Source organism: Mustela lutreola, chromosome 18 (assembly GCF_030435805.1).
Source record: "Mustela lutreola isolate mMusLut2 chromosome 18, mMusLut2.pri, whole genome shotgun sequence".
Classification (NCBI taxonomy): Eukaryota; Metazoa; Chordata; class Mammalia; order Carnivora; family Mustelidae; genus Mustela; species Mustela lutreola.
The window spans coordinates 7,282,991-7,859,706 of NC_081307.1; the positions used below are offsets into that span (position 1 = coordinate 7,282,991).

General features: G+C 39.7%; 6 protein-coding genes and 1 long non-coding RNA gene across 23 annotated transcripts; 1 reads left to right on the forward strand and 6 right to left on the reverse strand.

Moving 5' to 3' along the window:
* Positions 1-363: 363 nt before the first annotated feature.
* ADAM32 (ADAM metallopeptidase domain 32) lies at positions 364-184,308 on the reverse strand. Of its 2 annotated transcripts, XM_059156118.1 has the most exons (25): positions 184,124-184,213; positions 183,652-183,826; positions 162,416-162,495; positions 152,686-152,747; positions 150,221-150,296; positions 143,958-144,034; positions 140,629-140,706; positions 139,604-139,781; positions 133,894-133,962; positions 130,098-130,169; positions 129,733-129,899; positions 113,564-113,645; positions 99,111-99,247; positions 79,661-79,838; positions 73,611-73,703; positions 72,016-72,211; positions 47,823-47,928; positions 46,546-46,729; positions 43,847-43,930; positions 21,542-21,644; positions 20,751-20,910; positions 11,938-11,970; positions 7,088-7,123; positions 3,611-3,643; positions 364-474 (listed from the first exon to the last, which is right to left on the reverse strand). In XM_059156118.1, the coding sequence occupies exons 2-25, from the start codon at positions 183,677-183,679 to the stop codon at positions 468-470; spliced, it is 2,319 nt and encodes a 772-aa protein (XP_059012101.1). In that variant the 5' UTR covers positions 183,680-183,826; positions 184,124-184,213; the 3' UTR covers positions 364-467. The 2 variants fall into 2 exon arrangements, with proteins under 2 accessions (XP_059012101.1, XP_059012102.1); XM_059156119.1 differs by lacking the exons at positions 140,629-140,706; positions 183,652-183,826 and having other exon boundaries at positions 184,124-184,308.
* A 2,558-nt stretch (positions 184,309-186,866) lies between these two features.
* ADAM9 (ADAM metallopeptidase domain 9) lies at positions 186,867-335,126 on the reverse strand. Its single transcript, XM_059155828.1, has 22 exons — positions 334,787-335,126; positions 324,957-325,054; positions 321,637-321,695; positions 310,029-310,107; positions 302,966-303,042; positions 301,756-301,951; positions 300,502-300,567; positions 298,554-298,625; positions 297,205-297,374; positions 292,119-292,200; positions 291,519-291,652; positions 264,167-264,338; positions 255,273-255,365; positions 244,332-244,527; positions 238,595-238,700; positions 234,224-234,407; positions 207,941-208,021; positions 207,570-207,675; positions 199,172-199,313; positions 197,626-197,713; positions 189,950-190,017; positions 186,867-188,330 (listed from the first exon to the last, which is right to left on the reverse strand). Exons 1-22 carry the CDS (start codon positions 334,881-334,883, stop codon positions 188,237-188,239), a joined length of 2,460 nt encoding a protein of 819 aa, XP_059011811.1. The 5' UTR covers positions 334,884-335,126; the 3' UTR covers positions 186,867-188,236.
* Positions 335,127-335,392: 266 nt separating this feature from the next.
* On the forward strand, positions 335,393-340,676 carry TM2D2 (TM2 domain containing 2). Its single transcript, XM_059156325.1, has 4 exons — positions 335,393-335,738; positions 336,532-336,619; positions 338,663-338,778; positions 339,955-340,676. The coding sequence occupies exons 1-4, from the start codon at positions 335,512-335,514 to the stop codon at positions 340,166-340,168; spliced, it is 645 nt and encodes a 214-aa protein (XP_059012308.1). The 5' UTR covers positions 335,393-335,511; the 3' UTR covers positions 340,169-340,676.
* A 1,800-nt stretch (positions 340,677-342,476) lies between these two features.
* On the reverse strand, positions 342,477-352,249 carry HTRA4 (HtrA serine peptidase 4). The gene is made up of 9 exons (XM_059156326.1): positions 351,535-352,249; positions 351,019-351,118; positions 350,054-350,258; positions 348,587-348,781; positions 348,126-348,158; positions 346,320-346,434; positions 345,853-345,910; positions 345,337-345,432; positions 342,477-342,878 (listed from the first exon to the last, which is right to left on the reverse strand). Exons 1-9 carry the CDS (start codon positions 352,013-352,015, stop codon positions 342,713-342,715), a joined length of 1,449 nt encoding a protein of 482 aa, XP_059012309.1. The 5' UTR covers positions 352,016-352,249; the 3' UTR covers positions 342,477-342,712.
* Positions 352,250-352,358: 109 nt separating this feature from the next.
* On the reverse strand, positions 352,359-412,295 carry PLEKHA2 (pleckstrin homology domain containing A2). Of its 2 annotated transcripts, XM_059156323.1 has the most exons (13): positions 412,043-412,294; positions 411,590-411,684; positions 400,220-400,383; positions 385,960-386,016; positions 380,406-380,454; positions 378,875-378,972; positions 371,546-371,686; positions 370,855-371,001; positions 370,445-370,513; positions 369,953-370,023; positions 365,909-365,972; positions 356,854-356,931; positions 352,359-356,440 (listed from the first exon to the last, which is right to left on the reverse strand). In XM_059156323.1, the coding sequence occupies exons 3-13, from the start codon at positions 400,358-400,360 to the stop codon at positions 356,078-356,080; spliced, it is 1,278 nt and encodes a 425-aa protein (XP_059012306.1). In that variant the 5' UTR covers positions 400,361-400,383; positions 411,590-411,684; positions 412,043-412,294; the 3' UTR covers positions 352,359-356,077. The 2 variants fall into 2 exon arrangements, with proteins under 2 accessions (XP_059012306.1, XP_059012307.1); XM_059156324.1 differs by lacking the exon at positions 411,590-411,684 and having other exon boundaries at positions 412,043-412,295.
* A 5,937-nt stretch (positions 412,296-418,232) lies between these two features.
* Positions 418,233-432,926, reverse strand: LOC131820636 (uncharacterized). 2 transcript variants are annotated; one of them, XR_009349730.1, is made up of 5 exons: positions 431,104-432,926; positions 426,533-426,698; positions 424,475-424,641; positions 423,152-423,313; positions 418,233-418,361 (listed from the first exon to the last, which is right to left on the reverse strand). It is a non-coding gene; the product is annotated as an uncharacterized LOC131820636 (long non-coding RNA). The 2 variants fall into 2 exon arrangements; XR_009349729.1 differs by lacking the exon at positions 431,104-432,926 and having other exon boundaries at positions 426,533-426,823.
* Positions 432,927-452,665: 19,739 nt separating this feature from the next.
* Positions 452,666-568,860, reverse strand: TACC1 (transforming acidic coiled-coil containing protein 1). 14 transcript variants are annotated; one of them, XM_059156123.1, is made up of 14 exons: positions 568,486-568,790; positions 512,861-513,047; positions 511,787-511,902; positions 485,284-486,385; positions 481,586-481,646; positions 478,206-478,413; positions 475,639-475,691; positions 467,403-467,528; positions 465,750-465,826; positions 464,323-464,366; positions 462,316-462,476; positions 461,195-461,301; positions 458,557-458,677; positions 452,666-457,475 (listed from the first exon to the last, which is right to left on the reverse strand). In XM_059156123.1, the coding sequence occupies exons 2-14, from the start codon at positions 513,019-513,021 to the stop codon at positions 457,407-457,409; spliced, it is 2,406 nt and encodes an 801-aa protein (XP_059012106.1). In that variant the 5' UTR covers positions 513,022-513,047; positions 568,486-568,790; the 3' UTR covers positions 452,666-457,406. The 14 variants fall into 14 exon arrangements, with proteins under 14 accessions (XP_059012106.1, XP_059012109.1, XP_059012110.1 ...); XM_059156126.1 differs by lacking the exon at positions 568,486-568,790 and adding an exon at positions 542,587-542,764; XM_059156127.1 differs by lacking the exon at positions 568,486-568,790 and adding an exon at positions 542,587-542,763 and having other exon boundaries at positions 478,293-478,413.
* Between the last annotated feature and the right edge of the window lie 7,856 nt (positions 568,861-576,716).

Consider the following 576,716-nt stretch of genomic DNA (forward strand, 5'->3'; position numbering starts at 1 on the left):
AACACAGCTTCCTTCAGAAGCCTAGACTGGGGTTGTTGGGTGAGTAAGGTGGGAATATATCGGATTAACTGAGATCTGTACGCCCCAGTCAAGTCTGGTAAGAAATACCAGGAGGAAGACCATGGACTACCTACCACGCATGAGCTCTTCCTGAGTAAAAGTTGATGCAGATTTCCAGCACCTGGGGCCCCAGGCAGGAAAGCAGCAGTGGGTGGTAGGAGAGCTGGGAAAAAAAGCTCAGTGAGTCTGGTTGGGATGGGGATGCTTGAGTTGATGTATCTTCAGTTAAGTAACCTGTTATGACAGAACTGAAGCCTCAGGGGTAGAGGAAGAAAGAAATACAGATGCACATGCAAATAGTTCCACATGCAGTTTATTGTTTCCTTTGACTGTGACCAAGGGAGGAAAGGTGGAATTTTCATTTCAGTGAGACACTCTGTAATATCCATTGTCCTCTGAAGGAATTATTAGTTACTATGGAAAAGAAAAGAGACACATTTTTAAGGTACTGACAGCAAATAAACTCCCCTCCACTGTAAAATATACAAACAACTGGGGGTACTGCCAAGCAAAAAAATTCAAATGTCAGAAAAAAGCATTCTAGAAAAACTTTATGCAATTTACTTGTGAAATTATTTGCCTGAGATTAATGTTTATACTACAATTTCCTGATTTCTGGAGAAGCATCATATTTAATCAGAAGTATTGCAAATGAAAAACTTACATTTTTCCACATACAGTGTTTATGAATGTAACAGTTAAGAGTTGGCATTTGTTTAGAAATTGAAATATATTATTAATTTTACTTTTTCATATATTGGAGCTAATCTATTTAGTTTTTCATGTGGTAAACAGTGTTTTGTTTTTGGCAGTTAGAAACTCATAGGCCTTAAATATTATGCCTATAATACCTAATGGATAAAGTGGCCTTAATTATGAATTTATTTTATAGACTAATTTACATATCTTATATATTATATCTTATTAGATATCTTATTGAATTCAAACTCGTTAATTCCATTCTGTCCACAAGAGCAAGTTCCCAACAGAACTTTACTAAACTGAAGAAAAAAGACTAAATGAATAAATACTCATTAATAGCAAGATTAGTAAAGATTAGTATGTTGTTTCTGATATAGTACTTAACTAATTCATCTACCTAATAAATACCTAGGATTTAATTATAGGTTATAAATTTTGTTTCAATTTTAGAGACAGCTCCTAATGTACTTACCTGCTGTTAGGTGTTTGGGGTGCTTTCCTGTGATTTGGATGTAAGTAAATAAGGAAATAATACTTTCATTTTGATAAAATGCAATCTGATAAAGTTATTTTTTTAATTTTTAATGGAAGTTTCTTCCTCTTTCCTTCAAAATAATAGTAAGAAAGAAATATCTACCAAACGTCTATGTTTATACTCTTTATTACCAAAGTCAAAATAAAATTATTGGGACCCTTTTCTAATTTTTATATCTATAGATTAACCTTTAATCCTCTAACCAAAAGAACTAGAGAAAAAAGAATAAATTAAAGAGAAATTTAGTGAGGTTTATTGACAGAGAAAATAATATAGATAGTAAGATTAGTGAGATAATTCTGTGATAAGGGATATAATTCTACTCTTCCCATCCTTTCCTTACCTCTGCTATCTTCAGAATGTAAAGTAGGTTCTTCCTACTACTCTGTGAAACACACTCCTTAAATATATGGTTGACCCCTGAACAACACAGAAGTTAAGGTTGCCAACCCCTACACAGTCAGAATCCACGTATAACACTTTGACTCTCACAAAATTTAATTACTTAATAGTATACTGTTAACTGGAAACCTTACTGATAATATAAACAGTCAATTAACACATACCTTATATTTTATATGTATTATATACTGTATTCTTATAATTAAGTAAGCTGGAGAAAAGAAAAATTATTAAGAAAGTAATAAGGAAAAGACATTTGTAGTATTGTACTATATTTATTTTAAAAATCCATTTTAAGTGGATCTGCTTAGTTCAAATCCATGTTGTTCAAAGGTTAACTATAGTTAGTTTTCCCCCAAGCCAATTTAAGAATCTAGACTTATGAGTCTACTGATATGCATGCACAACCCATTAGATATCCATCACTTAAAAAAATTCTTATTTTAGTAATGTTATAACACAAAGAGCTTGTTCTACCAATATCTCCCACCAGCTTTTCAACTGAAAAAAATATATATTTGAAATAGAAGTTTAAAAAGAAGAAAAGAAAAAATCTAATAGGCACTATAATAATAAAAGCAGAGCAACTATACCTAGCTTATTAAATTTAAATGAAAGAATAATTCAAGGATGTCTTTCTGGTATATGCTAAACACAAACTGGATGAATGGATTAATGTTCCAAATTATATTCTTCAAGTGCAATATATAATGTCTTATGAATGATGTCCTTGACTATCCCTCAATCCCGTTGAACACCATTTCTAGAAGAGGATGATTACGTGAACCTCATATTCTATGAGAGAAGGGACTCCAATTAGAGTAGTTATAATATTAATTATGTATGTGAAGTTCAAGAGAATCACTTATTCAATAAGTTAGTACTTTTACACATGTACTCTGCTAGGTGCTAACTCTAAATTGGTTAGCAAAAAGACACATGGCCATTACCTTCAAGTGGTATCAGAGTATAGAGGGAAAGTAATGCAAAGGGCTGGAAGAATTACAGTGTTTGAGCATTATATCACAAATCCCATGAAAGGGAATGAAGATAATAAAATCAGCTCTTTTTTCATAATTAGTTGAGAAAATGTAACTAACATCTCTAAGAGGTTATGATGTTAGAAGACATCTAAAAATAACAGAGAGAATCAAGGATGTAGAAATTCCATAGCTTCTCTAATGGAGGAAAGGACTTCATCAGAAAGGATAGAAACTATCAATGTTATGGTATAGCCTGAAAATTTAACCCATGGCTATAAAGGATATTCTGGAAAACTAGTGGACTGAAAGTAACTAAAAGAAGACACTTGGAAAAACATCAGACCTTAGGAGAAAACTAAACTCTCTAAGGAAGAAGGAAAGGTGAACAGACCAGTATTTGATACTTCAGAGGGATCACAAGGCCACAACTGTGGAGCATGGGAAACTGAAAACTTAAGAAAAATTCAGAGAACCTTTGTTAACACAACTTTGGGCTCTTGAGGGGCTATGAGAAGCAAAGAATTTTAGTGTGCTTATGACACCATCTCTTTGATAAACTCCTCCTAAATGGAGTTCACTCAGTTGTTTATATTGAGGTTAGAGAGGCAAATGTAATCTGAACCAAAAAAAATTTCCCTTTATGCATCTCAACATAAAGGATGTAAAAATCCTCTGCTTATGAGTTAGTTCTGCAAAATAGTTATAGATACCTTGTCTCATTAGATTTAACTAGTTTTTCCTATGTACCAATAAAGTAAGAAATCAATAAAAATTCAGTCAGCTGAAGAAAAAAGACTCATTCCTAGAATGGAATATATTAAAAAATTATTTTTAGGGCTTTATCAATTGTGGGGGCCCAATTATTTATTTGTTCATTCTTATTTTCAAGGTACACTTATTTACGAGAAACACTTCCTAAATTTCTTACCTGCTGGTATATGTTTGAGCACTACTTTCTGACCTGGATGTAAATAAAAACATAAGATAAAAATAATGTCTAACAGTTATATTAAGAAACTTGACTATAGTAAGAATGAAGATCAGGATGTTTTACATCAAAACTAACTTAACACCTGGGACATGCAAAAAAATATTCACCCAACATCAAGGGCAACATATAATATAAAACTTAAGTTCTCCAGTGGGGAAAAGTATCTACATAGCAGAGATGCATTTTTTTCTTAATCACCTCTAAGCACAATATGTAAGTTTGATGATGAATGCCTAAGTTTGGCTGTCAGGCTTCAAGTTAGCTTTTTAAATTCACTGATAATGTAAATTGCCACATTTATGCAAATTAAAACACAATTATTTACTTCTGGGCAATTTATCAGCAAGAAATGACAGGGAAAACTTCCACTTTCTATTCCGTAAATAAAGCTTTCCTTTTCCATTCCACAGAAAAGCTGAAGAAAATAGTATAAAAATCTAACACCCAATGGAGGTCGACAGCTAGAAAGGCTTTTCCTTCTGTTAGTAAAAAATGAAGAAACTAGAAGTTCAGAGGGAAAACAGGAGCAAAAGCTGAATGATTACAAGGGAATATGAATTACTCACACCCTAATAAACATGGTTTTACTAACCTTAGCTTGGAAGGAGTTGATGCAGGTATTTAGACATTAGAAAGCTAAAACAAACCCCAGGACCAGTAGTCCTAAGTGGGGATAAGAAAAGTTATGGCTACTGGGAATACAACAGGTAAGTTGTCTTGGCCACATGGATGGATAAAGATTACCTAGAGATGTAAAACCTCAGGTCTGCAATATGTAAAAAGCACAGGACCTCAATTCCTTAATTCTACTACCCACAAATTTGAACCAGTTAAGTATAGAAAATTCTGAAACATTCATGCTTCAAGACAGGCAAACCTAAAACATTCCCCTCTTCCTAATGTATGCCCACAACTCAGAGCATGCAGAATTCCCATGAGACCATCGTTCCTGAGGATGACACTGCTTACAAGTGTAAATTACAAACTACTGGGTAAAAAAGGAAATTGAAATCAAAACGAGAAAACAGGTTCAAGAATGAATAGTAAACAAACTAATGGATAAATATGTTGTTAAATCTTAGTAAGTATTCATTTAGTGCAATAACAATAACAATGACTAATGAAAAGGAAATCATGTAGGTAAAGAATCTAGAAGTTAAAAGCCAAATGACAATATGTGACAGATTAATAATTGAATTTCTCTATTAGATGACCTAAAATCCTTCTGTTTTTTAGGAAAAGACTGGAAATATTAATTGAATTGAAGTATTTAAAAATTAATTATGGGGCACCTGGGTGGCTCAGTGGGTTAAGCCTTTGCCTTCGGCCCAGGTCATGATCTCAGGGTCCTGGGATTGAGTCCCACATCTGGCTCTCTGCTCAGCGGGGAGTCTACCTCTCCCTCTCTCACTCCTGCCTCTCTGCCTACTTGTGATCTCTCTCTCTGTCAAATTAAAAAAATAATAATAATAAATTAATTTTAAAAATAAAAAAATAAAAATTATGTTTAAGTGACATTAATATAACCATTCTGGGATTCACCCCTTTCTGTATTCCTTGACTTCAACAGCCTTTCCCACTAAATTTCTACCAGATAAAGATCATTCCAAAAAAAAGAATTGACCTGAAAACTATAGTGTAGATGTTATATTAGTAAAGTGCAGCAACAGTATCAAGTGACATTATTAAAACTGAAGTGAAAACTTATCCAGAAATATTTCCCTAGTACACATCAAGCCAAAAGGCTAGACCAGTAGATTAACATCCCAAATTATACTACACCAAATGAAATGTACATTTTCCTGTAATTAATGGTATCATTCCTCACTCAGTGTAGGCAAATAATGATCCTAGAAGAGATGAATTATGTCAACAGGTTTTTAGGATAAGACATATGAAAGAAGAAATGAGAGCATTTTTTTAACTTATTTATTTATTTGACAGAGAGAGAGAGAGCAAGTAGTCAGCACAGGAGGTAGAGGGAGGGGGAGAAACAGGCTCTCCACTAAGCAGCAAGCCTGAGATGGGGCTAGATCTAGAGCTAGATCTGGGGCTCAATCGCAAGACCTTGGCCTCATGACCTGAGCCCAGTGCAGCTGCTTAACTGACTGAGCCATCCAGGTGCCTCGAAATGGTTATAAAATTAGTTATATGGATGTGTATGTGTGTGTATATGTCAATATATTTTATGTTTTTAAGTTTTTCTATTTGTCAGTGTGAGTGTGTGTGTGCACACAGCACGTGCACACACCCCTGGGCAAGGGAGAGGAGTGGCAATTAAAAATAATCATTCATTCATTCATTCAGCAAATATTTATTGAGCACTTACCATAAGCCAAGAACTCTACTACATTCTGGCTATACAGTGCTGAGCAAGATAATCATAGTTTTTATTTTCTAAGATAACACTATAAGACTTGTGTCCAAGATGAGGAAAAAGTAATTGAGACTTGCTGTATTTGAGTACCATATGATAACTCCCTGACATATAAAAGAGATGCTGTTGCTGTTGTTGTTGTTATTATTATTATTATTAAATGAAAAATCAATTTTTTAGTTTGGTGATAGTAACTCATGACTTCAAAGTGTCATGATAAAGAGAAGACCATAATAGTAAAAGAGAGATAAAGGATAAGAAAGAGAGGCATTCTCAATGAAGAAGAAGCCTTCTTCTAGAATAAGACAAATTATATCACCATCTTGTACAGCCTAGAAAATTTACTCTGTAGATTTGGAAGTGTTTTAGACTAGCAATGGACTTAGAAGAACATACAAGGAATAACACCAGCTCCCCATACGAATAAATAAAGCCTTAAGTCAGAGAGAGAGGAGTAAAAACTCCTAAACATTTCATATCTGCAGAAAGACCCCAAACCCAAAAATTTTAAGTGTGGGAAACTAAAGACTCACTGTTTTATTATATGGAAACATCCACCTTTCAGGACATGGACAGAAATCTAATTAAAACTACTTTGTGATCCTAAGAGGCTATGGAAGATGTAGAATTATTGTTTCTTTATGATGTTTCTCTTCAGCAAAATTTTCTTAAGTGACCAGGATAAGCATTCACTCAGTTGTTCATGAATTTTGTACAGAATTTCTAGTTGCAAAGTCTCCAAATACAGAAGTAAACTTCCCCAATTATGAGTTAGCTCTGTAACCATTTCACCAATCATTTATTCCTTTGTTTCCAAAAAATAAACTCCCAACATACATTAACAAACTGAAAGAAAGAAGACATTGATTTTTCTACACAAATAGTCATTAGTTACTAGATTGGCAAATACTAATGGGTTATTTTTGGTGTAGTACCTTACCAATTGTTACTGTTCAATTAATATCTAGCAATTTATTATTGATAGTTTGTTCATCTTATTTTAACATATTTTAAGAAATACATCCTCATTTACTTACCTGACTGTATCTGTTTGACTGCTTTCTGATCCAGATCTAAATGAGAATGAAAGTAATGCTTCCAGGTTAATACTAAAAAAAATTTGCCTCCATAGATAATAAATGAATGTTAGACTATTTTGTGACCTATGTTTACTCTTTTATACCTCTAATTACCTCTAATGAGTAATTTTAAAAGACTACTAAGTTAGGCTATGCAAAGAAATAATATCCTAATTTACACATGTACCAATCCATAAAGAATATAAATTTCAAACCTCCAATAGGGAAAAAAGCAAGAAAACAGCTTGGTTTTTCTCCTTACTTCTTCTCAGAATAAAATATATGCTTGACTTTGAATGCCTGATTCTGGCCTGCAGGTTCCAGTTAAATGCTTTAACAACAGATAAATTACATGTTATGATTTAAAACACTCACTGAGGGGCACCTGGGTGGCTCAATGGGTTAAGCCTCTGCCTTCGGCTCAGGTAATGATCCCGGGGTCCTGGGATCGAGTCCTGCATCGGGCTCTCTGCTCAGTGGGAAGCCCGCTTCCCCCTCTCTCTCGCTGCCTGCCTCTCTGCCTACTTGTGGTCTCTGTCTGTCAAATAAATAATTTTTTAAAAAGTCTTTAAAAAATAGATAAGTAAATAAAACGCTCACTGACTCCTGGACAATTAGGCAGACTGGGCTGACAGGGCAGTTTCCTCCTTCTATTCCACACAGAGAAATAGTGAAAAAAAAAAAAATAAAACCCACAAAATTACTAATCAAAATTTAAGAGAAGAAAATGAAATTTCTGATGATAGTTTTAAAAAGAGAGAAATTAGAAACATGAAATATAAATAGGACCTAAAGCTGAGTGACTCTGGAGAGTTATGTGAATTAGTCATCCACATTAGCCTATAAGGAGTTGAGATCTCCTGGAAAGCTGGAGTTGACTTCTTTCCCTAAAATTAGAAGCCATGAAAGGATAGTAAAAGCTATTACCATTAATCTTTGAGATGCAGCAGGGAAATTGCATCAGAAGAAGACATACAAATGGCTAACAAACACATGAAAAACTGTTCATCATCATTAGCCATCAGGGAGATTCAAATCAAAACCACACTGAGATACCACCTTACACCAGTGCGAATGGCCAAAGTTAACAAGACAAGAAACAATAAGTGTTGGAGAGGATGTGGAGAAAGGGGAACCCTTTTACACTGTTGGTGGGAATGTAAGTTGGTATAGCCACTTTAGAAAACAGTGTAGAGATTCCTTAAGAAATTAAATATAGAGCTACCCTATGACCCTGCAATTGCCCTACTGGATATTTACCCCAAAGATACAGATGCAGTGAAAAGAAGGGCCACCTGTACCCCAAAGTTCATAGCAGCAATGGCCACAATTGCCAAACTGTGGAAAAAGCTGAGATGTCCTTCAACAGACAAATGGTTAAAGAAAAATAGAGTCCATATATACGATGGAATATTATACCTCCATCAGAAAGGATGAATACCCAACTTTTGTATCAGCATGGATGGGACTGGAGGAGATTATGCTGAGTGAAATAAGCCAAGCAGAGAGAGTCAACTATCACATAGTTTCACTTACTTGTGGAGCATAAGGAATAATGGAGGACATTAGGAGAAGGAAAGGAGAAGTGAGTTGGGGGAAATCAGAGGAGGAGACAAACCATGAGAGACTATGGACTCTGAGAAACAAACTGAAAGTTTTGGAGGGGAGGGTGGGGGGGGGATGGGTGAGCCTGGTGGTGGGTATTAAGGAAGGCAGGTATTGCATGGAGCACTGGGTGTGGTGCATAAACAATGAATCTCAGAACACTGAAAAATTAAAATAAAATTAACTTTTAAAAAAAGAAGTGTAAAAAAAAAAAAAAAAGAAGTGTAGATAGAAAAGGATCATCTAGAGACATAGAAACTCTAAGTGCTTAAAATGGTTTAGGGATGTGGATATAAAAAATATCACATAGAAAAACAGGAACCTCAAGCCTTCCCAACTTTAGGTTAGGATACCAGTCCATGCTTCCTATGAATTCTAGACCTCCAGGTATAACAAGTGTCAAAATGTATGACTTAGGAGGGTAACATATGAAATAATCTCCACAAGGAATATTTTATAAAGCAGGACACACAGAAATCTCATGAGATAATCATTGTTGCTTAGGCAACCTTAAAATCAAAGAAGAAAGCCACTAAGAGTTAATGTCCACAGCTAGAGAAAAGTAAAGAATTCATATATGAAAAATTATAGGTAACAAACTTTAAAAAAAGAATGTTTAGGATTTCCATAGAGATCAATAAAGGAGCAGAATTCATTAAATAAGAAATTAAAGAACTGGAAAAAAAATTGCTGATTTTTAAACTGTTTAGGGAAATCACCCAGAACACTTGATAAACAGAAATGTAATAGAATATAAAAAGACAAGTTAAGAAACATGAAGCAATTCAGACACAGAGGATTTACTATGAAGGAGGTTCAATATTTGAAAAGAAAACATCTAGGACTTTTCTAAAATGAAGAAAGTTGTGAGTCTTCTCACTGAAAGAAAATACGGAGTCCAGTTTATAAGTTAAAAAGAAAAATCTCTACCAGAATATATTATAATGAAATAATAACTCTAGGGACAAGAAAAAAACATAGAAGCTTTGTTAGGCAGAATTCTAGAGATTGCTTCCTAAGATCTCCATTCTTTGGTTATCCAAACATTCTTCTGAGTACTTAAAAGATTTTGCAAGTGTAAGTATAGCTCCCAATCAATTGACTTTAAAATACAAAGATTATTTTTGTGGGTCTGACACAATCAGGTGAGCCTTCAAAAGTAGATTTAGTCTCCTGCTGGCAGAGAAGGAAAGAAGAGGAAGTCAAAGCCCAAGGAAGACCTGAATGCCCTATTTTCTTTGAAAATGAAGGGATAAACAATGCAGGCAGCCTCTGAGAGTAGAAAGGGGCCCCCAACAGACAACCAGTAAGGAAACAGATAGTTCAGACCCATAGTCTTAAGAAATTTGATTCTGTTTACAGAGCTAGGAACACAGCCTGGCCTTTAGGCCTTCTGGTCAGGCTTGTGACAACCCAGCCAAATCTGCCTGATTCCTTTTTTTTTTTTTCTTTTTTAAGATTTTATCTTTTTACTGAGAGAGAAAGGGAGAGCACCTGCATGCATGTACAAGTAGGGGGAAGACTAGAGGGAGAGAAAGAGACTCTCATGTAGACTCCCTGCTGAGTGCAAAGCCCAACCCAGGACTTGATCTCACAACCCTGAGATCATGACCTGAGCTGAAATCAAGAGTCCCATGCTTTATTGACTGAGTCACCCATGTACCCCATCCACCTGGATTTCTAACTTACACATCTTTGACAGAATAAGTGAATATTGTTTTATGTCACTAAGTGTGTGGTAATATTAACATATTACAGCGATAGAAATACAAAGCCTACTACAGATAAAACTCCTATTAACCACTAAGGAATAAATGAATAAACACACAGACAGATGTTTATCATCATCATCATTATCATCAGTAAGGCCAGACTACACTGACATACCTTCAAATAGCTGAGGCAAACTGATCTCAATTAGAAGTCCACACTACATAGACTCACATTCAAGAGTGAAAATAAAGACAATTTCAGGTGGATAAGAAAAACAGCTTAATACACAGAGACTCACTGATGGAAATTCTAAGAGTTGTACTTCCCCAAACAGGAGAGTGAACATAAAAAGATGGAGCAAAATTCAAAAGGGAATAGTGAACAAATAAAGTGGTAAATATGTAGTGAAATCCTGGTATGTTTTGACTAAATACAACAATGACAATGACAATGATAATGATGACTTGTTTGCAGCGGGTTAAAATTCAGGAGTAATTAAATACCAAATAATAATAATATGGACCAGTGGAGAAAAATGTATAGGGATAAATGGGCTAACATCAATATGTGGTTAGAAATTTTAAGTGTTCATTATATCTGAAATTGTAAAATTAACATTGAATTTTAATTAAAATAACAATAAAATAATTCAATCATTAAAGAATATCACTTAAAGACTATAACTAGAACACATAATGACCAAAATAATAGAAACAAAGAAAGAACAATGAAAGTACAATTGATGTAAAAGACTACAAGATAGTGGAAAAATAAAACATTGACCAAGTATGATAAATAGAACAAAAAATAAAGTGGTATATATATATATCAGCAAACATATAAGTATATAACCATATTAAATTCAACTTTTGAGAAACTCTGGAGATTATACATTTTTAAATCCCATTGGCAGGTTGTTTTTAAGAAACTAATTTAAATAAAAGGTTGAAAGTAAAAGAACTGAAAAGTTGCATTATGTCAATCTAACAAATAGAATGTTCATATAGTAATTATAAAACAGTAAGGACTGAATTCATGGCTAAGAAACAATAACAGGGACAAAATACTAACAGCACAGTTAGGTCAATATAATTAGTTCTTCCCAATCCGTAATTACTATAGATTTTACCTGAGCTTTGTCACATACAATCTGTGAAATGCCAGGTATTTGCTTATTTATTTACCCAAGCAATAAAGAATATAACCCAAGTTGGGCCATTTCTAGGCACTATATAGCCTTTTTCTTTACTAATTATATACATCCTATTTCTTAGTAGAGTTGGCTATTTTCATCCTTGTTTCCTGAGTAAACTTCGAATAAACATTAAGTGAATAAAAGACTACTAAAAATTAATTGCTATAAATTAGTAGTCTGCTTTTCAGTGCATTACTTTACCATTTGTATCTGTTCAATTGATACCTAAATTATGAATTATTAATTCACTCTTAATTTATAACATGTGTTTTAAGATACTTTCTAATTTACTTACCTGCTAGCAAATGTGTGAGAGCTGCCTTCTGAGCTGGATATTAAAAAAATGAAAAATAGTACCTTATGTTAGTCCTAAAAAACTCTTGTCAACTACATGAATAAAAAGGTCATTTTATAAGCAGTGTTACTACCTCTTTTACAAGACTAGTTACCAATAAAGAAAATAATGTTCAAGATCACTGAACAAAGGTAGAAATAATGTTCTTATTTCCCCATATACCTCATCCACAAAGAGTGTAAATTTCAAATCCCACAGCAAGGAGACTATCAAAAAGGCACAGATTTGCTTTTTCCTTATCTCTTCTGAACACAGAATACAGATTTGACTCGGAGTCCCTGATTCTGAACCACATGGCCCAACTTTTAACCTTTTTTTCATTGATCTTGGAAAAAAACGTTACATTTTATGAATTTAAAAAACCCATACTGGCTTCTAGACAATTGGTAGAGTGAGCGGACAGTGCAGTTTCCCCTCTTTACGTTCCTCATAACAGAGAGAAATGCTGAAACCCAGTAACACAGACACTGAATACAAAACTGGGGTTAACAATAGGACTTCTCCTGGTGCTAGTAAAAATGAAGAAACTGAGAGCTGAAATGGTAAACAGGAGCTAAAATTGAATAACTGACAGGGCACCTAAATCAGTAATAACACCTTTCAAGCTAGAGATTTAATAGCTCTTCCTCAGGAGTTGAGGTTCCAGGCCTTCGCATGTGGGGAAACTGAGTTCCTTAATTAAACCTGGGAGCCATGACGAGCCATATCACCCTTGAAACATGGATAATAAAAATTCTGACTTGTGGCCTTTGAAATGCAACAGGATAATGAGGATATGTAGATAGGGGAAAATGCATCACTGAGAGAAGTAGGAATCCCAAGCCTCTAAAAAGTGTAATTTTAGGATTCCAGTTCACACTCCTACAAATTCTTGAATTCCATGCATAGCAATTGTTTTTAATTATTTTTGATTGATTAAGGAAGCAAAAATGAACAATCTGTATGTATTTATATTCAACACAGAACATGCAGAATTCTCAAAGGAAAATCATACACACTGAAGATAAAAGGATCTATGATTACAAACCACTAGGAGTTAATGTCAACACCCACAGCAAAATAATGAATTCACACACCAAAAAAACAAAAATGATTAATAAAAATTTATATAAGAATATTTTAAATCTCCATTGAGTTCTTTGCAAGAACAGAATTCACAAATCTTAACAGAATAGTGATGGCAGAACTAGTGTAATGAAAGAAAAATCTAACACAATACAAGATTTAGGTAAACATGAATGTGGTTACAAACCATAAAAGCATACTTCCAATTCTGACCAAAATGGAGTAACAGACACAATTTACCCTCCTGCCTAACACAACTGAAAATGCAGACAAAATTGATGAAACATTGATTTTCAGACATTGAATAGCAGACAACATAGGATAGCGATTTCTATAAGAGGGGAATAAAAGAGCTGAGACACTTATGATTGACCCTTCTTATTGCCTGGTGAGAGCTTCCAGGCTATCACACAGCCAGGAGGACCCAGGAAAAACCCAGAAATCTCCCTAAGTTGAGATAATAGAACTGGGGTTCTAGGAAGGACAAGGCATTAGAATTCACAGAGAAAATACCAGGGAGGGAAAGAACTGCCTAGAGAGAGCTCCTGTGATACGTAGAGAGTCCTTCTTGAGTCTTCTGCAAAGTACTGATCACTGAATGCAAGTGAGGAAACTACTTAAGCCAGAGAAAAATTATTTGAAATTGAGCAATCTTTTGTGCTTACATGGGGACAAGAATAGCTTGTGTTCCCACCACCTGACTTTTAAAATACCATGTTTTGAAGAATTGGGTGGAGTTACTCAAAAGGGTATCATCTCAATAGTGGTGCCTATTGTGATCCCACTTAGCAAGGCATTAAAAACAATAGTGTTAGAACAATTGGATATTCTTATGCAGAAAACAACAACTCTATCCATACATTTTAACCTATACCAAACAATTCAAATTGGATATAGGTCTAAATGCAAAAACCTAAAACTGTAAAAACATTGAGAAGAAAGCATAGGAGAAAATTTGTATGAATTTTGGTTAGGCAAATATTTCCTAGATAAAAAACTAAAACCATGATCAATAAAAGAAGAAATTCGCACAATGGATTCCATAAAAATTTAAAATTTTTGCTCTTTTGAAAGAATAAAAAGAGAAGTCTATTCCTAGTGTAACTATTTGCAAATCATACGTAAGACTTATATCCAGAGTATGTAAAGAACACTCAGAATTCAATAATAACAACCCATTTTTAAAATAACCACAAGATCTGAACAACTCAGTAATAAAAAGACAAGTCAGTTAAAAAAATGAGACCTTTCAGCTGGAACTATCATCTTCCAGCAATTTGTCAAAAAGACCAATACAAAGGGAAAGAGGTATGGCACTAGCTATACATTCTTTAGGCCTTTTAGAAAACATGAAGTTGTTCCGTTAGCCACATAGATGTGAATCTACAATTAAGATATTATTAACATCAAGGAAATGGCCACTGTTCAAAAAGGAACGTCCCACAAATGTTACCATGGCAAAACTGAAAGTCTACGATGTTACGAATCCCACTCAAATTAAGGGCAAGATTCATGCCAAGAGAATTAATGTCCATAATGAGTGTATCAGGCACTCTAAAAACTGAGATCGTTTCCTAAAATGTGTGAAGGAAAATGATCAGGAAAAGAAGGACACCAAAAAGAATGGTACTTGGGTTCAGCTAGAGCACCAGTCTGTTCCACCTAGAGAATCACTTCGTGAGTTTCAAATTAAAACTGCTGGAACCCATTTCCTATGAAATCATGGCATAACAGGTACAAAAATAAATGAGTAAAAGACCTCTGAACTCTAAGTTAATTAATTACTTAATTTTAAAATGGGCAAAAAATGTGAACACATTTCTCCAAAGAAGAGGTACAGATGACAACCACATGAAACAAAGAAGTATCATCAGTCATTAGAGAAACGCAAATTAAAAACAATGAGATGCTACTACACACTATCGGAATTGCTAAAATTTTTAGAATAAACATATTACCATACCAAACATTGGTGAGAATGTGGACAAACTAGAATTCTCATGTATTAGTGGCTGAGATATAAGATGGTACAACTGTTTTGAGAAACAGTTCAGCTTTTTCTTTAGAAGTCAAATATACCTACCATATTATCTTACCATTCATTCTTAGGTATCACCCTAGGAAAAAGAAAGCACATATTCACAGAGACTTGCATATAAATGTTCATAGTGGCTTTATTTATAACAGCTAAAATATGGACACAACCAACACATCCATCAACAGATGAATAAATGAACAAATTATGCTGTATTTGTACAACTGAATACCTATCAGCAATAAAAAAGTAACTGATATACATAAGAGCATGGATGAATTGCAAAATAATTATGATGAGTGAAATAAACCAGACAAAAATAAAGAGCGCATATTGTATAACTCTATTTATATAGAATTCTAGAAAATGCAAAATGAGCTGTAGTGACAATGCAGATCAGCAGTACTGTGGGGATAAAGGAGATGCCAGAGAAAGGAGGGATTACCAAGGAACACAAGGAAGCTCTTGGGCATGATAGGTATCTTCATAATCTTGACTGTTATGATGGTTTCATGAGTTTCATGAGACTACTTTTCTAATTATCAAAACATACCAGATCATGTACTTAAAGAATATGCAATTTCCAGTATGTCAATTATACCTCAATAAAACTGTATGTTATTTTTTAAACAAGAACAAACTAACACATAACAACATGGATCAATCTCAAATGTGGGAAAGAAGGCAGACTCAAAAGAATACCCAACTTTTCTAGCAAAATGGACGAGACTGGAAGAGATTATCCTGAATAAAATAAGTCAAGCAGAGAGATTCAATTATCATATGGTTTCACTTATTTGTGGAGCATAACAAATAGCATGGAGGATATGGGGAGATAGAGAGGAAAAGGGAGTTGGGGGAAATTAGAAGGGGAGATGAACCATGAGAGACTATGGACTCTGAAAAACAATCTGAGGGCTTTGAAGGGGTAGGGGGTTGGGAGGTCGGGGTACCAGGTGGTGGGTATTAGAGAGGGCACAGATTGCATGGAGCACTGGGTGTGGTGCAAAAATAATGAATACTGTTATGCTGAAAATTAATTAATTAATTAATTTTTAATGAATGAATTAATTTTTAATAAAGACTACACATTCCATTATACAAAATTCTGCAATAGACAGAACTACAGCAAAGAAGACAGATCTGTCAGCACCAGGAGCTGGAGGTGGGGTTAGAGGGAATCTGGGGAGCAATGGGATTGTTCTTTATTTTATGATAGTCATGGTATATGTATATATTTGTTAAACTCATAGAATTACACACACTAAAAATATTTTACTGTATGTAAATTATAGCTCAGTTTTTAAAAGCCTAATTTGATGAGCACTATTTTATGCAACTAATGAATCATTGAAAACTGTATCAAAAACTAATGATGTACTATATGTTGGCTAATTGAATTTAAATTTAAGAAAAAATTCTCACTGTAGTGTCAAAAGAAAGAAGAAAAAGAAGTAGCAAGAGGAAAAGGTCACTACCAACATGGAGACCAGAATTGAAAACCCTAAAATAAAGGAACTGCAGAAAGATAAAAGAGGTAGAATGGTAAGTGTAAATCATTGAATAGATAGACTTTTCTAGAACTAAAGAAAAACTTTTTAATTAAAGATTATGCTGAGTTCAGAGCCAGATAAATAAAAATGAACTCATCAGAACAGGTAATAATTTAGTAACAAAACTTTGGATAAAAGAATACTTGGAAAGCTAACTTAAAGAAGAAACATAGTTTAGCATAATTCATAAAAATGAATTAATTAAACTGGCAGCAGTCATCTCATCACCAGCAGTAAATGACAGAATTCAATGGCATATCACAAAAAGACTTAGAGACATAATTGTTCACATAAAATGCTATGCCCATATAGTGAGAATGAAATAAAGCCCTCCCCAGGCATATTAAGTCAAGCAGATTATTACACAGGGACTGTCACCGTAGTAACTACTAAGACAATGCTTCCTAAGAATAAAGTTGAATCCAGAATGAAAAAAGCAGGATTCTAAAAGAGTGGTGATAATCATGGTACCAAAAATCATGTTATTAAATTTCTTAATATTATATACACACATATACTCAAAATTGAGCACAAAAAAAGACTGCATGTAAATGATGGTGAATATGTATAAGGTCTGTAGTTTAATTATTAATATTGTACCAATACCAATTTCCTACCTGTGAAAATGTACTATTTTTTTAAAGGATTTTCTCTTTTTTTTTTTTTTTTAAGATTTTTATTTATTTATTTGACAGAGAGAGATCACAAGTAGGCAGAGAGGCAGGCTGAGAGGTGGGTGGGGAAGCAGGCTCTCTGCTGAGCAGAAAGCCTGCGGTGGGGCCTGATCCCAGGACCCTGGGATCATGACCTGGGCCGAAGGCAAAGGCTTAACCCACTGAGCCACCCAGGCACCCCAATGCACTTATGTTAATGTGAAATGTTATCATTGGCAAAACCCAAATGAAAGGGATAAGGAAAATCTGTGTTATTTTTGCAATTTTTTATATTTCTGAAACTATTTCAAAACAAAAGTTTAAAACAAAGGAATAGTAAGCAAAGACCTAGGAAATATAATAAGTAATCCTAGAAAGTACTGACTAAATATAACAATAGCAAAAGAACACTAACTTATTTGGGGCCAAGTGAAAAGCCAAATTACAAACAAATACCTGAAGAGAGGCTAGTATTGTAAGATCCCTGGTATAATTCAGATGACCATATAAAATGATTAAATTTAGACACTGTATAACATTAACTATAAACACTAAAATTTAAAGAAAATCATTTGAAAATAAAAACAACATAAAAATGTGCAAAGTAACAGAAGAAAAAGAAAAGAAAAAAACACAATTAAAAAATGGATTTAGGGTTCCTGGGTGGCTTAGTCGTCAGCTCAGGTCATGATCCCAGGAACCTGGGATCAAGCCCCACATCAGGCTCCCTGCTCTGTGGGAGGCCTGCTTCTCCCTCTCCCACTCCCACTCCCTCTCCTACTTCCTCTGCTTGTATTCCTTCTCTCACTGTCTGTCAAATAAATAATCTTTAAAAAAAGAAAGAAAGAAAATGGATTTGAGGAAAAGGGGAAAAAAACATGTTAAAAAAAAAAAGATGGCAAATAAGAAAAAATAAAATGACAATTTTCAGTCTAAATATATGCCATTATATACTAAGCATATATGCATAACAAACTCCACTATTGTATTCCATATAAGGCTATTTATATGAAAATAACTAAAAACAAAGAAAGATTGAGAATAAAGGATGAAAAAAGATATACTAGGTAAGTCTAAATTTCAAAGAGCAAGTTGATATAGGAATTTAAAACAGTGTGAATAGAATTTAAGATAAAATTAATGACAAAAAGATAACATGTCAAGAAAGCGTAACTAAATTGAGCATTAATGAATTGTCATTGCCTCAGAATAATAAAGCTAAAGTTTCAAAAATCAAAGGGGAAAGCCATGAAATTGAAATACTGAAAAACTTTAGTTTGCTTCTCATAGAAAATAAATTAATGAGCAGATGGGGATGAAATCCCAATACATATAAAATTATTTGAAACAAAGTAATTAAAAAGTTTGTTTTGAAACATCTTAGAAAACTGAAACAAAAAAATAAACATGATGCAATAATTAAAGTATACCCACAAGAATACATTTTTACAAAAACTGACTTCCCTTCTGGTTCCAACATTTAAGAATAATTCATAGAAACAGGTCTCTCCCAATAAGGTGATAAAATTAGAAAATAATTTTTTCAGCAACAAAAATTGTTGGAAACTAAATTGGAAACTAAAGACTATAATTTACTCATAATTCAAATAAGAAATCATACTACAAGTTTCTAATTTTTTTAACTGTCAACTATATATTAAAAACTGAAGAGTATACATGAAATGATATATATATTTATATATATGATATATAAAAGGGAAAGTTTTAGCTTTAGTTTTTAGAAAGACTGAAAATTAATTTTAGAAAGAGCTTTAGACTCAAGAAAGCTAGAATTAAAACAGAGCAAAAGTAAAGAGAGCAGAAAGGAGGAAAAGAGCAAAATTTAACATTCTTAAATAAATAAACACTAAGGAAATATAAAGATATCAACAAACCCCAAAGTTATATTTTTCAGATTACCAATAAAACCTCTGAGAAGACTGCTTATGAAAAAGGGAAAAAAGAAAACACACAGGGGCGCCTGGGTGGCTCAGTGGGTTAAGCCGCTGCCTTCGGCTCAGGTCATGATCTCAGAGTCCTGGGATCGAGTCCCGCATTGGGCTCTCTGCTCGGCAGAGAGCCTGCTTCCCTCTCTCTCTCTCTGGCTGCCTCTCTGTCTACTTGTGATTTCTCTCTGTCAAATTAATAAATAAAATCTTTGGAAAAAAAAACACACACAAACAAAATTAGAAAGAGGAAATGTATCTATAAAGAATGTGTAAATATTTAAAATTATATACAATTCCAAAATAAAATAAATAAATAAACTTTAATTCCAAGATATGGCACTCTGATACAGCCATATGTGGCAAAAATATGTAATACATACTAACTTTCAGTGTAGAAGTTGTTCTCTACAGAGAGGGAGATAATAACAGAAAGATACTACACCTGTAAATGCAATGGTTTATTTCATAAAAGAAACAAGAAAAACATTAACATTTGTTTATTTCTACTGGTGGGCAAATGAATATTCATCACTTTGTCCTCTTTGTGTTTAAACTATTTTTTTTTTTAAATTAAAATATGCTCAGGATGCCTGGGCATCTCAGTCAATTAAGCATCTGACTCTCAATTTTGCTCAGGTTGTGACCTCAGGGTCATAACCTCAAGCCTCCATCAGGCTCCATGCTCAGTATAGAACCCACTTCACATTCTCTCCTGCTGCCCCTCACCGCTGCACACTCCTCTTTCTCAAAACAAATAAAACTTAAAAAAAAAAAATTCTCTCTCTCCCTCTCCCTCTGCCCCTTTCCCCTACTTGTGCACACTCTCTGAAAAAAACAAAAACATGTTAAATTCTACAGTATAAGTTTGCCTTCTGAACACTTTACCCAGAGAATACTCTTACAGTCATTTCTTACATAAGGCCACAAAGAAAACTGAAATATTTTCATCTGTGATAAGGTATAGAAATCTAGATTTTTTAAAGATTTTATTCATTTATTTGACACAGGGGAAGAGAGATCACAAGCAGGCAGAGAGGCAGGCAGAGAGAGAGGGGGAAGAAGGCTCTCTGCTGAGCAGAGATGTGAGGCTTAATACCAGGGCCCTGAGATCATGACCTGAGCTGAAGGCAGAGGCTTAACCCACTAAGAAGCCCAGGCACCCCAAAATCTGCATTTCTAATAAATATTTCTAGTGGTTCTCCTGCAAGTAACACATATCACAATTTGAGAACCACTAATGTATTAGAAAGCAATAGATAGGACACATTTAAATTCTTTTTCTCTCAATTTCTAAGTAACTTTAGCAAATTATTTAAATTATACTCCCAAATTTTGCATCTTTAAAATGGGGATATTCAAAACTACCTCACAAAATTAAATGAGATATTTATATAGTACTCAAAATCACTGTAAAATGTATGGCTGCTGTTCATGATACTGCCCTATGTATGACTAGAGTCAAACAGTACTAAAGTTTTGGAACACAAATTCAATTTACTCGCTACTTAGGGACTCCTCTTCTTTGGCAAACCATTTTTTTGAACTATTCCATGAAACAGCTATTATGGTTGCTATGATGATAACAGGTAAAGCAATGCAGAAACCTAGAAGCCACCGGTTCTTTTCAGCCTTTCTAAGAGCTCTTCCCATGGTTAAACCTAAAAATAGAAATATATTAAAAAATCAGAATAAAAAACTGAAGCCATAAAAAATAAAAAATTATATAAAGCAAAAAAAAAAAAACAAACTGAAGCCATCTACTTTACTTTCAAGTTGCAGCAAACCAATTACAATGTTCTTAATTTTTGTTGTTATTCAAAGAACATAGAAAAATAATAATAGAATCATAATACTTAAAACCATCTCTACAACCTCTCTCTCTAAAAGATTAGAAAAAAGTTCCAGAAAGTTCCAATATACTCTACATTATACTATAGCTATAGCAAAATCTCACTATAGCACCATTAAATTGGACCCTAAAACGTCAATAATATATAATGTGGAATCATGTAAACCAACAAATTTACAGGACAACCTAATGGAGAAAGTCAATGATATCAGTAAATAAAAATTTAAAAGATACTCTCAGTTTCAATAATGATATTGAGAGTTAATATTAGAAGAGTAAGATTAAGAAGACATACTTGGTTTTCATTTCTTGAAAAGAAGATGGTTTACCTTTTAATTGTAAATATTGCCTTCTAGGCACCAAAAATCTACCTTTGTTTTTATGAAAATAAACAATTTGAGAATTTATTAACTGAATATGTAAAGATATTAGATACTTGCCCTCCTGCTTCCCAGACAAACTAGAAACTTCTCTGCCACGCCTTTCACAAAATGGAGGCTGGTAGCCCTCAAAGCAATAGCACGTTTCATTGGAATTGCATACCTAGGATCATTTTTAAAAACTTAAATGATCATTTAAAACTATTTTCTCATAAAAAGTAAAATTACCAGATGGATCATAAAGCTCACTTTTGTATTTTCATTTAGTGTAATTTTATTTATTTATAGAGATAATCCTACAAATCAGATGTTTGGTTTCTAATGCACACACCAAAAACATACACACAGTTTTTTAAAAAGCTATAGAGGCTCATAGAATTTACATCAAGAAAATTTAACTTTCAAATATTCACCTGAAAACTTAATTTGCAATTTCAGAAACATATCCTTAAATTCTAATGAGAATGAGACCCATCCAGTGGTACCCTGGAGCCAGCTAGGACCACCACCTCCAGAACTGGTTGTGCACATCTCTTCCTATCTCCAAGTTCAGTGACATTATGTGCTAGCTTGAAGTATTTGTACCTACAATCCCACTGTCCTTCACCAGGATTGGGTTGTGGGTTTTTTATTTTGTTTTATTTTTTTAAAGATTTTATTTATTTGAGAGAGAGAAAAAGAGAGAAAGAGCAGGGGGAGGGGAATGGGGAGAAGGAAAAGCAGACTCCCTGCTGAGACCTGGGATCATGACATGAGCTGAAGTCAGATGCTTAAAAAACTGAGCCATCCAGGTGATCCTGTTTGCTCGTTTCTTAATCCAAGGGTTTTTGCATTCCAAGAGGCCATCAGATACTTAGATTAGGAACTGACGGTTTCTGTAATTAATATATAAATAAATGAAATAGTAATAGCAAACACCTTTATGGTACTTACTATGTGTTAGTCTCTATTCTGAATACTACTTAGATTTACTCGTTAAGTCCTCACAACAGCCCTGTGAGGTTTGAGACTAATACTATTCCCACTGTATAGAAGAAGAAACTGAGGCACAGATATTTAACTTGCCCGCCCTTGACCTCTTGCTATTCTTCCTCTCAAAATAATATAAAACATCTCTCAGTTTCTAAGATCTCTATTCAACAACTTGGATCTAATTCCAAGCCTTAAATGTACAGAGGGTAAAAAAGTGTTCTATTCAGGGTATCCATTGTCCCAGCTTTTGTCACACCACCTTTATGATGTGCTGTGTGTGTGTGTGTGCGCATGCACACGAAGTATTTTACTCTGAAATACTTCACAGAGGTGATGTTGTCCTTCTCAGGAGATACATGTTGTCAGTTTGTCCTAATATTCTATTGTTACTTTTGGATCACTTGATTAATTGCTGTCTTCCAGGTTTTTCCACTGTAAGTTTCTATGCTTCCATTTGCAATTAATAAGTCATCTATGAGGAAACAGTTGTGAGATTCTGTAAGCATCTGGATCCTCATAATAATTTCACTGATTAGTCTGAATATCCATTATAATTATTTAACTTCATTATTCCTTCTATATTGATAACACTATAAGGAAGAATTTTCCCTTCTATCTACTTATTCCATTTATTTATTGTTATTCAATTATTGTGATCAGTAATATATTAATTATATGGTCAGATGATCTATGACAAGGATGCCAAGCCCACTCAATGGGAAGTCTTACCTACGAATGAAAACTGGATATCCAATGCAAAAGAATGAAATTAGACCTTTATCTCACATCATGTACAAAAATAAACTCAAAATGGATTAAAGACCTAATGTAAGACCTCTAAGATTATAAACTCCTAGAAGAAAACATAGGGAAAAAGCTTTATGATATTGGATTTCACAATCATTTCTTGAACTAAAAGCACAAGCAACAATAGTAAGAATGGACAAATGGATCTACAACAAACTTAAAAACTTTTGTAAATCAAAGAATACAATCAAAAGAGTGACAATGTAATCTATAGAACAGGAGAAAAGACTTGCAAATCATATATATGACAAGAGAGTAATATCAAGAATATGCATAGAGTTCATACAATTCAACAATAATTTTTTTAAAAAAATCAGATAACCTACTTAAATGGGCAAAGTACTTGAATAGAAATTTCTCCAAAGATGATATACAAATGGCCAGTAAGAACGAATAGATGTCCAACATCAATAGTCATAAGAGAAATACAAATGAAAATTACAATATCATCTTATACCCACTAGGATGACTATTCTAATAAAGAACTGAAAGCAGAGTCCCAAAGTATAAATTTGCACACCTATGACCCCAGAAGTATTATTCACAAGAGCTAAGACGTGTTAACGACCCAAATGTCCACTAACAAATGACTGTATTAACCAAATATGGTACATACATACAAAGGAATATTATTCAACCTTAAAAAGGAAGGCAGTCCTGTCACATGCTAAAACATAGATGACTGAAATGAGTCATCAATAAAAGACAAATATAGTATTACTCCACTTATATGAGGTATCTAAACTAGTCAAAATCATCAGAACAAGTAGAATGGAGGTTTTCAGAGACTGTTGGAATAGAGGAAAGAAAAGTTACCATCTAATATTGCAATATTGTGATAAGAAATAAATATTTCATCATTCAGATGATTGATGTATTTTTCATATGTATTTGGTCTTTGTCCACAGTTTCTGGTTTACAGCTCCCAAAACCCTTATAATTTCCTGTGTTGAGAAAGATTAAAGTGTCTTTTGTTATGTAAATGAAGTTAAGTTTTGAAGGCATCTAAGGATGGGAGCTGGTTGCCAGTGGAATCCATGTGATTCCATGTGGCTCTATGATTAGATGGGTGGAAATTTCAGTCCTGCTCTACCCTTCCCCCAACCCTCAGGGAGGTTGAATCAATTGTCAATGGCCAATGACTCAATCAGTTGTACCTATGCAATGAGGCTTCCATAAAACACAAAAGGACAGGATTAGAGAGCTTCTGGGTTGGTGAACATGTAAAGATTTGAGGACAGTGTGCATATAGAGAGGGCATGAAAGTTTGGCACCCTTTCCCCATACATCTCTCTTCTACTTGGTGTACCTGAATTTTATCTTTTTATAATAAAAGAGCAATCTAGTAAGCAAAATGCTTCTCTAAGTACTGTGGGCCACTCTAGCAAATTAATTGAATCCAAGGAGGGAATCTTGGGAACCTCTGATTTATAGCCAGTTAGAAGTACAGGTAACAACCTGGGCTTGCAATTGATATTTGAACTGAGTTGCCAAGGAAGAAGTCATTGGAACTTCCAATCTATAGCCAATTGGTCTGAAGCACAGGTGATAGCCTAAGATATCACCGAGGATAGAAACTGGCATATATATGGGGAGGGGATTGTGCATGCAGTCTTGTAGGACAGGACCCTTAACCTATGGAACATGATGTCATCTTTGAGTAGATAGAATTGAATTGAATTCTGCTGGTGTCCAAGAACTGCTTTTTGGTATAGGAAGAATCCGATCACCCACACTGGAAGCTAGGTGCTCAGAATACCAAAAAGAATATTAGCATTTCATATTTCCAAGATAAAAAAGTTCTGGAGATCTGTTTCACAACAATGTAAATATATGTTAATACTACTGAACTGCACATTTAAAAATGTTAAGATGGCAAATTTTGTTTTTTACCACAGTAAAAATCATTCAAAACAGCTTTATTCAAAACAGCCAAAACTTGAAACTATCAAATTATCACCAACAGATAAATGAATAGTTTAATATCCATAAAATGAGATATTAAAAACAACAGAAACTATTTTGTCTAAGTATGTTACAAATGCCATGATACTTTATTATTGTGAACTTGAGATAGTCAATTATCTTTTAAAAAACATTTAAAAGGGGGCACCTGGGTGGCTCAGTGGGTGAGAGCTTTGCCTTCGGCTCAGGTCGTGATCCCGGGGTCCTGGGATCGAGCCCCACATGAGGCTCTCTGCTCGGCGGGGAGCCTGCTTCCCCCCCTCTCTCTATCTGTTGCTCTGCCTACTTGTTCTCTCTCTCTCTCTGCCAAATAAATAAATTAAATATTTTTTTTAAAACATTTAAATGAAATACAGTATTTTATCCACATATTTTTCATTCCATCACTCTTCAATGCTTTGTTTAGATCCACATTTCCATCTGACATTATTTTCCTTCTACCTATAGTTTAGTATTTCCTTCAGTGCATATTTTCTACTGGCAAATTCTCTCAGATGTTCATATCAAAAAGAGTCTTTTCTACCCTTAATTTTCAAAATATTTTCATTGGTTAATAGAATGCTTACTTTACAGCTTTTCCCTCACATGTAAATAATGTAATTTAATTGTCAGACTTACATATTTTCTGATAAAAAGTCTGAAGTTATTCTTGCCATTGCTCCTCTGGACCCAATGTGTCTTTCTTCTCTGGCCACATTTAAAATATTATCATTAATGCTGGTTTTCAGTAATTTGATTATAATGTGCCTTCCCAGGTGTATTTCTTTGAGTTTTTCTGTCTTAAGATTTATTGAATTTCTCTGAACTTTGAGTTTATGGCTTTCATCAAATTTTGAAAATTATAAAAAATTTTTCTAGCATCCTCTCCTCTTTTTCTAGAACTCCAATTACAGATATACCAAACCATTTGATATCATCCCAGGAATTACTGGTTCATGTTTTTTTTTTTTTTTTCAATCCTTTTAAATCCTTTTCCTTCAGTTTGAATAGTTTCTATTGGTTTATTTTTAAATTCACTGAAATGATCTTTCATGTCTATTGAGTTGTTAATCCCATCCATGGAATTTTTCATTTTAATTATATTATTTTCCCATTTCTAGAAATCCCATTTGTGTTTTATATTTCTACTTTCTCTTATTATTATGTTAATATTTCTTAAGTCCCTGAGAATAATAATCACTTTAAAAAGTCCCTATCAGTAAATTATATCATTTTAAACATTCTAGGGTCTATCTTTATTGGCTAATTTTTTTTCTGGTATGGGTCACATAATTCTCCCTCTTTGCAGATTTCCTTACTTAAAAAGTTTTACATTAGATATTGTGGATATTATACTGTAGAATGTATAGATTTTGTTGCTTTCCTTTAAAGATTGCTATACTTTGTGCTGGCAGGCAGCTAAGTTACTTGCAAAACAGATTGATCAAGCCTTTTAAACTTTGAAAGGGAAGATTTAGAATATCCTTTTCTCTAGGATGAATTTACTGTTCCTAGTCAAGTAATGACTTTTCTGGGGTTTCTAGTGATAAGTTTAGTAAGTTACATGAATAGAAATGAATATGCAAACATTATTAACTTTCCTACACTCTAAACGTAATGGGAAAAGATCCCTAAACACACTAAAAAGAAACTATGGAATATAGAGAAATAATTTTAAAAATAAATATTCAACATCAAATGAAAAAGACCACCAAACTTTCCTGAAAACTATATCAAAGATTTGAATAAATAATCCAAGAAAGATAATTATAAAACTTGACATATATAATATTAATATTTAATGGATTTTTACCAACTCCTAATAAAACAGTATTATAGTTAGTGAGAATAGTCAGGTCAATAAATAAAACAGCCATTATACATATCTGACAAATGATAATATACATAGCACCACATCTTAGACACCACATGGAAATTAGAAGCCCAGTGGCCAAAAGGCAGAAACAACTTTTCCATTAAAATATATCTATCAAGAAGAGGTTTTAGGGCACCTGAGTGGCTGTTGGTTAAGCGTCTGCCTTTGGTGCAAGGTCCTGGGATGGAGCACTGCATTGAACTCCCTGCTCAGCAAATAGTCTGCTTCTCCCTCTCCCAATGCCACTCCCCCTGTTTATTCCTTCTCTCTTTCTCCCTCTCTTCCTCTCTCAAAATGAATAAATAAAATATTTTTTAAAAATGAGGCCGTGAAGTGTGTAAACCTGGTGATTCACAGACCTGTACCCCTGGGGATAAAAATATATGTTTATAAAAAATAAAAAAAATAAAATAAAAAGTTATAGATGAAAAAAAAATGAATAGAAAAAAATGAGGCTTTAACTCTTTTAAATGATTATCATAACATCAAAACAAAATATTTCAACTATAAGAACACAATACACATACAACATATTTTAGGTTTACGCTCTTAAAGTATGATTTAAACTTTTTTAACATAAACTGAACTTAGCACTGGATGTATATATTAGATTTGTTAAGATTCATCAGTATGACACATAATGATTTGCTTTTAAGTTTTTATTTAAATTTCAGTTGATTAACATACAGGCTAATAATAATTTCAGATTAAAATATAGTGATTCAACATACAACACCTGCTGCTCATCACAATCAAAATGCACTCCTTAATTCTCAACACCAATTTAACCCAGCCTCCTGCCCACCTCCCCTCTAGTAACCATCAGTTTGTTCTCTAGAGTTGAGAGTCTGTTTTATGGTCTGCCTCTCCCTTTTTTCCACTTTGCTCATTTGTTACAATTCTTAAATTCCACATATTAGTGAAATCATAAGGTATTTGTCTTTCTCTGTCTTTCTTCACTTAGCATTAATACTCTCTAGCTCCATCCACATCATTGCAAATAGCAAGATTTTATTCTTTTTTTGGCTGAATAATATTCCAGTGTGTGTGTGAGAGAGAGAGATCTTCTTTATCCATTCAGCAGTCAGTGGATACTTTGGCAGTTTCCATAATTTGGTTATTATACATAATGCTGCTATAAACATTGGGATGCATGTATATTTTGAATTAATGTTCTTGTATTCGTTGGGTAAATACTTAGCATTCTAATTGCTGAATTCAGTAAAGTCACAGGGTACAAAATCAAAATAAAGAAATCTGTTACCTTTCTATATACTAATAATGTAGCAGCAGAAAGAGAAACCAAGGAACCATTTATAATTGCATCAAAACCAATAAAACACATAGGAATAAACCTAAACAAAGAGGTCTTTCAAGACCTGTACTCTGGAAACTATAAAACACTAATGAAAGAAATTGAAGAAGACACAAAGAAATGAAAAAAACAACACTCCATTTGGATCAGAAGAAAAAATATTGCTAAAATGTCTGTACTACCCAAAGCAATCTACACATTTAATGCATTCCCTATCAAAATGCCAACAGCATTCTGGGGTGCCTGGTTGTCAGTTAAATAGCCAACCCTTGATTTTGGCTCAGGTCATGATCTCAGGGTCGTGGGACTGAGCCCCACTTCCGCCTCCATGCTTAGCACAAAATCTTCTTGAGATTCTCTCTCCTCCTATTCTTCTGTCCCTCCCACATTCACATTCTCTTTCTCTCTCTCAAATAAATTAATAAATTAATTTAAAAAAAAAAACAACAACAGCATTTTTCACAGAACTAGAACAAATAATCCTAAACTTTGTATGGAAACACAGAAAACCTCAAATAGCCAAAGCAACCTTGAAAAAGAAAGGCAAAGCTGGTCGCATCACAATTCTAGACTTCAAGTTATATTAAAAAGCTGTAGTGATCAACACAGTATGGTTCTGGAAGGAAAACAGATGGTCTTAGTAAGAAAGAGAAAATCCTCAAAGCAGCCCGGGACAAGAAGTCTATAACATACAATGGTTAAAAATACTAGATTGGCAGCAGACTTATCCACAGAGACCTTGCAGGCCAGAAAGAACTAGCATGATATTTTCAGAGCACTAAACAAGAAAAACATACAGCCAAAAATACTCTATCCAGCTAGGGTATCATTGAAAACACAAGGAGAGATATAAAGCTTCCAGGACAAACAAACTCTAAAAGAATTTGTAAACTCCAAAGCAGCTCTACAGGAAATATTGAAAGAGGTCCTATAAGCAAAGAGAGAGCCTAAAAGTAGTAGACCAGAAAGGAACACAGAAAATATACAGTAACAGTCGCCTTACAGGCAATACAATGGCACTAAATTCAATTCTCTCAATAGTTACCCTGAATGTTAACGGGTTATATGCCCCAATCAAAAGACACAGGGAATCAGAATGAAGAAAAAAAAAATCAATATGATGTCTACAAGAAACTCATTTTAGACCCAAAGACACCTCCAGATTTAAAGTGAGGAGGTGGAAAACCATTTACCATGTTAATGGACATCAAAAGAAAGCTGGGGTGGCAATCCTTATATCAGATCAATTAAATTTTAAGCCAAAGACTATAATAAGAGATGAGAAAGGACACTATATCAAACTCAAAGGGTCTGTCCATCAAGAAGAGCTAACAATTTTAAATATCTATGCCCCCATCATGGGAGAAGCCAATTATATAAACCTATTAATAACAAAATCAAAGAAACACATCGACAATAATACAATAATAGTAGGGGACTTCAACACTCCCCCTCATTGAAATGGACAGATCATCCAAGCAAAAGATCAACAAGGAAATAAAGGCCTTAAATGACACACTGGACCAGATGGACATCACAGATATATTCAGAACATTCCATCCCAAAGCAACAGAATACACATTCTTTTCTAGTGCACATGGAACATTCTACAAAATAGATCACATCCTGGGTCCTAAATCAGGTCTCAACCAGTATCAAAAGAATGGGATCATTCCCTGCATATTTTCAGACCACAATGCTCTGAAGCTAGAATTCAATCACAAGAGGAAATTTGGAAAGAACCCAAATACATGGAGACTAAACAGCATCCTTCTAAATAATGAATGGGTCAATCAAGAAATTAAAGAGAATTTAAAAAATTCATGGAAACAAATGATAATGAAAACAAAACGGTTCAAAATCTGTGGACATAACAAAGGCAGTTCTGAGAGGAAAATATATAGTGATAACCAGCCTTTCTCAAGAAACAAGAAAGGTCTCAAATACACAACCTAACTCTACACTTAAAGGAGCTGGACAAAGAACAACAAAGAAAGCTTAAACCCAGAAGAAGAAGAGAAATAATAAAATCAGAGAAGAAATCAAAGAAATAGAAAACAAAAAAACAACAGAAAAAAATCAATGAAACTAGGAGCTGGTGCTTTGAAAGAATTAATAAGATTGATAAACCCCTGGCCAGACTTATCAAAAAGAAAAGAGAAACGACCCAAATAAATAAAATTCATGAATGAAAAAGGAGAGATCACAGCCAACACCAAAGAAACACAAACAATTATAAGAACATATAAGCAACAATATGCCAGCAAATTTGACAATCTGGAAGAAATGGATGCATACCCAAAGACATATAAACTACCAAAATTGAACCAGGAAGAAATAGAAAACATGAACAGACCCACAACCAGTAAGGAGATTGAAGCACTCATCAAAAATCTCCAAACAAAAAAGAGCCCAGGAACAGACAGCTTCCTAGGAGAATTCTACCAAACATTTAATGAAGAGTTAATTCCTATTCTCCTGAAACTGTTTCAAAAAATAGAAATGGAAGGAAAACTTGCAAACTCATTTTATGAGGCCAGCATTACCTAGATCCCAAAACCAGACAAAGGCCTCTTCAAAATGGAGAGAATTTCTGGCCAATATCCTTGATGAACACAGATGCAAAAATTATCAGCAAAATACTAGCCAATAAAATCTAGCAGTACATTAAAAGGATTATTCACCACAACCAAGTGGAAATTATTCCTGGGCTGCAAGGTTGGTTCAACAACTACAAATCAATCAATGTGATACAATACATTAATAAAAGAAAGAACAAGAACCATATGATACTCTCAACAGATGCTGAAAAAGCATTTGACAAAGTATAGCAACCTTTCCTGATCAAACTCTTCAAAGTGTAGGGGGATAGAGGGCACATATGTCAATATCATCAAAGCCATCTATGAAGAACCCACCACAAATATCATTCTCAATGGAGAAAAACTGAGAGCTTTTCCACTTAGGTCAGGAACACGGCAGGGATGACCATTATCAACACTGCTATTCAACACAGTACCAGAAGTCCTAGCCTCAGCAATCCGACAACAAAAAGAAATTAAAGGCATCCAAATCGGCAAACAAGAAGTCAAACTATCACTCTCTGCGATGATATGATACTTTATGTGGAAAACCCAAAAGACTCCACTCCATATCTGCTAGAACTTGTATAGGAATTCATTAAAGTGTCAGGATATAAAATCAATGCACAGAAACCAGTTGCATTTCTTTACACCAACAACAAGACAGAAGAAATAGAAATTAAGGAGTCAATCCCATTTGCAATTGCACCCAAAAACATAAGATACCAGGAATAAACCTAACCAAAGAGGCAAAGAATCTACACTCAGAAAACTATAAAGTACTCACGAAAGAAACTGAGGAAGACACAAAGAAATGGAAAAATGTTCCATGTTCCTGGATTGGAAGAATAAATACCTAAAGCAATCTGCACATTTAATGCAATCCCTATCAAAATCCCCTCCATCTTTTTCAAAGAAATGGAACAAATAATCCTAAGATTTATATGCAACCAGAAAAGACCTCGAATAGCCAGAGAAATATTGAAAAAGAAAGCCAAAGTTGGTGGCATCACAATTCCAGACTTCAAGCTCTATTACAAAGCTGTCATCATCAAGACAGTATGGTACTGGCACAAAAACAGACACATAGACCAATGGAACAGAATAGAGAGCAAGCCCAGAAACAGACCCTCAACTCTATGGTCAACCAATCTTCAACAAAGCAGGAAAGAATGTCCAATGGAAAAAAGACAGTCTCTTCAACAAATGGTGTTGGTAAAATTGTACAGCCACATGCAGAAAAATGAAACTGGACCATTTCCTTACATCACACACGAAAATAGACTCAAAATGGATGAAGGACCTCAATGTGAGAAAGGAATCCATCAAAATCCTTGAGGAGAACACAGGCAGCAACCTCTTTGACCTCAGCCGCAGTAACATCTTCCTAGGAACATCGCCAAAGGCAAGGGAAGCAAGGGCAAAAATGAACTATTGGGATTTCATCAAGATCAAAAGCTTTTGCACAGAAAAGGAAACAGTTAACAAAATCAAAAGACAACTGACAGAATGGGAGAAGATATTTGCAAACAACATATCAGATAAAGGACTAGTGTCCAGAATCTATAAAGAACTTATCAATCCCAACACCCAAAGAACAAATAATCCAATCAAGAAATGGGCAGAAGGCATGAACAAACATTTCTGCAAAGAAGACATCCAGATGGCCAACAGACACATGAAAAAGTGCTCCACATCACTTGGCATCAGGAAATCACAAATCAAAACCACAATGAAATACCACCTCACACCAGTCAGAATGGCTAAAATTAACAAGTCAAGAAATGACAGATGCTGGTGAGGATGCAGAGAAAGGGGAACCCTCCTACACTCTTGGTAGAAATGCAAGCTGGTACCACCACTCTGGAAAACAGCATGGAGGTTCTTCAAAATGTTGAAAATAGAGCTACCCCACAACCCAGCAATTGCACTACTGGGTATTTACCCTAAAGATACAAATGTGATCCGAAAGGGCACGTGCACCCAAATGTTTATGGCAGCAATGTCCATAATAGCCAAACTATGGAAAGAACCTAGATGTCCATCAACAGATGAATGGATAAAGAATATGTGGTGTACATATATATACAATGGAATACTATGCAGCCATCAAATGAAATGAAATCTTGTCATTTGTGACAACGTGGATGGAACTAGAGGGTATTATGCTTTGTGAAATAAGTCAATCAGAGAAAGACAATTATCCTAAGATCTCCCTGATATGAGGAAGTTGAGAGGCAATGTGGAGGTTTGGGGGGTAGGAAAAGAATAAATGAAACAAGATGGGATCGGGAGGGAGACAAACCATAAGAGACTCTTAATCTCACAAAACAAACTGAGGGTTGCCAGGGGCAAGGAGGTAGGCAGAGGGTGGTGGGGTTATGGACATTGGGAAGGCGTGTGCTATGAAGTTTATAAACCTGGTGATTCATAGACCTGTACCCCTGGGACTAATAATACAATATATGTTAATTTAAAAATTAAAAATGTAATAAATAATTAAATAAATAAATAAAATAGTACTTAGGCTTGAAAGGAAGAATTGGGAGAGACATGCTCATACACTTATTACCACAGGATAAATTTATAAAACTTTCTGGAAATCACTTAAAAATTTTAGGTGATCTTAAAGGGGATTAGTATCTTATACTCTATAATCCACTTCTGGAAACTTCTCCCACAGAAATAATATACAAGTTTCTGATAAAAGCAAATTTCAGTAAAAAAGAAGAATCAAATATCATATGATATTGAACATATGGGACTGGTGAAAAGAAATAAAGTTATATAATATTATTTTCTATAACAATTTTTAGGCAATGTTTAAAAGATGGAAAAATTCTTAGAAGTGAAATGCTTTGGATAGAGAAATCATCTGCTACCCCCTGTACATAGTACCATGTCTTCTTGGTTGAGTCAATGACTAAATGAATGAGGCTACACATGTATACATAAACATATTTAGTGAATGAATGAATAGATTTATACATACTTATACATATACATATATACACTTGTAGATGCATGGAACAAAGAAAGCTTTCGGGAGAACAGTTAAGTCTGCATTATAAAAAATATAGTTAATTTTTTACTTTCTACTTTAGATTTCTAAATCTCCAAAGTCTTTCATGATAAATAAGTAGTACTTTTATTATGAAGAAAGAAAATAAGTAGTATCTAGGAATTTGAAGGAATGAAAATTTGCATCGTTAACAAGTCAACAATTGACCTATCAGACAAATATAGCCTCCAAATAAATTTTCTTTGACATGCCCAGAGTGTCCAGAGGAATATTTATAACACTCATTGCTCAAGAGGATTGGGGATAAAGGAGGGAGATGGGGGGGGAAGAGGTAGTTTTTTTACATTGTAAGTAAAATTAAAAGTGTTTTGGCATTTATGAAAAATAATTTGGCTTTAAGAAATCATTAAAATTTTGAATATATAGATATAGATATAGATAGAGATATACACACACACTTTAACCAAGTAGTCATACTACTTGGTTGATCCTGGTTATCTTCCCACAGCAACATAGGTTCTAGCATTCAAGGACATACATATACAAGGATACTTATTAAATCTATATCTCCTCATTTGGAAGCATCTGAGTGAAGCATTGTTGAATGAAAAAGTAAGATATGGAAAAGTGTGGTATGCCTATATGTATCTATATTATCAATCGATAGATGATAAATAGATGATAGATAGATACATGATAGATATACATTCAGCAAATATTTGCATTCCTACATTGTGCCCAGCAGTTCTGGGCTCTTGGTAACTAACAACAAAGAATACATGTCTATATGAATATAGCTCTGTACCTGAATAAATGAGTCTAGAATAAACAAAAAAGTAATGATACATGGTAGACTGATAACAAGAGAACACCACAAAAATTAATGTCATAACACTGGTATAATTATGTAATCCTATCACCAAAAATACATGTATACGAACACACATGTGCATGCACAGAGATATTCAAAAGAATAATCTACAATAAAAAAACATAACTTAGTAAGTATGACAATAGCAATATAACTATTTAATGTCCATGGTTGTATACCAAATTTGCCTTACCTGTTTATTTACTCTTTTGGCATATTTAAATTTGTGAACCCTGAAACAAAATTTTCAACAGACAGTATTTTTTAATTTGGATAATGATTTACACTTGTATTAGAATGTGAGGGGTTTTTTAACTTCCTATACACTACAATCTTTTTTTTCCTTATTATTCTAATATTTGTTATTGTACCATTGCGTGATTTTGACTTTATGCTAATTTTCTAAACGGCAACCTACATAAAGGCAATTTGCCTAGGCAAATTCACTCAATGTCAGTTGCCTTAACAGTCAATTCATCAAATAGTTACTTAGTCCTTGTAATGCCAAAAATTTAATCTCAGTATTTATATAGAAATATGATTGGCTGAGGGCACTTGGGTGGCTCAGTGGGTTAAAACCTCTACCTTCAGCTCAGATCGTGATCCCAGCGTCCTGGGATGGAGCCCCACATCAGGCTCTCTGCTCAGCAGTGAGCCTGCTTCCTCCTCTCTCTCTCTGTCTGCCTCCCTGCCTACTTGTGATCTCTGTATGTCAAATAAATAAATAAATAAATAAATATTAAAAAAAAAAAAGAATTATGATTGGTTGGATTGGTTGTCACTGCACTGGAAGACTTCTGCGAAGTTTTAGTAGAGCGGTTTTCATTTTGTTTTCAGAAAAGCATTTTAATAAATTTTCCATTTATATATGCCCAATTATATCTCTCTAGCTATAGCAGCAGAGACCTACTATTCAAATTTTTGTGAGAACAAGCACAGAACACCTGTCCTTGTCTGGCATGTGAGGAGCTTGGGGGTCACCACTCTATCCTAATAAGTAAAAAGCTGAATAAGCTGAAAATTAACAATTCTTCTATATCCATCAGAAAGGTGAAATCACAAACAAACTCTCACCTCCAAAACTGGAGACACAGGCAAATACACAAAGTCAGAACTTAACAAAACAGAAGCCCACATGGGAATCAGTACCAGAGTAGAAAAAATGAAACTGTCATTGATGTACTACTTGGAGGCTCCATTAGAGTTAGAAACTTCAGTGTGCTGTGGGGGTGGGGGGTCTAGTTATTAGAGTGTCCCCATACTTTTCTGAGTTTTACATCCAGAAGCTCAACCAGATTCTCACAGAAAATATAAGAGAAAAACTCCCTGTACCCACAGCAGGGGGAAGAGAAAAGGACCAGTTTTGAAATATGCAGGAGTACTCTGTTCTTCTTAACAAGACCAAACTTAAAGAGAAACTATTTTACCAGAGCCTAAAATTATTGAGCTTTTTCAGAGCCTAACTGACATAATGGAAGGGAAATGCCCAATTCCAGTCTATTCTAGCCATACTGTCCCACGTAAAAGAAGAAAAAAACTTACAAGCACTTGTAAAATTCACAGACCAGAGGCATAAGCTCATTAAAAGAATGAGACTTAATTATGATTACAGAATTCTACCACCCCCCACCTTTCCAACACAATTTACCAATACATTATTATTAGTTCCTTTTACTCAGTACATCATGTACAGCTACCAAGAAAAAAATCACGAGGCATACAAAAAAGCAAAAACAAAACAAAACAAAAACCACAATGTGAACAGAGCAAACACCAGAACCAGACTCAGCTAAAGCAAGGATGTCAGAATTATCAGACCAGGAACGCTAAGGGCTCTAATGGATAAAACAGACAGCATGCAAGTATAGATTGGTAATAAAAGGTGGAAAATGAAACTATTAAGAAAGAATCTAAAGGGGCACCTAGGTAGTTCAGTTGATTAAGTGTCTGCCTTCAGCTCAGGTCATGATCCCAGGGTCTTGGGATGGAGTCCCACATTGAGCTCCCTGCTCAGCAGGGAGTCTGCTTCTCCCTCTCCTTTGTGTGCACTCTCCCTCTCCCTCTCCCTCTCTCTGGAGGAATCTAAAAAGAAATGCTGGAGATAAAATTGTGAAAGAAATAAACAATGACTTTGATGGAATCAGGAGTAGACCTATAAAGCTTGAGGAAAGAATCTCTGATTTTGAGGGTATCTCAACAGTAACTTCCAAAACTGAAAACTAATGAGAAATAAAGACTGAAAAAGAACCCCAGGAATCCCAAGGACTGTGGCACAACTATAAAAGGCACACCATACGTGTATTTGGAATACATTATGAAAATAAAGAAATAAGAGATATTTAAATGAATAATAACTGAACATTTTTAAGGTCAGACACCAAACCATAGATCCAAGAAGCTCAGAAAACAACAAGCAAAAATTTCCACCTAGCTGTATCATCTTCAAACTTTAGAAAATCAAAGATGAAGAAAAATCTTGAAAACAGCCAGAAACGGGGGGAAATCTAGAGAGGTGCAAGGATAAAAATTACATTAGACCATTATTCTGAATTGACGTAAGCAAGAAGAGCATGGAGTGAAATATTTAGTGTCTTAAGAAAATAATCACCAAGTTAGAATTTGGAATCCTGCAAAATACTCTTTAAAAGGAAAAAAGAGACTCTCTCAGACAAACAAAAATTGAGATATTTGTCAAGAGCAGGCCTACCTTGGAAGAAATGACAAAAGGAAGTTCATCAGAGAAAAGGAAAACTATATAAGGCAGAAAAATTGTATTTTACATATAGAGAAAAGGAGCATTAAGGATGGAGTAAATGAACATAAAATAAAAACTTTTATTGTTCTTAATTGATCTAATGGATACCAGATTATTCAAAGTAATGATAACAACAAGTATATATGCTTTTGTGTAAGTAAAATGAATCACAACATGATATGAAGATTGGGAAATAAGATATTGATAATTTACTTATTATAAGATTACTTACACTACTCGTAGGACAGTGTTATTTGAAACTGGACTTAGATTAGTTGTAAATGTATATTGCAAACAGTAGGGCAACTACTAAAAAAGTAAACATAGTATATAGTATATACTACATAGTAGATAGTATATACTACTAGTATATAGTAGAAGTATAACTGATATGTTAAGAAAGGAGAGAAAACAGCATCATATAAAAGGCTCAACTAGAACCACAAAGATAAGAAAACAGTGGAAGACATAAATAGGAATAAAGAACAATAACAATAAATGGAAAATACTAATAAACATAGTAGACATAGATTAATATCTATTCTCTTCAAATTATTCTAAAACTACATGAAGAAAGCCAGCTCCTAAATACATTCAATGAGGCCAGAATTGCTTTAATAGAGAGCAAAACCAGATGTAGACAACACAAGAAAAACAAACAAACAAAAGAACTATAGGCCAGTATCGCTCATGGACACAGATGTAAAAATTCTCAACAAAATATTAGCAAACAGCATTCAACAACACATTTAAAAATTTATTCAGGTTGGCCAAGTGGGATTTTATTCTGGTGATTCAAGGATGGTTCAATATTCCCAAATTAACCAATGTGATACTATACTAGCAAAATGAAGACAAAAATAACATGATCATCTCAATAAATGAAGAAAAAGCATTTAATATTCAATATCAGTTTATCATAAAAAATCTCACCCTATACTTAACATCATGCTCTATGTTGAAAAACCAAGAGCTTTTCCTCTAAGACTAAGAACAAGACAACGAGTTCTACTCTCACTACTTTTATTCAACATAGTACTGGCAATTTCAGTCACCCCAATCAGACAAGAAAAAATTAAAATAATGCATCCATATTGGTCACTATTTGCAGATAGTAAAATACGATACATACAAAACCCTGAAGACTCCATCAAAAAACTATTTGAAGGCATAAATGAATTCAGTAAACTTTTAAGATACAAAATTAATACACATAAATCAGTTGTATTTCTATATAATAACAAGGAGCAGAAAGAGCAATTTAAAAAAACAGTCCCAGACGCCTGGGTGGCTCAGTTGGTTAAGCAGCTGCCTTCGGCTCAGGTCATGATCCCAGCATCCTGGGATCGAGTCCCACATCGGGCTCCTTGCTCCGCAGGGAGCCTGCTTCTCCCTCTGACTCTGCCTTCCACTATGTCTGCCTGTGCTCGCTCTCGCTCTCTCTCTCTGACAAATAAATAAATAAAATCTTTAAAAAAAAAAAAAAAAAAAAAAAAAAAAATAAAAATAAAAATAAAAATAAAAAAACAGTCCCATAAGAATTACACCCCTCCCCCCAAAAAATCTAGGAATAACCTTAACCTAGTTGATGAGAAACCTATATTCTGTAAACTATAAATCTCACAAAACAAACTGAGGGTCGCTGGGGGGAGGGGGGTTGGGAGAAGGGGGGTGGGGTTATGGACATTGGGGAGGATATATGCTATGGTGAGTGCTGTGAAGTGTGTAAACCTGGTGATTCACAGACCTGTACCCCTAGGGATAAAAATATATGTTTATAAAAAATAAAAAATTAAAATGGGAAAAAAAAAAAAGAAATAACATCTGCAATTTAAAAAAAAAAAAAAAGAAAACACTGCTGAAAGAAATTGAAGACAACACAAGTAAATGAAAAGATATTCCATGGTTATGAATTAGAAGATTGAATATTGTTAAAGTGTCCATACTATCCAAAGCAATCTACAGAGTCAATGCAATTCTCAACACAATACAGATGGCATTTTTTACAGAACTAGAACAAATAATACTGAAATCATTAGTATGGAACACAAGAAACCCTAAACAGCCAATGAGAGGTTGAGAAAGAAGAACAAAGCTGGAGGTATTAGAACCCCAGACTTTAAGACATGTACTACAATGTTGTAGTAATCAAAACAGTACAGTACTGGCACAGAAACAGACATGTACATAAATAGAACAGCATAGAGGGACCAAAATAAACCCATCCTTAAATGGTCAATTAATCTATAATAGAAGAGGCAAGAATATACAGTGGGGGAAAGAGTTTCTTCAATAATTAGTGCTGGGAAAATCCATGTTGTATATAAATATATATATTTTTATATATATTAAATATATATATATTATTAAATATAAATATATATATTATTTATATATAAATATATTATTTATATTAGTGTATATATATTATATATAGTATATATACTTTATGTATAATAATATATACTTTATGTATATATACTATATATTATATATTATTATATTATATATATAAAATATAATTTTATATTTATATAAAATATATATTATATTATATATAATATAAATATAAATGTATATATATTTATATATAAATGTATTATATATAAATATATTATAATGTAATATAAATATATTATATATATACTTTATAGATAGTTTATATATAATATATATAATTTATACATATACTATATATACTACATAAATAAACTATATACATAAAGGAATCTTATATTATATACAATATATATTTATAATTTATATATACAAATTAATTATATATGAATATATTAATATGTATAATTAACCAATATTAATATATATAAATATATTTATATGAAGTGTATATAATATAAACTTAATAATATAATATATAATTAATATCAATATAGATTGATATAATTATATATAAATAGTAATTAAATTAAATAATATATTAATTAATTATATAAGTTAATAATTAATATGAATTAAGTTGATATGAATATTAGTATATTTATATATTATATAATATATAAATATATTATATATTTATATACTTTATATATAAATATTATATAAATATAAATATATACAATATTATATATTATATTTTATAATATATAATATTTTATATATATATATGAGGGTGCAAGAAATGTGGAGCAAATATATCCATACAAGGTTGTAAAAAGACCCAGATATAAGATATAAGATAATATTTGCTAGCAGCAAACTGCTGACGACAACTAGTAAAGATTTAAGAAGCTAACTACTTCAAATGTGAAAAGAGCAACACAAAACTTGAGGAACATGAAGAATCCTGGAAACATGTTATTACCAAAAGATAACCATAATACTCTAGTAACTGAACTCAAAGCACAGAATTTGGTAATTTAGCTGAAAAAGAATTCAACAAAGCTATTTTGAGGAATTTAGCGAAGAGAAATCATAAAAAATTCCAGAGATACAGAATGTAATAAATGACAAGAAAAATGCAATAGAAAGCACCTATAGCAGTATAAAACAAACAGAAGATAGAAATGTTGATCCAGATTATAGAAACTTTTAAATAATCCCATTATAGTAGAACAAAGAAAACAGAATGAAAAACAATGAAGAAAATAACACGTGATCTAATGGGAAACCATCAAACATATATATTAGAATAATTGGCGTTCCAGAAGAAAGTGAGGAAAACAGAACAGAAAGTCAATTTAAAGAAAAAATAGGAGAGTTTCAGGGAAGATGGTTGAGTAGGAGGAACCTGAGCTCACTTCATCCCACAGACACACTGAGATAATAGCTACATATATGCAACTAACTCTGAAAATGACCTGAAAACTGGTAGAACAGATGATCCACCATAGAGAGAAGACTACATTTAAAAAGGTAGGAGGAACTTTCTAAATCATCAGGGTTTAACTTGGGAGAGCTTGAGCATGATAGCAAACTGAGTTCTCACCCTTAAAGAGTCAGCATAATAAATAACTTGACCTAAAACGCAGCACAGAAGCAATAGTTTGAAAAGTGCCTAGGATATACATTTACTTTTCTCAAAATACATACAGTATCTTCAGTAGATACCTCCAGGAATAAAATTGCTGGTGGGCACAATTTCTCTCCCCCAGCTTAGACAGCTGACACTTGTGGGAGTGCTTTTTCCTTCTATCTAGCTAGCACTGCATGCCCTGTCTCCACATTCCCCATCTGACTTGCCCTATCCGACCTGCATGCTGTAGCAAGCATCTCTCCAAGGAAGCTTCTGCCCTGCCTCACATTGCAAGCAACCCCAGCAGGGAAGAGTGTCTCTCCAGAGTGACTTCTGCCCTGGGGAAAAGGGAGATAACCACACACACCAGTATATAGCTCCAGCCAGGACTCTTAGCTGGCTGCACACAGAGGAAGCTCTGCCATTTGGCATGCTTGCAACCGTGGCAAAGAAGCTAATTGAGGATGTCTAGTAGACCTACCAGCCCCACCCACTAACAAAAACGTCTCAGTTGGCCACATAAAGAGCAAGCCCCACCATTTGGTGCACCCATAGTTGTAGCACGGAGGCTGACTGCAGGCACCTAGTCTGATTGCCAATCCTTTCTACCAGAGAACCTGTGGTGACCTCAGACAGGTCTCTTAACAGCACAGGAACCAAACCCTGTTCAGTGAGCCGACAATAGGCAGAGGAGGTTATTGCAGTTTGCTGGGCTGAGGCAAATATGGCCCAGGCACCATAGCAGGGTACATGCAGTCCACACAGAAGACACACAGAGTGCTGCTTCTGGTGACCAGGGGGCATTGCACTGCAGCGCACCACAAAACCTCTTCTACACAAAGCTACTACTTTCAAGACCAGGAGATGTAGCTGACCACCCTACTACATAAAAACATAAAAACAAACACAGAGTGTTAGACAAAATGAATAGAAGAGGAATATATCCCAAATGAAAGGGTAAGAAAAAATCATACCAAAAGACCTAAATGAAGGTTTTTTGACCTTTTTTTTTTTTTTTTTTAAGATTTTATTTATTTATTTGAGAGAGAGAGAAAGAGAAAGAGCATGAGCATGGGTGGCAAAGGGAGAGGGAGAAAGAGACTCCCCTCTGAGCAGGGAGCCTGACGCAGGCCTCAGTCAGGACCCTGAGATCATGACCTGAGCTGAAGGCAGATGCTTAAATGACTGAGCCACCCAGGCATCCCCAGTTAATTAGTCTTTAGAATTTACCCAAATGAACTGAAAATTTATTCCCATATTAAAAACTGCACATGAATGTTTATAGCTGCTTTATTTATAACCAAAAATGTGAAACAACCAAGATACCTATCTTCAGTAGGTGAATGAATAAGTTATGCTAACATCCAAATAAGGGAATATTAACACTAAAAAGAAATGAGCTATCAAGCCAGGGAAGAACATGAAGGAATTTTAAATGCATATTATTAAGCTAAGGAATCAGTCTGAAGAGACTACACACTATAAGATTCCAACTGTATGGCATTCTGGAAAAAGCAAAACTATGGGAACACTTAAATGATTGATAGTTCTCAGGAATAGGAGGACTGGAGGGTTGAGTAGGCAGAGCATAGAAGATTTTTAGGGCTATGGAACCACTCTATATGATACCATTAATGATGGATACCAGCCATTATACATTTGTCTAAACACGTAGAACAAACAACACCAAGAGCACACCCTACGTAAACTAAGGACTTTGACTGATAATGGTGTTTTTGTAGGTTTATGATGATAACAAATGTACTCCACTCTGGTGGAGAACATTGATGGTGAGAGAAGCTGTGTATTGGGGTTAGGAGGTAAATAGGAAATCTGTGTACTTCTCAATTTTGCTATGAACTTAAAACTGCTAAAGAAACAGTGTATTTAAAAAGGAAGATAAAACCAATAGTTTTTCCTCACTGCACATATTCAGAGACACACAAATTATGGCATAATTATTTTCCCTTAATGAACAGGTGAATGTATTCATTGAACACCTCTGAAGAGTAGCCATCTATAAGAATATATCTGTTAAGGTCATTAACAATTTAATTCTATACAGTGTTCTCTAAAAGTACCTTTGGTTATAAATTTAGTGAGCCAATTTAACTCCACATAAGCGAGACACAACACAGACTCTCAAATAAAAGAAACACGATAAATGTTGAATAACTTAGTTAAATGATGCTGTAAAGTGTCCAAGACAGATGTGATTTGGGGAAACAAAAATTTTGTGCTTACTTACTCCATGTCCTCCGCACTTCTTTGAACAAAAGACTGCTGCATTTGCAACGTCAGTTGCATCTACACATTCATGATTTATACATATCTAAAAAAAGAAAAAATGCAAAAAACCTTTTTCCATGTTACAGGAATCCAACTGTCTTAACATTACAATCAGTAATTTTATACAGTAAGACCTACCATTCAATATAATACATTTCAATCTAAGTACTACTTTTACTGTAACCTGTAAATTTTTATATGTTGTTTTCATTTTCATTTAGTTCAAAATATTTTTCAATTTCTCTTAAAATGTCTCCTTTGGCACATGTGCTATTTAAAAATGTCTGTTTAATCTCAAAGTATTGAGGGGTTTTTCAGATAAGCCTAAGATAAAGTATGGACTAGGTGATAATAGTGTGTCAATGTAGGTTCATCAGTTGTAAAAACTACCCCACTCTGGTAGGGGATTGTTGATAATAAGGGAGACTATGCTTGTGTGGGAGCAAGGGAGTATATGGGAATTCTATACCTTCCTCTCTGTTTTGCTGTGAGTCTAAATCTTCTCTAAAAATTAGTCTTAAAAAAATAACTCAGTGTAGGGAAATAGAAGGTATAAATACAACAAGACCAACAAAAATTATAACCATATAACCACTTTTTATTATACTACCCTAAAATCTAACAAAACTATCCCTAAGAGCACAGTTTATATCTCTCAATTTTATTTTTTGTTCCATATATCAAAAGTTTATATTGAAAGAAAACCAATTCAACATAATCAAGACATTTATTAAGTTTTAATCAAATTTGAGCTATTATTAGAGTCCACTAATAAAAATAATAGAAATCTTTTTTTAAAGATTTTATTTATTTATTTGACAGACAGAGATCACAAGTAGGCAGAGAGGCAGGCAGAGAGAGAGGGGGGGAAGCAGGCTACCCGCTGAGCAGAGAGCCTGATGCGGATGTGGGGCTTGATCCCAGGACCCTGAGATCATGACCTGAGCCAAGGCAGAGGCTTAACCCACTGAGCCACCTAGGTGCCACAAAAGGAATCTTTTTAAAAATATGCTATACATATCTAATATTCTATTATGTAATGTATGAAACATCCAGATATAACCCCTTTGTGTTTAAAATGTAATAACCAGAGGATTAAACATATTCCCAACTCCAATATTTATAAGCAATATCAACTTCTATAGTTGCAGTTCTCTTATATGAGTACAATCATACTTTTTCTATGGAATTTGAGATTTGTTTTGAGATTAAAATGAAATATTTTATGTGAAAATGATTTCCTTTTAAACATTATAACACAGCACAACTCTCTTCAAAGAAATGGCCTCACAAAACCCTTTCTAAATCCAAACTACACCTTTTAATCCTTTACTGTGTGTGTAGTAGTTCTTGGCCATGGTGGTGTGTCTAACAACTCTCTTCCTAATGTGGTCTTTATTGTCTGCTTGCCTCACTTGAAACTGAGATGAAGAGTCCTGTTATATAAGGATGCTACTGACTAAAAGAAATTGCCAAGAATGTTTCATCACATGTGATTAAAAACTACTTCATATAATGTGTTCTCATGCATTATCACTGAGGATCGTCCATGTTATAAAAAGGATTCTATTCTTACTAAATCATCAACTGAATTGTATCAAATCATCTGATGACCAGGCTTCATTTTTTAGTTGTTTTGGCTCCATGGCCAAAATATATCTACTGAACTCCTTGGTATATACCTCCATTGAGGAGGCATTTATGACTCTGAGGCACGAAGAAGTCAATATTAAGAAGACTACATACTGTATTCACTTCGGCAGCACATATACTAAGAAGACGCTACCTACAGGAAACTTAATTTAAACTATAAAACCACCAGAAGAGGCTATTACCATTTACAATTTCACATATTAAATAATTTGTTCAAAATCATCTATTAAGTGGAAACATCAGAATATAGATGCACACCCATCTTAAGTCTTTAATGCCTAGAGCATATACTATACTACGTTCCTCATAAGCAAAGATTTGGTCAGGAATTAAATGATATTTTGAAGTGAATTTATGTTATGTCTATGTTTTCTCCAGATTTGGGTTAGCCTCAAAGATAATTAATTATAATAATCAATAATAATAGCCAGTCTATATTTAGCTCTCACCATCTCACCATGGTGCCAGGCATCACACTAAACACTTTACAGTTATTCCATTTTATCTTTGGGATAACCCCATTGAGTAAATGCTATTATTACCCTCACTTTACATACAGTTGTAGTACCTCAGACTTGTTATATAACTTGCAAAATGTCAAAAAAAAATAGTTTTGAAGATTTGATTCTAAGAAGCCTGACCTAATTATCTACTGGGCTACAAAGGGACATATATTACAAAGTGGGATTTCTTTTTTCTTCTCTAAGAAGAAAAATGAATTTCCATGCTATGGAATACTTAATATATTCCCAAGACCTCTCCCCTCCACACTCCATCCCAAAATACTTGGAGTATCATCCTTGGTCATAATACTGAAGTTCTGAAAAAGATCAAACATTCCCATTACCCTCTTAATATCTGGAGACAAAATGAAACAAAACTTCTTCTTATCTAAATACTTTAAGTTACATAGTACTAGAAATGAAGTTTGATACTTAAATGACAATATTTATTGAAGAAATGAACAAAACTAGAGTTTAAAAAAACAGCTTTTAAATAATTTACCCTTCCTATATCACAAAAAGAGCCGCTGAAGATTCTCATTGAATCTTGTTTTGATTGAGCTGACAGGTAGTCTAGGGTTACACATAACTTATTTTCAACAAAAGCATAAATCACAGCACCACTTTCTTTGAAAAAAGGAATTCGAGTAGGGTAAGTACAAACCAATCTTCCACATTGAAGATTCCTGTAAACATAATAAAATTATATGATTATTACACATTAGACATTTATTAAGAATGCTTCAGATTTGCTTCCTTTGACCAAAAAAAAGGACGATTCTCTATTTATATCAAATGTTACTAGAGAAAATGTAATATTTTAACACTGACATTTAAAGTAAATATTTTTATAAGTTTGTAAGCATATCTTTCAATGGCATTAGTGGTCTTTTATTCCCTATGCAGATGTATATACTTATTTTCAAATAATCAATTCACTCATACATCATATCCCTCTTTAGAGGGATTGAGAGATAAATAAGTTGTGACCCCTACCCTCAAGGACCTTAGAGTTTTGATACTAAATGTATTATAAATCCCATTAAAGGTGCTATGAATAAAATAAAATGAAATAATTCTTACCAAGATTTAAGATGAGGACATATTCTAACTTAGGAATTAGGGAAAACTTCATGGAAAAAATACCATCTGAGTCAAAGCTTAATAATTAGTAGAATTTCAATAGGCAGAGAATAAGGTATTACTAGACAAAGTAACAGCATAACAAACCAAGGAAACAACTACATGGCATGTCTACCAGTGTACAAATGCTGTAAGTACAAAGGCCATGTATGCTTTGCTAACAAATATCTAGTCCAGCGACTAGCATATAGATTTTTAATAAATGTTTGTTAAAATAAATTCATAACCAAAATATCAAAGAGCTTGGTCTTCAGATGTAGAAGAAATTTAATTTCATTTTATAGACACCAAGCAGTCTTCAGCTTGAGCATGCAATGAAGTGAACAGAGATAATATTTTTATTGGGAAAAATTAGAAGATTCAAATAGGAAGGTCATAATGGATATTATTATGTTCAATCTTGGATTGAATTTAGAAGCCTAATGATCACCCACATACAAATGTATAAAAATTAGACATAAATTTAAGCCTGTAGCATAAGAAAGATGTCAGGGGTACAGAATCTGATTTAAGATTCACTCCCATACTTATGTGTGATAATTGAAACCACTGGAATGAATGACATATATAGAAAAAACTGAAAATAGAATCTTATAGGAACATAAGAAAAGTATCTTTAGTATTTGCATTGCATACCTCAATTCACAGAATTTATATTCACCTCTTTTTCTACCACAGTTCCCAAACCTATCAGCTTGAGAGTGTATTTCTTCATAGCAGGCAAATGGTGCATTTTCTGAACCTGCCAACATTAGAAATATATTTGGGTTAAAACTCCCTTTTTTTTTTATCTTAGTCCATTCCCTCATATATTATATGTTTGCTTTGCCTTCTGTACCCAGAAACTTCTCAGAAGTTTTCCTAGTGAGATTATAAGGAAAGAGAATTAAAGTGATAAGGTTATAACTCCTTTTGTTTCATTTTCATTCATTTCCATCACAAAAGATATCATGAAGTGTAAGGACAATTATAGAAGCATAAGCCATGAGAGTGGTCTCTGAAGCAAGGCTATAGAGAGTTAATACAAGAAAACTATACTTGCTTTCCTATGCTATGAATAGGAGTTCATAAAAAGCCAGGTCTATAATAAATTCTCACTAAATAAACCTAACTGTATCTTCAGGAAGTCTAAAATGAAGGGAACAAAACTGCCAAACTATTAACAATTTTTTACTTCATTACTATATTTAGTTTTCATCACTGTGTAAAAACTTATCAAAATCTTGGGAACTTAAAACAATATCTATTTATAATATCACACAAGTGGGTTCTCTTTTTGCTCAAGAGCATCGTAAGGCTAAATAAAATTATTGACTGAGGCTGCAGTCTCATCAGAGGCTGAAGTCCTCTTCTGAGTTCATTGGTTGTTAGTATAATTCAAGTTTTTTAAATAACCTTACCTTCCTTTTCTTACTATCTGCCAGAGATTGCTCTTGGCTTCTAGGAACTCCCCTCACATCCTAATCACATTGCTCTCTCACACATGGCAGTTTATTTCTTCCAAGCCAGCGAAAGAATCTCTTTGACATCTCCCATCCTTTAAAGGGCTCACATGATTAGGTCATGCACACTCAGAATGATCTCCCTTTTGATTAACTCAAAGCTAGTTATGGGCCTTAATTTCATCTTGAAAATTCCTTTATCTTTACTATATACTATAATCACAGGAATGATATTCCATCACATATTCACTGGTTCTGCCCCAACTCAAAGGGAGGGGATTATCCAAGGCCTATACACTAGGAGAATCCCGAATTTGCATGGGACTACAAAAGACCTCAAATAGCCAAATCAGCCTTGAAAAAGAAAAGCAAAGCAGGAGACATCACAATTCTGGACTTCCAGTCATATTACAAAGTTGTAGTGATCAAAATAGTATGGTACTGGCAAAAAAGCAGATACATAGATCAATGGAACAGAATAGAACACCCAGAAATGAACCCCCATCTATATGGTCAATTAATTTTTGACAAACCAAGAAAGAATATCCATAGGAAAAAGACAGTCTCTTTAATAAATGATGCTAGAAAAACTGGATAGTAACATGGAAAGAATTAAACTAGACCACTTTCTTACACCCTACACAAAAATAAATTCAAAACAGATGAAAGATCTAAAGGTGAGACATGAACCATGAAAATTCTAGGGGGGATAATACAGTCAGTAACCTCTTTGACATCAACTGTAGCAATTTCATTCTAGATATAGCCCCTCAAGGAAGGAAACAAAGGCAAAAATAAACTATTGTGGCTGTATCAAAATAAAAAGCTTCTGTACAGTGAAGGAAATAATCAATAAAACTAAAAGGCAATCTATGGAATGGGAGAAGATATTTGCAAATGGCATATGTGATAAAAGGGTAGTATCCAAAACAGATAAAGAACTTAACACACTCAACACCCAAAATAATCCAATTAAAATGGGCAGAAGACACGAAGAGCCATTTTTCCAAAGACATACAGACGGTCAATGGACAAATGAAAAGATGCCCAATATCACTCATCATCAGCAAAATACAAATCAAAACTAAAATAGAGTATCACCTCTCACCTGTAAGAATAGCTACAATTAATAACACAGAAAATAACAAATGTTGACAAGAATGCAGAGAAAGGGGAACCCTCTTGCTCTTTTGGTGGTAATGTAAATTGGTACAGCCATTCTGGAAAACAGCATGGCGGTTCCTTAAAAGGTTAAAATAGAACAATTCTAAGATCCAGCAATTACACTACTAGGTATCTACCCAAAAGCTACAAAAATACTGATTCAAAGGGACACATGCACCCTGATGTTTATAATAGCTAAATTATGGAAAGAGCTCAAATGTCCACTGACTGATGAATGGATAAGGAAAATTAGGTATACATAAACAATGGAATATTTCTCAGCCACAAAAAAAGAATGAGATCTTGGGACACCTCTGTGGCTCAATAGTTCAGTATCTATCTTCAGCTCAAGTTCTGGGATTAAGCTCCATAACAGGCTCCCTACTCTGCAGGGAGCCTGCTTCTCCCTCCCCAACTCCCCCTGCTTGTGTTTCCTCTGTCTCTCTGTCAAATAAAATCTTAAAAAAAAAAAGGATTTGAGTTCTGAAGTACAGTTTCTACTAAATGAATAAATTGCTTTTGCACCATCATAAATCTGAAAAATTGTTAAGTTAAGCTGGGGACTGTCTGTAGTCTGTGATTAAATACAATTCTTATATCGTCTCTCCAAATGGTACTGAATTATCCAATTTCTGATTTTTCTTGAACAATATCTTGGTGTTTAACAAGTCCTGAATTGGAATTCCTAACCTGATATCTCTATTTACAAGTGAACTGATTAAACATTGTGAATACTTAGAAATAACATCACTTTTCCTAATGGTATCTACATAGTCAACTTTGAAGGACCAATGTTTTAAAATGGTGAAACGAGAATTAGGAAATGATAAAGAAAGAAAAAGAATGTGGTGGGGGGGGTGTAATTAATGAAAGCAGAAACAAGAGAAACCCAAACCCCTTGATCATAAAAGAAAACAGAGAAGGATTAGATGGGAATTCAGAGTGGCTAAATAAACATCATCTTAATTCTCCTAACAATCCATTGAAGTAGATATTGTTTATTTTTATAAATGAGGTAGCTGCGATTATTAGCAAGTTTAATTTTAGAGAAGGTAACTGTGCTAGGCAAAATTCTTTTTTAAAGTTTTTATTTAAATTTCATTTAGTTAACATAGAGTGTAATATTAGCTTCAGGTGTACAATATAGTGATTTAAAACTTCCTTACAACACCTAGTGCTCATCACAAGTGGACTCCTTAATTCCCAACACCTATTTAACTCATATTTCCACCCACCTCCCTTCTGGTAACCATCAGTTGGTCCTCTATAGGTAAGGATCCATTTTTTGGTTTGCTTCTTTCTCTTTTTCCCCCTTTGCTCATTAATCTTTTCCTGGGCTAAGTGGTAGGATACTCACTTGTGATGCTGGGCAGCAGCAGCAAGTCACAATTCCCAGTCACCCACACAACAGTAAGTGTAAACAACCAATACAATTATAACCTTTCTGTACACATATAAGAATTCTATTTTTATAGTATTCAAAAATTATATGAGATATTCAACACTTTATTACAAAATGGGCTTTGTGTTAGGTGACTTTTCCCTATTATAGGCTAATGAAATGTTCTTTCTGAGGACCTCCAAGAGAAGGCAGGCTAAACTATGATGTTGAGTAGGTTAAGTGTATTAAATCCTTGATTTATCAAGATATAACCCCATCATAATTTGAGAAAGATCTGTAGTCAGATGAATTCTGTTGAAAGTGGGTGTTCTTTGTCGAGCCTATTTTTTTATTAGTCCATCTATTGCATCTAAAGTTATCAATGAACTTTATTATTAATTTCTCTCTTAAATACCCTCTTTCATTAGTGTTAGGAATTTTCTCTAAGATCAGTGTGGTTTTCTAGGGTGAGATGGAAACACCAACAGGGCAACACTTTGCAAATGTGAAGTCGTATGTCAAAATGTTCCCTTGTATTCAGTATACTGACCAAATCTACTAAGAGAATCTGTCCTTCCATAGTCCAAATAGTGTATTTAGGTTCCCTGTATTCTAGTACCAAACGCCATGAAGTACAATTAGTGAATTCACTGGCATAGATACTTGTGCATGGCTGGTACTAGGGCAGTAAATGTGAATTTGGGATAATTATTGCAAATAATTTAGGCAATCCTCATAAATACCATTGGGCATTAGGAAGTTTGAGGTCATACTACTTGACAACTGTTAGAGACTACTAGCTTATGTTTCCAGTTGGATGGCTACCCATCTCAACTAGAATAAACAGAGCCACTGAAATGTTAGCTAAAATTTTAGCTTTCATAATCTGATATCTGACTCAACTTCATCTTGTGACTAACAGGCATCCACAGTTTAAATATCCTAAAACCAAACTCTGATTTACTCCTAGATTTCCTCACTTCAGTTTTTAGGACCATTAGTCAACCAGATGTTCAGGGCAAAGCAGAAATCATCCTTGATTTTCTTTCTTCTCCTCACTACCTGCTTCTACCACCAAATCTAAGTCTTAGTTGACACTATTTCCTAAATACACCAGAGTATGATCACGTCTCACCTACTCAATGGCCCCAAGTATAGCCTGAGTGATCATGATTTTCTCTTCTAATATTCTATAAAAGCCTCCTAACTGACTCACTACCTCCCTTCTCCACTGTAGTACATTCTGCATACCACAAATCAGAGTCATATTTTTAACAAATAAAAAATAAAAATCATGTATCGGTCTCTGATTTAAGTATCTCAAATGGCTTCCTATTCAAACCAAGGATAAAATCCAGTTTTCTTACATAATCTTTACTGAGCTTGGTTCATCACAGTTCAGCAACACTGTCCTCCTTTTTGTGTTTACTGCCTGAACCCTTCACTGGACTATAACTTCCATAACAATAGAAATCTTTTTTTTTTTTTTTTTGTCTTGTCCATCATTGGGTTTCTAATGCTAGAAGAGTAGTGCCATGCCCAATTAAGGTATTAGATAAATATTTATTGAGTGAATGAAAAAATCAACACCTTGGGTAACTATACCCCATAATCTTTCTTCCTTATGAGTTTGACATCCAAAACCAAGACCTCCAACATGAATTATACCTATCCTATTTGAGGCAAAAGAGATTTTTAGAGATTGGTATTTGAAACAAACTTCTTAGTGATATCTTCTAAATTATGTTTCCAATGTCAAACACACTAATTTCATTATATTTTGTTTTGTAGTCCCAAAAATATTTTTATTGAAAGAAGCAATATAAATCCTACATTTTTCAAAGAATTTGCAGATAGAACTAATTAAATTTTCCACAAATGGATGAGAGGGGAGAGTAGAAATCTTTTCCTCATGGCTTCCAAAACAGTCTTAAAAGGCATGTAAGATAAGTAAGCATAAACTTACTGAATCTGAAGCCCCTTGACCTATAATGTTTTTCTACCTCCAATAAACTATAGATCACTACTGTACACCAGCTGAAATGATGGAGAAATATCATTTCTAGTAAATACAAAAAATTCACTTAAAAAAATGAGACCAAGAACAGAAGAGTAATGAACATAACTTACTACACTATCACTGGAAGAAGAAATATAGGTAATTTATCTTTCTCCTGTTTTCATTTACATTTACCCTCCAGCTTCCTGCTATTCCATTAGGCCCATCTTTCTCCATATGCTCAGAAGCATAGCTCCCCAAAACTCTAGAGCTTTATATTTGATAGTCTGGTGTCCTTAGAGTGAACTTTCTCTTGGCTCAACTGTCTAGAAGTTCCAGAAAAGAGATTTAGAACTTCCTCAACTCCCTTAACATGAGTCAGATGCTCACCTTAACACGGACTGACTGTATCAAGATTGGAAAGTATTGCAATTGGGCCAGGCCTGATTAGGTACCCACTGTAGTATAATCAAATATGAATAAAGGTATTAATAAGACCATATTGTACTAATAGGATATTTCCCACAGTAACCATGTGGATATTGGATGGTTCCTGGAAAGTGGTACTAAGAAAATCCTAATGGAGATCTCTACAGAAAAAGATGATTCTAGAAGTTTACTGAGGAATCTTGCTTCTTATCATCAATAGAACAGTTCATGACATTTTGATCCATACTGATCTCTGTCTTCTCTATATAAACTTTGGCACTCCAGACAAACATCACTAATAGGAAGAGTATCCTGCTACCATAACTTCTAATGACTAATGCTGAGCTAAAGAGAAAGGAAACATAACACAGAAACTGGCAATTGCCCCCAATATCCACTCCTTTTTTTTTTTTTTTTTTTTGTTTAGTAATAGAAGTTTTTTATTATTAGCAGGGCAACAAACACCAAGCTAAAAAAAGGATTTCTCAGACTCTCTTGCAACCAGATGTGGTTATGTGATGAGGTTCTAGCCCTTGGAAAATCAGCAGACATTATATACCCAAAACATCAAGTTAATGGCAGTAAATAAAAGGTAGTTACAGTTTCATTTCCTCTTTTCTTGATTCCATAGGCTGGTATAAAGATTTTGTACAGGAAACTACTTTCTACCAGAGACACAAGGTATGGCTGAGCAAGAAGAAAGACGACAGATTCTTGGAAAATGCCATAGAGCCACGTTGTTGAGATGCCTTTAACAACATACCTACCTCTGGAATATTATATGAGAAAGAAAAAAAACTTTTGAACCACTGTACTTGTGTAATAACAAGTTATTCTTTAACCAATAAAGGGAATTGCCACTGTGGTAAACCAAAACACTTTAGGAATGAGCGTCCCATACAAAATACACTATACCAGACGCCACAGTTTTGTTTTGTTTAGGTTTTTATTTTTTCATTTATTTATTTTCAGCATAACAGTATCATTATTTTTTCACCACACCCAGTGCTCCATGAAATCCATGCCCTCTATAATACCCACCACCTGATACCCCAACCTCCCACGCCCCCGCCACTTCAAACCCCTCAGATTGTTTTTCAGAGTCCATAGTCTCTCATGATTCACCTCCCCTTCCAATTTACCCCAACTCCCTTCTAACTCCCCATGTCCTCCATGATATTTGTTATGCTCCACAAATAAGTGAAACCATATGATAATTGACTCTCTCTGCTTGACTTATTTCGCTCAGCATAATCCCTTCCAGTCCTGTTTATTAGTAACAGGAAGATCAGATTGATCCATAGACGGTTCCAAACTGAGCCAGTATTTGAGGACCAGTGGGAGCTCAGGTAGCCAGCTAAACCTATGTAAATATATTTAAGAAATTGGGGAGTTTGCAATACTGAGTTAAGTGAGCTCAGCTATTAACATGAGCAATCTTACAGATACTTTATAAGCTAATCTATTACATTCATGAGATCACACATACTCAGTTGAATGACCACTTTGAATACTTGTTTTCCATCATATAAGTCCTGACACTTCTTATTGATCTTATTCTCACCTTTATAAATTCTACCATAGCACCATTTCTGTTTCTAAGACAACTTCATTTTATCTAAGACAAATGCACAAGTACTATCACAAGTACTATCAGTAGCAGTCAATAGCACAAGTACTATCAAAACAGTCCCTGTCTTCCTTCTGTGAGTCATACCAACCAGTGTACCACTTACAAAGTTTTCCTGGGGCATCATCTGAACTCAAAATGTTTGACAGGTTTTGAGTCTAGGAGTTTGGGGTCAAACATTAGTTAAATGAATTAACTCCCTCTTAATACTAACATTTAGAAAGTAATTTATGATAAAGTATTTCTGAGGCCTTGATTTCTCTTATTAAGATTATCTTACACATTTTATCAAGAAATGAACTAAGGGGGCACTTGGTGGCTCAGTGTGTTAAAGCCTCTGCCTTCAGCTCAGGTCATGATCCCAAAGTCCTGAGATCGGGCCCCCGCATCGGGCTCTCTGCTCAGCAGGGGAGCCGGCTTCCTCCTCTCTCTCTGCCTGCTTCTCTGCCTACTTGTGATCTCTGTCTGTCAAATAAATAAATAAAAACTTAAAAAAAAAAAGAAAGAAAGAAAGAAATGAACTAAGAAGATTTAGTAAGCTAAGGACATATATTTACCTCTCTTCCATTTAAAAAAAATTCTACTGAGGAAGAATGAGGTCGGCCAGATGGCTGGCAAAGTAAGAATGCCAGCCTTCATCCCTTCACAAAAAAAAAAAAAAAAAAAAAGAATGGCTATCTACAAATGAAAATAGCCCTGGAAGAGCTCAAGAGTACCATTTAAGAACTTACAGCAATATGGGGAACAAAAAAATAAAAGGAGAATAACTGAACAGAAAGAATTATTGGGGAGATCAAATTAATGGAGACACCTGGAAACAACTAGAACAAAGATGCATGGGAGCTATCAGTAACATGTAACAGATGCCACTATAGTACCCAGTGGCCTGTGCTTCAGAAGACACTGGCAGATTTTACCACTGGGGACCTCAACAATCCCCATGACAGCCATAGACATCCCACACCTTTCACAGTAGAGAAGTCCAGTGTTTACCTGGAGCTCCAGAAAGACACTGGTAGTTTTTACCACTGAGGTAATCAACAGTCATCACCACTGCTGACCCTCCAGATAAGGAGACCTTGCTATGCCTCACTCAGAAAAAGCTAATGTTCTGCTGTCCCAGAATCAGGGCTGCCACACATCTTTCCAAACATTTGGAAATGTGTTTCCAGACCCCAGAACTATAGCTACTCCACATGCACCCACATTTTAGACACAAGAGCGACTGTCCCTGTGTGCTACTCAAATAGACCCTGGGTCCACTGTTGCTCAGTGAGCACATGCTTTCCAGTCTCTGCTACCATGAATCCTCCAAGAACACCTGTACCTGAAGCAACAGAGCCACTGACAGTCTGGCTAGCCAGGGGCCCAGACCTTGACATGCTTTCACTCTGTAAGGTGCTCAGCCCTATCACTATTACAGAGGCACTGTGCATCAGACACCATTGCCACTGCCACCATCACCACCACCATCACCTCACTGAAGAACCCAACAACCTTGCCACGGCTCTGGCCATCTAAGGACTCCTGCAATTTTTGCTGACACTGACCTCAGCTGAAGAAGTTGCATAGAGACTGTGCCACAGGGCCTGCCCTGGAGCTGTAATCTCTACCTTCCACTGAAGAATGCCCCACAACACACTCACCCACAAGTAAAGGTATTTCCCTATCAAAACTAGTCCATAAAGTCTGGAAGACAATACTACTCTATCAAATATGCAGAAAATGCAAAGACACAAGAAACCCAAAATATCCAGGAATTTGTTGACATTTGCACCATTAAAATATCCTATAGTTTTTCAACTGCTTTTTCTGCATCTAATGAGTCATATGATTTCTACCCATTGTTTCTTTAAATAACCTTTCTGTCTCCTCTTTTCCTTATGGCCCTTGTTGCTTTGGGTGGTATGCCATGGATCACACAGATTTTCTTTATTCTTTTTTACTTTTTTCTTTGTTTTTCTTTCATTGGATAATTTCAGATTATCCAATTATTCTACTCACATATTTTTTTTCTTCTGTTTGATCAGCTCTGCTGTTGATGCTATCCATTGTATTTCCCATTTCACTCACTGTATTCTCCAGCTCTGGAATTTCATTTGATTCCCTTCAATGATTTCTGTTAAACTTCTCATTTTGAGGGTGCCTGGGTGGCTCAGTTGGTTGAGCATCTGACTCTCAATTTCAGCTTGGGTCATAATCTCAGAGTCATAGGGTTGAGCCCTACATCAGGCTCTGTGCTCAGCAGGCACTCTGCATGAGACTCCCTCTCTATTCCCCTTGCCCCTCCCTCTGCTCGCACTCTCTCTCTCTCAAATAAATAAAATCTTCAAAATACTTCTCATTTTGTTCAGTGTTATTTCATTTGTCTTTCTGTGTTTTCTTGTAGCTCACTGAACTTCCTTAAAACAATTACTCTGAATTAAGTTCAATGAGCAAGATAAACTGTTTTTATGAAATACCTTCCATCAGCTCTCCTAGGGATTCTGAGGCTTTTTCAGACATGCTCCATCTTCTTGCTCCCTTTTGTAGCAGAATTATTAAGCACATAGGACTTCTCTCAATCCTGTAACACACCAGGCTGAGTGCTGACAGACTGCTTTTGCTTTTACATGTCTGGCACTAAAGCTCTCCAAATGCATCCAGTTTTTGTTGTTGTTGTTGTTGCTTTCCAGAGATGGGTTAGAACTTCTCTTCTGGAAAACTGGACTTCCACAAAGTCTCTCTCATCAGGGTGATTGTCTAAGATAGTATTTTCCAAACACTGCTAGACTGTGGCCCTGAGGCATCAAACAAGTTCACAAGCCACTGCAGGGTCCACGGCCACGTCCATAGCTGGTTCCTATATGCTTATTATCCAATGCACAGGTGGGGGAGGCTCCTTCCAAGTCTCTTAGCATATGGTGGTAGGTCCCATAGCTTCCACAAACGCTCTCCAACAAAGGTTCACAGATGAATGCCAATTGTTGTTAAGCGGGGAAACAGTGAAGGACATTTTATCAAATACTTAGTGAAAAAATAATGTTCTCAGAAAATAGAATGGAACGGGCCACCTTGGTGGCTCAATTGATTAAGTGTCGAACTGCTGATTTCAGCTCAGGTTGTGATCTCAGGGTCCTGCAGCGGAGCCCTGCATGGGCTCCATGCTCAGCGGAGAATCTACTTGTCCCTCTCCCTCCCACTTTGCAACTCCCCACTGCTTGTGCACTCTCTCCTTCTCTCAAATAAATAAGTAAATAAAATCTTTAAAAACAAAAAGCAAAAAAAGAAAATAGAAGGGAATTTTGTTACTCATTTTATGAGTCTAATAACATAATTCTCATACTGAAATCTGACAAAAACATCTACAAAAAAGATTATAATATACCTCATCAACACAGACAAAAATCCTCAGAAAAATATTAATAAATCAAATCCAAGAATATAAAAAACAATAATACCTAATAAATAATGGGTTTTATTCTAGAAATGCAGGGGTTTTCTTTATCCCCTGTAAAATCAATGAATATAATCTGCCATATTAACAGACTATTAGAAAAATATACTCATCTCAATAATTATGGGGGAAATGTTTGAAAATACTGAACACCCATTTATGGAAAATCTGAAAGAGAAGGGAATTACCTCAACCTTATCAAGCACATTCAGGAAAAACCTATGGCTAACATCATACAAAGTAACATTATACTTATTAACTAAGTATAATACTTAATGCTTTCCACCCAAAATCACTAAAACACATGGATGTTTTACTATTCTTTACCACTTTATTCAACATTAACCCTGTACAGTAGAATGAGGAAAGAAAAAGAAGTATATGGCATACAGGTTGAAAAATTAAAAATAAGACATTCTTTATTCTAAAGATATAAATGTGTGTGTGTGTGTGTGTGTGTGTGTGTGTGTGTGTGTGTGGTAAAATGCAAGGTCAACAAAAACCACTAGAAGAACTAGTAATCTAAGTACTGCAGACCGTTAACAAATTCCAATGATCTCTGTGAAAGGCAAATTTTTAGTTTAAAAAAAAGTAACAACCACTTTGCTTCTAGCAGTAAATTTCATATCACCATTGTTCATCTTTATCAGCATTTGTATAGGACAGAATAACTCTGAAATCCCTGAATACTTGCTTGTTTCAGGCACATATACACAATGTGTTGCAAAATTTGTTTTTACAATGATTCATTTTGAGCAAGTGCTCTGAATTCTTATTATATAATATTTTTGTCATTTAACAGTTCTGTACCTACAATTCTGTACAGTTCCATGTTCTCTGGTGACTAGTTGGAATAAGACTTCTCAATAACTATTCAGAGTCATTTTGTTTATTTCACTACATCAGATCACAGATAAAAGATTAAGATACAAAAATCAATTGTATTTCTACTTAGTAGCAACAAACAACTGGAAAACCAAGTTTCATGAAAGCAATACTATTTTACAACAGCACCAAAACCCAAAACATAGTTAGGAATAATATAAAGATTTTTTTAAAAAGTTCACTATAAACTAAAAAACATTTTTTAAGAACATATTCATGGTCTGCAAGACACTATATTGTTGTCAATAATCTAGAATTCATCTATAAATTCAATACAACCTTAATTAAAATCCTAAATGGCATTTCCTTTTTAGAAATTGGCAAGCCAATATTAAAGTTTAAATGAAGATGAAAAGGATTCAGAAAATCCAAAGCAATATTGAAAATAATAAACAAAGTTGAATTTACATTACCTGATTTTAAATCTTACCATAAGTTATGGTAATCAATAACATAAGGATAGATAGACCAATGAAGCAGAAGAAAATCCAGAAATGGAACTCTCCTACATTCTCAATTGATTTTTTTTTAACAAAGATTTCAAATCAAATGAATGAAAAAGTCTTTATTTAAAATGATGATAGAACAATTGCACATATTTTTTTAAATAACTATAAAAGAAAAATATTTCTTTTTTTAGGAAAGATGGTGGACGAGTAGGGGACCCCATTTCAACCAATTCCCTGAATTTAGTTGGATATCTACCAAACCATTCTGAACCACGAAATCAGTCTGGATCTAAGAATATATATCTGGATCTCTACAAGCAGATAAGCACTGCTTTTTGCAAGGATTGGAAGTGCACAGTCATGAATCTGCCAGGAGTTATCAGAAGATAAACACTGTGTGAGGATCCCAGGGTCCTGAGGTCAAGACCTGAGCTGAAATTAGATGCTTAACAGACTGAGTCATCCAGGTGCTTTATGTTGTTCTTTTTCTAGTTCTGATAAGTGTAAGATTAAATTGCTTGAGATTTTTCTTGCTTCTTCTCTTAGAACTGCTTTTGCTGGATCCCAAAGGTTTTGGACTGTTGTGTTTCATTTTCTTTTTTTTCCATGTATTTTTTTATTTTATTTTTTATTAAGTTTTTTTTTAAATTTTCATTCCAGCATAGTAAACTTAGTGTTATATTAGTTTCAGATGTACAATTTACTGATTCAACAATTCTACACATAATTACTCAGTGTTCATCATGATAAGTGTATTCTTAATCCCCTTCACCTATTTCACCCATCCGCCACCTATCTCCCCTCTGATATGCTTTATTTTAAATAAGAGCCCCAGGGAGGGAGACAAATCATAAGGGACTCTTAATCTCAGGAAACAAACTGAGGGTGGCTAGAGGGGGGTGGGAGGGATGGGGTGGCTGGGTAATGGGACTCTAAGGAGGGTATGTGCAATGGTGAGTGCTGTGAATGGTATAAGATTGATGAATCTCAGACCTGTACCCCTGAAAAAATAATATATTATATGTTAATTTTTAAAAAACCTTCAGTTATTTTTTTTCTACAAGAACATTTTTTGCTTGAAGCATACTTCAGAATACGTGAAGTATATATATATAAAGCATTCATCCAAAAAAAAAAAAAAAAACAGAATACAGATTTTCTTCAAGTACGTACAGAAGAATCCCCTGGTCATGTCATCATGTAAAAAGAGACATAACAATGGGCACCCAGATGGCTCAGTCAGTTAAGCCTCTGCCTTCGGCTCAGGTCATGATCCCAGAGTTCTGAGATCAAGTCCCACACCTGGCTCCCTGCTTTGCAGGAAGTTTGCTTCTCCCTCTCCCCTCACCCTGTTTGTGCTCTCTCTCATTTGTTCTCTCTCTCTCAAATGAATAAATTTTTTTTAAAAAAGAAACGATAAGTATTCTAAAATTAAGATGACTGAAATCATATTAAGTATATTTCCCAACCACAATAGTACAAAACTAAAAAAGCAAAACTAAAACACAGCCAAAAAATCTACAAAAAAAGCAAAACTAAAACACAGTCGAAAAATCTACAATGTAAATACTAAATATTGAATATATAAATATTAAACAACACACCGCTGCACAAGCAATAGGCCAAATAAGAAAACGGCAAATCAAAATAGTCTCAATACAAAAGAAAAAGAAAACACAATATTTTAAAACATATAGGATGGAGCAAAAGCAGATGTTAGAGCGAAATTTATGCTATAAAAATGCTTTTATTAAGAAAAAAATTTTAGAGGTGCCTTTTTTCTAGTTATGTCACCTAAGGTAAGAGAAATAAAAGGAAAAAAAACTATTGGGACTACATCAGAATAAAAATCTGTATAATGAAGTAAATAACCAACAAAACTAAAAAGCAACTGAATGAATGGGAGAAGATATTTACAAATGACTTGTCTGATAAAGGTTTAGTACCCAAAATATATAAAGAACTTATGCAACTCAACGCCCAAAAAACCAAATAATCCAATTTTTAAAATGGGCAGAAGACATAAACAGACATTTCTCCAAAAAAGACATGCAGATGGCAAACAAACACATGAAAAGATGCTCAACATCACTCATCACCAGGGAAATGCAAATCAAAACTACAATGAGATATCACCCTACACCTGCCAGAAAGACTAAAATCAACAACACAAGAATCAATGAGTATTGGTGAGGAGATAAAGGAACTCTCATGAATGGCTGGTGAGAGTGTAAGCTGGAGCAACCACTCTGGAAAACAGTATAGAGATTCCTGAATCTCTTAGATCCTTAGAATCCTACTGGGTATTTACCAAAGGATACAAAAACATTAATTCAAAAGGATACATGCACCCTTATGTTTATAGCAGCATTATTTACAATAGCCAAGATATGGAAGCAGCCTAAGGGTCCATAAATTAATGAATAGATAAAGAAGTAGTGGGGTGTGTGTGTGTGTGTGTGTGTGTAATGGAATATTATTCATCCTTAAAAAAAAAGAATGACTCTTGCCATTTGCCTAGCATGGATAGAGCAAGTTATTATAATGCTATATGTCAGTCAGAAAAAGACATATAATTTCACTCATATGTAGAATTTAAGAAACAAAACAATTGAGCAAAGGGAAACAGAGTACAGAGAGGCAAATCAAGAAACAGAGGACAAACTAGATGTTTACTAGAGGGGTGGTGAGTGGGGGAGTGAATGAAATAGGTGATAGGGATTAACTAGTGCATTTCTCATGGTAAACATTGGGTGATATATGGAATTGCTGAATCACTACATTGTACACCTGAAACTAACATAACACTGTATGTTAACTATAATGTAATTAAAATAAAAAATAAAAGACAAAAATGCAATAGAGAACTTCAACAGCAGAATCAAGCAAAGAAAAGAAACAATATGCAAATTGGAAGACATGTTCAGGCAAGGGGAAAAAAAAAAAGAATGAAGTCCTACAGGATTATGAGACACCAACATATGAATCAATAGGCAGTCACATTAAAAGAAAGAGAATGAGGCAAAAAGCTTATTTAAGAAAAAGGAGCTGAAAAATTCCCAAATCTTAGAAGACAAATGGATATCTAGGTTCACAAAAGTCAAAGGATCCAAAATAGGATCACCCAAGACAACACTAAACAGATTTACATTATAAACAAATTATCAAGGAAAAAGAATTTGAAAGAAGGCAGGGAAAAGTGGCTACTCATATACAATGGAAACCCCACAAAACCAGGAGTGGATTTTTTTTAGTGGAAACCTTGTAGGCTAGGATGGAGTGGATGATATAATTGAAGTTCAAAAAAATCTGCCAACCAAAAAGTACTGTGTTCAGAAAAACTGCTTTTTAAAAATAAAGAAGGATAGTCTTTCTCAGACAAACACAAAGTTAAGTTTATCACAACTAGATCTGCCTTCAAGAAATCCTAAAGGGAGTTCCTCAAATTAAAATGAAAACATACTACGCAGCAATGAAAAAGCATAAGAAAACGTAAAGCTCAATGGTCAAGGATATAAAGCTGTGATGATGATATATAAATCACTTTTAATCTAATATAACTGTTAAAATATAAAAATTTGTTTATATTTTGAATATACAATATAAACAGAAGCAATTCTGACTAAAATAGCACAAAGTACGTGAAGGGGAAGTAAAAGTATAGATTTTTAGGGAGCTTGGGTGGCTCAGTGGGTTAAGCCTCTGCTTTTGGCTCAGGTCATGATCTCAGGGTCCTGGGATCAAGTTCCGCATCGGGCTCTCTGCTCAGCGGGGGGCCTGCACCTCCCTCTCTCTCTGCCTGCCTTTTGGCCTACTTGTGATCTCTCTCTCTCTGTCAAATAAATAAATAAAATCTTTTTTAAAAAAGTATAAATTTTTATGTATACAATTGAAGTTAAGCTTATCAACTTAGAAGGCTACAACTACAAGTTACTTTATACAAGCCTCAAGCTGTATAAAGAAAAAAATCTATAATAGATTCACAAAAGGTAGAAAAGAATCAAAGTTACTACCAAAAAAATCATCAAATTGGAATCGACAACAATGACAGACAATAAAACTACAAAAGAGACAGAAAACATAAACAAATGACAATAGTTAATCTTCACCTACTAAAAATAAATTTAAAATTAAATGGATTAGGGGCACCTGGGTGGCTCAGTGGGTTAAAGCTTCTGCCTTCAGCTCAGGTCATGATCTTGGGATGCTGGGATCAAGCCCCGCATCAGGCTCCCTGCAGGGAGCCTGCTTCCTCCTCTCTCTCTCTCTGACTGCCTCTCTGTCTACTTGTGATCTCTATCAAGTAAATTTTTTAAATTTTTTTTAAAAAACTAAATAGATTAAATTCTCCAATCAAAGGGCATAGACTAGCTAAATGGATTAGCCTCAGGGCACACCTGGAGCTAGCCCCTCCACTCTGTATCCACAGACAAGTGGCCCAAATGCTATCATTAACACCTAATGCAGTGTGTATGCCTGGGCATGAAGGTGAAGCTATGGTAGTGTATGCCAATAACCAGTGACATGACAACTGCTAGTAAGCCCATAATTGGACTTGGCCTTTGCTGCTTGCTCTGGCCTCTATCACTGTAAGTGTGTATCCAACCAGCCCTTACCCCTACACAGGCACCTGGAATAGGCCTCTATAGCCAATTGTGTGCACTCAGTCACCTCCAGCCACTAACACTGTTTATCCCTAGTCTCTAGGCACTGAACCTGGAGATTTTTCTGAGGACTCTAATAGCCCCTGAAGCCACTGAGGACTGTCTGACCACACAACGTCCATGCCATGAACCCTAGTGGCCTAAGCCAAGGAGACATTACACCCCATGGACCAAGTGCCATCAACACATGCCCAAACAGGGTACACTGCACCACTAGACCCCAGATCACCACTTACTCCAGAATGCCCCCTCCCATAGATGAAAGTCTTCCCTTACCAAAGTCAATCCATAAAGTCTGGAAGAGGTGACTGCTTCTTCAAATAAGTAGATAACTACGCACAGCTACAGGGATCATGAAGAAGCATTAAAACATGATGCCACCAAAAGGATATAGTAAACCTCCAACAAATAGCTTCACACAAATGGAGATCCAGGAATTGACTGATAAATATTTCAAATTAATTGTTCTAAAAATGCTGAGAGAGCTACAAGATAGTGCAATACACATAAACAATGTAATAAAATAAAAAAACAATACAAGAACAAAATCAGAGGTTCGACAAATAGAAAATATAAAAAGAATCAAACAGAAATTGTGGAACTAAATAATCCAACAACTAAACTGAAGAATTCAGTAGAATAGTTCAACAGTATAACTGACCAAGCAAGCAGAATCAGTAAGCTAGAAGACAGATCAATTGAAATTATCCAATTAGATAAACTAATGGAAAAAGAATGCAAGGTTATAAAGAAAGCCTATGTGATGTATAGGACACTCTTGAGAGAAATAATGTATGCATCACTGGAGTCGCAGAAAGAAAAGAGAGGGAGAAAGGAGTAGAAGTCTTACTTATATAATGACTGAGAACATCTCAAACCTGGGGAGAGATTTGGACATATAAGTTTATGAAGTTAATAGATCACCTCAAAAATTCAATCCAAAATGGTCTTCTCCAAGACACATAATAATAATAAAGAGACATTGTAATAAAACTATCTAAAATCAACAATAAGGGAAAGTGGTAAAAAATATATATTGTCTCTCATAAAAGAGAATCCCTCCCACCCCAGAAAGCTGTCAGTAGATTTCTTAGCAGAGATCTTGCAAATCAGGAGACATAAGATGATATAATCAAAGTTCTGAAAGAAAGAAACTGGTAACCAAAAATACCTTACCCAGCAAAGTTGTCCTTCAGAAATTAAGGTGAGATAAAGACTTTTGCTAGTAAACAAAAGCTAAGGGAATGGATCAACACTAAATCTGCCTTAGAAAAAATGCCAAAAGGAGTTCATCACGCTGAAATGAGAAAAGCTAATCAGTAACATGAACACAAATTAAAGTATACAATACATCTGCAAAGACGAGGACATAGTAAAATTCATAATATTCAAACTGTAACATGGTTATGTGTTAACTCTAGTATAAAAGTTAAAGGAGAAAAGTATTGAAATAGCAATAGCTACAGTAATTTCTTAGTGGATACACACTACAAAAAGATGTTATTTTGACATCAAAAACATAACAGGAGGGGAGACTTGGGAAGGGTTTTGAAATTGATCAAACATTATTCTTTTGGCATAAAATAAGCTGCTATACATATATTTTATGTAAGTTTCACAGTAACCATAAACAAAAACCTGCAGTAGATTCACAAATAATAAAGAGAAGGGAATCAAAGCATACTACTATGAAAAATCACAAATTCACAAAGGGAAGCAGAAAGAGAAAAATGGGAAAATAACAATTAACAAGTTGGAATTAGTAGGTCCTTGCCTATCCATAATCACTCTAAATGCAAAGGAACTGAATTTCCTAATCAAAGGACAGAGTTGCTTCATGAATAGGTAGAAAAATAAGACCCAAGTATATGCTGCCCACAAGAGATTCACTTCAGCTCTAAGGACACACATAAGCAAATGTAAAGGAATGGAAAAAGATTTTCCATGCAAGTGGAAGCAGGGATAGCTATATATCAGACAAAATAGACTATAAGTCAAAATGCTAACAAGAGGAGTAAAAAAGATCATTATATAATAAGGCAGTCAATTCATCAAGAGGATATGACAATTATAAATATATATCCACTCTACATTGATGTACTTAAATATCGTAAGTGCTAATAAAACTGAAGGGAGAAATAGACAACAATACAATAATTCTAGGGGGCTTAAATATTCCACTTCCTACAAAGGATAGATATTCAGACAGAAAATCAACAAGGAAAAGCTGGACTAGGGCCAGACTTTGGACCAAATAGATATAACAGACACATACAGAATATTCCATTTAGCAGCAGCAGAACACACATTCTTCTCAAGTGTGCATGGAACACTTTCCAGGACAGATCATATGATAAGCCATAAAACAAGTCTTAGTAAACTTAAGACGGAAATCATACAAAGTAACGTTTACAACAACAACAAAATGGAACTGAAAATTAGTAATTGAAGGAAATCTGGAAAACTCACCAATATGTGGAAATTAGAGAACATGCTCTGAAACAACCAGTGGGTCAAAGAAGAAATCAAACATAAATCAAAAATTATACTGAAATAAATGAAAATGGAAGGACAATATATCAAAATCTATGGGATTCTGCAAAGCAGTTCTAAGAGGGAAGTTTATAGCAATAAACACCTCCATATAAGAAAAAAGGTGTAAAATAAACAACCCAACTCTATACCTCAAGGAAAAAGAAAAAAAGCCACCATATTAGCAGATGGAAAAAAATAACAAAGAGCAGACCAGAAATGAATTAAATAGGGATGAGAAAAACAATAAAAAGATTAACAAAATAAGAGCTGGTTTCTCGAAAAGACATACAAATTTGACAAACATCCAACTAGACTAAAAACGAAGATTCAAAAAAAAAAAGAAGAAAAGAAGATTCAAATAGGTAACCATAAATTAAGGAAGAGACATTATAACTGATAACATAAACATGCAAAGGGTCATAAGCAACTATTATGAACAATTATATGTTGACAAATTGGGAGAACCTAGAAAAAGTAGATAAATTCCTAGAAACATAACCAACTAATATTAAATCATGAAAAACTAGAAAATCAGAACAGACCAATTTTGAGTATGAGATAAAATCAGTAATCATAAATTTTCCAACACAGAAGAGGCCAAACCAGATAGTCTCCCTGGTGAATTATACCAAACACTTGTTAATGTTAATCATTCTCAAACTCCTCCAAAAAACTGAAGAGATCATTTCCAAATTCATCCTATAAGGCCAGCTTTATCTTGATACCAAAGTCAAATGAAAACACTATAAGAAGAGAAGACTATAGACCAACATCTCTAACGAATACAGATGTAAAAATTCTCAACAAAATATTGCTAAACTAAATTCAACCAAGCATTAAAAGAATAAAACGCCATTATCAAATGGTATTTATCTCTGGAATGCAAGGATAGTTCAATACATGCAAATCACTAACTGTGATATACCACATAAATAGAATGAAAGATAAAAGATCATAAGATTCTCTCAATAAAAACAGAAAAAGCATTTGACAAAATACAATATGCTTTCATGATAAAAATAATCAGCAAATTGAGTATAGAAGGAACACATCTTAACACAATAAAGTCCACATATAATAAACCCACAGCCAATATCAAACTTAGAAAGCTTTTCCTCTAAGATGACGAATAAGACTTTTGCTCATTCACACCACTCCTACTCAACATAGTACCAGAAATTGTAATGAGAGCTGTCAGGGTAAAAAATAATAAAAGGCATCCCAACTGGAAAGGAAGAAGTGAAATGGTCTTGTAGAAAATATAATCTCATATAGAGAAAGACCTAAAGACCCAACCAAAAAGGTGTGTTATAACTATTAAATTCAGTAACTCTGTAGGGTACAAAATCAACATACAGAAATCATTTGAATTTCTATACACTAACAACAAAGCAGCTGAAAAATAACAGTATCATTCTCACTAGCATCAGAATCAATAAAAATACTTCAGAATAAATTTAAATAAAGTGAGAAATCTGTACCCTAAAAATGACAAAACTTTCATGAAAAAAATTTAAGACACAAAAGAAAAGATATCTTGTGTTCTTGGATCAGAAGAATTAATAGGTTAAAATGTCAATACTACCAATACCATTTGTAGTTTCAAAGCAATTTATACCAAAATTGCTACTCCAAAACTGTAATAATTATAACAGTATGGTACTGTTTTAGAAGAGCAGACCAATGGAACAGAATGGAGAACCTAGACCAAATCCCAGGTATAAGCTCAAAAAATAGTTGATGAGGGAGCCAAAAATACTCAATGGGGAAAAAAGAACCTATTCTATAAATGACATTGGGAAAACAGGATATTCTCATGTAAAAGAATTAAAGTAAACCTCTAGTTTATACAATTCACAAAAATTAACTTGAAATAGATTAACAACTTAAATGTAAGAATGAACACCATAAAAATCCTAGAAGATGACATAGGGAAAAAGCATTGACACTGACACTGTTGTTGGCACTGACTTTTTAGATATGACACCAAAGCACATGCAGCAAAAGCAAGAAGTAATAATGGGACTTCATCAAACTCAAAGGCTCGTGCATAGCAAAAGAAATAAAACAATGAAGACAATCTATGGAATGGAAGTGAATATCTGCAAATCACGAATCTGGTAAATGTCCAAAATATACAAAGAACTCATAAAACTCAGTAACAAGGGCGCCTGAGTGGCTCAGTGGGTTAAAGCCTCTGCCTTCAGTTCAGGTCATGATCCCAGGATCCTGGGATCGAGTCCCACATCGGGCTCTCTTCTCAGCAGGGAGCCTGCTTCTCCGTCTCTCTCTGCCTGCCTCTCTGCCTACTTGTGATCTCCAGCTGTCAAACAAATAAATAAAATCCTAAAAACAAAACAAAACAAAAAAAACCCAGTAACAAAAATCCAAACAATCTGATTTAAGAATGAGCAAAGGAAGAAAATAGACTATTTTCAAAGACATAAATATAGACAAAGGTACATGAAAATATGTTTAATATATCATTAATACCAAAGAAATGCAAACCAAAACCACAATAATTCCTTACATCTATTAGAATGGCTTTCATCAAAAACTGAAAAAATAACAAATATTGGTGAAAATATGGGGAAAATGAAACACTTATGCACTGTTTGTGGAAATGTAAATTGGCACAGCCAATACCCATATGAAGAGCAGTATGAAGGTCCCTTTAAAAGTTAAAAGTAGAACTACTATATGATCCAGCAACCCCATTTCTAATCCACTTTGTATCTACAGGAAATGAATACAAGATCTTGAATAAAAATCTGCATCCTCATGTTTGTATCATTTTTCACAACAGGGAAGATACAGAAACAGTGTCTGTCAATGAAAGGCTTGGTAAAGAAAATATAGTATTTATATAAAGTAACATTTTATTCATTCATGAGGAAGAAGGAAATCATTTATTCCAACATGGATAAACTTGTGGGCATTGTGTTAAGTGAAATAAGTTAGACAAGGAAAGACAAACGTTCTATAGCATTGCTTATGTGTGAAATCACCAAAAACAGAACAAAACAAAACAAAAACTGAACTCAAGTAAACAAAGCATACATAGCCTGTGATTACCAAGGCTGGTAGGTGGGGGAAAGGGAGAGATGTTTGTCAAAGGGTACCAATTTCTAGTTACAAGATGATTTAAGTTCTGGGATTCTGAGGTACAACATGATGATTATACTTAATAATACTGTATTACATACTTGAAAATTACTAGGAGAAAAGATTTTAAATACTCTCACCACGAAAAGAAATGTTAATTACAGCACATGATGGAGGTGTTAGCTAACAATATGGTGGTAATCATTGTGCATTGTGCAATAAATAACCATACCAAATCATGTTATATACCTTAAAATGACACAATGTTATAGGTCAATTACATCTCAATAACGCTGCAGAAGGTGGTAAGGGTCAAGATAAACATAAACGTAAGACCCAAAACTGTTAAATTACAAGAAAATAGGGGGAAAGCTCTTGAATATTTGTCTGGGAAATAATATTTTAGATATGGCATGAGAGAACAGACAACAAAAACAAAAATAGACAAGTGGGACACATCAAACTTAAAGACTTCCTTTTAAAATATATATATACTTATTTATTTTTAGAGAGAAAGAGGGAGAGCAAGGGAAGAGGAGGGGCAGAAGGAGAGAATCTTTCAAGCCCACTCCCCATTGAGCAGGGAGTTGGACCAGAGACTCATGAGACCCTGACCTAAGCTAAACCAAGAGTCAGACACTCAGCCATCTGAGCCACCCAGGGGCCTCCAAACTAAAAAAAACTTAATAAAGGAAACAATCAACAGAGTGAAAATGAGACCTATCTGCTAACCACACATCTGATAAAGGGTTAATCTACAAAATATGTAATAACTCATACAACTCAAGAGCAAAAACAAATAATGAGATTTTAAAAAGCAAAAGACCTGAATAGACATTTCTCAAAAGAAGATATATAAATGACCATCAGATTAATGAAAAGGTGTTCAGCATCACTAATCATAAGAAAAATGTAAATCAAAACCACAACTTATACCTTTTAGGATAGCTATTATCAAATAGATAAAAAATAACAAGTGTTAGCAAGGATGTAGAGAAAGGGAAACTTTGTACACTGCTGTGGGGAATGAGGTTAGCACACTCATTATGGAAAACTGTATATAGACTCCTCAAAAATTAAAAATGAACGACATTATGATTAAGAAATTTCATTTCTTGGTATATATATGTAACTAATATGTTAACTACCATGATTGTGACAATTTTTTCACAAAATATCAAAACAATTCATTTATCTTAAATATATATTTTCTTTGTTAGTTATACCTTAATAAAGTTTGAAAAATAAAAACATAGATGTTAAATAGAATAAAGAATTTAAATATAAACATTGGGGTGCATATGGCCCTTCTTTTCATAACATCTGTATCTTTGGGGTAAATACCCAGTAGTGCTAGGTCATAGGGTAGCTCACATGAATCATGGAACACTATATCGAAACTAATGATTTACTGTATGGTGACTAACAGAACACAATAAAAAAATTTAAATATATATTTAAATACACAGATAGAATTCAACTTGCACATACATACATATGTATTAATTATATTTCATATATTATAATTATATATGTGTACATATGCATTGTTATATTTTTAATGTAATATGCACATTATATACAATTATATATTATATACATATATATACACAATTATATAATTATATATATAATTAACTGCCATTTGTCTTGGTAATGTTAATAAAAATACAAAGTACCAACTATGTAGATTTTACAGAACAATATTACCTTTTCCAAATGTGATCTCACAACGTGCATTTGTATCCTGGCAGCCTCCATCATAACACAGATATTTGTTTCTACATAGACGTCCATTCTTTATAGTTACATCATATGGACATTCTGGTGACCCTCCATCACAAAATTCAGCAATATCACATTCACGATGTCTTGCTTCCCTACATTGAACACCTCGTTTTTCAATCTAATAGGAATTAAAATATAAAAAATAAAGCATTACACTTAAGATTGTTGAATTTCTCAGTATTTATTTCAAAACTGTTCTATTTCAAAATTCATTCTATTTATAGTTTAATGACCTATTTATTCATTAATGTCTATTAGTACCTTCTTTGTATAAAGCATTATGCTTATCATATTGAAAAAACTGTATGTTATCAGCTATAACAGGAAATAAGCATATGCACATGCAAAAGTATAACATAAATATGATGCGATGATTGCCAAAGCTCTGTTTGCATTTCAGTGCAAGGGAGGAAAAATCACTTTTAGCTTGAGATAATTATTTCTTGGGTGAAAACAATGTAATTCAGATAATTTCTAAATAAAATATACTTATTCAAAGCATAGTTTGTAAGTATGGAACAGTAGTAATTCTATGACAAATGTAACACATAAATAACAGAATAAACAGAGGAAAACCAAAGGGTAAAGAGGCAGTTCTTAGAGAAGAAACTTAATTATAACTGTTCTCTTGAATTATCCTGTAGTTAATTAACACTTTCATATACAGAATCTGAAAATGTACATAAACCATCTTAAAGGGACATCTATCTCATACATCTTAATTGATGATTTCCAGGTGACAATAAAAAGATTACAGATGTAAGAATGTAACCACATGATAAGATTCTAGAAAAAAATAACAAAATTGCATTAGTCAAGGATAGTCAAGAACACAGAACCCATGGTAGGTAGTTCAATAGAGGGATCGTCATATGACAAATCTGTTACAAATATATTGCAGGAGCTGAAAAGGAAAACAGGAAAAGAGTCAACATCTTCAACATATAAACTGGTATGTGATCTTTCAATTAAATGATCTTTGAATAAATAAGAAGTTTGTAGTTTGAACTTTGTGCTAACATAGCATTTAGGAAGTGCTATTCTAGTAAGTTTCATTATTTATACATTAATGGGAGATTGTTGTGTCTTTCAATTACATATCTACCGGTAATTACCACAACCAGTAACAATATTTTTATTTCTAAAAATATAAATAATGGATAGGGTAAATAAAAAGCCCCTTTTAAGGGAGATCTTCTGTATTAAAAATAGTACAATAGCTCTCAACCAAGTCTTAAGAACAACAGCATAAAGTTAGGCAGAATAATCGCATAAGAAGAAAACCTGAACATCCAAGTAATCTTCACAAAATCAGAAATCTGATTGTGAATTTAGTATATTTTTCTTTATCTGAAAATTCACTTATTTTTTTGTTTTAACTTAAATTCCATCTTCTTAACATACAGTATAATATTAGTTTCAGAAAGTTCATTTATTTCTATTTCAGCTATAGGTCTAAGTGATTTAAAGTATTAAGACATGATTCATTACATACTTGGAAGATACTTAAATCTTACTTTACAGTTCCTGCAGCACAATCCTGCAGCACACTGTGATCCTGGTTTCAGCATACAAGTGTGAGGATTACAACAGCTAGCAGGTCCACATTGCTATGAATTAATGGAATGCACAAGTAAAAGTACATCATGATAATAATATAAACTTTGGCAAGAACTATATTTACTGGGCTTACTTTTTGAGTTTTAGGGAAATATATTAATGCTTTCAATATTTATGGTTCTGTATCTCTAAACAATTAGAATACTAAAGTAAGACTTTCACTTCAAATCAAAACAGAGTAACCAGTACCAAGAAACTCTTACCCAACTAGAAAACTAGGAAAAATATATGAAACAACCTTTTTTTTTTCCCCACAAATTAGAGAATAGTGAGAGAGAACAGAATGGTGGTTAATAGCATCTGGAGGGTGGGGAAAAAGGGGAGATACTGTTCAAAAGGTACAAATTTTCAGGGTGCCTGGGTGGCTCAGTGGGTTAAGGCCTTTGCCTTCGGCTCAGGTTGTGATCCCCAGGTCCTGGGATCAAGCCCTGCTTTGGGCTCTCTGCTCAGTGGGAAGCCTGCTTCCCCTTCTCTCTCTGTCTGCTTCTCTGCCTACTTGTGATTTCTGTCAAGTGAATAAATAAAATATTTTTTTTAAAAGGTACAAATTTTCATTTAAGAATGAATTAGTTTTCAGGATCCACTGTAAAACATGATGACTATAGTTAACAGTACTGTATCATGCACTTGAAATTTGCTAAGAGGATAGATAAAAGTGTCCTCACCACATACAAAAAAAAAAAAAAAAAAAAGGGGAACTTGTGAAGGATAGGTTAGTTTGATTGTAGTAATCATTTCAAAGGTTATACATATATCAAAATATTATGTTGAACACCTTAAAAATAAAATTTGTATTTTTCAGTCATACTTCAGTAATGCTGGAGGTGGGGAAAGGTATATAGAGCTTATGCCTACTGCAAAGTCAGAATGTCCCCAAAACTTCCCTCTCTACTTACACCAAACACAAGTTCAATGGATTTCCAAAACAACTCTAAGGTTTGGTAATCTACTAGAAGAACTCACAGAACTCACTGAAAGCTGTTATATTCACAGTTATGGTTTATTATATGGAAATGATGCAAATTAAAATTAGCCAAGAGAAAAAGCAACCCAGGAATAGCTCATACTGCCTTCACCCCAGGAATTACATACATAATACTCTCCCAAAACTGATGTATGAAATTCCTGACTTATGCTATGTGGCCAGTATTACTCTAATACCAAACCCAGAGACATTACAAAAAAAGAAAATTACAGACCAATATCTCTCATAATCATTCAAATACCAATTTATTCATTATATTGACAGGCTGGAGAAGAAAAACCAATGTAGAAAAAGAACTTGACAAAATCCAATATTCACTTAATGAATCATACAAAATATTAGCAAACTAGAAAAAACTTCCTAAATTTAATAGTGAACATACAGAAAAACCTACAGCTAATATCATGTATATGATATATATGCTATATCTCTTTCACAAAAAATAACTCAAAATGGATCATAAATTAAATGTAAAATGTAAGGCTATAAAACCTCTAGGAGGGTAGATTTAAGAATAGACCTTATGTGAAGTGCTCTTCCACAATAAATAAATAAATAGGAATAATAATATCTTAAATAAATTCTTTCAGAAAGTACTGAGCTCAGAATTGCCTTGATGCTTAAACCAGAAAATATTCCAAGACAAGAAAAAAATGCAGACCACAATTCCCTTGTGAAGATAAGTGCCATCAACCCAAACAAAATATAAGCAAATTAAATCTACCACTACATATATGTATATAGAACAATGTAAGTGAAGCTAATGTTAGAATGCACGGTTGGGTTAGCATTCAAAAACCAATCAATGAAATGCACTATATTAATTAATTAATTAATTTTTAAAAGGAGAAAACTCATTTGAATCAGCTCAATAGACACAAAAATAAGACATTGGACAAAATTCAACACTAATTCCTGATTTGAGAATCAGAAATAGAAAGGAACTTCCTCAACATGCTAATGGTATCTGTTTACCAAAAAAGTTTTATCTAACATCATATCTAATGGTGAAAGTCAGAAAGCTGCCTCCACCAATAAAAACAAAGCAAAGACCATTCTCAACATTTCTAATTGACACTAGATCCAAGGTGAATTCACAAAAGTCAATTGTATTTTCTATACTAGCAATGAATAATTCTTAAATAAAATTTTAAAACAATGCTATAGAAACAAACTATAGAAAAACTAAATGAATTAAAGAAGAGCTAAATAACTGGAGATACACACCATGTACATTGATTGGCAGACTCAATTTTAATTTAAAAAAAAAAAGTAATTCTCCCAAAATTGATGAATGAATACCACACAATTCCAATAAAGTCTCTATATTCACATGCTGATTCTCCAATTTATATGGAAATACAAAGGGCTCACAATAATAAAACTAACCTAGAAAAAAGGAACAAAGTTGGGTGATTTACATTACCTGTTTTCAAGATTTACTGTGAAAATACATGAATTAAAATAGCGTAGAACTGGCATAAAGTTTTGTTACATAAATAAACAGAAAAGAATCCAGGGATAGACACACATGTATAGTAATTTACTTTCATAAGAATGCTAAAGTAATACAATGGTTAAATATAGTCATCTTAACAAATAGGCTCAAATGGAGCCTAACGAACCTCAAAAACACTACCCAAACACAAAAATGCACCCAAAATGAATCAACGACCACTGTGAGTGATAATTGTAAAACTTCTCAAAGAAAACATAGGATAAAATATTCATGACCTTGAGTAGGCAAAGATTTCTTAGGACATAAAACATTATGATCATAGAAAAAAAAATGATAAATTGGTCTTCATAAAAAATAAAAAATGCCTGTTGTTCAAAGATGTTGTTAAACAACCAAGAAGGTAATACATAGATTGGAAATAAATATTTGTAATATACATGTCTGACAAAGAACTAGTATCCAGCCTATAGGAAAAAAACTCTTACAAATCAATAACAAAAAAACCAAAACTATTTAATGGTTATTTAAGGACATGAGAACATGTTCAACACCATTATACTCTAAGAAAACACAAACCAAAACCATTGTAATGGTTAAAATTTAAAGGGCTACAACATCACATTTTGGTGATGGTGTGGAGGAAATTAAGTTTCATATGTTGCTGATAAGATTGTGAAATAATATAACAATTTGGAAAATAGTTTGCCAGTTTCTCATGAACATATACTTATATGATCCAGCAATTCTACTTCTAAGAATTTGGAATAATGGCCCACTACTGTTAACAACTCAAATATCCATTAGCAGGTAAGTGAAAAAACAGATTGTGTTCATATTTAAACAACAAAGTATTACACAAAATAAAAAGGAAGAAACTATTGTGACATAAAGCGACGTTGAATGAATCTCAAAACACAGTACTGAAAGGAAGAAGCCAGGGCCATCTGGCTGGTTCAGTCAGAAGAGTATGGGACTCTTCATCTCAGGGTCATAAATTTGAGCCCCCCACTGGGTATAGAGATGACTAAAATAAACAAATAAATAAACTGAAAGAAGAAAGGATATGTGAGGCATCATTCTATTCACATGACTTTCTAGATCAGGCATACTGACAATCAGATGTTTCCTGAACAGGTATCACAATCTCAGATTTCAAGATATAGTACAAAGCTACAGTAATCTAGGCAGTAAGGTACTGACACAAAACCAGACACTCAAATCAATGAAACAGAATACAGAGTTCAGAACTAAAGTCACACTTATATGGGCCATTGATCTACAACAAAAGGGGCAAGAATATGCAATATGGAAAAGACTGTCTCTTCAACATATGATGTTAGGAAAATTGGAGAGCTACATGCAGAAGAATAAAATGAGAACTTTCTTACACCATACACAAAAATACACCATACACAAAAATAATCTTGAAGTAGACTAAGAAACATGTGAGACCAACCTGAAACTGTAAAACTACTAGAAGAAGATACGGCTGGTAATTTCTTTGACATAAGCATATAAACATTTTTCCAGATATGTCTCCTCTGACAAGGGAAACAAAAGCAAAATTAAACTACTGGGACTGCACAGAAATAAAAGGCTTCTGCTTAGCTAAGGAAACCATCAGTGAAACAACAGGGCAACCTGAATGGGATAAGATATTTGCAAAATTATATATCCAATAAGCAGTTAATATCCAAAATATATAAAGAATTGTTATAGCTCAACACCAAAAAAAAAAGAATTCAATTAAAAAATGGACAGAGGACCTAAATAGACACTTCTCCAAAAAAAACATACAGATGGCCAACAGACACATGAAAAAATACTGAACATCACTAATGATCAGGGAAATGCAAATCAAAACCATAATGAGATATCATGTTACACCTGTCAGATGGTTAAAATTAAAAACACAAGATAACGAGTTGGTGAAAATGTGGGGAAAAATAACAAGCATTGTTTGACAATGCAAATTGTTGAAGCCATTGTAGAAAACAGTACAGAGATTCCTCAAAAAATTAAAAATAGAAACATCAAACAAACCCTTAATTCTACTTCAGGTACTTACTAATTCAAAAAGATATGTACACCACTATGTTTATACTTGAATTGTTTATAATAGCCAAGATATGGAAGCAACTCAAGTGTCCTATGATTGAAGATGTGGGAGATACATCTGTATCTATATCTGTAAATATAATGGAAGATAGACAGATAGATACAATGACATATTACTCATCCATAAAGAAAAAAATAAAATACTGTCATTTGTGACAACATAGATGGATCTAGAGGATATAATGCTAAATGAAATAAGTCAGTCACAGAAAGATCAATACCATGATTTCACTCAAATGTGGAATTTAAGAAATCAACAACAATAAAAAGACCAAAAAATAGAGAAAAACGGTAGTTGCTAGAGGGGAATGGGCAGGGGAATAGTGAAAACAGATAAAGAGGATTAAGAGTACACTTATTATGAAGAGCACCAAGAAAAGCACAGAATTGTTGAATCATTATACTGTGCACCAGTTTCAGGTATACCGTAACACTGTCTGTTAATTATATTTTAAAAGAAATTAAGAGAAAAAGAAATTAAGAAAGAGAGAGAGAGAAAGAAAGAGGAAGGGAGGAAGGGAAACAGAATTAAGAGGGAGGACTTGATCTACCAAATGGCAAAACCTGGGTGGCTCAGGGGGTTAAAGCGTCTGCCTTCGGCTCAGGTCATGATCCCAGGGTCCTGGGATCAAGCACCGTATCAGGTTCTCTGGTCAGCAGGGAGCCTGCTTCCTCCTCTCTCTCTGCCTGCCTTTCTGCCTATTTATGATCTCTGTCAAATAAATAAATAAAATCTTTAAAAAAAAATAAAATAAAATAGAGTGGTATGGATACAAGCATATTCAGACTCACATATGTATCACACCCTAATATCACTTCCATCTGTCTTGTAATCATGGAAATGTATAATAGCTGCAGTATGGCTGCAAATACTGAAGTATCTTAAAGTACTACAACCTGGACCTTTTGCATCCACTATATTTTCATAGCTTCCTTACCAAGTGTATAATTAAAATCACCCTATGTTCAGACTGTAATATTAATAGCCTTACCTTACCATATTACTGATCCCATTGTGGAATAATACCTTAAAGGATACTTGGTAGATGGCTGACATGTTAATCTTCAATAAAACATTTATAACATATCCAGAGGTTAAGCACAGGTTTGGAAAGATCTTAGATATTTAGTTTAAAACACAAAAGTTCATTCTAGCTGCCTATTTTTCCCATCAGCAATAATTTTTAGGAGTACATTTTCTACTTGTTCAAAATCCTTCAACCTACGTTTATATAGTATATTCTGGATGTATTTCAAACTTAATTTCACTTACTGTCAATATTCTGCATAGTACTCAGTCATATTTGAGACACGTAACATTTATGACAAAGATATGAGCTTAAACAATTAATTTATTAATTAACTTTCCTATTTATCAGACTTACTTCCTCAGTACCACAGTCACACGCTTCACCTATCTCCACTCTGCCGTTGCCGCAGAGTGCTGCCACATTTTTTCGCATTCGTGGCTTGTTCTGAAGACATCTGGCACCCATATTTGAAATGAAATTTTCAAAGGCACTCAAACTGCAACTGCTAAACGTCTTCACACCACTTGATCTCCTAGAGGTGAATCCATATAAATGTCATTGGCAGTACATTTCCAAAAACACAACTCTATATAATATAAATTACTTTCAAAATGTTAAATTGAATAGGTAATGATAAATGTTTATAACAAGTGCTTAGAGGTGAAAATTATTCCTGGGTAGATCATGTGATTTTATTCATTGGGATACATATCCTTATTCAAATAAAATTAAGTACAATAGTAAAAAATAAACAAGCCAATTAGAAAATGGGCACAGACTTGAATAGATCATTATTCAAAAAATACATATAAATGTCCAAGAGGAAAATGAAAAGGTGCTCAATATCACTAGTCATCAGGGAATTTCAAATCAAAACCACAATAAGATATCACCACATACCTGTTAAGATGGCTATTATCATTTAAAAAGATCAGATTTGAAAAAAATAAAATTAAAAGATCAGATTTGGCAAGGATATGGAGAAATTGGAATCCTTGGTACACTGTTGGTGGGAATGTAAATTGGGGCAGTCATTGTGGAAAACAGTAGAGAAGTTCTTCACAACATTAAAATATGATCCCACAATCCCACTTCTGGGTATACATATAAACTAACTGAAACCAGGATCTCAGTGAGATATCTGCACTCCGATGTTCATTGCAGCATTATTCACAACAGCAAAGATAAGGAAGCAATCTAAATTTCCACTGACAAATCAATGGATTAAAAAAAAATGTATATACATCATATATACATATATAAACCCATATGCAAAAACATGGATGAACCATGAGGACATTATGCTAAGTGAAGTAAGCCAGTAACAGAAGAAAAACACTGTATGATATCACATATATATATTTCAAGTAGTTAAACTCATGGATGCAGAGTTTGTCCCATGTATAATGGTGGTTGTCAGGGGTTAAGAGGAGGTGGAAATGCGGAGTTATTCAATGGGTATAAAGTTTCAGTTATTTGATATGAGTACATTTTAGAAACCTGCTGTACAACAAGTACCTATAATTAACAATACTGTATTGCACATTTAAAATTTTAAGAGAATTCCTGTTAAGCATTCCTTCCGCAATAAAAAAATAAAAATAGATTATTTTATATACATTAGTATATTAATTTTGAGATTCTGGGCATGACTGTATATAAATTCTTGCATATAAAGAAAAATACTTATACATGAATATGATATCTCTTGCCTAGGAATGAAGAAAATCCTGTATCCATTTACGGCAATTCCTGGATATATATCAACAATTCTTGAAACTTCTCTTCTACTCCCTCAGTCCTTCCCCTGACTATTATAAAATTAAGAATCAAACTCGTTTAAAGTTTGAATCTTTTCTGTTTTAATGTTTTTTTTTTCATTTTATTCACAGGTTTGTAGTACATATATGATAGATGATTCATTAAATAGTAAGTTGTTTGAGGCAGGGAACTTTATCATCCTTATTATTGGTATTACTTATCACAAGTACAGTACTTAGCAAACACAGAATCAATTGTCTACTGATTTTTTTATAATAACAAAAATCTTCTATTAAATAGATTATACTGTGCTTGGTTCTAAGCTTTCTCACCGATCTTAGAGAAATTTTATATTAATCAAAATTTTATGTCATTATGTCCACATACCACTAATAAAGATAGCTTCAGAGAGCATTTCCATGAATCACTTTCAATATGTAGTAAAATTCTATCAGATAAGGAGAAAACTGAAATTTATTGAGCACCTATTATTAGCTAGATATTTTAAATACTTGAATATTTAATACACACTACATGTCAGGGAGACTGGTTTACATATCAGGGAGACTGGTTTTGTGACCAACATTCTATAGAAATTGAACTAAAGTTAGAAAAGCTAAAAACCTCACAAAACTCAGTTTGTAAATTAGCAAGATCAGCATTCACACACAGCTGTTTAAGATTTCAAATTCAGGGCGCCTGGGTGGCTCAGTGGGTTAAAGCCTCTGCCTTCGGCTCAGGTCATGATCCCAGGGTCCTGGGATCGAGTCCCACATCGGGCTCTCTGCTCGGCAGGGAGCCTGCTTCCCTCTCTCTCCCTCTGTCTGTCTCTCTGCCTACTTGCGATCTCTGTCTTTCAAATAAATAAATAAAATCTTAAAAAAAAAAAAAACATTTTTAAGATTTCAAATTCAGGGGGAGAGGAGTCAAGATGGCGGAGAAGTAGCAGGCTGAGACAACTTCACCTAGCAGGAGATCAGCTACATAGCTTATCTAAAGATTGCAAACACCTGCAAATCCATCGGCAGATCGAAGAGAAGAAGAACAGCAATTCTGGAAACAGAAAAACAACCACTTTCTGAAAGGTAGGACTGGCAGAGACGTGAATCCAAAGGGACGGGAAGATAGACCCCGGGGGGAGGGGCTGGCTCCCAGGAAGTGGCGGAGCAACGGAGCACAAAATCAGGACTTTTAAAAGTCTGTTCCACTGAGGGACATCGCTCCAGAAGCTAAACCGGGGCGAAGCCCACTCGAGGTCAGCGTGGCCTCAGGTCCCACAGGGTCACAGAAGGATAGGGGGTGTCTGAGTGTCGCAGAGCTTGCAGGTATTGGAACGGGAAAACCGGCTACAGAGGAAGAGCCAAAAATAAGATCACAGCTCGGGCTTAACTTGAACCCGTCGCAGCCTCGGTGAGCTCAGAGCACCGCCGAAGGTCAGGCAGATGGGAGTTACGGGGTGCTGTTCTCTGAGGGCGCACTGAGGAGTGGGGCACCAGGCTCTCGGCTCCTCCGGGCCGGAGACCAGGAGGCTGCCATTTGTATTCCTGTCCTCCAGAACTCTACGGAAAGCACTCAGGGAACAAAAGCTCCTGAAAGCAAACCTGAGCGGATTACTCAGCCCGGCTCCTGGTAAGGGTGATGCAATTCCGCCTGGGGCAGAGACAATTGAGAATCACTACACCAGGCCCCTCCCCGAGAAGATCAACAAGAAATCCAGCCAAGACCAAGTTCACCTACCAAGGAGTGCCGTTTCAATACCAAGGAGAGCAGCAGATTTCCAGAGGAGGAGAAAGCAAAGCACGGAACTCATGGCTTTCTCCCTGTGATTTTTTTTAGTCTTGCAGTTAATTTAATTTGTTTCTTTTTCATTTTCCTCTCTTCTTCTGCTAAAATTTTTTTTAACTTTTACCCTTTTTTACCTTTATTAACTAGTTTATCTAATATATATATTTTCTTTCTTATATTTTTCTTTATTCATTTTCTTTTTTTAATTCTTTTCTTTTCTTTTTTTTTTTCTTTTTTTTTTTTTCTATCTTTCTTTTTGAACCTCTTTTTATCCCCTTTCTCCCCACTCACGATTTGGGATCTCTTCTGATTTGGTTAAAGCATATTTTCCTGGGGTTGTTACCAACCTTTTAGTATTTTACTTGCTCCTTCATATACTCTTATCTGGACAAAATGACAAGGCGGAAAAATTCACCAAAAAAAAAAGAACAAGAGCAGTACTGAAGACTAGGGACCTAATCAATACAGACATTGGTAATATGTCAGATCTAGAATTCAGAATGACAATTCTCAAGGTTCTAGCCGGGCTCGAAAAAGGCATGGAAGATATTAGAGAAACCCTCTCGGGAGATATAAAAGCCCTTTCTGGAGAAATAAAAGAACTAAAATCTAACCAAGTTGAAATCAAAAAAGCTATTAATGAGGTGCAATCAAAAATGGAGGCTCTCTCTGCTAGGATAAATGAGGCAGAAGAAAGAATTACTGATATAGAAACCAAATGACAGAGAATAAAGAAGCTGAGCAAAAGAGGGACAAACAGCTCCTGGAGCACGAGGGGAGAATTCGAGAGATAAGTGACACCATAAGACGAAACAACATTAGAATAATTGGGATTCCAGAAGAAGAAGAGAGAGGGGAGCAGAACGTATACTGGAGAGAATTATTGGGGAGAATTTCCCCAATATGGCAAAGGGAAGCCATCAAAATTCAGGAGGTACAGAGAACGCCCCTCAAAATCAATAAGAATAGGCCCACACCCCGTCACCAAATAGTAAAATTTACAAGCCTCAGTGACAAAGAGAAAATCCTGAAAGCAGCCCGGGAAAAGAACTCTGTAACATACAATGGTAAAAATATTAGATTGGCAGCTGACTTATCCACAGGGACCTGGCAGGCCAGAAAGACCTGGCATGATATTTTCAGAGCACTAAATGAGAAAAACATGCAGCCAAAAATACTATATCCAGTTAGGCTATCATTGAAAATAGAAGGAGAGATTAAAAGCTTCCAGGACAAACAAAAACTGAAAGAATTTGCAAACACCAAACCAGCTCTGCAGGAAATATTGAAAGGGGTCCTCTAAGCAAAGAGAGAGCCTACAAGTGGTAGATCAGAAAGGAACAGAGACCATATACATTAAGTCACCTTACAGGCAATACAATGGCACTAAATTCATATCTCTCAATAGTTACCCTGAATGATAATGGGCTAAATGCCCCTGTCAAAAGACACAGGGTATCAGAATGGATAAAAAAACAAAACCCATCTATATGTTGCCTCCAAGAAACTCATTTTAAGCCCGAAGACACCTCCAGATTTAAAGTGAGGGGGTGGAAAACCATTTACCATGCTAATGGACAACAGAAGAAAGTAGGAGTGGCAATCCTTATATCAGATCAATTAGATTTTAAGCCAAAGACTATAATAAGAGATGAGGAAGGACACTATATCATACTCAAAGGGTCTGTCCAACAAGAAGATCTAACAATTTTAAATATCTATGCCCCCAACGTGGGAGCAGCCAACTATATAAACCAATTAATAACAAAATCAAAGAAACATATCAACAATAATACAATAATAGTAGGGGACTTTAACACTCCCCTCACTGAAATGGACAGATCCATCCAAGCAAAAGATCAGCAAGGATATAAAGGCCTTAAACGACACACTGGACCAGATGGACATCACAGATATATTCAGAATATTTCATCCCAAAGCAACAGAATACACATTCTTCTCTAGTGCACATGGAACATTCTCCAGAATAGATCACATCCTCGGTCCTAAATCAGGACTCAACTGGTATCAAAAGATTGGGATCATTCCCTGCATATTTTCAGACCACAATGTTCTGAAGCTAGAACTCAACCACAAGAGGAAGTTTGCAAAGAACCCAAATACACGGAGACTAAACAGCATCCTTCTAAAGAATGAATGGGTCAACCGGGAAATTAAAGAAGAATTGAAAAAAATCATGGAAACAAATGGTAATGAAAATAAAACGGTTCAAAATCTGTGGGACAAAACAAAGGCAGTCCTGAGAGGAAAATAAATAGCAGTACAATCCTTTCTCAAGAAACAAGAAAGGTCTCAGGTACACAACCTAACCCTACACCTAAAAGAGCTGGAGAAAGAACAAGAAAGAAACCCTAAGCCATGCAGGAGTAGAGAAATCATAAATCAGAGCAGAAATCAATGATAGAAACCAAAAAGACAATAGAGCAAATCAACGAAACTAGGAGCTCATTCTTTGAAAGAATTAATAAAATTGATAAACCCCTGGCCGGACATATCAAAAAGAAAAGAGAAAGGACCGAAATAAATAAAATCATGAATGAAAGAGGAGAGATCACAACTAACACCAAAGAAATACAAACTATTATAAGAACATACTATGAGCAACTCTACGCCAACAAATTTGACAATCTGGAAGAAATGGATGCATTCCTACAGACATATAAACTACCACAACTGAACCAGGAAGAAATAGAAAGCCTGAACAGACCCATAACCAGTAAGGAGATTGAAGCAGTCATTAAAAATCTCCAAACAAACAAAAGTCCAGGGCCAGACGGCTTCCCGGGAGAATTCTACCAAACATTTAAAGAAGAACTAATTCCTATTCTCCTGAAACTGTTCCAAAAAGTAGAAATGGAAGGAAAACTTCCAAACTCATTTTATGAGGCCAGCATCACCTTGATCCCCAAACCAGACAAGGATCCCATCAAAAAAGAGAGCTATAGACCAATATCCTCGATGAACACAGATGCGAAAATTCTCACCAAAATTCTAGCCAATAGGATTCAACAGTATATTAAAAGGATTATTCACCACGACCAAGTGGGATTTATTCCAGGGCTGCAAGGTTGGTTCAACATCTGCAAATCAGTCAATGTGATACAACCCATCAATAAAAGAAAGAACAAGAACCATATAATACTCTCAGTAGATGCTGAAAAAGCATTTGACAAAGTACAGCATCCCTTCCTGATCAAAACTCTTCAAAAGTAGGGATGGACGGCACATACCTCAAAATCATCAAAGCCATCTATGAAAAACCCACCGCAAATATCATTATCAATGGAGAAAAACTGAAAGCTTTTCCGCTAAGGTCAGGAACACGGCAGGGATGTCCATTACCACCACTGCTATTCAACATAGTACTAGAGGTCCTACCCTCAGCAATCTTATATAATATATAATATATAATCTTATGACAACAAAAGGAAATTAAAGGCATCCAAATCGGCAAAGAAGAAGTCAAATTATCACTCTTCGCACATGATATGATACTATATGTGGAAAACCCAAAAGACTCCACTCCAGAACTGCTAGAACTTGTACAGGAAATCAGTAAAGTGTCAGGATATAAAATCAATGCACAGAAATCAGTTGCATTTCTCTACACCAACAGCAAGACAGAAGAAAGAGAAATTAAGGAGTCAATCCCATTTACAATTGCACCCAAAACCATAAGATACCTAGGAATAAACCTAACCAAAGAGGCACAGAATCTATACTCAGAAAACTATAAAGTACTCATGAAAGAAATTGAGGAAGACACAAAGAAATGGAAAAATGTTCCATGCTCCTGGATTGGAAGAATAAATATTGTGAAAATGTCTATGCTACCTAAAGCAATCTACACATTTAATGCAATTCCTATCAAAGTACCATCCATCTTTTTCAAAGAAATGGAACAAATAATCCTAAAATTTATATGGAACCAGAAAAGACCTCGAATAGCCAAAGGGATATTGAAAAAGAAAGCCAAAGTTGGTGGCATCACAATTCCGGACTTCAAGCTCTATTACAAAGCTGTCATCATCAAGACAGCATGGTACTGGCACAAAAACAGACGCATAGATCAATGGAACAGAATAGAGAGCCCAGAAATAGACCCCCAACTCTATGGTCAACTAATCTTTGACAAAGCAGGAAAGAATGTCCAATGGAAAAAAGACAGCCTCTTCAATAAATGGTGCTGGGAAAATTGGACAGTCACATGCAGAAAAATGAAATTGGACCATTTCCTTACACCACACACGAAAATAGACTCAAAATGGATGAAGGACCTCAATGTGCGAAAGGAATCCATCAAAATCCTTGAGGAGAACACAGGCAGCAACCTCTTCGACCTCAGCCGCAGCTACATCTTCCTAGGAACATCGCCAAAGCAAGGGAAGCAAGGGCAAAAATGAACTATTGGGATTTCATCAAGATCAAAAGCTTTTGCACAGCAAAGGAAACAGTTAACAAAACCAAAAGACAACTGACAAAATGGGAGAAGATATTTGCAAACGACATACCAGATAAAGGACTAGTGTCCAAAATCTATAAAGAACTTAGCAAACTCAACACCCAAAGAACAAAAAATCCAATCAAGAAATGGGCAGAGGACATGAACAGACATTTCTGCAAAGAAGACATCCAGATGGCCAACAGACACATGAAAAAGTGCTCCATATCACTCGGCATCAGGGAAATACAAATCAAAACCACAATGAGATATCACCTCACACCAGTCAGAATGGCTAAAATCAACAAGTCAGGAAATGACAGATGCTGGCGAGGATGCGGAGAAAGGGGAACCCTCCTACACTGTCGGTGGGAATGCAAGCTGGTGCAACCACTCTGGAAAACAGCATGAAGGTTCCTCAAAATGTTGAAAATAGAACTGCCCTATGACCCAGCAATTGCACTACTGGGTATTTACCCTAAAGATACTAACGTAGTGATCCAAAGGGCTATGTTCATCCGAATGTTTATACCAGCAATGTCCACAAAAGCCAAACTATGGAAAGAACCTAGATGTCCATCAACAGATGAATGGATCAAGAAGATGTGGTATATATACACAATGGAATACTATGCAGCCATCAAAAGAAATGAAATCTTGCCATTTGCGACAACATGGATGGAACTAGAGCGTATTATGCTTAGCGAAGTAAGTCAAGCAGAGAAAGACAACTATCATATGATCTCCCTGATATGAGGAAGTAGTGATGCAACATGGGGGCTTAAGTGGGTAGGAGAAGAATCAATGAAACAAGATGGGATTGGGAGGGAGACAAACCATAAGTGACTCTTAATCTCACAAAACAAACTGAGGGTTGCTGGGGGGCGGGGTGGGAGAAGGGGGGTGGTTATGGACATTGGGGAGGGTATGTGCTTTGGTGAGTGCTGTGAAGTGTGTAAACCTGGTGATTCACAGACCTGTACCCCTGGGGATAAAAATATATGTTTATAAAAAATAAAAAATTTAAAAAAAAAAGATTTCAAATTTAGGTACTTTTTTACCCTCAAATTCATCTTTGAACATTACATAATAAAATATTTACTATTAAATATGAATGTTTTTACTATAAATCATAAATTTTGATAATAGTATCACTAAAATTGAAAAGTGAGGAAATTTTTAATTGAAAATTACATAAAATTTTGGCCCTGGAAACTACTTTAGGTCTACTATATATAATCTCTAGTTATTCACCTTTTTGCTCCCCAAAACAGCAGTTCTTAAGAATATGTGTTCCCAAAGATTACTTGTAATCAACTATGCAGGATTTTTTCTATTAGTTTTTTTGAGATTTTACATTTTGAATTCTAATACTATGTTAGTTTTGTTTCCAAATTATTTATAAAAGCTTATTGAAACTATGTATAACTAGCCTAAGTTCTAGGTTCAGAGACAAAGAAATTGAGTGGTAGAAAAAAGTAATGGTACTTTACCTTTGGAAATGGAAAATGCTCTCTACCATTTTTTTGACGTAAAGGCTAGCACTTGACAGCATTTTGAAAAAAGAAAAATTTATCTTCCCCACTACCCCATTTTCCTTTCAAGGCCTTTCTCTCTTCTACATTTTTTCCTCTAAATTCCTTTCTCATTGCTCATGTTTTCCCTACTCCTCAAATAAGAGGTAACAGGACAGCGATAAATAACTTAGATGTAACTTTATTACTTACATCCTCACAAGTAATGGATAAAATACAATGTAGCTATTATGATCTCATTTTTCAGATGAGGAAACTAAGAGAAAATATAACAAACAAGTGAAAAATTCTAAAGCCCATGTTCCCCTCAATGTATTCCATTCTGAAAAATGGTATCTCCTCTTCTTCAATCAACTTCCATATTTTAATGAAACTGATCTTAGCAAGGAATGAAAAGAAAGCAATATTCATAAAATAATTCAATCTCATTGAATAACTGATAACTCCTTGTTCCTTCTAAATATTTTTGCCTTGTAAAATGATGGAACCAGACAGGAGAGCAAACCTTGCCAGGAGTTTTCTCTAGGTTTCTAGATTCATAGCTCTTGCCATTTTCCATGCTCCTTTCTTCTTTTCAACTTTGAATTCATTTGTGTGTGCAGACTATCCTAAATGTGAGAGTTTAAGATACAAGCAACCCACATTTAAAAAGCAGATGTAAATTAAAGCATCTAAATAATATGCCAGTAGGATCACTGAATTATAAGAATTAAGTCTGTTCAAATGCATGCTAATGTTCTCTTGCTTTGTGATTCAACTTAATTCTAACATATTTACTGTCTTATACACGAAGTCATTGTGGAGTACAGAAAATAACAAAGCTTTGGGTTAGATAAACTTGTTAACTGGTATCAACACTGTGACTTAAGAGGTTTTAAGCAAAGTAATTTAACTAAGTCTCAGTTTTCTCTTCTACAAAACAGGGATAATAATACGCATCCACCTCCTAGGGTTGTTGTGAAGATTAAATACTATTAAACAAGTAAAGTGCCTAACTGAACTTTCTGACTTTTATTAAGTGCCCAATGAATCATTGGTGATATTATTGACATCAACTGAAGTCTGGCCGTTAATTAACTGTATATCCAATGTAAAGTCATTTAGGCTTACTACTAATACTAAGCAGGGGCTTTAAAAGACACATTAAATGGAAATAATACTTTCTTACTTGAAAATTACTTAAAATAATGTATGAGATGTATTGTGGAAATACAAAATTTTGTAAAAGTAAGGTAATACATATACACAAGAGTTTTTTAAGAAATTGAAGAACAGGCTGCTCCTGGGTGGCTCAGTAGGTTAAAGCCTCTGCCTTCAGCTCAGGTCATGATCCCAGGGTCCTGGGATCAAGCCCCACATCAGGATCTTTGCTCAGCAAGGAGCCTACTTCCCCTGCCCCTCTCTCTCTGCCTGCCTCTCTGCCTACTTGTGATCTCTGTCTGTCAAATAAATAAATAAAGTCTTTAAAAAATATATGTGTATACACATATATTATTTTTATATAAAGCTAATTTATATCTAATTTGTAGTATAATACATATGTGTATATAAACATGTATGTTAAAGTTGGAGCAGTTATGAAAGAGCATGTTTTCAAAAATTAATGCCTCACTTTCACTCTGACTTCTCATTGTTCTTCAGCTATGAATCGGTCATACTTAGCACAGTCCCTTTAATGTGGGAAACAAAGGCAAAGAACTGTAACTTAAAACTTCCTTACAGCTTGCAGCCCACTGATGAATACCTGAAATATGCAGAGCATGACCTTCCTCAAGGAGCTCATGGCAGCCTTAGTACCTTAATGTTTAAAAGTAACCTTATAGGGGCACCTGGGTGGCTCAGTGGGTTAAGCCGCTGCCTTCGGCTCAGGTCATGATCTCAGAGTCCTGGGATAGAGCCCCACATTGAGCCCCACATCAGGCTCTCTGCTCAGCAGGGAGCCAGCTTCCTGCTCTCTGTCTGCCTGTCTCTCTGCCTGCTTGTGATCTCTGTCTGTCAAATAAATAAATAAAATCTTTTAAAAAATAATAATAAATAAAAGTAACCATAAAGAGATACCTGGGCGGCTCAGTATGTTAAGCCACTGTCTTTGGCTCAGGTCACGATCCCAGGGTCCTGGGATCGAGTCCTGCATCGAGCTTGCTGCTCGGCAGGGAGCCTGCTTCTCTCTCCTACTCTGCCTGCTTGTGCCCTTGTTCTCCCTGTCTCACTAACAAATATCTTTAAAAAAAATAAAATTTTGGGGCGCCTGGGTGGCTCAGTTGGTTGAGCCGCTGCCTTCGGCTCAGGTCATGATCTCAGGGTCCTCAGATCGAGTCCCGCATCGGGCTCTCTGCTCGGCAGGGAGCCTGCTTCCTCCTCTCTCTCTGCCTGCCTCTCTGCCTACTTGTGATCTCTGTCAAATAAATAAATGAAATCTTTAAAAAAAATAAAATAAAATAATAAAATAAATTTTTTTTAAAAAAATTAACTTTATGTTCACATCAGCTGGCCCCTCAATGTCCTGAAAGCCTTGTTTCCAGATTCCTTGGAGATTTGTGCCATCGCTAGCCCCCACTATTTAAAAAGTACATAGTCAATCCTTACAATCCCAGTATAGCCCTTTCTGCCCACCAGTCCTGCCCCAGGAGTAAGGAAGGGGTGAAAGTCTAGGCAGGAGAGAGAGGAGGCCCCTGATTTCCCTGACTGGGCGCTGGAACTATTCCTGGCAGGTGCAGACAGACAGCTGAGAGAGCTGAGCAAAAGATAAGGGAACAAACCAAGAATCTCATGACCACAAGCTTCCCAGTCAGTTCTCAATAAAAGATTGTCCCTAAAAGCCCTCAGCAGCAACCCATTCGGGACTCTTCTCACCCTAGAGAGATTTTTCTTTCCTTTCTGCTCTCGCCTTCACTCAATAAACTTTCACTTCACTTCACCCTTTTGTGTCTGCAAGATTCATTCTTTGACTCTGTGAGACAAGAACTCTGCAATCCTGCAACACTTTCTCACAAATAAAAAATGTAGAACACTATATAAACCTGTGGCAGGAGTTAAGATGGCAGAAGAGTAGGGAGACCCTAAGCTTGCCTCATTCCTCAAACACAGCTGGATAATTATCAAATTCTGAACACCCAGAAATCAATCTGAAGTCTGAGAGAACAAAACTACAAGTCTACATATAGAAAAGCAAGCACCTTTGGAAGACAGGAGGTGCAGAGAGTTGATACGGGAGAGACATAACTTGGGTACTTCACAAGGGAGGTAGTCCTGCTTAGGGACACTACTGCAAAGCATTACAAGAAGCAGAGCACAAAATCTGAAATATTAGACATCCACCACTGCCAAGATTGTCCCCGGCTTAAAGGTGCTCAGGTGGCAAAGAGGGGCAGAAGCCCAGGAGTAGCCAAGGTGGTCTGAGGATTCCCTGGGTCGCAAGGAGAACAGGTGACACGTATGTGCGGCACTGTTTTCAGGCATGGGAATGGGGACTCCGGCTGAGGGCAGCTAGCCTAGGTGCTGGCTCTCTGCTCTGCGTTGCCATGAACTCTAAATTGCTGCACAGTTATGGGGCTGCTTTCTTGGCAGAGGCTGAAAAACAGAAAACATGAAATGAGACCTTCCCCCACAGAATCAGTGCAGGTCCACACCAGGGGAGTCCCTATAATTTGGAGTTTTGAAACCCAGTCACGCTCCAGAAATAAAACAGTTCAGACACAGGTAAGGTGAAGGCAGGGATCTGAAGGCAGCTGGGAACACGAATGATTATTCTTCTGGAGGGCTTCCTGGGGAGTTGGAGGCATAAACCCTCAGCACTAGTTCTAGAAGACGGGGTTTGAGGGGGTGAGGCTCTGCCATTTTCATCCTGCCCATCAACACTGAAAGACTTCTGGGAGCAAAACAGAGCCACCTAGTGGAGGCCAGAGCCCTGCACCACCACCCCCACCCCTAGCCCCCTAGAGACACATCTCCACTAGGGCAAGTCCACCTGAGAAACAGGGCAACAGGGTCCCTCCCCAGAAGACCAGCACAAACAAACATCTTGCACACACCAAGTTTACTGATCTTAGAGTGTTACAAAGCTTCAGCTCTAAGGGAAACAGGATCTAGCTTCCTTTTTACTTTTATTTTGTATTATTAGTTTTTCATTTTTCATTTTTAATTCCTTTTTAATTTTTATTTATATTTTATATTTTTTGTTTGTTTGCTTGTTTGTTTATTTATTTACTTTTAGATGGGACTTCTTTTAACAAGCAGACCAAGACACACCCAGGATCTACTTTTGTTGTCATTGTTGTTTTTCTACTTTTCTTTTCTGGACAAAATGAAAAGATGGAGAAATTCATCTCAAAAGAAACAACAGAAAGAAGCACGCATGGTCAGATATATGCATCCAGATATAATTAAGATGTTTGAACTAGAAACTGGCAAGATATACTCTGCGCTGAATGGGAAAAATATGCAACCAAGAATACTTTATCCAGCAAGGCTGTCATTCAAAATAGAAGGAGAGATAAAGAGTTTCTCAGAAAAACAAAAACTAAAGGAGTTCATGACCACTAAACCAGCCCTGCAAGCAATATTAAGGGGGACCTTGGAGTAGGGAAAAAAAGACCAAAGCAACAAAGACAAAAAAGGACCAGAGAACATCACCAGAAACATCAACTCTATAGGTAACACAATGGCACAAAATTCAAATCTTTCAGTAATCACTCTGAATGCAAATGGAATAAATGTTCCAGTCAAAAAACATAGGGTATCAGAATGTATTTAAAAAAAAAAAAAAAAAAAAAAAGCAAGATCCATCTATATGCTTGCTACCTGTAAGAGACACATTTTAGACACCAGCAGATTAAAAATGGGAGCTGGAGAATCATACATCATGCTAATGGACATCAAAAGAAAGCCAGGAAGAGGTTAATATTTAAGATGGTGGAGAAATAGGGGGACCCTGACTTTCCTTGTCCCTTGATTAGAGCTGTATTGATGTCAGATCACTTGGAACACCCAGGAAATCCATCGGAGGATTCGAAGAAGGATCTCAACAGCTGGAGGGAGATAGCATGGCAGCTGCAAGGTGTGTGGAAGTGAACTGTGGGAGAGAAAAAGTGCTCTGCTGAGGAGGGGAGGGAATTCTTTCCACAGGGAGAGAAAGGGAGAGAGTGCGGCCTTGGGTTCACACAAGAAGACTTCCAGGGACCAGAGGCCAAGGAGCCAGGGAACTAGTGTGGCAGGTTTTTCTGCAAGCAGTGTGGAGCGCAATCTCTCAGGTTTGGGAAATGCAACACTTTTGCCAGATTGAAACTGTGGCGTGTGCTTCTGGGGAGGAAGAGGACGGTGGCCAGAGAGCACACAACGCGGTGTCGGAATCTCCAAGATGCACTGAGACAGATTGTTTTCCTTCCTGGAATACGCTTGGTAAAGGGTATACTGCCACACTAGTGGCGATCCTTATATCAGACAAACTAGATTTTAAGCCAAATATTGTACTAAAGAGATGAAGAAGGACACTATATCATAATAAAAGGGTATATCCAACAAGAAAATCTAACAACTGTAAATATATATGCCCCCGGCACGGGAGCAGCCAGCTATATAAATCAATTAATAACAAATTTAAAGTCATTGATAATAATATGATATGACTGGGGGAATTTAACACCTCACTCACAGCAATGGACAGATCAGTAATTGGAAATAAGAGCTTTAAATGACTCACTGAACCAGATGGACTTAACATATATTCAGAGCATTTCATCCTAAAGCAGTAGAACACACATTCTTTTTGAGTGTACATGGAACATTCTCCAGAACAGATCACATACTGGGTCACAATTCAGCCCTCAACAAGTACAAAAAGACTGAGATCATACTATGCATATTTTCAGACCACAGTGCTATGAAACTCGAAGTCAACCACAAGAAAAAATGTAGAAGGACCACAAATACATGGAAGTTAAAGAACATCCAAAGAATGAATGGGTCAACCAGAAAATTAAAGAAGTACTTAACAAATACATGGAAGCAAATGAAAATTAAAACATGACAGTCTAAAACCTTTGGGATGCACCAAAGCTGGTCCAGAGGGAAGTATAGTAATACAGGCCTTTTTCAAGAAGCAAGAGAAGTCAAATACACAACGTAAATTACACCTACAAGAGCCAAAAAAGAAACGGAAAATAAAGCCTAAATCCAGGAGGAGAGGGAAAATAAAGATTAGAGCAGAAATCAATGATATAGAAAGCAGAAAAACAGTAGAATAGTAGATCAATGAAACCAAGAGCTGGTTCTTTGAAAGATTAGCAAGACTGCTAAACCCCTAGCCAGAATTATGAAGCAGAAAAGAGAAAGGACCCAAATTTTAAAAGTCATGAATGGAAGAGTAAATATCCCAGCCAACACTGCAGAAATAAAAATAATTATAAGAGAATACTTTAAAAAAAAATTACATACCAACAAACTGGGCAACCTGAGAGCAATGGACAAATTAATAGAAACTTACAAACTACCAAAACTGAACCAGGAAGAAATAAAAAATTTGAACAGATCCAAAACCAGCCAAGAAATTGAATCAGTAATCAAAAATCTACCAACAAACAAAGTCCTACCCAGATGGTTTCCCAGGAGAATTCTACTAGACATGTAAAGAGCTAATACCTACTCTTCTGAAACTGTTCCAAAAAACTGAAATGGAAGGAAATCTTCCAAACTCATTCTACAAAGCCTGCATTACCTTGATTCCAAAACTAGACAGAGGCCCACTAAAAATGAGAATTAATAATGTCCAATAACCCTGATGAATACAGAAGCATAGGTTCTCAATAAAATACTAACAAAGCAAATTCAACATTACATTAAAGGATTTTTCACCATAACCAAATGAGATTTTTTTTTCCCTTGGCTGCAGGGGTGGTTTAACACCCACAAATCAATCAGTGTGATACACTACATTAATAAGAGAAAGGTTAAGAACCATATGATGCTCTCAATAGATGCAAAAAGGGCATTTGAAAAAAATACAAAATCCTTTCATGATAAAAACCCTCAACAAAGCAGGGATAGATAGAACATATCTCAACATCATAAACACAATATAAGAAAAACCAACAGTTAATTTTTTCCTCAATAGAGAAAAACTGAGAGGCCAGGAACAAGACAAAGATGTTTACTCTCACCATTATTATTTAACATATACTGAAATTCTTAGCCTCAGCAATCATACAACAAAAAGAAAAAAAAGCCATCCAAATTGGCAAGGAAGAAGTCAAACTTTCACTCCTCACAGATGACATGGTGCTCTATGTAGAAAACACAAAGGATGCCATGAAAATATTACCAGAACCTATCCATGAATTCAGCAAAGTTGCAGGACATAAAATCAATGTGCAGAAATCTGTTGCATTTCTATACATCAATAATGAAGGAGCAGAAAGAGAAATCAAAGGATCAATCCTATTTGCTGTTACACTGAAAACAGTAAGACAACTAGGAATAAATCTAACTAAAGAAGGAAAAGATCTAGGGGTACCTGTGTGGCTCAGTTGGTTAAGCATCCACTTAGGGGTACCTAAGTGGCTCAGTTGGTTAAGTTAGTCAACTCTTGACTATAGATCAAGTCATGATCCTATAGGCTGTTAGACCCAGCCCTGTGTTGGGCTCTGTGCTTATGGGGTGGTGGTGGGGGGGAGGTGTGTGCTTGAAGATTCTCTCCCTCTACATCTCCCGCCACATGTGTGTTCTCTCCCTCTCTCTCTCAAATAAATAAATAAATAAATAACTCTTTTTTAAAAAAGAAGAAGCAAAAGATCCCTACTCTCAAAACTATAGAAACACTTCGAAAGAAATTGAGGAGGACACAAAGAAATGGAAAAACATTCAATGCTCTTGGATTAGAAGAATAAACACTGTTAAAATGTCTATACCACCCAAAGCAATATACACATTTAATGCAATCGCTATCAAAATACCACCAGCATTTTTCACAGAAATAGAACAAACAATCTTGAAATTTGTATGGAACTACAAAAGACCCCAAATAGCCAAAGCAGTTCTGAAAAAGAAAACAAAACTGGAGGCATCACGATTCCAGATTTCAAGCTATATTACAAAGCTATAGTCATCAGCACAGTATGGTACTGGCATAAAAATAGACATACAGATGAATGGAACACCATAGAGAACCCAGAAGTGGACCCAAAACTATATGGTCAACTAATCCTCAACAAAGCAAGAAAGAACATCCAATAGAAAAAAGACAGTCTCTTCAACAAATGACGTTGGGAAAACTGAACAACAACACGCAAAAGAATGAAACTGTACTACTTTCTTACACCATACCCAAAAATAAATTCAAAATGGGTTAAAGACCTTAACGTGAGAATGGAAACCATGAAAATCCTAGAGGAAGGCAGAAATGTCTTTGACTTGGGCCATAGCAACTTCTTAATAGACATTCACTACAGGCAAGGGAAACAAAACAAAAAATGAACTATCAGGACTTCAAGTAAAAAGCCTCTGCACAGCAAAGCAAGCAATCAACAAAACTAAAAGATAACATATGGAATGAGAGAAGATATTTGCAAATGACATATCTGATAAAGGGTTAGTATTCAAAATGTATAAAGACTTTACTTATCAAAGTCAATACCTAAAAAATAAATAACCCAGCTAAGAAATGGGCAGAAGACATGAACTGACACTGTTCCAAAAAAGACATCCATATGGCTAACAGACAGATGAAAAAATGCTCAACACCACTCATCATTATCAAAATAAAAATTAAAACCATTATGAGAGGGATGCCTGGGTGGCTCAGTTGGTTGGACGACTGCCTTCGGCTCAGGTCATGATCCTGGAGTCCCAGGATAGAGTCCCGCATCGGACTCCCAGCTCCATGGGGAGTCTGCTTCTCTCTCTGACCTTCTCCTCATTCATGCTCTCTCTCACTGTCTCTCTCAAGTAAATAAATAAAATCTTTAAAAAAAAAAAAACATTATGAGATACCATCTCAAACCTGTCAGAATGGCTAAAACCACAGGTGTTGGCCAGGATGCAGAGAAAGGGGAACCCTCTTACCCTTCTGGTGGGAATGCAAACTGGTACAGCCACTCTGGAGAACAGTATGGACCTTTGTCCAAATGTTAAAAATAGAGCTACTCTATGTCCCAGCAATTCCATTTCTAGGTATTTATCAAAAGGATACAAAAATAGTGATTCAAAAAGATACATGTACCTCGAAATTTATAGCAGCATTATCAACAATAGCCCAACTATGGAGAAAGCCCAAATGTCCATAAACTGTTGAATGGATAAAGGAAATGAATGTGTATATATACAATGAAATATTACTCATCCAACAAAAAGAATGTAATCTTGCCATTTGCAATCACTTGGATGTAGCTGGAGTGTATTATGCTAAGTAAAATAAGACAGTCAGAGAAAAGCAAATACCCTATGACCTCACATATATGTTGAATTTAACAAAGAAAACAGATGAACATATGGGAATAGGGAAAAGAAAAAAGAGAGAGAGGGAAACAAGCTGTAAGAGACTCTTAACAATAGAGAACAAACTGAGGGTTGATGGAGTGAGATGAGTGGAGGATGGGTTAAATGGGTGATTGGTATTAAGGAGAACAATTGTGAATGATGAGCACTGAGTGCTGCACCTAAGTGATGAATCACTCCAAAAACCAGTATGCAGTGTATGTTAACCACCTAAAAAAAAAATTTTAATGCAACAAAAACAAATCAAAATAAAAATAAAACTTAAAAAAATTATTTGTAATGAAGTTCAACAAAGTTCTGACATTTCCTGCAATAAATACTTTTGTTGTCTTAAAACAAAGTCTATTTTGTCTGATAGAGCTGTTGCTACTCCAGACTATTTTAGCTTCCATTTGCATATAATCTCTCTCTCCAAACCTTCACTTTCAGATTGTGTGTGTGTTTTTTCTGTTGTAGGCGGCATACGGATGGGTCATGTTTTTTTATCCATCCTGCCACTCTATTCTGATATGTTTTTAACAATCCTCACTATGAGATTTCACAAAATACAGTCTCATTCCCTTGCTAATGTATTTTTGCAATTAAGTTTGTTATCTTTGTTCTTAATGGTATATCTCTTTCCAACTCTCTTACACTTAAAATTTCAGATTTATATTTTGTAGTAGTTGGTCCATTTACAGCTAATTGGTGCTATAATTAAACACTAAATTTTTTGCTTCAAATATTTAAAACAAGATAAACATAACCAATAAATATTACTTTTAAATAAACTTACATAGCTTCTGGATTCATTATGCAAATTGCTCCTGAACAGTGACATTTCTTTGTGTCATCATATGACATTCCCAGACTTAGTCCGAGCATCTGCGCAACAATAATGGAAAATGCCTCCAAAGTTATCTCCTTGGGGTACTACATTAACAAAAACAAAATTTCAAATGAAAGACAAATCATTCAAAGGTGATAAAAAGTGATAATTTTCTAATTTTGAACTTATTTATTATTTTATCAAATACTTAAGGATAGAAAATACAGCTCTTTAAACAGGTGAAAAGCTAAGTTCTTCTTATGAAATTTTATTGAGAAATAAGCAAATTGAGTCTATGCCAAGATTGATCATGATTTAACAACAAAATACCTAATATAATTCCTAAGTACCTATCACAACAATATAAAAGAGCTGTTTTTCATTATATCTTTTGGCTACATGGACCATGATCTTCAATTTATCTAGTTTCTTAAAATAGCTCTTATATACATTTAGAATAGTCCACATGATATTCTGCTTCCCAGCACATGAAATGGCCACAAAACCAGATTACTCAGTTCAAGTGTGCTATCAGTTTCCTAATGGGATTCTCCATGACTCCATAACTCACATCAGGAGAAACAACAGAAAGACTCTCAAGGTAGCTTTCTTGTATAATAGCACTCACATATTTAACAAGTGCAGAGATAACTTCCATGCCAAGGAGAAATGTGATACTGGTAATTCATGATGAGCAATAACATCATGATTTCTCCAGTTATGACCAAATCTGGCATCGAATAAAGAACAGGTAAGGACAGGTTGTGAGGAAAATCAGGGCACTTCACTGCTCCGGTGACAAGCTCTAGTAAAAATTTACGGTTCAACTGGATTGTTAATAGTACTAGAGGTTACATATTATGAGAAATATAAAGGGAAAGCTGTGAACGAGCAACTGAACAGTAGATCTTCCTGATTCAGGTTATCAAAGAGCCTTGCCGTTGAAGCTGGGTCTGTCCCCCAACCCCACCCAGGTAGGGAGTTCAATCATAACCCTCCCAATGTTGAGTTCACCTTCTGGTGCCACCTGACCAGAAATCAGGTCATAATACCTAGAAGCTGCATAGCTCAGCAATATTCAAGTGGAGTGTACAGTAGGAATAGCTATTGTCCACAGAGCAAAACCAGTGGTAACTTTCAGCCAGGAACTTGGGGTACATGTCAGCCTAAGACCACAGATAGCCTTCCTGGGCTTAAAGTCAGTTCTTCCCAGACAGAGAAGATGATTCATACCCCTTCCATGGCTGCATGTAGCTCCTGGCCCTGCCCAACCATAAGCTTAACTGCAAATACCTAAGAGGCTGCTTAGAAAAGATTCTCCTGCTCTGTCCAAGAATGGGATTTAATTTTCAGTCTTATTGACTGCTGAATGTAGCTCTTGGCCCTAACTGAACAGAAAACCTAGCTGGTACCTCGGATAGCTGTGTAGCTCAGCATCTCTTGAACAGAGAGAATGACGGGCAGCAGTGAATAGCGACAAGGCAAAGCCAATGGCGCCATTTGACTGTGGAACTTAGGGTACAGGTCAGTTTGAGTCAAGACCAACAAGCCATCTAATTCTCATTCTCTACTTTTGCAGAGAAACTAATCTGCAGTCCTGCCTGTTGCTAAATACTGACTTCAGCCAGCCTAGACCAGAGAACCTAACCAGTGTACATGGGAAACTGCATAGCCCCATAGTGATACATGAATGAAGAGCACAGCCCATGGCTTTCCCCATCTTCAGAACAAAACCACTGTCCTATCTAGCCAAGAATTCAGTGTACGATATTGCCTATTTTGTGTCCCCAAACAATGGGCCATACAGGATTTGGGGTACATTCTGCTATCCTGCCATGTCAGGGAAGCTAAATCATAGTCCATCTCCTGCTGAGTAAGTACCTGTCCTACCCATCTAGGAAGCCTGATGAATGAACCCAGGCAAGTGCTGAGCATCTCCCACACCCTTACTTGGGAAGGGAACCAAGCCAGCCATCCTATCCAACAGTTACCAGCTAGCAGCAATTCCATCCCCAACCCCAGAGCTCAGGCAGTAAACTCACCCAAAAATAGACCCTGAGAGCATGCTTCACCTTCCCCAGGGCATTACCAGTGGTCATGTCTTGAAACCCAAACTGCGCTGACTGATAATGAACTATCTCTGCAAAAGCAAATCAGTAAAGTCTGGAAGAGGAGACCACTTACTCAAATGCAGATATACCAACGGAGGCTCCTAGATGGCAACCTAGGAAGACCCTGAACTCATCTTTTCCAAAACATACGCAATATATTCCTACCTATAGAGCAATTGCTCCTGAAAAAGAACTAAGGCACATTAAACAACTTCTGGACAACACAGGATAGAGGAAACACATAGAGAAATGAAGGAGATAAGGAGACACAAAAATGACGGGAACACCACCCCTGATTCTATAGGCTAGAGGCTATAGCACTGAGGGACTGTGAGCAGATCCGATTTTGAAAGCCAGAATTTAAGAGGAAAACAAGAATACAAAGGAACTGACCCTCCACCAAGTGATGAGGAATCAGAGAGGCTGACACAACTATTTACATTATCCTGTTGACTTGATAGCACAGATGGGAGCAAAATTCAGGCACTTTAGCCAGCCTACCCCCTTACCCAACTCAGGGCCCCTAGCCAACACCAGTCCTGGACACTCTGGGATACAGAGAGGACAAAAGTGCCACAGAGCCATTATAAAAACTAGAATATAGAGGAGGAGTCAAGATGGTGGAGAAGTAGCAGGCTGAGACTACTTCAGCTAGCCAGAGATCAGCTAGATAGCTTATCTAAAGATTGCAAACACCTGAAAATCAATCGGCAGATCGAAGAGAAGAAGAACAGCAATTCTGGAAACAGAAAAACAACCACTTTCTGAAAGGTAGGACCGGCGGAGAAGTGAATCCAAAGCGACGGGAAGATAGACCCCGGGGGGGAGGGGCCGGCTCCCGGCAAGCGGCGGAGCAACGGCGCACAAAATCAGGACTTTTAAAAGTCTGTTCCGCTGAGGGACATTGCTCCAGAGGCTAAACCGGGGGGAAGCCCATGCGGGGTCAGCGTGACCTCAGGTCCCGCAGGGTCACAGAAGGATCGGGGGTGTCTGAGTGTCGCAAGCTTGCGGGAATTGGAACGGGAAAGCCGGCTACAGAGACGGAGCCGACAAAAGATCACAGCTCGGTGTTACCTTGAACCGGTTGCAGGCTCAGTGAGCTTGGAGCGCGGCCGGAGGTCAGGCAGAAGGGAGTAACTGGGCGCTGTTCTCTGAGGGCGCACTGAGGAGTGGGGTCCTGGGCTCTTGGCTCCTCCGGGCCGGAGACCAGGAGGCCGCCATTTGTATTACCGTCCTCCGGAACTCTACGGAAAGCGCTCAGGGAACAAAAGCTCCTGAAAGCAAACCCGAGCGGATTACTCAGCCCGGCCCCTGTTAAGGGCGGCACAATTCCAGCTGGGGCAAAGACACTTGAAAATCACTACAACAGGCCCCTCCCCCAGAAGATCAACAAGAAATCCAGCCGAGACCAAGTTCACCTACCAAGGAGTGCGGTTTCAATACCAAGGAGAGCAGCAGATTTCCAGAGGAGGAGAAAGCAAAGCACGGAACTCATGGCTTTTTCCCTGTGATTTTTTTTAGTCTTGAAGTTAATTTAATTTTTTTCTTTTTCATTTTTTGATTTTTTTCTCGCCTTCTGGTAAAAATTTTTTTTAACGTTTACCTTTTTCTTTTTTAATGTTTTTTAACTAGTTTATCTAATATATATTTTTTTCTTTTTTATATTTTTCTTTATTTGTTTTCTTTTTTTTTAATTCTTTTCTTTTCTTTTTTCTTTTTTTTTCTTTCTTCCTTTTTGAACCTCTTTTTGTCCCCTTTCTCCCCTTTCTCCACCTCACGATTTGGGATCTCTTCTAATTTGGTTAAAGCATATTTTCCTGGGGTTGTTGCCACCCTTTTAGTATTTTACTTGCTCCTTCATATACTCTTATCTGGACAAAATGACAAGACGGAAAAATTCAAGACAAAAAAAAGAACAAGAGGCAGAACCGAAGGCTAGGGACCTAATCAATACAGACATTAGTAATATGTCAGATCTAGAGTTCAGAATGACAATTCTCAAGGTTCTAGCTGGGCTCGAAAAAGATATGGAAGATATTAGAGAAACCCTCTCGGGAGATATAAAAGCCCTTTCTGTAGAAATAAAAGAACTAAAATCTAACCAAGTTGAAATAAAAAAACTATTAATGAGGTGCAATAAAAAATGGAGGCTCTCTCGGCTAGGATAAATGAGGCAGAAGAAAGAATTAGTGATATAGAAGACCAAATGACAGAGAATAAAGAGGCTGAGCAAAAGAGGGACAAACAGCTCCTGGACCACGAGGGGAGAATTCGAGAGATAAGTGACACCATAAGACGAAACAACATTAGAATAATTGGGATTCCAGAAGAAGAAGAGAGAGGGGAGCAGAAGGTATACTGGAGAGAATTATTGGGGAGAATTTCCCCAATATGGCAAAGGGAACAAGCATCAAAATTCAGGAGGTTCAGAGAACGCCCCTCAAAATCAATAAGAATAGGCCCACACCCCGTCACCTAATAGTAAAATTTACAAGTCTCAGTGACAAAGAGAAAATCCTGAAAGCAGCCCGGGAAAAGAACTCTGTAACGTACAATGGTAAAAATATTAGATTGGCAGCTGACTTATCCACAGGGACCTGGCAGGCCAGAAAGACCTGGCATGATATTTTCAGAGCACTAAATGAGAAAAACATGCAGCCAAAAATACTATATCCAGCTAGGCTATCATTGAAAATAGAAGGAGAGATTAAAAGCTTCCAGGACAAACAAAAACTGAAAGAATTTGCAAACACCAAACCAGCTCTACAGGAAATATTGAAAGGGGTCCTCTAAGCAAAGAGAGAGCCTACAAGTGGTAGATCAGAAAGGAACAGAGACCATATACATTAAGTCACCTTACAGGCAATACAATGGCACTAAATTCATATCTCTCAATAGTTACCCTGAATGATAATGGGCTAAATGCCCCTGTCAAAAGACACAGGGTATCAGAATGGATAAAAAAACAAAACCCATCTATATGTTGCCTCCAAGAAACTCATTTTAAGCCCGAAGACACCTCCAGATTTAAAGTGAGGGGGTGGAAAACCATTTACCATGCTAATGGACATCAGAAGAAAGTAGGAGTGGCAATCCTTATATCAGATCAATTAGATTTTAAGCCAAAGACTATAATAAGAGATGAGGAAGGACACTATATCATACTCAAAGGGTCTGTCCAACAAGAAGATTTAACAATTTTAAATATCTATGCCCCCAACGTGGGAGCAGCCAACTATATAAACCAATTAATAACAAAATCAAAGAAACACATCAACAATAATACAATAATAGTAGGGGACTTTAACACTCCCCTCACTGAAATGGACAGATCCATCCAAGCAAAAGATCAGCAAGGATATAAAGGCCTTAAACGACACACTGGACCAGATGGACATCACAGATATATTCAGAACATATCATCCCAAAGCAACAGAATACACATTCTTCTCTAGTGCACATGGAACATTCTCCAGAATAGATCACATCCTCGGTCCTAAATCAGGACTCAATCAGTATCAAAAGATTGGGATCATTCCCTGCATATTTTCACACCACAATGCTCTGAAGCTAGAACTCAACCCTAAGAGGAAGTTTGCAAAGAACCCAAATACATGGAGACTAAACAGCATCCTTCTAAAGAATGAATGGGTCAACCGGGAAATTAAAGAAGAATTGAAAAAAATCATGGAAACAAATGATAATGAAAATACAATGGTTCAAAATCTGTGGGACACAACAAACGCAGTCCTGAGGGGAAAATATATAGCGGTACAATCCTTTCTCAAGAAACAAGAAAGGTCTCAGGTACACAACCTAACTCTACACCTAAAAGAGCTGGAGAAAGAACAAGAAAGAAACCCTAAGCCATGCAGGAGTAGAGAAATCATAAATCAGAGCAGAAATCAATGAAATAGAAACCAAAAAGACAATAGAGCAAATCAACGAAACTAGGAGCTCATTCTTTGAAAGAATTAATAAAATTGATAAACCCCTGGCCGGACATATCAAAAAGAAAAGAGAAAGGACCGAAATAAATAAAATCATGAATGAAAGAGGAGAGATCACAACTAACACCAAAGAAATACAAACTATTATAAGAACATACTATGAGCAACTCTACGCCAACAAATTTGACAATCTGGAAGATATGGATGCATTCCTACAGACATATAAACTACCACAACTGAACCAGGAAGAAATAGAAAGCCTGAACAGACCCATAACCAGTAAGGAGATTGAAACAGTCATTAAAAATCTCCAAACAAACAAAAGCCCAGGGCCAGACGGCTTCCCGGGGGAATTCTACCAAACATTTAAAGAAGAACTAATTCCTATTCTCCTGAAACTGTTGCAAAAAATAGAAATGGAAGGAAAACTTCCAAACTCATTTTATGAGGCCAGCATCACCTTGATCCCCAAACCAGACAAGGATCCCATCAAAAAAGAGAGCTATAGACCAATATCCTTGATGAACACAGATGCGAAAATACTCACCAAAATTCTAGCCAATAGGATTCAACAGTACATTAAAAGGATTATTCACCACGACCAAGTGGGATTTATTCCAGGGCTGCAAGGTTGGTTCAACATCTGCAAATCAGTCAATGTGATACAACACATCAATAAAAGAAAGAACAAGAACCATATGATACTCTCAGTAGATGCTGAAAAAGCATTTGACAAAGTACAGCATCCCTTCCTGATCAAAACTCTTCAAAGTGTAGGGATAGAGGGCACATACCTCAATATCATCAAAGCCATCTATGAAAAACTCACCGCAAATATCATTCTCAATGGAGAAAAACTGAAAGCTTTTCCACTAAGGTCAGGAACACGGCAGGGATGTCCATTATCACCACTGCTATTCAACATAGTACTAGAGGTCCTACCCTCAGCAATCAGACACAAAAGGAAATTAAAGGCATCCAAATCGGCAAAGAAGAAGTCAAATTATCACTCTTCGCACATGATATGATACTATATGTGGAAAACCCAAAAGACTCCACTCCAGAACTGCTAGAACTTGTACAGGAATTTAGTAAAGTGTCATGATATAAAATCAATGCACAGAAATCAGTTGCATTTCTCTACACCAACAGCAAGACAGAAGAAAGAGAAATTAAGGAGTCAATCCCATTTACAATTGCACCCAAAACCATAAGATACCTAGGAATAAACCTAACCAAAGAGGCACAGAATCTATACTCAGAAAACTATAAAGTACTCATGAAAGAAATTGAGGAAGACACAAAGAAATGGAAAAATGTTCCATGCTCCTGGATTGGAAGAATAAATATTGTGAAAATGTCTATGCTACCTAAAGCAATCTACACATTTAATGCAATTCCTATCAAAGTACCATCCATCTTTTTCAAAGAAATGGAACAAATAATCCTAAAATTTATATGGAACCAGAAAAGACCTCGAATAGCCAAAGGGATATTGAAAAAGAAAGCCAAAGTTGGTGGCATCACAATTCCGGACTTCAAGCTCTATTACAAAGCTGTCATCATCAAGACAGCATGGTACTGGCACAAAAACAGACACATAGATCAATGGAACAGAATAGAGAGCCCAGAAATAGACCCCCAACTCTATGGTCAACTAATCTTTGACAAAGCAGGAAAGAATGTCCAATGGAAAAAAGACAGCCTCTTCAATAAATGGTATTGGGAAAATTGGACTGCCACATGCAGAAAAATGAAATTGGACCATTTCCTTACACCACACACGAAAATAGACTCAAAATGGATGAAGGACCTCAATGTGCGAAAGGAATCCATCAAAATCCTTGAGGAGAACACAGGCAGCAACCTCTTCGACCTCAGCCGCAGCAACATCTTCCTAGGAACAACACCAAAGGCAAGGGAAGCAAGGGCAAAAATGAACTATTGGGATTTCATCAAGATCAAAAGCTTTTGCACAGCAAAGGAACAGTTAACAAAATCAAAAGACAACTGACAAAATGGGAGAAGATATTTGCAAACAACATATCAGATAAAGGACTAGTGTCCAGAATCTATAAAGAACTTAGCAAACTCAACACCCAAAGAACAAAAAATCCAATCAAGAAATGGGCAGAGGACATGAACAGACATTTCTGCAAAGAAGACATCCAGATGGCCAACAGACACATGAAAAAGTGCTCCATATCACTCGGCATCAGGGAAATACAAATCAAAACCACAATGAGATATCACTTCACACCAGTCAGAATGGCTAAAATCAACAAGTCAGGAAATGACAGATGCTGGCGAGGATGCGGAGAAAGGGGAACCCTCCTACACTGTTGGTGGGAATGCAAGCTGGTGCAGCCACTCTGGAAAACAGCATGAAGGTTCCTCAAAATGTTGAAAATAGAACTGCCCTATGACCCAGCAATTGCACTACTGGGTATTTACCCTATAGATACTAACGTAGTGATCCAAAGGGGCACATGCACCCGAATGTTTATAGCAGCAATGTCCACAATAGCCAAACTATGGAAAGAACCTAGATGTCCATCAACAGATGAATGGATCAAGAAGATGTGGTATATATACACAATGGAATACTATGCAGCCATCAAAAGAAATGAAATCTTGCCATTTGTGACAACATGGATGGAACTAGAGCGTATCATGCTTAGCGAAATAAGTCAAGCGGAGAAAGACAACTATCATATGATCTCCCTGATATGAGGACGTGGTGATGCAACATGGGGTTTTAAGTGGGTAGGAGAAGAATCAATGAAACAAGATTGGAATGGGAGGGAGACAAACCATAAGTGACTCTTAATCTCACAAAAGAAACTGAGCGTTGCTGGGGGGAGGGGGTTTGGGAGAAGGGGGTGGGATTATGGACATTGGGGAGGGTATGTGCTTTGGTGAGTGCTGTGAAGTGTGTAAACCTGGTGATTCACAGACCTGTACCCCTGGGGATAAAAATATATGTTTATAAAAAATAAAAAATTAAAAAAAAAAAACTAGAATATAAAGAAACCAGCCCTAGAACTCTATCAAATGTCCAGGGAGCCATGGAACACTCTCAAGGGCCAGAGGGCAGGTGAGTACCATTGCTTACATTCCCTCTCCACCTTGATAGCACAGACAAAAGCAGAGTCAGGGCACCCTAGCAAGCCCAATGCCTGGAATTCTGGCCCACACAAGACCCAGTGCTGCCCCCAGAAGAGCCTCACAGTGGGGCCCTAGTGTGGCATACATAGGGAAATCCTTGGACTGTGCTGGCAATAGTGCCAACAATCTCACCAAGATGACTTATGTACAAAGTATCCTGAGTTATTCCAGCCAACATCCACTCTACAGAGAGCCCCACAACCCACCAGCAAGTGCCTACTTCAGTTTCAGCCATCACACCAGTGCAGTCCCAGTATGAAGTGCCCCAGGACTTCCAGTCCACACCCATTACAGATACAGCAAGGCAACCAAAGCTATCAGGCACACACAGACCACATAAGGGGTGCTCCTATAAAATATCACATCTTCAAGTCTAAGAGAAGCAGCTGTTCTACTTAATTCATAGAAACAAACACAAAAAGACAAACAAAATGAGGCAGCAGAGGAATCTTTTCGAAACTAAAGAAGACAAAAGTCTGATAAAAAGAGCTAAACAAAACAGAAATAAGCAACCTACCTGATAAAGAGATAAAAGTAATGGTCAAAAACATCCTCACTGGAGGGATGCCTGGGTGGTTCAGTCAGTTAAGCATCTGTCTTCAGCTCACATCACCAACCCAGGGTCCTGGGATTGAGCCCCATTTTGGGCTCCCTGTTCATTGGGGAGCCTGCTTCTCCCTTTCCCTTTTCCCCCAGTTCCTACTCTCTCTCTCTCTATCTTAAATAAGTAAATAAATAAATAAATAAAAACATGCTCACTGGACTGGAAAGAAGAATGGATGAACTCATTGGAACTTCAACAAAGAGACAGAAAATAGTTTTTAAAAAATCACACTTGAAGAATAGAATAACTAAAATGAAAAATACACTAGAGAGGATAAAAAAAAAAGATTAGAGAAAGCAGAAGATGAATTAATGCTTGGGAAGACAGGGTAATAGAAAGTGCCCAAGTTGAACAGCAACAAAGTAAAAACAAATTTTTTAAATGAGGATATCTGTTCTTATCAGTTTAAATGAGGATATGCTAAGGGACCTCTGGTATAACATCAAGCATACTAATACTCTCATAATAGAGATCCCCAAAATAAAAGAGAGAGAAGAGAGCAGAAAACTTATTTGGAAAAATACTGGCTGCAAACTTCACTAACCTGGGGAAAGAAACAGACACCCAGGTCCAGGAAGCACAGACAGCCACAAAGAAAATAAACCACAGGAAGCACACACTACAATACATAATAATTAAAATGGCAAAGATTAAGATAAAGAGAGAATCTTAAAAGTACCAAGAGCAAAACAAATATTATGTACAAGGAAACCCCTTAATAATGCTATCAGCTGGTTTTTCAGCAGGAACCTTGCAGGCCAAAATGTAGTAGTGTAACATATTTAAAATGCTGAAAGAAGAAAACTACAAACAATAATACTCTCCCTGACAAGGCTATCATTCAGAATTCAAGGACACAAAGAGTTTCTCAGACAAACAAAAGTTAAAAGAATTTATCACCACTAAACTGACCTTTAAAAATATGTCAAAGGGACTTCAATGAAAAAGAAAAGACGGGACACCTAGGTAACTCAGTGGGTCGTGATCCTAGGGCTCTCTGCTCAGCGGGGAGCCTGCTTCCCTTCCTCTCTCTCTGCCTGCCTCTCTGCCTACTTGTGATCTCTGTCTGTCAAATAAATAAATAAAATCTTTAAAAAAAAAAAGAAAGAAAGAAAAAGACAAGACAATAATTAGAAGAAAATTATAAAAGAACAAAATTTCATGAGCAGAAGAAACAAAACAAATGAGCCTAGCAGTAAAAAAAGAGAGGGGGCAAACCAAGAAATAGTCCCTCAAATGCAGAGAACAAGCTGATGCTTACCAGAGGGGAGGTGGGTTTTGGGATGGATGAAATAGGTAATGGGATTAGGAAGTGTACTTGTGATAAGCACCAGGTTTTGTATGGAAGTATAAAATCACTAATTGTACACTGAAACTAATATTATACTGTATGTTAACTGGAATTTAAATAACAACTTAAAAAAAAGAATGAAGTCATGCCATTTGCAACAACAGGATGGATGGATCTAGAAGATATAATGCTGAGTGAAATAAGTCAGAGAGAAATACCATCTGATTTCACTCATACATGGAATTTAAGAAACAAAACAAATGAAAGGGAAGGAAAGACGCAAAACAAAAACTAGACTTCTAACTATGAAGAACTGATGGTTACCATAAGGAGGGGGGAGGGTACAGGTGAAACAGATGAAGGGGATTAAGAGTACACTTATTTGCTGAGCACTGAGTAATATACAGAATTATCCAATCATTATATTGTACCCCTGAAGTGAATACAACACTGTTAACTATACTGGAAATAAAATTTTTAAAAAGACCTATATCAAAAAATTAAAATATTTTAGATTCCTATATTCCTTCCTCAATCCTTTTGTTGAATGGTAAAGTAGTTCTAAAATATTCTTCCTAGGGTGCCTGGGTGGCTCAGTGGGTTAAAGCCTCTGCCTTCAGCTCAGGTCATAATCCCAGGGTCCTGGGATCAAGTCCCACAACGGGCTCTCTGCTCAGCGGGGAGCCTGCTTCCTCCTTTCTCTGCCTGCCTCTCTGCCTACTTGTGATCTCTGTCAAGTAAATAGATAAAATCTTTTAAAAAAATTTAAAAATAAAAATAAGTAAAATATTCTTCCTAGCTTTCCAGAAAAATAAAGGTAAATCTAGACCTGTGGCACTGGTAGACCTAGCCCATTTTGAATTGTACTCAAGTGTAATAAATGTTCCTCAGTCATATCTGGCCCACATCTATCTCATGTCTCCAATACCCCAAAAGCAAACCGAAAGGCTACAGGTGAGAGATGGGCAGTCATAGCTGGAAGTTCCCTCTTGTCTTCCTGCTAGGGTAGGAGCAGGCAATGAGTTTCCTGGAGGAAAGACCTCCTGCCTAAAAAGTCCTACACCCAGAACACTGGGCAAAGAATTGGGTCAAAAACAAAAGAAAATTATTTCTTGTAATTAAAGGAATGTAAAGAATAATTTTGAAAATAATTTAACACCTAGTACATTTAGGATATAACCCACAGGATGCCAGAAAAAATAGTTAACATTGAAAGAAAAGTCTGGTCTAGAAACTAATCCTGAACTGGCCCACATTCAGACCTATGAAGACATAAATTTTTCTTTATTTTGAATTCAATATACAATACCCAATTCAAATAGAAAAATAACAATATTTTAAACAATAAACTGGAAACCAAACAAACAAAAAACTCAAGAATTACTCCAAAAAATCAGGAAAGGATTCTAAGAAAAGGAAGATAATATTTAATTTTCTATGGCTGTTGGTTTCACTCATAGAAGATAAGGAAGTAAGGAGCTAATTAAGCATTTCCATTAGACCCTGATGCCTAAGAGGTCCTCCTCTGACCATCACAGCTTTACTAGCATAACAATATATTTCTTTACCCAAGAGTTAATATTACTTACATATGACAATATTATAAAATACTATTCATTAATTTAAAGTATAAAAGTTTTTATAGTATTTTTTACTAATCTTGACAATGGATATAAGAAGTGTTCAACTATTCTAATTTATTTTTCATACTAAGTAATTAATGGGCATTGCCTAAGGTAAGTCAATATAATACAAAAATATATGAATAAAATATAATTATTAAAATAAGATCATGTAATATTATATATTATGTATATATTATACATGTATAACTATAAATTACTTATGCAAATAATGTATAATGATATATAATTATCATATATTTCAATAGTATATATAGTATATTATTTGGTAACATATTTTAATAATATATAATATTATATACCATATATATGTATGCTATATATTACATACTAAATATAAATATATACTATATGTATTTTAAAAGTAGTATGTAATAATATATTTTAATAATAATGTGAATGTTGTTAAAATAATAAAAATATAAGAATATATACATGACAGAGTGTGGGCTAAATATGTTATAGATAATATGACCAACATTGCCTAAAGTTTATAAATCAAAATAGGGGGAAGAGAACATTTACTTTAAATAATAAATTTAGCTACAAGAAGAGTTTAAACAGAAATTATAAAGTCTTCAGTAGGACTCCCTGAAGAAGATAAGGAAGAATTACTATCGAATTTTGCTTTTTATACTTATAATTAAAATAACTTTGCCAGGTACATGCACAAATTTTGTAATAAAAATTATGAGTATCAGAAACAAAAATATGAGGGCGCCTGGGTGGCTCAGTGGGTTAAGCCTCTGCCTTCAGCTCAGGTCATGATCCCAGGGTCCTGGGATCAAGCCCCACATCGGGCTCTCTGCTCAGCGGCAAGTCGGCTTCCCTTCCTCTCTCTCTGCCTGCCTCTCTGCCTACTTGTGATCACTGTCTGTCAAATAAATAAATAAAAATCTTTAAAAATATATATATATGGACTGCAAAATCCCACTTTTGCAAAAACATATAGAGAGGGAGCCACAGTAACAGATAAAGACACAATGTAGAAGATACATATTAATCAAAATATTAATAGTGGTCATCACTTCCTGAGTAGAGAGATGCCATAAATTTACATAAATTTCCTTATATGTTTCTATTTAACTTTTAAATGGGGCAGAACATAAATTATTTTGTAATCAAAAAATTTTTTAGTACTTAAATTTGTTTTTTTAAAAAAAATGAACAGGATGGGAAAGTTCCTCAACCAATTACTTTACCTTTCAATGATGCATCTAATTATATCAATAATTTATTTCTAATACATATAAAATATTTACAAATATTATAAATTTTTTAAACAGACATAAAAAGTTTCTTTTAAATACTCATTAAATTTCTTTTAAATTCTCCAACTTTATGTTTACAAGCAAAAATCTGTTTGGGTTATAAAAATTTTTTACAGATAATTTTTCATGATGTACTATTGTCTATATTAAGGAATGCACATGTATTTGTGATATTTTTATTCTACTTCCTACTTCCAAAAGAATTGCAACAGATTTATTCTACAAAATATTCTTCCATCTACACATTTCAAATTTTTAACAAGTAGAAAGTGTAATCTCTAAATGCAAGTATAAATGTAAACTGTATAAAATTTTGTTATAATGTTGAATGATTTTTAAATGTATAAATTTTTTTAAATAGTAAGATTAAATAATTACATACCAAAGCAATTCCAGCCGAATAATGAGTAACACACATCTTTCCAGGAATTGTTGCTCCTACATAATCTGGATGATCTCTATAGCTAAATAAATAAGTATATATTTATAATTAATTTTGAAAAATATTTCAAAGATGAGAATTTCTGCTAATAATTTGTCTGGGGCCCATAAAGTCCTAGACTGAAGCAAACTGAGGAACAATCTTTCCATACTTACTATTTCAAATTAAGAAGACATTTTTAATTAAATGATATTAAGCATATTATATATACTTTTTAAGATTTTATTTATTTATTTTTCAGAGAGAGAAAGAGACAGAGCACCAGCAAGTGGAGCAGCAGGCAGAGAGAGAAGCAGACTCCTTGCTGAACAAGGGACTCAATCCCAGGACCCTGGAATCATTTTCTACTTCTGTATAAAACTATTATTATTATTATTACCAGTTTCTCATAAGAATGACTTCATTGCTCTATAACTTAACATTATTAATTCTTCTTTGAGTAAGGGCCCATATAAATTGTCATATAATAATGCACTATTCTCAGAGATTTTTCATAAAAATTATCCCATTTAATTCTCAATTTAAGCCAGTGAAATAGATATTATTATCTCCATTGAACAAATCATACATCAGATGAGAACTTAAAAGTAACTATCTCAAGGTAACACAATTAATAAGTGCTAGTGAAGGATATGAATTTAGGCAATCTGAACCCAGAGCCATACTTTCAACCACTAAGATACAGACACTCTAAACGTGTTCTGCCATCTTTAGAACCCCCATCAAAACAAACATCCCAAACTATATAAAGGAACTTGTTTCAGTTATCAATTGGAACATCCCCCAGTTTCAACTGTACTTCGCATCACATTGCACTGTCTTCCTAGTGCTCTCTTTATTCTGTCTCTCTGATATTTTTTATGCCTAACCCTTCCAGCACTTGTTTACAAGTATTCACTCTTACATGCAACTTTGGCTCCCCGTTCCCCCATGTTTTGAGTACTATTTACACTCATTCTTAATCCAAGAGAGTGCTACCAATAGATGTGAAAATGTAAGGACTGGTATTCAGCATCATACTAGAGGTTCTAGCCTGTTAAATAAGGCCAAAAATGTAAAATAAAAGGTATATGGATTGGAAAAGAAGGAATACAGTTTTCTCTGTTTATGGATGACGTGGTTGTCTATCTAGGAAATCCCACAGTATATAAAAAAGCTACTAGCACTGAGTGTGTTCAGCAGGTTTTCATGTCTCAAAGTCAATGTACAAAAGTCAATCTGATTTTCACATACTAGCAATAAAATATTTGAAACTGAAGTAAAATGAAACATTTACAATAGTGCTGATGTTATTTAAGGGTATGAACATGCAATGAGTAGTCAGTAAGACCTACAGATCCAATACAATAGAGGAGATAACAATGTTGTTTTATAATCTTGAAATCTGCTAAGAGCTTAGAAATTTATTATTTCAATCACACAAAAATGATAATTATATAACATGATAGATGTGCTTATTACCACTGCAACAGCAATCATATAATATATAAATGTATTTATTAACATGTTGCATACCTTAAATTTACAATGTTATGCAGAATTCAAATACATTTAAATAAAAAATTTAAAGATAAGTAAATTAATTTTTTCCATTCTGTGTTCAAAAAAGAAGAAAAAATAGCACTAAAAACATGATATACTAGGATATAAAGCTAACATAATGTGAGAAAAATATGTATCCTGATAGACACTGGTATATCTGTATACTGACAGAACTGTATACTACAGAACATTGATGAAAGAAATGTAAAAAGATCTAAGTAAATAGAAGAAAATACCAAGTGCATTGACTGGAAGAGTTAGTATTATTAAGCTGCCAGTTCTCTCCACACTACTGTATAGATTCTATGCAGTTCCAATCAACATTCTAGCAAGATATTTTAAAGCACTTCTGTAGAAAGACAAAAACTTAGAATAACCGAAACAATTTTCAAAAAGAATACATTTGGAGAATTTATACTACTTGATTTAAATGATTTTTATAAAGCTATAGTGATCAAGGCAGTGAGTTATTCACAAAAGAGGCCAAAAATAAACTCTTACATATAAAGTCAAATCACTGTTGCTACTGAGGAGGGAGCCCAAGCGCAAAAAGAGCCCAAAAATGCAAAAGCAATTAAATGGAGAAACTATAATTTTTTCAAGAATTAATGTTGAATAATTATTCATATGCAAAAATGTCCTCCTTCATATTTTTTGGTACTACATCAAAACATGATTTATCATCCAAAACATGATTCATAAAATAAAAAATTGATAGGATAATAATGAATTCATCAAAATCTGCTTTTTAAAATATACTATTAAGAAAATGAAAAGACTATCCACAGCCAGAAAATATTCTGAAATCATATATATTATATAGGACATGTACCTAAATGCTTAAAGAACACTTAATAGGAAGAGCTGGTCCAGGATGGCAACATAGGAAGATCCTGATCTTACCTCCTCCATAGACATACCAAATCTATACCTATTTGTAGAGACACTCCTCCTGAAAAAGGACTTACAGCTAACTGAACAGCTTCTATACAATGAAAGATAGAAAGACAAGAGGGACTGGCAAGACAGGAGACACAGTAATGAAGAGAAATCCCAAATCTAAAACTGCGAATGGCAGTGAGGAGTGATAGCACTGAAAGACCAGGAGCAGATTCATCTGCCCTGGGGCACAGAAAGAAAAGAAAAACAAAACAAAACAAAAAACAAACAATCAAAAAAACCCATGGTTAAAAGAGCAACTAGTACATAAAAGAACAAGCTCTAGAAATCCACTAAATGTCAGGGGAGGACATTGCTGGACTCTGTGGGTCAGAGACGCTAGCGAGTGCAATGGTTTACACTCAGCCTACAACTTGATCTTGTAGATGAGAGCAGGGTCTGGGAGCCATAACCAACCTGCAAGCACCTGGCCCCTAGCTCACACCACCCCTAGATGCCCTGAGACACAGAAAAAAAAGCCATGGTTTAAAAGACCAACTAGTGTATAAGAGATACAGCCCCAGAACTCAGCCAAACTATGGGGGTATGGGAGTAGTAGGGAGCTGCTAGATGCTAGAACTCTCTCCAGGTCAAGGGAGCTAGCAAGTACAACAGTTTCTTTTCCTCTTTCACCTTGATAATGTGAATGGGAGCAAGGTACAGATGCCCTGGCTCGTTTACCACCTCAGTGAGCCCTGTGCCCCTGATCCTACCAATCCCAGCTGTTCCACTGGAATGCCCCTGGTCACTGCTCACTGCAGCCCTAGCCATTATGCCAAGGTGACACATGTACAAAGCCACCTCAGAACACTCCAAGCCCACACCACTGCAGCTTCTACCAGCTTGATAAGGCACCCCCAGTGCAGAACACTCAGGACCTCCAACTGACACCTGCTACCATTCCAGTCACCCCCAACAGGGTGTGCCATGCCTATAGTGCCCCAGAAACCTGCAGCCAATGCTCACCTTGGTTCCAGCAGCACCACCCCACCCCAAGGGCACTTGCTCTGAGCACCTCAGGATACTTAACTTCAGCTATCCTGCCAGGGCACGGTTTGCACGGAGAGCCCAAGAACCACACCAACACTTTCCCACTTCAGCTTTACCTGTCCTGCAGGGTGCCTGCTGCCTCAAGAGCCCCAGGAAGACCAGCCTATGCCATTTCAGCTATAGCTCACCCACCAGGGTGCCCTTCGCACAGAATAGGACTCTCTGGTCTATACCCCATCTTGGTTCCAGCAGTCCAGCCTAGGCATCCTCTAAGCAGAAAGCTCCAGAATACCATGGCTTACATCCACTTCAGCTTCAAGTATCCTGTCAGGACATCCTTTGTGTAGAAAGCCCAGGGACCACCCTAGACTGTGCTCATATCAATTTGTAGCTGTCCTGCTAGGAGGCCCTCAGAATGTAGAGGCCCAGAATACCCTGGTCCGCACCTACTTCAACCTCAGCTGTCCTGCCAAAGTGCCCACGGCGCAAAGAGCCATAGAACCCATCAGACTGCAATCACTTCAGATTCACAATCATATCAGGATAGCCCCTGTGCATAGAGCCTCAGACCCGGCCCACACTCACTTCAGCCCTGGCCATCCCACCAAGCAGCCCTAGTACAGACTGCACCATGGCCCTCAGCCCACTTCATCTACAGCTCCAGTTAGCAAAAGTCAACAAGGGAAGTTGACACAAGGAATGAATATAAACAAGACCATTCCTTTAAGTTTAGGAAAGGTAGTTTTATATAAACAAACAGAAATTCAAGAAAAATGGGGATACAGGAAAATTGCTCCAAGAGAAAGAAAAAGACATCAGAAAAATAACTAATGAAAAAGAGATATGCAATATGCCTCAGAAAGAATTTATAGTGATAATCATAAAAGACGTTCACTGGGGTGGTCAGAAAAAGTGGAAAAACTCAGTGAGGCCTTCAGTAAAAAGAAAGTATTTTTTAAAAACCAATCTGACTTGAAGGATGCAGTAACTAAAAGAAAAATAATCTAGATAGAATCAATAGTAGATTAGTAGCTGCAGAAGAATGGATCAGCAATCTGGAAGACAAGGTCATGGCAAGCATCCAAGCTAAACAGTAAAAAGAAAAAGGCATTTTTAGAAAGTGAAAATAGGTTAAGTAACTCATTGAACAACATCAAACAAACAAATATTCCCTTCATCATTAGGGCCCAAGAAGAAAAGGAGAAAGGAGCAGAAAATGTATTTGAAATAATAAGTAGGGGCAGCTTGGTGGCTCAATTAAGGGTCTGCCTTTGGCTTAGGTCATGACCCCAAGGCTCTGGGATCAAGCCCTACATTGAGCTCTCCACTCAATGCGACATCTGCTTCTCCCTCCTAGGTCTCCCTTTCACTCTCTCTCTCAATAAAATAAATAAAATCTTTAAAAAAAATAATAGGTAAAAACTTCCCTAACTCCGAGAAGGCAATACACAGCCAGGTTCAGGAAGTGCAGAGAGTTGCAAACAAGATGAACCCAAGAAGGTCCACACCACAACACATTACAGTTAAAATGTCAGAAGTTAAAGACTGGGAATGTTAAAAGCAGTAAGAAAGAAACAACTACTTACATTCAAAGAAAACCCTACAAGACCATCAGTTGACTTTTCAGCAGAAACTGCAGATCAGAAGAGAGTGGCATGATATATTCAAAGTGCTGAAAAGAAAAAAAACCTGCAACCAAGAATACTCTACCTGGCAAGGTTATCATTTGGAATTGAAAGAGAGAGAAGGAGTTTATCATCAGAACAAAAGTAAAAGGATTTTACCACCACTAAGCCTCCTTATAATAAAAATGTTAAAAGGACTTTTTAAGTGGAAAAAAATCCATAATCAGAAGCAAATTATGAGTTAAAGGATATAAAGTATGACAACATATATATAAAATGTGAAGAAGGGAGTAAAAAAGACAAAAAGATCATAAACTTTAAATATAGACTGTTACACACATAGGATGCTATATGTGAACATCATAGTAACCACAGACCCAAAACCTATAATAAACATAAAATAAAGAAAGCCAAACATAACACTATATAAATTCATCAATCACAAGGAAAGAGATCAAGAGAAGAAGAAAACAACAGAGAACAAAAACAACCAGAAAACAATTAAAATTGCGAAGGACTATACCTATCAATAATTTCTTTAAATTTAAATGGTCCAAATGTTCCAGTCGAGACACAGGGTAGCAAAATAGGTAAAAAGAACCATCTTTTGCTGCCTATTAGACTCTTACTTTAGGCCTAATGATACATCCAGATTCAAAGTGAAGGGATGAAGAAAGATAAACCATGCAAATGAAAGTGGAGGAGAAAAAAGCCAGGGTAGCAATTCTTATGTTGAACAAAACAGACTTTAAAACAAAGACTGCAGGGGTGAATGGGTGGCTCAGTCATTAAGTGTCTGCCTTCGGATCAGGTCCTGATCCCAGGGTCCTGGGACCAAGGCCTGCACCTGTTCCCTGCTCGGTGGGAAGCCTCCTTCTCCCTCTCCCACTCCCGCAGTTTTTGTTCTCTCTCTCTCTCTCTGTGTCAAATAAATAAATAAATCTTTAAAAAAAAAAACTGTAAAGAGACAAAGAATAACAATAGCAATAACAATACTGTTAAAAGGAATCAGTCCAACAAGAGAATATTACAAATATCTATGCACCCAACATTAGAATATCTAAGTATATAAAGAAAAGATTAACCAATATAAAGGGAGAAATTGACAATAATGTAAAAACAGTAGTGGACTTTAAACTTCATTAACATCTATTAATAGGCCATCCACATATAAAACCAATTAAGGAAACAGTATCTTTGAACAATATTTTAAACCTGATGGATTTAACAGGTAAATACACAGTACATTTCATACAAAAACAGCAGAATATACATTCTTTCAAGTGCACATGGAACATGCTCCAGGAAAGGTCAAGGTAGGTCATAAAATAAAGTCTCAACAAATTTAAAAAGACTGAAATTGTATCTGTCATCTTTTCTGACCACAACAATATGAAACTAGAAATCAATTACAAGGAAGAAAAAAACTATAAAAACCAAACATGTGGAGATTAAATAACGTGCTACTAAACAACCAATAGGTCAACTAAGAAATCAAAGAGGAAATTTTAAAAAATGCATAGAGACAGATGAAAACGAAAACACAATGGCACTCAGAGAAAACAATTCTAAAAGGAAAATTGATGGCAATACAGTCCCACCTCAAAAAAACAAGAAAAATCTCAGTCTAACCTTATAAATAAAGGAACCAGAAAAAGAACAAGCCCAAAGTTAGTAGAATGAAGGAAATAATAAAGATCAGAGCAGAAGTAAATGAAATGAAGGCCCAAAAAAAAAAAAAAAAATCAGTGGAAAAGATCAAAGAAATGAAGAGCTAATTCTTTGTAAAGATACACAAGATTAATAAACTTTTCACCTATCTCAAGGTGCTTTTTGTTTCCTCTTTTGATTTTTTTGACCCATAATTCTTTCAGTAGCATGATATTTAAACTCTATATATTTGTGAATTTTCCAGTTTTCTTCTTGTATTGATTTCTAGTTTCCTAAAATTATCAGAAAAGATGTCAGATACGCTTTAGATCTTCTTGAATACATTAAGACTTATTTTGTAGGAGGTGTCCAAGATGGCAGAGGAAGAGGAGACCTTGGTTTTGTCTGGACCCAGGAATTCAGCTAGATAGCTATCAAACCATTCTGAACACCTGCAAACACAACCAGAGATCTAAGAAAAGAATAGCTGGGACTCTACAGATAAAAACGCGACCACTTTCTTCAATGGAGGAGGTGCGGAGAACTGAATAGGAGGTAGTATATGGGAAGATAAAACCACAGTGGGAGGGAGCCTCCATAAGCTGGCACCAGAAAGTGATATATCAGCAGAGCACAAAATCGTAACTTTTAGAAGTCTGCTCCAGTGAGGAATGCCCCCACAAAAGGCACTCGGGTGGCTAAGTAGGGGCAGAACCCTAGGCAGACCTGTGTGGCCTGAGGATCCACAGGGTCACAAGACGACTGAGGGTGCCTGAGTGTGGCAGAGTTGGTTTTTTTTTTTCTTTTCCAAAAGAAAAGAGAAAGGACCCAAATAAATAAAATCATGAATGAAAGTGAAGAGATCACAACCAACACCGAAGAAATACAATTATAAGAACACATTATAGCGTTATATATATAATATATGTTATATTGTATTATATTAAATTATATTAGAACATATTATAAGCAATTATATGCCAAAAAAATTAGCCAATTTGGAAGAAATGGATGCATTCCTAGAGATGTATAAACTACCAAAACTGAAACAGGAAGAAATAGGAAACATAAGCAGACCCATAACCAGCAAGGAAATTGAAGCAGTAATCAAAAATCTCCCAACAAACAAGAGCCCAGAGCCAGATGACTTCTGGGGGAATTCTACCAATCATTTAAAAAAAAGAATTAATGCCTACTCTTTTGAAGCTGTTTCAAAAAATAGAAATGAAAGAAAAATTTCCAAACTTTATGAGGCTAGCATTACCTTAATCCCCAAATCAGACGAAGACCACAAATATTATATGATTTCACTCATACGTAGATTTTAGAAACAAAACAAACAAGCAAAGAGAGGAGAGAAACTTAAACCAAGAAACAGACTCTTAACTATAAAGAACAAACTGATGGTTACAAGAGGGGAGGTGAGTGAGGGGAATGGGTGAAAACAGGTGATGGGGTTTAAGGAGAGCACTTGTGATGATGTATGAAGTGTTGAATCACGGTACACCTGAAACTAATATTACACTGCATGTTAACTAACCAGTTTAAATGAAAACTTAAAAAAATAAAAACAAAAAGGGCCTGTCTGAGCCAATATGAGCTTATAGTTGGATGGTATCAGCAATCAGACCACATACTTGCCCTCACCCCATTTCTGGAGAAGCAGTCATAGCAAACTGCAGGCACTCCCTTCGCATTATCTTGAGAGGCTTTCATTGGTAAGTAGGGCCTGCAGTCAAATCAGATGCCTGCCCTTTGTCTGTCTGTCTGTGGGGGTTCAGGGTGCTCTCCCTCCCTTGTCCCATGAGAAGCTTTTGCTGGTGGGCAGGGCCAGCAATCAGACCAGAGGCCTGCTCCCAGTCTGTCTGCCAGGGCTGCAGTGACCCTGAACAACAGGGCTCTCTCACTATACTCACCGCTGAGAGATTTTTTTTTTTGGTGGGTGGGGCCTGCAGTCAAATCAAATGTGTGCCTCCAGTCCATCTGCTGGAGCTGCAGTCAAATTACTAGTGTGTATGGCAATAGTCTCCTTCCCCAGGGGCAGGGGTCACTGGAGTGGTGCCGGTCCCTGCCATGGCTGCTTGCAGGATGTGATAAAGCAAGAGCCACTTTGGAGGGACTCTTGCAGAGTAGGAGGGTTAGAATGGGCAGATCTGCAGAATGCAGGAGCAGGGCACACAGTATTAGCAAGGTAGGTAGAGAGTGTTCATGCTGGTCCCCAGAGGTGTCAGGGTATCTAGGCTGAAGTGGGGAAAAGAAATGGCACCCACCAACTCTTTTGCTCTTTGAGAAGTCCCCTAAAGATCCCTGGCCCTCCAGTACACATTCTGAGGCTATTAAGTAAATCTCCTTCATGTGTATCTCTGGCACTTTTCGAACTGTGTCTTCTATGCTCTATTTCAGTAAGGTTGTTTGTTGTGCTGGCTCTTTAAGGGCAGGGACTCAATTTCCTATTGCCCCATTGTAAAACTCATGAAGTTAAGCTCCACTGGGTTTTAAAGCCAAAGGTTATGGAGATTCATCTTCCCATAAAGGTCCCCTACGCCTCTGGTGCCTAGTATGTGGTCCACTCCTCTTCCTTTTCCATGATTCTGATGTCCCTCCTGTTTGTGGTTGGTTTCACTGGGAATTTAGCTTGTGACTCTGTCTCTCCACCCCTACCCATTTGGATATGGCCTCCTCTCTATAAGTAACTGTGGAAAGTCTGTTTTGCCAGTCTTTGGGTCATTTTCTGTGTTAGCTGCACTGATGTGGTTTTTCTCTAGGTGTGCCTGTGGGACAAAGTAAGCTTAGATTCCTCCTATTCTGCCAACGTCCCTGAAGTCCCAACCAACAGCTAAGTTCTTACTGCCACTTTATTGTTTTCTGGCTGCTTTATAACTAACTGCCCTTACATTTCTCCTTATCTTGCTCTCTTCCTTTTTGATTTGATGATTTGCTATAATGTATGCACACATTTATTGCATGTTATCTTTTGTATTTATACTATAAGTTTTACCTTTGTGGTTACCATGAGGCTTTCATAAAACAAATTATAAGTCTACTTCAAGGTCTACTTCAAAGTGATAACAACCTAACTTTGAACACATTTTAATGGTCTACATTTTTACTTCCTCCACCCCGTTTTGTTATGATGTCATAACATACATCTTTTTGTGTATCCTCTAAAAAAACTATAGTTGTGTTTACTACTTTGTCTTTAAACCTTCTTACTAGCTTTATAAGTGATGAACGCACCCCCTTTACAACATTAGACTAATCTGGATTTTACTATTTATTTGTGAGTGAGATTTACACTTCCATATGTTTTCTTGTTACAATTGTGGTCCATCTCATTTAAGCTGAAACAATATTCCTTTAACATTTCCTGTAATATTGGTCTAGTTAGTGGTGATGATGCCCTTTAGCTTTTGCTTGTTGGAACACTGTTTATGTCTCCTTCAATTTTTCCAAGTACAGTATTCTTAATTAACATTTTTTTTCTGTCAGCACTTTAAATATATCATGTAACTTCTTCCTTGCATGGAAAGTTTCTGCTGAAAAATCTGCAAATAATGTTATGGAGTTGCCTTATATGTAACAATATGGGGGGGGGGGGTCCTTGCTACATTTAAAATTCCCTCCCCTTTAACTTTTGACAATTTCATATTAATGTGTCTTGGTGTGAGTCTCTTTGGCTTTGTCTTACTTGGCCTCTCTGGAATTCCTGGATCTGAATGTGTATTTCCTTCCCCAGGTTAGGGAAATTTTCAGCCATTATTTCTCCACCAAAGTTTTCTACTCCTTTCTGCTATCTCTTGCTGATATGGCTGTAATGTTAATATTGATCTGCTTGATGTTCTTCCACAAGTCCCTTATGCTATTTTTGCCTTTCCTCTCTTTTTCTATTTGCTGCTCTGATGGGGTGAGATTTGAGTTCACTGATCCTTTCTTCCACTTTATCTAGTATGCTGTTGAATTCTATGTATTTTTCCATTCGGTTATTATATCTTTAGCTCTGAAACTTCTGTTTTTTATTTCTTACATTTTCTCTTTTAATGAAATTCTCACCTTTTCCATACAATCCTGAGCTCAAAGAGCATCTTTAAGACCATTATTTTGAGCTCTTTATCAGGTAAATCACTTATATCTATTTCATTAAGATCTTTTTCTGAAGTTTTATCTTTCATTTGCAACATATTCCTGTTTTCCATTTTCCTTGACTTTGTGTTAGTTTCTATGCATTAAATAAATCAGTTATCTCTCAGTCTTAAAGGAGTGGCCTAGTAGTATAGAATATAAAGTTATCATTTAACCTTTTTCTTCTTCTGGTAATCTCTCAAACATCTTGATGTTCAAACAGGTTACTTTATTTTTAGAGGGTCCCACTACTTGATGGTGTCCCAAGACCAGTCACTGCCCCGAATGGGAGGATGTCAGTCAGCATCTAGATTCAGGCAGACTGGAAACCAGACACTAAGGCAAATATACCTCTTTTAGGGAAGCACAGAGAAACTGGCATTTGGTCTATTCCTTTGCTGAACCCTGTGGTGATAGCCAGTTAAGAACCATTTCTTTGTTTCCACCCCATCACCCTGTGAACACAAGTCCCTCTGACCATCAAAGTCGGGCTATTAAGGGATGTATACTCTGAGCAGCAGCCTCTTAAGTTTAGGGCACCAGACATGTGCACAAGCTCCTTTCTTAGAGACACCAAAGACTTCGGGATGGACAGACAAAGAGCATGAAGATGGCACCTGCTAGCCTCCCCAGCCTCTGAAGAGGATTATAATCAGACTCTAGATGTGTGTTCAATTCAATGTGTGCTTAACTATGGCCCTCAGGCCAGAGCTATGAAGATAACTAATAGGCCTCTTTCACAGAAAGATTGGGGATGCATTTCAGTTTCCTATCTTTACACTGTGCCCTGTGCGCTGTAGCCAGTCAAGAACTATTTCTCCATTAACTACAGTCCTATAGTACCCACAAAATTAAGCCCCACTGACCATCAGGTGATCCAACAGGTATCCCTTGGGCAGCAACCACAGAAACCATTGCACCAGATGAGTACGCAAGGTCTTTCTGGAAATTCCAGCAACCTACAGTAATGCAGAAGGAAAGCACAAATATGGCACCTAATGGTAATTCATTAGGCCCATAGATGTGTGTTAAATTTCTACTTTCAGAGGAAGACTGGGCATCTCTGTCCACTCCCTGTGTTCTAGGCCCTGTGGGATAGCCTCAGAGTCTGATGAGCCCTTAAAAAAAATTTCCCAATTCCCTATAGCCTGTGGATATTATGATGCAAGCCTTATCAGCTTTCAAATCTAGATGTCTTGTGGGCTTGCCTCTCAGGCACTATCTTAAAAGCTGGGTTGTTAGACGTAGGATTTAAGCTATTAGTTCCTCAGAGAGAATCTCAGAGTTACGAGTTCCCCCAAGTTCTGAGAGACCATTTATCGTGAGATTGTGTCTCAGTCTCTCCTACCTGTTTCAATATGGGTTTTTTTCTTGTTCATCTGATGTGTAGCAGTAGCGTAGTTTTTTTTTCTTTCTCAGAAAAAAACTTTTCTATATGTAGCTTAGTTTTTCTCAGAAAAAAAGTCTTTCCAGATTCAGTGTATCTATTTCTTGATTTGCATTCCTCTAATGATTAGTATTGACAAAGATTTCTTAATGTGCTTATTGGACACTTGTAGATCTTATCTGGAGAAATGTCTCTTTAAGTCCTTTGCCCATTTTTAATGAGACTGTCTTTTTGCTGTTAATATTTATTGTCCCTTATATATTCTGGATATTAAACACTTACTAGGCATGATTTGAAAATATCTTCTCCTATATGTTGCCTTTTCATTCTGTTCTTTTTTTATTCAAGCATAACCAATATATGGTCTTATATTAGTTTCAGGTGTACAGTATAATGACTCAACAATTCTATACATTTTTTGGTGCTCATCAAGATAACTGTACTCTTAAACCCTTTTATCTATTTCACCTAGCTACCCACCCACTTTCCTATGGCAGATACCAGTTTGTTCTCTGTGTTTAGAAGTCCATTTTTTCTCTTTGTTCATTTTTATTTTGTTTCTTAAATTCCACATATTTGTGAAATCATATGTAATTTAACCCTCTCTGACTTATTTAACTTAGCATTTTTCTCTCTAGGTTAATCCATGTTGTGGCAAATGGCAAGATTTCATTCTTTTTGATAGCTTAATAATATTCCATTGTGTATGTATACCACTTCCTCTTTACCCATTCATCTATCAATGGACAGTAGGGTTGCTTCCATATCTTGGCTATTGTAAATAAAGTTGCAATACACATAGGAGTGCATATATCTTTTTGAACTAGTGTTTTTGTTTTCTTTGGATATATCAAATTGTGAAATTACTAGATCAGATGGCAATTCTTTTTTTTTTTTTTTAAGAAAACTTCATACTGTTTTTCACAGCAGTTCCAATTGTGTTCCCACCAACATGGCATAAGGATTCCTTTTTCTCCACATTTTTGCCAACATTTATTGAGACAGAGAGTGGGTGAATGGGGTGGAGGGGCAGAAGGAGAGAATCTTAAGCTGGCTCCATGCCTAGTGCAGAACCCAATGTAGGACTCAATCTCACAACCCTGAGATCATGACCTAAGCCCAAATCATGAGTCAAGTGCTTAACTGACCAAGCCACCTAGGTGCCCTCGTCTTTTTTATTTTAGCCATTCTGAGAGGTATGGGGTGCTATCTAACGTGGTTTGGATTTACATTTCCCTGATGATTAGTAATGTTGAGTATCTTTTCATGTGTTAGCCCTCTGTACATCTTCCTTAGATAAATGTCTATTCAAGTCTACTGATCATTTTTAACCAGATTATTTGTTTTATTGCTGTTGAGTTATATAAGTTCATTATATATTTTGGATAGTAACCGTTTATCAGATATATCAGTTGCAAAAGCAAAGCCTTTTTGCTTTGCTGATGGTTTCCTTACTGGTGCAGAAGATTTTTATTTTTGTGTAGTCCTAATAGTTCAATTGTGTTTTTGTTTCCCATTCCAGAGGGCAGATCTAGAAAAATGTTTCTATGGCTGGTGTGAAAAAAAATTGCTGCCTATATTTTCTTCCAGGAATTTTATGGCTTCATGTCTGAAATTTAGGTCTTTGAGCCACCTTTAATTTATCTTTTTCGTATGGTATAAAAAAAAAATGAAAGACAATTATCATATGATCTCACAGATATGAGGAATTTAAGAAACAAGACAGAGGATCATAGGGGAAGGTAAGGAAAAAATGAAACAAGATGAAACCAAAGAGGAAGACAAACCATAAGAGACTCTTAATCTCAGGAAATGAACTGAGGGTTGCTGGAGGGGATGCAGGATGGAATGGATAAGTTGGCTGGATGATGGACACCGGGGAGGTTATGTGCTATCGTGAGTGCTGTGAATTGTGTAAGACTGATAAATCACAGACCTGTACCCCTGAAACAAGTAATACATTATATGTAAGTTTTTTTTAAAAAGATAGTCTCTTCAACAAATGGTATTGGAAAAACTAGAAAACAACACACAAAAGAATTAAACAGGACCACATTCTTACACCATACAAAAAAAAATTCAAAATGGATTCAAATGTAAAGGTGAAACATGGAACCATGAAAATCCTAGAGGATAACACAAGCAGTAACCCTCTCTGACACTGGCCCTTAACAACTTCTTCCTAGATATGTCTCCAGAGGCAAAGGAAACAAAAGCAAAAATAAACCATTGGTACTTCATCAAAAGTTTCTTCATAAAAAGTTTCTGCACAGTGAAGGAAGTATTCAACAAAACAAAATAAAATCTTTGGAATAGGTTGATATATTTTCAAATGACCTATGTGCAAAAGGGTAAGTATCCAAAATATATAAAGAACTTCTACAACTCAACACAAAAAAATGAATAATCCAATTAAAAATGAGAAGACATGAATAGCCTTTTTTCCAAACAAGACATACAGATGGCCAACAGACATATGAAAAGCTACTCAACATGACTCATCAGCAGGAGGTACAATCAAAACTTCAATAAGATAACTCCTCACACCTGTGAGAATGGCTAACACAAGAAACAACAGGTGTTGGCAAGAATGTAGAGAAGGGGGAACACTTTTGCACTGGTGGTAGGAATGCAAAGTGATGCAGCCACTCTCTAAAATAGTATGGAGGTTCCTCAAAAAAGGTAGAAATAGGACTACCCTAGGATCCAGCAAATATACTAGGTATTTACTCAAAGAATACAAAAATACTAATTCAAATGGATACATATCCCAATATTTATAGCAACATTATGTACAATAGCCGAATAATGGAAAAAGCCCAAGTGTCCATCAACTGATGAACAGATAAAGAGGAAGTGGTATATATATGTATATATATATATGTGTATATACATACTCAGCCATGAAAAAGAATGAAATCTTGCCATTTGCAATGACAAGGATGGAGCTCGAGAATATTATGCTAAGGGAAATAAATCAGGGAGAGAAAGACAAATACCATATGATTTCATTCATACACAGAATTTAGAAAACAAAACAAATGAGCATAGGGAAGAAAAGAGGGAGAGGCAAACTAAGAAACAGATTCTTAACTATAGAGAACAAACTGATGGTTATCAGAGGGGAGATGGGTAAGGGGGGTTAAATGGATGATGACAGTTGAGGAGTGCACTTATGATGAGCTAGCAGGGCTGAGGGAGGGATAGAGAATCTACTTTTAATAAATAATGAGCTAGAAAGACCAAAAAACAAGGATTTACTTCAAATAATTGAGTTTGAGGGGGTGAGAAAAAGAAAAATTTAGCCATTAGCTGATAATTGTTTTATGGATATGTAAGGTACATAAGGATTAATTATTTTACTTTCTCAACTGTTGTTATGCTTGAAATCTCCCCACAATAAAAACTAGAACAAAACAAAAAAGAAAATTAATATTTAAAATAATGCAGAAAATTCATTAGGGTAAACTGTTTCTAACCTACTTTCCCAAGCCTTTGATCCAACTTCATAACAAAATAAGAACTTTATAAGATAAATCCCATTATTTTAGGTAGTGGTTAAGATTATGGGCTCTGGGGTTCAAACCTGTGGGTTCAAACCAGAAGGACACCACTAGATAGAAGAATCCTGAAATCGTTTAACCTCTAGAAACCTCAATACCTTCATTAGTAAAGAGCTAATAAGCAAAGAAATAAATTTTAGCAAGCCTTTTTTTTAGTGACAAACAGAAAGAGAATATGAGGCCTGAATGAAGCACCTAATAATGTATTAATAGTCACCAAAAGAAGTTCCCTAAATAAGCTATATTATTATCACAGATCTCTGCTTTCTAAGAATAGTGAAACATTATTCTTACATGAATAAATATGCAATATCATGAGGCCTTAGAGTTAGATAGAACTTTTTCCATTTTAAAAAACTACGCAATACTTCATCTGCCCCACCAACTGTAGAAATCTTATTTTTATCTGACCACAACTCCAATGATGACAGCACAACAGTAACTTTAAACTGGGCAAACATCTAAAAACAAAAGAGATAAATACATGAAAAATTAATCGTTGTTATTTTATAATAACAAATAAATTAATGCTTGACAATTCCATACTCAGTTTGTATAGATGGCTTAATTATTCAGAAATGCCAAGTGAAGTTAATAGAAATTAGAATTTCAAAACTAGTATAAATTTTTCTAACAAGTATGAAAAGAAAAATACTTACCGAATTTACAAGGCCAATAATTTCAATGACTTTATTTGTTACTATCATGCTATCAGAGCCCAAGTAATCATACTGAAAAACAAAATTAATTTTAAATTTAAATATAATCTGTTATGTAATATGTTTGAAATATACTCTCCATTTACTCTCAGAACTTTGAGGCTCCTTTGGGGTTAGAATAGTTCAAACTAAGACAGTAACAAATTTTAAAAATGAATATAAACTTGGTCATTCATATATGCTGGTGGAAATGCAAAATCATACAGCCACTCTAAACTTCTAAAGAAGTTTAGCAGCTTCTTTCAAAACAAATAATATTTACCATATGACCCAGCAATTGCTCTCCTGGGCATTTATTTATATTTTTTAAGATTTATTCAAGAGTGAGAGAACAAGCACAAGTGAGGGGAGGGGCAGAGGAGGAGAATCTTCAACAAGGGGCTCAATCCCACAGCTGATGAGATCGTGACCTGAGCCAAAATCCCAAGTGGGATGCCAAACCAACTGAGCTACCCAGGCCTCCCACCCTCCTGGGCATTTAACCTAAAGAAATAAAAACTGATGCTCGAAAAAAAAAAAATTCATGAATGTTCATAACAATTTATTCCTATTAATCCAAAACTAGAAACAACTTCTATGTCCTTCAGTGGTTAACTGGTTAAACAAATTGCGGTACATTCTTACCATGGAATAATGATCATTAAAAGGAACTGACTAAACTGTTGATAAATGAAACAATTTGGATAAACCTTAAGAAAATTATGCTAAGTGTTAAAAAAAAAATTTCCGAAGGATATATACAAGATAACATTTATGCAATATTGCAATATTCCTAAACTCAAGGAATAGAGCACAGATTAGTTACTGCCAGAGGTTAAGTAGGGGAGTAGGGAGAAATGGATGTGACTATTAAGAAAAATGTAAGAGTCTTGTAGTGATGGTTTAGTGTCTTGATCGTGACAGTGATTACACAAGCCTACATATGTGACCCTAGTGCATAAAACCATACACACACACACACACAATTAGTGTATATACAACTGCTGAAATCTAAATAAGCTTTGTAGAATGTGCCAATGCCAAATTCCGTATCTATAAATCATCTCTCTGAGGTACAGCACTGCTTGCATGTACCAAAGGACCCTCAAATTAAATATATCTAAAATGAAGCTCATCATTCTTCCTCAAAAATTACCTTTCCAATACTTTAATCAATGGTATTATCATCTATGACCTCCCAAATTTATGATACTACATATCATAAGAGTTCCATAAGAGCAGAACTTTTTCTGTTGTGTTCACAGCTGTATCCTCAATAAGTAGAATGTAATTGGCATCTACACAATGCTCAATAAATTTAAGTGAATGATAAATTAAATCAATTTAAGTCCTTCTAATTCAACCTCAGCAGCAACTTTTAAAATTGCTTTTCTTTTTTCCTATTACTAATACTACTAACTAGTAAATGTTCAGCTTGATTACTGGAATGGTCTCTTAAATGTCTCCAACTATCCTATCAGCAATCCAGCCCCTACCCTATTACAAAAATGATGATTCTAAAATGAAAATATGAACCTGTCACTCCCCTGTTTAAAATCTTTTTAATGACTCTCCATTAACGTTAGAATAAAATCCAAATATCATATTCTTCAATTTGTCTCTTTCCATTTTTCTTCTTCAACTCTATGTATTAATCATACTAAACTTGCAGGTTGTTTGTTGTTATTGTTATTTTTAAAGAACCTTCTCTCTTATTTATGTGCCTTTGCAAGGAAAAGTTTTGCACCAAGTCTTCCCTGGCCCCACCCTCACTTCATTATCCAAACTAATCCACAAACCATCCCTTTTCAGGATCTCACACTCCAGGCCATTATTCCCCTGCCCTAATCACCCAAAGAGCCAACCAGAGACAACCCTTACATCCCAAAACCCACTGAAATCATTCAAGCTCGACAACCCTAAACCTGTTTACTTTGCCTCAAGGGTTCTTTCCCACAGAAGTTATAATCCAGTCTCCTGCCCATGTTCTCCACTGGCTCCCTCTGCTTCCTACCTATTTTGTTACTTCCCCATGTGGCTTCTGCAGGATGTGGCATACTATCTCCTTTTGGGAACTTTGAGTAACAAACAATCTCTCCAATAACAATTTTGTCTCCTGATCTGTTGGCCCAATCATACGTGAATAATAATAAAACACATTTTAAAACTCCTACTTGCATGCTTTTATACTACTCCAGGTTATAGGTATGTGTTTCCATGTCTTTCTCCATCATTGGACTGTGTTTTCATACTCCCATATGCTTCCTTCAAGCATAACATTGAATTCACTAGACTACAATGTGGATTTAAAATTTGGGAAGTCAGTGAAGACAGTATCACTACTGTTCTTTATATGCCCAACATCTTTAGTAACATAGATGTCACAGTAGGCTCAATGTTTGCTTTATTAAGAAGATGTAAATATGTATATAAACGTAGAAAATGGACGTTGATCAGCATCATACGGCTGGTTAAACCTGACAATTTGAACAAAAGCTTTTAAAACAACTCTTAAAGTTTGTAACATAATTCTAAAAAAACTATTTTTATAATCCAGAATATTCCCTGGAAATTTAGTGATCATTATTATAAATATCTTAATTTTTTCTTAAATGTTCCATTTGTCCCTTTCCCTATATTCTAATATATCAAATATTTTCATATTCTTCTCTAAATTCTGTCTCTGAATCTCAACTTTGGCTTCCTGACAAGCTCTACAATTCTACAAGTAGAACTGATAATGTGTTTGATTCATATTCTCTGTAGTACTCCAGAGGTGTAATGACCAAATGTTCATCATCAGAACATAACCTGGAGAGTACATTTTTCCCCATTTTCTGAAATCTCTGAAATATGGAGGACATAAAGCCATAAGAGGTCCTTAAATAGTTTTTGGGAATCAGGGATTTAGAAGTATGTTTGTACCAGGTAAACAATACACTGGACCAGGTGAACCTTAAAAACTGCTCCAAAAAAAAAAAAAAAAAAAAATCTCGATACATTAATGTAAGCAGTTCTCATAGGTATACTCTCATCACTTTTGGGTCAATAAAAACTTTATAGGATAAAACATTCCCTAGGCTACATACTGCTCTTCAAGTGCCCTAAAAACAAATACTAAAAGCTTAAAGATTTTCACTTAAAACAAATATCATCACTGAAAATATTGTAGATAGAGAGAGATATGAAAGATATGAAAAGATATGAAGATATAAAGATATGAAGCATCAGCCTAAAAATCATTTTGTTATTCAGGATTTTTATTTAGAGATTTCAAATAAACCATTTCTAATAGAAATATGTAATTTTGGGCGCCTGGGTGGCTCAGTGGGTTAAAGCCTCTGCCTTCGGCTCAAGTCATGATCTCAGGGTCCTGGGATGGAGTCCCGCATCAGGCTCTCTGCTCAGCAGGGTGCCTGCTTCCTCCTCTCTCTCTCTCTCTCTCTCTCTCTCTCTGCCTGCCTCTCTGCCTACTTGTGATCTCTCTCTGTCAAATAAATAAATAAAATCTTTAAAAAAAAAAAAAAAGAAACATGTAATTTTGAGTATTTCATTTTTCAGTTTACAAATTTTTCCACTGTTCTAAGACATGTAGTAAAAAGATTGTTGGGGGTTTTTTGTTTTGTTTTGTTTTGTTTTTACTTTTTTTTTTTTAATGTGTTATGTTAGTCACCATAAAATACAAGTTCCTTTCTAGTTGGGAAAATTAGACATTCACAACAAATATTTAAAAACAAAGAAAAAGAAAAATACATACCAAAGCTTTATCCACCACGATATGCATTTCCACATAAAGAGGAATTAAATCTGGAACAGCTGATTCCAACTAGAAAAAAGGAAAAAAGCACTTAAAAGCATATAAAACTTTCATAAATTGTTTACTCTGAACCTTTAAAGTCATTTTTCTACTTTATAGAGGTATAACTGACAAAAATTATATGTATTTAAAATATAAGACTAGTTTTGATATATATACATAGTAAAATAATTGTCATAATCAGGCTAATTAACATATCCACCTCACAGAGTGACCATTTTCGTTTTGTGTGCATGATAAGAATGCCCAAGATCAATACTCAGCAAATTTCAAGTTTACAATACACTATCATTAACTATAGTATACAATACACTATCATTAACTACAGTCATTATACTATATGTTTAATCCCCAAAAGTTACTTATCCTGCATAACTGAAACTTTGTACCATTTGACCAAAATTTCCCCATTTCTCTTTGTCCTCAGCTCCTGGCAACTATCATTTTACTCTTTGCTTCTAGGAGTTTTACTACTTTAAGATTCTACATCTAAGTGAAATCATGCTGTATTTGTCTTTCTGTGTATGGCTTATTTCACTTAGCATTACAGCCTCCAGGTTCATCCATGTTGTCAGAAATGGGAAGATTTCCTTCTTTTTGAAGGCTGAATATTCCACTGTATGTATGTATGTATGTATATATGTATGTATGTATGTATGTGTATACACATATGTGCATACATATATACATATATATAATAAATATATATATATTCCCAAGGTACACAAGTACAAGTATCTCTTCAAGATACTAATTTCATTTCCTATGGATATATATCCAGAAGTAAAATTTCTGGATGATAGGTAGTTCAATTTTTAACTTTTTGAGGAACCTCCATATGCTTTTCCACAGTGGCTATAACAATTTGCATTCCCACTAAGAGGGCACAAATGTTCCCTTTTCTCTACAGCCTCACCAATAATTGTTATATTTTGTCTTTTTGGTAAAGGCCATCCTAATAGGTGTGAGGTGATACTAAATTGTGGTTTTGATTTGCATTTCCTTGATGATTAGTGTTATTGAACACCTCTTCATACACCTGATGGCCATCTGTATGCCTTCTTTAGAAAAATGTCTATTCATGTCCTTTGCCATTTTTAAATCTCATTATTTATTTTTGTTATGGAATTTTGTGAGTTTCTTACATATATTACATATATTAACCTCTTACATATATTAACCTCTTATTGAGTATATGAGTGTATGATTTGCAAGAATTTTCTCTCATTCAATAGGTTGCCTTTCCATTTTGTTGAAGAACAAGGGGTTTTAGTTCCACATTAGGTATTCCTGCACTGGGGGCCTACAGTGGAAAGACAAACCCTCATAATATATGGCTTTAAAAATCAGCAGGGTTTAATTTGAGGAGTATTAGAGGGCTACAGTAAACTGAACTGTGCTTTTGAAGAGCCTATGCACATATTCACTCACTCAGAGGCTCAGCACAGAAGCAGCTGTTTGAAAAGTACCTAGAATATAGGTAAAGATTAGTAACTAATTTTAGGGCCAATGTCAGAAGTATAGAGATTTGTAAAAACTTTCTCTGAGAACAGAAAAGCTAGTATGAGCTATTTTTCTCACCCTCCTTCTGCCTAGCTGGCCCAGCGCTGGTGGGTACCAATTCTGACACTTTCCATCTACCTTATTAGCATTGCATACCCCATCCCAGGGTTCCCTTGAGGACTGGCTCTGTCTAACCACCCCTCACACTCTGGCAGGCACTCCTCCAAGGTGGTCCTGTCCTATCATACTCTGCAGGCATACCTGGCCAAAACCAACTGCTCCCAAAGTGGCTACCAACTAAACACACCCAGTAGATACCCTTGGCCAGGACAAGGCCTTCCGAAGCAGATCTTGTCTTATGGGGAGGCCAGGGGGCAGACCTGCCCACCAATGCAACAGCAAAAGTCGTGATTTGGCTTGAAACCAACCACAACAGGGGCTAGTCCTGCACATAAAACCACACACAGCGGTTGTGGCATAGTCACAATAGAAGGGCACACATATCTCAAATAGGGGACAACCCTGGAATGCCTCATTCTGGTGATGAGGGAAATAGTGCTCTGTGCCTCACAGAACACCCTCTATATAAGGCTATACCTTCAAAATAAGGAGCCATAGCTGATCTACCTAATACACAGACAGAAACAGGCAAAATGAGGAGACAGAAGAATATGTTTGAAATGAAAGAACAAGACAAATCTTGAGAAAGAACTAAACAAAATGGAGATAAGCAATCTCTCTGACAGAGTTCAAATTAATAGTCACAAATCTGATAACTAAACTTGGAGAAGACTGGATGAACACGAAGAACTTCAACAAAGAGATATAAAATTCTTAAAATCAACCAGAGGTGAAGAACACAATACCTGAATGAAAAATACATTTGAGAGAATCAACAGCAGAGTAGAGGATACAGAAGAATGGATCGGTGATCCAGAAGACAGGGTAACGGAAAGCACTCAAGCTGACCAGCAAAAAGAAAAAAAGAGTTTTAAGAAGGTGGATAATTTAAGGGACTTCTAGGACAACATAAATCATACTAACATTCTTATTATAGGTGTTCCACAAATGGGAGAGAAAAGAAATAAGCAGATACTTACCTGAATATGGAATAGCTGAAAACACCCCTTATCAGAAAAAGGAAATGACATCCAGGTTCTGGAAGGACAGAGAGGACCAAACAAGATGAAGCCAAGAAAATCTACAGCAAGATAATTACTAAAACATCAAAACATAAAGATAAAGAGAGAATCTTAAGAGTAGCAAGAGAAGAGTAACTAGTTACATACAAAGGAACACCCATAAACCCATCAGATGATTTTTCAACAGAAACTTTTCAGGCCAGAAGGGATTGTCATGATATACTCAAAGTGCTGAATGGAAAAAACCTAAAAACATGAATACTCTACCCAGCAGAGCTTTCATTAGAATTGAAGAAGAGTTAAACATTTTCCCAGACAAAGATTAAAGAGAGTCATTACACTAAACCAACCTTATAAGAAATGTCAAAGGGATTTATTTAAGTAGATAATAAAAAAGTCATATCTAGAAGTAAGAAAATTATGAAAGTGAATTCTCACTGGGAAAATAAACATAGAGTGAAGGTAGTGGACCATGCATTTATAAAGTTAGTATGAAGGTGAAAAGACAAAAGCAGTAAAATAAACTATATCTACAGTAATTAGTTAAGCAAAAATAAACTATGAAACTATGAAATCAAATACATAGAACATGGAGGGGGAATAAATACGTAGGTGCTTTTAGAATGTATTCAAAATAAAGAGATCATCAACGTTAAAAAGACGGTTAAAGAGGGGCGCCTGGATGGATCAGTGGGTTAAGCTGCTGCCTTCAGCTCAGGTCATGATCTCAGGGTCCTGGGATCGAGTCCCACATCGGGCTCTCTGCTCAGCAGAGAGCCTGCTTCCTCCTCTCTCTCTCTGCCTACTTGTAATCTCTCTCTGTCAAATAAATAAATAAATCTTAAAAAAAAAAAAAAAGACGGTTAAAGGGACACCTGGGGAGCTCAGCTGGTTAAGCAGCAGCCTTCAGCTCAGCCCATAATCCCAGGGTCATGGGATTAAGCCTTGCATCAGGCTCTCCACTCAGCAGGGCTTGTGCTTTCCCTCTCTTGCTCTCTCTCCCTCTCTGTCAAATAAATAAAATCTTTTAAAAAAATGAATAAAAAGTAAAAAGATGGCGCTATATATATAGGTTGTTGTATATGAACCTCATGGTAATCACAAACCAAAAACCTATAATAGATACTAAATAATATAAGGTTAAAAGAATCCATGCGTAACAGAAAAAAGTCATCAAATCACACAGGTAGGATAGTAGAAGGAACAAAGAAGAACCAAAAATCAACCAGAAAACAATTAATAAAATGTCAGTCAGTACACATCTACCAGTAATAACCTTAAATGTAAGGGAACTAAATGCTGCAATCAAAAGGTGTAGGATAAGATAGTGGATTTTAAAAAAACAAGACCCATATATGCTGCCCATAAAAGACTAATTTGAGGCCTAAAGATATATATAGACTGAAAGTGAATAGATAAAGATATTCCATGAAGTAGAAAAAAACTGCAACATTTTCTTATACCATACACAAAAGTAGACTCAAAATGGATGAAACACCTAAATGTGAGACAGGAATCCATTAAAATCCTAGAGTGGAACACAGGCTGCAACTTCTCAGACCTCAGCCACAGCAACTTCTCACCAAACACCTCTCCAAAGGCAAGAAAAATAAAAACAAAGACATACTATTGTGATTTCATCAAGATAAAAAGCTTCTGCACCCAAAGGAAATAGTCAACAAAGCTAAAATGCAGCCTACAGATAAGGAGAAGATATTTGCAAATGTCTTATCAGATAAAATCTATAAAGAACTTATCCAACTCAAAACCCAAAGAATAAAAATCCAGTGAAGAAATGGGCAGAAGACATGAACAAATACTTCTCCAAAGAAGACATACAAATGGCCAACGGACATATGAAACAATGTTCAACATCACTTGGCATCAGGGCAATACAAATCAAAACCACAATAAGATACCACTTCACTTATGGTTTGTCTCCCTCCCAATCCCATCTTGTTTCATTGATTCTTCTCCTACCCACTTAAGCCCCTATGTTGCATCACCACTTCCTCATATCAGGGAGATCATATGATAGTTGTCTTTCTCTGCTTGACTTATTTCGCTAAGCATGATACGCTCTAGTTCCATCCATGTTGTCGCAAATGGCAAGATTTAATTTCTTTTGATGGCTGCATAGTATTCCATTGTGTATATATACCACATCTTCTTGATACATTCATCTGTTGATGGACATCTAGGTTCTTTCCATAGTTTGGCTATTGTGGACATTGCTGCTATAAACATTCGGGTGCACGTGCCCCTTTGGATCACTACATTTGTATCTTTAGGGTAAATACCCAATAGTGCAATTGCTGGGTCATAGGGCAGTTCTATTTTCAACATTTTGAGGAATCTCCATGCTGTTTTCCAGAGTGGCTGCACCAGCTTGCATTCCCACCAACAGTGTAGGAGGGTTCCCCTTTCTCCACATCCTCGCCAGCATCTGTCATTTCCTGACTTGTTTATTTTAGAAATTCTGTGACTCTTAATCTCACAAAACAAACTGAGGGTTGCTGGGGGGAGGGGGTTTGGGAGAAGGGGGTGGGATTATGGACATTGGGGAGGGTATGTGCTTTGGTGAGTGCTGTAAAGTGTGTAAACCTGGTGATTCACAGACCTGTACCCCTGGGGATAAAAATATATGTTTATAAAAAAAAAAAAAGATTGGGGCGCCTGGGTGGCTCAGTGGGTTAAAGCCTCTGCCTTCGGCTCAGGTCATGATCTCGGGGTCCTGGGATCGAGCCCCGCATGGGGCTCTCTGCTCAGCAGGGAGCCTGCTTCCCCCTTCCCTCTCTCTGCCTGCCTCTCTGCCTACTTGTGATCTCTGTCTGTCAAATAAATAAATAAAATCTTTAAAAAAAAAAAAAAAAAAAGATAAGGATGTTCTGAAGGAAAGAATTATTTGTTACAGTTACATGTATGTTCATATAATTTTCTTATAAATAAATCAAGTAAGGACAATAATTGCCCCCAAAATAGTAATAAAACATACACAAACTCACCTTTTCACTTACAAAAATGTTATAGTCCCCTGGGTTTTGTTCTGTGCCTTGGTTATCTTCACTAAGATCTTCAAATTCACTATTTCCACTCTTTAATTTATAAAGAAGATGTTGAAATTCAACTGCAGATTCCAGAGGCTCGATTCCATAAGAAACATTTTCAAATTGCAGTATTCCTCTGTAAAATTAAGACTAAAATTGTAAGTGTTTTTAATCAAATCTCTATTATAAAACTGACAGAATCCAAAAGGAAGAGGAGGAAGTGGAGGATAAAGAACATTTTTGAGCTCTGCATTTTGACCCTAAGTCTTGACATTATGAAGATAATTCTGAAGAGACAAAAGATCTCCTGCAATCCACAAAATCAGTGGATTTTTTATTTTTTCCATTTTATTCTCTCTATAGATATAAAGGCAGCAGAAATTATATAATCAGTTGTGAGATGTATAAGTATATAGCATTACTGTGATTAAGGAATTTCTTCTTCTCCAAGTCAGTGAAATGAAAACAATAGTAAATAGAAATCTAAAATCAAAAGCTTCTGCACAGCAAAGGAAACAGTCAAGAAAACAAAGAGGCAACCCATGGAATGGGAGAAGATATTTGCAAATGACAGTACAGACAAAAGGTTGATATCCAGGATCTATAATGAACTCCTCAAACTCAACACACACAAAACAGACAGTCATATCAAAAAATGGGCAGAAGATACGGACAGACACTTCTCCAATAAATACATACAAATGGCTATCAGACACATGAAAAAATGTTCATCATCACTAGCCATCAGGGAGATTCAAATTAAAACTACATTGAGATATCACCTTACACCAGTTAGAATAGCCAAAATTAGCAAGACAGGAAACAACATGTGTTGGAGAGGATGTGGAGAAAGGGGAACCCTCTTACACAGTTGGTGGGAATGCAAGTTGGTGCAGCCTCTTTGGAGAACAGTGTGGAGATTCCTCAAGAAATTAAAAATAGAGCTTCCCTATGACCCTGCCATTGCACTCCTGGGTATTTACCCCAAAGATACAGATGTCGTGAAAAGAAGGGCCATCTGTACTCCAATGTTTATAGCGGCAATGGCCACGGTCGCCAAACTGTGGAAAGAACCAAGATGCCCTTCAACGGATGAATGGATAAGGAAGATGTGGTCTGTGTACACTATGGAGTATTATGCCTCCAACAGAAAGGACGAATACCCAACTTTTGTAGCAACATGGATGGGACTGGAAGAGATTATGCTGAGTGAAATAAGTGAAGCAGAGAGAGTCAATTATCATATGGTTTCACTTATTTGTGGAGCATAACAAAAAGCATGGAGGACATGGGGAGTTAGAGAGAAGAGGGTTGGGGTAAATTGGAAGGGGAGGTGAATCATGAGAGACTATGGACTCTGAAAAACAATCTGAGGGGTCTGAAGGGGCGGGGGGTGGGAGGTCGGGGTACCAAGTGGTGGGTATTATAGAGGGCACAGATTGCATGGAGTACTGGGTGTGGTGAAAAAATAATGATACTGTTATGTGGAAAATAAATAAATGAAAAAAATAAAATAAAAAAAAAGGAATCTTAATGAATTTCTCTCTGGCTGGCACTGCTTTTAAAAAATGATTAATGGGTAAGGAAGATGTGGTCCATATATACAATGGAATGAATAGATCCAGAATGGAATAGAATGAATAGAATTCAGAAAGGATGAATACCCAGGCTTCGCATCAACATGGATGGGACTGGGGAGATTATGCTAAGTAAAATAAGTCACGCAGAGAAAGTAAGTTACCATATGGTTTCCCTTATTTGTGGAACATAAGGAATAGCATGGAGGATATTAGGAAAAGGAAGGGAAAAATGAAGGGTGGGGATCTCGGAAGGGTAGATGAATCATAAAAGACTATGGACTCTAAGAAACAAAATAAGGGTTTTAGAGGGAAGGAGGTGTGGGGATACCTTAGCCCAGTGATGGGTATTAAGGAGGACACAGATTGCATGGAGCATGGGGTATTATACACAAACAATGAATCGTGGAACACTACATCAAAAACTAATGATTTTTTATCATTAGTGCCTGGGTGGCTCAGTGGGTTAAAGCCTCTGCCTTCGGCTCAGGTCATGATCCCAGTATCCTGGGATCAAGCCCCGCATCGGGCTCTCTTCTCTCTCTGCCTGCCTCTCTGCCTGCTTGTGATCTCTGTCTGTCAAATAAATAAATAAAATCTTTAAAAAAAAAAAAAAAAAAAGGAACAACTAATGATGTACTGTATGGTGACTAACATAACACAATTAAAAAAAAAAGAAAAATGAGGGCGCCTGGGTGGCTCAGTGGGTTAAAGCCTCTGCCTTTGGCTCAGGCCATTATCCTAGGGTCCTGGGATTGAGCCCCACATCCAGCTCTCTGCTGAGCAGGGAGCCTACTTCCCATGCCACCCCACCCCCACCCCACCCCGCCGCCTGCCTCTCTACCTACTTGTGATCTCGGTCTGCCAAACAAATAAATAAATTATTTTTTAAAAAAGAGAAAGAAAGAAAAAGAAAAATGACCATATTGCCTATATGACAAAAGTATATGTAATAAGTTAAGTTTTATTTATAAAAATAAAAATTTAGCATTAATTATGAAAAGGCATTATTAACCTTTTTTATGCATATAGTCTGAATAAGAAATTAAAAGCAAGATTTTAAAGAGTAAACAACTTTTATAACTATTCTCTGGCCCTGGCTCTGGTTCAAGTGGCTATTTCCCAAAAACCATAGGGTTCCACATAACAAGCAAAAGGAACAGTTATTTGTTTGTTAACATAAGGATCCTATATTATAAAAATGAAGATGGGGGCGCCTGGGTGGCTCAGTGGTTAAGCCGCTGCCTTCGGCTCAGGTCATGATCTCAGGGTCCTGGGATCGAGTCCCGCATCGGGCTCTCTGCTCGGCAGGGAGCCTGCTTCCTCCTCTCTCTCTCTGCCTGCCTCTCTACCTACTTGTGATTTCTCTCTGTCAAATAAATAAATAAAATCTTTAAAAAAAAAAAAAAAAAAAAATGAAGATGAAGAATTTTCTGACAGAATGGAAAACTCTAGGCACTATGGAAGAAACCCTTTTAATTGTTAACATTTAAGATATTATTAGATAAATAAGATATTATTAGAAAAATATGAATACTATATTAGTAATTATTTGCTTATATAAAATTTGCCTCCTCTTCCTGAAGGTGATTTTCCTTGAGAAAAAGTATGCCTTGTTTGGTTTTGCTTATTTTTATATCAGTAGGTGACACATGGTAGGTACCAAATATACCCATTTGCTGAAAAAATAAGCATCCTAAACACCTCCTCCAACTTGCTATAGTCATTTGCATTCAGTTGTCATTCCTGTAGCTAAGAAAAACAAGATACAGAGAAAGGAGAAGAGGAAATCTAAACCTCTAAAGAGGTTAGAAATGTCTCTAATCTCGCTAATTTTAGCAAGACAGGAAACAACATGTGTTGGAGGGGATGTGGAGAAAGGGGAACCCTCTTACACTGTTGGTGGGAATGCAAGTTGGTGCAGCCACTTTGGAGAACAGTGTGGAGATTCCTCAAGAAATTAAAAATAGAGCTTCCCTATGACCCTGTAATTGCACTACTGTGTATTTACCCCAAAGATACAGATGTAATGAAAAGAAGGGCCATCTGTACTCCAATGTTTATAGCAGCAATGGCCATGGTCACCAAACTGTGGAAAGAACCAAGATGCCCTTCAACGGATGAATGGATAAGGAAGATGTGGTCCATATACACTATGGAGTATTATGCCTCCATCAGAAAGGATGAATACCCAACTTTTGTTGCAACATGGACAGGACTGCAAGAGATTATGCTGAGTGAAATAAGTCAAGCAGAGAGAGTGAATTATCATATGGTTTCACTTATTTGTGGAGCATAACAAATAACATGGAGGACATGGGGAGATGGAGAGGAGAAGGGAGTTGAGGGAAATTGGAAGGGGAGATGAACCATGAGAGACTATGGACTCTGAAAAACGATCTGAGGGTTCTGAAGGGGTAGGGGGAACCAGGTGGTGGGTATTGGAGGGCACGGATTGCATAGAGCACTGGGTGTGGTGCAAAAACAATGAATACTGTTAGGCTGAAAAGAAATTTTAAAAAATAATTAAAAAAAAAAAGAAAAGAAAGAAATGTCTCTGGTCGGCAAGGAAAGTGAGGAGATATAAGAGAAGAAACATGCCCAGAGGAGGACTTCATTGCATGATCTCCACATGGGACTCCTCCCTCAGCCCCAAACTTAATATAAACATAACAAATTCACTGCAGCCAAATATCATTCATTGCAATGTTCACATATCAATTGCAGAAAATAACCTCAATCCAGAGCATGTGCTGAGTGTGACAACAGAATTCAGATGTCCTTCAATATGCCCCTGGTAGTAGCACTGAGCCTAGGAAAAGAAAGAAAGTGAAATATTTAGGACTGACAAATTTTCTCATGATTTCTTATTTTATGCTTGCTAGAATTTTCTGAATATTTTCACAGGCTACATGGTTTATATATCAGCATGAGTAAAGTGATATTCAGGAAAAGTCTCCCTATATTTGTCACTTCTATATTAAATACTCTTCTGATTAATATTTGGGATTAATATTTTATATGCTGTTTCCAAAATATTATCCCAAATTTTAGGTTAAATTGCTTTCCAATATATAAATTTAGGTCATCAATTAAAAGACAAAGATTATGAATCTGGATTTCTTTAAAAACCTCATACTCTACTAAAAAAAAATCTAAAATTTAAGGACACAGGAAGATTAAAGAACTAGAAAGCGATATACCATATCAACACAAACCAAAAGGATGATTCTGAAACTATATTAATACAGGAAATGGAGACTTTAAGGCAAGAAACATTGCCAGGTGATAAAGAGGAACATTTCATAATGAAAAGAGTTTCAATTGATCAGAAAGATATAAATATTCCAAATTTGTATTCACTGACTAGAAAGCTTCAAAACAAATAAGCTCAAAATTAAAAAAATAATAAAAGTAGAGAAATGCATGATCATAGTAAAAGACACATTTCTGTCAGTAACTGATAAATCAAGCATTCAGAATCTACAGAAGATCTAAACAGCATGTTAGCAACTTAGTATAGGTAAAATACAACCTAGGTTTTATTCTACCTATATTCTTTTTAAAGAATATGTTCTTTTTAAAGAACATAGAACATTTACAAAAATGAAACCATATTCTGGGCCATAAAGCAAGACAAGAAATTTTAAAGAACTGAAATCATACAAAGTTTGATCTCTGAGCACGTACAATTAAGCTAGAGATATAGCAAACATCATCACAGGGAGAAGAGTATGTAATTTCCAAGATTCAATAGTGCTATAAATTTTGGTAGAAACCAGTGTAAGATTTCTAATTAAGACACTGTTTTATAATGGAATGAAAAAGAGGAGGAAGGAGCAAGAAAGGAAGCTGATAGCCCTAGCCAATAAAAGTAAAGCAACATGGTGTCCAAATTTAATCTTTCAGCAAATTTTTGTCATGCTAACAATATGCCAGGAATTTTTCTAGGCATTGGGGATAGAACAGTGAATAAAAAGACTAAAATAAAATCCCTCCCTTCGTGAAGATTATTTTGCTAGGGAAACAGAAAATAAATAAAATATATGACACATCATATATTGAAAAGCACCATAATGAAAAATGAAACAGATAAAGTAAGAGAGGACTAAAGGTAAGAGAGCAATTTAAAATCAATAAACAAGAGCATTAAATGACACATTGGACCAGATGGACCTCATAGATATATATACAGAGCATTTCATCCTAAAACGACAGAATACTCATTCTTCTCAAGTGCACATGGAACCTTCTCCAGAATAGACCACATACTGGGTCACAAATCAGGACTCAACCAATACCAAAAGATGGAAATTATTCCCTGTATATTCTCAGATCACGATGCTTTGAAACTGCAGCTGAATCACGAGGAAAAGTTTGGAACTCAAAAACCTGGAAGCTAAAGACCACCTTGCTTAAGAATGCTTGGATCAACCAGGAGATCAAAGAAGTTAAACATTTCATGGAAACCAATGGGAATGAAGACACTCTGGACCAAAACCTAAGGGATACAGAAAAGGCAGTCCTAAGGGGGAAATACATAGCCATCCAAGCCTCCTTCAAAAAAACTGAAAAATCTAGAATACACCAGCAGTCTCTACACCTTAAAGAACTGGAGAATCAACAACAAATTAAGCCAACCCCAGGCACAAGAAGGGAAATAATCAAGATTAGAGCAGAGATCAATGAGATAGAAACCAGAGATACAGTAGAATGTATCAGTGAAACTAGAAGCTTGTTTTCTGAAAGAATCAATAAAATCAATAAACCACTGGCCACACTAATCCAAAAAAGAGAGAGAGAGAGAGAGAGAGAAGTCTCAAATTAATAAAATTATGAATGAAAAGGGAGAGATTACAACTAACACCAAGGAAATAGAAACAATCATCAGAAGTTATTATCAACAGTTATATGCCAATAAGTTAAGTAACCTAGATGAAATAGATGCATTCCTGGAAAACTATAAACTCCCAAAATTGAACCAGGAAGAAATTGGCAACATGAATAGACCAATATCTAGTAACAAGATTGAAGCAGTGATCAAAAACCTCCCAAAACACAAGAGCCCAGGACCTGACGGATTCCCTGGGGAATTCTACCAAACTTTCAAAGAAAAAATAACACCTCTTCTCCTGAAGCTGTTTCAAAAAATTGAAACAGAAGGAAAACATCCAGACTCTTTTTATGAAGCCAGCAGTACCCTGATCCCCAAACGAGGTAAAGACCCCAAGAAAAAGGAGAATTTCAGACCAATATCACTGATGAATATGGACGCTAAGATTCTCAACAAGATCCTAGCAAATAGGATCCAACAGCACATTAAAAAGATCATCCACCATGACCAGATGGGATTCACCCCTGGGTTACAAGGATGGTTCAACATTCGCAAATCAATCATGTGATAGAACAAATCAATAAAAGGAGAGAAGAACCACATGGTCCCCTCAATTGATGCAGAAAAAAGCGTTTTGACAAAATCCAGCATCCGTTCCTGATTAAAATGCTTCAAAGTATAGGGATAGAGGGAAGATTCCTGAACTTCATAAAATCTATCTATGAAAAACCCACAGCAAATATCATCCTCAATGGGAAAAAGCTCTCAGCCTTTCCGTTGAGGTCAGGAACATGACAAGGATGCCCACTCTCACCACTCTTGTTCAACATAGTATTAGAAGTCCTAGCAATAGCAATCAGACAACAAAGAGAAATAAAAGGTATCCAAATTGGCAATGAAAAAGCCAAACTCTCTCTCTTTGCAGATGACATGTTACTTTATATGAAAAACCTAAGAGTCCACCCCCAAACTACTAGAACTCATACAGCAATTCAGTAATGTGGCAGGATACAAAGTCAATTTACAGAAATCAGTTGCTTTCTCATACATTAACAATGAAAATACAGAAAAGGAAAGTAGAAAATCGATTCCATTTACTATAGCACCAAGAACCATAAGATACCTGGGTATAAACCTAACCAAAGAGGTAAAGGATATGTACTCAAGGAACTACAGAACACTCATGAAAGAAATTAAAAAAGACACAAAAAGATGGAAGACCATTCCATGCTCTTGGATTGGTAGAATAAACATTGTTAAAATGTCTATACTGCCTAGATCAATCTATACTTTTAATGCCATTCTGATCAAAATTCCACCAGTATTTTTCAAAGAGCTGGAGCAAATAATCCTAAAATTTGTATGGAATCAGAAGAGACCCCGAGTTGCTAAGGAAATGTTGAAAAAGAAAAACAAAACTGGGGGCATCACATTACCTGATTTCAAGCTTTACTACAAGGCTGTGATCACCAAGACAGCATGGTACTGGCATAAAAACAGACACATAGACCAGTGGAACAGAGTAGAGAGCCCAGATATAGACCCTCAACATTATGGTCAAATAATTTTCAACAAAGTAGGGAAACACACAGTGGAAAAAAGACAGTCTCTTCAATAAATGGTGCTGGGAAAATTGGACAGCTATATATAGAAGACTGAAACTCGACCATTCTCTTACACCATACACAAAGATAAACTCAAAATGGATTAAAAAACCTCAACGTGAGACAGGAATCCATCAGAATCCTAGAGGAGAACATAGGCAGTAACCTCTTCAATATCAGCCACAGCAACTTCTTTCAAGATATGTCTCCAAAGGCAAAGGAAACAAAAGTGAAAATGAACTTTTAGGACTTCATCAAGATCAAAAGCTTCTGCACAGCAAAGGAAACAGTCAACACACAAGAGGCAACCCACAGAATGGGAGAAGATATTTGCAAATGACAGTACAAACAAAAGGTTGATATCCAGGATCTATAAAGAACTTCTCAAACTCACACACAAAACAGATAACCATGTCAAAAAATGGGCAGACATGAACAGACACTTCTCCAATGAAGACATACAAATGGCTATCAGACACATGAAAAAATGTTCATCATCACTAGCCATCAGGGAGATTCAAATTAAAATCACATTTAAGATACCACTTTACACCAGTTAGAATGGCCAAAATTAACAAGATAGGAAACAACGTGTGCTGGAAAGGATGTGGAGAAAGGGGAAACCTCCTACCCTGTTGGTGGGAATGCAAGTTGGTGCAGCCACTTTGGAGAACAGTGTGGAGATTCCTTAAGAAACAAAAAACAGGGCGCCTGAGTGGCTCAGTTGGTTGAGCGAATGCCTTCAGCTCAGGTCATGATCCCGGACTTCCAGGATCGAGTCCTGCATCGGGCTCCCAGCTCCTTGGGGAGTCCTCTGACCTAATCCTCTCTCCTGCTCTCTCTCACTCATTCTCTCTCAATTAAATAAATAAAATCTTAAAAAAAAAAAAAAGAAACTAAAAATAGAGCTTCCCTATGACCCTGTAATTGCACTACTGGGTTTTACCCCGAAGATACAGATGTAGTGAAAAGAAGGGCCATCTGCACTCCAATGTTTATAGCAGCAATGGCCACGGTCGCCAAACTGTGGAAAGAACCAAGATGCCCTTCAGCGGACGAATGGATAAGGAAGATGTGGTCCATATACACTATGGAGTATTATGCCTCCATCAGAAAGGATGAATACCCAACTTTTGTTGCAACATGGACAGGACTGCAAGAGATTATGCTGAGTGAAATAAGTCAAGCAGAGAGAGTCAATTATCATATGGTTTCACTTATTTGTGGAGCATAACAAATAGCATGGAGGATAAGGGGAGATGGAGAGGAGAAGGGAGTTGAGGGAACTTGGAAGGGGTGATGAACCATGAGAGACTATGGACTCTGAAAAACAATCTGAGGGTTCTGAAGGGGTGGGGGGTGGGAGGTTGTGGGAGCCAGGTGGTGGGTATTATGGAAGGCACGTATGGCATGGAGCACTGGGTGTGGTGCATAAACAATGAATTCTGTTACACTGAAAAGAAATTAATTTAAAAAATTAAATAAATAAAATAGAATAGGAGTCAGTAATTTTAAGCAAAGACCTTAAGGAAAGAGAATCTTGGGAAAGAGCTAGCATCTGGATCAAGGAAAATAGAAAGTAATCCTGGAAGAAGAACATGTCTGGTATGTTGAAGAACAGCAAGGAGACCAATATAGTTGGAACAGAATGACCAAGTTAGGCAGTTATAGGAAATGAGGTCAGTTAGGTAAAGAGGACCAGACTGTATAAAGGCTGTAGGATATTGAAATGACTTTGGCTCTCATTTTGTGAACAGGAGGTCATACGAGGATTCTGAGTGCAGAAACAATGTGTCTGAGCTCTAACAGGACTGATCTTTTTGGTCATGTTGAAAACTGACTAAAGGGATGGACAAGGTATAGAAACAAGATTATTCAAGAAGTTATGGCAATAATCTAAGAATTTACTTGGAAAAGAGTGTTATCAGGATGGAGACAGGGGAAGTGGATGGATGTGGCTATCTAATTTAAAGGGTAGGGTCATTATTGATGGAGTGATGGGGGAAAAAAGAAAAGGTTTAAAATATTGTATTCAGGGGCGCCTGGGTGGCTCAGTGGGTTAAGCCGCTGCCTTCGGCTCAGGTCATGATCTCAGGGTCCTGGGATCGAGTCCCGCGTCGGGCTCTCTGCTCAGCAGGGAGCCTGCTTCCCTATCTCTCTCTCTCTGCCTGCCTCTCCATCTACTTGTAATTTCTCTCTGTCAAATTAATAAATAAAATCTTTAAAAAAAAAAAATAATAAAATAAAATAAAATAAAATATTGTATTCAGTATTTGTGTTTGCTTTTATTAGTCTTTAATTTATATTCATTTATTCAACAAAATATAAATAAACTAATTAACTAAATGGTAACTCTGTTCTATGCAGAATAGAAGCCTTAGTCCATCTAGTTTGTCTTTAACTTACCAAGATTTCAGGAAAGGCTAATAATGAGGGAAATGAGTCAATAACCTGATCCTTAAATATATCCCTTATGAATACAGTATTCTGTATTAGGAAAACATTTAATCAATGTAAAAAAGTTTTTAAAAATCTGTAAAATATAGAACTTAAATCTTACCTGAATATCTGAAGGATGAGAATTCACAGATCCTTGGTTATACAAATAAACCATAAAATTATGTGCTAAAAAATACCTGAATATTAAAAATGAGATAATATTAAAAGTTATTCTTTTTTGAAACATATAAAGCAGTGCTCAGCAAACTAATGCCCTGGGGCCAAATCTGGCCTACTCTGTCTTTGTAAATAAAGTTTTATTGGAACACAACCACACTCATCAATTTATGTATGGTCCATGGCTGTTTTTAAGTTAAAACAGCAAAGCTGAGTCATTTTAACAGAGATAGTATGGTTCTCAAAGTCTGAAATATTTGGTCTCCAAGCCTGGACCTTTATAGTAAGTCTGCAAACCGAACAAAGGTAGTATTTTCTTTTGACATAAATATATAGTTTATATTCAAAGAAATACACACTCAAAATAATTTTCCTATTTTAATGAACTCCTTTATTTTATTTTAATGAACTCCTTTAAAATAAGAAGGGACTACAAGATGAGAAAAAAGGCATTTTAAAATTTGCAAAGATATAAACCACATGTAGGATTATGAAAGTTTTCCATTCTTTCATTCCTTCTAAAATTTCCCTACCATGCATATATATTACCTTTATAATGAAGTAGAAAAGTATTGTTTAAAAGACATATTAATCTGAATGTAGATACTGAAACTACAAATCTGAGTTCAACCTTCTCTGGTATCACGCCCTATACTTATTATCCTATTCCCTCACCTCGTGGTTACTCCTCAATCTAATGTAACATAACTAGACCACCTAGACTAGCTAGTTAGGAATCCTCCACTAAAAGTGATCTTCTACAGGTAACTAATAACCTCCTAGATGTCAAATCCAAAATGCAGTTTGAAGTCAAATAAAAGTACTCTGACACAGACATACTATTGATCACAATTCCCTTTTTTAAGCCATCTACTCTTCAATTTCAATCATACTATTTCCACCTGGCTTCCCTAATATCTTTCTGTATACTTTAAGAGTCCCTTCATCTGGGTCCTTATTTCTTCTCTTAAGTGTTTCCATGGCATTCACCTCTGGGTTGTTCTTCCTTCTCATCTTTGATATTCACTTCTTCCTCTACAGGTTTATCTTGTTCATTTCTGGTGCTTCATTTATACCTACATAAATAGATGGCTTTGAAATTCACATTCACATTCTAAACTTTCAACTGGACATTTCCCTTAGGATATCCTACAAGCACTTCATATCTAATTTTTTCAAAATTGAGCCCACATTTCCCCTGACTCAGATTTGTTCCTCTTCTCCTTCACTGCTACACCAAATCTCTGCTACCACTAAATCCAGTGTTCGCTAATCTTTTTCCTGTCACCTCAGTATATATCTCAAACTCTACATAGTTCTGCTTTCTGCTATTTCTCATAGAAGTTATTTGTAATATCTTCCTAATTATCACTATGCATAATAGTGATAATCATAATCATTATGCAAGTAATTTCCCAAAACAATACACCCATGTTTTCCCACCTTCTAAACTCCAGTCCCTATAATTCTTACCACTGTTAACAGTCCTGATAAGATGTTCAAATGCACTGAGTACTCTCACTTTCCCTCTTACACACTTGAAAAGATCTTTGAGTTGCTATTTACCATATCTTCCCTTCTGTCTACAGAAGTTGGTTAACTCTTCTTTTACTCAATCCTATTCTTTGGCATTTTATACAATAAATAGCTTGTTTATACATCTCTAAGAAAATTCCCTCCAGCCTAAAAACTTTTCTTCCTTCTTAAAAAGCATTCATCTGCACTTGTTTCTTCTTTTTCTGCCAAACATTTTTGAAAAAGTTATTTATAACTTACTACCTTAAGTTTCTCACAATCCACCTCTCCCTAATACCATATAGTCTAGTTCTATAATAAAAATTTAACTGAAATTATCCTATTCAAAGTCACAAACTAATTCTAAGCCAACTTTTCTCTACATGAGAGACATTTCCATTGTTTCCTGGTTTCCATGAGAGAATTAAACCCTGCAGAACGTTATTTCAATTACTTTTTCAGTTCTCTGAGGGAAGTACACAGCTAGCACTATTTTTCATAAACTCTCACAAGTGTATAGTCTCATTCCATAATAAATTCCTTATTCCAGGCCTGTCTCTCTGATCAAATCCTGATAAACTTACAGACTTACTTCTTATTCCAACATTCTGCCCTGATTATATAGGTCTTTCTGGTTCTGTCAACAACATAAGATCATATAGATTAATCTTCATGGGGGGGGGCCTTATTTTTTTTTCTGTTCCCCTCTATTCACAAAAGACTACTTGAGGCATTAGGACCAAAAATTAAATTAATTCTCAGGAAAGCATCTGTTGAAACAACTAAAATGTTTAATAACAACTACATTAATTATTTTTAACTCTCCATTTTTATTTTAAGTAAATAAATTCATATCAACAAAATGAAATACAAAACTAAATGAATAAAAATTACCTTTGCTTAAGATGTACAGTGTATGGCTTCTCATCTATTGTAATAGTATAGGATATCTGTTCCTAGAGAATCCAGAGCAAATGAAATGAAGATTCATGAAACAGCAGCAAAACAATAATTTTGTATCAATCAATCCCTCCAAACATTCCCTAAAATGTCTTGATTAAAATGTCTCAGACTATATATGATTTAAAATATGCAAAAAATATTAAAAATATTATGTATTTATTATATAACCCAATTTCTACAAAAATAAGCCTAACATAAGAATTTATATGGGATCAGAAATCTATATATAACTATATATAATTGAATTTTAACTTCTTCTGAAATTAGAGACCACATGTTATACTATAATTTCTATGTAGGTGACATCACTGGGATAATAAGACATCCTATATCAGCAAAGTTTATTCTATCAGGCACAAAGATATTTAACTGTTTTCTTAAAATGCATTGCCTGATTCCTATATTTTTAAGTAGAAAATTCTTGAACAAAATTTGGTATTGTTTTTTACTCTATCACTACTATCAAGTTAAAACATGGATAACAATAAGTTGCAATATCACTAAGTTGCTGAAGCTAAGTGATGAGATTTTATCCAACTCAGAGAACATGTAAAAAGCAAGAGTTAGCGCATCACTGAAAAGAAAACATAAGCATATGAAAACCAAAAAGACACAAATACCAGAACACAGAAAAAGATAAGGCTTCTAGGATTTGTGACTGTCAGCTCTCCCACCCACAAAAACCCCATAAGGCGCAACACAGAGATAGCCTGGTAGTTTGAAGTCCCTGAAACTCCAACAAACAGACTGTGGATAGATATCTGGTCTCACTGCAGACCCTTCCCACCAACAAGAACTTCTTGGGGGACAACACAGGCAGAACAGCACCCTGCAGTGTGCTGAGACTGCAGTCCTGGCAAACATCTGGTCTGCTCAATTCAAGCCTAAGGTGGCCCCAGACTGACCGCTTCACAACAGAGGGACCAAGCATTCCCCACAAAAGGAAAAAAGAAACACTGCAGACAACTGGACATAAGGCATATGCCTCTCAGTCACATTAGGACACATACAACATACATAGGTGACACCAATGGAGCACCAGATTCTGGTAAATAGGGGACATCACACTTCAGGGCACTACAGCACCTCTTCTTCATAAAGCCACTACTTTCCAGAGCAGAAGTAGCTGACTTTCCTAATACACAGAAACAGACACAAAGAGACAAAATGAGAAGACAGAAAAGTATATCTCAAATGAAAATAAACAAGCTAATAAATTCACAGCAAAAGAGCTAAATGAAATGAAGATAAGCAATATGCCTGAAAGAGAATTCAAAGTAATGCTCATAAAGATACTCACTGGACTTAAGAAGATCTCCATTAGAACTTAAACAAAGAAACAGAAAATCTAAAAAGAACCAATTTGGGATGAAGAACTCAGTAACAGAAATTTAAAATACACCAGAGGGAATAATAAACAAGAGGAAGGAGAAGAAGAAACCAGAAAACCAGGAGACAGAGTAATGGAAAGCAATCAAGCTTAAGAGCAAAGAGTAAAAGAATAATAAAAAATGAGAATAGTATAACAAGTACAACAGCATTAGCATTATAGGAATCCCAGAAGGAGCAGAGAGAGAGAAAAGAGGGAAGAAAACATATTCAAGGAAATAACGAAGGAAAAAGTCACTAACCTGGGAAAATAGAAATCCAGATCCAGGCATCAGAGAGAACCCCCAACAAAATCAACCCAAAGGGGTCTACACCAAGACATGTAATAATTAAAATGGCACAAAGAAGTGAAGAGAATTTTAAAAGCACTAATAGAAAACAGTTATATACAAGGGCAATCTCAGAAAATTATCAGGTGATTTATCAGCAGAAACTTTGTAGGCCAAAAGAGACTGGCATGATATATTTAAAGTGCTAAAAGGAAAAAAAAAAATCTGCAGCCAAGAATACTCTATCCAGCAAGGATATCATTCAAAATAAGAGGAGAGATAAATAGTTTCCCAGATGAACAAATGTTAAGGAATTCATCACCACTAAATCAGCCATTCAAGAAATGATAAAGAAAATACTTTTGCTAGGTACCCAATCATTGTGGATATTAGTAAGATGTCAGAATTAGAGTTCAGAATGATAATTATAAAGATGATAGCTGGATGTCGGAGGCAGGCCCCTGGCCAGGGCGGCCTCCGCCATTAAAAGATGGCTCCTGGCCAGGTTAGGATTGCCTCGTGAGACTAAGCGGAACGCCCAAAGAGGAAGTAAACAGCATTGGTTGTTAGTGAAGTTGTTCATTTAGGTGCATGGCCTGATTCGCTCCCTCCTGTACCCTGCTCGCTGATTGGTCATGTAAGCGTATATAAGTGTGTAGACTTGTGGAAATAGAGAGAGAAGATGCATCCGAACTGGGGTTCTTGTTGTCCTTGCGGGGTGAGGGCGATAAATGGCGCCGGCACCCAGGAACTAAAAAAAGGAATCTTGCAAGGTAATCCGCAGGAAAGCGGGGAGTAAAGGTCCGCAGGTAAGCGGGGACATTAGCCACGTTCAAAATGGGAATTCCACGGTAAAGTGGGGAGTAAAGGCCACGTTCAAAAGTGGGAATTCCGCGGTAAAGCGGGGAGTAAAAATAGAAAAACCTTGCAAGGGAGAAGTCCACAGGTAAGCGGGGTAAAACCATGACAAAGGTGGTGGGAAACTTGTACAAGACCGCAACAAGAAGCGGGGTGGCCATAGAGCCAGGATTTTCTTATTGAAACCGCAGGTAAGCGGGGAAGGGACCACAATCAAAGTGGTGGGAATCTTGTACAAGTCCACAATAAGAAGCAGGGCAGCCTTAGAGCCGGGATTAACTTGTACATGTCCGCAATAAGAAGCAGGGCGGCCTTAGAGCCGGGATTTAGCTGCGAGTATACGCGGAACAGCCATTAGGTTGGGATTCTAATTATGGGATCTGGACTGTCAAAGTCGAGGTTAGAGGGTTCCCTAAAGGACCTTCTAAAGGCCAATGCACGCCATTAAAAACGAAAACTGCTAGGATAAAAACGGTCAAGCAGCAGCTGAAAGACATTCAGCCCGTATGGATTCTTCCCCCAAGCCCTTAGTTCTTTGGAGGACACTGCCTGCCATAATGCAGCAGCTGGAAATCCTCAGTGGGACCTAGAAATGTTAATGGGAATAGGACCGTATATGGGAAAGCAGGCCCAAATACAATACAACCCTGCGATGTATCTGCAAATAGCCGCAGCGGCCACTAAAGCATGGGAAGACAATTCAAGGCAGTAGGGATTTACAGGGTCAGCTGTCTAAGGTAATACAAGGACCAAATGAAGCATATGCTGATTTTGTAGCGAGGCTGATGCAAACAGCTGGTCGAATATTTGGGAGGTAGAGACAGCCATCCCATTGATGAAACAGCTGGTTTATGAGCAGGCTAATAAATGGTGTAAAGAAGCCATCAGACCTTGGAAAAGCAAAGACTTGAGTACATATATTAAAGTTTGGAGGGATATCAACGACAGTGTTATTCAAGGGCAGGTGATGGCTGCAGCTATCACTCAAGGTTTAAACCCAGCAGAATAAAAGAAATAATAAAGGTCAGAACAGAAATCAATGAAATAGAAATCAAAAGACCCAAAACGAGAAGCTGGTTCTTTGAAAGAGTTAAGACTGATAAACCCCTGGTCATATTTATCAAAAAGAAAAGAGAAAGGAGCCAATTAAATAAAATCATGAATGAAAGAGAAAAGATCACAACCAGCATCAAAGAAATACAACTATAAGGACATTTTATGAGCAACTACACACCAGCAAATTTGACAATCTGGAATAAATGGATACATTCCTAGAAATGTATAAACTACCAAAACTGAACCAGGAAGAGACAGAAAACCTGAACAGACCCATAGCCAGTAAAAAGATGGAAGCACTCATCAAAAATCTCCAAATAAAAGTTCAGGGCCAGACAATTTCCCAGGGGAATTCTACCAAACATTTAAAGAATAATTAATACCTATTCTCCTGAAACTGTTCCAAAAAAAAATAGAAATGGAAGGAAAACTTCCAAATTCATTTTATGAGGCTAGCATCACCTTCATCCCAAAACCAAACAAAGGCTCCATCAAAAAGGAGAATTACAGACCAATATTCCTGATGAACATAGATGCAAAAATTCTCACCAAAATACTAGCCAATAGGATCCAACAGTACATTAAAAGGATTATTCACCACGACCAAGTGGAATTTATTCCTGGGCTCCAAGGTTGGTTCAACAGCTACAAATCAATCAATGTGATACAATACATTAATAAAAGAAAGAACAAGAACCATATGATACTCTCAATAGATGCTGAAAAAGCATTTGACAAAATACAGCATACCTTCTTGATCAAAACTCTTCACAGTATAGGGACAGAGTGTACATACCTCAATATCATCAAAGCCATCTATGAAAAACCCAAGGTGAATTTTATTCGGATGGGGAAAACAGAGTTTTTCCCTTAAGGTCAAGAACATGGCAGGGCTGATTGCTATCACCACTGCTATTCAACATAGTACTAGAGATCCTGGCCTCAGCAATGAGACAACAAAAAATAAAAGCATCCAAACTGGCAAAGAAGAAGTCAAACTATCACTATTTGCGAATGATATGATACTTTATGTGGAAAACCCAAAGACTCTACTTCAAAACTGCTGAAACTCCTACAGGAATTCAGTAAAGTGTCAGGATATAAAATCAATGCACAGAAATCAGTTGCATTTCTATACACCAACAGCAAGACAAAGAAAGAGAAATTAAGGAGTTGATCCATTTACAATTGCACCCAAAACCATAAGATACAGAAGAATAAACCTAATCAAAGAGGCAAAGGATCAGTACTAAGAAAACTATAGAGTACTCATGAAAGAAATTGAGGGAGACAAAGAAATGGAAAAACATTCCATGCTCATAAATTGGAAGAAAAAATATTGTAAAAATGTCTAAGCTGCCTAGAGAAATCTATACATTGAATGCAATCCATATCAAAAGACCATCAACTTTCTTCAAAGAAATGGAACAAATGATCCTAAAATTTATACAGAACCAGAAAAGACCCCAAATAGCCAGAGAAATATTGAAAAAGAAAACCAAAGTTGGCAGCACCACAATTCCAGACTTCAAGCTCTATTACAAAGCTGTCATCATCAAGACATTATGGTACTGGCACAAAAACAGACACATAGATCAATGGAACAGAATATAGAGAGCCCAGAAATGGACCCTCAACTCTATGGTCAATTAATCTTTGACAAAGCAGCAAAGAATCCTCAATGGGAAAAAGAGTCTCTTCAACAAATGGTGTTGGGAAAACTGGACAGCCACATGCAGAAAAATGAAATTGGACCGTTTCCTTACACCACACACAAAAATAGACTCCAAATGGATAAAAGACCTCAATGTGAGAAAGGAATCCATCAAAATCCTTGAGGAGAACACAGGCAGCAACCTCTTCAACCTCAGCTGCAGCAACTTCTTCCTAGAAATATCACCAAAGGCTAGGGAAGCAAGGGCAAAAATGAGCTATTGGGACTTCATCAAGATCAAAAGGTTTTGCACAGCAGAGAAAACAGTCAACAAAACCAAGAGACTATTCGACAGAATAAGAGAAGATATTTGCAAATGACAGATCAGATAAAGGGCTAGTATCCAAAATCTATAAATAACTTATCGAACTCAACACCAAAGAAAAAATAATCCAGGGGCGCCTGGGTGGCTCAGTGGGTTAAGCCACTGCCTTCAGCTCAGGTCATGACCTCGGGGTCCTGGGATCAAGTCCTGCATGGGGCTCTCTGCTCAGCAGGGGGCCTGCTTCCCTTCCTCTCTCTCTGCCTGCCTCTCTGCCTGCTTGTGATCTCTCTCTGTCAAATAAATAAATAAAATCTTTAAAAAAAAAAAAAGAAAGAAAAAATAATCCAATCAAGAAAGGGGCAGAGGACATGAACAGACATGTCTGCAAAGAAGAGAAGATGGCCAACAGACACAAGAAAAAGTGCTCCACATCATTCGGCATCAGGAAATCACAAATCAAAAGCACAGTGAGATACCACCTCACACCAGTCAGAATGGCTAAAATTAACAAGTCAAGAAATGACAGAAGCTAGCGAGGATGCGGAGAGAGGGGAACCCTCCTACACTGTTGGTGGGAATGCAAGCTGCTGCAACCACTCTGGAAAACAGTGTGTAGGTTCCTCAAAAAACTGAAAATAGAGCTACCCTACGACCCAGCAATTGCACTATTGGGTATTTACCCTAAAGATACAAATGTAGTATTCCAAAGGGGCATGTGCACCCCAATGTCCATCAACAGATGAATGGATAAAGAAGATGTGAGTTACACACACACACACACACACACACACACACACACACACTGGAATACTATGCAGTCATAAAAAAACCAAAATCTTACCATTTGCAACAACATGGATGGAACTAGAGGGTATTATGCTAAGCAAAATAAGTCAATCAGAGAAAGACAATTATCATATGATCTCACTGATATGAGGAATTTGAGAAAAAGGACAGAAGATCATAGGGAAGGGAGGGAAAAATGAAACAAGATGAAACCAGAGAGGGAGACAAACCATAAGAGACTTAACCTCAGGAAACAAACTGAGGGTTGCTGGGAGGTGGGGAGGGAGGGTAGGGGTGGCTGGGTGATGGACACTTGGAAGGGTATGTGTTATGGTGAGTGCTGTGAATTGTGTAAGACTGATGAATCACAGACCTGTACCCCTGAAACAAATAATACAGTATGTATTAATAACAAAAAAAAAAAAAGAAAAAAGAAAACAATCCTATTTACAATTACACAAAAAATAATAAAATATCTAGGAATAAACTTAACCAAGGAGATTAAAGACTGTACTCTCAAAACTCTAACACACTGATGAAAAAAAAACTGAAGATAACACACACTATTGAAACAATGTTCCATGCACATAGACTGGGAGAATTAATATTGTTAAAATGTCTACTATCCAAAAGCAACCTACAGATTTAATGCAATGCAATTTAATCCATTATTTTTAATAGAATGAGAGCAAATAATCCTGAAATTTGTATGGAACCACAGAAGACTCTTGAATAACCAAAGCAATCTTGAAAAGTAAAGCTGCAGGCATCACAACCCCAGATTTCAAATTAAACTACAAACCTGTAGTAATCAAAACAGCATGGTACTGACAAAAATACAGACACATAGATAAACAGAACAGAATAGAGAGCCTAGAAATAAACCCATAACTACAGGGTCAATTCATCTTTGACAAAGCAGGAAATAATATGCCATGCAAAAAAAGATAGTCTCTCGATGTGTGCAAAAAACTGGACAGCCACATGCAACAGAATGAGACTGGACCCCTATGTTATACCATACACAAAAATAGACTCAAAATGCATAAAAGCCCAAAATATAAAAACCCAAAAATATAAAATTTCTAGAAGAAAACATAGGCACTAATTTTTCACATCAACTATAGAGACATTTTTCTAGATAAGTCTCTTCTGGCAAAGGAAACAAAAGCAAAATTGAACTATTGGGACCATAACAAAATAAAAAGCTTAACCACCAAAGAAAAAAATCAAAAAAACTAAAAGACAATTCACCAAATGGGAGGAAGTATTTGCAAATGGTATATCTGATAAGAGGTTAATATCCAAAATGTATATTAACACCAAATATCTAAAATGTATATTAACAACTTAACACCAAAAAACCCTCAAATAATACAATTTAAAAATGGGCACTAGACATGAACAGACACTTCTCCAAAGAAGACATACAGATGGACAACCGTTATATGAAAAGATCCTCAACATCACTTATTATCAAGAAAATGCAAATCAAAGCTATAATGAGATATCACCTCAGACCAGTCAGAATGCCTAAAATAAAAACACAAGAAACAACAAGTGTTGGCAAGTAGGTAGAAAAAAGAAACTAGTGCACTTTTGGTGGGAATTCAAACTTGTATAGCCACTATGGAAAAGAATATGGAGGTTCCTCAAAAAATTAAGAAAAGAATAACCATATGATCCAGTAATTCCACTATTGGGTATTTGCCTAAAGAATATAAAACACTAATTTGAAAAGATATGTATGCCCTTATGTTTACTGTCACATTATTTTTTTAACAGCCAAGATGTGGAAGGAACCCAAATGTCCATAGATAGATGAACAGATAAAGATGATGTGGTACATCTACACAGTAGAATATTACTAAACCATAAAAAATAATGGTATCTTGCCATTTGCAACAATATGAATGGATCTGGAAAGTATGATGCTAAGTGAAATATGTCAGTCAGAGAAAGAGAAATACCATATGATTTCATTCATAGTGGAATTAAAGGAACAAAACGAAGAAAAAAAGATAAACAAAAAGCAGACCCTTAAATATAGAGAAGAAACCAGTGATTTCCAGAGGGAAGATAGATGTGAGGATAGGTGAAACAGGGAAGGGGTTAAGAGTACACTTATGATGATGAGCAATGAGAATCACCATATTGTACACTTGAAACTAATATAATACTGTTAATTATACTGGAAATAAATAATAAACAAACATACTGAAAACATGAATTCAAAAAGATATATGTACCCCATATATGTATGGCAGCACTATTTACAGTAGTTGGGATATGGAAACAATCTAAGTGTCCACTGATAAATGAATCGGTAAAGAAAAAGTGGTACATACACACACACACACACACGATCACATAACAGTAAATAAGAATGAAATCTTGTCATTTGTAATAACATGCGTGGATCCTGAGAGTGTTATGCTAAGTGAAATAAGTCAGACTGAGAAAGACATATGATTTTACTCATATGAGGATTCTAAAAAAACAAAACAAGTTAAAAAAACAAAAAGCAGATCTGGACCTGTAAATACAAAGAACAAATGGATGGTTGCCAGAGGGAAAGGGGTTTAAGGGATGGGCAAAATGCCTGAAGGGGAGTGGAAGATACAGGCTTTCATTTATATGGCATAAGTCATGAAAATAAAAGGTACAGCAAGGAAATATGGTCAATGATATTATAATAGTGTCGTATGGTGACAGATGGTAGTTACACTTGTGGTGAGCACAGCATAGGTATAGAGGTGTTGAATCATTATGTTGTACACCTGAAACTAATGTAACATTGTATGTCAACTGTATTTGAAATTTTTAAAAAATATTAAAGAGATTCTCCTTAATCACTTTGGAGAAATTATTCCCTTCAGTCAATCATCTAGATATTCCTCATGTAAGACCCTAAGTCTTCTACTTACTTGAGCAAGACTGAGAGAGAGAGAGAGAGAGAGAGAGAGAGAACACACAGAGGGAGACAGAGAAGCAGACTCCTTACTGAGCAAGGAGCAGGACACAGGACTGAATCCCAGGAGCCTGGGATCATGACCTGAACCAAAGGCAGATCTTAACGACTGAGCCACCCAGGTGCTCATTTTTATTTATTTGGACATTTAAAACTTTTACCATAAAGCAGTGACAAATGTTAGATAAAACACATTTTGATCTTTATATTTACTTTTACTATCAAAACTTTAAATTCCATATCAGTAGTAATATTGCATACTTATATTCATTCTATAATGGGGATGATATATTTAATTGCTATTAATAGAAATAAACATTTCAGATAATATTAATGTGAAAAATATCTCTTACATTTTCTGCTTCTGAATTATGACTTGTATTTGCTTGGATTTTCTCTGGAACTACAATTTGTAGAAATGAATTTTGAGAACCTGAAGAAAGGAAAAAGAGAGTTAATAATTGTGTTTTATACCTGACTAAATATTTGTTCAGGTTCTTTTGTAGAATTCACTTGTGCACATATGAGTAATCACTGTGTACTCCTAAAAAAAATCTTGAAAACAATTAAAAAACAGACAAGAGAGTTATGAAAGACCAAAGAAAGGACAAAGGGTGGAGACAGGGGCATAGTATTAAAATTACACAAAATTTGTTACTCCTGAGGAAAACAGACCAAAAAACAGTCAAAGATAAACTTCAAGAAAACTTTGCTGAAATAAAAGATTAGAAACCATAGACTGGAAAGTACCCTGAATTCAGGAATAACAGTAATAATTAAAACAGAAAGTCTACGAAAGTTATTAGGTGTCTAAGAGAAAGAAAAAATCCTATAGGCTTGTGAGCAAACAGGAAGAAAAAGAAAATCATACTGAGCATTAGGGAGAAAGCAGACTAGCCTGATAATTTTTACATTATTCAACACTATAAATGAAGAACAATGTATTTTTTTAAGTTTTTATTTAAATTCCAATTGGTTACAATACATGTTAATATTAGTTTCAGATGTACCATATAGTGATTCAACATTTCCATACAACACCCAATGCTCATCACAAGTTCACTCCTTAATTCCCATCACCTATTTAACCCATGCCCCCACTCACCTCCCTCTGGTAACCATTAGTTTTTTCTCTATAATTAAGGATCCGTTTCTTGGTTTGCCTCTCCCTCCACCCTTGCTTATTTGTTTCGTTTCTTAAATTCCACATATGAGTGAAATCATACGGTACTCATCTTTCCTTGTCTTATTTCAGTTAGCATGCTACTCTGCAGCTCCATATCCATCATTGCTAATGTCAAGATTTTGTTCTCTTTTTTTATGGCTGAATAACATTTCATTGTCCATACGCCACTTCTTTTCTTTTCTTTTTTTTTTTTTTTTTTCTTCTCAGATTCTGGGTTAGGGTTAGGGTTTATGGCCAATGTCAGGTTTAGGGTTAAGTTTAGGGTCAGGGGTGAGGGTATATGTGCCTGGTATCCTGCTGTTTAGAGAACTCTCCAGAGAGTTCAGTTTAGGGTTAGGTTTAAGGGTTGGGGATTAGGGTTAGGGTTTAGGTTTAGGAGTTAAGGTTTGGGGGTTAAGAGGTTGGGATTTGGGGCTAAGGTTAGGGTTAGGGTTAGGGAGTTTGGGTGTTACAGGGTTTATATTAATTAAAGAAGATTTTACTTGATAGTTTATACACAGTGTAGTTTCAGTGAGTGAAACCCAAGGATCTTCCCTTATGCTTCTACGCATCCATTTACAAACACAGGGTTCTTATTATATGCTATCATATGTTTATAAACACTTTTATTATAATGAAAGAAAGTTTTACATGAAACGCACATTATACTTCATGTAGTTATATTCAGTTAAGAATAGGGTACCAGGGTACCAGGTGGTGGGTATTATAGAGGGTATGGATTGCATGGAGCACTGGGTGTGGTGAAAAAATAATGAATACTGTCATGCTGAAAATAAATAAATAAATTTAAAAAAAAAAAGAATAGGTCTACTCCCACATGTTTTTTACACATACATTTACAAACACATATATATCATTGAAAAAGATGTTACTTGAACAATTGTTTATATATAGTATAGTTTCAATGAGAAGCATATGGCTATTCCCATATTGTTCTATGCATATGTAGAAACTTCAATGAAAGATGATACCTGGAAGACTGATTATATATACTGTGGTCTCAGAGTTTTAAGCATAGGGCTATTCCCATACACTTTTACACATTTGAAGAACAAGTTCTTTTGAAAATCTTTAAGAAAGTAAAGTGTGAAAAACCTCAAACTTCATACCCAGTAATACTTTCATTTGAACATAGAGAGAAAGGAGATGTATTCACAAGCAAAAACGTAAAGGAAATAGCTCAAAGTCTCTGTCACAAAAGGCATAAAAATTCTTTCAATGAAGATGTCAGTATACTTAAAGTAAAAGGTTAGCAGCAGGTATTAAATAAACTTAAATATAAAATAAGGCTAAAATAACCTTGAGAATTATAGTTATTTAATAGAGTGCAAATGATATAAATATAGTAACATATACAATAATGTCAGGCAGTATAGAAGAAGAGGAAAACCATAGGTGCATATTGATTTCCTTAAATTTACAGCATTGTGGCCCAAAAATAATTGTGAATAAAGCGGTAGAAATCAAGTGGTAAAAGTAGTAAAATCAAGTGGTAGAAGTAGAAACATATTGTTCAATGGCATAACAATATAGGAGAACTGAGAACTAAGACTTAAAATAACCACAGTCATATAATAAAGGGGAGAGCAGGAAGTGGGTAGCAATAAGATACTAAACTTTCTAATTACAGTGAGGAATCACTATTACTGCCTAAATAAAAAATTTAATCCTTTATGTTAGCACTATAAGCATTCCAAATTAAGAGAATATACACAAAGGCACCCAGAAAATAAAGAAAAAATCAAATTTTTCCAGTGAAAAGACTTTACCAAAAACATGATATCAAAAAAGTATGATATAATTAAGAAGTTCTAAGATCAAATATCTCACTCTTATCAATAAATGTAAGCTGGATGAAATAACCAACTGAAAGAAAAATCTTCAGACTAGATCTGCAAAATCAAAACCCAATTACTCAGACCTTGTATGGAATATTAAACACTTGCTCTAAGCTAATACTTTATTAGAGGACCTAAAATGTGGCTGTGGTTCACATCAGGCAAAGTTTAGGATCAAATCTGATTTTACTCATGGGTCTACACATGCATCCTATCATAATTTGCCCAATTATAGAACAGTATGTGGAAGCAGATATAATCAATATATTATGGAATCCCAATTTGTCTCCCTGACCCAAAGAAAGAGGATTATTATGGTAGAGAGGGCCAAATGAAAATCTCTGAATATCATATACACCATCATCAAAACATTTATAAACCAAATATTTCTAAATCCAGAAGGTAGTCCAAACCTGAAAAGAACTGAAGTATACAAGAGCAGTGATTCCTATTATTTTTCTATTTTGTTTGATTTGTGCAGATGATAAGCACTAAGGACAATGAGTTGTCTTAAGGTTAGCCAGGTGATGACTGCAATAGCAAGCGTTGTTCCAAATATAGTCTCTTTACTGAAGCAAAGCAACACAGGCATTGGCACCTGCATGTAATCCCTGGTAGAAAAAGGTGTTTTCTCTAACCCAATAAGCAGAGAATTCCAGAAGAAAGTTTGCATTCTCACTTGACAGTGAGAGCAATGTACCATTCATACTGCCTCAGGTATTTATCATTTTTAGTTTTACTTCTTCCTAGACCCTAACATCTCACTGTCTGTGGTTAGGGGAATAATAATTCCTCTCAAAGATGTCTATACTCTTTAATCACCAGAACCTGTGAATATATTAGGTTATGTAGCAAAGTATATTTAGGTTTGCAAATAAGCTGACCTTAAAATAGGGTATTTGTCCTGGGTTATCCATGTAGTCTTAATTTAATCACAAGTGTCCTTAAAAGAAGATTTGGTCCATATATACAATGGAGTATGATGCCTCCATCAGAAAGGATGAATACCTTTTTTGTATCAACATGGATGGGACTGAAGGAGATTATGCTGAGTGAAGTAAGTCAGGCAGAGAGAGTCAATTATCATATGGTTTCACTTACTTGTGGAGCATAAGGAATAACACGGAGGATATTAGGAGAGGGAAAGGAGAAGTGAATTGGGGGAAATCAGAGGGGAAGACGAACCATGAGAGACTGTGGACTCTGAGAAACGAACAGGGTTATGGAAGGGAGGGTGCTAGGGGGATACCTGAACCTGGAGTACTGGGTGTGGAGCATAAACAATGAATCGTGGAACACTGAAAAAATAAAATTAAATTAAAAAATAAAGATGAATGAAGCAGAAGAGAGAACCAGAAAGATGGTAGTATGACAAGAACTCAGCCCAATGCTCCTAGCTTTGAAGACGGGAGAAAGGGAACCCAGACAAAGAATGCACACAGGCATTAGAATCTGAAAAAGACAAGGAAACTGTCTACTACAGCCTTCAGAAGGAACACAGCACTGCTAATTCCTTGATTTTAGCCCAATGAGACCCATTTTACAAAAATGTAAGATAGTAAATCTGTATTGCTTAAGCCACTAAATTTGTGGTAACCTGTTATAACAAAAATAACACTAATACATCACCTAAGAGAAAATTATTCTGGAATTCTGGAATGAAACTGCACCACTATCTCACACCATATACAAATATAAATTCAAAATGGATTAAAAATTTCAATATATAACCTGAAACCATTAAATTCCTACAATAAAAGCAGGCAGTAAGCTCTTTGACATCAGTCTTAATAATATTTTTTCAATCAGTCTCTTCAAGGAAGGGCAAAAAATAAATAAATAAAAACAGAGCTACCTTATGACCCTGCAATTGCCCTAGTGGGTACTTGCCCCAAAGATACAGATGTAGTGAAAAGAAGGGTCATCTGTACCCCAATGTTAACAGCAATGGCCAGTCACCAAACTGTGGAAAGAGCCAAGATGCCCTTCAACAAGCAAGTGGATAAAGGTACGGTCCATATATACAATGGAATATTACACCTCCATCAGAAAGGATGAATACCCAATGTTTGTATCAATGTGGATAGGACTGGAGATTATGCTGAGTGAAATAAGTCAAGCAGAGAAAGTCAAGTATCATATGGTTTCACTTACTTGTGGAGCATAAGGAATAACTTGACGGAGGATATTGGGAGTTGGAGAGGAGAAGTGAGTTGGGGGAAATTGGAGCAAGAGATGAACAATGAGAGACTGTGGACTCTGAGAAACAAACTGAGGGCTAGGGAGGGGCAGGGGGCAGGGGTATAGCTGAGCCCAGCGGTGGGTATTAAGGAGGGCACTTATTGCACAAGAACTGGGTGTGGTGCCTAAACAATGAATCTTGGAACACTGAAAAAAATTATTTTAAAAAAATTAAATAAATAAATAATGGGATTACATCAAATTAAAAAAAAACTTATACAACATAGGAAATCATCAACAAAATGAGAAGGCAAGCTATTGAATAAGAATAGATACTTGCAAGTCACACATTGGATAAGGGGTTAATATCCAAAATATATAAAGAACTTAGACAATTTAATATCTAAAAACACCCCAAATGAACAACCCAATTAAGAAATGGACAGAGGACTTAAATACACATTACTCCAAAGAAAACACAGATGGCCAACAGGCCCATGAAAGATGTTTAACATCATTAATTATCAGGGAAATGCAAATCAAAACTACAAAGATATCACTTCACACCTATCAGACTGATTATTAAAAAGACAAAAAACAGTGTTGACAAGGATGTGGAGAAAAGGAAACCCTCATACGCTGTTAGTAGGAAGGTAAATTAGTGTAGCTACTATGGAAAACAGTATGGAGGTCCTCAAAAAATGAAAAATAGAGCTACCAGATGATGCAGTGATTCCATTTCTGGGTATTTCACCAAAGAAAACACAAACACCAATTCAAAAAGGTATATACGCACTCTTATGTTCACTGCAGCATAATTTACAATAGGTAAGATATGAAAGCAACCAAAGTACCCATCAATGGTTGAATGGATAAAGAAAATGTGATAGATATATATATACAAACATATATAATGGACCATTAATCAGCAATAAAAATGGAAATCTTGCTATTATAACAACATAGGTGGACCTAGAGGGTATTATGCTAAGTGAAATACATCAGATGGAGAAAGATAAATACCATATGATTTCACTTGTTTGTGGATTCTAAAACAAAACAACAGAACAAACAAAACAAAACAGAAACAGACTCCTAGATAGAGGTAACCAACTGTTCATTAACAGAGGGGCACGGGATGGAGTCGGGGGGGGAAACAGATGAAGGACATTAAGATGTACGAACTTCCAGTTATAAAATAATTATGTCATGGTGATGTAATGTACAGCAAAGAGAATATAGTCAATCATATTGTAATAAATTTGATGGTAACCAGACTTATCATAGAGATCGTTTTGTAGCATATATAAACATTGAAATCACTATCTACACACCTGAAACTAATAGGATGATACGTGCCACATATACTTCATTTTAAAAAAAATAAAATTTGAGGCACCTGGGTGGCTTAGTCAGTTAAGTGGCTGCCTTCGGCTCAAGTCATGATCTCAGGGTCCTGGAATCGAGTCTTGCATCAGGCTTTCTACTCAGTGGGAAGTCTACTTCTCCCGCTCCCCCAGACTCTCCTTATGCTCTCTCCTTCTCTCTCTCAAATAAATAAAATCTTTTTTAAAAAAATTAATTAAAAATTTTAAAATGAGGGGAGGAGTCAGGATGGCAGAGAAGTAGCAGGCTGAGACTACTTCAGCTAGCAGGAGATCAGCTAGATAGCTTATCTAAAGATTGCAAACACCTACAAATCCAACAGGAGATTGAAGAGAAGAAAAACAGCAATTCAAGTAACAAAATCAACCACTTTCTGAAAGGTAGGACTGGCGGAGAAGTGAATCCAAAGTGACAGGAAGATAGACGCCGGGGGGAGGGGCCGACTCCCGCCAAGCGGCGGAGCAACAGAGCACAAAGTCAGGACTTTTTTTTTCTTTAAAGATTTTATTTATTTATTTGACAGAGAGAAAGATCACAAGTAGGCAGAGAGTCAGGCAGAAAGAGAAGGGGAAGCAGGCTCCCTGCTGAGCAGATAGCCCAATGTGGGGCTCGATCCCAGGACACTGAGATCATGACCTGAGCCGAAGGCAGTGTTTTAATCCGCTGAGCCACCCAGGCGCCCCCAAAATCAGAACTTTTAAAGTCTGTTCCGCTGAGGGACATCGCTCCAGAGGCTAAACCGGGCTGAAGCACACGCAGGCTCAGCGTGGCCTCAGGTCCCGCAGGGTCACAGAAGGATCGGGGGTGTCTTGAGGGTCGCAGAGCTTACAGGTATTAGAACGGGGAAGCCGGCTACAGAGACAGAGCCGAGGAGTGAGATCCCGGCTCAGGGTTACCTTGAACCGGTCGCAGGCTCGGTGAGCTCGGAGAGTGGCCGGAGGCCAGGGAGACGGGAGTAATTGGGCGTGGTTCTCTGAGGGCACATTGAGGAGTGGGGCCCCAGGCACTAGGCTCCTCCGGGCGGGAGACCGGGAGGCTGCCATTTTCATTCCCATCCTCCAGAACTCTACAGAAAGTGCTCAGGGTACAAAAGCTCCCAAAAGCAAACCCAAGCGGATTACTCAGCCCGACCCCTGGTAAGGGTGGTGCAATTCCGCTAGGGGCAAAGACACTTGAGAATCACTACAACAGGTCCCTCCCCCAGAAGATCAACAAGAAATCCAGCCAGGACCAAGTTCACCTAACAAGGAGTGCAGTTTCAATACCAAGGAGAGCAGCAGAATTCCAGAGGAGGAGAAAGCAAAGCACAGAACTCATGGCTTTCTCCCCATGATTATTTAGTCTTGCAGTTAATTTAATTTTTTTTTCTTTTTCAATGTTTTTTCTCTTCTTCTGCTAAATTTTTTTTAACTTTTACCCTATTCTTTTTTAACATTTTTTAACTAGTTTATCTAATATATATTGTTTTTTTTTATCCTTTTTCTTTATTCGTTTTCTTTTTCTTTTTATCTTTCTGAACCTCTTTTTATCCCCTTTCTCCCCCCTCACGATTTGGTTAAAGAATATTTTCCTGGGGTTGTTACCACCCTTTTAGTATTTTACTTGCTCCTTCATATACTCATATCTGGACAAAATGACAAGGCAGAAAAATTCACCACAAAAAAAAGAACAAGAGGCAGTCCCAAAGGCTAGGGACCTAATCCATACAGACATTGGTAATATGACAGAGCTAGAGTTCAGAATGACGAATCTCAAGGTTCTAGCCAGGCTCAAAAAAGGCATGTAAGATATTAGAGAAACCCTCTCGGGAGATATAAAAGCCCTTTCTGGAGAAATAAAAGAACTGAAATCTAACCAAGTTGAAATCAAAAAAGCTATTAATGAGGTGCAATCAAATATGGAGGCTCTCACTGCTAGGATAAATGAGGCAGAGGAAAGAATTAGTGATATAGAAGACCAAATGACAGAAAATAAAGAAGCTGAGCAAAAGAGGGACAAACAGCTACTGGACCACGAGGGGAGAATTCGAGATAAGTGACACCATAAGACGAAACAACATTAGAATAATTGGGATTCCAGAAGAAGAAAGAGAGAGGGGAGCAGAAGGTATACTGGAGAGAATTATGGGAGAGAATTTCCCCAATATGGCAAAGGGAACAAGCACCAAAATCCAGGAGGTGCAGAGACCCCCCCCTTCAAAATCAATAAGAATAGGTCCACACCCCATCACCTAATAGTAAAATTTACAAGAATTAGTGACAAAGAGAAAATCCTGAAAGCAGCCCGGGAAAAGAAGTCTGTAACATACAATGGTAAAAATATTAGATTGGCAGCAGACTTATCCACAGAGACCTGGCAGGCCAGGAAGAGTTGGCATGATATATTCAGAGCACTAAACAAGAAAAACATGCAGCCAAGAATACTATATCCAGGTAGGCTATCATTGAAAATAGAAGGAGAGATTAAAAGCTTCCAGGACAAACAAAAACTGAAACACCAAACCAGCTCTACAGGAAATACTGAAAGGGGTCCTCTAAACAGAAGAGACCCTAAAAGTAGTAGATCACAAAGGAACAGAGACAATATACAGTAACAGTCACCATACAGGCAATACAATGGCACTAAATTCATATCTCTTAATAGCTACCCTGAATGTAAATGGGCTAAATACCCCAATCAAAAGACACAGGGTATTAGAATGGATAAAAAAACAAAACCCATCTATATGTTGCCTCCAAGAAACTCATTTTAAACCCAAAGACACCTCCAGATTTAAAGTGAGGGGGTAGAAAAGAATTTACCGTGCTAATGGACATCAGAAAAAAGCAGGAGTGGCAATCCTTATATCAGATCAATTAGATTTTAAGTGAAAGACTATAATAAGAGATGAGGAAGGACACTATATCATACTCAAAGGATCTGTCCAACAAGAAGATCTAACAATCTTAAATATCTATGCCCCCAACAAGGGAGCAGCCAACTATATAAACCAATAAATAACAAAATCAAAGAAACACATCAACAATAATACAATAATAGTAGGAGACTTTAACACTCCCCTCACTGAAATGGACAGATCATCCAAGCAAAAGATCAACAAGGAAATAAAGGCCTTAAATGACACACTGGACCAGATGGACATCACAGATATATTCAGAACATTCCATTCCAAAGCAACAGAATACACATTCTTTTCTAGTGCACATGGAACATTCTACAGAATAGATCACATCCTGGGTCCTAAATCAGGTCTCAACCAGTATCAAAAGATTGGGATCATTCCCTGCATATTTTCAGACCACAATGCTCTGAAGCTAGAACTCAATCACAAGAGGAAATTTGGAAAGAACCCAAATACATGGAGACTAAACAGCATCCTTCTAAATAATGAATGGGTCAATCAAGAAATTAAAGAGAATTAAAAAAATTCATGGAAACAAATGATAATGAAAACAAAATGGTTCAAAATCTGTGGGACATAACAAAGGCAGTCCTGAGAAGAAAATATATAGTGATAACCAGCCTTTCTCAAGAAACAAGAAAGGTCTCAAATACACAACCTAACTCTACACTTAAAGGAGCTGGACAAAGAACAACAAAGAAAATTTAAACCCAGAGGGAGAAGAGAAATAATAAAGATCAGAGAAGAAATCAAAGAAATAGAAAACAAAAAAACAATAGAAAAAAATCAATGAAACTAGGAGCTGGTTCTTTGAAAGATTTAATAAGATTGATAAACCCCTGGCCAGACTTATCAAAAAGAAAAGAGAAAGGACCCAAATAAATAAAATCATGAATGAAAGAGGAGAAATCATAACCAACACCAAAGAAATACAGACAATTGTAAGAACATACTATACGCCAACAAATTTGATAATCTGGAAGAAATGGATGCATTCCTAGAGGCATATAAACTACCACAACTGAACCAGGAAGAAATAGAAAGCCTGAACAGACCCATAACCAGTAAGGATATTGAAACAGTCATCAAAAATATCCAAACAAAAGCCCAGGTCCAGACGGCTTCCCAGGGGAATTCTACCAAACATTTAAAGAAGAACTAATTCCTATTCTCCTGAAACTGTTCCAAAAAAATAGAAATGGAAGGAAAACTTCCAAACTCATTTTATGAGGCCAGCATCACCTTGATCCCAAAACCAGACAAGGATCCCATCAAAAAAGAGAGCTATAGACCAATATCCTTGATGAACACAGATGCGAAAATTCTCACCAAAATACTAGCCAATAGGATTCAACAGTACATTAAAAGGATTATTCACCACGACCAAGTGGGATTTATTCCAGGGCTGCAAGGTTGGTTCAACATCCGCAAATCAATCAATGTGATACAACACATCAATAAAAGAAAGAAGAACCATATGATACTCTCAATAGTTGCTGAAAAAGCATTTGACAAAGTACAGCATCCCTTCCTGATCAAAACTCTTCAAAGTGTAGGGACAGAGGGCACATACCTCAATATTATCAAAGCCATCTATGGAAAAACCCACCGCAAATATCATTCTCAATGGAGAAAAACAGCTTTTCCGCTAAGGTCAGGAACATGGCAGGGATGTCCATTATCACCACTGCTATTCAACATAGTACTAGAAGTCCTAGCCTCAGCAATCAGACAACAAAAGGAAATTAAAGGCATCGAAATCGGCAAAGAAGAAGTCAAACTATCACTCTTTGCAGATGATATGATACTATATGTGGAAAACCCAAAAGACTCCACTCCAAAACTGCTAGAACTTGTACAGGAGTTCATTAAAGTGTCAGGATATAAAATCAATGCACAACAGAAATCAGTTGCATTTCTCTACACCAACAACAAGACAGAAGAAAGAGAAATTAAGGAGTCAATCCCATTTACAATTGCACCCAAAACCATAAGATACCTAGGAATAAATCTAACCAAAGAGGCACAGAATCTACACTCGGAAAACTATAAAGTACTCATGAAAGAAATTGAGGAAGACACAAAGAAATGGAAAAATGTTCCATGCTCCTGGATTGGAAGAATAAATATTGCGAAAATGTCTATGCTACCTAAAGCAATCTACACATTTAATGCAATTCCTATCAAAGTAACGTCCATCTTTTTCAAAGAAATGGAACAAATAATCCTAAAATTTATATGGAACCAGAAAAGACCTCGAATAGCCAAAGGAATATTGAAAAAGAAAGCCAAAGTTGGTGGCATCACAATTCTGGACTTCAAGCTCTATTACAAAGCTGTCATCATCAAGCCAGCATGGTACTGGCATAAAAACAGACACAGAGATCAATGGAAAAGAATAGAAAGCCCGGAAATGGACCCTCAACTCTATGGTCAACTAATCTTCGACAAAGCAGGAAAGAATGTCCAATGGAAAAAAGACAGCCTCTTCAATAAATGGTGTTGGGAAAATTGGACAGCCACATGCAGAAAAATGAAACTGGACCATTTCCTTACACCACACACGAAAACAGACTCAAAATGGATGAAGGACCTCAATGTGAGAAAGGAATCCATCAAAATCCTTGAAGAGAACACAGGCAGCCACCTCTTCGACCTCAGCCGCAGCAACGTCTTCCTAGGAACATTGCTAAAGGCAAGGGAAGCAAGGGCAAAAATGAACTATTGGGCTTTTATCAAGATCAAAAGCTTTTGCACAGCAAAGGAAACAGTTAACAAAACCAAAAGACAACTGACAGAATGGGAGAAGATATTTGCAAACGACATATCAGATAAAGGGCTAGTGTCCAAAATCTATAAAGAACTTAGCAAACTCAACACCCAAAAAACAAATAATCCAATCAAGAAATGGGCAGAGGACACGAACAGACATTTCTGCAAAGAAGACATCCAGATGGCCAACAGACACATGAAAAAGTGCTCCATATCACTCGGCATCAGGGAAATACAAATCAAAACCACAATGAGATAACACCTCACACCAGTCAGAATGGCTAAAATTAATAAGTCAGGAAATGACAGATGCTGGCGAGGATGAGGAGAAAGGGGACCCCTCCTACACTGTTGGTGGGAATGCAAGTTGGTGCAACCACTCTGGAAAACAGCATGGAGATTCCTCAAAGTTTGTATATAGAACTATCCTATGACCCAGCAATTGTACTACTGGGTATTTACCCTAAAGATACAAACGTAGTGATCCAAAGGGGCACGTGCACCCGAATGTTTATAGCAGCAATGTCCACAATAGCCAAACTATGGAAAGAACCTAGATGTCCATCAACAGATGAATGGATCAAGAAGATGTGGTATATATACACAATGGAATACTATGCAGCCATCAAAAGAAATGAAATCTTGCCATTTGCGACAACATGGATGGAACTAGAGCGTATCATGCTTAGCGAAATAAGTCAAGCGGAGAAAAACAACTGTCATATGATCTCCCTGATATGAGGAAGTGGAGATATAACATGGGGGATTAAGGGGGTAGGAGAAAAATAAATGAAACAAGATGGGATTGGGAGGGAGACAAACCATAAGTGACTCTTAATCTCACAAAACAAACTGAGCGTTGCTGGGGGGAGGGGGGTTGGGTGAAGGGGGGTGGAGTTATGGACATTGGGGAGTGTATGTGCTATGGTGACTGCTGTGACGTATGTAAACCTGGCGATTCACATACCTGTACCCCGGGGGATAAAAATCTATTATATGTTTATAAAAAATAAAAATTAAAAAAAACCTCTTGCAAATAATGAAATAATTAAAAAAAATTTTAAATAAACTAAAATTTGAACTGACTAGAATTTTGATGATACAAGAAATTCTTAATTTTAAAGGTGTGATCTGGGGCACATGGGTGGTTCAGTGGGCTAAAGCCTCTGCCTTCGGCTCAGGTCATGATCCCCGGGTCCTGGGATCGAGCCCCGCATCAGGCTCTCTGCTAGTCTGCTTCCCTTCTTCTCTCTGCCTGCCTCTCTGCTTACTTGTGATCTCTGTCTGTCTAATAAATAAATAAAATCTTCAAAAAAAATTTTTAAGGTGTGATCACAGTACTGTGGTTATATTTCAAAAGTATTTTTTTGTCATTTAGCAATACATAGTGGAATATTTAGAGTTTAAGTGATATGTCTATAATTTGCTTCAAATAATGGAACACAGGAAGTTTTGAGGAACACACACAAAAAAAAGAACTGGCCACGAGTTTATAACTGTTGAGGTGGGCTCTTTATACTCCTCTACTTTTGCAATTCTTTGAAATTTCCATAATTAAAATTTTAAAAAAAAAACAGTAAAGGTCAAATAGCAATGGAGTGATATCTCCAAAGTGCTACTGGAAAAATAACTGTCAACCTGAAATTCCATACCAAGCTAAATTGTCATTCAAGAATGAAGAAGATATAAAGATATTTCCAAGTGAACAGCAGACATTTTGTCACTCAGAATTCTTACAAAAAAAGTGCTAGAAACAAAGTAAGCAAAGAAAGCAGTAAACAAGGGAGAAATCTAAAGCAAACCTAACTGAGTAAACAGGAATAGAGATGATGGCTAATCTTGGAAACAATAAATAAAAATGGCACTACATACTAAATAACAATAATATGTAAGAAGATGAGGGTGATGTCTGAAACCTTTTTACGGTCATTGTCTTTTTGGAAGATGTTATATTCTTAATTTTGGACTTTGTTATATTACTATTAGAAATACAAAACACGTAAGACAGGAAATGAGTTTTTAAATATCCTCATATAAAAAGCATAATACATAGAAAGCATAAAATATCACAATAGATTTAAATACAAATATACCTTCCCTGAGAGCTGAATGGCTTTTCCAGTTCACTACCTGCATCTGGAAATTTCAGGGCCCAAGGGCTATTTTAATTCTTAAATAGTCGCTTTCAATATAAGTACTACATACTTTTAAAACTGTATAAAACTTTTTAAAGTCATAATTTTCAAATCTTCTTTATTTCTGTGTGTTTTATATTTTGGTTACTTGGCCCCTTTCAGACAAATAATTTGCAAATATTTTATGTCCAATAATTTCTTTGCCTAACTCTTATTTCTCCCTTCCTCTCCTCTCATGTCTCTCTCTCTCTTTCCCTCTTTCAACTTAATAATGGCAGCTTTGAGTCTATCTAGAAAAACGTATGTCCATACCCTTAATTAGAGCTCTGCCCTGAGTAACTTTATCTAATTGAGTTTTACTGACACATTGGTATTCAAACTTTTTAAAATTCCATTTCTTAACTATTTAGAATCTAGAATCAGTCACTTTTTAAAATCCTGAAAGGTTCTTAATTTTTTGGATTTATTCCCTATCATTTCTTTTAGCAAACTGGCCAATTGTTTGCTGAAATTATATCCTTCTCTTAACACTTTGCCAAATCTGGGTAATTAAACTGACCTCCACTGCAGAAAGATAACATTCTGTTATCTAACTTCTGTAGAATGCAATCAATCATACAGTTTACTGTAACTTTATGAAATAAAACTATGAAATGCTTTGTAACTTCTAGTTGGTTTCAATTTTTTTATTAACATATAATGTATTATTTGTTTCAGGGGTACAGGTCTGTGATTCATCAGTCTTACACAATTCACAGCACTCACCATAGCACAGTACCATCCCCAATGTCCACCACCCAGCCACCCCATCTCTCCCACGCTCCTCCCCTCCAGCAACCCTCAGTTTGTTTCCTGAGAGTCAGAGTCTCTTATGATTTCAATTTTTGTCATCTACTATCCATTACCACTGTTCATTGACCAGCTGGTCAATCAAGGACATCTATTTTAAGTTTGGTATGACAACACTTTTCAATTTCTATATAAGTCAATTTAGGCTGACCAGGTTATGGAATGATAATAAAGAAAATATTAAAGCCTTGGTGACTTAACACAATAAAAGTTTATTTGTTTTTCATGTAAATTCTGATGAGGGTCACCAGGAGCTCTCACTGAAGTAGTGACTCAAAGATCCAGGTTCCCTCCAACTGGTAACACCATAAACTCAGCTTATGGCTTCAAAGATGACTATGGTATCAGAAAAGAGAGATGGAAGAAGGAGAGCAACTCTTAATTGCCTTGATCCAAAAATTGCACACATCATTTCTTCTTAACCTCATAAGCAAGAGATAGTTTGGGAAAAGGCCGAGAAATGTAGGCAAAAGGTGGATACTCAATGAGCATTAAAGAATGCGCCATGAAAAAAGGAGAGAAAATATGTATTTACAGCAAATGTTAGCTGAAGGAAAGTTGATGTAGCTATGTTAATATTAGCATAAATAGACTTCAATGGGTCAAAAGCATTTTAGTAATAAACAGAAACCATTATGAATGCAAATGAATGAAGCTGGAACTCTACTTCACACCATATAAAAATTAACTTAAAATGGATCAGCAACTTAAATTTAACAGATAAAACAATAAAATTATTAGAAGAAAAGACCAGAATAAATCTTCATGATTATAGATTTGGCAATGGATTCTTAGATATGACACCAAAAACACGAGCAATATAAGAAAAAAATACATATACTAGATTTCATCAAAATTAAAAACTTTTGTGAATCAAAGAACACTCCCAAGAAAGTAAAGACAGCCTACTGAATGAGAAAAGATACTTGCAAATCATTTCTCTGAAATAGGTCTAGCGTCCAGAATATAAAAAGAACTCTCACAGCTTGACAACAAAAAGAACAACCAATTTTAAAAACAGACTGAACACTCATTTCTCCAAAGATACACAAATGGTCAATAAGCACATGAAAACATGCTCAATATCACTAATCATTGGGAGAATGCAAATCATAGCCAAAAAGAGATAACATGATATATCCACTAGGAAGACTATAATCATAAAAAAAAATAAAATAAAAATAACATGTGTTGGAAAGATTGTGTAAATTTGGAACCTCTGTACTCTGCTGGTAGGAATGTAAATTATATAGCCACTATGAAAAACAGTGTGACAGTTCCTCAAAAAAATTAAAAATAGAACTACCATATGATTCAGCAACTGCTCTTCTGAATATTTTTGCAAAAAAAATTGAAAACAGAGACTCAAACAAGTACATGTCCATATATGCTCATGGCAGCATTCCTCACAATATCCCAAAAGAAGATGCAAGCCAAATATCCATCTACAGATGAATGGATAAACAAAATGAAATATATATTTATCCATTTATATTCCACACAATAGAATATTACTCAGCCTTAAAAACTGTGACACCTGCTACAACATAGATGACTATTGAGGGAGCCATGCTAAGTGAAATAAACCAGTCACAAGAAGAAAAATACTCCACAATTCCAGTTATATGAGGTACCGACTATAATTTAACTATAGTCCACAGAGACATAAAGTAGAATGGTGGTTTCTATGAGCTGGGGGAGAGGGAAATGAAGATTTAGTGTAAAATGGGTACTGAGTTTCAGCTCAGAAAGATGAAAAAAGTTCTAGAGATGGATAGTGGTGACAGCTACACAACAATGTGAACGTACTTTATGCCATTAAACTGTACTGAAGAATGGTTAAAATGAGTACCAAACAGAAAGCATACAGATGAAAAATACAATAAGTTAACTGAAAATTTCAGTAAAGGGTTTTAACAGCAGACTAGACATACAAAAGCTAAAGGAGTTCATCATTATTAGACCAGTCTCACAAGAAATGTTAAAGAGAGCTCTTCACGCTGAAACAAAGGATAATAATTAATAACACAAAAACATAAGGAAATAGAAGACTCACAGATAAAACTAGAAAAAAATCTACAAAAATAAAGGGTAACTGAATATAAATATTTTCGTCAATGAATTTCTACTTAAAAAGCAATAAACTATAAAAATCAGTGAGAAAAATAGTTAAAATGGTAAATTTTATGTTATGTATATTTTATCACAATTTATAAATTGTATAATGGGTATAGCACTTCCATTTTGCAACATAAAAAGGCCCTACAGATAAGTTACACAATAATGTGGATGTACTTAACATTACTGACCTGTATACATTTAAAAATAGTTAAGAAAGCAAGTTCGCAGGAAACCAGACTAATAAATAAAAATCAATCACTTTCTTACACATCAGCAATGAACAAGTAAAATTTGAAACTTAAAATGCAATGTCATTTATATGAGCATCCAAAAAAATATGACTTAGATTAGTCCATGTTCATGGAGAGTATAACTCAATTCTGTCAAAATGTCAGTTCTTCTCAACTTGACTCTATAGATTCATTACAATCTTAATGAAAATCCCATTACCTCATTTATTCTAAAGTTTATATGGAGAGGCAAAAGACCCAGAATAGCAAATTCAATACTGAAGGAGAAAAATAAAGATGAAGACTGCCATAATCTAATTAAATGACTTGCTATAAAGCTACAGTAGTCAAGAAAATGTGGTACTGGTCAAAGAATAAATAAATAGATCAATCAAACAGAATAAAGAGCCCAGAAAAAAATAAAAAGCCTACATAATATAGTCAACTGATCTTTGATAAAAGAGCAAAAGCCATACAATAGAGCAGATAGTCTTTTCAATAAGCAGTGTTAGGACAGTGAATTTCCACATACAAAAAAAAAAAAAAAAAGTCAGACTTCATTAAAATCAACCTCAAATGGATCAGAGACTTAAATATAAAATACAAATTATGATTAGGTATGGCAATAATTTTTTAGATAAAACACCCATAATGCATGAAGAAACAAATGATAAGCTATACCAAACTTCTGGGATGCCTGGGTGGCTCAGTGGGTTAAGCCTCTGCCTTAGGTTCAGGTCGTGATCTCAGGGTGACAGGATCAAGCCCCACATCAGTTTCTCTGCTCAGTGGGGAGCCTGCTTCCTGCCTCTCCCCCCCAACACCTGCCTCTTTGCCTACTTGTGATCTCTTTCTGTCAAATAAATAATTTTTTTTTTTTAAATGAAAAACTTCTGCTCTGCGAAAGACAATGTCAAGAAAATAAGATGACAAGTCACAGACCACAGACCAGGTAAAAATATTTGCAAAAGGCGTATCTGATTAAAAAACTGTTTATTCAGGGGCGCCTGGGTGGCTCAGTGGGTTAAAGCCTCTGCCTTGGGCTCAGGTCACGACCCCAGGATCCTGGGATCAAGCCCCAAATCTGGCTCTCTGCTCAGCAGGGAGCCTGCTTCCTCCTCTCAATCTGCCTGCCTCTCTGCTTACTTGTGATGTCTGTCTATCAAACAAATAAATAAAAAAATCTTTAAAAAAAAAAAAACTGTTCATTCAAAATATACACAGAACTTTTTTTAAAAAGATTTTTATTTATTTAACACATAGAGAGCAATCACAAGTAGGCAGAGAGGCAGGGGAAAGCAGGCTCCCTGCTGAGCAGACAGCCCGATGTGGGGCTTAATCCCAGGACCCCGAGACAATGACCTGAGCTGAAGGCAGAGGCTTTAACCCTCTGAGCCACCCAGGCACCCCTATACACAGAACTCTTAAAACTCAACAATAAGAAAATGAAGAACCCAATTTAAAAATGGGCAAAATACCCGAACAGACATCTCATCAAAAAAAAAAAAAAAAAAAAAAGAGAGAGAGAGAGAGATGGCATATAAGATGAAAAGATGCTTTATATCATATGTCATTAGATAATTCCAAATTAAAATGAGGTACCATTACATACCCATTAAAATAACCAAAATCCGTAACACTGACTACACCTAATGCTGGAAAAGATGGGAGGCACAGGAACTCTCCTTCATTGGTGGGAGTGCAAAATCATATAACCACTGTGGAAGATAGCTTGGCAGTTTCTTACGAAACTAAACATACTCTTACAGTATAATTTCTTACAAAACTAAACATACTCTTACATACTCAACAATCCTACCCCTCGGTTTTTACTCAAAGGAGTTGAAAAACTTTGTCCAAACCAAAAACCTGCCCATAGATGTCTCTAACAGCTTTATCCGTAACTGCCAAAACTTGCAAGCAATCAAGATATCCTTCAGTAGGTGAATGGATAAACTGGTACATCCAGATAATGAAATGAAACTCAGTCCTAAAAAGAAGTAAGATATCAAGCCATGAAAAGACACAGAGGAACCTTAAATGTATATTTCTAAGTGAAAAAAACAACAACAATATGAATGATTCCAAGTATATGACATTCTGGAAAAAGCAAAACTACAGATACAGAAAAAAAGTCAGTGTTGTTGGGAGTTAAGAAAGAGGGAAGTATGAACAGGTTGAACACAGGATTTTCAGGACACTGCAACAACTCTATATACCACAATACATGTCATGACATGGATACATGTCATGATACATTTGTCAAACTCAAAGAATGTACACAGGCAGAGTGAATCCTATGGTAAACTATGGACTCTGGGTGATATTAATATGTCACTGTGAGATCATCGATTTTAACAAAATACCAAATGTAACAAATGTGTGGATGTCAATAGCAGAGGGAGTATATGTCTAAGGATAGCATGTATGGGAAGTCTATATTTTCCTCTTAATTTTGCTATGAACCTGTAACATTCTAAAAAAACAAGTTTATTCATTTTTTTAAATTGTTAGGATGATAAATTTTGTTATGTGCATTTTACTATAATTTAAAATTAAAAATTATAAAACAAAGGTACTGCATTAAAAAAAAAAACAAACTCATGAGCAAAATATCCAGAGTTCAAGATCCCGTGAATTCTTAATAGAACATATTCTGAAAAGTTCAATGACATTTTTTAGACACCATGCTGCAACTAAGTTTTATCATTTGTCAACTATTGATGTAGTATCCAAAGGATACTGGTAATTATCTGAAAAGGCTATTAAAATACTCTTCCCTTTTCCAACTATATAAGCTGGATTTTCTTCATATACATAGCAACAGATTCAATGTAGAAATAGATACGAGAATCTAGCTATCATCTATTAAGCCAGACATTAAAGAGATGCAAAAATGTAAAATCATGCCAGTGTTCTAAATTCTTGTTTCAGAAGATAGTTATTTTTTACATGTGTAACTTATGTTACATATAATAGATCTGTTACTGTCATTTTTTAAAAAGAATTTTATTTATTTATTTGACAGACATGGATCACAAGCAGGCAGAGAAGGAGGCAGAGAGAGAGAGGGGAAAGCAGGCTCCCCACTGAGCAGAGCGCCCAACACAGGCCCCATCCCAGGACCCTGAGATCATGACCTGAGCCGAAGCCAGAGGCCTTAATCCACTGAGCCACCCAGGTGCCCCTGTTACTGTCATTTTTAAGTGAATTAATAAAAATTCTTAAATTTCTATATTAATTTCCAAAATTACGAATATTAACCGACATAAAATGTAAGCCAAAGCTCTTTGAGAATTTCTATAATTGGTAAAGAGAAATTGTTTGCAAACCACTGCATTAAAATATTGCGTGTTATGGTGAAGATCTATGTCCCCCCAGAATTTCATGCTGAAGTCCTAACCCTAATGTAATGTTATTTAGAAATGGGACCTTCGGAAGGTATTTAGGTCTAGGGGTGGCCAAGAAGGTGGATCTCTCGGGATGGGATTAGTGCCCTTGTAAGAAGAGAGAGTTTGCTCTCTCTCCCCCCACAAAGAGGCCATCTTAGTACACAGCAAGAAATCAATGGTCTATTAACCAGGAGGAAAAGACCTCACCAGACCCCCACGATGATGGCATCCTGGGCTGACTTCCTATCTTCAGAACTGTGAGAAAATAAACTTCTGTTATTTAAGCCACCCGGACTAGGGTATTTTGTTATGGCAGCTCGAGGTCACTAATATAGCATGCAATAGCAGAAAGACTGGTAACAATCCATAAGTCCATTAATAAAGAACTGGCTAAATAAACTGTGCTACCTCCAAACAAGGGGACGCTGGGCCCATGCGCTGACCCTGACACCGGAGGGCAAGAATCAGAACAGTGTATAAAAAGGGAAGAAAAATAAGAACGTATCTAAAACGTTTGCTTGCATCTAAACCACCCCTAATATATTTTAAAATTTTGAGGCTTCTTTACACGGTTCTTTGTATCCTGTCATAATGTACCTTTGTCACAGCACAGGAGCCGCTGCATTTTTTCCCCTTAACTGAAGGACAAATTATTTCGCAGGTATGCCAGACACGTTACGTCGGAACAAATGGTATGGGAGGACAGTACTGCTTTTGTTTCCGTCTCCGTCTGGATTTTGAGTGGAGTTCAAGAGGCTCTGGGGTGCTGCTTCTGGTGCAAGAAACGTTGGGGCAGTTCTGTGAAGTGCAGGAAAGACCTACAAGAAAGGCCACCCCCACCCCAGATTCCAAAGAGATCTGTCCTTGAACTCATCAAGGTTCTCTTTCCCTCTGGGGAGTCCCTTCTCTATCCCTACAGAGCCCCCCCCAAAAAGCCGGGTTCCCAGGCTACCGCGGGGACCTCAATGGCGTTGGGCCACCATGCGACGGAAGCAGATCCTTCTTGAGAGGAGGGAGAGAAAAACCTTCGTCTCACAGACCCCGTGTAACAAGGTCTCCGCGGCCTTACCGGGTCCTGAAGCCAGCAAGCCAAGGAGCCCAGCCAGCAGCAGCAGTAGGCGGAGCATGGCGTGGCTCCTGGGCTCCGGGAGCCGACTGAGCCGGCGACAGTTGGGGGCGCTCGGAAACGCCGCGGCCGCCGCGCACCCGCGCGCGCTCGTGGGGCAGAGGTCTCGCGGGGTCGCTGCGCCCACGGGCGCGCCGGGCAGGCCGGTTTAGGCGGCGAGGTGGGCGCTCCCTGCCCCACGGGGATGCTCGTCGCGGGCAGGGAGCGCCCACCTCGCCTCCAGCCTAAACTTCTCGGGCCTGACCGAGAGCCCGCGCCGTGCGCGGGTTTATCCCGCCGCCGCTGCCGTCGCAGTCGCGGTCCCCCACCAACCTGAAAGAACTAACGCACTGATTGTAGTCTGTTCTGTAGCACACGCTTCCAGGTGTTTAAAAAGACGATCGTGCAGTACTTTCTGAATTTAAAACTATATGCACGCACACACTCATTATTTACTAAAGCCGGGTTTCTTAAAATTAAAAAAAAAAGGGGGGGGTGGGGGGGGTGCAGAGGTGTGAAAAAGATTCCAAAAAGGGGAACGTGAGAGTCTGTTATCTTTGAAAAGAGTCGGCCACGGTTGTTTTCGCCCATACCTGTGTCTACTTTTCCTCCAATCAATCTGGTTCTTCACAAGCCCTTGGCTAGAACTCACAGGATACCATTCTCTTGTTCAACCTCTTCTCAGTACTGCGAAAACTTACGCATGTAGTGAATGAGATGGAGAAAGATTCTCAGCCCGAGTTCCAGTACGTATGTCCCAGCAGAAAAATTTGCTAAATTCCAAGCCCAAACTGACACCTATTTTCTGCTACCCCGATCCTTTGGCCACTATGACTTCTCGTCTTTCCTAATAAACATTGCCTTATTCCCTGGGACTGCGATGCCTCCTCCCTCACCTCCAGTCTCCAGCATATGCACTATCTTTTAATTCTTTTGAAATACCAAAGAATGAATTAATAGGTAATGCTTCTATTAACAGAAAGGCAGACACAGAAACTGAAAGGCTGGGTGGCAACACAGAAAAGCTCACTTTTAGGGAATCACTAGATCTAAAAGTTTCGATGCGATTTTACTGATGCATAAAATTCAACAGGCCTATCTAAACCTAAAAAGGATTAGCATGAGCAAAAACAAGGCAGCAAAAATCTACACTCAGCTTGTATCCCAACAGAACAGCCAATGCTAGACTAACACTGTTTCTAGGCAGTAGTTGAGTCAAAAGCTGGTTTCATCTTTCTTCATAGTATTAGAAAAACAACTACAGTAAGTACTTAGACCTGTAAACTAGTGGTATTTTGAATGAAATTCTGGTTTATTTATTGTTTCTCTTCTTCAACCTTTCCTGTTTAAATCTTTCATAGAGCAAACTTTATAATATTCTTGTGTATATAGTTCTCCCCAGAACAGGAGTTAGATGTATGATCCAGAACGTATGTATCACAGTGCTTAATGATAGCTGCAAGATCGTAGAGTTTCAGTAAACATTTATGGAATGTAATATAATAGGATTTGTGCTTAGAAAACTTGGGCTGTGCTTAACTATATGGTTAGAGACCCAGGCATATGCTTGAGAGAAGGGAAAATGCAAAATCCTGAGCAAGGTAATTTTGTGACCATATAGTCAAACAGTGATATCAAAGTCACAGGTAATTGATCTAATTAATCAAATGTCCTTAGCAGGCAGCAAAGAAGCCCCTTAATATTTGCAAATTTTGAAGTGACATCTATGGCCAAGAAACTTAACAATTTTTAACAGCAATCCAGAATAAATCAAGGAAAACCTAGATGAAAAGCATGGAAAACATATATACAAAAGTAAAGGAAGTTCTGACTGATCAAAGTCTTTTAGAAAAACTTTCTAAATACTCAAAAATCCAAGGATTTATCTAATTCTGAGAAAGGCTTTCAGTTATATAGTTAAAATATAACCAAGATTTCAGTGATTCAAATTATAGTTGCAAAAATTAAGACTATATGAGAGAAAGACACAAACATTTTAGTCTTATATTAATTCATTCAGAGATTTAAATAAAATGAAGAATCTTCATTTGGGATTGTTTACAATTTTTTTCAAAAAAGGAACATACATTAAAGACTGTGTTTACTTCATTAATGAGTAAAGTGGTGAGGTATTAAAGCCAGCTCAAAGGAGAAGCTAAAGATCAGGAATATTCAATTAAATGTGTTACTGGAGGAAAACAGGGAGGGACGTCAGCTGAACCTCTGCAGGGTTTGCATTCCCATCAGTTATCTACAGTGATAAAACTATTTTACTATTGTAAAATAGTTCCTATGGAATCCTATAGCCAGGGAAGGGGAGTTCTCTTCTAGCTCTCTGTCTAAACTCTAGACAATGCATACACTGAAGTACAAATTTCCCCTATATTTCTTATATCTTGTTGTCCTTTTTATGGACTGCCTGGCCTGAGTATTTGTCCACCCACATCCTATATGTAATTTTTAGTATATACCAGACTGTTAAAATAATGTATCATCTTCAAAGAACTTAAACATCTCTCTTCTTCAAAACTAATCTGTTTTCCTTTAATAACAAAAAAGGCACTGTGCACAATTTGGCAGAAGTCTGAAAATTAGTGAGATAATATCTAAAAGTTTGACTAGTAGTTTTATCTAGAACTAGTATGATGTTTTAATTAATTAGGTTATAAAAAGCTGGATATTTAGGAAGTTACTGGGCGACACAAAACAGAATTTCAAGTCTTTTATTTACTGCAAATGTTATATTTGTATATGTATATATACACAAACAAAAATTTTTGAAAAACTAATGAAATTCAGTTAATAAACCTATTATTAAATTTTATTATGAAAGGTTATGAAAATTTTTTGAGTGTTTAAAATTTCACCATCCATATCATTTTTTCCCAAGTAAAAATTCATTTTTTACACAGCTGGAATAGTTAACTCCTACACGCCTCACTAATTTTTTTGCTTTATCTAAGAAAAACCTTTTCTAACTTCTTTTCTCCAGCCTAATTTCTTTGAAAACATTAGTTACAACAGAGACATGATCCAGCACACCTTAGTAAATGTAAACATTCTAAATCATATTAATAGCAAGCTTTGAAGTTTCAGATTTTAAACTTAAAGTGCTCATGAAATTCTCAAGTGGTTTTATGACATCTCAATTTGACTGAATATTATAAGAGCTCCTGCTTTGTCACAGAAAGGTTTCAACAGCATATCTGATTAGTTCTATTAAATACTCCGTACCTTAAAGTTTATTTAAAATAATGCCATTGTAAAAGAATGCCATGCTTTAACATGATTCGTAATAGAAATTCTATTATTAAATTAATTTTTCTAATATTCATTATCCATAGATAGACCCATAGACTCTATTATCTCTAGAATCCATGGAATCATTTATCCATAGAATAATCATAAAAATGGAAGACAATAACTGTGTGTGAATACACACATACACACTTTTAGTATACTCTGTACTCTCAAAAACAAGATGATGATATATAAATTGTGGGTTTTGCGCATTCTTCTGAAGACAGAATATTCCTTTATTTGTGTAATGAATGAGATAGACAAGATTCTAGCATATGATGATTATTAGTCCGTGCAAGATGAAAAATATTAGATATTACTGACAGCTAATTAGTTTTCACAGGTATTAGATAATCACATGTTCAACCAGAAACTACATTAATGGCAACTAAGGTCAAAATTCAGAATTACATTTAAGCACTTAATGACAAAACGTAATTTAAGAATCATTACAATACCATGTTTAAAATAACATAATCCATGTTTGGTGGGTTAACCTCACAGAATGACTGAATAAGACTTATTCAGTGGTGGAAATGGAAATGTTATTCTAAATGCCCTGGCTTTTTACTGCATTTCTTATATTTCTCAATTCCCATTACTCAATTTCTGTTTTTCCGTGTTAGCGAAGTTTGTTTTGTAGTATTTTGTTTTCATTCATAGTTGCAGCAGGAAGAAAGGCTTTTCAAGAAAATATCAGGAAAAAAAAAAACATATTAGCTCAGTTCCCTGAAGATGTTTGCAAAAGTAAAGGTAAAAAAAAAAAAAAAAAAAAAATCAAGTGAGAGAACTATATAAAGGAGGTGCAGGTGCAGGACGAGCAGGAATTAAATTTCCCTGAGATGATACTTTCGGTTGTGGTGGAGGTGGCCTGTGAGGGGGAAAAAAAGACATTTAATTATGTGTTTCAACTGAATAAAATACTACTACTTCATTACAAACCCAATGTAACACCATCTATAACACTGCTGACAATTCTTAAGAGTACATTAGAAGTACATTACATTCTGAGATTATTATACATCTTATATGCAAAGGTTAAAGGATGCAATCGGCATCTAAAATGGCATAACTATCATAATAGAGTAATGGTATTCTATATAATCAAAAATATATGAAGGTTCTGGTTTATATATTTTTAAAAGGAATAGCACACGAAATTGAAAACTATAAAAGACAAGTAAGCTCACTAGCTCCGTGTATACAAATAAAGCTGAAATTCCAACTCATTCAAAACTAACATCCACTCTGAGAATCAAACCTGCCATGACTTCTATACATGTCCTTCACCTCTATACCCTTCCTCACCCTCTTCATTCAATTCTAGGATTCCTCTACTCCACTAACACACCAGAACATTACCTGGTGAATATCTGTCTCACAATTTATATAACTCTGTCTTGATGCGCAGCCACTCTTATTACATTAAAGGTTCTACAGGAGGACACTCCTCAATGTTGCCATTCAGTTGCAATTTGAAGGATTTCGGGGGGTGAGAGGGATAAGATGCACTTTATATATTGCAAAATATCATAATTAATGTTCCTCCTTGCTGATTTTAAGCCCATCCATTTAGAAGTGAAAGATATTTCTGTTTTTGAACTCACATATGATTCTTTCAATAAAGTTTGTAGTTCTGGGCTGAAAGTCTCAAACTTAACTATTAACTCAATGACATAATCATTAGTCATTTTAAAGTCTGTGTCTGATAATGCTCCTCACTAGATTACCCTCTGAGTTTGTTTCTGTCATCTGTGGCTTTTCTTGTTTTAGTCACATTTTCTTTTCTTGTAGATCTGCTCTTTTGACTGGAGCCAAACATAAAAAATTGTTGAAATAAGTTAAGGATCTAGTTTATCCTTATTGCTGGGTCCCAACACAGTGCCTGGGATGATTACCAGGCTACCTCCTCCTTGGCTAGGCCCCAGTTTTTGTCCCCTCAGTCCTGTGAATTTGTTGCAAGCTCTCCTCAGCTTCCTAGTCTCTCAGTTCTCATGTTCAGAATTTGTAGCCACTTCCAGGACAGAAAAGTGTTCCCCAACAGCTGGGATTATGTCTAGACTGCCTCCTTTCCTGGGCCCCCCACACTTCCTCCTCATTTCCTTGGTAGTTCTCTCAGGCCTTCAAACATGTATTTTCTTACACTGTCTAGCTTTTCTAGCTGTCCCTAATAGGAGGGCTGGTCTAACCCATCTGGTGTGCCATTGCTGGATATGTTAAAGGCCCCTGCTGCTGAATCTTACATACACCAAAGGCTGCAGCATCATTTGCTTGTCTTGCTCAGGCTTCTTTAAAATTTTATGTCGACACTGCACTAATATGACAAAACTTACATAAGAAGTTCTTAAAAACTTTTCTAAAAATTGTGTTCTATCTAACCACTGGCAAGAAATACCCTGTACTAAATTAAATACAAAAGTCAAATATTTGTATTTAATTTAACCCTGAGTTTTATTCTGGTAAAGTAATCTAAGTGAATTCACTTCAGACCTTGATGGGAACTGCTGAGGCTGCTTGGCTGCATAAGTTGGTACTGGAAATCTGTTTGCATAGATAGGCTAAAAAGGAAAAAACAGTTATTACCACAATGCACTCATAAATATGTTTTCTATACATAAAGTGATTGATATATTTTAAATCAGTGAGTAGATGATTTACAATGCTGGTATTTAAAAATATTTTGCATTTTCAACATATCTTTGCCACTGAATGTAGAATACTTAACTCTTTTCAGGCTATATTTTGTAATTCAATAATACTATTTATAATCTTGGTTCCAGTCAACTACATTAGTTAAAAGATAACATATTTGCTATACCAATATACCTATTTTTAAAGACTTATTTATTTATTTGAGAGAGAGAGAGAGCATGTGTGCAGGTGGAGATGCAGAGAGAGAGAGAGAGAGAATCTCGAGCTGGTTCCGTGCTGAGCATAGAGCCCAGTACAAGGTTCAATCCCCCGACCCTAAGATCATGACCTGAGCTGAAACCAAGAGCCAGACACTCAAATGACTGAGCTACCCAGGTGTCCCTACCAACATATTTTAAATAAAATCTTCCAAAAATGTATTGCCAAATCTGTTTGGTACCTAACTAGTACTGTAAATACTCCTAATTTACAAACCTTAATTTTGGGATTCATGATATTCCTTCTTTGACAAGATAACTGAAATAAGTTCTATAATAAAATGAGAGATTATGATAAATAAGAAAGTAAAAGTAAGAATATTTTTCACATTTCACATTAGGAAAAGTTAGGGAGGATCAGATGGAATTAATAAATCACCGATGATGTGATCTTGACCAAGACATTGTCTGCTATCTGCTGTTCTTTCCTAAAGCTATTTGACAGGCAAAATATGCCGAGTGTAGGGAACCTCAGAGGCTCAACTGGTTAAGCATCCAACTCTTGATTTCAGCTCGGGTCATGATCTCAGGGTCATGAATTTGAGTGCTGGGTATTGAGCCTACTTAAAATTCTCTCTTTGCCCCCCACTCCACCCCACCCCTGCCATTTGCATGCTCTATCTCCAAAAAGAAAAAAGAAAAAAAAAATATATATATATATATATATGCACAGCGTTGGGGAAGAGCTTGAACATTCTCTGGGTCCTGCTGTAGAACAGGTAGTCTATTATTTTGCCCCATAGAATACTTGCTTATACTGTAAAAACGGAGAAGGAACATAAGAAAATATCCCATTCCCTTTTCCACCAACCCATTATATGTTTTCAGGTAATATATAGACCTAGAAGACAAAACCTGAAGCCTGAGTTGGATGGAATGCTGAATTAAAGACAAAACAGAAAGCTGAGGCCCCTAACAGGCAATATCCTTACTGGATTAACTTAATAAAGAAACATCTGTCCCAAAGAAGAGTGGAGAAACTGCCTAAACAGACCTTGGTACTGGTAGAAGGCAAAAAAAAGAAAACTATCTCCCTGGGAAATTTCTAACCATACAACCATCCTCTCAAAGGTTTGGGGGGCCAGAGTTCCTAACACTTGTGTGACCCAAAGAAACACCAACAAAAATTTTAATTTAAAGGCACAGAAGATGGACCATGCCCCCAGGCATGTAGCCAAGGGAAATACATACACTCTCTGTAGGAACTCACTGTAATTCAAGACTGAAATAATTCTTCCATATAAAATTCAAAAGATTGCCAGTTTACAATCAGTATCACAAAGCACACTAGCAAACATGCCATTGCAAGAATCAGTAGAAATAACAACAGAACCAAGACTACACACATTAAAATGATCAGATAAAGGACAAAAAGTAGGTATTTTTATATGTTTAAAGAAATGAGTGCTTTTAGAAATTATAATGAAGCCACAAGAAACTATCATAAATGACCAACGGATTTGAATCTAATTTATCTAACAATGTATCTAAAAACAAGCAGAGGGGAAAAATGAAATGGGGCAAGGAGGAAACTGAATCAGTCCCCAAAATAGAAGAGGCATTGTGGTGTGGGGAGAAAACAGAAGAAACAAGAAAACAAAGAGATCATAAAAATCATATGGTAGAAAAACTATTTTAATAACTGTACTCAACATAAAGTCTCCAGTTAAAAGAAATATTTTTAAAATTTTTTTAATTTTTAATAGAAAACATAAAAAGGAAAATTACATGTAAAAAGATATAAATATTAAATAAAAAGAAAAAACTGATATTGCTGTATTAATATTTTAAAAATGGATCTGAGATGAGAAATGCTCTTTCCCAATCTCATACATAAATACCAACAGCCAAAAGCCTTTTAAAAATAGCTATCAGGAACTGCTTTAAGGATGTGTCATAATCAACATGAAAAATGTCACTGGAAGACATGGGGAAATATTTAAATATGCCAAGGAAACTGAAAACTTTTCCCCCAAAATCAGGAATACAAGGATGCTTGCTTTTACCACCACTATGCAACATAGTACTGGAAGAGGTAGCCAAAACAACTAGAGGAAAAAAGAAAATAAAAGACATCCAATTTGGAAAGAAGCAATGATACCTCCACTCACCAATAACACGATCCTATATAAACAAAAAAAACCTGAAGGGTCCACAGCAAAGCTAATAGTACTAAGAAATGAATTCAACAGAGATGCAGGATGTAACATGAGCATGCAAAAATTGGTTTTGTTTCTACACACCAGCAATGAAAAATCCAGAAAGGAAATTCAGAAAGCAGTTCCATTTACAATAGCATCCAAAAGAATAAAATACCTAGGAATAAACTTAACCAAGAAGGTCAAAGATTTGTATACTGAAAATTATAAAACATTGCTGTAAGAAATTAAAGTAAACCTAAATAAATGGAAAGACAACTAGTGTTCATGGATTCAAAGACAATACTGTCAGGATATGTCAGTACAACCCAAAGTGATCTGTAGATTCAACAGAACCCCTATCAAAATTCCAACAACCTTTCCTGCAGAAATGGGAAAGTAGATTCTCAAATCATACGGAATCAAAGGGGCTTTAAATAACAAAACAATCTTGAAAAGAAGAAAAAAGTTCGTGAACTCACACTTTGCAATGTCAAAACTCATTACAACCCCACAATAATCAAAATAGTAGAACTGCCTTAAGGATGGAACTAGAGCCCAAATGAACAGAATTGAGCAATAGAAAAAAACCTATACCCCTATGGCCAACTGATTTTCCACAAAGTTCTAAGTCCATTCAACAAAGAAAGAATAGTCTCTTCAACAGATAAGGCCAAGACAAGTGGATTTCTACATGCAAAAGAAAGAAACTGAATCCCTATTTTATACCATATACAAAAATTATTCAAAATGGGTCAAAGACCTAAATATAAGAGCTAAAATTATAAAACTTTTAAAATATACAAGTAAATCTTCATGTCCTTGGATCTGACTACGGATTGTTAGAGATGACATCAAAAGCACAAGCAACAAAAGAAAAAACAGATAAACTGGACTTCATAAAAGTTAAAAACTCTTGTGCATCAAAGTACATTATCAACAAAGTGAAAGATAAACTACAGAATGGAAGAAAATATCTATAAAAGTGTTAATATCCAGAAAATATAAAGACCTAAAATTCAACAACAAAAAGACAAGCAACCCAATTAAAAAAATGGGCAATGGACTTGAATGCACATTTCCCCAGAGTAGAGATACAAATAGCTAATAAACAAATGAAAAGATACTCAAAATCATTAATCGTTAGAGAACGGTAAATCAAAACCACAACAAGGTACCATTTAACATCCACTAAGATGGCTACAATAAAGTTTAAAAAAAAAGCAAAAACAGAAAACAACAAGTGTTGACAAAAATGGGAAGAAATCAAAACACTCATGGTAGAAATGTAAAATGGTGTAGCCACTGTGGAAAGCATTTTGTGGTTCCTCAAAAAGTTAAGCATAGAATAACAACATAACATATCAGTTCCACTCTTAGGTATACACCCAAAAGAACTGAAACATAGGTACCATAAATAAATAAATAAATAAATAAATAAGAAAATAGGTACTCAAACAGGTACATGTACATATATGTTCATGGCAACACTATCCACGTTAGCCACTAAGTAGAAACAACTCAAGTGCCCATTAATGGAAGAATGAATAAACAAAATGTTCTATATATATATAAAGTAATTATATATATATATAAAGTAATATGTAAGCCATAAGAAGAAATAAAGTTCTCACATACACTACTATAGGGATGAACCTTGAAGACACTGCTATATGAAATAAGACACAAAAGAACAAATATTGTATGATTCCACTAGTAAGAGGTACCTAGAATAGGCAAATTAACAGAAAGTAGAAAAAGACCCTGCATAGTCAAAGCAATACTGAGAAAGAAAAAGAAACGCAGGAGGCACCACACTTCCTGATTTCAAACTATGCTGTAAAACTACGGTTATCAAATAATACAGCATTAGCAGAAAAACAGACATACAGGGTGATGGAACAGAAAAGAGAGCCCAGAAATAAACCCACTCATACATGATCAATTAATTTACAACAAAGGAGCCAAGAATATATGGGAAAAGAACAGTTTCTTCAAATGGTACTGTAAAAACTGGACAGCCACATGCGGAAGAATGAAACTGGACCACTACGTTACATCATACACAAACATTAACTTGAAATGGATTAAAGATTTGAATGTAAGACCTGAAACCACAAAACTCTGAAAAGAGATCATAGGCAGTAACTTGGAGATGGTTTTCTAGCTGAGATACCAAAAGCAAAAATAAACAAGAAGAAACTATGTCATAGATCAAACTAAAAAGCTTCTGCTCAGCAAAGAGAACAATCAACAAAATAAAAAGACAACCTACTGTATGGGAGAAAATATTTGCAAGTCATACACCTAACAACAGGTTAATTTCTAAAATACATAGAGAACTAATACAACTCAATAGCAAAATAACAATCTGACTAAAAAATAGAAATACTATATAATCTAGTATTTCCACTTCTGAGTATTTACCCAAGGAAAATAAAAACACTAACTCTAAAAGCTATCTGCACCCCCATTTCCACTGCTACATTATTTACAATAGCCAAGACATAGAAGCAACCTAAGTTTCTGCTGATGGATGAACGTAAAGAGAATGTGGGGGCACCTGGGTGGTTCAGTGGGTTAAAGCCTCTGCCCCCGGCTCAGGTCATGATCCCAGGGTCTTGGGATCAAGCCCTGCATCCCGCACTCTGCTCAGTGGGGAGCCTGCTTCCTCCTCTCTCTCTGCCTGCTTCTCTGCCTACTTGTGATATCTGTCTGTCAGATAAATAAATAAAACCTTTAAAAAAAAAAAGAATGTGAAATATATATAGCCACAAAATAAAATACTATTCAGAAGGAAATCTCGCCATTTTCAAACAACATGGACCAACCTTGAGGGCAATATACTAAGTGAAATAAATCAGACAGAAAGACAAATACTATATAACCTCCCTTATATGTAGAATCTTCAAAACAAAACACCAAACTCATACATACAGAGAACAGATAGGTGGTTGCCAGAGGTAGGAGTGGGGTTGGGTGACATTGGGTGAAGGAGGCAACTTACAGTTACAAAAGAAATAAGTCATGGAAATGTAATGTACAGCATGGTGACTATAGTTAATCATATTGTATTTATATTTGAAAATTGCTTAGAAAATAGATCTTAAAAGTTTTCATCACAAGGATAGTAAAATTATGTGGGGTAATGGATATTAACTAGACTTTTCTATGGTGATCAATTATTTTACAATGTACACAAATACTGAATCATTATGTTGAACACCTGAAACTAATAAATGTATGTCAATTATATCTGAATTTTTAAAAAAAGTAGAACAGTGGTTGCTAGGGGTTGGGGAGGGGAAAATGGGAGTCACTGCTTTGGGTATCGAGTTTCTGATAAAAAAGATTTCAGGAATAGATAGTGGTGATGACTGTACAATATTGTGAATATAATTAATGTCACTGAATTATATTCTCAAAAATGGTTAAAATGCCAAATTTTATGGTATATTTACTTAACCACAATTAAAAAAGGAAAAAAAAATAACAAGGATGAAGAACACATGCAATTTCTAACCAGCATATGTGAGCACCCTGTATATGTAGTGCTATGGAAAATTCTCTAACATATATGTTTTTTTTTTTTAATTTATTTATATATTTGTCGGGAGGAGAGGGAGAGAGCACAAGTAGGGAGAGCAGTAGGCAGAGGAAGAGGCAGGTCCCGGGCAGAGCAAGGAGCCCGATGCGAGACTCGACCCCAGGACCCTGGGATCATGACCTGAGCCAAAGGCAGATGCTTAACTGACTGAGCCACCCAGGTGTCCCACTAACATGCATGTTTAAGGGGGAAACTGGCATAACAATTTTTTGTTTCTTTTTTAAAAAGGAAAAGGGAGCGGAATAGGGAGACTGTGTATACACACACACACACACGCACACGCATGCACATACTCATTGTAATAAAACATGAGGAAGGATATTTAATGACTTTAACTCCACATAATTGGAAAGACTTTAAAAGTCTGACAATATCGAGTGTTGACAAGGTTGGAGGTCAACAGAAATACACATACCAGTGATGATACAATCTCTTTGGAAGTCAATTTGGCAATTTCTAGTAAATAGTTACTATCTTTCAGCCCAGCATTTTAATTCCTACAAGCCTCTAGATCAATGCTCTCTAATAAAATTTTCTGCATTGATGGAAATATTCTGTATCTATGCTTTTCAATACAGTAGTCAGTGGCCACATGTGATCTACCTAGTATTTAAAATGTGAATGAGGAAAGGCATTCTTAATTTGTAGTCTTCTTATTTGTAGGTACAAAAAACTGGAATCTGCTAATAGGAAAATGGTTTTTTAAACATCCAAAGTGAAAATGAATGAGAGCTGCAGGTATTAAGAGGGCTAAATCATGGGGCGCCTGGATGGCTCAGTGGGTTAAGCCTCTGCCTTCGGCCCAGGTCATGATCCCAGGGTCCTGGGATCAAGCCCCGCATGGGGCTCTCTGCTTGGCAGGGAGCCTGCTTCCCCCTCTCTCTGCCTGCCTCTCTGCCTACTTGCGAGCTCTATCTGTCAAATAAATAAATAAAATCTTTTAAAAAGGGGGGGGCCTAAATCACAAAGCAATGTTAAAGGAAAAAGCAGGTTGCAGAGAGATGCATGAAAGAGCAAACAAAACATAAAGTTTAAAAACAACTGAAGCAATACTATATATTTCTTAGGGATACATGCATACAAAAAAAAAAAAAAAAAAAGGATATTATCTCAGTATTCCCTAATACACTCAAAGGCAGTGATTACTGGTCCCAATGCTGAGACAATTACGCCTATTCCAGCAGCTCAGCCACATGCCCTAGGGAAGCCAGGCATTGAAAATACAGAGACAGGAGACAAGAAAACAACAGTAACAGGAGAGATCCCACACATCATTTCCCAATCTTGATTTCAGGGCAAAGCATTCTCAATGTCTACATATCTTCTCCAGACACCTCTGAGCCAGAGACCCTACTGGTATTATTTTCATTAATCAGAGCCCACACTTAGAAATCACACTTCTTCAGAAATAATCTATGCTTATTTCTATATCCATGTAAAAATTATTTTTTTAAACTTTTAGCAATGTGATATCACAATATAATAAAAAAAATTTTTTTGTTTTAAACTTACAACTTCTCTGGGAGGAGTCATTGAAGAAACATGTCGAGGAACACTCACTGGCTGTCTAGATGTTTCCACTTGGTTTTTGCCATCTGATCTGAAAGAGACAATTACTTCTGAGCTACAGTAAGATTAGATCATTTCTACGTGACATGTTACACATACCCTGCATTTTCTCAGATACAGAATAATGATGTTCATAGTGGAAGTAACGATGGTCACAATGACAGCTAAAATTTTTATGACATTTTTAACAGCTTTCACACATTTTTCATCTTTACAGTACTAGAAAGTTTTATTAACCCCACTTTATAATTAAATAGCCTGAAATTCTAAGGAACCATAAAATTGGGCCAATTAGGCCAGTGTTTCCAAGCTTTTCTCCTCAGGTCTTCCTAAAATGAAAAAGTAAATACACATTCTAAGGCTGAATACACAAAACATGAAGCTGTCATTCTAAAAACAAGGAAGCCCAAGAGGAACAAAGAAGCTGGTTGGAAAGATAGTAACTAAATTTTAGATGTGCTGAGGTGATAGCACGGCAGTTCGGTAAAGATATATAGGAAAGAACTATGGGTATGGAACTAAAATTTCAGAGATGCAGATGGGAGAATTATCTATGGATTGGTCAGTTTGGGTATGATAGGAAGCAAGAGAAAGAAAGAATAGGAAGACAAATCTGTTTTAGTATATATTAAAAATTAAAGCTAACATCAGGATACCCTAGCAAAATATTATGTACTAGGTAAGAAATCACTATCATAATAAACTAGCTTTTTATCATAATAAAAATGAGTTTTTAAGTAATTACATTGTGCCACAATGTGCTATGAACTTTATTTGTTAACATTTTCCCATTTAATCCTCACATCAACCCTAAGAGACAGGTAATATTATTCCTATTTCAGAGCAAGTAAACCAAAGCTCAGAGAATTTTATTTATTATTCCAGTTCATAATTATAGCAAATGACAAGCTGAAACTTGAACCTAGGATCTAATTACAAGGTTATGCTAATATATGTTGTATTCTAATGCCAACGTGTTGTAAGTGATGGTTGAGATACAGTCATACAAGCGTCTGACACAGAGACCAGAAATGTCAGGTGTCTGAATTTTGACAGCCCTTCCTTCCACCAAAACTTAATTCTTAAAAACTGGTAATTCACAAAATACGCTTTCAAAATTTGAAACACTCTTCCTCTGTGAGAACTGATACTCCAAACAGACACGGAAGAAAATTTTGTGACATTTACATTTTTTATCTTTAACCCATATTTTAATCCCCAATTAAGAAGCCCAATTAAGAAGCTGTAGCCCAAATTTATATTTACCCCCGTATCAGAAATCAGTGTCAAACAACATGAACCCTAAGGGCTATTTTCAGTAGCTTATAATCCTTTTCACTCACGATTATTAGAGATGGCTGAGTCACCATTATCTTTAATCCCACCTAACTCTTAGAACCCTATTTTTAAACCAACCCTTATGATATGGCTATCATCATTAATAACTACTTTATTTAATATGAATATAAAAGAAAAAAAATCTAAGTACTCGTATGTTTGTGATCTCTTCTTTCGGAAGTAGCTTTTCCATAGTTGATCTCTCTTGATGAAGACAAAAGCAGCCAATACAATAAGGGGAACAATTGCAAAGAAGAATACCAGAAGTCCATCTCTCAATGCAGTATTCTTTTCTAGAGAAAAAAAATTTATACTAATGATCATTAAATTAGAAGTTAATGCATATTAACTAAGACATATCAGGTGATTATAAATGTTTTACATTAATTTTCACATTGTTCAAAAGTCAAACTGACAGAAATTGAATACACTGAGAAGTCTTGCTCATACCTCAACAATGCCTGCTTCATTTTTGCCTTCCCATTAGATAACCACTTTCATTAGTTTCTTATACAATCTTATACTATTTCTCCATGCAAATAAAAGCAAAAAATAAAGTATGCTTTTATTGCCAACCCTTTCTTATACACAAGTTAGCATATCATAAGCACTATTCAGCACATTTTTTTATCACTTATCTATATAGCTTCCCAAACCATACATAGAGGACCACCTCATTTTCTACACAACTATACAAAACTCCATAACAAGGACGTCCTATAGTATATTTAACTAGGACCCTATTGATATTTTTCCAATCTAAAACAATGCTGTAATAAGTCAACTTTGTACATATAGGATATCATGCTGGTGCAGGTATATGTATAGAATAATTTTGCAGAAGTAGAACTGTTATACTGAGAGCAAATGCATTCATCATTTTTTAAAGTAATGTCAAATTATCCACCACAGTGGTGGCTACAATTCAGCATGCAAGCCAGGAATATACAAGAATTCCTCAAAGCCTCACCCATAGAGTCAAACTCTGCATTTTGCCAACCTAATGGGTGAAAAACTGTATCTCATATCATTTTAATTTATATTCTTTTCTATACTATGAGGTGAGCAACTGTTCATGTGTAAGGAAATATTGTGTTTCTTTTTTCTGCTCAGTCTATTTTCTATTGGACTATTATTTCCTTTCTTCGTAGTTTCTAAAAGCTCTTTATATATTAGGAAAATAGCTTTGTCTGTGACATGAGTTGGAAGTATTTTCCTTATTTTGTCATTTGTCTTTCAGTAGTACAATGCCTTTCTTCATGCATAAGTTTATTATTCTTATGTAGTTGAATTTATTAATCTTATTTTTATGGCTTCTGGGTTTTAAGACTTACAAATTTTAGAAATCTATAAATTCACATTAATTTGATCTTTAGGAAAAGAAAGGATATAGCAAGTATAAACAGCAGTGATTAACTGTAAAGTTGTCCACATAATTTTGTTAAATTTGTTAAAATTTATATGAAACTACATGAAAGAACATTCAACCCAGTTAAAAATAAGAGAACTAAAGTGAGCTTGATCTCTCATTTGATACTTTTAGAATTTTAGAAATCTATAAATTCACATTAATTTGATCTTTAGGAAAAGAAAGGATATAGTAAGTATAAACAGCAGTGATAAACTGTAAAGTTGTCCGCATAATTTTGTTAAATTTGTTAAAACTTGTATGAAACTACATGAAAGAACATTCAACCCAGTTAAAAATAAGAGAACTAAAGTGAGCTTGATATCTCATTTGATACTTACTAATGAGCAGACATAATTTAAATTAAAGCATCTAAACCTGGCAAGGTTACGTTGAAACTGATACATTCATACTGCCAATGATAACACAAATTCATTTGGAATTTTGGTCAAGGACCATAGAAAGGATTATAACTTCAACCTAATAATCTCATTACCAGCAATCTATCCTTCAACTGGAAAAAGTATGTAAGTATTAAGATGCACACTACAAAGTTACTGATGCATTTCAAAAATTTATGAACAACCTAAATGTCAAATGATTAGAAACCCACTAAGGTGAGTTATGGCACATCCAATCCACTCAATGGATTGATACATGGCTATTAAAATCTGTAGTTCCAACTTTGACTTCTAGCCAAGATGGAGTACCAGGAACCAGATTTATCCTGGGAGCTTTAACAACCAGAAAACCAGGCAAAATATATTAAGCAACAGGGTTTAAGACACTGGGCATCAGATAAAGAAAAGCGGTCCCAGAGAGACAGGAGTAAGGCAAGCTTTACACATGTCCCAGTTTGTTGCCTAGGGAAAGTTAACAGATCATAATGGGAGGTGAGGGAACTCAAGCAAAGCTCAGTAGACTCCTTGAATTGAGGAGATGGAGCTGGTTGTCTGAGGAGGCCAAAGCAGCTGGAGTTCACTGAGCAAAGAACTGGAAGGGAGAGCGATGCTGACATAACTTGAAAGATCTGCGGAGGGTTCCTCTCAAATATTCAGCTGGGTACTGAGCAATGTACACATATAAAGAAATCACCTAAAAAAAAAATAAATAAATAAATAAAAAAATCACCTGAAGCCAGAGAAAGAACCCTCTGAAAGGATTTGTGGGAACAAACCCCACAGGTCACACAGGATGAGGAAGAGTGCCTATTCCTACCATTCACAGCAGAAAACTTCATAATCAGTATGACACTGAGTAGAACAAACAGAAGGCTTTTTGCCTCAGTAATGGGGCAAAATCAGCTCTAGAATAACCGCTCAGGTCCTCCCTAATAGAGCTTAAAAGCAAGAGCCAAAAGGATCAAACTATGTCCAAGTAACATAAGCACATAAGAACAAGACTTATCAATAGAAATCCCGAAATATCCAGTATACAACAAGACAAAATTCAGTTTCTGGCATCCAGTGGGGTGGGGGGGAATCACAGGACATGCAAAGAAGAAACATACAACCCAAAATGAGGAGAAAAATCAATCAATCAAAACTAAGAAATGCTACAGATGATAATAGAACTAGTAGACAAAGTCACTAGAAGTTATTCTAATTGTATTCCACGTGCTCAAGAAACTAGAATAAAGATCAAACATGCTACACAGAGACATGAAAGATACATTAAAAAAAAAAAAAAACCCAGAACTTACAGAAATAAAACCTATAATGTCTGTGATAAAAAACACACTGGATGGAATTAATGGCAGATCAGACATCAAAGAATAGGAGTGAACTAAAGAATAACAATAGTAACTATTTAAAATTTAAAGCAGAAAATAATTAAAAAAAAAAAAAAAAAAGCAAATCAGTGAGATGTGAAAAAACTCCAAGTAGCCAAATATCCATGCAACTGGAATCCTGAAGAAGAAAGCAGAAAAAATATTTGAAGAAATAATGACCATAATCTTCCCAAATGTGAAAGAAACTATAAAAGCACAAATCCAAAAAGGCCAACAAATCTGAAGCACACCAAGGCATATTACAGTCAAATACTAAAAACCAGAGATAAAGAGAAAATCTTACAAGCAAGCAGAGTAAAAAAGACACCTAAAAAATAAAAGACCAAAAGAGAAAAGATGATGGCCCATTTTCTCAGGAAAAGTAATACCAGCCAGAAGACAATGGAGAAACATCTTTGAAAAAGTAAATGTGGGGGCTAGAGTACAGTCTCCAGAGGGTAGACACAGACTGCTACCCTTAAAATTCTTTATCAAGTTATCATTCAAGAAGGAAGCAAAATAAAAACTTTTTAAGATATACAACAACTAGGGGTGCTGGGTAGCTCAGTCAGTTGAGGGTCTGACTCTTGATTTCACCTCAGGTCATGATCTCAGCCCCATGTTGGGCTCTGCACTCAGCACAGAGTCTGCTTGTCCCTTTCCTTCTGGTCCTTCCCCTGATCATTCTCTATCTCTCTCTCCCAAATAAATAAAATCTTAAAAAAAAAAAAAAAAAGATACACAAAAACTGAAAGTACTAGTAACTGACAGACCTACATTATAAGAAACATGAAAATAAGTCCTTCAAGCAAAAATTCAATGATACCAGATGGAAACAGAATTTTACATACAAATATTAAGAGCATAAGAAATGGTAAATACATGGGTAAATATAAAGAACTTTTCTATCATTTAAATCAATTTAAAAGGGGTGCCAGGGTGGCTCAGTTGGTTAGGCATCTGCCTTCAGTTTGGTCATGATCCTAGGGTCCTGGGATTGAGCCCTGCACAAGCTTCCTGTACAGCGGAGAATCTACTTCTCCCTGCCCCTCTCCCTGCAGCATCCCCTGCATGTTCTCTCTCTCTCTGTGTCAAATAAATAAAATCTTAAAAAATAAATAAATAAATTTAAAAGATAACCAACTCTTGGATGTAAGAGTTACGGAAGTCAAGTCCAAAGATATAAATTCATAAATTATTACTATTTAGCTGGGTATGATAAGCATTACAAATGTTCACCATTTGTAATTTCCAGTTATAATGGATATAACATATCCATTATTTCCAGTTTTCCTCCTCTCCCAAAATATAAAGGCTAAAAATACCTGACTTCAGGTTAGGTATGTCCACATAACTTCTATTAGCCAAAAAAATGTGACCAGAAAAAGTGTATTGTCACCTTTGGTTAGAAACATACAAAGGGTCAGGAAATGATTCTTTTAAGTTATCTTCTCATGTTCAAGCATACCTTAGAACTTCACTCTAAGATCTTAACTCCTTATCATGGTGAATCCAGAGACCAGTCTAAGTCTCTGAGTTTAACTACTGTAAGCAAAGTCAATCTATCAACCTACATTGCACATGCTGATGAGAAAGGCAAATAAATGTTTGTTGTATCAGGTCATTTTTTTATCAGGGCTAATACACCTGATTACCTAATATAGATGGCACTTAAGGACATTTAAATTTTATGGGATTTAAATTTAATTTAAATTTTTAAAATTTAAATTTAAATTTAATGGGATCACTAGGGATGAAGTAAAGATAAAAAGAGAAGAGTTACAAGTACTGAATTCTGAGATCTCCCAACTTTAGGAAGATAAAAAGATAAAAATAAATCGAGTTGGAACAACCTAGCAACCAGTTGGGCAAATGTACCTACCAAATCAGTATGTAACAATATGTTGTAGCTCTTTGGGGCTATAGGATTTTCCTTTGGATACTGTGGTTTTATAAAATCTGGTGATTCTTTATAAAATCTTAGTAATTGTTGAAAAAAAAAACCAACTGTTTACAGCAAAAATAATAACAATATATGGTAGGGTTTATAACACATGTAGAAGTATGATGACAACAGCACAAAAGCCAGGAGGAGGGAAATGGAAGAAGCCGAGTGAAGTGGTAAAATATCACATAAAGAGAGACTGTGATAGAAAAATAGCAATATGACTGATTTTAACCCAAACATTACTAATTAAATGTAAGTGGTCAAAACAAGTCAATTAAAATGCAAAGACTCGCAGACTGACTAAAAGAACAAATCCAAGAGGTACCTGTCTGGCTCAGTCTGTAGTGTGTGCAACATTTGATCTCAGGGTTGTGAGTTCAAGCCCCATACTGGGAGTGGGCCTACTTAAAACAAAGCAAAACAAAACAAGCAAGACCAAACTATATCCTGCCTACCAGAAATCTACTTTAGATATAAAGACTGACAACCCTCAGCACTGAGCATAGAGCCTACTCAGGATTCTCTCTCCCTCATTCTCCCTCTGCCCCTCACTCCTTGCCCCCACTCCCAGACACAGTCTTGCTTCTCTCTCATTCTAAAAAAATAAAATAAAATATATAAATAAATATCAAGGCAGAAATAGATTAAAAGAGGAAGAATGAGAAAGGATTTCCCATGCTAACTAACCAAAAGAAATCTGGAATAGCTATATTAATTCCTAACTGCACAGCTCAGAATATTACCAGCTATAAACAGGTCATAATGATAAAGGGGTCAATTTATCAAGAGAACACAGCTTCACGGTACATAGAACAAAAACTGACAGAATGGCAAGGACAAACAGGCAAATCAGCAGTGAGAATAACACCAGAGACTTCAGTATTCCTCTCTCATAACTAACAGAACAAGTATATAGAAATCAGTAAGGAAATCTAAAACTTAGATTTCATGTCAATTAACATGAACTAATTATTTATAAAACTCTAACCAATTATAGCAGAATATGCATTCTTTTCAAGTGTACATAGAACCTTTTCATGAGATAAACCATAATCTGGGCCAAAATACAAGTTTCAGAAAATATAAAAGTATTCAAGTCATATAAATTATGCCCCCTGACTACAGTATAAGAAATGGGAAATAATAACACTAAGATATCTGAAAAAATCCCTCAGATACTTCAAAATGAAGTAAAGCATCTTTAAATAACTCAAGTCAAAAAAAAAAATATTTTTATTAGAAACTGGGCCACCTGGATGGCTCAGTGGGTTAAGCCTCTTCTTTCAGCTCAGGTCATGATTCCAGGGTTCTGGGATCGAGCCCCGCATCGGGTTCTCTGCTCAGCAGGGAGCCTGCTCCCCCCTCTCTCTGGCTGCCTCCTCTGCCTACTTGTGATCTCTGTCTCTGTCAAATAAATAAATAAAATCTTTTTTAAAAATATTAGAAGTTAATATTAAAAATATCAGAAGTTATTTTGAGCTGAATTAAAGGCACAATGTATCAAAATTGGTATAATGTAAAAAAAAAAAAAGCAGTATTAGAGGAAAACTGATAGCACTACAACACCTATATTAGAAAAGTACAATCATCTCATCTTCTACCTTCAGAAATTAGAAAAAGAACAACAAATGGAACTCAAAGTAAGCAGACTGGGAGAAAATATTTACAAAGCACATATGTCATAAAAAACTTGTATCCAGAATAAAGAACTCAAGAAGACAACCTAAGAACTGGACAAAATGATTTGAAGACACATCACTTAAGATATGTGGATGGCAAAGAAGCACGCAAAAAATGCTTAACATCATTAGGAATTAAAGAAATAGCATTCATCTGCTAGAAGGGCTAAAATTAAAAAGACTGACCATATCAAGTGTTGGGAGGATATGGAAAAATTAGAACCCTTATGTACAGCTGGAGAGAATATAAAATGGTATAACCACTTTGGAAAACAGTTTGGCAGTTTCTTAAAATGTGAAACATAAACATACTCTATGAGCCAACCAGTCTTCTTAGTATTCACCCAAAAGAAAGCAAGCATATATTCTTACTAGGAAGATACTGGTAAACAAGGAGCTCACTCATAGTCTATTATCTATTAGGGAAAAAAGTAAATAAGTAATTTCATAGTACATGATAGTGCTTACAGTAAAAGAACAAATAGAAGAGGCATACTAGCAGCACCTGGGTGGCTCAGTGGGTTAAAGCCTCTGCCTTCAGCTCAGGTCATGATCCCAGGGTCCTGGAATCGAGCCCTGCATTGGGCTCTCTGCTCAGCGGGGAGCCTGCTTCCCCCTTTCTCTCTGCCTGCCTCTCTGCCTACCTGTGATCTTGCTCTCTGTCAAATAAATAAAATCTTTTAAAAAATAATAAATAAATAAATAAATAAAAGAAGAGGCATACTAATTCAGATTTAGGTAGTCAGGGAAAAGTTTCAAGAAAATAAGTTATAAACTGTATTTGAGTAGCCATTAGCCAAATTTCCACAATGTGAATATAATACTGTATGAAGACCAGAGTTAAAACAGTAGTAGCCTATTAGAGGAAATGAAAGAAGTTACAATATCTTTTTTAAAAAGATTTATTTATTTAACTGAGAGCAAATGAGCACACGCCCATGCACACACATCAGAGAAAGGGCAGAGGGAGAAGGAAGAGAGAGAATCTCAGACTCCCTGCTGAGCTCAGAACTGGGTATGGGGCTTAATCCCACAATCCTGAGATGTGAGCCAAAATCAAGCACCAGACCCCCAATGAACTGAGCCACACAGACGCCCCCAAAAGTTACAACATCTTAAGCATAATGAAAAGAAGCTGGAAAATCAAGGTAGGGGCAAATCATACAGGGTATTTAAGCTGTGTTAAGGATTTCTGGATCTCATCCTAATAGCAATGTAGAAGCACTGAACTCAAAGCAGGACGATGGCATAATGAAAACAATTCCTGAAGAGAAACACTAAAATTCTATATCGTAGTTATGGAATATGGATTATAGGAAGCAAGAGGGAGCGTAGTTAAGAGTAGTATGTAATTCTGGGAGTAGTTATCTAATTCTGGGCAACAGGGATTAAAAAAATAGATACATTCACAAGAAATTCAGGAGGCAGAATCAACATATTTAGTGTATAACCAACGTGGGAAGTGAGGGAGAAGTACAAGGATGCCCAATTTCTTTTTTTTTTTTTTTAAGATTTTATTTATTTATTTGACAGAACGAGATCACAGTAGGCAGAGAGGCAGGCAGAGAGAGAGAGAGAGGGAAGCAGGCTGCCCGCTGAGCAGAGAGCCCGATGCGGGACTCGATCCCAGGATCTTGAGATCATGACCTGAGCCGAAGGCAGCGGCTTAACCCACTGAGCCACCCAGGCGCCCAAAGGATGCCCAATTTCTGACATGAGCCACTGTATGACGGTATTACTTGCCATTGTATGTAGGTCCACTGTCCACACTTCCTCCATATCCTTTAGTCTCACAATTTGGGGGAGCCCAGCCATTATCACAGTGACAATTCTTATTGCTATTACATACCTTCAGAAAAAAAAAAAAAAACACACACTTTGGTTAATTGTGAATATTGCTCTGCATCATAAACTCAATAAAAGAAGCCAAGAAAAAGCATTCAATTCATGCAAATCCACAGGCACTCTTTTTAAGAATGAAACATTTATCAGATATCTAAATTCCCCCATTATCTAAAAATCTTGGAAAGAATCACCTAAGCCTCATTCCCTCATTGGGAATTCTCATGATTCAGTGCTACTTCATGAACAAACCAAAAGAAAATATTACCTACCCCATGTCCGTGACACTTTTTCTGAATATCACAGTCATAATTCAGAACAGAAGCATTTACGCATTGAAAGTTTCTACAAATCTGAAAAAAAAAAGTGAACTAATGAATAAGGAAAAATTGATCACATTAATCAAGTGCCCAGAAGAGCTATGCACAGATTATTTCATGCTGAATTCTTTTAAACTTGGAAGGAATTGTTAACATTTTTTAATGAAAATGTAGAAAAATAAGTGAAATTAACATAACTATCAAAAAAGACAAGGATGACACAAAGGCCAAAAACAATGATAAAATTATAATCTATTATCCCATACAAATATAGATATGAAAACCCTAAGTAAAATATTCACAAATGGACTTTTTCAAATCAAGAGTAACCAGATAGAGTTGATATCACTATTATAGAAAGTTAAATTATAATAAAGTCTCAATAATAAGAAATCTATTCCCATAATACCTCATATAAATTGCCATTATTACAAGATACCAAAACAGTATTCTATAAAATTTAAAACTCAATTTAATTTTTAAAATTCTTCCAAAATAAAAGTTTACCTTGTTGATAAGATAAAACCTATCTTCTAGTATCATGATTAATGATGAATTAATAGAAACATTTCTACTAAAACCACTATTGAAAGTAAGCCATTATTATCTTATATAGTTCTAGAAATTCTGAGATATGAAATACAAATGAGTCCTAAATATTCAAAGAGATATAAAAAGTATCATTACATGAGAAAAATATTACAGACCTAAAGGAATCAGCTAAAAACGTACTAGAAATTAAAACTTATGAAAAACTATTCTTTTTTTTTTTTAAGATTTTATTTATTTATTTGACAGGCAGAGATCACAAGTAGGCAGAGAGGCAGGCAGACAGAGAGAGAGGTGGAAGCAGGCTCCCTGCTGAGCAGAGAGCCCGATGCGGGGCTTGATCCCAGGACCCTGGGATCCTGACCTGATCTGAAAGCAGAGGCTTTAACCCAATGAGCTACCCAGGTGCCCGTGAAAAACTATTCTCCAGAGAAAAGTTAGAAAAAGAGACTAACTTTTCTTAAAAGTCATGGAGTACTATCTTAAAATTTTATTAAGCAACCAATTACACAAAATCAAAATGTTTAAATGCTCTAATGAAATAAAGAATTAGAGAATAATGCAATATCAATAGATACCTTTATTATTCTGAAAATACATAGGTTTCAACATTATTAAAGAGTCAGAGGATTGTCCAAATTCTTTACTAACTTTCAGTTAATATTTTTTATTTTTTATTTTCAGCATTATTTTTGCACCACACCCAGTGCTCCATGCAATCCGTGCCCTCTACAATACCCACCACCTGGTACCCCGACCTCCCACCCCCCTCCCCTTCAAAACCCTCATATTGTTTTTCAGAGTCAGTTAATTTTTAAGTAAGAAATATATTCATATGATTAGAAATTTTAAAGTACAGAAGATTCTACAGTAATAAGTCACTCCTCCCCTGTCCTCCACCCAGCCATTTCTCTGAATAAAGATTTCAAAATACTTTTTTCATATGTATGAGCTTTAGAGGAGATATTTACCAATAGCTTCTCTATTCAGCTAGGAGGAGACTTTTCTTTCAATAACTGACTTAGAGTAGATGACTGAGGCATTAAATAAGATCACAGAAATAAGATGAAATGTGTTAAGATCTCACAGACTCACTTTAGGGACCACAACTTCCTAGTTCTTAGTAGAAAAGTGTTCTGACTGGCATTATTTACTTTGTTGAATGGTTAGGACCAAATTGGAAGGAATACCCTGATAAATTGCTTGAAGGGGTAAAGTAAGACCATCCTCTCCAATACTACCCAGCCTCCACCACCACCACCAACCACAAGTAAAGGAGAGCAGATGAACTCAACTTTAGGACTTCCTGCTTATTAATTTCAGGGTGTGACTTTGGAGCCAAAGCAGAACTACCTAGGATAATTTAAAAAGGAGCTACTCAAGAGTTCTCTTTTTACATTTCTTTTCCCCCTTAATGTTCAGCTCCTCCCCTAAATAAATGTTGAATATATAAAGCTTGAAACTATTATTATACTATATGTTAACTAAATTGACTTTAAATAAAAAATTTAATATGAATACGTATGTACTGTCAGCCTGCTCAAAGTCCCCAGAGTCCAGCCTTTAGTAGATAGCAGAAAGAACAGGATCTAACTTATCCTATTTACCGCTACAGAAAATTCTAGTAATGGGGCACCTGGGTGGTTGATTCAGTTAAGCGCCTGCCTTCGGCTCAGGTCATAATCCCGGGATCCTGGGATTGAGCCCAATGTCGGGCTCCCTGCTCAGTAAGAACCCACTTCTCCCTCTGTCTCCCATTCTCCATGCTTGTGTGCTTGCTCACTCTCTCTGTGTGTCAAATAAATAAATAAAACCTTTTAAAAAAAGAAAAAGAAAATGTTTGGTGTTTTGTTCCATCAGTATATAAGTATAGGTACATATACCAGGCATTTACTACCCTTGTACATGAATGTTGTTGACATAGTAACACAACACAAAAAGACAAAAATTTTAAATAAAACACAAAAAGATAAAAGCCCTTAAAATATACCTATATATGTTAGTAATCACCCAGAACTTAAAGCCAGTATTTTTTCAACAAAAAAAGAATTTGTGGGGGTTTGGAAGTAATAGTGGTACATCTTACATGGAAGAAATCAGCAGATACTATTTTTCTTCCTGACATCACTGGAAGAAAATAAATTAATGTGTCATTTAAAAAAGCAGTATAACAGAAAGAAAAATATATATAACCTCCATACTGAACTCATAAACACACACACTCAAACACAATTTGTGCAATATAATAAGAGAGGAAGATACAGCACAAGATATTAAGAAAACCTTTTAAAACATCATTAAGTAAGATCATAGAAATAGAATGAAATGTTAATGTATTAAACTGTACTTATTAAAGTCAAAGCCCAACAAAACTATAAATATACAAAAAAATAGGAGAATTTTTATATTTTACTGGAATACAAAAAGCTTTTCTAAGCATGACATGAAACTCGGGCAAAACAAAGTGAAATAACCTTATGATATTTTAAAATTTCTTTGTAGCAAAGACAAATGCTAAATTACAAAAAGTAGATATAACTGTTTATTAATATTCTCTACATACGAGGAGCCCTTAAAAATGATAAAATAAACCAGCAGAAAAACAAAAACTATAATATAAATACTGACTTAACAGAAAAGATACACAGAGCTAATAAAGATATGAGAAGATGCTCAAGAACAGAAATGCAAACTAAAATAATAACGTAGCTTTTTGTCAATCAGGATGTCAAAAATTTAAAAGACTGATAATATAAAACATTATCAAAAATAAGACACCCTCATATCCAATTAGTGGAATATAAATTACCGCCATCTTGTTGAAAAGTAAATTGACAGTTTCTATCAATTTTTAAACATGTATGTACCTTACTTTAAAAATCTATTCCAGAAAATCTATCCTACAAAAGTACTTATAAAAGTAGATGAGATTAGGGGCGCCTGGGTAGCTCAGTTGGTTAAGCATCTACCTTCAGCTCAGGTCATGATCCCAAAGTCCTGGGATCAAGCCCCACGTCAGGCTCCTTGCTTAGTAGGGAGTGTGCTTCTCCTTCTGCCCCAAACCTCTACTTATGTGCACTCTCCCTTTCTCTCTCTCTCAAATAAATAACTAATTTTTTTTAAAGTAGATGAGATTAAATGTAGAAGAGTGTTCAATGCTGGTAAAGTCAACTAACAAATCAACTACATACGCTATAAACTTCTGCAATGTGGTTAAGTCAAGACTGCATCTATAATGGAATAAAGTAGATTTCCATATAATGACATGAAGGATCTCTGCACTGTGCTATTGAGTAAAAACATTTCATAACATTATCTAAAGTCTTATCCCAAAGTCTAATGGGATGGTGGGGAGTATATACACTTGTAAATGCCCAGAAAGAGAACTGGACAGATTTAAAAAAATAATGTTAACAGTAGTTACCCCTAGGAAATGAGTTTCAAAAGAGGGGAAATTAGTAGGGTATCAGCAAGGGACCTTTATTTTTTGTTCTCCACGATATTTTTAAATTTTTTAACGATGAAATTGTTAAATAATAATCTATTTTCTAAAGACTTTATTCATTTGAGAGACAGAGACAGCAGAAGCAGAGAGTGAGGGACAAGCAGACCCTCTGCTGAACTGGGAGCATGACAGGACACCAGGCTCAATCCCAAGACCTGGAGATTATGCCCTGAGTGGAAGGCAGATGCTTAACCGCTTAACCATCTGAGCCACCAAGGCTCCCCTTCCCATAATCTTTTTAGTTTTTTTTTTCCAAAAGAAGAAAAACTTAGATTGGGTCATGAAATAATAAATAATCATATGGTATTCATAAAGCTCAGGCTTAAAACAACTCTGAAAAGAGTTGGACAAAACTTCTATTAGGCAAACTCAAATATAAAGAAAGTATGATAACAATATCAATCAAGGTAAAATTTAAGATAAAACCATGAAGATTTACCAAAGGGACATTTTGAACCAATAAAAAATGTAATCATGAGAGGCTATGGATGCTGAGAAACAAACTGAGGGTTTTGGAAGGGAAGGGGTGGGGGATGGGTAAGCCTGGTGGTGGGTATTATGGAGGGCAAGTATTGCATGGAGCGCTGGGTGTGGTGCATAAACAAAGAATTTTGGAACACTGGAGAAAAAATGAAATAAATAAATATCAAGTTTTAAATTAAAAAATGTAACACAACTAAAACGTAATAGTCGACAAACTCTGCCACAAACATAGATTCAGCATCCTTAGTGCAAAAAATGTTATACATCGGGAAATGAAAACAGAAAGCTACTAGGAGACTTTTACATTCCTTTCTCTAAATCTTGAACACACCGAGAACAAATAAGAATGTGAAAGATCTGGAAATACAATTATCAAACACTATACGTTATAAGTGAGAATACACTCTTCGAATGCAGTTGGAATATTTATGCAAGATTGAAGAGAGAGTCAACTTATTAAACATGGAGGTTTCATTCTTAGAAATGACCAAAGATATTAAACCAAGCACCAAATCTGACATGAACACCTGACAGCTTTTACAGCCATCAAAGCATGCCCAATTTCCAAAGCAGAGTCATTTTCATAGTCAGAAAATCTTTTTGCCATCTCTTTCTTACATTTTGGGAAAGGGAAAAAGCCATATTTTGTTGGTTATGATTTTCAAACCAGACAATCATGCACTTTCTGATATAGTCATTGGTTCAGAGAAAAATCTCATAACTTTGGTAACCCATACATTTTTAAGTAATCAAGCATTCCAATAAACTGAGTCACCACTGTCAGAATTTTTTCCCACCAGAGAAACACTCAGCCTATGAATGACAGCAAAAGCCTCTAAATGTCAATGCTGTGCTATTCTCAATCAAGCTGACAGAACACTTCTAAACTGACTTCTGAAGAACAGGGTACCAGTTTATCTTCGTCTTTTTCACTTAATTTTTTTAAACAAAATACATTGAACATGGCTAAAAATCAAATACTGCTAACAGTGTTTAGGATGAAACAACTCCATGACCCATTTCTATCTACACTGCCAGTCCAGCAGTCTGGAAGCAATATAAATGATAAATCCCACCCTATTTTAAATTAGTATACTATTTCTTTTTCTTTCTTTCTTTCTTTTGGTGGGGGAGCATGGGGACAGGTAGTTTCCAGTCTTTTTTATTTTAATTGAAGTATATATATTCATAAGATATTAGTTACAGGTGTACACCATAATGATCCAACAATTACATATATTACAAATCATCCAGATAAGTGTAGCATCTGTCATCATACAAAGTTACAATATTACTGATCATATTCCCTACACTGTAGTTTTCATCTCCATGACTTACTTTATGCTATTTCTTGATTTATCTGTTCTAGACAGCATCAACTCATGCCTTTTATGATAGGTAAGAATTCAGTTGTTTTTTTATTTTATTTTATTTATTTATTTATTTGACAGAGAGAGACACAGTGAGAGAGGGAACACAAGCAGTGGGAGCGGGAGAGGGAGAAGCAGGCTTCCTGCTGAGCAGGTAGTCCAATGTGGGCCTTGATCCCAGGACCCTGGGATCATGAACTGAGCCGAAGTCAGCCACCTAAAGATTGAGTCACCTAGGCGCCCAGAATTCAGCTCTCTAACAGGAACCCAAATACCTCTCCTTCGTCTTCTCAAATATTGCTTCACATTTACACAACTAATACTGGGATACTGTCCCATCAGTACATTACACATCATTATTCCTTAAGCAAGTAAGGAACTAGGTGGAAGAAAAAACAAAAACGGGATGCTGACAAGTGGAAATTAAAGTATCAACTTTATTTTCAACAAGGCATTTAACATGACTAAAGCAGACAGCAAAATGGGCTTCCTAATACTGCACCCCCAAAATCAAACTTACCTGCCTAATCACAGGTTGCTCTGGACAACCACAGGCCTCCCCCCACAGAAGCAGAGCCTGCCCTGCTAATTCTACTGCATGGCTCAGAGAGCAGACCAGAATGTGCCCTCTCTGCAGGCAGGTAGATCTGAAAAGAGAAGACAGAAGGGGCTGAGGCACCCATGCCCAGTGTCTTCTCCCAAACTCATTAATTACACCAATGAGTGAAAGAGGGTGTGAAAAAGGAACATACTGAGGCTGAGAGCATTATTTGTTTTCTTCCAACTTTACTGAGATATAATTGATGTATAATATTGTGTGACTTTAAGTTATATAACACAGTGATTTTTAAAAACCTGTATTCTGAGAAATGAGTGCCACAGTACGACTGGTTAATAACCTGCATCCCTCCATATAATTACCATTTCTTTTTAGTAGTGAGAACAGTTAAGACATATTAGTACTTTCAAGCACATAGTACAGTATTATTAACTATGATCAAAATGCTGAATATTAGATTCCAAGAATTTATTCATCTTTAAACTGAGAATTTATATCCTTTGACTAACATCTTCCCATTTCCACCACCTTCCTACCTTGAATCCCTGGAAATCACCATTCTACTTTCAATTTCTATTAGTTCAGCTTTTTAGATTCCACACATAAGTTCAAACAGTATTTGTCTTTCTCCATCTGACTTTTTTCACTTAGCCTAACACCCTCAAGATACACCTATGTTATCACAAGTGGCAGAATTTCCTTCTTTCCCATGACTGAATAATATTCCAATCTGTGTGTGTGTATGTATGTATATATGTGTATATACACATGTGTGTGTGTGTGTGTGGTGTATACCACATCATCTTTACCCATTCATCAGCTGATGGCCACTTAGGTTATCCTGGCTATTGTAAATAATGCTACAATTATTATAGGAGTTTGCTTATTTGCTTATTATAGGAGTACAGATATCTCCTCAAGATCCTGTTTTCATTTCCCCTGGATATTCTCCCAGAAGTGGGATTGCTAGATCATATGGTAGATCTATTTTCCATTTTTTTAGGAAATTCCATACTATTTTCTACAGCAGCTGTACCAGTTTCCATTCCCACCAATGATGCACAAGAGTTCCATTTTCCCATGTCCTCATGAACAGCTCTCTCTTGACATGTGATGAGAGCTATATAACAAGGATGAGGTGATACCTCATTGTGATTTTGACACCCATTTCCCTAATGATTAGTGATGCTAAACATTTCTTCATGTACCTGTTGGCCATTTGTTGTCTTTATAAAAACGTCTGTTCAGGTCCTTTGCACATTTTTTAAAAATTGGATTGCTTTTTTGCTATTGAGTTATATGAATTCCTTATGTATTTTGGATATTAACTTCTTATCAGATAAATGATTTGCAAATATTTTCTCCCATCCCAAAGGTTGCCTTTTCACTTTTTTTACTATTTCTATTACTATACAGAGGCTATTTAAATTTTATATAGTCCCATTTAATTATCTTTGCTTTTTTTGCTTACGCTTTTGATGTCATACAAAAAAAAAAAAATCAAAGACCAACGTCAAGGAGCTTTCTTTCACATGTTCTTCTAGGAGCTCTACAGTTTCCGGTCTATACTTCATGTTGAGTTATTTCTGTGAGTGGTATAAGATAGGGGTCTAATATTACTGAATACTCAATAGCATATGAATATCCAGTTTCCCAGTACCACTAACTGAAAAGATTATCCTTTCCTCATTGAGTAGTCTTGTTGAATAGCCTTGTCAAATACTAGTTGATCATATATGCAGGGTTCTTTCTTGGCTCTTGATTCAATTCCATTGATCTGTGTGTCTCTTTTTATGCCAGCACTATACTTCTTTGATTACTATAGCTTTGTAACATAGTTTAAAATCAGGAATTGCATGCTTCAAGCTTTGGTCTTCTCAGGACTGCTTTGGCTATTTGGGATCCTTATGGGTCCATTCAACATTTAAGATTGTTCTATTTTTATGAAATATACCATTGGATTGCACTGAATAGATGGCTTTGGATAATATGGACATTTTAACAATACTAATTCTTTCCATCCATGAACATAGGATATCTTGCCATTTATTTGTTTTTTTCAATTTTTTTCATCACAGTCTTATGGTTTTCAGTCAACATATCTTTCATCTCCTTTCTTAAATTTGTTCATAAGCACTTTTTTGGGAAGCTATTGTGAATGGGATGGTTTCCTTTATTTCTTTTTAAGTTAGTTCACTGTTAGTGTATACATATGCAACTGATTTCTGTATGTTGACCTTGTATCCTACAACTTACCAAATTCACAGATTAGTTTTAACAGTTTTTTTGGAAGTCTATAGAACTTTTTATTTAAAAGATACCATATCATATCAAACAAAAACAATGTCACTTTTTCTATTCAGATTTGGATGACTTTTATCACTTTTTCTTGCCTAGATGCTCTGAGTAGGACTTTCAGTACTATGTTGAATAAGAGTAGTAAGAGCGGACATCCTTGTATCATTTCTGATCCTAGGTGAAAAGCTGTCAACCTTTTACCACTGTGTATGATGTAAGCTATAGATTTATCTTATATGGCCTTTATTATGAGGAGGTACATGCCTCCTATATCCATTTTGTTGAAAGTTTTTTTTTTTTTTTTAAATTCATTTATTTGTCAGAGTGAGCACAGGCAGACAGTGGCAGGCAGAGGCAGAATGGAGAAGCAGGCTCCTGCTGAGCAAGGAGCCTGATGTGGGACTCGATCCCAGGATGCTGGGATCATGACCTGAGCTGAAGGCAGCGGCTTAACCAACTGAGCCACCCAGGCGTCCCGAAAGTTTTTTAATGAAAAATGTATGCTGTATTTTGTCAAATGCCTTTTCTGCATATGAGAGGAGCATAATTTTATATTTCATTTTATTAATATGGTATATCATACTTATTTATTTGCTTATATTGAACCACCCTTGCATTCCAGGGATAAATACCACTTGATCATGGTGTACGATCTTTTTAATGTGTTGAATTCAGTTTGCGAGTATTTTGTTGACAATTTATGCATCTATATTCATCCAAAATATTGGACTGTAATTTTCCTTTTTTGCAGTGTCTTTATTGGGCATCAAGGTAATGCTGACCTTGTAAAATGAGTTCAAGAGTGTTCTCTTCAATCTTTTGAAGAGATTAAAAAGGACTGGCATTAATTCTTCTTTAAATGTTTGGTAGCACTCACTAGTTAAACAATCCGGCTCTGGGCTTTTCTATGTTGAAAGATTGTTGATTGCTGATTCAATCTCCTTTCATGTTATTGGCCTATTCAGATTTTCTATTTCATCATGATTTAGTCCTGCTAGGCTGTATGTCTAGAAATTTATGTTTTCTCTAGGTTATCCAATTTATTAGCATATAACTGTCCACAGTAGTCTCTTAAGAACCTTTGTTCTATGGTATCAGTTGTAATGTCTCCTCTATCTTTTATTTTTTGTCTTCTTTTTTCTTTTCTTTTCCTTTTTTTTAAGATTTTATTTATTTATTTGACAGCAATCATATGCAGGCAGAGAAGCAGGCAGAGAGAGAGGAGGAAGCAGGCTCCCCGATGAGCAGAGAGCCCGATGCGGGACCCGATCCCAGGACCCTGGATCATGACCTAAGCCGAAGGCAGAGGCTTTAACCCACTGAGCCACCCAGGCACCTGAGTCTTCTTTTTTCTTAGCCTAACTAAAGATTTGCCCATTTTGTTTATATTTTCAAGAAATCAGCTCTTATTTCTTTGATCTTTTCTATTATTTTTCTGTCTCTACTTCATTTATCTTTATTATTATCATGATCTTTGTTATTTCCTTCCTTTTACTAAATCTGGGCTTAATTTACTCATTTTCTATTTCCTCGAGGTATAAAGTTATGTTGTTTGACATCTTTCATTTATCTTAATGTAGGTGTTTACTGCTATGAACTTTCACATCAGAAATGCTTTTGCTGTATCCCATAAGTTTTAGTTTGTAGTCTTTAAATTATGTTTGTTTCAAAATACTACTGATATACCACTGGTTGTTCAGGAACGTGATGTTTAATTTCTACTTATTTATGAACTTCTAAGTTTTTCTCTTGTTGATGATTCCCACTTTCACACCAGTGTGGTCAGAAAAGATACTTGGTATGATTTCAATCTTCCTAAATGGTACATAGGACTCTCAGATCACATCCCTTTAATGTCCTCCAAGAGTAATGTGCCATTCTCCCAGCTTCTTATCCCCTCCTTTCAGTCATGCAGGTCAAAAGTCCACACTCTGGATGAGGTGAGAGTGAACAGGTCTTGCACAGCTGAGAAAGCCAGGTGCTCACTCACTCAACCACTCTCACTTCCCCTCGTGGGAGAAACCGCAGGCTAAAAAGATTTATCTGGCCCCTAAGCTGTGCCATCTTGAGAGGGGCGATGCAGGTAAAGCCAAACTGCTCCTCTTACCCACTCTAATGTCTAAACTCATGTATTTTGCTCCAACACTGTGCTGGAACTTCTCTGCTGGAAACCTGCAAAGGTTCTCTCATCTGTGGGTGATTGTCTAAGACTGTGTTTTTAGGGACTTACAGACTGCAGCCCAGAAGGGTTAGAGCCAGAAAGAGGCCACCAAAGGGTCCACAGCCAGCACCAAGGTCCTTATAACCTAACTATCTAACACACAGTAGACAAAGCTCCTCCCTGGTCCCTTGATATATGATGCTAGATCCCACGGCTCCCACAAAGGCACTTTTGTCGATGAATGGATACCAAATTGTTATTATTGAGGTGGGGTTGGAGGGGTGCAGACACAAATGAGGAACCTCTTACTCAGTCATGTTGCTGAAGCCACTGAAAACCTGAATTCCTCCACAAGGACACAGTGAAGTAGGGACTAAGTATTCCTTGCCAACAATTAAAACAAAACATTGTTGATTTCAAAGCTGAGTATTAAGAGTGTATTTTCTCTCTTATATAGCTTTTGTTTTTGCTATAGCAAACACTTGCCTTTCTTCTTACACAATCAGCCTCTGTCATATCAATATTCAAACCCCCACCAAAAAATTTTTTTAAAAAGGCTATTATGTCATTTCATCTTCTGAGTTTCCTCTTTCTCTAGAGACCTTCCTTTAGGGATCCCTTGCTCCAAATGAACTGATTATTCTCCAGCTTGGAGAATAATCACAGCTATTATCTTGGAATTTCTCTTTGACATTCTTCTGTATCCTAGATAACAATTCTTTCTCTTTTCAGGTTACTTCCTCATTTGCTGGAAAAGTACATTAAATGATTTCTTAAGAAAAGAAAAGACCAATTTTCTGAGCCTTTGAATGTCTGAATTGTTTTTATTGTGCCCATCTCACTTGACTGATACTTTGGCAGAATTCTAGGTTGAGACTCTTTCAGAAACATAAAAGCATGGCTCCCCTGTATTCCAGAATGCAGTTTTCAATCGCATTCCTTTATTTGTGACCTTTGTATTCTTTTGTTTGCTTTGGGGTTTTGTTTTGTTTTTATTTGTTTGTTTGTTTTATCTCTGGAAGCTATCAGGATTCTTCTTTAATAAGTGCTCTGTAATTTCACAATTGTCCATTTTCTCTATTTTCTTTCTCCAAAGGTTTAAATTAGTTAGATTTTAAAATCTTTAATTGATCCTGTCAGGCTTTTATCTTTCTCTCATTTTTCTGTCTCAGTCTTTCTGCTCAGCTTCTTCCAAGAATTTCCAATTTTATGTAACAATCCATCCATAGTGCAGTTATATGTGCAAGAAGAGGAACAGGATACTAGCATTAGGATAGGGAGAAAGGCATCTCACAGAGGACAGCCAACTATGTATCAGAAGTTCTACTGTCTCACTTCCAACCTGGAGGAATAGGCAACTACTTGCTATTGCTCTGATGACCACAGAGGAAGAGTGGGCAGAGAGGACAACCAGCTAGCCTTTCCATGATTGGACTAAAAGTAATTCTATATTTAGTAATTCACGCTTCACCCCACTCTCAGCTACAACCAGTTTTTCCAAATCTGAGCTGAAAACCAATGTGTTTAGGGTTCTGCCAGCGTAAGAGAGTCTTCTTGTTCACATCCCATCAGTTTGCACTATAAACTGTAGATTCCACTACGGTCTACTATCTTCTATCCTCTTTCAGTTTTTCAAAACGTGTCAAAATCTTTATCTACTGTTGAAATCTCATACATTCCATACTTCAAGACTTATTCCCCATTTATTCCTTTCTATTTTGAGAGGGTGTAGCAAATAAAGAAGATAAATGAATATTACAATCCACCACATTTTACAGAATTTTTTTTCCCAATAAATATTTTTACTTGGAACTTCATTAATTCATAATAATTATGATGCTTATCACCTGTACAGAACAGACAGAGTGTCAGATCTGTGGTCAAAAATTATTCTAAGTGTTTCTGTGAGGGTGCTTTTTTTGGTCAGTTTAACATTTAAATTAATAGACTGAGTAAAGTAGATCGCTTTCCTAACATGCAGGGACCTCATCCCATCAGATGAGGGACAGACTAGAACAAAAAGCCTGACCTGTCCCTGAGTAAGAATTACTCCTGCCTGCCTGTCTTCAACCTCAGGCTGATTCTGTCTTCCTCCTAACATGAACTAAAATATTGGCTCTTCATAGTCCTTGAGACTGCTGGCTTCCAGACTAGAACTATCATCAGCTTTCCTGGTTATTATATATAATAGCACATATATATATAATTCCTATTGGTTCTGTTTCTCAGGAGAACCCTGACTAATGCAGATACCAAGACTGGTTCTAGAAGAATAGTTTTTAAAGATGAGTTTTCTGTATTGGTCCCTGGGTTTCTGGAATTGGCTCTTACCTGACTACATTTAAAGATGTTAATGACTTCATTTGCAAGAGAAGAGTACTGAGAGTCCATAGCATGATCTGGCAGGAAGACATGCAAAATATCACTACTTGTTATTCCTAATCAACTTATAAGAATCAAGGACCTGGGTAATTGTGCATACGGTATTTTCAAACACTTCCGTCAAACTAACAAATATGAGATCAATGGCTACTCCTAATGTCACTGGACAAAGTAGAGGATAAAAAGAATAAGCTCAGAAACTTGAACTCTCAGCTCAAATACAACAAAAATAACCTAAAGGAGACCTTAATCTTTTGTAGCCACAGGGCTGAGAACTCTGAAAATCAAACCCAGAATTTCATCCTTCAACTGGTGAGATTACAACACAAATTGGACCTCCCAACTTTGCAGGGTATCTACTACTAAAGTGAGGGCACTAGGGGGACAGAATGTGATCCTGAAAGTTGGAATGAGATGTGTGGCAAAACCCCAATATCTGTGTAAGAAGAAAAGTTCTAGGTCAAATGAACAGAAGTCTAACCTGAATCAGGGAGCCCCTAAATACTCATAAGTCCTTCTTGCCAGTGGAAGCAATCTCCCTACTGTCAACAGAAAAGGCCCCTTCACTCTCAAGAAGAGGGATTAGCACAGCATTGCCTGAGGAAATTGTAATGGTCTCCTATGAGGAAGCTGTCCTGCAAGACAATGCTGATTCTCCACAGAAATCATCTCCACCAGCCCTCTTCTCTGTTAGACCTATCCACTAGACTCAAATCTCAGCAGGCCCCTAAAAGTGTGACCTATAAGGAGGAAAAGAACTACTTGAGTCTTCTAATTTATCATGACAGAACATGTGTCAGAATGGATATTAAGGGTGTGGAATAATGGTGGGAGGATCATAAAGTGGGATCAGGCCAAATTTATCAAGGCACTTACTAAGTAGAGATTCTGCATTCAATGCTGCAGGATAGGGATTTAGAAAGAGCTTTAACAGTTTGTTGGTTAATCAACTAAAATATGGACCAGAAGTTAGCCCATGCTGAGCATGTTGGAAATGCTAGACGTGTCTTGGTTAAAGGCAGGAGAAACAATTCAAAGACTTAGGGAAGGTTGTAATGTTAAGAATGGGTTTGCCATTTCAGACCCATTCACTCACTCTGGAGGGGTCCAGCAGACACACCTTTCACCATAACTGTGAGAAATAAATTGTGAGGGGAGTCCCTGCAGTCCTAAATTGTTGTATCATCACTCTTATCTTAGGCCACTTTACATTAGGAACAGCAGTCACTGAATTGGCATACAAATGTCACGGGAGTTAACTGAATGCCAGGGGTAGGGCAAGTGCAAAGGCACTCAACTGCAAAGGCAAGGTGGATATGATCACCATAATAAAGAGCAAAGTCAAAGAAGCAATCAGAAAAGTCTGATTTGCACAGACCTAAGGCATTGATAAGCTGATCATGGTGCTCCTAGAAATAAAAAAGAGAGGAAGTGTACCAATAAATTTTTACTACATCTGTATAAGCAGAAAAGTTCGAGGTCAAATGAACAAAACAGTGTAATAGGCCCTCAATCAACTGCCAAACTTGAGCCTCATTACACACCCAGAACCCCCTACATGAACGGGAGGACTGGTCCTCTTTAGGTAGACACTTGATTCACGGCCCAAAATGTATACTCTTACTCTTTCTCCAATCCTTCCCCAACAGGATCTATGGCCATATGCCAGGGTAACCGGGCATTGTGCAAAACGAAAATCATCAGACCTCTCAGGAACTACTGGACACTGGCTCTGAACCGACACTGAATCCAGAAGACCCAAAACATCACGGTGGCCTACCAGTCAAAGTAGGGAGCTATGGAGGTCAGCTATCAATGGAGCTTCAGCTCAGGTCCTCCTCACTCACAGGAGGCCCACTGCATCCCAAACCCATCCTGGGCTTATTTCCCCAGCTCCAAAATGCACAACTGGAACACACACAATCAGCAACTAGCAGAATCCCCACACTGGCTCCCTGACCTGTGGAGTCAGGGCCATTATGGCAGGAAAGGCCAACTGGAAGCCACTAGAACTGCTACTACCTAGGAAAACAGTAAACCAAAAGGGATAAATACCACAATCCAGGAACCACTGCAAAGTCAATACCACCATTAAGGACTGGAAAGGTAATCCAGGTCAACTAAGCTATCTGGCCGTGCAGAAGACAGACTGATCTTGGAGAACGAGAGTGGATTATCAGAAGCTCAAGCAGCTGGGGAGGTAAGTGCTGCTCTAGCTACTGTGGTTCTATTGCTTGAGCACATTCACGGATCTCCTGGCACCTGGGACGCAGCTGCTGACCTGGCAGGTACTGTTCTCTCCACCCCAGCTGCTAACCATCACCAGATGCACTTTGCTTTCAGTTGGCAATCCTCTCTCAGGGGTACAGCAACTCTCCAGCCCTACACCATAAGTTAGTTTGGGGGGATCTTGATCGACTTTTTCTTATCTTTTGGAAGAAAGATAATTCCATCCATTCTATGGATGCCATTACCCTGACTAAACCTAGTGAGCAAGAAGTAGCAACACTGAGGCACCTGGGTGGCTCAGTGGGTTAAAGCCTCTGCCTTCGGCTCAGGTCATGATCTCAGGGTCCTGGGACTGAGCCCCGCATTGGGCTCTCTGCTCAGCAGTGAGCCTGCTTCCTCCTCTCTCCCTGCTTCCTCCTCTCTCTCTGCCTGCCTCTCTGCCTACTTGTGATCTCTGTCAAATAAATAAATAAAATCTTAAAAAAAAAAAAAAAAGAAGAAGAAGAAATAGCAATGCTGTAGATCAATCAGTAAGACAAACTGCATGTCAGAGGTGGAAAGCAAATCTGAGAAAAAATCCGGGGTCTTCTACATCTGTGAAATTTCTAGGAGCCGGTGGTGCGTAACACATCTACAGTTCCTTTCAGAAGTGAAGGATAAGGGGCACCTGGGTGGCTCAGTGGGTTAAAGCCTCTGCCTTCGGCCCAGGTCATGATCTCAGGGTCCTGGGATTGAGCCCCACATCGGGCTCTCTGCTCAGCAAGGAGCCTGCTTCCCCCCCGCCCTGCCTGCCTCTCTGCCTACTTGTGATCTCTGTCCATTAAATAAAAAATAAGTAAAATCTTAAAAAAAAAAAAAAAAGTGAAGGATAAGATGTGACATCAGGCCCCACTGGCAATTAAAAAGAAGTAAGACAATTAGTGGGCCTTTGACTTTGGAGGCGATACAGTCCTGATCTGGGCGTGTTACTCAAGTCCACTTACCATGTGACCGGAAAAGCTGCTAGTGGAGTATGGACTAGAGCAAGAGAAGATTCTGCAACAGGTCTAGGAGGCCACACAAACTGCTCTGCCAAATGGGCCCTTGCTCCAAAACATTCGGTGATGCTTCAGCTATCAGTGGCAATAGGAATGCTCTCTGGACCCTCTGGCAGTTCCTCAGAGGTGAACAGCACTATGTTAGTACTTAGGATTTTGAAGGAAAATCCTTCCATCCTCACCAGATAACTACTCTCTTTTTTAGATACAGCTCGTGGCCTGCTATGGAGGCCTTTCTAGACTGAACACTTAACCATAAGCTACCAAGTTACCACAGGACCTAACTGTCCATGAACTATCCAGTCATGTCCAGGACATGAACTGGGTGTTTACCTGACCCACCATGCCTTAAAGTCTAGCAGACACAGTAATATTCCATCATCAAATTAAAGTGGCAGATACATGGTAAGCTTGAGCAGATCCTGAAGGTAATAGTAAGTCACACAAAGAAATGGCTTAAGCACCCACAGTCTCCCTTCGTGCTTAACTATCTTCTCTGTCCCAGACTTTAGACCAGAACTACACCATTAGCTCTTCTGAGTGTCCAGCTTGCCTACTGAAGATATTGGATCCTAGGACTTGTTAATCTCCATAATCGTGTAAGCCAATTCCATATAAAAAAATTCCTACACAGGGTGCCTGGGTGGCTCAGTGGGTTAAGCCTCTGCCTTCTGCTCAGGTCATGATCTCAGAGTTCTGAGATCGAGGCCCGCATCGGGCTCTCTGCTCAGCAGGGAGCCTGCTTTCCCCTCTCTCTCTGCCTACCTCTCTCCCTACTTGTGATCTGTGTGTCAAATAAATAAATAATTTTTTAAATTTCCTATAAAAAATCCTACACACACAGAGACACACACACACACACAAACACACACACACACACACACACAAACATACACACATCCTATTAGTTCTGCTTCTCTGGAGAGAACCCTAATACACTGACCAATATTTCTCACTTATGCTTAGACCAAAACTAAACAAATACCTAAAATAAACCGAAACGTGCAAATGTTTAGGAAATGCTTCAAAGCCTTTACCACACTGAGCAGAATGCACAACACAACAGCTAAAAGGTATTTGGGCATGAAAAAGGAATGAGTAGTATCCTACTTCTCTTAAAATTTAAGTCTATTCTAGTGGCTCTCTTTATGAACTCAATGTTTGTACTGTCTCAAAATTCAGATGCTGCATGATGGTATTTGGAGATGAAGACTTCTGGAGATAATTAAGTTTAGATGAGGATGGAACCTGGTCTGACAGGATTAGTGCCTTCCTGAGACGCCAGAGAGTTTGTGCTCTCTTTCTTTCTGGCCCTGCACATGCACACAGAAAAGGGGTCATGTGAGCACACAGTAAGATGATAACCACCTATGAGCCAAGAGAAGAGGTCTAAGAAGGAAATGTACCTTAATGGCACCTTGATCTTGGGACTTACCAGGCTCCAGAACTATGAGAAATAACTTTCTGTTGTTTAAGCCAACTGGGAGCTAGTATTTTTCATGGCAGCCTGAGCACACTAAAACATGACCAGTAATGACTAGTCTCAGGCACTGAAGCTGAAGAAAGCAGAGACTATATAATAAAATTTAACTGCAATGATGTCTATTTTATTTGTTTGTTTGTTTCTGTATTTTGTTGACTTGTTTTCTTTTCCTTTTTTCTTTTTTAATTCTATTCAGTATGATTTCTCATCTCTCTCTCTCTCTTTCTTTTTTCTGGTAAACGTACCTAACTCTTCACCTCCCCTCAGTGTCATGGATTTAAAAGAGGACTACGCATGTGGCAGAGCCTGTATTCCTGTATTCTAGACCCCACCAATCATACTGTTTTATACTGCTGGACATTACAACCGGCCCTTCAAGTGGTCCCTTATATTCCCTTCCCAGGAAGTCTTGATTTATAGCTGGAGGGAAAACAGCCCTACCTACCTCAAGGGTACTGGGAAATAGGAGGGTTTTTTTCCTGCTATATTGTAAATCTCTGTATGCACTAGAAGGAATAAAGTCAACAAGAGAGAAGTGATATCAGCAAAATGACCTCATAAAACATCCCTTAACAATAACCCCCACCACACACATAATATTTTGAAATCTATCCATGACAAAATGCCTTTGCAAGAGATCTGGATCCAAATAGGAGATTATGAAACCCCTCTGTAGTCCAAGACTAAGGAGAGCCATTTTGAGAAGTTAGGCTTGTACACTAGGAAGCTGACTTACCAACCATGGTCCTGGCTATAGACTCAGAAGCAGCTCTATACCCTGAAGGGCTACAGACCCATCTGGCTTTAGATCTGTCACCAGCACCAAATACCAAAGCACCCGAGAGAAGTCACACCCACATGTACATCAAATAGTAGGTATACGGACCTCAGTCCCAGCTGTGGTCCATGAACTTTAGGCCCCCTTGACCCACAGTCTGGGAGCCTCTGGAGATAAACCTGTCAAACACAGATTATAGAATCTTAAAGGGCCTTCTACTCAACTCCAGTCCCCTCCCAGCCACTCTCCTTGAACAGGCCTGTTGGCACAGGGGCCATGCAGGAGAGAGTCCCATCTGTGCCCCTTGAGCACTTGAAAGGGCCCTATAATTAGCTCTAGTTTCTTCACAGCCACAGTCTGCCTGAAGGGTCCAGGTCCCAGTGGGAGACACTCTTGTCAACCACCCCAGCATTTCTAAAAGAACCGTATACTTGTGAACCTAGCAACCACAGTCTGTGAATACACTTGCTGGCACAAGGATCCAAAATGAGACACTCTGAGCTAGAACCCCAGAAAGCCTCAAGGGCCCTAAACTTGGCTCCAGTGCCATCATAGCCATACCACCAGATCCCCCACCAGATCCACCAACCAAGGGACCCACCTCCTGCAATCCCAAAGATTCTGAAGGGGATCTATACTAGGTTTCAGAAGCTCCAAGCCTTAGTCCACAAGCTGTCCTGCCAGCACAGAGACCCAATAGTAGATGCTCATCCCTGCACATCAAGAGATCCTGAACTAGCTTTATCTTCTGCTCTAGTCCTTTCCACTAGTCAGGGAGCAGTCCTGGCCACTCAGGGACCCATCAAGTGAATAGACAGCAATCTTCTCAGGTCCCTCCCTAATGGGAGCCATACCAGTCCATGAACCTGGTAATAGGCCAGTGTCTGAAGACCCAACTGCAGACTCTGAAGCAGACCCTTGTCTTAAGGCCACGCTACTTACTGAACAAGGTACAGAAGGTAGTTCAATCCACTGAGGGACCTGTTAGCATCTATACCTACCAAAGCCCCTGAAAACAAGACCCCACTGGGGAGCTGTAACCAGCTCCAACCCAGCCCAACTAATATTCCAGAGGTAATCCCATCAACATAGAAAATAGAAAGGAGGGCCTTACCTCATGAAACCAATCTGTAAAGACCAGAATAAGTGTTTGTTTCTTCAAATACACGTCCATCAATATAATACTACATGGAAGAATCAGGGGACTATGACCTCACCAAAAGAAACTAATAAAGTACTAATAAATGACCCTAAAGAAATGATGATCTATAGGTTACCTGACAAAGAATACAAAATAATCATCATAAAGAAAGTGAATGAAATGAGAGAGAATACAGACTTCTAAACAAAATCAGAGAAACAATGAATGAATAGAATGAGCTTAATAAAGAAGTAGAGACCATAAAAAGAATGAAAAAGAAAACCTGCAGGTGAAGAAAACAATGACAGAGATGAAAAATGTAATGGAGAGCTTTAAGAACAAATTTACTCATCCAGAAGAAATAATCAGCAAACTCAAAGACACACTGCTTGAAATTAACCAGTTAGATGGGGTGCCTGTGCGGCTCAGGCAGTTAAGCATCAGCCTTTGGCTCAGGTCATGATCCCAGGATCCTGGGATCGAGCCCCCCCCCCAATCAGGTCCCTGATCAGCAGGGAGTCTGCTTCTCCCTCTCCCTATGCCCCTCTCCATGCTTGTGCACATGCTCTCTCTCTCTCAAATAAATAAAATCTTAAAAAAAAAAAAAAGCCAGGTAGAGAAACAAAAAGAAAAAAGACTTTTTTGAAAAAGATTAAAGAAAGCCTATGTGAATTAAGGGACCCCATTAAATGAACATTCATATCATAGGAGTCCCTGAAGAAGAACTTGGCAGAAAGTTTATTTAAAAAAAGAATAATTGAAATTTCCCCAAATCATGGGAGAATATGGACATTCAGGTATAGGAAACTCAAAGAACTCCATGAAAGATCAACCCCAAAATTCCTTTGAGACTCATTAGTCAGATGTTAAAAGACAAAAAGGAGAGAATTTTGGAAGAAGGAAGAGAAAGCGGCAAGACTCATCACATACAAGGGAACCCCCATATGGCTACTAATGGATGTCTCTAAAGAAACCTTGCAAGCCAGAACAAAGTGAAATGATACAGGCAATGTGCTGAACAACAAGAATAAAAAATTGCCAACCAAAAATACTATACATGGCAAAACTGTCCTTCAGAAATGAAGGAGAGCTAAAGACATTCCCAAACAACAGAAGAGTTCATCACTACTAGCCCTGCCTTTCAAGAAATGTTAAAGAGAATCCAAGTTGAAATGAAAGGATACTAACAATATGAAAACATATAAAACCACAAAACTCATGGTAAAAGGAAATACATAGTCAAATTCTGAATACCTTAATACTATAATGGTATAAAATCACTTTATCTCTAGTATAAAACTTAAAAAATAAAAATAACTTATTAATGGATGCATAATATAAGAAAATGCAAAGTATGACATCAATAGTTTAAATATGAGAGAAGTAAAAGTGTAGAGCTTGTATATGCAATTGAAGGTAAGTTATTATCAGCTTAAAATACACTTATACCTACATAGTGTTTTATATAAGCCTTATGGTAACCACAAGAGAAGGAACATAGTAAACAGGCAAAAGATAAAGAGAAAAGAATTAACGTATACACTACAAAAAAAAATCACAAAGGAAGATAGGAAGAGCAGAAGAAAGGAACAAAAAAACTGAAAAACAGTCAACAATGAAATGGCAATCAAGACCTACCAATAATTACTTTAAATATAAATGAACTAAATTCCCAATTAAAAATACAAAGTGGCTGAATAAATTTAAAAAAAAATAAAGATCCAACAATAAGCAGCCTAAGAAAAGCTCACATTAGTTGTAAGTGCATACAGGTTGAAAGTGAGGAGACAGAAAAAAATATTCCATGTAAATGGTTATACTTATATCACATATAATAGACTTTTAGTCAAAACTGGTTGCAAAAGACAAAGAAGGTCATGAAATAGGGATTAAGGAATCAATTCATCATGAGGCTATAACAATTTTAGATATTTATGCACCTTACATGGGAGTACCTAAATATTTAAAGCAAATAATAACAAAACTGAAGGGAGAAATAGCAATATAATAACAGTAGTGGACTTTAAAACCCTACATTCAACATTGGATAGATCATCAGAAAGAAACTTAGTAAGAAAACAGCAGACCTGAAGAACTTTATAGACCAAAATGGATCTAACAAACATAAACAGAACAGCCCATGCAACAGCAGTAGAACATATACTCTTCTTAAGCACACACAGAACATTCTACAGGATACAACTTATGTTGGGCCCCAAAGCAAGACTTAACAAATTTAAAAAGACTAAAATCTTATCTAGTATCTTTTCTAATCACAATTTCTGATTTCTGAAATCAGAAATTTGTGAGAGGAGGAAATGGGAAATTCACAAAAATGTAGAAAGTAAACAACAGGACATGGCTCAGTCAGTTAAACATCTGCCTTTAGGTCGGTTCATGATCCGGGGTCCTGGATTGAGACCCACATTGGGCTCCCTGATCAGCAGGAAGTCTGCTTCTCCCTCTACCTACAGCTCCACCTTCTTTTGCTCTCTCTTTCTGTCAAATGAATAAATTAAATCTTTACAAATAAATACATAAATAAAAGTAAACAACACACTCCTGATCAACCAATTCTGCCACTTACAACAAGATGCATACAACTTGAGGGCATTATTCTAAATGAAACAATTCTGAAAAAGAAAGACAAATATCGTATGATCTCACTGACATGTACAATCTTAAAAAAAAAAAAAAGTTATACTCAGAAACAGAGAGTAGAATGCTGTTTTTCAGAGGTTGGGGAGTAGGATAAGTGAGGAGACGTCAATCCACTGGCACAAACTTCCAGTTATAGAGGAATTTCTGGGTATCTAATATTCAACATATGATTATAGTTAACAATATTATATGCTTGAAAGTTGCCAGGAGAATAAATCTAAAATGTTCTTACCACCGAAAAAAAAAAAGAAAATATATTTATGTGAAGTAATAGATGTGTCAATTAACCTTACTGTGGTAATCATTTTGCAATAAATACATGTATTGAATCATCACAATGATTATACCTTAAACTTATACCATGTTATATTCAATTATATCTCAATAAAACCAGGGCAGGAGGGGGCAGAAGAAGTGCAGGGAGCCAATAAGGGAGAGGCAAAGATGAAAAATACTAGAAAGAACTGCAGGAACATTATTTGTGATTCTGGGTTCCAAAGCTCTTTATGGGACTCTTTGACTTAAATCAATTAATTTCTTGTTATCCTTTAATTTAATCTTATCTGAGTTTTTATGAGACCTAAGAGTGCTGATTATAATCCACAGAGTAAAATTTCATCAATTCAAAAAACATCAAAAGTATACAGTTACAGAATACAAAATGAAATTAGCCCAGGAATATATCTAAAGAAAAATTTAATGTTACCAGATGCTCCAGGAATGTAGAGATAATTTAATGTTAGGGAATTTATTGGGATAACCCAGCACACATTAGTAAGTCAAAAGTAAATAATGATTATTTTAATAGTATCTAATATTTTTAAATATTTAATATTTTTAATATCAAAAAAAACTACTCATAAAATATAAAATCTATCCTTTTTTTCTTATTAAATAGGATTAAAAGAATACTTCACTAAAGAAAAAAATACTATCTCCCCCAAGCCATTAGCCAAAATCATACATAACCTGAAAGATTAGATATATTCCCATCCCAAGATGGTCAAGACAAAGATGTACGCTATCAGTATTTGAAATTGTTCTGGAAGTGCTATCATTGCCGTTACAAATTGCATATATAATATATTATCAAATATATCTATCCAATATATATATCCAAAACAAATCCAAATTGTAAATACCAGAAAGGAAATGAACATTTTATCATTTACAAATGATGACTGTTTACTTAGAAAATTCTAATATAATTAATAGAAATATGTAACACCAAGTGTATGACTAGAAACAAAATAAACATATACAAATTTTTTTCTGAATATCAATAATACCTAGTCAAAAATAAAAACAAAATAGCTTTTCTTGCCAATAAAACCAATTAGAAATTGTAACATAACAAATTAGAAAATATAACAGAAGAAAATGGGGCTGTTCATAATAGCAATAAAAATACATCCAGCAGGGGCATCTGGGTTGCTCAGTGGGTTAAGCCCCTGCCTTTGGCTCAGGTCATGATCTCAGGGTCCTGGGATCAAGCCCCACATCAGGCTCTCTGCTCAGCAGGGAGCCTGCTTCCCTTCCTCTCTCTCTGCCTGCCTCTCTGCCTGCCTGTGATCTCTGTCTGTCAAATAAATAAATAAAATCTTAAAAAAAAAAAATACATCCAGCAATAAAACAAACAAAAAAAAAAAAAAAAAAAAAAAAAGAAAAAACCTGTAAGACTAAATCTTTAAAAGGCCTCCCAAAAATGGAGACACATACAATGCTTTCCTATCAGAAGACTCAATAATGTAATGATGTCACTTTTCCCTATTATAAGTTTTAATGTCACCCCAACCAAAATAAAAAGCGCTTTTTAATTACATTTTTAATTTTTTTTATACCCTGACAAAAATTATCTCAAGTTCATCTGGAATGATAAATGAATTAAAATCCATTTTCCTACTTTTCTGTAGGAAAAAAGAATGAATGGGCATTTGCATGACCAGATATTAAAAATATATTATGAAACCAATAAAAACTGAAACAAGGCAGTACAAACATGAGTAGTTAGAAATATCAAAAGCATAAAGACAAAAAAAACAGAAATGAAGGCTTGAATATATACAAATTTAATAGGTAATTTAAATAAGATTTCAAATTAGAGAGATTATAAATGAACCATTTATAATAAACCATTCTGAAGAAAATGACATTAGAACTCAACATACAATGGTAATTTCTGAATGAATAAATGATAAAAGGGGAAAAAGAATGCCAACCTCATACTGAATATACTCCACATTCTCCTAGATTAAAGGGGAATTAAATGAAAACTAAAATCTTCTAGAAAATACCGGAGAATAATGATCTGATATTATACTGAGAAAGATCTTCAAAAATATTTAAGCAAAGTTAGAAATCATAAAGGAAAGGAATAACGGATTTGAATATATAAAAATTCAAATATAGCAAAAAATTACTAAAAACTAAAGAAAGAAGAGGCAAGAAATAAACCAGGCAAAAATACTATATATATTTATATCTATTATATATTATATACATGTTATATAAATGACATTATATATGACATAAATTAATAAAAATTCTTTTAAATCAGTAAGAAAACAGACCAATTTTTTAAGCAAATCACAAAAGGAGGAACCTCTGCCCTTACCATTCGTGGTCTCACTCTCAAATAAACAAATATATCTTAAAAATAAATAAATAAGCATGCACACCCCATTATAGTAGTTTAACCTCAGAAAACAAACATAATATTCTGGAAAGTTTTATTTATAAAGCTATTTGCCTTAGCACTGTTTATAGTAACTACAGCAATTGAGTTCTTACAGTGGCAAAGGCAGGCACAAAAATATAAGGGTCTTTTTGGAAGAAGGAAGGGGCAGAACTGGTACTGAAAACTGTAGACATTAAGGTAACTTGCAAGTCCACCTGTCTTCTTCACATGTCGTGTTATTAGTCATTTATGTTCTCTCCCCCTCCTTCTCCTCTTCTACTCTCCTTTAAGTTGGTTTCTTCAACTTGCTCAACACTCCTGCTCCCCTGTATCTCTTCTGTATGACTGACGTTTGCCATAACTCTTCTTGACCTGCTCTTAATTCATGGCATCGGTAAAGAATTCTTACAGTTTCTGCACTACTCTTAATTATCTTTCTTAACATACATTCTCCCCAAAAAGGAATTTGGCCTAACTCATTTTCTCATAGAGAACCACTGGTAGTAAGTGAGGAGCTGATCCAAACCACAGTGATCAGGGTCACAGGGAGCATGGGCAGATGTTCACTCTGCCATTTCTAGTGCAGAAACACACAAGCATACCCACCCACACAACCCTGGCAATCACCTAGGTGCTCCCACACCAGCAGACTCGATCAGCTAATAAATTATAGCTCATTGATCAGAGAAAGAAATATGCACAGTATATTGCAACACACGCCAGGGGCTATAATACAGACTGTCAGTGAAATCTGGATAGTAGAATAACAATCATTCTTAATTTTGTCCTTGGTGGCTTTGTATTTTCTAAAATCCCTATAATAAATACCGATTTCTTTTATAAATCAGAAAAGAACTTACTTTGTATAAAGTTTTAAAAATTTTTTTAACTTTACTTCATAGAGAAAAATCATTTTGATTACCTTTCCATCATCACATCTTGTGCCTTCATTCACCATCCCAGGATCTGGAACATCTGATCCTAGCTGGAAATCCACACCCCAACATTTGGTGCCTTTACTGGGAGTCTGAATAATAGCAGGAACGATTCCAAATACAGGCATGTCTTGGACATTCTCACACTGAAGCTTTCCACACAATGCATTCCTATAAAGATAGAGGAATAATGCAAACATAAAATATACCCAGTGTAGATACAAAAGGAAAATTGTGTATTTTGATACATAAGGAAAGTTTATTTATATTTAGTGAAGGGAATCTCAACAGAGAAAGTATATGAGAGCAAAGACTTCAAAGCAGTTCTCTTCAAATATGGATAAGAGGTAAGTGGATGCTAACATGGAGATTAGTAGGGTACCAGGTGGTGCTCATGCTGCTTCTTCCCCCACACCTAATCTCTCTTTACTATCTGTCTAGAGCTCGAAAAAGTCTGAGGAAAAAGTTGTTTATAAATATAACTTTGCAAATGTTTTCACACATATTATTTCAAAATAATAGGACCATACCAAAGTTTAATTGTGACTTCTTATAGAGTTACAGTAAGGAGAAAATTAGATTCTGTACTGTAAAGTAAGAAAAGACTCCACACTTCTTGGCTTGGGTTAACTCTTAGTTACTTAAAGACTCAACTTATTAATTCACTAATTCAATTCACTGGTTCAGCATTACAACAAGCATTATGAAGGTATGCCTAACTATAACTCTTATCACCAAGGCTGTGTTAGCTCAATGCCCTTCCTATAACCTTTCATAACACGCTAAATACCACTACCATCAACTCTGATGATGCTATATTGAAATCTTCTACTGGACTGTCTTGTGATCCAAGCAACTACCCTACACTTGAATCTCCTTTACGGTATCACTGCCAAGTGATATAGGATGTAATTTTCCTTGAATTCACCTAATCCTCTAACTCACTAGTCCCTAAAAGTTTTCATTCTAGATATCACAAAACTATTTTACTTCTTGAGTTAAAATCTATCTCCTTATAACTGTTCCTCATTGGTCCCAGACCTTCCACATGAGATCACACAGCTAATGTCTTTTCCTTCTCCCACATGGCAGCTATTTTAGGACAATTATCATGTAGTTCCTAAACACTTACTTCAGCAGAGCAATACCCTACAATCCTTTCTTATGGAACAAGGATCTCCCCCTCTAAATAGTTCGTTTGTCTCACAGCCTCTTGAAGAACAGTACTCAGAGTAGGGCATGAAATTTCAGTTATAGCCTGACAAGCAAAGAACAAAATGGAGCTCACATTTCCTTTATCTTAGATACTGTACTACTATTAAGCCCAAGATTACAGCAGCCTTTTTTTTTAAGATTTTATTTATGTATTTGAGAGAGAGTGCACAAGCAGGAGGAGAGACAGAGGGAGAAGCAGACTCCCCAGTAAGCAAGAAGCCCAAACAAAGCAGGACTTGATCCCAGGAGCCTGGGATCATGACCTGAGCCAAAGGCAGAAGCCCAACCTACTAAGGCACCCAGGCAACCCTACAGTAGCTTTTACAGTAAATACATTACATTATTGATGCCCTTGAACTGATCACTAGCTAAAATCCCTATTTACTTTTTGCATATACTATTAAGTCTCCTCTTCACTCTATCCTGCACTCGAGTTAGTAATTTTGTCACAACTTTACATTTATTCTTAAGTCACCAATTATTTACTAGTTAACTTGAATAAAGTGCTTACACTTTCTCAGCTTCAGTTCCTTCATCTGAAAAACAAGAGATAAATAACAATGTCTATCCACATAGTTGGTTGAAGTTAGATAGGAAAATCTCTAAAACAAAACATAGTATAAAGCAGACCTAAGTTAACATCTGTTGGAGCCTACCAAAATTCACATTCCTATGATATACTTAGGTTTTGTGTGTAGTATTGGTGACATATTAAAAAGCGGTTACAAATCAATAAGAAAAAAAAAAAAAAACAAAAACATGTCCACAGAAAAGATTAGCAAAGATACAAAAAAGGCAATTCAGAAAATAAGGAATGCAAGCAGCCAACAAAGCTAAGAGATTGTCACTCTTATAAAGGAAAATTCTATTACAAGCCTCAATAGAATAATTGCTTCTGGCAAGGATCATCAATGCATGCTAAAACCACAAAGTAAAACTCCGGTGGGAAACTGGCTATTCATATTGTATAAAATCATCACTCCTCTACATATTATCTGATAGCTGTAATGGGCAAAACAACTCTACAAGTTGCAAGATCTTGTCATGGCCACTTAGTATCACTAATAAAATGAATTTATCCAGAATTATGTGCCTCCTTGACATAACGTACCAGTCATGAAGTATTCTTCCCTAAAATGTTTAACCTGAATTAAGACTTTAAATTTAATTAAGACTTTAAACTTCTGATTTATAGAGAAATCAAGGGATAGAGACACAAGTTAAACAACAATGAGAAGAAACTAACAAATCCAGATCATGCGCCATTCTAAAAGGCCACTGGCCCAGTTATTTCCTTAAGGCACTATCACTAAAAAGAAAAAAATAAATGAAGAAGACTATTTTAGATTAGAAGTGACTTAAGTGACATGACAATTAAATGCAATATATGATTCTTAACAGATCCTAATGTGGAAAAAAAACAGCTATGAAACACAATTTAAGGACAACTGGAGAAACCTTAATATTAACCAGGTATTACATGATAGTTGGAAATGATCGTTCTTAGGGCAGTGGTTTGGACATAAAACCTTCCCATGGAATTAAAAATACTAAAAATATATTAAGAATAATAATTTGGAAAAAAGAATAATAATTTACTTCCCCTCAAAAAGTATTACATAATTACAAGAGAACTTATATCTACAACTACTTTTAAAACTATGTAAGATAGGTATCAAAAGTCATGTTCATATCCCCTTTTGAAATACTTTGATTTTTTTTTATTTTCCCTCCATCTACTCTGTTTTATGTTTCAAGAAAGGTAAATTCTGAATATTCTGTGAAATACACCATATATTAATAACTAATTGTTAAAGAATTGGAACAAAATAAATGGACTAAGATTAAGGGGGAAAGGTACACAGCAGTAAGAACACCTATAAGAGGGCATCTGGTTCTGTGAAGAAAGATGGGGTAGTCTTTGAATGTAAGATCTGGAGGACTGGAGAACATGCCAGCCAGAAGGAACAGCATGGACGGAGGCCCTGTGGCAGAAGGACCACATGTAGGCCGCCTCAGCTGGTGTCTCACAGCATTTAATGGCTGAGTAGATAAAGATGAGCCTATAAATAAGCACATTCAAAGAGCAACTGGAAACACAGAAAAGAACACTAGAAGAAATTTCCACACAGAAGCCAAGGAAAGAGGGAGGTTTCTTCAAGAACAAAATGGTCAGCATAGTTGAATGCTACTAAAAGTCAAGTAGCATGAAGACCTAAAAATTTCAGTTGGATTTCGCAACATGGAGATCACTGTTGTTATTTCTTCTTAGCAAACATTGTTTCACTAGAGTTGCTTAGACTAACTGGCAAAGTAGGAGGTGGAGCCGGGAGAAGAGATGCACAGTATTTCAGAATAATTTCAATTACACAAAATATCAGTGTGTGCATGTATAGCACAAAGAAACAAAAAGAGAGGAAGAAATACACTGAAATCAGTAAATATATACCCATGGAGATTATGGATGACCATTTTCTCATTTACAATTTTTTAATAATTATTAATTTTTTACCATACACAAATACTACAGAAACAAGAAAGTTTTAATCTGTCACTTTAAAGTTATAGAGAGTGGGACGCCTGGGTCAAGCGTTGGTTAAGCATCTGCCTTTGGCTCAGGTCATGATCCCAGCGTTTTGGGATCGAGTCCTGCATCGGGCTCCCCAGGCAGTGGGGAGCCTGCTTCTCCCTCTGCCTGCTGCTCCCTGCTGCTTGTGCTCTCTCTCTCTCTGACCAATAAACAAAAAAAATCTTTTCAAAAATAAAAAATAAAATTACAGAAAGCAAGAACATAACAACATCCAGAATGAAGACTGCAGATACCTTTATTTACACATTAATCAACCTAATCTTTTAATGACAAAAAAGAAGAGGAAGAATGTTTATTTGAGGTTCTTACTGTAGAATAAAGAAAACCAGAGATTCTACAATCTGTTAGATTTTAGGCAATGAACATCAAAAGAAATGAATTATTTTACTAGTTCTCAGAGTCTCTCTAAAGCTTTGTTAGAAAATTTTCAAGTTTGGAAATTTCAGTATTTAAGGGGGAGAAAGCAAGCAGATGCAAGGGACTATATAAAAGATATCAGAGATGACTGGTCTTACACTCTTGCACATTCCTTCACAGCCTTGCCTTCACTTACCCAGTGGCACACTTCTTGTATTCATTGCCAGAGAAGCCACAATTGCCAAATCTGTCACCTTTCGAATTCACATCAATGAAACAATCTCTTGGGGCAGCCTTGGCTTCTGTAACAAAAAAAAAAAAAAGGCAATTTAATGCAGAAATAGAAGTATTCCCTATGTCAACCCACACACGAGGATGAACTGCTTTAACACCGTCTAAAATGTTTCAAGCCTCCCAGGTAGAACGTTTTTGATCCAATTTTATGCTTAACGAAATGTAAAAGTAAAGCTTAGAGAGTCTTTAAAAGTTACCCTGGGCTCAAAGAAAAGTAATTAAAAGAAATGCCATTAAACAAAATGACATTACAAATAAATGAAAAGGTGCACACAGCCTGGTGGTGGTCTCGGAGTACCTGTTCTCAGACTCTCAAACACATACCTGCTGCCTCGTTAGATCAGGCTCGGAAGGGCTGATTAAAAGACTGCCAGCTACTATTACTGGTTTTTTTCATTTACCACATTTGGATGCTGAATTTAGATGCCCCCCACTCACACGACAGATTGGCAAACAACCATGACAGCTGAGGAAGTAGCGAACCATTCTTGCTTTCTTGCATCTTATATAAGTGTTAGCACTTCATGTTCAGTTCACCTGCCAATTACACATTCCTAAAAAACTTTCCTTGAAAATATTTTTAAGCCAAAATGACAGTACTTTCTATTGAAAAAAGTAATTCACTTGCCTATCTTGCACATCTATTGCTATGTTGTTTTGGCTAAAAGAAAATGACTGTGAGGCGGGGGGGAGCTGGAAAAGAGGCAGAGGACCACAGGACATGGAAAGGGAACAGAAACCTTCCACACAGGGCAAACAGCACGTGGCAGCATCCCTAGCGGGGCCCTTCCACAGAAGAGAAGCTCTACAAATCCAGATAATCTCCAAAAAGAAAAGTAAGTCTAGTTCACTTAGTCCTAGGTTTTTCCGTAGGCCTCCATGAAGATGGCATCATTGCTAAATACCAGTATTTAACTTGTTAAAATGTATCTGTTATAATTTTTTAGTCTGCGATGAGTGGCTTATTTTTGCAAAATGGATCAGAAGTTGACAGATCTCCACTATTCTATACCATGACCTGATTAACACAAATACATCCCATTTAATTTTTTAGTCCTCTTGGCTCAATCCCTTTCTGACCCACCGTAAGATAAGGGCTATAACAGAACAAGAGACAGAAACTAGAGGCAGCAGCAATCTGATCAAAGTCAACACCTAGTTTCTGAGAGATCTAGCACAATACTCATGAAGGAGCCTCTTTTTTTTTTTTTTTTTTTTAAGATTTTACTATTCATTTGAGAGAGCGCACAAGCAGGGGGAGAGACGGAAGGAGAGGGAGAAGTAGACTTCCTGCTGACCTGGGAGCCCAATGTGAGGGTCAAACCCGGGACTTGGAGATTACGACCTGAGCTGAAGGCAGACATTTAACTGTCTGAGCCACCTAGGTACCCATAACTGATCTTCTTAATTGAGACAAATAAAAATAAAAACAGAGGATTCGGGTCTCCTTTCCTTCCCTCCTTCTCCGCCCCCTCCTCTTTCCTTTCTTTCTTAAATATGTATTAATCCCCTACTAAGTGTCCCACACCCTGATTAGTAGTGGATATAGTTTACCAGTATCTCTCTGGAAAGATACAGAAAAGCTCCTGTTAGTAACTCTCTGCTGTCTTAATGACAAGTTTCAACAAACATCTAGTGCTCACTTATTTATTCACTTGAACGTGGTGTTGTTCCTGTTTTTACTGACTCAAGAGAGAAACAGAAGAAGATAGGAAAACAAGATCCCAGCACGGTTTGGGCATAAGCCCATCATTGTCAATTATCAAACAAAGCAATCTGCCTCATTATGCTGAAAGCAACCTTTTCCTTGAGAACCTCAATCACTTGAACCCAAGAAAGGAAACACAAGATGCCATACAATAAAGACTATCACTGCAGGAATACAGCTAGCCTCAGTGTGTAATAAAAATCAGACTAACAAAAGGTGCTGCCAGGCCTCAATGTACACTCCCTATGGTTCTTCACCAGAACTACTGAATTATAGCTACTTGATATCCTTTGGCATAACAAACAGCAAAGTCAAAGAAGCAATCAGAAAGTCTGACTTGCACAGACCTATGGCTATAGTTAGCTGATCATGGTGCTCCTAGAAATAAAAAGAGAGGAAGTGTACCAGTAAATTTTTACTACATCTGTATAAAGTTCGAGGTCAAATGAACAAAACAGTGTAATAGGCCCTCAATCAACTGCCAAACTTGAGCCTTATTACACACCCAGAACCCCCTACATGAACGGGAGGACTGGTCCTCTTCAGGTAGACACTTGATTCATGGCCCAAAATGTATACTCTTACTCTTTTTCTAGTCCTTCCCCAACAGGATCTATGGCCATATACCAGGTTAACCGGGCATTGTGCAAAACGAAAATCATCAGACCTCTCAGAACTACTGGACACTGGCTCTGAACCGACACTGAATCCAGAAGACCCAAAACATCACGGTGGCCTACCAGTCAAAGTAGGGAGCTATGGAGGTCAGCTATCAATGGAGCTTCAGCTCAGGTCCTCCTCACTCACAGGAGGCCCACTGCATCCCAAACCCATCCTGGGCTTATTTCCCCAGTTCCAAAATGCACTACTGGAACACACACAATCAGCAACTAGCAGAATCCCCATGCTGGCTCCCTGACCCATGGAGTCAGGGCCATTATGGCAGGAAAGGCCAACTGGAAGTCACTAGAACTGCTACTACCTAGGAAAACAGTAAACCAAAAGGAATAAATATCACAATCCAGGAACCACTGCAAAGTCAATACCACCATTAAGGACTGGAAAGGTAATCCAGGTCAACTAAGCTATCTGGCCTGTGCAGAAGACAGACTGATCTTGGAGAACAAGAGTGGATTATCAGAAGCTCAAGCAGCTGGGGAGGTAAGTGCTGCTCTAGCTACTGTGGTTCTATTGCCTGAGCACCTTCACGGATCTCCTGGCACCTGGGACGCAGCTGCTGACCTGGCTACTGTACTGTAGTGGTACTGTTCTCTCCACCCCAGCTGCTAACCATCACCAGATGCACTTTGCTTTCAGTTGGCAATCCTCTCTCAGGGGTACAGCAACTCTCCAACCCTACACCATGAGTTAGTTTGGGGGGATCTTGATCGACTTTTTCTTATCTTTTGAAAGAAAGATAATTCCATCCATTCTATGGATGCCATTATCTGACTGAACCTAGTGAGCAAGAAGTAGCAACACTGTAGATCAATCAGTAAGACAAACTGCATGTCAAAGGTGGAAAGCAAATCTGAGAAAAAATCAGGGGTCTTCTACCTCTGTGAAATTTCTAGGGGCTGGTTGTGTGGGATATATCTATAGTTCCTTTCAAAAGTGAAAGATAAGTCATTACATCAGGCCCCACTGGTCCAGAAATCATGAGGTAGAAGTGGAAGTGGCACCACTCTTTCTCCTAGTGACCCTCTAGCAAAATTTTTGCTTCCTGTTCCTACCACCTTATGTTCCTGCTATCCTAGAGATCTTAGTTCCAAGAGGAATGCTTCCATCAGGAAACACAACAACGATTCTACTGAACTAGATGTTAAGACTTAAACCCAGGGTGCCTGGGTGGCACAGTCGTTAAGCATCTGCCTTTGGCTCAGGTCTTGATGCCAGGGTCCTGGGATAGAACCCCACATCAGGCTCCCTGCTTGGCAGGAAGCCTGCTTCTCCCTCTGCCCACTCCCTCTGCTTGTATTCCCTCTCTCGCTATCTCTCTGTCAAACAAATAAATAAAATCTAAAAAAAAAAAAAAAAAAAAAAAAAAGACTTAAACCCAGCCATTTTACACTTCTCATACTTCTGAATGAACAGACAAAGAAGGGAGTTACTGTGCTGCCTGAACTTTACTACTACTCCATTGTGCCAAAGTAGCACTGGACTAATACCACACAACAGAGATAAGGGAGAATCTCCGTGGAATACAGGAGACCTCATAGGGTGACTCTTAGTATTAGTATGCCCTGTGACTGAGACCAATGGAAAGCTACAGCAACCCAATTCAGGTCACGCAGCCCAGAGCCTTCAAGAATAAAAGTTTGGGTCACTCTACAGGTTAAAAACTACGACCTACTGATATGCTTGGTGAAGACAAAGGATATATGGAATGGATAATGAAGAAAGTTGTTAAACCTACCAGCTATGACCACATGACCAGTTACAGAACCTAAGACTTCAATTGTCATGAGTATTTCTTCCCTTTTGTCATAAATGTATTTATAATCAGAAGTCCCCACAACTGACTTCCTGGGTCCAACTAATTGGCTAGAGCAGCTCACAGAACTGAGAAACATTTTTACTTACTAGATTACTAATTTTTGTAAAGGGATATAACTCAGGAATAGCCAGATGGAAGAGATACATAGGGGAAGGTGTGAGGGAAGGGGCTTGAAACTTCCATACCTTCTCCAAGTACAACTTTCCCAGAATATCCACTTGTTCACCAAGCTGGAAAAGCTCTCAGAACCCTATCCCTTTGGGGTGTTATGGAGGCTTCATTGCATAGGTATGGTAGATTAAACCACAGGCCATTAGTGATTAACTCAATCTCTAGCCCCTCTCCCCTTCCTAGAGGTGGGGGAACTGAAAGTTCTAACCCTCTAATCACACTGGTTGGTTCCCTGGGCAACCAGCCCCCACCCTTGGGTTACCTAGGAGCTTTCCAAATATTACTTCATTAACACAACAAAAGACACATTTATAGCTTTCATCACTTAGGAAATTCCAAAAAGTTTCAAAAGCTTGATGCCAGGAACTGGACAAAGATCAAATATATTTTTCTAATTATAAATCACAGTATCACATCAATCCACAGAGCTTTAACTAAAATCATAATAATCTACAGTAAAAGAATGAAGAATGGAAAAAGACCAAGAATATGATGGCAGTTGACAAGGGTTAAAAGAAGGAAAGAATTTTAAATTCTCATCTTCCATAGTGAGAAATTAATGGTTAATACCTAGAATGGAAAAATCAAAAAATGGCATTACCAAGAGATTATCTAAAGACCTGAAGCAAATAACAGAATAATCAGCTAGAAAAAGTGAAAAGTGGTTGCCCCAGTGAATGGGGCTATTAGGTGGAAGCACACTTTTTCATAAAAACTTATTTTTAAAAATCTGGCTCTTTAATATGTACATATAACTTTGATAAAAATGAAAACTTTAAATAGAGAAAGCAGGAAACTTTCAAACATCCTAAATATCCATCAGCATGAGAATGGATTCCATTTACATAATGAAGTATTCTAATGTACTGTGATCTAAATGTATCATAATGTATTGATACTTTAATCAAACGTATCAAAAACATTTTAAGTGAGCAATGAAAACAGCAGACCCATATGTATATATACCCATACTTTTTATATGAAATTATTAAAACTAGAACATGATACTAAGTAAATACATATTTATTCTGTTTATATACATATAGAATAGAAAGGTGATAAAAAGAGAGGGAATGAAAAGCAAAAACCATCAACTGAATTTGCACATATCAAATTCATGAACAGGACTGGTCATGAAGAAGGAAGGAGGGATATATAACAGGAAAACTGAAATTTTATCAATAATGTTGTCTTTACATTTTTAACAAAAACTGAAGCACAAAATCAAAACAACCAATTTCAATTACAGTTAAAATGTCTTACTTGAGCCAAAGATGACTTGACACTGAGCATCGTAATACTGGCACATGCCATTGTAACAATAGGCTTTGTTATTCTGGCAAGGATATCCATTCTGAATAAAAACATCTGGCTGACAGAACTGGGAAGAACCATTGCAGTATTCTGGAACATCACATTCATTGGTTTTTCCTCGGCATAAAGTACCACCTGGAAGGAACTAGGGTAATAAAATTCAAATTAAACAGGAATATCAGGACAATCTCTACACAAATTAATCAAATCTGAAACCACAGTATTTATATCTATAAAAAGTTCTAACAACAAAATATTAGAAAACCAACAGAAATATGAGCAAAGTCTGATAACAGGCAACTCATAAAAGCCATGAAATACAGAAAATGAAAAAAATATAACCTCATGATAACCAAAAGAAATGCAAATTAAAACTTTAAAAGCACTTCACACTTGGGGCACCTGGGTGGCTCAGTCAGTTAAGCATCTGTCTTCCGCTCAGTTCATGATCCCAGGGTCCTGGGATTGAGTTCCACATCGGGTTCCCAGCTTAGCGGGGAGTCTGCTTCTTCCTCTCCCTCTGCCTCTCTACCCCACACCTGTTCATGCTCTTTGTCTCTCAAATAAATAAATAAAATCTTAAAAAAAAGAAGGCACTTTATGCCCATCAGACTAACCAGGATTATAATACTTGCTAGCAACCAATGTCAGCACAGCAAGAATTTGATTACCCTGCTGGCAGAAGTATAGACTGGTACATTTGTGGAAGGTATATAATATGTGTCAAAATTTTTAACATGTATACTCTATCCCAACAATTCCATTTAGAAACAAAAATTAGAAGCAACCTAAACAGCCGTCATTAGTTGACTCCATAAAGAAATTATGGTATAGCCACATAAAACAGTATTAACTACGTAACCATGTAGAACTATATGAATAAAGTCTATGGTACCTTACTGAAAAAAGCAGGTAGTAAAAATAAGTGTATCTGTGTTCACACACTCACACTTATACACAATACATATACACATGCATTCACATTTATATAGGAAGAGTATGTAAAGTTAACAAATTACCAACAATGGCTACCTGAGGAGGGTAAAATATGATAGAGCATCTTTCACTGCATACTTCCTATACTTTGGTATTATTAAATTATTTATTTAAAAAAAACACAGATTACTTTCTTTTCTTTTCTTTTCTTTTCTTTTTTTAAGTAGACTCCATGCCCAGCGTGAAGTCCAACACAGGGCTTGAATTCATGACCCCAAAATCAAGACCTGAGCTGAGATCAAGAGTCAGACACTGAACCCATTGAGCCACACAGGTGCCCCAGATCACTCTTAAAATCAGAAAAAAAAAGTTTCTCCTTAAAATAGAAGTCTCACAAGACCACTTGTTATAAAAGAATGTAATTCAAAATTATAAACAAGTGGTATAAAATTTTTCATAAAATCATGTAAGAATAGTGCTCTCAATCAGAAAACATGGATTTTAATATATCCCTATTTGTCCTTTTTCTACTTTTTTCCAAATAGGGAGGAATTCCTTACTGTAGAGAGTAAAATGGAGTCTCTTGCATCAAGCAGGGCCCTGTGTCAAGCAATGACACAAGTAGTTCAGGTACTGCCCCTAGGAGATATCATCTGGGACACATGTTAGCTGACACCACCAGAACTGATAAGAGAATAACCAGAAGAGGTCTGCAGAGACCCAAAACTCACTAAATCTCTTTAAAAAGGGAAGGATTTTGGCAGCAAGCCGTCAGACTCTTCAGACCTTGCTGCCAAGGCTCTGCATGATTAATCTCCAAATAGAATGTAGAGCCTTTACCACTTGAACATCAGAAGCAGTGAGTGCAGAGAGCTGACCCAGACCAGATGGAGGCCTTGTCTCAACCACACGTCCACAGTTCTTTCACTTCCTGCGCCCTTCTGCTACCTTGTTTGTTGTGTGCCTTGTCTTCTCTCCTGCTCCAGGTACTTTGTAAGGAGCCTAGTTTCATCACATAGTGAACTGTCACTGAGTTTGGAATCCTGAACCTGGTTTCTGATTGTGATTTAACTTTGCTTATGACTGAATAAAACTGACATCATAGAAAAACACAACTCATGTTGTTGGCAGGATTCACTGTCATTGACTCATCATGTGTTAGAAAATTTAGAAGAATCAGAAAAGACTCCTAAAGTCTTGCTTGAATTTGACTATAGCTGAACTGAAAATAATAAACTGGGCAATAAATTTATGTGAATATAGAGTTCCCCAGAGTCTCACTGAGAGTGAAATCCTACGGTATTGGCCCAGGCAGGTGAAAGAAAGACTGGTTCTATGCAGGGAGCAGTCAGCAGCCAAAGCTCGTCTGGGGTTACGCCTTTGTCTGTCAGGCACGGCAGAACTAGCCAAAGCTGAGACCAAGGGACACTGCCTCAGAAAGGCACTTGGAGGGCCAAGAAAAATTAAACCATTTGTAGGTACTGCAAAGATATATGCCACTACTGGCCAAATTAATCTATAACTTGGCAGAAAGGCGTGGACAAAAATTATAGGAAAATCTGTATAAATATCCTAGGGTATAAGTGGGAACTAGAGCTTTACATAGTTAAGAAATTGTATATAGCAGCTGCTAGGTTATAAAAAAGGAAGAAAGATGTGTGCACTAGGTAAAAGCCCGAAAAGGATGGTGAAAAGGGCCCAGAGGCCTGACACCATACTTTGTATACACTTTGTATACTTTGTACTTCTATACATTGTATAGAAGACCTGTGGAGCTCCATAGAATTCGAAGCTAGAAAGAAGCTCACAATCAGGACCCCAGGAGATGCAGTCATGGATCTGAAGGATTCTAAAAATGTAAAGCCCTTAGTGTCCCAGGCGCCCACTGCAGAGGTTCCCATCTTACCTATAAAAACCATCTCGCAGTTAGGCCAGGGCAGACAAAGGGCAAAGAGCTAGCTAATTAAGTAATGAGGCAGGCCAAATCAATGAATAATTTAAAATTTAAAGGACAATAACCCCTTAGGACCCCAGGATCCCCATCTGAGGATCCAGGAGACTATGATGACCCTGGGGCAGGGGGCCGGAAGGAGGATAAATTATCACAGCAGACCTAGAATTACCAGGAAGAAAGTATCAGGTTACAGTAATGGACAAGAAAACCTGTGGAAATAGCAGAGGACAAGAGAATACAGTCATGCTCCACCTCAAAAGATTAGAACAGAATTTTGTCAAAAACATATATCTGATACAGACTGGATGCTTCATGTATGGGATAATGGGGCAAATACAACAGCATTATCGGGGCAGAGATGCCTCAGATATCTTCTTTAGCTGAAAATCCCTCTTTAAACCAAGGAAATGAAGGAGAAATAAACCACCAAAATTCTATCCCTCTGGCCCTGGATTGCTTTGGCATGGAGAAAAGTAAACTCTTATCTAGACCCCACGAAATTTGGAGATAAATAGAATTGGACTGACTTAGAGCAGGCTCAACTGCATTGCCACCAATTGGTTATTCCGGTTCTGATCTATGACACATCCTTTGAGGTGCCAGGCACTAATGGGATTAAAAGAGCACTGCTGTTAGGAACCCTGGAAAACATAAAGATGTCATTTACGAATGTGCTAGCAGGATGCCATACCATGCAAGATGTAATAAATATATGCAGATCATCAGGCACACATAAGATAACACTGACAGCTCAGGAAACAGCAATCACATTAGCGGGATATACCTAGGCCCTCAAGGGCACCTGAACTACTCACAAAATGAACACACAGGCAATCATCTGTGGAAAGAGACCACACCAGAAGGTTCACAAGTAATAATACTGTGCAGGTATCTGCAAACACAATGAGCAGACCATTTGCAGAGAGAGGACACAAAATTATCTGAACTATCAAAAAAGAGGGAACAGCAAATATATCCAGAAAGAAATCAAAGAAATATCAATAAGAAGTCACATGGAACAGAAATTAGTTAGAAACAGAGAGCCAAGAAATACAGAAAATAATAGAAATTGATACAAAAATCGAGACAGAAGAGGAGGAAAAAAGGAACATTTCAATGAAACCATTAAAAGAGGAGCAAGTATACCAGCAAACAGTATAGGAAAGGGAACAACAGATTTACTAAAATGTTCTTCATAAAAAACGAGAGGACCTCAGAATGGATTGGAAGGCCACCAAATCCAGGGATAATAGGCCACATATGCAATTAGCATTAAAAATAGGAAAGGAAATAAGAACAGACACATTTTTGGTAGGTACAGGATCCCAAATATCATTATTAAAGAAAGAAAGACCTAATGAAGGAAAAACTATAAATACTGAAGAATCAGGAGGAAAAATCCATAGAAACAGAAGTATTAATGTAAGAACAGAACCTGTGAGACATACTTTTGTGAGTGTACTGCAGCTAGAAAATATTATAGGAATGGATTTAATTCCAAAATTATATGAGGAATGGATGCCATTCAAAAGAAATAAAAATAAGAATATATGCTTAACATAGGGGCGCCTGGGTGGCTCAGTGGGTTAAACCTCTGCCTTCGGCTCAGGTCATGGTCTCAGGGTCCTGGGATTGAGCCCTGCATCAGGCTCTCTGCTCGGCGGGGAGCCTGCTTCCTCCTCTCTCTCTGCCTGCCTCTCTGCCTACTTGTGATCTCTCTCTCTCTCTCTCTGTCAAATAAATCAAGTCTTAAAAAAAAAAAAAAAAAAAAGAATATATGCTTAGCATAGAACTCCCCAGACTCCATAGGGAATCATTTACTAAACAATACCCATTAAAATGGGTATGTAAGGAGGTAACAGAAAAGATAATGGAATTATTAAAAGACAGTACAATTATTCCAGGAATGTCATCCAGTTTTATTGTCCCACATGTTCAGTGTTAAAACCTAGTAGACAATATAGGGTAACAACAGATTATAGAAATCTAAATAAAGTATCACCAAAATCAATGGGAGCATTACCTGACAGAAAAGAAGTAATTTAAAAGATAACTAGTTATAATGGAAATTATTATGTGACTATAGATATGTCAGACATGGCTTTTGCAATACCTATTATAGGAGAAAGCCAGGAATACACCAAAGTCTCATGGGAAGGCAAACAATATCAATTTGTAAGGTTGCTCCGAGGATATTTAAAGAGCCCAGTATAGCACATACTATACTGTCCACTCATATAGAGCAATCATTGTACAAATCTCTAGTAATAGTCTATGATAACATAACAACAAAAAATAAGGAGCAATTAAGACAAGAAAAGGAAAAGTTAATACAGGATTTAAGGGAAAAGGGATGGACTATTAACAATGAAAAAATATCAGGCCCAGACACTCATTGTAAACTTCTAAGAATTCAATGGTCTTCTGAAGGAAGGAAAATGCTAGATAAGGTTAATAGATAAAATATAAGCAATAGGACCACCTAAAGATAAAACAGAGGCACAGAGAGTTAAAGGCTCATTTGGATATTGGAGATAGCATCTACCATACCTTAATATAATCTTAAAACCTATTTACAAAATAACTAAAAAGGCACCAATTTTGAATGAGCAAAACAACAGGCTTTAGATACATTAAGGGATTTTTTTAAAGACATTTCAAACAATATACTATTGAGCAGTAGGAGAACCATTAAAAAAGAAATACTGGGGCGCCTGGATGGCTCAGTGGGTTAAGCCTTTGCCTTCGGCTCAGGTCATGATCTCAGGGTCCTGGGATTGAGCCCCGAATCAGGCTCTCTGCTGACTCTCTTCCCCCTTCTCTCTCTCTCTGCCTGCCTCTCTGCCAGCTTGTGATCTCTCTCTGTCAAATAAATAAATAAAATCTTAAAAAAGAAAGAAAGAAATACTGGTAAGTAGAGAATATGGTACATGGTCCCTGTGCACAAAGAAGGAACACAAACCTAATTTTCTACCAGTAGGATTTTGGACTACAAAGTTCCCATATTCAGAACACAAATATTCTATATTTGAAAAACATACATGGTAGCTATACAAAGCTTTAAAAAATATAGAACCTCTAACGGGAAATCAAAAAATAACAGTGTCAAGTCATATACCTTTGCTCCACTGGATAAAACTGAGCCCAGAAGAATGGACAGGTATCCAAATTGATTCAAAACTAACGTGGAAATGGTATATTCAAGAGACCTCTTTCCAGAGACAACCAAGACTCCACACGGAGGAAATATATAAGAAGGAAATAGACTTGCCAGAATTTACTCCAAGGAAGGGCAGGCAAATCCATACTCGAAACCTAGGGAAACAGGACCCACCCTGGTCCAAACGTCTATCAAATGCCTAGTTTACAGAGACATCAGCCTCCACAGTCTCTGGAAGAACAACAGACAGCTGTAGCACAGAGACCCGGGACAATTTGATACTCAGGGAGAAAGGTAGGACTCAATCTGCACAACATGTAGAATTAATTGCAGTAGTACTGGCTGTAAGAAAATCATTAAAGGAAAATCAAAGCACCATATATATTTTTACTGACTCATGGGCAGTAGCCCTATGGTCAGGAAAATGGCCAAGAAATGATTCTAAAATAAATGCCAAAGACATATGGTCAAGAGAATATTGGGAAGAATTATATATAGCTTCAGAGAAAATTAAAATTTGTTACACGTGTGTCAGCACATAAAAAAGTCAACACAGAGGTATCAAAATATGAGGCTGATGCATTGACAAGAGACATTAAGGCAAAAGAAACAAAGGAAGGTTTAAAATTAAAATTAAAAAGAAATAAGAAAGGATGGAGACACACATTGCCACCAGTAATGGTACAAAGAGAGAGGGATGGAAAACAGGAGGAACTCAAAGTAATACCAACTGAAATTTAAAAAGACAGGAAACCAATATCACATAGATAAGGAAATAACAGAAATACTAATAACTCCACATACAATTATGGAAATACATAGAAAGCATACATAGGAACACACGCCTTATATAAATGGTTCACTGAAAGAAATCTTAAAAGTTACTTGGCAAGAAATAAAAAGAACATTAAAAGAATGCATCACATGTAAACAGGTGATATATAAACACAGGTACACCGCATCAATAGATACATACCTACAAGCCTACCACATTTAATTTTATAATACAAATAGACTTTACAGGACCTTGAAATCACAGCTATCAACAGATATATACCACTACCATGGTAGACCCATATACAGGATTAGGGATAGCTCTGGTTGCCTCTAGCCCATCAGCTCATGCAACACTAAGAGCTCTAGAGTCATGGGCAGCTCACTTTGCAGCACCAGTAACAGTAGAAAGTGATTAGGGAACTCATTTGGCAGCCACCTTAGTTTAAAAGCTCTGTGATCTATGGGACTTACAATGGAATTACCATCTAGCCCACAATCCTATAGCTGCTGGATATACAGAGAGATTTAATGGATTATTAAAAATAGAATTATGATTGATAAGAGAAACAAAGAAGTTTTTAACAAGGCCTGGATATAGCTTGCTTTTTGCTAAATCAGAGAGGCAGGTTATAAAAAGATGGTCCTCATAAGATGTTAAACAACCCTGCCCCAGACACGGAAAAAAGGGAGGTAACAATAGACACATTTAGCACAGAAACATTTCTTGGACTACAGGGGCTAAAGGACAGTTGCGACTTAAGAAAATCCAGGACCTTGTTCCTATGGACATCCCTTAGAATACCTGAAGAAAAATTACATACTAGAAGGGTTTTCCACTACAGATCAGAAAAAAAAATCTTTAGGGGTATCTGCGTGGCTCAGTGGGTTAAGCCTCTGCCTTCAGCTCAGGTCATGATCTCAGGGTTCTGGGATCGAGCCCCACATCGAGCTCTCTGCTCAGCAAGGAGCCTGCTTCCCCTTCTCTCTCTCTACCTGCCTCTCTGCCTACTTGTGATCTCTGTCAAATAAATAAATAAAATCTTTAAAATAAAAAAGCTGATATATATTTTTATGCCCCTGGTTATTACTTTGTACTTTTCATTATAAGACAAGTCTAATACATGCACACTTACATCATCAGTTAGAACACAAAAATCCAGTGTTGATCTAGTTTCCTGCTAATGATGCTTCTGGGCAAAATATTACTTATAATTATCAACATTCTCCCGATTCTCTGTCTTGCTGAACTAATCAGATACTTCACTTATTGCCATAATAGAAATTGCCACATTGGTAACAGGACCCAACCACGGTGTAGAAAAATAGCTAATTACACCATCTGCTTAATTAAGATATCACTAAAAGAATAAGATTTTTTTACATTAGGAGAGAAGAGAGAAAGACAACAATTACCAGACTCAACCACACCAGACCTCCTAGAATCTCCTGAAAAGGATCTAGATTTGACACTTAAAATTTGGGAGGACAATCCAGATATGGAGCAATACTTTTCATTCATCTAACCATCAGATGCACAATGGGTAGAACATACGTGGTCAGTACAGCACCCTAACTGTAAGAATGTAATTAGAATTGACTCATCTATACTGATTTATATAGCTAACGACCATCCATGCATTGCCTGACCTACCCATTGACAAAATAAGATTTAGAAACCCTTTAAAGTTCCTGGTAGGGCGAGGCATCATCTCTAACTTAATTATCTCAGCAATTCAGGAAGCAGAAATCCAAAGTTAAGCAAGAATTATATGAACTCAAAAAATGTGAACCCCTTACACAATGCAGTAGAAAACTTAGGTTCCAAAATTTTCTCAGCATTTAAAGAATTACATTCTATTGCCCACAGAACTATGTGTGATTATCATGCATACCAACTGGAATCTAAGTATAATAGTGACCATAAGATTCAGGCCCTGCAACAAAATTTACTTAATCTGAGAAATACTTATTTGAATGAACAATTAAAAATTAGTTGCTAAAGAATCAATAACCTTCTTGAGAGAGCATGGAATAATATTAGAAACATTACAGTAACAGGAAAAATGTATTCTTCTAACTGGACTGAATCTCTTTTACAATTAGACCTCTTGAGACCATCAGGTTGTGACAATACAGGGCAATGTAAACTTTCATTGTTAAGACTATTGGAGATCGAAGCCTACTAGCATATGACTCATATGCTGTGCAACAACAAATACAAGGTAATACTGCACTCTGGCAACGTGTATAACCCTATGGATAGATGGATATTCATTATCCAAAAAAATGGTATTTCAATGATCTCTTAACATGTACTATACCCGGCATGAATTGGAAATCAATGCTAATCTTCTTCCTTTAACAAAAGCACCCACTGAAAAGTTGTTTTTTAACATGGGACTCTTTAATTGGATAATTTGTGCTAATGTTTATTCAGAGGTTAAATTCTTTAATCACATTAAAATGAAGGATACTACTATCACCATAAATAATGAACATATTAAAATATTGTATGCTATTAATATAACATAATAAGTAATGCTACCAAAATGGATACCTACATCTCAGAATATTCATACAGAGATCTTCCAATATCTTACCATACTAAAATAACAGAAATACCTTGGGTTAAAACTGACAAAATTGATAAACTTTTGGATGAAAACATGGAAGGACTCAAAGCAGACCACAAAACCTTAACCAACAAGCTAACCCATTTTAAAAATGCTACACAGGCCCTTCATGCAGCTTCAGCGTGGTTAATATTAACTTAACTCCATTAAACAAAGACATAGAAAACATAATAAATGTTCCTTTCTAGAATTGTTAGCAAACTCCTTCAAACATGTGATTTGTTCTGACTCATGGTCTGACTAAAAACCTTTAAAATACCTAAAGATGGGATGGAATTATCTCTACACATTTGGGAATCCATTAAGGAAATTCTTCTATTATTTTCAGTTACCACTTTTGTTATATATCTTATTAAATATGCTATTAGAATGTTAAATATGCACTCTTACTCTTAAAAAAGAAAAAAAATCACAGAAAGACTATGATTCTCCATACCCTCACTGTTCTTTTTTGGATACACCAAGAGTCTATACTGAAGATCCATATGTATTTTTTTGATTTTTACCTTCTTTTTGTTTGACTTTATTCAACTAGATGTGACTCTGAGGTGGAGTTCTTATTTGTGTTTGCTTGATTCATTTTAATGTATCTATCTTGGTTGGATCTGATGTGCTCCTTATCTTATATGGTTTGAATTTAATTGATTTTGTTTGATTTCCATTGAAAACTTGATTAAGTAACCTAAACATATCTTTTGCTATGTTACCAAACTACTCTTGCCATCCTGCTTTAACACATATTTGATTCCTGGCATGGCCCTTAGAGAATTTGCCAAGAGGAATCATGGGGTAGAATGTAGAGAGCAAAATGGAGTCTCCCACATCAAGCAGGGGCCTGTGTCAAGCAATGACAAGAGCAGTGCAAGTACTGCAGCTAGGAGATAGCACCAGGACCCACAACAGCTAACCCCCCGGAACTGATCACCAAGAACCAGAGGAGGTCTGCAGAGACCCAAAACTAATTAAATCCCCTTAAAAAGGGAAGGATTTTGGCAGCCAACTGTCAAAGTCTTTGTCTATGACCACCTAAAAATGGTAACTGCCGCTGAAGGCTCTGTCCCAATGATCTCCATTATCTCCAAACAGAAGCAAGATCCTTCACTGCTTGAACATCAGAAGCGGAGAGTGTGGAGAGCTGACCCACAGACCGAGGCCTTATCTCAACCACACACCCACAGACTGACTTCGAGTTGGTTCGTTCACTTCCTGCGCCCTCCTGTTATCTTGTTCCTTGTGTGGCTTGTCTTCTCTCCTGCCCTGGGTGCCGAGTAAGAAGCCCAGTTTCATCACATGGTGAATTGTCACTGAGTTTGGAATCCTGAACCTGATTTCTAATTGTGATTTAACGTTGCTTTAGGATTGGATAAAGCTGACATAATGGAGAGACACAGCTCATGTATGTGCCTTCACAGTGGTTTCATGACACTTACCCAACAGTCTTTACAACAGTCACCATATGCACATTCAGCAGATGATTTAAGTTTACAAGTACTTCCTTCACAACAAGGGTCGGATTCACACTCCTGTGAAAAGAAAATAACTGTCAACAAAGAAAGGAGTCATTGTCATCAATTTTCATTAATCAAAGTCTTATCTCAGATCTAGTATCTTCTTTCAAACTGGGCTATAGCAGTTACTCTCTGGAAAATCACTTACTATCTTTCTGAAGTTATCAGTGACTCTTCAGCTACAACCACTGAAAGTTCAACATCTTTCAAAGAACTGAAATCATACAGAGAATGCCTTTTTGTCTTCTGGAACTGCCAGAACAAGATACCATAGACTGGTGGCTTCAACAACAGAAATTTATTATCTCAGAGTTCTACAGGCTGGAGGTCCAAACTCAAAGTTCCAGCCAAGTCGGGTTTTGGGAAGGACATTCTTCCTAGCTTTGCAGACAGCTGCCTTCTCGCTGTGTGCTCAGATGGCTCCTCTTCAATTTGGATGGTCTGATAGAGAGAGCAAGCAAGCTCTCTGGGGTCTCTTCTCTTAAGAGCAATAACCCTGTCAGATCAGAAGCCCATCCTTCTGACTGCATTTACCTTAATTACTTACCTAGAGGCCCCATCTGTAGATATAGCTACACTGGGGGCTAGGGCTTCCACACATGAATTTGGGGGAGGATACATTCAGTCGTACAGTTTCTTTAATCATCACACAGAATTAAGCATCCACCAATACCTTTCTCTCTTCATGCTCAAGGTCTGACTTCTCTTATGGGTGTGTCTTCACATTATGTGACCATTCTTTTTACCTCGCCTGGCTTCTCTCACCCCACCTTAAACCTCCATGTCTCCCCCATCACACACACACCCCAAATCCCACAACCTCCTACCCACAGAGACACCTCCTCTACGTTCCAGCTAATGTGCTCAGGTCTGAATTGTTTGAGGGAGAAGGAGGGGGAAAGAGTAAGAGAAGGGACAGAAGGAGGAGGGATGTGAGGGGCCCAAGGAAATAAGCTTTTTTTCATTTTTGAAGAATATTAGTCCTACGACAGAATTCTAGGTTGACAGTGTCTTCTATTGAGAACTGCAAATATGCTATTCTATTGTCTTCTGGCCCTTAGCATTTCGGGGGGGGGGGGGGGATCAGCTGCCATTCATGTCTTTGTTCCACTGGTTTTTATTGGCTTCTTTCATTATTTTCTCTTCATCTCAGCACTTTGATTACAGTACACTGAAGTAAATTTTCTTTGTAATGATTCTGGCATGGGTTCACTTGGTGTTCTGAAATTGTAAGCCAATGTTTTTCCCTAAATTAGGGGGGTTCTAAGCCATTATTTTATTTTTTTCTCTCATGCTGTCTCCTGAGATTTCATTAGCAGTTACATGACTATTTGATATCTCCTACATGTCCCTGATGCTCTGTTCATTTTTCTTTTTGACTCTTCTATTTGTTCTTCAGATTGGGGTATTTCTTTTGATCAGTTTTGCCCACATTGACTCTTTTCTGCCGTATTAGTCTCCTATTAGTTCCAGCCAGTGAAACTTTCATAAATTGGACGTCTTAGTTCTATAATTTCTATTTGGTTCTTTATTATCTAATTTACATTTATCTCTAAAACTTTTTATCTCTTTAATCATGAACACCATATATTTTTTTAATTCTCTGATGATAAACAGGGGAATACAATTCATAGCAGTTTTTTTTTTTTCTTTTCTAATAGCAAAATGTTAGGAAAAAAACCAACTCTACATGGTTAGACAAAGGTTAAACAAACTCTAGGCAGGCTGGTGGAAATAACAGCATAAACATTATTCCAAGTTCTCTGCAGTAAAATCCACCCAATGGAACAATACTCATAAAAAGGAATGAAATATGAATACATACAACAACTTAGACTGACCTCAAAGGCATCACATTCTCAAAAGAGAATATATCTTATGACTCCATTTGTCTAACACTGAAGTGGCAACACTACAGCTAGAAAACAGTAGAGGTAGCCAGGGCAGGAGTTGGGGGTGGGTATGAATACAAAAAGGTAACAGCAGAGAGTTTTTTTGTGGGATGACAATATAGTTCTGTGTTAACTGAGGTGGTGTTTACATAAATCAATGAGTGGAATAAAATTACGCATGCAGTTAAAAATGGTAGTTAAAAATGGTGAAACTGCATCACCACTTCCTCATATCAGGTAGATCATATGATAGTTATCTTTCTCTGCTTGACTTATTTCGCTAAGCATGATACGCTCTAGTTCCATCCATGTTGTCGCAAATGGCAAGATTTCATTTCTTTTGATGGCTGCATAGTATTCCATTGTGTATATATACCACATCTTCTTGATCCATTCAACCCTCATGGTGATGCTACATGAGGGCTTAAGTGGGTAGAAGAAGAATCAATGAAACAAGATGGAACTGGGAGGGAGACAAACCATAAGTGACTCTTAATCTCACAAAACAAACTGAGGGGTGCTGGGGGGAGGGGGGTTGGGAGAAGGGGGTGGGATTATGGACATTGGGGAGGGTATGTGCTTTGGTGAGTGCTTTGAAGTGTGTAAACCTGGTGATTCACAGACCTGTACCCCTGGGGATAAAAATATATGTTTATAAAAAATAAAAAAATTAAAAAAAAAAAAACATTATAGTAAATGAAAGAAGCCAGTTACAAAGGTCACACATATGGCAGAGTTCCATTTATATTAAACATCCCGACTAGGTAAGTCCATGGAGACAGAAAACAGATTAGTCATTGGCAGGGACTGTGGGGAAGGAGAAATGGGGAGTAACTTCTTAATGGTTATGGGGATTCCTTTTGGGGCAGTGAAAATATTGTGAATCTAGACAGAGATGGTGGTTGTGTGTGAATGTACTAAATACCAGTGAACTGTGCACTTTAAAATACAGTTTTAAAATACAATTCTGTGAATTGTACCTCAAAAATAAAAGAAAGGGTCCCTAAAAAAAAAAAAATGGTGAAACTGAATAATGTCTGTGATCTAATTAATGCATCAATGTCAGTGTTCTGGTTTTTATATTGCATAAAGCTACGTACAATGTCACTTTGGGGGCAAACTGGGTAAAGATACATGAGGCTCTTTGCACTGTTTTTGCAACTTCCCATCAGTTGACAACCATCTGACAACAAAAATGTAAAAATAAATGAATCCTCGGGCGCCTGGGTGGCTCAGTTAGTTAAGTGTCTGCCTTCAGCTCAGGTCATAATCTCAGGGCCCTGGGATAGAGCCCCGCTTCAGGCTCTCTGCTCAGCGGGGAGTCTGCCTCTCCTCCCTCTGTCTCTTCCTCTGCTTATGCCCTACCCCTCCCGCTGCATCAAATAAATAAATAAATAAATAAATTATAATTTAAGCCTTGTACCATACAAAAGAATTCAGATGAAATGGATCACAGTCCTAAATGTAAACCCTAAAATTACAAGCTTCTAGGAAAAAATCTTTGCAACTCAAGATTACACAAAGATTCCTGAAATATAATACCAAAAAAGCAGAGCCCATAAAAGCATAAATTGGTAAAATGGGCTTTCATCAAAATGTAAAGCTTCGAGTCTTCCAAAAACACTGTTAAGGTAATTAAATACAAGCTAGAGACTGGGAGAAAATATCTGCAAATCACGTATCTAGTAACGGACTTATATCCAGAATATAAGAAGAACTCTCAAAACTCAAGAAGAAAACTACCCAATTTTCAAAATGTGGAGAAGAGGTGAACAGATACATCATCAAAAAAGATCTACAAATGGCAAATAAGCCACTGAAAACAGGCACCACATCACTAGTCCCTAAGGAATTGCAAATTACAACTTCCATGAGGTACTACTTCACACTTAAGAGAACAGCTAAACTGAACAACTATGTGAAGGACTACCAAGGATGTGAAAGAATTCGAACTTCCAAACACTGACGGCAGGAATGTAAAATGGTACAAACACTTTGGAAAACACTTTGAAAATGTCTTGAAAAGTTATACACCTAACAAATGACCCAGTCATTTCACTCCTAGCTATTTCCCCAAGAGAAATGGAAACATAAGTCCATAGGAAGACTGGTATGCGAGTCTTCCCATACAGCAACTTTATGTGTTAAGAGCCCAAAACTGGAAAGAACCCAAAGGTACATGAACAGATGGAAAGATAAATCAATTGTACCATATCCGTACTATTCAGTGATAAACAGCAATAAAAAGGAATGAACTACTGACACGGTAGCAACATGGATGAATCCCAAAATAACAGACAGAATGAAGCCAGATGGACAACATGAAATTCACTTACATAACTTACATGAAACTCTAGGAAATGCAGCTAACGTACTATGACAGAAAGGAGATCAGTGATTGCCTGAGGCTGGGAGAACAAAAAGGGATGCAAAGGGCACCAGGGCGGCGCAGTTGGTTAGGCAACTTCCTTCGGTTCAGGTCATGTTCCTGGGGTCCTGGGATCAAGTCCCATATCAGGCTCCCCTGCTCTGCAGGGAGCTTGCTTCTCCCCCAGCTTGTGCTCTCTCTCTCTTTGTCAAATGGATAAATAAAATCTTAAAAAAAAACAAAAAACAAAAAAAAAAAAAAGCAAGAGGGTGACGGGCAATGAATGGAAAGAAAGGATTACCAAAAGTCACAGAGAACTTTTTGGAATAATGATGTGTTTCTTACCTTGATCACGATGATGGTTTCACACAAGTATACACATGTCAAAAATGTATCAACTTGTATGCTTTAAATATATGCAGTTTATTGTTGACCAAGTGTTCTCAATTGCATATTTCTTACTCTTTGCTCTGTCCTAACATAGTTTATTAGTTCTTTTAGTAAAGCTTCTGTCTTTCCTACAGGCCCCTGAGCTTTGCTTGTCCTTACAGAAAAAGTGGAATGTGCCACCCCCTCTCCCCTATCGGCTTTTAGTGGAAATCGGCTGACTACAGCAGAACACTTTTGTATCAAACCTCACTGGTCATTTCCCCTTGCTTACCCAGCTTCCTCTTAAAAGATTCTGCCTACCGGCTTGCCCTCACCTTGACCCTTTAAAAGAAAAGCCTTTTCTTATTTGATTTTAAGGTGCTTTCAGATTTCTGAGATCAGAGCATTCTCCCTATTACAATAGTCTTTATTCTGAATAAAGCTTTTCATTATCTAAGTCCAATTTTGGTTTCTTTAACACTGTATTCAATTATACTTTAAGAAAGCTGCTGAACTGTTTTCAAAAACACTGTGTAAGACATATGGCTTCATAAAAGATTAAAGAATGAGGAAACAGATTATATACACGGGAATTCTGTTTATGATAAAAGCATAATTTTAAATGGTTTTATAACAACTGATCATTAATGGATAAAAGTTAATCCCTTAGCTTATTCCACGTGGGCCCCCTCAACTAAAGAGCTAATATAAAATTTTCAATTACAAAAATGCTAAAAATTATGGAGGGCTTATGATGACAATCTTGAAAAAAGAGTACTATAAGCCAAGCCAAAATACAAAATTCAGAAAATCTTAAGGGAAAAAAACCTGATAAATTTCCTTCATTTAAATTTCAAATTTCAATATAATAAAATACATCTTACAAAAACCTAAATGTCAAGAGTGAATCCTAAGACAAACCAAGAAACACACTCTTAACTATAGAGAACAAACTGATGGTTAAGAGGGAGCTTGGGGGTGGGTAGATGAAATAGTGATGGGGACCAAGGAGTATGCTTGGCCGGATGAGCAGTGGGTGTTGTATGGAAGTGCTGAATCACTATATTGTATACCTGACACTAATATTATACTGTATATTAACTGGAACTTCAATAAAAACTTTAAATATAAATAAATGAACAATAAATAAAGGAACTCAGAAGAAAAAAATGTCAACTAGAAAAAAAGTAATAGAACACAAAATGGAAATGAATTAAAAATTATAATTAAAAAACACAGATTGGGAGAAGAAAAGAGAGAACCATAAAGGAAACTTTAGGTGTTAATGACATGTCAAAGTAGTCATCAACTGTTACAAATGTTACTGTGCTGCAGGACGTGGAGGGTACAGGAAATTGTGTGTGTGGTGTGCATGGTGGTGATGAAGTCCCAGAACCTAAGTCAGGTTCCATGGGGTGAGGTTCGGAGCTGATGACTAAAGAAAGAATTCTTAAGACATCTTTGGTGCAAAATGGTGGTTTATTAAAGCACGGGGACAGGACCCGTGGGCAGGAAGAGCTGCTGCCCCGGGTTGTTAGGAGTGGTTGGTTATATACACAGGAGTTGGGTAGGTGAGGACAAAGGGGTGTTCAGAAGGGCTGTTGGGGCAAAGAATACTATCAGGATATTGAAGGCTTAGTTGCTATCAAGTAAAGACAATTGGAAGTCTGGTGGAATGTTACATTCCTGCTATCAAGCATCCTTGTTAATGAGATTTAGGTTTAGAAGAAATTTAACTTTATTTACTTTTCCTTCTACCTCCACCTCCTTCCGTTTTTCATGGAGGGGAGGGTGACATTAGGCTTGAGGAACTGAGTTCTGTGTCTTTGGAAATTGGGCTATTGATAAGGTTACTTCTTTGTTGTAATCTCAAGGACATTTGCAAACCAAGGGAGACTCCTGTCTTGCAGGATTGTGATCTCAGCAAGTTAACTATTTATCATTTTATGGCAGTCAGGGGTGCCTGAGGAATGCTACACCTATGGAGGGGAGCGGATGAAAGGGGCGGGGTGCAAGGCGCCAGCTCTTGCTTTGTCCTCAGCCAGCCTCCTGCTCCCTCATCAGTGGTATATGGGAACTCTTGGTACTTTCCACTCAATCTTTCTGTGACCCTAAAACTTCCCTAAAAGATAAAGTTAACTAATTTTTTAAAAGCTAAATTCTAAGCTACAGACAGAGGAGAAATATTAAAACATACACAAAACAACAGATTTTGCCCACAATATGTGAGCTCCTAAAAATCTATTTAAAAGAATGAATGACACAAGAGAAAAATTGTTAAGGGACATAAAATGAGAATACATAGAAAAAAACAAGCACATAGTCTATAAGCATATGAAAAGATTAATAATTGAAATAATAATCTTCTTAAGAAAACATGTATTATTCTTTCCTGGAAAGACTATACTGTAGGGGGCACCGAATGCCACCATAAACTATTGATAAAGTGTAAACTGACACAGCCTTTTTGTAGGAAATTTCATAGCCTCTAACAAAATTTAAAAACATATACTCTTCAATTCAGTAATTCTACCCTAATGTAATTAACTTAGAGAAACACTTGCATCCCTGCCTATATAGACATTGGATATGCACAAGGATGTACTGTTTGCAACAAAAAAAATACTATTTACAATAAATGTTCATTAATAAGAGTATGGTTCAAGAAATCATAGTATATCCTTATATGGGAACACCAGTACATCCTTATACGGGAATACTAATCAGCAGATTAAAAGACTGTGTCTACATAAGGTATTGACATGGAAAAATCCCCAAGATATACTAATAGAAAACAAACAAAAAAAGAAAAAAACCTCTGCATACAATATATTAAGTCTGCTATGCAAAAAAAAAAAAAAACCCTAAGACAAACCAAATGATTTACAAATGTACATTTTACATGTGTGTAAAAAGGCACAAAGTCTAAAAAGAAACACACTATCCTTTTAAGAATGATTACCAATCCAGAAGGAAGTTTAAAAACTAATGGTGTGAAAGGGGAACTTTGCTTGTACTTACTATTTGAAACTTTTGCACCAAAACAAAATCTGTGGTATTTGAGACAGAAGTGGTATTCTTTTTTAAAGAGTAATTCTGTAGTGTGAAAGTTCAAAATGCAAATATAGACCATCTTAGAAAGTTTTGTACTGAAGTGAACAGTTAGGAGAAAGCAAAAGATATATAGTATTTAAAGAAGAAAGATCTGAGAATGCCTAGAAAGGAAAAGAGCCTGGTCACCCAAACACTATAACATTAATTTAGAAATTAAACATAACCTTGTTAGGGCCTTACTTTCTTCATCTGATATGAGAATACAAAAATATCCATCTCTTAGGGTTATTGTAAGGATTTTACCACATCAAAAATTTAAAAGAAGTCCCTGACAGCAAGGGTATAATGAAGGCCCGCCATAAGTCCATCATAAAATACATGCTGTCTTTCTAGAGCATGAAGTCATCTGCTTCTAAAGCATGAAGATACAGTCAGATACAGAAGAAGTACTTGTGGAAAACATTAAGAATATGGTAAAAAGCTTAAACAAATCTAAACAAATTTCTTCAAAATTTAATGGAAGGCCAAGAAGGAAAGGACTTTTACACAGACCACTTTGAGAGGAAAATGTAAGATACAGAATAATAACAATAAATATGGGCATGGGCTTATGGTGCTAAGTGTGCATAAAGGTCTGACAGAGATCAGGAGGCACAACACTGAAGGTTAATAAAGGGAGAATGCTCATCTAAGTAGCAAGAATTTTGTTCCTGAAGGACTCCGGAAAATGGATCAGCTTCAATTTATTATTAAAATGAGTCCAACCAAAAAAGTATTTCGCAATGGTAATGCCAGAATAGTGAAAGCTTACAAATGAAGAGCGAACCGAAAAACTGATTAGTTCTTTAAAGTAAATAAATGACCTAATAACCATAACCGAAATGGCAGAAGTTAGCAAAAAATGGAAGAATAAACATGGTGCTTTCCTGACATCAAAACAGATGACACCACTAGTTATGGTCTGGGAAGGAAGACATGGCCAATCCCAGGAATATGTCCCCACAAGCAAAATACCAATCCTCATTTGCCACTAACTTTTGCCAACTCCTATGCCAGTTGCCCAAAGCAAGCTATTCCATTTTTTCCAAATCCTGAAGTAATTTCACAAAGCAAAAATCAAAAATTAAACTGACCTTTGGAGTACCACAGTCACACTCTTCCCCGGGATCCACCAATTTATTACCACAGAAAGGAGCACTATAGGCTTCATCAGGCTTTGGAATATTAAGAAGGCAGTTTCCTCCTTTATTTAAAGTTAACTTCTCAAAGTCCTCTGCACTGCAACTGCTAAAGTTTCTGGAACCTCTACAATAAACATTAAGAAAAAGATCTTATGTCATAGCAATTATTCACTGAGATTTTAAATCACGTCCTCAACCAATAAGTGAATATTTAAAATGGCAGAAAATAAACTACCAAAAAATAGAGAGAAATGAGAATAAATATAATACATTATTTCAGTTACTACATAATATTCACTATTGGGGTTATAATATATTATACCCCCATGAAAATATCTTCCAAACATATCAATTACATTAATATATAAAACCATAAGAAGACCTTAGAAATTATCTAGTCCTATCCAAAATTCAGTTTTATTTACATTCTATAATAAAAGTTCCTCAAATATTTGACACTAGCTATATGTTTCCCCAATCTTTTCTCACTCTACAGGATAACATTGTTATGTTCCCTTCACTATCACATACAGGGAGCCATGTGAAAATAATGTGAATGGGCTTTCCAGTGAGGATTCATGATAGCCACCAACAAGCAAACTGCACAGCGCAGAGTTTCAGCTAGAGTCTGAGGTTTAAACCTTCTGGTAATTCCTGAGACCCATGCTTAATACTCTGAAGGCTAGAACAGCTTCTAGAAATTGCCCACCTTGAGCTATCCATGTGAGATCTATACAAACCATGAGCTATGCATGTGAGATGTATACAAATGCAACTTTGATTTGTTCTACATATTGTTGGCGGGGTTTGTTTGTTTTTTTAGTTACGGGTTTACGCAGTAACTCTTAAATACATTCAGAGAGTCCCACTATTTTCACTTTTGAAGATTACAGAGAAAAACACCCACATATACACCAAGGATCTTTGAGAAATCAAGTCCGATTGAAGTTTTATCAGGGGAATTTGGTGCCCTGAAAGACTCTCTTTCATCAGCTTGAGCAGTGGTGCCAAGAGTAGCAGTGGAAAAGAAAACTGTGTTGCATTATAGTTATTAAGGAGGCATCCCTCTCTATGTTGGCTCTTTTGTACATCCAGAGAATCTAAGAAACAGATTCTTTCTGTGACACATTGTGTTCTGGATATACATATTACACTCTTTGCTAAGTGGCCCGAAGTTTCTAGAGAAGTCAATAGTCCAGACTCTATATGCTCTTGGAAATGGAAAGCGGTCTGCCTAGACATTTTGGTACCATTAACTACCAGCTGAAAAAAGAAGTCTTTGAATGTGGGGTTTTGAAGGATTTTAACAAACTGACCAGCAGACAAAGAAAGGTCAATTGTCTGGAACCAAATAAATAAATAGGCAAAGGCAGTGTTTTGACTCACATACAAAGAAAAGATATACCACAAGTCCATTAACAATAACAAAAAAGGCTTGTTTTCAGTATTCTTTTTCTTACTAATCCCTTTTAATGATATTGTGAGGAAGAGTCCTCTTGTACAATATCATTCATTCAAGTATTTCTTGAACGTTATTATGCACAAGGCACTCTCCTTCTGTACAAGGGATAAAATGATGAACAAAGCAGACAAAAATCCTCACCCCTACAGAGCATTCTAGTGAGTGAGTCAAACTAAACACATAGTAAGTAAACTGGAGAGTATACAAAGGTGATAAGTGCCACGGAGAAAAGTGAGAAGGTGAAGCAGGTGACCCAGGCAGGCAGGGGGAAGGAGGAAGCGATAGCAGTCAGGACAGGTACTTCAACCACTGTGATAAGGAGTCAGCACTGGATGTGTGGGAAAAGAACAGCACACCAGGAAGGAACAACAAGTGTGAAAGCCCTACGGTAAAATCCTGCCCTGTGTGCGCAGGGAACAGTAAGGAAGCCAATGCAGTTGGAGTGAAGTGAGTCGGGGAAGGAATGACTAATGAGAGATGCAGTCAGCAACAGTGAGAATAGGCCATTGTAAGACTCTGACATTCTACTGTGAGGGAAATGAGGAACTTGGGTGGGGGGGGGGGTGATACAATGGGAAGTGGTGAGCAGGAGTTTTAACATGATTCGACTTGTACTTTAATTGGATCACCATGGTTCCTATTTTAAGGAGAAAGTACATACAAGGGGTTCTTACAGAAATCCACTCAAATGTTGATGAGGTACCAGCATGACAGCAGTAGAAACAGTGAGGAGTGTCTGGATTATTTATATGTTTTAAAGGAACAGCCCTTAAGATGAAGAATCTAATAAAAAGAGAGAAGACAAAGATGACTCCAATATTTGGGGGACCGAACTGCAAGAAGGAAGGAGTTACCATTGACTGACGTGGAGAAGACTGTGGGCGGAGCAGGTTTTAGGAGAGCTAATGGAGTTTGGGTCTAACAGACATCAGGTGACACTGTCAGAGTAGCAGTAGCTAGTAATTACCCAATTAACAAAAGAGACTTCAATTTATTTATTTATTTATTTGGTAGGAGACTTCAATTTAGACAGAGGTTTGTGACTGCTTTTTATTTGCTATTGTTGATCTATATATGATCTATACATGTCTGCCATGTAGTACACATTCAATGTTTTCTGTAAGAATACACTAACCAGCCAATAGCCACAAATATACACATGTCTACACAACTGTGCAGACATGTGTATATTTCTACACTTGAGTCCCTAATTCTAATCTACATAAGGTCTATCACTTCTGTTGGGCCACCTGGGTGATTCAGTCAGTCAAGCGTGTGCCTTCGGTTCAGGTCATGATCCCAGGGTCCTGGGATCAAGCCCCATATCAGACTCTGCTCTTAAAATCTTTTTTTAAAATCTACATAAAGTCTACCATTTCAAAACAGATTATTTTTTAAATAAGTTTCCTAGTTAGTAGATGGGACACATTTTCTCACAAATACAATGTCTAAAATGTTTCATCCTAAAGCAACCCATTTAAAAAAAAAAAAAATCTGTTTCCCCACAATGGAGTTGACTATAATATACTGAAAAGGATATCAGAAGCATTTCTGGTGCTTTTTACCTGATGGAGAGAGTAACAAACATTTCCATATTGCTCTTCAGTAAGCCTATGGGAACTACAATGAAGATATTTTTCCCCTAGTTATCCCTGGATGGCACCTACAGTAATAAAGATGATCTTTCTCCTAATACTTGGTTTGAATAGCAACTAAAGTATTCTGATTCTCTATGTATCACCTCTGGGTGGTAGGATCTTAATTTAAAGCATCTCCTCATCTCTTTTCTCACACCTAGGTAAGTTTCCTAAAACTGCATTAAAAGGAGATAGATGTAAATGACAGTAATGGAAACAATCTAGCAGAATAAAGCCAAAAAAAAAAGGGGGGGCAATTATCATTTAGAACATTCTTTCTATGAGTAATTTGGAAATAATGAGAACACAGTTCCACCATTACCATCCTAATCGTCCAGGCAAGGAGTAGGAAGTCCTAACACAGGGCTCTAAATGATGGCAATTACTTAGATATTTTTTAAACAGTGCCCTGCAGCACCTCATCAGTTGAGCATCTGATACTTGGTTTCTGTTCAGGTCATGATCTCAGCATCATGAGATTGAGCCCCATGACAGGCTCCGTACTCAGCACCCAGCCTACCTGAGATTCTCTCTCCCTATCCCTCTGCCCCTCCCCTGCACACTCATACTCTTGCCTGTTCTAAATGAATTAATTATTTTTTAAAAATAGAGTGTCCTAATTATTGAGGCTTTCCTGAACTAGTTGGCATTGAGGGCCATGGGTAAGAAAGCCATTTCTCCAGAAAGGTACCTCCCAGGAGGAAACCTCACACTTTCAGAAATCTAAGAGCAGTTACACGAGAAAAATACTACCAGCCCCTACCAAATACCTTCAAAATATCAGAAATCATATTACAAAGTTAGATTATCCACTTTTTAAACAGAACTGGCTCCAAATGGTTGAGCAATCTGAGGAAACAAGTCAAATGTCTATATATATCGACTGCATCTAATAAAAGGCCTAACTCATAATGAACATTCAATTAATATTTACTATACAGCATATGAAGTAGAAGGTGGGAAACTTATCCCTGAAAAAAAATTTAATACCACCGAAGACAGTATAATCATTCTTCTCAAGCTATTCTTAGCAAAAACTGTTCAAAGACATTGACCAACATATTACCAAAATATAACATGAAGGCACAAAATACCAAAAACGACTCAAAAAGGAAAAGTAAAGAAACTATAAGGGGGAGGGAAAAAAACAGGTACAATCCAATAAAGCCTCCAGACACTAGAATTATCAAATAATAACCAAAAACATCCTGCTTACTCTGGTCAGGGAGAAAAATGACAAGCTCAGAAATTTTAATAGGGAAATAAAATCCCTAATAGTAATACAGCATGTATGAAAAAACTAGATAGAAATTTGGCAAATGAAAGATAATAAGCAAAATTAAGAATTCGATGTATAGGGGTGCCTGGGTGGCTCAGAGCGTTAAGCCTCTGTCTTCAGCGGAGGTCATGATCTCAGGGTCCTGGGATCAAGCCCCATATCAGGCTCTCTGCTTAGTGAGAGCCTGCTTCCTCCTCTCTCTCTCTCTCTCTCTCTGCCTGCCTCTCTGCCTACTTGTGATCTCTCTCTGTCAAATAAATAAATAAAATCTTTAAAAAAAAAAAAAAGAATTTGATGTATAGGTTTAACAGCAGACTACAGATAAAGATAGTCTCAGTGAACTGGAAGATATAAAAAGAAGTTACCCAAAAAGAAACACAAAATGTTAGAAAATATACAAGAAAATATAGGAGGCCGGATTTTGTGCGGTCTTACACAGAGTTAACTAGAGTCACAGAAGGACAGCAAATATGCAGGAATACTATGCACAGACACGATATGTAAAGAAGCAGTATATGCAAATACAATAGTGGAGAATTTATCACAACTTATGAAAAATATCAAACCTCAAACTTTAAAACTCAAAAAACAAAAATAAAATCCTCAGCAGGTATATCAGCGTGTATGCTTGTTTTTTTTTTCTTTCCACAACTTTAAGAAACATAAAAAAACTTAAATTTTTAAAAAATTTAAAACTATGAAAATAGCTGACATACATAAATCCACTTTGACAAAATAACATTTTAGTGATAGCTAACATCAACAGCAACATAGACCCCAAAAGAAAAGAATAATACCAATATGCTGAGAGAAAATAGCAGATAATCTAGAATTCTATATTCAACAAAAATGTCCTCAAGACGAAAGAGAGGAGGGAGGAGTTAAGATGGCAGAGTAGTAGGGTGACCCTGAGTTTGCCTCCTCCTCCAAACACAGCTAGATTAACATTCAACTATTTTGATCAAAACGATCTGAGGATTGGGGCGCCTGGGTGGCTCAGTGGGTTAAAGCCTCTGCCTTCAGCTCAGGTCATGATCCCAGGGTCCTGGGATCAAGCCCCATATCAGGCTCTCTGCTCGGCAGGGAGCCTGCTTCCTCCTCTCTCTCTCTGCCTGCCTCTCTGCCTACTTGTGATCTCTGTCAAATAAATAAATAAAATCTTAAAAAAAAAAAAAAACGATCTGAGGATTAAGGAAACAATCTGCACAGTTGGGCAGAATGCGGCAGATGTGAGGTTCTGAGCCATGAACTGGGGAAGAGGAAAGCCACGGGGCTGACAGGAGAGGGAACCATTTTCACAGAGCAAAGTCAGGGAGAGGGCGAGAGCGGGAGAAGATGCAGCAGGTAGGGACCACACAGTAAGTGAGGAAATCCTCTGGGTCGTACTGCGAGAGATTTCTGCTCTTCCCGGAGCATATTTGGAAGAGTGAATTTTTCCTCTCCAAGAACAAAGGGCCAGCTGGGAGCCACGCAATGGATCGCCGTCTCATCCTCAGGAAGGGGAACTTAGAGCAGCTTTTTGCTGTCTGCCACAATAGAATCAACCCTCTGTGTAGCTGCCTTTCTTGGATAGACAGGAGTAGGGGACCAACTCTTCTGAAAATGATAATCTGGTTGCAGCATTTCACTGTGTGTTACGGTAGACTCCAGCCTCCATGGGCACACTGTGACTGCTTTTCTGGGACAGGACAGAGCACCGTAAGATTCTCCCGGTGAGGAGGGGGGTGTGGAATGATTCCGCACCTTGCCAGGACCTTTAAAACGTGGGAGTTTTGAGTCCCAGCCACAGACCAGAAATAACATACAGGAGATCTGTGATGTGGGGCATGCTGACAGCCCAAGAACAGACAGGTTAAGGACAGGGAACTGAAGAAAGCCCAGGACACAGGAGATTATTTGCTTTTCTGAAACAGCCTCCTGAAGAGCAGTAGCCAGAAGTTCCCCTCCCTGAGGACGAGAGGGCGAGGTGATGCCATATTCTTCCCCCTTCACTCTTCCTCCTCCTGCCCACCAAAATGGTTGAACTTCATACAGAAACATAGTAAGTAGCTCCAGTGAAGGCTGGAGTCCCCTACTAAATGTCACACCCCTGTGCTTGGCAGGGGCATCATCGTAAGGGCAAGTTCACATGTGAACAAGCCCAGTAGGCCTCTCAATCAGGAGACCAAGAGAGGTACCCCCCAAGTACCAAGTATACTGATTAAAGAATGTTCCAAAACTCAGCTTCTAGTGGAAATAGGAATAGGCTTCTTTTTTTTTTCCCTTAGTTTTTAATTTTTTCAAATTTTTCTGTCTTTTTATTATTTTATCTTCTATATATTTTTTCTTTTTTTCTCTTTTTTTTGGGGGGGGGGATCAGGGTTATAACTTTTTGCTCATTTGTTGGTTTGTGTGTTTCTTTCTCTTGTTTTTTGGATGAGTTTTTTTTTCTTTTCTTCTTTCCTTACTCTTTTAACTTCCTTCTTTCTTCTTTTTTGGAATCAGACTCATAGTTATTTTGTTTATTTCTTCATCTGCATTTTTGTTCCTTTTGTTTTTCTCTCATCTTGGATCAGGCTTTTTCTTTTTTCTTTTTCCTTTCTTTTCTTTTCCAGGTTTATCTTAACAAACAAATCAAACAACACCTACTTAAAGGTCCAACCACTCTCTACTACAAGCAAGGAGAAACTCTGGAGAGGATAGACCAATGGGAAAGAACAGCCAAATGTAACAGCAGAGTATACATAGTACACACTAGAAATGCTTACTGAAGATTTTTGTTGTTATTGTTGTTCTTATTGTGAGGTTTTTTTTCTTTTTCTTTCTTTTTTTCTTTAATGAACAAAATGTTGAGACACAGAAAGTTACCCCAAAAGAAAGAACAGGAGGTAGTATTCACAGCCAGGGAGTTAATCAATATGGATATAAGTAAGATATCTGCACTAGAATTTAAAACGAAGATTATAAAGATACTATCTGGGCTTGAAAAAAAGCATGGAAGACACTAGAGAATCCCTTACTATAGAGATAAGACAACTAAAATTTAGTCAGGCCAAAATTAGCAGTACTATAACCCAGATGCAGTCCCAAGTGGAGACCATAAAAACAAATGAATGGAAAAGAAGAGCAAATCAGTAATACAAAAGTTAAAATTGTGGTAAATAATGAAGCTGAAAAGAAGAGGGAAAGAAAACTATTAGATCACAAACATGGACTTAGGGAACTGAGCAATTCCATAAAGTGAAATAATATCCATATTATAGGAGTCCCAGAAGAGGAGCAAGGAGAAAGGGGCAGAAGGTTTATTTGAATAAATTATACCTGAGAACTTCCCTAATCTGGGGAAGGAAACCAGGCATTCAAGTCCAAGAGGCACAGAGAACTACCTGCAAAATCAATAAAAATAGGTCAACACCTCAACATACTGAAACTTGCAAATTACAAAGACAAGAGAAAACCTTGAAAGCAGCTCGGGAGAAGAGGTCCTTAAACTACAAAAGTAGACACATAAGGCTCACAGCAGACCTGTCCACAGAGACCTGGCAGGCCAGAAAGGACTAGAATGATATATTCAATGTACTAACTGTGAGAAATATGCAACCAAGAATACTTTATCCAGCAAGATTATCATTCAGAACAGAGAGAGAGATAGTTTCCAGGATAAACAAAAACTAAAGGAATTCATAAACACTAAACCAGCCCTGCAAGGAAAAATTAAAGGGGGCCTTTTCAGTGGAGAGAGAGCCCAAAAGTAACAAGGACTAGAACGAACAGAGACATTCTATAGGAACACTGACCTTACATGTAATTCAAGATATGAATTTAGTGCTAAATTCATATTATTCATAACTTTCAATAATTATTCTGAATACAAATGAACTAAATACTCCAATGAAAAGATTCAGCCTATCAGAATAGATAAAAAAACAAACAAAAACCCACAAAAAAGTAAGACCTATCAACAAGCTGCTTACTAAAGACTCATTTTCGACCCAAAGATACCCCCAGACTGCAAGTGGCAGGGTACCATTTATCAGACTAAACGACAACAAAAGAAAACTGGAATAGCCATCCTTATAATCAGACAAACTTTAAACCAAAGACTGTAACAAGAGATGAAGAAGGAACTATATATAATAAAAGGGTCTATCCAACAAGATCTAACCATTGTAAATATTTATTCCCCTCACTTGGGAGCAGCCAACTACATAAATCAATTAATAACAAACTTAAAGAAACTCATTGATAATAATACAATATGACTGGGGGACTTTAATATGCTACTCACAGCAATGGAAAGATCATCTAATTAAAAAATCAACAATAGGATGGGGCGCCTGGGTGGCTCAGTGGGTTAAGCCGTTGCCTTCGGCTCAGGTCACGATCTCAGGGTCCTGGGATCGAGTCCCGCATCGGGCTCTCTGCTCAGCAGGGAGCCTGCTTCCCTCTCTCTCTCTGCCTGCCTCTCTGTCTACCTGTGACCTCTTTCTGTCAAATAAATAAATAAAATCTTAAAAAAAAAAAAAAAATCAACAATAGGAAACAAGGGCTTTAAAGGACTCAACTGAACCAGATGGACTTCACAGATATATTCAGAGCATTTCATCCTAAAGCAGCAGAATACATATTCTTTCTGAGTGCACATGGAACATTCTCCAGAACAGATCACATACTGAGTCACAAATCAGGCCTCAACACTTTCAAAAGGATTGAGATCATACCATGCATATTTTCAGACCACGAAGATATAAAACTTAAAGTCAACCACGAGAAAAAATTTGGAAGGACCACAAATACATGGAGGTTAAAGAACAACAGGTTAACCAAGAAATTAAAGAAGAATTTTAAAAATTCATGGAAGTAAATGAAATTTGAAAATGAAAACACAACAGTTCAAAACCTTTGAAATGCAACAAAGATGGTTCTATGAGGGATATATAGCAATACAAGGCTTCCTCAAGAAGCAAGGTCTTAAATACAAAAACTAACCTTATACCTAAAGGAGCTGGAAAAAGAACAACAAATAAAGCCTAAATCCAGCAGAAAATGGGAAATTAAGATTAGAACAGAATTAGTGACACAGAAATTAAAAAAAAAAAAAAGAAAGAAAGAAACACAGAACAGAGCTAAGAAACTAGGAGCTGGTTCTTTGAAAGAATTAACAAGATTGATAAGCCCCTACCCAGACTTATCAAAAAGAGAAAGGACTCAAATAAATAAAATAATGAATGAAAGAGGAGAGATCACAACCAATACCACAGAAATAAAAATAAGTGTAACAGAATATTATGAGCAATTATATGCCAAAAAATTAGGCAATCTGAAAAAAATGGATGCATTCCCAGAAACATAGAAATTACCAAAACTAAAAATAGGAAGAAATAGAAAACCTGAACAGACCCATAACCAGCAAAGATATTGAATATCAAAAATCTCCCAAAACAAGAGTCCAGGGCCCACTGGCTTCCCAGCAGAATTCTGTCAAACATTTAAAGAAGAATTAATACCTATTCTTCTGAAACTGTTCCAAAAATAGAAATGGAAGGAAAACGTTCAAACTCATCCTATGAGGCCAGCATTACCTTGATCTCAAAACCAAACAAAGGCCATATTAAAAAAGACTTAGACTAAAAGTCTCTGATGAGCAAGGATGTAAAAATTCTCACCAAGATATCAACTGATAGGGGCCATGGGTGGCTCAGTGGGTTAAAGCCTCTGCCTTCGGCTCAGGTCATGATTCCAGGGTCCTGGAATCAAGCCCCACATTGGGCTCTCTGCTCCGCAGGGAGCCTGCTTCCTCTCTCTCTCTGGCTGCCTCTCTGCCCACTTGTGATCTCTGTCTGTCAAATAAATAAATAAAATCTTAAAAAAAAATAAAAAGATATCAACCAATAACAGTACATCAAAAGGATTTTCACCACAACCCATTGGGATTTATTCCTGGGCAGCAAGGGTGGTTCAACATCCACAAATCAATCAATGTGATATACCACATTAATAAAAGGACAAGGACTATATTCCTCTCAATAGATCCAGAAAAAGCATTTCACAAAATACAGCATCCTTTCTTGAAAAAACCCTCAATAAAGTAGGAATAGAAGGAACAGACCTCAAAATCATAAAAGTCATATATGAAAGACACAGCTAGTATCATCCTTAATGGGGAAAAACAGAGCATTTCCCTGAAAGTGAGGAAAACCACAGGCATGTCCATTCTCACCACTGTTGTTCAATATTGTACTAGAAGTCCTAGCCTCAGCAATCAGACAACAAAAAGAAATAAAAGCATCCAAATCAGCAAAGAAGTCAAACTTTCACTCTAAGCGGACAACATGATACTCTATGTAGAAACCCAAGATTTCACCAAAAAACTGCTGGAACTGATACAGGAATTTAGCCAAGTGGCAGAATATAAAACCACTGCACAGAAGTATCTTCCGTTTCTATACACCAATAATGAAGCAGCAGAAAGAGAAATCAAGAAATCGATCCCATTTACAATTGCACCAAAAACCATATGATACCTAGGAATAGACCTAACCAAAGAGGTAAAAAGATATTCTCTGAAAACTACAGATCACTTTGAAAGAAACTGAGGAAGACAAAAAGAAATGGAAAAATATCCCATACTCATGGATTGGGAGAACCAATATTGTGAAAACGTCTATGCTACCCAAAGCAATCTACACATCCAATGCAATCCCTGTCAAAATGCCATCAGCATTTTTCACAGAGCTGGAACAGACAATTCTAAGATTTGTATGGAACCACAAAGGACCCTGAATAGTCAAAGTAATGTTGAAAAAGAAAACCAAAACCAGAGGCATCACAATTCTGGACATCAAGCAATACTGCAAAGCTGTCATCATCAAGACGGTATGGTACTGGCACAAAAAACAGACACAGAGATCAACGGAACAGAAATGAACCCACAACTCTATGGTCAACTAATCTTTGACATAGCAGGAAAGAACACCCAATGGAAAAAAAGTTTCTTCAACAAATGGTGTTGGGAAAACAAGACAGCAACATGCAGAAGAATAAAACCAGACCACTTTCTTACACTATACACAAAAAGAAATTCAAAATGGATGAAAGACCTTAATATGAGACAGGAAACCAACAAAATCCTAGGAGAGAATACAGGCAGATAGCTCTGTGATCTGTCACAGCAACTTCTTACTAGATACATCACCACAGGCAAGGGAAACAAAAGCAAAGATAAACTATATGGTCTTTATCAAGATAAACAACTTCTGCACAACAAAGGAAACAGTTAACAAAGCTAAAAGGCAACCTACAGAATGGAAGAAGATATTTACACGTCTTATCAGATAAAGGGCTAACATCCAAAATCTATAAAGAACTTACAAAATCAACACCCAAAAAATAAATAAATAAATAAATAAATAAATAAGCCAGTCAAGAAATGGGCAGAAGACATGAACAAACATTTCTCCAAAGAAGACATGTAAGTGGCTAAGAGACACATGAAAAAATGCTCAACATCACTCAGCATTAGGGAAATATAAATCAAAACCACAATGATGTACCACCTCACACTAGTCAGAATGTTAAAATTAACAACTCAGGAAACAACAGATGTTGGCAAGGATGTGGAGAATAGGGATGCAAACTACTGTAGCCACTCTAAAAACTAAAAATAGAACTAACCTATGACCTAGCAACTGCGCTACTAGGTATTCATTCAAAACATATAAAAAATAGTGATTTGAAGGGACACACACACCCCAATGTTTACAGCAGCAATGCCCCCAATAGCCAAAATGTAAAAAGAGCTCAGATGTCCATCAAATGATGACTGGAAAAAGATGTGGTATGTACATATACACAATGGAATAGTATTCAGCCATCAAAAAGAATGAAATAATGCCATTTGCAACAATGTGGATGGAACTGGAGGATATTAAGTTAAGCAAAATAAGTCAATCAGAGAAAGACTCTAATGTGGAAATTAAGAAACAGAACAGCAGATCATAGGGGATGGGAGGGAAAATAAAATAAGATGAAATCAGACAGGGAAACAAACCATAGGAGATTCTTACATATAGGAAACAGGCTGTTGGTCGGTAAGGGGAATGGGGTAACTCAGCGATGGTCATTAAGGAGGTCACTTAATGTAATGAGCATTGGGTGTTATATGCAACTGATGAACCACTAAATTCTACCCCTGAAAATAATAATATACTACATGTTAACTAAATTGAGGTTAAATAAAAAATTTAAAAAAAAATAAAGAATGAAAGAGAAATAAAGATGTCCTTGTTGCAGGGGGGCAGAGGCTGATCTGATTAAGAGACAAACTACTATCAGATACATACCCAAAGAAATTAAAAAAGGGTTTTTCAAGGTAACTAAAAAATGATACCAAATGGAAGGTCAGAGATGCAAGAGAACCAGCGAGTAATGAAAGTGATAACTATGTTAACAAAAATGAATTAAACAGTGATAATGCATTCCTGACACATAGTTACATAAGTCAGGAAGTGAATAAATAAAGTTAAACTGCTCTAAAGTCCTTGAATTGTGTAAGGAAGGATATGACTTAATATTAAACATGATAAATCAAGGACATAAGTTGTGATTTTTAGAGTAACTCCCCCCCAAAAAATCAAAGATTACATAACTTCCATTCTAACAGAAGTAAAATAATGAATATTGAAAACACATAAATAATCCAAAATAAACAAAATAAATCCAAAATAAACAAAATAAAAGATTTTTTAGAATAATATTAAAGTGAAGCAAATGAAAAACACATAAGATGGTAGATTTAAACCCAAACACTGCATCTCATTTATTCTAATACACATTCTTCACATATTTAAAATACTCTGAAACTGAAATTCATATTTAAAATACTCTGAAACTGAAATTCATCTGACAAAGTACTTACTTAGTAGGCATCATTTTTCTTAGTGGTATATAAATAATAATGTATCTTACAATCAATTGCATCTACAGTTAAATAAATATAGTATATTACTAATTATATTAAACATAAATAAATTAAACATAAATACAATTAAGAGACAAATACTGTCAAGCTGGATTAAAAAATAAAACCTAAACATGTTGTTTCAAAGCATACATCTAAAACATAAGGATAAAGAAAAGTTCAGAGTGAAAGGATGGGAAAAAATATACTTTCTACATGAAAAAATCTGGGGAAGTAAATTAGTAACAGAAAAACTGACAGTCTAATCAATAAAAAAGGAAATGAAGACACATAGATTGAGAAGAAATAAAACTTTGCAAATGACAGTCATCTATGTATAAAATCCAAAAGAACCAACAAAAAAATTTTCTGAAACTAGTAAGCAATTAAAGCAAACTTATTAAAAAAAATGAAAGGCTGTAGTACAGAAGAGTAATATACAAGTCAGTTGCTTTCTTATATACCAGCAACAAACTAACAAAATTTGAAATTAAAAACGCAATACCATTTACATTAGCAAAACCAAAACCAAACAAAAACACTCAGGTATAAATGTAACAAAATATGTACAAGATCTATAAAGGAAAACAATAAAACTCTGATTAAAAAAAATCCAAAATGACCTAAATAAATGGAGATATAGTCCATGTTCAAGGACAGGAAAACTCTATAATATTTATAAGGATGCCCATTCTTCCCAACTTGATCTATAGATTCAATGCAACCCCAATTAAGATCCCAGTTGGTTATTTTTAGGGTATTGACAAAGAGATCTAACATTTATATGGAAAGAAAAAGGACCCATAATAACGATACATATTCTTTCTCTGAAAGAGAACAAAATTTTAAAAGTGACAGAATCTGACTTTAAGATTTACCTTAAAGCTACGGCAAACCAAGATAGCACAGTATTGGCAAAAGAACAGATAAATGGATCAATGGAAGAGAATCAAGTCCAAACATAAACCCAAACAAATACAGCCAACTTATCTTTCACAAAAGACAATTTGATGGAGAAAGGATAGTCTTTAACCCAAAACAGAGTATCCACTGCAGAGAAAAGAGAATTGTCTTACACTTGGTGGAAATGCAAACTGCGGCAGCCACTCTGGAAAACAGTACAGAGGTTCCTCAAAAAATTAAAAATAGAACTATCATAAGATTCAGCAATTGTATTACTTGGGTATTTATCCAAAAATACTGATTTGAAGGGATACATGCACCCCCAATGTTTGTAGCAGCGTACAACAGTAACCAAACTGTGGAAAAATCCCTAATGTCCATCACTGGTGAATGGATACAGAAGATGTGGCATACATACAATGGAATATTACTGAGCCATAAAAAGGAATGAAATCATGGTGCCTTAGTGGCTCAATCATTAAGCATCTGCCTTCAGCTCAGATCATGATTCCAGGGTTCTGAGATCAAGCCCTACATTGGGTTCCCTGCTTAGCAAGAAGCCTGCTTCTCCTTCCCCCACTCCCCCTGCCTGTTTTCCCTCTCTCACTGTCTCTCTCTCCATCAAATAAATATGTAAAATCTTAAAAAAAAAAAAAAAAAAAAACCTTGCCATTTGCAATGACGTGGATGAAACTAGAGGGTATTATACTAAGCAAAGTAAGTCAGTCAGAGAAAGATAAATGCTGTATGATTTCACTCAGATGTGGAATTTAAGAAACAGAACAGATGAACATGGACAGGGAAAGAGAGTCAAAACAAAAAACTGACTCTCAACTATAGAGAACAAATTGAGGGTTACTGGAGGAGAGGTTGGCAGGGGATGGGTTAAATGGGTGATGAGTATTAAGGAGGGTACTTGTGATGAGCACTGGGTGTTGTATGTAAGTGATGAATCACTAAATTCTACACTTGGAAATAATATTACCTAGTATGTTAACTAACTTGAATTTAAATAAAAACTTGAAAGAAAATATGAAGAAGAGTATCTGCAAAATCTTTGGCAAACATTATATTTAATGCTAAAGTGCTGAAAGCTTTCAAATATCGCTGTATGATGACAGATGGTAACTATTCTTGTGCTGAGCACAGAATAATGTAAAGAACTGTTAAACCACTATGTTGTACACCTGAAATTAATATAATATTGCATGTTAATTATTCTTTATTAAAAAAAAAAAGACAAAGATGCACATTACCACCACTTCTACTTGAATAGTGTACAGGAGGTCCTAGCCAGTATAGTCAGGTAATAAAAATAAATAAATAAAAGTTATAAGGATTGATGAAATAGAAACAAAACTATCATTACTGCCAGATGATGTAATTATGTAAGTAAAAATCCAAAAGAATTCACAGGTGTATAGCACTAATATAAAAGTATAACAGGCTGCTAGATATAAAACAAATATGAGAAAAAGAAATTTTTATACAAAAAATTAGAAAATTAATTTTTACAAGAGAAATCACTTATAATAGCATCCAAAAATATAAAGCATAGGAATAACACTAACAAAAGAAATTTAAATCTCTTTAGAGAAATATAATAGGAATTAAAGATCCTAGACTTGAAGATTCCTTAATGAAAATATTGTTAATTCCTCACCAAACTAATCTAGAGATTTAATACAATATCAATCAAAACCCCAATAAGACTTTTTTGTGGAATTGGACAATTCTCAAATTTATATGAGAAAGCCACAAATAGCCAAGACATTCAAACAAGTAGGTCAAAGTAGGACAACTTGCTTTATACAACCAATTATAAAGCTGTAAAAATTAGGAAACTACAGTAGTGATGCAAATATAGAATAACAAACAAATGAAATAAAAGAGCTAAGAAACAGACACATATATTTGAGGACACTTGATTTATGACAAAGGTGACACTCCAAAGTAGCAATGAAAAGGGTATCTTTTTAACACATGGCCCCAATTCAACAGAGAACTCCTATTGGGTGGGGAAAAAAAAAAACCTGACCTCTACCTGACACAATACACAGACAGTAATTCTAGGTGGATTTTTGGACCTAGATACGAAGAAAGGCTAAAATGGATCAAGAGTCTGGAAGACAACACAGAAGAGTATCTCTGTGACATTAAAGTTCTGGAACATAAATAAGATACAAAACGCAAGAGTCATAAAGGAATAGATTGATATACATGACTACATTGAAATTAAGATTTTTCACTAAAAGTCACCAAAAAATTTATAACGACTTCTATTAATCAATAAAGATAGTCAACCCAATAGCAAAACTGGGGAGGGTGGGATGGAACAGTATCTTCGCAAAAAAACGATCCAAATGGCCCATAAACAGATGATTTAATCTCATTAGTAATCAAGGAAATGCAAAGGAAAAGCACAATAATATACCAATGTGTCCAACGCATTAGCTACAGTTTAAAGTGGATAATATCAGTTGTTGGTGAGGTATCCACTTAGCACTCACTGTATCCCACAACACATCTCCTCCAGCCACCTCTGATTCCAGCAGTTATGGTGGACAACTCCCCACGACTCCTGCCTCTAAGCTTTTTTAGAGTTGTAACTTACAAGCACCGGGGCAGTTAAAATCCCAGGGGGCAACCTTCAAACCAAATGAAGATGGAAGCAACAAAAATGAAAATGTAACGCAGCTACCTATATCAGGATAGACAAACAGCACAAATACAACGTCAACTAAAAAAAGCCACGCTGATATGAAACATACTTGTATAATTGTATTTATTTACTCTATTTAATCTATTCTATGAATGGAACTCAAAACAGGCAAAAATTAAAGTGTTTAGCAATACATACTTTTTGTGACAAAACTGTCGAGAAAAGCAAGGAAATTACCATAAAAATCAGGATAAGGGTTAACTTCAGGGAAAGGACAAAAGAGACTTCAGAGGATCCTGGTAGTGACCTGACATGGGTGGCTACACAAACGTTCACTTTATAAAAATGTGTTCATTTGTGGGTGCCTGGGCGGCACAGTCAGTAAAGCAGTCAATTTGGTTTCACCACAGGTCATGATTTCAGGGTTGTGAGATGAAGCCCTGTGTCAGACTCCATGCTCAGCGGGGAGTCTGCTTCAGATTCTCTCTCTTTCTCTCTGTCCCTCTGGCTCATGTTCTCCCTCTCTCAAAGAAATAAATTTTTTAAAAATGTGTTCAGCTATACATTTGTTTAGCTAGATTTTCTGTATGTGCTTCATCTTTCATAATAAAAGTGTTTTTTTTTTTTTAAAATACATCACAAGTTCTCCAGAGTAAGAAGGCCCTGCAAGACTTATCCTTGGTCCTTCTCTTCCTACAGTCAGGCTCAGTAGAGTCTAGTAAACCAGAAGGGTACTCAATCAAGAAGGGTACTTCTTTTCCTAAAAGAAATCTTCTAGGAAAAAAAGATGAATTTGCTCAGCCTGATAGGGGTTGCTCAAGATCAGAAAGCAGACAGGGGGTTATACCTTTTATAGAAAGAAATCATTAAAAAAAAAAAAAAAAAAAAAACCAAAAACAGAATCCAAGATGAAGAACAGAATAAGAGGTAAACTTGGAATGCAGGGCAATCTTTCTCTAAAAAACAAAATAAATAAAATAAAATAAAAAATACACAAGAAGGTGGAAAAAAAAATACCACCATTAATAAATGTAGATTTATCACCAGCTGTTGGAGAAGTCAGTTCATTTCAACTAGGAATAGACTTGAGCAGCCATCTGTCTAATGATGTCCACCAGATCTTAAATAGTTAATCCAACACTGTCTCCATTATGTCCATTCTGCCCTCTGCCTCTCTGCTCAAAGTGGAAGTGAATGCAATGTTGTCTGAGATAGTTTACTTGTTCTCAGAAGAAGCACGATGCCCTTCATTCAGTAGCAAAGGTCTCACTTATAGTCTTTTGGGGCAAGTAGAAAACATTCCATTCTCTAAAATCTTATATTCTGAGATCTAGAAAGCAACGTTCGTTCATTAGAAGTCCTCTGCCATTACAAATGTTGCCTCAAGACATCTCTGTTTGCTACAGACTCAATTTTATCCTAATACCAACATTTTTTTTAAGTAGGCTCCACTCCCAGTGTGGACCCCAACACACATCTTGAACTCATGACCTGGAGATAAAGAGTCAGATGCTTAAACAACTGAGTCACCCAGGCACCCCATCCTAATACTCCTAAAGTGCTTCTACACTGACCCCTGTAAGCAATGACTGCCCAAAATTTCATGCCTTGCACCATCTCACCCAGTCTCAATCTGTCTCTCTAATGTTTTATTTTGCCGTAAGACCATGCTAAACCATGCCCCATTTCAACCCTGCGAGCATAATACATTTCTGCTTCATATACGAAAGGTCAACAGTGAAAACAGCTCGAGGTGAACATCTGTAAGCAGTGGAATATTTATATTTATCCAACACTTACCTACCAGCTACATCTCTGTCATAGAAGATAAGTAAAGTACAGATGGGACTTCCCTTTCTTTTTGCCCTGGTTAATTTTAACTTACTACAGTAAGAAAATTACTATTACAAGCTCAATAAAATGTGTATAAACTCACATAATGACTCACTACACCATCACACAACCTCCCCAAAAGACAAGAGCAACAACAGACAAATATTCTATATATCCTAAAATCTCTATTAGAGGGGCTCCTGGGTGGGTCAGTCAGCTGGGCATCTGCCTTTGGCTCAGATCCTGATCTCAGGGTGCTGGGATCAAGCCCCATGTAGGGCTCCCTGCTCAGCGGGGAGTCTGCTTCTCCCTCTTTCTCTGTCCTTCCTTCAGCTCATGTTCTCTCACTCTCTCTTTCTCAAATAAATAAAATCTTTTAAAAAAATCTCTATTAGAATGCTAAACAAAAGCGTGAACTAATATGGCACCAGAAATAATGGGAAAATAAAGTCAATACAATCCACTCAGATCTATCTGAAATATGATCATCCGGTGAAAAGTTTTTAAAAATAAATAACTCCACAATAAAATTAACAATGTATAATACCGCAAGCATATATTATCAGTTCTCAAGAGTAAAGTCCAGGGGAACATTGATGAATAGCAATCTCCTAAATGTTCAATGCTATTAATATCTGTAACAGACAGGTATCTACATTTATTTGAAATTAATTCTATTAAAATAATATTGCCTTATTTCCTAACTAAAAATAAATATCTGCTCAGAGCAAAATGATTAAAAAGATAAAGCCAGAAGAAAAATAAATACAAAAGTGACCCAAAAGACTACCACCAAAAATGAGAACCAGCTAAACATTTTGGCATACACCCTTCCAATCTTTCTTCACATGTTCATATTTTTATTTTTTATTTATTTTTTTAAAATATTTTACTTATCTATTTGACAGAGAGGGTCACAGCAGGGGGAGTGGGAGAGGGAGAACAGGCTTCCTGCGAAGCAGGGAGCCTAATGGCAGGGCTCATCCCAGGACCCTGGGATCATGACCTGAGCTGAAGGCAGACGCTCAACAACTGAGGCACCCAGGTGCCCCAGATGTTCATAGTTTTTAAAAGGAATAATTCACACCATGATTTCTCACATATTCTTTTCTTTTATTTGAATAAATACATTATATATTGTTAACCAGAATGATTTATAAACCATCTTCTGTAGTACTCTGGAGTTTCCAAGAAGATGCTATACTAATATGGTCATAAAATATAATTTTTCATATTTTTTAAATGGAAGAAGGGGCTTAAAAACATGACTTCTAGTACCATACTGTTACACTAAATAGGTATTTTGTGGTCAGTATAAACTATCTATTTTTTTGGACATGTGTAAGTTGTGCCCATTTTTATTGTTGAACAATGCATATATATATTGTTTGCTCACTCTGATTATTCCCCTAAAACAAATTTCTAAAAATAAAATTGCTGGCTTAAAAACATATGCTGTAAGGTTTTAAACACAAACAACCAATCTGTTCCACAGAAAACCTGTACTAATTCTCATTATACCAGAAGTATATGAGAGTGGCCTGGTGACCTACATATCCTGGTTTCATAGGTTAAAAACATGCTGTTTTATTGCTTTGATTTACATTTCTTTGTTTAGTGATATGAAAAGAAGTTTTATAAATTTACTAATCTTTTATATTTATTTCTTGTATTATGAGTTACCTGATCATATTCTTTGCTCATCTATAAATTTATGATATTATTATTCAAAAAAAAGGCAAAAACAAAAAACTCTGTCTCAAATGTTTCAAATAGTATTCTTCGCTATTTGAACTGCTAGTATTCACTGTTTGAACTGATTTTTATATACACAACTCTTCAAATCTATAGACTGCTTTGCACTTTACAGTTTTGGGGTTGTGGGGGCAGTGGAAAGACTCATGCTTCGAAAAACCTTTCTCCATCCCAGATTATATCTATTAAGCATATTTTCTTCTAGTTCATTATATTTTTGGAATTTATTTTAAAGTATGACATATGGTAATTTCTTTTCAAATTCTTAACAAATTATCTCAGCCTCATTTACTGAAAAAACCCTACCTTTAAAAAAAAGGTCACTTTTATTATTTCTGAGGTTTCTACCATAAGACTGTGAATATGTTTCTTATGCATTTAAGTTAATATTATACAGTTCCCAAACATAATAGTTCATACCGAGAGCCTTCTTTAAGGGTCTTCTCTTTCAGTATTTTCTTCACTACTATTGCAAAATTACTCTTCCAAATTGACTTTAAACTTATTTTTGTCAAGTTCTACAATGAATAAAATATATACATATCTGGAACATGATTAGACTTATACTAAATTTGTAAGTTAATTTGGTAAAGACAGATATATTTCCAATATTTAGTCTCTCCATAAAAGAACACTGCCTTTATTCAAATTACATATTCTGACTTTCAATAAACTTCTCTGTGTTCTTTAAACAAGTGCTGCATATTTCCTATTAAGTTGATCCCAAGGTACTCAGAATTTTTGACAAATATAGTTTTTTTTTTTTAAGATTTTATTTATTTATTTGACAGATCACAAGAAGGCAGAGAAGCAGGCAGAGAGAGAGAGAGGGAAGCAGGCCCCCTGCTGAGCAGAGAGCCCGATGTGGGGCTCGATCCCAGGATCCTGAGATCATGACCTGAGCCAAAGGCAGAGGCTTAACCTATTGAGCCACCCAGGCGCCCCGACAAATATAGTTTTTTTCTCACATTTTTTCAAAATAGTTAAAACTGGTCTATTGAAAATCTACTTATTTTATAACTGTATTTCTAACACTAGTTGATTCCCTTGCTTTTCAAAAGTAGACAATCATAGTAACATCATTTCCCCCTCTTTTCAAATATTTACTCCTAAATCTTTTTCTTATTCATTGCACTAGCTAGAAAACCCAAGCCAAAATAAACTAATAGTACTGATAGTATCATGTACGCTCAATATTCCATGGTTTCCCCTCCAATCTTATACCCATCATTCTCCACCATGTACTTTGCATAGAAGGCTGACCTATACGGACTGCACCTTTCATGCAGACGAGCAAGAAACACGGCCAATAAGAGACACTGGCCAAGATAAGTTGGTAGGAAAATAACTGATTATTCCTCTGGGTCCCACTGTTAACAGGTCACCTGATGATGGCCGTTTCCCTCTACTTCAACTTCTAAATGGTCAGTCTCTCTCACAGCCATAGCTATTTCTCTCCACAATCCCGGAACAGTTATCTATCTTTACATCTTCTACATCCCCACTGGGTAACATACTTAAGCCAGTCCCCAAAACTTCTTGCCTATTCTCATGGGGAAAATGGTAGAACACCTTATATTCGAGATCATCTTGTATTCATGTTGAAGTTTTAATATGCAGTAAGTTTTAAATGTAATAGTCATGATACCATTTTATTCAAAATATTTCATAATTACTTTGGCCTTTAGGTCTCTGATAGAAGGTTTTCTTAGGAGAATGTTTTTAAACTACCAACTCATTTAGGGTTTTTGTTATTAATATCTAGTTTTCCACATTGTGGCCAAAGAATGAGACCTGTTCTGTTTCTGCTTCTTTTCTAAATTATTTGAGTCTTTTGGCAAAATATAGGGTCAATTTTATGGAGATTCCAGAATACCTGAAATGAAGATATATGTTCTGTTTGTACATAGAGTTACATTATTATCTATTAAATCAACCATTCTAGGGGTACCTGGGTGGCTCAGTTAGTTAACCGTCTGCCTTCGGCTCAGGTCACAATATCAGGGTCATGGAATCGAGCCCCACATCAGGCTCTCTGCTCAGCAAGGAGCCTGCTTTTCTCTCTCTCTCTCTCTGCCTGCTGCTCTGCCTACTTGTGATCTCTCTCTCTCTCGGTCAAATAAATAAATAAAATCTTTTAAAAAAATAAATAAATGAACCACACTGATATTTATTTAAATCTCTATAATCTTATGTGCTTTGTTAATATAATCTGGTAATGATTAAGATGTTTTAAAATTTCCTCTTAGATAAGTGCTCATCTTCCCTTGACATGCTTTTTACATTACATATTTTAATAACATAATATCGATAATAATGATAAATGTTCATTAATGATCATACATCTTACAAATGGAAAGTGATCATTTTTGCCTTATTTGGAGTCTCTTTGTCTCAGGTATGTTTCCTAGATGAAACATTTATTTACAGTGGTGTGAGACCTAGACTGAGAAGCATATATTTGTCAAACTGTTTAATTTGGCCTTAAATTATTATATCTTATACTTTGCATTTTGTAACACCTTAACAAATGTTCTTTTGTGCTTTGTAATTCTATGTTGCATAATTTCTCTAAAAAATTTTTTGTCCTGGGGAGGCTGCCTGGCTCACTCAGTAGAGCATGTGACACTTAATCTAAGGGTAATGAGTTCAAGCCCCAAGTTAGGTGTGGAGCCTACTTTAGGAAAAAAAAAAAAATGCCCTTGTGAATTAGAAATGGCATCCTGTTTTCAATTCTACCTTGAGGTCACTATTTTGACAATTTAAAATTCAGTAAGACATCTATTTCTCCAGTTTTCTATGATTTTATACCTCCCCAATTAAGTTGTTTAATTTTTTTTAATACTATATATTTTCTTTCATGTTTCATTTGTTCTCATTTCCCCTCCACTAAATCCAATGGTCCAAAAACCATACTTTCCACTGTGTTCTCAACATCTATTCCATCTTTCTTTTAATCTCTGTCCTTTCCCCTGTAATCTGGGAAAGTTTATCCAGACTGACTTGGAACAGGCATTAAAAAGAATTATCCAACCAAGGCCAAAATGAGTTCCCATGCTAGGACTGAGATAAATTTAGACCTCCTGGCCCCACTGTTCAAGAGGGAATCCCAAACACTTCACACACACACACCCCTCCCATTCCATTTCCTAACACACGCAGCTGCAGCAAGACTCCCTCCCTGCCTTGAGTCTCCTGGGACAAATTTCCTTCTGTCCTATAACCCTGTTTATATTTATCACCGTAAGAAGCTGTAGCTCTCCATGTAGGCCCTTATCTCCCTCCTGTTCCCTTACTAGGCACCTAGAATTCACAGTCCAGCATCAGCAAAAACTCTTGATATCCTCAACCTCTTCTCTGAAAGTAACTTTCACTGTCAAGCTCTACTTGAAATTCTTTTACTCCCGGATTTCACAACTTCCACTAGAACCTTCTCAAGGAGCAGCAGCTTTTTCCCTCATACAATACACATATCAATAATAATGATATAACCCTCATACAACTAGAGATAGAGTCAGTGTTCTTCCTCCAGATTGCTGCTTCTAGGCCATTCTTCCTCGATCCTTTCTAAAACCTTCCAGCTCTGAATCTCATAAAATTAAACTACGCACTATTTAATTACTCACGTAACAACCTGAGATGCTCCTTCTCATGTCCTTCTCACCAACACTGTCACTCTAACACTACTCTTGTCTTAATTTTTGCTGATTTCAATATACAGGTAAATAACCCTACTAAGCCCTTGCTCTCTCCAAAGCCTGAACTCCTCTCCTCCAATGATCTAATCCTCTGCCATTCAACCACTCATTGCCATGCTTTTAATGGACATTTTAACATTACTATAGTTTATAATCTCAACTTTACCCTTCTTACTCTCCCCAGGTACATCTTTATACTCCAATGTAACTTGAATCCCACTGGGACACTCAGTGTTTTCCCTTTTCACCTCCTTTATCCCCTTGCTATCCTCCCTTTCCTAGGCCTTATCCAGCTTCAATGTCATGGTCCATCACGATAATTACTCCTTTGCAAACAGATCTGACTTCTTTGCACCCTTCTTCCTTCATTGTATTTGGCCTAAATAAAACCCGGTTAACATCAGCTCTCGTATGCTACCTATGCTATTGAATGCGGCTGCACAAAAACACACAACCACAAACTAATCTCCAATTATTAATTAGGGACTTAAAATTCATGACTGTGAATCTCATGTGGCTCTTTAGAATGGCCCAGGAAACACACTCTACTCCATTTACCCTCCCATTCTTCCACCCAACTATTTCATACCCTCTCTTATCTCCTGAAATCCCCACCAACCTTTCCCCCCACCAACTTTTCGGCTGATGAACACACTTCCTACTTCACTGGCAAAACGGAACCACAGACTCCCCACCACTACATCTATCCATCTACCAGCAGCTACCTCCATTTATTCTTATTACTACAGATAGCCTGAGCTCCATTTGAACAAACCCCTCCACTTGTGCCCCAGATCTCATGTCCTCTCACCCACTCAAGGTCACCTACAGCAATGTTTCCCTTTTTGTTCTAGATCACCAATTTTACCCCCTACAAAATTATTCCTCTTAGCATACCTACTGTAATTTCTTCCATCTTGGAAAAAAGTCTACCCTAACCATACTTCTTCCTTCATACCTGGCTCTTCCCGCAGATAGCCACACAGCTTCCTACTCATCTCCTTCAAATATTTCGTCTATTATCATCTCAAAGGAGCTTACCCTGACTGTACTAATTTTAAAACTGCAACCTGACCTCTACCATCACCACCACCACCTTCTGGCCCTCCCAATACTTTAAATGCTTTAAAATGTACTTCCAATACTTTAAAATGTAAACTGCATTAAGGGCACATCTTTATCTAATTCACTGAAATACTGCAAGTGCTTAAAACAAAGTCTAGCACTGAGTCAGCATTCAATAAATACTCGATAAGGGGCACCTACATGGCGTAGTTGGTTAAGTATCTGACTCTTGGTTTCAGCTCAGGTCATGATCTCAGAGTCTTGAGATCGAGAGCCCTGAGTCAGGTTCTGTGCTCAGCCCAGAGTCTACTGAAGATTCTCCCACCATCTCCCTCTGCCCCTGCACCCAACTTGCTCGCACATACGCGCTGGATCTCTCTCAAATACAAAATTTTTTTTTTTAAAGATTTTATTTATTTATTTGACAGAGAGAAATTACAAGTACATTGAGAGGCAGGCAGAGAGAGAGAGAAGGAAGCAGGCTCCCTGCTGAGCAGAGAGCCCGATGCAGGACTCGATCCCAGGACCCTGAGATCATGACCTGAGCCGAAGGCAGCGGCTTAACCCACTGAGCCACCCAGGTGCCCCAACAAAATTTTTTTTAAATAAGATTTTTAAAATTAATAAATAAACAAATAATAAGTGAATGAATAAAGTATGGGTCCATTCTTCATTGCTTCTTACAGCACTTCAGATTCCACTGTAGCACTGTTTCTTTCCTAACTCTGCATGCCACCACTTTTATCTCAGTCTCCTGTCTTATCAAGGTTGATTATGCATTTCTTGTTCCCTGAATTCCTGTCTCTCTCCACTACACTCCCAGCCAAAGCAAATACTAAATGTACTTCCCTGCCCTGCAGGAAATCTTACAAACATATGACTTTTCTTGTAAATATAATTACTTTTTCATTAAGTATAGTTATTTTCATGAACATGTTCTAATTCTTCCACAACAATTTTTCAGCCTAGTATTTGCTCAAAAACAGGTAAATCCTGTAGCAAATTCTGCTTGAGAGCTTTCCTTTACACCACGATTTAATTAGAACTGTACTTTCAGATCTGAAGATAAAGAACTGGCTAACAGCAGTTTTTATTATTCTTTCCGTGCCCCAGAAACTTGAGGGAGGTAGGAAAGGAAATGAATACTTGGGGTTGCAGATATTCCCCACATGAAATCTTCATCTGTGGAAAAGATGAACATCTTCCTCATCTAATTTTTTCTCTAGCTCAGCTTCTACTCACATATGCATTGTGTATGTCTAGCTCTCCACTTAACACTACCACCTACTAAATTAGGAAGGAACCGTGTTCCCTTATGATAAATCTGCACCAAAAAGAAGCCCAACAACTCAAGGGTGGTGTTCACCTGTAGACCCTGCTTGTAATTCCTTTTGAACCCTGGCAAAGAAGGGGTTCTAAGATCACAGGCTCTGGACCCAGACTTCAAATCCCGGCTTCACCACTTCCTTTGATGTGTAACCTCACTTTCTTTATCCTTAACTGGAGATACCCACATCTCATTAGGTTGGCTGAGCACTAAAGATTAATTCAAGTGCTTAGAACAGTGCCTATTACAAAATAACATTCACTAAATGTTAACTCTTCTTTCTCCTCCCCTTTATCTTGCCTCTCACCTTTATTTATAAAAGTAGAGATGTTAGTAAGACTATGTCAAGATTTCTTCCCTTTACAGTGACAATGAAGCACTTTTCTCAAAAAGTGATTTATGAATAAATGCCTCCTATAGTCTTTCAATCTAATCTAACCTACACTACATCTAACAAAACTCTTTCCTAATTCCTAATTCAGATGTAAATTTTTCCATGTTCTTATAGTTCTGGTGGGTCATTCTACACAACAGTGTAGCTACACACCTGTGCCTACACAAATGTTTCTGTCTTAAAGGTCTCTGGAATCATTTACTTAATTAAAAAACAGACTCCTCATTGGTGTGTCACGTGATTAATTTCAGAAGAGCCAGGAATAATTTTTCAACATAGACATGAGAACATCACAGAGTTTAAGAAACACCCATCTATATCATGTTAAGAAGAAATAATTCAGTTACTCACGATGCTCCTGAATTCATGATGCAGCTCTTTGCACCACAAAAACAATCTCTGCCATCATCATGATTCATTCCAAGGTTATGACCCAACTCATGAGCAACAATGGATGCAAACGTCTCCACTGTAATTTGCCCAAACTGCCCAAACACAGGAAAGTATTAATTAGGTTTCTGAACAAAAAGGATATGCTTATTATTTTTTCCACAAAAGGAAATTAATCACTACAGTGGTGACCGTCTTTACGATAAATCAAGCATCCAACATCAGTCTTCACACATTTCACTAGGAAACTGATACGGCATGGACATAGAGCCTTTAAGCAACAGACCAATTATGTTAGCACTAATAAGTTATTTGGGGAAAACAGATTCATGGTTCTAATTTAATTTTCTTAAAGAGGGTTTCAAATTCCTTGTCCATAAAAAGTGAGGAGTTAATGAACACATCATATTAGAAAACTAATCCAATCTCTAAAGAAAAAACACATCTATCACTTCTACCCAAAATATTGTTTTAAGGACTAGAGATGGAAATATGCGGTCAAATGCTTGACACTGTCCTAACGCAAACATCCAAAGTTAAATTTCAAGAACAAAAACGTACCACATTAATCCCGCCTGCATGGCTCCTTGAACATACTGTTCCCACAAATGCCATTCCTGCAGTCCCACCAAAACCTTTCTTCCTAAATGAAAATAAAAAGTCAAAGTTAGAAAATGTACTTGCGGGGGTGAAAGGAACATACTGATCTTACTTCACGGGGCTGGTAGAACCTACAGAAACTGGGAGAAGAATGGCAAAGATAATTGACATTTTAAATCAGAACACAATTAAGTCTTACTTCTTTTTTGTTCTCAGAGAACGAGATTAATATCAGCTATTAATTAATATCATTAATTAATATTAATAAATTAATATTGATTTCTCAAATGAAGATATGTTTTAGACGCCAAGCTTTTTTCCTACCCTCTAGACAAAAAATCATCCTAAAATGCATTATATTTCTTTATTCAAAATCTCTAATGAAGAGAGACAGTTATCACTCAATGAACAGAACGCACAGGGAGGCTGCAGAGCAGGGAGCACAGGGAACGTAAGAACCACAATGGCCTCCATATGGGTCGCAGGTAATCATCACCTACACACTTGTATCTCAAGACCTATTTCTCTACCTCGAACTCCTTTGCCCAGTAAATTCTCCTAGCTCATTCCCTCAGCCCCTTTCAAGTCTTTACTCACAAGTCTTCTCTTTTAGCCTTCCCTCTCCACACCAACCCTACTCCTCCAATACTTTTTTTCTTGGCAAGTGCTCCACTATTTATTGAGTAGAAAAGGATAATAATAACAACACACTGTATTTAAAATATTCTATAAGCCTTCACAAGCGCTTTACAAAATAATCTCATTTCAACCTGAAATCCTACTAGATAAAAGTTATTGGGCCCACTGAACAGATTAAGAAACTGAGACTCTGGGAAGTTTTATCTTCAGCTGTTAGGTCACCAAGCTGTGGTCTGACATAATGCTATCTGATTCCACACTTACTATCCTCAATAACTATACCATCCTGGCCCTTTCTCCCCTATAGCCAGGTAAGCACATTCTAATCAGGGAGAAATGCAAGTAAAGAAATTTGTCTTCATGTCATGAGGAGCTGAGCCTACAGTACAAAAAACTGTGGCTACTAAGATTCTTCAAACATTTCCTGGACTCTGAGTCAGAATATGAGCACTGGTTGTAACCTTAACCTCCCTGGGAGACATGCAGCTACAGGAAAATGAGGTACTTATTCCTTCACATGATGATAGAAAATTAGAACCCAAGACACTGTGTTGTGTATCTAGTTCCATTATCACAAACATAGATGACAGAGGCCACACAACATGCCCAAATTCAAGCTGTTTCGTTTTGTAGCAGTCTCCACTAGCATGCCAAGGCAGGCAGCTCCTTCAGATGGGAAAGGCAGATGCCCACCCTTGACCTTCACTGGCTAAACCAAAGGCAAGGAGATGGAGAATTCAGCCTTATGCATCATCTCAGGCAGTGCTTTTCAAACTATCTAGAGGGAAGGGCCAGTAATTTTTTCTTTAATTTCCAATTCATCACAGACCAATATCTCTTCATTTTCCCATTTTTTTAATTGAAATCACTGATATATTAATTTCAGGTGTATAATACAATAATTGGATAATTACATAAATTATGAAATGCTCACCACCATAATATAGTTACACTCTTCCTATACTTTTACTTCTACCCCCCCCCGCTCTATTTTTCCTCATCACTTATTAGTATTTAATATATTATATACATTTATGGCTAATCTCCTCTATCACAATATGGACTCCGTGATGGCAAGAATTTTCATCTGGACAAACACAGTTCAACAGTATGAGTTCCCTTACAGAAAATTCTAGAAAATGGAAATTAACCCACATTAACAGAAAAAAGATTAATGGTTGCTTGGGGAAGGAATTTTTTTGGTGGTTTTTTTTTTGGAGGGAAGAGACGATTGGATTACAATGGGGCCTGGAGGGAATGGACAAGTTTGTTATCTTGATCATGGTGATAATTTCATGGCTATATGTCAAAACGCACCTAAATGTACACTTTAAATATGTGCAGCTTAATCTTCATCTGCTAAACCTCAATAAACCTGCTTAAAAGTTTAAAACATTTTAAAAATACACAATGTTTGTCTTCTTTATTCATTGCTATCCCTAGTACCTAGGGTATACACCTAATAAATATTTTTTAAATGAATGAGTAAATCTTTCTCTGAGGTATCTGACCAACAAAGAGAAGAGGACCAGAGATACTGCCATAAGGGAACTGCTACGGAAACACGCCAGATCACCCTCTACTTAATACCATAGTCTCCAGGCCCTACACATGTACTCAATGCTTCCAAAAGGCTCTTTAGCACCCATTCTTTTTTTTTTAAAAAAAAGATTTTATTAATTTATTTGACAGACAGAGACCATAAGTAGGCAGAGAGGCAGGCAAAGAGAGAGAGGAAGGGAAGCAGACTCCCTGCTGAGCAGAGAGCCCGATGCGGAGCTTGATCCCAGGACCCTGGGATCATGACCTGAGCCGAAGGCAGAGGCTTTAACCCCCTGAGCCAGCCAGGTGCCCCTTTAGCACCCCATTCTTAACGAAAAACACAGGCAGGGATCATTAGACAGACATTTGGGAAATGCCTCCACATGACAGATGGATACCAGACAGAAAAGACAAGACAGCTTGGTAGGTTTGTTTGAGCAAGGCATGAGAAATGTGCTAGATGCCTGTCCCTTCTGGCCCCCTGTAAACTAGAAGGCAGGAGGATACTTATAGGAGCAATTTTACTAAAAATTAGTAAAAAGGTCAGGACCAAGCCTTTGTGATTACAGGGCTATAAAAATCCACTTTGGCATTTTCACTGCCTTGCTTTAATTAACTCACATAACGAAAGAAAACAAAATAAAATCAAGAGTGTGGGGAAAGGGCAGCACTCCCTATACTAGCGGATGAAAGATTACTACAAACTCTGCTGTCAAAGAGTTTAGAAAGCAAGGGGGTCAACACTCAGCGACCTTTGTCGACTCTTTGCTCTTCCTTGCTCTCGCCTTTATTGGTCCTACAGAAGAATCATAGATCTTTATCACACTTTCTCAAGCACGTGATGCGTGACAAGGGGTCATGCTGGAACTAGGAGGATCTGTTTATGGGAAAGATACGATATGCTAATCTGCTTGTTCTAAGAGTTCTGCTAAACAGAGCCTAGGGGACAATGTATACATCTCTCGGATCACAGGGCGGCTGTTTGGGCTAAGAAAGCTTGGGGGAACTCCCCACATGGCATTCCTACGGCAGAGTGGTCACGCAGGCCTCCTGGTCATGCATGCCTCAGCAGCCCAAAGACCTGGGCCCTCCTCCGAAATCTTCCCTGCCCCCAGCGGTCTCCGTGTTACATTTCATCAAGCCAGGTAATGTGGATGATTTCATGCTCTACATTAATAACTCAAACACAAAGGAAATTTTTCCTCAGAAAAAAATTGTGAGTTTTAGGTACCATCAACACTGAGGGAGGCAAAAATATATAAATTAGAACACTTTTCTGCAAAAAGCTTGCCTATCAATTCAGAAGACTTTCTCAGGGGGCAGGAGATGGGGAAGGGGGTTGGATAAAGAGTAACAATAACTTAACAGCTTTGGCAGACAAAGGAGGCTGCAGCAGGCTAAGGCCTTCAAAACTTCATCCCTCAAACCAGAAAACTTTTAAGCATGAAATATTTTAAATAGTTTTAAATGAGGATTTTGCTGTAAGTTTTGGACTGTATTGGTATAAGTGATTTATGTAAGTTTAGGCTTTATTATGGTACCATAAAATGGTATGTAAAAGAAAAAAAATTTTTAAACATCTATCAGTAAGAGCCCAAATAGAGTAAAAGAATTATTATATCCATAAAATGAGAACTTGATTATATAAAAATATTAAAGGGGACAAAAAGATCTATGGAATATTAAAAATAAGATGACATGGGGCGCCTGGGTGGCTCAGTGGGTTAAGCCGCTGCCTTCGGCTCAGGTCATGGTCTCAGGGTCCTGGGATCGAGTCCCGCATCGGGCTCTCTGCTCAGCGGGGAGCCTGCTTTCCTCTCTCTCTCTCTGCCTGCCTCTCTGTCTACTTGTGATCTCTCTCTGTCAAATAAATAAATAAAATCTTTTAAATAAATAAATAAAAATAAGATGACAGAAATAAAAAACTCAACAGAAAGCTTAAAAGAGAAATTTAAGGTAATATCCCAGAAGGCAGAACAAAAAACACAAAAAGAAAGGAGATGGAAGATAATAAAATTAGAGGACAAACACAAGAAACTCAAAGGCCAACCAAATAAAAGTCATTCCCAGAAGGAATGACAAACAAAAATAAAGAAAATCAAATCATCTACAAAATAATTAGAAAAAAATTCCTAAAACTACAGGACATCAGTTTCAAGACTGAGGTTCCCACTAAGAACACAACACAATAAATGATAAAAGACCTACACTGAAGCATTATCATCAGGACAATTCAGAAACCTGGGAACCAAGAGAAGATCCTACAAGTTCCCAGAGAAGGAAGAAAACAAACAAACCCACAAAGGACCAGGAATCAGAAATGGTTAAGGCTTCTCAGCAATAATACTGGAAGTCAAAGGAACAGAGCCATACCTTCAAAATTCTGAAGGAAAAAGACTTCACGCCTCAAATTTAACACAAAGCCAAATAACCAAAAAAGTTACAAAACAAAACCCTGAAAAACTGAGTTACTTAGGCCCTAGGATAAGCAGAAGGTTACACAGGTGTAATTTTTAAATTCTATTCTGAGACTATAAAGCACAATTTCTGACTTGCAAGAGGTCAAAATTTTTTCTTTCCATATATTCTTTCACAAGACGAAGGTAGAAAACATTCCATAACAAGGCTGAGGGAGTGAAATCCAGGAAAGAGGAAGGACATGGAATAAAGGTGACAGGGGATCCAACACAGAAGAGAAGACTCATTATTATACTGTGACTTGTCACGGGGAATATCACACAAAGCCCTCCTTATTCAGACGAATGCTCAAAAACCTTAAGAAAACATGATTCTAAAAAAAAAAAAAAAAAAAAAGCAGAAGTTATCGACCGTTACATTAACAGCGCTTTTTTTTTAAATCTCTTACAGAACGAGCTGTGCACTGTCATGTCTCCGCCGTGTTATGAGAAACTTTTCCCGCCACTGTACAAAGTTCCCCAACACATCACCAGCACCTCCAATTGTGTTGATCAGGTTTCCATTTGTCCAAATCTCTAGTCCAACTAGTACAATTCGAATATTCAACATAATATACATCTAGGAAAAAAACAGGAATCAAAGTATATAAAACATATTAAAGAATCTTAAGAGTATCTTTTAACTCACAATGAACATAACTACTTACAGGAAAAGCAGGACTGCTCCCCTCCAAAAACTATACTTCATGCGATATAGCGAGACTCTAACCTTTTAAGGGTCTCAGTGTCGTCATCCGCAAAATGAAAGTAACGGAAGTTCAAAATGGTGTTTACCTTCCATTCCCAAATCTGACAGACTGAAAATTTATTGCTCTAAACTAATGCATATCTATGTATGGTCCATATGTATCTCACTTAATATAGATATTCATACATTTCACTACAGGAATATCAGCGAGTTTGATTACGAAGAGCCACCAGAGATCCTGTTAGAGGTGTTATGCAATACATAGCAAACCAAATTATCTTTCTAAACTTTTACCTAAAATCCTAATTATACATACCCCAAAGGTTTCAGATAGTGCACTATGGAATGCATTTTTATTTCATAGAGATACTGGGAGGAATAAATGAAAATAAATGTAAAGCACTTGGCTCATTTTCTAGCATATTATAAATACTCAATAGAACACTACTGTCTTCATCATTATTATTATTATGCTAAATATTCACATCAAGGAAATACCTTATAGAGGAAATTATCTTATAAGAACATGCATCTAATTCTTCAATATCTCCCACTGGATAACTGAACTACAAACCCTCCAACCAAACTTCTCTCTCTCTTCCTCCCTCCCTCTTGGGCATGCTCACGCTCGCGGTCTCGGTCTCTCTCTCTCTCTCTCTCTCTCTCTCTCACACACACACACACACACACACACACACACACATACACACAGAGTCCTATCATGGTTTCAGAGTAGGAGGCAGCATTCATCAAAGTAAGATTGAGTAAAAATTCAAAGGTCTTTTCATAAATGCCAAAGTTCCTTATCCTTTCTACACTGAGGATAAAATAGATGCTATTATGAAATCTCTTACGTGTCTCAAAGTCTTTCTACAATTATACATTCCCTTCAAACATAAAAAATGTTACAAAACAAACTAGAAAACAGACCCCTGAAAGAATGAGCCCCTAGGATAATCAGAACTCAAAATGAAACAATTTTTAGATTCCGTTCTGAGACTATAAAAAGACAGGCTAGAATAATCCCAGTTAATAGAAAACACAACTCACACTATCCAAGTAGTTTGCTAAACGGATCATCTCCTCTCTCACTGCAGTCTGATTTCTTCCCATCATGTCATACTGAAAAGCAAGAAAGGGAAATCATTTCACCAAAGTCATTTACGAAAAAAATTTCTAAAATCTGTTATAATGAAGGTAAGAATCCCAAATATTTCCTCTGCACTAAAAATGGAGGCATTTAGACATGCACCTGCCTTTCAAATTAAGAAATCTACAGGATACATTTCAGTGGAATAAATAGGAGTAAGAAAAACAGGTTCAAGTATGAAATGAATGTTAAGCAAAACATATTGAAGTCTTTATTTGCTCCAAATTAGCATAATTTTTAAATGAATTCTCTTTAATGCTCTTTTTATTCATTTTAATGCAAAAATGTTTTCAAACAGTTTATAAAGGTAGTGTTTAAAACCATCAAAATGCACAGATAAAGGGATAAAAACAATCTAACAGATTTCCTGACCCTTTCATCCCTTAGGCTAAAGACATTACCAATAAACAATTTCTAAACTCGGGGCTAAATTAATAATGAGAGATTAACCAATGTTCACCAACAGACATTATATGAACAGACATTATATAGACAAAATAGATATTTGCAAGTTTAACCATATTAAGACAAACAGTTGATATGACTGATTATTTTCTTCAAGACCCAGCTAAATCCAAATGTCTATTTTAACATTATTCTAATACAATCAACAAATAACTAATGAAAAGAAAATTTTAAAAAGAATGTATGGTTTTGCTCTAAGATAAGAGCATTAATATATCAGATCTTATTTAATATATCAGAACATATCAGATCTTTTATCAGGCAGGCATTTTATCATGATTTTCCTAAACAAACAAAAAAAATAATTTATCTGATAAGGTTTGATTAAAATGGAATCATTCTTATTTTGAACCATTTTCCACCAGTATGTAACATCTATCTGGAGAGAGTAATAAATAAAAACATTACAAATCTCTATTTTTGACTTGTCCAAATGTTCTCCAGAAACTTTTTATCCATTATCAGGTGTGCAGTTCATGCTTGCTCACACTCCCTGTGCTTTTTCCTTCTATCACTTGAGGGTAATGAACCCACAATGAACAAATCTGAATACGTTCTATCTGTTAATAAACACAGCTTGTTTATTTCCAACCTATGCAAAATAAGGGATTTTTTTAACCATAAAAATAGTCTAAACTCTATAGCTTACAAGAAAGGATCTGCCAATATTGATAAGTTTCTACAACTTTTTCACACAAACAACAAAGCTAAAGTAAAAGTCAGACAAAACATTTCAAATAATTTATTAAATTATATAACAGCTGTATCTAAAACTGATAACCCTGTAAATGTTGAAATAGACCCATTACTTTTCTTAGCTAAGTTAAGCACAATTCTTAAATATGAATAAGGAAATCCCTGGTGTTATCCTGGACACAGAAACTAAGAGTAAAGACTAAAATCAGCTATTCTCCTGTATTCCCTTCTGCAGCACGCCACAACCTGGAAGTTTCCGTCTCTTAAAGTGACGTATATGCAAGTTGGTTGAAATTCTAAAGAGCAAAGTAATTTCATTAGGCAACAAAGCAGTATCTGATTGCTGGTTTTTCATCACAGTCCTCTAAAGCCATCTGAAAAGGTGACCCTAACTGAAGGGCAATACAGTTTTGCTTAAGAAATTCTGCATGAGGAGATCACCCGAAACACCTGGGTTAGGTGGGGGGAGAAGATGACCAGTAAAAATAGTTGGAGGTACTCTCATTCACTACCTTCAGTTTCTGGTGGGGTTACAAACATCAAGCATTTTTAAAGGAAAAAACCCATTTGAGATTTAAAAATACATTTAAGAAAAATCAGTATAAATATATTTTATGGTTCCTTTATGGGATGCTCACTTCTCATCTGCTTTTCATGAAAAAGAAGAAAAACTGTCACCAATCCTACCCTTTCCTTGTCTACGACAATGAACAGCTCCACGTATCGGGTCTGTGGCAGGACAGCTCTTCTTCTCTGTCAAAAAAAAAAAAAAAAAAAAAAAAAAAAAAAAAAAATTAGGCCAAAAACAAAAAAATTATAAGACTACATGTTAAAAAAAAAAAGAAAGAAAACTACATATTTTTCATAGGTAGTGACCTTATCCTCATCTCTAATCTCTTATTTCAGGCCAGCTAAGAACGTGATAAAGTTAGTTTAGTTTACACACATCAATAAAGCCAAAAACATATTTTTTTCTAAAATAGTGACATCTCCTCTCTATACTAGCCTGAGAAAAATTCTAGTTAACAACAATATGAAGTATTCAAATTTCCAAAGCAGAGTTACTGATTTTCTAATATCAAAACTACATGTACTCACACACTCTAAAGGGAAGCCCCATTGCTATGTTGAGTGAAAAAATGAACATAAGAATTATACTATTACAAGAATACAATAACCCAGAGCAGAAGTGAGGACAAGGCTGCCACTTCAAAACAGGACTAGTTCTGTGATTTTCAGAAATTCATATATAAAGTACAGAATTTGACAAAAATTTAAAGGTTCTCCAATGACTGAAGTTAAAAAGAACAGTCCAACAGTACAAAAGAGTGGAGGTAAGAAAGGCAATGAAAATAATGCCATAAACTCATATGAAAATGTATCAGAAGAGGTGCAAGCCTCTTCCAACACAGCAGCATCATCTCACATGCAGAAAGACACAGTGCCCACAACTGAAGTTGAGCTGTTCCTAGGAACATTTCAGCCTTTAAGAGCCCCACATCAAGAGTAGGCAGGGAATCTTAATGGTGACTCAAAAGAGGGATGCAAGTGTTCCTGGAAGACATCTTAAATGAAGTACTAAGTCTCAATTCGTCTCTCTTTCTCCGATCCAGGGCTCAGAAATCACTATTCTTGTTGTTGTGAAAGATATATAAATAAAAAATTGTACTGCTCTCTGGAAGACAATATAATGGACTATCACGCAGCAGTGATAAAAAGAAGTAAGTTCTGTTTAATATTTAAGCCCTGATTTCTAAAACACACAGGAGCTTGACTACATTCGACTTGGTAGCAGGAACTGCATCTTTTTATCCCCTAGTACCTGTCTAAATGTCTGGTCCATAGACAGAAAAACGTAACAAAGATAAGTATTGGTTTAATGCATAAAGACATGATTTTTTAACACATTAGTCTGAGCCATTAAGAAATATATTTCCTTACTCGAAGTAGCTGAGTGATGCTAGGAGGCTCTTCTTCTTCATAGTTTGTGGTTTCTGTTTCTATATCCTTGTTGGAAACCCCACATTTCAGAGGCTCTTTGTGGACATCATCCATTCGATAAAAGATGTGCTCAAAACGAGAACTGTTTTGCAGGGGTTCAATCCCGTAACTCACATTCTCTATATGCAGCAATCCTCTAAGTGTCACGTGACACGTACACAATTTTTAAGAATGAAGAAAATAATACACAGGAAAAGGAATCAGAAAACCGAAATTCAAATCCTAGTTCTTAACATGTCTAAGAAAGGGTAGCGTGTGGAGAGAAAAATAGCACGGTTTTAGAGTCACACAGATATGAATTTAAATCTCAAGACCTCTACCTACTAACATCACTCCCTAAAAAAAGTCAGTTAACCTCTCCAAGTGACTGTTGTATATACAGAAAGCAACTCAGAACAGTGGCTGAAAGTATGGACTCTGGAGCCAGAGAACCAGTGTTTGAATCCCAAATGTTTCTCCCTAGCTGTGCGGCTCTCAGCAATGACTTAACCTCTACCTTACTTTATTCTACATGGGGTTGTTCTGAAAACTAAATTATTAAGAGTAAAATACTTAAAACATGGCCTGATGCACAGTCACTGCTCTGTGTTATTACTTAAATGGAGATAATTATAGCCATCTTATACAGCTGGTTTGATAATTAAAATATTTATTAGTTCAATCAGTCACATAACCGATGAACCAGAATAGCATCATACTGCCAGGGCTTCAGTAAATGTAATTTTAATATTATTATCGTTTTATTTGATATGTGGTACAATTTCTCTGAACCTCAGTTTGCTCATCATCACCTACATACAGAGATAGTGAGCCCCCTTTCACAGCATTATGATACTTAAATGAAAGAATATAGGTGAAAATTTTATATAGTGCTACAGAAACTAAAAGTATGTTTTTTCTAAATAGCAAAATTATTTAGCAGTCTCAAATCAATGAAATTCTCTCTTTAGCTATTGAAACTCATCAACTGTAGTATTTTCTTAAATAAACACGTCAAGAATAATACCCGATACATATCTCTAAAGACCTTCCACAATACCAAAGTAAAATCTAATTTAGTTAAGTCCCTCCAAGTGACTTGATTTAGAAACTGAGACAGGTAAAAGGGTAAGAAATAAAAGGAAAAAAAATGACACAGAAAATTCCTTACCTGAGTCCGAAACAGTCGCTAAGAGCAATGGATGAATTGTAAACTCCCTCCACATAGCCCCGATAATGACAATGATTCTAAACGATAAAAACTGTATTATCTTCAAATACTGTTACATGGCTATAATTCATCATAGAAATTACACAGCTAACAAAATTATTTAAGGTCAATAAACTAACAATTCTGTTTATAACACTGGCATCTCATATCATGGCATTCTTTGGACTACTATCACCCTATAAGCATACAAATGTTTAGGCAGAATTCCAGAGGATACTAAGTACACACAGCTCTACTCCAATAGCTTTTAAGCTTAGAAGCAGAACAAGACAGCATTATGTCGTGTTTAATATCTTAGATCATAGTCAATCCAGGAAGCAACAGCAGTCAATTGATACCTAACACCGAAGGGAATCTTGTGACAAGCTAATGATGCCAAGGAGGAAGAAAAGTGAGTATGTGGCAAGAAAGTAATATTGACCACATGATTTTCTTTTCTTCTTATATGTATATTAATCATATTATTATTAGTTTTACATTTAGCCATCTTAAAAAATAAAAAGAGGCTTTATCCTTAATTTTGAACAACAAATTGACCATTGGAAGTACAAGCATATTATCACTAATACCAGATTTCTTTTACTACACGATGAGATATTCTCCTCTTAAAATAGTCTCAAACCACTAAAACAAAGCCAAGGTCATGGGAAAGGGGGTTGTTGGGGAGACTAGCCCTACCACACATTAAGACATATCACAAGGCCTTAAAAAATTAAAATAATATGGTAACAGTAGTGAATTAGAGAACCACCAGTGGAACAAAATCTGGGGGACCTGAAATAGCCTAAAGTACGTATGGAACTGGAGCAAGGATTTTTATAATAAATGGTGCTCAGACCACTTGTCAGACATTTGGAAAAAGTTGAAATTAGATCCATACCTCACTCACCACACATAAGAATAAAATTTAAATGAATCAAGAATCGAAACATAAAAAATAAAAACTATACAAGAACTAAAAGAAAATATGGGTGACCTTCTCTTTAACCTGGGTGTAGAGAAAGGCTAACTATCATTCAAAATACATCTGCAATAGAAGGGGAAAAAAATGATAATTTTTACTACATAAGAAGTTTTTTAAACTTCTATGTGGAAAAAAAAAAACATCAAAAAACAAAATCAGGGAGGTTGGGAGAGCCTAGTGGTGGGTATTATGGAGGGCACGTATTGCATGGAGCACTGGGTGTGGTGCATAAACAATGAATTCTGGAACACTGAAAAGAAATTTTAAAAAATATATAAGAATTTTAAAAAATTAAACACAATACACAGATTGGGGAAAAAAACATCTGTAAGTTATATCACAGATACAAGACTAATATCCCTAACTATAAAGAATTCTTGAACATCCAAGGGGAAATATTAAAAACTCAAGAGGAGAGGAAGAAGTAAAACTGTCACTATTTGCAGATGACCTGATTTTATATATGGAAAACCCTAAAGACTCCACCAAAAAACTGTTAGAACTAATAGATGAATTCAGTAAAGTTGCAGGAAACAAAATCAATATATAGAAATCTGTTGTGTTATATACACAGATAATGAAGCAGCAAAAGGAAAAATTAAGAAAACAATCCCATTTACAATCGCATCAAAAAGAGTAAAATACCTAGATATAAATTTAACCAAGGCAGAAAGATCTATACACAGAAATTGGTAAGACATTAATGAAAGAAATTGAAGAAGATACAAATAAGCAGAAAGATAATCAATGTTCATAGATTAGAAGAACAAATGTTAAAATGTCTAGACTAACCAAAACAATCTACAGATTCAAGCAATTCCTATCAAAATTCCGAAGGCATTTTTTACAGAAATGGAACAAAAACCTAAAATTTGTCTGGAACCACAAAAAATATCACATGGAATAAAGATACTTCTTTCTCTTCTTGAGAAAGAAAAAAAAGAAAGCTAGAGGCATAATGCTCCCTGATTTCAAACTATATTACAAAGCTATGGCAATCAAAACAGTATGGTGTTCGCATGAAAACAGACACACAGATCAACGGAACAGAACAGAAAGCCCAGAAGTAAACCCACACCTATATGGTCAATTAATTTCTGACAAAGCAGCCAAGAATCTACCAGTTTCTTCAATAAACTGTATTGAAAAAATTGGACAGGAAAGAATGAAACTAGACCACTTTCTTACACCATACATAAAAATTAACACAAAATTAGATTAAAGACAGCATAGCAACTATAGTTAATGATGCGCTACTGCATATATGAAAGTTGCTAAAAGATTAATCTTAAAAGTTCTTATCAGAGACACCTGGGTGACTCAGTCGGTTAAGCCACTGCCTTTAGCTCAGGTCATGATCCCAGGGTCCTGGGATTGAGCCCCACACTGGGCTTCCCTGCTCAGTGGGGAACCTGCTTCTCTCTCTCTGCCTCTGCCTGCCACTGTGCCTGCTTGTGCGCGCTCTCTCTCTCTCTCTCACTCTCTAATAAATAAAATCTTTTTAAAAAAATAAAAAATAAAAAAGTTCTTATCACACACGCACAAAAAAACACTTTGTAACTATGTATGATAACAGATAATAAGATTTACAGTGGCAATCATTTCACAACATATACAAATATCAAATCATTATGATGTATACCTGAAACTAATGCAGTATAACATATATCGATTATACCTCAATTTAAAAAAAACGTTTCTTAGAGGAACAGCAACAAAAAAAAAGTGGAAAAACAGGGCAAAAGACATGATTAGGCAATTCAAAAAAGAACATAAAAACACCTCACATATATGAAGATTTTCAATCTCACTCATAAAAAAGGTAAGAATCCATGAGTCTACGCTGACACAAATAATTAAGAAAGGAAAACTTTTCCTTGCAGAAAGCACTAACGCACAGAGAATCACTAATGAAATTAGGAAGTCACCATTTTAACCACCATCATAATAACCATTAATTCAGACAAATACTAAATACTAACAGTAGTGGGTAAAAATTTAAGAAGTAACAGGATATTTATATTAGCCTCAAAATGTCTAACCATAATATTCATTAAGAAGGAAAAAAAATTAACTGTACAGAAGGAGAAACCTGGCAGAAAATTCCTTAACTAAATGATCAAAGTTAACATGATCAGAAACAACACTAACCACAGCACATGCTTCTTGACAGGATACACTGAGGACCACTCGGTATCACTCTGGTGGTATTCCTGCCAAAAGCACATAACCTGAATCTGATCATGAGCAAACATCAATCTCGAATTGCAGGACATTCTACAAAAGTTTGCCCATGCTTCTCAAAAATGCCAGTGCCATGAAATACAAGGAAAGAGAAAGGATTTCCAAATTAAAGACGACTACAGAGACATGACCACTGAATGCAACACATGAACTTGGATTTTCTCTTGCTATGCATAAAGTACCTTACTAGGATGGTGCACCCACAAAATATGTATCAATAAGACCTGTAAATTAGACAATAGTATTGCTTCAATGTTAACTTCCTAATTTTGAAAATTATACTTGATTACATAAGAGAATTCCTTGTTTTATTTGACAAAGGAATACCATGTCTGCAACGTACTCTAAAAGGTTCAGAAAAAAAAAAATAGAATAAAGCAAATGAAGTAAAACGTAGGTGAAGATGCATGAATATTTTGTATTATCCATGCAACATTTCCTCTAAGTCTAAAGTGGTGAAAATTTAAATAAGAAAATAAAAAAAACAATTCTATGCTAAAAATACAGGCTCAATTTCAATATTTTACAACTTTTTCTAGTGTGGGGCAGTTCACAACCACTCATGTTTTTCTTTCCCAGTCCTTTGTGTTAAAGTCTAGTTTTGATATTGCCTTATTCTCACTAGAGGAAAATAAAGACCTTCTACTATTACCAATGAGGTAGCACTGATGATGTAATAATACTTCTAACTCATGGCACTCCAATATTAAATGTTTCTAGTTTAAGTTATAGTAGAAGCTCTCTTATTTGACAGGACTGAAATCCAGCACTTGGTCACTCGATCTATCAACTCGATGGTATTTTTTAAATGACTTGGGTTTATTTAATCTTTCCAAAGTCTTCAATGCACTTTTAAAAATCAAGGAATCGGGGGCACCTGGGTGGCTCAGTGGGTTAAGCCTCTGCCTTCTGCTCAGGTCACGATCCCAGGGTCCTGGGATTGAGCACGCATTGGGCTCTCTGCTCAGCGGAGAGCCTGCTTCCCCTCCCCTCTCTCTGCCTGCCTCTCTGCCTACTTGTGATCTCTGTCTGTCAAATAAATATATATAATCCTAAAAATTAATTAATTAATGAAACTAAAAATAAATAAATAAAAATAAACAATGAATCATATTTCATAAGTTTATAAAACATCTAAACTTTGTGATAACAGTAAAGGTGCAAATGCCACAATTTTAGAAACATGCAAACTATAAGCAAAAAACTCAACTAGGGAGGGAAACATACAGAACTCTGATAGAAAAATGCCCAGTGGGCGCCTGGGTGGCTCAGTGGGTTAAGCCGCTGCCTTCGGCTCAGGTCATGATCTCAGGGTCCTGGGATCGAGTCCCGCATCGGGCTCTCTGCTCAGCGGGGAGCCTGCTTCCTCCTCTCTCTCTCTCTGCCTGCCTCTCTGCCTACTTGTGATCTCTCTCTGTCAAATAAATAAAATTTAAAAAAAAAAAAATGCCCAGCCACAGCCCAGCAAGCCTGGCCGGTCAATATATTTTTCAGATCAAAGAGTATTAATTAGAAAATTAGTTAAGACACTGGTTGATGCATTTGCAAGGTACCCCAAAGTTTTAACACATAGTAATTTGGAGTTTTATTTGACACAACAACTTGTATAATGTGATTATTAGAGCTTAGGCTTTTTGTGAAAAGACCTTTGTGAAAGACACTGATGATAAAAGACACCTAATGGCTTTATGAATTACTTTCATCTTAAATAGATCATAAGGGAAAGCATTTAAATTTTCAGTGTAATTTAACTGTATTTTATAAACAAAAGTAATGTCACTATGATATCTGGCAATATAGCCATATGTCAAAAAGTCCCAGTACCAAAGTTATAATTGGTATCTCAAGTTTATAGACATGCTTTTATCTATCTGAACAATATTTAATAACCAAGAAGTAAGTAAAAGACTTCATCTGTCTTAGTTTATATTTTTCAATCACCCATAATCCCATAATACTACTTGGAAGATAACAGCTGCATAAATTTCTATGACTGAAACCTATTTTTAACAGTTTTAAGTATGTATTTTTTTAATAACAACAAATAATAATATGCATTGAGTTAAAAATGGTCAGGCTATCTGTTCCAAGTATCTTACAAGTATTAACTCATTTAATGAAGATACAAAGTACAGCATAAGGAACAGAATTAATAACATGTAACAATGTTACATATGTAACATACAGTGTTACATATGGTGACAGATGGGAGCTAGATTTGTCCCATCACAATGTATATAACCATTGAATCACTATTTTGTGCACCTAAAACAAATATAATATTGTATGTCAACTACGCTTCAATTTTTAAAAAAAGGTATTAATTCGAGGCGCCTGGGTGGCTCAGTGGGTTGATCCTCTGCCTCTGGCTTGGGTCGTGGTCTTGGGGTCCTGGGATCATGCCCCGAGTCAGGCTCTCTGCTCAGCGGGGAACCTGCTACTCTCTCTCTCTGCCTGCTTCTCTGCCTACTTGTGATCTCTATCTGCCAAATAAATAAAATCTTTAAAAAAAAAAAAAGGTATTAACTCACTTAAGCCTTCAAGTAACTCCTTGAAGTTGTAATTATTATTCCCACTTTAAAGTGCAGATAGTAAGGTACAGATAAGTTAAAGTAACATGACCAGCAAATAAATGGCAGACCCAAGATTAAGTCCAAACAGAGTATATCTCCAAAACCTCCACCAAGAAACTTCTCCCAAGGGGCAAAAAAAAAAGTCTTTACAATCACCGCTTTTGTCAAGTGGCTTAAATTATGTGGCCTTTGGCTTCACGTCATAGTAATCTCTGGATAAATAATTGAATGGGTAGATGAACAAATGCACGCGTTGGTTATTTGTGATCTGGTTTACGCTATCATATAAGTTGAAGCTGCTCTACTAGTTTGCTGTTAAACAATGGAAAATAAGATACTAAAAAGAATCAGAAAATGAACCAGAAAAGAGTTAAGTCTGTCAGCGTATCCTTATTTCTTTAAGCACTAGTAATTAATCTAAACTAGAGGTTTGCCTTCTATTTATTGGAAGAGTACTGCAGAAGTGCATAACTAACATGAATAATTCAACCTAGCCAAACATTACAAAGCTCAGGAAAAAAACAACACATTTAATCAGAACAAAGACTTCTCCTGGGCATTAATCCAGAAGAAAAAAATACAGAATGCCTAACTGCCAAAAGGGACTATAGAACACTCTTCCCAAATGACACTAGAAATGTTTATGCTCTAATTTAATAACACATAAAGCCGAATTCGGCAGCTGCCAATCATTTCAAGTATTCCCGGCCAGTTCTGTCCTCAGGAATACTCTGTTCTCTGATGCAATGTAGGCCACATTTCTTGAGAAAAGAACTGTTTTTAATAAAATCTTAGGACATACAAATGTTTGTTCTTTATTAAGAACTAATGGCAAGTTAAATGATTTAATAAGGAAGATGTGCTTTCAGAAACACTAACTTTCAGCAAATAAAAATTTTTAAATATACATTACAATATAGCAAACATTCCCCCTTCATAAGCAATAAGGATTACTATTAAATAGGAGATTCTTTTCCCGAACTTAAAAAAAAAACAACAAACAAAAAAAACCTGACTACCAAGTACCTGGAGAACTATAAACTATAATCTACTCTGTGTAAAGGCATCCCACCCACCCCCTTCCCAGAACAACTCCATGTATTATAATGTCAAGAATGGCCCTTGGTGACTGCAATATACAGTCTTGCATATGTGAACAAAACTCATTTTTAAATTATAATTATTTTAAATTTGCTATAAGATCAAGAGGAAAATATATTACCTGTACATCAGGATGGTCAGAGATCAGAGCCCCTTCCTTATTGTAGGTATAAACTACAAAATCTTGGGGCAAAAGATCACTGGAAGAGGAATAAGACACATCATTTAAAATAATTTTAATCTATATACAACTAAGAACACAACTCATAAGGCAGCACTCCTAGAAGAGATAAGTAGGAATAAAAACTTTTACCTGACAAATTATTATTTTAAAGAGGGAGCTACTATAAAACAAAAAGCTCATGAATAGACTTAAATCTAAAATCGTGTGCATTGCTTCCTCATGAAGAATGCAGGGCTGCATAATTTGTTTTACTGGTCATAAAAACTCTGGTTGTAAAAAACACAAGTAATGTCTTTTAATTTTTCTGATACACCACATAGGAAAGATACAAATAAGGTTATACAGCACATCATATTTCCAGAAGAAACAGTGTTTTTTACTCTTTCCTAAAAGTCCTCTATAAACAAGAAGCACTCACTACTTTAGCCTGGTAAGTATAGGGGCAAAATCTGTGTCAGTTCGACGAAACAATTACTGTGGATTCCTGAAGCTCCCTTGTGTGTTAAAGGAACTCAGTACTGTAAACCATACATGTAAAGACAGGGTCATCTTCATTAAAGAAAAAACTATTCGGTGACACCTGTTAAAGATGGTAAGGCAGACTTCATTCGGCTCCACTGTGACAGGGAGAGGAACCACTGCAATGGTTATCTTACAGGGAGGGAGAACCAAGGATCAACTCCAGAGAAGTTGGGCATGGGCAACTGGGAATTTATAGCCAAGAGTCAGGGTATCGGGGATCAGTGGACAGAAAATTACTAACTAGAAGTATGAGCACTGAGAGGTGGTGTAGCTAAACGAACCTAACCGATTCTCCATGAAGACAGGCCAGAGTGAACGCAGACCACCTGGAAGGTCCTAAAGGATGAGGAATGTGACTACACGGCCAGAGGGATCAGAAATGGGGTAGGGGGGAGGAGTTCTTAATAAAACCAGACTTGACAGGGAAGTGCACCAATGCAAGAAGGTTCAACAGCCTGACTGAAGTTTGGTCAGGCAAAGGCTGTTTGTCAGTCTCCCTCTTGTTCAAGAAGAGACAACCTTCTTTCCTCTCAACAATAAAAATCCCTTTTTCTGTCTGGATGCCTTCTGTTCATTAAGGATCAGCTGAATCATCTACTGGAAGTTGGTATTAAAGGACAATTGCTGGATGCTGCTAGCAGTCAGACATTTAATGAGGACAGTTGCTATGAAAATAAAAGAAAAACAAAGACTAATAGTTAGAAACCCAGTTTCTAAGTCCAATGGGCAGTGGTCAGAGTTTTTAGATTTGAAGTTCTTGAAGTATGGTAGAGGATGGCATTGGCCATCTGACAAGTTCCTGGGTGGCAGTCTGAATGCCTCCGGTGATGGCATCAGGCGTTCTGCTGAACTTTCTGAATGGGCCATACAGCAGGAGACAGGAAGGTTGCCCATACATGTCTGCTGTGGCGAAAAAAAATTGGGGGGAAGAGGGGGGAGTTTATGTGAATTTGTCCAGCTACAACTTGCAGAGCTTCATGAAAAGGGCGGTCTTAATTCTCAAAGATTTCAAGTCAGAAGGGAGAAAAATTGGAAATGTTAATTTGGAGAGTTGTAGCCAGCTATTGGAGGAAACCAGAAGATTTCAGGATTTGGTAAAAACTGGCAAAAAGAGGGGCACCTGGGGGGCTCAGTCGGTTGGGCCTCTGACTCTTGGTTTCAGCTCAGGTTGGGAGATCAAGCCCCACACCCAGCTCCACACTCAGGGCAGAGTCTGCTTGAGATTCTCTCTTTCCCTCTGCCCCTCCCCTGCTCACACATGCTCACTCTACCTCTCTCTAAAATAAATAAACAAATAAATCTTTATTTAAAAAAAAAAAAAAAACTAGCAAGATGAGCCAGCAAGGGTATACAGCAGTTTTCCACTGCAGTGAAAAACAATTTCTCTCTACAGTCACCCTCATTTCTGTCAAAGATAATCAAAGTAAGACTAATCTGTTTGCAAAGTAAACCTAGTCCAATTAAACCTGGTCTGATTATTTACATAAGCCTAGTAAAAATACTGACTGACTGCATTGGCCCTTGTTTGAGTTTGATTTACTGCAACACTTCAAAAGGAATCTTAGATTGGACTTTTAAAAGCCTCTAAGGGCTGGGAAGCCACATGAAGAACTCACCACTAGATTTTTTTCTTTTTTTTTTTTTTTTTTTTTTTTTGCCGGTGGTACTTATACACACAGGAGAATTCCTCTCTTCTCAGGGTTCTCAAAATACCTTGAGGTTCCTGGACCTGCCAGAAATGACCTTCCTTACTCACATTTAAGGCAGGAAACCCCGTAAGCCAGATAGACGCTGGTTTTTCCAAGAGGTGTGGTTTATTAACATTGGCTCCCTAAAGTCAGCCTTAGTTCCTTAAAGCTGTCTAGTCGTATCTGATCTGAAGCATATCATTCTCAAATATGACATTACAAAAACCTTGGTGATATAACTAAGGTTTCCAAATGTATTCTGGTACAAGGAGAACAGATTCTCAATAACTTATATAAATAACTATACTGCCATGAAAATAAGAATATTCTCTAAGAGCTTTCAATTTCTAGAGAGCTCAGGTAGGAAGGAAAGATCAGTGCTTCAGTTCTGTTTACAAAGGTATAAATTACAAATTGCTGTAAGTTACACTTAGCTTAAGAAAAGAGAAAAGGTCTTCCTTAAATTTGGAAAGAAAAAAAAATTAAAGAACCAGCAATGTTTCAAACAAAAAGTTACAAAAAAAAAAATTATAATCATCTTCATCAGTTCATTTAGGCCCATATAAGTAAGTCTTGCTGTACTTAATCCTGGGTTAGTAGTTTTTATGAATCCATCTGTTTCTTCATTAATTCAGGAAATTCTTTTTTTTTTAAATATTGTGTCAGTCACCATACAGTATGTCATTAGTTTTTGATGTAGTGTTCCAAGATTCATTGCTTGCATATAAACTCTGGAAATTCTTACACAGTTATAAACACTTCTAGAGAAGAATCACAGTAATATTGTTACTTTCTGTGAGTGACAAAATTGTTCAGGTTAAAGACCTGATGAGAGTTCACCACAATGCTATTGACAAGGACATTTTGTTACTTCTGTGCCACCCAATTTAAGTTAATAACTCAACAATAAAGGTACTGGCAAATTTCTGTGAACATCATACAATTTCTATATGCAGATACAACACATACCTGTATTGTATGTACAATCGTCACTTACCTGACAATGCTTCCCAAGTAATTTAATATATTAAATAAGCCTAATTGAACATGAACCTTTTTTTAAATTTTTTTATTTTTTATTAACATGTAATGTGTTATTAGCCCCAGGGGTACAAGTCTGTGAATCACCAGGTTTACACACTTCACAGCACTCCCCACAGCACGTGCCCTCCCCAGTGTCCATCACCCAGCCACCTTCTCCCTGCACCCCTCCCCCTGGCAACCCTCAGTTTGTTTTGTGAGATTAAGAGTCTCTTTAGTTTCAAACGTGTCTCTTTTTATAAGGAGAGAGACAAAAACAATGAGATTTTCCAGGGGTCATCTAGGAAATCTCAAAGTTAATCTGAGGTCAAAAAGACTCTTCTTATGGTTGACAAAACAACTCTTCTTAGAGCTTGGAGAAGCTGTCACAAAGGTCTGAAGGTCCGACCATCTGACTAAACAGGATCACAGGTCACTGGGAAACAATCCTTAGTTATCCATTTAACCAAACTCACAATTCAAAGATCTCAAAGGCAAATACACAAAACTACCTAGTTACAAAAATTCTTAGCCTCTTACTATCAAGAACACCTGGTTTTCAATCAAAGAACTGATTGACATGAAACACAAGAAATTGTTTTAAAACACAAAATCTTGTTTTCCCAGGCATATTACTTAAAAGGTAAAGAAAAACAACTTTTTTTTTTACAATTTCTAATTAAGAGCAAACAAATAATCTAAAAAAACTTTGTTGCTTTAACACAGAGAGAAAACCAAATAATGGTTTCACATCAGTGTGCTATTAATACTAAGGCGAATTTTTAAAAGTTAAGATAAATAAATATATAAAAACCCTACAAATAAATCCATCCAATCTTGGGCAGCTACAGATTCCTTTTCCAAGGTTTCTTTTCCTCAAATCTTGTAAGAAATTTTTCTTATAAGCATTCGGTTTTCATCCTACTCTTTTCTTCTTTAGCATTCTGGAACAACCAGTCCCACTTTACAAAAATTACTCTTTTCCCCCTAACAAAAACTTGTCCTTCATACCTTCCCTTATCAAAAATACATATTACTTCCCTTTTTATAAAGTTATTTTTCTTTACCCTTATTATTCCTAGTAGTTTCATTTGCATATCCTGACTACATTTTTAACCATCAGAAACTCAACTTTTCAGTGAAAAACAGGAAGTGGACAACTGCAAATTCACATATTATCATACTATAGCAGGTTTAAGAATATTATCATTTCATAATTCCTAGAGACGTGTCTTTTTCATAGCACAACTTTATCATGTTTATTCACAGATTCAAGTATACTTAGCTTTTCTATACCATATTAAAAATGAGATGCCAAAAGTGAATAAAATTAATGTTCATCAATTAATGTTTCAATATTTTCTCTAGTTTGGGAATGAGATCTAGACAGCCAATAAATATACATCACTAACTTAACTTTGTACAGCTTGAACATTTAAAGTTATGAAGAGGTTTTTAAAACTATTTTTAAGGAAACCTATTATAAAACAGAATGATCATTAAGAAGTTCATTTATAAACTTTCATCCCATTTATACCTATTTAGTTTACTTGAACTTAACAATTATGTTTGAATTACATAATTTCAAAGACATTAACTAAACAAAGCTAGCCATCCATCATCTTAAGTTATTTTTTCCTGTTGACAAGTCAAGCAAGTATCAAAAAAAAAAAAAAAAAAAAAAATCACAGATGCAAACAAGCTAAAGAACCTACAAAGTTATTCATCTGATTCTTTCTTCTTTGTCTTTGTTAACTGCTGTGCTTGACACACACTAAGCAATTCCTTTTTATTATACATTTTGTTTTTAGGTTAGATTTATAGTTTAAAATCTTAAACATCTAGCAGAAATAACAAGTTTGTTTGACTGGTAAACACAGGTAGGAAAAAACTTTGTATCTCCATTACATATTTAATGCTGAAATCTCTGATGTTGTCAGTTTATCAATAATTTTATCAATAATTTTAAAGTTAGCTTTATTTATGAAAGATTTTCCCAAATCATGCAAACTTCAAAAAAAAAAAAAAGAATTTATAGCCAAGTTAGTTTCTTTATTTCTGAGTTTTAAGAAAATTTATATAAAAGTGTTCATTAGCCAAAGCCAATATGAACAGAACTCCTTTAAGGGATTTTATTTTATTTTTTTTAAAGATATATTTATTTATTTGAGAGAGAGAGAGCATGCGCAGACATCAAAAGTGGGGGGTGGCGCAGAGGGAGAGAACCTCAAGTGACTCCCTACTGAGTGCAGAGCTCCACACAGGGCTTCATCTCACCACCTACGATATCATGACCTGATCACCAAAATCATCCGTCGGACACCTAACCAACTGAGCCACCCAGGCACCTCTCCTTTAAGGGATTTTTATAAATTAATCTGATCATTCCATCCAGAGGCAGGAAACGACAGCACATCTATAGTACACATATATATAAACAGATATAAACATACAGACATACACAAATAGAGATCTTACAGCTTCCGTTCCAAAATTTTAGCCGTGAGTCAGTAAAACAGTAATGCAGTCTCACTGGTTTATCTCCCCTTTGTATTTTCACCCGAAATGTGTTTGTGGCAAATGGACCAGTTAAGGTGACTTGTCTACCAATGACTGTGGAAACTTTTAAGATTTTTTTTTTACTGTGATGTGTAATCTTACGAAGGCAACAGACTGAATTTTAGATGACTGACTGAAAAGACATCCAAGTGCTGTCTGGACATTTCCAAAGTCCATAAGTGGATAAAGTGTCCAACTCTATTTCCAAATAGTGGAGTTTTTTTCCCTCTTCTAAGTCTCAGAGAGTTGCTGTCAGGGGTACCTGACTCCCTTGAGAGGGCCCAATGGAGGTTAAGGCGTCTGCAATTGCAGGGGCTGTGGAGAGCTGAAGGCTGAAGTGGGAAGGGAAAAGTCAACAAGGGTGGACCAAGGGACAGAGACAGTAGGGGCTCGAAGAGCTACATCGCAAAGGATTCGAAGAAACTAGAGGGAAGACTGAAGGTGGTAAGAGGAGGAAGGAGGAGCAGAAGCAGCAGGAAGGGAGAGGTACAGGGAGTATTGAGGTTGGAGAGATCTCAAGTTTCCCAAAGAGGACAATGAAGTTCCAAATCACCCTCACCAAAATCATGTCAATGAGAAAGTAAGCAGACCCAGCAGAAAGTCAGCAGGAGTTTGAGAAAAGGGGTTTCAGTTGGCTGAGAAGTTCCCCTGGGAGAAGAGGGATACAACAGAGAAAAGAGACAGACCTCAGAGAGAGCCAGGAGGAAGAAGATTCCAGCCCAGGGAGTCAGGGAATGATCCCCACTCAGAACAAGGAGCCAGGAAGACCTTCCAGCCCAGCAGGTACCTTGCAAAAAAAAAAAAAAAAAAAAGCGTGGGACTCTAACCCAGCTTCAAAGAGTATAATCAGTATCTTAAAAATCAAAATCTGTCCTTACCAGCGTCAATAGACGTTTGTCTGGTGCAACAGTTCAGGAGTCAGACTCCCCAATGGATCCCCAATCAATCAGCCAGGAATGAAGACAAGCCTTCAAAGGTGCATACTTAGGGCCCTGGGTGAGAGATCCGGGGGTCCAATGATGAATCTGATCCTATCTGAGTCATGGCACAATGACTGTCAAAGAAAAAAATTACCCAATGACACCTTTAAAGACAGTGAGGCAGACTTCATTCAGGATCATTACACTAAGTGTTGGGACCATTTCAAAAGGATTTCATAGTGGAGGAGTGAGAGAAGGACCAACTGCAAATACAGCATGAGCAAGGGGGAATTTATAGCCAAGGGGCAGGGTGGCAATGGATAGAAAACTACTGACAGGAAATTTCAGGGGCGAGGGGGGGTTCTAGCTAAAGCAACCTAACAGATACTTGCTGGAAACAGGACATGGTGATCAGACGTCACCTGGGGACAGCTAAAAAATGAGGAGCCTGATCACATGTCCAGAATGATCAGAAATCGAGGACAAGGGGGTTAGTGGTTCGTGCTAAATTGAATTAGTAGGTTTCTTACCAAAACTGGATTTTATAAGGAAGTGCACTGATACACCTAGAAGGTCCAGAAGCCTGACTGAAGTTTGGTCAAACAAAGAATCTGTCATTTGCAGGACCAGAGCAGCTCCATGCTTATCTCCAGGGCTTATGGACACGTCAGGAAGGGAGTGTGCTAGCTAGTGATTTACAGTGTGCCATTTAAAGTTCCCAACACCCCCGGAGGCAGCCAGGGTCAGCTTGCCTATACTGTTTAAAGATAGAGAGATTGATGGTTTGCAGGCATTTGAATCAGTTACACGGCCTGTCTTTGGCTACCTGACCAGGGTGGTATAAAAGACCCCTTGTGTAAACATGTGCCTGGGCTCCCCTGAAAGTAAGACACTTATCTCACAGGTTTGTAATCTAGAGACAAAGCACATCTGGGATGTACATAAAGTTTTCAATCCCCTTGATGATTATCTGCACTTTCTTTGTCCTGAAGCACCGTATCATTCACCTTTTATAAAAGCTCCCAGAGTGAGCCTGAGAGTAGCCTAAGGCATCTGCAGTCCTTTTAATTACTCAACCCTGTTTATCAGTGCAGTGCCTCCTCTCCAGTCTCTCCCCAACACACACACACACACACACACACACACACACACACACACACACCCTCCATCTAGTGGTGAATCTGAAAAGAATAAACTGGAGATAGTTTGCTCTGCTCTGAAGTCACTGCCTACCCAGTGAGAGCAAATTCTGCTATGCTTCTCCAGAAGGAGAGCAACCACCAGGTAGCACTGACATGAATGTGCTACCTAGAGGCCACTCTGCCTGATGCTGGGGTTCAGGATTAAGAGGCCCACCAGGCTTTCATTCTAAGCTAAATCCTCCACCCAGCCCTTATCAGTAATAAAACTGACATATTTAACTTACCCTTCCATTTCATTTTTAAATCTTGCAGCACCTGCACAAAAAGATGTGATCTCTTCTTTCCCATAACCCTAGTTCCTGCCAAATACTCCATGTAAGTGATTATGTACCCTCTTCCACAAGAAGGGTTCATGGCCTTAACCAAATTCTTGAGGGATTTGAGACCTAAAAAGAGTTAAGACCACTATTCTAGAGGCAATGGGGAAAAAAATGTGCATTTACTAGAACACAGTCACTCCTTTATTGAATTTCATAATTTCCCTATTACTACAAAGAATGCATCTGAGCCATTCTATTAAAGATATCCACTGTGCTTTTTATTAGTGATCACTAGCTTTGATGACCACCTTTCAAAGATACTCAAAGGCCTAACAACTCTTACAAATGCCTGGAAAAGTACCATTTGCCACCAAATCAAGAAGCAGAGTAATACAGAGCAGACATAACATACATATGTAGATCACCAGACTTCTGGTCAAATGACTTGGGACTTGTACCTCAGCTTAAAACCTTACAAACTACGTTTGAGCAAGTCAAGGAATTTCCCTAAACCTTGATATTCTTAATGCATAAAATGAGGACAACAGACACTGCTCAACATTTAGATTATAACAATACAATAAATGAGATAAAGGTTATACAAACATAAGAAACTATAGTTGACCCTTAAACAACATAGGACTTTGGGGCACTGACACCCCATGCAGTCAAAAACCCAAATATAATTTTTGACTCCCTAAATATGTAACTACTAACAGCCCACTGTTGACCAGAAGCCTTATGGATAATGTAAGTGGTCAATTAACACGTATTTTACACATTATATGTATTTTACACTGTATTCTTTCAATAAAGTAAGCCAAAGAAAATGTTGTCAAAAAAAGCGTAAGGGGGTACCTGGGTGGCTCAGTTAGTTAAGAGTCACACTCTTGATATCAGCTCAGGTCATGATCTCAGGGTTGTGAGACTGAGCCCTGAGTCAGACTCCATGTGGGGCATGGAACCACCTTAAGATTCTCTCTCTCCCTCTGCCCCTCCCCTCCTCTCTCTCTCTTAGGGAAAAAAGGGGCAGTGAGGGGGGGTGCCTGGGTGGCTCACTTGGTCAAGCGTCCAATTCTGGATTTTAGCTCAGGTCATGATCTCAGGGTTGGGAGATCAGGCCCCACAGTGGGCCCCATACTGGGCAAGACTATCTCTCTCCTTTTTTCTCTGCCCCTCTCCCTACCCCATGCTAGCGCTCTTTCTCTCTCTCCCTATCTCTCACTCTCTCAAAAAAAAAAAAAAAAAAAGAAGAAAGAAAGAAAATCATAAGGTTATAAGGAAGAGAAAATCATCTACAGTACTGTACATATATTTATTGAAAAGAATCCACATATAAGCCAACCCATTGGTTCAAACCTATGTTGTTCAAAGGTCAACTGTATGATTTTAATTAATTTTAATTAAATTAATTAATTAACTAATTAATTAATTTACAAGTCCTACAGAAAGGAACAGAAGAAAATATTTGGATCTATTAGGGTTTTTTACATATTGACATCATTGCATTAGAGTCAAGCAAGATCCTTCAGGAGTTTTGTGAGAATTATATAAATAGTATACCTAAAAGTACCTAATACAGTGCCTGGGATATAGAAAATGTTCAATAAATGTTAATGTCCATCAAATACAGTAGAAGGCTTCAGAAAGTCTGCTGGACCATATCCGTTGCACTGCCTGAACTTCTGCTAGGGGGACTCAAACCCTTTAGATTAACATCCTCTTCTGGATTAAAAATCTTACTCAAACTTGAGGATGCACAAAATGCATCTAGAAAGCTTGTTAAAACACAAATTGCTATGACACCTCCCAAACGTTTACTTCATTCTAGGGTTAGTCCAGTGAATTTGCACTTGACAAATTCTCAAGGGCTGCTGAGAGGTTCCAGGACTATGCTTTGAGCACCATGTCCTTAAGCAAAAATACTTTATATCTCCCTCATTCACACCTCACTGTAGATGGGCTTATCAGGGGACTTTTTTTTTTTTCTAGGATTTTTCACTAAGATTTAAGTTGTGCTACATAAGAAAAGGGAAAGGTGGGGGCGCCTGGGGGCACAGTCAGTTAAGCATCTGACTCTTGGTTTTGGCTCAGGCTGTGATCTCAGGGTCATGAGGTCAAGTCCCACATCAGGGTGCATGCTCAGTGGGGAGCCTGCTTGAGATTCTCTCTCCTTCTCCCTCTGACCTTCACACTTGTGTGCTCTCGCTCTCTCTCTCAAAGAGATAAATAAATCTTTTTTAAAAAGAAAGAAAGAAAAAGGAAAAGGGAGAGACAGACCACAGGAAAGTGGGTGACTCAGCATGGTTAAAAACTTGGCATTTCAAGAGGTGGGTCAAAGAAAACAGATTACCAAAGTGGAATCAGGTGAAAACGTGCCAAAATGTGGAGAAGGAATTAAAAGGGAGTGGTGAGAGACTACTCTTGCATCCTAAGTATCGTGACCATCCCCTCTCCCCATGCTCAACCCCTGCAGAAAAATTCGTATGTTGAAGCCTCACAGCCAGTGTGGCTATATTTGGAAATGGAGCTACTAAGGAAGTAATTATGGTTAAGTAAGGTCATAAGAGTAAGGTCCTAAACTGACAGAATTGGTGTCCCTATTACAAGAGACACCACAGAGCTTGCTCCTTCCCCTAACCCCCACCCCCCATAACAAGGAGGCCATGTAAGCGCAGCATGAGAAGATGGCCATCTGCAACTCAAGGGGAGAGCCCTCTCCAGACACCAGCCCAGCTGGCCCCTTGATCTTGGACTTCTGGTTTCCAGAACTGTGAGAAAAATAAACTTCCTTTTTTTTTTTTTAAAGTCTGCGTTATTTTGTTATGGCAGCACAAGCAGACTGATATAGCTATTAAAGACTTCTTTACCCCTGCTTAGTTGTTACTTAGGCCAATCACAACTAAAAAGTTTTCTCCTGAAATACAACTTTCTTTGGCTTTAATTTAATTTATTTTCCCTTGCTCTAACATCAACGGAAACCAAAAATAGTATGACTTTTTCCACACTGCTACTCCTGTTATTCTCACCTTTTTATCAATCTACTGAACAATATCTAACTAAATAGACTATTTAAATATACTATTTAAAATACACTATCTTTGGGTGCCTGGGTGGCTCAGTTGGTTAAGCGACTGCTTCCAGCTCAGACCATGATTCTGAAGTCCCAGGATCAAGTCCCGCATCTGGCTCCCAGCTCCCTGGGGAGTCTGCTTCTCCCTCTGACCTTCTCCCCTCTCATGCTCTCTGCTACTCTCTCTCTCTCTCAAATAAATAAATAAAATATTTTTTTAAAAAATACATAAAATAAAATACACTCTTTAAAAACATACTATTTTTTAAACCAAAAAGCCAAAGTAAATAAAATTCCTTACTTGTTTCTTTCCAAGTGAATAATATGCTCTTTTCCTTCAGCTTGGATGATATAAGACACCTAAAAGCACAGGGGGGAAAAGAAAAAACAATAAAACACCATCTTATAAATCACTTTTCAACAACAGGTATTTATAAGACTAGAAATTCCATCCTGAGTTAAAATAATCTGGCACTGACTGAAATTGTTTTACAGAACCTTATAACTGCTCTTAAATAATAAAAAGATACTCTGATCATCCCTACCTTCCTTTAATAACCCATTGTGGGAAATCACTTGCATGTCCATCTAAACTTTCCTTAAATTCATTTATAATTCAGTTGTAACTTCAGAAATTATTTCTATTAAGTGTAGTCATGTTTTAACTACAATGTAAAGTACTTCTTCCCTTTTGTTTAAGTGAAATGCATTTCTTAGTTTCAAAGGATTATCTTTATTTCTGGTCACCCAAAAGTTGAAATTCATACTCTTATGATTTTATGGCTTCACACAGCTTACCACATTTCACCACTTCTAAAACCCACTTTTTTCCCCTCAAATGAACATCTCTGAAATCAGGATGCATCATACAAAGGCGCAGCAGTCGAACTGGCAGGCTTCTGTTTCTTTTGTAAATAGTGGTCTATTTTTTTTTTTTTTAAGATTTTATTTATTTATTTGACAGACAGAGATCACAAGTAGGCAGAGAGGCAGGCAGAGAGAGAGGAGGAAGCAGGCTCTCTGCGGAGCAGACAACCTGATGCGGGTCTCAATCCCAGGACACTGGGATCATGACTTGAGCTGAAGGCAGAGGCTTTAACCCACTGAGCCACCCAGGCGCCCCATAATTAGTGGTCTATTAAACAACAATGTCTTACAAATGACAGCATCTGAGCCAATGAACTGAGATAAGGTAACCTGCACTTACACAAGCTCAAGTTCACAGGCCCCTCTTCTTTATCTCAAACAACTTCCCCAGCAGCTCACCAGTTCATCCACCAGAAGTGCTTACTGTGATCCCTAGAACCATGAGATTTCACTTTCCATTAACTCTTTGACCAAAAAGAAAAGTCACAGAGGGACTCAACAAATAATATTATCAGAAGTGACCTCTTATTTTCCTTATTGTTTCTGGGCTCTAAGTTAACGTTTTGCCAAGAAATAGCATGATCCCCTCTTCTGGAACTTATCAAGAGCCCACTTCTAGGGCCTAGACCAAGTTACAGCTCCTGGCACTCTATTTTCACAACGTGAGCTACCTGTGACCTACCTCAATCTCAACTTAGGCATCAAAAATACCAAGCTCCTAGGTACAAATTTCCAGTGACAAAATAAATAAGACAACAGAGATGAAAAGTACAGCATAGAGAATACAGTCAGTAGGATGGTAATAACTTTGGTGACAGATGGTGACTTCACTTAAGGTGAGCACTGAGTCATGTATAGAATTACTAAGTCATTAAACTGTACATCTGACACTAATATAACATTGTATATTAATTATACTCCAATAAGAAAAGAATCAAAACTAAAAATTAAACAAAAGAAAGTTAGAAACAACAACAAAAACTCCAAGCTCCTTCCACCTTCACAGTTTTGGCGTGTGCTGTTCTATCCTGTCTGCTCTTGGCTGTCCTATTGTCACAGAAATTCTGAAGAGTCTGAGAGTTGTTTCCTGATACTGTACTGTTTGCCCAAATATCTGTCCCGATTGCTCATTCCCCTGCTTCCGGTCTTTACTCAAGGGTCAACTTCTCAGTAAGGCTGCCCTACTAAAAAAATACAAACCCTCTTACCCCACCCATACCCTCACTTCCAGCACTCACTATCCACCTTCCTGGTATAATTTTCTCAAGAGCACATACTATCACCTTAAATAATCTACATTATTCATTTATATTATTTCTTTGTTTACTGTATCCTCCTACCCCCATCCTGATAGAATGGAAGCTCCATAAGAACATGAATTGTGTCTGTTTTGTTCACTGGCGTATCTCCAATGCCCAAACCATGCTTTTACTTGTTCAAATATTTATCAAGGCATATGAATGACATTTGTTATGATCACAAGTACCTATGTGTGCAGTACTGATGTAGAAATCAGAAACACAATAAAGTCGAAAGCATAGTCCCTGTGCTAAAAAGTGAAGAAAAGGAGAAAAATAATGAAGCAAGTACACATTAATTCCATCCTAAGACAAAACATAATCAAATGGTAGAACATCCAGTTCAAAACAAAAGAAAGGAAGAATTATAAATTGTAGGGCCATTTATTCCTTACTTAATAGAGAAGAACTAGAGGTGAATGACGTATGCAACTAAAGGTAGTACCCAGAGGGCGGGCAAGAACTAAACGCTCCTGCCTCTAAACTCCAGTGTTCTTTCTATAAGGCCCAGTCCCTGAACAATGTATGCACTCCCTTCTACTTATGAATATACCAGAGATTCAGACATAATAAGCTAAACTCTATCCTGCATCATCTGTTACTTTTAAATTATAATAAAGTTAGATTATACTTTTCTAAAGTTGAAGAGTTTGCAAAATCAACTGAATTCCAAACTTAGTATTTCTGAACTTTACAGTTGGAGAAAACAGTATAAAAAATAATTTTTGTGGGGGCGCCTGGGTGGCTCATGGGTTAAAGCCTCTGCCTTCGCCTCAGGTCATCCCAGAGTCCTGGGATCGAGCCCCGCATCGGGCTCTCTGCTAGGCAGGGAGCCTGCTTCCTCCTCTTTCTCTCTGCCTGCCTCTCTGCCTACTTGTGATCTCTGTCTGTCAAATAAATAAATAAAATCTTTAAAAAATAATAATAATTTTTGTGTACTGGTTACCCCATTAACAACACAGTAATGTTTCTTCTACTCACTTCTGAGTGAACATTCCCATATAATGAAAAATATACATGTAACATACTACTCTTCTCCAGAGTCTGTGAAGATACAGTATGATGTATTCTACCTATCATAAGCCAAGAGAGAGATTAATTCTTATTATTATGAAAAGGCCACTGTAACCAAGACCAGTGAGAAAAGGGTTAGAAAACTACATAATCCACATCCTACCCTGGTCATAGAATTTTATTTAATTATTTCATTCTATTATGTTTCAAGTTGACCATTTGTCTTTCAAAAAAAAAAAAAAAAAGCTACTAAGGATCAATATATTACTTTACTAGAATAATGGCCAATGGATATCAGTGCCATATGTATGGTAGTGTACTGTTCACTGGCCAACACTTCTCAGTGAACCAACCCCTGCTGAAAGTAACACACTATCTTTAAAAAAAAAAAAAAAAAAAAGTAAAATTTAAACACATACATACTTCTCAAGAGATAACTTGCCTGTTTTGAATAGGGCCTCGGGGCTTCTCTTCGTTCTCTAGTTAATCTCCAAGGAGTTATAATTTCATAAGAAGAGAGATGTGAGGTCTGTTGAAAGCCTAGAGAAAAAGGAATAATAAATATTACATAACAAGTAAATGTGAAAAACTAAATGGTACCAAAATGTAATGGAAATCAAAGGCTGAATGTTTAAATCACAGGAAAATCATGTGACATTCATATATATGGTGTGCATGTGTATTTCACACAAAAAATAGCAATATACTTGATAAGTATGAGGGGAAAAATATTTTTGTTTAAAGGGATGTAAGTCCTCACAGTGCATACACAGCGATCATTTTCAAACAATTTCTTGCTATAAATCTTATTCACCCTTTTCCTTAAAATAAATCTGAAGGTATACACACAAGAAAAAAAAAAGTGCTTTGGAGAGGAAGTGGAGGGAAGGCACCTGGAGCCCAGCACCATTTACTCATCTCCCATTTTTCACCCTCACCCAAAATGAATGACTAGCATACACAAACAGAAAGACTGAGGGAGAACAGACACATTTTTCTCTCAGTCGATCGAGTGCATTGTGACAACTCCTTCAAACAAGTTTGGTACATTTATTTATGATATTTACATGTTTACATATGACATTTTATAGTCTCATATATGTGCAATATGATATAATGTTTCATAAATGCTATACTGCAGAGTTGAGTAAAATGAAGTCTCTCCCTTCATCCCATATCATAATCATATCATATCGCCCTGATATGGTATTGGAATACTTATGAAACAAACAAGGACAATTAGAAAAATTACTTTCAATGCCTCATCGGTTAACTTTAATAAATACACACTTAACAACGTAGCAATTATCTCAACATTACATTACTGCCATTAATGTGTCCTAAAAACAAAAACTCACTTCTGGTAAAATTTATTAACAGTGAAGAACTCAAAACAATCATGCAGACTTACTCCCAATTCCAATCCTGCTCAGTTTACTGCACAGTGGAATCATAGCTAAGTGGAACTTGGGTTCCAAAGTCATCACTAAAGCAAAAATGGAGTATAATCAAAATTGCCCAAGGAAATCCCTTAGTAAGACACCCCTTGTTGGAGTCTGATACAAGGTCTCTCAATATACCCAACACAATTATCTTCTTCCAGGATCTTTGCTGATGGCATGTCAATTTATTTTCAGTCAGTGAACGTGATGAAGTAGATGGTGAAGTCACCACTTAAGGACCATGAATGAAAATTCCATCTCTCTCTATGTCTGTATATTACAAAATAATTTAATTAAGTGGAATTTCCCTCACAAATAAGTGCCCAGGAGAGGGTGGGGGAAGAAAGGACTTCCATAAGTTAAAGAGCCTTATAAATGTATGGACCTCTTTGGATCCTAATTCAACAAATCAGTGGAAAAAAACAAATTCTGAAACAATCAGGGAAATCTTGATGATCCTGAAGAATTACTGTTAATTTTTTTTTATGTGTAATAACCATATTGTGGATAAGGTTTCTTTTTAAAGTCCTTATGTCTTACACAGACAAAATTATATGATGTCTAGGATTTGTATCAAAATAGAGTGTGTGTGAGGGAAGAGATACATATGAAATTATATTGAAGTTGGGTAATGGGTACATGTGAGTTCATTATTCTCTCTGCTATTATGTGTGTTTATAATTTTCTATGATAAAATAAATTATATTTTAAAGTAGCTACCTATAGGGAGTGGGATGAGGGGAGAGACTTCATTTTAATCAACTCTGCAGTATAGCATTTATGAAACATTATATCATATTGCACATATGAGACTATAAAATATCATATGTAAACATGTAAATATCATAAGTAAATGTACCAAACTTGTTTGAAGGAGTTGTCACAATGCACTCGAGTCACAATGCACTCAGATCCACTGAGAGAAAAATGTGTCTGTTCTTCCCTCAGTCTTTCTGTTTGTGTATGCTAGTCTTAAGCCTCCTCATGAATGTGGTTTAGATATATACAGACACACAGAGATATGGAACATTGAGATAAGGACATGGGACTTATTTCCTGCATCCCTCCATGTCTGTATGGTTTGAATTTGTTTTTACAATGAGTAATGCATAATCCCTGTACTACCTTCAGAATTATAAGGGGGAAAAAAGAGTATTTGTTCAACAAAAAGGCACAATCCATTTAAAGTGCTGATTATCTAGCATCTCCCAAAGTTCCTTCCTCAGCCTTACTAACCTCACACCTACAAGACCCAGTCCTTCTTACCTGGTCTCCCTACTCCCATTCTCTTCCTTTGGATCCAAACTGAGTGCTCATTCACATATTAAGTTTTACACCTCTCAGATCTCTCAAATACAGATTAAAATGAAGCATTTACAGCTAACTTTCTCCAAGATATCACTGTATATAAAAATGTCTATTCTGGGGCTCCTAGGTGGCTCAGTCATTGAGCGGCGGCTGTCTTCGGCTTAGGTCTTGATCTCAGGGTTCTGGGATGGAGTCCCATATTGGGCTCCTGCTCAGCCGGAAGCCTGCTGCTCCCTCTCCCACTCCCCCTGTTTGTGTTCCCTCTCTCCCTGTCTCTCTCTGTCAAATAAACAAAATCTTAAAAAAAAAAAAAAAAAAAAAAAGTCTATAATCTTGTCTATCTTGGGATTTTAAAAAAGATACAAAAGGAAAACAAATTGTATCCTATCTAATACAATACATTTCATACTAACAGTTTTCAAACTCTTTACCCAACTTCAAACCCCTTATATCTTTATACTATGGCATATTATGCTATCTAAGATGGCTTCGAGTCATTACATGAGAACACCAGGGATAGACTCCAATACTCACAAAAGTGGCCATAAGCTAATCCAAGGCATACTTATGACATACTATAATAAAATATCATTCAGGTATTTGGAATTGTTAATGGGGAACCATGTCAAAAGAAATCCCCAAGGCCTTCACAAATGAAGGCTTCAGATCACTAGATAAAATATCTTTAATCCTACATCAACTGAGGTACAGGACTACTGCCCCACCCAGAAGAAATGTTTCAATGACCTCTGTTGTTTTCAAATTGCTAAAAATACAAGTTTCAATATTACCTTAATTTCACTCTAGATCATGATAAGTTGTTCAACTACTAGAAATGTGGTGATGTTACAGAACCAGACTCCCGGCACTCTGGGCAATGAAAACTGATAAGATGCCAAGCAGGTATGTTCAAGCAAGACTTTTATCAGGGGCTTCTGCCAGAGCAAAAGGCAGATAGCACAAAGCAAAGTGTCCTTGGGCTAGCTCCGTGAACAATGGCCAGGGAAAGTTTTTAAAGCAGCTGAGGTAGGAAAGGAGTGACATCTAAGCATGTAGCACTGGGGAAATACAGGAAACTGGGCCCCAGTTGATCAACCATGCTTCACACATGTTATGTTTCATTTGCATGTTAAGTTTCCACCGCTGGGCATAATATATAACATTATATTGGGGAGAAAAGTCAGCAAAAAGTCAGAGCTGGGTCCATTTGGCTCTGACTGGTCTGGTTTGGTCTGGTCTTTGTAGGAGCACACCTGTTGTAAATTGGGTCCTGTTGCTTGTTTCCAGCTTATGGCTTCTGGCTTCCTGATCACATACAGCCACCTGCAAGCTGGACTAGAGAAATGGGTTATTGCCATTGGTGCTCTGAGGGGGCCAGGGTTTTTCTGCAAGTTCCTGTTCTGTCTCAGTGGTGCAAATAGTTGGCAAGAATAAAATTCTTTTAGCAGGTAATAAATTAGAAGCTCTGTGTGACAAAAAATGAATCACTGTGTACATTTATTTGCAACTTCCTATGACCCTAGCGTTATTTCAAACTAGAAAGTTTTTTAGGTAAATCTTTACAGGCTTTGACATATATCGTAACAGGTTCAGGGAACTGTTAACACTAGAAGCTAAACAATATGCGACTCAAGTTTTTTTTTTTTTTTTTTTTTTCATCTCATTCAACTCAGAAGAAATCACAGAGAAAAAGAAATGTCTCAGAAAAGAGAACTACAATTGGGCAGGCAGATATTTAAAGAGCTTTCAATGTGAAACAGGTTAAATAACTTTATAATATCAGGTATAAAACTATGGATCTTTCTGTGAGGCTGTTAGCAAAGAATAGCAATCCAGTATAGGAAAATAAGACACAAAACTCTTTCTGCCCTTCTCACTTTAAAGCATAATTCTTGTTAGGAAAACAACAACAACATAGTTAATCCTTTATTTTTAATAAGACTCTCAAAATTATAGCACCCAAAAATAACTTCTCTAAGTCAAACTGTTATTCCAATACTGACTTCTTGGTTTTAAAATCCAAGGATCTTTCTGAGTGCCATAAGGAGTTCCAAGAACATCATAACAAATGTACATATTTTTTCCCAAATTCCCTTTTCTTTTTAATCCCAAATAGTAGCAACCTTCTCATGGGAACCAAAATTACATGTTTCCCATGTTACTATAAAGGAAGTGCATGCACATTATTTGTACAAAGCTTCAAGCCTCAGCACTGCTGACATTTGGGGCCAGAAAATTCTTTGCTGTGGGGGGCTGCCTTGTGCAACGTAGGATGTTTAGTAGCATTCATGGCCTCTATCCACTAGATGCCAGAAGAACTATCAGTGTGACAACTAAAAATATCCCCCAGATGCCTTCCGGGGACAAAACTGCCCCCCACTGAAAAACACTATAAGCATATAGTTCACAATGAAAATAAAAATCTTAATACAATCAACTAGCAGAGGATACAGATTTGTTACTTTGGAATTTGACAGAATAAGCACACTGTCAAAAATCAGATTACTAGGAAACATGGGCTGGAGATAAAAATAAGAGCTGAAACATGAAACTTAAAGAATCTTCAACTTAGTGAAAGAGAAGGGTGTTAGTTGCACTTCTTTATTCCTCTGACTCCTTAGATCTTTTAATGAACTGTGTTTTGCAGAAAGTCTAAGTATATGTTTCAGAATAGTAACTGTAGTAGAGGGAAACAAGAGAATTCTACTTAATTGCAAAGCAAACAAATGTGAATTCTCAGTCATGGGCTTTTCTCATTTCCTTCCTGCCTATTATGTAAACAAACAGCCACCTTTAAATACTTTCACTCTATATAGAAGATAAACCTGAGTTCCATATAGAGCATGAATAAAATAATTTTGTTGCCTGAATTCTTTTAAAAGAGAAATTATTGTAATTAAATCCAGAAAACCCTGTTACTTTGAGCCACATATTTCCATTCCATTCACAAGGTCAGCCTCAAATAAATATCATATACTAATAATTATACTCAAAAATAATTATAATTTCAATTGCTATGTCCTACCTTCTTATATTTTTTGAGTGAGTTTTTTTTTGTTTTTTGTTTTTTGTTTTTTTTACCATTTACCCGTCTTCACATTTAAAAAGAAACAGAGCTTTTGCTGTTGTTTGTTTTTAAGTGCCCCTATGGGAAAACCACCAACCACTTAGAAGATTTAATACCCTCAAGAACTTAAAGCTCCTCTAGCAAGGAATTTCAGTTTCTTGAGACAAAGAATGATACCTTATAAGGACAATATAATTTATAGATCATGTGTTTCCTGCTCTGGTACAGTAAGTATTTGATGACTACATGTTGAGTAAATGCCTTCTTATCTTTATAGAGTCATTCATAACAGATCTCCTACTTGTTAATTGTCATGTACAACCAGAATTAAGCTTTATTTTTATGACGAGTATCTTTTTAATGCCAATTCTCCAGAAATCCACGTGGTCCACACATTTGTCATTTTAACGTCAATGTTCTATTTCATTGTATGGCTCTGCTATAGAATGCTTAGCCACCCCTCTCAGGTAGCTAGGATCAGAGCTTCTATTCACAAAGAATTTTAATTTATCGATGAAGCCAATGGAACAGGCTCTCCAGGGGTCTACTTGCATAAGGGTTCTAAGGAATACTATAAAAGGAAGGGGGGGAACCTCCTAAAATGAGTTAAACCATGAAAAATCTCATTAAAAGAAAAATATGTCAATGGGAAAAAGGCATTTCCCATATACTGTCCTACAGCATAACAAATGTCTGGCAGTGGCATCATGCTTCCTTCTTATAAACTAAAATACTCTAATTCTTATGTTAAGATAAACACAAACTCAGAAACAACTGCATAGTTAAAAACTGACCACATTAGGTGAACTTCTCAGGTTTCCTAATTCATTCTTAAAAGGTCTGATTCAAGGAGTATCTCACATATGATCACTTCAGGAAAAATGATTTGACTAAAATAACAATATCACAAAATGAGAAATAAACTAGAATAATCTCCCAATATACAAAAAAGATTGTACAGTTCAAAGTGATACCAAGATCTACTTAGGAGGCAGTCCTATAGCACTGACTCAAAGGACAGCATAACTCCAAGACTCTGAGATATATTACATATCAAAGGGAAAAAGTATCAGGAGGCTATTATCTATGTCATATATCTGAGGTTGTGCATATTTCAAGAAAAAGCTTTCAGTTACTCAGATCTTGCACCTTCAGAGAAATTCTACAATAAACCAGGATCTCTTTTTTTTCTTTAAAGATTTTATTTATTTATTTATTTATTTATTTTTAAAGATGTTATTTATTTATTTGACAGAGATCACAAGTAGATGGAGAGGCAGGCAGAGAGAGAGAGAGAGGGAAGCAGGCTCCCTGCTGAGCAGAGAGCCCGATGCGGGACTCGATCCCAGGACCCTGAGATCATGATCTGAGCCAAAGGCAGTGGTTTAACCCACTGAGCCACCCAGGTGCCCAAGATTTTATTTAGTTATTTATTTATTTGACAGAGATCACAAGCAGGCAGAGAGGCAGTCAGAGAGAGAGAGAGAGAGAGAAGGAAGCAGTCTCCCTCTGAGCAGAGAGCCCGAATGCAGAGCCATTGATGCCAGGGCCCTGGGATCACGACCTGAGCCAAAGGCAGAGGCTTTAACCCACTGAGCCACTCAGGTGCCCCTAAACTAGGATTTTTAACAAAAAACAAATATAAAGTCAACTTTCGTGACATAAAATTTAAATGTTTTTTTGAAAATTGCCTTGAACCTATAACTTGTTTTGTATATATATTAGCTATAAATGTTTTCTTTTTTATTTTAAAGTTAAAAGCAAAACTACCTTGAAATTTAAAAGACGTCATTCTCCTTTACAGCAAAAACACAAAGATACAAATTGAAGTAATTTGCTGGCACCCAAGACAAAATTAGTACGGACTTAAACTCTTACCATGTAGTTTGTTTTATAGTGATTCACCATAAGTAAGCTTTAAAACTCAATGTCTTTAGAATCTAGCCTTTAAAAAAAAAAAAAAAAATCTAGGTCTGCATTATAATTACTACCTTAAAAGAGAAAATCGGATAAAGTTTCATACCCAACTCCCCTTGTTATTTTTTCACAATAATAGAAAATTACCTTTGTCAGCCTCAGTTTTGGCGGTTTTAAGTTTACTGTTAAGTGTCAGCCCTTTGGAATTTATATTGCATTTCCTCACTGACACGTTATAAATGGTAGTAAAGATCCTACTAAAACCTATTCAACTTCTACTGTAGCTAATGTGTGGGTGTTACTGAGTCCTCAAATTCCTCTTCATTAACAGAAAATGTTTCAGTGCATGTTTTAAACATCCTGTATTGCAAAAATTTAGTCAGCTGATTTCGGAGGAACATTCCCCTGGAGAAATAGGAGTTGACTCATTGCTAACTATTACAAAAGCCTCTCAGCTGGTCTCTCCCAGCCTCCAGTCTCTCCCTCCTGTGTTCTGTCTTCCCCTGCTTTGCCAGTTACCTTAATCGCAAATCTAGTTATGTCGTATGGAATCTGAAAAACCTTCTTGCCCAAAGAACTTCCTACAGGGTAAAGTCCAAACGTCTTATCATGGAATAGAAGGCTGTACCAATGGGTACCAATCTACCTTAGTTTCTTCCTTGCCTCCCTTTCCTGTAGATCACCTGCAGACATTCTCTTCATTCCCTAACAAGTCATGTTCTTTTATCCTTCCATACTCTCACAAAAACTCTTTCTTCTCCTTAGAACACATTCATATCCTTTGACTTGAACATTCCCTGATGTAGATGAGATCAAATACCACTTATACTATAAGCCTCCCCCAAGGTTTTATACATCTCCCATAAAGACTTTAGCCCATTTGGTCACCCTTTGCCGGTCCATAAGCATTAAGCATGGTGTCTTAAAGGAACTCCATAAATGTTGACTAAATTTTGAAAGCATGACCACGCTTAAATGAAGGATTGGCCATAAACTGTTAAAGCCATGGTTAAGACCCATAAGGCTATTCTAGGTGCGTGTGGGTGGCTCAATCTGTTAAGCATCTGACTTCTGCTCAGGTGCCCTGGGATCCAGCCCTGAGTAGAACTCCCCGCTCTGCATGGAGTCTGCTTCTCCCTCTCTCTCTGCCCACTCCCCATGCTCCCTCATGCTCTCTCTCAAATAAATAAAATCTTAAAATTTTTTTAAAAAGCATAAAGATCTTCCATTCATCTATATGCAAGTATCCAATAATACATACATTAACATTAAAAATATAGTCTTATTAATATTTTCAAACACAAACAATCATGGATTACTAAAACTCCAAATGTATATACTATACTTCATCTTACAGACTGGTAAATGTTAACCATCTATGAAAAGCACAGCAAAAACAGTGTTAACCAGAAAAGAAATGGTGTCTTCCCGTTCAATGAAGTTTCAGTATGTAGAGCTTCAGAATTCCAAAGAGGCAAATTCACTTAATTGCCAAAAAAAAAAAAAGTAATTCCTGAAGGTCAGCAATCCTACAGTGAAATCTTCCATCATCACCTTTGAGCAACTCTCAAGGCAACCTTCAGTTAAAACTCTCATTCTCCATCACACTCTCAAGGGCTAATAAAGAAAATAAGAACCATGCAAACAATAATTTCAGCAAGAGCCAGAACAAACGAAGCCGTTTCCAGAAAGAAGCTAGAGTGTTAGCAATTTGTTACCACTACGTTTCGGCATCTCCAGGATAAAATACCTTACATATTCAAGGGAAGTTTCACAATTCAAAAGCAATCTCACATGAACGATTTAATTCTTACCGGTGCTTAAGCAGAGCAGGGATTATTTTTACGGATTTAAGACATTACGAACCCAGTAAAAATGCAGATAAAAGACTGCTTGGCTATAGAAACATAGCACTTCGCTTCCAAAAATAAATACTATTTACTATAACAACAAAATGGCCCAAGACAAATGAGCAACCCCCCTTTATTCCATCACTAAATCGAGTTCGGTGGACATACTAGAAACTCCGCTCTTAAAATGAATGTCAAAATTTCAAATTACGATAACCTGGAGCCAAACTTCCATCTCCCGGTCTCTTTCCAAGTGACATGAACTCACAAGCAAAACCAAGCTCCATTTCTCAAAGCAGTTTAAACAAGAACACACCCTCGGCGTGCACTCAGACTCCAAGGCTTTTCAGCCGACTCCCTGAGGGCAGAGTCGGTCCCAGAGAAGTCCCAAGAGAGTCTGGGGGACCCAGTTATGAGCGAGATGGGGGTGGGGCGCACCGCAAAAGGCTCTGCCAAGCCGGAGACGGAGGAAAAGGGACCAGCCAGAACACTGCCAAGAAGGGTTTGGGGCGCCAGACCCCGAGCCTCGGGTCCGAGCACTCTGCACACACAGCTGGAGCGGCTCCGCCTCCCGACCCCAGGTCCAGTCCCCAGCCAGGCCCCTCCGCGCCCAGGCACCGCGGGGTAACTCCGAGCGTCCCAACCCTAGGAAACAAATCTCAGAGGTCCCTGCGGGGCGGACACCCACCTGGCCGAGCCCCACCGAGAACTGGGCCCACCAAGTCAAACAGCAGCAGCCACTGGAGCCGGAGGACCCGAAAGGGCGAGCCTGCGCCCGATCCCATCGCGGCAGATTCCGCAGGTTCCACTCAACACTGGGTCGCCTCTGCCTCCGCCTGCTCCATCATTTCCCAGCCCTGCCGGGGCCCCAGAGCTGGCCGGGATGCGCGCTCCCGGGACGAACACGCGCTCGGCACTGACGCAACTCGGCTCCTGTCCGAGCTCGCTCCCGACATCGCGCTCTCTACGCTGACGTAGAGAAAAATCCAGTCGCCCGCGGGAGAAAGGATTTCTGTCCCGGCCGCTAAAACCCTCACTAGTCCGCCCCGCCCCTTCACACTCGCTGCCCCGCCTACTGCCTGACAAGCCCCCGCCCTCTCTGCTCCTAGGCCCGCCTACTTTGGGCGTAGAAGAACCTGATTGGAGGAAGTACCAGAAGGAAAAGAAGGCGGAGCGCGAGACCCAGAAGCGGAATTGAGGAGCAGAAATGAAGGGCAGCTCCGCCCCCCTGCGCAGCCTTTTCTGATTGGCTTGCGGGCGTTGGGCGGAGCGTCGAACCGCGCGCCCATTGGCTATTTTGTGGCGAGGAGTCCGGCTCCGCGGAAAGGCCTAACCCGGCAGGGCTTGCTTGGGTCGAATGTGTAGGCTCGGCTTTGTGGTTGAGTCCGGGTCTCCGCCAGTGGGCCCGGGAAGATGGTGCTGGGTGGTTGCCCGGTGAGTTACTTACTTCTGTGCGGCCAGGCGGCTTTGCTGCTGGGGAACCTACTTCTGCTGCACTGTGTCTCTCGGAGCCACTCGCACAACGCTACGGCCGAACCCGAGCTCACATCCGCTGGCGCCGCCCACCCCGAGGGCTCAGCCGGCGCTCCGAGCTGGGAATATGGCGACCCCCAGTCTCCAGTCATCCTTTGCTCTTACCTGTAAGCTACCCAGACGTCGAGGCAGAGATGGAGATGGGGCCAAGGATATATGGTGTTGGGGTGGGGGAAGGGAGGTGGCTTTTTTCCCCAGACCCTCTCCTCCTGAGGACCTGACAGTCAGCATGCGGGAGGTTAATTTCATCCAGGTTTCTCACTCCTCTCACCCATGCAGGGGGAAACCTTGTGTGTCGGTGGCAGATCCCTTGGGATCCCGAAAGAGAACTAGGGAGGAGTGACATCATATAGTCTCCGGAAGAAGGGTACGAGGTTGTGCCTTCTCTATCCCGCTCCCTTTAACGAAGGAGAATCCATTGTAGGTGTTCACTATGAGGCACAAATAGAGGAAATGACTTGTCCTTGCCACGAGGCACTTTCTTTTAGAAAAGCAATATCCTAACCGTTGCAGAACCGAGTCATTTTTAACATCTCTTTTTAGTCCGTGAGAAAAGGCGTTTGGGAAATGCAAAGAGAACTGGGAATCCTTTGGCTTCGATTTTGTTCCCATTGTCTTGTGGCTCCTTGCCCAGGAAAGGGAGAAAGCCATAGGAGAAATAGAATCCACGTAGAAATAGGACCAGAAACGCTTCCTTCCCCAGTAAAAGGATCATTTGGATGGCTGTCTATTTGACCTGCTGTTCTTCAGTCTGACAGCATCTCTTGCCTTGGGGATCAGTCAGAATTAAACCCTAGAAAACTTGAAGTGCCTCTTGCCTGTTTTGATTATATGCACTTAAACAGCCATTTGCAAAAACCATATGAGAATGACAGTCATGATCTTACTGGTGATTTACAGCCCTGATGAATTTATAGAATGTGACGACCCAGTGGATCATGTTGGAAATGCAACTGCATCCCAGGAACTCGGTTATGGTTGTCTCAAGGTGGGTTTTCATTTTGTTTTATAAGCAAACTCTTCCGTAGAGAAATAGTACTGGCCAAATGCTGTTACAACAAAGTATCAGGGATATGAAGTTACCTTCCTATAGACTTAATTAGAATGACTTCCTGGAAATTTCCAGCCTGGCCAGCATCAGTGACTGATCAAGCCATTTCATTTCCTCAGGAAGGAGTGTCTGTGCCAAAACTACCCAGGTGCACAGACCAAACTGTCTTTGCTTCTTTGGGCTGATATTGACTGATTTAAAGCTATTATGTCACCTCCTCATTATCCTTCAAGTATGCACTTTCCTAAAAGAACAAAAGAAAGGCTTATGCACTTTTTATTTCTTTGCTTATGCACTTTCTAAAACCAATAATGGACTAAGCTGCATCTTTGTTACACATGCATTTCGGGCAAAGCTCCTTTTGCCAATGATCTTTCTTTTCATAAGGCAAGCATTTTCCACCATGTCCTTAAGAAATAGATGGGGCCTATCAGTATCTGCCTTTGTAGAAGGTTGTATTCAAGGAGAAGCCTTAGGTACAACGGCCTCTGGGATGGAAGAAAGCCATTCAGTTCCATTAATAACATCCTAGTTAGTCTCCCCAAAACCAGTGAAATTCATGTACCTCCCCATCATGCTGCATAATGCAAGTCAAGATTCAATCAGTTATAAGAGACTTATGGGAAAATATGGTTTGTACTAAATCAGAGACAGAGAAATAAACCTGAAAGTAATAAGACCAAAAGGCAACTCTTAATGCAGTCATGTGTAAAGAAATATTTTCAATAAAATGAGATCTTGATGTGTGGATAATTATCAATGAAGGTTTTGAAGGTTTGAGTAGCATTGTATAGAGATCACTTTTGTCCGTTTTATTTTTTTTAAGATTTATTTATTCATTTGAGAGAAAGAGCAAAGAGGGGAAAGAGGGACAGAGGGAGAGAATCTCAAGCCAACTTGTGTTGAGCGCAGAGCCTGGATGCAGAGCTCAATCCCCATGACCCTAAGATCATGACCTGAGCCAAAGTCAAGAGTCAGATGCTCAACCTAATGAGCCACCCAGGTGCCCCTGCTTTTACCTATTATAATTAAATACTGAACTGTTCCTGTTAGGCCACGCAAGCTGCCACTTTCCCCAGAAGTCCTAGAGGACCAGTACTCAAACACCTAAATCCCAGGGGAAGTATGATTTCCAGCTCCCTTCCCTTTAAGGAATGCACCAGTGAAAATAGTAGTGAACAACTTAATAAGGTGCCAGTGGAGAATGTACAGCTGTGCTTTCTCTGCTAGAATTCAATTACATAAATGGTCAGAGGTCCTGTTCTGAAATTTTTTGCTAAAATTTAAACACACAAAAACATACTACAGATATCTGATAATCCCACATTCAAAAAAAAGTTCTGGGGTGCCTGGGTGGCTCAGTGGGTTAAAGCCTCTGCCTTCGGTTCGGGTCGTGATCCCAGGGTCCTGGGATCGAGCCCCGCATCGGGCTCTCTGCTCAGTGGGGAGCCTGCTTCCTCCTCTCTGTCTGCCTCTCTGCCTACTTGTGATCTCCGTCTGTTAAATAAATAAATAAAATCTTTAAAAAATAAAAAGTTCTGAGTCATGATATTCTGAGGTCTTTTCCTAATTATGTTCATTTACAATATATATAGAACTTCTAATACACATTGATTTTTTTAAATACCCATTCCCAAATGCTCAACTATGTGCTCTTTCCTGTAAATACAGGATAATTAAAATATTGTGTCCATCTATTCTAAGTGGTGTTTAATGAAACTGATTTTAAATATTTTCACCATATTAAAGAAGCTAGTTACAAGAAAAAAAAGTTTATTTAAAACAACATACAGTTAGGGTGGAATAATTTAAAATCACTTGAATCACTAAATTCCTAGCTCTTGAACACAGCCTTACCCCAACTTTATTAGTACAATATTGTCCTGAGTCACCTCTTATTAATGAACATAAAGATCTGTTTTGTGTAACTTCTTTGGTAAGTTTGGGCTGTTTTGTTTTGGTTTGGTTTTTATGCCACAGTTCGGTGGGCAGGCCTACAGTGATGTGGAACACACTTCTGTCCAGTGCCGGGCCCTCGATGGGATTGAGTGTGCCAGTCCTAGGACCTTCCTGCGGGAGAATAAACCTTGTATAAAGTAAGTGTTACTTTGAATGGGGTAGTTGGTACTTGGATAGAGGTAGAGCTGTTTTCCTTGTCATCTCATGATATGACTTTTTTCTTTTATCTTAAGTGTTAAAGGGGCAACATGATTACTACTGCGCATAATCCATGGGCGGGAGTGATGTGGTTACAAACAGAGAGGACACTGGACTTATGAGACCAGAGGCCATAAGTTCTAAGTGTCTCTTTCATCAACAAGCTAAGTGTCGGTAGAAGACCAGAGACTTTGTCCCTCACCTACAAAATAAAGGAGCTAGACCAGATGATCTAGCTCCAAAATTCCTATGGTAGACATAAATCCTATAAAAATAGTCTTAATGTTTGAGGAATGAAGGTTTTATTCTTGCTTTCTTTATTTCTTTAAAGGTTTTATTTATTTGTCACAGAGAAAGAGAGCGAGAGCACAGGCAGAGGGAGAAGCAGACTCCCTGCTAAGCAGGGAGCCAGATGTCAGGGTTTATCCCAGGACCCTGGGATCAAGACCAGAGCTGAAGGCAGATGCTTAACCAACTGAGCCACCCAGGCATCCCAGAGAAATAAAGGTTTTATTATGACAAGTGTGGATCTCTCTCCTGAAAAATAAGTTTATCTTAAAGAATTAGGGTAAAATCTGTAAATTTTGCTGGAAGGCACAGCATGTATTTATATCAGTTGCTAATGGAGTCCGTGGTGTTTGATGACAATATTAGAGCAATTGTAATTGAGTGTCATTGCAGTACATAAGACCCAAGTCCTTACTGAAGAAACCTCATTTTTAGTCGCCACAAAACAATAGAAGGGTATACAGAGATCAGTGCTCATCTGAGGAAAGACCATGACATTTCCATAGAGAACTGCATTCAGAAGTGCAGCCTCAGGAAAGGTGCCTGAGTCAGGGAGGGCTGCAGGCCCAGACTCTACTCCTCCCAGGATGCCTACAGAGCACATGTGCTTGATTAGCTCTTGTCCAGTCCAGTCAGTATTTGTTCCTTTATGCCCCTAGGTAGTATTCTTCTGAGAGCCTAGGCCAACTAGAGATTTTCTTTTTGGGGAGGATGAGAGGCCACAGAGGGACTGCTACATCATCCTTTCACTTGCATTAAATTCATTCGTCCTTAAGTGTTTTAATTTTCATGTGGTAAACATCTTCCTCTTCATTTGTTCTGTCTAGATACACGGGACACTACTTCATAACCACTTTACTCTACTCGTTCTTCCTGGGATGTTTCGGAGTGGACCGTTTCTGTCTGGGACACACTGGCACAGCAGTGGGGAAGCTATTGACACTTGGAGGACTTGGGATTTGGTGGTTTGTTGACCTTATTTTGCTTATTACTGGAGGGCTGATGCCAAGTGATGGCAGCAATTGGTGCACTGTCTACTAAAAAGAGCTGTGGTCATGGCCCAGAGAGGCATGTCTTCTGAATTCATCTCTACAGGCTCAAAACTTCCTTGATAACAGACCTGACCATTACTTTCCTTCTTCAGAGGGAATGGGTTTGGTTAGGAAGGTTTCTTTGGACTCTGGGTTTTCAACCCAAATTTTATCTTGCAGACTAGAAATGACAAACAGTGTTTGGGAATCAAGTGTGTACCTTTCCTCACATATAAAATATAAAGGATACTGACTATCTTGTAAGTTGCAGGGGTTTCCATACTGTATTTCTAGACATTGCTGTATCTTCAGTACATTGGAGCAAGTGGACCCAACAAGATGGGCAAAGTAAATATTTTTAGGTGCCTTTTTGTGACCCTGAAATCTTCATGCAGAGGAGATGTGAAGCCGAACCAGTGAAGATCTTCAGCAGAAGTAAAATGGCCATGGATTTTAATACTCACTGAAATTCTGACTTTCTGAAATTAAGTTGTGGAATAAATTTTGCCAACCTGGAATGCTGTTTGGTATTTTCAGTAAGTAGAGTGAGACTCAAAATTCTGTATGTTTTGCTAAAAGCCAGGCATTTGAAATGAACCACTCTACTAATAAATCCTATTGTTACATCATTATTATGCTCCAGAGGCGGTATATGCAGTACAATAATTTCATTTCATTTATATTTTGAAAGCCCAACAATAATCAGGTATGTCGGGTAAGCTCTCCTCTTGACTATCCTATCTAAAAATTAGTTATATACAAGTTCAGAGAGCCTATGTTGTAGGCTGTTTAAAAAAAAATCTTCTACAACTAATATAAAATTATTCTTCACAATTATGTTAGGTAAGGTGAAAAGTGTCATACCTTTAGGGCAAAAAGAAAAAAAACAACAACATTCCTACTTAAAGGACAGAATTACCAAGAATTGGGTGGAGTTAAGACGTGATTTATGGGGGCAAAAAGAACACATTCTGTCAAAATAAGCATGGTACCAGAAGTTTTCACTGTGGGCTACCGGACTCAATTGTTTGGAAGAAGAGATAGCCAAGCTTTTGCATTCCCAAATCACTGGCAATAAAAGGAATTGTTCTAAATTGTAAGTTCTGAGAAACCTAGTTCCCATCCTTTGCAATTTAAGTTGAAAAGAACTCTTAAATATGAAGTAAAAGGAGGACTTTACAGACAGGTCAAACAAAGAGCCTGATAATCAGGATAAATTCTAGAAACAAGGTAGAACTACTTAAAATTTGGTCTCCTAATTTAAGTTGACATAAGAACCAAGAATCACAGTTAAATTAACACTGGATATGCTCTATCATTATGAAGCAGCTTTTCTGAAAGCTTCAGCTTTATTATCCCTGATTAATATGATTACTGTTCTTATTAAATGGTTGACAAATGTGTAAAAATTAAAACAGATTATTCTGTCTTGAAAATTCTGTACCACATTGACCTTAACCTTGTTTGTAACAGTAATAATTGGTAGATTCTTATCCATAATGTCTGTACTATAAGTATATAGTATTTTTTAAATTGTTGGAGGTCATGAAAAAAACCAGACCCCATCCCCAGGAAAAAATGCACATAAATAAAATTTTGCATAGAATTTAAGATCCCATATTTTAAAAAACAAAAATAAAATACTGACTTGTAAGAGAAATCTGGAAAACAAATTAAAATCTTACCGAAGAAAATAAGATCCTGCTCTAAGCCATCCTGCCTCATCTCACACTTTTCAAAAAAATCTTCAGAATATTCACAAACCCCATCAAAAGCTATTTTCTTTAAAAACACCAATACTTTGGCAGCCTTCAGGCTGAATGAAAATCCCTAATGTTGCCAGGAGGATGAGCTCAGGTAAAAAGGTCATAGTCTGTAAATTATTGAAGGATCTGTCCTATAAAAGAAGCCCTCTCCTACTCAAAGCTTTTGGAGACCACTGCCAGGGTGATCATGAGAACCTAGTGTTTCTCTGTGACAATCTGCCGTTGTCAGTTTGAATATGATTTACAAATAATGCTCATCCTGCACATCTACAGACCCTAGCCAAATGTGGTACAACCTGGAAAACTAATTGAAAAAAGGCAGTGTTAGGAAAAATTCAATTTCCTTTGCACTCTGGATTCAGGTTGTTTCTTCATATTTGGTAGGTCTGTTCGTGTGTGTACATGTATGTGTGTGTACACACACATTTGTGTTATATCCAGTTTGTGGCTACAGAGAAGTTTTAAAATCCACAAGTGTCCTTCTGTCAAGGTTAAATTAGAAACTGCTTGTTTTTCAGTTGTTTCCTGTGTTGAAATAAAATGTTATCAGCTTCCCAGACTTCCTGGCACCATGTCCTTTACTTGCTTTAGTGGGGCTTCTTAGCAACATTTGAGCACCCCAATCTAAAGATCCCTAAGTGTGTGTGTGTGTGTGTGTCTGTATATTGTAAAGCATTCATTTTTCTTAAGAAAGAGACCCTAAAACTTGTTAACTTTGGCACATCTCCAGTACAAACCAGGTAATATAGTGTGGTTTTGTTAGATGATTTCTCTTTAAAGCAAGATACTTAATTGATTATTTCAGGTGTGACTGTCAGGAGCAAAGTTTGACTTCCTCGACGAACCACGATGAAAAGGGAATCATTGTCCTTAACAGCTTCAGTAACATCAGTTGTGGTGGTAACAGGTTGCCCATTTATGCTGACAATTACATCGTGGTCTCTCAACCCAGAGCTGGGAGAGGGAGAAAAAAAGGACCATGAAACTAAGTTTTACTTGTCCCCGTTTAGAATTTAATGTCTGTCTTTTATGGCACTATCTTGCTGTCATTTTTTTAATGATTTTATTTACTTATTATTTATTTATTTTTCCCCATACAATTGTACTCTGATCAGTTCGGTTTTGACAGCCCACTTAATTGCCCCATCTCCACCCACAACATGATAGCTCTGCTTCCAGTTAAGTCAAAAACCAGTCAGGCTGTCAAGTCTAAATATTCAAGGTTCTGGTTCTAGGCTCCTTTTCCCCAAAGTTGTGATTATATTCTGTCTCCAATATATTTGCTTCACACAGAATATATATTCTAGAAACAAAAAAAACACCTCCAAACATGAAACACTTCAAAAAAATATATAGCCAGGCTGATGATTTATTTCTCTTAAAGTCAGTAATGGGCAGGAAGAGGGACATCAGATTAAATGACTCCAAGTGACTTCAAGAAAGCAGTAGTCCCACATTTCAATGTTCATCCAAATCACCTGGCGATCTTGTTTAAAATGCAGATTCTGATTTAGTGGCAGGGCCTGTCATTCTACATATTTTTCTTTTTTCTTTTTTTTTTTTTAAAGACTCATTTATTTATTTGACAAACAGTAAGTGAGCTGGGGGAGAGGCTGAGGCAAAGAGAGAGCAGCAGACTGCACACTACGCACAGACCCCGACTCTGGGCCAGATCTCACAACCCAAGATTATGACCTGAATCTAAGTCAACTGTCGGAGGCTCAACCAACAGAGTCACCCAGGTGCCCTTCTGCATTTCTAAAAGAGCCCCAGGTGATGCCGTGCTGCTGATCTACAGACCACATTTGAGTAGCAAGGACCAGGATACCTGAAAGAAATAGCTTTAGCCTTGAACCAAAAGATAAAAATAAAGGGCTGGGGGGAGGGCAGGAAGCAAGAATATCTAGGAAGGCCTATGATGAGCCAAATTTAGTAACACAAGACCTAACATTTCGCTATTAACAATTAGTACCCCGTAGTTTCTTTCCCCTACTGAAAAGAGTTGTCATAATATCAAAAGATAATTGAGCTTTGAGAAACAAAAGTAGTGAGAATATGCTCAAGTGTAAGAGAGGGACCCAAGAGAATAATTGTAGGACAAACCGCCTCTTTCCTCAGTAGTTAGTATAAATGTTTAAAAACAAGAGTAAAATCAGCTGGAGCACTTCTTTGATGAGCTGTTTGAGCATCTACTTTATTAACATTCACTCATTCAGTGCTGGCCTCTAGTTCAAAAGAAAAAAGTACCTAAAACACGTTCTTAAGCCTTTAGCCCTCTGAATTTTTCCTATTCTTTTTTTTTTTCTTTAAAGATTTTTATTTATTTATTTTGAGAGAGAGAGAGACAAAGTGAGAGAGCATGAGAGGGGAGGTCAGAGGGTGAAGCAGGGAGCTGGGAGCCTGATGTGGGACTTGATCCCAGGACTCTGGGACCATGACCTGAGCCGAAGGCAGTCTCTCAACCAACTGAGCCACCCAGGTGCCCCCCCCCTTTTTAAAAAAAATTTTTCCTATTCTTAATAAATAAGATATCAAGAGTAGATTTGGGAATTCCTAGCAAAACTGATTTAAAACTTTCGCTATTAACTCATCATGAATTCCTGAGGTACAAAAAACCCATCCCCTTCCCAAAAAAAAACCACAAGTACACAAGTCTAAATCAGCACTGTCCAACAGAAGTGTAAGGCAGGCCACATATGTAATTTTAAATTTTCTGGTAGCCACACTTTTTAAAACGATCTTTATTTTTGAAAATCTCTCTAAAAACAGATGAGGCTCATTTTAATAATATACCTATTTAAGTCAATATGTGTATTATTTTAATATGTAACTTTTTAAATTATTTTTTTATAAAGATTTTATTTATTTATTTGAGAGAGAGACAGTGAGAGAGAACATGAGAGGTGAGAAGGTCAGAGGGAGAAGCAGACTCCCCATGGAGCTGGGAACCCGATGCGGGACTCGATCCCGGGACTCCAGGACCGTGACCTGAGCCGAAGGCAGTTGCTCAACCAACTGAGCCACCCAGGCGCCCCTAACTTTTTAAATTATTAATAGGTATTTTAGACCGTTTCATTTAAGTTTTTGAAACCCACTAGAAACAACACACATCTATTGTGCTGCTATACAACATCTTAAACAATGCAGTTGATTAAAGTTACAGGCAGTCCTTCCAAAACAAAAGGCATGTCTCATGGAAAAACTTTTATATAGCTTGCCTCTGTTTTGTTTTTTGTTTTTTTACTTAAATAAATTAAAATTAAATAAGATTCTGTTCTTCAGCCACACCAGCCACATCTCAGTGTTCAATACCCATATGTGGCTAGGGTCACTGTACTGACTTGTGCACATCTCGATCTGACACACATTTACCATGGCATGTTGGGTGATGGGTCAAAGCCTGAGCTCTTACCTTTCAGCAGCTGTTCCTTGAATCACCTCATACACAAAAACCCCAGAACTCACATCAGGGAAATCTGGATCTTGCCTTTTCATCTCTTGAAGAAGGCTAAGAAAAGTGAAAAAGTTTCCCCAGAAGGTTAAGAAACACAATGAATTCATCATCTGAGCCCTGGTCAAAGCCTCCAACTCAATAGGTACTCTTGTGTGTTCTACTGAAAGCTTCAGGCAGCCACTGAGGATTCCATCAGGCCAGTTGCAATTATTCTTCCCTGGGGTTGGGCCGGTTCTCTACCAAAGACCTGAGCCACTGGACATTATAAGCTCCATATAGCCACAGTGAAAGAAGCTAGTGAAATGTACCGTAAATGATTCAGGCAGAGGCAGATACCTACCCCATGATAACGGGGCCCTACACTCACAAGAGTAGCCAGCTGGAGCCCACATGCTTTAGATTCCCTGTTAAGACCATCCAGCTCTGCCTTTTGCTTCTGAAAAACAGCCCAGACATACTGAAACCCCTGCTTACTTCATAGTGAGAGGCAGCATTCGCAGACCGAGATACTTCTTCTGTGAAAGAGCCTTTCCTGGAAAGGAAAGTTATAGGGTGTTACTAACAACAAAACTTCTTTCCTTCTGACAGAACTTAAAAGACAGCGAGTCACAGAACATCCTTACTATTATTATAACTGCGCTTTCGGGCTGTCAGCCATGAAAATGTGCTTCAGAGAAGCTTTGTCGCTAGCACGGACACTCCTCCCATCCACCTCCCATCTCCAACCCATGGGTTTCCCTTCCACCATAATCCACGTATTTCTGGGTACAACACACGCCCGCTTTCGTGCCCAGTTCCCCCCTATTGCCACCCAAACCATCGTGATAAGAGCTCGATACCAGGGACTCAGTATTCTACACAATCCTAATGGCGGCCTCTAGAACAGATGGAAGGCTCTTGAGAAACACAAAAGGGGAATAAAAAGTCATAACTCCCCTCACCTTTCAACTGGCGCTCATGGAATTCTGCCAAGAACTGTCGAATTCGATCTGAGGGAATCGCAAAGGAGATTCCTGCAGTCACCTTCAATGTATTTATGCCAATCACGTCACCATCCTGGCAAGGGAGGAGTCATCATTCAGTCGCCAAGTCATGCAAACCGACCAGGACAAAACCAGGACCGGCAGAGGAGGGAGAGAAGCTAGTCTCTGAGGCTCAGAGCACAAGAGGGGCTAGAGGAAAGAGGACTTCCTCAGAAAGCAGTGGATGTTACCCTTATAGGAACCTACCCATGTGCAGATCCCTGCTGAGGATATTTTTTCTTTTAAAGATTTTATTTATTTAACAGAGGGAGAGATCACAAGTAGTCAGAGAAGCAGGCAGAGAGGAGGAAGCAGGCTCCCCGCTGAACAGAGAGCCCGATGCGGGGCTCGATTCCAGGACCCTGAGATCATGACCTGAGCTGAAGGCAGAGGCTTAATTAACCCACTGAGCCACCCAGGCGCCCCCTTGCTGAGGATATTTTTTAAAACCTGAGTTCATTTTTTCCTTCATCAAATGATTTTAAAAGTGAGCCAGTTTGTATTTTGACACAGATAAGAGGACAAGGAGTACTTGCCTTTTCTCCTCAAATGAAACTAAAAATAAACATGGAAAAGGCAAAAAGCTGTTGGATTTTCAGCAACACTTCAATGGAACTCTTCAGAGTTAGCTAATTGACCTCAGAGAACAAAGCTCACAAGGCCAAAGCTATGAAGTGGGAAACCCTTTCCTCTTCATGCACTCATCACCCTTTAGCCTCTGTTGGGTAATGGGAAGGATAAAAAATGAGACTTCTGATCGTATTAAAACACATACCATAATTCAGTAGGTCTGGTGTGTGGTCGACAATTTGCATGTCAGCCCTGCTCTACTAAACTCATTGTCTTTTTTTTTTTTTTTGAGAAAGAGTAAGAGAGAGAGTGTGAGCACACACAGAAGGAAAGGGAGAAGCAGCCTCCCCACCCAGCAGGGAGCCTGACGCTGGGCTCAATCTCAGAACCCTGGAATCATGACCTGAGCCAAAGAGAGATGCTTTACCGACTGAGCCACCCAGGTGCCCCAGTAAACTCACTATTAGAGAAAGCAGGCACAAGAAAACTATATGAGTAGCATTACTATGAGTAAAAGAGCGCTCAGTAATTTCACTTAGTTCAACCTCCAAAAAGCAAGTATAATGTGTAAAGAACGGAAAACAATCAGCTCAAAGGGACTCAGCATGATCACAGACTACCTGTCAAACAGCACTGCACTTTATGTTTTCACAGGTATTTAAGCAACTAGAAACTCTCACCTTTCCTAGAGATGATGAGCAACATCTGAGAATTAAATACATGACAGGGATGGATTCTCCCTGTGGCTTTTCTCTGTCAGGACTAAAACCCCAAAAAGACCACGTCATGTAGTTATTAGCACGTTGGGATGCGGGACAGTTCTTCCCACACAGGAGCCTGCAGTCTTCAAGGATAGACATTACGTAGCACAGTGGGTCATCTGACTTACATGTTAATTTAGTGCCCCGAGCTTTTGTTAACTTGGCGATGAAAACAGCATGGCAAAGAGATGTCAGTAAGCAAAAGTAAATGATGATGGGTAAATGATGATAACCCCGCCACAGATCTTAGATCTTCGCTAACTATTTACCTAAGATGCAATCATAGAAAAAGCATCTCACCAAGATCTCTACACAAAAGTGACATCCTATTCTGCATCGTCAGTCTTGGAAAGTTGGGAAGAGACATGAGACAGCCAGGAAATTGGCCACTTACCAAGTTCACCAGAGGGCCCCCAGAATTGCCGTGCTGAAGACAGAATTTGAAAAAATCATCAGTGCTTTTCTCCTTGTCATTTATACATGGTTCCTAAAGAGGTTTACCCAAAGCAGCCAGCTCTGGTGAGCCCCTGTTCCTCATAGACAGACAAAGCCTCACCCTTGTCATCACCAACACTGAAGTCAGTGCGGGTAACAGACAAGACCCAAAGAATCACCACCTTCTACAGCAGAGGTGACCTCAATAACAGACCCAAAGAGACTGCTCAATATCATGGATGCCGAAGGTCACATCAAACGGGCTTAACTCTAACAATATGGCATTCCATCTCTCCAGTGAGTGTCTAACTGAACTCTGGACAGCCCCAACAGGCCAAAGGGAAAAGAGGGCCTTCTGACATGTTCTCACTGTCCTGCCAGTACATTATGGGTTGAGGATGGCCCTCCCGAGTAACTTACGTTAATTATGGCATCCGTCTGGATATAGTCCATGTCTGAATTCTTCAGCCCCAGCTCTCTGCTCCCTCGCTGTGTAGAGCTGACAATTCCTGCTGTCACTGTGTTCTGCAGAGAAAATGGGCTGCCCAAGGCTACCACGAACTCTCCAGCCCGCAGGTCAGAGGACCTGCCCAGCAGCAACACAGGAAGGTCAGTCTGCACACAGCCAGGAGGGGTGGGAGGGACAGAGAGATGAACAAATCAAGAATATAATCAACCAGTTTATTTGTGTAGAACACACATATGACAAGGTCTCGGTCATTTGGACACTTACAAGACAAGAATCCCCCACCCTCTCACATGGGTTCTGTAAGTGCCTGATGCTTCTTCCTCAAATTCCAGCAACAGTGACCTCTCACTTGGTAAGATGATAAGGATCATCTCTAAAATCTAAAATTATTGTTCTGTAGAAATTACTGTAACTAAAGGGCCAGTGAAGTCACTGATGAACATACACTGGCATTAGCAACGCAGCACTATACCAGCTCAAAATTTTAACTTTTTAAAGATTATTTATTATTTGAGAGAGAGAGAGAGAAAGAGAATGACAGAGAGAAGGCAAGCACAAGTGGGGGAGGTGCAGAGTCCCCACTAAGCAGGGAGCCCAATGTGGGGCTCAACCCCAGGACCATGAGCAAATGATCTGAGCCAAAGCCAGACACTTAAAGACTGAGCCACCAGGCACCCCCCCAACTCAAAATTTTAGAGTCAAAATTAAACCACAAACAGAAAGGAGATCACCCAGAGCTGTGCTTCTCAAATTTTAATGTGTACACGAATCACCTGGAGATCTTACTAAAATGCAGATTCTGACTCAATAGGCCCAGGTGGGATCTGAGATTCCGCATTAAAAAAAAAAATTCTCAGGGGCGCCTGGGTGGCTCAGTGGGTTAAGCCGCTGCCTTCGGCTCAGGTCATGATCTCAGAGTCTTGGGATCGAGTCCCGCATCGGGCTCTCTGCTCAGCGGAGAGCCTGCTTCCCTCTCTCTCTCTCTGCCTGCCTCACCATCTACTTGTGATTTCTCTCTGTCAAATAAATAAATAAAATCTTAAAAAAAAAAAAATTCTCAGATAATGTCTGATGCTGCTGATGTGCAGACGAGACTTTGTGTAGCAAGGACCTCGGAGTATTCCTCAGCAGCTCTGAATCCATTGCCATCATTGCTAGTATTCTAAGGCAAGCAGAGAAATAAGTTTCCCAGAAGCATCTGTTGAAGGAGGAGACTGGATAGTTAATAGAAGTTGTTAGGGATATACAGATGGGCATAGCAGAAAACAAAAGAGTGAAAAACAGGGGGGAAAGGAAACTAGAAAATAGCATATACCAGGTAGAAAAGATGTGGCATGGGAACGGGGATGGAGCAGAAAATATCAGCAAACTGATGGAAATCCCCAGATGTACAGACTGACTTGGTCCTGCATACTCACATTTGGCTCGATCTTAATCAGTGCAAGATCCAGTTTATGGTCAATGTCTTTGACAGTGGCTTCATATTGGACCCCACTCTGGAGCTCCACCTGGATCCGATGCTGGTTGGTGAGGACGTGGGCATTAGTAACAATGAGACCATCCTCAGACACTATGAACCCAGAGCCACTGGACGCAGGAATATCCTTGTTGCTAAGAGGTGACCTGTCCCAGCAAAACCACAGCATAAGCAGAGGGCAGGAAAATCTCGGGATCCATCCCAGTCTGGGAACACGGAACCTCTCATTTATCAAATACAGCTCCACCACAGTTTTCTCAGACATTTTACTATCCCCTGTCTGTGTTTTCGTTCTCTCCATGTCTAACTGGTCTGTGCAGGTTCAGCGCCCTAGCCATCTCTTAGGAACCACGACTGAGAGCTGAGCACAGCTCTCCTTTTCCAGGGGCGACCCCCTCCCCTCCTTCTTCAGCGCTGGTCAGAGAAGCAACTCTCTGCTTCAGAGGCCTCACCTAACCATACCACTGCAGACGTGGCCCTGGTGCCACATTATTGAGGACCCAGGCGGGAAGGGAGTCAAAGAAGCCTGGTTCCAGCTTGGGTTCCACTACTAACTGGCCTTGTAACGTAGGATTCCCTTCCAGGCAAACGAGGAACCTGAGCAAGGTCACCATCAGGATGCCTTCTGGCTCTGACATCGGACCTTCCGTTTTGTCCATGCGGGACGAGGAGGAGAGAAACCCCAGACACCTAATTGCAGAGGAGTAGCCCCGATTTGGAAGTCACAATCCCTATGCTTCCGCTCTTTGGCTAAACCACCCTGAACAGAGTATACAACCTGCTCGAGCCGCGATTTCCTCATAGCGGGTTTTATGACTAAACGATGCCTAGAAAGGGATCCGGAGCAGGTGAGCTCTCAGAAACAGCCCGCTGGGGTAGCTGGCGGCCTCGTCCTGCCTCCTTTACCTGCGGAACAGCTGCAGGTGAACCACAGACGGCGCCACCTTCTCCACCACCTCCGCGATGAAGTTGTACTTGCTCCGGAGCCCGCCCGCACTCCTGGTCCCTGCGAAGAAATGCTCCATTCTTGGGGGCGGTGGGCGCCCCGCTGCTCGGCCGGACCAGGCGTCATATCCCAAATCCCCCGGGCTCTCGCCTCCTCCTCTCTCCTGTCCCTCCCTCTCCTGGGTGTATTCGCCGCCACCCCGCAAGGAGACGCCTTGAGGGAACCAGACCTGTCATCCCGGATGGAAAGAAAAAGAGAGAAAAGAAAAAAGGGAAGACGCCATTCAACAGGCGTGGGGAGGCAGGCGGGGAGAAGCCGCACGGGAACTGGTAAGGAGACACGTCGGACGGAAAAAAAACCGGGAACGGGGAGTTGAATCGGGAGGCAAAGGCGGGAAGCCCGCGGCGAACCGCGCGACCGCGGCGAGCGGCTTCGGGGACTTGCGAGCCGTCCGAGCGCGCCGGCCCCGCGCTCACCTCGACCCGCGCAGTCGCCCTTCAGCACCGGCAGGGCGGGGAGCGCGCCTCGGAGGCGCGCGGCGCGGTTGTCGGCGCGCAGCGCGCACAGGCTGGGGTAGGTGCGCCCGTCGCTGCCGCACACCGCCGCCCCCGCCTCCGGGCAGCCGCACGTGCCGACCCAGGCGCCGCGGAGGCGCCGGGCGCTGAGCGGCGCGCGACACTGCAGCCCCGGGGCGCACGGCCGGCCCAGCGCCCCGCCACAGGCCTCGCCTTCGGCCGCCGCGCAGACGCGGCAGCAGCGGCAGCGATCGAGCACCGGCGTCGACCCCGCCGAGCAGGTGGGCAGCAGGGGACAGCGCGTGGGCTCGCAGACCCTGGGACAGGGCAGCAAGGCCCTGGACCTCCTAGCCTCGACTCTGGGCACGGGCAGCAGGGGCAGCAGCAGCCACAGCAGGAGGAGTCGTCCCGGCACAGCTGGTCGCAGCAGCGGTCTAGTCATCTTGCCTCTTCCTTCTTCACTCTCCAGTTTACTTTGGACCGGCAACTGCTCTAAAATGAGCAACACTTTCTCCCGGCTAGGTGCCGCCTCCGTCACCCCCGAACTTTAAGGGGCAGAGCCTGGCAGACCTCTCCATATACACACACACACCCTCATCCCCTAGCACATGTGCCCGCCCACGCCCCAGGGCCAGGTCCACCCCACGCAATGAAGAGAGGTCCCCAGCCCTACCCTGTGCAGGGATCTACCTCGGGAAGTCCAGAAAACCAATAATGGGGCAGACTGACAGGAGAGATCACCCACCCACGGACAGAAGGTCAGCGTTAGGAAAACACACACCATATTTCAGTATTTCACATGGTTTTATTACAAAACAAGCAACAAAACAGTTTTAGAAAATTATTTTTTGCTACATACCAATTAGGAGATCACATAAAATGAGAAGCGTAACAGTTTCCATGCACTCAGCTCAGTGCTTACAGTGAGTGCATTTCACAGCTGAAACATACTGGTTCAAAACACAAAATCATGCCACACGTTCATAAGCAGTGGGGGGAGAGGTCAAACAATATATATATATTTTTAAAGATTTTTATTTATTTATTTGACAGAGATCACAGGTAGACAGAGAGGCAGGCAGAGAGAAAGGAGGAAGCAGGCTCCGGGCTGAGCAGAGAGCCCGATGTGGGACTCGATCCCAGGACCCTGGGATCATGACCGGAGCCGAAGGCAGAGGTTTTAACCCACTGAGCCACCCAGGTGCCCCCAAACAATATATTTTTGCTAATATTAGCTTTATTCAAATTCTACTTAGTACAAGTGACTGTAACTGACTGCCGCACGCAATAACATAGAGAAAAAAAAAAGTAAGAAAAAAGTGATGGTGGTAGAAAAGTTTGCTAAACTGTCCATTTTTGACATGTTCAAAGTTTATAAACATAAACAAAGCTCATTTGGGAAACTCAATTTCCAAAACGGTGTTATTGGTCAACAATAAAAACAAACATCAAATCCCACGCTCAACTCTACTTAGGTCCTTTTAGCCCATATCAGAGCACAGTTATTATATTCAGCAAGGAAAATAAACCTTTTGCTTGAAGTGAACTATAAAGCTGGAACTTCGCTCTGCTCTTTCTCACGTGGGTGAGCTCAGCATTCTACTCAAAAATAAACGTATAACTTCCGATATTTTGACCTGAGACTACTCTACACCTTAGTAGGTTTATGATGTCTCCCAGGATGCAAAAGGTACAACAATGTTTACGAACCACCAAGGGATCTTGAGTAAGCAAATCCTTAAGCTCTCAAGAATAGGGGATGGTAAAGAGTTCAATTATTAGGAAGATCATCTGTAATACTGTTACATAAACTGAGTCAAGACCATTTCGAAAGTCTTAGGAAAACAGCACAACTCAGAGAAGGTTTTTACTCCACAAAGAAAATGCAGTACCTTTTTGGTTCTTTTTTTTTTCCCCCAAACTCAGATTTATTCCAAAGCCTATACATTTAACTACTAACCTATACTGCTTCCCTGCCCTATTTTTTCCATCTGGTTCCATACACAGTTAAAGCCAAATGCTTTGACTATATATGAACTATCTTTGGCTCACATGTGCAGTGACATTAAAAAGTTGTGATGTGAAATTGGCCAGAAGGTAAGAAATATGGACACAAAATTCTGAAATAAGGTTTGGGAATGACAATCCTTACAGACTTCACTGAAGATAGTTCTATTTATCTGGTATTGGAACTACATTAACAATGTTTCCATTTGGTATTCCCAAGTATTTGCCAACTAGAGTCCTTGTTTTCTCATCTTTCATAATAATAATATAATCTAGATTTATACGTATGTTTAACACATCCTAAATAGACCCTACTGAACTAAGAAACATTATCAGCTTACTATAATGGCCAATTAATTTAGCAGTAATATTCTAGCAGAGAGTTTATTTAACAAAAGAGAAACGGGTACATTTTCACAGCTTAAACACCAAAAGATGACAGCTTACATGAGTTAGGGAATGTTTTAAGGGATCTCAAAAGTTCCTAACTTATTTTTGTTAGTGCAATATTTTGTACTTTCTCTGATCTATCTAGCCAAAGAATTTTCTTGAGGAAAATCTGAAGACAAAACGAGAGACAAAGAGCTTTAAGAATCTGAAATGCCTACTTATCAGGCTACTTAAAGCTGTAACCTTGGTCACCCATAAATAACTAACTCTCAAGCCACAAATTTCTGATGATAAAAGTCTACAAGAGTCTGCAAAAAAGAGGACAGAGAGAGAGAGAGAGAGAGAGAGAGAAATCCAGTACTACGTGTCTTTTCTACCAGAACCGCTAGGCCAAAGAATTTAAGTGAAAAAACAGCTTGAATGCAGTGTAGTCCAGAAAAGTTCTCAACATGACATGGACTTCAAGGAAATTACACTGCCGGGAAGGAACAAAGATTTCTCTCACGCCCCTAAAGATTTCTGATGACACGTTTTTGCCTCTGTATTAGATCTAGACATAAGGAAGGAGAAGGGATTGACTTAGGTAAAAATACATCTCTTGGTATCTTCCTCTAGTCATTAATTTTTAATTTAAAGCTAATTAACTGATCTAGCTGATAAAAGGCATAGACAGAAATGAGTTAGTTTTTCCTCTCCCTTTAAGGAATCCTGATAAGTTAACAGTTCAGCACGTAAGTTGGATAAATTCTCCCAGGGACCCTGGAAATAGTATCTTCTTGTCAAATGAAAGAAGGTACACCCAAAAATCTGGGTGGGAAGTGCCATCTATGCTCTACCTGGGAAATCTCTAGTCAGCAACGCAGAGCCTCTAAATCAATGTTACTATGCACAGTTTCTATTTTACTAAAAATATAAATACCGCTCAAGATTATCTTTGTATCTCTTCATTGTTAAGTACATGGAACCTTATTTAGGGTTACAAGGTTTGATCATGCAAGTCCGCAAAGTTTCATTCAAAGGGCAACAGAAAGAGTAGAAAGAAAGCAAATCCACCAGGGTTTATAATATACAGCACTTAAAATTAGACTACATCAGCCCACTGAAGAGAGTTATGAGGTTAAGGATTCAAGAAATCTGTGCTGAAACAGACCTTTTCTTCTGTCTGGAAAACACAGATCAGAAAAGTTTATCTGGATGATGTTTATTTGGATGTCGGTCTTTTCCCAGGACCTACTCTAAAGCAATTCTAACACTCTAAGATAGAGATCTGATCTCTCACACAAGAGAATTATCCTACACTTATCAACCCTCCGAACTTCCAAATAATGCCCTAGTGATGGAAATGTCTGCTCTATTCTCAATAGTCATGACTTTTAACATCGATAAACCCATCCCCAGGGCCTGACACAGACACTGGGGGGCAGGTCTGTCACTCACGTTGACATTATTTGGGGTCATAGACAAGAACAGAATAATTCCCAGAACTGGCCGATCCACTGAGGTGGAATCTTTGCCCATACCTTCAAACAAGATCCCTATTTCTTCCCCTCTGGAGGTCCCCTGGGAGGCTCTACCCTCGTAGACATTCTGAGAGCTACCTGCCGCCCCCCCAAGATTTTAACACCTCCCCTCAGAATGTATCCCCAGCAAACCAACTGGTTTAGTTACAACCTTCCTACCTCACAGTCAGACCTCAGCCAATAAACAGGAATTAGATAAACCAGAGGACTGGCCCAAGATTCTATGCCTGGCCTGGGAAGTAAAGGAAAAAACTACAATTAGGATGAGGAAATACAACTTGGTTGGGGATGAAATTGTACTCCCAACCTCCTCTGACCAGGAAGATCTTAGGGAAAAGTAGAGGCAACCTGCTCTCCACTGAGTGTGCCCACAGGTCTAACCTAGCTTCCAAGTTAAATACACTATATTTGTATTTAAAACAAAACAAAACAAAAAAACCAACAGGCCAGCTGAATGGGCCCCTTCCACCGAGCCTCCACAGGAATATGAGTGCCAAATGTTCTCTGACTGTCCTCCAAAACGTAGGGAAACTGAGTGATGGCCTCCTTCTCTTGAGTCCTCCCCCCTCCCAGGACACCGTGCCCTATCACACATCAGAAGTCCGTATGCTCTCGTCATCAAGGCTGAACAGAAATGGTTTCTCCTTGGGGTGCTGGGGCTCCGACCTGTGCCTTATCCGGGAGCTAGGCAACACCCCAGAAGTACTGCTCTCCCCAAGTCGAGGCGTGAACAGAGAGTCCCCAGGAGTCTCTTCAGCTGGAAGCAGCTTGTCCCCAGCCTGGGGGACAGGGGTCCAGGGTTGCCAGGAGGAAACCACAGAGGGGGCTTTGCAAAGGGCTTTTTTCTCTTCCACAAGTGGTCGCCCCCTGCACAGGACAGAGTTGGGCCCCCCCGAGAGGCCAGAGCTTCCAGAGCGAGTCAAAGAAATGGATCTAGAAAAGGACATATCCTATAAAAATAAAAGGGAAGGGGAAAAAATGGAAAATAAGACCTTTCCTGACAATGTTTATCCCAAAGCCCCAGGAAGAGCACCCACCCAGAATCACCCCCTCATAGGTCCAGGGCACTTGTCTACAGAAATCAGGTCTGACCAACAGAATTCACTCCAGATGTGTCAAGGTCTGCCTGGCAGGGAGATGAGTAGCATCACAGACTCGGTCTCTTTACTCAGTCCTACCTCACCTCTTTCCAACAACCAAAAAAACAAACAATTAAACTTTGTGTAAAAACAAAAATCAGTAGAAAGAAAACAAACATGACAGCCCAAGGCTTCAGCTGCCTCACCAAATAAAACCTGCCCCCTCAGAGAGACTCCGTCTCTTAAGTTGACAGTGACCATGTACCAGAAAGGAAGTGACTTACTCTGGGGTGGCACTTGAGGGCCTGGACAGCTGCCCCGATCTCCTTAATCCAACTGTGCATGTCTTCAGGACTGTCCGCCTGCAAAAACACCCACAGCACTTAGGGAGAAATGTTTGGCACTATGATTTTAGCTCGCAAAGTCTGTGATTCAATTCTCAGTTTATGAAATCACACCATTAGAACTGGAAGGAGCCCAGAGACCATGTCGTCCAGTGGCTGTGACTTGTGAGGACATTTGTTTCCTGAAAATTCGTATCTGACACCCTATAAATAAAACAGCTTAAGCAGAGCTGCTCTGCAGCGAGGCAGAGGCCGTCCCTGCTGAAGCCCCTCACCCTGTCTGGAACACAACGGGCTTCTACAGAAAAGAAAAATGAAGCCCAGAAAGCCAAGCTCAACTGTAAGCTCAAGGCTTACAGTTGGTCTAGATTCCAGTTCTCCTGACTCCCAGTCCAAGCACCTTTCTACCACAGCCATCCAAAGAGAATAATCCCTTTTTCAACTCCAGTCCTGCTAAAGCCAAACCCTCTGCAAATCCTCTAAGATACATATTATCTCCAGGAACAAGGCTTCGCTCAGAGCACAAGCGACCTGGGTCTGTCTGGACTCCATCCAGGTCTGAAGAGTCGGTAGACTCAGAGCACCAAGCTTACCCAACAGGAATGGCATTGCTGCACCGTTAGAAAGCAAAGCCCCCAGAAATACCTACCGACCCCAGAAGGGGGCAGCAGCAGCACTGTGAAGAGAGGAAGGAAAATGAAATGGCCAAGAAGCAGCAGGTGGAGCCCTCGGGATTCTCAGGGCCTTCCAGCTTTACAGTAGTTGAGTTTAAGGGAACCTAGCAAACGCTTGCTGTGGCCCTACTCAGTCTTACACGTGGCATCGGGGCCAGGCACAGAGATGAGACCAAGACCAAACCCCTGACCTCCAGAAGTTTCCCTATGGTAATCTCTCTCCGCCCCCTTGCCATTCCCTAACAGTCTTACCCCAAATCACAAGTGTCCACCTGTGTGCCTACGCAAGGTATATGTAAATGCCACCCTCCTGCCGGCAAAATTCTCCACATAGGCCCCTCACTTTCCCCATCCCCCAGATGATTCTTTCCTGTTGCACCGTGTCAGAATAAAACCATAACTAGTTTTTTTTTTAATCCTCAAAGTGCCGTTCCGTCACGCCCAAACATACCCTCATTAGTTAGGTGTGTGCAGAAGACACTTAGAAAAGAAATGGTTTCAGGGATGCCGGGGTGGCTCAGTTAAGCCTCTGCCTTCCACTGAGGTCATGATCTCAAAGTCCCGGGATCGATCCCCCCATGGGGCTTCCAACTCAGAGGGGAGTCAGCTTGTTCCTCTGCCCCACCCTCACCCCTCACCCCCTACTCCCCACCCCCGCCCCCCCACTCTCCCTCTCTCAAATAAATAAATAAATAAATAAATAAATAAATGTAATCTTAAAAAGAAAAGAAACCGTTTCACATGTTGGCATACTGGGTTAAGTGGGTATAAAAACAACCTGAACATTTCTCTCACACGTTAGAGCTGCAACTTCACCTGTATTCTCTCTCCCCGCCCCAACCCCTGGGCTTTTCCCAGTTCTGTCACATCCTGGTGATTGGTTTTCCAAGAAAAAGACAAATCCATCCCTAGTTCAAGAAGATAAACAGGATGAGCTGTCCAAGATTCTTCCAGAAGTTATTTTACTAATCTCAGGGCTAGCCTGTTCCACAAGTAGAACTACTAGGAAAATGCAATGAACCCATTTAGGTAAAGCAGTTTGAACAGAAAGTATTAGTTATTGCTGTTGTTATTATACGAGGGACACAAATGAAGCCTTAAATTCTCACATTATATATAAATTCCGACTATATATATATGTATATGTATATTATATATACATATTAATATATAAAAAATAAATTACAACACTATATACATAATGCATATAAATATAAAATAAATAATATAAATGAATGTTATATTAATGTATAAATGTATATTATATAATATATAAGTATATATTATATAAATTTATATAAATAAATTCCAACACTATATACATACATATATAAAATATACATATTCTAACATATACATATGTACATATATAAAAATACATATTCTAACACTATATATATATATATATATATATGTAACTGGCCTCTCCCTGAGATTTTTTTTTGTTTCCTCATACTCAAACCACAAGTAATTCCTGCCTAAGAATCAAATTGTCCAGATGAAATAAGATAACCTACTTGGCTACTTTGAGTTGAATTAGATAGAGGTAATTAAATTGTCCACTAGTAGAAAAGCATTTCTCAAAGGTTTTCCTTCTAGGGAGACAGCTGATCTGGTAGGAGGAAATGTCAGAAGACCTGGAGAGATGGAGATGGGAACTGAGGGAAAGACAAATGTCTCCCACACCATACAGGAGCTCCGGCATTTTCATGAAACAGACCACGCGATCCCCACAGTGATAGCTTCCAGGGTATAAAGCTACTTCAACCCCCACCCCACAACCCAAGCACAACACAGCAGCCTCCATGTCAAATGCTGCCTTACAAGCCACAAGCCAACTGTCTGACTATCCTTTGAGACCCCACCAATGCCCTTGTACATCTCTCCAGGGACCCACCACACCACGAGCCTAGCAGTCTTCACCCCAGCCTCCATCTAGCAAGGAGTAAAAGAAACTGAGTGCCACCTGACTTAACACCTGGGGAGTCAGACCCAAGAATCACCAAGAATCAGACCCTCTAAAACACATTTAAATTGTTTCCAACTTCCCTATCATATAGTAATGCTGCTATTCATAACTTTGTGCACAACGGTTTGGGTTTTGTTTTGTTTTGTTTTGTTTTTCATTTTTACCATTCTTCAGCTCCTAGGAAAATTACTAAAGAATATGCATTCTTTTAAGGCTCTTGTTACATCTGGCAAGAGAGACTTCTGGTGAAAAATATAGGTGACACTTGTCACCAATATATTATTTTATTAGGTGCACCCCAGCTAGAATTAAGTATTATAGGGTGCCTGGGTGGCTCAGTGGGTTAAGCCTCTGCCTTCAGCTCAGGTCATGATCCCAGGGTCCTGGGATCGAGTCCTGCATCAGGCTCTCTGCTCAGCAGGGAGCCTGCTCCCTGCCCCACCCCCGCCCCGTCTTTCTCTCTGCCTACTTATGATCTCTCTCTCTGCCAAATAAATAAATAAAATCTTTAAAAAAAAAAAAAAGAATTAAGTATTCTAAATTTTTAAGTCTTCCCTAATACAATGGGCAAAATAATTAAATCTCTGCCTTAAAAGATTTAGTAATTAAAGATGGAAACTGTTTGCTAAGTATATTTTTTCCCCAGTTCTCTAATCCTGCTTAAGGATATTTCCTGTCAGATAACCGATAAGAGTTAACCCAACCAGGAGGATAGTAACAGTAAGCATTAGTAAGCATTATTTTAATGTTTAACAAATGTCATTTTAAAATATTATCCAGGGGGTGCCTGGGTAGCTCAATTGGTTAACCATCTGCCTCTTGATCTTAGTCTCACGGTTGTGACTTCAAGCCCTACACTGGACTCCACACTGGGCGTGAAGCCTACTTAAAAAATAATAAAATAAAATATCATTCAAATAGAAAAGCAGATAATGTGATAAGAATGAGAAGAAACAGACCATCATTTTATTGAGATCACAATTATAAACTCTATTTGTACTTTTAGAACTGGGATTCACTGAAAACAAACATATGGCATATGTGTATGTCTATCTTTAATGGGAAGCTTGGGCTTAGCTTTCATCAAAAATCCAAGGGTGAACAAAAAAAACCCCAAAAAACAAAAAACAGTGCTGAGTCCACACACCCTATGATGAATTACAAGAAGTCTAAAAGATGCTTAAAATTCAGCAGAACAAAAAGGGAAGTGCCACCCTCATACCTTCATCTCTTCCTGGCATGCTGACGTGTGTGCATTTGTTTCTGGCACTTGGCTGGAAAGAAAAAGTAGGGTTTCTGTCCTTGAGAACAGTTTTTGAGGTGAGATGAAAAAAGGGTATTAAAAGGAATCACAGCAGCCTGCGGTTTATTGTAGTCCAATGAGCTTTTTTACTGAGGACCTACTCTGAACCCAGTACCATAACAGATGCAATGATTTGAAGCAATGAATTCCAGAGGTCGTCAGTGACAGGCCTCCAGTACCTACTGCAGTGGCTTCCGCTGCCACTGTCCAACATTTGTAGGATGCTCCTTCTCCATTCTGTTCTCCACCTCTGCACTACCCCTCCTTCCCTAAAATTCCCTAAAAATCCCTCCCCCTTCCTACCTAATTCTGTCTTTAGGCACAGTGTAGCAACATCCAATTGTCTAGGCTGTGCACTGCATAGTTCTAAGTGTTGTCATTCACCCTATAGTCTAAATTAAAACAGTAAGTGTCCAAAGAGCTCTAGCCGAACACTCTACAATTCACTTTGGAGCCCTCTTATTACTACTCTTAATCCTGACACACACACCCCATTACTACTCTTATACTGACAACTAGGCTTATGGCAAGTTACCCAAACCAAGCTGCACTACATTTTTCATCTGGAATAACTAAATCCTCCAATCTAATACCCCGACCTTCTATGACTGGGAAATGGGGAAATGGTGAACCCTGCATGCCTTGTATTCCAAGGAATGACATCTCATCTTGAACCCTTTTCCAAGACTGAGAACCATCTACGAGCTGATGAGTCTGCTGAATTCCCCAAGCTTAGATACCTGATTACTGACATATTCTGGTTCTTGGTCACCGTGATCCACCTAACAGCCAGTCCCCTCAAGCTGTTCTCTCCTGGTTATCAATGGCCACACCCTCTACATCTTGGGTTCTGCACTGAGCTTTTATTTTTTACATACCTTTTTCCTATTTAAATTCAATTAATTAACATATAAAGTATTACTGGTTTCTGAGGTAGAGGTCAGTGATTCACCAGTCTTATAGAAAACCCAGTACTCATTGAATCACGTGTCCCCCTGACTGTCCACTACCAGTTACCCCATCCCCTCAACTACCTCCCCTCTGACAACCCTCAGTCTGTTTCCTATAATTAAGAGTCTTATGGTTTGTCTCCATCTTCATATTTCGTACCAAGCTCCTTTTAAACAACGCAAATGAGTAGGTCCTTCCTAATCAGTTCCACAGTTCACCAGATTTATTATCTATTTATTATCTATTATTTATTAACCTTCAGACACTCCATCTCCTCATCTGTAAAATGGAGATGGCCTCAGAGATTGCTGAGAAATTACGTGATATGTTGCCCTGTAAACTCCTTAGCACAGTGACTGTCACAACTGAGTGTACAACAAATGGTAGCATCCCAGGGTTCAAATTGTATGTAAGTGTGACACAGAAGGCATATGTGACAGACGGTAAATGACCAACACGTCAGCAATTGGAAGCTGGCCCCATTCTGTCACCCAAGCCTCTGTGCCCTGCCCAGGAATCTGTTTGCTCTGCCTCAGCTGCCCTGCCCTCTGGTCTAGCTTCCCCAGACACCAAGCATACGTAGTTCTTTCCGGCAGATCTACCCAACATACACTACGAAGCAGGTCAGAATGCCAATGAGGCATGGTGGCGAAAGCTGCTGGCACCAAACTGTAGGAGCAGTCATATGCTTTTACCTTTTGCATGAAAAACAATTTTTACTTGGAACAAATGACTGACAAACAATCAGTCAAACTTACTCAGACTTAGGCATATGGTGGACTCTATCTCAAAAATGAATGAAAGGAATCTGTTTAGTCAAGCAAAATCATGAATTTTTTTTGCAAATGATGAATTTTGAGCTTTCAAACAAAATTAGAATTCCAAAATCTGGTATCGTCCTCCATAAGCTTGACAGCTTTCTGTACTTAACGACTTTGTTGATGATGAGCCTTGTGGTGATGTTAACAAATGTGATTTTTTGATATTATATCATAAAATATGTCAACATTTGGAAGATCTGCATACCTCAGTGGGACCACTATTTTCCCAATGACTGGGGCACAGTTACAAAATCATGCATTGGTAAAAAGGATCCATTCAAAGTATAAAATTGACCAGTGGAGTTTTGTATAAGAGTATGAAAGTTTATCGATATTGAGATTGGTTCCCAATCCACATTGCACCTAAACATTAAGAAAATACCATTTGTCAAGTTTTGATATAGAATTGGAAAAAATATCCACAATCATCTGAAAAAGCTATTAAAATATTCCTTTTTTCCAAATACATATCTGTGCGAGGCCAGATTTTCTTCATGCTCTTCAACCAAAACAACATATGGCCACAGATAGAATGCAGGAGCAGATATGATAATCCTGCTGTCCTCTATTAAGCCAGACATTAAAGAGATTTGCAAAAATATAAGAAAAAAAATGTTACTCTAGTTGCTTTTTGTTTTAGAAATATACCTGTCTTTCATAGAATATTACTTGTGTCAACATAAGTGAGTTTTTATTGGCTATCTGACAATAAATTATACATATTCTTAATGATTTTTACTGTATATTCTTCTCAATTTTCTGTTCTCTTTTGAGTTATGGGCTATAAACAGGCTTGTCCATTCGCTCATTTGTCTACTTCCAGGTGATGCTAGTGTTCTTTTGTCCCAGAAATGTAGGAGAAGGCGAAGGAGGGTAGAAGGGATGGGAAGCTTCTGGTAAATGTGCACACACTTTGTTCGAAAGTGTTTTGAACATTGTTTTTGGTTGGAGTTCATGTTTCCCAAATCATTCTCTCTCATCCAGGGCTCATTCCCAGCATCATCTTTCCCCTGACAAGTACTGATTTCGTACGACCCATGTGTCAGGCACCGTCTGAGGACCTTCATAACATGTCAACTCAAATGTCCCACAGACACCGTCAACTCATCACCCCCAACACAAAGACTGAGGGACTCCTCAGCCCCTCCTCCCACACTCTGGTCTGAATGACAACTGCCATTGGGCATCCCAAAGCCCAAGCCAAACACCGCCCAGTGTCCTGAACTCCCCCTGGTTCCCCTTCTCCCACGTCCAACCCACGACCAAGTCTCAGAAAACATCCTTCAATAGCTTTTAAACAGTCCACTTTTCTCCACATGCTCGTTCAAACTTCCTTCATCCCTGACCCAAATTACAATGACAGCGATGGCTCGCCCTACCTCCTGTCACCTGTGTCTATACCGCACTGAGCCTGGAAACTCACAACTAGCACGCCAGTAACGCGGACGGGTTGAGGGATAGCACCTCCACTCCAGAGATGAGGAAAACAAGCTTGAAAGTTAGATCATTTGCCCAGGTGGTATTTTTAAAAGGCAGAGCTGACTGGGCCCCTCTCCTGGTTCTATCTCAAGCGCCCTAACTTTCAGAACAAAGTACAAGCTCTTTAACAGGGCCTGTAAGGCAAGAGCCCGCTGTACGGGCACGCCAGCCTTCCATGCGCCCTGTGCTCCTTTTATCTCCAGGCTCTTTCACACATGCTCTCCCCTCTGCCTGGGCCAGTCTTCCCCCAACTGATTTGGTTTAAATGTGTCTTCCTTCAAGAAACCTCCCCTGACTCCTGAGACAGAGAAAGCGCCCTTCTTATGAGTTCCCATGACAACCACTGCTCACTGTAATGGTAGCACTAACCATGCTGGTTTTTTTGGTTTTTGCTTTTTTGTTTTTTATTCCCTCAGCCCCTTTGGTGAGGTTGTTCCATACTCAGAATGCATTTAGGTTTCTTTTGTCATCATCAGCATGCCGTGCTGGAATTATGTGACCTCTGAAGTGACTTTTTAAATTCACATATATTAAAGTATTCTACTCTTTACTCTTACTTGTGCTATAAAGTCCTCTTTCAGGCATCCACCATTAAAGTATCATACAGAATAGTTTTGCTGCCCTAAAGATCCCTCAGCATTCATCCACCCAACATTCCCTCCCCCACCCCATCACACTGTTTTAATCGCCTGTCTGCTTGACGATCTCTCTCCCTCTGGTTCAGGATCTGTTCTGTTTAACAGTGTCCCCAGGGTGGGGTTAAAATGCCTGGCATTCTAAGGATACTCTGAGTATCCCTGTTAAATCCAAGAACTGGAAACGCTTCAGAACCTACAGCCTAAATGTCGACCCCAAATGACAATGGAACCAGCGCTAACAACCCCAGCAATGCTATCCACAGCCCCCTTACGCTCTCTCTTCCCCAGTGGAGTCCACGGCTAGTTAAGGCTAACAGCATGTCTGCTCAGCCGGTGGGTGGGGGAGCAGGACCAGCTCAGAGGGGTCAGGATTATGGAGCGGCTGCCCAAGAAAGGGGGCCCCGTGGAAGGGATGGTACTTAGCGGGGATTGACACTTGGAACAAAGAAAGAGCACTGGGAACCCTGAAAAGCCTCAGCTGGGGAGCCCCACATCTAAACCAAAGCCCTTCACAGCAGTCTGTACACGAAATGAGATATTATGACGACGCTGTGTGGATCAAGGCATGTTCGAGGATTGCTAAGCAGGCTCGTAGATGAACTTGGCGTGGAGAGTCTAGGCCCTGCTCGGGGATCTGTGTTTCTCACTCCTATGATTTGAGAAGAGCTGGGAGAGCTCCAAAGCCGTGGGAGGAGGGAGAAACTCTGGAGAGCTGAACTGTCAGAGCCCAACAATGACTTTCTCTGTGCAGCTGGGCTTTGCACCTGGTGCTTGCACAGGGCCCTCTGTGCTTTTGTCCTTCCGCACACAGAGCTGTCTACACAGGCGGGGCTTATAAATACCGTCCAAAAGAGAAGCGAAACCACTGGCTAGTTCTTCTTTTCTCTGCTTAGTTGGCGCCCAGCAGCTGAGAGCAGCTGGTACGAACTCGCATTCCCCAGTTCGGAGGCTCAACCTGCTCTTACTATTTTATGGTTGGGAAGCTTCTGGCAAACATCCTGTTTAGAATAAAATGGGACTCAGACTGACCATCGGGGGCTAAATTTATCACCTAGAAACTTCAAACAAAATAAAAGAGAAAGCAGAGGAAAGGGCGAGACCTATCATCACAACATTCACAAAGTCAGAACACCAAAGTCTTCTCAAAGTAAGCTTTTTACCTGTATGTAGAAGGTCCTGGAGCTTGTTATGATTTCAAACAGGTTGTCCCTCATTAAGAGATCACTAGACAAAGAGAAAGAAAGTTACCACGCATGCCCGCACACACATCGAGGACATGATTCATCCTAAGTCAAGGCTCCGTATAAAGGGGGGCTCCCAGGTCATTCCTCCTCCAGTCTCTGCCTCAAAAAACACAAGGGGGTCTCCTCTAGCTTCACTTCCTACAGGCTCTCAGGCTTCATCATCCCCATGGAAACCCCACACATACACCCCACCACCAGTTCTAACAAGATAAACTCCTTTCCCTCTAAAACAGTCTGCCTAATATCCACCACACCCCGTAACACCTACAGTTGTGGGGAGAGGGTTATTTTTTCAATAATTTTTTAAGGATTTACTTATTTATTTGAGAGGGAGAGAGAACACACAGAGGAGGAAGAGAGTGAGAGAGAATGTCAGGCAAACTGTACCACGAGCTGGGAGCCCTACTCAGGGCTCCATGTGGGGCTCCACATAGGGCTTGATCGCACAACCCTGAGATCCTGACCCCGGCCAAAACCAAGACTCGGACACCTAACCGACAAAGCTACCAGGCACCCCAGTGGAGTTTTATTTAGTGGCTAAGACGTACGGTTCTTTTATGCAAAGTGGTTTTAAGTGTTTTTTTTCAGGGTCAAGCAGATGAACATTGTATTGGTCTTACAAATATGTAAATGTAACTCATTGATTATATATTTATCACTATGTAAGATACTATTTACATCAAAATATAGGGAGATATTTGATGTGTAAGATTTTGTTAGTTTCAGGTATGTAACATAATGATCCAATATTTGTATACATTGTGAACTGATCACAAGAGGGCTAGCTGACATCCATCACCACACATAGTTACAAGTTCTTTTTATCTTGTGATGAGAAGTTTTAAGGTCTACTCTCTCAGCAACTTTCAAGTGCACAATACAGTATTATTAATTATTAGTTATACTGTTCATTACATCTCTAGGACTTATCTATTTTATAAATGGGAGTTTGTACCTTTTGAACCCTCTTCACCCATTTTGCCCATCCCCTACCCCCGAAACCACCAATCTGTCCTTCGAGTGCTTTCCTGTGTGTTATTTCATCCAATCCTGACAAAGGTCCAATAAAGAACTTAAGATTTTCCCTACCTTGTGGATGAGGAAACCTAGGCTCAGAGAAGTTATGTGACTTGGTGCCAAAGTTAGCAAACAGGAGAGCAAGGATCTGAACCCAGGTCTGACTCCAGAGTCTATGCTTTTAATTATTCCACTACCGCTTGCTTCTCCTAAGGGAACCAACTCGTTTCTAAAACCTTCCTCCCCACAAGCAGCCACTTTATCAGCTTCATGAAATTCCTGCCCTGTGGGGGTGCTGGGTGGCTCAACTGGTCAAGGATCTGACTTCTGCTCAGGTCATGATCCTGGGATCCTGGGATCCTGGGATTGAGCCCCGTGTCAGGGTCCCCACTCACTAGGGAGTCTGTTTGTCTCTCTCCCTCTGCCCCTCCCCTTACTCATGCGCACGTGCAAGCACGTGCTCTCTCCCTCAAATAAATAAAATCTTTTAAAAAAAGAAAGAAATTCCCCCTCTGTGCCACCCTGTACTGGGCTGAGACAGGGAGCCAATGAGTAATGGAAGGACAGATTAGACTACTGTAAGATGCTTCAAACTGGCTTCAAATTTGGGGAGAAGAATCAATCCTGACTTCTGCAAGGAAGAAGGTGAGAAGTAGCTGGTGCTCAGTGACAAACTTGAAATCAGCCAAAATCATTTGCAGCGTTAAGTGTCTGCTGTGTGTATCCTTGTGCTGTGGGCAATATATAAGGAGTGAAAGGTCTAATTCCTTCCCAATAAAAGAACCAAAAAAAGCAAAACTATACAATTACATGTTAGATTGTGTGTTGGACGCCAAGAGTGAGAATAATTCCAAAAAAGGACTGGTCACAGGCAGAGCTGGCTCCGGAAATGAAGACTTGGAAGGCCGTGGCAGGCACTGGGCCCATGACATGGGCACTGGGCAGAGGGGGAGCCTGAGACGAAAGATCCATGTGGGAAGGAACAGCAAGACGGGGGTCAAGAGGACATGGGGCCAAATCTCACCTCCTCGTAGAGAAAAGTATTTTAGGAATATTTTAAAATCTTTGGGAGCCTCTGTACCCCAACTGTAAAATGGAGATGAGACCTCCCTCATCAGGCTGGTCACCCCAGAGATCAATGTATAAAGTATATCAGGCATCTGCTACCAATTATAGCAGATGGTGGCCTCTTGAGGCACATTTCACTGGCCGTCATTACTTTCTGAGTAGAGATGGCTCTTCTTCTGGCTAAAATGTGTTAGCTTTTTAAATTATTCACATGCATACAGCACATTCATGTCATCGACTACTGAGGAGGAAATCCCTGCCCTTGTCACATCTACTTCCGAGGCTAGGTGTTGCCTTCTAATTCAGTTCCGCTCAGCTCAGTTTAACTCAATTTAACAAATGTTGGTTGACTACACAGTTGCCCTAAAGCTTCCTGACTGAGTCTGGAGAGGCCACACAGTCTCAGAGGCCTGGTACCCGCACTGCCTTGCAGACTTCCTTCTCGGCTCCCTTAATTCCTTCACTAAGAATTCAGTCTGACTCCAGCAGCAGGGGACTCTGGCAAGTGCAGAGCGTGCTTGTGACTGAACATGTTCTGGGCTCGCTAAGCTGCCCACCATACCCAGATAGTCGTACAGCTACCTATCCACACGGGCCCTCTGGAGTCAGGGGAGGCAGGAACCATCTCTGGGGATGAGTCATGGCCAATCTCTCCTCCGCCCCCCAAGCAAGCTCTGGAACCACATTTCTGAACTTCCACCTATAGACACTGGCACAGATGACAACTTGCCACTGGGAACTTTCCTAATCTCTACTCTCCAACCGTCATCTGCAAGAGTCAGTACAGTCCCAATTCAGTCTCTGCTTCCTTGGGTCATGTGGCATTTGTCAGCATGCACGACCGTCCCTGCATCCCCACGAGAACAGTCTGCCTGCTGCCAGGCACCTCCCTGATGACGCTGGCTTTACATCACACCATCCACGGGATAGAAAGACACAAACTGTCTCCCAAGACTGCAGATTGGGATGCCTGGGGGGCTCAGCCACTTAAGAATCTGCCTTCAGCTCAGTTCATGATCCCAGGGTCCCGGGATCAAGTCCCGCTTCAGGATCCTTGCTCAGCGGGGAGACTGCTTCTCCCTCTGCCTGCTGCTCCCCCTGCTTGTGCACTCTCTCTCTCTCTGACAAATAAATAAATAAAATATTTTAAAAAAGAAAAAAAAAAAAAAAGGCTGCAGATTAAGGGACCGAAGGAGGATTTCTAGATGCCCAGATATCCTTGGGTTTCTAAAGCTTAGTTCTAAGGGCATCTGTATCTGTACTGCTTATGGGAAGGCCCTTGAGTCAGAGCCCCAGATCCCAAACACATCCCATGCACTATGGTACGTGGACGGTAAATCATTTCCTACTGGAAGCGCAAATGTTCAAAGGGAGTCACACAGAGTTGTTGTGAATCACCCTTGTGTTAAAGGGACATGAGAAACTTTGTCCACAGGAGGAGAAGGCATAAGAAGGTCAGGGAAGAGGCACAGGCAAGGCAGGGTTCTGACCAGAAGTGCTCGTACGTGAGAAACCTGAGGGCATAGTCCCCACTCGGAGCCCTTGGCCTTTTGGGCGATAAGCATCTAATTCTAACACTCGAGAAGCATCCCAACACCACTCTCTTCTTTGTTCCTATGTTCTTTCTTTTTCTCCACCAGAGAATTATTATATAGGCTCTGCCCCTCTCCTCGGGGGCCAGAGTAAGGTAGTGGGAAAAGACGAGCTAGCCCAGTGTGGTCTCTTAGCTGCATCGGTTTGAAAGTGGTGAGATGTCAGCCCCCATCATGTGCAAGGAAGAAGGTTCTTGAACAGAGCCTCAGAAAGGTGGTAAATGGAGATTTAAGCAGGCAAATGGGGGATTTTGATCAGAAGAGAATCAGCACAGATGATTACCCAGATTTGACCAGACACTCATGGGTCTTGAGAACGTCCTTGAGAAATATAGTGCGCAGTGGTTCTCGGTCCTGGTAGAAAACACAGGTAAAGAAAGATAAATGAGGCTACCCACGTAATGCCACAACCCAGACCAGCTGACCAATGTACCTCTCTGGTCAGAGATGGTTGGCTGATACCAGGCTACGAACAAGGCATGGTCTAAAAATAACTGTCTAGTGAGGAAAAAATTCTAAGAAGATGCTATGTGGCTCTGACCACAGAGTAGCTTGCTGCAGAGCAGGAGGGAAGAAGTTGGGCCATGTTGCTGTATCGATGTAAAGAGGTGCACACAGGGTAGATGGAGGGCACACGGAGGCACCTCTTAAACCTGTCTGTCTGTGTGTGTGTGTGTGTGTGTCCACATCTCTACTCACGCACACACATCTGGGTGTTATTCACAAGCCTCTTGCTTCCATGACCTGTCAGAAGGGCCCCAGAGCGATTACAAACCTGCTCACACTTGAAGTAGGAGATAGTAAAGTCATCGAGCACAAAGAAGCGACGTTTCCAGCTCTTCCGCTGAAATAAAAAAAAGCAGGACATTAAGAAGAGGCCCCAGCATTCTGGAGAATGTTCTAGTTCTATATTTCAGGGTACCCAGCCGGAAGGAAGCTGGGCGCCCACATTCAGACTGCAGGGTGGGGAGCCACAAAGACTTCTTCCTATCAGACACGATGCCCCCAACCTGCAGGGTGAATGCTTAGTCCCACACCTCACACCAGTTCGGGAGGGCATTGAGGGGGCAGCTAGTGCCGAGGAAGGCGGTTCCTCCTGCCAGCCAGCTCTCCCCTGGGCTACACCCACAGCCACTGCCCCCAGGAGCCACCAGGACCCACTAGAGCCCCCGCGCCGACACTCACCACATTCCCTTGCTTCACACAGTAGCCGCTCTTAATGAGGGGGGGCCCAGAGGGAACACGGCTGCCTGTCGTGGGGATGTAACTCTGAGACCTCCGAAGGATGGCGTGGGACCCAGGCTCGCTCCCCTCCTGCCCATCCCCACCGTTCTACAAGGAAACAGCGGAAGGATTAGCTCGTGCCTCAGCCAGCCCTCTCTGGCGAATCCTCTCCTGCCTCTTTCTTTCCCCACAATAGCAACTGAAGAAGAAATAAACCAGAAAGTAAACATTCACGGGCTCCTGTCAGACACTGTACCGGGAAATGTCACAGGACAAGGCTCGGGGAAGCTGGGCAGAACCAGGAGAAAGGTAAGGACAGAGAATACAAGCCAGAAGAGGGAAGAAACACCCTAACGGGAAGAGGGACAGTGGGCTTGTTTCCAGGCTCACCTGTCTTCCCCAGCTCCATTTCCCATGTGATTTACAAGTGCCCGTCACAGGACCACACAGCCTCAAGATACAGTGGCCCTGATTTCCGCACTGCTATTCTTCATACCCACCCCTGTCCTGGATTTTCCTGACTACCCCATTGGCACTGGCTCCCCACCCCCAACCACCTATCCTCTGTGCTGGCCTCCTCTGTGCATGTCACTCGTCCACTGTGGATGCTCCCATACCCCCACCGGCGCCCGGCAGCCCCAGGCCCCAGCACCTGGTTGATGGGTGTGTGTACCACCACCCCTCCGATGATCTCTGTCTTGTAGGCCACCTGCGGCTTCTTCTCTAGGGCTGGAGGAGCTGGCAGGCTTTTTATAACTTCCGTAGTCAGGGGCAGGCTCCCAACTTTGGGTACCTGGAAAGAAAGAAAGCTTAGGGAAAATGGGTGGGGGGGGGGGGGGAGACATGGGGAAAGGGACAAATGCTAGTAGGACCTCCTCTCTTCCCCAGCCCTTCCATCGACCCATACCTGAATACGAGGAACTCTGCCAGCGGACGCCTCGATACACACATACGCACACCCATCGGGCCTGAACACCCACTATGAGCCAGCCCTTCCCTGACGGCAGACCAAAGATAAAACAGCAAACAGATACGTCCTGCCCTCGCGGCACGGACATTCTAATAGCAGAGACTGACAAAAAAGGGAGAGCCAAACACACACAGGGGATAATTACAAACTGCAAGCAGTGCCATAAAGAAAAGAAACAGGAGCGGAGACAGACAGAGGGAACTCTTTGCAATGGAGTGGTGAGCGGCGGTCTCCAGGGGAGGAAGGTGCTAGAACAGTAACCTGCAGAGGAACAGGAACCAGGCATGTAAGGAGGAGAGCACATAGTAGGGCGGGAACAGGTAATAAATACATGTGGGCTCTGGTACAGAATTCAGGGAGCATGAACTTCAGAGCCCAAGGTACTGACTCCTCACCCGTCACTAACTCACTCAGTGACCTTCAGCAAATCACTGAACTTCTCTCAAGGCCAAAAGTGTCCCGTGTAGAAAATGAAAAGGGTATAATATGGATGTCATAGAGTCACCGTGCTTACCAAATGACAAAGTACATATACTTAAAAACTTCAGAAATATAAAAATATAAAAATACAGTTGACCCCTGAACAATGCAGGGGGTAAGGGTACTGACCCCTGCACAGCCAGAACTCCGTGTATAACTTTCAACTCCCCCTGAATTTAACTACTAATAGTCTACTATTGACCAGAAGTCTTAACAATAACATACATCATAAATTAACACATATTTTGTAAGTTCTATGTGTCATATGCTGTATTCTTATGATAAAGTAAGATAGAGAAAAGAAAATTTTATTAAGAAAATCATAAGGAAGGGGTGCCTGAGTGGCTCAGGTCATGATCTCAGGGTCCTGGGATGGAGCCCCACATCGGGCTCTCTGCTTGGCGGGGAGCCTACTTCCTCCTCTCTCTGCCTGCCTCTCTACCTACTTGTGATCTCTGTCAAATAAATAAATAAAATCTTTAAAAAAAGAAAAGAAAAGAAAAGAAAATCATAAGGAAGAGAAATACACTTCCAGTCATGTAAAAAATCTTCATGTAAGTAAATCCATGCCATTCAAACCCATGTGGTTCAAGGGTGGAAAGTATTACAAAACATCTTAATTTAACATTTCACAAATGGTATTAACATTTACAAACACAGCCCTTTGTGAAGAGTTATCTTCGTTCCTCTCCTTGGCAGAATTAGGGCACCACGGACAGTCAGAGAATCACAGAATTTTTATGGCTCCTTTGACGCCACAGGCCACAGACTGCAAACGGTGGCATGAAGGCAGATTCTGGCCAAACTGTGTTTTGTTTTGTTTTGTTATTTAATTTTTTTTTTTTCAGTGTTCCAAGATTCATTGTTTATGCACCACACCCCACACTGTGTTTTATTGGTCTGATGCAGTATGTTTCTCAATCTACATTTAAACCTTGGGGTAGGGGTGCCTGGGTGGCTCAGTGGGTTAGGCCGCTGCCTTCGGCTCAGGTCATGATCTCAGGGTCCTGGGATCGAGTCCCGCATCGGGCTCTCTGCTCAGCGGGGAGCCTGCTTCCTCCTCTCCCTCTCTGCCTGCCTCTCTGCCTACCTGTGATCTCTGTCTGTCAAATAAATAAATAAATAAATCTTTTAAAAAATAAAAATAAAAATAAAAAATAAAGCTGGGGTAGCTCACCTAAAAATCCAGACTTCTAGCCAAGCATCATTTCTGTGTTTAGAGGGAGCGCATCCTCCAGTGTGCCCCGTCCCCACCCCGCTCCCACCACCGCGGCCGGGAGTCCGGAGCTCTTTATCCCCGTTTATGTTGCTGTCCTTCCGCCTTGCTCACCTCTCTTCTTTACCCTGGCAATTCCGATGAAATCTGTCCATTGTGTCAAGAAAATAGGAAGAGGCCCAGGCCATGCAAGTCAATGGCCCAAAGCCATGGTTAATAACTGCACGGAGCCCAGACCCTAAGTGCCCGCTGGGGTGATGCCCACAGCCTCACGAAGCCTGTCCTTCACCCAGACTCAGTACCTGTGTGGGTTGGCAGGATCCCTGAGTAACACTCACACCTTCCCTCCTTCTACAGCCTCGAGAATCAGAAGGATCTAAGAATCTAGACCTCTCAAGAGCTCATGGTTCTGGGCACTTGGAGAATTCCGTCACGGACGAGACCAAAGACCACTCCATTCCATGTCTGCTCAAAGGAGGAAGAGCTCCAGAAGGACACTGGAGCCCCAGAAAGAAGATGAGACCCTTCCTCCTGGCCTGTGCGTTCCGTTTACATAGACCATAGTGATCTCGGCCCACCTGCTCCCAGATGCAGCCAGAAATCCACCTTCTCTTTCCCTTCGGGCTGTCCGCACAGCAGTTCCCACTGCTATGGGCCCCATTCAGCACCAGGCAAGGTACCACACTCTTGAGATCTCTATCTCAAGCAATTTTATGAAGGAGGCATTATCTCCTCCATTATATAGATGACATAAATGAAAGCTCATTAAAAAGAAGTAAGTTGCTGCTAGGACTGCTGGACTCTCCGTTGCTAAATGTCCCACTACCCACCTATGCTACCACCATTTCTTTCCCTGAGCTTAGCTATTGTGTGATGCGACCTCTTTGAGGATGTTGATAATTGCTGGGATGTTTCGTCATATCATCATCATGGAACAACAGAAACTCCCCCTAAAGGACCTAAATGAATTCCAGCAAAGAAGAAGGAGGAAAGTAGCCATTTAGAGGTCCCAGTGGTCAGAAAAGGAATCATGTTAGCTTAGCTGTTGTGTGGCCTCTCAGACTCTCTTTAGCTCCTGTATCATGGGCTGGTTCTGTCTGCCCCGAGCCTTTCCAACGCTTCTAGAGACTGAATCAGTCTGGGGAAGACAAACTCAACAATAACTATGCCCCAGAACCTGAAAACAAGGTCTTTCTTTTGGTTTGGCCATATCCCCAGAGGCCTAAATTCAAGGTATACCCTCTTCCATTCACTTGTGCGGTATTCTCTGATGGGGGAGAGCCTTATGGATCTCATTTGCAATGTGAAATGAAAATTACAGGGACACGGGGTGCCTGACTGGTTCAGCTGGCAGAGCAAGTGACTCTTGATTACGGGGTTGTAAGTTCAAGCCCCATGTTGGGTGTAGAGATTACTTTTCAAAAAATCTTAAAAAGAAAGAAAGAAAGAAAGAAAATTAATTACAGGGACTCATCTTACTTCCCACCAGGCATAGCTAGACTGCGATGAGGAATAATCCAATGAAGGCAAGGGACTGTGGTTTACTTTTACTGCTATTCATTTTCAAAACATTTCAACTGTTTGGGGAAATGTAGTTAGTGGAATAATGTCCCACTAAAACTATCCACCCATAAACTCAGAATGTGACCTTATTTAGAAATAGGGTCTTTGCAGGTGTTGTTAAATTAAGATCAGATCATACTGGCTTAGGGTGCGCCCGAAGCCCAGTGATTGATGTCCTTATCAGAAGAAGAGAGGACACAGGGACACAGGCCATACCATGATGACGGCAGAGATGACAGTAATGCAGCTACAACCCAGGGCACACCATGGACCGCCCAGAGCCACCAGAAGCTGGAAGACGCAAGGAAGGATTCTCCCCTAGAGAGAGAGGCCACCCATTTGCTCTGGTTGTCCCATAAAACTCATACAGGAATACTAATACTCTGAGAAAATCCAATTCCTTAAATACCACATGTCAATCATTTCTTCAATGACAAGGACCCAGAGGCCTTAGCACAAAATGGACAGTGATCTGTGGGCAGAAAAATTGGATCCATCCTGGCTCCTTGACCTTGGACAAGTCACTTTAATCACTAGGCATTTCCACTACCCTGTTTATAAATGGGTTTAATAACACTTGCCCTTCCTACCTAAGGATTTTTTATGAAGCTACAATGAAGCCAAGCATGTAAAAGCAGTGTGTGATCCAACACACATTACAATGGCTGCTCTTTTCAAATATTTTCAAATATTTTTCAAATATTTTCATAAACTCTTCTAGATCTTGAAAGTCATAGGGTCCTGGGTTTGAATGCCAGCTCTACCATTTATTCCCCCCTAGACTTTGGGCAGCCCTGACTTCCATGATTCTCATCTAAAAAAAAAAAAATGGCAGTGAAACCACTTATCTCACAGGAGTGACATCAGAGGGGCAAAAATTACAGCACATATGAAAGCTTGGCTCAATACATTATCTGTTCTTTCTTTCATCTCTGTATCCCCCAAAGTGCCTGATACTTCACGTATGTATACAGTGCCCTAAAGTGAGTGTGCATGCCATCGATGTGGTGTCCAGCCCCACATCCTCCCTCTTTCCGGCCTCCCTGAGGAAGGACCCAAGACACAGGACAATATGGCAGTGGAGAAAGGAGTAAACCCTTCCAGGGCACAAACATATGAGGAGATAGAGTGCCCCTCCTCTTCCTTCTAACCCATGGGACCTAGAGTGAAGAGATGTATGAACCAAGCCAAGGAAAGGAAGGGGGATCGTGGAGAAAATGGAGACCCTACAGCAGGCTCTGACATCTGGGATCTCCCAGCCTCTGGGTACTACCACATTTCTTCCCACTCCTGTGGCTTATAACTTCCATTCCATGGGGCCAGAAAAACAGCAGGAGGTACTCACTGCTTAGAGCAACCCTATGAGGGCTAAAAGGCCCCCACAACCTCACAGGCTGGGTAGCCCAGTGAACCAGACATGGACAGAAGAGGAAAGCGAAGAGGCAAGGCTGAAAGAGAATAAAGTATCAGACTTTGAAAGAAACTCCAAAACTGCATTAGACACAGAAGGATGAAAGCCCCACCATGGAAAAAGAAATTCTGTACTAAGCTCAGCACTGCAGAGCCGTGTGCACAAGCAGAGGCATGTGAGTTAGCTGTAACATCCCACCATCCCTTCAGTTCTCCCTCTTTTCCTGGGTTTCCCGAGGCTTGTCAAAATAACAAGACCACCTCAATAACTCAATTGTTCTCTGCTTGGGTCTGGCATCACAAGAGTTGGATTGGTGTACCAATTTCTTCTATTAATTTATTCACAGAAACCCTGAGGTATTTAGGAGAACAATCTGCCCCAGTAAATAATGGTTACTATCAGGAATGACTAGAACATAAGCATTTCTGACTGTATGATACAGAAAATCAATCTTCCAATTACAGAATGGGCAGAAGACACAAACAGACATTTCTCCAAAGAAGACGTCCAGATAGCCAAGAGACCCAGGAAAGATGCTCATCACTCATCATCAGGGAAATGCAGATCAAAACTACAATGGCTATCGTCTCGCGCCTGTCAGAATGGCTAAAATCCACGACACAAGAATCAGCAAGTGTCGGCGAGGATACGGAGAAAGGGGAACCCTCTTGCACTGTTAGTGGGAATGCAAATGGTGCAGCCACTCTGGAAAACAAGTTACTCAAAAAGTTACAAATACAGTTACCCTACAATCCAGCAATTGAACCACTGAGTATCTACCCAAAGAAACAAGAACACTAATCCAAAGGTATACATGCACCCCTATGTTTATAGCTGCATTATTTACAATAGCCAAGGTATGGAAATAGTCCAAGTGTCTCTTGACTGATGAATGGATAAAGAAGTGATATAGATATAGATATAGAACATATATTATATATGTATATGTATATATGTAAATATGTATGAATATGTACATATATGTATATGTGTATAACACACACATAATGTAATATTATTCAGCCATAGAAAAGAATAAAATCTTGGGGCACCTGGGTGCTTGATTGGTTAGGCATCTGTCTTCAGCTCAGGTCATGATCTCCAGGTCCTAGGATCAAGCCCCATGTTGGGCTCCCTGCTCATCAGGGCATCTGCTTCTCCCTCTCCCTCTGTCTCTCCCCCCGCCCCCCCCATTTTTGTTCTCTCTCTCTCAAATGAATAAAAATCCTAAAAAAAGAAAATAATAGAATTTTTTAAAAAGAATGAAATCTTGCCATTTGGGATGACATGGATGGAACTACAGAGTATTAAGTATTATGCTAAGGGAAATAAGCCCAAGAAAGACAAATACCGTATGATTTCACTCATATGTGTCATTTAAGAAACAAAACAAAGAAGGAAAGCAGGGGAAAATGAGAGAGACAAATCAAGAAACAGACTCTTAACTATAACGAACAAACTGATGGCTACCAGAGGGGAAGCAGGTGGGGGCTGGGGAAACAGGATGAAGAGGAAGCAGTGCACTAGTCAGCATGAGCAGAGGGTGACATACGGCAGTGCTGAATCACTGTATTGTACACCTGAAACTAATCCAACACTGTATACTAACTGGAATTAAAATAAAAACTTAGAATAAATAAATGAAAATAAATTTAAAAAGAGTATCAATCTTCTCAGCACACAAACCATGGCTTGCATGCCACAAGTCTGCCTACTGTCGATGGAAGGTCTAGTTTTTTTCCAAACATAAAGTCTTCCCTCTTCTCCCTTTTCTGTATTTCTAAGGAAGAAGAAAGGAGTTCACCAACCAAGTCAAAGAAGATGAGAATATTCACAGAACAGTCAGTGAACCAGCTCAGTGATGCTTTCAAATGGAAGGCTTTTCCAGGACAGGTTGGTGGATAGACTGGACTGACCCCCAGGCAACCTCTTACAGGAAGAAGAGTACCCCCCACCCCACTCCCAAGCCAGTAAAAAGTTCTGACTTCCCTCTTTATATGCTTTTCCCTTTCCTCTGCTTCTCATAGTCAGCAATCCATTTTCCAATCCCACCACGTTCTGAATCAGCAGGCCAGAATGACCTAAAACACAACTCACCAGGAGCCCTCCCAGGAAGCACAACAGGGACGCTCCATACACTTCCCCTTGAACTTGATTCAAACTCAAACTCTCAGTTCAAGTTGTGGTTAGTCAGCCAAGGTGTGAGAAGAGGAAGGGGGAACCGGGTCTCCACAGGCTCCTGGGAAAGCCCCTGCTGTCGGTGGAGCGGCTCCCCACCCCAAAGAGGCCACAAGCTGAAAAGAGGCACTGAGTCCCTCCAGAAAGAAGGACTCATACATACGGTGATCTTGCTGGCTTGGTTCAGGGCTTCCACCCAGTCCTTCAGATCCTTCTGGTCATTAGCTTGAAGAAAATACCTCTGAGAGAGGGCATTGATGACTGCAATAATCATGGGGGAAGAAGAGAGAAAAACCCAGGTCAGAACACATGCAGGACAAAAAGACGCCATCAAAACTCAGGTGCCTGAGGTAGCAAGGTGGAGGTCTGCACAGAGCGAAGGCATCCGCCACGGTGCAAAGTCAGCGGCATGTGCATCTGGGAAGCAGCAGGCTGCAGCCACGCTCTCTCTCCAGAAGTGTGAATTGTTCCATTAAGCCATGAGAACAACACCTGTTGTTCATGTTTTAACCACCCCCTTCATGTGCTGTTGTACAGGGATGAGGCTTCTCGTCCGCCCTCAACAAGACACGAGCTTGAACTGCTTTCCAGAGGCACCAACAGATTGAGAGTCTCAATGGTACACATATCATTTTGGACCCAGTGCTCCTTGTTTCCACTGGCACAACTGGCCTGACTTAGGAGTCTTGCCTGTGGTCGGGAAATGGAACAAAGCTTGCCTGAGATCAAATCTGTGACCCTGACCTCATTCTCAACCTGTTCTTTCCTCTGAACCCTCTATGAAGTCAATCGTTTTACTTCTGCGTTCATTACTTATCTTGTTTAGATCTGCTGACCACAAAATCTGAGACAGTCATTTCTGAGCTTAGCAATGACACTTGAAAGAAATGGGACAACAAGAACACCAAAGAAGCCTGACCCAACCCGAAGTTGGGAGAGAAGACAGCTCAGTGACCACCTTATTCTCCGAGCATAAATTAGTCAGAACTACAGGAGGTGAGCTTCGTCGGGTAGACAGAGAATTCATTAGTTCATTCACTCATCTCACAAATATTACTGAGCATCCACTATGGGCCAGGAACAGCTGTATGTGCTGGGGATACAGCAGTGACAAAACAAAGGGACAGCCCTGCTTCATGGAGCTGACATGCAGAGCCACCCATATAAACAAGAGAAACTACTTGTTAGCATCTGTTTGTGGCACTTAGTACATTACCGAGAACACAGTAGGCGCCAAATAACAACTGATGATTTAATGAGTAGGGGCATCCACTGAGTGACTCTGCTTCCTGTGTCACTCCCAACTCTGGCACTCATGTGCCAGTGCCGAGACACTCAACAGGATACTCCTTTTCTATTGTTCCCCCAACTCCCCCACATCTCCACCTTTCCTGAGCGCACCGCGGCTGCGTCTGAGAGAAGGCTTCCCAGAAACGACCCGGAGATACCTGGACCCTGCCCTGCAGAGTCAGGAAAACCGAACCGTCACTGGTTCCTGTACCTCCGCCTTCCGGGACTATCTTCCCCGCAAGACCAAGGAAAGCAGTATCGCTGGAGACGTAGGCACGTCGCCATGACTGAAGTCACTCATAAACGCAGGGAGCAAGTCACATGTGATCACAGGACTGTCTCCACACGAAGAGGAAGTTGCCGCAGGACTGTTCAGAAAACCCAGCCCCCAGTTCAGTACTTACCAAAGCAAAATGGAGTTTTGGGTTTCTGCTTCGGTGTAGCTATGCTCACCTAAACCAAATAAAAAACAAAATAAGAACAGTTTTATAAGATGGTTATAAAGCATTTTTTTTTTTCACTTTTTGGGAGGGAGGGGCTGTAAAATTTTCTACACAAAAAAGAAGAGTATTTATGGGGCGCCTGGGTGGCTCAGTGGGTTACAGCCTCTGCCTTCGGCTCAGGTCATGATCCCGGGGTCCTGGGATCGAGTCCCGCATTGGGCTCTCTGCTCAGCAGGGAGCCTGCTTCCTCCTCTCCCTCTCTGCCTGCCTCTCTGCCTACTTGTGATTTCTGTCTGTCAAATAAATAAATAAAATCTTTAAAAAAAAAAAAAAGAGTATTTAAAACATATATAAACTTCTAAACAATAGTAATGAAGTGGAAACACTCTACTCACCCTCCAGATGAAGAAATAGGCCATTACCAGTCCTATTCCTTAGATGTCCTTTGTGTGCTCCTCCCTGAAAGAATCTCCTCCCCACCCCTCAAGGGATAACCACTACCTGGCTGTCTCCCTTCATCTTCTTTGCAAAAACACTTTGGAAAGCCACCCGCTCCAACAAAATTCCCTTTGGACCACACAACCCGAACGTGGCCTATTCACACTAGGAAGACCCCAGCCCTCTCTCTCGACCCCTGACCCCCTCCCTAAACCGTTCTCCAAATGAACAGTGGGATGGCTACAAATACACAGATTCCAATTAGAGCTCACAGGAAGGTCTGGCAGCGTGCCAACGTCCATTTCTATCTACCCTGACTGCTTAACCCTGAAAATAGAGGAGGGTGCCCGAGGAATCAGAGCATACCTATGCATTTAAGGGAAGAGAAGAGAAGAAAGTAGAAATAGTTTTACAGCTCCTGTTGTGTTATCTCATCTTGTTTCTTCAATCCCACCTCTGGCATGTACACGCCTGACTGTGTACACAGATGAACCTGCCTCACTCTGATTCAAACATATAGAATGAATAAAGGAAAACCAATCATGTCCCCCATATGCCAAGACGGGACTGCCCTTGATGGAGTTCAGCTGAAGTCCCTGGAACAGGTCTCCACCACTATACCTGGGATTGCAAAGGAGGCACCTTCCCCCAAGACCCTAGGTTAGGAACTAGTCCCACATTCTCCTAATCCTCCTGTGGACAGCATTGTCTCAGTCCCCTTTCCAAGCAAGGGCCTTCTCCTACTTGTATGAGACCTGAAAAAAAGGCCTGCCCTCCAACATACAAAATGAACATAGCATACTCAACATCAATAAACAAATCACTAATGTCTACATAACATTCTACCAACCTCTTCGACAAGGATTTTAAGTGCCTACAACAAAGATGTCACATTAAGTCGACTTCATTAATGTTTCGTTAAACAGTCACAAAAATCTCATCACATTTGAAAATAATTAGTAGCTTTGATATTCTTAGTTCAAAAGAATCTTTGGATATGCGAGGTGATTGCTGCGAAATATAGCCAATCATGAATTAATGTGTTACTCAGCCAAATCACTCCAGAAATAAGACGACTGAAATCCTCTCGAATATTTTATAGCCAATTCTATTTAATGAGGGTATGGTTATATTCTGATCTGTTCACCAGGATGTAATGTGGAGGTCTTATGGCCTAAAGAAAGCCTTTCAACAGTCCTAAAAAATATAAAAATTCAGGCAAAGGTGAGCCCACCTCACAGACTACCCAACTTCAAGCATGTCTTCACCATCCCCAGAACCCACTCCCCAGAGCTCCATGACATCCTAAGTTCTGGTCCCTGTGCCGCCTTGTTTTGGGGGTTCTGGATCCTAGGATTCCACCTGAACCACAGCATACACTGTTAACCTGCTTGTGTCTGATGTCCTGATCTGTCAATGACTCAATTTCTGGCTCTTTCCCTCGGCATCCTTGTTCCTCCTGCAGATCCCTTGTGCCCAGAACACCTGCATGGCCTGGACTCAGTTCCCATGTAGCTCTGACCAGCAGAGAGCAGGCTGACCCTCAGAACCCACATATCGCTCGGCTTCCTTCCAACTGTAAGCTTTAGAATGGCTGTGAAAAGCTGGGCACTCAGACCCTCACTGGCTTATGAGAAGACTCACCCCTTTCTCCCAGAAACTGACATCACTGACCAGACAAAGCACCATGGGCAGAGACTTTTCACCAGGTTGGATGACAAATGGTCCACAGTGACCACAACTTTTTAGCAGCTTATACTGAAGGAATGCTACCAGCATGCTTAGTACAACAACCTAAGCGATCACCTGGCTTTTCATTTGTTTTTATAGGTTTATCCAGTTTTCAGTCAGGGGACATCAGAGATTACATACAGGCACACCTATAATTTGCCTCAGGCCCAACCACAGAAGCATTACTTGGCAAAGCAGCTAGCTCCTTGCTGAATCAACCAGACATCAGTTCTAGTTCTGCCCTGTGGGCCCTTTAGCAAGGGTTAGACCTCAGTGTCTCTGATCAGCTTCCCAAGTAGCAGAACCAGAGTGCAATTACTATTTTCCTTCTTATCATCACAGAATGGCAAAAGAGGAAAATGAAATTCTATCTACCTGGGCTGTGTCCCTCGGGGAGAAGGGCTGAAGTACGGGCCTCATTTACTATGGAAAGGTAGCTCTGGCCTCACCCTGATATCCTGGGGACAGTGACAGCAGAATCCCTCTTCCCCTGGGAGGTATGAGCCCTCTGGCCTCCACCCCACCTCATGCTGGTAATCAGACCAGACTGTGCAGCCTCCCTCAGATGTAGTGAAGGACCAGAGGATCCTGAAAAAGCATGTCTCACAGACCAGCTACAGGGAGGGCACCCAAGGGCTACCATCCCCCTGCTGGAGGTGACCACAGTTAAGTAGCTGCGTAGCCGTGGTTGACTGGTGGGTCCTGAGTTATGCAAGCAGCGAGAGGAGGTCAGGATGTGAGGGGTGGAATGGGCACGGGTCAACCAGAGAGTGACGCAGACAAGGCCACTCTACAGCTCAACAGACTCTCAGGAACTTGCTCTTATCAGATCAAACACAGACCACAGCGGCAGCAAACTCATCAGTGGCAGGGCACTGCTAGCCAGCCCCATCCTGTCTGCCCCTGGCCGGAAGTGGAGCTGGGGCCCCTCTGGTAGAAGCAGCAGCAGCAGCAGAAGGTCTTGAAGTTCTGGGGTGGCTCTGCCCTAGTGTCCAGGCAAGATTTTTCCTTGCCTCATGAGGTGGCATCAAGAGCAGAGGAAGCCGCGGTCAACTACACAGAATGACTGGAAGGGTTCTAAGCAGTGGTCTCTGGACCAGCTTCCGGAGGTCAATGAGCCCTGAAATTACAGGCAGACCAGGGTTGTACACACATACATACTTCACCTGGGGTCCATGATCTTCACCCAGCACTCAAAAGGATCTGTGACCACCACCACCACTACCACAAGAAGTTAAGAACCAGTGTTCTTGGAAGGTCTTCCTTATAACTAACTGAGGGCAAGCCCTGAAAGAGCGGGGCACAGCCGGGGATGGGACACGGGGGCTGGCTGTATAGAGGAGAAGAGCCTCAGGCAAGGCGGGAAGGTGGTGGCACCAAGCCCACCTTACACCATTTTCCAGTTTGCCCAAACCTGGTTCTGCTGCCATCAGTGCCCCGGAGGACATCAAGTCAAGGACTTTCACCTCTGTCAGCCTTTCTAAAGCATCATCCCAACACACACCCTCAAGAAAGAGCGACAGAACAGCACCCCTGTACAGAGACCACACGTACACAGCAAGCCAGGTCGACACTACGGTAAAATGCTGTCCTCTGGGAGGGACTACCCAAAGGTTCACAAGAAATAAGCTGGCATGCTGAATTTGATGCCAGTGGCCCCGCTAAATGGGTTTCTGGGAAAACCCCTGCTTTCTGGCACTGAGTCAGGTAGGAGTTAAAGGCTCACTGCTCTATGTAACCTGACCCCTGGGGCAGCTGCAGTGGGGTGTGTGTGTGTGTGTGTGTGTGTGTGTGCAAAAACACCCACCCAGACCTGCATCTCTCCAGAAGGGCTAAGAAACAGATCCATCCTTTCTAAATGAGACAGCTTCCAAAGCTGAGAATTCTAAAAACCCTCATACGAGCTGCATTTATAAATCGTGATTCAGCAAGAGACGGTATTCACTTTTCCCCCAATTTAAAAAAAAAAGAAAAGAAAGAAAAAAGTCTCCCACCAAACCAAACTCTCTCCAACAGGAGGTTTGGAGTTTCACTAATAATGAGGTTCTCTACTCCGCCTCTCTGATTCTGTTCCTCCAAACCTCCTAGAAAAAGACCTCATGAGCCCCCACCAAGACCGGACAGGAGAGGGGAAGGCCCAGGCCTCCGGCCCGCCCGGCCCCAGAGGCAGCCACATCTCTCACCACAAGGCAAGCACAAATTGCCCACAGCTGCGCTAGCAAAGCTTCACTTTAAGCCCTGCCCCCTTCCCCTGAGGTCATTATCTCCTCTCTCTAATCCGCTCAGACCCTGCCCTGCATCTTCTGCCTCTGTGCCCAGCGGTATCGGCTAGCCCTTGTGTCTGCTCGCCCTGCCTCCAGCCCCTGTGGCGGCTGCCACCTCCAAACCAGCCCCCGCCAGCTGCGACAGGCGGCTGGACCCAAGGGTTCCCAAAGCTCACTCAGATCAGGGTCCCCCCCAACCTGGGAGAACATGGACAAGGAAGCAGAGATCCCCAAGAGGCCCGATATGAAGGGTGCGTGGGGAGAACAGGACTTCCGGAACCTTCGTGCTGGCTGGGTGCCACCTGGCTCTTCTCACTGGACAAAGAGTTCCTCTTTCAGGCGAGGCTCTAAATCCCCAGCCTTTTTTATCTCTGCTGCATCACAGGTCAGCACTGGAGCCTGCTCCGGGGGCGGGGGTGGGCCGCTGAAAGCAGCTCAGTGCCGCAGCTCTGCGTGGGCATCACCAACCAGCCCGCGGTCTCTCCCCCGCCACCCCCCCAACCCCAGTATCTCAGCTCCGAAGAGGGGCTGCTCTTTCTCTGTCTGCACTAACCGACCGGAGGTGTTCTGTCCGGCCTGCCTGCCAGGCTCTCCAACAGTCATCTGGCGGCTGAACAGTTCCCTGGCACAACCGAGTGCCTTTCCGGGGCTCTCCTAGCCTTCCCTCCACAGTCATCCTGTCCCCACCCTTTGTGAGCTGCTCCTGTGGAACAATACCCTTTGGGAGAATCTTTTCTAGTCACTGTGAGTTTTGCAGTTGTTTGGTACTTTTTGTCCCAATGACGATAAAAGGTCATGCCCGACTCCTACCCCAGCACCTAGTCCTCCTTGGCAGGAGCTGGAAGCATCACTGACCACTGTGTCCCCGGAGTAAGAGGCTTCAGGCTCACCCTCCAAGAACCTGCTAACCTCACTCCACCCAGCACCGGTCAGCAGCAAAGCTTCCAAAGGGAGGACAGGGGAGCACTTCACTGCCCAGGCAACACACCCAAATGCTAATGCCCGAAGAATTTGACATTTCTCATTTAGATACGAAACCTACTTAGAGAACGTGAATCCCCAGAGCTCCAGGCGGACATTACCTTCGAGATGTAGGTCAGCTGCAAAGATCCAACGGCGCCTGCCCCCATGGCCAGGTTCTGAAAGACACATGGTTTTCATTTTTAAGAAGCATGATGCTATGTGAGGCACTGGAAACAGCACTAAGAGACAGAAGACCAAAACGCTAGTCCTGGCTTTGCAACCTTGACCAAGCCACTTACCCACAGTCTTGAGCTCACTCTCCTCCGTAAAGTGGTGCGATTCTTACCGTGGCTATGTCGACACAGACCTTATCCTTGGTCTTGCTTACTACAGCGGGCTGTCTCCTAGGATGGTGGTGAGAAGCGTGAGCTCTACCATCTGAGTGAGGCAGTTCCTGAACCACTATGCCTCAGTTTTCCTTTCTGGAAAAATACGGATACTAACGGTACCTACCTCACAAGGCAGTCATGAGGATGAGTAAATTCATGTAAGGGCACTTGCAATCATCCCCGGGACATAGATGACTCTCAGCAAGTATCAGCTATTATATTTTTTTTCTTTCCTGATGGCTCTAGTCCCCTTGTTAGCTTGGTCCTGCTTTATGCCACTTCAAATTGTTTTTGTGATAAACAGAGTACATATTCACACAATACAGAATTTTTTTTAAAAAATCCAGCTATTTAGTTTATTTCACAGGATTATTATGAATACCAACTGGAATGATGTCTGTATGCCATAAAACACTAAATAAATGTCCTAGTAAAACATCAAGAAACCCACAGGCACCTGGTCGGGCAATATTCTGTCCTAGCACAATCTCCCCGGCTTGCTTATTTCTCCGCTGTCAGAAACGAAGCAATGAAGACACAGGGATGACAGCACACCGAAGAAATGAACATGATTAGAAACCTCAGCCATGAAGTTTCTTATTTATACATTGGAAAATCTACTCCCCCAGGGACCTTAAGAACCTGTCCAGAGCTCCTGGTGCCCCTTAAGTTGCTGCAGAAGTCTCAGAGAATAATCTTGAAGCCCCCAGTTATTGGGGGTTATCTCAAAGCAATAAGGGAAACAAATCTTAGATAAGGAGAATTTAGTAAATTTCCTAAAAGGTTAGCAGTGAAATGACCCGTCATTCCAGGAGACTGCCCTTAAGAAGTATTTTAGACAGTAGGGAAGAGCCCTTCTAGGCCCGATGATCTAAACTAACATACATCACCTGAAGCAAATGCAATATGTGAAATTTTCTACACACAAGAAAATGGATGGGAACAATACCACGATAAAAGGAGTCTCAGAGCCCTTAAATTGTAGACTAAGAAATTCAGAAAGGATGTGTTGCCACCTATCCCCCCCCCCTTTTAAAAGATTTTATTTATTTATTCGACAAAGAGAAATCACAAGTAGGCAGAGAGGCAGGCAGAGAGAGAGAGGAGGAAGCAGGCTCCCAGCTGAGCAGAAAGCCCGATGCAGGGCTCGATCACAGGACCCTGAGACCATGACCTGAGCCGAAGGCAGCAGCTTAACCCACTGAGCCACCCAGGCGCCCCCCCCCAGCCTTTTTTCTTAACAAATGAGGTCATAAATCTAAATGCTGCCTTTAGGTAATCAGATTAGAATTTCAAATATGGACGATCTGATTTATACATTTTTTTCAGATATACAGTGATTGCATTTTGCTGACTTTTAAGAACACCTCTATTCGATAAAGAGAGATAGGCCCTGCACCCCTAAATCAGAGTCCACGAAGGAGCCACAGGCACTCCAAAAGGCCACTGAGCAACTGCCACTGCCCCAAGGAGAACCGAGAGCCGCTCTGGGCAGACAGCTCCGCACAGAGTAAGGCTGCCTCGAAGGACCACAGGGCCACCAGCCTCTCCAGGACACGGAGCACCTAGCCCACTCCCAGCCCCCACCTAGCCCACTCCCAGCCCCCCATCACAAAGGGAGGGGCTTTGTGAGTGAGGGGATTGGTCCAAGGTCACATAATTGGAGGCAGAACTTGAACTACAAAGCTCAGGTCATCTGACTTCAACCCAATGCGTTCCAAGCAGCACGATAAAAATCTTAGAAAAGATTGGGCTGTTGGAATTCTAGCTGTGACATTATCGCCCTGTGACTGCAGGCAAGTTTCTCTGCCTATAAAAGGGGGACAATAAACCCTCCTTGGGTGGTTGTGAGGATTACATGAAAATACATAAGGAGAGCCTAGCCTATGGCAGCTCCTCTCCCCGACCCACGACAACGCTAATTACAAGACGCAGAGGCCAAGTCTCAGGGCTGGTGTTGCACAACTCACTCTCATCACCCCAAACCACAGCCCAAAGGCCTCCAGAGCCCATCTGGAATTATGAGTGATGAAGTGGAATTTGGGGAACCATTCGGACACTAACCCACACGTAATGACAGATAGGAGTGGGTCAGATTTCAACTACTTCATCCCCTCCGCCCTCCAGGGCTGCTCCACCCTCCGTCCCATTCCCCACCCCCCCTACCCCCCACCCCGCCCTCTCCCCCCACCCCCCTTCAGCTCTCCCACTGCAGAAAGACAGAGGAGCAGCTCTCCTGGCTGGTTACCTGGGGGCGGGGGGCGCCTTCACCTCCCTTACCCACCACCCACCCCACAGCGTGCTCACATGTACCTCCCTCTCCACCATGAGAAGCTAGGAAAATATGACGAGTGTGTATAAATGCAGTTCCCCCCCCCCCCTGCCAACTTCCTCCCCACCCAGGCGGAGAGGAATGACAGGAGAAAACAGCCCCAGGATCCCAGAGCCTTGATCAGGAGTGATGGCTCAGTGTCCACTCCGATTGCTGGACCTGGGAGATTCACTGTGACAGCTTGCTGCCAGGGTGGCAGCCCCAGGCAGAAACTTCCTGGTCAAGGAGGAATGTACCAGCATGTCTGAGCTGGAGACCACGGCAGCCAGTCATCTGGCGGGGAACGCCAAGAAACAAACAGCACCCGAGGCGGAGCAGTGTGTCAAAGACTAGGCAAGCGGCCTCTCCAGGACACGGCCAGTCTCGACCTCCAGGGAACCGATAAGAGGATCCACCTTCACAAAGCTTCTCTGGGCTGCAGTCTATCCTGGCCTCTCCTATCTCTGAATCCTTGCACACCCATCCTGCTCCAGCTGTGGTGCACACCACACTCTCCTGGGGAGTATGTTTGCAAAAGGCCCAGGCTCAGACCTCACCCGAAAAACACTGAATCATAGTCAAATGGAACATGGTCAGAACATGCACATTTTTCAAATGTTCCCAAGGGATCCCTACACAAGCCCAGGTCTGAGAACAACTGCTCTACATGACAAAATCTAGCCCTTGGTTCTAGATCGGCGTATCCCTTTCTGCGAGATTAAGTCTCTTCTTGCCAGATTTTAAGCACATTGAGGACATGAGTAGGATCTTATTCCTCTCTATAGCAGGCTCCTCAATTTTTATTTATTTGTTATTTTTTAAAGATCTATTTTATTTGAGAGAGAGAGAGAGAGCCTGTGTGCACTAGTCGGGGTGGGGCGACAGAGGGAGAAGGAGAGAGAATCCCAAGCAGACTCCCCACTGAGCACAGAGCCCAAAGCAGGGATCCACCCCAGGACCCTGAGATCATGACTGGAGCAGAAATCAGGAGTCAGATGTTTAACCGACCAAGCCACCCCAGGCAATTTTTAAGCAAAAACGCTATTTGCACAGTGGTTAAGTTCCCAGACCAGTCCCCCCAAAATCCTGCTACACTCCGTACCGAAGACCTCCCACCCACCCCTGGCAAACCACCTTTCTTTGGAGAGGTTTGTTCATGTTTTAAACTGGGCTGTCACTTGAGTTTACAGTTACCACGACCTCAGGCAGGGCTCCTGAGGGACAGGAATCGGGCGGAGGGGCATAAAAGGACCGAGCCCCAGCAAGACGAGGGAGCCAAGGGCTTGGGGAGAGGCCTGGGACGCCTCCGACATGAGAACATCTGAGCAGACGCGGAGGGAAGGCGAGGCTGGCCTGCAGGAAGGCGGCTTATGGGAATCACCTGCGGATGTTTTCACACAAACTCGCATCCACGCCTCACTCCCGGGGCTCTAACTGATCCGGGACAGGGCCCAGGCACCTGCACGTTTTTCAAGCGTCCCAGTGATTCCAGGGTGCTGCCCATTTTGAGGACCCCCCGCTGCACGCTTGGGCTGGTCCTGCTGACTCTGCACAGAGATGCCAGCTGGTGAGAAAGCCACGCCTAGCGGCAGCCCACAGAGTGACCTTGGCTGCTGCAGCAACTGTAAACAGGGAGGGAGGGGCAGGCAGAGGGAAAGGGGATCCCAGTGCCATGCATGGCCCGCAGCCATTGGACGTGAGGACGTCTGTAACTCAGGAGCATTCTCAATTTTCTGAAACAATGCAGGGCACAGGGCAGGTTCCCATTCTTTTATGAAGACACTGCCAACACCTTGCTTTTCACTCATGTGTTCTTCTGCACCAAGGGCCTCTAAGAAGCTCCCGCTCCCCATGAGGGGCAAGCGTCGAGTTTATGCTTTTCCAGCACCAAGGAAGGAGCCAAGAGGCCCACTCAGAGATGTGACAGACCTCCCGTAGTAAGCCTTTTTCCAGAAGCCACATTATCTCTTGTCGAAATAGAAAATTTTACCCTAGGAATGTCTCCTACTCCCTTTCCCATCTTCTAATGCGAGTAATGAGGAGCACAGAAATGACTAACGACAGAGTCATAAATTCACAGAGCAACAACACTAACGGGTTCTGGTGATCCCGTATCATTTGCCACAGGAGTCCTCGAAGACTCAAGGTGGGAAAATGACTTCCTCAAGGAGCTGAATAAAGACAGAGCTTGTAACTCCCACCATTGAATCCAGCACTTCAGCAAATCACAGTCTGAGGAAGGAAAAAGTAAACTAGTGTCTATTTAGAGTCAATTTTGCACCAGGCCAGGCTGCTAGGTACTCCTGCACATTGTCACTTAATCCTAACAATCCCATTTTACAGATGAAGAAAGTTAACACCTGAGCAGGTGAAGCAGCTTGCCCAAAGTCACACAGGCAGTGAGCAGTCAGGCCAGTGTTCCAACCCAACCCCTTCCTGATTCTCCAATCTCACACGCTTTCCCTCTACACCATGCCACCTCCCGGGAGACAAACCTTCAAATGTACAAGGACCTGCTCATTATCTAAGAGTTGGTTATCAATGAAAGGTAAATACAAGAGCAGGACCGGCAGGGTTACACCGGAGGAGGCCCTCCACAGTTGCCCAAGCTGGGAAGGGCAGGCACTGGCCAAACTGGCTCTTGGGTGCCAAACTCCGAAAGACCAGAGATTTGGAGTGGAAGGGGGAAAGGAAAGATGCTGATGCTTTCTTACCTTCTTTCATATCCCCCGGGGTGCCTAGCAGAACACATCAGGCCGTCAAAACCAGCTTGCTGGTCAATGAGTGGGAGGAGGTGGAAGGACTGTTTATGGAAATCCCACAGAGAGGCCATGAGCCAACATGGCTGCCCATAGGCTGAAACCACAACTCAAACCACCAGAAACCGAAGCCAGACACAGACTCTCAGAAAAGAAAGACTCACCTAGGAAGAGTTGTGTGATAGGAACGGAGGGGAGAGCATAGCTCCCTCTGCCCCACACTCCACAGCCCTCGCCCCAGAATGGGAGAGTAACTGAAGGAAAGTAACCAAGCTATTATTCCCAGGCATTAGGTGACCCAGACAGTGGCCTGACCTGTTGCTCTGGTATCAAACATATCTCCTCCCCTCCATTCTGTAGCTCCACTTCCTGATACTAACTTGAGGAAGGATGAAATGCCCAAGGCTACTCTCCTCATTCTCTAGGTCAAAATACACATGCAACACTCGCCTTCCAGAAAAGTCAACTCTGCATCATGAACCACTGTGTTGGTGCAGGGCTTGCATTCTATCACCTGGAAGCCTCCTCTCTGCTGACTGTTGACACGCATCCACACCAGCTTCAGCCAGGATGGATTGCATGACGGGTAAGTCTCTTGACTTACCCGTCCCTCCCCCAGTCCTAGTGATAGTGACCTAAAGACACGATCCAAGGTCAGGGCTCTAGATAATCCCCAGGACATGTTTGGGGTCCCAGACTCCAACTACCAGCCCCTGAAATGGTTCTGAAACTTCAAACTCAGTAAGCCAAGACCTTCACCCATGTGCTCAAGGCAGCCTCCTCCACACCTGCATCAAACTCGGGGTCATGGCCCCTCTGTCCTGGAACCGGCTCCATTCGCCACTGCCCTATGCCTGCCAGCGGCTCTGGCTTCTCTTCTGGTCAGCCTGACACTAATCCTCTGACTGCTCTCCTCCACCCTCCCATCAGTCACCGAGCCTGACATTTTTTTCCTTCACGTGGCCTCTAGATCTGTCCCTTCCTCTCTATTCCCTGTGCACCACTGCCACTGACATTCCAGGACGCCCAAGACAAATCCTCGCTGTCAGCAAATGACATCTCAGTAATACTCCAGAGTTTATGTAAGCATTTTCACATACATTGCTTTATTTAATCTTCACAGCAACTATGTCAGAGATAGAGATAATTAATATCATTACCCTTGTTTTACAGATGAGAACACAAGGCTCAAAAAATTGGGCGTTTCCCTAATTAAAGTACACATCAGTTGTCCTGCGTACAAGGGATACAAACTAAGAAAATGGGCTTGAGAGCAAAAATCGAATATGCAGCCCCCTCCTAAATGTACAGTTGCCTGCTCTGCCTTGGAGACATCATTTGAATAATAAAATGGCATTCTTTTGTATATAAATAGTTACATAAATACATTTAAAAAAAACAATAAATATATCAAACACCAAAGCTTGACATCTCAAAGCCGAACATTAATAACAATAAAACCAAAGACAAATTTTAAGAAAACTTAGAACAGTTTCACCACAGTTCCACTTGGTAAAACCTTGGCTAAATTTCACAGCTTCCCTCTCCTTTTGTTGGTTAGACTTTAAACACCGAGGAGCAGCGTTATGCACACAATTGTCCTAGAGTGCCTGTTGGTTTTCACTTCCTTTTAATTTAGACAGAGTACCATCTTTTTTTTTTTTAAAGATTTTATTTATTTATTTGACAGAGAGAGATCACAAGTAGATGGAGAGGCAGGCAGAGAGAGAGATAGAGGGAAGCAGGCTCCCTGCTGAGCAGACTCGATCCCAGGACCCTGAGATCATGACCTGAGCTGAAGGCAGCGGCTCAACCCACTGAGCCACCCAGGCGCCCGACAAAGTACCATCTTAATGATAAAGAAGACAAGGATTGTTTTTAAAAACACACAAAGGGCTCCTGGGTGGCTCAGTGGGTTAAAGCCTCTGCCTTCAGCTCAGGTCATGATCTCAGGGTCCTGGGATCGAGCCCCACATCGGGCTCTCTGCTCAGCAGGGAGCCTGCTTCCTCCTCTCTCTCTGCCTGCCTCTCTGCCTACTTGTGATCGCTGTCAAATAAATAAATAAAATCTTTAAAAAATAAACACACAAAATTACTGTAGTATTTTTATGTCAATTCTCAACAAATCCCTACATAATTTTAATTCTAAAAAAAAAAAAAAAAAAAAAAACCAAAACTGAGTAACAATTTTCCCTTAGCAGAATTTACATTATGGTAAAAGTACAGACCTGTTGCTTGAAATCTTTTAGAAATTTTTCCAAAGGAATTCTGCCTCCTGCCTCTAACAGAGAGTATGGACAAAAGTCTGCCAGAGAGTCTACTTGGCCCTTGAAATCATTTGACTACATGGAAAGTTAATATAACAATAACACAAAATCCACGATTAAAAACACCTTGCTCAAACAATTGCTCAAGTTCTAAACATTCTCATGAAGCTATATGCAGAGAACAACTCTGGACAGACACACAAATTGGTAATGTCAGCTGCCTCTGACTAGGCTGCCTCTAACTAGGCGACTATGTGGCTGGCGGACAGGACTGGGAGCTAGGAACCTGTCAGTAAATCTGCAATCCTACATTTTGAATTTTGTACCATGTGCATGTATTGGCTATTTTTTTTTTAAATATTTTATTTATTGACAGAGAGAGACGAGATCACAAGTAGGCAGAGAGGCAGGCAGAGAGAGAGGAGGAAGCAGGCTCCCTGCTGAGCAGAGAGCCCGACGAGGGGCTTGATCCCAGAATCCTGAGATCATGACCTGAGCCGAAGGCAGAGGCTTAACCCACTGAGCCACCCAGGCGCCCCTGTATTGGCTATTTTTATTTTTAAGTTATCTTAATGGTCCTTGGCATTTTGGCCGGGTGAAGCCTATGATGCAAAAATCTTTTTTTTTTTAAGATTTTATTTATTTATTTGATAGATAGAGATCACAAGTAGGCAGAGAGGCAGGCAGGGGTGGGGGGTGGGGTGGGGGGCAGGAGGCTCTCTGCTGAGCAGAGAGCCTGATGTGGGGCTCGATCCCAGGACTTGGAGATCATGACCTGAGCCCAAGGCAGAGGCTTAACCCACGGAGCCACTCAGGCACCCCTGCAAAAATCTTTTAAATATTGATGGATTCAGCCAAATTTTACTCAAGGAAACTTCTGACAAAAACCCCACGATTTAAAAAAATATATACCAATTTTCATCTAGCCTTTACGACAAAACTTGTATCCGTTTATTTGTATGTTTTAGGTATTCCTACCACGCTTCTGTATTTTTCCTACTAAAATATCCAGATATCCATCTTTTTTTTTGTTTCTAAAGATTTTTATTCATCTATTTGATGGACAGAGATCACAAGTAGGCAGAGAAGCACACACAGAAAGAGAGGAAGGGAAGCAGGCTCCCCGCCGAGCAGAGAGCCTGATGTGGGGCTTGATCCCAGGACCCTGGGATCATGACCTGGACCAAAGGCAGAGGCTTTAACCCACTGAACCACCCAGGCGCCCTGCAGATATCCATCTTTTTGTGAACACAGCTCAAGTTCCTTGCTCTTTTCAATGAAACAACTGCTTTCAGATTTAAAAAAAGCAAAGGGCTCTCACCGTGGCCCCAGAGTTGGCAGGAGAGACACCATCTACCTGCATGTTACAATGATCCGTAATTCGCATCATGGCCTTTGGAAAGTAAAAGCGCCTGAGTACTTTTTGGCTATGGAGAGAAAATTCACTTTACAGAGTAGATTTGACAAGAACAGCCACCTCGTGCAGCAGTACGTTCGGGCTTCTGTTCCGCCTTCGTTCAGGGCTATATAATTTAGTCTTGCAGTTGCTTAGCCAAATGGGCCTCACGAGGGTGGAGCATAAACATTGCTGTGCAACTAGAACATGGTTAGTCACTCTGCAGGCCACGGTCATAAAGCACAGCCTAATTAAGGTATTTTATCTCCTCTCTCATGATAGGGACCAACACTAAATTAAAATACAGGTACTGGAGCCATAATATCACAGTAATGTTTCCAGGGACATCCAGCCTATGTTTGCTTCTGTTCAAGGACTATCTGTGTGCTGATATTGTCAGCCTATTGATTTTTAAGTGCATTAGCTGTATCAGGGGCCATTAGCAATAATGTCAAAACTTTCCGTTTATAGGGGTCCTTTCCAGCTGATGGGTTTCATCCCACATCGGTCTGGTGTCACCACTGCCTCTATCAAAAACCTGGATTTCATACTTCACTGCATCAACTCTATAAATTCTGTGCGACATCTAGGGCCATACCTGGTCCATGCAGGCTGACCCTGGAATGAGCACCTGTTGTATGTCCCGTGAGCAGAGGGAAGCCCTCCGGCTTCCGGAGCTGTTTTGCCCTCATTTATAGAGCCGAAACCAGGGACTGTCCAGTGGGGTACACCACTCTGGAGGCCTAACTTACTTCGAGCCCCACTGCAGCATCGGGCTGAGGCCTACTGTTTGCGAACATCTGTTTGAGCTCAGACCACTGTCCAGCTTCCTCTGCTTCCCTGTCCTGCTTCCCAGCTCTCTTGACAGTTTCCAGAAGAACATTTCCTTAAGAAAAACTTGGCACAGGGGCACCTGGGTGGCTCAGTCAGTTAAGCATCTGACTGCGGTCAGTCAGGTCATGATCTCGGGGTCCTGGGCTGGAGCCCCACATTAGGATGCCCCTCCCGTCAGTCAGGTCATGATCTCGGGGTCCTGGGCTGGAGCCCGACATCAGGATGCCCCTCCCTCCACTCGTGTGCACTCTCTCAAATAAATAAAATCTTGAGAAAAAGAAAAAGAAAAGAAAGAAAAAGAAAGAACTTGGCACAAATCCTCATCTCGGCGCCTGATTCCTGGTCTTGGGATCTTCTTCTGGAGAACCTGACCTTAGATCCCCTCTGAGCAGGCAAGCTCACCTTCCTCCTTGGTGCTGCCTCTGCTCCCAAATGACCGCCACTGCCCTCACACAGAAATACCCTCCTCTTCCCGTGCCGCTCTGCCTGGGACAGGGGGCATAACGATCAAAGGAGGTACTGTAAGTGAAAACACATCTAACCCTATAAAATGTCCTACAAATGGAAATCACTGGTGGTAATGCTTTGTCTCACCCATCCTTCCATATCTGGATCCAGCACCACCCCCTCCAAGAACGGGGGCCCCCACTCTCCCTGCCACATTTTTTTTCATCATCCATCTTCTCACCTACAGCGTTAAGCTCCATGAAGGTAAAGATTTGGTCTACTCACTGTTGGAGGAATGAAATGCATTCACAGGATGTATTTATGCATTCAACAAATATGCGTTAAGGAATGTTTCAGGAATTAAAGGGCTGAAAGCCATGTTAAAAGTCATCTAGAGTACCTATAGCCTGGAGAGGATAAATAACTTCCTTAACATACAAAATAACTTTGTGGCAGATTCTTGATCTCTTATCTCCCAGACCTAAGGACTTCCCATCTGAGGCCCCAGCTTGAGGCCCTGCAACTTTTTAGATGGGCAGCTACAGAGGAAAATGGCAGCCCCTTCTCCTTCAACCAAACGGCTGGCATCTGGGCCACTGAACTCAACAATAGGCTTTCTGACAAGAAAGGTGCACCGAGATTTTTAGCACCACAGTTATGGGTATTGTTTTCATCTCTCCAACTAAGCCTGAATCCCTGGTGGCAAAGACTTACTGAATCCACCTCCCACAGGGTCCGGGGGATCATGCACAGGGCTGAGCTCAGACGTCAGGAGGAGGAGAACACAGGGGAAGAGCGCAGACACCGGAGTCTCACCAACCTGGCCCCAACTCCAGCTCTAAACTTAGCTCCTGAGTGACCTTGAACAAAGGTGCCAAACTTCCGGCACCTTGCAGAGTTCTTCCAGAGGATAACAGCCCGAGTCCCAGGATCACAGGAAGGACGTCATGAGATGCTATACGTAAAGTCCTCTGCACTCAGTAAACATAACCAGCAGTTAACAGTACGTCGTAGCAGTGGGAGTGGTAGTAAAACCAGGCTCTATAAACACCTACCAAGTAGCTCTGACAGGCCAAGATCAGAGATGTGGGTTGAGAGAATCCCCTGCTATTAAGGAAGATAATTTTTATAGGGAAGAGGAGATGCCCGATAAAGTAAGACGGGCACTGACCAAACGCAGTGCCATGTCTCTCTCCTCCAGAACAGACCAACCCCCTCAGTTTGCTTTTGGGATTCAAACCCAATCCATGTGCTCCTGACTCTCGGCACTCTGCTTCACCTGCCTCTGCAGTTCTTCTGCTTGACGGAGGCCCAGGGGAGAGGCCCGATCCCCAGAGAGCAGCATTGGGGTCTCTGCATTTTACAAGGGCCTCCCTTCTGACAGCCTCCCCACTTGGCCCCCTGGGGTGTGTTCATTCATCCAGTGAGCACACACTGACCAAGTGCTGGGCACTATGGATCAAAACCCAAGCCAGAGGAGAGCTCCCCACCCTCCAGGACCTCCCAGCTCTGAGCATCCTCCAGCTCCTCTTTCTTAATCAGAGACCCCTCCCTGCAGAAGCTTTCCTGCCTCCTAAGCAACATGAAGACGATGGTCTCATTAGCAGCAATAAAGGCAGGGAAGTAGAGTTAGAGATTGTCAGTGTCAGGATCCCAGCTCTGCCACTTTGCTTTCTTGTTGTGTAACTGTGGGCAAGTTCTTCCCCTCTCTGCCTCACCCACCTCACCTTTTGAATGAGGACAACAATACCTACCAATTAGACTTGTCGGAATGAAATGAAACCCCACTGAAGTTTTTTGAACAGTGCTTGCCACATAGTCATAAATGTTCACGAATACTATTTCACAACTTAAAAAAAATAGCCACTCTCACATCTAGGATGGCTATTATTGGGCCACCAACCCAACAGAGAGCTAAGCCTACGATGGGAGAACTGAAAATGTTCGGATCTACTGCTCTGCTGCAGCAAGATTCTGCTTTTTCTGGCCAAGCCAGCTGGAATCTCTGCTTCCAGGGAAAAATGTAAAGACTCTCCAGCAGTGGCCACAAGTTCTATTTGGTAACTCAAACTCAAAGAAGGCTTGAGCTCCGAGAGCATCTTGAGAGCTGAGTCAGCAGGGAAGTGGAGGAGGCTCCCTAGGTAGGGTAGGACCTGCTGCAGAGGCTGACCCCAGAGATCCCAGGGAGGCAGGCAGCCCATAGCGGAGCATTCAAGGTCAGGGCAGGTTCTAGAACCAAAGAACAGTCCAATCAGTGGGCAGGTCAGAGCAAGGGAAATCCCGACCACTGCCAGCTTTTGAAATCTGAGATGGTGACAATATGGCCCTGGGTGATCTGTCACTAGTAGCAAGACTCTAGGCCTGAGGTCCAGGATATGAAGGAGGGACAGCTCTCAGGGGCGATGGCTGGCAACAGTTAGTCGGGATTCCCTAAGCACGTGCACTTGGCACTTGGATTAAGAACAGTCCTAGCAGGAACCAGGGCAATAAGCAAGTTAAGTCAAGGAATACTACTTTTGAATTACCCTAGCTGATAGGACAGGTGAGTGGGAGAAGGTACACAAAGGAAGAAAAAGGGAAAGGGAAGGAGTGATAAGACCCAGAGACTGTGAGTCACTCAGGGCTCACCCCTGACATGCCAGAAGCCAAGTCTCCAGCAACAAAAACTTGATCCCAAGCTCCTCCAACAGTGCCACTTCCTTTCACAGCAGATCTGCTGACCCAGCTGTGGGCACCTGCACAGAGCAAAGGCAGGGGAAAATGATAGAGTAGGGCCAGAAGGCAAACCCAAAACCAAAATATTATCAGTGGCAAGCATTCCAGACGAAATCAAGGATCTAAGTGTCCATATGTAGGCTTCATCCTGCAAACCTAGCCCTTCAGATGAAAGGAATCAACAGACGGGTTATCAGAGATGTGGGGTGACACATGGGGCACAGTCTTATTTAGGGTGAAGTCTTTCCTGGAGAAGGTGACTAGTGGCAGCTAACCCGAGTATGTTTTCTATGGCTATACTCTTTTCTCTCAGCCATCAAATCCAGAGAACAAAATGCCAAAGACCTCTAGAGGTTAGTTCCCAGATAATGATGTAGAGGCTCACAGTAATCTTTGTGCACATCTTAAAGCACAAATCCATCCCATGACACTCAGACTTTCCTCCTCCCAAGCCTCTCAACCAGAGCCAGATCTGAGCCCCATGACCCTCCCGGCCGCAACATGGCTGTGACCCATGAACTTGACATTCGGGGGCCATGCCAGTCTTTGGGGCCTCAGTCCACCAAACTGCTCCAAGGCAGTGGGAAGGAAAGAGCCAGCAGAAAAAAAAGACTTGAGACTTTCTCCCATACCAGTGACAACTCCAGGGGTCCCCAGACCCAGTAACAGAAAGCGGGGGGCCCCTGTCTTTGTGCCTGGCTGCCACAAAATGCTAGGCAAGTCACCTAATTCTGGCCGTGTCCTTGATGAAGTCAATTCTAGTGTCTGAGACTCAGCTTCTCACCTGTAACACGAAGAAGCAAAACTAGGTGACCACCAAGGTCACCACCAACCCAGGATTCTAGGACTCCCTGGTGCAGGAGACCAAAGCAGTCCAACATCTGTCCAGCTCAGGGAACCAGGCCACATTCTCTGCCAGGGAGGGGCCCCAGACTGGAAGAACAGGAGTGGCCACAAGGCCACAGTCATAACAAGGCTGGTGAAAGCAAGCAGGCCTTGCCTTGGAGCTTGGAACCAGCCAGGCCCGCCTCCCCTGGCCTGCTGCAAGTGTTCAGTTCCTGAGTGCAAGAAAAGATCCTGGATCCCCAGGGTTAGGAGAGATGAGCTTCTTTTTCCTCAAGCTAGTATCTGGGATGGCTCCCTGTGTGCGTGTATGTGTTTGCTGTTTTTTCCCCTCCTCACTATCAGTTTGATGCCGTCAACCATCGGGGGAGCTGAGGCGGCTTCCCCCGACCCACCGCCTTCCCATGCAGCCTCTCACCTGGGGGTTGTCCATGTACCAGAGAAGGCAGTTGGCCTGGGTGTCCAGAATAAAGTACCTCCGCAGAAACTTGCCGCTGTTCTCATGCTCCTCGATGTCCAGAAACCCACAGATTCGGTTCTGTCGATCCACATAAGGCATTCCTGGGCTCTGCTCACATCACCCTGCGTGGCAGAGGAAGGGAGGTGAGGATAAGCGGGGTGAAGCGCACCCGGACTCAGGACCTGTAGGAACTTCACTCCGGCTTGACTCACCACTGTGAGAAGCTAGACTACCTCTCTCATCCTCTCTCCTTCCCTAGAGCACCAAATGTTCCACCCCAGCCAGACCCCGGAAATCTCCATCAGTTCTGTTCCACATGTAGCCAGCGAAATGCGTGAGCAGGGACTCGGCTGTTTCCTGAGCTCCACTGTGTGTTGACGAGAGCCGCGGGCAACTTTACTATGAAGAGGAAGTAAGCCTAGATCAGGGGCCTCGGTTCTAATTCCAGCTTTAGCCCCTGAGGAAGTGTGTGACTGCAAGCTATTTAATCTCTCCGCACCTCAGTTTCTGCACCTGTAAAATGGGGATAATTGTGGTACTTACACCTCCTAAGATTTTGGTGAGAATTAAGTGCCTGGCACACATTAAGCATTTCATACACATGAGGTATTATTATTGCCCTTCACAAAAGCCTTGTAAAGTAAGCCATAACCCAATTTTTTAAAGATTTTATTTATTTGACAGACAGAGATCACAAGTAGGCAGAGAAGCAGGCAGGGAGAGAGGAGGAAGCAGGCTCCCTGCTGAGCAGAGAGCCCAATGTGGGGCTCGATCCCAGGACCTTGAGATCATGACCTGAGCCAAAGGCAGAGGCTTTACCTCACTGAGCCACCCAGGCGCCCCCATAACCCAATTTTATACATAAAGAAACTCAGAGAGAAGATTTAAGCCCCACCCCAAATTCCCACATAAAACTTTGCCAGGAATTCAGTCACCAGGAGCAAACCTCCAGCTTCATGAAGGAATTAAATCTGAGGGCCACATCCCTCAGAGCTAGCTTCACTTGCTTTACTTTGCTGTTACCCGAAAGCCATTCATGACCGGAAGGATGAGGGCTCAGAGTAAGGCCCCAACCGGTGAACACTTCCACTGACTCCAAAGGATCTCTGGTGATGAGAGACAAGCTTCACCTTCAAGCCCGCCTCCTTTCTCCTCGTGATTTCCTTCTGACTCTCTAGAGAGCCAAACAAAGGGCAGGGGCTCTATTCTCCTCAAGGGGGATGAGCACTTTCCAATAAGCAACACAGAGAACAGGTGAAACACAGGCCCACAAGGGTCAGAAAACACCACAGGACATTCCAACTTTCAAGGACTAACACCACCCACCACTGGGCCCTGCTCAGCTTCAACAGGCAAAACTCACTATGACCCAAGCCCACCAAAGCCCTAAGCAAAGTGGGGAGCCGGCTGGCTTGAGGCCATGCCTGTACCACAATGCTGGGTTAGCAAGTAAGATACCAAGATGCCCCACCCAGAGCCGTCCAGGCCCAGGGCAGGCCAGTCCCACATTCCCAAAGTGTGGCGACTGGTGGCATGGTCTGTTCTCTCCCAGCTCTGTGGGGGCCTGGCAGTGTGGAGAGGCTGCCCCAAGGAAAAAAGTGCCAGCCACTGTGCGTGTGTGCATGTGTGCACACACAAACACACAGATACAGGTGAACAATGAATCCTTGATTGTAGGTTAAGATCAGGCCAGATTCCTGATGGGGACAGAGGACAGTCAGAAGGAACATGAGCCAGGGGCCCACAGCTACTTGCTGCATAATGATGGGGGACAAAAGCATACAAAGGTGAAACAGCACAGTTAAAAGGAAGGAAAGAAGTAAACGGTGAGAAAAGTCTTCTAGCAGACACCAGGTCAAAGAGAAGAAGGCAGGAAGACTGGCGCTGGCTGGGAAGGAGCACAGTCCTGAGAAAGGATGCAGCTTCCCCACTCAGATTCAGGGGGAAATCGGAGTCCCACGCAGAAAGGCTGGGATGACCCATGCATCCCATGCACGGCCCCATGCATAAGGGCCCTTCTGAGATGAGGGAGCTCCCCCATCCCCCGAGAAAACCAGACAAATTCCCTTGATGCCAGCCCAGCCACAGAGACAGAATTTCCAGAAGTTTCAGGACCGCAGCCACTCCGGGGACATCTCTACGAGAAAGCATCTAAACTGCAGTAACCAAGCCGACTGTCTCTAGACCCAGCTGGTAGGCATGGCATCTGGCTTACTGCTGGCTTGCAAATGTTCCCTTTTCAGCCTACAGGACTAATCAGTGCCAGCCTTTTTGTCAGGTCACAGGCTAGAGAAGGCACTGTGTACAATCCCCCAGTCTACTTTCGTGGAGGGTGCTTCCCATCTCCACGGATCCCGGGTGGGGAGAATCTTCTTGTGTCAAAAGGAAGGAGAACAAAAAGAATTCTGGTTACTTCTCCTGACTGTGGTTCTAGCCCCGGTGGGGGGGGGGGGGGGGGGGGGAGAAGAAAGCTGCTCGGATGTCCTGGGAAGCAGCTGAGTCACGGAGCTCATCGAGAATGTGGGAGGCAGGGGAGAAGGATGGGCCACAGGAGAACCAAGCATCACAGGGAAACGCTGTTATGCCTGGCCAGCCCACACAGAAGCAGTATACTCAAAAGATGGCGCATGAAACACAAACCTGACGTCCTAATCCCCAATCCTCTGTCAGTTCATCCTGACCCCACTTTTCATCCCTTGTCAGAACACAGACTTAGCTTTAGTACAGGGAGCCTGCTTCTCCCAATCCCCCAAGCCCCCATCTCTGCTCTTCAGCCTGCCACCACCATCCTCCAAGTCCCTCTGGTTCCTCAACTTTTTCCTGGAAGGCCCCCCTAATCCAGTGATTTCTGCCACCCCATGCCCAACCCCAACAACTGGGCAGTGAGGGTAGAAAGTAGTAACTGAGTCATAAGGGAAGAGAAACACCTTGATGCAAGCATACACACTGTCACCCCAAACACCCCTACTAAGACCCACGCAAAGCTCTGTACCATTCTTTCTACGTCCCTCCAATTATATAGTTTTAGCCTGTTTTCTGACTCTTTAAAACCACTTGTTATGGGGCGCCTGGGTGGCTCGGTGGGTTAAGGCCTCTGCCATCAGCTCGGGTCGTGATCCCGGGGTCCTGGGATCGAGCCCTGCGTCGGGCTCTCTGCTCCGGGGAGAGCCTGATTTCTCCTCTCTCTCTGCCTGCCTCTCTGCCTGCTTGTGATCTCTGTCTGTCAAATAAAGAAAAAAAAAAAAAAACCACTTGTTATATTAAATTTCATTTTAATCCAAGTTTCACAGTGTAAAACCACTGAGTGGAGGGTGACATAGGGTGCTCTATCCCAGCACTTGTCCCCAACCCATGTCCTAAGCGCCATCCCTGACAATGACTCTCTCCCCATCTCCTGGGACAACAAGCAAGTGTTCTCACTGGGATGCAGCATCAGATGCCCCTATCCCAGGCGAACCCCTTCACCTCTGCCCTAAGAGCGTAATGAAACCTCCTAGCAAGTAACTGTGGAGTCTTCACAACACACTGGTGACAAAGAGCACAGAAGATTTGTGCAGAAAAGGACCCTGTTCTACCCCACTCAGTACCCTCTTTCCAAAGTTTGCCAAACCTCCTTAGAATTTTCCATTTTTGTGTGCAGAAATCAAGGTATAACAATGCTGGAATTTTTTTTTTAATTCACTCTAGCCAGTCGTTTTCATTTTTGCATGCTTTTTCATGCCCCTCTCCACATAATTGGCCTTTTTAAATTATATCATAAACATGTTCCATGTTGCTACATAGTCTTTATAATCATTGCTTTTAATGGTTGCATAACATTACTGAACTGCATTTACTATAATTTACTTAACAATTTCTCTATGATTAGACAGTTAGATTATATTCAGCTTTTCACTATTATAAATAATGTTATGTAAATTCTTATTTTCATGCTTTATTTCCTCTTTCACATGGAAACAGCATACACAAATTCCAAGCAATAATATGACTAGATCATAGGTAATGATCTTGTACAATTCTTGAGACCTATTTAAAAACTGCTTGCTAAAACTATTATCTGTTTACATCACAGTCAGAAATATATTGTTACAATCTCTATAATCTTGTATACATTGAATGTTCTCATTTTCAGCTGTTGCTAGTTTTAAACATACAATGATGCCTAGTGAGGCTGAACATTTTTTCACGTTTGCTTCCTGCTTCGTCTTCCTTCCTGGACGTTGTAAAATGCAAATCAAATTATGTGCACATACAGTAATGCATATTCTCTCTCTCTCTCTCTCTCTCTCACAAACACACACACACACACACACATACACACACACCAAACTAAACCAAAATATGGCCTCACATAATCTAAATAATTGAAGAATGTATTTTAATGAAGAGTAAAATAGAAAAAAGTTCTATATGATTCAGATTTCTTCAATGTATAGTTCCTAAGTATACTGCACTTGAAAATATGTTTAATATTTAACTTATGGTAGAAGGGAGATGGAGTACAAAGTGAGTTTCCATTGGGTGACCCACTGATCAGCAGCAGAAAATGGATTAAATGTCAGTTAAACCAAGATTCCCAGCCAACATTTGCCAGTTAACCAGATGAAGCTTAATGGGAAGAGTCAAGGGCTTCCCACCTGAGAATGAGGTGAAGGGCACTGGGATGTATCTGTCCAAAATGTCTCCCTGACTGCCCATTTCAATGTCTTAGCTTCCCTCATTGGAGAAGATTTAAGCCAAGGAAAAAAATAATAAAACTCTCCCGTAGGATTTGAGGCAATTGACATTTTCATCAGGCTAATTATATAAAAGAGAGAGCTGGGACCAAGACCCAGAGGAAATATGCACCAATGGGAGACAGAGGCACTCAAGAATATAAAAAGAAGATCGCTGCTTGAAACAAATGTCACCTACTTGGAAAGATGTGTTAGGATTCTTACACACCTGGGACAAAAACATGAAACTTTGTGAAAGCAATTTGGCAATAGGTAACAAGAGAGCTAAAAATGTTCATACCCTCTGACCCACTAATTCTACTTCTAAGATTCCATCCAAATAAATAAACTAAGATGCAAATAAAGATTAAAATTTTTAAAAAGGCATCTGCAGTAAAATTCATAGTAACAACAAGGTGGAAATGACCTGAATGTCCCAATGATTAGAGGATAATTAAATAAATTATGAGACATTTACATAAGGAAATGTTACATGATCATTTAAAAATTATGTTTTCAGGGCGCCTGGGTGGCTCAGTGGTTAAGCCGCTGCCTTCGGCTCAGGTCATGATCTCAGGGTCCTGGGATCGAGTCCCGCATCGGGCTCTCTGCTCAGCAGGGAGCCTGCTTCCTCCTCTCTATCTCTCTCTGCCTGCCTCTCTGCCTACTTGTGATTTCTCTCTGTCAAATAAATAAATAAAATCTTAAATAAATAAATAAATAAATAAATAAATTATGTTTTCAAAGAATTTTAAATGAATTAAGGAGAAACTCACTATATCGCAAGTTTTTGTAAAATATGACTTACAATATGATCTCAATCCCCTAAATATTATTTTTGTATTTCCAAATATATTTGGATAATAAAAGACTGACACACAGACACCAAAATATTGACTATGGTTTACGGGTAAAATATTACTTGTTTCTGTATATTTTCCAAATTTTCCGAATGTTCTACAAGGAATGTGTGTTCCTTTATTCAGCAGGTGGGAGAGATATTTAACTGCACACACACCTTGCCCCAGTGTATAAATTCTGAAGCTGAGAATAAATTTGTGAAGTCTCCAGAGGCCACAAACAAGCAAAACCTTGCCTCAATTAGAGCTCTCTTGGGACTTCTTGGTGTTTCAAAGTCTATTTGAAAAGACTTTTTGAAAAAGCCCTATGTCTGACATAGGGCTTGAACTCATGACCCCAACATCAAGACTTGCTCCACTGACCCGAGCTAGCCAGGCGCCCCAAAGTCTTAAACCTAATAAAGTATCATCCCACCCTTCAGTATTGCCCAAGAGCCAGGTACCTACCCAGAGGGCTTTGGCACTCTCCAATCTAGTGGGGTTTGTGTTTCTTATTTCTTCTTGCAACATCCTCTTAAGACAAGCTCATTCTTTCCGCTGCAGGTTTGGTTCCTTACTCTCTAGTCTTCATAAGAGGAGCCCCTGTCCCGGAGGCCCGGTCAATATTCACACCCACGTCGATCATTATATTCCTCTACTGCTATAGCGCCTAAGCCACACCATGCCAGTACTCTGGGGAAATGAGGCAGGGACGCCGACCAAGACACCCAGCGGAATTTTCCTTCCTGAAATTTTGGAGACAGGGCTGGCATTTTTTTTTTTTTTTCTTAAATAAACGGCTGAATAGTGGAATAATAGATTTTTTTTTTTTTAAAGAAAAGCTTTAGAGTTATTACATCATTAATGTCTTTTTTTTTTTTGAAGATTTTATTTTTAAGTCATCTCTACACCCATCGTGGGGGTCAAACCCACAACCCTAATATCAAAAGTCGCACACCCCACTAACTGAGCCTGCCAGGTACTAGTAGTATAGTTTGGAGATACAGGAAAAAATTGAGTGAAATAAGGGAGGTTCATCTGCTTGACCGTTCTGACACTTCTGAGGTAAATAAAAAGAAAAGTGATAACACAGAGATAAAGCCTTAAGTGGTACTGGCCCCATTATGAAACCATCTACGGGAACCTCTGATGGCTCAAGTACGAAAAAAGAATTAATCCATTTTTTACATTTGGAGATTTTTCTTTCATGTTACTTTGCCTTGGCAGGACAGGGAATTTCAGGGATTTTGCTCCAGAAAAAGTCAGGAAGATGTTTCTTGGCATGTGACAGGATGTGCAGGAACCCATCTCCTGTCTTGTTACCCCGCTGGGGCGGAGGCTGGAGACAACAGTGTCCTTGGTCCTTGGTGAGTGAGAGGGATACCCGCCGGAAATTGCTAAACTTCGACAGGAGACAGTTTATCGGGAAATGACATCAGAGGTCTCAGAGGACTGTAATACAGGAGACAGGAACCGGGGTGTGGAGGTGAAGTGCAGCCGCTCTGCTATTGCTAGACTATGCACCCGCCATGTGAGCACACTTCACCCATGTTTAAATCTGCAACATACGTAAGTGTGTAGTGTGGAGTTTCAACCACGCCAAAGGCCCAGGAAAAACCACAAGACACAGGCATAGCTATTTCAAAATACATCCTTGGGAATGGACCAAAGATTATAACTTAGAAAGTGTGGGAGAGTCTATCTCCTACTGTTACACTATCACTGCATTTTGAAAGTGTCATAAGAACAAATGCCAAATAGTCTTAAGGCAGGAGAATAATGTGAGAGAGTTTGTTGCCAGCGGAAGTGCAGAGGGAAGAATGCAAACATTTACAGCAATGGGAGGTTAAGAAAAGGTGCCCCCATGACACAGACAGCCCAAACCCCACTGGACCCTAGAACTTGGAAGGGAGGGCAAGACACTCGAGAAGGAATTTTTAAGGGGACACATTTCAGGGAAAAGGCTGGAGAAACTGAACATTGATCCACTGCAATAATGACACTAAAAGCAACAAAAACATTTTAAACAGTCATGACCTCTCTTAACAGCAGGTTCATCTATGGTCCCAGAAAAAGTGGCAGTTGGAGCCAGTAGGAGACAAAGGCCTTCCCCTGGCTCAAGGCTCCACCAGAGATCACAAACATAGATGAACAGCCTCACCTGGTTTATAAATTAGCCTATAAACACTGAGATCTCCAACTTTCAGAATTATGGCAGCCCCCGCCCCCAAGTTGAGAAACCCAGTGAATTCCGTTTCCCTGCAGGGCTTCCTAACAGGAACCCACAGCAATGATCTTCATTTAAAACTTGACGCACTGAAACATGGGTAGCAGAAAACTGAAAAGATAACATCATGGCATCTCCTATCTACTAGCCTTTTGCAAAGTGCTGGGGGAAACTGTTAAGTGGCTTAAGTGTGTCTGTCTCAGGAGGAGGGGTGGGGGGAGGGGCTGGGTGTGGCAAGGAGGAGGTGCAGGTGACAGCGACCAGCATGACTGCATTGGTCGAAACTCTTGCAAGAAGAGGACCATGGAAAGGGCGTGCTGATTTCGATTTCTGGACTGAAGTCACAGAGCATGAGCTTTCGAGTCAGACGCCACTGAGCTCTCCTGGGATTTGCACAGTGGAGGGAGTCACTTTACCTACTTCCAAAGTGGCTACGAAGATTAAATGAAATAATGTGTGAAAAGTGCTTAACAGGAGATCTGGTGAAGAGGAAGCACTGGGGAAATGTTGTGACACGTGTGTGTGTGCATGTGTGTGAAGCGCCTCACCAGGAGTACGTGATTATCATGAACACGACCACAAAGCAGCTTCTTAGAAGGGCAGGCAGCCGCACGGCTGTCTCTACCCCTCAAATTTCAATAAGCACATGTCAAAAGAAAAGGCTGCAACACTGGGATCCCTCACAGGGAAAGGTATAAACTTCCCTTACTCTTCTCTCTACTCTGGGAACCATCATACTTAAAGTAACATCTCTGAAATTCTCCAGGAGGTTGGAAAAAAAAGCAATCCGAGTGCTCCCAGACTCCATGCTGGCCAGGCTATCCTGAAGGTAAGCAGAAGCCAGGCCTCAGATCAGGTTCCAGGGAAGGGACTCCGCACCGCCTCCTGCTCGCCCACGGAAGCATCCCAACGCGGAAGGGCCCCCTTGCAAGTGGCTGGCCCAGTGTAAGTCCTAGCTGATGGCACAGCGAATCCTAGCCTTTGCCCTTTAACTACGGTGTTTCTCAAGAGTGTAAAGGACAAGCGGACCTAGGGTCCCACCCTCTTTATCTCAGCTGCCAGCCTCTGTGGGCAGAAAGGCACCCCACAGGGGCCAGGCTGAAAGCCTTTGGAGCTCCCACCTCAGCAGCTCCGAGACCTGTACCATGAAAGTGCACAATTCAGCTTTCAATCCTCTGCCGAAAGGAGATAAATTATAAAGCCAAAAGGTTGGATGGGCTTAAAAGCAGGGGTCAGGGGATGCAAGGGCAGAGCAACCCAAGATTCGGAACAAAGGTCGACAGAGTCTTCCAGTTATAGTCCCACTGCACCACCACAGGCCTCCTCAGAACAGGAAGGAAGGGACCCCATCCCTCCCACCTCTCAGCTGCCCTATCTCCCCACCCTGTCCAATTCCCTGTCTCAGTGATGGGCTTATACTGGGCAGGGCTACGATTCTTCTCTCCCCATAGGCTGTCACACTATAATATTTGCTCTGCTTCCTTCCTTTCCAAAGCCTAACAGATTAGATTGCAGGAGCCCTACCCAGCTCACTAAGACAGATGGAAAACCGAAAGCAAGGCAACTCAAACTGCTCAGGGTAGAAAGAAAAGGCGGGGCAGTCCAATGTGCCAGCACGCAGATTCCCTTTTCCAAGCCCTGGGTCCACCTGGCTCATGAAGAACACAGGAAATCAATGAAGTACCAGCTAGATGCACACCATGAAGACCGTGGTCCTGCTATCTGGGTCTTCATAGCATTCCAGCACTTTCAGGAAACACCCAGCAAGCAAGCAAGAGAGCTGGTTGTTCAGGAGGATTTGACTGACAGAGCCAATGCTTCTCCCTTCCCACTTCTATTTCTCCATAGGTAGGCACCAACCAAAGCCTACATGTCTTCAGGATTTATTGTAACCTTAGTAAAATACAGAGCTCAATGCAGTTCAGCTCACTAGGAAGACAAGATGGGACACGCAGGCCCTACTTCCTTTTACAGAAGAGAAAAGAAAGCACCAAGAAGGGAAAAGAAGAGCTTGCAAACTCTACCCAGGAGCAGGTGGTTTGCAAATCAATACCCAGGTGATCTCCCTCATCTGTAAGGTGAGCAAGACGCCCATCATGAACTAGCTGAAATACTACCAGGGGTGCCCACTGTGTAAAAAGTGGGGCTTACAAAAGGGAGACAAGGTCTAAAAGCAACATCCAGAGGAAACCCCCATGCACCAGCTCAGTGAACCGAATTTCTATATGCTTGAGTACTGCCACAATGCTCCTTGCCCTTCCATCCCAACAGATGCCAACAATCCGTGTACCTGCAGCCATTCATTCATTCACTCTCCCATTCAACAAATATCTGCCTAACACCTAGGCGATGTCCTACATCACAGTGGCCATACAGTCTAGACTACAAGCTAGACTTTTGCTATGCCAAAAGTCATTACTCTCAAGCGGCACACAAGGAAAAGAGAAATAGCTGAAACGATGGTGCTTTCCAAAAAGCCTCTCCTGGTTTCTTAAAGAATGCCGGATCTGTATTTTAGCAATCCACTTTGTGTTCGAGGCACTCGTGGACAGCCTATGTCTGCCATCGGATATAAGCTCCCTGAAGAAAGAGGCTGGCCTTACTTCCTCACTGCCTTTCACATCCTTGTTATCCATGACATGTCAACCGAATGCAACCATGGAACAGAAAACAAACCCTCCTATTCTTTCCAGACCTTTGGTTTCACCGTTTCTGAAGGCTTTGCCACCAAACAAAGAAAAATGATGGAGTTCCAGAAAGGAAGAGAAAGGGCACTGACTTAGATATATTAAGAACATGAGTACAATTTTGGAACTTCAGCCCAAGTGCAACCACCGCTCAGCGGGCTGAGAGCCACAGCTGGCATCCTGGTAGAACGCTTTTCCCCTCCCTCTTTTCTGCTTCTCACGCTCCTCTGGAAAACCCCATTTGAGGTCCTAAAGAAAGAAAAGAGGAGGAGCGGGAGAAGGAGTTAGAAGGGGAAGATTCAGCTAGAACCTAAACTCACGAAGAAGGAAGGAAACCTAAGGCGAAAGGCTGGGTAGGGGGGAGGGTTGGCCTCGGGGGAGGAGATGTGTGAGGCCCCAGTGGAGGTGGCCACGCCGCGCCTCCTCTCTGGAAGTGCCTGTACACTTCTCCTTCCTGCACGGCCTCTTCTGCCCCTTTTCCTCCCTTTTTTTTTTTTTTTTTTTAATCTATTTATTTTTTGCTTTTTTGTTAGTTTGATGTAGTAACAGTCTTCAGAACTAGAGCAGAAAAGGGAAGCATGTAAGGTGAGGAAGAAGTTGGTGAGAGCGAGAGACAGCTCTCTCAAGGGTGCTTTCCCAATCTGGCACCGAACCTGCATTTTAGGACAGTTTTCCTACAAGTCACCACCCCACCCCACCCCCGCCGCGCCCGGAGTTCCAGAAGCCCCAAGGGCCCGGGCTGCACCCAGGGGAAAAGAAGGAATCTGTCTAGGGGAGCCCTGTAGGCCTGTCACGTAGTAAGGTAATAGGGGAAGAGGAAAACGAGGCTCCATGTCCCAATCCGAGCCCGAGGGACTTGCCTGGGACGCTCTCCGCTCTCCTCCCCTACCCGCAGCCCGGGCAGTCGTCGCGAGGCCGGTGCTCCAGCGCCAGAACCCGCAGCGAAGTTTCGCCGCTGCAAACGTGAGAAAATGCAGCTCAGCAGAACACCCGCCCCCCGCTCCCGCGGCCCCACCCCCGCAGCCCGACCCCTGGCGGTGGCGACCTTGGCCACCCCGGACGCTCCAGAAGATTGGAGGAGGGGCTGCCCTCCGGGATTTCCCGGGGGCTACGGGAGGCGCCCAGGGGCTGCGGCGACCTTTCTCTTCGCGGTCCGCCACCAGGGCAGGCGCACCCGGCCCCGCCTGCGCGCCCTCGGCGCCCCCGCCCGGGCTCCCCTGCTCCCCCTGCTCCGCCTGCTCCCCAGCCTCGCCTGCCCCCGCGCGCCCCTCCGCGCCTCGCTGCGCCCCGACCCGCGAGGGCGCCCCACTTACCCCGCCGTGCGGCGGCCGGGGCTCGGGCAGGGTGGGTTACATCGGGGTGGGACGCGCGTCTCCGGCCGGCCGGGCCGCCGCTCTCCGGGGATTTCTTTATCTCGCCGCCAAACTCTCGGTGCCTCTCGCTCCTCTCGCTCTCCTCCCCGCACCCCCACCCCTCCTTCTCTCTTGTCTCTCGGCTCTTTTTTCCGGGTTAATTACGTTTCGCATTAAAGCAAAACCCAGCCCCGGATGTGAGTACAATGCTCCGCCGAGCCCGCCGGGGGAGGAGAGGGGTGCCGGGGCGCCGCGGGGTGGGAGGGGGCGCGGCCGGGCGCCGCGGGCTGCGCGGAGGAGGCGGGGGCGGGGCGCCCGGGAGGCTGCCCCGGTGGCGGCGGGCCAGGCGCGGGCCGGGACCCCCTCGCCGGCGTCGGCGGCCGCGCAGGTGGGACCCGGGCCGCCGAGACGGCCGCGCGGAGGAGGCCCGCCTCGGACGCGGGGCCCCGGGCAGCAGGTGTCCGCGGCCGGAAAGGGGCCCGGGGCTGAGGGCATCCTGGAGCGAGGGTGGCGAGCCGGAGCGCGGGCTCCCTCTTGACGCCCATTTCTGCCTCCCAGAGCCCCACCCAGCGACCTCAGCCGGGCCTCCCTCGGGTCCTGAGCCCTTGGCCTTTCTAGGGCCGCGGGGTGAAAGTTCAGGGTTGGGGTCTGAAGAAGGAGCGATTCTCAGGGGGTGTCGTCAATGTGCCAGAAGAGTCCGCGGGCGCCGGACCTTGTAACGAGGGGCAGAGGGACTTTCTCAGTGTGACGCAAAGACGCCTTGCCTGCGCTCAGGGCAGAGGGTGCGCTGGAAAAAAATGGGAAACAGACGAGCATACATGAAGTAAATAATGCCAAGGGGGACCTAAGAGAATTACTGCGTGCCGGGGCAGCCCCTGCAGGATCTCGTTTGGATACACACAGCAACCGAACGGGTATCCAGCCCGTTCACGATGAAGAAACCGAGACTCAGAGACGTTAAGTAATTTGCCCTGGGTCTCTCAGTCAGTCCACGGCAGGTCTGTCAGGTTCTGGGGCCGGCCTCCCACGTGCGGAGATAATTTAAATATCCATAAAGTCAGCCACAAAACCTCCGAAACAGGGACGCATAGTGGATTCGCCAGTGGGATGGAGGACGGAGAGATGCTGTGTCTGGGGACTCTGATGCAAATGCCTTGAGGCTTTGAGGGACCGGAGGACAAAGGAAGATGCTTGGGGCTCTAGGACAGGGACGGGCTGTGAGAGAGTGATGGAAACGCTGTTCCAAATCCCACTATTGTCGGGGAAAGGCACGCTAAAAAGTCTCCAGGACCGGAGGCAACACCGCTGGGGAGTTGGGGACCGTGAGCACCGAGGGGGGCAGCAGGACGACACGCTGCGTGCAGCACACACCCCGAAAGCACCAGTGATGAAACCACACAAGTTTCCTCTTCCATTTTGATTGCCAAAGCAAAACTGAGCCACCAGTTCTCTCAGGTGTGAAACTAAGGCTCTTTGCTCTAGAACAATTTGCTTCGAATGAGGAAGGAAAGGGGAACACAAGAAAAAAAAAAAGTTTCCTTTGAAATAAATACATCAACCTAAGGTTTTTTTCTGCTTATGAAGATGTTTGCGACTCATAAGTTTCAGGCAACATAACGTCTTAAAGGAGAGTGTTCCCTGGAACCAGATGGACTGGGTTTGAATCCCAGCTCTGCCAATTATTAGCTTTGATCCCTGCACAAAGGACAACATTTTTGTGCCTCGGTTTCTATCTGGGTCGTTATGAAAAGTAAATGAGTTAACATGTGTAGTGTTTAGATTACTGTGGAGCATGAAGTAGGTGTTACATAAATGTGTTTTAATTTAAAAATTAGATTATGGGTTTCATCGTGAAAAGGAGCAAAATTCCACCCGGCTCCAAGCAAATCTGACTGGAACTGACGGTTTCCAGTGTGAGCAATGAGGTAAAAGTCTCAGATTTCATGGTATGGTTCAGATTAAAACCCATAAAAGTCTACTCCCCATGGGGCCCGCCTGAGTCACTCACTCACAGAGCCACAAATATTTCCTGAGCACTACTGTATTGGATGCCTGGGAAGCGAAAGGAGCCAAAGGCCTTGGATCTCATTAGAAGGATACAAGTGTCACTAGAAGGTTGAGGCAGCCTTGTATCCCTCTTGGAAATGCTGTGAAAATAGCACAGAGGATAAGTACAGTCAGCCTCTAGAGGAACAGGACATCTGGAGGGAGAGGTGGAGGGGAGCTTGTATCAGAAAGAAAATGGACTTTGAACTGAGCCTGAGAAAATGGGTACAATTTTTCTGGAGGGGGGGCAAGAACACACTGGGCTAGGAAAAGGGTCATCAGTGCACTTTGGATGATGCTCAGATTTCACTGGGAGCCCCGTTTACAGTCCCATTTGCCCCTGCCCAGGACCTGGACCCAGTTAGACTACAATCTCTGCCTTGATTCCACTCCCCTATCCCCAGACTTCTGGTGTTCCTCAGTGGACTCCCCCATCCCCTCCTGTAGGGGACACCACAAAGCAGGTGTCAGTTGGGCCTGCACCCTGCTGTGTAGCCCCTTTGCTATCTCTTGATCTGGACATTTTGAAAATACTTCCATTACCTGATTTTATGCATTCATTATTTTCAGTGCAATAAATAGCTCTGGTGTCTGAAAATGTAACTGCCTGTGGGGAAAGAAATGTCACCTGGGTGACAGTCAGTTGAGCATCCAGCTGTTGATTTCAGCTCAGGTCATGATCTCAGGGTCATGGGATCAAGTCCTGCATCGGGCTCTTGTTCAGATTCTTTCTCTCCCTCTGCCCTCCTCCCTGTGCTCCCTTGTGAGTGTTCTCTCTCTCTCTCAAATAAATAAATAAATATTTTTTTAAAAGCAGGGAGAGCCTTTCACATCACGTATTTCAGTCCCCTCATTGTGTCTGCAAGATGAGGTTCAATTTTCCTCAAGGTTTTGCAGCTAATTACGGGCAGAGTTGGTTCTAAAAGCCAGGATTGACTTTCCCCAGAATATTCCAGTACTGACTTCCCCAGAATATTCGGGTATTCTAGTTTTGGTATAGGAATCTTTCTATGAAGGTAGAGACTTCTTACCCAGAACCCAAGAATCTAGACAGTAGTCTATAGGCTAGCCATTTATTTGTGTACTTTCTATTTATTTTCAACATTAATGGCTGGGTAACTAGACGGCCTAATAATCTTAGATGGGGAGCCAGTGCGTCCTCTGGGCAAATGCATTATTCTCTCTCCTTCAAGATACCCATTGTATAGGTACCAGACAGCAGTCAGGGCCCATTAGTTCCACTGGGGAAAGTGTGAGACTCAAGAGCTCATTGGCTGATCCTGATTCAGGCCAGTTAATTTCACACAGAGAGAAATTGCTCCAAGGCTATTGCACCTCTAACACTAGCTGGTCATTTCATAGTTACTGTCGGTTTCCATAACAAAGTACCCTCCATTTCCAGAAAGATTACTCAAATTACTGTTCTCTTCAGTCCTATTCATTCAACAATTATGTGAACCTATTACCATTTTTCCTCCCACCAGGTATCTTGCATTTACTTATTATCCACGTGCTTGCTAAATGCTAATTGTTGTATGTGGGTTATCTCACTTAAGTCTTAACTGGGAGCAAAATACTATTATGTTCTCATAGATAAGATGGCGAAGGAATAGAGACTGAACCTAGATACCAACCAGTGCAACCAGCACAGCCTGATGCCGGAACTTTCCCTCTTAACCACTGACTTTGTGAAGAATACAGAAAGACCTAACACAGGGCTCCTTCCCATCCACATTGTCCATAATTGTCATCATTTAGTATTTCCATTTCATGTCACCTGGTAATTTCATGTCCAAGGATATGTGCTCTACATAGTCGTCTGGAGACATATACAGTATATATGGAGTATATGTGTCTGTGCACATATGTAGTGTATACATATGGAATATATACACACATACTCACTGCGGTGTTGTTCATAACGTTGAAAACTATTTCCGTAAATAAAAATTATACATTTTTACTATGTGCAGAAAGAGTAGAAGACTACATGCCAAACTGTTAACCACAGTTCTCTTAGGGTGAAGAAGGAGGGGTTATAATGTCGTATCTCACTTTCCAGGAGATGTATTTCTGTATGTTTCATTTTTTGCCATAAACATGCCTACATCTGGTTTTCAAAAAACAATAATGGTTGAAATTTTTAATTAAAAAAATTTTAGGCTCTATTAGAAAGCATATTTTAGCCCTCAAGGAGCCATCCTTGAGGCTGGGAGGGAATATAACATATACAGAAATAACTATCATAAATGCCAAAAACTCATACACACAGATTGATGGACAGCGATACAATTCTGTGGGAATCAAACCAGCTCAGGTTGAGAGGTGCAGGAGAAAATGTGTAAAGGAGATGGCACTTTAGGAAGACCTTTGCAGGAAAGGTAAGATATAGAAGGTGGGGGAGTGGGTGAGAACACACCGCCTCCCAGTGCAAGACCGCATCAAGGAGACAGTGTAGAGGCAGGAACGCATGGGATCCATTTGGGGAAGTATGGCCAGTTCAGTTGGAGCCCGGGAGAGTAGATGCAGGACTGTGGTGGGGAACAAAATATGAAAGAAAGGTCGCTGGAGGGTCTTTGTTGCTAAGCTAATGACTTGTATTTATTATTTTAGGCTTCAAGAGTCCCTGAAGATTTTGAGCAAGGAAGTGACACAATTTGTCATGAATAAGCAGTGATTTCATGGTGACGGCCTCGTGACTGGACTCCAGCGCCCAGCCGTCAGGATTTGCATCCTGACTGTCACTAATGAGCTGCATAGTCATGGACCAGCTATTTTACTTCTCTCTGTGTTTCCATAAAACGGGGAAGGTGGTGATAACATAACCTACCTCATACCATGGTCTTTGAGATGGAGTGAATTAGTGTTTTTCAAGACACACGACAAGTGCTGAGATTGTTAAACTTAAAAAAAAAAAAAAATAGCATGATACCTTTGGATTGAGATCTTTGCATTTCGTTTTGAAACTTTTATTACAAAGAGCTAACATTACATGGTAAATAATTAACTGTTCCTTCTTTTCCCTCATACAGGTTTAGAGATTATTAATCTCCTTTTACAGGTGGAAGAATTTAGGTTTTAAGGAGAGAGATTCAATCTTGGCCTCACACAGCCAGGCGTGAGAAGAATCCACATGTTCTGAATCCTCATTCAGTGACCCTGGGTGTTGGCCAGCACCCAGGGTCATCTCTTAGCTCAAACTCCTAGAACCTGAAGAATAGGAAAAATGGGGAGTGGAAGAAACTGGCAAATTCTCTTTCTCTGATGAGGGAAATAGCAGTAAGGGACAGTAATTAAGGTAAAATCAAAAAAGATAAAACTTTGGAGGAACCTTTAAAAGTCTGTATATAGAATCAAATTTGTAAAATATAAATATATATGTTGGATAATGCCCCCAACCAGAATCATATGCTGAAGACAGAACACTTGGAGATAAGGTTTCTAGGAGGTAATTAAGGTTAAATGAGGTCGTAAGGTGAGGCCCAAATCTGATAAGATTGGTCACTGTATAAGAAGAGGGAGAGCTCTTTACCTCTGTCATGTGCATCAAGGAAAGGCCACACGAATGCCCAGTAAGAAAGTGACCACCTGGGATGTCTGGGTGGCTCAGTCCTTAAGTATCTGACTTTGGCTTAGGTCATGATCTGGGGTCCTGGGATCGAACCCCGCAATGGGCTCCTACCTCAGTGGGGAGCCTGCTTCTCCCTCTCTTACTCTCCCTGCTCTCTCTTGCCGTCTCTCTCTCTCGCTCTGTCAAATACATAAATAAAATCTTTAAAAAAAAATTTTTTTTTAAGAAGGTGGCCACCTGTATGCAAGCCAGGAGGAGAGCTCTCCCCAGAACCCAACCATGCGGGCAAACTGATTTCAGACTCCAGCTTCCAGAACAGTGAGAAAATACATTTCTGTTTTTTAAGCCATCCAGTCTGTAGTATTTTTTATACACATGTGTACACATACACATATACATGCATTGCATACATACACATGCCAAAAATTATCTCCTAGTAACAAAGTTTGGAAAATATTGCTATACAGCTAAATCTGACACGAATAAACCTCAAAACTGAGTGCACATCCTGTCCCCAGAAATAACAGTCTGCTGGCCAAATGCACCATTACTATTGATTCATGCTGATGGCATTGTTTTTCCGTCAGTTTGAATAAGTGCAGTGCTCCGCTCGGATTCCTGCATCTCCAGCCATGCCCTGGGATTACACGGGAAGGATTGGGCCTGTGGAATCAGAGAGAGAGGAGGAATAGATAGATATCTTAGCTTTGGATCCATGACCACATTTTAGCACTAAGTTAACTTCAGAGTTGCTTAGACTGGTTACAGAATTCATTCCTCAACAATGATCCTACGGGGTGGGGGTGGGGGGCTGCTGTTAGGAAGTTCTTGTGGGTGAATACAAAGTCATTAACTGGAATAAACTCTGTCCAGTTCATTCCAAGAGATGTGTGGTAGTTGGTGAAGTGAGTTCATTTTTAGATCAGTGGTTCTTAACCCAAACTGATTATTAGGAAACAACAAAAAAGCACCAAGGATATTTGGACATAGATGTATGTCCTTCCATTATTTTGTTAATAGGAAATATACACACAGTACAACGACCAAAAGGGGCAAAAGAGTAAGATTGAACAAGTATTTCTTCCACTCACATTTCCCAAACACTGCTGTTCTCCCCAGAGAGAACCAATGTGTGTGTGTGTGCGTGTTTAATAGTACAAAAAAAAAAAAAAAAAAAAAAAAAATAATCCAGATTTGCAAAGATATACTTAAAAAGTTATTACCTATAACTATCTGAGTTAGGTTTACAGATGATTCTTTAAAATTGTTATGTTTCTGAATTTTCCAAGTATTCCTTAATAGGCTTGTCGTATTTTGTGATTAGAAAAAAAAATGTTAATTTTAAAGTAAATAAAAAGATTTTAATTTAAAAGTACCTCAGAGATCTCATAGCTGCTTTGTGATTAAAAAAAAAAAAATAGAACTAAATTTATCCGCAGATTGTCAGTCTATTGATATATTTCTCAAAATAATTTAACCAACTTGTTTCCATGCACATAAAATTCCTGCCACTGGAAAAGATATACAGAACCTGATTACCAACTTGAACCCTGAGATCTAGTGAAACTCATTATGACTCACTGGAAACAGGTAATTGGCTCAGGAATCTTCTTTCAAATTTCATCATAATTTGTATGATGACTCCACATGTCTATCAAACTATATTAAAAGTAAGTGTAACACTAGACTGGAGAATTAAGCCCAATCCAGGCTAACGCCTTTATTTAGTAATTAAATAATAACGAGCTAAATTTATCCTTACATCTAATCCTTAACGATGCCCTGAATGTTCTAATTGGATAAATAGCCAAATGCACCCTCCAGCATCTGAGGGTCAAAAGATGTCATAGTCCTGGCTTGCTGAAAAGATGTATAGGGATTGTGGCACTGATCTAGAGGTCACCCTTCTGGAAACTTGAATCTCCGGAATGGAATTCCAAACACAGAAGGCAAGAGGGAAGGGGCCACTGAGTAGCCAAAGTCCCTCATTAAGGAGAGCCATTCTTAGCCTTTCTTCCCGCTTCTGATGGAATACCTAATTTCCAAAGGTCCAGTTATGTGGTTTTCTTGTCCTCACGAGATTAGAAACAGTTGGGAAATGGAGATGACACTAGAGATGGAGGAGGGCCGGGATGGAGGAGGACATTATTTATTCCATTCATTCCCATGTCTGTAAGTGGATCAGCCGACAACAAAAGAGGGGAAAGAAAAGAAAAGTTTAAAATTCCCAGAGGTTATATGTGCTCAAGACGATCTTTGTCATTCCTGGCGCTGACCTTGATGGGTGCCTTTATTTTAGTTCCACGTGGTTTTGCTGCTAGGAGTGGTGGCCTGTGCAGAGGAGACCACCTCAGAGCAGCAGTAGGAGAAAATAGGATTCACTTACACTCTTTTACCTTTTTAAAATAATATGTCATGTACATTATGTATCTTTTGTTTAAGAATAAAAATTCTTAAAAAAAACCTCGATGCCATACAAAAGATTTTACAAATAAAAAGTTAGTGAAAATAAAATTGTAGAGCTAAATATATTGAAGACCTGAAACCATAAAACTCCCAGAAGAAAACATAATGGGAAGCTCTTGGCACCACTCTTGGCAATGATGCTTTTAGACTTAACTCCAACTAAAAGCAAAAATGAACAAACGGGACTACATCGAACTAAAAATCTTTTGCACAGAAAAGTAATAAAATGAAATGACAATCTACTGAATGTGAGAACATATTTGCTAATCATGTATTTGATAAAAAGCTAATATCCAAAATATGTGAAGAATATATATATATAATGTCATATATATATATAAAATATCATATGTATATAAAATATTGTGTGTGTGTGTGCATAAGCAACTTGGTAGCAAAACCAAAAATCTGATGAAAAATTAGACATTTTTCAAAAAAGACATGCAAATAGCCAAGAGGTATATGAAAATATGCTCAACATTATTCATCAGCAGGGAAATGCACATCAGAACGACAATGAGATGTCACCTCACACCTGTCAGAAGGGTATTATCAAAAACACAAAAGATAACTATTGTTAGTAAGGATGTGGAGCAAAAGGAAGCTTTGTGCACTGTTAGTGGGAATGTAAATTGCAGCAGGCACTATGAAAAATAGTATGGAGATACCTCAAAATATTAAAAATAGAACTACTATACAATCCAGCAATTCCACTTCTGGGTATATAGCCAAAAGAAGCAAAATCACTACTTCAAAGAGATACCCGCATGAGCTATCCCACAAGAAAATGTAATACACACACACACACACACACACACACACATGCACACGCAGAATACTGCTCAGCCATAAAAAAGAGGGAAATCTTGACATTTGTGGCAACATGAATGGACCTTGGGGGCATTATGCTAAGTGAAGTAAATCAGACAGAGAAAGATAAATACTGTATGAACTTACTTATACGTGGAATCTAAAACCAAACAAACATAGAAACAGAGAACAGATTAGTGATTCCAGAGGCAGAGTAGGAGGGGTGGGTGGAAAATGAATGAAGGTGGTCAGAAGATACAAACTTCTAACTACAAAACAAATTAGTTCTGGGAATATAATGTATAGCATAGTGACTATAGCTAACAACACTGTATTGTATATTTGAAAGTTGCCAGGAGAATAGATCTTAAAAGTTCTCATCACAGAAAAAAAAATTGTAGCTATGTGAGGTGATGGATGTTAACTAAATTTATTGTGGTGACTGTTTGGCAATATATATTGATTTGGTCATTATATTCATCAATTTATTTGATCAAATTTTGTATATTATATGTTTATATATTATATTTACATATTATATATAAATATTACACATATATGTTGTAATATATTATAAATATACATATATTTAATATAAGCATATATATTAAAGTGTACAAGTACGTTGTACACTTTAAATTTTTTATTTTTATTTTTTTAGAGAGAGAGCATGCAGGCACATGCCTACTACAGGGTGTTTGGGGAGGTGCACAGGGAGAAGGGGAGATTCTCAAGCAGACTCCTCGCTGAGCCTGCAGCTCAATGCAGGGCTCCATCCCAGGACCCTGAGATCATGACCTGAGCCAAAATCAAGAGCCAGACAAATGCTTAACCCAAGTGCCCATTGTACACTTTAAACTAATACAGTGTTACATGTCAATTATATCTCAATAAAAATGGAAAAATACAAAAAGATACAAAAGATACAAAAAAATTGTACGCCGTGAGATACCACTACACACCTATCAGAATGGCTAAAATAAAAAATAGCCACAATGTCATATGCTGGTAAGGATGAAGAGAAACTGGATCATGATACATTGCTGGTAGAAATGTAAAATGGTACAGCTCCTCTAGAAAACAGTTCGGCCGTTTCTTTAAAAAGTAAACATGCGACTATCATATGGTCCAGTAATTGCCCTCCTGGGCACTCATCCTAGAGAGAGAAGACGTGAGGGACACCTGGGTGGCTCAGTTAGTTAAGCATCTGCCTTCGGCTCAGGTCATGATCCCAGGGTCCTGGGATCGAGTCCCATGTCAGGCTCCCTGCTCAGTGGGGAGTCTGCTTCTCCCTCTCCCTCTGCCTCTGCCCCCCACTCATGCTCTCACACACACTCTCTCTCTCAAATAAATAAACAAAATCTTTAATTGAAAAAAAAGAAATGAAGACATGATCACACGAAAACCTATACGTGAATGATTATAACCCTTTTATTGATAATAGCCAAAAATGAAACAACCCAGCTGTCCTTCAACTGGTGAATAATTAAACTGTGGTAGATCCCTACCATGGAATACTATTCAGCAAGAAAAGGGACCAAGCTACTGATAGACACAACAACAAGGATGAATATGCAGAAAAGTTTACGAGTGAAAAGAGCCAGTCCCCAAAGTTTACGTGCTGTGTATTGATTCCATTTCTATAACATTCTCAAAGTGAGGACACTATAGAAATGGTGAACCCGTAAATGATTGTCAAGGTTAAGAAGGGTACAGGGTAGGAGGGAATTGGGTGTGGCTATAAAAGGGCAGCTGGGTGGGGAGCAAGGAAATCTTGTGCTGATGGAAATCTTACTGTTGTCAGTGTGAGTGTCAGTATTCTGGTTGTGATAGCGGACTGTGGTTTACAAGACGCCACCACCAGAGGAAACATGATCTCTCTGAACTATTCCTTACAACTGCATGTGAATCCACAGTTATCTCAAAATAAAACATTTAAGCAAGGAGAAAAATGTTAAGCTAAAAAAATATTATGAGAGTCTCGTGCTTAAATAGATACTACCTATTTTTAAAAATCACTTGGGAGGCAGCATATCCCTCTGGACCCTCGCTGAACAAAGCCCACATGCTGGTTAAGCACACTTTCACATATTGTGGCTGTCCGGACTCAATTTGTGGTGAACTAACATTTAGTTTTTAGTTCTGATATGAAAAGCTGGGCTGCATCGCTCTCCTACCTCCACTGCTACAATCCCTAGGACAGAGCTTCCCCCGGGTGCATTTCCTCTGCCATTGGGGCATGCGGTTCCTTCCATCCATTTTTCTGCCTTCCTTAAAAAGCAGGCTTCTGATACTTGGAGGAAGTCCAGAACTTCGCTGGTATTCAAGAGAGTCACTCTCTGATGACAGGGTGCACAGAAGAGTTGGTGAGATCATTTTAATTCGTTACCATAAAATGCTGCTGTGGCTCCCCCGTATTCAGAAGGTGAGAAGCAAGCATTACAGCAAAAGTCTGTTGAACGCAGCTTCTAATTACATGTCACTGAGTACGCCGGGAGTCGAATCATGGCCACTGCAATGGAACTGCATGTTCTCGAAATAGTTCAGCCATGAGGTCTAGGGGCTGACTTATTTCTGGTTTCCCCAACTTAAGCCCTTGTTCATGACCCTGTAACTACCACCCAGTTAAGAGGAGATGGGCAGCACGGTGAGGGGCACAGAATTTGGACTAGGGCACCTCAGTAGGTAGAACGTTGATAGAATGATGCCTATAATTTTTATTGTGCAAAGTTGTAAAGGACCTAGAAATCTAAGTACTATATTTTGAACAGAAATGCTAGTAAGAGATTGATATGAAGCAGAGATCTGCAAACTTCTCTACACTTACACCCCTAAAAAATGCTGAAGCCCGTGCATCCCTTCACACATTTTAAGACGTCTCTAACTCTTCATCACAGGTTGGACGGCTCATGGAGGATGTAGTCTGCAGATTGTTTTCATCAGATGCTTTAAAATAAAACTGTTATATCACCCTTTTTAATGCATCCAATAGGATCTAAGTACCATAATAAATTGATACCACTGTTCCTTTTTCAAGACGAACATGAAGTTCTTTAACAGAAATGCTCAATCATTCCTTTCCTCCATGACTATATTTTCCTTCCACTTCCCTTAAAGATTTGTCTCCAAATGTCATATATCTTTATGATATCTTTTATTATTTGAAAATCTATCATTTGGGGATCTTTTACTGATTAATTTATCATACATTTTGAAACAAACATGCATGTGTAAATTGATTTTATAATTTCAAAACCTATCCTGTGACCAGAAGGTATTAAACCATTTCCTGAGACTAGGACATTATTATAATTATTGGTAACACAATGAATATGTATTTTGTTGATCATTAAACAGAAAATAGTAAAATGTTGGAAATTACCCTCCTAATGAGAATCATCTCTCCTAATGGAGGAGGATGGGATTTTACAGATATGTATTTGTATATATTTCCATTTACATGTGACTAGTTCAAATATCCATCCATTAATATTCCTTACTGCAAGAATGAATAGGTGCGGGGCGCCTGGGTGGCTCAGTGGGTTAAGCCTCTGCTTTCGGCCCAGGTCATGATCTCAGGGTCCTGGGATCGAGCCCTGTGCCAGGCTCTCTGCTCAGCAGGGAGCCTGCTTCCCTCTCTCTCTCTCTTCCTACTTGTGATCACTGTCTGTCAAATAAATAAATAAATTTTTTTTAATTAAAAAAAAGAATGAACAGGTTTAGCACCATTATTATCTTTATTTCTCATTTTTATGAATGTAAGCACTGAGATAACTTGTTTCGCATTACTAGGTAGATGGGTCCATCCAGAGCTGACGAGAAGAAAAGAAACTAGGGACATATTTCTGGGTTTATGGCTTCAGAGGTGCACCTGGAAGGACTCAATCACTTACAAATACAAAGCCTATATACAGATTTGTAGCTGGTCCACCTTTGCCGGAGAACTTGAGATTTGTTTTTCAGCAGTGCCAAACTGGCGATGTTATTCAATTCTTTGTACTCCTTCACATTAGAGGTCAGATACCACTTAGAGACCTTCCTTCAGAAATTACAGTGGAGGTTGTGTCTGTGTGGGGCAGAGAGCATGTGGGATCTGTCTGTACTTTCTGCTTCATTTTGCTGTGAACCTAAAACTTGCTCTAAAAAATAAAGTCTATTTTTTAAAAATTACTTTAATGATCTATCCATGGTCGACTCCATTGGGTTTTCCTCCAAGTTTTATGGAAAACAAGACATTGGAAACCATCTAATTTGTATCTCACAAATTGGTATCTCAGTCGTAAAAGCTTTTGCTTTCTCAACACAAACACAAATATTTCTAATTGTTCCTTGTCTTGGCCCTAGAGGTTTTTACAATCTAGGACAATGGCTTTCTTTCCTTTTTTGAGAAGGGAGGAAGGGCTGGTGTGCCGGGAGGGTGGGAGCAGAGAAGACCCAGCGTGACACCCCACTCTCATTTTACCTCAGGTGGATCCAGAGGCTGAATCCCTTGAAACCATCTACCCTGTGGGCACCCACCATTTACACACCACTGGAGGGAGGGGACTTACGAACGACTTCTACTGCGCCATAAAGTCAGCTTTGGGGGTATTGTTTTGCTTTTTATCTGAAATTCAGATTTAACTGGGTATCCTGTATCTATCCCTTTGGCAACCCTATCCAACCCAAATCATTCTCTTCAGGAAATGGCAAACATGGAGACCCGGCAAGTCTCCACAAAGGCCCTCAACTGGGGAGCAAGTTTCTTTCATTTTTCCCTGTATCTACTTCTCAAACAGAGTTACTGTTTTCTCATCTCTCATCTCGGCGTCCATCTTTCTCTCCCCGGCCCAGCCTCCAACCTTATTTCCATCCTTTGAACCCAAAGCAACAATGTCAGCAGAAACAACAGCAATGACAACAATCATGAAAGCAGGAAAGCTTTTGGAGGAAACCAGGCCAGTGAAATGCATTTGAGAGAAGCAGACAGTGTGTGGGTACAGTGTGGGCAAAACATCTCTGTCCTGTCCTCTCCAAAGCAGAGGCTAAAAACAGGAGGGAGGGAGCAGTCTCTTCTTTCAGGACAGAAACCACATATTTAAAATTTGTGACGGTTCTCCTTTCCAGTCTTGCCCGTGGACACATAATAAAAAATATTATTCGAGTCCGGTTGCATTTCCTATACGCTTTGGTGCTCTCCTGAGCTGTTCCTTAGGAAAAATACCAGCAAGCCTTCCCGTTTTTTTCTTCCCCCTTCTGTTCCTATTTACTACCACTGCCTTCTCACCCTCCCCTCTCATCTCCCAAGCACCAAAAATAATTTGAATTTCAAACTTTTTTTTTTCTTGGCCTTCCTGTGGGTGTGGGAGGACCTCCTTTGGGAATTGTTCTGGATCTAGTCGGCTCCATCTGTAATTTGGCAAAATCTCTGTCTGTACCCCGCCCCCACTTCCTTTTCTTGATACATGGGAGTCCGGGTGTCCCCCACCCCACAAAGACCCTCCTCAATCTAATCCTTAGGGAACCAAATGAGAGGACCCCCCCCAGGGAGGCCCAGTGGGTCTGCAGCCTTCACTTACCCGGCCCCTGGTTTTGGAAGGGCAAGATCTCTCTGCACAAAGGAGCCAGCTTCTCACCAGCCAGAGGAAGCCACCTCCTGCAGGCCTACGGCTCCAAAGGACAAGGTAACTTCCAGGAGGAAGGCAAGATCTGTGCTTTTCGGTTCAGGAGACCCAAGGCAAGTTCCTGTTTCAAAGACAGAGTTTAAAAAACTGATTAAGTTCAGAGAGTTTTGTGTGTGTGCATGTGTGTGTGTCTCCCCAATTCACCCACGTGATCCCCTTGAATTTCCTCTGGGGGACAGCTGAGCTGCCTTTTCAAAAAATCTCTCTGGACCTCCCCCCCACCCCCGCCACCTTCCCCATCCGCTGTCATCATGGCCATTCCTGAGCTAGTGTCTCAATACTCTGGTGAATGTTTGTTACTGACAAAAAAAGAAAAGGGAAAAAAAATGAGAGAAAGAAAAAGGACTTCACATCTAAGAATTTCCTGTGGTTTGGACAGTTTTAGTTCAAGGCTTTCATGATTTTTTTCCCCTCACTTTTTCCATGCTGAAGACAGGGCTCAGAAATACAGCTGATGACCTGTAGAACTTGTTTTCTTTCTTAGGTCCTATAGGAGACACTCTCCTTGGAAGAGTTGGAAGTTGAAAGGGAGTTGGAAGGGAGCAGTAAAATAGTTAATGCCCGAGGCTGAAGACCCAATTAGGTGCAGGCAGATCTTTGGTGCTCTCCAGAGCCGCTGGGAGGGTGTGCCCCTGGTTGCCTGGCCAAGAGGCACCAAAGACAGGTTTCACATCTCTGTCTTCATAGTTACTTGTATATTCCTCTATTTTGGCAATTTCCTTAGCGTAAAATAGGTATAATAATGCCTAACACACAATGATAGTGTGAGGAATTAATAAAATGAGGGTGTCTAGTACAGTACCTGACATACGGTATTAATGAGAATTAATGTTTGTTGAGCATGAAGTGCACTTATCACATTCTATTCTGTTCATTCACTTATTTGTCTTATCACCAGACTCCGAATGTCTTTCTCCTTCTTACATCCCCTCTACCTATGAGAGTGCCTGTAATATAGCAGACACTCAATACATATTTTCTAATGAATCCATCAAGTAATTAATACCTGTTCCAACCCTCACCCTGGCCCCATTTTGTCTTGCTGGTCAAGTGCATACTCTTTGCCCTCTCCTATGTTTCCTGGACAAGGTTCTGGAACTCAAGATATGAACAAAAAATTGCCACACTTGCAATGGATCAAATGATAACAGTCCATTTCCTAGAAATACCAAAGGGAATTTTCTCAGCCACCACACTGAAGGGAAGAGATTCAGGAGCACAGATTCTGTGGGATATTATTATTTCGAAATCCACTGCAGGAAAATGATGTGTTCAAATGAAAGCCTGAGTCCAGGGTGCTATTTATAGTCAAAGTATTTCAAAGAGCAGAAAACAGCAGACTCCCCAAGGCCCTTCAAAGAGGGAAGAACAGCATTCTGAAAGAAATAGAGGAGAGAAGGAAGGCAGAGAGGGAGAGAGGGAGGAAAAGTGGAAAGGGAGAGAGAGGAGGGAAGGAGAGAAGAAAGAGAAAATGGGACGGGGGAGAGGGAGGAAAGCTAGAAGAGTGGATTTCACAGCAGACACATGGAAATCACAGTTACGCATGGTCTACCGAACACAGAATTTTATTAAACCCTCACTAAAATGACAATAAATGGAGGAAAGGAACATAAAGGTTCAAGCACAAAAAGAACGGGGAAGTATCAACAACCAAATATAAATTTTAAGACCTTAAGAATCACAAAAGCTGTGAGAAGTAGAGACTAAGCTACCCTACCAGAAAAACCTAGACTTGCAGGAGTTGGAAGCCAACAGAAAATCAGCTCTGTGGCCATCTCCAAGCCCCAGACAGGCCGAGGGCTTCGAGGATCAGGAACCTCTGAAAAGGGTGGCAGGGCAGGTGTTGGTTTGGGTGGGGCAGAAAACAGGAAGATTGGTTGAAAGTTTGTGTGAGGAGGAAGAAGACTGAGAAGTTCAACAAGACAGACTCACCGCTTAGGAGCTAGGATCCACTGAGGACAGAAATAAATTTACTAACGAGGGGCAGATTCATTGAAACTTGTATTTTGAAGGGTAATGCCACCACTTGTGCCCCAACTCCCTTATCCAACTTGGCTGGAGGAATGCTGGAAAAGGCTTACACCTCCCCAGTTCCCACCCTCCCACCACAAGGCAGGAGTGTGGGGGAGTAATCTCATCGGGAAACTGTCCATCTCAAGAGAAAAACTCTACAGAATCTGTTATTTTTCTCACAGTGCAATAGCTTTGGTACAGCCCACCTGTCCTCAAACCTCCCACATATGCTCAACACTTTCAGATAGATTTTTAGTGCCTCACTTATAACTGTAAACCAACCATCAAGGACCATCAAATGTTTGAGGGAATCCTCCAACATCAAAGATAGACCTAGGATAGACCAAAACAACAAATGAGGAAAAACGGGGGGAAACTTGGAAGAAACAGAGATAATGCAGGAAGAGAGGGAAAAAATACATACTTTCATATTGAAGTAAAAAGAGATACTATGTTCTCTGATGCTTTTTAAAGAAAGAGAGAGAGAGCCCATCCAGAGAACAGAAAGACTCATGGAGTTAACAAATATGAAAGGAAAAATATTCAATAGGAGAGTTGAAAAATAAATTGAGGAAATCTGCCAGAAAGTAAAACAGAAAGACAAAAAAAAAAAAAAGAAAATTAGGAAGTATGAAAGATGAAAACAATTAGATACAAATACAAGAGGTTAATAGCTTCTTAATAAGAGTTGCAAAAGAGGGACACCTGGGTGGCTCAGTGGGCTAAAGCCTCAGGTCATGATCTCAGGGTCCTGGGATCAAGCCCCGCATTGGGCTCTCTGCTTGGCAAGGAGGCTGCTTCCTCCTCTCTCTCTCTCTGCCTGCCTCTTTCCCTACTTCTGATCTCTGTCTGTCAAATAAATAAATAAAATCATTTTTTAAAAAAGAGTTGCAAAAGAAAAAAAAACAGAGAAATTAATTCATAATAGAATCCCAGAACTGAAGTACATTTGTTTCCAAATTATAAGGGCCAATGGGTACTCAACAAAGTGAATGAAAACATCACAGTGAAATTCCAGAACTTCAGGGATAAAGAGAAGATCCTAAAAGCTTTCAGAGACAAAGAAGCAGGTCATACTCAGAAAAGTCAAGGAATCAGAATGGCACCAGACTTCTGAACAGGAGTACTGGACAGTAATGGACGAAGACATCAAGGCCTTTAAAAGGCCTTGAAAAATGAAAAATGATTTATAACTGTGACCCTTATATTCAACCAAAGTAAAACTAAACATGAAGGTAGAATAAAGGTATTTTTCAGGCATACGTTGTCTAAACAATTCACTTCCCATTCACCCATTCTCTAGAAAATACAAACCAGATTCCTGAAAAATAGAGGCCTAACATATGAGGGAGGTAGAGGGAATTTTCAGGATGAAGATGAAGAAAAGTTTCAGGATCGTTGCTGTGCCTCAATCCCAAGGAAAAAGCAGTCTCTATCAGAGCTGGCAGACAGAGAAATACAGGATTGCTGGATATGGAGACATCCAAATTAAAAAAAGAAAGAAACTGGGAGATCACCTGTTGTGCTTGAATGTCTTAGAAAGAATTTTATAATTCTATGAGAAAGTGGGAAGAAGAATTAATGACAGATACATAGGAAACCAATTAAACAACAATAAAAAGGTCATTATTAATGCCAGGAAAAACTAAAAGTTACACAGGAAAGAAAAAGTAATCATAATGTACTACACGACTCTTCTCTGAACAAAGTTTACATAAATACTAATGTGAACATTAATATTGATTTGATTAAAAACTGTTACGTAGGGGCACCTGGGTGGCTCAGTGGGTTAAGCCGCTGCCTTCGGCTCAGGTCATGATCTCGGGGTCCTGGGATCGAGTCCCGTATCGGGCTCTCTGCTCAGCAGGGAGCCTGCTTCCTCCTCTCTCTGCCTGCTCTCTGCCTACTTGTGATCTCTCTCTGTCAAATAAATAAATAAAATCTTTAAAAAAAAAAAAAAACTGTTACGTAACTAGAAAGGGGAGGAGTAAGAGAGCTAAAATCTGATATTCCATAGTAAGATGTCCACAGAAAGAAAAATCAAGAACTCGCCCATAAGAATGATCTATGAAACTAAGATGGTAAAGAGCATGAGAAACTTCTAGGCTAAAAGTCTAAGTGATTGCCTCTCAGGTAAGGGCAGCAAGTAAAGCAAGGCACTATTTTTTATTATAAGCCTTGTAGTACTATTTGATTTTTTAAATGGTGGCAACTTTTATTTCCTGAAAATTGAGGAAACAGGCATTCTGAGTTCTGGTCCTAATTCCCTCCCATTCTATGGGATCTCTGTTTCCTGTATGTCAAACAAGGGGCTGATGACCTCTGTCTTTTACTCTCCCATAATGGGGGCAGAAATCAGAGCCCCGTCAGTAGACTCTCCCCAAACACTCTCATCCTCTGAACTCCTGACATTTGATGTCCCTCTCTTTTCCACAATAATTATATTTACTTACCCGGTAAACCAGAGATTCTGGAGCATCTTTATGCAGCTTGGAGAAGTTTCTACTACATTTTCTTTCATATCAGATGATCGTCAGATGCAAAGATTAAGGGCAGTATTGGGAAATCTGGTCTCTCTTGTTTGATGACATCATGTCCAGCTCTCCGACACAGTCCTTGTATCCTAAATCTGATCAAGCATTTTTGGCCTTTCTCCCCAAACCAGTTGAAAACTTTCAGATGGTAAGGACCATAATTAATGGGTTTTCTGTTTGTTTGGTTGGTTGGTTGGGGTTTGTTTTCTCTTTTTTGTTTTCGCATTCCACATTGAGCATGATACTGGTTTGATAACTATCTGCTGAGCAAGCAGAGGGGGGTCTGCCCTGTCTTGGCGAGAGGTCCTGCAGTGCACGTGACTGGAAAGGGGACCTATTTATTTTAAAAGAGTATAAAAACAGCAGGATGACGGTGGGGGATTCTGGTCTAAGAGCCTGAGATGCTGCTTGAGTGGCTTTCTGTACCAACTCTGTTTCTATTTTCTGCGGGATGTTTTGTCCAGTTCTTGGATGCATCACTGGGTTAGGAACTAGAAAACACCAAGACTTTAGCTATACTTGGCCACTAATACTCTGGGTGACCTTGAGAAAGTCGGATGTGGTCATTTGGCCTCATTTCTGCCCGCATAGGATGAAAGGACTTGGACCAGATGCTGCAGGCCCTTCTGGGCCTGACGCTGTAGGAACCAAGACTGTTTCCAAGTGGGTAGACACGGGGATGGGCCTGCTGGGGCCCCCGTGCTGCCCTGCGGGAAGAGAACGGCCTGAATGGCAATGGCATTGTGGAATGGGGGGGGGGGGGCGGGCAACAGGCAGCACCAGGTGGCAGAGGGCTGAGCCAGGCGGCAGATGTGAAAAGGGAAGTGAAATAATGTGCGAGCGAACTGCAGGTGGGATTATTCATGAGGAAAGAGCACCTCCACCCGCTTCACTTCAGGTGACCCCGGGAAGAAGGCGCCTTTGGCCTGCACGGTCTGTGCCCACGGTGACGCTCAGTAATTCCAGAACATTGTGAGGATACTATTTCCATCCGAGTCGCTGATTTTGAAGAGGCTTGGTGGTAACCACGTGGGGAAGAAAGCCAGTGAGCGTTTGGGGTGAGGGTTGGGAGGGGCTGAGGTGGGGGGCAGGGAAATCTGGGAAGCAGTCGTGCAAACACACGTCATAGAGGACGGGCGACAGTGCTGTGTCTGCCCCCTGCACTCGCACACGACTTACGGTTGGGAAGGCCCCTCCCCACGCCACGGCTCTTCTCAGAAATGCCCAACTCCGGTTTCAGAGGGGGGCATCTCCATGTTCTTCGGCAGCTCTGCCCTCCCGGTGTAGTCATTTGGTTGCCGATGGATACTTCCTCTCACTTGAACCCACCACGGTGTCTCCCTCACCTGGCTCAGTTGATAAATCTGGGACGCACGTCGGGCCCATCAGTCAACTGAATGGGGATATTTCAGATCACAGCTGCGTGAGAAAAATCCAGATCCTTTTGTGTGTGTTAAAGCTTGGTGTGAGCCAGAGTATGGCTGGTGGAGAGAGTTGTTCTGAGAGAATGAAGCTCTTGGGAAGGAAAAAAACAAAATAGTAAGAGTTCTAGGAGCTACTGAGCAAGTGGTTCCCTACAGCCCTAGGGGTAGCTGACATCTGAAAAAGTAAAAGCTCCATTTGAGGTAAAACCCTCCTCTCACGGAGTTACCCCTTTCCCTTAAGGTACATTGAGTTGTTTCTGTTGCTTGGAACCAAGAGTCCCACCTAACACTCCAAATCTAGTTGAATATTTAAAAATCCATACTTTCTCCTGTACTGGACTACGGCAGTTTTTAATTTTAAATATGTTCCTAGAATTAGTAAGAACTCATGATCTGAAATACAATTTCTACCAAATTTTGGAGCCAATAAAATAATTTTGCTTAAAAATAAATCAATGTTGGGGCACCTGGGTGGCTCAGTCGATTAAGCGTCTGCCTTCAGCTCAGGTCATGGTCTCAGGGTCTGGGATGGAGCCTGGAGTCAGGCTCCCTGCTCAGTGGGGAATCTGCTTCTCCCTCTCGCTCTTCCCCTTGGTGTTTATATTCTCTCGGCTTTCTCTCTCTCCCTCACTAAAATAAATAAATAAAACCTTTTTGAAAATACTAATTAATGTTTGACTTTTCCGAAAATTTGATCTGGAGTCTTCAACAGTGAAACTTCCAGCAGTAGACTAACGCAGTCTGGCAAAAGTATGACATGTGAAACAAGGCCATTGTCTTGCTGTCTATTTGACATAGTCAAGTTTTTCAAGTTCATTCTTCAAAATGAACATCTGACCTTAAATGCTTTTGATATGGCTGCTGTTTCTTTAGCCAAGCCTACCAGATACACCTGGGTTGTTGCCCATGGTGGGCACTGCGAAAAGACCACAGGGCTCTCATCACCTACACTGGAAAGAAGTAGAGTTCCAAGCGTCTCCGTGAGCTGACCGGAGGTGGCGAAAGAATGAAAACTCCCTGCCCTTCCTGAGCTAGAAAGTATAAATACCAGCTTGCATTAAGGTCCTCGATAGAATCCATTCATGCACTTACGATTTCACTCAGAAAAGTGCCTTTTCTAGGTGCTCAGGACACAGTGGTGAAGAAAACGGAGACTTTTTTGTAGAGCTTATACGAACAAGGAACGAGTGACCTAAGTGTGGCGAGCACTAGGAGTAAAGTGGAACGAAGGAGCAGAGAGTAAGGAAGATCGAGGAACACTCAAAATAGAGGAGGTGACCTTTGAGCAGAGATCTGAGTGAGGTTGAGGAGTGAGGAGCCATGAGAGATGTGGGGGAGGAGGGTTCCCGGTAAAGGGAACACCAGTCAGAGGCCCTGTGCAGCTCCGAGTTCTGCTTGTTCAAGGACGAGCAAGAAAGCCATTGCTGCTGGAGCCGAGTGTACGGGGGAACGTGGAGGAGACAAGGTTGGGAAGATCATATGAGGACATGGTCGCGTATTATGACCAGGAGCATGGCGCATTTGAAACAGTGAGCAGTTCACACTTGAGACAATGAGTTGACATGAAGAGTCTGTTTCTTCTGCTTATTTTGTCTTTTTTCAGTCATTTTCAGGAGTATAATTGGGTCCCATGGTAACTAGTCCCTTCTCCCACCTCTGCCCCTAGCCCTCTTACTTCCCCTCCCCCACAAGACTCTTATTTCTCCCTGTGCCTCCTCCATTGCTTTGGCCATGCAATGTGACTTCGGGATCCCCTGAAAGGGTTTGCTATTTTACCACCGTGTCTTTACTCATGATCCGTCTCTCCTGAGCACAGTGCTTCTTATCACATCATCTACTCGTCTCTCAAGACAAACATCAAACGTCACCTCAACTGTGCAATCTTTCCTGATCACCGCCTCCAAACAGAATGGACCATTCCCTCCCGTGGGTCCTCAGAGTGCCCTGGGCAAACTTCTAGCATAAGCCGTTTATCACTTGATGGCACTTCTTCGTTTGTCTGCTTCTTTCCCTGTTTACATGTGAGCCTCTTTTGCTCATATTTATTTCCTACCGCTTAGCATAGATCTTGGAATACTTTATTGTATAAAGAGAATGAGTTTCCCTCTGTTGTGCATATTTAAATTACACACGATAGTTCTGCCAAAGTAGTAGGAGCCCAGATGCTTACAGTCACACACATACAGTAAGAATGTTAATGAAAATGTCAGATGAGACTTAGAGCAGATCTACCTGACTTTGAGCTATTCGTGCTCCTGCCATCAGCTGCATCCCAAGGTTGATTCTCATAGGGAAGGATGGAGCTGGGAAAGAGTTTGAACAGGCACAAGTATCTAGGGAGTGCAGGCTGTTTTGAAACCTGTTTCTGTGTCAGGCATCTCTCGGCATACTGCCGTGGCCACATCATCTGACAGGTCTGCAGCTCTCACTAAGTAACAGTTGGCACAAGGGACCCATTAGCTGGTGGGCATGGGACTGTTGGAGATTGAGCTCCTCGTTCTATAGCTCCCTGCGACATGATCAGCACCGTAGAGTGAACGCTGGGGAAAATAAAAAGCAAATAACTCGGTCCCTATGTTTGGGGAAGGGAGAGCATGATTCTATCTATAGAAGGCATTAACTGATATTTGTCAATTGATGTGTTAATATGTGAGACATAGCTAGCACGTTACAGAGGACCGTATCATCAAGCGCTGGATGGCATGTTCCAGACGGTCCTTGTTATGGATCTTTTCCAGGGTCTCTTGACCTTGAGTTTGAAGGCCAATATGTGGCTTCTATCAGCTTGTCTGCCTCTCATGCCCTGGGCCATATGCAGTGGAACGTAAAGAGAATCCAGAAATGCCTTTGCCAGGTGCTCCAAGTAGTTTCTCTGCTGCTTATTCCAAGTGCCTGCCGTGTCCTAAGAACACATTTGGAACGTGTGCCTGCCCTCCCTCTGCATCTCAGAGGAAGGTGACTCGAAACTGACCTGGAAGAGTGAAGGGGTGGCAGGTTTGCCGAGCCCTGGGAAATACATATGGGACGATCGTGGTCTGAGCCTGCCGCCGTCCAGGGTTGGAAGAACTGTTGTCACCAGTTACTTTTTTATGAGTTCTCATTGAAAAAAGTCACAACTGGACACCAAAGGCAAGTGTGCTCCTGGTGAAGAAGACCAATGGCAGTAAATTCTGCTGCTCCCAGACACCTCCCGCTGCAGCAGCTGACCCAGCCGCTTTGCCAAGAAGACGTCGTTGCCTGAGACGGGCTCCCAAATAGCCTTCCTTAGGAGAGAGCAGCAGGTGGCAGCTCGGATGAGATGTAACCATTACCAGTTCCTGAAGCAAGATTTGAAACCCTGAACTACAAATGCTGACAGTTTATCCTTCCATAAATCCTAACTGTGCTGACTTCATTTGGTCTCAAGCAGCCAGCTACATGCAGCTCCTAGGGGAAGCAGTAGAGTTAGTATATGTCCTCACCTAACGGTACAAAGTTTCAGTTGACTTTTAATTTTTTTTTTTTAAGCCTTTGCTGCCTTAACTTCCTGAGTCAGGGGTTGAATTCGATACATACAGTATGGTGTCTTTGGAGCAAGGGCCCAGGGCAGTTCATTGCACCTAAAAAACTGATACTAAATATCTATTGCTTAACGGACATACTGCGTTTTAGCTTTTTAGATCCCAGCAAGACATTTTGTATTGATTAAATATCACCTAACATTGAGTTCATATTCACAGAGCTCCATTGCACACAAAAAGTCCTTCGTAGCTATTGTTAGCTAGCTTTTAACCTCTGAACCTCTGAGGACAGAGTTTTTTTGTATTCCCATTTGCTGGGAAGCTTCTTTAATTGAAATTTAATTGCTGGGAATCTTCTTTAATATTTACCAATATTAATATTAACATTAGATTTATATGCTTAAATTATATATAATAATATAATAGGATTAATATGGTAATATTTAATATTAATCTTTCGTTAATATTATTAACCTTTATTTTCTGCCGAGGTAGAACCTGTGCCCTTGGAGGGAGAACTGAGGTCTCTACCTCTCCTCTGTGGATAGGAACTGGCACAATGTGCCAGACCTCTTGTGCGCCCAATGCGACATTCCGTCTCCAAGCAGGTTCCAAGGGAAGTGTGGGCAAGGGCACGTGGTGTTCCAAATCTGTCCTCTGAGCATCAGCTGTAAACACTCACTCTAGAACAAAGAACCTAAAGCTCGGTTTTAAAAAAGTAAAGCAAAAACGTCAATAGCATTTGATGTCAATAAAATGTGTGACCACATCCTAATGAGCTCACTCGTTTTTTGACGAGCTGTTCGTATTAACCACACTGCCCTGTGTAGCTTGGGTCTCTGCCTTCTGTCATAAGTTCAGCTGCAGTCTGTCTTTAGGTAAGTCACTCAAAAGGTTCCCTTAAAAGGAACCCAAAGATTCATTCACCGAAGACAGAATTAGACACACCTGGTGTAAAAATCACGTACCCCCCAATTCAGCTTTTGAGAGTTAGCAGCTCGCCACCCCCTCGTCCATATGTACCAGTTTTAGCGTGCCTGGTCGCCCAATGATTCATCCAAGCTGCTCTGGAAGTCGGCTCTGCTGGTGACAGTAAGGCTGATCCGCTCTCTGCCCTCCCCTCTAGCTGGTGAACACGCCCCACATCATCTGGGCCACTGCTACCAGCACGCTGGGGCCTTCTTAATTTAGGTGCAGGCGGCTGAGGCAACAGGCTCCCACACGGAGCTTTCCATCTCTCCATCACTCCCCCCACCCGATGTTTCCATCTGCCACCAGAAGTGCGCGAGCCCTCCAAGAGGGTAAGGACCCAAGGATCCCTCACAGTCCTCCGGACCCTCAGCACCTCGACAAATGATCTTGCTCCTTGGCTGCTTCGCCCAGGAGCCTCGACGCTAACCCATTTCCCAGCTCTGTCGGCGGAGTCTTGCTCTCACTTTCTGCTTCTCAGAGATTCTCCACGGCGAAGGTGCCAAAAACTCATCTCCTTTGAACTTTCGGTAATTCTGATGCTGATTATATTAACAGAGACTCCAAAACTTCTGGTAGTTCCAGATCTTGGGGTTCTTTTTCTGATGTTTGGGGGACAGATCTGTGTTCAGAGGCTCAGGCTACGCACCCTGAAGCCAAGAATCCTTTGTGGGAATCGCCTTTCTCCTCTCCCTGCTCCACTCTATAGATTCTCACATTCTGGAGCAAAGCCAGGCTTTTTGCTTTCTTTTTTTTTTTTTAACTGTAGATTTTCAAGCTAGCCCTAGCAGGTTTCCAGCTCTCTCTCCCTCCTCCCTCTTCTTGCGTTCCCCTCCTGGCCCCCATTCAATGACTAAAGCTCTCCAGGAGTATTTCTGGACCAGGATATCTACTGTGACCTTGTGATTGCACTAATCCTCTGGTTGAGGCTGCTCTGCTCTGAGAATCACAAGGATGATTGTGGGTGGGAGTGGGAAGGAGGACAGTGCAGCCTCCAGGAGTGCTGTTTATTTATAGAACAGGCCTTTCCCTTTCCCACCTTGAGTTCTCTGCTAATCCAGCAATCCCCATATCCTCAAAGACTCCCTTCGGAAGGTAGGGGATGGGGGACCGGTGCTGCCAAGGTCAAGACCAGAGTTCTTATAAGTCAGCACCAAAGGTCTGCCCCCACCCCCACTGCCACCTCCATGGGACAAACCCGAGGAGGCCCCAGTTCCTAGGAATGGTTGACCACCGAGCATTGTAACTTCCGCACAGCCCGGAGGGGCAGCCGGCTTCTCCTGCCGGGGCCACCTGACTCAGCAGCCCTGGGGAGCATGAGTCAAAATTCCCGGGAAAGTCTGGCCTCATTCTGGGGCTGTTTGAGGGCTGGTAGGCCTGGCAATCCCTTTGGGGTCTTTGAGGAGCAGCCTGGGAAGTTGCTGTTGGAGTAAGAGCGACGAAGGACAAAAGGGGACTGACTTGGCTTGTCTTGTGGGATGGAATCGCTCCCATCTGGATTAAGGGGAAAGAAGAAAACCAGGACTCTGGGGCAAGAGTGAGAATGAAGGCCACCTGAGTAAACGGACAAGACCAACCTCGCCTCACCCCCATTTAACACATGACTTTATGCTACTGTGGGTGACCGATGGTTCAAGTTCCAACTCAAGTGGACAGTAAGTCACCCTGGGGGCAGGAACCGGAAGGCACAGAGCTGAGTGCAAAACTCGTGCTCAGTAAACCTCAGGGGACCTTACACAGATTCCTATTATGTGACTGTTACCAGCACTAGGAAAAGTTTTTGGAAGATGAGGAGGAAGAGGGGGAGGATGGCAAAATTCTACAGCGGGCAGGAAAACTGTGCCTTTTCTATTCACTCTTCCCTCTGCCCGGAGAGTACAGGGCACATAGTAATTTGCAAAACCATTTGCTATTTTTTTATTAAATAAATCATGATTATCATAGTTCCATATTTGTCACCTAGAACATGTAACCTGTTTGGCAGTGATCTGACCTGGGCCTTGAGCTTTTCTCTCTCTCTTAAAAAACCAAGAAGAGGATTTGCCGAGCTTGGTGGTCTGGTCTCCCGTGCAGCCCCTTGAAGTGCGTGCTACCGTGGGGTAGTGGTTTTCCCGAGTTGGCCTTGCCTGAGGGCCATCTGGAGAGCTCATGATGACCTGGAAGCTGAGCCCTGGGGTCTTTGAGTCAGTGGCTAGGGGATGGGGCTGAAGAAGGCAGGTTCTGCTGCTCTCCTGTGATGGTGCTGCCATAGAGGGACCCCACTTTGAGAACCACTGCCATCAGGGTGTGTTCAAAGTGTCTCAGGTTTTCTCACCTGGCACTTGAGGATTCAAGAACAGCCCTGGGAGTCTGTGGCGAGAACGGTGGAGAGGCCCTCTATAGGATTCTCAGAGGGATCGCTGTGCCCTCTCTGCCCAGGATCTGCCTTCTCTAGAATGTGGAAATTGACAAAGTGGGACAAAGGTTGACGAGCAACCGTTTGGGGATTCCAATCTAATTTGCCTCCAGGCTCACCTCTGCACCAAACTGTTCTCGTCCAGCCCAGGTAACTTTTCTAAACCAGAAATCTGATCATCTCAGTCTCTCCTGACTTGAAAGACTTCCATGGTTCCTTAATTCCTCCAGCATGAGGTCCACACTTCAGGGTGCCTTAGCCTGGTTGGCAAACCTGTCATGGTTTGAGCCCTGCCTATCTCTTCCACTTGGTGTGCAGCCTCTCCCCAACTACCATGGTTCCTAGAGATGAGCTCTCTCACCCCGTACCTCTGCACAAGATTTTCCCGGTGCCCTCTCTGCTGCGTCCTCACGGAAGGGCTCTCCCCTACTCCGCCTCCAAGCGAAGCATGCCCCCCCACCCCTCCTCCCTGTTCTTCCCTCCTGAGTAGGCACCCCTCCTTCAGAGCCCTCATCGCCAGAGCAGTTGTCCTAGAGCTTTGCTCTCTGACTTGTCCGGCCCGGTTATGGAGGGCCTAAGACTGGCCTTTCGAATCCCCAACATGGAGCATTCTACTCTGGGTGGCAGAAGGAGCTCGGAGAAGGTTTGTTGAATGAATGCAACTGGCCAAGGACTTAGCACTAACAGACCATACACGGGAGCAGTAGTTACTTTAACCATGGGCACTTTTTGATACAATGTGGGGGCTGGGATGGAGGGGCACGTGTTGCAGGTAAAGATAAGGGGAGGGAATGAAGATGGGGGCGGGGGGCGTAATTAGCAGCGTTGCCCTTAAATTATCCACAGTAAAATACACTCCACCAGCCTTTTTTTTTTTTTCCCAATGCGCGGTGACAAAGGTGTGTTCAGAGGCAAGCAAACCAAGCTTTAGAGGTAGCATTGCAGGCAGAGGGGGAGGAAGTTGGAGGTTTTGTGGAAGGGGAAGTAAGAGCCTCCTGAAAGTATAGCGTCTGTAAGAGGGGCCTAGCCGCCCTGGCCCTTACCTGCCCCCACCCCAGCTCCCCCTGCTCTCAGGACCGGGGGCAGCCTCTTTCTCCTTCCCTTTAGATTTGATGGCCGTAGATGGTAAGGAGTGCCCAGAGCCTGAGGACATCTGGCTTCTCTCCATGCACGTAGTGTATCAATCAACTTCATTTCTGAAGCTATTTTTATACTTATGAGGTTGACTTCGATAGCACAGGATCGAGTTTAGGGAATCAGGAAACCTGGTTCCTCTTTCTCCTCCAGTGACCGGCTAGCTGCCTGCAGTTGGACTGTTGTATTTCCGCTTCCTCCCCTGCCAGGGGGTGCTTGCTGGGAGTGCCCACTCGGGTTTATTTATGACCCTCTCAAGCTGACCACAGAGCTGTTTTCCATTCCTGAGATTGTGCCTTCGAAAACTTGGACCCATTTTCTAAGTTCTTCCAGTGATATTACTCTTTGTGAACTCCAAGAGCCAAGAAAGTATGATAAACAAAAGCAACCCCAGAGGGAGTTTCTCAAGTTCCAAATGTTTGATCTCCAAATCTGGCTGAATTTATCAGCTGAAACCACCATTGACAGAATATTTCTGGCTGACCTTTCTGCCCTCTGCACCAGCCACCCCCATTCTGAATGATGAGCTTCTCAGCCCTTCTATTAGCCTCTGCACAGATACCTCCCCTGGGATAAGAGCCTGTGTTCTTCCTGGAACCAATTTAAACCCAACCGAGACTTTAAAAAATACATTTAATAGTTGGAGAGGCTCCCTCTCCTTTTAGCTTCTGAGCTCATTCCCTCTGGGAACCAAGTGACATTTAGATTCCGGTGTGTAAGTTGTTTTTTCTTTAGATTTGTTATTGTGTAAACATTCCTCTGCAAATTATTTTCACATTGTAAGGCGACTTCTTTCAAGTGTCCAGTCAGACCGAGTCCTACTCTGTTCCCCTCACTACCCTCAACTTGACTCTCTCTCACTCACCAACTTCCCCATTTCTCAGCCACTCAAATTCAAACTAATTCTGCTCCTTGTTAAAATATTTCCCCAACTTTCTGGAATTTCCATTTCTCAAGGTTATCTCCCCTGGGCTGCCGCCAAAGCGAGGCCCACTAAGATGAGTGAAGGCAGCGCGGGTCAGGAAGGGCGAGCCATCATTGCTCCATCCAGGCGCAGTCAGCGGGAGAGCCAGAGCTGTCCTGAGAAGGGGACTCAGGACCAACAAGACAGGCTTAGGGTGAAGGTAGAGCATTAGCGCCAAGACCAAGCAAACAGGGGGCTGGAGGGAGGGGGGGGCAGCTGTCTAAATGTGACCCTTGCAGCAGGCTGGCGGTCACAGACAGAAAAGCAGGCAAATTACACCTCCTTCTACTAAGAACCCAACTCTCGTGACAGGCCCACAAGAGTAACTTCTCCACACGTCTTTCCTTCTAACGTTGCCGTCGAAAGCTTTGTCTAATTCCCTTGTACCCACTCTTCATCTCTCAGTTTTAAAATGTGTCCCCTTACCAGGGCTGTTATGCACAGCCACATGGGCTGGTCACGACTCTGGAGACTGCCATTCACAGAAACTACAATATAATCTTCAAAAGCACAAGCCACTTAACTTAGAGACATCTTTTATTTTTCTTCTGTTCGGTAAGAAAGGGAAAGTGGTTTCGTGGAAGGATACCTCAGTAGTCATACCTCTGCCGCAGGTTACTGTGTGGCCTTGGGCAGGTCACCGTGCCCTCCATGTCTCTCGACTCTAAAATAAGGGAGGGGGACGAGCTCATCTCTGGGGTCTTGCCCTCAGGCAATACTCTTTTCTGATCAGCAGAAAGTGATGACATCATTTTGATCAGTAAGTTACACGATGGGGAGCTTTTGCTTAATCATTTTCCTTTATTACCAATGGCTTTTCAACATGCTCATCTGACCATAGGCATCTCCTTGAGACACTGAGGATGTTGAAGCCCCGCGAAGGTGGGTTCCCTGAGCCAATTCTCTTCCTCGACTTTTTGAGCTTGGATCTTTTCTGCACCATTAAAATCAGAGGCCCTCATTTGAGGAATTAACTGAGGTGATCACTTGGGGTCATACAGCAGCTGTGGCCCTTCAGGGTCTCACTTTTGCAAAGAAATCAAAACAAAGTGAGGCAAGAAGGTTGACCAGATAACTTCTTAAGTTTGAGAAACAAAGCATTCCATTCTAAGTTTCTCCCCGTGGGGGCTGAATCGCGGCACCTCCTGGACTTTGTTTCCTATCGAATCACAGCGTGGCCAACGTTTTCTGGCAAAGGTCATAAACCAGGACTGTGGAGAACACTGGAGAAACACTCGTTCGACCAGTCCTAGGGTAATTCCGTAATACCAAGTCCCAGAAAGGAGGTTCGGGAGAGAAGGTTTTCTTTAGTTGGCTGCATCCAACAAGGCTTTGTCCAGAGCTCTGACTGTGGGGAGACAAGAGCGGAGACACTACTCCTGAACCTTGAAATCAATTTGTAATCAAACACTTGTGAAAAATTAGAAAATTCGAGCAGCACTTCTCAGTCACTCAGTCTACGTTGCATGTAAATTCACTATTAATATTGAGGCCACTACCGTTTGGAAGTGATTGTTTTAAAAAATATAAATTAGAGTTGATTCAAGGTTGTCTTTGAACTTCAAAAAAACAAGTCCACTGCAGGACCGCTCGTTCTTTTTGAAGGAGAGAATTATTTTTGTTCAGGAAAATACCTTGTAGGGACCTTTAGATTGTAAAGGAGGGACGAAGAACAGAGCCTGAAAAGACAGAGCCAGTAGAGGAATCACTGAACTGTTCTGCTTTAGAAAGAGGGTGGAATCCAATCCCTCCTCCTGGCTGCACGTTGCTCTTGAAACTAGGGAAAATAGGCAAACCAAGAGGCTGAATGGTAGCATGGTCCTGGCCCCGTGACTGAAAATGGGGGCTCTAGAGTTCGACCTCTTGGGCTCACATCTACAAAACCCCCCATGATGCACCTTGCAATAAAGCAAATTTAGACAGAAGAGAATTGGCTTCCATCCTCTGCTCACCTCCCATTCTCTCCTGGGCTTGGGCTAAAGTTCTTATCTCAACCGTGGTAAAATACATACATGTAATACATACATGTAACAGAATTTCTTATTCTTTTTTTTTAAAAGATTTTATTTATTTATTTGAGAGAGAGACAGTGAGAGAGAGCATGAGCGAGGAGAAGGTCAGAGGGAGAAGCAGACTCCCCATGGAGCTGGGAGCCCGATGCGGGACTCGATCCCAGGACTCGAGGACCATGACCTGAGCCGAAGGCAGTTGCTCAACCAACTGAGCCACCCAGGTGCCCCAGAATTTCTTATTCTTTTAAGATTTTATTTATTTATCTGAGAGGGAGAGAGAGTGCAAGTAACATGAGCAGGTTGAAGGGGCAGAGAAAGAGAGAGAGAGAGAGGGAAGAGGAGAAGCAGCTCCCTGCTGAGCAGAACTCCATCCCAGGACCCTGGGATCATGATTCATGACCTGAGCCCCAGGCAGATGCTTAACCGACTGAGCCACCCAGGCACCCTAGAATTGACTATTTTACTCATTTTTAAGGGCACAGTTCAGTAGCATTAAGGACATTTGCTGTGTTGTGCCGGCCTAAGGTTCTTATTTTCTCTGGGGGAGGGGAGAGTGTGAGGGAAGGGAGACACAGCCTCAAGAGACGGAAGGAATGTTTGGCATCCGTGGTGTTCTCCCAGCCCCATCTCCTTGGCACCATCTAACCAAGAGATTCCTGAAATTGCTACCACCATCCTGGGAAGTCCAGCTAACCATGGGGCCAGAGACTGACCCCACTGACTATTTAATCCAGAGAGGTCAGTCCCCAGTAGGTGGTTAGTGCCAGACTATAGGATGGAATCAGATAACGCAGCTGGACCGCTGGAATGCCAGGCCGGCAACTAGCAAAGCTCACCGCAGTCCTATCATTAAGCTCACAATAATGCAATCCTGCCTTTCTGGAACCAAAAAATAGGGGCCCCAAATATTCCTTATGGAGGGGTTTACTGCAATAATAATAAGCATAATTAGCACTCAATCCATACAAGATATTACTGGGCATGTCTCAGATTCAGATTTAAGCTGTTGCACTCCTATTCCACAGTAGATCTATATCCACAAGATTTTTTTTAAAGATTTTATTTATTTATTTATTTGAGAGAGTGAGTGAGAGCACGAGGAAGGGAATGGGAGGATGCTAGAGGGAGAAGCAGGCTCCCCACTGAGCAGGGAGCTTGATATAGGGCTCAATCCTGGGACTCCAGGATCACGACCTGAGCCAAAGGGAGACGCAACACTGACTGAGCCACCCAGGTGCCCCATCCCCTAAGAGGGGACTCCACTTCTCTCCTAGGACAGGACCTTTGTGATTCTGGCATGGAGAACAGTAGAACCAAGCTCCAAGAAAGAACACAGTGGACAGTCGCTAGATTGGTTGAATAGAACATAGGTTGGCAATTTTTTTTATTTTACTTTTTTGGAAACGACCAGATGGTTAATACCATAGGCTTTGCAGGTCAAACAGTCTGTCACACCTACTCTGCTCTGCTGTTGTGATGTGAAAGTGTCACAGATGTTACATAAGAAAATGTGTGTGGGGGCACCTGGGTGGCTCAGTTGGTTGGGCAACTGCCTTCACCTCAGGTCATGATCCTGGAGTCCTCCAATCAAGTCCCACATCAGGCTCCCTGCTCGGTGGGGAGTCTGCTTCTCCTTCTGACCCCTCCCCTCTCATTCTCTCTCTCTCTCTCTCAAATAAATAAAATCTTTAAAGAAAGAAAGTGTTAAAAAAAGAAAGAAAGAAAGAAAGAAAGAAAAAAAGAAAGAAAGGAAGAAAATGTGTGTGGCCCCTGCTGCAATAAAACTTGATCTACAGACACTGGAATTTGAATTTAATTTTCACTTGACATGAAGTATTCTTCTTTTGATTTTTTCGAACACGTAAAAATACAAAAACCATTCTTAGCTTGGAGAGTCATATGAAAACAGACAGTAGACTCAATCTCAGGAAACAAACTGAGGGTTGCTGGAGGAGAGGGGGATGGGAGGGTTGGGGCGACCGGGTGATGGACATTGGGGAGGGTCTGGGCTATGGTGAGTGCTGTGAGTTGTGTAAGACTGATGAATCACAGACCTGTACCCCTGAAACAAATAATACATTATATGTTAATAAAAAAAAAAAGAAAGAAAACAGGCAGTAGGGCAGATCGGGCCCCGGCCGTCATTTGCTGACCCCTGAATTAGATAACAGGTACAGTAAAGGTCAGAATTATGCCTTCTTCATATGACCTTTAACCTAGTCCTTCTCATGCAGTGGATGTTTGAGGGATATTGAATGAAGCAGCAACCAGTGAAAGACAAAAGGAAGGCATTTTAGAAGAGCAACTTGCTAAATCATTTCAGAAAGATTCAATCTGTGTGATGACAGGCTGATGGCTGGCATGGCCAAGCCTGTCAAGTGGGTGGGGCCGCAGGGACTGGTCCCAACTGCACCAACCAAGTCCTTTATCATGATCAGTCTTAACTGACTCTTCAGCGAAGCCCATGGTTTTACACCCTGCCTGCAAGCTGCCTTAAATCCTTTTTTAGAACAAAATGGAAACATAAATAAGTCTAGATAATATCTACTGATCAAAAAAGGCGACCAGAATCACATTATAGGATGCCTTCTCCAAGAAGCCAGAAAAACGATCGGGTTATCTTCTGTTGGCATTGGTCAAGGTCAGAGACCAGCATTCGGAATTTTCCAGAATTAGAAAAATGGCAGATCGGTGTCCAAAAGCACAGATAGACCCAGAATCTGATCCACCTACAGAAACGAAGTGGACCCAGTTGGAATCTCCAGCTGCTGCCTGCTTTGCCTCCTGGTGCACACGCCTCCCTCCCCCTCACTAATCTTGTCTCCCAGACGGAACAAAAGCATTTGCCTCCTGCCGAGTGAATCCTGTCCTCCCTGAAGTTCAGGGATCCGTGGACACTGAGGTACTGAATGTGGAGGCACACAGGTACAGCTGTGTTTGTGTTCGTGACTTGATTTCATCTAGGGATCTGGCAAGTGTTCATGTGGATGGGGGACTCTCAAGCAAGAATGCCATAAAAAGCATTTTCAGTGCAGAACTATGACCAAAAGAATTAGGAGAACAGCTGTCAGGAGAACATATCTGGAATATGAAGGAGACCTGAACAGAGATTGGAAAAGAGCTCAAGTTCGAATGACGCATTGAAAATGTTCGTATACCTGCACACATATGTAGTTTTAAAAAGAACATAGAGTCCCAGAGCAAGCTCCAAGTCCGGAAGGAGGTCTGCGGTGTTACAGCGGCTGCCCGGGGTCCCAGTGTGGAGGCCAGGCCCGGCACCCAGCTCTCTTCTCAACCCAACACACATGCTTTGAAAGATGATGCAGGGAAAAGGAAAGAGGCCTTCCTCTCATCTATGGTGAATTATCATACCCAGTTTTTAAAAAATTTATCAGGGTGACTGGGTGGCTCCGTCTGTTAAGCGTCAGACTCTTGGTTTTGGCTCAGGTGATGACTTCAGGGTCCTGAGATGGAGCCCTGCATCGGGGCTCTGTGCTCAGCAGGGAGTCTGCCGGAGACTCTCTTCTCTCCCCCTGCCCCTCCCCCCTGCTCGCTCTCTCTCTGTCTCAAATAAAGGTCTTTAAAAAATGTATTAAGGGAACATATCTTATTGGAAAAGAGATTGCCCAGGAAACCACCCTCAGCTATAACCACAGTAGCGCTAAGATGGGGTGAGCCAACAGCTCACAGTCCTTCCTTGTCCCTTTGTGGCACATACCACAAAAGTTCAATAAGGCTTGAAGAAGGAGGGGAAAACACTGGGGAAGAAAAGGGACAGGAAATGGATAAAGCTTTCCCCCATCAGCACTTCCCCAGGACTTGGCACATAGTAAATGCTCAGTAAATACTCAGATCTGGGAACACTGTTCACAGTGAGATAAGAAACAGGGAAGGGCAGATGCACAGAGCTAACCACAAAAGAGGGAAGCAAAGTCTAGAGAATCCTAGCAACTGGCCTGTAAATCTAAAATTATTCTAAAATCTGTTTAAAATATTTAGAGAAGCTGGTGGTTATTTCAACAGATACTCCAGTAGACCAATTATTTCACCAGACCCCTGGAGTTCTCTGATTTCTACCTGTGTGACATTGTGGTGAAACCTTCTTTTTTGCCTTTAGGTTTATTTCATTGGCTCAAACTCTTGGATTCAGCTTCACATTTTATCACACTTCTAAAAATGCGTGGTAACTGCATGATTTCGTCATTTTCTTCATTTAACACAAGTATCCTAACTGCTCGAGGTTACCCCCTTGAAGAATGGCGTTCGTAGTAACAATCACCAGCATCTACGGAAGATTTTTGGTAATTTACTGCATATATACACATTTATCATTTAGAACTGAACGGCGCAAAGGGAGTTTAGGAAAAGAATCTGTCATCAAGGAGTAGTCTTGCTTCTTATAGATGAGGTTTTGTTTTTTCGAATGGGAGTCAGGTTAGCTTTTAGCAGTGGCAGCAAAGCTGAAATGGGGCTTTGAACCTAAGTAGCCCGCCCTCTGCTGCCACCGGGAGGAGGGAGCTTTCAGTGCGGTGGAGACCCGAGAAGGAAAGAATTTTGCTTTTTCTCTTGTAAAACAGAAGTTTATCTTTTAGAGCACTTTTGGGTTCATAGGCTCTTATTCTTCATCTGCTCTCCCCTAACTTCCTCTTTTCTCTTTCCCTCTCAACTGACCATTAGGAAGGAATTTTTATTATGTCCTGTTTTCTGAATGCAGCTTCATGTTCCTGTTTTAAAGTGTTGATTTCTTCAAGTTACTGTGAACTGTGGCTGTTGGTTACTAAGTGTCCTAACTCCGCAGTTTAAGAGATGGGCATTGCAACCGAAAGTTCTTTTTCTTCCCCGTAAAACACTGTGACTGATTCCACAACCATAACCTGCAGTCAGTGGTTTTCAAGCTTTTTATTTTTTAAGATTTATTTATTTATTTGACAGAAGAGAGCGAGAAAGGGCACACAAGCAGGGGGAGTGGGAAAGGAAGAAGCAGGCTTCCCGCAGAGCAGGGAAAGTGTCGCTGATCTCGATCCTGTGAGCCAAGGGCAGACACTTACTGAGCCATCCAGGAGCCCCGCAAACCTCAGCTTTTTTTTTTTTTTTTTTTAACTTTTTAAAAACGAAGACATTTAAAGTTGTGACCCAGTGCACACATGTACATGTGAGATAACAGTACCACAACCTGGTGATTCCCTTCACTGGTCGTTCTGACCACCACCAGCCCGTCTGCTCTCTTCTGTACCAGAGACTTCCAGATGGGTGCTGACCTGGTTTGAGTGGCGCCCCCCAGTGTCCACTCACACACATTTCACAGTGAGAGTCATAACATTTGCTGCAGGAAACACTTGAATTAGACCTCTCATTTCGGCCGAAAACGGATGATGTTACAAAGACCAACTGAAAGGGAGAAAGAAAAAAAAAATGCGTCTGGAAAAATCAGGACTTCATAAAAGGCGAATTACACTAAGTGCCACCCTTTCGGGGGAATCTGAGGTATGAGCTTTATTGCACAGCACCTTCAGGTCTGAACAGGTCTGGCCAGACTCTTCCAAGATTTTAGTAAAATATGGTGCTTATGCCTGAACACACCAGGTTAGCTTACTGTTCTGTCATTTTTGATGGCTAGAACAAAAAAGGCAGAAGTCTACAAATGTCTTATGGTTGAATATTTGCGATTATGTAAGTTTGCACATCTTAAGAACTCAACATGTTTTGTCAAAGTAATTTATTCTCAGAAAGGCAGACAAGACAGGCTGGCCATCTCCGCCGGGTGTGCAACCAAAGGCCTGAGTCTGTGAGCATAAGGCCTTGGGACTGTTGGGCACATGTCAGCTTGAGTCATGGGAGTGTTGGGGACAGTGGCTGTCATGACACAACCGAGAGAAGCTTAGAGGATAAAGCCTGACCTCGTCCTCCGGACAAAACTGAGGCCTAGACTGTTGCAGTGGAAATGAGCACAAACCTGGAGGCTGGCTGGGGCCGGGCCCAGGCCTTTCCCTTCCTGTGTGACAGTGGGCCGCCATATGCCTCTCTGGATGCTGCAGCCACCGTGGACGCTGCAAAAGGCCATGGACCCACCGTCTTTTGACAAGTCCACTCCTGTCAAGACATCCCAAGATAGGCCTTTCCAGAATTATTTTAAAAGGGAAACCGGGGGACCTTTTGCCTTACAGTCAGCACTTTGGACAGACCTGTAAAACCACAAATCCAAGGAAGGGATCTGCTGGCATTCTCCGTCCAAATGAAGGGGCTGGGGCCTGACCAAATGGAGTTGACTAGAACCCGTGGCTCAGCCTTCCATGCCAAGCTCTCTGCAAAGCAAGAATGCCCGAGAGGTAGAATGGAGTTTTATTTTCCCTTTACAGTGCCTTTCCAACACAGTCACCAATTATGCAGCTCTGAGGTTTCATGCTCTCACGCTCTGGAACTGTGGAGATAGCATGCAATGGCCTGTCTGCTCTCCACTGAAATATTCCCATGTGAGGTAAGAAAAGAGCAAGACAATTCATTTATTGAATAAAAGTTGTCCTCCACACGCTCGAAGGACATGTTCCAAAGTGCCCCAAGATGGAGTGGCCTTAAGGGGAAGGGGTTTGAGATCAGACACCTGGGTTCACACGCCAGCTCCACCCTCCAGGCAACCAATTCGTGTTCGGTGTTTTTCAACCTCATTTTCCCCCATCAGTTAAAAAAAAAAAAAAAAAAAAATTCCAGTTACATGGAATTGCTCATGACCAAAGGCACCTGGCACAGAGAGGACTCAAATGTCATTTACCGTTTCTTTAAAAAAAACTAATTTAGTCAATTGTGTTAGTTCTGTTAACTGAATTATATCTTGTCTGTCCCTGCATATATGTTCCCTTGGAGACCTATACATTTTAGCAAAGGAAAACTCGGAATCAAGACACCAAGGATCTCATGGCTGGTACAGGTCTGGGGGTCTTGGAATGGTCTGTGGCACAGAAACAGGGACCTTCATCCCATTTAACTGCTCCATCACCCTAACTTTGGGATCTGTCTTCAGCTAATCCTCCACACTTCTACTTCCTATTAATCTCAAATAAAAGAATAAAGTTAGGTTCACTCTTAAGTTACCAAAGCTTTGTAATTTTGAGATGTCTCATCTCAAAACTAACAGCAAAATCACTGGACTCTAAGAGGGAGTCTCCAAGTTCTGATGAACTCCAAGTTTTCAGTGATGATAATCACTGTCCCATTAAGGAGCTAAGGGCCAGGCGCCCTACACGCATTCCCGCGGAGCCCTCCCAACCCCCTCCTGAGGTGGGAACTATTATCCCTCGTTAGGAACACTGAAGCTCAGGCAGATGAAACAACAGAAAGGCTGGGTCTGAAGCCAGTCTGAGCCAAGTGCTGGGCCACACGGCCTGGCGCTCGGCTGGCTTTGTGTGTCCTCCCCCCCATCGCACTGTCCCTCCTCCTGGACCCGCCAGCCCTCACTGCTTGCTACAGCACTGACAGCTCGATGCCATCTTGTCCTGCGTGGGGGTTCGATTTAACTCATGTTGAAACTGTAAGCACCACTGGGTCCCCATCCTCAAGCACACAACTTAATAACCTTTAAGTCACAACTGAGCAAAGACTTACAGATCAGGAATGGCTTTTTACTGGGAAAGAACTTTAATTAGCATACCATTGATATTTCAGCGACGTTTCCATCGAAGTTGAAAACAATTTCTTTCACTAAGCCTCAGAAACTCTGCACGTCTCACTTTGGATTCTGCAGATGCAGAAATATTTGTTAAGTGAGTAAATGCATGTGGGAGAAAGGTACTCAGTTTTGACCGGTCCTTAAATGCCTACAAACTTGGAAAATGCCTGCGGTATTATCCAAAGTTGAGACAACCTGGATATAAAGAGCTTGAAAAGGAAGGAGGATAAAGTAACAATTCGGCTGCCCCTTTTTGAGGGAGGGCAACAATGTTCACTAACACGCGAGCTGCGCCTGCCGTCTTGGCCGCGCTTCTCTCACAGCCTCACTTTCCATAGCCGGAAAAGGGCTTAAACAGATAGACTGCTTTTTTTCATACGTTGACCACTGGCCGTAGCGAGAAATTAATTTCTCGTCCTGACCTACTACATACACACTTCTATCTGCCACAGATTTCGTGAATCACTGCTCATCGTTAACTTGTGCAACACTTTACCCCCGTCAAGGTTTCTCTTAGGAAAATACTGCCTGCCACTCACTGAAATTGTCACATAGTCCCCTATTTACTAACGTGTGAAAATCACCCTTGGTCTCATACTAAGAATAATACTTTAAGAGTAGGAAGGTACTTTCCATCATCTTCTTCCCAATAGTGCTTAGAAAGTGATGCGATTTCTCCCACCGTGTGTACATAGCAATGATCAGTGCCACCTCCTCTGTCGTTTTCCAGGACTCCTCCGGCTGGTTCAGGAGCACACTAGTGAGAAACACTGTTTTTAGGAACTTTGCAGGCTGCAGCGTCTTACGATGTGGCCAACGGTGCTCTGACTCTCCTTAGTGGGTCTCCCATCAAGCTGTGAAGTGGAGCCATAGCTACTCTTTTAATTGATCTTTTCCTGCAATAAAACTCATGAAGTCTCCTGCCCAGGCCCCTCTCCCCTTAGGCACAGAGGTGGCCGGGCCAGTACTGAAAAAGTTTTTCCTGATGTTAACCTAGAAGGAACACAAAACGTGAACTCTTTTCTGTGGGCTGTTCTGCAATGTTTGCACAGTCTGGGCTTATCCTGTGTCTGTCACCAAGTCCGAGAGCTTGAACGGACTTAGGTTCCCAGCACTTGAAAAATGCCAGGGCAGACATGCAGTCTCTAAGCAAAACCAAGAAGTACGCAATTAAAAACTTTGTTTGCACAGATGCGAAGGCATGGAAATTTATACGGCAAGGTCTGAATTCCAAAGTTTGTTTGTTTTAATTACACACCCAACCAAATGCATAAAATTTCACAAAATGAGTGTCATGAAAATGTCATCTGTTCTATTTTTAGCCTGAAATATGGAGCTCTGAAAAGCAGGGCTGTCATAAATTTTCACACTTGGGGATAAGATGACTTCTAACCAGGGGGAAAAACACTCCCACACCCAGATCTAACAGTGGTAAACAGTTTTTATTCAGGCAATGAAACATGGAAAAAATATATTAGTAATCATTATAATAATTTCATTTGTGTGAGTATAACTTTTACAAATATTTACCTGACATATAAAAGGGAAAGTACTGTGCATATAAAATTTATGTAGATGATTATTCCACACAACACAATCCTGATAGCAGTAGTCAGTGCAGCGTTCACTCCTTGGGACGACAGGCTCCTCGCACGCGGCTCGGCGCCTGCGGGGACACGGCAGAAGCACGTGTGCGGCTGACATTGACTTGTTGGCACGTGAGTACAAATGGGCATCTACTGGCAAACACGCTTGCTAACAGCAACACTGAAAGGTTTACTGCTGCCTCTGAGGTTTAAAGGAATGCCTGGATCCCGCCCCCTGGGTGACCAGGACAGCGTGGAAGCCGCGCGCGTGGCCAGTGACCCGCAGGTGGCCCTGCATCTGGACTGGGTGCAGTCCCGGAGTTCACATCCGTCCACGTCCACGTGGAAATTACTGACAGAGCATCTGCTAACAATGGGACTGGGACCTACTCTGTGTATGTTTCAGATACCACTGACAGGCAGAGGGGGACAAAGTGACACCTTCACGGCCCTACAGTGAAGAGTGGATACAGGGGAAGTTTGAGCCACACCTCAGCTCTGTGCCTGGCCTCCTCCACACGAGTTGGAACCAATACTTGGACTGCCACAGGCCAGCGTCACACGCGACACCTCCATGTTAGAACTATAACCAGAATATATATATATATATATATATATATATATATATATATGTAATAGCTGTAACCATATTATAGTTAATAAAGTTATTCCTTAGGAATCTTGTTTGTCCAAATCTAACTGCATGCTAAGAGGCACAGACATGGGATCGCATTTGGATGAAGAACTACGGAAAGTGCAACCTTTAGTCTCCGGAATGCCGGCTCTGGGCACGAGGGCGTGGGTCTTCCCTGGAAATGCTGCCATTGACATATCTGCCAGGGAGACCCTTAGAGAGAAGTGTGTAGTGTATCAGTTCCTTTACCTGTACTAGGCGGGAGACTCAAGGTTTGAGAGATACATTGCTCTTTCAAAGCCACTGGAATGTGGAGGCCAGTCAAACCTTTTTGGAAGAAGTCTCCTCAAAATGCTACTTCTTTTAAATCTTTGAAGAAGATGACTTCTTAGACCTTTGGCTTGGCATTCTGGGATTCCCAGACTATATTTTATTCTTTAATAAGCAAATAATAATCTGATATCTTTTAAATTCTTTAGACTATATACATCTTTACTTTAAAATCCTTTGCCTAAATCATTTACTCTTTCAACACTTAGTTTCTCTCTTCCCAACAAGAGGATAAAATAAGAAACCCACATCGTCCGAGAGCAAGCTCGCACGGTCACAGACTACAGAGGAACGATAGTCGTGTACGACTTGGGAAACAGCTACCAGTTGTAGTGGAGAACCAGAGGAAATAAACAGGGAGCATCAGAGCTTCTGCCCCAGCAAAAAAGGCGTGCTGAATCATCTCCATCCACAGCTCACCAGACTTACCAATGCCAGCTCTTTAAAACTCTATTCTGAGCTGCAAAGCCACCACTGGGTCCTCTGTTACCTGCCTTGACTGAAAATGTGTGCTTCACTCTGGCTGCTTAGTCAGCCCAGGAATGTTCTGGGCACTTGATGCTCCCTGTGTATAAACAGTGCTAATGCAGGGCTGTCTAAAAAACGTCTTAAGTATTTGTGTGAGGGTTGCACAAAGTGTAGGACAGGAAGGAAGGGTAACTGGCTGGAAAGAAAATTCAGCCTGAGCTAGCCTCCAAAATGAAACGTAAATCTCCCCTTAGATTCCATATCATTCTGGAAGGCTGCCAGAGCCTCAGAGTTTTTCACCATCATGTGTTTCTGCACTTCCTAATTTGGGCTGGGTCTGAAGAAGCTAGATACCACGTGAGAAAAATGGGCTTCTCAGTATTTCCAGAACAGTTTTACAGAACAAAAGGTTTGGACAGGTCACTGGGTTCCAGGAGCTTCTCCAAATAAAGTAAATCTCCGGAGGGCTGACCAACCAAGTGGCAAACTGTTCGGTCTGTCTTGTACTAAATCTTCCCATTAAAATACTTTTAGATAAAGACTATCTATCTACATGTTGGCGAAGTCAAAAACTTGAGAAATAGCTCTGGGTTCAGAATCTCAACAAGACTGATCACCTAATACCCCCAAACCTATCTGGGACAGCAGCTTCCTTTCACCTTCCCTCCCCATTCTTGTTAATGGGGTTTATTACCGCCCACCTAACAACTCAAGAGCCCTCACATGCTTTGAAGCAAAATTCTAGGCTATGTTCTTACTCTTTAGAATTTTGTAAGTTTTTTTTTCTCTTGCTTATTTTTAAAGAAAAAAAAAACATACTTCTTTCTGCCCAGGATATTCTCTTGATGTACCAGCTGAGCAAGCTACATTTTTCTTCTTGTTGGAGAATATCCACCTATTAAGTGAGAAGGAAGAACATTCCCTTGTAATGGCCGTTGGCTGAGAAGCCAGTGGCAAACTTGGCTTAAACAGGGCCCTTTCGTGGTCCTTGGACAGCAACCTCACTTACTGGGGTCTTTTTAGGGGGCATCTTCCACCAGCGTGCTAGGGAAGGATTGTCGTCACCTTGGTTTTAACACACAGCTACTTTTTTTATATACATAAGAAGCCTAAATGGAGGACGATGGATTTAGAATGGAGACCACTATAAAAGCCTTTCATGCTTAAAACAGATCAATATAAAACAAATAAACATGGATATCTCAGCAAAACACAGCAGCAAAAAGGTTTGGCAACACTTCTTTCTGCAAAATGCAAAGTGAATTTCCCTAGTAGTGGAGGACTGAGAGACATCAGTTCCACCAACTGGAGACACTCGTACATCGCGGATACTGTGACTCCAGTATCACACTCACACTGAAGCACAGTGACTGCTTTCAATGCCCAAATGATTGTCAAGTCATTTCTCCAACTACAGATCATTTCAGTTGTTCTTTTTTTGTACAAAATATTAAGACAGTAGGCTTTAAAATACAGCCTAAGCACCAATTACGATAAATGCATATTGGCAAGACGTGACTTCTAGCTTTAAAAGACATTATGGACCTCCCTGGGGCTAACGATTGCACCCATGTGAATAGTACACTGCTAAAGAAAAATGCATTTTTCAAGATCTATAGAGGTTCTCCACTAGGCACAATTCATTGCTGAAGTTGGATCATGCAAGAGTTTTTACAAGAAAGGTACGAAAACTTACATGTACTGAATATAGTGCATATCACCATGAAGACTTTCAGGGTGTAAGATTAAGACAAAAGAGTGCTTTCAAACACTGCATGGATTTGGTTCTGCCTACCAAATGGAAGGGAGTTCACTGGTGTTACATGGAAAATGTCCGTCTTAGGGCTAACAGTCCCATCACCCTGACCCATGTCCAGGAAGAACTTGAGGAATTTGGTCTTGTGACTATGGTTTTGTTCCCTGCGCTCCTCTCCTCCAGGATCCAAACGCTCTTTGTTTAACAATATTCAAAATGTGCTGATTTTTGGAGTGGCTCACAGGATTTTTATAGCCCATTTTATTAAACACTCTATTAAGTTTGAAAGGATTTTTTGCCTTTAAAAAAAAAAAAACTGAAGAACAATGCATCGCACTTATAAAAACTCAACTGTTTCCTCACCTAACAATCACTAGTAGGGTTACAATTACCTTCTAACTCAATGAGATCACCTAAGCCTTTTACAAGTAGATTTTCTTTGCATATTTCACATAGAAAGATGGTGAAGAGTCAATGCTGATTTTGTAGCAACAAACAGAAGCAGAGGAGACAGAATGGCTCTGGGACAGACTTGCCAAACCTTGGCTTAGAGGGAGTCCCACCAGCGCTGCCCTTCGTGCAGTCTGGGACTGACCCCAAAGGGGCCACACATGTCAGGGCTGAGGAGTGTCCAAATACCAGGGCAACGAAACACTGTGGCAAAAAGTCTTCCCCAGATGTAAAACCCGAGTCTGGGGTCTTCGCACCTTCAATTCCCCAAATTCTGAGGTTGGCATTCTGGGCCACGACTCTATTTCAAAACAGGGTTTTACATCTATGGAAATACACTCTTGTGTGGAGAAGCTCTTATTTGACTCTGCTTCAGAGGAAAAAACAGCAGCATATATATAAGCATATATGTGTGTGTGTATGTGTGTGTAGAAACAGGTACTAGTCCCTTCTTGTTTATAAACTAGAAGTAACAATAGGCCAAATTATTTCCTCCCTCAAATAAAACTACCAATGCTGAATGCTAAATTTAAAAGATGAAATAAATAGGTCACCAAAAAATTCAGACAGCTGGTGGACAGAAGATGATCCCAAACAGGAGCCACAAAATCCCAAATTTAACGTGCTTGGAAAAGAAAAGACGACTTTTAAAAATGGACTAAAGATAGAGAAATCACGACCCCAACCTTAGCAGCCTGACCAAACCTGTCAGCGGACAATGCTCAGACGCTATTCCTCCCGGGACTGTGCGATGCTCTAGGGCTCCTTCCAGGGCTGTTGTGTTGGCAGCAAAGCGGGACAGGCAGCAGTAGGCATGTGCTTTTTAAAGTTTTTTTTTTTTTTTTTCTCTGCAAAGGGACAATTATTCCTGGATAAGGCAAGATAACTGTGGTTAATAGAAAAGCAGCCAAATGCAGATCTGCTGAGCTAACAAGGGAACTCAGTCTGTCTTCCCCAGCTTTGCAATCAGCTCATCGCAGATTTTCGTTAGTTCCTCGATTTCTTGGTTCTGAAAGACAAACAACATGGTTATGTCGGCCACTCCACATCCTGAGATCAAGGCAATGACAACTAGTCCCAAGACTGGCTACGTTCTGCCTAGACATCCTAGCTCGGTGGTTCGTAACATTTCTACATCAGAGACCCTTTAAAGAAAGGGACCCTTCTCCCCTGAAAAATGTTCATGAGTTCACAACGTCATGCTTCAGTTGAGCAGGGGATGAAGGTAACCACTGGCCCTCTGCAGCTTGCCCGGGAACCTCTTAGTTCTCAAATTTTCTTGTTATCACAGGAATCATCTGTGATATTTGTTACAAACACAGGTACCTGGGACCTCACTCAGCCCATCAGCACCTCCAGGGACCTGGGATTCTGGAGTCTGACTATGCCAAGGAACAACGTCTAGGGGTTAGCAGACCCCATGATAGAAACCCTTGCTTCAGCTAAATGGATGCCACAGGCATGAGCACATAATTGAAGATACAGTAAGAAAAACACCAGAGGCACACAAAAAAATGAAGTCTAAGAATCAATGAATAGTGAGAAATAGGGACCTGATTTTTATCTGCCTGCAGCAGAATTTCTCAACCACGGACGGCACTGCTGACATTTTGGACTGGGTCAGTGTTTGTAGTAGGGACTGTCCTATGCATTGTTACATGTTGAGGGGCGCCAGCTGTGACAACTTAACATGCCTCTAGATGCCACCAGTGTCCCCAGGAGGGTAAAACTGCAGTGAAGGGGCAAGATGCCTTCATGTATTATGCCAAAAAAAAAAAAAAAAAAAAAAAAAAGGAAAGAAAGAAAGAAGAAAAGATAGCCCCAGAGCCTAAGAAGTGTCTGGTCCCCTAAACTTTAGTTAATGCAATTTCCTCTCTGCATCCGTCCTGGGGATGTTTCCGACTCATATGCTTGGGAATTAACGGTCTCCTTGTTTGTGTCCACCTGAATCAGTTCCCAGGGGAGCTGGATCAAAGTGTCTGGGCAAAAAGACAAGGCTTCTCTTTCATACAAATCCACTACAAGCTAACCTCTGCCAATAAGGAAAACCAAGTGTCTCTCTGGTTGTCCCACCACACTCCTCTGCGTACCTTCTGCTGAAGGGCTCTTTCCAGGGACTCCACCTTCATCTGCTCCTTCCGGAGTCCGGCATGGAGAGCTGCGCTCTCAGCCTTTGCTTTTGTTCGAACCTGAGCAATCTCTTCATTGGCTCTGTTTGTGGCGTTTTGTTTGCAGAATAAAGGGACAAGAAGCACCTGGTTAGTCATCGGCCAGAGCTAAGGAGTCAAGATGCTAACCACTGACATTTGTGAGACACAGACTAAAAGAAATGACAACACAAGGGAAACATCGGTGACTTACACCATTCAATTTAAATTTATAAATATTCAATTGACACATAACTGCTAAGGACATTTCCAAGGTGCAAACCAGTGGTGGAATTAATCTGATAGGTCATAGTGAGTTCAAAATTTATGTCATTAGAAAATGGAATCATGTGACAGTTTCTACAGCAATCTTAGATTTTTTTTTTTAACTTAGGACAATAGCAGGCAGGGTCATCTGTGGGACTGTCACAGCTAGAGAGTCAGGACACTAACCACTGTCATCTATGACGCTAGAATTTAAAGTAACTTCATTAATGAGATACAAAAGAAATTTAAAAAACTATATGTCAATTGATAAATAGCCAATTAATTGACGACAGGATGCTAAGAATGCTTTCATCAGAAGCATGAAAATTTAAATGATAAACTTTTAAATTTATCAGCTTGGCAAATATTAACCAGGATGATCTTATTCTGTGATGGCCAAGGTGCCAGAAAACAGACTCACCAGCTGCTGGGGGAAACGAAAGCTGGTGCTGTCTTTGTGGAGGGGGATATGGTTGCAACTATTGTAATTTAAAATGCATACATCTTCTGACCCAGCAATTCCCTTGAAGTAACATATCCACAGCAATACTCCCACTCTGCACAATTGTGTACACAAGGATATGGACATTCCATTGTTTGCAATGGAAAAAGGTGTGAAACTATCTAAACGCCCATCGGTAAAGGAATGGGATAATCCTACAACCTAATAAAAATAACTAGATGGAACTACATGTTTTGAGATAGAAAATGGTCATGATATACTATTAAGTGAAAAAGGAAATTTGTATTTTATGACTCCGATATTATGAAAAAAAAAAGTCTAAAGCCATTTTGGGTAGTATTTGAAAAGGCACAAAGAAAAAACTGGAAGAACACATTATAAACCTTTGGTAGCAGCACCTCTGGGAGCAAGAAGGAAAGAAAGGAATTTGAAATGATTTACAAACATGAAGAGGGAGAGGAAAATGTACAAGTAGGTATTACTTTTTAGCTAAAAAATAAAGTTGGAAGCATTCTTGAGACTATTCCTCAGGACAAATTCCAAATGTGCTGGACTTAAGGGTTAAAAAAAATAAATGAAGTCATAAAAGTGTTAGAAGGAAAACATGGGAGTATATTTCATATTCAGCCCAGAGAAGATCTTTGTTACCACAACAGAAAATCCTGAGTAAAAGAAATAACTGACAAATTTCACTACAGAAAAATAAATTCCTGCACATCAAAAAACACTAGAAGGCAAGAAGACAAATTAGAAAAATCATTTACAACTCATATCACAAAGGGCTGGCCTCTTTAGTGCATAAATATAACTATATATATATAAACTGACAATAGAAAACTGGGCAAAGAATAGAATCATTCACGGTAAGGCTAGTATAGGTATAGACAGTTGCTAAAATATGTTCAATTTTATTCCACAATCAAAACTACATTGAATAAAATAAATGCTCTATTTGCTTATCAAAAAAAGAAACCCCCAACTAAACTGAAATACCACCTTTATCAATTGGATTTGCAGAAAACAAAAAATTTGGTCTGCTGGCTAAGCCGTAGGGGGAAGAGAAGCTTTTGTACTTCACATAGGGATAAACTGATAAATGTCGAATGAGGGCAATTTGACAACACTTATCATAATTACAAATTTGTATTATTCTTTGGCCCAGTAATTCCTTTTCCAGCATACAGAAAGCTCACCAAATGCATGCCAAATGATAATAATCCAAGGTTCCTTATAGCAGCCCTGTTTGTAGTGGCTGGGAAATAACTTGAGTGTCCCATAGGAGAGGGGTTTGGTTAAAGAAATGACACATTTCAACACTGGCACACCATATGGCTGTTAAGAAAAATATGGAAGCTCTTCATGGATTGCTATGGAAGGATTTCCAAAATGCACTGCTAAATGAAAAAAAGCAAAGTATGCTGTCATTTGTATAGCAAAGGGAGAGTCTTACCACAGTAAAAAAAAAAAAAAATGGTAATCACATGGTGTGTTGGAGGTGTTAGTTAAGGCCACTGTTGTGCGATATACAGAGCAAATCAACAGGTTGTACACCTTAAACTTGCACAACCATTTATGTTCATTATACCTCCATAAAGCTGGAGGAGGGGAGGCCAGAGGAAAAGGGATGGGGAGAGAGAGATAAAGTGTACCTTTTTATTCTTTTTAATGTTTGAAGCATGTGAAGATTCTACCTATTCAAAAAATTAAATAATAAAAGGCATGCACGCACACACACACACACACACACCAATGCAACCTGGAGTTGCCAAACAAGGTTGAGGGCTTTTTGGGCCTTTTTCAGTCTTCCCACCACACCATGAACCGTGAAACAGATTTACTGCAAGCTCTCACTTGTCTAGTTTTTCTTCTGCGTGGATCTTCAGAGCCTGGTATCGCTGTTCCTCTTGTTTAACTCTGGCTAAGTAATCCTGAGCACATTTTTTCAAGGCTTCTTCATTCTGTTCCAAAGTCACAATTTAAAATAAAAGGAACTGGTCATTTTATTTTTCTCCCCCTAGTGACAAATCATGTACCCGAGTTTTTTTAAAAACAAGAAAAGCTAATTAATTCAGATGCCTTTAGGTTATATTCCACGATAATTCAAAACAGGCACAACTAATTCTTACTGAAGAAATTCTAGATAATTTCTTCATGTATAAATTTTCAAAACATAGTAAGTTTCAGTTATATCAATACACCCGGTTTAGGGAGGCCGTCATTCAAAAGTAAATGGCAGGGGTGCCTGGCTGGCTTAGTCAGGAGACCACGTGACTCTTGACCTTGGGGTTGTGAATTCAAGCCCCATGTTGGCTATAGAGATTACTTAAAAAATAAATCTTATAAAAAGAAAGAGCTCAAAAGTGAATGTCAATCTCAGTCCCCTTTTAGGTAAGTTGGCCATTTTCATTTTTATTTTACTATGAAAAAAAAAAAAGAATGTTCACTGCTACAAATGTGTCTTATTGATGGCATGCAAATAAGGTGAATCAATACATCCACTTACATGTAAATTTAAAGGAGCCTCGTTAGCGCAGTAGGTAGCACATCAGTCTCATACACGTAAATTTAAAACATAATACTTATTTTCCTCTAGAATATGTAGCCCGAATTTTTCAGTGCAAATATTCCCTTTTCTTATTTAAATTAAATTGGTAAATTATCAAAACAATTTCTAGAATTCTCCTAAGGTCTGAGGGTTCCACTTCTACTACACTCCATGCCACACTCTGGCTGTGGCCTAACCCAGGAGGGGAATGACCAAGACAGGCCACTTGGTGGGCCAGATGCCTGAACCACCACAGAAAGAGAAAAGGGGACAGAAAAACCAGCCTTCCCTGGAACAGAAGATACAAGGCCAATGAAATACAGACCCCAATCCCCTATAGGCTAGCCACACGTTTGGCATGTATGTTTAAAGTTCCATTACTGAGAAAATACACTACTAAGGAGGCAAGAGGAAAAGGACATGCTACCTTCTTGAACCCTTCCAGAACACCTTTCAGGTTCTCGTATCTCCTGAAGAGATCAGAAAGGGACCTTTCCACAGAGTTAAGGTCAGCCAGGGCCTGCTCCTTCTCCATGGTCAGTTGCTGGAAGCTTTTCTGAGAGGTCATAGTTGTCCTCTGCTCATCTTCTGTGAACCACAATCAAAGGTAAAGGCAGATTCACACAACAGATGGTTATCAGCTGCTCTCTGTGAGCTAAGCCATATTCTTGGTCGGGGGACTCAACAGTGGACATAACAAAGTTCCTCTCAAGGACTTACGTTAGTGGCAGATTCAGATCATGACAAGTGATGGGGGAAAACCAAAGCAGAAAAAGAGAGGTGGGGTTTCTTTTTCAAATAGAGTGCCTCTCTCAGAGGAAGGATTTGAACAGGGACGCAAAGAAGCTGAGGGTGGGAGCCATGCAGCTACCCAGGAGGAGAATATCCCAGCAGGGGAACAGGGGTGGCAAAGGCCATATGCTGGGGAGGCAAGATGTGATATGGACTGTAGAAAGTATGATTTCAGTGCTAAAGTAGAGAAAGATTCAGGTAGTCAGTCAGTCCTGACAATACTGGCTGCAGAGTTTTCTCTAAATTCAATGCAGGAGCACCGACCATCATCATTTTGTAAAAGGTATCAGTGCGTTAGATAGAGGGAAAAAGTACAACTTGCAGCAGAGTAAGGACTGCACCCAAATGAAGACCCTGTCCAGGAGTACTGTGATGTGGGTTGGCGATCAACCTCCTGGGGGCCAGGTAGAGGGGTTTTTACAAAATTCAAGCATTCGCTAGTCTCTACAATGAACCTAACGACAGCTGACGCTCATTACTTGTGGACTGTGTTTTTGTGAATTCATCTACTTGCTACAACTTATATGTAAACCCAAAACCAGTCCTTCTGCTACATTTCTGGTCATGCGCAAAGGGGCAGAAAATGTCAAGTCACTTGACATGCACATTCTCGTCTAAGGCTAAACTGGCTGACATGCTGTCTCCTTGTTTCATACTGTAACAAGTGTCCTTTTCAGGCTATTTAGTATCATGATTTTGTATTTTTGTGCTTCCTGTGGGTGATTTTGTTGCCTAAAATGGTCCCCGAGTCTACATGGTGCTGAGGTGCTGTCAAGGGCTTTGAAGAGCTAGAAGGCTATGATGGAGAAAATACCTTCATGGGATCATCTTCATTCAGGCATGATCTATAACACTGCGGGCCATGAGTTCAATGTTAATGAATCAGCATTAAATCAAATGTCTTTAAACAGAAATACACATGAGACAAGATTATGTACTGACAACGATGTTGTGACCTGAGGCCCACAGGAACCTCACCTGTACTTCCCCTAAAGCAACAGCTCAGTATTTGCTAATTCAGTGTTTGTGGCAACTTTGTATGACAGAACCACTGCAAACAGTGAGAATCAACTGAATCTAAAGGATGGACAAGTGGAAGCTTGTGTTCTGATTTGAAGATCATCTATGCAGGGATGCCTGGGTGGCTCAGTTGGTTAAGCCACCACCTTTGGCTTAAGTCATGATCCCAGCATCCTGGGATGGGGTCCCCTATTGGGCTTCTCCTGCTCTGCAGGGAGCCTGCTTCTCCCTCTCCCTCAGCCTCTCCCCCTGCTTGTGCTCTCCCTCTCTCTTTCTCTGTCAAAGAAAATCTTAAGAAAAAAAAAAGAAAAGAAAAAGAAAAAGAAAAAAGCAAGCAAGCAAGCAAGAAAGAAAATCATCTACAGAACCTATGGCTCACACCACAGAAAAAAAACGTCTGGGGTGCCTGGGTGGCTCAGTCAGCTAAGTGTCCGCCTCCTGGCTTTGGCTTAGGTCATGATCTCAGGGTCATGAGATTGAGCCCCAAGTCTGGCTTCCCAGTCGGTGGGAGTCTGCTTGAAATTCTCTCTCTCCCTCTCCCTCTGTTCCCCCCGTCATGCGTATGCACATACTCGCTCTCAAATAATTAAATAAAACCTTTAAAGTAAACAAATGTTCTTACCAATCATTTGAGCAATGGTCTTTTCATATTCAGCCACAATTTTCCTTAAAAAAAATTATCAGAAGAGAATTTTCAATGGAAATTTGAGAAATGCTGCTCTAAACAATTAAACACAGTAACAAACACGTGAACATCATATAGAATGTTCAATGAATGAATATCTGAGTGATGTTCACATGAACAAATTTTATATAACCCAGTTATCTGCTTTGGGGCTTTTAATGTTAATGTAAGATTTGCTCATTATTGTTAAAAAAAAATCTTTCTAAAGATTTTATGTTAATAAGCCTTTTATTCTATTTATTTTATTCTATCTATAGAAAATGCCCTCAATTTCTTTTGCCCCTCATGTAAATGATCTCAAGGAAATACATTAATTCTGCCTAGACAAATCAATCTTTCACTAAATAAGGGGGTTCCCATTCTTGGGGTTTTTCCTAAAAGTCTGATCTGAGTTCAGGCTTTCCAGGCCCCCATCCACTCTTTTGGACAGTCAGTCACAAGTTCTATTTTACTGTCCTAGTTCCAAAAGCATTTCAACTATTCAAAGACTTTAAAGATCACCCTATCACATTAGCCTTTCTTTTTGGCCAAGTGCAATGAAGTTTCCCTGGACCTGTCCAGTGAGATAAGGGCTCTTCCTTTTGACCCCTCATTGAAAAATGATGGCTCCCCTGCCCGTCGCTGGTGGTATCCATCACGTTGGTCCAAGTTTCTTCTGACGGCTGCTGTAAGCTAAGGGCAGAGGCTGTCCCTTCCTCTCCACTACACACAGCACGGGAGCTCACACCCAGTAAATGCTCACAAAGCAAGTAATACAAGAGCTACAAATTCGATTGGGCATAATTAAAATGTTTCTTCATCATTCAAGTGCTGACTGTACAAGTATATAAATTATGCTTTTTCTTCTTTTTCCATACTATCTTTAGTTATTTCATAGCTTCTAACTCTCCTTTCTAAGGAATGAACAGCAAAAAATAAAAAAGATTTCAATTTAAGATCAACCAATTTTGTTTCCCCTTAACATGCTTTTTATAATCTATTTGGTAGTTATGAAATTTGAAGCCATCATGCATAACTGATTTTAAAAAAGCGTAACAAATTATATTGCCTCCATAACTGAATATGTCAATAAATCTTATTATTCTGTAGTTTAAGTGGATTTTTCACACAAGCTAAGAATTATGTGGGTTCTGCTTACTTGCAATGTTCTCGACAACCCACAAGAGGCTACAGTATTTGAATAACTGGTCAGCAACACTCTTGAAAAGACATTGCCAATCACAAATTAAGGTGCAAATATCAATGCTGTCTAGTTCTCAACAATTGGTTCTGTGATAAGCAAATACTGTCATTACTACATTTATATTAAATCTAACAAAGCATAATAAAGAGATCCAACCCCTCCCCCAAACCTCTAGTCTAACCTCATCTCCAAGACTTCTTGTCGGGTTTCTTCGTATTTTTTCTTCCATTCATTTGCTTCAATTTCCTTAGTGATTATCTAAATTATAATAGAGATAAAGCTTGGTTAACCTACTGAATCTACTACAGTTTGAATTTAAGATTGGAAACTGAAAACACACAACCAGATCCATCCTGAGACATTCAAGCTACACTGGGAATATCGACCCTCAACATCTGTGTACAATACGCACAAGCATTTGGAAAAATGTCCTCTCTGCCCCATAGGATGGTGGAAATGTAGCCACCAAAGTAAAGGTGAACAGAACATCCCCCAGGAAAGTTCCAAGTGATAATCACCATCTCTAGGAATTTAACCCAGGTCCAGGGTCCAGGGTCTGCCTCCCAGCTCTGCAGGCCCAGAATCTTGATTCGGACAGGACACCAAAAGAAGAGCCATCAGCCTGGCAGAGACTCACCTTAATCAAATACTAATTTTACTTAGGATAAGAAGGAGAACTATGATAGCATCAGAGCATGACCAGCACATTCTCCTTTACATAGATTTCTGAGCATTGGCAATAATGGAGTCATAACTAGGGGCTCAGAAGTTCAAAGCCTCTAGCCAGATACACCTGTACCTTACTGCAGGCGGGTTCTTGCTCCTCAGACCAGCACCCAAATCCCTGTTTGGGACGCCCTTACTAAATCGTTACCTCAAACTCCATGAGCATGGACAGAGCCTTGAGAGGCATCACTGTTCTTTTATTATACTTCTCCATGCTTCTTTCTTCCTAATTGATACATTCTTTATTTTGGTGCCTTAAATCAGAATCTCAATCAACTAGTAGCCTACCCATCTGCTTCAGGTGTCAAGGCACATTCTTGCCCTGTTCCATTAAGCAGTCATCATCCCATTGTTTCACTCCTGGGAGGAAGATGAGGTCATTTTTCTCATTGACAAGATTTTGGTAGGACCTCCTCACCACTGCTTCCAAGTTTTGACTATAGGATCAGCTGATATCCCTCCTTATCAACCTAATGCTATTTTGTGAGGTTCTTAACTACTCGTATTGTATTATAAAAATAACATCGCTGCACTAAGGGACTTTCCCTTCTTAAAAAAAAAGGGGGGGGGTGAAATCATCAAGAGACACATAAGGCAAACTCATAAAATACAGCACAGAAATATAATGCGAGAGGGTAGTAACTGACTAAGAGCGCATGATTGTGTCTTTCATTTTTTTTTTGATCACCCAGGAAAGGCCTAGCAGTAATCTATTTAGTAATCTCTTGAACAGAGGCTGTTCAAGAGACACAGGAAAGGAGGAATTTAAGAGTGAGCTGTTTAATTAAAGAATGGATCAAAGTGGGAAGCAATTTTATATTATTGCAAGTCTGCACTGATTTAGTTACATATGTGGGAAGAGTTGGCAGAATTCGACATTTAAAAAACTTCAAAAGGCTGAGAGATAAAGAAGCGTGGTTAGCTTTCTCCCTAGGACTACTGCAATGAGAGTTTTAAAGGGAGCCCTTTCTGTGAGCTACACAAGCTAAGGAAATAAGAACTTCCAGCTGGGGATAACTCAAGCCAAACAGAGATGGGATCTCCCTGTGGGCGCATGGGTTTCACAAAGACAGGGTGTGATAAGTGGACAGAACATGAGGACTTTTACCTCTTCTCTGATGAGAGTGAGCACAGCTGTCTTATCTGATTCACTGAGGCAGATGCCATCCAGGGGGCTCTCTCCTCCACAGGCCACAGACACGGGGGCCTTCTCCAAAGAGGATTCCAACAGTCCCTGAGGGGGCAAGAAGTTACACTTAATACCTCCAGTCTTCAGGTTCCCAACCCCAAGCATCCTTCAATAACTTCCTCATTACTCAATTGATTACAATGTTTAAAAACATGTTTGAAGACAAAAACACAGCAGGGGAAGCTTTCAAGAAAAAAATAAAATAAAATAAAACCTAGTTACAGTACTACCTAAAGGAAAAAGCACTCAAATGAATATGGGTATGAGGGGAGCAAGTTAACTTCCATTTAACAGAGGGCCCAGTGAAGTTTTCTTCTTATCCAAAAAGGAGAAAGTGCAATTATCACAGTGACCAGTCACCAAAGAACCGCATGCATGAAAAGGAAAAATGTCTCATTTTTCAGGGGGCTTCTGGGGATGATGCATTCCATGTAACTTTCCCCCAAAAAAGTATCAACTTTCAAATACCGAAATAGCAACTTTTAAACATACTGATACTTTCATGTACCTCTTTAGTCACTTTGGATGGAAATGTTTCTAAAATGGACTAGTAACTTTCAGGCCTCAGGAAGTAGAAATGGTACACACACATCTGAAGGCTGACTCCCCTGCCCCTAGCCCCAGAACGATTCAGGGTCACCAGGAACTTCAGTTGCTCTGCAGTGACGTCTGGTTCTGACCCAGCAATGCTGTCGGGCGGACAGCGTGAGTGGTCCCTGTACAAAGTGGCCACAGGTAAAGCCCAGATCTATGCCTGCACTTTCACTTTTTTGGATTCTTCCTGGCTGTTAAGTTTTCTATGTCCTTCTGATGTAGCAGCTTACTTTTATGGTAAATTCAGGTTCCAGAAAGCCACAGTGGTGACTATTTTTTCACATGAACGTGGACTTCATTCTCTGCTCTTTCATACAAGGCATTTTGGGGGCTACTTCCTCCCATCTGTGTAAGTAAACTTTTTTGCATAAATAGGAAAAAAGCTGTTCTAGTAACATCAAAAATGCCAACCCAAGTGACCTGTCAATAATCTTAACACTCTTAAGAGTCTGTACCACCAATAAGTTAGTGATTGATTATAATTAATCAGTTCTCTGGTGTCTTGTTTCAACCAAGACAGAACAGAAAGTCCAAAGCCAACTTAGACCAGCAGTTTTTTAAACTTTTCATGGTCACTACAACTCACTGTTTCCCTAGAAAAGGCTAAAAAAAATTCACACATAATTTTTGCATTTAGCTTCATGTAGAGGGGCCCAATACAGAAGACCTTGGCTCAGGCCACGGAAACAAGAATGCGAAAGCCACAAGATGGCAGCCCCCGTTTCAAGCAGCATCTGCAGGAAAGCAGTCCACCCTGCTGACAGGAGTTCATGGTCCCCCCCAGAAACACTATCTTAGGGCAGATTCATCATTCATCATTCAAAAGCCACTTGTGCGCTTTTGAATCAAACATGGCCCCTGATGATACCCACCATCCTGGTACTCATCCTCTTATGTCATCTGGTTGCCTTGAGTCTAGGCTGGACCTGGGGACTCACTTCTAAAGGGACTACAGTAAAAGCCATGGGATGTCACTTTTGAGATTAGTTTACGAAAAGACTCCAGCTTCCACATCATGAAGGACTCTCTGTGGAGAGGCCCATGTGGCAAGGAATTGATGTCTCTGAGACATGCTGACAGCCTACTGAGTGAGCTTGGAGTGGCTTCACCCCAAACTGAGCCTGGAGGTGACCACTGCTCTGGCCAATACTTTGACCGCAGCCTGCGTAAGGTCAGAGGCACCCAGCAGAACCGCCCCAGGATTCCAGAGCCAGAAAGGAGGACATCAGAAATGGTCTTGTGGATAATGAATAAACCTCTAGACATCTGAATCAGTCCATTAACGTCCTGTGCCATGCTTCTCCTCAAGAAACTTTCTCATACTCTTGCTTCCCATGAGCAAGAGCCTATAGGGAAGTAACGCTCTAGGTCAAGCTGACACATTTGGTTCACTTTGTTGTTAAATTTCTGATTCTAAGTTAACACATTTTAAAAATCACTCTTTTGTGTTTTTATTAGTTGAAACCAGAATCCACAAGTCAAATCAATTCTAGGAAACAGCCCTCCTGTGACCCTCAAGTTAGCAAGATTTTTATTTTGCGAAATAAGCCAAAAGAGTTTTCTTAGTAAGGAAAATATAGTCTGTTCTAGAGGTTGGTACCTCATTCATTTGTTGAGGGGATAAATGAGTTGTCTGCCCACTTGCTCAACAATTTAATGTGTCTGGAAGAGGCAGCATTCTGAGTGGAGGCAGGTGCTCAGGCCTCAGATGGGGGCAGATGCATCCAGATGAGGTCTATCTGCAGCTTGCGGCCCTCCCTTGGTCACTCCCTTCCACCTGGCCATGTGCTGCTCCCCTCGTGGCTCAAAATGCAACAGTTCTTACAAGAAATGTATGGCCCTCGCCTATTTTAGCCACCTTTTTCAAGAACCCTAGGATTTACCTTTTTACCTTCTTTAGTCCTTTATATTGCTTATCAAACAGCAGAGAAAGCCTACAGAATCTACCATCACAAAGAACTGACCAGACCATCTCATCCTGGGCCAGGCAATCTATTATGTTTAATAAAGATGCTAACCCAATCAATGAGTCCCAGCCTTCCAAGTGGTCTTGTTTCATGTCCCCTAATCCTGTTCCCTGTTCCCAAAGCATTCAAAATTGTGGGCCAAGAAAGACCTGTCTCCAGGGAGCCTGCTTCTGCTGCTGCCCCTGCTTGTGTGCTCTTGCTCTCTCTCTGTCAAATAAATAAATAAAAATCCTAAAAAAAGAAAGAAAGAAAGAAAGAAAGAAAGAAAGAAAGAAAGAACCTGTCTCTAGACAGTGGAACTTAATGCAGTCCTGGTTGCAGACAGGCAGTGAGCACAGATACCACCAAGGAAACCTCTCTGCTCGTGTCCTTGCAGTGGAAAAAAGAGCACCATTAGTCTCTCACAGCAAGCTGAGCTCATCCCATCTTCTGTCCTTGAACCCACCTGAGTAGCACCATGCCAGCCACAGCACTCTAACAGAGACATCCTTGGAAAAACCAAAAGAACTCAACTTTTAAGAAGTTTAAGCCTTCCTAAAAAAATAATAATAATAATAAATGGATGGACACCTAGGTGTCTTAGTTTAAGGCTCTGCCTTTGGCTCAAGTCATGATCTCAGGGTCCTGGGATCGAGCCCACATTGGGCTCTCTGCTCTAAGCTCCGCATCAGGAGCCTGCTTCTCCCTCTCTCTCTGCTTGCCTACTTGTGATCTCTTTCTCTCTCTGTTAAATAAATAAATGAAATCTTAAAAAAAAAAAAAAAAAAACATAAAAATAAATTGACCCCAACGGAAAAATGCTGCAGACCAATAGCTGATACGCAGGATGAGACCGTCCAAGCACCACTGATTACTCTGGCCTTGATCCCTTTGCTGTGGCCGCCACCACCTGCTGGCAACGAGACTGCATCAGGAATGCACTTCCAAGAAACAGGGAGGCTTAAACAAGTGAATGCTAGATTAACCAGATTTCTTTTTCAACGTTTTGAACACTGCCATTGCCTTATATGATGCTTATTCCACATTCTAGGAAGTAGAAATTCCTTGATTTTGGGAACTCCATTGGGATTACTTTTAAAAGATCACAACAAAAGATATGTTCTTCAGCAGCTGGCTCCAAAGACAAGTATTCCCCATTTTTCTTTCTTGTTCAGTCTCCCCTCCCCCCTTCCTGGCAGCATCACCCCACCTGACAGTGGCCTAGCACTTTGAGCTCCCATTTGTGACGTCAGCACTGCCTTTCACCCCATGACCACTGGGCCAATAGGTGCTCTCCTTTATGGATGAAGCAGCTGGGCAGCTGGAAGCTGAACCACGCTGTTCACAATACAGGGGAAGCCACCTAGACCTGCACCTGCACAGACCAAGGCTTGGTCCACTTGGCACAACCCGCTCCCATCATGCTTTTGCTATTTTTACAAACTGAAAATACAAGAAACCACTCCCTTAGTACTTGCAAAACTTCTAAAGACACTGGCTTCCCCAAGCACATAAGCAGGCTCTCTTAGCAGCGGTATGTGTAACGTCAGCCACTGGTGGGTGGGGACAGCAGGCATCCCTCCCACCCACAGATGAGGCAAGACAGGCAGAAGCCCATGAGCGGCTATGCTGCTGGGATTAGACAACCTGGCTCCCAAAAGAGTGATTTTGTCCAGAAACAAACATCACTAATGTGTGAGGCCCTTGCGGGGGGACAATGCTCCTGAGACCCTATGTGCTTTATGTATATCTTCCTTCTGCCCATGTTTCCACAGCCGCCCCCTTCACCCATCTACCTTCATATTTGCTCTTCATGTCGTCTAGGGAATCACTATGGGTCTTGGCCTAACAGTGAGTCCTGAAAACAATTTACTAAGACATGCAATCTGCGTTAAAAAATGAAATAGAGGGGGCGCATCGGTGTCTTAGTCAGTAAAAGTGTCTGTTTTTGGCTCGGGTCATGATCCCACGGTCCTGGGATCGAGCCCTGAGTCAGGCTCCTGGCTCAGTAGGGAGTCTGCTTCTCCCTCTGCTCATGCTCTCTATCTCAAATAAATAAATAAAATCTTTTTTAAAAAATGAAATAGAAAAGAAAAATATCAGAATGAATCACACGAAGAAAGGTAGAGTGTTTTGTGCAATTTGTTTTATATATATATGCGCATATGTTGTGATGTGTCATTCATATATACATATTAGTCAAGATGCAAAATATATTTTTACTGTGAATTAAGGTAAAGGATGCTTCATTCAGAGCTTCAACTAATCGTACAGCTTCAACTACCCTGTGTCCTAAAGGCCCTCAAATTATTAAAGATTAAAATTATTAAAGATTCTATTTATTTGAGAGAGAGGGAAGGGCAGAGGCAAAGGGAGTGTCTAAAGCAGACTCCACTTTGAGCTTGGAGTCTAACGCAGAGCTTGATTTCACAACCCTGAGATCACAACCTGAACTGAAACCAATAATGAAAGGCTTAACCCACTGTAATACCCAGGTGCCCCCTGGGTTGGTTTTAATAGATTTGAAGGCCGGGGCACCTGGGTGGCTTAGTTAGTTAAGCCTTCGACTCTTGGTTTCAGCTCAGGTGGGGACTTTGGGCCCAGGGATTTAGGCCCGAGTTGGTCTCCACGTTCAGTGGGGAGTCTGATTAAAGATTCTCTCCCTCTCCCTAACTCGCAAACATGCTCTCTCTAAAATAAGGAAATAAATTTTGGGGCATCTGGGTGGCTCATTTGGTTAAGCGTCTGACTTTGGCTCAGGGCATGATCTCAAGGCCCTGGATTCAACCCCACCTGGGGCTCCCTGCTCAGCGGGGAGTCTGCTTGTCCCTCTGCCCCTCCCTCTGCTTATGCTCTCTCTCTCTCTCAAATAAATAAATAAAATCTTTTAAAAAAATGAATATCAATCAACCAATCTTTTAAAAAAATAATAAATAAAGCCAGCCCAGGCATTTATGGAACTCATGCTATGTAATTAGAATAGCCTCCCAGAAATATGGACTTAGAAACTGGTCCAACCAGAAACTGGTCTCAAATCCACAGATCTAAAAATTAAGTTCTACAGTTCTGCTCCTCTTTCTGTATTCTTACTTTACTGATTCCTGTACTAAGCAGAATTTATTGTGGTAGGTGCTAAGGTAGCAGCAAACTGACAGTCATGGTCCCTATCTTAAGCAAGCTTATAGTGTTGGGAGGAGGGAAGGGAGAACAAGAAGTGACTCCAAGGGGTAGGTTCACAGAACTGAAAGGAATTGCATATGGTAAGGGAAGAGTCAGACGTGTGAGGAAGAGAGGAGACAGTAGAGGCTGGGGAGAAAGGCAGGTCCCAGTGCAGAAAGCCACATCAGCCACTAGAAGAATCTGAACTTATTCTAAAGACTAGGGAAGCCAACCAAGAGATTTAAGCAAAGAGTAACAAGATCAGTTTGGTATTTAAAACACCTTGGGTTATGTGAAAGGATGAGAGAACAGCCTGGAAACAGGGAGACTGGTTAGAAAACCACCATATTCAAAAAGACTGGGGGTGGCCACAGGCTGGAGAAACGTCAGTGGGTTTATAATATATGGTTTTTGGACATCAAAATCACAGATTTTGCTTGTGGGAATAAGGGGTAGAGAGGAGCTCCTGGGCACCCCAGGTTTATGGGGTGGCTTATCAGTAGCACTGACCACTCAGATATTCAAGAAAGGAACCTTGGGTGGCTTTCACCAACTTTCTCTCACCACCACTCCACCCCAGCTACCATGTCACCAGAGTGATGGTTCTACCTGATAAATCTCTCTCGGCCTCCACCCCATCCTTTGAACTCTTACCCATCGTGTTCCTTACTTAAAACCCCTCAATAGTTTCCTACTGCTTCTACCATGAATTCCAAACCTCCTGGCACCAAATCAATGCCCCCTGATTATGTGGCCCTCAGCTACTCTATGTAGACTACCCTGCAATCACAGCACACTTGTACCTCCTTATAGAGCCCATGCTTCTCACTCCCTGCCTTTGTGCAGGCCAACTCTGCTGCCCAGAACACCCCTCACTGCTTTATCTTACAAACCCCACTCTCTCTTTACAACTAAGTTCAAATGGGGAACCTAAGACAACACTACCTTAACCAAGTGATCAGTTAATTCCACTAATTATGGAATAAGGAGGGATCCATAAAGTCACTTTTGATGGCTTTGTGCCCAAATTGCATAAACTGAATTTAATTATGAGAAACACTGGATGAACTCAAAATGAAGCATATTCTACAAAACACTAACCTGTATTCTTCAAAAGTGTCAAGTTCAGGAAAGACAAAGGAAGACTGAAGAACTATCACAGATTACAGGTGACTGAGAACCTGAGAACTAAACGCAACGTGGGGTCCTGGGCTGGATACTACACCAGAAGAGGACATTACTGGGACAACCAACATAATTCAAATATGGCTTATAGCCTAGATAATACTGTACCCCAGTATTCACTGATTCTGATAACTGTACTATGATTCTATAAAATGTTAACATTCAAGGAATATGGGTGAAAGATTTACAGGAATTCTTTATACTATTTTTGTAAGTCTAAAAAGGCATAACATAATTTTGCTTTTAATGAGCTCAAATCCAGCTTCCCAGACGCTGCGCAGGTGGTCAGCCCTGGCTCCCGCAGCCTCCGCAACACATTAGATTATAACAGTCATACAGTATCATTAGTTTCCATTTTGTATCCACTACCCGTGCTATTCAAAAGAAATAACAATGCAAGCCATTGGTAATTTTAAATGTTTCCGTAGCCATTTAAAAAGTAAAAAGAGGGGCGCCTGCGTGACTCATTGGGTTAAAGTCTCTGCCTTCCGCTTAGGTCATGATCCCAGGATCCTGGGATCGAGCCCCGTATCCGGCTCTCTGCTCAGCAGGGAGCCAGCTTCCTCCTCTCTCTCTGCCTACCTGTGATCTCTGTCAAATAAATAAATAAAATCTAAAAAAAAAAAAAAAAAGGTAAAAAGATACACGAGTGAAATTGATTTTAGGGGCGCCTGGGTGGCTCAGTGGGTTAAGCCGCTGCCTTCGGCTCAGGTCATGATCCCAGGGTCCTGGGATCGAGTCCCGCATCGGGCTCTCTGCTCAGCAGGGAGCCTGCTTCCTCCTCTCTCTCTCTGCCTGCCTCTCTGCCTACTTGTGATCTCTCTCTGTCAAATAAATAAATAAAATCTTTAAAATAATAATAATAATAATATAGTTCAGTTAACCTAATATATGTAAGATATGATCATCACAACATGTAATGAATATAAAACGTTCAGAACATTTTATTTTCCTTTTTATTTTTATTTTTTTTTTGGTCCTAAGTCTTTAAAGACTAGTCATACTTGACATTTACAAGACATCTCAATTCAGACTAGCTACTGGTCAGGTACTCAGTGGCCTCATGAGGCTGGTGGCAACTGGATAGATCTCGGGATAGACTATGAGCTCCTCGAGTGAAGAAACTTTTATCCATATCTCAGTCCATCACCAAACAATGACTAGAAGTTATTTATTTAAAGACTTAATGTGAGTTTTTAAATAAATACTAAAAGGAACAAAAAACAAACCTGAGCCCCACATTTCCCCAGCCCCCAACAGGCGTAACTTACGGTCGTGGCAGATCCATCTTTTTCCATCTTCTGGCAGGTCTCTTTCTCTATGCCTACAACACAGAGAGTCATTTTTACAGTTACCCCAAGAAGTCAGTTCCTGTGTTTCCTGGTGAAAAGATTCTGGAGATCCCAGTGCAGGCCCAGAGGGACATCTATGAAGCCATGAACAGCATTTCCAGATTTTCAAAGGAGCACTGGCACTTTGCTGACGGATGTGTTGTCTGTATTAAAAGTCCGAAAAACTCAGAAGGGGTGTGTGCCGTTTGCCAACACAGGATCACCATCTTTAGGTGGAAAGAATAGCAAGGCTGCCCCCTTGTGTCCGTGAAAAGTTTTGTAAGTAAGTTTAACCAGGGGACTAGGTCAGAAAGAAGAAACCACAAAGTGAATGTTATTTTTATAAGCAGGTCTGAGTGAATTTAAATTCCAGCACAGAAGGGTATCCTCAGACTAATTAATGTAGAAGATAAAACAATAAGCTCTAAATTCCAGTGCCTGAAAAACTAAATTCCTTCTCCTCCCCATACGCTTTCAAACTTGTCTCCAGTCTACCTTCCACTCTATAACCACCAAAGGCAACATTTAAGAAAAACAAAACAAAACAAAAAACCATGCTTTTTCTAATTAAAGGAATATGCACTTATTGAAGAAAAATTTAAAATATGAAAAAGCACACGATTTTAAAGCTACAATCCATGTAGCAACAATGAATTACTACTTTAGTGTACTATCAACAGTGAATTATTTACAACACAAATGTGACCATCACCACTCTGCTTACAAACCTTCAGTGGCTCCCCTTTATCTACAGGATCAAGTCCAGATTCTCAGTATGACTTCGTTTTCCCACTTGTCCTAAATTCAGAGAACTGCTGAGCATTTACCAACACGGCAGTTTCCTTCCCACCCCTGGGAGAGATTCTCCGTCCCTGGGGCACATCTATGTATGTATCTCGCAAGACCCGGCACAAAGGAGATTCTCCCCAGGAAGCAGACTCTGTCTGATTCCCCTTACAGGGCCAGATCTCCCTTACCACCTCTGCAACGCCTACCACCCCTGCATGACCACAGTTTCTGTTTGCTCCCAAGACACAGCTCATCAGTCACTTAAGCTGAAGCACTAGCTCTTCACTAACTCTGAGGACAGCACTGTGGCTAATGGAACCCCAGCTCTGGAAATTTCCATTGGAGGAATTTCCTCCTAGTGATGAAGAATATAATCCATCAAATATCTACGTGCTCCTATACCAGAGGAAATTCAAAGATGAATCACTCATAGTCCTTAACCTCAAGAAGTCCATCAAAGACACGGGCTATACTAAATACATGGAGTACGAGTGATAAGAAGAAATGTGGTGGTAACATAAAGTATGTAGAAGCCAAGTCATGTTTTGACAGAAACCTGAAAGAATGGATGGAATTTTTATAGAAGATGGCAAAGAAAGGCATTTCAAATGTAGGAAATAATATAGGTACAAGCGTGCTCAGGATGATCCCTGGGAATGGTGGCAGAGCAGAAAGCAGCCTGGGAAGAAACATGGAACAGTGTCTGGCACGTTTACTCTACAGATGGGAGATGAGATGTGGGCAGTGAGGAGAGGCTGAGGGAAGAACTCTTGCAAAGTCTAGACTTCCACCTGCTTCCCTGGTGTGATGACATGTTGTGATTTTTAAAATTCTAAGTACAAAAGTCCCCAGATCAAATTACATTGCTGAAAATCTGAGTTTTTAATAATGTTTACAGTAGTCAGGAACATGGTTCTAAACATCTCACAAGTCAAGTTTAAGGCCACAGATATAACTTGGGACCTGGACAAGGGCCTCAGCTCTAGAATGTTCTTACAAGTTCAACAGTAAGAAGCTTCTGCATAGGTTAATCTAGTTAGTTCTTATTAGAACATTAAGGATTTTTCAGTATATTGGTCAATTTCATTCTACCGCATTGGTGAACAGGAAAATGTATAATACTCTAGTCATGAAAGGAATCTCTTTCCAAGTTAAGCACTGTGGTTGTAAAACCGTGAGCCAGATGGTTGAGGTTCAAATCCTTGTTCTACAATTTGCTAGTCAAGTGACTTTAGGTGGCTGACTTAACTTCTATGTCTCACCTTCCTTCTCTGGAAAATGGGGGAAAAAAATAGTGACCAAGGTGTAACCAGTTAATAAATGTAAAGCACTTAGAACTTAGTGCCTGTACATGGGAAGGCACTATACATGTTACTGTTATTTCTCTACGCTGAACCACCACCACCACCACAACATGGCTACAGGCCACTATATTTTGAGATGCGGTCCCATACAATAAATGACTCAAAATGTAAATAGTCTCGTACATCAGTGTCTCCCGTGCATTCTGCCACACTCATCCCTAGGTCTCTGGCACTTCGACAAGACACTCTCCTGCACCTCTTTTCTAAGTACAGGAGACAAGCATAGATCAGCAACCTCCATCTATCCTCCAAGAGACCCAATTCTCTATAGTCTCTTTAAAGCGCCTCCTGCATTAGGCTTTCAGGCATTTCTAGGCTTAGGTACATTAGAAAGATGAACATACACTTCCATACCTGCTTCTGAGGATGAAAACGCATGATTTATGGTAGACACAGGAACATTGGAACATTCAAAGTACTCCAGGTCTTCCTCTGGCTCACCTTTCACCTCGGCCCCAGCCGATTTCTGACCAGATGAAGTGGACGCCAGTTTCTCCTCATCAGTAGCGTGGCCATCCCTATTAGAAATGTCTGAAATCTGGGAAATCACTGCTCCTTCATCCTGGGAAATGCAACAGATCAGGTGCTACCGTTTAGGAGGATCAACAGTGGGAAAGGTGACATCTCACAGCCACCATTCCACACCTGTGTCTGATTAAGACTTAACCACAGATTTTGCTACCAATCAAGGAGGAAGCTGGGGTCTCTCAATCATAGAATACTATGCTTTCGGGGTGCCTGGGTAGAATCAGTAAAATCAGGTAAAATCAGTCGTTAAGCGTCTGCCTTCAGCTCAGCATAAGTTAGTCTAATTAGTTCTTATTAGATCCCAGAGTCCTGGGATTGAGCCCTGCATCGAACTCCCTGCTCAGCAGGAAGCCTGCTTCTTCCTCTCCCACTCCTCCTGCTTGTGTTCCCTCTCCTGCTGTTTCTCTCTCTGTCAAATAAATAAATAAAATCTTAAAAAAGAAAAAAAGAATACTATGCTTTTTCTAGAACCTAGCTTCTGTTATTCACACATGAGGTCTGAAAAATTAACCTTTTCCAGCCTAGATTTATAAGCAAGAGTTTTAAGTAGTCCATAGTGGTTTTCAAATATTTTGCTCATATACCCCCTGAATTGTCTTGGAATACCAATGTATCCCACTGTATTTTCAGGTGACAGTCAAAAACTTTTCAGCAAAAATATAAAAAATTGCAAAAGATGTAACACTTGCTATACTTTAAAAACTGGCCTTGCTTAATTCAATCTAGTTAATCTAGTGATTTGATGATGCTTTATCATCTATTTAAAATCAAACATGTACACACATTCTTTAATAGTTTTAGTAGTCAGGGCGCCCGGGTGGCTCAATGGGTTAAACTGCTGCCTTCAGCTCAGGTCATGATCTCAGGGTCCTGGGATTGAGTCCCGCATCAGGCTCTTTGCTCAGCAGGAAGCCTGCTTCCTCCTCTCTCTCTCTCTCTCTCTCTCTTTGCCTACTTGTGATCTCTCTGTCAAATAAGTAAATAAAATCTTAAAAAAAAAAAAAAGTTTTAGTAGTCAGAAATTTGCATCATTGCTTTTCTTCTCTGAATTTTCATTTCCCTTCTACTTCTACCAAAAAATTATCCTTAAAAAAAGCATTCGTGTGTTTGAAAGTCTTTTAAAGTTCTCCCTATAATTTTTCTCAGTTAAAAGTTAAAAATTAAAATAACTTTTATGACCATAAGTCTCTAAGTATTAACATTTCTTCTTCTGCAGAGTTTATCACTGTAATCAACTAAGGCATAACTTATCCTAAAATTATTACAACTTTTCATAAGTGCTATCAAATACAAAAATTTTTGCTAAAAACAAGTAATGATTACATTTTGTTGTACCAATTATTTAAAAACTTTTGCAGTGTAGGGGTGCCTGGGTGGCTCAGTTGTTTAGGCTTCAGCTCAAGTCATGATCATCAGAGCCCCACATCAGGCTCCCAGCTCAGGGGGAAGCCTGCTTCTCCATCTCCCACTCCCTTTGCTTGTCTCTCTCTCTCTCTCTGTCAAATAAATAAATATATAAAATCAAAAATTTTTAAAAATTAAAAACTAAAAAAAAACTTTTGCTGTGTGATACATGTTATTTTTCTGAATTAAACCAAAGGTAAAATTTTCACAGTTCTTTTTTTTTTTTTTTAAAGATTTTATTTATTTATTTGACAGAGAGAAATCACAAGTAGATGGAGAGGCAGGCAGAGAGAGAGAGGGAAGCAGGCTCCCTGCTGAGCAGAGAGCCCGATGTGGGACTCGATCCCAGGACCCTGAGATCATGACCTGAGCCAAAGGCAGAGGCTTTAACCCACTGAGCCACCCAGGCGTCCCAAATTTTCACCGTTCTTATTGCCTGCTTTAGCTGCATTTGAAAGTGGATACTTTACATATTTGTAATGGGTGAAAAAATAAATGAGAAAGCAAATCATTTTTTCTTAATCTTCAGCCATGTACCAAGTTGCTGGTACAAACTATGTAAAATAAGTCAAATTTAAAATGCATTTTATTAACCAATGAATGTATTCCTGTAATCACAGTTATGCTGAAATAACATTTTTTAAAGGGTCTCATCACAATCAAATGGGTCTGGATTTTTATTTATTTTTTGTTTCCCAATTCATAGAGCCATGGACAAATATTTGTTAGAAAAAACAAGGATCCCTGTGAATTTTAATTCTGTTTTTCATTTTTATAACTATAAATCAATAAGAAGTCTTAGTTAAGCCTATTTATACAAATAAATGAGACAGAAAAAAGTTTTGTAATAGAAATGTCTCTTAATTCTTGGAACCCCTTTCCAAGTTATGTACCAAAAAATTCTATCATCGAAAATTATTTTGAGGGGGGCTCCTGGGTGGCTCAGCTCCTTAAGCATCTGACTTTGCCTCAGGTCAAGGTCTCATGGTCCTGGGATAGAGCCCTGCTCCTGGGATCCTTGCTCAGTGGGGAGTCTGTCCCTCTGTCCCTACCCTCGTTTGTACTCTCTCAAATAAAATCTTTAAGAAAAAAAAATAATTGTTTTACTGAGATATAATTGACATATAAATTGTGTCAAAGATCATTTTTAATGATCTATCAGATCACAACTCAGATTTTCCTACTTCGCTAAAAGCAATGAATTGGGAAACTGTCTAACTTAAAAAAAATTATTAGCCAGGGCGCCTGGGTGGCTCAGTGGGTTAAGCCTCTGCCTTCAGCTCAGGTCATGATCTCAGGGTTCTGGGATCGAGTCCCACATTGGGCTCTCTCCTCAGCAGGGAGCCTGCTTCTTCCTCTCTCTCTCTGCCTGCCTCTCTGCCTGCTTGTGATCTCTCTCTGTCAAATAAATAAAATCTTTTAAAAAAAATTATTAGCCAGTTATTAGAGTCAATCATTTTCTTAAAACATGTACCAATATTTGAAATCTGCCCTTTGTTTTGTGTCCCAGATGTTTCATACCCAGTGAAAATGCACCTACTTTAGTAAGATTTAGAATGAGAGGAAACTATCCAGAAGAAGTAGGAAAAGGGTTAATGTGAGGCAGCTCCCCTGTTCTCAGGAGCCTTCTCAGGTCACTTGAGCAAGTTAAGGATCTGGAAATCGGTTTCCTCAAAGTCAGATACTCAGACACCCATTGGAAACTCTTCATTAATCCCTCCAGCTCCCCATGCCCCCCAGGACACAATTCCAGTTTGTGGGACCCATGGTCTAAGAGACATTGGTGATGGGCAAAGACTCACCTGAGAACACCCATCCAAAGCAAGAGACTGTGTTTCATATTTCTTCACCTTACAGCCACTCCTGGAAAGGAAAAAAACAAAAAACAAAAAACAAAAACAGGCCATTTTGGAATCCCATTGACAACTTCCAAGCTATGAGATGGAGCAGATAAAGCAATGTGTGCAGAGAAGCCAAAGCATACAGCACCACATACGTTCTACATCTACACATTAGAGAGGGGAACACCTTTCACGTCTCTGAATCTTCTCCTGGGAGGCAGGGCAAGCAAGGAACTATAGCTCAGCTCATTCTTGGAAAAGACCTCCTCATGTGCTTCTGTGGGACGTTTAATACCAGTACTCTGACCCCCTACAGTTTCTGCTTACACACCACCAAGCCTTTCAGAGGTACCCTTAGCACCTAGAGACATTCCGTTCATCTGATCCTTACTCACTTGGCTTTGACATTCATTGGAAAAATTACCACACTGAACCAGATTCTTTAAAAAAGTTCTTTATTGCACTAAAAACCACAGATGTCTGATAAGACAGTTCCAGACCTGTGTGCTAACAGAGAAGAACTATGGTCAATGAAAAGTACAAAAATAAAAATATCTGTGTAAATGGTTACCATTCCTATTAAGCAGTAAGATGGAAAATGAATGTCAGGTATTTGTGCAAAGATTGGACGTGGGGAAAACGCCAACCACCTGTTATTTTTTAACTGGCACACAATTTATGACCTGAAGACTGGTTCCCATTCTGTTCTGTTTCAATGAACTTAAAATTTCTAGCAAAAAAAGTCACTCTGAGAAAATAAATGAATAAATTTACAACTTTCTTTTTCTTCTTCTGGGGGGAGGGAAAGGGACTGTATATAATTCATCTTATTTGAGTCATAAAATACCAGGAGCAAATGAAATGCAAAGGGAGGAGCACATAAAGCTATCAGAATGTGCACGATTACCACCTAGTTTCTGGATTTTTTTTTTTTTTTAACTAATGATCTCACTAAATGCCACCCCTGCCACCAAACCACCAAACTGGAATTGCCTCTAAAATGTATCCCCTGCTCCAAGCCAGCAACCTTATCCTATCAAAAAAGTTAGTTACTTCGAACAACAGCAGAGCAGTCCCTCAGACCACTGTCAGGATGATGGCCAAGCCAGCGTTCATTATCAAAGTGCCACATGAGGTGTGCCAAGCCAGGGAGCAAAGCTCTTGCACCTAAGGTGGAAGGCTGAGCGCCACTCCTTTAGGTACAAATTGCAAGGCTAAGCTGACTCATGAAGTGGCAAATGAAATGCAAAAAATCATCAGAAGGTCAAACTCAGAGACAAGGCAACATGCTATGGAGAGATGGTCTAGGAATGGTCTGGGGAGCGGAACTGCCACCGGTCCCAGGGACAAACAGAAACAGCAGGAGTACTTACAACAGAAAACAGAGAAATTTCACTTGTTCAGTAGTCCTGATGCACCAACAAAATTAGAGACAGAAAAGAGACAGACAGATGGAGAAAAAAATCATGTAAAGCCTGAAATATTTATCTGTAGTCAGGCAGATGTAAAGGCTGCAAAATCTATGCGGTGGGATACAAATAAAAATGTCATACTCAATGAATGTTATCATTGGTGAGCAAATGATTATCAGGAACCTCTGACAGATAAGAGGAGTAGAAACACTCAGAAATGCCTCATATTCGACGTTATAGATGAAAAGTGAACTTCCAAATATTTATCAATATTTAAAACCAACATTTCACTACTGAGAACATTTACTCGTAAATGTCTCGCCATCCAGATTAAAGGCAAGGGTGCATACAATAGTTGACAATGGATCAGATTATAACTACTGTAGATGTGTATCCCTAAGAAGCTTATGGTGACTTTATATAATTCATCTTATTTGAGTCATAAAATACCAGTTGTAGACGGTACAATGTCTCTACTTTACAGAAGAATCTGAGATGCTAATTGCATGCATCTTTTAAAAAGCCCCACAAGTAACCTGCTAGCAGAACTTCTAACTTTCCACTTGATCCTACTTCCACTGGCACACTCCAGCCTTTCCTACCGATGAAGGGATTCTCTAAACAAAACCCCAGTTACACAAGAGGTAGAACATCCTCTCTTACAGAAAGAACAGGGAGACAAGAGTTGACTGTGTAAGAGTTTAAAAAAAAAAATCTATAAGGTATGGTAAATCAACAAGCTCACTCACCAAGAACAAAACAGGAAGAAATGCTTCTGGGTGAAGGGGGTAGGACTTAAAAGGGTACTTCTCGCTACTGCAAATCAGGTGTAGGATAAACTCCCCTCCCTTTTTTTCAGATTTAATGTGATCTGACACGAATGCACTGGCTACGCAGCTTTGACATGCATCTGGAAGGGAGGTCCCCCAATGACTCCTTATCAACCTTGCTAGCCAGAAACCCCCCATATTTCAGACATCCCACATTACGAAGCACCAAGGCAATGATGGGTCCAACAAATACCCAAAGCACTGAGTAGACAGCGGTAACTAACCTCAGTCCTGAGGTTGCCCAATCAATATTTCCCAGCAACCATTTAACTGCTCATGTATCATCAAAGAACAGATCAAGAACTACTACTGACAGTTCATTCACTTTAGACATTCTGGGGATGCCGAGGAACTGATTCTCACGGCTCAAGCTTCTTGGTCCTGATGCTTTCTGCTCTTTAAACTTTTCTAATACAATTCATCATGCCATTTAGCATGTTCCACCACACTAATGCTTACCATTACTTCCCTGACCCATCTATGGTGACAGCTGGAAATAATGGTTCTTCTCATCCTCTCTTTTCACATTTCATCCTCCATGTCACTGGTCCTTCTCTATATCTCATTTTTAGTAAAGCGTCACAGGGTCACAAAGGGATATATTGTCATCAACTCAAGTTCTGAGAACAGATAACCTTGTAGCAAATTTAAACTGAAACTTTACACGGAATACAGCTTGATCACTCCGAGAACTCCAAGGACCTTGCAAAAGTGGTTACGGAATGGTCCCAGAAAGCGGGGGAAGGGGAGGGAGACAACACACAACAAAAGACTAATTCAGTCAGATTGACATGAATGTTTAAAATGTTCTTGATTCTCATTGGACATTTACTGCCTTACTGATGGAGCCAGAAGCTAAACTTGGAGACATGTGAATTCTTACCAACTTTTAGCAGTAGGTTTGTTTCCAACAAAAATCACAGCTTCCTGTTTAAAGTGAAAGACTTCTAGAAGACCTTTTGGGACCATTCTGCACATGTTACTGATAATAGACAAGTAATCTGGAGGCTTGGAATTTTTATTTTATCCATAGAGAATCTGAAGGTGGTGGCTAGCACAGACCGTTGAATTCTGTAAAGCAATTCCTGACAGCCCAGATAGGATTTCTGAAAACCATCAAATCTCTACCTATTGTACACTATTTTGTTTTTTTTTTTTAATAGGAGATAAGTACCCAAGGTGTGGAGCTGAATAAGCTGAGGGTTCAGAAACAAGGCAGACACCTGAAAAGGAAACCTCTGATATTTCTGACCATACACTGGACTTAAGCAAAATAGTGTGGACTGCTGCACAAAGCTATGAGCTGTGTGTCTGCCCTGAGGCACCTCAAAGGTAACTTCTGTTGGCCAACCAGAGCAGCAGGCTGCCAAACTCAGAGAGTACACAGAACACAACACCCACACCCGTTGTCACTCACGTTATTAAACGCGACTTTGCCTTCTTGGGTGATTCTAAGATTTCATTAGTAAGATTACCGGCGGGAGAACAAAAGTCACTGCTTGCTAATGTTGTAGTTGGTTTAAAGGGATCCATGGATTCATCAAAGTGGTAGGAGCCCTTAGAGGAGAGAGGGGGAGAGCTCTGCAGAGTAGAGTGGCCCCCAAAGGGAATGACGTTGTGGTGGTCCCACTGGCTGGGATCCAGCTTAGCTGATGCCTGGGAAGGAGGAGCACTGTGTACAGTGGGCTCTTCAAGTGGGTCCGCACCTTTGGCGCCCACTGGCTTACTAACGCTATCTTTCTGTACCTTGGGAGGCAGTTTGCTACCCAGTTTCCTGCCAAGCTTCCTTGGAAGGCCTTTCCTGGTCTCTACATTTTCCACATCTTCTGTGAAATCAAACTCTAGTTTCAGAGGTGAGTTCCTTGACTCCTCCAACAACTCAACTCCTGAATCGTTGGTGTCACTGCAGGGAGCGCTTGCTGTTTCCTTCATATCAGGGGGAGATCTCTGGGTCCTGGCACCTCCTAGCAAAGGATTTGTGTTCCCATCCATCTCACTGGGACAGAACTGATAGGATGCCTGGGGGAGAGACGTGCCTTCCAGGGCAGTATCAGTCTCTAAGAATTCGCCAATTGTCTTCTTCCTCAGAGAGACGGGTTTGGGTTTTCTTAGCCTGCTTCTGCTGGTAACTGGCTCTGGACAGGAGCTGCCAGCCTTTAGGTCAACCTCTGTGGAAGCCTCCAGTGCAACCCCCATGGTGCCTTCTGTCATTGCCTTGTCCAGGATGGCTTCTGGTACGCTGGAGGGCAAAGCGTCACCCAAGACCACAGTTACACAGCCATAAGTGGCCTTTGTTCCTAGAGCTGCTGGGATATCCGTGACATTCTTGTTTTCTACTGAAAATGGCCTCACTACTGAAATTTTGCTACTCTCATGTTCAGGTTCTTCTTTGAAATCCTTGATTGCGTAAGAATCACCAGCCTGCTGTACTACCTCATTTTCTGAGGTTCTAGAGCAAGTCTCAGATGAACATTTTTCAACCACTTCTGCTACCAGCTGTTCATCAGCTTCTTGTGATTCTAAAACAAAACAAAAAAGCCATCTATTAAAGACTTATCTTTTTGACATGGATAAATAATCTCTACCAGCTGAATCCACAGAGACAAGCAGCAAGTTCCTCTCTCTTTGCATTTATTTATTTATTTAAAGATTTTATTTATTTGATAGGGAGAAATACAGAGAGAGAGGGTACACAGCAAGGAGAGTGGGAGAGGGAGAACCAGCTTCCTGGGGGAGCAGGGAGCCCAATGCCGGGCTTAATCCCCGGATTCTGGGATCATGATGAGCCGAAGGCAGACGCTTAATGACTGATCCACCCAGGCGCCCCATCCCTCTTTGCTTTTATGAAGTAAGGTCAGCGGAGCAACCCTAAAGGGAACAGCCAGTGCTACACTCTAAAATCAATGTTCCTAGCCTAAATTGTGTATGTGTTTTATCCCAGTTATATAAACAGTAATTATAGCAAATAGATCTATTGAAGAAAGAGCTAAATAGACTGAGAGACTATTCCATAGTTTAAAATAACTGGACTGGAATGGAAAGAATGTTAGATACTACCAGCTAAGGTAGATGGGTCAGATCTGGCCCCAGACAGCTTCAGGGTCCAAATGCTACGCAGGAAGATTTTCATCTTTGGATGTCAAAAACAAGTACTCCCTCTTCCCCCAGAATACTGTTTAAAGTACTGAACTGTTTCAAAATTAATGAAAAACCCACCATGGCCTACTCATGGCCTGGTCAGAGGAACTTCTTTGTAGACTTCAAAAACTAAAAGAATATGGGGCTCCTGGGTGGGTCAGTCAGCTGGGCATCTGCCTTTGGCTCTGGTCGTGATTCCAGAGTCCTGGGATCAAGCCCCATGCCTGGCTCCTTGCTCAGCAGGGAGTCTACTTCTTCCTTTCCTTCTCTCCTGCTATCTCTCTCTCAAATAAATAAATAAAAATGTGTGTTTAAAAAAACAACACAAAAACCACACACACACACAAAAACCCTTGAAATTAAAAAAAAAAAAAAAACTAATTTGAAAAATCAGATAGAGAAATGGCTTAAAAAACAAATAGTCCTGGGGTGCCTGGCTGGCTTAGTTGATAGGGCATGCATGGGACTCTCAATCCCAAGGTTGTGAGTGTAAAGCCCATGCTGGGCATAGAGCTTATTCAAAAAAAGAAAAATCAACTGAATTTAATAAAACTTAAAAACATTGATGTTATTTAAAAATAACAACAAATAGTCCTTTTTTTGCTAAAACACAAATCATATAATAATAAAGTTATTTTCTTTAAAAGCTCTGTCACTAAGCTGGGCCAGGTATTCTCGCAAAGCACTTGTGAATATAAATAAAGACCTCTTTAACTTGGGTTTTATTAGAAGAAAAGCTGCAATTAGGAAAGTGTCCATGAGGGTATTTCTTTAAAGCACAAACTAAGAACGTGCTTTTCTGACTTAGATACCTGAAGTAACAACAGAATAGCAGGGGCAAAAACTGAATAAACTGGTACAATCATGGTATCTCATGATTTTAAGGAGAACTCTGAGGGGACCCTCTAATCCTACTTCCTAACCCCAATCCTAATCCAGGATCAAAAAAGGCTGAACACCACGGGAAGAGTTTTTTAAAGCGCTCAGATATATTTTCACACGACTCCTTTATGATTGGAATTAGGTTGGCAGTGGCTCACAAACTCTTCTTCACATATGCTTCAGATATTCTACTAAGGTCCACTATGAGTTTGGTTTTCAAATAGACATTTAACTATTATTAATGCTGTACTTCTTAAGAAGCTTTCAACATGTGGTATCTGGGAATTGCTTTAACATACTTCAAAAGAATTTTTTTTAAAAAATAGAAAGTAAAGGGGCACCTTGGTGGCTCAGTTGGTTAAGTACCACATCATGAGTTGTGATGTTAGGTTGTGAGATCGAGCCCCACACAGGGCTTTGTGCTGGGTATGGAACCCCTTTAGGGTTTTCTCTCCCCCTTCTCCTTCAGCCCCTAGGTAGCTTCAGGATAAGGGGGGGTCACAGGAAAGGCCAAGCCAGGATAATGGGGTTGGAACTTTCAGGCCCACGCCATCCTCTCCTCAGGGGAGGAGACAAGCCGGAAGTGAAGTCTAATCACCAACAGCTAATGATTTAATCAAACATGCCCACAAAATAAAACCTACATAAAAACCCCTGAACAACAGGGTCTGGGGGGCTTCCAGGTTAATGACCTCCTCAAAGTGCTGGAAAGGTGGTACCAGAGAGCGAGGACATGGACATGCTGCACCTTCACCTCACTTTGTCCTTTGCACCCTGAGTTCTGTGAGTCATTTCTAAGCAAATCACCAAGCCTAAAGAGGATGCTGTGGAAATCCCCAATTTAAAGCCAGTTCATTGGAAGTACTGAAACTTGATTTGCAACTGACATTGCAAGTTGGGGGAGGGGGAGGCACACAGTCTTGTGGGAATGAGCATGTAATCTGTGGGGCCTGTGCAAACTATGGATAGTTAGTGCCAGGATTCACTGAACTACTGATGCCAAGTTGGTGTTGGAGAATCTGAGAACACACAAAACAAGAAATCTGTCTTGAAACAGTGAATATTCAACTGAGATAGCCACAAAGGCACCTGAGAGTTTTTTAAATGATGCTTTTAAACACTGCAGTATTTTATTTTTCCATCAAAAGATTGAAACTCATGAGGCACCACCTTCACATACTTTTTCTAAATTTTACACCTGCAAAATTAAGAAATTTGACAAATTGTGAGATACTCTTAATAACTCAACTTTGAAACACAAATTTCCTTCTGCTCCTCTTTCAGGAGGAGCTTCCAGGACAGTTCAGCTAAAGCATATTTTCAGGTACTAAGTGTTTCAAAACTTCATTGGTCACTACTGACTTGTATAAATCTCAATAATATATAACCCAAATATAATCTCAATAATATATAACCCAAACACAAGTGAAATACACTGATTTAGACTCTAATTTAGTTATTTTGTTTTCGATTTCATAAATCCCATTATTTTAAAAACTGATGTTTTAAATCTTTACAACTATAATATATATCACTTCTCACAATCTAGTCTTTTAATAAATAATTCTATTTCTTTTACCCAAGTGATACAAATAATAATGAGATGTTTTCATCTAGGTGTAACCCACTGTGGCATAACTGAGCACAGAGCAAATGTAACATGGAGAAGAACTGCAAGGGGTCAAAATTCTGGGGCTTTGGTGAGGATAATGAATAGAAAGAGAAATACAGAATATTTGAGAAAGAAAATGGGGTAAAACTGGTAATGTTCAGTCCTTGGCTGGCCATAGGACTAAAGTTGATGAAGGTATCAAAGATGATTCGTTAAGTTTTTAACTTATGGAAAGACAAGATGTATTACCATTCACTGACATTCAAAAAGTACTAGTAGAAGAGTCTGGGAGCTGTCGGAATGGGGCCAGGAGTTTGGCTTGGACACGCTGAGAACTGTTTGGGCCTTTGAAGTAGAGATGCTGTGTAGGCAATAAGCTCAGAGAGATCTGGGATACAAACAATACTTGATACAATTGAAGCCATGGAGGTAGATGTGATTCCCTTAAAAGTCACATTTTAAGGGTGGCTCAGTGGCTCAGCTCTGCCTTCAGCTAAGGTCATGATCTCAGGGTCCTGGGATGGAGCCTCCCCCTCTCTCTCTGCCTGCTTCTCTGCCTACGTGTGATCTCTGTCAAATAAATAAATAAAATCTTTAAAAAAATAAAATAAAATAAAAGTCCCATGGAATACCACATAATTACAAGTTATTTCCATTTTACACTTTTTCATCGTTGACCTCAGCATATTTTAAATCTGAATTTCTAATTTATTTTTACTTGTTTTTTTTTTAAGATATTTATTTATTTGGAAGAGAGAGGGGGAGAGACAGCATGGTGGGGAAGGGCAGAGGGAGAAGCAGGCTCCTGCTGAGCAGGGAGCCCGATGTGGGTCTCAGTCCTAGAACCCTGGGACCATGACCTGAGCCAAAAGCAGATGCTTAACTGATTCAGCCACCCAGGCACCCCAAAGCTAATTTTTTTTTATAGTCGGTATCTTTTATTTTTAAAAAAGCGTATCTAGAAGTGATTAATCCAATTTAAAATAAAACTTCAAGACAAAAATAAGCTCGTAGATACAGAGAGCAGATTGGTGGTTGCCAGAGGTGGAAGGTAAGTAAAATGAGTCAAAAGATACAAGCTTCCATTTATAAAATGCTTTAAGTCATGGGGTTGTAATGTACGGTATGGTGACTACAATTAATAGCACGGTACTGCATATTTGAAAGCTGCTAAGAGAGATCTTAAAAGTTCTCATCATAAAAAAATAAACTTTAAACTATGTATGGTGACAGATGTTAACTGGACTTACTGTGGTGATCACTTTGCAAAATATAGAAATATTAAATCATTATGTTATACACCTGAAATTAAGGTCAATTGTGTCCCAATTTTAAAAAACTGAGTTTTAACCATCGTTGTGAACTAAGAGTAGTATTATTAATAATGGCATCATAGTTTTATATAAAATTGTCCAAAAATGTTTTACGGATACATACTGAAACATGTATGACATGATTCCTGGAATTTGCTTTAAAGATATTTAAGCAACAAAAGAAAAAGGGAAATAAAGGGAATGTTGGAAGCAAGTTCGAGAAAATCTTGGTAATTGTTTCATCTTGGCACTGGCAATATGGAAGTTCTACTTTTCTGTGTGATGTCGGGAGCTGATCACAATAAAAATCTGCTTCTTTTCTCTCCTAATGTCTTCACCTTGCCATTGACTTGTAAATATTCACCATTAGTCTCCCTCATGGGATCCCTGGATCTCCACACCCTCAATCCTCTGTCCTTTCTACAGACTTGAAAACCGTGAGGGGAGGGCAAGGCTACAGACAGGAGAGTAGTGTGACCAATACCTGCCCATTTCTTGTAACCTCACCATCAACCCCACGCCCCCCAAAAGACCAAGGGGAAACCTCTAAGAGCCACCTTTCACTTACCTCTCTCCTAGCTTTTGGTTTCTGCCCTAATCTTCTCTATTAGAAAAGGACAGGGCCTTTCCACTTTCCCCCACATCTGTGCACTCCTTCTAGAGCACGCCCCTTGTCCCCATCTCCACCAGCTGCTTTTGCCAATAAGAGGGAGCATACCTACCTCACAGAGTGAGGGGACAGGGCAGGCAGCCTGAAAGCTAGAGGAGGAGGAATGACAAAGGAGCAGGATCTCAATGTTAAAACAGAAGTTCCAAGGCTGCCTGGCCCAGCCCCATCCCTACAACTCTAGGGATTAAGGAGCTTTGTGGGCTGCCTGATAAAGCTTGCCACCCACCGGTAGGACTGCTAGGAAAGCAAAGCTCCTCATCTGAATTCAGCCTGAGCAGACAGGTGGAGGAACACCATGCAGGTGCCAGGCAAATTAACATGCCCAGTCATGCACCCAGTCACTGAGGACCCCACCTTGGTCCAGTATCTTCAGTCCCCCCTAGAAAGTACTTCCAGGTGGGACACAGCAGGTGGAAAAGGATTGCTCACTGACTTACTAATAAGTCAGTTTGGGGAGTTGCGAGAATGTCAAACAAGAAAACAAACCAAAGGGACGCCTGGGTGGCTCAGTTGGTTGGACGACTGCCTTCGGCTCAGGTCATGATCCCGGAGTCCCGGGATCGAGTCCCGCATCGGGCTCCCAGCTCCTTGGGGAGTCTGTTTCTCCCTCTGACCTTCTCCTCACTCATGCTCTCTCTCACTGTCTCTCTCAAATAAATAAAATCTTTAAAAAGAAAAGAAAAGAAAAGAAAACAAACCAAAGAACTCAAAAAGATATGTCTGAGTAAGATCTGAACCTTACTGAATCCGAATCCACCAAGTATCCCAGTACCAGCTGAGCCTATACACCTAGTAATGCCCGAAAACAGAACCTAAACTTCAAGTACCACAGCACAGAAGTACAACGCCTCTCCCAGCAGGCTCCGGTTCTCAATCTTCCATCAGTTAAGAGTTTCAGTCACAGCTGTCCATGCTTGCTTTTCATTCGGAAACATGGTTAGGTAACTGCCTGACCTCTATTCATCCTTCTATTCTTACAAAAACCCTGTATTCCTTAAAAATCTTCCTCCAGGGTGCTGAAATGCTCTCTCCCCGAAAAAAGTCTGATGAGTGTGGACGATTCCAACAAGCACAGCATTGCCTGGCAGTTTCCTGAACACAGGCGGTTAGAGATTAGATCAGTAGATGAATGCAAAGCAAACAGAGGAAATCCAAAAATAGACCAACATTTCCACTTCTGCCATATTTGTTGCTTTTAACACAACCCTTCCTTTCAATTACCAGCCTCACCTAAATCTAAAAGGCTGTGTGAATCGCCCAGAGGTGCTTTAAAGCAAGGACATTTTTATCCTTATTCAGGATATAGACTATTCTAATGTAAAAGATTTTCCCTCCATTTTCTAGTATTTTCAAAAGAAAAGGCACAGAATACCGAAATTTTGAAGACAAGGTAACAGTCTTCAGACATTGTGGTTTGCACTCCACATGTTGAAGATACACTGAGTTAGAAGACAAGTTTATGAAAAAGCTTGAAAGCCTCAGAAGAGGGGAAACACTATTAAGACGAAGTGTTTTTGAAGCTGAGAAGCATATTCACTAAGATACATGGAGAACCTACTCAGCTAGGTGCTTTCATAAGTACGATCCCATTTAAGAGGAGACAGAACAGAACCATTTGGAAAACAGTGGATATTAAACACTTCTGGTTTGACATTATTCTCAAATATGCTTGCCTTTTCCCCCCTCAGATTTTAATTTTTTGGTGAAACACCGTTTGGAAGCTCTTTTTAGATCTGCCCATTAGTTCCTCTCCCTTAGCTACAGAAGGTCCCCTCTCTGCATTCCCAAATACCTGATGTGTAAAGTGAAGAAGCTGCCAAAATTTGAACAGGCCTCCTGTATCACACAGACATATACACTGGCCTCTTTCTAACCTCAAAATTCACTCTCTCACACCCAAGTTGAAGATAGAAGGTCTGACTCTAAGGCCTTAAAACAAAATCTGAGGACCAATACATGAAAATGAACGACGTTTATAGAAAGTCAGGAAGGGTTCGTAGATAAATTTTCAAAGGGTCCACAAAGCCCCTGAAATGCAAAGAAAAGTGACATCAGAGCATTCTCCAGGGGAGAAAATCCAAAGCCTTCTTCACAGCCTGGCATTTAGGAATCACTGCTCTTGAAGACTGTTATTTCTGAACCACTTTTAGGGTCCTCAAAAGTGCTCCTCTCATTACTTTATAGTCATAACTTTAATTCGCCTTCAATCACTACAGTGAGGTTTAAAAACTGTTCAGCTACTAAGGGAAAAAAATCTTAACATCTAAGAATAAAGCTTGTCACCTCTGAGAATGTTCAAAAGGGATGTGTTGCAAGTGCTGTTCTAAGCACTTTAAAGTGTGGACTAAATCTTTGAGGGAACATTCACTAAAACATAAATTCAAATAGGTTTTGCTTAAACCCAATTCAGTCCCCTTACTTCATTCATGTTGACATCAAGACTGGATGAGGAGACTTAAAGGGACATTAAGTCCCTTCCCTGGACTGAAGGGACATTAAACATCAAGTGGGAGTGGGTGGGGGAAATGGGTCTCGCCAGTACCCAGGTGTGGCAGGAAGGGAGACTCGGCAGATTATCCTGGGAAAGAGAATCAAACCCCAGGAACAGACTTGAGTAAATATTTTCTTTCTCTGGACAGTGGTCCTGGTTTTATTGTGCAGAGTGCAGCATCAAGTCAAGAGACCCCCCAAATTTGGGGTCTCTGGCCTAAACCTGCAGATTTGGCCTAAGTCTGCAGACTTACATGGAGCTCTTCTCTAATAACTGCTGAATATTAAGAGAACATTGATTTGAAGGGGGATGCACACCACTAGCCTGCCCAGTGACCCTGGTCTCAGCTGACGGCATTTGGAGGTCAGGTGTTATGAAGCCCCAGTAGACAGCAGAGAAGCGGCCACCCACAAGACCTGGTGTCCTGCAAGAAACAATGAAAGGGAAGAAAAAGGAGGAAGCAGCACTGACTACAGTGTCAGGCATGGTGACTGAGCATTTTACAAACAAAAACTTACACAATTAAAAGGAGGATTAAAGAGGACACACAGACAGAATCTCCTGTCTTAAGGAATCTCCGAATGGGAAGCAGCAAGCAGTTTTGGTGAGCAACCAGACCATAAATCCTCCTCCCCATTCTCCACTAAACAAAACAAAACAAAAACAACAACAAAAAAAATCCACCATCCCTGGCGCTTTCCACTGAACCACTGAGATTAAGTTCTATATGATAATGGCTACAAGCAAGCAAGCAAGCATTTTTTTTAAAAATGGCCAAAACTTTTTTGAAAAATATGCTCACTTCCACACAATTAATAAGCAGGATACCATTTTTCAACCCATCTAATTTGTAAAAATTAAAATATTGATAATTCCCAGTAGCAGCTGCTAGATAAGGGGGGCAATAGGCACGCTCATACATTTCGTGGGTAGGTCTATTGTGGGATCTTTCAGAGTATTTAGCAATACCTATCAGAATCCAAAGTGAATAGATTCTTTAATTCGTCAATGCCACTGCTAGGAATTTATTTTAATTATGCTCACAAAGAGGGCCATGCATACATATGTAAAAGGAAGAAAATATTCACTGAAGGGTTGGTTCCTACACACTGATTTTGGGCAATTATAAGGTATCACAAAGGACTGAAAGATCACTAAATATGCAACATTATACCAAAATACCATTGGGTGTTAAGTCAAAAAGTAGATCTGTATGTGCTAACAGGATAAGATCTCCAAGACACATTTATATGGAAAAAGAAAGGGGAAGGACAGTGTTTGAAGAAACAGTTAAATGGTTATTCAACTTAAACATATAAAGACATAAAAGTTATATTTTGAAGCTTAGAATCCTTTTTTAAGCACAAAAATTTCTTCTTACCCAAACTTAATCCCCTTTTACCCATTTCTCTTTTGTCTCCATTCCCCCAAAGGATTCCTATTTCCAACCCCAACTAGCTCCCCTATCCTTCTCCTCAAGACAGAAGTGTAGAATTCATTGTAAAAGGCTATTTTTGAAGTGTTCTGAAAAGTTTTTCTTAACTACAGTATTGTTGTAACTGCTTGACTCTCTAGATATATTACTTTATTTAATTATCACAACAATCCTGTGACCTATTTTTTTAATCCCATCTCGCAGATGAAGAAATAAATCATGGCTCAGAATGGTTAACACACACACACACACACACACACACACACTCTCATGCTCAAGGTTGCACAAAGGAAGGTGGAGGGAGAGAGGGGATGGCAGCTAAATTCTAGTTTGGAGCACAGGCAGGCCATGGCTCAATCATGAAGACAGTCCCCCAATTAATTCCAGAGCTATCCCCATTATCTAATTTCTCTTCATTCACGGGAAACTCCAAGTGGGATCACAAGTCAAGGAAGAAAGGGTCCAGGATGGGGTTTCAAATGCTATGGTGTGACACAAATATATTAATTATGCTATCAAATCCACTGAGGGTGGGCATCTGAGAGTCAGGAAGCAGAGGAACAGTCTCTAGGAATAAAGTACGAGTGCTATGCATCTGAGTGCTCAGATGTGAGAAGAAGAATTCATGGCCATGTTGGGATACACATCTCAAATACAAGAAACTATTCCTACCTACTGCTCGAGTCTATCCTCACTGGATAGTTGTACAATCTCCCATGTTGTAATATATCTTATAATTGGGAAACCTCAATCTATACAACTATAGAGTAGAACCTTTGGTTACCAAGACCCTGGCCTGAATTTCTCTATTTGAGCCCAAAATGTGGATCTTAGGTATTCATGGCCACATAAAAGATATGCAGAGAATAACAAAAACTTGGAAGGCCCAGCAATGACAGTGAAGTTTTATAAATGTACAACAGCAACTGACTATAAGCCGCAGTACTAAGATATTCTAAAGATCCAAACCAGATGTTCAATGTCACCACTCCCTAATGAATTTAAACCATATGCTTCATCAGGACTTGAAGCCCTAAAATCAAATCACAAAATATTTTCTAAGATAATCATCTAACCAACCATGAACCGGCCCTCATGACCTGCAGCATACACTGTACTAGGCATAAAGAGACCACAAAATAGGTGCATGGAGCTGATAATCCTGTTAAGGAAACAAGAGCCACACTCAAAGCCCCTTCAGAGAACAATCACGTGCTGAACAGCGAGAGGAAAAACTACCACCTTCTCATATGGTCGCCACATCACATGTTTTATACAGAAAACACTAGTGCTCCTGGACTTCTGACTTAAGGGAGTCAGTTTCTCATATCACCAACTTCTCTTCCCTTTCTAAAGGAGTGATTCTTTCTTTGAATTTGCCTATGAAGCAAAAGAAGAGAACTTTCTACAGCATTATATGAAATAATCATTTATTTTTAAAAGCTGACTAAGTTGTGTTTTAAGAGAACCCTTTTTGGGGAGGGGAAGAAAGGGAGCAGAAAGAGAGGGAGAGGGAGAATCTTATGTGTTCCATGTCCAGCACACTAGCCTGACATGGGGCCCAATCCACAACACTGAAATCATGACCTGAGCCAAAATCAAGAGGTGAACACTTAACCAACAGGCGCCCCTAAGAGAACCTTCATTACTGACTTAGACGCAAGCTGGGAGGAGGTGGGATGAACAAATACAGGGCATCTAAGATATGGATTACAGGAGTGCTTAGGAAATCAGCAACTGGACCAAGCTTAGCATTTCCTCAGAGAGGAAAGTAAACAGCTGTTCTCAGTGCTGGCTCAGAGCAGAATGGGTCAGAGCCCACAACTGATTTCCTAATGTGGCACTCATGTATTTGTTCTACCACTCCCCAGGGCACAGGCAGAAATAGGTCCCCAAATCACTTCAATTCCCCCTCAAACCCAAACTTAGTTCATATTCCTTTTGTAACAAGGGCAACAATCAATCCCCTGAAATGTAATGACAGAAAAGGAGCACAGTATAAACACTAAATTGCAGATAGTAGTAGTGTTTTCCTAGAACTAAGAGTTTAGAACAACAACAAAAAAATACTTCACTTATCTGATCCTCAAAACATTACCCAAATGGATCCTCAAATCAACCCTGTGAAAAAGGCACAGCAGGGCTTATTAATTCCACTTAAAAATGAGACACTGTAGGTTAACAAGTTAGATAACTTAGATAATCTAAGTAGATCAATTCCTAGAAAGACACTAATTACTGAAACTGACTTAAGAGGAAATGGAAAATCTGAATAGTTCTAAAACACAGATAGAGACTGAATTGATAAATTAAAAACTCCCTCCACCCCCCCCCCCACACACAAAGACTTGGATCAGATTGGTGAATTCTACTAAATATTTAAAGAATTAATATCAGGTGCTTGGTTGGCTCAGTTGGTTAAGTGTCTGCCTTTGGCTCAGGTCATGATCTCAGGGTCCTGGATCAAGCCCTGCATCAGGATCCCTGCTCAGCAGGGAATCTGCTTCTCCCTCTGCCCCTCTCCCAGCTCATGCTCTCTCTCTCTCTCAAATAAATAAAACCTTAAAAAAAAATGAGTTAATATCAATTCTTCACAAACTCTTGTGAAAAATATGAGGGGAAAAGACTTCCTAATTCATTCTATCAGGCCAGTATTACCCTGAAAACCAAACCCAAAGCTATCACGAGAGAAAGAAACTATAGACCAATATCTCCTATTGAAAACAGAAGCAAAAATCCTCAACAAAATACTATCAAACTGAATCCACCAACACATAAGAAAGATTAAGCATCATAAACTGTGGGATTTATCTGAAGAATGCAAGGTTGGTTTAACATCTGAAAATCATCTAGGGTAATATACCATAGCAACAGAATGGAAGACAAAACCCACATGATCATCTCAATATATACAGAAAAAGAATTTGACAAAAGCCAACATCCTTTCATGACCAAAAACACCAAACAAACTATGCATAGAAGGGAACTTCCTCAACTTCATAAAGAGCAGTCATGAAAATCTGTATCTTACTTAATGGTAAAAAGATTGATGCTTTCCCCTTAAGATCAAGAACAACACAAGAATATCAGCTTTTGCTATTTCTATTCAAAATTGTACGAGAAGTCCTAGCCAGGTCAGTTAGGTAAGGAAAAGAAATTAAGGGCATCTAGGTTGGAAAGGAAAAAGTAAAAACTGCCTCTGCAGATGAAATGTGCAATGATTATAACTAATAAATGAATTGAAGCAGATTTGCAAAATACAAGATCAATGTGCAAAAATCAATTGTATTTTTATACACATGCAATAAAAAAATTCCAAAAGAAATTAAAATTCTATTTATCATAGTACCAAAAAGAATAAAACACTTAAAAATAACAGAAGAAGGGCAAGACTTGTATTCTAAAAACTATAAAACATCATTTGAATAAACTAAAAATATTAATAATAGAAAGACATCCTATATTCATGGTTTGGAAAATTTGATACTCTTAACATGACAGTATTCCCCAAATTTATCTACAGATTGAATACAACCTATATGAAAACCCCAAATGGCTTCTTTGCAAAAATTAATAAGATGATCCTAAAATTCAACATGTGAAGAACCCAGAATAACTAAAATAATCAAAAAAAAAACAAAGTTGGAGGACTCTTATTTCCTGATTTCAAAACTTACTACAAAGCTACCATAATCAAGACAGTGTAGGATAAACACAAGGAAAGGTATATAGATCAATAAAACCATTAAAAGTTCAGAGTCCATGCCTTACATCTATGATCAATTGACTTCTGACAAGGTTTGTACAAGGGCACAAAATTAATTCAAACAGTCTTTAACAAATGATGCTGGGACAACTGGCTGGACATCTACATGCAAAAGAAAGAAGCTGCACCATCTCCCCACAGCATATATAAAAATTAACTCAGAATCAATCACAGACCTAAATGTAAGAGCTCAAACTATAAACTCTTAGAAGAAAATATAGGAATAAATCTTTGTGACTGTGGGTTAAAAGGCAAAGCGTTCTTGGACATTTTGTCAAGGGACAAAAGAAAAAGTAGGAAACCCAACTTCATCAAAATTAAAAACTTTTACACATCAAATGATGCCATCAAAAAAGTGAAAAGAGGGGCACCTGGGTGGCTTAGTGAGTTAAGCCTCTGTCTCGGCTCAGGTCATGATCTCAGGGTCCTGGGATGAGCCCCATGTTGGGCTCTCTGCTCAGAAGGGAGCCTGCTTCCCCCTCTCTCTCTGCCTGCTGCTCTGCCTACTTGTAATCTGTGTCAAATAAAAATATAAAATCTTAAAAAAAAAAAAAAAAGTGAAAAGAGGGGCTCCTGGGTGGCTCAGTCAGTTAAGTGCCCAACTCTTATTTCCGCTCGGGTCCTGAGATCACTCAGTGTTGAGCATAGAGCCTGCTTAAGATTTTCTCTCTTCCTCTCCTTCTACCCTCCACCCCCCAGAAAAGTGAAAAGACAACCTCCAGAATGGGAGGAAATATTTACAATCACATATCTAACAGGGGACTCTAAAGTACTCTTACAAATCAATATAAAAAGATAAATTACCCAGTTAAAAAGTAGGCAAAGAATCTATATAAACATTTTGCTAAAGAAGATTCACAAACAGCCAACGAGTACAGAGAAGATGCTCAACACTGTTAGATATTAGGGAAATGCAAATCAAAACCAGGAGATGTCACTTATCATACCTACTAAGATGGCTAAAATCAAACAGACAGATAACAAGTGTTGCTGAGGATGTGGAGAAACTGAAACCCTCATACACTCTTGGTAGGAATGTAAAATGGTGCAACCACTTTGGGGTAAAGTTTGACAGTTCCTCAAAGTGTTAGAAATAGAGTTAACATATGACCCAGCAATTCCACTAGATACATACCCAAGAGAAATGAAAACACATGTCCACACATAAACCTGAACAGGAAGTGTTCGTAGCAGCATGAATCATAATAGCCCCAAAGTGGAAATAACCCTAACATCCATCAACTGAACAAAATGTGGCATATCCATGCAGGAGTACTAACTGACAATAAAAACGAATGAAGTACTGATACATGCTACAACATGGACATGAACAGAGGCAATCACAAAAGACTACAGACTGTATAGTTCTAGTTATATAAAATGTCGAGAATAAGCAACTCTACTGATACACAAATTAGATTACCAGATGCCTAGGACTAGAGGGTGGAATGGCAAAGGACTGTCAATGGGTTCAGAGTTTCTTTGGGGGTGATGAAATGTCCTAAAAATTGGAGGGAGGCAATAGTTGTACAACTCTGTTAATATACTAAATACTAAACATGATTGAATCCTAGACCCTTAAAATGGGTGAATTGTATGGCATGTGAATTAGAGCTCAATAAAACTGTTAAAAAATAAAAAAGGGATATGGCTCAAAGGCTCAGAGCGGGAGCACTGTCCTCCAATTCCTACTAAAATGTTCTACTACACCACAGACTTACATTACAGAAAATGCTTTAAATAGTCTCTTATATATATCACTTGTAGGGACACGTATTTCAGAGAGGTGTAGGTCTCACCATCACATCAATTTGGGATTTTAAATTTCTCTTGAGGAAGCCTCTAATGTGCTAGATAGAGTCTATTTATGGAAAAAGGTGAAAAAAATGACATCACTCCTCTCTCCTACAACAGATACAGAGAATTTAAGAACCAGCCTAGAGACAAGACAATGAGCAAGCTATAAGCTTTGTTCTTGTTTGGGGAGGAGAAGTTGTTTTTTTTTCAATGCTAATTTTTAACATTTGACTTCTTTCAAGACCTCCCTCACACATTCCCATGTTAAAACTATCTCTTTGGGGGCGCCTGGGTGGCTCAGTGGATTAAGCCGCTGCCTTCGGCTCAGGTCATGATCTCAGTGTCCTGGGATCGAGCCCCGCATTGGGCTCTTTGCTCAGCGGGAGCCTGCTTCTCTCTCTCTCTCTCTCTCTCTCTCTGCCTGACTCTCCACCGACTTGTGATCTCTCTCTCTGTCAAATAAATAAATAAAATCTTTAAAAAAAAAAAAAAAACAAACTATCTCTTTGCTGCTAAAACTCCTGGAGAAGCCAAGGAGGCCAAGAAGCCTGGGAAACGGAAGCCGGCTAGCTTCCTCCAGACTACGCTCAGTGGAGGTCTTAGGCCCTAGTCCCCACAGCAAACCAGAGCACCCAAAGCAGAGCTGATATTCCATCGGTGCCCCCCCATGCGGGGCCAGTGTGTGACACATAAAAGACTTCCTTCTCAACTGATTATCTTTTACATACAGAAAAAGTACATGTAAGTAGTGGTAAAGCTGTGCAGCTCTAAACCAACAGCTGTAAAGGATTAACATTTGTTCTTCATTCGACCCTTTCCCTTTGAAAAGCTCTCCTCCCTCAAATGTATGGCTTGGTCCTGCCCTCCCACCCCCACCTCCCCTGTTTGAATCCAAGCTTTAGGAGGGAAATAAGTGTGATTCTGGCACTTGTGCCAACCCCTTCCTGCTAAAGTGGTCTGACCTGAGGAGACTGTTAATAAGGTACATATTAGCATTTAGGCATGTGTCCAAAATTCGAGGTTTTTTTTTTTTTCCCCAGCTTTACATCTGAATTCCCAGTCAGTCCCTCTGATTACCTCAAAGCTGAAATGTATTTTATATACGTACATTCTTAGCCACTTAGTCAAGGGCACAAGCCTTAAAATGGAGTAGAAGTGGACACGATCTATATTGCCTGCGGGAGGGAAAACAATACAAGCAGGCCTTTTCCAGGAACGCTGGGTAGAACCTCAGGGTATAGGTGGTAGAACTCACATTCCCCTGACAACCACTGGGGCCCCAGGTCACCCAGAAGCATGAGAATAAGGAGGGGATTCCAAGTGAGTGAGTCAAGGCAGGAAAATGCAGAACATCCTCTTAGCTATGCCATAATTTTAAGATGTCACTGCTTAAAGCAAAAAAAATCAACACCCAACACCCTCTCCACACCCACACCCACCCCTGACCAAACCCAGACAGCAACAAATAAACTGTCCAAACTTCCTCTTCCCCATCCTCCAGGGAAAAAAAAAAATTTTTTTTTTAAATTACCAAGTAAAACACTACTCAGGAACTGCAGAAGGGGGCAGGGGCAAGTTTAGTAGTTTTTTTGCAAGAGATAAGGCGCCAGATGCCATTTCTCCTGAGATAAGCTTCTAACTCCTGATGAGGCTTACTGCAAAATATGACTCCATAGTTAAAGAATAATCTGGAAAGCCACTTAATAAGCTGAAAAAGCTTATACTAAGGATAAAGAAAATATTTCAAATTTCCAAACCAGCTTGTTATGCTGTTTTACTTAAAGAGATCCAAACTCTACTCGGAAGGCCAAGATGACAATTTCATAAGAGGGAGGGGCCCACCAAACATGAGTGTCTGACCACCAGGCAGCCAAACCTTCTTCCCAGAAACCCATCCAACAATGAACATGTCTTCTCTTCTTGCTCCTGAGATGCCCTGGAGTTTCAGAGGCATCTGGATTTGTTCAAGGTTACATTTCAAATACATTAGAAATCCCCCACCACAGACAGAAACTGTGGAAGGCCCTCCCTGTAGGACTTTTCCTCCATCCTCAACTCCTGCAGCAGGAGGAGCAGAGAGAAAGAGCACGTGCTAACAGATGGGACTCCTCTGAGAGATGTGAAATTGTGTAACTTCACCCCATTGCTGCCAAACAACCAGAATGTACATCTCTTCAGAAATAATTACTGGAGAATTCAAAATACCAACTGCCTCTCTCACAAAGTAGCAACCGCCCACACAGGAGCTGGGGGCTGATGCAGGATAAAGGAAAAGAGAAATGAGCCTCCAGACAGAGCAACAGCAGCCGATTCACCAGGCACATCAGATGCCTCCACAACAGGTCAGGGACCCTGGTTGAAGACCATGTTATTTCTCTGGTCTCTTCTGCTCCTGCAGTCTAAGAAAAGGGGCAAAAGGAAGGGGTGGATAAAGTAACCAAGAGGCCCCCGGGGAAGAGAATAATAAAAAAGTCTGAAGTCTTTGAAATCATACCCTTTGGTATAAGTTTTTTTTTTAAGAAATAGAAAACAGTCTTATGCTAGTCAGCCTCCAAGATGGCCCCCAGTGAGGGTGCCATTTACCAGGTGAGATGAATCTCCTGGCAATCATGCCATTGGACTGACCCGTGGAACCAAAAAGATATTGTGGAAATAACTGTGACTTCTGAGGCTAAGTCATAAAAGACATTACAATTCCCATCTTGCTCTTGGATCACTCACTCTGTGACTAGTCAGCTGCCATGCCAGAATACTCAAGCAACCCCATAGACAGAGAGGTCCGTGCACATGATAAAGAACCTGCCAACAGGAGTGAGCTACCTGAGGATAAGTTCTTCCAGCCCCAGTCAAGCTCTTAGATGACTACAGTCCCAGCCAATACTGTGCCTTCTCACAAGTAACCCTAAGCCAGACTGCCCAGCTAAGCTGCTCCCCAGATTTCAGGCATATGAAAACTACGTGAAATAATATTTATTGTTCTAAGCTGCTAATAAGTTTTGGAGTAATTTGTTATGCAGCAATGGGTAACTAATACAGGCCTCTTAGAAACTCCTCTTTCTATCCGAAAATAGGTACAGAGTCCCAGGAGGCTGCAAACATCTCTGCACGTACCTCTTCTCACCCACACACAACTGACAGGTGGGAGAGAGAAACCAAAAGCTACTGGAGAATATGTCCCCTTCCTCTTAATTTCTCACTGATGAGTTGAAGCGAAGCATTAAGGGTGCAAAATGTTTTCAACAGAGCTGCTTACCCAGTAACATTTTTTTTCTTTCCTGTTGCTGGCTCTGTGTCTAAATTTTGCTACTAACTCCTGATATTCAAAATTCTTGAAGTACATTTTTTTATTTCACGTATTATATGTGCCAAATTAATAAATGTGAAATATATATCCCCAATTGAACTTTTTTTTTAAGTTACTTTCACTTAATAGGATTCACTTAACTTTCACTTTTGAAGGATGTTCTCTCCCCATCATACACTCTTGTCCTGGCAACATTTTAAGAACCTTTATTTCCTCTGATAAGTTTTCTCTTTAATCAGTTAAGAGAGAGAATCACAGATGCCCTGGGGAGATAAGCTGTATAATATGTCCAATAAAGCTCTCGAGGTGCAATCTTAAAAGTTGAATTTAAGACCCCACTCTACTATGAGCAGTAAAGACGCTAGCCTTGATTTCCCAATCTTTGGAATGGAGATCACATGCATCCTATCTCATAGTATCAATGTTCTAAATATCAAGTAAGATGCTGAAAAGAAAAAAAAAAAAAGCCTACTTGCTTCCAATCCACTAAATATCAACTGACGCAGAAAGCCAGGTGGTCTGCTAGGGGAGAGTCTTATGATGGGAAAGCTGGAGATCAACAATATACTGTTATATTTCTGGCAATAACATGGGAAAGAGTGTACCTGGACTGGCTAGGAAAATGTTTATCTGCCAAACAGAACTGCCAGGTTACATTTTTTCATTTGTGAAATAATGAAATACCCACTTGGCCATTAACAATCTAACCCCTGGAGATCTGATCATGTTTGTGGAAACTCATAAAATTAGGTTCACATACAAGCAAAGATGAGGGTGAGATCGAAACTTACAAAAAACAAACCCAATGCTAACAGTTTTCAGGCAGTTCGGCAACCCTCATTTATCACATCCCCACCAAAATGGCTGTTTTGTTCTGGGGTGATAAACCAGGATCTTCCCATCACTGACCTGAGGTTAGGAGATTGCAACGAAATGGTTTATGCTGCCAGGACTTCCTATGAAGGGTGTTACTCCCCACTTGAAAAAGACACTACAAGAAGTCTTTCACCTAAATATTTAAATGGCTTTAGACCATATCCATTTCTTTTTAAGTGGAGCATCTAATGGCAGCAACACCATTTTGGAAGGATTGTCCTCAGCTGGACACGTACACCCGATGCCTTCAACCACCACAAATTGTCAAAGTAAGCTAGCTTGCTTTGTTTGATGCTCTGGTAAGCCCCAAAACGGGGAGTACAAGTCTGAAATGAGTTTAATCCTTACAACATTTCTCAAGAAGATCTTGAATTCACTGTTCATTTTGAAAGAAAAATACTTTGTTGTTATTAAAATGTTTACTTTCAGCAGGCAGATTTTTCCCCACCCCTGAGTTTTTTATTTTCCCCAAGAAAACTTTCTCTTTGGGTAGAGCACCACATAGAAGCTCCACATGGCTCATTACACTCATATAAATAAAGCAACAAAGAAACATGGCCCTGGTCCCTAAAAACGTATCTGGGGGGAGAAACAAAGAACTATACCATGCTGCTGAAGTTTTCAAGCTTTAAACATCTTACAGGACTATAATACAAAAATTTAAATTCAACTGTGAAAGGGCCAATTACATAAAAAAAAAAAAAATAAAAAGATTGGAATGGTTTCAGGTATTGTTGAAGGAGCCATGGGGTTGAACTATTAGACTAGGTAACATTAAGGTTCCTTATTAGTTCCATTATTTCTAGGAAATTCTACTAAAGCCATCCCTTAGGGACAGGGAGAGGATGTTAAACTAAATTCTTAGGAGAGCCATACTCATGGATTCGACTGGAACACTTCAATAAATACTTAATGAAAAATGTCTACATACTATTTTCTTATACATGTAACCCAAAGCCTTAGAATCAAAAACCTAAGGCTCCCATTTTAACAAGATTTGCATTCTAGGTCTTAATATATGCATAGTCTGAAACAATCCAATAAATATACCATTTCAATCCTACAATATATACTAACAATACACCACACCACCCATCAAATAAATTCTGAAACACCCAATTAAAACCATTAAATGAAATTAAAACCATTAAATTAAAACAATTAAGAAACACTTAAAGGGTAAAAATTTAAGATCTATATATTTGTACTTATATTAAATGATTCCCAAACTCTCTTCATTCTTTCCTAATTTCCTTTATTCATAACTCCTTGGATCTTTTAGTTAATTGAAAATCAGGTACACTGACAGACCAATGACATCTGTGGTTTTGCAAGGGAGGCTAATAGCCAGCCAGCCTAAACCAGTCTTACCCTAAAGCCTTACCTGACCATACAGGCCCACGCTAATGGCACCTGGCACCATCCTTCATCATTAATTAATCATGGATAGCCTTGCCGCTTTCCTTTTATTTAAGATTGTATTTATTTATTTGACAGCGATAGCACCAGAGAGGGAACATAAGCAGGGGAGTGGGAAAGGAAGAAGCAGGATTTCCCATGAGCAGGGAACCTGATGGGGCTAGATCCCAGGACTCTGAGATCATGACCTAAGGTAGAAGCTTAACGACTGAGCCATCCAGGCAACTGCCTTGCCGCTTTCTTTATAAAGTTATCTCAAATTACTTAGGCTTTAGATTTTTATCAAAATTATCTTAAGTGTGGATCTAGGTCAGCAAACATTTTTGTCAAGAGCCAAACAGTTAATATTTTAGGATTTTGCAGGCCATTCTCTGTTCCAAGTACTCAGCCTTGCTATTTCAGGGGCTCCTGGCTGGCTCAATAGAGCATATGACTGAATCTCAGGATTGTGAGTTCGAGCCCCACAGTGGTTGTGGAGCCTACCTAAAGACAAACAGAAACACCTTGCTAATTTAGTGTAAAAAGAGCTATAAGAGACAACACCTAAATGAGCAAGTGTGGCTGCATTCCCATAACATTTTATTTATGGGCCCTAAAATTTGAATTTCATATAATTTTCACACAGCCAATTTTTTTCAACCATTTAAAAATGTAAAAATAATTCTCAGCTCCCAGGCATAACAATAATTGGCCACAGCAGGAAGCAGGCCACATTTGGTCTATGAGCCACAGCCCAATTCCTGATCTAGACTAACAAAGTGTGTCAACAAACAACTTCACATTACCCCCAGGCCTCCAGCAGTAAATACCAGCAGATTGATCCTGTTTATCTTTCCTTCTATTTCAGGAGAACTATCCTATGTCTTTGAAATACTGAGGCATCTAATTAACACATCAAACAGGGTAGATTTAACTAGTTGTTCCAAGGGCATATGAGAGCTTCAGCACGAATTAAGATTTTCTTTCTCAAAAAAAGGTAACAATCTATAAATGAAGGTCTATGTGTGGTAAGGAGACTTCTAGTAGCAGAGGACATTCACTTTTAAAATCTAAAATGAGGGGCGCCTGGGTGGCTCGGTGGGTTGGGCCGTTGCCTTCGGCTCAGGTCGTGATCTCAGGGTCCTGGGATCGAGTCCCGCGGCGGGCTCTCTGCTCAGCAGGGAGCCTGCTTCCTCCTCTCTCTGCCTGCCTACTTGTGATCTCTCTCTGTCAAATAAATAAATAAAATCTTTTAAAAAAATAAAATAAAATAAAATCTAAAATGATGGACAAAACCACAGTCCACCAAAAAAAGGCGGGGGGGGGGACACGGGGGAGGGTATGAACCTGAGATTGAACCTTCTTCAGAAATCCTCTCACAGGTGATGTCTCCTCACTGACAAAAGAGAAGGAACAGTAATAGCAGCAGCTTAAACAGTCTTTGTTGGGGAGGAAGACAGATAGAAAACACAGAATTACCAGCCCAAATATTACAGCCACTACTCTAGTATTTTCAAGGAACCTCTTTGGTTCAAGTTTTATTTTAGCAGTTAGTCTGAAACCAGCTTCTATCTGTGGCTTAAAAAAAATCTCTGCAACATCATCTACCTTTTAATATCTAGAATGGCCTATAACTCTGTCTCCAGAAGCATTATACAGAGTAAGTTCCCCCCAAAAAACTTCCAATAAAAAGAAAATTAGGGGCGCCTGAGTGGCTCAGTGGGTTAAAGCCTCTGCCTTCGGCTCAGGTCATGATCCCAGAGTCCTGGGATCAAGCCCCACATCGGGCTCTCTGCTCAGCAGGGAGCCTGCTTCCTCCTCTCTCTCTGCCTGCCTCTCTGCCTAATTGTGATCTCTGTCAAATAAATAAATAAAATCTTAAAAAATAAAAAAAAAGAAAAAGAAAATTAACTTCAAATAGACGTAGAAAATCAACTTCAAATGTTTCCCTGTGTTCAAAGAATCTGATGGAGTTTGGTGGGCCACGGGTATGGGATATAGGATACAGCCCATTATATATAGAAAACCAGGATCTTTTACATATGTTAACTTCAATCCCTGACTAACAATTCATAAATCATCCCTCCAGAAGATACAGTCTTATATAAACTACCTGCTGCCCTACCACGTCCTGAAACCACAGAAATATGAAGGACCACATCCTGAAACCACAGAAATATGAAAGACTAACTTTATCAGGAGCCAAACAATTAACAATTTCAGGAGAAAGAGGACCATCCAAGCCTAGAAATTAAGACTTCAACATGAAATAAGTCTCGAGGAATTTTTGTCCACTAATACTGTTCCTGGTCAGACCTGTGCTTTGGTAGTATTTTTGTATTTACTGTGCATGTGTAACAAGGCCATCAGCAAGACTCTGGACTAAGTCTCCTTCTACAAGTTGGGCAGAAGTTCTCAAAGGCAGGATACTACCAGGCTAATATGCAATCATCCTATTACTTAAAGATCCTAAATTGAAAGTTTTCTTAATACGGAGTGGTAATGTCCCAGACTGTACACCCTCCCCCCACCTCCTGCCAAAGACATGGCCTTCAATCACCATCTACTACTCCACAGAGCTTCCCTGGTCCAAGACTCTCTAAAAGAAAACCTTTTAGAGAGAGTAAGAAATAGAGTATGAGCTAGAAGCTACCAAAACATATTAAAAAAAAAAAAAGAGTCAGTGGCACAGGAAGGACCAAACAATTGGGTCTCTATGGCTCTGGGGGCCTGAGCCATACAGGCCTCTATGCAATTAGCAAAGAATTTGTCAAGATGAATCAGACTACCAGCTGACAGAATGGTGAGGAAGGGGCCACCCAAGCTGAGGGCAATTCAAAGAGACTTTCAAATAGCTACTTAACAAGTCTGGTGAGCATTATTTAAATTTGATGGGAAAGCTTCAAAATAGTTCTTTCCAGCTTTCAAATATCCTTTCTGATCTGCCGATCTTAAGAGAGGAAAAGGGAAGCTATGAAGAAGCGCATCTTCTGTGCTGTAAAGCTCAGTGCCACACTTGAGTGCTCCAGTACATAAACTTGCCCATGTAGTCTCTTCCAAAAACAATGGTGAAAAGCAACGGGGATGAGTTGAGGATATGGCTAAACTTTCAGCAGGGGGAAAGCAGGAGAAAGTTCCCGATTCAAAGCAAAATCAACTCACAAAAAGCAGGGATCATTTCACCAATAATTCCAGCTCCACAACGAAGTCTATCACAAAGCACCTGACTTCCCTAAGCAACCTGTGAGGAAGTCATGAAGCCATAAAATACGGTAACTGCTAGAAAAAAAGTCATCATTAGGTCAAAAACTAGTTAAGAGAATAACTGAAAGCTGGCTCTATCCACCATCGTAGGGTGACAGTGACAGATAATGGAAAAGAGAAAGCACTCAACAAGGACATACGTGCTCGAGTCCCTTCTCCAGACAGCAACTACTTACTCTTTGAAAAGGGATGTCAATGCATGATGTCTCTGCTCAAAGCCCTCTGTTGTGGGTTAAACTGTGTCCCTCAAAAAGATATGTTGAGGGGCTCCTGGGTGGCTCAGTTGGTTAACCGTCCAACTCCTGATTTCGGCGCAGGTCATAATCTCAGAGTGGTGAGATCAAGCCCTGTGTGGAGCTCTGTGTTGACGTGGAGCCTGCTTAAGATTCTCTCTCTCCCTCTGTCCCTTCCCACCTCAAGCACTCGCTCTCTCTTTAAAAGAAAAAAAAAAAGATATGTTAAGTTCCTAACTCCCCATACCTGTGAATGTGACCTTATTTGGAAATAGTACCTTTGCAGATGTAATCAAGCTAAGATGAGGTCATACAGGATTAGGAGGGTCCCTATATCCACTGACTGGTGTCCTTAAAAAATGTCATGTGAAGGCACAGAAACACCGAGCAAAAGCCTGTCATGTAATGGAGACAGAGACTGAAGTTATGCTGCCACAAGCCAAGGAACACCAAGAATTACTAGCAACCACCAGAAGCTAAAGGAGACAAGAAAGGCTTCTTCCCTAGAACCTTTGGAAGGAACATGGCTCTGTGGCTCTCCTGACACCTTGATTTTGGACTTCCAGCCTCCAAAGCTGTGAGAGAATACATTTCTGTCATTTTACGCCATTACAAAATGTTCCAGACTTCCCTTTATCTGGCTAACTTCAGCTCCTCCTGTTCCCTCCCTCGTCACTCCACTCAAGCCACACTAGCCTCCTTCCTGGTCCTCAAAACCCTCCCACCACCGGGCCTCGCCTCATCCCAGGATGGTCCTGCTTCAGGCCTTTGCAGACACCATTCACTCTGCGGAAAGGGTTCTCTCCCCAAGAATCTGCAAGGCTGTTCCCTCAATCTCCCCTCAGGGCTCTGCTTAAGTTCCCTTATTGGCAAGGCTCCGCCTAATTACCCTTCAGCGTCTCTATCCCCACCCCATACACCCTATTCTCCTTCCACTGCTTTATTTTTCTCCATAATACTTAAGCTGACATAAATATCTTGCTTGACCTTTAAAAGGTCCATCTCCCTCCATAATGTTAGCTTAGTGACAGCAAGACTTTTTCACTGCTGAATCACAGCACACTCTATTAAGTGGATAAACAGATTCTATCAGGACAGGTGAAATTTTACTCGAAACTGGCTGAGTGACAAGAAAGGTTTCTACTAATTAAATGGAACAACAGAAGCTTTTGTAGACGAAGGGCAGGCTCAAGGTTGAGCTCTGAGGGGGCTAGGAGACAATCTCTGTGCCAGGTTTTTTTAGGTAGACTGAGAAGCTCACCACCATTCCTGTGTAGATGAGGGGGAAGGTGAACAATTTTAAAGATTCCTTTCTATCTAAATAAATCAACTCTTACCTATAAATTTTGTCCCCAGCCATACACACACCCCTGGAGAAAGTGATTTAGCTTCAGAAATAGCCAAAGCCAACTTAAACATACCTCCCTCCACCTCTGCATTACCACACATATTTTTGGTTTAGGGGAGGCTGGGGGGAAGGGCGCAGCAGGAATATCTGATAATGATAATTTTATCTTGCAAATATAAATATACAAACTACTTAAAAAGAAAGCCTCTGACCACCACATTCCTAAAAAGCAAACAAAAACATTTCAAAAAAGCCAGGAGCTTTAAAACAACTTTCCTAGTAAGTACTTAATCCAAAGCTTTGTAAATAGCCCGAAGTTAACACTCCTCCTTTCCTCATTTACATCTTCAAAACTTTAAACAAAAGAGGCAGAAAATGAAAGTCTTTCTTTACCTTGGGTTTTGGCCCCTGGTCCTGCCAATCCTAGGGATGAATCACAGGATTCCTTGAGAGGCGATCTGATTGGTGTTTCAGCTTCAGGGGTCTCAAAATTACCTTCAGAATCCGAGCTGCCAAGGGGGAAAAATGAGGAATTACCACTTTCAACGGTATTTCCGACACCCTTTACGGTCTACATATGGACAGAGTCCAGCATTTTTGCCTAACTTTACAACCCCACTAGTCCCAGCAGGGACTGGCCTGTGGGAGCTCACCATGGGGTTTTCTTGCTGGGCCCTTCTGGGCCTTTTGCCTGGCATCCTGTCTGCCTGATATTCCTCCATCCTCCGGAGCTTTTCTCCATCACGATTTATTTCCGAGGTCATCCTTTCTTCTGATATTCCCCCCAAAACGCTTTTCAACAGACTCCTTTTCTAACAAGAGCCTCTACACTCATAGGCTTAAAAAATTAAGATTGCCCCCTCCTCCTAAAAATTAAGTCAGCTCTCGCCACGATCCCTTTTTCTCAGGCAGGCCTCTACCTGTCTGGAACTCACTCGGCCCCAAGCTGAGAACACGGTCACCTGCCTTCCTCAGTCACTCGGTGACAGCTCAGCAAGGACCACCATTTCTCACCAGCTGCCAGGGGCCTGTCATCACGCGACCTTCTTTACCAAGGCTGCATTTTCGGGACACACAGGGACACCAGGACGGCCTGGGAGCGACTTCTTCCCCACAGAGAGGGGCCCCAAGTTCTACGGGTGTGATCAGTGACACTGTGTGTGTGTAGGGGCGGGGGCGCGGGGCTCAAAGCTTGAGAGAAAGTGACTGAAGCAGACCGGGATGCGGAAAGACTGCAGATGCCGGGTTAGGTTCTGAATCGAGCTCATACTGAAACGGGGGAAAGGGAACACCGGACAGAACATCCTGAACTTTCGAATGCACAGCGGGGCCCCTGCTACGGGTAGGGACGCAGCGTTGCGATGATAATGGTTACGCGGCTGAGCGACCACACACACGCACACAGAATGAGCCGCAGATGGATGGAGGGCAGCACGTCGGCATCTCGGCAGGGATGCGTGTACTTGCCTGAAACTCAAGGATTTGGTCTCGGCTTGCGAGTCCTCCTCCTCGGGGTCGCCCTCTGGCCCTCCGGCCTCGTCCTCTCCGGCGCCCCCGCCGCGCACCGCGGACCAGGTCCATTTCGCCCACTGCACTGGGGACAGGATCTGCCAAGGGCTGAACGCCATGAGCGCGGCTCCTCTGGCTCCAGCTCCTAGGAGTAGGGGAAGGGGGAGAGCCTTTTTTCCCTTTCAAAATGGAGGGAACGGGTGACAGACGCCTGTAAGCGTTTCCAGCGGAGGCGCGGATGTGGTTAAACGAGCGCCGTCGGGGGCCCGGGTGGAGCGCTTCCTCTCGGCCGGCAGGCAACGCCGCTTCCTCCTCGTCCTCCTCCTCGAACGGTGCGGCCGCGGCCACCCCCGCGCCGGCGACTCCCGCGGGGAAGATGCCTCTCCTGGGGCCTCCTCAGGGCCCGGCCCGCGGCGCCGGGCGGCTCGGGTCTCGGGGTCTCTGGCTCCCGCCTCCCGGCCGGCGGGGCGCGCATCAGCTGCCGCGGGAGCCGCGCCCCAGGAGCCGCCCCCTTGGACCGTACTATTAGCGCGCGCGGGCGGGGGCGGCGGCAGCGCCGGGCCTTTGAAGTCCTCGGCGGGCCCGCCCGATCCCCCCGCCGCGGCGCCACTCTGGTCGCGCCCGGACTGCGGGAAGGGGGCTGCGGGGCTGCGACTCTGGCGGGCAGAGCACCCAGGCGCCCCCAACAGCCCTGTCAGCTGCAGGAGCCGGGAAGATCCTTTTTCTGGGTCCGCGCACGCTGGACTTCTCCTCCTTCCCTTCTTATTTTTTCGTCTTGCTACTGTGACTTAATGGCGTTGTAACATTGAACCGCACAAAAGTGAAGCCCCGTATTTCAAAACACACACGCGCGCGCGCGCGCACAGACACACACACACAAACTTTGAGGCCGCTGTTGTCTGAGGTTTCTCTGTCTCCCTCACACTGACAGCGTGGAAGATTTCAGCCTCTTCACCTCCGACCCTGTCGCTCCCAGGATTTGGAAATTCCTCAGCAACGCTACAAGAGTAGCCAAGCGCTGGGACTGTAGATGTTTTGTCCCTCCCCACACCGCAGTCGTGGGCGCTCTGGGGCCAGGTCTCTGGTAAAGGTCTCAGGCTCAATTACCCTGTGAAATTATAGCCTGTCGGTTTCCCATTCTCCTTTTTTGAGGCTTTCTCTTCATAACTTCTATGCCTCTGATTTCTGACTTTGTCTGCTGCTTCAGAAGTAGGCCAGCAGGCCTTGTGAAGGCCGCCTTCAAAATAACAACCCTCTTTATGTTGGAAGGCTGAGGAACATGGCAGAGCTCTCCTCGCCTTTTCTTCATTTTCCATATAGGGATCGCTCGCCTCAGAATTTCCAGTGCACCAAGGAAGCCGGCTCCACAAACCACAAACACCAGGCTTCACCATCTCCTGGCCTGGGTAGGGCATTTCTTGTACTATTGGAATTTCCCAGAGTTGCGGTGAAACTGTGAGGTGACTTCAGCTTCTCACAGAGAGAGCAGCTCCAGAATTTAGGAACAAAGTCATGCTGAAACTGCAGGAGGCCGCCCCTCTCCCCTGAAAGGGGTTGGCACTGGCGAGGAGTCATGACTGTATCACACATTCCATAACAAACACAGAAGCAAAAAGAAGGCAAGATAAGCCATGGCAAGTCGTCTTACCATAACAGAAGGGCAGAGGTTTGCCTGAAGTCTAGATAAAAGGGTTGGGGGTGTCAGGATGCTTTAGAATTCACCCAGCTCCTTCCCAGAGAGAAACACAACTGTCATGGCTGTTCTAGAGGCAAAAATGGGAAGCAAGCAGGAGTCTTTTTTTTTTCTTTTTGCGTCGTGTCCACATGAAATACATCACAATATTATCCAATTTTTTGTATTTTTAGGTTTATGGCTCACCATTTAAACACTCAGGTGGTAAGGTTCCCTAGATTCCTGGATTTCACACAAGTGTTCTGTAACCTGGAAATCATATTACCCAATATAAATCAGTAACTGGCATAACCTGGATCCTGTTCTTTCTTCTTCCTGAGTAGTTCTCAAATCTTTTCAATCCTCTGCATCCCCATTGTAGCTAACATATAGATCCCACACTATCCATTTTTCATAAGTTTACTGTAAATGTCTTCCAACTGGTTCTACCTCTGAGGGTTTTCCCACCTGGGGTCACCCCACCTAACTGATAGGTGACTTATGCTCTGGTCTTGCTGTTCCTGCTCCTCTTTACTCCTAGCCCTTTGTATTCCTTGCCATAAACAGTATAGAATTGGTTCTGAACTTTTGATATAGCCCAGAATCATCTAGGGGTGCTTCTTTAAAAATACTAATCCAGATTACCAGCAGGACCTGGTAATCTGTATTTTTACCAAGTATCTTGGGGAAATTTTTCCACGGGATAAATTTGGAAAACAATAACTAGCTTGGACTGACTAATTGCTGCTTCCGGAACAATTTCCCTTTTGCCTGCAGAGTTTTGCACATTCCCCTCCCCCTTATTCCCCACCTGGAGCTCCCGGACTTTGACTGTCCAAACTTCCTTCATGACCCAGCTCAAGGGTCTGCTCTGGAAAAACAAGCTGATTTCTACCCCCATCTACCATCTCTATACCCCAAACGTTAATAGAAACCTTTATTGTGGCCCTTAGATGGTTTTGAAAGGGGGCATTATTAATAGTTATACCAGACAGCAGGCTTAAATCAGGATGTCCCCAAGATGTAAAGTCACCCTACACTTCACACACGATATATAATGTATTTGTTTACATAGCTGTTTTCACTTCCGTACCATAAGTTTTTAAATTGCAGGGACCATTGGTTCATCTTTTCTCTTTGCCAAATTTTCAATGATAAAAACATAGTCTTTTTAAATTGCAGGGACCACATCATATTTGTGATTTATTTTTATTTCTCCAGATATTAGGACAGGGCCACATACTTAGTAGGTGGTTCAGTAAATGAACAGAAGAGGAATATTCTAGTTTAGTAGTAGATCTTATGAATTTGGCTAGGATGACATAAATTCCTAAAGCCTGACTCCTCCAGGGGAAATCAAGTTTTGGAACTAGCACAGAGTAGAACTTGGAGCAAGTAATGGCCCCAGAAAGATAAAGCTGGACCTATACAGCAATTTCTTGAAACTGGAGAAGCAAATGCCCAGGTTGCTGAACACTGCTCCTCGACAAGCTCCTGGACTTAATGTGAACAACAATAAAGGAAGTAAGTACTCAATAGTTTGCATTTATTTCATTGTTTAGAAGTTCAAGTAATGAGGCTAACTGACATATCGATTTTCCTGTCATTCTGGGAAAGAACAGGAAATGTTTGAAAATAGATATCCTAACCAAGGTAAACCATTTTGCTGCTATGTCCTCAGCATCTCAGAGCAGAATGGCTGCAAACACATGACCACATAACCAAACGAGACGTATTTGTTTTGGAAATGACCGAAAACCCAGAAAGGGCCCCATCTGTTCTCTTCCCTCCTCTGCTTCTTGTCTTTCACAGAAGCTTTGGATCAACACACCCTGAAAATCTGAAATGTAACTCCTTTGAAACAGTCCTTAATTGTGGTGTAGCCAAGCCAGGCACATCCTTTGCCTATAATGGATGTTCCAGAAGGATCTGCAAGATGGGTCTCTATAGTTAAAAAAAAATAACAAGGGGCGCCTGGGTGGCTCAGTGGGTTAAAGCCTCTGCCTTCGGCTAAGGTCATGAACCCAGGGTGGGATCAAGCCCAGGCTCTCTGCTTGGCAGGGAGCCTGCTTCCCTTCCTCTCTCTCTGCCTACCTGTGATCTCTGTCTGTCAAATAAATAAATAAAATCTTTTAAGAAAATAACAAAATAAGGGGTGCCTGGGTGGCTCAGTGGGTTAAGCCGCTGCCTTCAGCTCAGGTCATGATCCCAGAGTTCTGGGATCGAGTCCCACATTGGGCTCTCTGCTCAGCAGGAAGCCTGCTTCCTCCTCTCTCTCTCTGCCTGCCTCTCTGCCTACATGTAATCTCTCTCTGTCAAATAAATAAATAAAATCTTAAAAAAAAAGAGAATTATAGAAGACTGTTAAAAAAAAAATAACAAAATAAAATGAAAGAGTAAGCAAACTCAAACAGGCAAACAACTAACCATTTCATAGCACAGCTATTCTAGTAAAGCCTGTAGGAATGGGTAGGCGTTGGGGGCAGATGTAGTTGGAGCCTAATTGGTATGGATCCCATTTACCTGGTAAAAAGTTTAACTCAAGTTGAACTTCATCCTGTAGTGGGGGGAGCAAACACCAGAACCTCCCTAGATAACGCAAGGCAGTGATGAGGCCGTGGCGATAGCTGTGCCATCTGGAGAAGCCTGCTGTGGCGAAGGGGCAGCCCTACCCAGTTCCTGATGCCCAGCATTGCCATTTAACCATCTTCCAAGAGAAACTCAGATTGTGGATTTCATAAGACATCTTCCAATGTTTAATGTTCTTACTAATTTAAATCGTTTGAAACCTTGAGGAGGCCAACATGGTGCTGGATCAAAACAAAGCCATCAGTGTGCCTGGTGGCCCAGGGAACCTAGATGGACAGAGGGGAGTCATCAGGCTTTGAGCAAGTAAGTAACATTTCCATTTAGAAAGAATATTCTGGTAACAACCTGGGGGATGGGAGGGGAAGAATCAAGACTGGGAGACCCAGAGAACTGCATTTCCCTGCCCCAAACCACCTAGAGAAAGCAGACGGCCCCTGCTCCAGAGGGTAAAGAAGCAGAATCGGAATTTGTGTCCTTAGCTTTCACTCCACTTGTTCAGGAAGCATCAGAGCTGTAAGCAATCCAAGCATGATGCAAACACTTTTACAGGGGAAGGACAGGAAAACCTACTGCTAAGGCAACCGAGTTTCCCACAGCCAGTAAAACGAGAAAGCATCTGCTCTTGAGATGATGGGAGTGGAGGAGGTAGGGGAGGAGGGGAGGGCCAGGATGGTAAGAGAGCATCGGGGCTGAAGTAGCCACAGAGAAAACCGGAAGGTCAGGCAGGCAGGTAGACAAACCCGTCAATGTATCCGTCTTCTCTCACAATCTAGGAATCTGGTGAGCAAGAGATACATCGAATTCAACTAAGATTACATGCCAGATGGATGATATCACCAAAGTGGCTGGGCAGCTTTGAAGCAAGTAGGCAAATTACTGGCCTGGAGAACAGCAACTCAGTCGATGTGCCTCAGTGGAACGCCTGCAGAACGCCCCCCACTCCCCAACCCTTCTTTTTGAGAGCCATCTGCTCATGGGATGAGGGTTCCAAGACATGGTGGGGAACTCCCCGCACCCGGTTACTCCATCAACCTGATCCTTGAATGCTCTCTCCTTACTCACTAGAGGTCCTTGCAAGGTCCCCAAGACATAATGACTTGACAGTACTTTATATCAATAAAGTTGCATCTGATCCTTAGAATCATTCTCTCCGGTAGTGGGGCAGGTCTTCTCATTCTCAGTTTGCAGGTGAGGTAGCTGAAGCAGAAAGGGCAACCACCTGCCTAACGTCTTACAGCTAACTGCCGCCGGAGCTGAATCTAGAAGGCTAGTCTGTCAGCACCTTTGGTGCATTATCACACTGTAAGAAAGCAGAATGTCCTTGCAGCCACTGGGTAGCCTGCCATTCCGTCAGCTGGACACTCCTCTCAATATACCACTGCTGCAGTCCCTGCTTCCTGCTTACCTGGCATGAAAGCCGCAGCCAAGAATACCTATCTCCCCTCCACCCCCAATGCCAGCAGGAGTCCTGCTTTCCAGACTGACCTCAGTCTAACCAGGCAACAACTATGCTGATGTCTGCACAAGACAACATGGCAAACAAGAGCATCTGACATATTCAAATATGTTAACGTTACATTCTGAAACTTGCAAGATCAGATTGTATTCTTACTTACAGGCTACAATCATCTGTAGAATTACAATCTTTCCTCCACTACCTATACACACCCAAATCAGAATTTATATGATGCATTTTCACTGAAAATTATACCACAAAGAGAACTTCCTTTCTAATTTTTTAAGAGAAGAGCCAGATTTATGTCCATGGTTAATACTCTTTTAGAGCTCCAGAAAGATTAAAATTAAAAGATTTAGATTGCATCTTTAGAGACTTGGCCAAGCTTCCCACCAAGGGCCTGCCCAGAGACCCTTGTCAAGGCTTTGCTTTGGTGAATAATTCCTGTCAGGTCGACCCTCTGATCTATTCTGTTTTGTATCACAAAAGTAAAGTTTGACTTTCCCAGAAAGTATGCCATTCTGCCTAGGTCACAATCAGACTTAGAGCAGAACTGCCATGTGGCAGAGTTATACTGTGTCAGCTTTCAGTGGAGGTGGGGAAAAAAAATAAATCTATTCTGTGATGTTTACACGGACCTAGTGTCATTTAAGAAGCCGGTTCTTAAACTTCTTATGAAGTTCTCTCCCATCCCTGTCAGACAGCATGACTGTATGTTTATTGGCTTTATGAGAAAGTTCAGTTTAGCTCTACCCTGGGATGTAGAAGTATTAGCCAAAGAGTTGTTGAGTATGAAGGACAGAAACAGAGACAGGTCAGTCTGTTCATTCTAAGTGAGGAAAATAACCCCAATATTATTCCTAATTCTTCCCACCAACAACCACAAATCCAAAGTTGAAAACAAGCCAAAAATAAACACAAAAGATCCAATTAAAGCACTGAACTATCTTTACATTTAGAAATATTTTCTATTCCAGGAGATACAAGTGGTTTTTCTGGCTAAACAGCATTATTGAAATTACAGAGCCTGTTAAATAGGTAGACCATCTTGTAAAATTATTGTTATTGATTTAACACACCTTGTGCTCTATTTTTCTTAAAGATCTTTTTTTATTTATTTGAGAGAGAGAGTGCACAAACAGGTAGAGGGGCAGAGGGAGAGGAAGAAACAGACTCACTGCCAAACAGGGAACCCAGTGTGGGTCTCGATCCCAGGACACTGGGATCATGACATGAGCCAAAGGCAGATTTTTAACTGACTGAGCCACCCAGGCCGCCCCTGTATTCTTCTATTGATCTTATATTCCTTTTCAGCAGATTAGGCATTAAGAAAAGTGGGCCCTCTGAATCAGGCAGCTTAACATGTTAAGCCTCAGACAAGAAAACCATCTGGAACCCTTGCTCAATTGTTTACAAGTTGAAGTTTCTAATAATGAATATTATTCCAAATTTGAGAGATCTACATTACCTCATGGTTAGAGAGTAGGTAGACGCTGAGACTTGAGTTAAAGAGGATGAAGGAATTTAGGAAATTGAAATAGAATACGACTACTTCTCCTGTAGCCATTTCATTCCCTCTCCTCGATCCTACCTCCAAAATAAGTCTCCCCAAATAATACACCTGGAACACTAGAGCAATACTGACCCCGTGACCCAGGTTTTCTGATATCACCTTGATAGCAAATATTCTACCCATTCTACTTGTAAATACATGTCTCCATTTTCAATTGATGAAATACTGTCACTAAGAAGTCGGACGATAACAGATTGGGATGACAGTTGGAAAGGACAGCAGAGCTTGTGGGGTGGTGTTGGTTAGGGAGGAGGGCTTGTGGGAGGAGTATCCACCCAGAGAAAGAATAAAACCACAAATTCCAAGATAATTGGGATACCCACTCTACCTAAATCCGCACTTGGCGGGAATTGCATGACAGTAATTCTTTGTGACTGATAATCACAGTTTCTAAGAGAAAAAGATGGGAAAGTAAGTAGCAAACTCCGTGACAGGGCATGCAGCCTTCTGCTACTTCCAGCCTTTATCTTTTTAGAGCAAAAGTTCAACTGCCATATTTGGGTTCTGAAACCACATGTGTGTGAAAAGTGAAGGAAAATATGTCCTTTTACTTCTCTGTTACCGTATGAAGTGGGGAGAAGGGAAACCTCTCTTTTTTAAGTATGTTAAAAAATTTTTTTAAACTCCAAATGTTAACACATTGCTCATTTGCATTCCTAATATAAGCTAACCAACTAGCTAAATAAACGGAAGGACATTACAATGTTCCAAATTGGTAAAACTAAATTTAAGATGGCAATACTACCCAATTAACTAATAAATCTAATGCAAAAAAAAAAAATAAATCTAATGCAATTTCAATCAAAATTCCTAGGATTTTTTTTTCCTTGGGATTTGTCGATATTTTCCAAAAGTTTATTTAAAAAATAAACAGGTGAGCATATTTTAAATTCTTTTAAAAAAAAGAGTCAAGAAGGGGATTAGGTCCACACGATATTAAGACACATTGATGACAAAATAGGCATATCCTTGCTCTGTGAAACAGAATGGAAAGCCAAGAAAAAGACACAAAATATGTGAATATATTATATGATAAAGATGATGTTGTAATACAGTGGGGAGGAGAAGATTATTTAATAAGTGGTTGGGGAATAAGTGGTTGGCAATGGAGAAAAAGATCAAGTTAAACCTCTACCCCAGAGTGTATACCAAGATAAATTCCAGATGGGTTAGAATGCTAAATAATAAAAATCACACCACAGGGAGAAAACAATCCAGAAACAACAGAATCTGTCCAAGCTCCGTCAGAAGGATGACTGCCCAATCTTTCAAGTAATTAACGAAATCACACTCAAAATAAAGATTACAGATTTGGCTACAGAAGAAGAGTAAAGCTACTAAATGTTTGCCTTCAAATTAAAAGGCAAAAGACAGGCTGGGGAAAATAATAGCAACCAAGAGCTAATATTGTTATTACCCAAGGAACTCATGAAAATCATGAAGATCATCAAAACCCCAGCAGAAATTAGCAATTATAACTGCTTGCTATGTGTCAGACACTAATCTAAGTGCTCTTTACATGAATTATCTCCTCTAATCCCTACCTCTGGTCCCACAGAATTGGAGGGTATTATTATAAGGAAGGTATTAGTATGACCTTTAAAAAAAAAGGTCTAGTTGACTACATTTTCAATGTCTAGAGTAGGGGCTTAGCAAGAGGGGTTTCAGAAGATTGTGACCTCTCTGAAATTATATGCAAAACTGTGTGTGTGTGTGTGTGTGTGTGTGTGTATTTGCACCCATCTCTCCCCACCTCAACCCCATATACCATCAAGTTCCACTCCAGAAATAATGCCTTAGGCCGATTAAAGATTAATTTCTGAGGGAAGTTCTACCAGAAGGGCCCTTACAAGGAGAACACAAACCTGCCGGAGATGAACACACGAAGCGGCAAGTATGGGAGACACACAGCACAGTGCAGACACCGGTACTAGTGGGCAATCTGTGGGTCTAATCTAAGTGACACCCTCATTATAAGGAGGCGTTTGCCTGGGGAGCCAAGGTGCCATCTAAAAGGAGATCTTCCCCAGGGACTGCCCACTGACACACCTGAGCGTCCTCAAGGACACACCAAAGTGGGCCAGGATATCAAAAGTGCACTTTATGTGGGAGGGGCAAAAGCATTTGTTTTAACATGTGTCTCTTTGGGGTGCTCTCCTTTTGGGGTACTTTCCTTTCAAGAAACCATGTTGATGAGGTACACCGGACTCCAGGAGTCCCCCCTGATCTGACAGTTACCTGCAGTCAGCCAGGGTCTAGATGCAGAAGATTCTCCTTAGACACTGTTAGAAGGTCAGTAGCGGCCTTACGCTGGGTCCCAAGGTGGACGTCATTCACCTTGCTTCTTTTCATCACAAAGGCATTTTGTCATCTCACATCATCACAAGAAAAAGGGTGAGTGTAGTACAATAAGACATTTTGAAAGACCGCATTCATATAACTTCCATTACAGTATGGTATTATAATAACTTATTTTATGGTTAATTATCATTGCTAATGTCTTACTGCACCTAATTGATAAATTAAACCAAGTCATAGGTATGTATAGGAAAAAAACATAGTATATATAGGGTTTGGTACTATCTGTGGTTTAGGAACCCACTGGGGTGAGTTTAGGCATCCACTGGGGGTTTATCTCTAGTGGGTAAAGGGGAAGGGGTTTATCTCTGGTAGGTAAAGGAGAACTATGGTGCTAGGTCGGGGCATTTTCCCATCTGGGAAAAAGTGGGAACAGTGGTAGGGCTCCGTGGTGGATAGTGTTGCCAAGGCCCGGTTCTGTGCAGCAGGAAGCTTAAGAATCCGGGGAGCTCTTTTTAAGAAAAATACAAAAGGACCTTGTGAATACAATGCGAGGGCCCTTCTGGAGACCCTGCAGGGGACCTACCCAAGTGAGGGGTCCTGAAGTTTAAGCTGCATTAAATCATTAAATCATTATTTAAACTGCATTAAATCATGGTAAATTCAACTCTGCCCAGAGGGTGAAAGAAAGCCTTGTGTCTCTGGAGAGTCCAGCAAAGCCTCAACTTGGTAAGTGAAAATATTCATCTATTGAAGGAAGGAATCACATTGCCCTCCTGTAGCTTCCAAAAGGCATTGAAAAATTTTAACTTTTGGAAGTTCGATAAAGGGGTCAAAAGTTATCTTCTATACAATGCGTGAAACCTAACTCATGGTTCTATTGCTTCTGTACAAGTGTAAATACACACACACACACATTTTAATTATGATAAAAAGTAAATCTGTAATACTCAGGGGAAAGGGGGTGGGGAGAGGGGGGTGGGGTTATGGACACTGGGGAGGGCATGTGCTATGGTGAGTGCTGTGAAGTGTGTAAACCTGGCGATTCACAGACCTGTACCCCTGGGGCTAATAACACATTAAATGTTAATTAAAAAAAAAAACAAAAAACCTGTAATACTTCTCTAGCATCATGCACCTTCTGCACCCTTATCCTTTGGACTTCCACAGCCATGCCAGCAGCGTCTAACTTCCTCCCACAGCCATTATTTCCTTATTTCTTCTGGTAAAAGAGCCCCCTGAGTTTCCACTGGGCACATGGCCACCGAGCAGAGGCCACATTTCCCTGCCCTTTCTGCAGGCAGGAGTGGTCTTGTGACTTAGTTCTGGCCCGGGAGAAGTGAGCCAGGTGGCAAGTATGACTTTGGGGTGATGTCCTTAAAAAGAAAACTGCTGTGCTTGCCCCGTGTTGTGGGCTGGTGCTGAACCAGCTTCTACTGTGTGGACGAGGACCACACTTGGGAGATGGCAGAACAGACGGACGGAGCCACGCCTGACTTCTGGACTGACATCTGGACCAGAGTGGCCTGCTGCCCTAGACCAACACACCTGAGACCTGTTGTATAAAAGGAATAGAAGGCCATCTTTGTGCTACTCCCTACTGAGTCTCCTGGTGATCAGCAACCTCACCTCCTCCTTACAATACAACTTGTTTTCGGGTGTTTAGCATCTTCAATTCCCTTAGATGGCAATGTGGGAAGAACCTGCCTTCAATGTCATTCCACATCATTGTGAGAAAGATGACATTTGGGTTCTTTCCAAAATGCATCCTATATCACAGTGGTGTCTTTTTTTCTTAAAGCCAGAAAATTGTCCAGCCGTGAGACTTGAGCCTGCCATGTGGATGAGGTGGTCGAACTACTCTGAATACAAGACTGGGCCCATCCTTCCCTCTCCCATGATGATCTGAGTTGTAATACCATCTTTCCGGAAATTAGGGAGTCATGTCTTTTTTTTTTTTTTTTTTTTTTTTTTTTTTAAAGATTATTTATTTATTTGCCAGTGATAGAGGGAGAGAAAGCGAGCAAGCACAGGCAGACAGAGAGGCAGGCAGAGGCAGAGGGAGAAGCAGGCTCCCTGCCGAGCAAGGAGCCCGATGTGGGACTCGATCCCAGGACACTGGGATCATGACCTGAGCCGAAGGCAGCCGCTTAACCAACTGAGCCACCCAGGCGTCCCGGGAGTCATGTCTTTAAACATGACAGGTGTGGATGAAAAGCTAAAGGGAAATGGAAGTCAACACTCGGTCTTCCAGGCAGAATGGATTTGGATATTGGATGAAGGATATAGTCTCTGCTTGAATTCTTCTTGAGTATTTCTTGGAAATGATATGACAAATCCAGAACTACTATATAATAAATATGAGTATTTTGCCAATTCAAAGGCTGAAATCATAATTGACCCACATTTTATAAAGAAATTAATCACTGTTGTTCTTTGGCTTGAACTCCAACCGGAGTTATTTCCGGTACTCACCCATAACATATTTTTTTAGAAACTGTTTTCATGCAGACTCATAGTCAGTCAGTCATTTTGTTGTATTATCTTACAGAAGTGCCATAAGTCTGGTCATCCTTACTGTTCTTCGCAGTACCTCATCATGTAAGATGTGGTAAGACTGTATGGATTTTCTACTTCCTTTTGCCAAGGCACAGATAACTACTGAGTAGAATGTATTTGCTTCAAATCATTTTCTGAACAGATAATAAGTCAGTGACTCTAAACCTAATCATCTGCCCAAGATCTCACAGAACTACAGAAGTTTTAAATGGAAAGGACCTTTGCCAAAGTCACTGAGCTGAATATCCTTGTTTCCAGATGGTCACCTGAGTCCCTGAGGCATTAGAGATTGCCCAAGGTGCGGTCAGGCACCAACGTTTGCGTGACTGGGACTTACATCTTTCTGGCGGAAAGTATAAATTCTAGGCTTTCTCCCCATCCCTAACAGATATACACACTTGGTATATGGAATAGAGATAAAACTCCATGCCCCACCCCCACAACAATCGCCTCATTTTATTTTTTTTAAGTAGTTCCATGACTAGCATCGAGCCCATCATGTCACCCTCAAAAGCAACTTGAACTGTTTTATAAAACAAAGAATTTTTTTTTAAGATTTTATTTATTTATTTGACAGAGAGAGACACAGTGAGAGAGGGAACACAAGCTGAGGGAGTGGGAGACAGAAAAGCAGGCTTCCCGCAGAACAGGGAGCCCAGTGCTTGATCCCAGGACCCTGGGATCATGATCATGACCTGAACCGAAGGCAGATGCTTAGCGACTGAGCCACCCAGGTGCCCCAAGAATTTCTTTATACAAATAACATTGTGCTTTGTCTAAAAAGTATTTTAAATACCTTTAAGGGAAAATAATACATATGCTCATTATTTCATTCAATCACTCCACAGAGTTTACAAATGACAAAACAAATCCAGTCCTTGCCCACATGAGTTTAGGCATTAGTGAGTTTAGGAAGCAAAGAAATAAATATGTAACTTACAAACTGTGAAGTGTGCTTTATCAGAACAGCACAGGGGCCAAGGTCAAGGCCAAGGGGAGTGGGGGGTTAGTGGAAATAAATCAGGGAGGGGACAGGCTGAGGTCCAAGGGATGGATGTGGGAAGTGTCAGGGTAACAGCGTCCTGGCAGATGAAAAAGGAGCCTCTGCTTCAGATAAGTGTAGCCAAAGCAAAGCGAGTGAGGGGCTGAACTGTCCAGATATTGTTGGTGGAGCAGGAAAGGCACAGATTTCCAGGGGGATGGTGGGGGGCCTGCCGGAACATGGTCTTAAAAAGGTGAGTTTTTGATGACACACAAAAAAACAAAGATGGAAGATAAACTCACCCATAATTGTGCTTTTGATAAACCACCACCGTTAAAATGTTGGTGAACAATATACCCTGTTCTTAGCTTTTTCAAGGCACATATGGCGTCAAATTATTTCTATTTTTCTAATTATTCTCTGTCATTCCCGACTAGAAGTGGCTCCATGAACACAAAGCATCTTGTCTACCTTGCTCTGTCTGCGGATAACACTTGACGACTGAATGAATAGACACAAACTTCCAAATACCCCTCTTAAAAATACACAAGCATGGGGCGCCTGGGTGGCTCAGTGGGTTAAGCCGCTGCCTTCGGCTCAGGTCATGATCTCAGGGTCCTGGGATCGAGTCCCGCATCGGGCTCTCTGCTCAGCAGGGAGCCTGCTTCTCTCTCTCTCTGCCTGCCTCTCCATCTACTTGTGATTTCTCTCTGTCAAATAAATAAATAAAATCTTAAAAAAAAAAATACACAAGCATGTACTTACAAGCATGGATAGACAGACAGGCAGACAGACAGACACTTTTACACATTGTGATTTAAATATCATACCACCCTGTGCTAGAGGTGAGGACTTAATCCCTAACTTCTCCACTTTGCAGCTGGAACTCCACTCCCCAGGGGAGGAAGTGGGGACTGGGTTATGAAACCAGTGCCCTTCCTGACCCCGTTGAGCCCATGTTCTGCTCTCTCCCTCAGTTGCAGCAGCAAGCCTTCCCTGTCTACCAACTTTTACACCATTTGTTCCCCATGGAGGGATTTTCAGGGGGTTTACTGTTCCTCATTATAAGTGCAACTGTGACAAACAATGCCACACATGTATTTTTTCACACAGAGACAATGATTTCTTAATAGTTAAAACCCTAGATATGGGACTGTAGTGTCAAAACACATTTTAATATTTGGATGAATATAGCAAAACAGCCCTCCAGAAAGGCTGCACTAATTAACCTTTTTAAATGACAGTGTATGAGATAGCCTTGTCCCTCAACCTTAACCAACAGTGCATCTGAAATAATGGCAATTGGCTGGAAATGACATTGTTGGTTTTCTTTGAACACATTTGATTGCTAAAGGAAGTCTGAACATCCATTAATGTATTTATTGAACCAGTGGCTGACTCCCTTTCCTTCTTTCTTTGGTAAATGGGAGTGTTTAAGTCCTTTGCCTTAAATCAGTAGTTCCTCCCGGTCCTGGGACCAGCAGCATCAGCACTGCCTGGGAATTAGCAATGCAAATTCTCAAGACCCACTCTGAACCTGCCAAATTAGAAACTTGGGGGTGGGGGAGGGGTAAAGGAGGTACAGCCTCTGTGTACTCTCCAGTGCAAAACAGCCACATTGCAGACCCTCCCTCTCTACACAGGGTATAGGTCTCTAACTTCCAAACTAAAGACAAAAAAGCTTTTTGATCAACAGCAAATTCCATATTTCCTCCACAAAATGGTATTTGTGGACTGAATTGCACTTACCATTTCCTTTCATTCGAAATATTCTGAACTACCTCAACAGGACCCGGGAGCCCACTACATAACCAGTACCAATCTCACAACAGTGCCCCGAGATGACACCTGTACTATCTGCCTAGACTCATGAACCCATTCTCTGAGCAAAAGTCCCATTTTCTTTGAGCAGCCACTCCCTCCCACGCTCAGGGCCTGTGGTTTGGGTCTCCCGCTCCTGACGCAGGAGTGGGAGAGTGAGTCAGGCCTGACTAAACACCACATTCCACAGCCAGTCCCCTGACCGCCCCCCCCCCCACCACAGCCCACCCACATTTGGTTCTGCAAAAGGCACATAACCCAAGCCCATCCAACTTACGTCTCCTGACAACCTCTCTAAACTTGGTCACCACTATCTCTCCTGTTTCCTGTATCAAACCTGGGCCCTCTGACAGGATTCGGAAGAAAATCCAGCAACCAGAGGGAGGGAGACATGCTGAAAGCTGCCCACAGGAGCCACCTGTAGGAGAGATGGCCTTTACCATGGTAACTGCAGTGTATTCAGCAGGAATCCTAGAGTGATGTCAGCAGACAGTATGTGCACAAATGTGACTCTGCACTGGGATTAGCCAACTTGATGGGCATTTTCATTAGTCATTGGCCTCTTGGTTCAATAATCCCTTTATTTAAGAAGCTCTGTAAGCCTCAAGTAATGACAGCTGGTAGACATATTTCCCAGGCTGGTGGATGCCAGGAAAGGATACGAGGAGTCTGTGTGGTAACATTCTTCAGCCTCATTCCAGGACTCCTGATACATCTGCTTGGTAAAAATTGGCCTCAGATGTTCCCAGGATTCATTCTCCCTCACCAGCACCACCAAGGGCCACATTTAAAGAAACTCCCTAACGCTCAGATATTATTAAAGTGTCCTCATGCTGGAATCTGTCTTTTCTCCCTATGGGGGTTGATTTCCTGCCCCTCAAATAAGATATTCAGAATTATCTTTAGTATCTACACTTGAATAAAATTAACTCATTCAAAACCATCTACTGAGTGCCTCTCAGCATGGGCCAGGCAGGCCAAAGGAACTGCTTATTCTCTCTGAAATCGACATACAGAGCAGGGACATTATAAACAGCATAATGCAAGGCACTGATTTGTTTCACACATCCCCAGCCTCTGCCTGACGAAAGTGGAGGAAAGCTCAAGTATGACCAAAAAAGGAAACCCCATGATTCAGCTTCCATAGAGGGTTTTCAAATGCGTGAAGGGGAAAAGTATGGGGGAGAGGAAGAAAAGAGGGAGGGAGGAAGGGAGAGAAGCCCGAGCTCGGTGACGTTGCTGATGGCAAAAGAGGAATGTGAGCCCAAGTCTCTGCTCCCCTCAAGATTATTCTGCTCCTGGGGAGCAATTTTCATGCTGATAAATAATGTAGCATCAAGAAACCTCTCTGCTTTGTACAGAACATGAGAAATCTGGAATTTGATACTGTCAGCCAGAGTATTCATACATACTCTATTCAAGACACAGACAGCCCTGAATACAGCTCTTCAGCTCAGCAGGGGAAACCACAGTCATCTGACATCTCTATGCCTGTGACTGTCACAGCTCTGGAAGGATGTGTGGGAAAATCAGCGCCAGCCACACAGGCCCATGTTTGTGTGTACACACACACATGCGCACACCCACACCCCACATACACACACCTCACACACACTGCACACATACAGTCACACACAGAGACCCACATACACGCACACCATACACAGATACATACGACAGAATCACACACACACACACACACACACACACACACAATTACTCCCATTCGTTGTCACACACACACACCACACCCCTCCAGGAGGCGCTGTTCTCCAGTCCTCCCATCAGGGGGTGCCACCCACCATCCACACCTCCTCACACCCGTTTGGTACACACACAGAGACACACATATATACATACACACGAGCACACGTAGCCCCCCCCGCCACACGCATACACAGGCATATGCACTTCTCATACACCTCAGTCCTGACACAAGCCCCAGCCCCACTGACCATTCATTCATATAGGGATATGGAATCAATCAAATAAGACAATCATCAGGGGTATAAAAACAACTTCCACTTAAAAGAAAAAGACCATAAAACTGGGAAAGGACTGCAAAATGAGAAACACAAGGAGAAATTAAAAAGTGTAGGCCTAGGGAAACAAAGACTGAGAAAAAGAGATACTGAAAGCACCAGTCAAGCTTGGATTTGGTTTTGTTTGGGTTTTGGTCTCTGAAATACATTCTTCAAAAGCTGGGCTAACCCACTTCTTAGAAGGACAGGCATCCTGGAATGTTTATAGCAGCAATGTCTACAACAGCCAAACTATGGAAAGAACCTAGATGTTCATCAACAGATGAATGGATAAAGAAGATGTGCTGTATATATATACAATGGAATACTATGCAGCCATCAAAAGAAATGAAATCTGGCCATTTGCAACGACCTGGATGGAACTAGAGGGTATTATGCTGAGCCAATAAGTGAATCAGAAAGACAATTATCATATGATCTTCCTGATATGAGGAATGTGAGAGGCAGAGTGTGGGGGGGTTGGGGGTTGGTAAGGAAAAAATCAAACAAGATGGGATCAGGAGGAGACAAACCGTAAGAGACTCTTAATCTCATGAAACAAACTGAGGGTTGCTGAGGGAAGGATGGTGTAGGGAGAGGGTGGTTGGGTTATGGACCTTGGGGAGGGTATGTGCTATGGTGAGTGCTGTGAAGTGTGTAAGCCTGACGATTCACAAACCTGTACCCCTGGGGCAAATAATACATTATATGTTAATAAAAATAATTAATTTTAAAAATAAAACACCAAAAAACAAAAGAGGAGGAGGAGGAGAATGGGCATCCTGATGGGTGAGGGGGGCACTAGGGTCCCCTTCGCTCTCTGCAAATGAAACCTGCTTTACAGATTTGCCAGCCAGGAGCTACAGCAACCGCCAGGGGGCACCAGAAAGTTCTGTCTCACATTCAATCAACAAACAGTTTTTATTTGTTTTTTTTTTGTTTTTAAGATTTTATTTATTTATTTGACAGGCAGAGATCACAGGTAGGCAGAGAGGCAGGCAGAGAGAGAGGAGGAAGCAAGCTCCCTGCTGAGCAGAGAGCCCGATGCGGGGCTCAATCCCAGGACCCTGGGATCATGACCTGAGCTGAAGGCAGAAGCTTTAACCCTCTGAGCCACCCATGCGCCCCAACAAACAGTTTTTAAAGAGAGTTTCTTCAAGGTTTGTATTTCCATGAATACAAAAAGTCACCATGAGTCCCCCCTGCCCCATGTCAAAAACAGGGTGTTTCTCCTGCAATTCATCCCTTGCATACCAATGAACGATATATGAAGGAGAGGGAAGACTTCCAACTTCTCAGAAGCCACAAAAAAATAGGCTCAGAACCATGGGGTTTGGAGTGAAGAATGCACGCCCAGGAGAGTCAGGATCCCACCCAGCAGAAGGTAAAAGAAGTATGGAAGAATTCAATTTCATCCTCCCTCAGTCCCTGTGTTCCTTTCTCTGACATGTACTATAAGTTGGTATCAGATGACTCTCATTTTATCCCCCCCAGCAAAGGAGTCTCCTGAAGAAACCATCTCACCTCAAACCAGCCGCCGCCAAGAACTAAGCGGATGGTGGATGGCGCCCCCTGGTGGGAGGACTTGAGAACAGCGCCTTCTACCTGGCAAGAAGCAGGTGAAAGAGGCCAGCTCCACACCTTCGTACCTCTCCCTCTCTTCCCTGCTGCTCCCCTCCCCCACGGCTGTTGTCAGCTACTTTTGAAATTTGGACACATCTCTTGGTCCTAATTTTGTCCTCAAGGGAACTTTCCAACAACCACTTCAGGTATCAACTGTAAAGGTGGCCCATGTTCTTCAGAACTTGACTTGTGTTCCCAAATGTCATCACTACTGGCCACTGGACTTGTACCAGGAACCGTGGCTGCACACACGTGGAACCAGTGGATGTGCGAGTTTGCGAAGGCAAAGTAAGGAATGGGGGAAGGGACTGGACTCAGAAATGCTTAAAAGGTGATGTCTCTCAGGTAAAATGTCAGTCATCTTCCCATCACTACTTCACGTCTAAGCCTTCCTAGTTTTGTTTTCTCAAACCCCTATTTAAGAACAATTTTGATGTAGCCATAGAAACATAACATTTTGCAGTTGTTAGGAAAGCAAGACTCACAGACAAAAATAATTCTGCGGAGAAACCCAGGAAAAGCATTCTATCTGCTCTGTGTAAATGCAATAGAGTAAATGGGTATTTATCTACAGGATGGGCAGGACAGTGTTTCTCAAACATTTACTTTGCTGAAACTATGTTATCACCAGGGACCAAGCCATAAAAACTTATTTTCTAGCAGATAAACGGAAGCCTCTGCTGGTTAATGAGTTGCCTATGTGGCCAACTGACACTGGAAATGACTGGTAATTTTGTTTCTTCTGCTTCAGCGAGGTGCATTAGACTGAATCCCAGCTCCACAATTTACTGGCTCTTAACCTCCTCCAGGTTTCTTAACTTTGTCTAGGCCTCGGTTTATCTCACTGTAAAATTGAGATAATAATATCTACTTCATAGGGTATAGGAAAGGATATTTTTTTCAAACATTTATTTATTTTAAAGACAGAGTACATGAAAGCAGGGGAAAGGGCAGAGGGAGAGAGAATCTCAAGCAGACCCCCCCCCCTAACCACAGACCCCAACATGGGGCTCGATCCCACGACCCTGAGATCATGACCTGAGCTGAAACCAAGAGTTTCAGCTCAGGTCATGAAGTCAGGTCAAACCGAGACACTCAACTGACTGAGCCACCCAGGTGCCCCAGGTCTAGGAAAGGGTTAAACAAGATAATGCATTTGCTTCAGGATCCCTGACACTCCTAACTTTTATATATTGTATATATGTGTATTTTCATTTGGAAAAAGTCGACATTTTTTTTTTTTTTAAGATTTATTTATTTGACAGAGAGAGATCACAAGTAGGCAGAGAGGCAGGCAGAGAGAGAGAGAGAGGAGGAAGCAAGCTCCCTGCTGAGCAGAGAGCCCGATGCGGGACTCGATCCCAGGACCCTGAGATCATGACCTGAGCCGAAGGCAGCGGCTTAACCCACTGAGCCACCCAGGCGCCCAGAAGTCGACATTTTTAATAGGTTTACATGACATTTTATCATATTACCAAGGGATCTGTGATCCAAAGGAGTTTTAAGAGCTGGTGCTCGAGAGTACAGCATCTTTGTAAGATTCCTACGGGCTCTCATCCTTACCAGTGACATACCATGCTGTTGGGCTTTTATGGGGACTTATGGTAGGAGACAAATGTGTGAGTTAAATTAGAAACAGAACTAGCCTGCTTTCAGAAAATAGATATGACTCCAAAGTTTCTGAGCAATACCCCTAAATTTAAGCAAGTCAAATATGATTTCTTTTGCCTACAATTGTTATTAATAGCATTTGCAGCAGGCACACCACAAGATTGGTCAAAGCAAAATTATACTATGTCCATGCAATATATATATATATTCTCCACAGTATCCTTAGCATTGAGAATTCTGAAAATGAAGAAATGTCAGTGTGAGAAATGCTCTTACTCTCTGGATTTACCAAGTCTCTACAGGTAGAAGAGCTGGCAGATCAAGGATGAGTAGAGAATAGTGGTTAATCATTTGCCATTCCTTATATAAACCCACAAGAACTTTATATCATATTACCATGAAATATAAAGTCTAGACTGTCCAAGGAAAGTGTGTGACAGCATGCAGATGACCTGAGAGGATCTGAAGGCACTACTGTTTCCAAACAGGAAGATAAACTTTTTAAAATGAAACCTTCAGGGGCGCCTGGGTGGCTCAGTGGGCTGAGCCTCTGCCTTCCGCTCAAGTCATGATCTCAGGGTCCTGGGATGGAGCCCCGCATAGGGCTCGCGGCTCAGCAAGGAGCCTGCTTCCCGTTCTCTCTCCTACCTCTCTGCCTACTTGTGATCTCCCTCTCTGTCAGATAAATAAATAAAATCTTAAAAAAAATAACAAAATAAAATGAAATCTTCAAATGAACCACAGATTGACCTACATCAGTGTAAAATCTATGAAAAAAGCTCAATTGTGAATATTCTTTTTTCCCAAGTTCCACATATGCCCCCCGCCTCCATTCCCAAAGTCATCTCTACTCTCCTCTGACTCTCTGGCAAATAAATGTCTTGCCTCCCAAATTATGAATGAATACTCAGATTTTAAATATTTAAAAATGCATTTCTCTGCTCATGTAAATTCCTACATAAATAATAAATAATATTCACAGGGCCTGAACACAAGAAGGTAGTCAGTTAATATTTGTTGAATGGATAAGAATGGAAAGAGAAAAACCAACAAGTGTTAAACAGAAGGAGCGAGAGGTTATAATACTCAATTAAAAAAAAATATTTTATTTTTATTTACTTATTTGAGAGAGAGAGAGAGATAGTGACAGAAATAGCAAGAGAGAGCATAAGCAGGGAGAAGAGGGAGAAGCAGGCTCCCACTGAGCAGGAGGCCTGATGTGGGGCTCGATCCCAGGACTCTGGGATCGTGACCTGAGCCAAAGGCAGATGCTTAACCGACTGAGCCACCCAGGCGCCCCTAATACTCAATTTTTAAAATGGTATTACAACCTGTGGGAAAGGAGGGATTATTTAAAGCAGATTTTCCTCAATTTACAACAGGGTTACGTCCTGAAGAACCCATTATAAGTTGAAAACATCATTAAGTCAAAAATGCATATGCCTAAACTATGGAACAGCACAGCTTAGCCTAGTCAACCTTAAATGTGCTCCGAACACTCACATTAGCCTACAGCTGGGCAAAATCCCCTAACACAAAGCTTACTTCATAATAAAGCATTGAACATCTCCTGTGACTGACTGAACAGTGGACTGACGGAGAGAACCAGAAGGGTGGTCCGCATAGGCATAGTCTACCCTCGTGATCGTGGGGCTAATCGAGGCCTGGGGCTCCCTGATGCAACCCAACATCATCACAGAGGATCATCTTGCCTAAGGCGGGCCTGGGAAAGCACCAAAACTCAAAACTCGAAGTATGGTTTCTACTGGACATATGTGACTTTTACACCACCATCAACTTGAAAAATCCTAAGTCAAACCATAGTAAATCAGGGACTGTCTCTACTTAAGACTAGTACTGGAGTAACTGGCTAGCTTTTTTGAAAACAACAAACAACAAAAACATTAAAGCCTTACCTTCACTAATGAGTCTAGAAATTTCAGATAGAGTTAATGGCGTATTAGAAAGAAAACTACAAGAAGAAAATAGTTATCTCATCTTGGGATAGGGAAGAACTTACTAGGCATAAAAGCAGTGGAAGAAACCCTACAGGAAAACATGATAGGTTTATTTATATTAAAAAGTAACAGGACTACTAAACGTAATGTGGTATTCTGGATGGGATTCTGCAATAGAAAAAGACTGTAAGTTCAGGCTGCATTCATTCGTTCACTCATTTTAAAGATTTTATTCATTTGTCAGAGAGAGAGAGAGCTCGAGCGAGCGCACAAGCGGGGGGAACATCAGGCCAAGGGAGAAGCAGGCCCCCTGGTGAGCAAGAAGCTTGACCCGAGACTCGATCCCAGGATCCTGGGATCATGACCTAAAAGGAAGGCAGACAGTTAACTGAATAATCACGAATTATGTCATCGTGAATTATGACATTTTCACACAATAAAAATAACTTATATAAAAAAAGAAAAAGGATATCAGATAAGAACTAAGTAAATCTGTATAAAGACAGATTTCAGTTAATATATCAGCTATGGTTTCATGAATTATAACAAATACTATACTAATATGAGATACTGATAATAGGGAGACTCTGTGTGGGATCTATAGGAACTCTCAGTAAGTCTGTTGAATTTTTCTGTAAATCTAAAACTGTTCTAAAATAAAAAGTTAATTTAGAAAATACCTTGCCCTTGAGGCACCTGGGTGGTTCAGCTGGTTAAGCGTCAGACTCTTGGTTTAAGGCTCAGGTCATGATCTCAGGGTTGTGAGACCCTGTGTTGGGCTTTGTGCTCAGCAGGGAGTATTTTCCGAGACTCTCTCGTGCTCTCTCTCTCTTTCTTCCCCCACCCCCACGCACGAGTGCATGCTCTCTCTCAAATAAATAAACAAACAAATCTTTAAAAATACCTCCCCTTCCAGGGGCGCCTGGGTGGCTCAGTGGGTTAAAGCCTCTGCCTTCGGCTCAGGTCATGATCTCAGGGTCCTGGAATCAAGCCCTGCATTGGGCTCTCTGCTCAGCGGGGAGCTTGCTTCCCTTCCTATCTCTCTGCCTGCCTCTCTGCCTACATGTGATCTTTGTCAAATAAATAAATAAAAATCTTTTAAAAAATAAAAAAGATTAAAAAAAAAACCTCCTCTTCAAAACAACAAAAAAATGGTGGACAAGGGTTATTAGATTTGTATGACAGAACAGCTAGGCATATAAATCTCTGGATTCAGGCTGTCTAGGTTTAAATTTCAATTTTAGCACTCATTAGCTGTGAGACCTCGGGCAAATTGTTAAATCTCTCATGTATAAAATAGGAATTTAAAATCGTACTTACTTTATAGGACTATTTTGAGAATCATGTAAGTTAATGTATGTTAAGACATTAACATTCTCCTAACACACAGCAAGCACTCAATAGATGTTAGCTGACCTCATCATATAAAGAACCCTCACAATTAAATATGAAAAAAATTAGTACTTCAGTACAAATTGGTTAATAGAAATAAATTAAAAATTACAGTTGGCTAATAACATATGGAAAAAAGTCCACTCTCACTGATAATGGACACAAAAATTAAATCAAGATTATATATTTTTTTCTTATCAAACTGGCAAAGATTCAAAATGATAGTGCCTAGCATTGGAAAGGATGTTATACTGCTGAGGAGGGAGAAGGAGTGTAATCAATATTAGATTGGGGGCGATAATTTGACAATATACAGTAATATATATAACATATAACAAAACATTCAGAATGTTCACAGTCTTTGATCCTATAATTAAACTTCTAGGAAAGTATCCTAAGTCATTAATCAAAGATGTACAATGAATTATAAGGATATTTACTAACTGTATATTTACATGGGCAAGAACAGTTACCAACCTAAATGTCAACCATTTAGGAAAAAATTGAATAAACTATGGTACATGTAGATAATGTACCCTCTCGGTATAATGATACAGAGAAATATTAATAAAGTTAAGTGGGGTTACACAGTGTAACCCCACTTTTGAAAAATATATTTACTGGGAAAAAAAGAGAGAGTAATATGTACCAAGATATTAACAGTCATCTCTGGGTAATGAAATTATGAATGATTTATTTTCTTTATAGATTTCTGGGTCCGGTACATGTTACAACAAGGACGAACCTTGAGGACATGATGCTGAGTTAAGTAGGCCAGACACCAAAGAACAAATACTGTATGCTTCCAGTTATAGGAGGGACCCAGAATAGGCAATAGAGACAGAAAGCAGAATAAAGGTTACCAGTGGCTAGGAGAGGGGAGGATGAGAAGTTATTGCTTAATGGGTGCAGAGTTTCTGTCTGGGATGCCAAGAAAGGCCTGGAAATGGGTGTTTGTGATGGTCACACAACACTGTGAACATACTTAATGCCACTTCATTTTAAGTGTACACTTAAAAATGATTTAAATGGTCAATTTTATGTTACGTGTATTTCACCATAAGAAAAAGAAAAAATCCCACGAGAGCCTAAGTGAGCTTCCTCAGAGGATGGGCCTCCACGTCCTGTGGCCATTTGAATGCGACCAGTTCATCTCCTGACCTTGGGTTAACAAATTCTTGCACCCTGCAGCCCACTGTCTACAAACCAACTCGGACATTACACCTCCTGGCTGGGCTCAGAGCCGAACTCGGGGCTGGATCCCCAAGTTCACAAGCTGAGCCGAACTCAAGAGTTGGACGCTTAACCAAATGAGCCACCCAGGTGCCCCTTCTCTTCTCGATTTTTAGTACAAACATGTACCAGCTGGGAGAAACTGTTGGGGGGAAGTGAGGGTGGGGCACAGTTGGCCATAGAATTGAAAAGAGGGAAGAAATTGTGGAACAAAACTATACCTGAACCTCCTTAGAGTTTCAATCCTTGATAGACCAACTACTTTATCTTTTAATGATTTTTCAGAAGATTTTTCTTCCCTTATTAACCTTGTTACTATCTGAATTACCCCCAGGGTCTAGAAGTTGTGATCACTAAACTCAACATATACACACAAATAATCCCCTTGTTTTTCCAATTCTGACCATTTTTCCTTTTGTGCTGGCCTCACAGGGAATGGGGCCATTTAAACATGGGTATTTAAAAAATATCTATAGCAATTGGGAACTTAAATATTTTTTTTAAAAGATTTTATTTATTTATTCGACAGAGAGAGATCACAAGTAGGCAGAGAGGCAGGCAGAGAGAGAGAGAGGAGGAAGCAGGCTCCCTGCCAAGCAGAGAGCCCAATGCAGGACTTGATCCCAGGACCCTGTGATCATGACCTGAGCCGTAGGCAGAGGCTTAACCCACTGAGCCACCGAGGTGCCCCGGGAACTTAAATATTTTTAATGACAAGAAAAATTGCAATGGTTTTCAGAAATATTATTTCCCAAATTTACTTATTTTGAGTCCTGTGTTTCTAAAACCTCAAAGCCAGAGCTTCCTTTTCAGGTCAGGAACATCTGTCCCACGGTGACTTGCCCATCAAGAGGCACTTGAGTTTAATTGTTGCTGATTTTGCAATTCACTAGAACCTTGTAGAACCTGTAATTAATTCATGTGATCAGGAAGGCCCATGGCAAAACCACTCCAGACCTTAGAAACTCCTCCTAACAGTGCCACTGTCCTATCCCATGATGATGTCCAAATGCAAACAAAGATTGGTCTAGAAATTCAGTAAGGATTGACAGCAGGTGCATATCTTGCATTCCAGGCAGACAAGTTCAACAAGCTGTAGTTGAATTAGTCACACGCTGGATTCCCTAATGAATAACAGGCTCTGTTTATGTCATTCTTCAAATCTCTCCACAAATCTGCCAAAACCAACCACCTAAGGAATCAGAGGTTTCAAACATCTCACCAAACGGCCATATTCCCAAACACACATCTGTCCTCTGAATAGTGCTCTTTCTGGAAAATGTAAATTAACTGAGAAAAAAAAAAAGATTAACTCAAGAGAACTTGCTTCTTTTCTAAGAGGCCTTGCTGAACTAGGACACATGTCAACCTTCCCTTCAGAAAAGACCCTGCCTTCTTCAAAAATGTATATCCCAAAGAGCCCAGCCATAACCTCTGGTTATAGGTGCATTTACATAGAAACATGATAATAACTCAGGTAGGGGCTCTTAGCAAGTACTATGTGCTGCACTGATATATACTACTTCAAAAAGTAGTTAACAGCTACTGGCATTTTACTTATTTAATTATTTATTTTTAAAAGATTTATTGGAGAGCGCATGCGTCCACACAAGGTGCAGGGGGTGGGGTGGTGGTGGCGGTTGTTGCAGAGGGAGAGAATCTCAAGCTGACTCTGGGCTTGACCTCACAACCCTGAGATCACCACCTGAGCCAAAATCAAGAGTGGATCCTCAACAGACCGAATGACGCAGGTGCCCCACGATTACTGGCATGTTAAAGATGTAGAAATTCTGCCCCACAGAAGAATTAAGTGATTGTTTTCCGAGGCTTCCCAAGCTAAGCTAGTAGGCGAGCTAGCTGGGATGCCCACCCAGGTCTGCCTCGCTTGACAGGTTCTGTTCCTAATCACCACATCGTGCAGCCTCCCTGAAGAAATGAAGTAAAATCTCCCCTGCTTCTTACCAAAGCCAGCAATTTTGTTTCCTTGGGTTTGGGGAAGGTAGACAGCTACAATTTTTAATTGTAATGAGCATAATCTTAAAATTGGGCATTTCTTCAGCCAGATTGTACACAGGAACTCGGTAAAACAAACAAACAAACAAACAAAAGCCAGACATTTCTTTTCATGTACATCCATACTTCTTTATATTTCACGACAGAGTTCTGCTATTAGGGATTTATCTGGTTAATTTTAATACTTGATTAAATTATTCTGCAATATTAATGGTGACCATCCTGAAACATAATTTCTCCCTCGAAAGACAAAGGCCCGTAGTAACGCTTTCCTTCTGGGATTTTCATGTATTTATTTATTTTTTTAAGGAACAATAGATGTTGAAAATGCAACTGAAAAGGCTTGAGTAGGAGACTTCCTTGAGGTCAGTGTTATCCAGGACAGCCACATGTCCGGCAGGAAATCTGCGGCCGGGTGACATTAACAATGAATCCCCCACCTATCTCAGACCCTGTAGAGACTTGTGGCTTCTATAGCTAAATAAGGCAGGGCTTGGATAAAGGGCATACTTTTAGCTTTTCATATTACAGGAATGGAGTCTCATATTTCTAGTCTTTGACCTGGTGCACACCAAGTGGTTTGCAGTGTGGTCTGCACAATCTGGGACCTAATAATCCTGTCACTGCCTACAAGAGTTTATGTGCTTCTTAATGTATTCAGTTAAGTAGAGAAGGACGTCTCTGGGCTGTATTCCCAGGTGAAGAGCAAAAATGGGTTTTATGTTGATCATATTTAGGCCAGCTTTGCTAAATATCTAAGGTCCACGTAAGAACCTCACTGGAAGAGAGATCTTCTCTATCTATTGCTAAGTCACTGGCTAATCTAACAATCAAATTCCTCACCCTAGCCACTGAACCTTACAAGGGAAGCACGGAGTTCAACATGCTAGCAGTGAATGATTCCAATATTTACTTTCAAATTACACAGTAAACATGTTCACAAAGATTAGTCAACTTTTATCCCTGGCTAAAACAATATATTACTTAGAGATAAACTTAGAGATATTTATATTGCTTAGAGATAACTTGTCTTTCATATATACCTGATTTTATGTCATCTTCAGAACAGCATGTGAAGCAGACGTTGTTTTCACTCCCATTTTACAAATAAGGAAACAGACACAGAGAAGTTAAGAAAGAGATAATTGCTCCTAGATAATTCTAGGAGCAGAGCCTAGAATTAAACCCATGGCTCTATGCTTCCAGAACTCTTAACTTCATCTCAATCTTACACTGCTGCTTGTGTTCGCTTTTTATTTTTTTTTATTTATTTATTTATTTTTTTTTTTTTTAAGATTTTTATTTATTTATTTAACAGACGGAGATCACAAGTAGGCAGAGAAGTAGGCAGAGAAGCAGGCAGAGAGAGAGGAGGAAGCAGGCTCCCAGCTGAGCAGAGAGCCCGATGCGGGCCTCGATCCCAGGACCCTGGGATCATGACCTGAGCCGAAGGCAGAGGCTTTAACCCACTGAGCCACCCAGGTGCCCTGTGTTCGCTTTTTAAAAGGTTAAATTGACTTTGTCAATTTCCTCTTTGTAGGTACTAAGCATGGCTAATTCAGGTTTCTCCCTTATTCAGGAAGAATTAAAGAAAAAAAGTGAGATGTATTCTGCCAGCTGAGACAAAAGTTGGCTTCCTAAGATAGCCTTAACTCTCCTGTGGAAGGCAGCTGCAAGAGTTCTAGAGTCAGCCAACCTGAGCTCACCACTTTCTAGCTGTGTGACCTTGGACAAGTCACTTAATCTCTCCGCCCTTCGGTTTTCTCATCAGTAAAATGAGGGCAATGAGAGAAACTAACTGGATGTTCTTGGGGATTAAATAACAGAGTAAGTGTTTTGCACATTTTACACGCTGGATAATTCTCAGCTATCTATATGATTAATAAGCTTCCTGAACTAAGTTCGGTGACCATAAACATCAGGAGGCATAACTAACATGTCTGTCATATGGAAATTCAGAAAGCTACTTTGCCTCGGAAAGATCACCAAAAAGATAACCAAAGAACGACCAAAAAGCCCTCCCAGGGCCCAGGCTACACATGGGAAGCCTAAGTGTATCTTTCTCAAATGAAAAAAACTTCATCATTGGCTGAATTAAAATACAGTATGGATTCCTCAACATGACCTCACCTCCAAGATACAGACGTGTTCTAAAATTATTTTAAATTAAAAGCTTAATGATTGTTGGGTTCCCAAGGCGCTCTCAGTGCATCCTCTCTGGCAAGAAGCATGGCCACCTTTCCAACCCGGCAGCTAACTTGCTCTAAATCACGTTCTCTAAAAATGTTCCTTCGCAGCTTGCATTTCAGTTACTTGGTGTCCCCAATTGTTTTTGTCCCAGAACAAAAGCCTAATTGCTGCTGCTACAATACAGCCCTTTTTCTGAGATCATCATGAGCGAACAAGAGAGGGAGTTCTTAGGAGCAGCAAGCACTGCATCCGAATTCTGGGACTCCGAAGGCCCGCACTGACTGGCCAGGTCACCGGAGCCTCGAGCTCCTTTCTGATTATCTCCACCCTGCTGCAAATAGCTGTCTCGAGAATACTTCGGAACCCTTTAGGACACGTGTGTTTTCCTGCTTGGACGAATTCGGGAAAATTCGGGGTCCCCTTCTCCCACCCGCGCAGCGTGAACAGGCGCAGAGCAGCGGCCCCGCCTGGGAGCGACTGTGTCGCGGTGGGGTCGTGGCCGGGCGCCCCGGGACCCCGCAGGGCCAGGCTCGGGGCGGGACGTCCCACCAGGCCCACCCCGGAGCCCCCGGTCCCCGCAGGCGCGGGCGGGAGCCCCAGCTTCCCAACCCTCAGGGGCAGGCGCCGTGCGCTCGCATCCCGGGCTGGCACGCAAACCCCCAACGGCGACCCCGGGGAGGGCTCGGGACTCACGCGCTCTCTCGGGTTGTCGGGGGCTTGTCCCCGGCCGGCTCGCGGCCCCGCGGGCTCTGAGAGTGCGCGCCTCCCATAGCTCGGAGCTCGGCGCCCTGGCTGCGCCCGCCCGTGCTTCGCGGCGCGCCGGCCGGACCGGACCCTGGGCGGGGAGGAGGCGGCAGGGCGGGGGAGGAAGGGTGGGGCGGTGGCGTGGTGGGGCTGTGGGGCGGGCGGGTGGCGGGGAGCGGGGCCTCAGGGTCCCGGCGGCGGGGAAAGCCGGCTAAAGGGCGTTGCTCGAGGCGCAGCCAACTTCGCCGCCAATTGCAGGGCTCGGCCTGCACGGCGGCCGGGACTCCCGCCCCGGGAGATGCTGAGCGCCCCCGCGACGCTTCCGGGGGGGATGCGGGCCCCGCACTCCCAGCAGAGAAGTCCCTTGGCGGCGAACGAAGACAGGTGGAGGGGGCGGGAGGCCTGGGCGCACCTCGCGGGCCCCGGGGACCTCAAGCCGTCGGCGTCTGCCCGCCCGGCTCCGGGGCAGTCGGCGGCGCCGGGGGAGTCCCTGCTCCAGGCGAGGGGGGCGGGGGTGGCTCTGCAGGGAAGCACCAGTAGGGGGCGGGTGAGGGGGGGGTGCGGGTGGGGTGTGTGTGTGTGTGTGTGTGTGTGTGTGCGCGCGCGCGCACACACAATTACTTCACCCTTCGCGAGTCTTCTTCATCTCTAAGATGAGGGGCTATGTTCATTTTTATCTCTAAGCTCCCTCTGGTTCTGACCTTCAGTTTGGAATAACTTCTCTTCCAAACTCTGTCTTAGTGGAAAATGCCCCTATCATCCCGTCGCACCTGTGATCCACTGATGATGTACCTAATAACTCCCTTTGCAGAATATTTCATGCCCTCGCTCACCCACCCCCATCTCCTACATCCCTCCTCTCCAGCCATCTCTCTTCCGTCCCAGTGTTGTTGTTGTTTTTTTTTTTTTTTAAGATTTTATTTATTTATTTGGCAGAGAGAGAGAGAGATCACAGGTAGGGTAGGCAGAGAGGCAGGCAGAGAGAGGGGAAGGGAAGCAGGCTCCCCGCTGAGCAGAGAGCCCGACGTGGGGCTCAATCCCAGGACCCCGGGATCATGACCCCAGCCAAATGCAGAGGCTTTAACCCACTGAACCACGCAGGTGCCCCCGTCCCAGTGTTTTGTTCTGCTTGTTTTTCAACAAAGATTGGAATGCCCTTTTCTGCTAACACCTATTTAGCCTTCCAGACCAACTCAGACCTTCCTTCTGTAACACTATCCTGCATCCTGATAGTACATCATTTTTGTTAACTGCCTGTTTCTTCCATTTGAATATAAACTCTGCAAAGACCGGGGATTGTTTTGTTTCCCCTGTTCCCCCAACACTGCCTGGTGCATCATTGACACTAATAATTGTTGATAAATGCACGTTATCATTTTCCTCCCCAGTGTTCCCACACCATGTGTTAACTCCTCTAACACAGCTCTTACCGATCTTATTTTGTAATTATTTCTTTACTTGCCTGTCTTTCCACTAGAATATGAGTTCTATAATTCTTGTCATAAGCTCTATGCAAGCTTAGTACCTGGAACAGTGCCTGTATCCTGCCTTATACACAATATGAATGAATGGGACTGTGGCAAAGCACACAGAATGGTGTTCAATATTAACTTTGTTCTTGACTGGAAGCTTTAGGCAATAAAGACGTATGTGCCTACATTTTAATGTTTCCAGAAAGGGTGGGAAAACTCATAAGGGAGACTTCTTTTTACAATGGATCCTTTTCTATGTCGAATTTTGACTTCCTGTTTATACATTATCTTCACTCTAACCCAGCCAGGAGGTTTTGATGCTGCCACATTGCAGGCATATACAGGCAGAGTATTTGGGAATGAGAAAATAAACATTAATTAGTAAAAGTGTAGTGAGACTGGGAATTGAGATCGTGTGGGAAGGATTTCAAATAGCTGAAGCAAAGTTGACTCTTGGCAGATGATTTTAAAAAAGCTTACATTCTCCACATGTTCTGTCTGGAATAGTTTGGCAATGTGATTGAAGTGCCATTGATAATGCAAACATAACCCAGTCAGAGCCATGGTCCCTTTCAGAGGAGCACTCAGCCTCTCCTAGTGAGAAAGGTCTTTATTCCCAGTGGATCCTTCCAAGGGGAAAACAGGAGGGGAAGGGAAAGAAGGGGAAATTTTCTTTCTACTGGATAGATAAGGTGGGCTGTTGGGGAAAGTTTTATTATTATTAGCGGAGAAAGGCACAGGGTAACATTACTAAACATCACTTTTGTTTAAAAGAAATGGAAGAGTGAAGACCACATCCCATTGTGATGCAGAGAAAGCAAGACAATGAAGCCAAAAAGAGTCTACAAAATAATGAGAAAGTTTGTCTAGAGGGGGCCAAAGAGCATCTCTGCGTAGATGATGTGTTTACTGGTTTTGCCGCCTTGATTGGAACAGAGATGGGCAGCTGGGGCTCTAGACCCAGGGGAGTGAAGACAGTGAAGGTGTAGTCTTATCTTTTGGGAAGTAAACTTAGGAAACTTCCCTGCTTTTCAGGGAAAATGCCCAGGATAGACCTGAGAGACCCAAAGAGCCCTCTTCCCCCCAGTGTATTATGACCGGCCCTTCACATGGAAACAAAGCCAAGTTCTGTTTCCTTATCTCTGAGCTGGCTGCAGATCTCCCACAGAGGAATAGGCTCTGGGATATCTACAAATCCTCTGCTTAATGTCTCTTGGTTTAAAATCCTTCTGGCTTTTTATATTTCAGTTGGAACGCAACATTTAAAAGTTCAGCATCGCTAATGAAGAATTAGAAGGGTTACCATTGCAATCTGAGTCCTTCTCTCAGGAAAATGATTAAACAGATGGAAGTGCTTCCTCTCCCTCTGTGTGGTTCTGCAGCTGTGCCCTCAAAGGCCTGCGATAAGTTGTGGATGACCGTGCTGTCATCTGACCCACTGACCAAGAGAGTAAGGCCAGTTCTGGGGCTCAGAACTATTCACACAGCTGAGGAGTTGTCCTTCAAGGGGAGGGCAGGAGGATAGCAGCTGGACACCATTTGCTGTTATATTTGATATGGAATAAAGGGAGAAGAGAGCCTTCTGACTGTTTTATGGTTTCCTGCAGTTTCTGCCTAAAACACCCAGAGACGGAGAAGAAAGGGAAGAGGAGAGGAGGGAGGCAGCGGCATTTTGCAGCCCCCGGGCAGCAGGCTGCTAAACATGATGGCCAGTTGGGATCAAAGGAGATCTATGGCCTGGGATGGAGTCTTGGAAGGGTGGTATTTGATGTCCAGTGTTAAGGTTTCCATTTTGCATTATAATTCGGTAGGCATTTCTTTAAACATTGAAAAAAGAGCAAAGAAAGAAAATTTAAGAAATGAAAATTTATGATTGCCCCCTATGTTGTGAAATAGACTCATCAATGTCAAACCCTACCCTTAGAATGCTGCTTAGGCTCCACAGAAGGATGAGAGCCAGCATTTAGTAGATACCGGGGGCTTTGCTTGGGGCTTGATGAAAGTAACCGCACTTAGTCCTCATAATACAGGGAAATGATTATAACAGTAGGTAACAGATTTTTGAGTACTTTTTATATGTCAGCCTGTTTGGAGTGCTGTAGATTTATTCACTAATTTAATGTCCATTACAATGTTTAAAGGCACTTTAGTATCCTCAGTTTACAAATGAGTAAAGTGAAGCAGGGGAAGGTTAAACATTCTCAAGGCCACACAGCTACAAAACGGCAGCAGCTAGGCGTGGAAGCCAGGTAGGTTAGCTCAGGAGTTATAACACAGAGCTTAGCCTCTACTGTATTTCCTTAATTTTTACACTGTGCCCCCCATTTTAAGATGAAGAAACTGGAGTTTAGAGAGGTAAGTAGTGTGTCCAGTATTTAAACCCAGTTCTGTCTTGATCACAAAGCTCATGTTCAACATGGATTTCCCTCCTCAGCAATCATGCCAAATGAGTGTTACCCTTCATAGTAGCCATCCTGGGAAATCACATGCTTATCTCAGAGCTGCACGACCTTTCCATTTTTGGAAGTTACTGAAATGCTAATTTATAAGCCAAAAGGATAAAATTAGGTTTACTCCATATTGTTAGTAAGGGCCACATAGTCTTTCTGCAAGAGCCACATTTCTTTCTTTCTTTCTTCTTTCTTTCTTTTTTCTTTCTTTTTAAGATTTTATTTATTTGACAGACAGAGATTACAAGTAGGCAGAGAGGCAGGCAGAGAGAGAAGGGGAAGCAGGCTCCCCACTGAGCAGAGATGACCTGAGCCAAAGGCAGAGGCTTAACCCACTGAGCCACCAAGGTGCCCCAAGAGCCACATATTTTTCTTGAAAGTAGGTAGCGTAAGTGCTCCAACACTGTTCTCTTCTTTCTAGTTTTAGTTATTCTCGGTTGTCTTCTCATACAAACTTTAAAATAAATTTGTAAATTTCTTTAAAAAAAAAAACAACAACAAAACACCTTGTCTGGATTTCCACAGGAATCACACTAAATCTATTGACTAATTTAAGGAGGACTGATAGTTTAACAACATTGAGGCTTCTAATCCATGAACTTGGAATAGCCCTGTTTATGGAGATCTTGAATTTCCCGTAATGTTATAGTTTTCAGCCTCTAGGTCTTGTACTTTGTTTGCTAAATTTATTCCTAAAGGTTTTTATGCTATTTTTAAGTTTTTTTTTTTTTTTTTTTACAGATTCTATTTATTCATTTGAGAGAGAGAGAGAGAAAGCATGAGCGGTGGAGAGAGGCAGAATGAGAAGGAAAAACAAACACCCTGTTGAGCAGGGAGCCCCATGTGGGGCTTCATCCCAGGACTCTGGGATCATGACCTGAGCCAAAGGCAGATGCTTAACTGAAGGAGCCACCCAGGCACCCCTTTATGCTGTTTTTTTTTTTTTTCCTTCCACAACAAGGAAAATGTTATTTAATTCCTTTATGCTATTTTAAATGGAGAAATAAAATTGATTATTGTATATTGTATCCTGCAACCTTGCTAAATTCATTACTATTTCTGATAGTTTTTTTGTGGATTCCTTAGGGTTTTCTGTATGTCAGTTGCAAATAAAGTTAGTTTTACTTCTTTCTTTATCTCTATATACCAGTGCCTAGCTCTGACTAGACACTTCCATGTAATATTAATAAAAGTGGTTAGAGCTAACATCTTGGCCTTTTCCCTGATCTTAGGTAGAAAGCATTGAATTGTTCACATTGTAGCATGACACTAGCTGTCATCTTTTGTAGATTGCCTTAATCAATTTGGGAAGTTTGCTTTTATTTATAATTTGCCAAATTTTTTAAATTATAAAAGGTACTCAATTTCAAAAAAATTACATTTCTGTACTTATCAAAATCATATTATTTTCCTCTTATATTTTATTAATTTGTTGAATTACATTGATTGATTTTCACATGTCAAACCAAACTTGCATTGTCCCTTGATTGTGGCATATAATCTTTTTTTTTTTTTTTTTAAAGATTTTATTTATTTATTTGACAGAAATCACAAGTAGATGGAGAGGCAGGCAGAGAGAGAGAGAGAAGCAGGCTCCCTGCTGAGCAGAGAGCCCGATGCGGGACTCGATCCCAGGACCCTGAGATCATGACCTGAGCCGAAGGCAGCGGCTTAACCCACTGAGCCACCCAGGCGCCCGTGGCATATAATCTTTTGATATGCTCCTAGATTTGATTTGATAATACATTGTTGAGGATTTTTGCATCTATATTCATGAGGCATGTTGATCTGTAGTTTTCTTTCTTAACATGTTTTCATTTTATTTTGAAAGCAAGATAATAGTAAATCACAAAACACGTTAGAAAGTATTTCCTCCTCCTTTATTTTCTGGAAGAGTTTTTGTAGGATTGGTATTATTTCTTCTTTAAATGTTTAATAGAATTCACCAGTGAAACCATCTGACCCAGAAGTTTTTTTGTCAGAATGTTAAATTCTAAATTTCCTTTCTTTGTCATAAGACTATCCAACCATTCTGTTTCTTCTTGAGTCAGCTTTGTAATTTATATCTTTTCCAGAATGGGTCCATTTCACCTAAATGGTCACATTTAATGGCAAAAGATGCTCAGATTACTAATAATGGAGTATTTGGAGGACCTGGGTAGCACCTCAGTTGGTTGGGCATCTGACTCTTGGTTTTGGCTCAGGTCATGATCTCATGGGTAGTGAGATCATCCTTGAGTCAGACTCTGTGCTCAGTGGGCTTCTGCATGAAGATTCTCTCCTTTTAACCCTCCCCCCCAGATAAATAAATAAATCTTTAAAAATTAAAAAAATAATAATGATGGAGTGTTCTTCTTTTAATGTTTGAAGGATCTGTAATGGAGTCCTCTCTTTCATTACTGATATGGCAATTTCTTTCTTTTTTTCTTTCTTCCGTGGTCAGCTGCGATTGAGATTTATTAATTTTATTATTGTTTTTCAAATGACCAGCTTTAAGTTTTATTAATTTTTCCCTGTTCTCTATTTCCTTGACTTCTGTCTTATCATCATTATTTCCTTCCTTCTGATTGTTTTGTGTTTAATTTGCTCCTTTTTCTAATTTTTAAAGGTGGAAACTTAGATGGAAAGGTGAAAAACTGACTTAAGAGCATTCTTTTATCTCATAGGCATTCAGAGCTATGACTTATTTCCCTCTAGGGACGAATTAACATATCCTGCAAACTTTTATTATTATTCAGAACAAAATATTTTCTAATTTCTTATCATTTCTTCTTTAACTTATTGAATATGTAAAGTGCTTCATTTCCAAATATTTATGATTTTCCCAGTTATCTTACTGTTCTTGTTTCTAATTTAATTTAATTTTGGTCAAAGAACAAATTTAAAATTTACTGACACTAGAATCTTTTTTAAAAAATGTACTGAGACTTGTTCATTGTCCAGAATATGTCTATCCTGGTAAACATATCATGTACACTTGAAAAGAATATACATTTTTGCTGTTCTTGGGTGAATTGTTCTATAAATGTCAACTAAGTCAATGTGGTTGATAGTATTTTCTGTCTTTGCTGATTTTTGTTTGTTTACTCTATCAATTTCTGGGAGACATTACATTCTCCGGCTATGATTACATATTTCTTCCTTTAATTCTGTCAATTTTTGCTTCATATATTTTGAAGCTGTTATTGAGCACAGACAAATTTGTGATTTTTATGTCACCTTGACTAACTAAAACTTTCATTATTCTGAAGTGCCCTTCTTGATCTTTGGTAATACATTTTGTTTAGAAATCTCTTTTGTTTGATACTAATATAGCCACTCCAGCCTTCTCATACTTACTATTTACATGATTAATCATTTTCTAGCCATCTATTTTTTTTAATCTGTCTCAGTCTTTATATTTAAGGTATGTCTATTTGTTTTTTTAAATAGATTTTATTTTTTAAAGCAATTTTAGGTCCATAGTTAAACTGAGCAGGAAGTGTAGAGAGTTCCCTTGTACCTCCTTGCCCCCAAACACACACACCGTCCCCAATATCAATATCCCACACCAGAGTGATACATATGTTACAACCAACACTGACATCATCGTCATCCAAAGCCCATAGTTTACAGTAGGATTCACACTTGGTATTGTACATTCCATGAGTTTTAACAAACATATAATAACATGTATCCACCATTGTAGCATCATACAGAATACTTTCACTCCTCTAAAAACCTGCTGTGTTCTGCCTATTCATCCTACTACCCCTTTCCCTGGCAATCAGATATTTTTACTGTTTTTGTAGTTTTGCCTTTTCTGGAACATCATAATAGGGTCGAACAGTATGTAGTCTTTCAGACTGGCTTGTCTTATTTAGTAATATGCATTTAAGGTTCCTCCATGTCTTTTTGATGGCTTGATAACTCTTTTCAGCCCTGAATAATATTCCTTGCCTGGAGGTACCACAGTTTATCCATTCCCCTACTAAAGGACATCTTGGTTACTCAGGGGATCTTTGGCAATTATGAATACAGTTGATATAAACATCATGTGAGGATTTTTGTTTGTATAAAAGTTTTTTAGTGGGTTAAACCTCTGCCTTCAGCTCCGGTCATGATCCCAGGGTCCTGGGAACGAGCCCCACATCAGGCTCTCTGCTCCGCAGGGAGCCTGCTTCCTCCTCTCTCTCTCTGCCTGCCTCTCAGCCTACTTGTGATCTCTATCTGTCATATAAATAAATAAAATCTTTTAAAAAAAAGTTTTTAACTAATCTGGGTAAATAACAAGGAATGTTTTTGCTGGATCGTATCATTTATTTGTAAGGAACTACCAAACTATCTTCCAAAGGGGCTGGACCATTTTGCACTCCTATCAGCAATGGATGAGAGCTCCTGTTGTTCCACATCCTCACCAGCATTTAGCGTCACCGGTGTTCTGAATTTTCGCCATTCTGATAGGCATGCAGTGGTATCTCTTTCTTTTAATTTGTAGACTCCTGATGACATATGATGTAGCACATCTTTCATATGTTTATTTGTCATCTATATATCCTTTTCACTGAAGTGTTACATTTGGCCTTTTCAATCCATTTAAGAAGAATCATCAATTTTAGTCCTTTGATTGGAGTGTTTAGGTTATTAACATTCAGTGTAATTATTGATATAGTTGGGTTGGGATCTATCATTTTACTTTATTTTATTTTAGAGATTTTATTTATTTATTTGACAGAAAGACCACAAGCAAGGGGAGTGGCAGGCAGAGAGAGAAAGAGGCTCCCTGCTGAGCAGAGAGCCGAACTAAGGGCTTGATCCCAGGACCCTGGGATCATGACCTGAGCCAAAGGCAGGCACTTAGCCGACTGAGTCACCCAGGTGCCCTGGTTCTATGATTTTATATTTTTGTTTCCTACTTTTCTCTTTGCTTCTCCATTTCCCATTTCTTGACTTTTTAAAAATACTACTTTAATATTTCATAAATTCTTCCATTTTTGTTTTATTGATGGCCTTTTAGCTATAGTGTTTGCATTCTTATTTTAGCAGTTGACCTATAAATTACAAAATACATCCTTAACTTATCATAGCCCATTTAAAGTTAATAATGTACTTCTTCAGGCAAATTCTAGAGATGAAAAGTGCAAATTTCTGAAAAAAAGTTAACAGATGGACTTAACTACCAAATGGTATCTTAAATGAAAGAATAACAAACTTTAAGATAGATCAACCAAAATTACTCAAGCTCATGCCACACCAGAATCTATTTCCGTTTCCTCTTCAGTACCTTCTGGTAGTCACTTATATATGATATCCAGGTTTTAGAGTTAGTTTCTGCAAGGATGGTCATAATACCCAGAATGGTCCATAATATCCAGAGGTAGAAGCCCATATATTTTTCTTATGGGATGGTAATTCTCAGCTTTATCACCCACCTTACTCATCACAGTAGTCCTGTGTGACCGAGTTTCAAAAATCAATTCCACCTCCACAGGATGAACACTCATCTAGAATACTGAAAATAATTTCCTATGTGCCCTGAAGACAATTTTAAGGGCATTGAGCAATGGAAGCATAATTGCACTAAATCTGTAATATCTTAAGGTGACAGAGACTAATATTCCCTAATATGTGTTCTTCTCTTCTCTCTTAGTAAAACAAACAAATAAAAAACAACCCTGACTTTTAGCCATTAAGAATAATAACTACAGGGGTGCCTGGGTGGCTCAGTGGGTTAAAGCCCCTGCCTTCTGCTCAGGTCATGATCCCAGAGTCCTGGGATTGAGCCCTGCATCGGGCTCTCTGCTCGGCAGGGAGTCTGCTTCCTCCTCTCTGCCTGCCTCTCTGCCTACTTGTGATCTCTATCTGTCAAATAAATAAATAAAATCTTTAAAAAAAAATAATAACTACATTTCCCAGTCTCTGTTGCATATAGGTATGGCCATGTAACTAAGTTTGGGTCAATTCGATAAAGATGAAAGTGCCAAGTTCAACTTACATGAAGTATCATTAATGGGGGTTACTATGGGCTGAACATTTGTGTCTCCCTCAAATTCATATGTTGAATAAGCCCCAACAGTGATGATATTAGGAGATGGAAACTTTGGGGGGGGTGCTTAACTCATGAGGGTAGAGCCCTCATGAATGAGATTGGTGCCCTTATAAAAGAGGCTCCAGAGAGATTCCTTGTCCCTTCCACCATTTGAGGACAACAGCTAGAAAGCACTGGCTAATGACTCCGGAAGAGAGCCTCACCTTCTGCTGACACCTTGCTCTTGGACTTTCAGCCTCCCAAACTGTGAGAAATAAATGTACAAGCTACTCGGTCTATGATATTTTATTTTGTTATAGCAGCCCAAAGAGACTAAGATAGGTGGTGAGCCCTTTTTGGCTCTTTCTTTTCCCTGCTGGCTGGAATGTATGTAGATGGGATAGCTTGGTTCACGTGGCCATACTTCCTGATGTTGAAAGAGCCTGAATTCCTGATACCACGGAGCCCCTAAGTCTGTCCTACAGACCTTTTATACAAGAGAAAAAATAAACTTACATATTGCTTAACCACCAATATTTCAGATTTCTGCCAAGCATACCCTAATTATATTCTGGTCATTAAATTATGGAGGAAAAAAAGTCCTATTACCCTGTAGTCGAACCATCTGTACTGGAAGAATGGTAATGCTGAGTGACCCTACCTGCTTTCTAGATAAAGAGTGTGTGTAAATTAGGGGCATCTTGGTGGCTCAGTTGGTTAAGTATCCAACTCTTGGTTTCAGCTCAGGTTATGATCTCAGGGTTGTGAGATCGAGCCCTGAGAATGGCTCAATGCTCAGTGGGGTGTCTGCTTATCCATTTCCCTCTGCTCCTCCCCCATCTCTTCTTTTCTCTCAAATAAATCAATAAAATCTTAATTAAAAAAAGAGTTTGTGGGGCGCCTGGGTGACTCAGTGGATTAAAGCCTCTACCTTTGGCTCAGGTCATGATCCTAGGGCTCTCTGCTCAGCAGGGAGCCTGCTTCCTCCTCTCTCTCTGCCTGCTTCTCTGCCTACTTGTGATCTCTGTCAAATAAATAAATAAAATCTTAAAAAAAAAAAAAAGTTTTTGTAAATTAGCCCCTAAGCCTAATGCTTTGTAGGGCTGAAGTGTAGCTTCTGCTGAATGTGTTCAAAAAACCTGCCCCAGCCATCACTGCCACCCATGCAAATCTGTGCTTTATCCCAAATAAACTTCCTCCAACCAAATGTTTCCATTCTCTTCCTCAATCCTGCCCTGAGAGATTCATTTATCTTTGCATTCATTTATTCATTCACTCATTCATTCAACAAAAACATACAGACACCTACCTTGATGTCTATCTTACTCTGAATTCACCTTTGCAACAATGTTGCGGAAGGCATGAGTTGCCTGACACCTTCCTCCAGCCTCACAATGACCCTGTTGACCCTAATTCCGCCTCATATCATTGTTACAGCACGGCCTAAACTCAACAAAAAAGTTAAAACTAAGACTGATTTCTAGAACAGAGCTGGAAAGGATCTCAGAGGTCATCTAGTTTCAGCTTCTTTTATTAATATGAGAGAACCGAGGCCCTGATACATTTGAGACTTGCCCAAGGTTACAGAGACAGTGCCAAACCTGCAACCATGACTCAGATTTCCCCACCCTGCCCAGTCCTTTGTTCTTTCCTCGCTTCTTACTTCCTTCATTCACACTTAATCCAAATACAAAGATTACATATCTATTACTTTGATTAGAAAATATGAACGTTTCACTTTGAAAACCATCCCAGTTATACTCAGTGTCAAAGAAAGAAATTACCTTTGGTGATGTCTTTGAATTTATTCTCAGTTTACCCTGAAGAGTGAACATGCCAGCAACCCAGACCAGGACATTTGCTCTGACTGGAGCCCTTGGGACTGAAGAAAATTAAGTCAGGTGAAAGTCACATGCTTATTTACAAGGTAGGTTTTCAGTGCAAGTTTCCGGCCAAATGCCTTTTGCCTAAGGCTAATTCTCAGAAATTCCTCTACAGTTCTCCCATTTTGTGTATCACAGTTCTCTTACACTTTGCACTAGCAAAGCTGACTTCTGACGCACATGCACACACACACACACACACACACACACACACACACACACAGTCTTTGTTCCCTGATTCAAGGTGATACAACTGTCATCCATAATAAGTGGGCAGTTTCCAGAATAAAGTTTGTGCTTCAGACCTGTGATTCTGCCCTCCTACTGCGGGAACAGCTGCCAAGTTCACAGTTTCAATCTGTATTCTCCAGGAGAACAATGAAAGCACTTAAAAAAAAAAAAAAAAACAACTAAAAAAACACCTTCTTTTGTTTTTATTTCATTTACTTGTCATTTCTATTCCTACATAATGGTTCTGGGACTATGCCCTTTGTGTGCTTTCTATTGATTTTGTTTTAAAAGCAGGATATTTTTTTGTGCCCTGACATTGTCTTCAGAGACAGAACCTGCCTGTAATTCAAACATCCTGGACCCAGTAACCTTGAGCGTCTTAGAACATTAACTCTTGGTACTTTTTTGGGTCTCAGCTAACTCAGGGGTAGAGACCTGGAGAAACCTTTCGGTATTTGTTTTTAAGTAATCTCTACATCTAACGTGAGGCTCTAACTCACAACCCTGAGATCAAGAATCACGTGCTTTACCGACTGAGGCAGCCAGGTGCCCCAACCTCTGGGTACTTAAACATGGATTCCAACCCCACTGACTAGTGCTGAGGGTTGGAGAGTAGGGTAAGTATGCTGTATTTCTACTCTCTGACCCAGCAGGCTCCAACGTTAGTCATTGCACCAAGAAATGAAAAAGCAGATAGAAAAAAAAAGAAAGAAAGTTGGCAAGAGTCTTGAGGGTCTGGGTTCAAGGAAGTGCTTTAACTTGTGTGCATTAAATTTGGAATTAAAAATCAATATGATGGCTCATTGTACCAAAATAACAGCATAAATATAAAAAAAAACTGCTACTGTTTTCTGACTGGGCAAACCACCAGGATATATGGAGCCTAAAAATGCTGCAAAGCAGAAGCAAACATTCCAAGGAAATCTCTAAAGCGAGACAAAGTAAATATAAAATGTTCTTTGGCTTAGAAGTTAAGAGTGTCCTTTGAGGGCATGTTGGGACCTTAATTATTTATCTTAGGACATTTGTGAGCCAGCCGGAGCTGCCAAGTTATAAGAATAAAACAGGCTTTTCACAAAAGAATACAAAGAAGCTTAAATGCAGGTAGAACCAAACTTCAGAGCCACCTTTTCCTCAAACAGTCTCTGAGTCTTCCACCTTCCTACAGAGAAAGACCAGATCTGCACTGCAATGATTCTGAACCTGTGGGTGAAAATCCAGGGCTCCCGTGGGAGTGAGGATGGAAGAATATAAAATAGGATCCCTGGCCAGATGTAGTATGTGCACTGATCAGCAGGGAGTGCTCTTGTTTACCTTTTTCTGTGCTCTGGGGAGGGGTGGGATCAGACCAGGATTTGCTTTGAGTAGTCTCAGCTTTGAATTTTTCAACTTTCTTGCCTGGGCTCAAAAGTTTTTTTATCTGCATTCAACTCTGTGATCCACATGGCCATTGATACTATAACCATTTTCTTGAGCATTTGGGAATCCAAAAGTATGGGTGGCACTAGTGGCTCTTCCCCATGAATAGTCCCCAGGAGGAAGACACCAATCCTACCTCTAGGATGGAACACAGCATCAGAAATGCAAGAAGGGAAACAGAGGCTTGAGCAAGGTGGAATGAATGGGAGAAACACAATACCCACATTGCGTGCATCAAAGCACGCTGAAGGAGTGAGTCATAGGGCACAAGAGCTGAAAGGGTCCAGTGATCATCTGATTCCAAATCCCACCTGATTCAGGAATCTTCTGCTTGAGAATCATGACCAATGATCAGCCAACCTCTGCTTGCAATTTTCAGAGATATTTTTGGCAGGCGAAGAATTGCAGCACTCAGATCCCTTTCCAAGAAAGGACTTAGCAACCCAGCTTCAAGGAACGTGGTTAGCTGATAACCTCCAGCTGTTAGTGACTTCAGGGTCCGCCTCAGCTTTTCAGTCTTCTCTGGGTCCCAGAGAATGGCTGAGCAAAGCGATAGTATAAAGACCTGACCACTTCTGCCTAAAATGGCACTCCTCTTAGTGGACAATGTTTGCTTTGGAGCTCCTCAGTGGCTTGGCGGAGACGTAGTCAGAACAGCAGGCTGAAGGCTCTCCTGCCCAATCTTGCTTTCTCTCCTGTCCGAGTGTTATACCTCAATAAACCTTAATACATGAAACACGGTTTCATGTTTTTTGTTTTGTTTTGTTTTTTGTTTTTTTTTTAGGGCATGAGCTATTCTTCTTCTTCTTTTTTTTAAATTAAGTAAACTTAATTAATGGGGCTCATTAATGGGGCTCGAACTCATGACCTCAAAACTAAGAGTTGCATGCTCTACTGACTGAGCCAGCCAGGAGGTGCCCTGGGCATAAGTTATTCTTTACAATACTGTAATGGCAGAAACATGACACTACACATTTGTCAAGACCCATAGAATTTTACAGCATCAAAGTGAACCTTCATGTATAAAAGAAAAATCACTTAGGAGGTCAGGAGATCCCAGGATGGAATGCAGACTGACAAAACAATCCAATTGTATTACAAATATACAAACACCTTTACTTGAAGGTGTTGAGGGAGGAAAGGTGCTGACCTAAGTAGCTTTGGAAATAAGTAGAGTCCGTAAGTCTAACAGTCATCAAATACACAGAAGCACTGTATTCTGGCTGATAAAGTTGTTTCCCACAGAAGCACACATTCGTAATTCTAATAACACTATACATGTAAATTGCAATTGAACAATGAAGTAAATGGATGGCAGATGGTGGGAGCCAGGTTTCTCGGTTGAAGTGGGAAGTTACAGGTAAGCAAATGGAGGTCTAGAAAGAGCCATGTGGTAATAGATTAGAGTTAAAGATATCACTATGAATCCATGTTTTTTTCAATATAGATTCAGATGGTTACACATAGAAATATTTATAAATATGTGTATATATCCAAGTTAGTATACACACATGTATCTTGCTCTACCAGCCAAGAGGGTGTAAAAACAAAAATCCGTCAGTAGTAACAAACATACATAGTAGTAACAAACATACAAACATACATAGTAACAAACATACAAACATACAGAGCTTGATTTCAATTCCTTTCCCAATAAAAGGAACCAGGACTACCTGTACTTGGAGAAATGGGTGATTCTAGGACTGGGGCAAGAAATATACAAGATGAGCATCTTATAGTGCCAGAAAGTAAAGAAGTGCTCAAGAAAGAAACAAACACACCACCACAACCCACACTGATAGAGGTATAACATAGGGACAAAGAAACCAGCTGGAAGAGCTCCCGATGGCCAAAGCTGGAATAAGCTGAGATATGAAATTAACAAATTAGTGTTGGATTATAACCTGAAGTATGAAATAATTATGCATAAGTTTATACAATATAAGTAAATGATTTAACAAATAAATAAATGAAGAGCAAATGTTCCCAAAGAAAAATTTCTAATAACTTATGTAGGAGTACCTACCTGAGCTCTTCCAGCTGCCTTTGTTGTCTTTCAGGACCTAACTCAAATATCACCACCTCAGTAAGGGGACTTCTAACTACCCAGTCTGGAAAAGTTATCTCTCAATCCCCACTCCATCCTCTTACCTTGTCTTGGTTTCTTCTGAAATTATTTTTATTTTTACGTATGGTCTTATAACCATCCCCACCCACGAGGCCCAGAACCTCATTATTCTCGCCCACACAATCTTCTCAAGTACCTGGAAAACAGTCTGGAAATACAGTGACCACTCAAAAAGATCTACCAGTTGAATGAACAAATGAAAAAAAATGAACAAATGGGTCTATTTCTTCGACACGAAAGTTCTTTGAACATAGGGACTCGTGTTCCTTCCAAGTTTTCTTTACTTCAAGCTGGAAACCTCTAGATTCTTCACATTTCTCACTTAACATAGGCACCTGGTACCAGATGATGAAACAGTAGTAATAAAATTATTTATTTATTTATATAGTGCTTTACTATGCTGTGCACTGTGTTAGCACTTTAAAAGTAGCTTCTCTTGGGGCGCCTGGGGAGTTCAGTGGGTTAAAGCCTCTGCCTTCAGCTCGGGTCATGATCCCGGGGTCCTGGGATCGAGCCCCGCATCGGGCTCTCTGCTTGATGGAGAGCCTGCTTCAGCCTCTCTCTCTCTCTCTACCTGCCTCTCAGCCTGCTTGTGATCTCTGTCAAGTAAATAAATAAAATCTTAAAAAAAAAATAGCTTCTCTTTTATTCACCCAAAATTTATGCTCCATAAATCAGGCATTGTTGGATGACTTCTGGAATGTCATTATTCCCCTTAAAAATGGTCCTAGATCTGGACTGTACGATGAAATGCATTCTGGACAAAGGAACTATTACCTTCTCTGATGTCTTTGTCTATCATCATTGACCTGTTTGGGGAACAGGTGTGCCTAAGCAGCAGTGAAGCTATGCTCTTACTGCTGTCCTCTAGCCAGTGCTCATCGCCAGTGGTTATCACATTGTCTGTGATGAGCTAAGGAGCTTGTAGTAGACTATAAACCAACCATATCACTAAGGACACTGTTCAGTTCAGCTGGTTTGTTCACAGCAAGACCTTCTAATGTAGGAAGCGGTGTGTTGGTTTCCATTCTGAGACCAGCTCTTCATCTTGTTGTGGACTGTCTCTCTGAGCAGCACTGAAATCAGACACAATTCTCAGCACTGTTTTCTTATTCTGGGTTGTAATAGACTCGATATCTTGTTCATTCCTGCTGTCAACCAACTTGGAGCAAATGGAACTACTCAGGGCAGAAATCCTACAAAGAATAGTCAAAGATTGCCCAGAGACGGGCAGTTGGTAAAAAGATGTGAGAAGAGAGGAGAGGGTGGCATAGCGGAGAGGCCCTAAGACGGAGTCCGATGACCTCTGTTTTAGTCCCGGATCTCTCATTCACCAGCTGTGCGTAGGGAAATTCCCCTCTCCGGGTCGCATTTTCTTTATCTATGATGGAAGTAGGTAATTTCTTTCAGTTTTTGTGCTCTAGGTTTTAAACCCTTGAGTCAAACGACTTCCATGTACTAAATGCTCCTAGGCTAAGCCTTTCTACAACTTGCATGTCCCCATCACATCTGCCGATATTTTGTTTCCCACAACGTTTTGCCTGGACGCCACACCTGGCTTCAGAACAGAAATGTCACAGTGATATCCAGCAGCCAGACCCAAAGATAAGGGAATTAGGGTATAGGTATAGGAATGGTTGCTGAAAGGTATCTTCAGCAATATTTGTCTCCCAATGATTGACCAATGCTTTTATCAAAACATAGAGGTATCAATAAATGCATGCCATTAAAATTGTTCTGGAGTTTTCTGGTACTGCATGTAAAGGGCTTGGAAGTTACTACTCTGTCCTAACAGCAAGTAAAAAGCTGAACAGACTGAAAAATCAACAACTCTTCTTGGATCTGTAGGAGGGAAGGACATCAGGCAAACTACTGCACCCGAGACTGGAGACACAGACAGGTAAGTACAGAAAGTCATTGCTTACCAGAGCAGAGATTCATAAGCAGAACCACCATGGAAATCATCTGGATATCAACAAATCGATTCTGAAGTTTAAATGGAGATGTGGAAGACCCAGAATGGCCAGTATGAGTTTGAAGGACAGGAACAAAGCTGTAGGATTGACACTCTCCAACTTCAAGAATGACTATAAATCTGCAATACTCAAGACAGTGTAGTATTGGTGAAAGAATAGACAAATTAATGGAACAGAACAGAGAGCACATATATAGACCCACCTACAAATAGACCCATATACATACAGTCAAAGGAGCAAAGGCAAGACAAGGGAGCAAAGATAGTCTTTTAACAAATGGTGCTGGAAGAACTGGACCTTATACCTTTCCCAAAATTAACTCAAAATGGGTCACAGACCTAAATGTAAAATGCAAAACTAGGGGCACCTGGGTGTTTCAGTTGGTTAAGCATCTGACTTCAGCTTAGGTCATGATCCCAGGCTCCTAGGATGGAGCCCCTGGTTGGGCTCCCTGTCCATTGGGGAGTCTGGTTGTCCCTCTGCCCCTCCACCTGCTTGTTTTCTCTCTCACTCTTACTCACTCTCTTTTTCTCTCTCAAATAAACATAAAATAAAACGTTTTAAACAAAATTGTTTTGAAGGCATCCATCAGCACCTCTGTCTCTCTCTGTAGTAAGCTGAACAATGATCCCAAAGATATCAGGTCCCAACCCTGGAGCCTGTAACTGACCTTAATTAGAAAAATGTTATTTTTATTGGCAAAGGTAATTAAGGATTTTTAAACAGACAGATTATCTTGGATTATCTGGGTGGGCCCTAAATGCAATCACAGGAGTCCTTATCAAAGGGAGGAAGATTTCACACACAGAAGAACGAACAGGCAATGAGACCATGGAAGCCAATACTGAAGTGATGTGGCCATGATCTAGGAACAGTGGAAGCCACCAGAAGCTGAAGAAGGCGAGGCACAGATTCTCTCCTACAGCCTTTGGAAGACGGTGGTGGCCCTGTTGACATCTTGATTTCTGCCCAGTGACACTAATTCTGGACTTCTGGTCTCCAGACCGGTGAAAGAATACATTTCTGCTGTTTGAAGCCACTGAATGTGAGGTCATTTGCTGTAGCAGCTACAGGAAACTTACACACCGTCTTCCTAGATTTTACCTTCCTTTCTGATAGATTTTTCTGTCCATAACAAATAAAGCCACCCATCTGCATCCGTCAGGACCCTCCCCCGCTTGAGAGCTTAATGAAGGGACTGTATACGAAGGACTGAGTAGACTTTGAGAGACCTCAAGAGAGGGTCCTCACAGAGTTGACCGTGGGGGAGACTCCGGAACCACCCCAGACCTCAATGGTTAGGGGGACAGAGCTGTGGGGGGAGAGAGGGCCGTCTGACCGGAGCCGTGGCCTGCAGTCAGGGGACACAGTTGGCCCACAGCAGAGGAGCATGGGGAATAAGCTCCTCATACCACTCTCTTTCCTTGCTCTGATCTCCTGCCAGTGGCCTCTGGTCCTAAATGCAAGGAAGCCATTTACGTCAGCCTCCTGGACACAGAGAAGAGTGGAGAAGAGTGGAGAGTGGATTTATAAGAGCAAGTGGAACTATCTGGCACCCACATAATATTAATTCCTTCTCAAGACTGTCCACATAACAGACTGGCTTTGTGAATCAGAGACAGAGGCTTTGTGGGACCCCCCGGCATCCTAGCTCTGTGGCTGTGGGCAAGTCCATACTTCACGAGCCTTCTGTCTCCTCATCTGTAAAATGAAGGATTCAGACTAGGAAGTCTTTAAGATCCCTTTCAACTCTGATGCTCGGGATTCTAGAAGCTGACTAGATGCCTTACCAGGCTGAGGCTGACATGTGTCTAGAGTCCTGACAGCTGTTTACTTACTAAAATAGAAGCAGGCCTCTCTTTTCCATGACGCATCTCTGCATCTGTACAAGGACGAGCAGTACATGCTGGTCACGGGCTGTTTCAAGGGAAGGAGCAGGCTGTGCTCTCTTAAAATGTGGACATGTCACAGGCATGCTGGAAAAGGGACCGTGAGTGGGCCCCGGACAGCCAATGGCATCATGGGAGGAGGCAGGCAGAAAGGCATACCACTCACCCAATGGCCAGGACACGGTCAGTGGGTGCGTCTGCTCATTCCTCAAGAAAGCTCCAGGGGCCCTCAGCAGCTGGCAGCAGCTGGTACGGCCCTCGGGCTGGCCCGGCCACTCACTGGCAGGCCCAGCAGAGGGGTGGCTGCCAGCAACCACACAGATGGTAATAATTAGCCAGAGAGTCCAACTATGGAAAGTTCCAAGGGTCCAGGAGAGCCCCACACTGAACAAAGAACATACACCAAGCCTTCCCCTGCCGCCTTGAGACATTTTGTTCTGTAATATGCCTGCCTTTTCAATGACTCCTGTCTGCTTCTGTCTCTTTACAACCTCTTTTTCAAAATGGAGGGAAGAGAATATCTTCATGGGCCCTTCAGGCCTGAAAGTGCTGGAGTAAACTACCCGCCCCTCCCCTCATCTCCCTCTACCCTGGGTGGCCTGGGATACACAACAGACTTCCTCCCTGCCCCCGCCCCCACCCGTCATCATTAATTTGGACGTTCCATAACCCCACCTGAGCACTGGTTTATAAGTGTGTCATTTAGGAGTGGGGGCGGGGGTCTGACAAGGACCTCTATCCCTAAATCCTTAAAAACCCTCCCCAAACTGCTGATTCCTAAATTCCGTTGTCATCTTGTTCCCAGCAAAACAGTTTGGATCTCGTTGTATGCACACCCACTCTGGGGAACTGTGTGATTTAAGGTTACTCAGTGAGTTAAGGGCCCCAAGGTCCTACTGGAGATGAGGCAAGAAGAGGAGCGAGCCTGTGAGAAACCGAGAAGGTGGGTGCAAGCGAGGCCACCAGGAAGGACCAAAGGACCCAGAGAGAGGGCCCTGGGGACTGAGGGATGGTATCACCCACTTCACACCACCCGGTAGAGCTGTCCTAGTTGAGTCGGTGCTAAAAATGTCTTCTGAGAATTCAGTTAAACAGCTTCTTTATCAAGAACAAAAGGGATAAGAAACAGCACAGAGGATCGTAGGGGAAGGGAGGGAAAAGTGAATGGGAAGTCATCAGAGAGGGAGACAAACCATAAGAGATTCTCAACTCTAGGAAGTAAACTGAAGGCTGCTGGAGGGAAAGTGGGTGGGGCCATGGGGTAATTGAGTGATGAGCATAAAGGGGGCCACGTGATATGATGGGCACTGGGTGTTCTATGTAACTGATGAATTACTGAGCACTATATCTGAAACTAATGATGTACTATGTGTTGGTTAACGGAATTAAAAATTAAAAAAAGCACACAAGAGAAGCTTGCACTGTGGCCCTCAGACCCTCAGAAGCCTTTCCAGTGATGGGGTAGATTACAACAGTGGAATATAATTAGGGGATGCCTAGGGGTGGTCTTCCTCTTCCAAAATGCTTCCCCTATTCACTGCCACTGCAAAATCTATGTCTCCCACTAAAGCCAAACCTGCATTTCAGTTCGTTTATTCTTCCCGGTGGTTTGCTAAAAGTCATGCACTGCTCAAAGGGAGTTCTGATGGACAAGAATTAGAATTTATTTTTGCAGGCTCCCTGCTGTGCAGAGAGCCCCATGTGGGGCTCAATCCCAGGACCCTGAGATCATGACCCGAGCCGAAGGCACGGGTCACCCACTGAGCCACCCAGGCGCCCCATATTTTATTTTATTTTTAAGATTTTATTTATTTATTTGTCAGAGAAGAGAGCACAAGCAGAGGGAGTGGTAGGCAGAGGGAGAAGCAGACTCCATGCTGAGCAAGGAGTCCACTGCAAACTCAATCCCAGGACCCTGAGATCATAACGTGAGGGGAGGGCAGACGCTTAACCGACTAAGCCAGCCAGACGTCCCCGAACTAAGATTAATTTTAGACACAGGGTACTGAGGGTATGAGGTGCAGAGCAGGGCTCAGTGGGAGGCCGCAGCTGGGACTTTCTCTCTCTTGACAGAAAGCGACAGAGATCCTTGCAGAAGAGGAGGGAGGAATCCCTGGACACAGGGCCTCTGGGAGAGCATGGAGAGGGGTTAAGACGGCAACCCACTCTGGGTTTCCCCACACCGGGCCCTGCCTGATGGAATGCTTGCTTAGATCCAGGCCCACCACGGCGCTCCCCCCACCCCCTGCCCCAGTATCAGTGCCCTTTGTATATTCGGCCTGCTGTTCTCCAGAGCACCTGAGTGCTGCTCTCAGACCTCATGTTGTGGGGCTCCCACCTCCTCTTCCAAACATGGCACGTTTCAAACAGACAGAAATGGACTAAGTCAGGGAGATCTTCTAGAACCAAACTGTAAGCTTAAAGCCCTCACAGGCCAACCAGCCTCGAGTTAGTGCCGACCTTAGCGCTTACCAGCCATGTGTGTTTGTGTATATTTCTCCTCCTCTAGAGCTTGCATTCCTCATTTGTAAATGGGAGATAATAGGAGTCCTCACTCGATATGCAGTTTTGAGGATTAAACAAATGAGAAAATGCAGATGAAGCACTTAGCAATAGGCCTGGCTCCTAGGAAGTGCTCAGTAAATGTCAATTATTAATTTATTTCTTGCCTGCTTTTACTTCCAGTAAAGGCTGGCAAACTGATGTGCACAACTTTCAAAATCATTGCAAATTTAATAGAGGCTTAAGCCAGGCTCCCAGATTTGTTCTTTGAAAATGCCACAAAATTCTTTTGTAATTCATGATCTCCCTACTGGTTTTTTTTTTTTTTTTCTTTAAGATTTTATTTATCCATCTGACAGAGAGAAATCACAAGTAGACAGAGAGGCAGGCAGAGAGAGAGAGAGAGGGAAGCAGGCTCCCTCTGAGCAGAGAGCCCGATGTGGGACTCGATCCCAGGACCCCGAGATCATGACCTCAGCCGAAGGCAGCGGCTTAACCCACTGAGCCACCCAGGCGCCCCTCCCTACTGGTTTTTTAAATCTGCTATATTTAGCTCTTAAATTTTGTATCTCAGCTTGAAATCCTAAAGTCATCCTTCCAAAAATACAAGTGGTTTGGCCAATGGCATTTACTTACTGAAAAAACAAGCAAATTTGTTTTTGAAATAACAACAGGTCTTGGGGTGCCTGGGTGGCTCAGTGGGTTAAAGCCTCTGCCTTCGGCTCAGGTCATGATCCCAGGGTCCTGGGATCGAGCCCCGCATCGAGCTCTCTCTGTCCAGCAGGGAGCCTGCTTCCCTTCTTCTCTCTCTGCCTGCCTCTCTGCCTACTTGTGATCTCTGTCTGTCAGGTAAATAAATAAAATCTTTAAAGAGAAAGAAAGAAAGAAAGAAAGAAAGAAAGAAAGAAAGAACGAACGAACAACAGGTCAGAGGTGGGACTAATTTCCGTAACTTCAAAGACAAATAGATTATACCTCTTTTAATCAAAGGGTCCAATTTGACAAGGGGACCCTAAAGACTAGTTGTTTCAGTTCTACTTCTTTAATCTCTGGGAGTACATCTCAGCTCTTTCTTGGAGGTCTGAAACTATCTCTCAGGGACCCTGGTCCTTTCTCGTTGGGGTCCAGGAACAGCCCTCTACCCCCGAGCTCACAGCTGAAATTGTTAGTGTCCCTTTTATAGTCTTGAACAGCAGTTACTTATTTCCAGATGGCTGCCCAACTACCTAAAGTTAACCCGGGAACCTCTTTTACACGTAATAACATAATTCGCTGAGTGTTCACTATGTGCCAGACACAGCTCTAAATGCTTTCTGTGAACTAAATCATTTTATCGTAATAATATCTCTGTGAGATAGATACTGTTACTATCGTCCCTCTACATGGGATAGCATTGCTTGGGTAATTTGCCTATGATGACTTAGCTAATACGTGGTAGAACTGGGATGTGAACCCAGGGAGTCTGGCTACAGAGCTGCTCTTTCCCAATTAACCATACCGCCTCTGAGAGAAGTGAAGTTTATTGGTGATATCTCTTGAACAAAACTGACTCTTTCACAGCAGTACCCTTCCTTCCATGGAACATTCTGTCCTGACCCTGTCATTCTGTTCCCTCCAGCCTTTTCTCTGGGGCATCCTTTGCCGAAACTATGAACAAAACACACTCACCACAAATATCCCTCTTACCTCTGTCAAACAGGGCTGCAAAAATATTTGAGGCAGCGTGGTTCACGCTCGGGATGGGGCTCCAATCCCACTGTCAGTAGTAACTGACCGGGTGCCCTTGAACAAGCCAGTTCGTGTCTCTACCTTGAGGTGTCCTATTAGCAGAGTGGGGGGCGTGCCCAACTGCCTTATAGGGCCTTTGTGGGGGATTACACGAGTTAATCCATGTGATGTGCTTGGCACAGTGCCTGGCTCAATCAGTAAGCTGCTGTCATTAAGGAAGACCCATAACAGCTATTACAATTATTGATCATGCCGTCCGTCCGTAACCGCAAGCAGGGTCGAGAAGGGCACCTTCAGCAAAGACTCAGAGAGCAGCCAGGTTGCAACGCAAGCTCTCGGGGGCTCTGCGCCTTGAGGTCCCTGCACGTGAGAAGGGGCTGCTTGAGATGGAAGGGTTCATCTCCACACCTGGCTGGCGGGCTCCACTGGGTGTCCCCGGGGCAGGAGATGATTGTGAAGTAGGAGGGAGTGGGAGGGCCAAGTGAGTGCTTAAGCTGGGAAGGTAGAAATCCCGCTGTGAACAAGGCCATTCCAGAAGCAGTCACTTTCACCCCAGACACGCTACTCGTTCCAGCTTAGTAGTTTCGAAAACGGTTCTCAAAACTTTCTTTCAACTGGGCACCCCAGCATATGTCAGGAAAGGCAGAGCTGCTTTGCTGGCTGTGGGAAGAGGAGGCTCCTGGAGCACTCACATGCTCCTGGTTGAACTCCTCCCCCAAAAGGACCCTGGGTCGCTTCTAACAGCGATGATGTCCTCAGACCACGGTTTGAGAAGCATTTTGTAAGAGAAACGAATACATCTACTGCATGAACCTTCCCCTTAGGGAGCCTGGAGTCCAGTGAGCTGGCAGCTACAGTCCTGGACAGGCTGGCATGTAAATTCCTATGTCCCTCGTGGAAGGTGCAAATCCTAGCACGGCACTGTTGTTGGCTCCTACAGAACCTTGAGGCTTTGCAGTTGCACAAGATCTTTCTACGTTGATACCACACACTAGAGAGGTGGGGAAGAGCTTGTTTGCGTTGTTTAGCTTCAGTAAAATAATCTAAAACAAACTTACCTCTCACAACACTTCTATGAGGTGGGGTTATTACTATCCCATTTTACAGATGAGGAGGCCAGAGGACATTTAACTTGTCCAGAGCCACTCTACCAGGCACTGCTGGAACCAAGATTCAAACTCGCTCTGCCTGGTTTCAGACCACGACTGGGGGGACCTGAGACCGAGGCTACCTCAGGGCCGGTCCCATCTCTGCCATGGACTGGTTGTTTCTCCAACATCAACATCCTCATCTATAAATAACGATGATGACAATGACGCCTACCGCCCTTAGAATGATACCCCGACACACAGCCAGTGCCCAGCATGAATGCGTTGCTGTCTTGGGATCACCCACTAGTAAGTTATGACTATTTGCTCAATGCCCCTCTCACTGATCTGGCCTGTGAAGACAACAGTGCAAGGCGATACGCGTGTGGCTACGGATCTCTACGTGCAGTACAGATAAGTAAAAGGAGTAGGAGTTCAAGCTAAGGGCGTTTGAAATGCCTCATTTATGACTGCTTCATAAATTTTTGAGTACTCCTTGTACGAAGCCATGCTGAGTTCCCAGTGTCAGTCCAATGTCAGCAAGTGCGGTGCCAAGGCCAACTTGCCAGCCACCGACTGCCGGCAGTGCATCCCTAACAATCCAGCGCCCCATGCAGCCTCCTGGCCAGACGGGTTTCCTCTGCCACTGTCACCTGGGTCTCCAACTGCACCAGAGCCCCGGGAGCCAGCAGGACATTTGGTCCGGTCCTGGCATTTCCCGCACCTCTCCGTCAATCTCCCCAGAGCTGAATGTCCCTTGACATTCCAGGGACTCAAAAAGAAAAAACAAAAAATAACACTCCAGAATTCAGGGAACTGTCAGAATTCTGCCACAACACTTTCCATACCAGAACTCAAACAAAACGTGGGCTTCCGGGAGCCCAAGAGTTAAAGTTCCGTTTGGAAACAGAGGGAAAAGAAATGTCTGACCTTATGCCTGAGCGTCCACCCACCCACCCACGGCACACACCCATGGGCAAGAGAACGCCTTCAGCCCAAGGCTTAAAGGACAAGTGCCTCCTTTTGCTCAGTAAATGTCAAACGATCGCCAGAATGTCCAGTCCCCCGTGCCTACCTCTCCGGGAGGGGTCCCCAGGGTCGTTTCTCGAGGCCGTTTGCACCACCTGCTACCGCGGAGCCATCATCCCTCCTTGGGAAGCCGGCGCTGCTCAGGGAGGGGTTCCGCGGAAGGAAGGGGAGGGCAGGCGCTGAGATCCCCGTGGGAAGGGGATGGTCTTCGAACCAAGCACTTGGTCAGAGGGAAAAGGATGTTTTGTAATTTTTGGCTTGAATTTCCAGAGGCAGAACAGGAAATGTCCACTGGGGCTGGGAGCTCCAGGGAGAAATGTGCCGCGATCTCCCTTAGGAGGAGGACTTCCCTGGTCGCCCCGCCTGGAATTTTAAAGCTTCTCTGAATTCTGGTACCCCTTTCCCCCTTACTCTTTCCCTTAGCACTTTTTTTTTTTTTTTTTTTTTCTTAATGGAACGTCAGCTTCGTTCCTGACATGCTGGAAAAATTTTCCTCTGCCTAAACTTGGCTCAGGAACACTCTCTCCTTGTGAGAGAATTTCTCCTGTTACAAAGTTCAGTTTAAAAAAAGAAGAAGAAGGCTATTTGTTTTGCGAACAAAAGTTCGCAAAACATTTTTGATGGATTGTTTTTTTCATCTGAACCTCTGGGTTTCAAGAAATATACACACCCATATTCCTTTTGAATATGTTTTCCCCTCCCTTGGAATGGAAAAACACCAATAATAACTGGTAAAAAGATTATAGTGAAAATGTCCTTAAACTGTGGGTCTAGGTCAGCCTCCTCTGTGCTCACATCTCTGCCCACAGCTCAGGGTGCAAGGAATATGGTAAGAGGGTGTGCATGCTGGTCTCCAAGACCTGCTTTTAGTTCTAGGTCTTTCTATGATGGGGACACAGGAACTAGCTACCTTTCCCAAACAGGGTCCAGTTCCAAGCACACACAACGTCCTCAACCCCTCAAGGATGGGGCTGCAACATTGCTGGTGGTGCTTCTTGGAGGTGGTGGGTGGGGGGGTGCCTGGACTGAGAAGCCATCTAAAGTAAGATTTAGCTGTTGGGAATCGCCCGGAGGGTGGCATGTCTGTGCCTTGTCAAATGCCACCACAAATTGGGAACTTTTAGGGTACTTGTTGACCCTGGTAATAAAACTCAGTAGTTCTCACAGTGCTAATTGGGGATTAGTTCACAAACAGGAAATGAGGACATCCCCTCTGCTCTGCTTATTAAGAGAAGGTGAGTAATAAATTAATGGTGTAAGCCAGATAAGAACAAAATTTTTTTGCCAGTTTGTGAGGTTAGAAAATTTCAGATGTTTTAGAAGTCTCCTTCATTTACAAAGATTATACTGCATACGTAATAGGCCGAGGCTAGCAATTTTTAGATTTTCGATTTAATGTATTGAGAACACATTTTTATCTAGGCTATAAAGCAAGACTGATGTAGGTCAGTTGCTAGCTTGAGTTTTGCACCTAACCTTGAAAGTAATTGAAATGCATTCGTGTTCTGAAATTTAGAGATTCTGTCCTTTCAATATTGGTTTAGTGTGGAGATAATCCCAATCAACAAAATTTGACCCATCGTTATTTAACTAAATGCCCAATTTTTTCTAACATACCTTAACATAATAGTATATGTAATATACTATGCTCCTTCACTTGGTTTTTGTCCCCAAATGATCTCAAAAATCACACTCTGAAAAGACGTAGACAAATTGAGTCTATTTGGTATCTAAACAATAGACAAACTACGTCCTAAAAAGATTGATCATGCCCCCAAAATGAGGGCAAAAGTCTAATTCCCCAGATATGGGGTATACTGCTTCATGGACACTACTTGCCACAAGGACAGGGGAATGTTGCCAAGCAGAATTGGTGCGATGGTATTTTTAAAAAATACTTTATTTATTTGAAAGAGAAAGAGAGAGACAGAGAGAGCAGGGCACAGGTGCAGAGGGAGGGAGCAACTCAAGCTGACTCCGCACTGAGCCTGGACCCACACGTGGGGCTCAATCTCATGACCCTGAGATCAGACCCAAGCCTAAATGAAGAGTCAGATATGTAACCAATGGTGTCCCCAAAGCGACCCTAGTGGGGTGGCATTTCTAATTCTTATCCTGAGATCAAGAGTCACTAGATTAGTCAGACATCTCTTTCCACTTGCTAAACTAACTGATTTGATATGAATGTAGACAGAGGCATAACAATTTTATGGGCAGCAAAAGACAGAGTCGACCTTTTCAAGGTTAAAAGGTTTCAAAGCTTGACAAGGTTTCACAAAAGGCCAGAGTCTGGATTGGTTTGTAGGTGAGGGACCATACTGAATTTAACCGGCTCCATAGCATTGGTCCGTTAAGTGCCGAGTGTGTGTGCCGCTCTACTGGAGGCCTTCTCAGATGGAAAATGATTTTAACACAACAACTCCATAAGGTATTGTTGCTCTCATTTTACAAAAGGGATCCTCGGGTCCTGAGATGTTTTTTTGCAACTATACTTGACAGTGTCAAGATTGCTCATGATTTTTTTTTTTTTAAAGATTGTTCACGATTCAAGTTTTTTTTTTTTTTTTAAAGATTTTATTTATTTATTTCACAGACAGAGATCACAAGTAGGCAGAGAAGCAGGCAGAGAGAGAGGAGGAAGCAGGCTCCCTGCTGAGCAGAGAGCCCAATGCGGGGCTCCATCCCAGAACCCTGGGATCAGAACCTGAGCTGAAGGCAGAGGCTTTAACCCACTGAGCTACCCAGGCACCCCACGATTTAAGTTTTTTGAAGATTCACTTTATTCATGCTGCCTGTCTAGTCCCGCAACTCCCTACCATGTTCCATGTTCCATGTTAGAACTGCAAATAACATTCACTTCTTCGTTCCAGTCAATGAATGTTTAATAAAAATTTATGTACGTAGGACTGGGGCAGGAGATGAAGACCTCAAACTCTGCCCTGGAGATGTTTGTAATCTGGTAGGGGGCAGAAAGGAACATCTCTGTATCATTGGACGCAACAGTTCTACTCCTAGGTACATAGCCAAGAGAACTGAACATGTATGTCCACACAAAGACCTATACACGAATATTTCTAGTAGCCCTATGCATCTCAGCTGCTGATGGAAACAAGCCAAACGGTCATTAACTGATGAGTCGGTAAACAACACGGACATGGCCATAACAATACAATATCGGTCATGAGAAGAAATAAGTGCTGACACATGCTACAACATGGGTGAACTTAGAATGTGCTATGCTAAGGGAAAACAACAGGACACAAAACACCATCTATTATATGATTTTATTTATGTGAAATATCCAGAATGAGCAAATCTTCAGAGACAGAGAGGAAGTGGTTGCGGAGGGCTGGGGTCGTGGTGGAGTTGGGGTTGGTAGTTAAAACCACAGGTTTTCTTCGGGGGTTGATGAAAAGGTTCTAAAACTGATGGTGGCAACAGGTGCACGACTTTGTGAATATACTAAAGACCATGAATCGTACATTCTAAACAGGTGAGTTTATAGTACGTGAATGATATCTAAAGAAAGCTATTGCAAAAAGCAATACATGTGCCTAAAAAAAAAAAAGAAAAAAGGAAATACATCTGTTTAGTCGACCCAAATTTGCAAAGTGCCATCCATATTTCACATCCAGTTTCTTATTTCCTTGGCTAACTCACTTCGAGGTTTAGGAGACTCAAGGCAAGAATCCATTCTTACCGGAGCCAATTATTCTGCCTATTGTGATTCTTTGACGATGTGCTTTCTTAGGGACTGATATCCCCAAGCTCTTTCCATTCTGTCCCCTACCAACACTCATATTCAGGCAAGGGTTTTAAAAGTGTAATTACGCTGAGATTTAGGAACTAATTACTGTAGGATTACTGTGTGTGCATTGAACTAATAAGCAAATGTTTGGTTGTCTTAGGCTATTGAAATAAATTCATTATGATTTTTCATCTCTCAAATACCCCTACTTATTCTGAGTACCCTGAAAGGTGCAGGAATTGAAATTATGGCAGAAGAAGCAAGCAAGCAAACAAATGTAGTTGGCAGCTCCAGGTGCTATCATGGGAAATACAGGTGCGATACGGACCCCAGGGGGGCAATGAGTGTGTGGTGTGGGGAATGTCTGGAGCAGCAGGTGTGGTAACAAGGTACTTTCTCTCCAGAATTCCTGGCAAGTGGGTGAAAGAGGGCTCATTAGTTTTGTAGTTGTCGTTTTGTTTTACTTTTAGAATTTTTTTCTTTAGTTTACTAAAGAAAGTGGAGAAAGCCCAGAGTGGAGCCCAAGGTGAGGCTTAAACTCATGACCCTGAGATCAAGACCTGAGCTCAGATCAAGAGAGTTGGATGCTTCACTGATTGAGCCACCCAGGTGCCCCGTTGTTGTTTTATTTTAATGGATGGGTTATGTAGGGGTAAAATAGTAGTGGCTTTCTGGTCCCTGAAATAGGATTTACACACAGAAGACAAAGAAGACACAGAAGACAAAGTTCAGCTGCTCTTTAGAATCCTGGAGCAGCACAGTAAACTTCACGTCTCTGTGAGGGTCAGGTGTCATTCTGCATCTGTCCAGTAGATGGAGGCATTGCTGTTCCAGAAAGAAAACTCTTTCCAAACTTGGTATAGGAGCTAAGCCCCAGTTGTGGCTGCCACTTGCTCCTTTCCATCAGGTGGCAGACAGGACAAAACAGCCCAGAATTATGCCAGAGAAAGAGCAGCCCTATCCTAATCCGGACTTCTTACCTTAGTACAGTGACCTTGGGCACGCTGCTTTGTCTCTCTGGACCTCAGCTGCCTCATCCAAAAAGTGAGAATTTCCCAGATCCAGGATCTTTTGTCGACATTTCCAAACCCCGATACTCAGAAAACCAGAAGCATTTCATAACTCACTTGGCAGCAAGACCTGACCTAAACTGATGCATTTTCCTTCTCAGTGTGAATGTTCTTACATTTCCCTGCAAAAGGGTTTATATATTTCAATTACAAAGTGCCTCCCCCCCCACCCACTGTGGATTTGATCTAATAAAAGGTACAATATGCAGAATTAGCTTCCTCAAATCTGAAAAACAATCAGCGTTCTGCAGCACATCTGGCTTTTGACTCAGAGCTCACAGACCTGTGATACTGATTGCAAGGGTGCTGTGGGGATGAAAGGACAAGTGAGGCACAACACTGCGAAGAAGAGTCCTCCGGGGCTCGCCTCCCTTATGCCCCAGCCAGTCAGATGTGGGGTCTGGCAAATAGGAGAAAAACAAGGCAAAGAATCTCTATGATGCATTTGCATCACTCATTCCTATGAAAGATACCTTTCAGCACCTCCTACCTGCTCGTTCTGAAACGAGGACACACACAGGTATGTACAGAGACAAGGCTGGTGGGTGAGGATGCCAGCAAGGGTGGCCGACTCGGTCACTGCCATGCCAACATTTCTATCATTACAGACTGATTCCTCTTCTATCTTTAAAAAATCTTCTTTTAAAAGTCAAAGACTTCTGGGTCCCCCTTGTGTTACCTTAAAATCAGAGGATTTCTCGGGGCCAGAAAGGAATTTAGAGGTAACACCTCAGCTATCCCATCAAAACCTTGCAGGGGTGGTTGGTGGGCAACTAGAACGGGAAAGCTCTGATGGTAGCTGACCAATAAGCCCCAATGAGACCCTGTGAGGGGGTGTAAGAAGGTACGCTTGTAAATTTCTCCTACTTGGTTAGTTTCTCCTCTAGCTGTTATCAGTAATGCAAGCACTTCAACAGAAGCAGAACTTCTGTTCCAAATACAAGGTATTTTCTCCTTCCCCATACCCCCCTCTGGGCTTCCCGCCACCATGCACCCGTTGCTCAAACCAAAGATTTGGACATCATTCTTTCCTAGCCCCATCTCTAACACTCAATCCATTAAAATCGGTCATGCCTGGTCTGACCACTTCTCATGGGGAGAACTCAGGTCAAAGTCGTTGTGGTCTTGCTAGAGCTAAAGCTTCAGCTTTCTAATTGAGTGCCTGCCTCCATTCCTATGCTGCTGCCATCTTTCTCTTTTATGGCACCTAGAACCAGCTTCTCCAGCTTAAACCCTTCAGTGGCTTCCCACTGTCACTAGAGGAGGATCTGAACAAGGCCCCTGCCTCCTTCTCCAACCTTACCTTACCTTCCAGGCTGCAGCCATGCTGGCCTTTCTGCCCCTCCAACATGCCAAACATTCTGCTGTTTCAGGGCCTTTGAACATGTGCCTGTCTCCTCCCCAAGATCTTCATACACAGGCCCAGCCCTAACATTAGTGGGGCCCAGGGCAAGGGAACAAATAAATGGGGACCCACACACCACTAAGAACTGTTATGTAAGGTATGTTCTCTCCTCTTACCATGACAAATGCCTTCATAATGGCAAATTTGAAAAATATGTGTAAACGTATGGTTTTCATGACTGTAAATTAGCAAACTATAAAAGACAATTGAATTTAATTGTTATTCTCATATTTGAGTGTTCTGTTGGCTGGCTGGTGATATTTAAATGAGTAACAAAATAGAGGCATACATTATTCATAATTTGTTATATATTTATTCCACAGAAATGCACTCTTTGTTTTCATTTAAGTGAAATCACTAATGTAATCATTTTTAAATAATTTGTGTTCTATTGAGATGAATGATATAAAAGATTTTTTAAATGTTATTGTTCTCAAAGTGTACAAAACTTGAATGTATTATCATTAAAAATGTAGCTGAAGGGGTGCCTGGGATCAAGCCTTGTAAAGGGCTCCCTGCTCAGCAGGGAGTCTGCTTCTCCCTTTCTCCCTCCCCCTGCTTGTGTTTTCTCTCTTTCCCTCACTTTCTGTCAAATAAATAAATTAAATCTTTTTAAAAATGATAAAAAACCACAGCTGAAGGTATATATAAAAAGTTAAAAATTAAAATGGTTTTCACATAAGCTTTCAAAAAGTTCTCTTTTTAAAACATTCAAAATTATTTAAAAGTAAACAAATGCATCTTATAATTAATAAGTGTGAAATTTTAAAATTAGAATTATTTACATAGACCTGAAGAATTTTTTGGAAATTTTACCCAATTACATTAAATATTCTTATTAAATATATGATTCTCATTATTAGTGTTCGGGTAAAGAATTGGTATGCTTCAAGCATCTTGCTAGACAAACATATATAGGAATTTAAGAGAAATATGAATTATTCAACACTGTAAAACGTTCTTCCCAAACCGTGTGCAAAAGTTGCAAATACTACTGTTATCCATGAGCATCTCCAAACACAAAGAAGAGAAGAAAAAAAAAAGAGAGAGAGAGAGAGAGAGATGCTCAGAAACTCGGAAACAATTCTTTTTTTTTTTTTTTTTTTAAGATTCTTAAAATTTATTTGAGAGAGAGACAACCTGAGTGAGAGGGGCAGAGGGAGAGGGAGAAAGAGAATTTCAACCAGACTCCACGCTGAGCGCTGGGAGGCTCAATCCCAGGACCCCCAGATCATGACCAGAGCTGAAACCAAGAGTCAGTCATCCAACCCACTGTGCCACCTAGGCACCCCTGGGAAAGAATTCCTTACGAAACAATCTATTGCACTGATGCTATCTGAGAAACAGGGCTTAACGAATTAATTTCTCTTTCTCTTACCTAAGCATCTGCATGCTTACTCTCTCTGAATTAGTTTGCATGTGGGGACAGAGCAGGAAAAGCATGTCCCTGGGGTCCCGCGTTAAGTAAAGAGAGTGATTGGGCTCCTCACAGCAGGAGACGCAGGGCAGGGGCCCTCACTGCCATACTCCAAGGGTAACGGTGTTCACAAGATCTCTTCCTTCTAGCCGGTCCCTGCTCCTAACCTGGGAAGTCCCAACAGCGTGAATGGGGCTGAGAGGTTAGGAGGTCTGCCCGTGTGAGAGCTGGGGCCTGAAGCCAGGCCTCCTAACCCTAGAATTAGGGTTCTTTCGTGTATGCCGCTAGAGGGAAGAAGGGGCTTGGAGGGCTCGGCCCACCGCAGGGAACCAGAACCCCCGCCGAGCCGCCCTGCGCATTTCTTCCCCGAGGGGGCAGTGGCTGCACACGCATGGCCGTCTGCGCGCGCGGGCCCGGCCCTGGAAGGTGGCTGTGAGCGCCCGCATCTTCGTCTTCGCGCAGATCGGAAGCCCCGCGGGACCTGCGGGTCGCACGGAGGCGGCAGTGCTGGCCCTGGAGATGTCAGCTCTGTGTGTGTTCCCAGAAAGGATGGATTCCTCGCGTGAACCCGTCCTTAGAACTGAAAGCCAGCGCGTCTCTGTTGCTTTTTGCTTTCCAGATCCCTGATGGCCGCGGG

What these genes read in the sequence shown, in the direction of transcription:
- ADAM32 (XM_059156118.1), bottom strand. Translation starts at nt 183,679, where the DNA reads ATGCAGCGGCTCCTGTGCTGTGACAAAG. An exon ending in ACGACATCTGTATCTTTGGG is followed by an intron (nt 139,782 to 140,628) that starts GTAAATACCCAG and finishes TTAATTTTACAG; the next exon opens with AGGAATACTGCAATTTGAAA. An exon ending in TGAGATCACATTTGGAAAAG is followed by an intron (nt 47,929 to 72,015) that starts GTAATATTGTTC and finishes TAATGTTGGCAG; the next exon opens with GTTCAGAAAATGCACCATTT.
- ADAM9 (XM_059155828.1), bottom strand. Translation starts at nt 334,883, where the DNA reads ATGGGATCGGGCGCAGGCTCGCCCTTTCGGGTCCTCCGGCTCCAGTGG. An exon ending in TAGCAAACTACTTGGATAGT is followed by an intron (nt 297,375 to 298,553) that starts GTGAGTTGTGTT and finishes TTTTTTTCCTAG; the next exon opens with ATGTATATTATGTTGAATAT. An exon ending in TCAAGTCATCTTTGGCTCAA is followed by an intron (nt 238,701 to 244,331) that starts GTAAGACATTTT and finishes TTTTTGTTACAG; the next exon opens with AAGCCAAGGCTGCCCCAAGA.
- TM2D2 (XM_059156325.1), top strand. Translation starts at nt 335,512, where the DNA reads ATGGTGCTGGGTGGTTGCCCGGTGAGTTACTTACTTCTGTGCGGCCAG. An exon ending in TCGGTTATGGTTGTCTCAAG is followed by an intron (nt 336,620 to 338,662) that starts GTGGGTTTTCAT and finishes TTTATGCCACAG; the next exon opens with TTCGGTGGGCAGGCCTACAG. An exon ending in GAGAATAAACCTTGTATAAA is followed by an intron (nt 338,779 to 339,954) that starts GTAAGTGTTACT and finishes TGTTCTGTCTAG; the next exon opens with ATACACGGGACACTACTTCA.
- HTRA4 (XM_059156326.1), bottom strand. Translation starts at nt 352,015, where the DNA reads ATGACTAGACCGCTGCTGCGACCAGCTGTGCCGGGACGACTCCTCCTG. An exon ending in AGACGGATGCCATAATTAAC is followed by an intron (nt 348,159 to 348,586) that starts GTAAGTTACTCG and finishes TTCTGTCTTCAG; the next exon opens with CACGGCAATTCTGGGGGCCC. An exon ending in CCATGAGCGCCAGTTGAAAG is followed by an intron (nt 345,911 to 346,319) that starts GTGAGGGGAGTT and finishes TTTCCTTTCCAG; the next exon opens with GAAAGGCTCTTTCACAGAAG.
- PLEKHA2 (XM_059156324.1), bottom strand. Translation starts at nt 400,360, where the DNA reads ATGCCTTATGTGGATCGACAGAACCGAATCTGTGGGTTTCTGGACATC. An exon ending in ACCAAGCCAGCAAGATCACC is followed by an intron (nt 371,687 to 378,874) that starts GTATGTATGAGT and finishes CTTTCTTTCCAG; the next exon opens with GTACCCAAAGTTGGGAGCCT. An exon ending in CCTACTTCAAGTGTGAGCAG is followed by an intron (nt 370,024 to 370,444) that starts GTTTGTAATCGC and finishes GTTTTCTACCAG; the next exon opens with GACCGAGAACCACTGCGCAC.
- TACC1 (XM_059156135.1), bottom strand. Translation starts at nt 513,021, where the DNA reads ATGGCGTTCAGCCCTTGGCAGATCCTGTCCCCAGTGCAGTGGGCGAAA. An exon ending in AAGATGGATCTGCCACGACC is followed by an intron (nt 467,529 to 475,638) that starts GTAAGTTACGCC and finishes TTGCCCCCTCAG; the next exon opens with GGACTGTTGGAATCCTCTTT. An exon ending in CAAGAAGTCTTGGAGATGAG is followed by an intron (nt 464,367 to 465,749) that starts GTTAGACTAGAG and finishes ATTTTTTTTAAG; the next exon opens with GAAAATTGTGGCTGAATATG.